This window comes from Ceratotherium simum, chromosome 27 (genome assembly GCF_057802395.1).
Source record: "Ceratotherium simum simum isolate JZ-2026a chromosome 27, ASM5780239v1, whole genome shotgun sequence".
Taxonomy (NCBI): Eukaryota; Metazoa; Chordata; class Mammalia; order Perissodactyla; family Rhinocerotidae; genus Ceratotherium; species Ceratotherium simum.
Window position 1 is genome coordinate 34,105,489 of NC_141926.1, and position 576,716 is coordinate 34,682,204.

A 576,716-nucleotide genomic window follows, 5' to 3' on the forward strand; every position below is an offset into this window, starting at 1 on the left:
TCATCCTCATAAAGACCATTTCTCTTTTTCTCTTTTTCTAGCAAAAAGCAAGATGGAAAAATATCAATGACATGATGAAATAAGATATTCCATAAATTAAAGAGTACGTATATAAATACGTCAAAAAGAAGAGGTAAATAAACAAAGAAAAAAAATCTCTCTCATATTGCAGACCAAATATGGCCTCATAGAGGTCATAATTCTCAACAGCTCAAGGTTCTGGGTATCATACATCTAGATGCTTTTCTCAGGCACAAGAAAATGGTTACTAACAACAAAATACATCAATGTTGGAATTTGGCACAGGGTGCTAGAAACTTCAAAGATAAATTTATTTTATGGTTCAATTTTTAACTACAAGTCAACTTGCACTTTACTGTTTATTAGAATGGTCTGATTAATGGATTTTAACAATGAACTTATCTTCAATATACTTTCAAGCCCAGGTATTCAACTCCTTAAAAATAAAGACATTTTCCGTATAAACTTTTTCAGCTCTATTTTTTCAAACATTAGCTGCAAAATTTCTGGCCAATTTCCAATCCCTTTCTCTCTAAAAGTTTCTTGAGCATCTACTCAATTTCAGATGGACTGTGCCAGATGGTGTGGGTAGAGAATAAAAGCACATATCTATGGGGCTGTCCCAGTGGCATAGTGGTTGAGTTTGTCTGCTCTGCTTTGGCAGCCAACAGTTTGCAGGTTCAGATCCCAGGTGTGGACCTACACACCGCTCATCAAGCCATGCTGTGGTGGTGTCCCACATGCAAAGTAGAGAAGGACTGCCACAGATGTTAACTCAGGGGCAAGCTTCCTCACCAAAAAAAAAAAAAAAAAAAACAGAAAAAAACCCCCCACATATCCAATTTCCTCAAGAATTTCACAACTTACTGAATAAGAGATGTGTATAGCATCAATTACTGCGTATGGTAGTAACTGTAAATCAGAGAGGCTTCATTTTTCTTTGGCTACTTTTAAAACATTGTTTTCCTTTTATTTACACAAAGAACTGAAACTGACAAAATAATTCAGTTGAAAAGTTGATGAGTTATTACCTAATAATTTTAAGAAATTTTTTAAAAGAAATTTCCTTTAATTTTGACATATCCTTTTACCTCATTTTGTTATTAAATTATAAAGATTTGAAATGGATCTAGAATAATAAATAACACTTTACCTCACCCAAGGTATCTTTATTTTTTCCTTTCTTAATGCTAATGCAAATTTTAGATTGACTATGAAGAGATCAATAATGTTTTTACTACTCATCCTCATTAAAAAAAAATAAGCTTTAATTCATGAGTGAAAAATCAGTATAATACAATATTTTCCTCAGGTTAAATAGGAGCAAAAACCTCGTAACTGATTGGTTTACTTGTTTCCTTGTTTCAGACACTTCTTGAATGCAGTACGTTGTAGGGTTCCATGGCCTCACTGCTGCAATAACAAGAATGAGATAAATGGGAAAATGCTGTGACATAACGGTGCATTCCAGTTCACTAAGCAAAGTTTTCCAAAAGGGTCTGTGGTCCAAATCAGATTCCCAGTTCTCTCACCAGGCAATTGAAGCTCAGCATCCTTAGGAGATTTCTTGAGCACCATTAAGGACAAGCATGTCAATGGGGATGACATGATGAAAAGAGCAAAGACTTTGCTGACAAGACCCGCACTGCTGTCCCTGCTCCTCTGCCAATGGACATTGAGTTTTGACCAGTCATTTACCCTTGCAGCTTAGCTAGAAATGATCACAGTACTGGTGATCTCTTTAACTTTCTTACATGATAATGTAGCTCTATAAATATGACTGTCAGTTAATTTTCAACTTTCAATATACTTCTCTTTTTTTGCTCATAATTTATGTTCTTTTTAATTTTTCAAATTTTCTATTTATTTTTTTCTTCTCCTGTTCCCTTTTATTTTCTTCCCATTCTAGTCCGAAGGCTCAGAAATACAATTATTTTTTAATTTTACTTTTTTCCTTTAATTCATACATATTCTTAGGATAGTTTAGAGCATCTATTAGAGATGAATGCAGCCTCATACCTCAGCTTGTCTAATGATTTCGTATATGGAACTAGGGGTAATTCAGAGCTCCTTCTGCAACATCTCTAATTCATTGTGCTCTATTAAGTATTTATTTTTACACACAAAAAGACAATTTAACATCAGCTCTGGGGGAATTCTGACTAGTTTCTAGTTAAATGAATGCCAATCTGGTCACAGAAAATGAATACCTTCTCTTACATTTTATCTCTGGCATCAGGGTAGACTTTAAGAAACAATGTTGACTTCTTACAAATTAATCTAGGGTTTGGAGAAATTCTGTGAACACCTAATCAGCAAATGCTTAATTGTCACCATTCAGTATGCATTTATCAGAGATGAGTACTGATTTTATTAGCTCCTAGAAGTCTTGTTTTTAGCAGAATAAGCTTTCATTTGTAACTCAACCATCAGGTATTTTAGATAGTGGTTTCTGATTTTGTTTGAATGGAGGCAACTTATTTTCTACAGAAAAGAAGAAAGTTTTCCTTTTATTCTTCCTCTTTGTTATTTTTGTACTTGTAGTCTTCCTTTTTGTTTTTCAGTATTTTGTATATCCCATGTTAGCTGATATGTTAAGGCTTAGTACATCTAACAAACCCCATTAATACCCAATGTACAACTCACAGCAAGATAGAAAATTAAGCTTGTGAGTACATCATTTTTACTGAGGTTATGATGAAAAAATTCATCATAGATACATACAGAGATAGTAATAATATTTTCTGATATCAGTATATAATTGTGTGCAAAATGAATCTCTATGGAATAACAGGTAACAATTTTTAATGATCGTTGACCTGAACCATTTGTTTCTCAGGACAAACCAGCAGTTTCAAGAAAGTATCAAAGCTCTTAAAGCAACTTTTCTCTACTTATTTCTTCATCTTTAACAAATTAACACAAGTCACTGCCTGAAGTGACAAGATTTTTCTGTATAGCCATATTCTCTTTCATTTTAACCACAGATTTCTCATCTGTTTCTTTTGGCCAAATAAGAACAGCCTAAATCAATGAGGGAATTCAATTAATAGACAAAACAATACATCTTGCTTTTTGAATTAATACTTCTATAATGTCATTTATGGAAGGTATTGTGAATCACTTGTTCCCAAGTTTATTTTCTGAAGGTTTAGAATAGCTGAATTCTCTCTCTCAATATTTTAGTCAATAACTAAGCCAAAGCCCATAATTTTTACTTAATAAAAACACTCATTCCATGTTCAAATTATTTTGGCAAGCTGTTTAATTATTTGGTATTTGGTATTTATATGGTAAAGTGATCTTCAAAATTCAAAGACATTATTAATTTTCACTTGTAAGCTGCACAAGGAGACATTTTATACATGTTTTTAAACCTACTCTTAGCTTCTCAATGAAAAACACAAAGTTCCTTTGAACAATGCAATGATTTTTTTTTGAAAAGTTACTCTAACTACTATTAATTTAAAATACCCTAAGAATATTTCATCCTAGGTTCTCATGAATATTTTTACTTCTGAAAATAAGGGCTGCAGGAAGGAAACAAATGGTATTTTAGATTTTTCAATATGCGCGTATTTCAACAGGACAAAGATGCGATTAGGAAAGTGAAGCAGACAAGAATATGAAGACTGTCTTAAGGCTCTTCTCCCTTGAAGGTATCAACATACTTTTGTTTGAAGTCTGATTTAACAGAAATCCAAAGTATTTTCTTAGATTATATGTGAGAACAAATTAATTAAATCACTTTTGACTTCCCAAATAAAATTAAAATGTCTGAATTTTCTGATGAAACTTTTGATACATTAAGCTATTAAAATTTATACTGCTTTCTGTATTATCTTTCATGTGTAAAAAATTTGTGGTTTCCTTCTGTATTCCCACACTTCACAGTGTTATTGTATTGTATAATTAGAATCTTCTTGGGGGCTGACCCAGTGGCTTAGCAGTTAAGTGTGCACGCTCCGCTACTGGCAGCCCTGGTTCAGATCCTGGGCGTGCACCGACGCACTGCTTCTCCAGCCATGCTGAGGCCGCTTCCCACATACAGCAACTAGAAGGATGTGCAACTATGACATACAACTATCTACTGGAGCTATGGTGAAAAAAAAGGAGGAGGATTGGCAATAAATGTTAGCTCAGAGCCGGTCTTCCTCAGCAAAAAGAGGAGGATTAGCATGGATGTTAGCTCAGGGCTGATCTTCCTCACAAAGAAAAAGAGAATCTTCTTACAAATATATCTGCTATGATATGACTATACTCATACACTGGGATAAGTGATTGAACATTTCTGGTAAAAAAATCAAAAAATATTTTTAGTGAATTTGTTAAATTACACTTCAAAAGACTTAGATTGAATGAATATCACTTTGCAGCATTTATTTATATGAAGTCCATGGTGGTTTACTCTCAGATATCCCAGACCATTGTAAAAATTCTAACACTTATTTAGGATAACATTATTTGCTTTTAATCAAAAGCCCTAATAAACTTTGGGTCTTGAGCTGATACAATTGGGAGAAAACGAAAAACAGCAATATTTCATGTCAAAGCTACAAAATAAAAAATAAGTCACTCAAAGATACTTATTATACTAATTTTATAGTATCAGATACTATGCTTAGTCTTAAAATATAAAGTTCAGACAAGTGTCAATGTATAGTAAAATATGCTATGACTCTATGATGAATATTTTTAAAATAACGTGAACATTTAAAAAAGTAAATATGTGGGGCTGGTGCAGTGGCGCAAGTGGTTAAGTGCATGCGCTCCGCTGCGGCGGTGCAGGGTTCGCTGGTTCGGATCCCGGGTGTGCACCAATGCACCGCTTGTCAAGCCATGCTGTGGCAGCATCCCATATAAAACAGAGGAAGATGGGCACAGATGTTACACCAGGGCCAGTCTTCCTCAGCAAAAAAGAGGAGGATTGGCATTGGATGTTAGCTCAAGGCTGGTCCTCCTCACACACACACACACACAAAAAAATTAAAAAAAAAAAAAGTAAATATATGGGAGATACAATTAATAAAGCAGTATTCACATGTGATAATTTATTAACCCAAATCTGCATTGTATTTATTTCATTATTATTTTATTATTAATATTTTTTTAAATGATCAAGATCAGAGGAATTAACTAGCCCAAAGTGACCAAATTAATCTCAGTAGTATAATGTAATGAAGACAGTGAACTTTAATAAAGCACATATAGCTTTAAATCCCTATTCACTACCTAGAAAATAAACTCCGGAAAGACCAGGGCCTTTGTTGCTTTTGTTCATTGGTGATATTTATGTGCCTTGGCAGCCCAAGCACAAGGGAGACACTCAGAACACAGTTGTTGAAGTACTGCACATATTCGTCAGTTGGGCACATTAATTGCTTTCTCTTTGCACTGGAGTTATTACTGACACCACTGCATCGAGCTATTGCAAGAATTAAGTAAGATAATACAGGAAATGCATCTAGTACTACTCTCTTAACTGAGTTTGAAAACACTTGATACATTAGTTCTGGGTATGCATTTGGATGGGAGATTCTCGCTCCTATCTAAAGGCATCACTAAAGACTAAATCGAGGTCCCAGGCCAGGCCAGAATAAGGTGGTACTTTTGAGCAGGTTTTTTACTGATAACCTTCAAGTTTTAAAAGAAAATGCCTTTTTTGTCTATGATAGAAGATGGATCCTGGTGAAATTCATGAATATTTATGAGTTAATAACGTGATAGGAATTGCTAAGTATTTTACCAACATTAACCTTTTCATCCTCCTCCTTTCACAATGCCTGGTATCCACAATTAAAAATATAAAAAGAAAACAGGTGACATTAGTTTTAAGAATATATTTTATTTAAACCATAAATCCACATTATTTTAATATTTAATCAATACAAAAATCATGATGGTGATATTTTACATTATTTTTGTATTTGATCTTGGAAATCCAGTGTGTATTTTATACTTACAGCACATCTCAATTAAGATGCTAAATTTTCATGGATAAATAATTAATCTGTATTTAGATTTCATAAAATTTAGGTGAAAAATTAGAGTTACATACTCTAAATGTTCCAAACATACTTAAAAGTTTTCCAATAACTGAGTAGAGTACTAGTTTTATATTTAAATTAAATTACTTAAAATTAAGTACAGTTCAGTTGTACTAGCCATATTTCAAGGGCTCAGTCATCACATGGAGTTAGTGACTGCTGTACAACAAAGTGCAGATGGATAATATTAACAGAACTGGAAAACAGGAGGTGAGAAAAGATATTCGGAATGAATAAATGAATATACGACTTTTTAAAAGATGCGCATGACTTAGAACTAGAATTTCTCAATCCTTCTGTGTCATTTCATATAAGTTATTTACAACAATATTTTCTATAGAATAATAATTTTGCCTCATCCAATTTATTCAGCCTAAAGCTCTGAATCCTTCACCAAATTATATATAGGAAAATAATTTGATGATGATTGTATAAATCACTCTGCCCCTAAGTTAATTCATTATATTTTTTTAATAGATGGATACAACATTTTCTGTGTGTGTGTGTGTGTGTGTGTGTGTGTGTGAGAGTATTGGGAGGTGCTTTTTAGGGCTTCAAAAAGGAAAAGCTAAAATAGATGAAAACATTATATAGGCATTAAGTTGTGAAATTAACATGTTGCATAAGAAAATGCAGATTCACGTTTAATAATGCCTCTTTTTTTTTTCCAAATTAAGGATTATTTATCTCTGTGATAATTTAGTAGCAAATGCTATAATAATTTATGGACAGGGAAAAGTGAGCACATTTTTTAACCTGTCAAAAAGAAAAATAATGAAAGTTAATCTAGGAGGCACAATTAATTCACATTAATTATTTTAGACTTTGCTATTATTGATTATTGTGCTCATGGTATTTTTGAATCTAGCACTCAATTGCAATGGTGTCAAATTTGACACTGTGCCAAGTTTGATCTCATTCTTCCTGGCTTTGCATGATTACATCCTAAACACATAATTCATTTGTTTGTTCTATTTTAACATCATAAAAACAGGTGATGAATTTTGAAATTTGAGTGAGTAGAGTATATAGTTGTTGTTGATTGACAAGTGGAGGTTGAAATTATAACAATATTATAATTGTTATATTTAATTGTCTATATTTTGGTGAATTTGTTCAAACATTGCCATCTGCTTTTGCTGGGAAACCAAGAACGATCTCTGGGCTACAAATTGATTCTGCTTGGTCACTCAGCTGGTGGAACACGGGGGTAATTTACAGAGAGATAATTGTTCATTTACTTACAAATTTCCTCATTCTTAGGCAAGTGAGCAAGCATTCCAAAGGCAATACAACTGCTCACATGTCTGTGTACACTCTGACATTTCTAAAATAATTCAAAATGGAACTCTGTCTCTGGAGCTAGTGACTTTCAGTAGGATCCAATTATATACCTTTCACTTTTTATAAAAGTCTAAGTAAGATTTTAAAGATCAGTAGAACTCCTAGGTAGAACAAAAGTATGGTGAAAACTATTGTTTTAACAAAAGGTACAATAATAAAAATACTTATTTAAAAAAATATAATGATTTGATAACCACAGTGATTAGTTCTGATGGTTAAAATGTACCACACACTTTGCTTAGATTTTTTTCTCCCGTCCTGAATAGACTATCAAAGAATCCTTTTTGGATTTCTAAAAAGTACATAAAAACAGAATACAGTCTATGATTAAAATCCATGTTCTTCTCTTTAAAAGCCAAGATAACATCATTTGGAACTGTTAAACTAATTAAACAAGGAGGCCATTAGACTGAAGTGGCTCTAATGCCTTAGCAGCCTTCGTAAGTGAGCCCAACTCTAAATGTCTCAAGAGTAAGAAATCAAACCTAAGGACAACCAATCACAAACAGCCAACCAGGCTTTCCCAAATGAGGCAACCAGTGAAGCTACGGCCAATCAAATATTTCCTTGCTTTGCTTCCGCATCTTCTCTATAAAAGCCTTGCCCCTAGCTCCTGTCCGGGAGCTGTCTTCTAACTACTACCGGTTTGGCACTGCCCTATTGGAATAGATTTTTGCTCAGATAAACTCCTAAAATGTTTAGTATGCTTCAGTTTATCTTTTAACAGAACTGAGATTCTTTGGGAAAGATAATAATGTATTTATTCAGTCTCCAACACAGATTCTTCATAAATATTTGTTGAAGGGATGAAAAAATTAAATTGGATTAAATTGAATTGAATTGAGTAGATCATCAATAAATGTAAAACTTTTTTATATCAATAAGATTTTAAATAACAAAAAATAATTTAGTAAAAAATTTGCAATATATATTAGAGAGATTTATTTTTTAAATCTGAGGATGTCTTTGCAAATTAATAAGAAAAAATCAACACTTCAGTTGAAAAAGAGGCAAAGAATATGGGCAAAGATAATTTATGGATTATGTACAAATAATAAGAAATATTTTCATTCCCACCAATAACCAAAAGAAAGGAAAAATTAAAAGAATGCCATATACACATGGTTTCAATTAGTGTATTGTGTCGTAGGAAAATCAAAAGTTTTCTTGCATCCTTTGCAATCCACCTGTTCTTTTCTCTCCAGCCAAAGGCAACTTCTGATCTGTTTCTTATCGCTACAGATTAAATTATGTTTTCTATAATTTTATAAAAATTGTACCATACAATGTATTTTCTTGGGCTGTCTGGTTTTTTTCACTCTGTGTAATAATTCTGAGATTCACTTATGTCATATCTATTCATTTTTCTTGTAGAGTATATTTATATATTTGTGTATATTATATGTAAATACTCATGTTCAAAACACTATTTGATGTGACAATATATACACATATGCATATATATATATATTTAAATTTTATGTTCTTCTTGACTGTCATCCCCACTAGAGAATAAGCTCAGTGGAGTTAGAGATTTTGTCAGTGCCAGTCACTGTTTTAATTTCAATGGCTAACGTAGGTTTTCGCACATAATAGACCATAAATACATGTTAAAAAAATCATCAATATCTTTATTTATAAAACTTTGTATCCATATCTGATGATTTTCTTAAGATAAATTTCAAAATACGGAATTATAGATTTCAAAAGGCAAGACCAACTGACAGGTGAATGGAGAAACTCCACTAATAGGTGAATGGATTAAAAAAATGCCATATAACCGTACATGAAGACTTATTTACATAAAGTTAGGAGTTTAAGTAGATACGTGACATATACATTTAAGATAATCTGGGTTTGGTTTGAAGAATTTGTGTGCGCAGTATGTGCGAGAGATTATCGTTTATCTACTACCTGTTGTACGTTATCTATTTATCATCTATCTGTTTATTTATTTTTGCTCCAAGAAACAGGGATATGCAATTATACACGCATGTGAAAAACACCAAAAAGACAAACAGTAGCATGTTTGCCATTATTATTCTGTTTATCAGAACATTACAATGATAGATGGTAATTGTGCTTCATTACTTTCTTTTTTACTCTGTTTTATGTTCTTTTAATTTTCTACAGTGAAGATCAGTTACCTTTATAATAGAAAAATGCAGGCCATTTAAATTAAGTTTACTCAAATATACAGTTGTATTTGTATTTATTTCCTTGGAAATTGAAAGTGTGACCGCTAATTATTTAAGTTTGATTGGGACTAAAACATCTGGACAGGCTATCCACAAGATAAGGGATATAAATGGCCAATAAATAAGAAAAATGTTCAGTCTCCTTAATAATCTAAGAAGCACAAAATTAGATTAAATAGCAATAAGCTACCATTTTAACCTACCAAATTGGTAAAAATAAAATAAATGTAACTTGTTGCTATGTGATTATTTCTGTGATTTTTTAAATATTTATAATTATTAATTATTACACTTAGAGTGTGATCAGAAAAACAGGGAAATCATTTGCTAGTAATGTTTACATTGTTTAATGAGAAAAGGAAACAAAGTATATCTGTAAGAAATTTGTTGACAGTGGCAATCTCTGATTGATGAGCGTACTGATTAATTCATTTTCTTATGCATGATTTTATTATTTTTTGCCAAGATTTTAAAGAACAGATGCTGTGCCAAATTAGAGAGCAAAATTCTATAATTTATTTTAATAGCTATGTCCCTTTCAGACTGCACACATAAAAGCCTTTTCAATATATTATTCTAAGACTACTGCCATTTTGTCTCACTGCTTCAGTGTCATCAAAAACTGATTTCATCTCAGATTATTTTCTATTATGTAGCAATATTTTTCAGGTCACAGATATTGTTAGACATTCTATAATATGATCGTAAAATATTTCATCTTCTATTTACTAATCTGAATACCAAAATCTCTCCAATTTTGTGATTTCCTTCAAGTTACTTATCCTCTATGTCTTATTTTTCTCATCAATAAAATGAGGCCAATGTTAGCACTATTAAATGAAATAGCTTGATTGTAAACAACAGCAAAAACAAAACCTTACACTAATTTTAATTACAGCTAGCATTTATTTAATATTTATTAAATGTCAGAAATAAGGTTAAAAACTTTGCATAGATTATTTCACTGAGTTCTAATTACAAATATTTTAGCTAGAAATCTCATTTTATAAGTGAAAATACTGCTATATCAAAAAGTTTTGTATTTTCTCAAAATAAAAGGGTCACTGAAAGATAAAACCAGGATTTAATCTTACATAGTCTAATTTGAGTTCCCTTGTTTTAAGCCTGTCACTAGACCTTTAACAAAGGTCTGGTTCTCAATGTGGAACATGCACACATTTAGCCTGGCAGTCATTCTGATGCTTGTTGGCCTTCTTGGCTTGAGATTTTATTTATTTATTTTATCCATTAATATATCACTGTTGACTTGATGGAAAGAAGTACATTAATGGTACTTTTACGTAGAAAATAATAGAGACTCTCACTGCAATTCTCCTTTATCTAATGATGGAAAATAATTCAAACTGGATGCTCACAAATGTTACAAATCCTAATAAACAATCAGAGGATAGTTTTATTGAGTTTAATTTCCCTAAACATCCAGTTTTGCTTGACATTATAAATGTTTTGCATTTTTTCCTTTAATCGTTGTGATAGTTAATTTCATGTGTCAACTTGGCTAGGCAATGTTGCCCAGTATTTTGGTCAAACTCTAGTCTAGATGTTGCTGTGAAGGTATTTTATAGATGAATTAACATTTACAATCATATGACTTTAAGTAAAGCGGATCACCCTCCATAATGTGGGTGGGCCTCACGTAGTCAGTTTAAGACCTCAAAAGCAAAAACTGAAATTTTCCAGAGAAGAAGGAATTCTGCTTCAAGATAGCATAGAAATCCTGTGAATTTCCAGCCTGCTAGCCTGTCCTCTGAATTTCAGACTTGCTAGCTTTCACAATGGCGTGAGCCAATTTTTTGAAATAAATCTCAATCTCTTTCTCTCTCTGTATCTCCACCTTTCTGTCTACCTATGAATATATCTATCTATCCTATTAATTCTGTTTCTCTGGAGAATCCTGACTGATACTGTCGTGTAAGAACACTTCATACACAAAACTTCATATACAAAATTATAATAGTAATAATAAATCTAGTCAAACAGATGACCAAACTTTCTTGATAGGCAAAATAATACTAAGAAAATAAATAAATAATAAAGGAAAAAAATGAATGGAAAGTACTCAGCTTTTCTATACCTGACTTGTGAAATGAATCCTTACAAACCTTCTAGTGTACTAGCTTACTTTACATGAATTAATAAAGTTACATAGTGTTATAAGCTCTTGGTTTTTTCCTTCATTCTTTGCTGTGGAGTTTCAGGGACATCCGATCAAAACCACACTAGTTTTATGTCTTTTGAATATCACTCATCATTTTTGAACCATATTTTTCTTACCTTTAAAATGAGGGACATTGCCCCAGATGGCTCCTAAGACTCTAACCCTATTCTCTGATAATTGCACATATGTTTGTAATTGAGTAATAAAAAAAAATTGTTTTGTATCTACCCTTGCTACTAGTGTTGACTATATATGAATGCTTACTTTGTGGGTGTCTGAAAAAATATATTTACTTCCTTAGAAAAACAATCACTTGTGAGGAAACTATTAGAATTCTCTTTGAATTCTAGCCAGAAACGTTTTAAAGATTACATAGGAAATATCAGCTCATACTTCTCACTCGATTTTTCTCTGTTACTATCCCAGTGAGTTTTGTTACTTGAACTGAAACCATGAGAAGTTATTTCAGAAATCCTCATTCATACTTATTCAACATCAAGGAAGATAAATGCAAAGGAATTAGCCAAAATGAATTCTTTATTATATTTCTAATTGATAATCAAATTTCAGTGCCATGTTCTTAGACCTTCCAACTTTTTTCCCTTTCCATTTTTATTCTTTTAAACATTTTTAAGGTTTTAATCACTAGGTACGGTATGTGGAGGAAAAAACCTCTTAAATATTAGTAATATTACCATAAAAACTAATAATCCATTTATGACATCAAAGACTCATATAGTATTATCACAATTATTAAGTTGGAAAAAATAGCACTTATGTTAAAAAAGCAACATTATATTTTGAACTTACTTTTAATGGTCATTATGTTTAATGGTCTATCATTATTTCATCATAAACCCAGTAAGTGAGGTGCGTATAACTCATTTTAATCATCCCTGAGTTGAAACTTATTATACTTAAGAGCTGTCTTCCAGAGAGAAGAACCTCTTCTTCCCTTTCAAAAACATGTTTTAAAAATTAAATTCAAAAAGACCAAAAAAAGTTCCTTATGGTACCTTAATTATTTTCTAGAGATTTTAAAGCACAAATAGAAAATATTTTTAAAAAACATCTTTCCCTTTATTTGTTAAATGAAGTGAACTTGTCAAATGCAAATGAGAATGAGCTGTACCTTTCCAGAAAGGTGCTCAATATGCATACCTTGGACTCTAGACAGATAACAGACCATTATGCTTGTGTCCCTTGAGAAGGTATATAAGTCACTGAAAGTATGCAGTTACATTGTCAGCAAAAAAAATAAACAAACAAAAACTAACTAATAAAGGAATAGTCTACTGTTTTGGAAGAAGTGTGCATTTGAAAGAAAGAGAAATATTTTAAAGATATTTTATTTTTTTATTTTTTTTTTATTTTTTTTTTTTTAAAGATTTTATTTATTTTATTTTTCCCCCCAAAGCCCCAGTGGATAGTTGTGTGTCGTAGCTGCACATCCTTCTAGTTGCTGTATGTGGGACTCGGCCTCAGGATGAACGGAGAAGTGGTGCCTCGATGCGCACCCGGGATCCGAACCCGGGCCACCAGCATCGCAGCGCGCGCACTTAACCACCAAGCCACAGGGCCGGCCCTTTAAAGATATTTTAAAAATCATATCTTTTGAAAGAAAGATCTGTTAAGGAGAGTCTAGATTCATTGATTCTCATAGAAACATTAGAATGTCCATTTAGAAGGCAAATGCATTTTCATAAGCTCTATTTTATAAAATGAAATTATCTCTTGTTCTAGATCTTCAGCTGCACCTTGAAGCCCTATTTTCTAAATTCTAAAGGATTACTATAAATTATTTAATTTTAGGTTTTTTTCTGAAGTCGATATTGCAAAACTTTCATGAAAAACATAAGGTATACCATGAAACCAGTATTTTCAAAACATTGTCTATTTGGTCAGATTGTTAAGTGACCAAACCAACTGAATGAGTTCCAACAATTATTTTCTCCCAGTTAAGATGTTTATATATCACAAACACAATCCTCTCTAAGTAGCATCTATTTAATTCTACATGATGCTATAGTTGTAGGTGAGTCTGCCTCCAAGACTGTAAGCTAATGTAGATTTTAAGGGACACATTTAATCCATGACCACGTTCTCAAGAATTAATAATATGACACTATGCCCAGCATTATATCATTAAATAAATGCATGGGCAAATGTATTTTTCTCTATAATATTATCAACTACATCAACAGCCAGGACCTAATGGTAACCATTAGCAATCATGTCACCCTTTCCTTTTAGTCACATGCTCTTGTAACCCGTACTTTTTGCAGTTATTTTGACTTATTTTCTTGACACTTGGGAAGTAACTCTAGTTACACCCAGACACATTTCATGGGTGACTGCATTTAAGTGAAGACATCTTTATTTTCAAAATTTGCATTCTGGATTATAACTCTTCTTTACTCTATTCAATAGATTATCACATCCTTTTTATTCTGTCTTGAAATATCTCCAGTTTGTTTATCTTTCTCCATCTTCACAGCATCACTAAAATTCAGGCTTTTAGATCTCTGGCTTAAACTTCTAGGGTACATTTCTCATCGATCTCCCTGCTTCTAGAATATTTACTTCTCTAATATTTCCCCAAACTGAAAATTATCTTCATAACATATACTTGTAACCATTTACTCTCTACGTAAAAACCACTTAACAACTATCAATCACTGGGTGAGAAAGTAGATTCTTAGCTAGACAAACTCTGTTCCCAAATTACCTTCCCACCTAACTTTTGAAGATGTACCTAGTCCACTAAATTTTATATCAAGCCCTTTTCCTCCCCATGTGTTTTCTCATCCTATACCCTGTATCTAAAATTCATGGTTTCTGATTCTAGTTTCAGTAACCTGATGCCCATTGGTCCTCCTGTCTGAGATGTGGGCAAGTGAGGATAACAATGTAAACTAAACTACATTATTTACCATATTTTTTAAAGCTAACCTATTCTGGCTAGTTGTTTACCAAAGTCTTCCTGTTCCCCCCATGGGAACACCATTGGAATATATCCCCCTTGTAGTAAGGTATGGCCATGTGACTGAATTCTGGCCATGGGAATGGGGGCAGAAGGAAGTTTGGAAAATTTCCAGCCCGACTCACGTGATGTGATTCACAATCCTCCATGCTCATTCCACCCTCATCTGCCTGCCCACATGTGGAGTGCCAGTGGGGGCTCCAAGGTCCCAGGTCGTGGCAGCCCCACTGGGTGAACCAATAATGGAGTCCTCAAAGATTATCAAACAAACCCCCCCTACGAACTGGTATAAACCTGAAATAATCACATAAAGCTTTATTGTGTTAAGGCGTTGAGATTTTTGTTAAACCAGTTAGCCTGCCCTGAACTATAAAAATGCCCAGCACCACGTTTGGTGGATCACATGCATATATTTAATTATCGCTCTATATGAACTTGTGAATATTGCTAAAATAAATGCAAGTAAAAATAGAACATAGAAGCCAATTTTTTCACTTAGTCTATGTCCATATCCATACCTACCTCTTTTAGCATAACCATCATTTTCCTAAAGACCAAGATATGCTTCTATTCTTCTATAAGCAAACTTTCACCATATTTAATATATATTCATATAATGAAATTTCAAATCATATATTGATTTTATCCCTCTACTTGCACTGCATATTATCATTTGCATAGAAAGAGTTTGTAGCCAGAGGGACATGGCTGTATATTTGACCTAACAATTTTCTAGTTTAACTTTGCTGTGCCTCAAACTCATCAAGTTTAAAATGATTACTTCAATAAGTATAGATTTGGTGAGAATTATTATTTCATTAAATAATATGTATAAAGAATAGTCACTATTATTTTAATTAGTTACCCATGTATGACAACTTTAACTACATAATCTAGTGACTATCTCCAGATGAGTACACGAACCAGTGAGACTGGTTTGATACAATCATAAACACCTTCGTTTAATTATAAACATGGTGCAAGATTATCAATACAATAGATGTATTATGAAACCCCAATAGGTACTAAACAAATATTGTATTTGTTAATTTAAAACAATGATCTTATTTCAAAATAAAGTTTCACCACCTAAAGCTGTTTTATGTTGGGTGTTAAATCATTCTCATTTCAACTCCCTCATCTAATAGTATGGGTGTTTACAGCAATACTCATATTTTGGAGCTACAGCTTTTAGAGTTCATAAAATAATTTTATTTAGAATGCGTGATGCTGTGCCTGTCACATACCAAGCACCCAGCAAATGCAGGTTCCCTCTTCATCCCCTTTACTAATTTCTTTGGCTCAGCAGCCTGGATCTCCTCCTCTCAGGTAGTGTTCATTTCTTCTAATTTCTCCCTCTTATTTCCACATCACATCAAAATTCAGATTATCCAAATACTATCTTTCTAACTAGTGTCACAGAAGGAAATTATTCCATAAATATCTATTCATATATGATGGGTTTATTTAATAACAACTTAATCTATTGACCTTTAATGTCAGTGCATGGGAGTTCCTGCTATTTACCAGCACAAAATTATTTTTAAAGCCGTGTTATGAGTGAATTCTGCAATAACCACACAACTAATAGCTTATAGCCCTTCCTAATGCAAGGCACTGTGCTAAGTGCTTTACATGTATTGAAATATTTAATTATCCCCTAAATTCTGTGAGATCAGCACAGAGGTCTCAGTTCCTCTAAAGAGCAAATTGGAATTTCTGTTTTCAGCAGCCTATTTTTTTTTTCTTGATACACTGGTTAAACATTCTAAATATACAGAGTAAAATAATGGCTAGTAGAATTTTAAACCATCTTTTTAAATACATCAACGAGCTGGCATCGAAAGTAAGGATACAGCATGCCCCTAAGTGAAATGAAACTAGCAATTCCAGAAGACAAACAAAGACGCCAGAGCTGATTCTCAGCCTGAGGACTTTCACTGAGCCTTGGATGTGTTAGGCTTTTGTTGGGTGACTGAATCGGAAAGGGAGATAATATCAGGGATGCCCATGCAGGGGAAACTAATAGGACGACACTGCGTAAAAGTGAGATTCCTGAGGAATGACTTGCCTAGGGTGATGGGACAGCAAACCTGATGCAAGGAGAGATTTAATAAACACTATACATTGAGGCCGGTCCTCTTTTTGTGTTGTGACCACCATACAAAGAAGACTTGGCAAACGTACTGGAAAGATCCATCGAAAAGCCAGCACTAATTTCCAGACAAATGAATGAAGCCATCTTGAACTTCCAGCCTCAGCCAAGCCACTAGATGAGTACAGCCGCCTAAGTGACCAAGCTGAGAACAGACAAGCCAGCCCAAATTGTCATTCCAGCAAACCATGACAAATAAAGAGGAGTCATTTTAAACCACTAAGTTTTGAGGTGGTTTGATGCATAGCGATATATAACTGATAAACTCTCTATCACGCTACATAGTTTTGTTTTCTTCCTGGCAGCAATTACTATCTGGAAATGCTAAGTTTATTAACACATGTATGTATTTGTTTACTCTACTCTGTTTATTGACTGGGTCTCCTCAGTGTAATACAAGCTCCTTAATATGAAAAGCCTCATCTATTTGGTTCACTATTATATGTAGTAGATTATATATATTAAATCTAGAATATTTGAGGCACATATTAGATATTCCAGAAATATTTTAGCTTATTTTGAATGAAAAAATAAATAAATAAATGTAAGTGCCTTCATTCCAAGGGATTCCTTGTAATTTATTTTCCTGGAATAGAACCTCCACTAGCATATTCTCCTATCTTTCAACTCCAGTGAATATTTGAAATATAGAATAGGAATGATGTTCAACAACTCTTATAACAAGGCTATAAAAAAGAAATTTAACTTGAAGACATTAAATATAATATTCATATATATAAATATATTCATATATATATTTATATAATATATATATTACATACATGATATGGCACACAGCATATATTACATATATTATAAATAATAATAAAAATATATATTGATTCAACAAATGACGTGAGTGAACAAGCAACATGCCACTAAATAATATTTTAAAGGCCTTTAGTTAACTTAATTTGGGTTAAGACAGAGGAGAAACCTGAGTGTATTTTTTCCTGCTGAATTGTGTGGTTAAATCTCTGATTGAGGGGTTTTTGTCTCCCTTCACATCGCAGGGTTACCAAAGGTTGTTATAAGGATCTTTGTGAAGTCCCAATAAATCGCACCACTCTAAATTACCTAAGTACTGATTAAATTGAGAAATAAGACTAAGTAAGCTGTAGCAAGTGGAGGCCAAATATCAGCTTACTGATAAAGACTATGTTTGAGGACTTTATGTGAGCAAAAAGGATTTGGTTCATACAGCAAAATTGCCAGAATTGTGCATACCTACCTATGCTACACACCCAGTATACACAAACACACATGCACACACCTCCTTTGGATATTTTGCCAAGTACAATTTGTGGCCTGGAATAACAGAAGAGGACTCCTGTTCCCAGGAATTGGTTACTCCCAATAGGAAAATTGAAGAAACTGAGCAAAGCATGTTCAATTTATTCCCTTAAATAGAGAATCAGATGGGGCCGGCCCCATGGCTTAGCGGTTAAGTGTGCGCGCTCTGCTATTGGCGGCCCAGGTTCGGATCCTGAGCACGCATCAACACACTGCTTGTCCGGCCATGCTGAGGCCACGTCCCACGTACAGCAACCAGAAGGATGTGCAACTATGACTTACAACTATCTACTGGGGCTTTGGGGAAAAAAAAGGAAGAGGATTGGCAATAGATGTTAGCTCAGAGCCGGTCTTCCTCAGCAAAAAAAGGAGGATTAGCGCGGATGTTAGCTCAGGGCTGATCTTCCTCACAAAAAAAAAAAAAAAAGGGAGAATCAGATGCCACTCAATATATTCTGGGCAGAAAGGAGTAGAGAGAGGACGATCACCTCAAACTATTTGACCTCCCTTCATATGCAAAGAAAAATCAGGAATGAGGAAAATAAATCCCCTTTCACATTACTCAGTTACTGTCCTTTGGAAATATTTAGTTTATCATCAAATAGGAGTGGAATGATGCCAATTATCTATGAGGACAGTTTTGCTCTAGCCTGTATAAAGTCAAACAGTGAATTCGTTGAACTAAATTAAACGTCTCTCTGCATCCAAGACTGAAAATTTATCCATTTGTTTGTTATTCTAAACAAACTCTCTCCTTTTTATCAAATTTTTAGGGAGAAATTAAATGTTAAATATCAAATGCCATTGCAAATTCAAGTTCAATGATGTTAATTTTTGAAGGAATTAAAATCCAAAATAAAAGTATTTGACCCTTGTCAATTACATTCTAAATAAATTAAACTATAAAATTCATCCTCACCTATTCACTGATTATTTTGAATTTGAGCTAGAGGAGTCCTTGAAGTGTGGGTAGAGTAGGGTCTTTCAGTAGTTACAAATTGAGAGCTCTCTCACAAGAATAATAACCATTTCTCAGGACCTCAGAAAGTGTATTATCCGAATACCAAGTTCCTAGCGAGTCTCACTTGTAATGAGTTACTCAGACACATAAAATTATTAAAACCTAGATTTCCACACTCATATTTGGGAAACAAAACAATCTCCAGGTTCTAGAGCAGATATCTCAGGGAAAAGTATATTCTCACAATCCAGTTCTAACTTTAATTGTAGTTTCACCAGGATGCTGAACAATCTTTTTATTTGCCTAGAATCCATGACCTCACCTGTGTACTTAGACTTAATTGGGAGAAATTTCTCAGCAAATTTTGTCATCATGCATTTGCCAGAACTTGTGGGGACCAGGGTGGTGGGGGCGTGGGTAGTTTCTATCTATGCTGAATATTTTTTTCTAAGAATAGTAATTGAAATTAGAAATGCTGGAAGCCCCAGTCACCAATTCTGTGTATTAAATCTGTGTATGTTATTTTTTGAGCTCTTCAATGTTTGCATTTCAATGTTGCTTTGCTGGCGAGCCCTGCCTGGTGAATATGGCCACCATGTCTAGTGTGCAGACATTTCTAGTCCTGTGTCACAGTTCCTTCATAAGTATTTTATAATTTTACATATACATCAGCAATATATGAGAGTGCCTACTTTCCCAGAGCTTTGCCAATAGAGTATGTTGGATTTTTAACAAAATAATGAGACACGATCACTTTAATTTTAAGTTGTATTTCTTTTATGAGTGAAGTTGAACATCTTTTTATATGTTGAAGAGTTTTTTGTCTTTTTATTTTCCATGAAATGTCTGTTCATAGTTTTTGTTCAATTATTATCAGATTTTTTTCTTTTCAAATATTAGAAGCACTTTAGATTATGGATCTTAGCTCTTTGTGGTTTAAATGCAAATATTTTGCCTCTGTTATTCATTTACTTTGTTGTTGTTGTTATTATTGTTAAAGGAGTTTTTAAAATATTTTTATTAGGATATCATTTACATAGAATTAAATTAATACATTTTAGTGTAAAATTCTGCAAATTTTGAGAAATCCATACAGACATGTGACCACTACCACAGTCAAGGTAGAGAAGAGTTTTATCACCCCTTGCATGGGCAGTTTGAGGTCTCACACAATTTCAGGCAGGATTTCACAGGTGGGCTATTATTATTTGACTCTAAAATTACCAAGGTCAAAATAACCTCTCTACTTTCTTTTTGTTTGTTTGTTTTAACCTCTCTACTTTCTAAAATCTGAGATCGAATGCTACATCCTGCCCTGTCAAAGTCCCACAGAGTTTCATTATTCTCCACAAATAATACGTTTTTTTCTTTATTTCTCATGTTCTCAACCCATGTACTAGAATACGGGGTTTTGGGGAGGAATATCACCTTTCAAATGATACCCATCGGCTGGTATACTGTCACTGCCACATCCAAAACTACATTTTAGTCATTTGAATTCCTGAAATCTACCACAACTGTGACCTTTGTGGAGATAAAGGGGATAAATAAAAGATATTTTATGCTGTGTCTCCTTTCTTCATATTTCACATGCACAGTCTCTCTAATACTGACTTATCAGCCTTTGCTCGTGAGAAGAGTAACCTTAGCAAGGAGAGTCTGGGAAAACACTTCCCCTCATGTGAGGTGATATTTGAATGACATGGCTTTTCTTGGATCTGGCCAAGCAAGATCAGTCAGCTATGCATTTAGTGGATTTATTTGGGGGTTTTGAAACCAATTCCATGAAATGTTAGGTTTTTCCCAGGCATCTCAGTGAAGGTTTGTCTTCTAGAACTATTCTTCCCTGCCAATAGGTCCACTTACCCAATGTTGTGAGACAAAAGTTCAGGGCAGAAGTCAAATAGCCATACAAAGTGTTCAGTGACAACTGACACCAGAAACACGTAAGTAGTAAAGGAGAAACAAAGTTTGAATTGTCCGAACCTAGAATTAGTCTGTTGAAAATTATAATAGAAGTGTCAGGGGGTCAGTAAAAATAGCATTCTATTTTTCTATATTTTATGGTTTTTATGGGTTTTGTTACATATTTCAAATGTAATTTGCGGTAATTTATTTCTCATTCTCAGTTAATTATTCCCCTGTATATTTAATTTTGTATTTTAAAGGTTGTATTCATTTTCTTAAAGGAAGAACCCCCAGCATATAAGCCTTCTGCTCCCCAAATCTGGATATCCCCTTACCATGTTCTGAATGTCTGTATCCCCCAAATATTCCTACGTGGAAATCATAACCCCTACAGTGCTGGTATTAGAAAGGCAGGGCCTTCGGAAGGTGATTAGGTCATCACGGGGGAGCCCTCATGAATGGGATTAGCGTCCTTATCAAGAAGGCCCCAGAGACATCCCTTGCCCCTTCTGCCATGTGAAGACACAGCAAGAAGACAGCAAGCTATGAACCGGGAAGTGAGTTCTTGCCAGACATGGAATCTGTGGCACCTTGATCTTGCACTTCCCAGCCTCCAGAACTGTGAGAAATGAATTTTGTTGTTTATAAACCACCCAGACTATGGTATTCTGTTGTAGCAGCTTGAATGGATTAAGACACTAATTGCTCACATTTCAACCTACCAGGAAGAGACATAGCCTGTTTTTATTCTCTTGACAACTTCCTTTGCCATGATCTTTAAGTCATTTCTTTCCATACTACTTTGTGGGCTGTAATAGTAATTTTAAAATCTTATATAGCACATACTATATGCACTGCACTCTTCTAGGCACATTTCTTCTTCCTAACTGAGATAAGTACCATTTTCGTCACCATTTTACAGATCAGAAAACAGAGAATGGAGAACTTAATAAATGTTTAGGTCAAGTTTACATGGTTAATTGAAGTCGAGTGTCTATGTCCTTAATCACCTTGATATCTTGGCAATGTTTAATCTCGAGTACAAGACATATGACTCCAAGTCGTACATTTACTATTTTATGCCCTTTATGTTTGAATTATGCATCTAAAGTGTCCTTTCTTCCTTTCCTCTTATTCTTTTATGAATATCTCAAAAAATACAATGAATAATGTACATATAAGTGTTCTATTGAATAATATCTTGTCAAAACTTTATTTCGAGGGTATGTCATATATCACTTAATATCACAGAGACATCAGAAGGAGAAAAGATCTTAGCATGTGCATCACCCTAGAAAATAGAATAAATGTGAATCCAGGTTTTGAAACACTTAGCAGATCAGGGTATCTACTAGGAAATAAAATTTTTATTCTAACGACAGAATGGAGTCAGAGGATTTGGCTCCTTCACACAACTTGTCAGAAAATAATGAGATGTAATGCTTCATAAATTACAAAACAAGCACTGGTTCCAGAATGACGTGAGTTTGGAAATGCTTTTGCGGCATGTACGTAGTCACGAATGGCCCTCTGTCGTCAGTTGTTAATCAAAAATGCGTTGAAGTCAGACCAGCGTAGTGTGTAGTAAGCTGCAGCTTAAACTCTCTTTTATTGCCCTCCTTCTGGCGAGGCAATATTCACTCCAGTACCTCTCAATAATACCAAGAACTGGGTTAATATATTTGACCCACATTAGAATCGCCTCTTGTTGAGTCTACATATCCTGTGATCCATTGAGATCTAAATTAATGTTGAGAACGCAAAACAAGATGAAACTACAAAGAAATACTGATGTCTTTTATTTCCTCAAACCATATATTTGGAGTAAGTCTCTGAAAAGAGTCTATACAGTATATTTTAGGCTTGATATTATTAATAAAGACAGTAGCCAGTGTCTTGCTTGGTTAGACTAAGGGAATATGTCAGTTATAATAATTTATTTCTGCATTACACTTTGAGAGTTGCAAGTTATTTTATAGATATTATAAATATTATATTATAATATTAGATATTATACTATAGATATTATAGATATTAATATATTATAGATATAGTATAATATTAGATATTATATTATAAGATATTATATAAGCTATAAGATATTATATTATATAAGCTATAATATAATAATATAAGATATTATATTTGATTTTATTTATACCCCATTATAAACATCTGATGTGCTCTACATAGATTTGATATTCTCTTATAGTCATTTTACAGTTGAGGAAACTGAAATTTGGAGATGTTTAAAAATGTGCGTATGGATTTATACCCAGCTCAGCATAGGGAGGGTCTCTCAAAAACCTTTTTTAATAATGTGTAGATTCAGGTGCTTTTGCTTTCATCACTCAAACTTATTTTTTAGCCATTGTTGTACCTTGTAAACACTTTGGAAATATTGTTGTTATGGATTTTAAAAGCAGTTTTCAATTGTCTAGTGGATGGGGTATTAATGTTTACTCTCCCATATTTCTTAGATTTTACAAGAGTTTCTTTTTTTTGGAAATTGTTCTTTTAATAGAATAAAGATTTATGAATTTCACTTTGTCATTTAGTCATACCTTAATAATTCACTGGAAACCACCTCATTTGAAAATTATGATGTAGGGTCCAGCCCGGTGGCAGAGTGGTTAAATTCACGTGCTGCGCTTTGGTGGTCTGGGGTTCACGGGTTTGGATCCCAGGCATGAACCTATGCACTGCTTATCAAGCCATGCTGTGGCAGGCATCCCACATATAAAGTAGAGGAAGATGGGCATGGATGTTAGCCCAGGGCCCGTCTTCCTCAGCAAAAAGAGGAGGATTGGCAACAGATGTTAGCTCAGGGCTAATCTTCCTCTTCAAAAAAAAAAAAATTATGATGTAAACTCAAGTATGTTTAACCTCTAATTTGGTACAAGACATGTTGTGTAATCACTGTGATGTATTTGGATATGACTTTCATGGGAATCTCTGATATAGCTTCACCTTTTTTCTGGATAGCATTTAGCTTTGAAATACTATGATTGCTTTGCTATTGTGGTGGCATTATTTGTTTGCTTCGTGTTAGTGATAATAGTCCATATTAGTTTAATATTTTTATCATCAGTACTTCAAAAACATGAGGACAGCTTATATCTAACATATAAGATTTAAAAGAATCAACTCTATTTATACATGTGTATAAATATAGATATACTCTATATTATTTTATTAATATGCATATATTTTATAAAAGTAATGAATATTTATTGTAATAAATGAAAGTCACATGTCAGTTCTTCACTCATAAATAACCATAATTAAGTATGGGCAGTTGTAACTTTCCGTGGTGTTGCAGGACTATAAAAAAGACCATGCACATTGAAAGCATGCAAAGTGATATTGACGTAAAAAATTGATTTCGTGACTTTTAAAAATTTTAATCAGAATATTAAAACTCTCTTATTGTTAGTTGTAAATATATATGGAATAAAAAATAGTAAAACCAATATTTATTTAATACATTGTTTTTAAAAAACACTGGAAACATTGAGAAGTAAAGTGTTTTATTTCTTTGCAAAAAACTTACCAAGAGCAGTTTGAATAGTGTTTGTCTTCACTGTTTGATGTACTGTGGATATGGAGTGAAGAACTTTCCTATGCCTTGGCCAATTATCATACTGTTTCTAAATTTGGATCAGCTTCCAATATTTGATTTTTTGTGTTTCAATGTTGTACCATTTCCAAGACTGCCTTTAATGTGAAGTTTTTTCGGTGTCACTTCCTCTGGGACATCTTTATCCTTTTCATTACAACTACTTTCCTCATTACTTGACATTTATGTCAATGCTATAAGTTTGCCTACACTAAGTTTCTCTGTATCCATATTTAGAGTCCCTTGAATGACAACAGTGTCAACATTCCAATGGTCAGCTATTTCTTCTCCAACTTCGTTTACATTTGATTCATATTCTACTATCAGAGCTATCATATTTTGTTCTTCTGAGCATTTTCATTTTTGTTGGCCAATTTCCTCTCTTGATTACAGCAGTCCCTCCTTATCTGGGGTTTCGCTTTCTGTGGTTTCTGTGGTGAGCCATGGTCTGAAAATTTTAAATGGAAAATTCCAGAAAGAAACAATGCATAAATTTTAAACTGTGCATCATTCTGAGTAGCATGATGAAATCTCGTGCCATCCCACTCCATCCCACCCAGGATGTGAATCATCCCTTTGTCCAACAGATCCACACTATATACGCTACCTCCCCATTAGTCACTTTGTAGCTGGCTCAGTTATCAGATCGACTATTGCAGTATCTCAGTGCTTGTGTTCAAGTAACCCCTATTTTACTTAATAATGGCCTCAAAGCACAAGAGTAGTGATGCTGGCAATTCAGATATGCCAAAGAGAAGCCATAAAACACTTCCTTTAAGTGAAAATATGAAAGCTTTCAACTTAATAAGGAAAGAAGAAAAAATTGTATGCTGACGTTGCAAAGATCTACAGTAAGACTAAATCTTCTATTCGTGAAATTGGAAAAGGAAAAAGAAATTCATGCTAGTTTTGCTGCCGTACCTCAAAATGCAAAAGTTATGGCCATAATGTGTGATAAGTGCTTAGTTAACATGGAAAAGGTATTGAATTTGTACAATAAGATATTTTAAGGGAGAGAAAGACACGTTTGTTACCAACCACAACCGGGTCCGTTTGCCCTATGCACAATGGAAAGACCAGATACTGAGGCAAGGGTCCTTTTGCAGAAAGAAAAAGCTTTATTGCAGTATGGCCATGCAAGAAGACTGGAGGCAAAGCTCAGATCTGTCTCCCTGATCAGCTTTTGAGTGGGATATTTATTGAGGGAGTAGGGAGTAGGATGGCTTTGGGGGTTGAGAAAGGGTAAGAGAAAGTTTTGAGTCCTCTGCACAGGTGCGGCTGTTTCTTCATGGGTCACCTGTGTAAATGCAGGGGCGTTCCCTGTGTTACAGGCAGTGTAACGTCACAGGCCTGTGATGTCCAAAGTTCACTGATCAGTGGTTCTGGTCTTTCAATGCGCCTGAGCAATGTTTGGTCAAAGAACGTTGTCAGCAAGTTATTTCCTTATCTGCAGTGTCCTTGTCATTCTGCAAGACAAGCTCAGAAACTTTGGTTAATTGTTTCTGAATTTAACCTTGTGGGTGTGGGGTATGGTTTCTACCCCCCTTGTCTTTTGATCATTCTTCAGTCTTACGGAATTAGGGATGATGACCGCTCTAGGTGCTTCCTGCTGGTTTGTAGTGCAGGTTGGGGTTTGAGGAACGAAATTGTTTGGCATTGAGCTGTATATATTCTCAAGTGCTCAGACTGGATTGGTGGAGGGGTTGACATCCCCCAAACTTGGGTTGAGAAGGCATAGGAATAGCCGGTGGCCTGTAGTTGTTGAGTAAAATACCTGGTGAGAAATTTAAGAATTATTGGCCCAAATAGAAGAAGAAATAAAATCATGATGAAAGGACCTGCCAGTGGATATAGCCAATTTGGCCAGACTCATTGCGGATGAGACCCTTTATAGAATTCCAAACCCCTGGGCAGAAGGGTTATTGATGTCACGTAACCAGCTAGCCTGTTGGTATATTTTTTTAATATTCTGTTCTACCTGTCTAGTTGTGTTTATCCATGTGCACCAAGAGGTGTTAGCAACAGCACAGATGCTCCTTGTTCTGCCAGGAGATAATCAAGGGCTATTCTGTTATCCATCACTATATTTGCTAAGGAGTCTACTGAGATATTTAATTTGTCTCAACTAGAGGTTGTAGTTTCAGCCAGTTCCTTCATTGAGCCAGTTAGATTTTGAAGGGTGGCCTCACGTAAGCAAATCCTCCCCATGGTGCGGCTAGTCCTAGTTCCAAGCCTATACCTGCGATTACCAATCCTAAGGCCCTCTTCCTTTTTATCTACTTTCCTGGGCAAAAAATACTTATCTTAGGGTGGACATGTCTCAGGGTGCATTGACCATGTGTCCAAATATTTTTGATGGATGGAACACTCCGACTTGGTTGGAATAAACCCATCCTGTGTTTCCTTTGACAATTGACACTCTGGGCCCCCACAGAGAAACACAAGTCCTTCTGGCACGTATATCGTCATCCATGGGGTATTCTCGAGAGACAAAAGAGCTAGGGCCAAAGATGAGTTAGTGGTACCTGAGTGACATGAGGAGGATAACGAGCCCGACTTGTAGAGTCTGGTAAGCCTGCAGGCCTTTTTATTTGGGGGGCTATTACGCCAACTTTTATTTTGGCATGTTTGAACCATTCTTGTCATTTGATGGGCTCTTGGTAGTCAGTGTGTTCTAAGACTTTCCAGGAAAGATGGGAGTATCCTTGGATGGTCTGACTATCTATTGTTTTGGTCAGCTTCTCTTTTAAACATAATGCTTTAAACATAATGTTTATGATTTAAACATAAGGCTGAGATAGGTATCAGCTAGGACCCATTTCTTAGGGTATCTTGGATTGCAGATGTATGCTAGGTCTGGGCTCTACAGAGAGGCATTTAAGTATACAACATTAAGAGAACTGATTAGCGTGTAAGGCAAGTCAGATTAATGCATGGGAATTCTGTCTCAGGAGTAAATATTAGGATAGCCTCTAGAGGAAGTTCAAAGGTTATATTATTTAGTTATTAATAGGGGAATTATTAATAGGGAAACCTGGGAGAAGTTTTGGGCTGGCAAGGCTGAATATAATTTTTCCTGGCTATGGGGATTAGGGCGACAGACCTGGCCTAACATTCCTTTTTGCCCCCTGCTGCAATGGCTTTTGAGAGTTGATACAGGCTGTTTGTATCCCAAGCTCATTGCATGACAACAGTTGGCAGGAAAAGGGGGCAAGGAGAAAAATAGGGACCATCCTGGTTCTTTCCAGGACCATGGGGATGATTTACAGATGAGTTATTGGTGTCTGAAAATACAACTTTTTTATCATTAAGTTATTTATCTTCTAGCTTAATACTTAAGGATAGAAGAGGCAATATTTGAATCTATCAATCATTATACTTACAAAGGAAATGATTCCATCAGTCAGGTAGCACACAAAGTTTCATAAGCAGATAGAAGAGCAAGCCAGTCCCACTAGACTAGCAAGAACCTAAGTGCCATTCATCTTAATTTCCTTTTTGTGATTTTTTCCTGATAAGCAATTTAAGGCCAGTTAAGCATTCACAGTCATAGTGGCGAGCGGGAAAGTCAGTATCAGGAGTTTGCCACCAACCCATGTTCAGATGTTTTGATGTTCTATGATGCTCACTTGTGTAATTCTTGTTCCCTGTCTTATTTCAATAGAATGGTTTTGGTGGTTCGGTGGGCTGGGCAGGAACTAATTTGACTCTCATACAGTGCCCTCAGGACTTCATTCCCTCCATCGTCACAGATGAGTGAGTTACGGGAGTACTTCACATGGTGCTACCCAATGTAGATGGAGTTGGTCTTCAGGAAGCTTGCTCTTCTGGGACTTCAGTAGCACCCAGGCTTCTGGACTCAGATGATGAAGAGGCACATCTGTAGGAAACACTAACCTACTAGAAGCAAACTTATGAATGGAAATTAATGAACTGCCTAAGGTTTGTGCCTACCTGACAAGATCAAGCTCTTTAACTCTTTGGTCTTCTGGATTCCCCAAATCATATTTGTTATAAAGGAAGGGTCTCTCATATAACATTTTATAGGGGCTTAATTGGAGCCTGCTTCCGGGGGCCACCCTTATCCTAAGCAGGGCAACCAGCAAGGCCTTGTTCCAGGTCAGGTTAGTTTCTTGGCAAATATTTGCCAAAGTTTTTTTCAAGATATGATTCATTTTTTGTTTTACCTGTTGACTGTGGTCTCCAAGATGCATAAAGTTTCCATTTGACTCCCAGTTTCCAGAGACTTCTTGTGTTACTTTTGCCACAAAGGCTCCTCCGTTATCACTTTGTATTAAATAAAGGAGTCCAAATCTGGGTATAATTTCTTTTAAGAAGACTTCTATGACCTCAGAGGCTTTCTCAGACCTGCAGGGGAATGCTTCTACCCATCCTGTAAAGGTATCCACTAATACAAGTAGATGTCAGAAATTTCCAGAAGCCTTTGGCATCATAGTGAAGTCTATTTGCCAATCTTCTCCTGGGCCTAGACTTCTTACTTGTACCCCTTTGATTACTGGGGGTGGTCCTGCATCTGGGTTATTCTTTGCACAGACTAGGCACTTCTGTATCACCTTTTGGATAGTCCTGTGTATATATGGTCCTATGATATATCTCTGTATCCATTGTAGGGTACCGTCTCACCCATAGTGGGTACTTTGATGTAAGTGTCCAATTACTTGCTCCATCAGATCGGCAGGAATTAATATAATGCCCTGTCTTACAAAGCCATCCGTTCTTAGTGTCTTAGTGTATTTGTACTTTGCATCTTGGGAGTACTCAGGTCCCCAGTCAAATCCCCATCCATCAGCCTTCTTTAAGTCTTCAGGGGAATACTCTGGCTTACTTTTTGACAAGTCAATATCAGGTATAAGGACAAATATTTGAGTCTGTGGGCTTTTAGTCTACACTGCATGTTTAGCAGCTTGATTAGCTTTATTGTTTCCTCTTGCTGGGGAACAATCTATCTTTTGGTGGCCTGGACAATGAACTATGGCCATTTCTGTTGGTTCCATTATTGTTTCTAACAGCTCAAGAATTTCCTTTGCATGTTTGATTTCTTTTTTCTCTGTGGTTAAAAGGCCTCTCTCATTCCAGATAGCTCCATGTTCATGTACTGCAGAGAAGGCATCCTTAGAATCTGTATAGATGGTGACCTTTTTGTCCTTACCCAAATGCATAGCTCTGATGAGTCATTGGTTCAGCCTTTTGTGCTGAGGTACCTGGAGGGAGTGCCTCTGCTTCCAAGATTTCTTAGTGTGTTACAACAGCATGCTCAGCCTTTCACAGGCCCTGGTTCATGAAGCTGCTTCCATCAGCAAACATCTCCAGGTCCAAATCCGATAAAGGCTGGTCTGTCAAGTCAGGTCTGCTAGAGTAAACTTATTCAATTAACTGAACACAATCCCGTATGGGTTCCTCTATACTACTCGGGAGGAGAGTAGGAGGGCTTAATGTTGACACTGCCTTTAGTCTCTCATTTGGATTATTCAACAATATGGCTTGGTATTTGCCTAGTCTCCCAGATGTAACCCAATCTCCTCCCTTCTGTTCCAGGAGGAGTAACACACAGGGTGGAGTATGCACTGTGGTGGGTTGTCCCAAAGTGAACTTTTCTGTTTCTTGCAAGATGTGACAAGTGGCCACTACTGCCCTAAGGCAGACAGACCATCCTCTTGTGACTATGTCCAATTGTTTTGAAAAGTATGCCACAGACCTCCTGATATTTCCCAAATTTGGAGTTAACACTCCAAGGCCCATCCCTCGTCTCTCGTGGACAAAGAGGTAAAAGGGTTTTCTGAGGTCCAGCAGACCTAGGGCTGGAGCCGTTAACAACTTTTCTTTGATAGTGAGGAACACCTTTTTGCATTCTCCAGTCCAATGTAGAAGATTGTTGTCTCTTACCTTAAGGACTCATACAATGGCTTGGCAATAAGTCTAAAATTAGGGATCCAGATATGTCAGAATCCCGCCATACGTAGGAACCCCCGTAATTATCTCCGAGTTGTTGGTATTGGCACCCCCGCCAAAGCTCCCCTTTGGTCTGGGAGCAAGTTCCTTTGCCCTTTAGATAATTCAAATCTCAGATATTTAATGTTGGGTTGAAAGATTTGGGCCTTTTTCTTTGATACTTTGTATTCTTGATTGGCCAAGAAATTAAGAATCAAGATTGTGTTTTGGTCTGAGGTCTCTTTGGTTTTACTGGCAAGCAAGATGTCATCTACATACTGGAATAAGGTTCCCTCATAAGGGTGGGTCCTTTAGGTCTCTGGCTAGGGCTTCCTGAAAATGGTAGGGGCATTCTTGAATCCGTGGGGAAGCACAATCCAGCAATATTGCTGTTTCAATTTGGTTTCTGGGTCATCCCATTCAAAAGCAAGTAACTCCTAAGATTCAGGAATTAAGGGTATAAAATAAAAGGTGTCCTTTAGGTCCAAAAATGTAAACCAGCAGAAATCCCCAGATAGAGTGGTAAGCAGGGTGTAGAAGTTGGGTACCATCAGATGAAAGTCCTCAACTCCCTGATATTGTTCTCAGGTCCTGTACAAAGCAATATTCTTGATGCCCAATATCTGGATTGGTAGGATGCGAATGTTGTGTGGTGACTGGCAAGGGCAGATGAGGTTATATTCAAAGAAGTCAGATATTACTGGTTGGATTCCCTTTCTGGCTTGTTCCCTTAAGGCATATTGTCTTAGGTTTGGGATCTTAGACCCTGGAGAGAGTCACCTGTTCAGGTGTTGCTGTCTTTGCTCTTCCTGGCCTCCTATCTGCCCAAATGTCTGATCTTACCTTCTGCAGGATGTCTTCAGGTATTTACAGGGACTCAGTCTTTCCCAGCTATAGTAAGACCGCTTGAAGTGCATAAGCTTGTTCCGGTGGCCTTAATGATCACCCTTTCTTGGGATAAAGTTAGCCTTGCATTTTTTTAATCAAAAGGTCTCATCCTAGCAGAGGTATTGGACATTTAGGCATGTATAGGAAACCATGCTTCAAATAAACTTTTCCCATTTGACATTCTAGGGGTTTCAGAAAGGACTTTTGGAGAGGCTCCCCGGAGACCCCCATGATAGTTATCGTCTCTGAGGACACTTTGGCCAGCTTAGAGTTCAGCGCAGAGTAGGTAGCTATGGTATCAACCAAGAAATCAGTAAGTTTATTTCCCACAGTCGTTTTTACCAGGGGCTCCGCATGGGAAATCTCAATGAAGCCAGTAGTTTCTAGGGGAGCCCCCGAGCCCCGTCATTCTTGGTCACTATCAGTCATCTGGGGCATTTAGAAGGCCGGAGGCCCTTTCTTTCCCTGATTTTATTGAGACTGGGACATTCTTTTTTCCGGTGCCCTTCTTGCTTACAATAGAGGCACTGATGGGGGCCTATAGCAGGGTGACCCTTTGGTTTTGATGCTGGGGGCCCAAAGGGCCGTACCTTGGGCTGGGCACCTCCTCGTAGTGGTCACTGTTTGTTCTCAGATAGCTCCCGAGCCAGTGCTTTCGCCAGGAAAAGGGCTTGTTTCATCTTCCATCGTTCCTTCTTTGCTTGAGCCTCATCTCGGCTGTTAGAAACCTTAAAGGCAATCTCAACCAAGGCAGACATAGGCACTCCCAATATACCATCCACCTTTTACAGCTTTTTTTGGATGTCTGCAGCACTCTGGCTGATGAAAATCATATTTATCATCTTACCATTATTTGGATCTTCTGGATCTATATCAGTTCATTGTCTATATACTTCAAAGATTCTTTCCAGGAATTCTGAAGGGGTTTCATTAGAATGAAAACTGCCTCACTTCCTGAACTCCGTTAAGGCACCTCTGCTTTGGGACTAGGATAACGGGATCTGCAGCCCTAGGATAACGAGGTCTCTATAGTGATCAAGTTTATTTTTGTCTCCGGGACTGTTTGGATGCCATCCTGGGTCAGCCATAGGGACAGCTAAGGCTGCTTCTGCCCTTACTGGGTTTCCTGGAGTTGCCTCGTGAGGACTATAGGCCTCTTGTCTTGTCTTTTCCAAGACCATTCTGCATTCCTTAGAAGTGAGGAGTATGTTAAGGAAGGTTTGTATATCCCCCCCAGCTTGGGTTATAAGTAGCAAAAATGGAGGAGAAAAGATGTTCCACTTTCTTAGGATCATCCCCTTATGAAGGCATGTTAATTTTCCAGTTATGCAAGTCAGATGTTGAAAATGGGATATGAAGGTAAACCAGGCCTTGAGGCTGTTCTGCCTTATCAATTCCTCCCATAGGCACTTGCCCTGAGGGGAACTGCCCTCCCTGGGTTTGAGTAGCCCCCTGACCAAATTGAGTACGCTGCCGGGTATGGGAAGGGGAGGCCACTCCTTCTGGCCCTCCTCTGTCCTGGGGTTGAGGTGCAGGGGTGGCTACTTCTGCTCCCCCATAAGGAGGTGGTGCAGTGAGAGATTTTAACTGGATTATCAGGGAGTCATCTTCTTTTTTTTTTATCTGACTCTGGCAGTACAGGCTTCTTTTGGGGTCTCTTCCATTGCACCACAACCTCACATTTCTTTTGAATTACTTTATTTTTGTATAACAACAGGAAAGACTGTACATAAGGAATCTCTTCCCATCTTTCTTCTCTTTTACAAAATAATTCTAACTGCAAGATGGGGTTATAATTCAAAGATCCATTCTCAGGCCACTGTTCCTTTGAGTCTAGAGAGTATTGTGGCCAGACAGTGTCACAAAAGAATATCATCTCTTTCTTCATAGGCTCAGAACTAAAAGTACCCCAGTTTTGGAGGACGCAGCCCAAAGGACTACATGGAGGGACCAAATTAGCATTCCCCATTTTCAGTGTACACTATTCACTTGGACTCATATGCCACATTCACACACAACTTTCAAACTTTATTCTGCTGGCTTCAAACCAAGTCGAATATCAAATCTAAATTACCAGGTTTCCAAAACTGTCTCTGTGACCAAATAACCTTTCTTCTCTATGAGCAGGGTTACCCCCTTTTACCAAGGCTCTCCAGTGAGGGCCAAATTGCCAAGGCCGTCTAATGAGGGTCAAATTACCAAGGAGAGTAAACAGGTTTCAGACACCTGTACCAAGACACTCACCCAGACAGGTCTTGTTCCAAAGCCCTACTTTCTACAAAAGTGAAACTATAGAGTGACAAAGGTCATTGGCACCACTCTGGGGCAGAAGCCCCAGGATGAGACTTTAGGCCAAACTGCAGAGGCAGCTGCTCAGTCAGGTCATCTGGACCCCATTCCCGAAGCAGGCTGGCAAACCATGAGCAATCGTCCAGACAGGACTTAGGGTCCCATCTGGGTTGCCAAATTTGTTTCTGACCACAAGCTACCAGATACTGAGTCAAGAGTCTTTTTGCAGAAAGAAAAGGCTTTATTGCAGGGCAGCCAAGCAGAAAGACAGGAGGGAAAGCTCAGATTTGTCTCCCCAGTTGGCTTTTAAGTGGGATATTTATTGGGGCAGTAGGGGGTGGGAGGGCTCTGGGGGCTGAGAAAGGGTAAGAGAAGGTTTCTAGAGTCTTCTGCGCAGGTGCCACTACCTTTCATGTGTCTTCATGGGTTGCATATGTAAATTCAGGGTGTTCCATGTATTACGTGTGATGGATTTTTGACCTGTGATGTCCAAAGTTCACTAATCAGTCATTCTGGTCCTTCAATGTGCCTGGGCGATGTTTGGTCAAAGGAGGTTGTCAGCAAGTTATTTCCTTATCTGCGGTGTCCTTGTCATTCTGCAAGACAAGCTCAGAAACTTTGGTCAATTGTTTCTTACTTTAACCTTGTGGGTGTGGGGTATGGTTTCATATTCACATAAATTTCATTACAGTGTATTGTTATAATTGTTCTATTTTATTATTAGTTATTGTTGTTGATCCCTTACTAATTTATAAATTAAACTTTATCATAGGTATGTGTGTATAGGAAAAAAACATAATATATATATGATTCAGTACTATCTGTGGTTTCAGGCATCCACTGGGGGTCCTGGAATGTATCCCCTGCAGATAAGGCGGGACTACTGTATTCATTTTTGTATAATATCACATGGGTTTACTACTGATAGACGAGAAAGTAACACAACTATATGCTTTATGTTGGTGCATAAATTAAATAACAGATGTGCAGTCTTTTAAGAAGTGTCATGTCTGTCCATATGATGCACATCTATTTTGACTGTAATGACTTTCAGACTGAATAGCTCGCAGCAAAGTTTGCACTTCATGGAATTACTCACAGTTAATATACTGTAGTAACAGAAATTTGAACCTTCTTATTGGGGAACTGGTGTTATTTAACTAAACCACTAAACTGTGGTAACTGAAATCCACACGGATCAGGACCATGAAAAGAGAGGTCTGCCTATGTTCAGGTTTGGGCATGTTCTTTTGTATTTGTGCTCTGATAAAATAAACATTTGATTCTGCTTATTTTCTCTTGACAAATTCCCAAAGGCATAATTATGCCAAATTTCCCTCTTGAAAGGCATAACTATTTACATTTTTTGAATATTATAAGAGTATGGGAGATTGCCCGTTTCCTCCAAGATCATCCATGTGTTAGGCAAGTGGTATCCAGTTCAATTTATGTGAAAAAAAATAGTTCAAACCTACTGATAAAACACAATCCATAAAATATTCAGTTGGTCAAGGAAAAAGCTTGTGTACTTTTTTCCCCAACCAATATATTTCAACATACTAAAGAGTAAAAATACTAATTCCAGCTGAGATAAACACATTGATTTCTTTACTTTTAGTTATACCTAACATTAACGTTTACCTTATATTTTAAAATCTTGTATTCTAGTTGATTTCATTGTTATTTAACATTTTGACATAAACATTTGCACTCATATCTCAAAATTAAATATCTTGTACACTAAGGCTCCTCTTACGAAGGTACCTGTAATTTATTTTCTGAGTTTAAAATTATTTTTTATCCTAGAAATGTTTCCAATATTTATTCTTTGCCAGTATAAAGGCAATGAGAAAAATTTTCCTCCTTCATGTGTACATATTGCAACAATTTCAAAGGGGTGATTTGAAATTTGTAAAATGTTGAATAGTAATAGCTTCCTCTAAGAGGGTACCAATGCGTGAGGTGTTATAAGTGCTTTATTCACTATGACTGATTTAATCTCCACAAGAGCTCTCTGAAGTGGAAGCATCAGTGTTATCCTCGTTCTACATATGAGGAAACTGAGGTACAGCACTGTTAAGTAACATGACCAAGGTCCCCACACTACTAAACATGAGGATGTTCATTTGAACCTAGGCTGCCTGACCCTAGTCTGAGCACCATGGTGTCTTGTCACTATGTTAAGTATTCTGACAATTTTATTTTATTCTATTTTGTCTCTGCTATCAAATCTATTCTATTCTATCCACATCTATTCTATCAAAAAAATCACTAATATAGAAGCACAGCAAAGAGGATATTGAGTCTGGATCCCTACGAGAGGAAAGTAAACTATTAAAAATAGATTGATATCACCTTGCTGATACGAAAAAAAAATTGAAACATTGCTCTCCATTTTGATCATTTTAGATATTCTACTTTTCTAATACATTATTATCTAAGTTACATAAGGTATTTGGTCTTCATAAATTAAAATGTGCAAATATTACCACTCAAACTAAAATTAGTAAATTGTATGAACTCTTTGACTGATTTTAAGCAAGTATTAATTGCATGTCTGAATATGTTTGTAAATTTGCCATATATGCAAGATTCTCTTCCCTGTTTAATAGCATTGTTTAGTGGATTTTAGTTTAAATCATTCTGTTATTCTGTTTAAATATTCTGAACAGTGTGTTAGAAATCTTCTGAACCATTTTGAAAGGAAGGAACTGCGTAGTGATTTTAGTCGCATTCCAACTTATTCATATATTTCAAACAGTTGGGTAACAACTCCTTTGGCAGTTATTGCAGCAAGGGGTGTTATATAGACTAAAATTAACTAGAAAAAAAGTTGAGCTTAATTCATCACTTTCAATATACTAAATGATAGATATAAAGTTTGTTAAAATATAGGACGTGTGGGTAAGGAAAATACTATAAATCAGGAGCACACAGTGATAACAGAAGAGCACATTTAGAAGGTTGATGAAATTGGAGTGTGTCTTGGGATGTATAGTGAATATTCATTCACCCGAGAAAAACTCATCTAATCTCCATCTAATAATTCAGCATTCTAATTACATGGCTAGATTTGAATTAATATGTTTACCAAGGATATGCATTTTAATTTTACTTAACCTCATCATAATTTGATCCAAAATACGAATAATTTTATTCTTCTGCTGAATACTTGGCACTTTGCGTTGTACACTAATGAAACCATAGGTGTTGGAAATTGACTTTGGGTTTTACAGCATGGCTAGTCTCTTTGTATTGCTCTTAAATCTTTATATATTAATAGTGAAAGAATATTTTTGAAAATACTGTAGAAAACAGAGCTGAAGTATTAGTATTATTCCTTAATGGAAGCTTTTTATTCTCTCATAATTCATAGAAAACTACACTTTTGTGATATACTAGATGTATTTAATTCTGTAGATGGAAAAAAGTGCTTTTAAGTAAGATTGTACTTGAGAAGTAAATTAAAGAAAATCTAATAACCACTGACTTGGCAAAGGAAAGGAGAAACTTATATCTCTGCAACCAGAGAATTAAATCTTTCTCAATTCATATCATTAGATCTTACAGACTTAGCGTTATAGTTGGAGGTAAATAATAAAAATATAAACTGATTTCATTTGCGGCTGTTGATAGAACTTTATGAACTTTGATTTCAGCGACCTCTCCACCCAAAACTGAAAGAATTTTTCTGATATTCAATGCTCCTATCACAAGCGAGAAAAAGCCCTCAAATATGTTGTCTATCATATGGCTGTTTTACATAGCCTTTATCTCATCTGAATGAAGTAAGCAATGCCTAAGGTCTATGCCTTTGTTAGTAACACAAAGTCATTGGTTGGCTCCTCAGTAATTAAACTGCGTCCTAACCTTGGACAGGTAAGTCATTATGATTTAAATGGGATTATTTTTATTTTGAAAGTAGAGTGGGAACTGAACAAGATTTCATTGACATTATGCTAAGTGAATAATATACTACAGAAGAAAGAATATTGAAATTAAAAAAAGAAAGATCTAGGCTCAAGAGTCTGTTTTAGAATTGAGAAACCCTGCCACCCATTGATAGTTAATTTTATTTCCCAGACCTTTAGCGTTCTTATCTAAATTATAATAAAAATTCTATTTTTATAAGTTGTTTTGATCATCCAATGAAATATTACATTTTAAAAACATATTGAAACCATAAAGCATTATGCAACTAAGCTATTACTATAATAATGTATTCACAATTAGAAGAGGCCAAATTTTCCAAATTAAGCAACTGATGGAAAAACACAGAAATATGTATGAAAATTGTATGTGATAGTCAAGGAAGGTCAAAGATTAAAATTTTATTACATACACTTAACAAAAATGTTAACTGATCATGAAAGTGATCAAAATAAAGGATCAGATTTGAGAATAGTCATTACCATTACAGACATTGTAAACTCGGGGCAGCATTTTTAATTTGCAATTTATTCATCTAAAGTATACTATATTTCTGCCCTGAGATTAAATTTTAAAACTTCCACCTAGAGACATTTTTCTTTCTTATTGAATGATTTAAAGATTTTGTGGGCCGGCCCTGTGGCTTAGCGGTTAAGTGCACGCGCTCCGCTACTGGTGGCCGGGGTTCGGATCCCAGGCGCGCACCGACGCACCACTTCTCTGGCCATGCTGAGGCCGCGTCCCACATACAGCAACTAGAAGGATGTGCAGCTATGACATACAACTATCTACTGGGGCTTTGGGGGGAAAAAAAGATTTTGCTCAATAGCTTATGGAATGGTGGAAGTATTCTTAAATTATAATTGATAATAATTTTTCACCTTTACTACTTCTAGAAATTTCTTTCTCGTATGTATGCTTAACATGTCACAGAACACGTCAACCTTTTTATCCTTGGCCTTGAAACAAATGCTGCTGGGATGAATTGTCCACCTGCCCTTTGATGACATTCTGATCTGCAGCATTGACCTGAGAGCTGTCTTCTGGGCTCTGGGAGAGACATGTGTGGATGGCCCACGTTGTACATTTTAGTGTATATTTAAGCTCAACAAGAGAAATGAAGTAGATGCACATGCCAGCCCCTTCTTCTGGCTTCATACTTTGCAAATCATTTTTCAAACACATACATTTGCTGCAACATCTGTATGTATTATATCATTGTATCATAAAAATACATTTATTTTGTCTTATTTAATTTAATATTGTTATGGGCTGAATTGTGTCCCCCAAAATTCATATGCTGAAATCCTATCCCCTAGTACCTCAGAATGTGATTGTATTTGGAGATAGGGTCTTTAAAGAGGTGATTAAAGTAAAATGAGCTCATATGAATGGGCCTTAGTCCAATCTGAGGAGAGACCTTATAAGGAGAGGAGGTTAGGACAGGACAGACACAAGGGGAAGACCATGTGAAGATAAGGAGAAGATGGTCATCTACAAGCCAAACAGAAAGGCTTCAGAAGAAACCAACTCTAGACACCTTGACCTCAGACTTTTAGCTTCCAGAATCACGAGAAAATAAATCTCTGTTGTGTAAGCCACCAAGTCTGCGGTACTTTATTACAGCAGCCCTAGAAACTAATACAAATACCAATAAACCAAATAAGTTATAATTGCTTATTTTATCCACATTTGTTGCCTTTTTATTTTTTTCCTCCCAAGATTCTCTAGACTAATCCATGTTTCATGATGGTATTTACTAACTGAAAAATATGCTAAAAATGGATTATTATTATCAAGGACAGTCACAATGAGTTCATGAAACCCAGAGAACTGAAATGCCAGAACCCAGTTCTTCTGACTCATGGCCCAGGAGAATTTCACCTATAATATTGCACTTACAGTTGATTAAATATGTTTGACATTGTTTGTCTTTAGTTTTAGGACTATGTTCAATTATGAAAAGTCTAGATCCACAGAATTTTTAAAAACTTATTCCAAACATCATAAGAAAATAAATTAACCTATTTTAAGAAAATTCTTGAGAATTTTTTTGATATTTATTGTCTTGATGTTAAAATGCAATCTTACTATCATGTTTATCAGATGCCAGAACATGATAAATACTTACTGACTGAAAGAAATAAGCAGATTTGCTCTTCAAAGAGACTGAGAATTCCTCTGTTAACATGGACTGAAAAGAGCAACATGATGAGTGGAAAGTTTTTACTGTATTTTGGATGCTCATTTGCAGTTTGGGCTGTAACTTTTTTCCAGTTGAATATCAAAAAAATTATGAGAATCCAGAGGATCAGTCAGCAGGGTTGTCCAGGGTCAGAGTGTGAAAGAGGATGTGTATTTGGGTGGGAAAATGATGGGGTACGTTAGTGCGGTAAGAGGACTTTTTCTCCCTAAAGTGTCAAAACACAGAGGATGCCCTTTAACTTTCTAGGCAGCAGAGTGGGGAAGTTATTCATTCTGATGGAACAGGGAGGCTGATCCTGGCACAACGGTCAGTGAGCAGAGCAAAGGGGTAATTTGGGGCATGGCACAGAATGGATTATTAGATTGCTTTTCAGCCAAGTACTCAGTAGGGATAGGCAGTAATTAAGAAAAATTAAAATTAAAACATCATAAGACTAAAATCTGTAAAAGAAATAAAGCACAAATTAGCACCACTTCATGGCCTACTAAAAGACTACCACGCCGTAGAGGTAGGTTGTTCAACGGAACAGAGAAGCAGCTGTGATTCAACAGCAAAAGTGAACTAGGACCAGGACCCGGCCCCTTGTCCTGGTGGTGAAGTTCGGCACGCTCCGCTTCAGCAGCCTGGGTTCTGTTCCTGGGCGTGGCCCTACGCCACTCGTCAGTGGCCTTGCTGTGGTGGCAGCTCACATACAAAAAGAGGAAGACTGGCAACAGATGTCAGTTCAGGCAAATCTTCCTCAGCAGAAAAAGAAAAAAAAAAAAGTGAACTAGGACTAAACAATGCCACCTGGACACATTTTTCTTTCTATTAGTTCACTGAATGATTTAAAGACGTTGTTAAATAGTTTATGGAATGGTGGAAATATCTTTAAATTACAATTGATAATCATTTTTCAACTTCACTATATCTAGAAATTTCTTTCTTTCATGTATGCTTAAATGTTATAGAAAAATTTCAACTTTTCTGTCTCTGACTGAAACAAATGCTGCTGGTGACAGGAGCAAGCTAGAGAGTTTTAATTTTACTAACACTGTTGTGACTCTACAGTACCATCCAGAGTGGTACAGCCAGCCCCTGTAGATTATATAGGCATTTTCAATGTCAATAATTTAACAAAGTAAGTCGTACATTCAAAATCAATTCTAAGTTCAAATAATATTCTGGAAAAATTTTCCTGTGCACTTTAGAAAAGTGTCAGTTCCCTTACAATGATTTTTACAACTGTTATGACATTTTAGTCCTAGATTCTCTTTTGGATAAACTACCTGTCTTATCAGAGCCTGGTTTACATTGGGCCACCACCACATGTTTATACACGTAAAATAATTATATCCTGAACTCAGCTGCCAGCTGATTACATTTTCATTCATAACCCATCTCGACTGCTGTGCTCATTATTCTAGGTTAAAAAGGCTTTAGATAAAGAAAATCTTCATTTACTTGCATGAGATTAGATCTGAGTTTTGCATTCTAACCTCTATTAACCCATTCCTAAGCTTACCCCAAACTGACATATGAAATCATTTTAAATGCGTTGCTACCTATTCTATACAAAGCCAAATATGTAAATAAAACAGTTCTAGGACCTTTGAGATGTTACATGGTAGCAGCATTTTTTAGGATGTTGCATTTCTTCCTTTCTTGCAAGGGAAAAATACTTTTAATTGCTAGGCACAAATAACAGTAAATCGGCATCTTTCACCACCTTTCTCTTCTCTTTCCCCCGGGGTCTCGTGTCATCAAAGTGACTTTGTAACAACTCCTTTTAAGAGGATTTGATTTTTTGGGTTAGTAGTGCCATTCTCAAGGAAATGTTACATAATATTTAAATTGAAGACTTTCTGAGAAATAGAACTAACCTGATTTTCATTCCCTTACCTATTGTTCATACAAAATGGGAATTTACACATGCTGTTTTGGGTATTTTGAAAAAAGTCACTTGTCACTTTGGCTTATAAAGATATATTAAAGTCAGTGCTTTCAGCTGACCTTAATGGCTTGACTAAATTTCAACTTATATAATTACTATTTGCCTATGCAAATCACCCCTTTAATTAAAATTGCATAATATAGCCCCAGTTTCACAACCTAAATTATGCCATTCTTTTTGAGTCATTAAACTTTATTAATGGTGGGCCATGCTTCTGGTAGTAGTTTCATGGATTTGTTTCTAAATCATGTAACTGATGAATTAGAACACAAAGCAGCCATTTTGATGCAGCAACTTTGACAAAAGATCATATGAAAATATAAACGTATACTGTTGTATAACCAAGTAGTACTGACAAGAGGGATCTATCATTCATATCCCTATCCTCACCTAAATTATGACACCTTTGCTTTCTAAATGCCTATAGTGTTCAATTTTTATAGGAATGTGTTTATTTAATCAGAAAAGTAATTGCTTTTAATGATGTTAGAATTAGGCTAATTTCTGAGACATTAATTAATCCAATCTCCCCAAATTATTGCTCTATAAGAATCTCTGTTTGTGTTAAATACAATGTATTTGAAACTCAAAAATAACAGAACTTGTGACCAGTCAGAAATATATGCCATGTCCAGTAAGAAAAAATACATAGAGATATCTACTGTGATTTTATGTAAATGTTTAGTTATAGGGAAATTATCTCAAAACAACAACAGCAAATTTTCTTAGAAAACCATCTTTTTACTCTCTTTTCCTGGAAAGTTTTGCACCGCACGGCATCACATCCAGTCCCACTACCCTCCCTGGCTCTACTACCCTGTTGCCTCTACACTGGAGTATCCTTTCATTTCCTCTTTATTTCCCCATTCACATCCGCCAACACACTCCTGACCCTGCCACTTGTCCAATTGCCCTTTACTGGAGTCCTGAATACCTTTCTGGTGCATCGACATCCCTCATTTATCTACTGTACTTGCTGTTCACAGAGTAATTGTTCAGGATTGCCACTTTCCTATTCTGAAACTGAGAGTAGTGGCAAGTATTCTTGTGCCGTCTCACTTATTTCATATGTTTTTTAAGAAAATGAAAACTCGGGATTATTTACATATACTCAGGGGAGAAAGCCAGCAGAATTAGAGCAACTGAAAGTATAATGAGAAAGGTGATAATCGGAAGAGGATCCCAGAGGAAAAGGAAGGAGAAATGATCATGTACTCTATGGGAAATTAGCTTTAGGCAGGAGAGAATGTGTGACACCGATGTTATCATAGAAAGAAAGGGGAAAAACTCATATAAGACATTCTTGATTTTCTTAGGAAGATAGAGAGGCAGATGATCTCTTAGGTGTGAAGAGAGTAATAGTAGATTTTTGTTGCATTGCAAAAAGTAAAACAGACCTTTGAAACGTATACTAAATATGAGTGAAGTCAAACTCTACCAAGACCACATTACAAACTGAGACAGAAATGGCATTGCTTTTTCTGTAACAATCACAATTCTCAGCTCATTCAGGAAAATGAGGCCACAGTTGTTGGCTTTATCAACAGGCTGGTACTTCCGCACATATCCCTCCCCACTCACTATGCTTCATCACAGACTTGAAATCACATCTACAGCTTCACTCACAAAGGCATCCAGGAAAGTTATTTAACATTCTAGCCTGTCCAGAGGAGAAAAGATTTTAGAAGGAGATAAACATTGATATTGGGCAACTCTATGATGTAATTTGAATCTCAGTGATCCTCATCCTCAATTGGTAGTTCAGATTCTCTAGCTTTCTACAAAATCCCTGTATTAGAGCTGTCCAGAGAAACAGGATCAATAGGAGATTATATATGTATAATATCTACCTATCTATATAATATATATATGATCTATATATACATAGGTTAATTCCTATGTAATCTCTATGTATCTATCTATGTATCTATCTATATAGAGACAGATTTATTATAGGAATTGGCTCACATGATTGTGGAGGCCTAGAAGTCTTTTCTGCAAGCTCGAGAACCAGGAAAGCCAATAGCATAATTCAGTCCAAGTCTAAAGGCCTGAGAATTGGGGGATGATAGTGTCGGTCCCAGTCTGAGTCTGAAAGCCTGAGAACCAGGAGCGCTGATGTCCAAGGGCAGGAGAACATGGACGTCTCAGCTCAAAGGGAGAGGGGATTCGCCCTTCCTCCACCCTTTTGTTCTATTCAGTCCTTCTTTGGATCGGATGATGCCCACCCACATTTGTGAGGTCAATCTTTTTTACTCAGTCTACTGATTCAAATGCTAATCTCTTCCAGAGACACCCTCACAGACACACCCATAAATATGCTTTTCCAGCTGTCTGGACATCCCCAAGCCCAGTCAAGTTGATACAAAAAATTAACCATCAGAGGGCCGGCCCAGTGGCATAGCGGTTAGGTTCGCATACTCCGCTTCGGTGGCCTGGCGTTCGCAGTTTCAGATCCTGGGCGCGGACCTATGTACCGCTCATCAAGCCATGCTGTGGTGGCGTCCCATATAAAGTAGAGGAAGATGGGCACGGATGTTAGCCCAGGGCCAACCTTCCTCAGCAAAAAGAGGAGGATTTTCAACAGATGTTAGCTCAGGGCTAATCTTCCTCACCAAAACAAACAAACAAAAATTAACCATCAAAATCCCCGACAAGTGTTTCTATAAGAACTCCACCTAGCCCTGCTATCTTCATCTCAGTAGTCTAAGTCCTCTGTTTGGGTGCTGCGTCTTTCCAGCTTGATGGTGGTACCAACGCAAAGCCCTTATGGCAATACAGCTTTGCAGTATAGAAGTCTGAAAGAATCACCATTGTTCCCATTATTTGGTAACTGAGCAGAATTTTTTCAGACATCCCTTCTTAAATTCCAGGTGAGAAACACAAGAACCTGTTTTCTTGTGGTTAGGCCAGGGATGTAGGTTGATGATGGTACCATGCTGCACTCAGCATCACTACTTCACTTCTATGTCTAAGGCTGTCCTGCTGACTCAAGCTCATTATACTTGGCTATTTCCTGCCTTAAAATAATTGCCCCAGGAATCATATCAGAATTAATGTATACACATAAAGTTCTGGTAAGCTTACAGTGTGCCAGACTTTCATAGAAATGTGATTTCTACGTGATTTCATACCAAGAACCCAAATACACGTGACATATAGTTCCTTTGTCTTAATTATGCCATTCCTTTGCTCCTATCAACTTTCAGCATCACTATGTTTATACTCGCTATTCTTATTTTCAGTCTCTTGCCAGATTAGAACCAAAAAGAAACCTTATAGTCCTTAGTCTGGATGAAGGTAACGTATTGGCTGAAGAGCTATGATATTCAAGACACTCTGTCAACAGAAAATTTCAAACCTGGGGATGGAGGGAGGTAGGTCATATATTCAAGAGTCTTCAAATCCAGTAGAAAAGTTCATTTCAGCTCTATTACTAACTCTCCACCCTTCAAAGAAAAGTGAACAAAAGCATAGAAAATCAAGTAGGAAGCTTTCTTCACACAGGGGAAGTGAGAATGTGTATTTCATGTTCCTTTTGTGTTCTTTTATTTGGTAAAGAAGCAATTAAGCAGGTGAGAGAAAACCCCATGGAAACACAAAAACTAGAGAAAATCTGTCTAAAACATCTGTTTAAAAATTCTAAAGTCAGAAGATTAGAGATTGATAAAGAGAAATATTCTCTGCAATAGGTTTAACAACTGCTCACTGAATCCCCTAAAGCTCTTGTGCTGTGCGATGTTCTCCGAATCACCGAACAGTCTGTCAATCAGGAAATCACTTAAACGAGGCCAAAATATCTCATGGCAAAAACAACAGCAATAAAAACTGTAGGGACCAAGGAACCCTGGAACATCAAAGATGCAAAAATACAGAAAAAGCACAGATTTTCATTTGTGTTTTTTGCAGTCTTTACTCAAGTATTCCTTGTCTTGCTATTTTATTCTCAACAGAAAAGATAGATTTTATTTTTCCATTAAGACTTCTTTTTTCCTTTCTCTTTTGACATTTTACTAAGATTTATTCTGAGATTTGTAAACAGAAACTATAAGAGTAATATGGTCTTCATGTCATGATCATTTTCAACTCTCTCTCTCTGTGATTCTGGTCTGCTGGATCACTGTATCATCACTATTTGAAACAAGGTAGTTACAGGAGAAAAATGTTCAGTTTCAAAATTCATTTATATTTAAAAATCATTATATGAGTTTTAAAGACAACTTATAAACTAAAATTTCCAGAACTCAAACAATTTTTGGCAAATTGTTTATAAAAAAGCCATTCACATTCATGTGACAGTTTTACTTACATATACTTTCCATTTCAGTATGAATGACTGCTGAAATTTCAGCATACCAATGACTGCTGCTTTTGACCAAAGATAAGGATGAAATTATGTATAAATATTTTTCTAACCTTGTCACTGCTTTGACTGTTTTAATTCTGTTCAAATAATGGTTTGTTTGTTTCTTCAGATACTGTTGGTAAATGGTACCCAGGCAACAATACAAAAACAGAATCAAGCTTTGAAAATTTAATACAATTAAACGAGTTTCATGTTTGACTCTGTAAATAATTTTATCAATTTTCTTACAAAAAGATATAGTTACATTTAAAGAAATTCTAAATTGACAGTATTTGTGGTTTATGTTTCAGATATGAAACGACAATAATAGAAAACAGCCAAAAAAGTTCACATTTCAGCATAAATTATTTCAAGTTGTCATTGTTTTTAGTTAGTGGGACTACAAAAGCTTGTTTTCTTCCATTTTGGATTTTAGATAAGTGTTAGTTTCTTAAAAGTTTCCAAGATTCGTAGAAATAGGCATAAATAACTTCCTTAAGACGTGACACCCAGTAGAAGAAGGAATTATATTCTCTGTTGCTAGTTGAGTGCTTCAGTGGAATAAATTTGGTCATGAGCCAACTGTTGGCTAACACAACAAACACTGAACCTGATGTCAGAATCACCATGTTCTGGCCGTGGCTCTGCCATTTCATCTCTCTAAATTCTATTTCATCAGCAGCAAAAGTGAAGGATTAAAGAGAAGTTGGGTTTTACTCCATGTCAATACTATATGTCTTTATTTCTCTCAACCTGCTCTTTCCAGACCATGTTCTATCATGTGTTTTCAACATGAGCCCACAGATGATACACAGAGAGCCATGTTGGTCTAGTAAATCATAGAAAGTCAGAATCCTAGTATATGAAAATGTCTCAGAGTTTTCGAAAACTGATCAATCAAGAATGGGAACAAACTTTACTGACCTCTGCCTAAAGTCAGTGACGACTGACAATTCTGCAATATTCCTGGGTGGCATCCCAGTTTAAGCTTATGAGTACCAGACCTATTTTCTGCTCAGCTCTATTCTCTCCATCCTAACTTATATTCTGAGAACCTTGCCAGGGCCGGCATCCTGCCTAGATACTGTCAGTTTCCAGACATATCATTTATCAAGTTCTGATTTAAAAGGACTCTTCATGTAGTTAAGGAGGGAAACTTGGATTCATGTGACCTTCCCAGTGCAATTGGTAGCCAGTTAATTGAAACTATGTCATGCCCGGTTTGGTCCTGAGTATGCGTGCTTTACCTTATACAAGACATTCTCATGAGGTGTAAGATGTTATTATGGAAAGAATAGCAGGAGTTCGAAAACCTTTTTCCACCATCTATATTTTGCCTCTTAAAAACTTGAAGTGGAGAAATGCAAGTCCCATCACTGCCACCTATTGGTTTCTTCATGAATTTAGATCTGTGACAGTAGCTTATTCTCTAGGCAAATCCTTAATTAGACTACAAAATAAAAAATAATAACATAACTTACTGCATATGAATAGACACTCTGCTTGACTTTTAGAATATCTTTAATCCTAACATAAATCTTTCAAAGTAAGCATTATTAAGTCATTAGAGGCTCAGAAAAATGAATAGCCCTTTGTTACAAAGCTAGTTAGTGGCAAAGATGACATTATAAACCATATCTTCTTATCTATAAAATTTGCGTTGTTTTCTACTGCCTATTTTCCACCCACCTTGCTTTAAAAAATATCTCTTACTTTCTCTAGGCAACTACAGCTAAAATAGTCCACTACGAATCTTTCTATTTTTTTCCTTTTTTTTTTAATGGTGGTTCTCTGCTTCCAGCTAACTCTCCCGGGTCCTGAGTTAGTGGTTGATTTTGACTATTACTTGAAAGCCTATGACTTATTTCTCTTTAACCTTACTCATTTCAGTAAGAAAAGATCCTGCCCAAAGTAGTCTTTCCTGAGGCAGATCTGTGGGGAACACTCCTGCAAGCAGGGTGTTGAAGCTGATGGCCCTCTTGGAATCACAGGAAGCAGTTGCACAAAACTTCCACCAGTCAGTCTGACCAGAGCCCTTTTATTTGCTAGTGAACCTCTAACTTTTGATGTTCTGCTTTTTTCCCCAGAAGAGGAATGGGCTCCAGTGGCTGCTCCTCCTCTCAGAGCTATACAACCAAGGTCAAACGATTTCACCTCTCTGGGCATTAGGATTCTCATCTTCAGGATGCAGGGAAAGAGCTAGGGTATCAGTACAATTGCTTTCTCTCCATATTTCTGTCATATTTCTCTTCAAAGCACCGTGAAAAGTGATCAAAGAACTTCGTTTGAGCGCATCCTCTCATCTCTCTCATCCCATATATTTGCTCCTTCTCGGGTCCCCTCTCTAGATTTAGCATATATTAGAAATATTTTGTTTTATGATCAATTACAATCACTATCAGGGTTTAAAATACCCTGGGTGGCAAAGTTGTGGAAGGACCTGGGAATACTGAAGAAAGGACTATTTGCAGAGTCAAAACGGTTTTGAACATTCACTTTTTATCAAATTTAACTTGCAACTGTTTTCTCACGTCCAGACTAAATTAGAGGCTTTTATAAAAATTTCATGGGCCGGCCCCGTGGCTTCGCGGTTAAGTGCACGCACTCCGCTACTGGCAGCCCGGGCCTGGATCCCAGGCGCCCACCGACACACCGCTTGTCCGGCCATGCTGAGGCCACGTCCCACATACAGCAACTCGAAGGATGTGCAGCTATGACATACAACTATCTACTGGGGCTTTGGGAGAAAAAGAAATAAATAAAATTATTTAAAAAAAATTTCATTAAAATAACAGAATAGATTAAAAAATAAAATATACACAAATTATTTTTAAAACAAGACTCTTGTTGGCAAAGCCTGAAGGTATATATAAAATCAACAATCACTTTAGGCAATTTAACATTTCGCTTCTGGTCTCTTCTCTAGAAATTTCAATGAGTATGGTGCAGTGGAGTGACAGGAGTTTGAGCTTGGGAATCCAAAAGAAGCATTCTTCAAATGAAGAATCTGGGCTTCCTTATCCTAGAGCTAGTGTAACAAATTACCACAAACTAGGTGGCTCAGAACAACAGAAAATTATTGTCCAGCAATTCTGGAGGCCAGAAGGCTCACATCAAGGATCTGCAGAGCCAAACTCCCTCTGAAGCCTCTAGGGGAGAATCCTTCGCTGCCTCTTCCCGCTTCGGCAGTTCCAGGGGCTCCTTCATTTGTGGCTGCGTGATTCTAGTTCCTGTCTCCGTCTTCACACGGCTTCCTCCTCCTTCTCCCTGTCTGTCTCTCCTCTTTTAAGTAAACTTACTGAATTTAGGGCCCACATGGATAATCCAGGACGAACTCATGTTGAGATCCTTGATTAAATTATATCGACAAAGATCTTTGTCCAAATTAGGTCACATTCATAGATTCCGGACGTCAGGACCTGGAAGTATCATTTTTGGGGGATAATTTACTGAGACTACCATGACAAAGTACCGCATATTAGGTAGCTTAAACAACAGGAATTTATTTTCTTACAGTTCTGGAGGCTAGAAATCAGAGATCAAGGTTCCGCAAGATTGGTTTCTTCTGAGGCTTCACTCCTCGTCTTGTAAAAAGGGTGTTGTCCTTCTGCCTGTGTGTGTCTAAATTTCCTCTTCTTGTAAGGACACTAGTCATATTGGATCAGGGCCCACTATATGACCTCATTTTACCTTAATTACCTCTTTAAAAACCCTATCTCCTAATATAGTTACATTCTGAGGTACTTGGGGTTAGGAGATATATATATAAATTTTGAGGGGACACATTCAACCCATAACAGTGACCATTCTATTAAATACTAAGCTTAACTAAAACTCCTCACTTTTCGTACTTTATATTTATATGACCTAAGCATACATTTGTAAAGCTCTGAATGAGGATAGGGTAATAATGACATACGTACTTCAGAAGGGTTCTGCGAAAAGAAATGAGGGACTCAGGATACGTGTAAGTTCCAGGAGAAGAGACAATCATCTCTCTGTTGTAACTTTGTATACCAGAGCTGTTCTCGTGCATGGTATCTAGTAGGTGCTCAATATCTGTTGAAGAATCAATGAGAGACACGCCTCACAAAAATTGGTGCTTGATAAATGAAAGTAGTTGCAGAGTATAAGCAAAACTAATTTCTTTATATTTACCCCCTGACAGACCAGTTAGAGGCTGCAGAACATGAGAAAAAAAATACATTGTGTGGATTAGGCAAGAAACATGACACTCCCCATGATGTCTCTTTACATATTTAATCAATCAGAGATCCATTTTGGGTAACTAAACTCTTTCCTTGGGTTGCAAATTCCCTTAGGATGGTTCAACCTATAATTCATTCATATTTGTGTCAACGGCTCTGTAAACTGAATGCAAAGATGGGATCAGCTTCCTTGGAAGTGGAAAGCGAGCAGGAAGGAAAAAGCAAGAAGAATGAGTATTTTATCTGGTTTCCTTCCATTCCTCTCACTCCATCATGATTAGGAATCCTTGATGGATTTTCCTCTCCAAAGAGTCTATAGAAGTTATCTCCAGAACCTCACATAATACTTGTAGTTAAATTATCAACAAATCATTTAATATTATTGCTGAACCATTTCTAGGATAAATACAGTCATAAAGACTGACATTTTTCAAAAAGGGGAAAAACGTTACTATTAAAGTAAAGGTTCTTACAGCTTCAATTACACATACAGAGAAATAATTGCAGAATAATATATCTTGCAAGGAAAAAACCAAGACAGGCCTATCTGGTTTGTATTTTGAACTAAATGCTAGACTTTGTGTAACAGTTGGTCTGATTGATTTCTTTGGATGGACACCATTCTAAGTATGTAGAAAAATCTTTACTTATATCCTGACTAGATAGGAGAATTAATGCCAGCAAGTGGCACTTATGAGACATTATGAAATTATTTCTTCATTCATTTACAGTTATATAATCAACATTAATAATGTGGCATAGATGAAATGTGTCATAGGGAAATAGAGCACTTTAGCCTTCACAAATATGCCACAGTAACCAAGAAATATAGACAATGTTATTCCACTCAGTGTATGTCACCAAGGCTGCTTAAATTAAATTACATTAAATTAAATTAAATTAAATACAGAGTTAAGTTCATTTTACTGTGAATATACACCTAGGCTATAGAAACATGTGAATTTGGTAGCACGCATACAATTCTTCTTCCACTAGGCTTTTGAGGAGCTCTGCATGTGCTCTCAGTAGAGAAAGCTACAAACATGAAGTTCACAGGACTAAAATAGCCAAGGAATGTTAAAATTCCCTCTCTGAGCAGGGAGAATGAGAGTTAGGATCTCTGCAGAATAAACTGAATAGCGGCATCTCAGTAGAAGGATTGTTGTTACTCATATTCCAACATATAGGGGGCATTTCTAGTGAATCACAGAGGAACAGTAGGATGTGTACGCTGCTGCCCTGGCCTTGGGCAATTGTTAGGCTCAGTTCCATTTTGTTTAGTCTTTCCTTTCATGGATTTATTTACAAAAGCTACCTCTCTTCCCAACACACACACAAATACACACACACACACACACACACGTAAATGTCTAGGCTTTTCCAATGTACATTGTTCATAGCTGAGAATCAAAATGGAAGATCTAAAAATGACAATCTCTTCTCTGTTCCCTGCTTCTCTAGATAGAAAATCCTTCTTTCATCTCACACTTTGAGAACGATAGTCCCTTCTCACCATCCTTTCCATTTTAATTGGTCTCTTCACTCGTCCCATCTTCCTCATTTCAAGTCTAACCTAAATTTTGGAGATAGATGCTCTATAATCTTGCTTCTGAATCTTTCTGGCCCTGGAACTCTGGTCAGCAGCTTCTTTGAGTCACTATGGCCCTGGAAGGAGAAAAATAACCACCACTGGGAGTATTACCAGGGAGCAGAGGAGAAAGGACACGTGCAGAGAATGTGCAGTTTAATACCTTCAGCTACAGGAGGACACAGCATATTTTCCCAACTTGCCCATATCCTCAGCCACAGACTCCTTCCAACGCCATTTTGATTCATTTTTTAAAACAAGCATTTAAAATTATTTAAGTGACTAAATACTGCTTTCTGGATGCCAGGGGAGAATCAAAAGAAGCAAAGGAAATGATCCTTCCACAAAGGAAATAAATTAGTATGGCAAAAAGGCAGAAAGGAAATAATTGGGCTCGTGTTAGCAAATGTGTCATAGTTGAACCATAATGTTGGGGTGTTTGTGTGTGTAAATGCTTTTAAAATGTAAAGTAAGAATTGAGGGACTAGTTAAAAAGCAGGGTCATCGATAAGATATTCTCCAAACACTGAATCTAAATGTCGTACCCTAATTATGATTCTTTATTTTAATTCACTGGTTTATTTCTTTATTGTTTCATGTTTTGTAATTACCGCTCTTTTCTCTCTGCTACGTCTCCCCTACTAGATTGTAAACTTCTTAAAGTCAGGGATATTGTTTTGTTCACTAATGGCCACCTCGAGCCCAGAAAAGTACTTGTTGCAAATAATCCTTGTTAAGTAATCAATTAAACTAACAAAAATAGGGAATTTAAAAATTCACAGAGTTTTCTTCCTTCTTTATGCTTGTTATACTTCAGTTGAAGGCTCAGAATATTCTGTTTGTGATCTTGGAGTACTTATGTGTAGAGGAAAAATGTTACAGCTGCAGCTGGAGCAGAAAAGCTATTGTTTAGGGGGAATGTATTTGTGCATATATTCATTTAGATTCTGGGAGAAAAATATACCCTTGCCATAAAAAGGCCCATAACCAGTGGGGGAGATTGGCATGTAAGCAAACAATTCCGACACAACATGATACTCTGTTGTATGAGCAAGAATAAAGGAAAGACTCTCAGGATAAGATAGAAATGTTTTCACAGAGATGACCTTTAGTTTTGGTCATTAATGTTGAGCAAACTTTTTACCAGTGGAAAGAAAGAGAAAGCACTCTCTAGAAAGAGAGAGAGAGGAGTGAAGGGGCACAGAATGCTCACAAATACCAAAGAAGTGGGTGCAGCACTTATGACCACCTAGGATAGGTGGGGACAGAAAGAGAAGAGTAGAGAAAATGTTTAGTCCTCAGTATTAATCTACTGCTTTCCATCCTCACCAAGATCATGATAAATAGAAATTATTTGGGTGCAAGCAAGTGGAGTTTGGATTAGGATTTTAAAGGAGATTTTAGACTTCTCATCATGGTTAATCTTAAAGAGTAGAACATTCAACCTTTTGTTATAGTTTAGATCAGCTTTATAATGGATAAATAGAATACATACTACCTTGGGGTCTTTTATTTTCTTCCTAATTTTATAACACTTTATGAAAAAAATAACTCTTCTTGTGATTTAACAGGTGAAACTCAAAGTTTAGTACTATACTTTTGGAAATGTGGATTTTGAAAATCGTAATCCTTTTTACAATTGTTTTTCAATAGTTTACTTTTACATAGAAGTTTATAACTTACTGATTGGAGCCCAAAGATAAAGCTTTATTTGAAACAAGTATAAATACTCAGATCGCGTTTGTCACTCTTTACTTGGTAAGTAAAACCCCTGAAATTTCAGACACAAGTACATTGTTTCGCTGATGCTCTAGAAGATGTCACACTGCTGTTTTTGTAAACATTTTTAAAATTTACACAGATTTCTAGATAATGAATCATTCATATTCATAATGCATTTCTTTTCAAACTTTGGGATACATAAGAATCACCCCAAAGATAATTTAAAAATTTACAATTTATTATATTGGAGAAAAATGCTGAGAGGAAAATATAATATTCAATAACACAAGGCCAGGCCCTAACTTGGTAGAAATAAGCAGAGGCAGTGAGGAGAGGAATTGAGGCCCCAGGGCCTGTACCACAGGCTCACATTTCAATTGCTGCACTCCGGAGTGATGGACTATAGTTCTAGCACCCATCAAGAAATGGATCTCTTCTTTTTTCCCTGATGAGATTACAGATACCTCCTGTGATGTGTGCATATTCTGTATTTTCCACATGGGAATTTTCATTATATCAATTACTATGCTATGTGCCCCACAGATCACACACGTCTTGCAAGGGGAGATCATCCTTGTAGTGAGAGAGCCCATGGGAACCTTCTGGGGATGGTGCCATCTTTACTCAAATATTTATTCTCTCTTAAAAGTACCCATTTTGTTTATTACCGTTTTCCATCCAATTTTCTCGGTACTTTGCCTACTCTATTATTTCCTTTATTCCTTGTATTGCTTGTTTGTCATTCTCTTCTTTACTGATTGTTGCCCAACAGCTCATAATGTGAGCTCTCATTTTCCCTGGGAGCTTCGTGTCTGTGTAAACACACAAGCGTGTGCACACACACACATGCACGCACACACATCTCTATTTCTGCACATCTATCTTCTTCGTATCTCTCAGTTCCCCAAAGTTGAATTTCTCAAAAGGGTCTTGCTATCTCTATTTCCTTACAATCAGTGGGCTCCCTAATTCTCACCCCAATTCCTCTGATATTTGTCATTCATGGGAAAACAGGGACCCACAAACTGAAAATCAATGCATTCCATCTCTCTGTAGCACTTTACTAACTTCATCCCAAATGCACGTCCTTCCTTAACCTGTATATTTCTTTGGGCTTCTAAGAAGCCCCTGACCACTGGTGTAAAGCTATCTCTACTGGTACCTTTCCTTCATGCCCTTTAGAGAAGGTGGCATACAAACAAGATTTTATCCCTGTTAGGTTTCTCTTAATTCTTCCCCTCCTTTCAGAGCCTATGCCTAATGAAGGCTTTGGACACTCAAGCCCAAGCTTCTGTAATTCTGTGCTCATAATACAAACATTTCTGAGTACAATATAACCAAACTAAGACCGTGACAGAATCAATTATTGTAGTAGCTACATTCTTGATAAGTTTCTCTGTGATGAGTCAACTACTCAACCAAAAGCCCCATCAACAGAAATTTGAGACAGTAGACTCTGCAACTCCATGCACCTCCATGATGACAATAATATTAACCATAGTCTACTCCAGGTCATCTGTATCCTCAACTATTTGTTTGTTAAACAGAAGACAGGATGCATTGTCAATTTACCTGCTCTGAGGTGAAGTGTGAGGAGTAGGCACATAAATAAAACCAAAAACCTAAACATCTCATGGAAAACGCCATGAGATGTTTGTTACAAATGCAACATGTAAATATAGTACTCAGATATTTAAAAACAAAAAGGCTATGCCACTTTTATCTTTGATGCTTTAATGTCTCAATTAAATTCAAATAACTAATCTCACTTTTGAAGATAAAAATAAATATCACCATTTTTTAAAGCAATCTGTACTATTGTAAAATCTTTAAAACATCGCTTGTTTTTAAATTTTCTAGGTGATTTACACCAAAAAGTAGACAGAATTCACTCTGCTACTAATATTGTAAAACAGAAATACTTCTTTTGATTGAGGAAAAATCACTACAATTTAAACAGCAGATATTTATTTGGGCAATTAGAATTGCAATTCAGGCGACACAGATTCAGGCAGAAACCCAAAAATATGCTCCGAGGAAGACGAAGGAGGCACGGGTTTATAAAGGCAAGAAGATATAAATTACACAGGTTGTTCTGCAAGATTTGTGACTGGTGCCAGCAACAACTGTTACTTCTTGGCTATATGTGATAGGTTGCTAAGGCCTTTTTTAAGGGAAAAAGGTCTTATCTATGGGAGTCAGCGTATTTCTTGAAAGAAGGTCAAGATGACAGTGAAACACAGTTCAAAATTTACATTCTGTCTGGGTAGACACGTGCATAAGCCCCATTTCCTTAATGCGTCCCAGCTCTACTTTAGAAGCCTTGACATGTTACTCCATTTTATCATCACTGTCCACATTTTCCCCTTTTGATCAAGAGCTTTTGGCCGAAAGCATTGTGCATCACCTGTTTGACATATTGATATTCCCCTTGTTGCTAGGAAGGCTCATTCCTGAGAAGTCATGTCCCATGTAGGGGGTAAGTGAGGTGCTCATTCGTCAGTAGGAGTAATGCACATCTGAGTAATAAGGAGGCAGTCGGGAAATGAGTCTTAGGCATAGTGTCTATCTGGAAAAAGTATCAAGTCCTTTGTTCAGAGCTGCAAACTTGGTTGATCATCTCAAGTTGCTGAGCAATCATTATTCTGGAGGTAGAGATGGACATACAGCATGGAGAGATGCAAATTATTGGTAGCTTGAAGGTGATAAAGATAATGCAAATCAGGACAATAGTCATCAGTATAATTTGGAGCAGATCTGAGTGAGTAGTAGCATAAGAATTTTAAATACAAGCACACATAGCAAAGTTCCAATAATAATCATAAACTATATTTGAAGTCCTGATCTCATCTAAGCACCTATACCTGAAGGAAGGCAGCCGACAACATCGATAAGGAGCAAGAGAGTATAATTAAAAGACATTGGACTGGAGATATCCCATTCTATTTTTATAACTTTTTTGAGTTCTAACTCAATTTCCCCAGAAGAGTGGATCCAGGTACAGTAGGAAGTGTTGGCTGTGGCACAGATGTCACCCTGTTCCTCGATTATCTGAAGATAATCGAGTGCCATTCGATTACCTAATATAACCCTAGCTAGGGAATCCAGAGATCGTTGTTACTGAGCCAAGGCTTGAGTAGTAGAATTTAGCAATGTAGCCATGGTTAAGGACAAAATTTTTAACAGGTTATCATGGACAGCATCAATCCAAGGGACAAAGACTTTGGCAATGGTAATCAATGGAGAGTAGATGGGCTCTAAGAAAGAGTGGCAAAGTTTCACCTAAACCTACAAGATTGCAATTGGGCTTTTTACTTTAACAAGAACTTGAAATGGACTATTATGATATCCTGAAAGGCATTATCCTGTCATGTGCAACTGTCTAGACATTCATTAGCCCACGGATCCCCATAGTAACCACACGCAAATGTGTACGCAAAAGGGGGGACACAGTATGCAGTGCCTTTTAGTTCTGTAGCAGTGTCAGTGGTCAGGAGCACTTTGTAAGGTCCTTTCCATGGGGCTTGAGGGCCGTCTTCCTCTGATGATGCTTCCAGAATACCCGGTCATCAGGCCCTAAACTATGACCAACAGGATCCTTTAAAAAAAGGAAAAGCATTTTTTTTTTTGCAGAAGCAGAATGGACTTTATCCACATGTATCATAAACTTATGGATTCTGTTGTTGTTGCCTTTGCTGAAAGTCAGCTAACATGCTTTCCTGATATGTAGTGGAGCCTCAATATTGATGACAGACAACATTTTATAGTAGGACATATTAGACTTCCAGGAATTTCACATAATTTCTGGAACTCTTATAACATACACTTATAAAGACATAACATAAAGAAGGCTTAATATTATTTCTTATTTAACAATGCTTTCTGTGTAATGTAACATACCAGATAAGCCTAATTAGTTTAATATCCCTCTTTTGATAAGGAGAGAGAGCAAGTCTTTCGAGATGTTTCAGAGATCCTCTGAAAGATCCCAAGGTTAGCTAGAGGTCAAAAAAATTTCATTGGAATTTGATTTTGGAAAGTTTGTCATAAATATCAAAGAAGTTTTTAAAACAACTGCCTAAATAGGATCATAGATCACAGAAATAAACATTTAACCAAAGTGAAAAAGAGATTTAAAAGGCAAACACAAAAAGTTACATAGTTCTGAGCAAAATCCAGCTTTTCTGAGTAATCAAAGACTTGATCAAGACAAAACACGAGTCTTTTTTTCCCAGGCAGATTACATTAAAGGTAAAGAAACTTTGTTTATAATTTCTTATGATGAGCAGACCAACAATAGGAAGAGATTTTGTCCTTTAATAGAGAGAAAAACCAAATTGTAATTTTACACCAGTATACTTTTGACAATAAAATTCACTCTTTTTTTTTTTTTTTTTTTTTTTGGTGAGGAAGATCAGCCCTGAGCTAACATCCACGCTAAGCCTCCTCTTTTTGCTGAGGAAGACCGGCTCTGAGCTAACATCTATTGCCAATCCTCCTCCTATTTTCCCCCCCCCCAAAGCCCCAGTAGATAGTTGTACATCATAGTTGCACATCCTTCTAGTTGCTGTATGTGGGCCGTGGCCTCAGCATGGCCGGAGAAGTGGTGCGTTGGTGTGCGCCCGCTATCCGAACCAGGGCCACCAGCATCGGAGCGCGCGCACTTAACCGCTAAGCCACGGGGCCAGCCCAATAAAATTCATTCTTAAATAAATTTATTTTAATCTTAGCCAGTTTGACCATGCACTAAAATTTCTTTTTAAACATTCCTTTTTGACAAACTTTCTACAACTTTCTATGTCTGTTTAGGTTTTGTCCTATCTTTTTCTCTCTTATTTTGGAACAATCATTTTATTTTAGGACAAAATTACTTTCTTATTTTCCTTGAACAAAAATGCATCTTTATTCTTTGTACCTTCTCTTACTGAAAACATATATCCTACTTTCCTTGTCTACTTTTCATATATAGTCGCTTTCTAAATTTCAAAAACTTACAAAGTTTATCTAAAAAGAAATGATGCAAGACTGTTATTACAGAAAAATTACAGATTTTCTCTTAGAGGACAGCATAAGTGCCTATGCGTTACGTTAAATGAATAGAAACTCCTTCTACATAATATAGTGAAAATAAACCATATATTGTTTTGGAAGCTACAGTATGAGATTCACTCATGTCTACAGGTTCATCCTGACACTGCTCTGCTAAACTGGGAATGACAGAACAGGCAGAGGCAAGAAGATCCCCTCATTATTGCTGAAGGGGGTTGCTCAGTTGAGTAGGCAGAATAAAGATTGGAAAGATGGAACAACTTCTAAACTGTTGGCAGAACTATAACTATCTGGGAAGCCACCACCAGAATTCTCAGCCTTGTAAGTAGTTATAAGAAATGGGGGAAGTTCTTTTGAATAAAGATTGCTGCCTGGCTGTAAAAATGAAAATACAAGGCAACAAAGTGTGAGCTTATCATGGAGTGATTAAAGTCTAGCCTTGGGGAGTTATCATTGTGTGTGCAGAGGAGAGAAAGGATGGCTGTTCTTTTTTTTCTTTTTTGTGAGGAAGATCAGCCCTGAGCTAACATCCATGCCAATCCTCCTCTTTTTGCTGAGGAAGACCGGCTCTGAGCTATTGCCAATCCTCCTCCTTTTTTATCCCCAAAGCCCCAGTAGACAGTTGTATGTCGTAGTTGCACATCCTTCTAGTTGCTGTATGTGGGACGCGGCCTCAGCATGGCCGGAGAAGCGGTGCGTCCCTGCGTGCCTGGGATCCGAACCCAGGCCGCCAGTAGCGGAGCGCATGCACTTAACCGCTAAGCCACGGGGCCGGCCCTATATTTTCTATTTAAATAAACGTTAACCATAATTTCTCAATGGTCTGTGACCATAGTTTGAAAAATAAGAAGTTACAATAAATCTTTTCACAGTAGGAGAAAACTCCTATGACGGTTCCACTGCGGCTCATCTTTCAAAGGGGCGCCTGCTGCTTTGCGTGCACTCTCTCAACATCAGCGCACAGTTTACATAGAGTTAACTCACGTTTATTACTCTAAGTGTGCTGACATTTTCTCTTTGATACATTTTGTATTCTCAGCTCTTCTTTCAACTTTTTTTCAACTATTTCTAATCTTTGCTCTCCAGTGAAAACTAGGAAGCAGACAATTATAAACTCTGTCATATATTAGCATCCTGTAGTAGATTAGCAAACCTATAAACACATTTCATAATTCCTAGAAGCGTATTTCTCTTTATAGCAAACTTCTCAATGTAGCACAAAACATGTCTATTGATAGCCTAAATATTGTTCGTCTCTCTGAAAAAAAAATTAGAGAGCCAAAAGTAAACAAACTTATGTTTAGCAATCAACGTCTCAGTAGAACATCCTATCCAGAAATGAACTAGATGTTCAATAAATATCTACTATTTAGTTTAACTTAGTATAAACTTTTATCTTATTTACATTTATTTAAACACTTGTTTTTAACAATTATGTTTGGATCAGACATTAAATAGTTAACCATCATCTCGAGCCATTCCCCCTGCTGCCAAATTCATAAGAGAAACAGCAGAAGCCTAGTCCACCAGTAAACTCAGGTGGGAAAAGTTGTATGTTTGCATTACATCCAACATTGATAACTCTGAAGACATATCTGTTTTTATTAAACCAACAAGCTAAAACTGTCTTTTGTCAAAGATTATCTCAGATCACATGAACTCAAAAAACATTTGGGTCAGTTTTTATAGTTCTGAGACTTTTAAGAATATTTAATTTATATAAGTGTTTAATTTTGGTAATACCATCTGGAGGTAGAAAAATATCATAAATATATAAAGAAAGAGACATACATACATAGACATACAGATAGACACAAACTGAGATCTTTGAAAATTTTAGCTATTTCTCAGGTACAAAACTCAAAATAATAGTTGGATCCAAATTGTGTTTCTGGCAGACGGTCTAAGTTAATTACCTGCTCAGATGTTCAAAGATTCTTACTAAACATTTTTTTTTTTTGCGTACTGTATTGATCCTTTTTAGAGCTGTTTTTGAAGTCATTTTGTTTTTTAGAATCTTCTGCATATCAATCAAAGAATGCATTCCAGTGTCTCTGAGAGGTTTGGAATCCTCTCTTTTAAGGGTGACCCTTAAGGTGGACTTATCTGAAACAAGCTTCCCCCGAATGGCCATTACAATTCCAAATTATCTCAAAACTTTGGTCATTTCTACTTGCTTAGTTTTAGATCCCTTATTTTCTAATTGTGCACACAAATAAACTAATTTAGGAAGAGAATGTGGCGACTTTAATAACATGAAAAACTACTAGAGCTACAATAACATTCACCAAGAAAAGTCCTTAAACTTGAATCCTCCACCTTGTTAAGATGAGGACCCAATCTTCCCCTCCAAAGGAGTAAGGATAGAACTGGTAAGTTCTATTTGGGAGAACTTACTGCTGGAACTCCGAGGCTGCTTGCAGGTGAAAACATTAGAGAACAAAGGTCTCTTGGAGGCACTTTCTGCTCCATGGTGGTGCCGGGGGTCTGGTGTCAGATGCTCTGAATTCTGCTGGCTACACCAAGAAATGTTGGCTGAGGAAAAATCACTACAATTTAAACAGCAGATATTATTTGGGCAATTAGAATTGCAATTTGGGAGACACAGATTCAAGCCGAAACCCAAAAATGTGCTCCAAGGAAGATAAAGGAGGCAAGGGTTTATAAAGGCAAAAAGAGATAATTACACAGGTTGTTTTGCAAAATTTGTGATTGGTGCCGGCAACAACTGTTAATTCTTGGCTATATGTGATTGGTTGCTAAGGCCATTTCTAAGGCAAAATGTTCTTATCTATCATAGTAGGCATATTTCTTGAAAGAAGATCAAAATGACAACAGTGAAGCATAATTCAAAAGCTACATTCCAGCTGGGTAGAGACGTGGTATGCCCACATAAGCCCCACTTCCTTAATGGCTTCCCAGCTCCATTTTAAAAGCCCCGACATAGTTAGTCCGTTTCATTATCGCTGTCCACACTATCCAGAACTCTTTTTTCCTTTTCTTGGAAAACAGTGTTGACATGGTCGAAACCTTGTTTATGACTTGTTTTACAATTTCCATGAGACTCTACTCAGTCTCTCATGCCCCTACTTACTCAATCGCCTCTGGCTAGGAGCGAAAGAATTTACCTCAGGAGGTGATCAATGACTTTAATCTCCTGCCTACCTGTTCCTTGAGGCATACTATACTTTGGAATGCCAGGGCACATCTCATTCAACCGCCCCCATGCCCTAATCTTTGAGAATAACCAGAACCCATCAACTTGCTCGACCAGATCACCTAATACTTTTTCCTTTGACATTTCTTTAGAGTAGTATAAATAGTTAAAATCGTATATAATGGCCCTGCACAGACACCTGCACTGCAGTTCTTCACTGCCCACGGGGCCTGTCCCCATGCTGAACACAGAATAAAGGTGCATGAACGAATGAGTGGCTCGTGTCTGAAAATTCTTGTACGACTCACGACTCAGCGGCCCACATCAGTATCGATTACAGGGGAAAAAAATATACTGCTATGTATAATCATTTTTCATTTGTCCAATAAGTTAGCCTCACTACAGACGTTCCTGAGTTTCAATTAAAATAATAAAAATCTCCAGTACAATCTGAAGGGGAAGTTTATTTTCTATTGAGACTAATAAATTAAAAAAAAAAAAAATTCTCAAAATTACTTGGATACTGCATCATTCAGACAAAATACATAAAAGTACATGACTAGATTTGCTTGCATATTCCTTTAATATTTACTTTTCTTTTTTTCTTGGTGAGAAAGATTAGCCCTGAGCTAACATCTGTTGCCAGTCCTCCACTTTCTGCTGAGGAAGATTGGCCCTGGGCTAACATTCGTGCCCACCTTCCTCTGCTTTATATATTGGATGCTGCCACAGCATGTCTTGATAAGTGGAGTATAGGTTTGCGCCTGGGATCCAAACCCACGAACCACGGGCTGCTAAAGCAGAGCGCATGAACTTAACCACTACGCCACCGGGCCGGCGCCTAATATTTACTTTTTAATCAATCCTAATATTCTCTTTATATGAAGAAACTGTGTAATAAAAATATGAGATGCCTTTCTAAAACCATGTAATCAAAGAATCCTGGAACCTGTTCAGGCTAAGTATGACTTAGGGCCCTTGTTTGCACAGAATGATGTTTAAAGCATATGTTCATAAAAGGCTTGACTTAAAGTGAAGCCGTCAGGGGCATTTGGGAATTGTGTGTCCATTCATTCTTCTTTATGCACTCCAAATTTCGTGTGATTCACGTGTCCACATATGTGTTTCTGCTGCAACTCACAGGATTCTCTTAATGTTAAACATCTTAGTAACAAAATACTTTTGTTTCTTGCTAGTAAATAGTGATAATTATTCAACTGCTGTTTAATATTTTATTAACATGAATTTAATCCAGTGGTACGGCTGTTTGACTAACTACCTGAGAAACATTCATTGTCAAGTATGATGTCCTTGACAAATATTCTCAGCATTCTCTTGTAAATAATACATATCCATCCTAGTTTATTCATTGGTAAAAGTAAATATAGCACTTGAAAAGTATTTACATTTCCATGGACATTATTTGTTACTAATTAATTTGATCCAATGTTGACGTCATTTAACAATTACCTATTTCTAGTTAAAAGACATGATTTCGATAACTATTTTTTGATATAATTAGACTTGTAGGGAAGTTAAGTACAATATGAAAGTTAAAAGGAGCTATATTTGTTCCATGTTTGGTAACTCGAAAGACAGGGATGGGTCAAACTTCAGATGGGTCATGAAAAGAGTTTTACTCAGACACTGTGTGCTCAAGCCAGCCCTGGTGGTCTAGTGTTTAAGATTCAGCGTTCTCACTGCCACAGCTCAGGTTCCTTTACAGGTCAGGGAACCACACCACCCCTCTGTTAGTTGTCATGCTATGGCAGCTGTGTGTTGCTGTGATGCTGAAAGCTATGCCACCAGGATTTCAAATACCAGCAGGGTCACCCATGGTGGATGGATTTCAGTGGAGCTTCCAGACTAAGACAGACTAGGAAGAAGGACCTGGCCACCCACTTCTTAAAAAATTGGCCATGAAAACCCTATGAATAGCAGTGGAGCATTACCTGATAGAGCACCGAAGGTGAGAGGATGGCACAAAAAGACTGGGCAAGGTTCTGCTCTGCTGTCCACTGGGTTGTCGGGAGTTGGAATCAACTCAACGGCACTACATTAACAACTATGTGTTCCATGTTACCTAGTCGTCTCCCACTTGTAACTGAAGCCAAAAACAGATAAAATGCATATTAAAAAGGAAATAGTAAACCAATATATTGATGTTTGAAGACAAAAATTAGCTTTTTAAATTCAGGGTCTATATTAATGGTGTGAAATTTACAGAGGTAATGCTCAATCTTTTTCAGGGGAGGGATACTATATAGTTTTTTTTTTTGTTTTTTCAATGACCAAAATGTAAGAGTGTTTTGAAGACAAAGGCTATTTATTTGATCATTTGATGCTAAAATAGTAAAGTAGCATTTGTGGTGGTTTGGTTGAAGGCAATTTTATCTATCTTGCCCTTTCTTATTCACTAGCTGTATCCCTCAATCTCTCTCCTCATCACTATTGCAAAGCCAATCAGCAGAAAGGGGATAATGAGCCAGAAAGAGACTGTCAACATGCCATTTCAAGATTACAGAGCTGCAACAGTTGCTTTTTAGGACAAAACCTTTAGAGGCAAAAGTAAAATGTAAGGTTATAATTGTACTGGCTTGTTGAAGGCATGTGAGAAGAGAGGTTCCGTGGTCAGTTTCTGGCCTAGAAGAGGAAATGAGGAGCACTGAAACATGGCAGTTCTGATCTCATCGCCTTTCCAGGGGAGACGGTGCTGGTGTCTGAGGAGTTCAACCCTCGGTTCCCAGGCAAGTATAAAAGCATTTTGAATAATTCAGTTAACAAGACTTTTTAAATAATTTTAGATGTACCAAGCAACCTTCTGAATATAATTGGACTCACCGTGATTTATTTATAATTGTAAATAATTCTCGTTAATTGAAGAAAATTTAAGTTGGGGGACAGTTTTCTATCTCAGTATGTTGCTCAAGTTAGTTCTTTTGCCCCAGGTGAGGAACAGGATCTAGATTGTGCTTTACAGATATTAATTTGGTGGTTTGAGCAAAACTCAACTGAGAAGATAGAGACTGGGAACAGAGACCAGTTAAAAGGGGTGGTTTGAGAGTTAGGAAGACTCTAGAACTTAAGAGAATCAAATAATTAGGTAAATAATGAATTAAACATGAGAGCACATAGGCAACATACACTATGGGACAAGACATAGTAATTTATGGATGAAACTAGAGTTTTGCTTTGTTTAGTATTTGGTTTGCTTATTAACATCTTAATAGACTGAGGAGAAGGATGAACAAGCATTTCATAGATATTTTTGGTGCAAACACTTTTAAAAGTGTTATATATTTTCTATTAGAGTTTTTTTATGTAAAATTTTATTACTGGAAAGAACTTTTTTCATGGTTTTTCCATAGCAAAAGGAAATAAAAGGAACAAAATAATTTTAGGTATTGCATTTTTTAGTTTACTTTCTTACTAGAATAATGATTTTTGCACATAAAAAAATCATGATAATTTCAGAAATAGATTGTTGTTTTTCAAATGTAAAGGAAGAATGATGGTAAGCCACTAACTATTTTCATTAACTGAAGAATTTTAGAATATTAATTATAATTCCTTTACCTATATGTTTATTTCATTTTTAAATTTTTAAATTTTTTATTTTATTTTTTGTGAGGAAGATCAGCTTGAGCTAACATCCACGCCAATCCTCCTCTTTTTGCTGAGGAAGACTGGCGCTGGGCTAACATCCGTGCTGATCTTCCTCCACTTTATGTGGGACACCGCCACAGCATGGCCTGACAAGCGATGCGTTGGTGCTGCCTGGGATCCGAACCCCGCCGCCAGCAGCAGAGCACGTGCACTTAACCACTACGCCACAGGGCCGGCCCCATTTATTTCATTTTTTTAATCAAGTGATTAAAACCTAAGGCAGTGGGTATGCAATTAACTGCTCATTTATTTGTCTCTCAGGGGTAACTCAGCTCTCCATTTTCAACCGAAGTTACTTTTTTGTTTTGTTTAATTAAATATCAAGTTTTAATTTCCTTTTTCTGTCCATCACATAACTGCATGCAGAAACTAGAATTGCTGACAGTTATTAATTCCTTCATCAGACTTGAAGTTAATTTTATTTGCTAGTTTCTCACCAAATAGTAAATATAATGAAACTCAAATGTAACAATAAAAATTTACTCGTCTCTTTCCTTCAGGAACAATACCTTAAGACTAATGTTAGGGAATAATTTGGCTTTAATTTTAAGATTGTGTTCATTCAAAATATTAGCCTGCATATATGTGCACCGTGTGCACAAATGAGTCATTCATCTTTCTCGTCTTTGTACCATTTTTTCTCTGAGTAATCACTAAAAAATTAGAATAAAACCTATGATTTTATTTCAAAAATAACAATATACTGAAATGTGGGAATGCTGAATGCAATATGGAACTGGATGGGCAATGGGACAGGAAGAGGAGGGGAGTGAGGCTGCGTATAAAGTCAGTGAAGACAACAGGATGGGTTCAACTGGTTAACTTTGTAGTGAGAAGCAATTCAAAGCTATAGAATTTACAATACGCACCAAAAAACTCCCAGATTTCCAGACATTAGAACAATCATTCTGCAGAAGGAAATATTATTTAAACTTCATTTGGGGTGGAGGTAAGAAGCTTCCCTTGCTAATGGTTTAGAACCATTGTTCTTATATCCAGTGAATAAACCCAAATTACCATCAATCCCAAACACTTGGGAAAGCATAATTGCAATCCAGTTTGAGGACAAAAATGAAGTATAAAAAAGCCGTATAATTCTTATCTTAAGCTTATAGAAATGTACCACGAAAGCTAGAAAAGTGGACTTCTGGAAGACTTATGTCAATTAACTCTCTCTCTCTTTATCTACATATAAATGTTAAAATGCCTATATATATATTATGTAGAATTGTCTACAAGTGTGCATATGTTATATAACATATATATAAAAATGTCAAAATGAAATATTAGATAAAAACTTAAGGATGATGCTCAGGAATCTCCATGGTATGGCCCTAACATAAAATGTCTTTCCTGTCTCATCTTCAATTCTAATTTTTCCACTTCATGATCCAGTTATAACACATTATTCAGGATTTTCTGAACTGAAAGAATTTTCACATTCATTGCTAAAAATGTACATCAGCATAGAATTCCCTACATTCTGTCAAAAAAAAGCCTATGTTGCTTAAATTGTTTTCTGTGTGTTTTCAAAGAAGGTTGCTTCCACATTTGTCATTCCTCCTATTTAATTTTTATTTTGATGGTTCGGTTTATTTCCTAGGACTATGCTTTATATATCCTTTTACATTTTTTTTTTCTGTTTTTGTTAGTACCTATCATAATACTTTTATATATTTACACTCAGTCATATTTAAATTAATGACAAAATAATGAATTGAAATAATATCTAGGATGATAATAGAAGATGTGGCACGTTTCAAGAAGATGAGATATGTTGCAGTAAGGAGAGGGGAGAGTCAAGATAGTCTAGGAAGTTGGGTTCCAATGGCATTTTTCACAGACATAGAAAAAAAAATCCTAAAATTCATGTGGAACCACAAAAGACCCAAAATAGCCAAAGCAATAATTGAGCAAGAAGAACAAAACTGGAGGCATCACACATCCTGATTTCAAATTATATTACAAAGCTATAGTAATCAAAACAGTATGGTGCTTGCATAAAAACCAACACATAGACCAAAGGAACAGAATAGAGAACCTAGAAATGATCCCACACATATATGATCAACCAATCTTTGACAAGGCCACCAAGCATACAAAATGGGGAAAGGATAGTGTCTTCAGTAAGTGGAGTTGGGAAGACTGGATATCCACAGGCAAAAGAATGAAATTGGAACAAGATATTTTACACCATACAAAAAATCAATTTGAAATTGATTAAAGATTTAAACATAAGACCTAAAGACTATAAAATATCTAGAAGAAAACATAGGGAAAAACTCCCTGACACGGGTCTTGGTGATAAATTTTTGGAGTATAACACCAAAAGCACAGGCAACGAAAGCAAAAATAAACAAGTATGACTACATCAAGCTAAAAAGCTTCTGCACAGGAAAGGCAACAATCAACAAAATGAAGATACAACCTACAGAATGGGAGAAAACATTTGCAAACCATATATCTGAAAAAAGATTAATTTCCAAAATATATAAAGCACTCTTACAACTGAATAGCAAAAAAGTAAAATAAACCAATTAAAAAATAGGCAAAGGACCTGAATAGATTTTTTCCAAATAAGACATACAGATAGCCAACAGATATATGAAAAGGTGCTCAATAAATATCAGTAATCATCAGCGAAATGCAAATCAAAACCACAATGAGGTATGACCTCACACCTCTTAGAATGGCTACTATTAAAAAAAATAACTAAGAAGTGTTGATGAGGATGTGGAGAAAAAGGAACCCTGGTACTCTGTTGGTAGGAAAGTAAATTGGTACAGTCAATATGAAAAACAGTATGACAGTTTCCTCAAAAAATTAAAAATAGTAGTTCTATATGACCCAGCAATCCTACTTCTGGTATTCCCCAAAAGGAATTGAAATCAGGATCTTGAAGAGGTACCTGCACAGTCATGTTCATTGCAGCATTATTCACAATAGCCAAGAAATAGAAACACCAAAATGTCCATCAACAAATGAATGAATAAAGAAGATATAGTATATACATACAATGGAATATTATTCAGCCTTAAAACAGAAGGAAATCCTGCTATTTGCAACAATATGAATGGACCTGGAGGACATTATGCTAAGTGAAATAAGCCAGACACAGAAAGACAAATACTGTATGATCTCGCTTGTATGTGGAATCTAAAATAGCCAAACCCATTAGAAACAGAGAGTAGAATGGTGATGGCCAGGCGGTGGGGAGAGGAGGAATTGGGAGGTGATAGTCAAAGGGCACAAAGTTTCAGTTATGCAGGATAAATAACTTCTGAGGATTTACCATACAGCATAGTAGAACTAACTATACTCTATCGTATACTGAAAATTTTCTAGGAAGGTAGATCTTATGTTAAATGTGCTTACTATAAAATAATAACAAAGATGGTGGGAGGACACTTTAGGAAGTGATTGGTATTTCTATGGCTGTAATGGTAGTGATGGTTTCACAGGTGTATATTTATCCCCAAATTCATTAGTTGTATACATTAAATATGAACAGCTTTTTGCACGTCAAAAACAGAAAAATAAAAAAAAATAATGAAGACTATTAATTAAGGGTTCTAGTTGAATATAGTAACTTTATTAGGGCTTTGTGTGAACTGTAGTTGAAGAGGTTAGAGAAGAATGATTTTAGCTAGTGTACAGGGAGCTTCAAGTTTTCTGAAAGATAGATGAAATACAACATATTTTTTTCAAAATTTTCTATTCCTGGGCACACTCCATTTATGGTAATTTCCTCTAATATAGCTGAGGCTCAATGTGGAATACATTATAATCACATGCCCTTAAATGTGATTGTTATAGGCATTTTGTGATTAATGGGGGGGATGTATTACAGCTACGGAGATGGTAGTGATGGATTGGTATTTGAAAAGGATATGCTGCATTCTTATGATAAAGAAGGAATTAACGTCTCAAGAGTCTTCTTGTAATATGTACATTTTTCGCATTGATGTTAAATTAGTGAATACCTTATTATATTTGGTTTTAATATATATGTTTTAACATATATGTTAAGATTTCAATGCCTTTCAAGTTTTCTTGCAAAGTAATTGGTCTTTACCCTTTGCATAGCTGACAGTACTCACTAACCACATACTTCTGGTGCTGGGCCCTGGAGGGCATGTCCATAGTTCCGTATGATCTCCCACCCTGCTCCTTCTTTTCACGACATTGAGGGAGTTGGAACAGTGGTTGCTAGCATTCCTGGCAGCCGTTCATGATGTTTAGCAATAGCCTAACTTAAAATAGGAGAGACCATGAACCACATAAATAGATGACACAAAATTAAAACGAAATGAATCCTCAACTTCAGCAGTAGCTTTTCTAATACCACTTGGGATTAGAGAAAGTGTGACAGGGGAAAACAGAGTGTGAAGAAACAGTCTGAACTGATTGCAATTTTACAAAAATACATGACCATGAGAGGACATTGCTTGAACTCCTCTCAGGGCCTAAGAAGGGGCCAGCATAGGTGAGATGAAGCTTCATCAGCTCCATAGTAAATGCACCTCTGCGCAGTGGCTGGAAATAGCCACCCTAAGCAGAAAACAGGAATGGAAAAGCCATGGAGAAAAAGACAGCTAAAGAGGCAAAGCTGGGCTTAGAGAAGGCAGCTTTAAGAAACCCTGAGCCAGTGACTCTAGGGAGCGAAGTCTGAGCATAAGTATCATAGCTTAGGCATTTCAATTTGTGCTTCTCTGCCAAATCGCTTAGGTGAGCGTGACATCTGAATTAGTGGGAATCCCTTCATTTTACAGATATTTATTGAGCGTCTATTGTGTTCAATGCACTGGCTATTTTTCCTCAATCTATATAGCAGTTGAGAATAATAGGATTACACATTACATAGATTATAAAAACAAAAGCCTAGGTTATGAAAGCCATAAAATATAAATTAGGTATGACAGAGTTGATATAATGGAAATTATTTTGTCTATTTAGGGGGATCAATTTTCAAGTAGTATATAAAGTTTGAGGGGTCTTGAAAGTTAATAGGTTTAAGAGAAGAAAATCCAATGAGGATAAGCAAGACCAACATGAGTTAAGTTTGTTCTGAAATTAAAATTCACAGAGAATTAGCCTACCATGCAAGATTTTGACTGAACAAACATTCCTTTGCCGACCTCCAGCCACACTGGAATTTCCCAAATGGCTCATCTCCAGATTCCTGTGTCTTTCACCTTCAGTTCTGTAGGCTAGGAATGCCCTGTCTATTCACCTCTGCCTTGTTACCTCCTGCACACCTCTCATGTTCCATCTCAGTGTTGCTCTCCTGTAAACTCCTTCTGCCTTGTCTATAACGCAATATATTACTCTTTCCTATGTGTTTTTATAGTATTTTGCATATCACATTTTATTATAGTGATTTTGTGTCTAACTTTGCCTATTAACCTGAAGTCTTTGAGATTTGGGATAATGATTAATTTATCTTTGTAACCCCCATGTGCTTAGCACAGTACTTCGCATTCAGAGGTACTCAATAAACATTTTACAAATGAATGAAAAAAGAGAATTTAAAAATATGCAATGGCTTTGCCAATATCCCTTAAGGGTCTTCTTTCGTTGCTGTTACATTCTTGAGAAAAATTGCAGTTAAATTCATTCTATTTTATATTGTACCTTACTAAAAAAAAAAAAAACACAGAAAACAATGTAAAAACTTACTAAAAACCAGAAACAAAGAAACAAAACACTGAGGAGAGTTTTATGTAGATGTATATATACATATAAATACACATATATACACATATATATAATTTACACATGTATTTATATATTTTTTAAATGCCTAAAGAAAATGTGTATCGAGAACACATTTCTCATAAACTAAGAGAATAAAAATATATAAATTTGTTGAAATTGCTAAATACTACAAATTCTCTGCCTCATCCACATTTATTGACTTGCATTTTTATTAACATTATAGTAAGAATAGGAAAATAACAGTGAGTTTTAATATAGTCTACCTAAATATGCATGTTGATTGCTTTCCTTGCCAAGATCTATAAGGATTTAAAGTGGTAAAAAGTTGGCACTGGCCCCGTGGCCTAGTGGTTAAGTGCTCGCGCTCCGCTGCTGGTGGCCCGGGTTCGGATCCCGGGCGTGCACCGACGCACCGCTTGTCAGGCCATGCTGGGGCGGCGTGCCATATAAAGCGGAGGAAGACGGGCACAGATGTTAGCCCAGGGCCAGTCTTCCTCAGCAAAAAGAGGAGGATTGGCATGGATGTTAGCTCAGGGCTGATCTTCCTCACAAAAATAAATAAATAAATAAAAAATAAAGTGGTAAAAAGTTGATTGCTGAGTTATGGTCAACTGTATTAAATGACACGTTGATAAGTCCTAAAGAAGGATAATAAAACAAATTATAATGAATTCTACTCACTCCCCCCCAAAAAACCAAAGAGAACACCCTCAATTTTACTAGAACTACTCTTTGACAAAGGCATCAATGTGCAAACCCTTATGAAGTTGAGTACAAAGTGGAAAATACAATTTAAGTATTAGCTCTAGTGTATAGAGTTTCTCTTCCTGAAAATTGGAGAAGACATAACACTTTTTTCCCAATCTATGCAAGAAACAATAGAAAATCCTTTAGTGGTCAAAAGAAAAGGCATTCAGATATTTGGCAGGCTGGTGGTGGATTTCATAATGCTGTTTTACATTATTTTTTCTTGTTCATTCCAATTTAACTTTAAAACTATATATTGTAAATAATAATATAACATAACATACATTATAATTGAGTACATAGGATGCTATAAGCATTACTGTTTATTATTGCAAGTGTAAATTCTTAGAATAATAACCCAAATGTCCACAGACCCGATTTTATATTTACTAGGTAAGAGACAACATTAATTTTATAAACAAATTCTGTTCCCACATCACTCTTGCCACATCCTGGACCTTAGCAACTTTATTTTTCAACTTTCCTCAATTATTTTTGTTTGTAACTTGGGGATGTCATGTTATTTACCCTCAGTCCTCTCTATGCAGATCTGCTTCCCCCCTGAGTGATCTGTGTTGCTTCTACAACTTCTAATGCCCTTGAAAAAAAACTTCAGTCCTCTGATGCCATGATTACTCACCTCTGTCTTTCCCAGGGCACCCAGGTTCACAGTGTGCCAGAGCAAGGCGGTGGAAAGGAATGGTCCTGTTCCCAGCTCTTGTCATCAGCATTCAAATCAGCAATGCTTGCACCTTTAGTTTCAAATGTACTCATCTCAGATTCTCAAGTTCACGATTAAACCAGCTGCCATACCTCAAACCTCTATCATGTGGCTCAAAAGAAATGCCTCAGCTCAAAACCTGGCAGAAATATCATGTCCTTCACTGTCCTGGTCTCCACTATATTGCTTTTCAGACTTCTGTACACATATACACGCACAGGCACATGCACAAATGTATGAACAGATAAAAAGTTCAATATCTAAAAACATTTAAAAACTCATATTTTCTTCTTTTTTCAATCCAAAAAAAAGTTCTTTTACTTGCCAACACATGCAAATGATTACTTGGAAAGTTTGCTTGCCCACCAGTTCAGCAAACAGAAAGACCTTGAATACAACTAAATACGTTGTATTTCTCATACTGTATACTGGGCACCAAAAGGCAAAACCTTTTTATAATTTATACACGTTTTTAATTTGCAATGGTTTTTGAGTTATTTTTACATAAATCAGCAAAAAACAATTTTAAGTGAATGGCTAGGTCCAACAGACAAGAAATTCAGCCTTCCTTGTGTTCATATTTATAAGAATTACCACATAGGATTTGCTAAAGGATTAAATGAGTTAATATCTACACAGTACATGTAATAGTGTCTGGCCATAGGAAGGGTCATATATATGAGGGACATAGCAATAGTCTGATTTGTGTTCCTAGAAATGTCCCTGGAGAGAAATAGATAAAAGAAAAAAAGAACAACACTGCACTTCCCAACTTGATTAGTTTTATTTCTCTTTATCTATTCTTCACTATCACTCCTTCTGTCTGAGGATTTTGAGGTTGCTCTGTCAAACTGCCTCCCATAGTTGGATCCAGGCATCAGGACAATATTTGGAATATTGCCTATGTAGCTACAGTTACTCGGTTGCTTCTGTTAATTCCTGGTCTTCTTATTCCAATTATGTCATTTGCCTCTAGGGTTTTTCGTAATTCTAGTCTCAGGTAACAGAAGTCAACAGTTTGTAACCATATTTTTTCTGAAACATTCTACTTTCTCCCTAGCCTCTGACTTCAAGGATGTGATGTGAAGCACATCCAAAGATTTTTAAGTAAACTTATACTTTAAAAAACTTTACAAAGTTTAAGCTTTCAGTGGTTGAACCAGTTCATGATTCCACCAGTAATATGAGTTCTAGTCACTCTGCGTCTTCTATATGGACAATTTAATTTCATATTTTTAATTTTTGGTTTTCAGTTTTTAATCACACTATTAGATAGTATCCATCATGGCTGAGAGTTTGGAGCAGATGTGGAACCTCAAATTATTAACTTGAACAAAAGCCAAGTCTAGAATAAATGCAGGTTGAAAAGAGTTATTTTTATATTGAATGACACTTACTAATAAACTGTAGGATTTCTCTCAATCCTTCTTTTGAATATGTCGTCCCATGATTGGAAAACAATAATATATCTTTTTTTTCTTCATGAAAAGGTTTTCAAATCTGAGAAATTCCTGCTTTTGTTGTTACTCAAAGGCAAATTCATTTTTCAAATTGGATGATCATAATTTTGTGTGTGTGATAGAATATTTGCATACCCTTGTAATAATATTATGCCAAAGATTCATATACTCATATTTAAGAATTGTATAGAAATTAATTAACTCAGAACTTTTTACATGATGCGTTCTCAAAAATATTGTAGTGTTGATTTTTTTATTGCAGTGATTTCTAGAAGACATATCCTGGGAAGTGCTACTAATTACAGATTCATAAAAGGATAATATAAATGCTTTGTGTAAATCAGATCCAAAAAAGTAAAGAATATGGCATTGAATGTGAGTGAAAATAATAGGTAAATAAACCAAATATTGACAATGAGCTTGAAAATAATTTAAGTACCTCAAATAGTTGAAAAATGTCTTAAATAACTTACATAGTTCCTTTCAATTGACTTGCAAACCTTTTGGTATTTTCTACTGAAAATTCTCATTTCTTCAAAACATATCTTGATGTAATATATTGGGGTTTTGTAAACATAAATATAATATTATACAGACACACACAAATACAAATGTGAATATTCCCCTATCAATGTATTCTCATTTTCTCTCACAGGAAGTTACACTAAAACTAGTCATGAAGAATTCAAGTTATTCCCTACTGAGATTTAAGTATGAGGTAGCACAATTGTGTCACATGCACAGAATCATTATATAGTGGATCCCACCAAGCCATCTGCAAACTTGCAGTTAGAGTCATTTAAATTTCCGAGCGATGTGTAGTTGGTGTGAATGATCCTGAGTTATCTCCAACATGACATGTTTAACAGGTCTCAAAAGCTTGACACACTCATCCCCTGAGCTGGTTTGTTTAGTTTGAAAATAATGGTTTACTCATCTGAGTTACAAAGGAATTCCTTCCATTTGATTTCAAAGGATTTTATACTTTTTATGAGCGTGATTGCACAACTGGATTCAGGAAAGGAACAACAGAATTCTGTCCACATGTCCTTGTATGCATGAAGAGAAAATTATCTATACTAGATACAGTTATATCAAGCCAGTTCTTTCTAAGGCAATGATTTCATTTGAAAAGGGACAGTAATTACAGCATCCTGTGATATAATCTAATTAAAAAAAGACCGATAGATCAGCATGATGAAAATAACCATCATTTCATTTGCAGTCAAATGACATACAGAAATGTATTAGTAAACTTTTCTTTCCAAATTCTTGTTGGTAATTTTATTTATTGTTTTCCCAGCCTGTATAAGTCCCCTGCTAGTCATTCAGGTTGATATATGAGAATATCTTATTTTATATACTGCCAATATAGGAGGGTATCATAAGAGTGTAGTTTCCTTCATGCCCATGAAAATATTAGAAGGGTGATATATTTCCTTCCATTAGTTCTAAAAACAAAAACCAAACAAACTCTTTCATGTGGTTCTGGAATAAAACAAAACAAAATTAAAACAGTATTTTAATACCCAGTGGCCATGTTGAATTCATGAATGTCCAAAGTCACATTTTCATTAAAAATTTAGATGTATATACAAGTCTTTTTTTTCTATTTGGGAAAAGAGCCAGGCCAACAATACATGATCACCACATTGAAAAGATTTAGACCTCTTCCCTCTGGCAACCAGTTTTCCATTTCCTATAGATGTGAGGTCTAACTCTCTTGCTGTGTGAAAGGGATTTTAGTTTGTCTATAACTTAGACTTGTGTGAAAATGACAGAAATATTTACTTTTTAAAATATGTTGAGCTATTTTATAGAATATAATGTATACAGCCTAAAATGTGAAACTGAAATCCAGAGTATTATAATACTACCTATAAGTAAAAAGATTTAGATTGTGACATTATGCAGCCTGAATGTATTTAGTTTACAAGTGGTCATGGAAGCCTACATATTTTTTGAGAACTACCTATGAGTTAAAATATGTCCAGTTGTGGAATTTTTGTAGGTAAGACCAGTTAGGGGGGAATAACAGCTGCCACAATGTTAAAATCAATAAAAATATTCTTAAATTTTATCTTTGGAGTTTATTTTGTCAATCAGGGCACTGTGCCCCAATTATCAATCCCAGCAGAGGACTTTATAATTTTATTTATTTATTTATTTTTCCCCCAAAGCCCCAGTAGATAGTTGTATGTCATAGTTGCACATCCTTCTAGTTGCTGTATGTGAGACGCGGCCTCAGCATGGCTGGAGAAGCCGTGTGTCGGTGCGCGCCCTGGATCCGAACCGGGCCGCCAGCAGCGGAGCGCGCGCACTTAACCACTAAGCCACGGGCTGGTCCCGAGGGGAGGACTTTAAACATGTCTGCCCACTGCATCTTGGTACCAGAGTCACCAAGGAAAACACAGGGCACTGGATGAAACAGTGCTTTACTTACATTGAGAAGAGACAGAGCAAGACCAGCTTCAGTACTGTGCCTGGGTCTCTCTCAGTGGCCAGCGTCCATCGCAGGGCAATTTGCCAACATGCACCCCTCTTGTGCCACAGTGGAAGGATCCACTCCACTCCCAGAGAGGACAGATTTAACAGTGGGGTTGGCCGGATGCCATATGATGTTCTCCCTTCAAGCACAGACAAAAGAGCATTCATTGAACCTGAAACAGGGAAAGATATTCCCACACAAGGTGACAAGCTGGGCACAGGCTGTGTGGGCTCTGTATGTCTTGGTAAGGAAGCATTCCAGCCCCAAGGCCCATTCTCATGTGGCAGAGTGGGGGCTGAGAGATTGCATGCAAGAGACTGCCTTTTCCAACATATTTAAGATATTTTGTGTTAAAATTTTCACAGATATACATACCATTTCAATAGTCATTATATCAATTAATTTCATGTTTCCTATTTTTTTTTTTTGGTAGAATATGTAAAATTATCGGGATCTGGTATTGTGTGTATAAGCTTGAGTAGATTTTTAAAAATTTGGTGACTCAAATACTTTAAAAATGTAGGATATATTTGTGTTTCCTGGTTATATTTTCCTAAAAATTTTCATTGTATGTGAGTTTTCAAATTATTGGCAGAAAGATTCCCATTATTCTCCTTTTTTAAAAATCTCTTCTAGGGCTGGTCCCGTGGCGTAGCGGTTAAGTGCACACGCTCCGCTGCTGGTGGCCCAGGTTCGGATCCTGGGCGTGCGCTGATGCACCGCTTGTCAGGCCATGCTGTGGTGGCATCCCATATAAAGTGGAGGAAGATGGGCACAGATGTTAGCCCAGGGCCAGTCTTCCTCAGCAAAAAGAGGAGGATTGGAGTGGATGTTAGCTCAGGGCTGATCTTCCTCACAAAAAAAAAAAAAAATCTCTTCTATACCTCCAGTTACATTCACTTTTTCATTCTGAATACAATATCAGCTATTTTTCCCTTCTCTACTTTATTATTGATCAATCCATTTAGAATTTGGTTTATTTTAGTATTCATCAAAAATTTAACTTTGAACATTGCTGACTTATTTGTAGTATTCTATTTCATTAGTCTTTTCCTCTACATAATTGAAACTGGTTGTGCAGGGCTTTTTTTTAAGAACTATTCTCTATTAGAAATGTCTTTTCCTAGATTAGCATTTGAGGTTTTACATTTCCCTATAAGTACCTATTGACCTGTTACCCACAAATGAACAATATAGCATTTTCATTATTGTTCAGTTCTAAATGTGTTCTAATTTGCATCATGATTTCGTCTTTACGTATGAGTATTTGAATTGTAACTGTTCTGTTTTTAACTTTTTCGAAAAATGGGATTTGTTAAAATTTATCTTGTAAGTGATTTATAAATTATTATATTAAGGCTAGAGATTATGATCTGTATCGTATAATGCATTTAAGATTGTTAAGAAGAATTTTATAGCCCTGTACATCATCATTTTTGGTAAATATTGCATGCTTGCTTGAGGAAAAAATGTGTTTTATATTCGTTAGATGTAAGTCCATACATATCCAAGAACTTAAATTTTGTAGGTCAAATTTCCTATATTCTTACTATTTTATCTAATTTTGTGGATCAAGTCTTTTATATTCCTAACAAGTTTGTTTTTTTTTTTGGTGAGGAAGATTAGTCCTGAACATCTGTTGCCAATCCTTCTCTTTTTGCTGAGGAAGATTGGCCCTGAGCTAACATCTTGCCCATCTTCCTCTATTTTACATGTGGGATACCTGCCACATCATGGCTTGATAAGTGGTGCATAGGTCCACGCCCAGGATCCGAACCTGGGATCCCTGGGCCGCCAAAATGGAGCGCAGGAGCTTAACCACTACGCTACTGGGCCGGCCCCACTAACAGTTTTTTCAATCTACTGATCAACCAACTAATGAAGTTGATATGTTAAAATCTCTTATTATAATTGTGTATTTGGACATATATTTTGATTCTATCATTTTCTTCCTATATTTTGAATATATCTTATATGATTCATATGAGGTTATATTACCTTATAATTTTCTGGTGAAATTATATAGTTTGAATTATAGAGCCCCAGAGTGTATTTTCCCCTGAAGTTTATTTTGTCTACATTCCAATTATTTTGTTTTTTGTTTTTGTTTTTTGCTGAGGAAGATTTGCCTGAGCTAACATCCATTGCCAATCTTCCTCTTTTTGTATGTGAGCCGCCGCCACAGCATGGCTGCTGACAGACGAATGGTGCAGATCTGCACATAGGAACTGAACCTGGGCTGCCAAAGTGGAGTGTGCCGAACTTAACCACTAGGCCACCAGGGCTGGCCTCCAACTGTCTTTTATTGTGTAAAAAAAACACCCCAAAACTTAGTAGCTTAAAACAACATTTACTTGGAGCACAAATCTTCACTTCAGTGGGAACAGCTCGTCTCTGCTCCACTTGCTGTCAGCTGGGGTGGCCTGAAGCCTGGGAGCTGGAGTCATGTAAAGGTTTCTTCACTCATATTTCTTGTGGCTGACGCTGGTCATCAGCTGGCGTATTAGCTGTTGGTGGAATCACCTACTCACTAGCCTCTCCATGTGGCTTGGACTTCCTTTACATGATGGTTGGGTCCAAGAACAAGCATCCTGATAAAGAGAGGTCATTATCTGTAAACAATTTTACCTTTCAATTTTCATATTCCCTGGCAGAAGGTGGGCTTTTCCACATGTGCTCCTGCTTAGCTGTGTAAACCACTCAGAAGAGACTGGAACGTGTTCTAATAGTCCCTCGTCTCCCCTCCTCCATGTAAGCTCACACCCCCCACTAGGGTCGGTCTGCTTCTCTTCACGCTCCAGTTCTTTCAGTTACTTGCTTTTTGTATTACATCCAGCTTTTATAGTTTATTTTGCAGGAACTATCTTCTGGTAGGTTGTTATTTCATCGGATTCAGAAACAGAAACTACAGAACCTATAATATTAGATTTTGAGAGTATGTGTGACAAGCATAGGTTGTCTGTGGGAAATTTTTTTTTCTGGACTCTCATTTCTATTGTCTATCCTTTTTTTTTTTTTTAATAATTTTAGTTAGTTATTTATTTTTCCCCCAAAGCCCCAGTAGATAGTTGTATGTCATAGCTGCACATCCTTCTAGTTGCTGTATGTGGGATGCGGCCTCAGCATGGCCAGAGAAGCGGTGTGTCGGTGCGCGCCCGGGATCCGAACCCAGGCCGCCAGCAGCTGAGCGAGTGCACTTAACCGCTAAGCCACGGGGCCGGCCCTATGTGTCTATCCTTCTCTCAGCACAACACAATATTGATTACTGTAGCTTTATAGTAAGATTTGAAGTTGGGAAGTGTAGTAAAATTTGAAATTGGGAAAAGAGTCCTCCAATTTTGTTCTTCTTTCTTATGATTTTTTTAGCTATTCTGGGTATTTCCATGGGGATTTTAGGATCAGCTTGTCAGTTTCCCCAGAGCCGGGGAGATTGGTCTGGACTAAAGGGTTGAAGTTGTGCTTTCTCAGGCAACATGCAGTTCAGGTGTCTAGACCGGTGAATCTTGGTGAGCTCTTCCTCCTAAGGGAGCATCTGTGGGAAGCATCTATGGGAATCCTTTGAGAACTTTGACAGGTTGTTTGTATTTACTTAAGTTAGATTTCCTGGGGCACTACCAATCTAGGAAAATCTTTTGTTATATTCTCAGTTTGTAAGTTACTAGATTTTGGAAGTAATGTAAATTTAAACCCCAAACAGTACAAGGATAAGCTTCAATTATATATTTTCAGGGGAGACTTTGTTTTCTGTCTGGAGCCCGCACAAGGACAGACAAGTTTCTTGGTCATGCTCTTCTGCTGGTTTCTATTTTTAATTCCATTCTTTCACTGATGATTTGACCTTCAAAACCTCCGTTTTAGATAGTGTATCATTTTCAACTTCCTCTAAGGCAGTATCACCTGCTATTTTTGGCCCTTAAAATCCTACACTGTTATCTCCTGATACAGATCTTCCTTGACTTATGATGGAGTTACGTCCAGATAAACCCAGCGTAAGTTGAAAATAGCATAAGTTGAAAATGCATTTAGTACTCCTAACCTACCGAACATCACAGCTTAGCCTAGCCTACCTTAAACATGCTCAGAGCACTTACATTAGCCTATAATTGGGCAACATCATCTAACACAAAGCCTATTTTATAATGAAGTGTTGAATATCTTATGTAATTTATTGAATACTGTACTGAAAGTGAAAAACAAAATGGTGTATGGGTACAGAATGGTTGTAAGTATCTGGGTTATTTACTCTCGTGATTGTGTGTCTCACTGGGAGCTGCTGCTGCCCAGCATCAGGAGAGACTATGCTACTGCATTTGGCTAGCCAGGAAAAGATCAAAATTCAAAATACAAAGCACAGTTTACACTGAATGCGTACAGCTTTCGCACCATTAAAAAGTCAAAAAATCGTAAGTCGAACCATCATAAGTTGAGGACGTTCTGTATCAGCAAAAGTCTCCAAGGTGGCAATGCCTTCAACATTAGTTTACCACTCATTTTTTTAGCTTATTTTAATTTTTTGTTCCCAATTACTTTTTTTATTCTCTCACGATCTAAAGTGATCATGTAACAGCAAGTTATATTATATGTTCAGTATATCTAGGTGTATCTTCAGGATACATCATTTTACCTATTGCTTAAAACAGAAGTTATGACTTTGGTTTAAAAAATAACTTCAAAATATTTCGTTGTACCAAGTGAGGAGCTGCCTTATAACACCTCTGGGTGGGGGTGCGGGTGGGGGGTGACATCTCTCAACCAAGGACTGACTGACATAAGGTATGAAAGTCAGAATCCCTTGCTGCAATGTGGGGCCAACTCCATGGGACAATTCATGCTCCAGAACATCCTATAGGAGTAGACTGAAGCTAGACTCGAGCTGGAACCACATTCCTGCTTTTCTCTTTTCCTTGCCCTATCCTGTTTTTTCCCATCAGTTTCTCTTGAAAGTACTCCCTCAATGAATCACATGCACCAGAATCCCAGTCACAGGCTCTTCCTTTAGAAACTCTAACTGAAGAGATTAAATGGTTCCAAATTATGACTCTAGTCTAAATCTCTTTATTCCCCTCCTCTTTGTGAAAGAAAATAAACCTTGGGTAGCAGAGAATATTGTTGATTAATGCCACTAAATTCTTTTAAAAACTTTTGAGTTTTTTACACCGTGGGATACGGAAGTACACTCCACCCATAGTGGGTGAAAGTAGTGGAAATTTGCTGAACAGTAATAAGTATCAAATTTCATCTGGAAGGTAGTCTTAAGGTAAGGAGGGTGCATAGCATCCCTAAGTGAGGTGGGAGTATTAATGTAAGTGAGGCAAGTACCTGAGGGTTACTGTAGATATTCAATAAGAACATGATTACCCTTCGACCTTGTTCCCAACACAGACACAGAGGAAAAGAACTTAATCTTGTTAATTTGCTGTTTTCTTGTTTAACCTGAGGGGTGACTCAAGGGTCACAAGGATTTGTGAGCTTGTTTTGCAGAAGAAAAGGAATGCCTTTAAGAAGTTACAATCACCAGATACCCAGCCCCTGGTTGCAGTTAATGCCCAGAAGTCTGATTGCCCAAGGGCTTACTGGAGTGAAAAAAGCACAGATTTCTGCTTTGTTTCTCTGAAACTCCTCCTCCCAAGCCCCTTAGCTCTACAAAGACCTCCTGCTTTCTTCTTTCATTAAGGCAGATTTGAGAGAACCTATCCTCCCAACTTCTCATTCTGGCCAATTCTAATAAACTTTTCTCTATGTCCAAGCACCAATGTCTCAGTGATTGGCTTATTGTGCATTGGGCACATGTATTTGAGATTAGGAGGTTCAGTATCAGAAGGAAACTGGCAATATTAAAAAACACAGACTGTTGCATGTCTAAATGTTCAGGGGCTTGGGAGAATTTAGAAAGACTGGAATTCCTTTATTTGATGTCTCCAGTCAGCTCACGAAGGGTAGACTGATCAGAATGAGCTTGTGATATTGTGATTTATAATAAAAAATATACATTTGGTCTTCATCCCCATTTCTGGCACAGAGCTCCTAAAACCCTTAGAAATTCCTAAGTGATGAAAACTGAGAACAATAAAGGTAAAAGGAGAGTCTTTTGTTATTCACAAGCCCCTTTCAACCACACCTGAGTTGATGTTAATGAGGTAATTTTTGGAAAACTCCTAGACAGCCACAGAAGGGAGTCTCGTTGCTAGGGTAACCAATGAAGTGATTCAAGGGCTAAAACTCCCAGGTCCCCGACCACCACCTCTGGAGAGGGCAGAGGTGCTGGAGATTGAGTTCAATCACCAATGGTCAGTGATTTAATCAATTGTGCCTACATAATGAAACCTTCATAAAATCCCTAAAATATAGATAGGATTGGGAGAGCTTCCAGCTTGGTGAACAGGTGGAGGTACTGGGAGGATGGCACACCTGGAGAGGGCACAGAAGCTCCACGCCCCTTCCCACATACTTTGCCCTAGGTATCTCTTCCATCTGGCTGTTCCTGGGTTGTACGCTTTTATAGTAAACCACTAATCTAGTAAAGAAACAGTTTTCCTGAATTCTGTGAGCCATTCTAGCAAATTATCGAACCAGAGGAGAGGGTCACAGGAACCTCTGATTTATAGCCAGTTGGTCAGAAGCACAGGTGACAACTTGAATTTTCAATTAGCAACAAAAAGTGAGAAGAGGAAGTTTTGTGTGATGGAGCCCTTACCCTGTGGGCTCTGCACTAACTCCAGGCTGATAGTGTCAGAACTGAAGTGAATTGTAGATCACCCAGTGGGTGTCCAGAGAGTTGGTGAATTGGTTGATGTGGGGAAAAAAAACCAACACATCTAGTGTTGGAAGTGGTCTATGTGTAGTAGAACAGAAAAAGGATGTTCTCCATCTCAGGCCTCTTTGCTAGCCAACAGCTGATTGGCTCATGGTGATATATAAACCAAAACTTACTATTCTCAAATAATCTACAGGTAATTTTTTCTCCTGTTTCTATTAAAATTGAGTTTTTATCTTCGATCTTTGATAGTGACTATTTTCCCTTTATCCTTACCTTATCATTAATTCTTCTCAATTTGCCAATGGTTCAGTTACCTTTTAAACAAACTTTTTATGTGACGAGAGCCCTGAATGGAGCTTCGGGACAAATCCATTCATATTATTGAAATAAAAAAATCTACACAGTATAGTCTCACAATCTGTAATCAGTGATAGGCTTTAAAAAGCATGTGAAAATAATCCTAGTGGAAAGTAAATTATTATTAAACAGAATATTGATGTATCATGAGTGGCTATCAATTTTATAGGACAGGAGATATTTTGGAGGGAGACATTTTCAAAATTCTATCCTGAAAATTATAACAGTGAATGCAAGAAAACATTGATAAATAGAGAGAAAGACAGACAGAAAGAGAGAGAAAAAAGGAAAAAAGGGAAATGGAAAAAAGGAGAGCAGGAGGCAGGAAATGGACCCTGGCTATTCCTCAGTTATGCTGAAATACTTGAGAGTTAACTAACTAATATGGACTGAAATAAATATAACACCTTAGAGAAACCTTTAATGTGTTGAACCAGTATGTCTTAATATCTTGATAATCAAGATTATGAGGAGATGATCTTTTTTTAAGCCACTAAGAGAAAAAATAACCAGATTTTATCCACTGTCCAATTCACTTTATTTTCCTTTATTCAGAAAGAAAGAAATATCATGAGACTAATTGTCATCAAAAATGTCATTTGGTGGAAGAACTCAATCATATTTTAGGAACAAAATTATTTATGATATTTGCTATAAATAACTATTCTATTCTCATATATATTGAAATAGTAACAAGGTATGCATTTATGTTTAATTGAAGTTACCAAGACAATGAGACACTGTAACTTTAGCTTAGTATTCCAATATCAATAGATATTTAACCTACTAAAAATATTCCTGCATCATAACACACCATTTTCCTAGAAAAACAAAACAGTAATAAAAGAAGTTTTGGTTTTGACTTCTAATTGGGGAAGTTTCTGTATAGTTTTACTTTTTAAAAAAGTAATTGAATTTTAAAATAACTTTTGTATTCTCTGAATTCCTGAATATTTAGCATTCATATAAGCATCTAATATTACAAAAGCAATAAATAATAAGGATTATTAGAAGGCCAAATAAATGTTAAACAAGCTTCCTTCTATATCAAATTCCTTTTATTTCCACACTCTACCAGTGGTATCAATGTTGCAAGTGAAATAGGGTTTGTAGGTCATATAATTTCTGCACACTGAAACATAATACCCCACAGAAAAATCAGTACTGATTTTTAATACATTTTCCAATATGAAGTTACCTCAGGGAAATTTCAGGTCAGTTGACAAAACATGCAAGACCCAGGTATAGGGAATGCCTGACTCTATATAGGCTAAATGCACCATATAATGAATCTTTGAATTATGTTTTTCTGATGAAGTCACCAAGAGCATTTTAGTTTCACTTTATCTTATTTTGAATTATAGATTCTGTTTATACGATGCCTATTACCATTATTTCTGCCACTAGAGGCAAAAATATGATTTTCCATTGTAATAATCTTCTATTGTACTTCCCAAAGTGGATAGTAACAGTGAATGCATGAATTATACTTGAAAAAAAATGAAAAAGTGTTAACATGATAATATAATAAAAACAAAAGAAATAATGTTTGTGGGGATCAAAACAGCTGAAATTAGAAAAGTGAGCATTGCAAGAAATGTTGACGCAAATAATCCATAATCAATCTACAAATCAAAATTGGGGTCAGTTTATTATGAGCCAAATTTGAGGACCATATAGCCCGGGGCCTTCCTTCCCAAGGAAAGAAGGGCACCAAAGAAGTGGGGTATACAGAGTGGTTGTATACTGTCAAAGAGCATGTATCACATATGATTGCAATGTGCCTTTTATAATAGCCACAAGCTTGCCCTGCCAGATTGCCCTGTTGGCACAGCTATTGATGGACACAGTGGGTAGCAGGTCTGCTGTCTTGATTTGTGTGGTCACAGGATGAGCACAGCAATCAAATCCTAGCTTAGGGAGAAATGCTTATGCTTAAGGAAATGCCAATGTGGGGGAAGTTGCATCCTTATGTTAAGGGCATTTGTTCTTGTCTGGGGGGCATGTTAATTGCAGATATACAATGCATATTCAAAGGCCACAGGCCCTTTTGGAAAAACAAGCTCAGGCTGGAAAAGTTTTACACCAAATGGCTTCCTCATACACTCCAATATAGCCTATTGCTTGCCGTTTATTTATCAGGATCAAAACAGCTGAAATTAGAACATAAAAGTGATCATTGGGTTGACCTCACTGAAAATGGTGGAGTCAGGACCTCTAACTCTCTGTTAGTCCACAGAAACAACTAAAAAGCTAGCAAAAATTCTCAGAAGCAACTTTTGCAGCCTCTGCACTCTAGTCAGAAACTACAACAGCCAGGGGAAAGCTTAAGGCAAAAAGAATCTACTGCATTGTTGGGTGAGCGCTCTGTGGTATTTAAAAATGCCTTCCTACCATCCCCCGCTCACCAGAGGATGGCAGCCATGAGGACAGCAGCCTACACTCCTGGTGCAGGCTGTGCATGCCAGAGGGAGCACAAAAGACCATATTTGCAAACAACTGTGGTTGTGTGTTACCTGTCCACAGGCTCTCTTAACGACTGGCAAAAGGGCTTATAGTTGTTTCACGCAAGTTGGAACTTTTCTAAATAGATAAACTGAACAGACCTATAATTATTAAGGAAATAGAATCCCTAATTTTAAAACTCTCAAAAAAATCATCATGCCTCTATGATTTCTCTGGAGAACTCTAGCAAACGTTTAAAGAAGAATTCACACCAGTTCTACGTGGTCTCTTATAGAAAATAAGAGGAAGATGTCCTAGTCTCTTTTAAGCTGGTATTAGTATTACCTTGACACCAAAACCAAAGACAGTACTAAAAAAACAAAACAAGACAAAATTATAGACAAATATCCCTCATTAACATAGACACAAAAATACTTAACAAAATACTAGCAGATATAATTCTGCAATATATAAATTAGTTATGCATTATGACTAAGTGGAGTTTATTCCAGAGATGTTGAAATACTTGAAAATCAATATAATTGATTTTCACCATATTAATAAATTGAAAAAGAAAAATCACATGATTATGTCAATTGATGCAGAAATAATTGTCAAAATTCAACACCTAGTCATAATAAAAACCCTCAGAAAAATAGGAATAGAGGGGAATTTCCTCAACTTAATAGAGTATCTACAAATAACCTACAAATAGCATTATACTTAATGATAAAAAATGTTTTCTTCCAAACATCAAAAAAAAGGCAAGGATGTCTGCTATCACCATATTTACATAGTGCCTTAAGTTCTAGCCAGTGAAATATGCAAGAAAAGGAAATAAAAAGCATAGAGATCAAAAAGCAAGAAATAAAATGCGTCTATTTGTAGAAGATATCAGTCACTAGGTAGATAATCCCAAGGAATCTACAAAAATATTCTTAGAAATAACAAGTGAGTTCAACAAAGTTGCAGGATATAAGATAAATATTTTAAAAATCAATTGTATTTCCATATAATTTTAATAAGCACATGAATACAGAAATTATAGTACAATATCATTTACAGTCACTCAAAAATGAAATACTTTGGTGTAGATCTAGTAAAACAGGTGTAGGAATTTTATGTTGAAATCTACACAATTCTGATGAAAGAAATGAAACATCTAAATAAACGGAGAGGCATCCTGTGTTCGTACATTAGAATACTCAATATATAAGATGTCAATTCTCCCCACATTGGCATACAAATTAAACACAAGTCCTACCACAGCAAGATTTTTGTAGATATCAACAATATTTTTTTCTAAAATTTATATGGAAAAGCAAAACAACTAAATAGCTAACACAACTTTCTAAAAGAGGAATAAAGTAAAGGGAATCGGTCTATCAGATTCCAAGACTTATAATATAGGTACAATAATCAAAAAAAGACATGTTTACACAGGAACCTGTATACAAATGTTTATAATAGTAAAAAACGGGGAAACAAACCAATATCTTTCAATGGGTGAAAGGTTAAAAAAACTCTGAGACATCCATACCATGGAATTCTACTCAGCCATAAAACAGGAACTGTCTGTTGACACAACCACCAACCTAGAAGAATCTCCAGAGAATTATGCTGAGTAAGAAAAGCCAATCCCCACAAGTTACGTACCGTGTGGTATCATTTATATAACATTCTTGGATGATACGACTAAGGCGGAGGTGAACTGCGAGAGAAGTGGGTGAGATTATAAAAGGGCAACATGAGGGATCTTTGTGGTGATGAAAATGTTCTATAACTTTACTTTATCAATGTCTATACCCAAGTTGTGATATTGCAGTATAGTTTTGTAAGATGTTAGCGGTGAGTGAATTTGGATAAAGGATACACACACAAAATATTATTTATTACAACTACATGTGAATCTACAATTATCTCGAGATAGAAGATTTGATTAAAGAAAAAAGCATTATTTGGTATATCTTATTGATCAAGGAGTCCTGGGGAATGAAATTGTTTGGCAGAATACTCAGATGTATCTTGTCATATTTAAGCAAAAAAAAGTTCTAGGTTAGCTGGGCAGAAAACTGTTCATAGCCTATTGCTCACTTTCCAGACATATGACAATTCACAGACAGTTCACGTTTCCTTTGAGGAAGGATTCTACATCTCAACCACAGTAGTATATCAAGAATATTGTTCCAGAATTTCTCCAGAGGAACTTTGAACCAGTTACTGGAGTAATTTTGCACAGAAACAGGAAACACCTAAAATTTTTGAGAGTTTTGAGATACTGGCTTTGACTGACTAATTCATGGTGCCCTGAAAAATCCCTGTGGTCCACTAAGGTGAACTTATTGGATTCAGGTTTTAAAGGGAGTGTAGATCCAAATCTGTCTCCTCCTCTATTCCTGGGACCACAGACATACCTGATGGTTATTTTCCATTCACAGAATATATGATGAAATAAATATACTTAGTAACTGGCAGAATTTCTGCATCAATTCCCTGACCCCAGGAATGGCAGAAAAGGACAAATGACCCCCCCCCCCAAAAGCCCCCTTCAACCAAGATAATAAACAATAGCAATTCTGCTACCATGAAGGTGATTGCAGAGTTTAGTGCTATTGTGGAATTCTTAAACATTGCAGAAGTGGTCAATACTACTAAATACCTATTTAACATAACTACTTTGCTAGCCAAAAACCAGGTAGGTTCTGGAGAAAGTCTATTGATTGATAATCTATTTGATAATCTGTCATCAAAACTCCTTCATTTGGTGATACAATTTTAACCCGCAGTTATGGAGGTGGTATATTTACTAGAGCAAATCAAAGCAGACTTTGGAACCTGGAATGCAGTTATTAGTCTATTTTTTTTTCTTGTCAATATTAGCAAAGAAAATCAGAAGTGGTTTGTTTTCATGTAATAAGGACAATAGTACACTTTTATATATTTGTCTCAAGGGTATGTCAAGTTGGCTTCCTGTGATAATACAGTCCAAGGGGATCTTGATTATCATGTTATTCCACAGAAAATGATGCAAGTCTATTTGACTGATGAGATTATGCTAATTCCTAGTGAGAAGGAAGGAGGAAACACTGTGACTTCTCTACTAAAATACGTGTCTGACAGAGGATCGGAGATAATCCCCAGGAAACTACAGCAGCTTGACACATTAATTAAGCTGCCGAGGCTCCAGTGGCTTGTAGTATGCTGCAGCCTTACTTCTAAAGTGAGAGACAAGTTGATGAATCTTGCACTGCCTACCATGAAAAAGAGGTCTTTTTTGGATTTTGATGGCAATATGTATCACATGTGGAATAATCTGTAAGGCTGTCAGCTTTAAAAGGTATTGAGAAGCAAAGAAAAAGAAACTTTTTTCACCTGTTTTAGCTTTAGTGCTAGTTTTTCCACCACATGTGCTATGCATTATAATAGACCCAATGTTTTCAGACATGTTTGTAGCTAACAAGGATGTTCTATGTAGCCTCTGTCAAGCCCCCAAAATGAGAATTCAGTGCAAACCTAGAATTCTGCATTTGTGTCATGCTCTCTACTATTATAAAATATTTTTATTGGACAACCAGCTTTCAATTTGCTAGTGGGCTCTTGGAAGGACTAAATATCTGACTGAGGGACACCAAATGAGTACCCCAAGTAGAAATTATTGATCCATCAAACCATAAAATCAGACACAAACACCATCATTCCACTGTAGAATTGAAATGATATATGAGACCAAACCAAAGCTTGTCCAGAAGGCACCAGTAACTTGCACCAAAAGGTACTTAAAACACTCGTGGTACCTGCTTCTACTATGTCAAAGTCTTTTCCCTATCCCCACCTTATGGCATCATACGGTGTCATACATCAAATGCTGCAGCTCCTGTTAGATGACTCTCCTCTTAGAGCTATCCTCTCTAAATTCAGATACCAGTTCCCCTCATTGCCCCATCAGGACTAAGTGTGGCTTCAGTTCTTCACTGCCACAAGCCCTAGGGTGTGGCACTGTTATTTTTGGTTCCTAACAATCTACCCACACTTTTGTAAAGTATTAAATATCCTTAAAAATGCTAACTTTGAATATTCAATCTATTTCTTGCCATGATCAGATGGATAAAAAAAGAAATATTGAATTTTTTTCCTTTGTGGTGGAATTATAAAAGAATTTTACTTCATGTGCTAGCCAATACGACCATAGAAGAAAAGAAAACAAAAGTTAAAAATAATGGCAAAGAAGAAATAAAAGGTAAAAGTGGCATTATTACAAATATATGATTGTATATTTACACAATCCAAAGAACATACAAAAAATTATTGGAATTATTCAATTCATTTAGCAAATTTATTGACAAAGACAATATTTGAAAATCAGTTGTGTTACTATATGCCAGCAACGAACAGAAAATTACAAAGATATCATTTACTATAGCATCACAGATATCAAATAAATTTGAATGAATCTAACAAAAGTTGTGCAAGATCTCCATATATTACATATAATATCTATGTAGTATAGATATTGATCTATATGATCTATATAATAAAGATATAGATCTATATGATCTATATAGATCTATGTATCTATATGATCCATTTGCATATAAATATGCAAATTATACATACATGCATGCATACATATACTTATTTTATAAAAAATGACACTGCTGATGAGCGGAGCAAGGACTATTGAATATACAGCACTGAAGAATCTGAATAACCATATAGAAAATAACCCCTACCTCACAACATACACAAAAATCTATTTCAAGTGAATTATAGTTGTAATTGTGAACAGCAAAATGATAAAAAATTATAGAATGTAATTTAGCAAAGTGTATTCCTGATCAAATGGACAGGAAATTATTTCATAAATAAGACATAAAAATAAGTAATCATAAACAGCTAAATTAAAATAAGTAATCATGAAGGGCTTTATTAAATTATGAAATCTGTTCATCTAAATCTCCATTAAGAGTGAGAGAAAGTCATAAAGTGAGAGAAGGGATTTGCACCTTTTGAAATATTTACAAACTAAGTAATTGAAACTAAACCTCCTGCTGAAAACAGTAGAAAACTTAGAATATATAATATAATATAATGTAATATAATATAATATATATACTTTAAGATATCTGAGAGGTGTCAAGGCAACGAGGGATAATCATGGGGCCAACATCAGAAAGAAGAAAACACAAAGAAATACAGTGAGATCTACCCAAGATTTGGGGCTCTTACTCTGTGATTTACTACTGATTCTTTCAGAGTAAGGTGCAAAAATTAGGTGCCTTGATGAGCTCCTCAGGCTTTGAGCTATGGTCGCAAAGGATTACACTCTTAGAGTAAGAGTGAACAAGAAATAGACCAGAAATAGAGCTAGAATTTAGCTAAACGTAAATTCACTCTGAAGTAAGATAAAATCACCCTAGACCTTAATTTTTTAATACATTCTTTTTCATTTAAAACATCTGACATGCAATTAAAAGTTAACAGGCACATGAAAAGACAAGACCTAACAAGAAATCAGGAGAAAAACAAACAAAAATAGAAACAGAAACATAGGTGAAACAGGTAACAGACATATCATGCAGATTTTAAAATACCAATTCCAAATAGAATCAAAGAAATAAAAGACAAGATTTAGATCTTTGGTTAAAGATAGAGATGTTGAATAGATGGATGGATTGATATATAGAGAGGTATAAAAAGTAAATAGAAATTCTAGCTTTGAAAATCAATAAAGAAACAAAAACTAAAGTAGATTCAATAGTAGATAAGAAACTATTGAAAGAAAATTAGTGAGCTAGAAAGTTTGTCAGAACAAAATATCCGTAACTATGAGCAGAGATAAAAAAGGTGAGAGGTTCAGAGAAGAGTGTCGGATACATGGGGCGTGGAGGGAGAAGGCCCCAGGAGGAGAAGAGAGAGCACATGACAGAAGCTCTACTTAAAATGTAACAGCTGATAAAATTACAAAACTGCTGAAAGATTTTAAGCCATATATTCAAAAAGCCCTCCAACTTAATCAGGATAGATAAAAAGAAACACCTAGATATATTTGAAACACTTAGATAAAGAATTGAAAAGCAGAAATAAATTTTTTTTTGAGGAAGATCAGCCCTGAGCTAACATCCATGCTAATCCTCCTCTTTTTGCTGAGGAAGACTGGCTCTGAGATAACATCTATTGCCAATCCTCCTCCTTTTTTTTTTTTTTCCCCAAAGCCCCAGTGGATAGTTGTATGTCATAGTTGCACATCCTTCTAGTTGCTGTATGTGGGACGCATCCTCAGCATGGCCGGAGAAGCAGTGTGTTGGTGCGCGCCCGGGATCGGAACCCAGGCTGCCAGTAGCAGAGTGCACACACTTAACTGCTAAGCCACAGGGCCGGTCCCAGAAATAAATTTTAAAAACTGTTACAGTTCTGGATAAAAGGATCGACAATACTCAAGGGAGCAATAAAAAGAGTGATTGCAAACTTCTAAACAACAGTAAAAACAGTGGAATCCAGGAAACAATGGCAGAATGTCCTCCGTGGGTAGGAAATTAATAAATGACAACGTAGACTTTCAGAACCAGTGAAAATAGTTGTCAAGAATGAAGATGAAATAGTGATATTTTCAAACAACAACAAAAACAGAATTTGTCACCAGTGGTCTTGCCAAAGAAAATACTAAAAGTTATTATTCAGGAAGAATAAAGCTAATCCTGGCAAGAAGTTCAGGAATGCAACAAAGAATGAAGGTCAATGAAAATCCTCAGTAAACATAAATATAAATTATGCTGATTGTCGTAAGTAATATTAATGCCTTGTTCATCAGTTTATAGTTAATCAAAATACCTGATGGCAATGGTCATGAATCAGGAGAAGGATAATGAAATTGAAATGTTCTAAAATTTTTGTGGTATCATGAAAAAAGTCAATATAATTATTGAGATGAAAATATTCTAGAATAAACACTAAAATAGTAAAATAATGCATAAAGATGTTAATAAGAGAGAAATATCCCTTATAAAAATTACATAGTCAAACCAAAGAAGATTTTTTAAAAAGTAGAGAATAAAAAATAGCATAGAACAGGCAGGACAAATAAGGGAAGCAAATAGGGAGATTGTAGATTTAAACCAAATATGTCAATGAAAGGACAAAATGCTCCAAATAAAAAACAAATATCATTAGACTAGAATTAAAAAAAAATTCCGTACATGTTCCTTACATGAGATACATGTAAAACATAAACATATTCTAAGGTTTAAAATAAACAGAAGGAAATATTTACTGCGAAAACACTAATCCAAAAATCAGGCATAACTGTGTTATGTCAGATGGGGTTGACTTTAAGGGGAAAGTGCTATTAGAGATGCAAACAAAACTTTCACGGTAATAAAACGTTCAGCTCAACAGGAAGCCGTAATAATTAAACATCGGCATGCAACAAATAACATAGCTTCCCATTAAAATAGTAAAAAGGCAAACCACAATGTGAAAAAAGATAGTTGCAACACATGCGTTCAACTAAGACTCTTATTCCAAATATGTAAATAACTCCTATATATCTTTGGGAAGATCAGCAATCCAATAAAAAAAAAAAGTTGGCAAGGTACTTGAAGAGAAGATATCCACAAAATGAGATATGTATGAAAAGCTATTCAAGCCCACTGCTAATCAGGAAAATAGAAATTAGAAGCACAGTAAACATCTCTGTGCCCCTACTAGAATAGCTAATGAGGAAATCTCAAAATATCAGTGTTGGTGAGGATGTAGTGGAAGAGGAACAATGACACTCTGCAAGTGTTGCAAGTGTTGTATTACTCAGGGTAATGAATAAAAACATATTTTTGATCCAGCAAAAACTCTTAAAATGTAATTAAACAAATGTTTTCTATTTTAATATCTTTTTATTCATTACCCTGAGTAATAAGGAAATTAGTATATTTAAGGAAATTAGTGTATATCCTCTTTTTCCTTTTCCTTTTTACCTCCAAATTTTATGCCTTATCTACTAAAGGTGTGCATGCACATCTCTTAAGACCCAGAAATCCTTCTAATAGATTTAGACCCAAGAGAAATGTGCACATTTGTACCAAGAGACATGTATAAGAATGCTCAGAGCAGCTTCATTCTTAATAGCCCAAATCTGGAAACTATCTAAGTGCTCATTAAGAGTAGAATAGATAAATAAAGCGTGGAATATTCATACAATAAAATACTACACAATAATAAAAATAAATGAACTCATGTATGTGAGACGTGATGAGAGAGAAATCCGGATGGCCTTGAAGGCTCATTCCTTCCCCCTTTTGGTAGCTAGCAGAGAGTCTGCTTAACAGGACTGAGAAATCTAGAGAGAAAGCGTTGATTTCAGCATCCCTGACATTTGAGACTGTTTCCTTCAACGGGCTCTTGGTATGCAGACCTTGCTCCCCCATTTGCACAGTGCCTGGTGGTGTTCCTGGGCCTGAGGAGCACTCTATACATTTCTTGTTACTTAGAGGAGCTCAGTTTTCCCTACCCCATTTTAGGCTAACATATAAAAATACAAGGTGACGTAAGGCACCGTTCTCATTCTCTCTTGCAGTGCTTTTGCTGCATGCTCATCCTGCTGGCCGCCCCCAGGCCCTCTCTGCTCAAATTTTGGTCACAGTGCACCTATAACATATATGCTCTGCCCGCCCATGAAATTGAGTTCATGAGACTGCGTGTGCTCTATCACTTCTCTGACTGTAAGCTTTCCCCCAGTATATCCTACTGTACATGACTAGGGTTTTGTATCTGTGATCCTGTGATACTTGCCTGACCTAACAACTTAGATAAATCTCATACATAATGTTGAGCAAAAAAAGTCACTCACAAAAATACACAAACTATGTAATCAGTTTACACAAGTTCCAAAACAAGCAAGGCTAAAATATAGCATCGACGTTAGGATAGTGGTGTCTTTAGGCAGGAGAGAGGGGGTAATGATTGACATTGAGCACCAAGGGAGGTCTGGGAAGCTAATAAAGTTGAAATTACATGTGTGCTTGATGTGTGATAATCATTCATCTGCACATTTATTTTCTGTGCATTTTACCTTGTGATCAAATGATACTGTTTAAGTTGATACATTAAACAATGAAATGTTAAGTATATTCAGCACAGTAACGTTGCAGAGACGATGTGTTCACTAAATATTCCCTGCTCTCCTCTACTTGCAGTTAGTTTTGAGACTTATGAGCAGAAGTAGCATGTGTCACTTCTGGGCGGAGGCTTTTAAGAGCTAGTCTCCTATCTTTCTCTTCTGCTGCCGCAGTGTCCTTAGAGGCCACATGTTCCAGATGGTGTCACTACCAGATGGAAGGAGGCTTCCCAAGTCCCATCAATCTTTGTGTGTGTGAGAAACGAACCTGTGCGGCATTAATCAGCTGAAAAATTTTTTGAAGAAACTAGAACTAATTACCCTAATATCCAATGTCAACATTATGAACAATAAAAAAAATTAGTAAAATTTGGTGGTAAAAAGATTGTATATTAATTTTTATTACTGCTCAGGGTAATGAGTAAACTGTATTAAAGTTCGAAAACTTTTGTACAATTATATTTCAAAGTTGCCATCGGATTAAAATTATGTCTTTGAATTATTACAAGAAACACCCACAAACAAAGCAAAGATAGCTTGTTGTGTGGGCATAGAATGTATCTGGAAGATATACAAGAAAATGTTAACATTGGTTGTCTCCAGAGACAAGAATATGTGAATGTATTATATGTACAAGCCATAAATAAAAATTAAATTTATAAAATGTTATAGCTGATCTCAATAAAGATAAAGCCTTCTGTTCAGATATGTACTTTCCATTTAAGACATCATCTGTAATTGCTGTTAGAGTACCTCATTTAGTGTTCTATTTATCACTCCTTAAATGGCCTTGAAAATATCAGTGAAGTATAGATATACAGATAAACTGCATCTGATTTACATTAAAAGGATATATAGCTGGTCTCAGCAGGTGATAATTAGATTTACCAAACACTCAACATTCAGTAGGTGAAAACATTATATAAAATTTAAACTTAGATCTTTTCTTTCCTTCTTCATAGCTCATTATGCTTCAAGAAGTTAAATTCCTAAAGGTCTGTGGGATTTAAAATGCAAGAGAGAATATCTTTTTTTGGACTCTGACTTTCTCGAGATAAAATTTAGTGATAGTCCTAACTCTGGAAGAGAAAAGATAAATGAAATACAAACAGAGAATTTTATAAATAACTGAACGATTTTGACTCTATCAATGAAGACATAAACTAAACATTTAATATATTTCTCTGTCAGAGCATGGCCTACCAATTCAACACAATATTCTTGAGTTCTTTCCCTACCAGGGACATAAAACTACATTTTATATACAGTGTTTTGCCTACTGTGAAAACAATCTTAACAGGTCAAAGATATGCTCTTCTGTGTGCCCGATTCTTTTTTTTTTTCTTTTGTGAGGAAGATCAGCCCTGAGCTAACATCCACGCTAATCCTCCTCTTTTTGCTGAGGAAGACCGGCTCTGAGCTAACATTTATTGCCAATCCTCTTCCTTTTTTTGTTCTCCCAAAGCCCCAGTAGATAGTTGTGTGTCATAGCTGCACATCCTTCTAGTTGCTGTGTGTGGGATGTGGCCTCAGCATGGCCGGAGAAGCGGCGCATCAGTGCGCGCCCGGGATCTGAACCCGGGCTTCCAGTAGCGGAGAGCACGCACTCAACCGCTAAGCCATGGGGCCGGCCCCCAGATTCTTATATTATTAACTTAGGAACATTTATCAGCCACAATTTTTTGTGATTCTACCAATATTTTCTATAGAAACTCCTTATGCGGAAATGATACCTGTACAACTCAGAGGTTTAAGGAGTACTTTTAATAATGGGTCTTCAAAATGTATCTTTCAGCAGAAGAAGCAAGCATCATAGCGGTAACATTGTGCAAGTTGGAGAACGTATTGTCCTCTTCAAAACTCTTCCTGACTTCATATAGACTTTTGACTCCAGAAAAAGTTAAATCTAAGTCACATTATGATCAGATGATGTAGTTTAAACTCATATGAAGGCCACTTCATCCCCTTCATCATTCTGGTTGCCCTTTTCTGACCCTTCTCAACTCCATTACATCTGTCTGATGATATAATGTTATTTCATAACTTGATTGAGGGGTGTATTGATTCCAGCCACTGCTCTCTACTATATATCAGTAGGTCTGAAAGTGAGAAGGTTTAAATTTGGTAATGAAAGAGGAGGCTCTTTCATGACATCCACAAGATTTCTTTGATGGTTTCTCTGATGGGCTGTCAAAAAATAGTCACACCCAGGAGAACCTAGCACCTGAACAAGAAAAGGACACACCCGGTAAACCTGAGAGGTATAGCTCTAGGAATTTTATATTCCTTAATGGGGACCTGAAAGCCTTTTTGACTGAGATGGTATTTTCATTTCTTTCATGTGAAAGCAAATATTTGAGAGAGAAAGAGCTTTTAAGAAGTGAATGGTTGACCATGAACTTTTTCATATATATATTTTTTCTTTTTCACTAAAAGCCGAGACCGGGACAAAGGGTTGTATACAGATAGTTTACTTGGAAAGTGATCCAAAGGAGCATGAGCGACAAACATGGGGAAGTGAAAAGAGAACAGAGGAAAGCAGGACGGGAGAGTGTGTTATCCATTTTGTGGCTGCTACGTGTGTCTGGTGCTTGACGTGACTAGACATTCTGAGAAGTAAATATATTTCAAAAGAGTCGGCCTGGGAGGCAAAAATGGAAGGCATCTATCCCTTGCTTCAATCTTCCCATTGAATAAAGGTGGGCCCTTGAACTTAAACCTCCAGCCATGTGGGTGGTATATAGGAGAGCACTGAGCTGGTTCCCTTGGTGTCCCACTGCACAGAGCCATAGGAGCCTTGGAGCAGGAACGAAGATTTATTCTGCATTAGACAAGAGCTGCCTCTGTGCTCAACTGGTCTAAGCCTGCTGAGCACTGCTTTGCTAGGACTGTGCCTGAAACAAGAGTTGGGCCAATGGATTTTACAAGCAATATTGTATGTGTCCTTAGAATTTTCTGCTATAAAATTAAATACAGATTTTAGTGTTTATCATTGTTTGATCCTGATTATTGGAAGAGTCTTCTTCATACTTGATAATCTGTGGGTGACCTGAAAAGAAATTTAAAAGCTTTTATGCCTACACCTTTATTAAATGTCTGTACTATAAACTAAGAATTAACCAAATTAACCTAATAACACTTTACATTCATAAAAATATTAGTGAGTAGATATTTTCTTGAATGTCTGGGGTACCCAAGTGGTAATCTTGGCTGTGGATCCTGTTTTCAACACATAAATCCTGACAAAGTATTTAGAAAAAGTTTGACAATGTAATATATGGCATTCTAGCAGCTATTCATAGTGACTGATAACCATCAAACTGCATGTATTGGAAACTTTCATTATAACCCTAAGTTAACATCTGAAGACTCATTTGAAGTTATGTTATTTGAAGAGGAAACATATTAAACTCAAAAATGTCCTAATGACTCAGATCAATAGAGTGGAGCATGTAAATTATATAGTTGTATAACCTGCCTCAATAAAATAGGATAATGAAGTGTTAAGCTGTGATTAGAGGAAGAATGTCACTGCATTCATTATTGTTAAAGAATCTCCCACACCCTCCTTTTTTGTTTTTCTCTCAAACTCTGCCCAGTATCCCCTTGGAACACCTGATAGATGTCATACTAATTTCACACGATTTGTTGAATGAATGAATGAATGAATGAATGAATATATAAATATAAAAGTGAATACGTTAGAATATTATCCTAATGGACTTCACTGACTACTAAATCAAAGGAAATATTCCCTAATCCTGGGCTTTCCAAACTTTAATTTTCATACCAATCAGGTGTAGATCTTGTTAAAATGTATCTTGTATTAAACGTTTTTAAGATTATTGCATACCATCTGCTTTCGTCTCTAAAATTAATTGATATTTGACATTTTCAGTTCAATATCTCCATTAGCTGCATATTATAATGCTACACTAAATCATCAATTTTTCTTAGAGTCATTACTATATAGTAACACCAAAACATCACTTTTACAAATTCCTGGAATCTTAGGGTTTGAATGAGAGCTAGCCCTATGTTTAAAGCTTTAGTCTTTTGCTCTGAACTTACAGTCCTCCATATGTTTGATGTATCCTTCCACTACTACATTTCCCAGATTGTGTGGTCCCTCCTGGCTCTACCACAAACCTTACATTCTTTTGTGTGTTTCAAAAGCAACAGTAAGATATTATAACACTATTTCTTCTGCAGTGATAGTTACATCTTACTCCACTTTCCTTTATTGATATATTTACCGTGTAATATTCTTATTTACTATTCCTTAAAAGAGTGAAATTCTTAAAAGAGTTTCTTGAAAAGAGGTTATATCTAAAAGGAAGGACCAAAAATGATCCCCATGCTTGCTAATCCTAATAAGCACTATGCCTTTTCTTTTCTTTCATGTGTATGCTCTGGCAGTTTGGTCAGGCCCTAACTGAAATGAATGAATATAATAATGTATTTATTTATGATTGCAAAGTTACTCTATAATCAGTCTGAATTAAATTACAAATGAAATCAATAATCTGATAAAAATTAAATTATGGCAATTTTATGTGTTTTATTAAACAAAATAATGTAAATATATAAGTTCACTGAAAAGAATTCAGTACCCTAAAATTATAAAAATATAATGTTCTTCTGGATTTAAAAAAATATAGTAATTAATTTTATTTTCTAATTGGAAATTGTCTTAAGGGCAAGTTTTACTTTGTATTTCATTTTTAAAACTATTAAAACAAACAAACACACCAAGTAAAAAAGAAAAAAAGCAATCCCACCAAGAGAAAAGTACTACATTTTCCATAACTGTGAAAACTCTCATTATTAAAAAAATGCATTTTCAAGCATTATTTGCCATTTTCAGTGTAGATGGTTTTGGAGGAAAATTAACCACCATATTAAAATAGTAATGAGCTCACAGTCTTTTTTAGAATTAAATGTCTAATTTAATAACAAGTGGACCTTCCAAAAAATGTTCTAGATATATGGTAGCTGCGAGATATAAATTTTCATGTTAGAACTGCTGTACCATTAAAAGGAAAATTGCATCTTCCCTGTCTTTCAGTTACTTGAGATCAAATTGTTGGCTCAGTGTCTATGATCATCCTGATGGCTACATGCCAGATTAGCAATATTACCAACCTGAGTCTATCCGCTCGAGGTAGCATTGCTGGCATGAGCCTCCACAGCACTTAATTTAATTAGATGAAACTTCCATTGTTGAAACTGCTGAACACAGTATTTTTGACTGAGCCAAGGAAGAATCTAATTTATTAGACCTTTGAAACCATGCTGTAGAAGTGTTATTGTGGTGTCTCACAGCAACTGCAATGTTTTGAATATAAATTCTGAATCCCAAGGAAAGCAGTATTTCAGGGATCCATCTTGTCTTTATTGCTGATGTGCTAGACGTTTTTCTTTAGAGCTATGCACCCTATTACGATCTTGGTTATTGTTGGCTTGAAAGTTAGAATACAGTATCCCATTACTATTCCACAAAGAAATTTGATGCCGTGATGGGAGTCATGATCCAGGATTAAGAAGATCTATGTTTTATTTCATCTTTGCTTTATTGTGTGATATTGAACCTGTCATTTCATTCTAGCAGGCTGATATACCAGAAAAAGGACAGACATTTCTTTAGAAACAAGAGCCATTATAAAGCTTGTAAAATAAATTCTAAAAGGAGCTTTGAGATATATGGAGAAAATGGAATTAATTTTTATTGAGCAACTGCTGCGTGCTTGCTATGAAATGGCAAACAATCAAACAAAACAGAACAATAAAAACAACAGAAAAACTTCAGTCCTTATCCCAAAAGAAATTATATCTTAAGAGAAGGACCAAAAATGATCAATATGCCTGCTAAATATACCTGTTTTGTAGATGAAACTAAAAATAATTTGTGGATTATATACAACTTTGGCAATAAAAGGAACATATAATTTTAGGCTAATCACAAAGAAGAATAAAATTGCAATTATATTTTATAATCTTTTTAGGAAGAAACATGTTTTAGGCTCTTCCTCTAAAAGCAATTGCAAGTATTTGATTCTGGAAATCAATTTCCTTTGCACAGAAAAGTGGATCTACATGTTAAAGGTATAGGGGTTGAATAAGGATATTCACTGACATCACACAGTAATTGCATTTACATTTACTGAGAAAATATTTATCGATTGCATCATCTGTGATTTAAGCAATGCCCTTGATCCTGAGGATGCCGCAGAAAGTAAGACAGACGTAGTCTCTATTCTAAATTCCCAATGGGATTTACAATTTAGCAGGGACACTGACATACACAAAAATGATACCAAGTATTACATTACAAAGGGTAATATGGTTCAATGAAGGATATAATGGAAGGATCTAACTTTGGCTGATGAGTCCAAAGCAGGATTTTCTGAGGAAATTATGTTTAAGCTGTTATCTGAAAGGTGGATAGAAGTCAGCCAGGTGAGCTTGGAGGTGACGAAGTTGTTTTTTTCTGTTCTTATTGAAACACATATGGCTTTCTGTTTTTCTAGCTGTAAATAGCTTGGTTCTTCATCAAGGAAATAAAGAGTAAGTATAACAAAAAATAAATGTTAATCTAGGATTAAATATATACACAGATAAAAACATTTTAGATTACTTTTAAAGGAAAAAAAGAAAGGAAAGTGAAAATTTTCATTAAACATACATGATTTTGCATAGATTTTTAGTATAGAAATAAAATAGTTAAAACATTTAAGTGCCTGAAAAAATAAAACACAAAGAAAATTTGTATGCCTCTAAAATTTTTTTACTTATTATTGTTATTTTATTTTCTTCATCATTATTTAAATAAAAATCTGTTATAAATTTTTATTCACCTGGAGAAAATAAAGGTCTTTATTTTTATCGCAATGGAATTCTCTGTTGTTAAGTGGCTACAAGATGGGAAGGTGGTCCATGATTAGGACTAGAAAAAGGATGCAGAAATCATAGAGGGCCTTTAATACCAGTGCTTTCAAATTTCAATGAGCATTGAGTCACCTCTGGATCTTGCCAGTATGTCAATGATGACTCAGTATTACCAGGGTGGCACCTAAGAATCTATATTTAGAATAAACTCTAGGTGAAGATGTGTTTTCTCCTCTACAAACCACACTTTGAGTAATAGAGTTTTTGACTTTGTTAAGGATTTTAGACTCTATTTTAGAACATGGGAAGGCACCAAGGCATTCTAAGCAGGTTATTGATACAATTTGACTATTTTTTTAATTTTTTTTAAATTTTTTATTTATTTTTATTTTTTTATTTTATTTTATTTATTTTTTTTAATTGATGTTTTAATGGTTTCTAACATTGTGAAATTTTGGGTTGTACATTTTTGTTTGTCCATCACCACATATATGACTCCCTTCACCCCTTGTGCCCACCCCCCACCCCCACTGCCCTGGTAACCACAGTCCAGTTTTCTCTGTCCATGTGTTGGTTTATATTCCACATATGAGTGAGATCATGCAGTGTTTGTCTTTCTCTTTCTGGCTTATTTCACTTAACATAATACGCTCCAGGCCCATCCATGTTGTTGCAAATGGGACGATTTTGTCTTTTTTTATGGCTGAGTAGTATTCCATTGTATATATATACCACATTTTCTTAATCCACGATTTGACTATTTTTAAAAGATCACTCTATGAAAAAACATGAAGGAAACTTAAATGCATATTGTTAAGTGAGTGATACTAGTCTGAAAAGGCTACATACTCTATGATTCCAACTATATGACATTTTGTAAAAGGTAAAACTATGGAGAGAGTGAAAAGACCAGTGGTTGCTAGGGGTCCAGGGGAAGGATGGAGGGATGAAGAGGTGGCACGGAGATTTTCAGGGCAGTGAAACTGTTCCATGTGATATTGTAATGGTGGAATCATGTCGTTACACATTTGTCAAAACCAATAGAATGTACATCACAACTCTAATGTAAACTATGGATTTCACTTAATAATAACATATCAATATTGGTTCATCAATTGTAATAAATATATCACACATGCAAAATGTTAATAAAAGGGGGAACTGTGTATGGTGGCTGGGAGAAAGGTTATATGTAGACTCTGTATTTTCCACTCAATTTTTCTGTAAGCCTAAAACAGCTCTAAAAAATAAAGTCTATTAATTAAAGAGAAAAAGATCACTCTTGCTACAGAGTAATGAAAAGTTTAGAATTAAAAAATATGGTGCAGTGAAGAAACTAATTTTATCTTGCAATTATTTCCCAGTATTGAATCAGTGCAATACTATCAGAAGGCCATTAACATGTATGCATCATCAATGACACAAAATATGCATTCCCTTGATTCCTACATTAGTATGAAAATAAAAATATAAATAAATACGAGAATCAAATGAAATATTTTTAAAAAGTCTCTCTATACTTACAATTATAGATCTATGTTTTATTCATTATGTACGTGGTGCCTTCAGCATGCCTTTCATGTTGAGTAGGTGGGAGATGATGATGGCTCAGAACACTGGGATGGGAGTGCAAACAGGGAGAAATAAACCAATTCGTAGTATATTTACAAGACAGAATCCATAGGACTTGACGATTCCCAGGATACGAGGGGCAAGGAGAATGCAATGTCTAGGATCACTCATAAGCACCTGACCTAAATGACTGAGTAGATGGCAGTGTCTTTTACTAATATAGAGATTAGGAGAAAAGAAAAGGTTATCACAAAGAGAATAGTAGAAACAATGGTCGTAGATACTTGCTGTCTTTTTTTTTTTTTTTTTGTGAGGAGGACTAGTCCTGAGCTAACATCCAATGCCAATCCTCCCCTTTTTTCTTGAGGAAGACTGGCCCTGGGCTAACATCCATGCCCATCTTCCTCTACTTTATATGGGACGCCGCCACAGCATGGCTTAACAAGCGGTGCGTAGGTGCACGCCCGGGATCCGAACCTGTGAACCCCGGGCCGCCGCAGCGGAGCGTGCGCATTAATCGCTGCGCCACTGGGCGGCCCCAATATTTGCTGTCTTAAGAGAGAAAACGAAACAATGGTAATGAGTGGGGAAAATAAATAAATAATAAATAAAAAAAGAAATCAAGCTGTAATTCTTGATAAAGTCAGAGTAAAATTGTATGGAGGGTAGCTGGCAAGAGAGGATTTTTCTTGTTCTAGTAAATATCATTTAAATTATTAAGTTCAGAGGTAGACGCTTCTTGGCTGCTATTAAGTTCCAATGTATGAACATAGGACTTTTTACCAGAAAAATGACAGAGAAAATATTCAAAGGAAGAGAATGCTAGAAAACTGAAAGATCAGCATGTTGTGTGAGTCAACTGTGAGGATGATGGAATCATTGATGGATGGAAAGAGTGACCATGACAATTAAGACTGAGTCAGGTGCCAATATCTTAAATAAAGGGGAGTATCAGGAGCTCAGTATACCATAAAAAGAGAGCACGTCTTGTATTCGAGTCTTATGAATCTTAAAACAGTAAAATTTTTAAAAGCATGTGATTCGATGGTCAGAAACTGGCCTCCAGGAAAAAAGACCCAGATATGCATGAGGTGGGAGAATAAAGAAGCTCACCTCCAAAGAAGACTTTATGCATGTAGAGGAGGTGGCTGATCATGGAACAGGAGTTCCAGAATAGGAGTTTCAAGGGTTTGGAACAGAAAGGAGAGAAAAGGATTTTAATTAGAGGAGAGGAGGAGCGGAGGTTAAACGTATGCTAGGAAGTGAAAGACACTTCTACTTTGGACAGATACAGGAAAGAGGCATCTACTTGTGTCAGATAAGTGAGAAAACAAGAAAAAACAGTGTGGAAAAGCATAGAAAATATCACCCCCACTAACTCTAGGAGGATATAGATTCTTCTGCTACTTTATAAAGGAATCCCTATAATTTGTGGTGTGGTTCCCTTCACTTTCTTGGATATTGGAAGCTATGAGCAATGCAGCAGTACCTGTGATAAGAAGCAAACAATCATCATGTGATCTTTCAGTTGAGAAGAAGATCTGAGGGAGGGAGGCCACAGGAAGACCGATTCCTAAAAGCATCGTGTCAATAATCTGCAATGGACGGCTACTTGGATGTAGTGGACATTGGGTCTGTACTCCACATGTTCTTGAATTGATGGAATGGGAATGGCCAGTATTATATTTTTTATGGATTACCTCTATCTTCTAAAATCATAACAAGGGTATAAAAATATGATTTGGGGTTGTTTGAGTTTTCAGTTATTCTCATTTTAATCAGCATTTAATAGAGTTTTAAACTATGGAGGTAATCAACTATGAAAAAATTAATTTTTGTTACCTATATCATCATAATATTTATTTGGAAGTTGACTTTTAAAAGATTTAAATGTACAGAAGTATTATTTCTATTTATTTTAGGTGACTCGAGTATTATATTAAAAGTTTCTTCCGTTTTGTGGAGTAGTGATTCAGAATATTTTTAGAGCATTGAGAGTGCTTTTTAGCAATTCTCCTCATGGTAAGCCCTAGGTCATTTAAAATTTATGCTATGCACTCAACAGGAAAGTTACCAAGATCCTGGGCTGTAAGAAAATTGATAACACTCATTGATCAATGATGTATGAACTGAATCTACAACTTGTTTATTTGGCTTCCCCTGCACTTCACTGACATTTTGATTAATATTCTTGGTAATATATATGAGAAGTCACATACATGCTAGAAAATAATCAAACCATTTTGATACTCTAATGATATCTAATTTGTAGAGTAGACTCTGACTCTTAATATTATACAGGGATCAAAATCATCTGAGTAGTTTTATGTGGAACATGTTCATTAAAATCCTATGAGGATTTTCTTGGGGTTCACCTTTTTAGTAATACAGCTATCACAAATTCTGTGCATTAGCAATAAAGACACAGCTTGATATCTATTTTCTGTATTCAGAGAATTTTGCCATAAATATAAAATTATGTAATACTTAATTGAATTAAAATAGGTCAAATATGTAAGAAGTGGTTAAGATTATTGTATTAGAAATATCTAGAAAATCCACTATGCTTCATTTACTATGGTCTGTTTAGATGGTTATCTTTTTGTCATCCTCTGCTTGGATTTTGTGCTTTTTATCATAGCAGAGGGTTTCAATGTTGTCTGGACAAATTTTGTCTCTTTTATTATATGTTTTTGTCAATAGTTTAATAGTTCATCTCTGACCCAGGTTACTGCAAACTCTTCTCTTATCTTGGTATATCAAGTTTTCATAATGAGGGTCATGTTTTTTTTACCCTATGGTTGATATCGAACCAAGTGGGCTCACCTCCTGGTGAGTTAAATAAGACTCTACACCAGTGGAAGTTGTCTCACAAAGTAAAGTGTATTTGCAGCAAATAGGAGGCCATGAGGAATCATTTCCAAAGTCATGGTGTCCCAGAACAAACAGAAGCAGGAACTTTTATTTGGTTGGGGAATGAATATTGAAAGGGAGAGGCAGAGGCTTGCACAGGTTCAGTTGGAAAACATGCTTCCACATAATGAGGCCTAAGCTCCTCCTGGAGAGATCTTTGCATTAAACATAAGGCAAAGGTCATGGGCATAGCTCTGGTGGTGAGGCTTGGTCAGTTTCAGGATGGCTGGTGGATACATCTCTTTAACAGACAAAGGGAAAAGAAACAACTTGGAAAAACAGTTAATTGCTTCAAACCCTACTTTGAGTTTCTTGAGGCACCTAGTTGGTGACATGATCCGCATCTTCGTTCCTCAGAAGTTAAGCCTCTGCTTTGTTTTACTAGTCCATCTTACACTCAAATCCTCTTTTGGTACCTAATTCCCCACAGAATGAATGTGCTACCCTTATCTTAACCTGTTCAAATACTAGGATTTAAATATTCCATCTCTATCCTGCAACATACCTGTAATCTGCAGTGGAACTCAACTCAAAATTCTGCTGCTTGTAGCCTGAGGCTTGGAAGTTGGCACTTTGCAACAAGACTTCCAGAATTTGAACCACTTATTACCTATTTCACCTTGGATAATTTGTTTGATTATCCTCTGTGTGTCTACATTTCCTCTCCTGAAACAGAATAACGTTAATAATAAAGTGCCTTACCTCATTGGGTGGTTATGATGATTAAATGAGTTAAGAGTTGTAAGTGCTTAAACAGTGCTGGCACCGTGTAAGCACTCTACAAGTGTTATCGAACAGGTACACAGGTTTGTTTACTCACCACACAGGAGGGGGCCAAAAAACTGGAATGCCAGGCTTGTGGCAAGGAAAGAGGTTTATTTTGGGTGACATCAGAGATGAGAGTAAGCACTCTGGCAAGGGGTTTTAAAGGTTGTGAGGAATGTGACTATGTGCAGGGAGAGGGGTGGCGAGAAAACGGAATCAGCAGGTGAGTGTCCTTGGTTGTCTGCTTCTGTGATGGATGGTGGATTCTGGCCCAGGAAGCCAAGGAGTTGTGGTCTTGGAAACCTTAGTTCCTTGAGATTCTCTAGACGTCAGTTTTCCTGCAATAAACTTAAGGGACTTGTAATTAGCCAATACTTCAGTGGAAGGCCACCTGGGTTTCAACAATTTATAACTTCTATGTACATTGTGTGAGGGGGAGGGCAGTGCTCTAATCTCAACACTAGTTTCTTACATATGTGAAGCTCTGGGATACAAAGGCTGAAGAAATTGATATTTACATATGAATGTAACTGAAGAAGCTGGGAAAGGGCATGAGAGCTTTTGGTTTTAACCCCATAAATGCTGGGGTTAATGTAGGGGAACTGATATTAGGGCTGGGATCACAAGCGTTTGCAAAATGAAGTGCCTACCTAACAACTTATTCATTTTTATTTAGTTATTTATTATAGCTTAGACTTTTTGTTAATGATATTTATATTCAGCCCAACACTCTTATCCATTACCACCCCTGAGGACTTATTTCCTTATATAGAACTTACCTTAGATTTCATAAGTATAGATCCTTTAAAATTTTTCCTGCAATGCCTCATGATTGGCTTTGTCTGCTCCTGTTTTCAAATTGCTAGTGGCTTGCATGAGTTACTTACCAAAGATTTTTCATGCATAAAATATCTCTCTCATATAGTTGTTTCAAGGACAAAATAGACAATATATGATAAACACACACCAGAGTGCTGAGCACTCAGTAATGCTCAATAATTCTTAGCTCGACACCCATCTGCTATGCTTATTTGAATGAAAAGTTTCAGCTAGTCCTCCTGCAGACCAAGACTTGTTTATGCCATTTACATAATGGTGGTTTAGAGCCAGTAAACTTTGGGGCAGGATGATCTGTTTCTATCTACAACACTTTTGACACCAAACATGTGGGTGTTCCACACTAAGCAATTCTCTAATTCTCTGCAGACACCAACTGGGTGTCCTACAAGGCAATGCAGCTCTGATGCTGACTACCCAGAGTTAGCAGAGACTCCCTCAGGTTAAGAGCTCAGTCCCACAAGACTTCCTACTTCAGTTGCCAACCAAAAATCCCAGCCCTCTCATGCTTCTGGCCAATAAGCTATAAATCAGGGGTTCAATAACTTGCTCAAATGGCTCACAGACTCAGGGAAAACAGTTTACCTACCATTATTGGTTTATTATGAAGGTTATTATAAAGAATGCCAATAAACAGTCAGATGAAGGGGTACGTAGGATGAGGTCCAGAAGGGTCCTGAGCACAGGAGCTTCTGTCCCAGCGGAGTGTGCCACCCTCCCAGCATAGGGATATGTTCACCAAACTGGAAGCTGCTCAAACCCCATTGTTTAGGTTATTTATAGAGGTTCCATTGTGTAAGCATGATCAATTATTATTATTTTTTTTGTGTGAGGAAGATTAGCCCTGAGCTAACATCTGTTGCCAATCCTCCTCTTTTTGCTGAGGAAGATTGGCCCTAGGCTAACATCCGTGCCCATCATCCTCTGTTTTATATGGGACGTCGCCACACCATGGCTTAACAAGTGGTGTGTCTGTGCTTGCCTGGGATCTGAACCTTCGAAGCCTGGGCCGCCGAAGCGAAACAAGCTCACATAACCACTACACCATGGGCTGGCCCCAGCATGATCAATTATTCATTCAACCTCCAGCCCCTATCCCTTTCTTGGAGGTCAAGGGGTGTGGCTGAAAGTTCCAACCCTCTAATCATGTGATTGGTTCCTCTGGCAACTGGACCCCATCCTGCTGCCATCTAGAGACCCATCAAGGGTCACTTCATTAGCATAAACTCAGGTATGGTTGAAAGGGGCTTATTATGAATAGCAAAATGCACTCCTCAAATCCTTATCTCTCAGGAAATTAAAGGGTTTTAGGAGCTCTTAGCCAGGAAACAGGGAAGATGTAGACCAAATATATATTTATTATTATATCACAATATCACAGGTGGTAACTTGAATGGCTATCTCTTCTGCTAAATGTGATAAACATATGTAATGATAGATCTTGGATATCTTAGGAATTAGTTATTCACTAGTTAACTCTTAGTAAATTTGACCATTAGCCACACTGACTGTAAAAATAAAATGGCTTGGGTCCGGAAAACATAAGATAATTGAAAAAACTTGCATAATTGAAAACATGAACAGATCAAATTCAAAAAACAACTACAGTGATAGTAGGTAGCAACATTGTATGTAATCAAGGATAGGGTTGTTGTCCTGTAGAAAAAAGGGAAGAAGTAAAGAAGTAAATCTTTATAATTTTACCAGAAACAAAAGCATTCCAAGGAGGCTGTATTGATCTAAATAGAAACCTCTAAGGAGGAAACACTCAATAAAGTGTTATTTCTCACCTCCCACTGGAATATGCCTTTTTTTCCGTTAAGTTTCTTTAAGTAGTAAGTTAAAGTTTCCGTGATCTCTGCATGTACGATGTATGTACATGTATGTATCATGCAATAAAATATAAGATTTTTAATACCTATCCAAATTTGTATCAGGCATCATAACTTGGTTATAGGGTATTTTAGAAAATGCAATAATTTTTGAGAAAGATATACTGTAATGTTCTTTCCGTATTCTGATTGTGGATTATGTATCATCTGCCACATACTCAGAATAGGGTCTAGGAGACAATGCACCGACATCTTGTTAATTTAATGGCTATAAGTCATAAAAGCATCTTAGTGGCAGTTGAGAAAATTGCAGCATTGTAGTGTATAAGGGACAAAATTCCAGTGGAAACAAAAGCCCTAGGCTGATAATTTGTCCAAACTTCTGTATGAAACTATTTAAAAATTAGCTGTGTGAACTGGTAGATATAACACATTTTGTGATCGTATCTGAAATATTGATTAACATCCATATCAAACAAATGACAATAAGAAATTATCATTTATGAAATATACCATCATATAAAATTATTTATACAAAATTTTACCAACTCATAAGCAGAAATTGATTATTTTGCTTTTTTTCTCCTAATGCATAACCTTATCTTCATGTGTTACACATTTACTGATTCATACTAAACGCGTTTTTTTACTCATTGAACAAATACAATTGAGCAACTAACCATGTGCCTGGAATTGCTTCTGTTTTGGGTTTGATATGCTACTTGCCTTGCAAGGGTTAGATAATATTGTTTTATGTAAAGAAAAGCTATTCTGCTTGCAAAATGACTAAAATGTGACATGCAAAATTGCAAGGTGAGGTTTTTGGTGTGTATTGCCCCACATAATCTAATCTTTAAGGCAATCAAAATTAAAAGAGGATAAATGTACTTTTTTAAAGATTATATTGATGATGTATGTTGATGCTTAGAAAATAGTAGTGGGTTCTGTCATAAGCATTAATTAGGGGCACAGTTTTCAGTAATATGTTTATTATGTGTGAGTAATCTGTCTCATATCTTATAGGTGTTAACTACACCTAGATTCTGAAGTACTATGTCTTTATCTTTTATCTTAGCGTATGAAAGCATTGGTAAAGCTTATCTCTATCTAATAAAGTTTATGGGATTAACGATTCCCAATTACTAGTGATCTTGATCAATGCCGCATTTCTTATTAAATAATTTAAATGGATTTGTAACATTCCATTAAAATTATAGTGTGGTCCATATGGAAATAAACCTGAAATGATTAAAAGTATGAAAACTTGTTATTGCTTCACATAGCGCTTCCTATAACATAAGAATTCTGCTGGACACCTAGGTGCTGAATGTAAAAAATGAACCAAGTCTCCAAGACGGAACACGAGTTTCTAACTAAGGACATAGTTTATGACCATCAACATTGATCAATCTCCCACCTTGAACTCTAAGCCAAGATTCTGTTATCACTCAAAATTTCATTCTTTCATTGCTTAATGCATTCCTTATTGTTATACAATCTCCCATATCCCTTTTTTCATCTCATATTCTGCCCCATATCTCTCTTTTTTTTTAAAGATTTTATTTATTTATATATTTTCTCCCCAAAGCCCCAGTAGATTGTTGTAAGTCATAGCTGCACATCCTGCTAGTTGCTGTATGTGGGACACGACCTCAGCATGCCCGGAGAAGCGGTGCATCGGTGTGCACCCAGGATCCGAACCCGGGCAGCCAGCAGCGAGGGCGCGCACTTAACTGCTAAGCCACGGGGCCGGCCCTGCCCCATATCTCTTTAAAACAACTGTTAGATGTAATAGCAATTTCAGATATTTGTTGAGTGAATTAATTAATTAATACATAAATATACAAGTGAATATGTTAGGCATGTTACCCTAATGGACTTCACTATCTACTAAGTCAAAAGAAACATTGCATAATCTTGTGTTTTCCAAACTTTAATGTTTATACCAATCACCTATAGACCTTGTTAAAATGAGTAATCTACTTCAGTAAATCTGGGGTGGGGCCTAAGATTCTGCATTTCTTTCTTTTTTATTTTATTTATTTATTTATTTTCCCCCAAAACCCCTGTAGATAGTTGTATGTCATAGCTGCACATCCTTCTAGTTGCTGTATGTGGGACGTGGCCTCAGCATGGCCGGACAAGCGGTGCGTCCGTGTGCGCCAGGGATGGAACAGGGCCGCCAGCAGCGGAGCACGCACACTTGACCGCTAAGCCACAGGGCGGGCCCAGATTCTGCATTTCTAACTCATGTTCAGTTGATGTCAACGCCAATCATTATTTTTTACGACTGAGGTAAGATCCTTCCGTGTACTCTCCCCAAAGCACCATGTAGTTTGAGGTATCTAGTATGGCTGGAGGACACAGGTAGGCATCCCAGCCTTGTGTGAATCTTCCATTCCTTTTGAGTGGTTATTTCGCCATCCTTGGTTAGGTACTCATGTTCTTCTGTGGATCAGTACTCAACACAAGAGTACTGTATGGAAGGGGACCCTCTGCCGACTCTAGAGTTCTTTTTCTCTGCTGCTCTCTCCTTGCCAGTACTGTGCCTGCAGGCTCCAGCTCTCTCTCTCTCCCCAGACTTGAAGGACTATCTTCTCAGCTCAGGCACTCTGCCTTGGTCCAGCCTCCCTGCATCACAGCCTAGAAACTCTCTCAATGTGCGGCAAGAAGAGGGCTCCCTTCATTTGTTTTTCCTCACTCAGGAATCACTGTCCTACAATGTCTGTCATCTCGTATCTTACAAAGTGTTGTTTCACATATTTGGTCTGTTTTGTGAATGTTTCAAGCAGGAGGGTAAAGTTGGTCCCTGTTACCCAATCTTGGTCGGAAGAAAAAGTTAAAAATATTTTATAAAAAGTTTTATTGTAAGGTAATATTAAAAATATGTACCTTAATAGTCTGTAACTGACAATTGCCTTATGATTCTGTATATCCACAATATTTACATTGTGAATAAATCCTCTGAAATAATGCTATTTTTCCCAGAATTATTTTGCTGTGGATGTACTACAACGTGTGCTACTACAAACAAAAATATTGACTTGACAATTTTTTTCTTACCTCTGTGTATTTATAACAAACACTAGCAGGTACCAAAGCTTGGAAGTTTTCCAATTGCCAATAAATATGTTAAAATACATAATCTAAATTATATATATAAAATTATATATGTATTCCCAAATTTTATATGTCTTCCCAAATATAATATATTAGACACATATAAGTATCATATTTAGATCTAATTTACGCCAAAGTTAGATAACATCTAATAATCTTTAAACTGGGACATATTATGTATATTAAATGCCATAGTTTAAAAATTGCTCCCTTTTAAAGCTTATTTTAAAAATTAAACTTAATGGGATAGAAGAAAATCATCCAACACTTACTTTAAGGTGTGCAAAATTGGGTAGAGTCTACAAAACAAGCCTTTTTTTTTTATTTTACTAACTGCATTTGTGACGCTATCACCATCTTAAATCATTTATTTGTACTTATTTTTCATTTTATCTTGCAGTTATGTCAGGACATTCTGTATGAGCATACACTCATCGTTGCTTAAACTTGTTATAGATAATCGTATTTACTTCACTTTATCTTTGCAGAATAATCACATTATGATCCTTTCAAGGGCTTATCACCTTGAGTCCATTCTGCAACTACCTTTTGGATATTCATCATAGGGGTGAATAATATTTTTCCCTAAAATTAAAGATAGATCAAAGAATATTATTTTTAAAAGCCACAAAATTATATGCACTGTATTGTAAATATAGCATACTCATATTTATTTATTTACTTATGACTTTAGCTTATTCAGGAGTAGAATAAATGAGCAAAAGCAAAATCCTTTTTTAAGTTAACATCACAAAACTTCAGAAAGATGTTTTGAAGTTGGAGACAGATGATTTTAAATTTATTCATTTAATGCTGAGTCTCATTTACCTTACCTGTGCTTACATCTTCTTTGCAAAATGCAAACTATAGTGTCTACCTCATGGGGGGGATATTTTGTAAATTAGTCAATTCAGTGCTGCCGTGGGGGCTCAGAACTTGCCACCCCAAAATGTGTCTCTTTGGCTTAATTGTTTTTAAGAATGAAAGACTCAGAAAGAAACTTTGACTTTCCCTCTAGCTGCCTAAAAGAATTTAAGATAGAAGGCCTGTTCCAGGAAGGACTAATACCTTGAGATAACTATAGTATAATCTAAACTAGGTGTGGTAGACCTACCTACCACATGCAAGTCCTATTTTTATCGAAGTTCTCTCTCATTATCTATAGACGGCCCAGCAAACATTTGTTTACCAAACATTTGCTTTTCCGTTTCCATATAAATTGCCTTCCTCCCTTTTGAAATCCCAAACCACTACTGCCAACCTTCTCCTTTGTCTTTAGCTGAAGATGATGTTTAAGGTGTAGCATCAGCCATTATGGTGAGTTACTCAATTTTCCTGCGTTTCTCCCATGTACATATACATGTTATTAAACTTTGTTTGATTTTCTCCTGTTATTCTGTCTCATGTCAATTTAATTGTTAGACCAGCCAGAAGAACCTAGAGGGTCCAGGCATATTCTTCCTCCCCTACACTAGCGAAGCGTTCAGTACACTGTGTGGTGCACCCAAGCCCTGCATATACCGTAGTTTATTTTCTTGTATCTTTGAGGTTTCTGATCACAAAGAGGAGAAAAAAACAGAGCACTAAGGAACACTTTATTGAAAAATTTCAAGGACAGAATCCGCTTTATATTCATTTTTAGGCCAACTTTTTCAATACAGTTTTTAAGTTGTCATCTTATTCTACACACTTGAAAGATTATAAGTGTTGATTAAAGTGACAAACTGATTCAAGTTAACATGCTAATGAATGAAAATAGCATAGCTTTTACTTATCCCAGGTAGCACATTTGCATATTAACTGGAACTTGCAAAATATTAACTCATGAGTATTATAGAAAAACCTGGGCAGGTTTATAAAAACTAAAGTTGGAAGAGTAATCTTTCAAACATACATAACGCCTGCATAGTTGCCTGCACTTCATAAAGAACTAATATCTATCACCTTCGTTTTAATAACACCATCTCACAACAGATATTTAAACTTCTCTCCTCACCCAGAAACGCATTAGATAACCTAAATATCAATGAAAAAATACAAAGTCCAAAAAGAAAATAAGATGGGGCCTTCCTAGGAGAAGAGTGTGGTATAAGCCATACCCCCCAGTTCTTGACGGTAAGGTGCAGTGCACTTCTTTTCAGAGGTTGATTCATTACTGAGAAGCTTACCGCTCCCTTCTACAACATTTCAAGATGTTAGTTACTCACAATACATATTAATTATAATAAAGGGCCGGCCCTTCATTGCTTAGCTGTTGAGTGTGCACACTCTGCTATTGGCGGCCCGGATTCGGATCCTGGGCGCGCACCGACGCACCGCTTCTCCGGCCGTGCTGAGGCCGCGTCCCACGTACAGCAACTAGAAAGATGTGCAACTATGACATACAACTATCTCCTGGGGCTTTGGGGAAAAAAAAGGAGGAGGATTGGCAATAGATGTTAGCTCAGAGCTGGTCTTCCTCAGCAAAAAGAGGAGGATTAGCACGAATGTTAGCTCAGGGCCGATCTTCCTCACAAAAAAAAAAAAAAGAGAGAGAAATATAATAAAGGGCAGACACTGTAAAATTTTACCTTTATTGCCAAATTCAATGTAATAAAACTCCCTCATTCCAGATATATTAACACCTTTGGGAAATGTCGCTTTCCAGCAACATATATTCTTAAATTTGCTGATGTGTACATATTCAAGCAGTATTTATTTGGGTCAAACGTATAATAATCATAGTTGATATTTCAGAGGAGAAAAATATATAATTCCTTACCTAACTGAACATGTCACTTTAAGGATAAAACAGTATCTACAAGGAACACTTGAAAAATATAGTTAATAAATAGAAGTTTGTATGGTTTATATCTTATTATTTCAAAATGTGTTATATTGTATTTTTCCCTTTTAATATTATTGAAATTTTAGAAAGTACAAGAAGTACAAGGATAACAATACTTATATTCAGTTTATATTTGTTATAGAAGATAATAGGTGGAGGGATAGATAGATGTATAGATAGATAAATAGATGGAGGGATAGATAGATGTATAGATAGATAGATAGATAGATAGATAGATAGATAGATAGGTGACAGACATGCTTTGAAACTAGCCTTTAAGCTCCAACAATATATTTTTAATTGTTTGAAGTTTCACTGTATGGCTGGATCAAAATTTGTTTATCCGATAGCCTGTTGCTGAACTTGAATTTGTTTTCAAAATCTTTCCTTTTATAAAAATGCTATAAGTGGATCCTTCTCTTGAATATTTGATCCATCTTTAATAATTTCTTTGAGATGAATTTATAAAAGTGGAATTTCTAGAGTATGCACACCATTTAAGGCTATTGGTTGATCTTAGTTGATATACATATCAGAAATAATCATTTGATATTTTGGTCAGATAAGCTAAGTGCTGAAAATATAGAAGTAACTAAAGTTATATGCACAGAAATAAACAATGCTTTAGCTCATTGAACTTATAGTCTGGTGTGTGAGGCAGACATATCTTAAATAACTAGTGCTTAATTACAGACTGATATATGTTCAGAGCACTATGAGACCATATTTCAAAGCAACCTGAATTTCTTAGAAAGCCTAATCTGAAGAAATAACACTGGCATTTTCAGATCTCAAGTCGAGTGGGAGGTAGTTTGCTGATGAAGTAGAAAGTTAAAGGGATTAACAGTGCTGTGCCATCAGAGGGAACAGCATGTGCAAATGCAGGAGCCTAGAAGAAAAATGGCCCCTTTGAGAAACAGGGAAAAAAAACACTGGTAGCTGGAACACAGCAAATGGAGAGAGTTGAGATGAGGCTGGACAAGCAGACCAACCGCATGCCATGCAGCACACCACAGCCCATTTTAAGGACTTAGGTGTTTTTTTTCTAAAAGCATTGGGAAGGCACTGAAGATTTTTAATCAAAGAGATGGTGTGGTCATTTTAGCATTTTTAAAAGGTCAAGTTGACTGCAGATGAGCCCCCAAACTTACCATTCTGATAACCCTGTCAGAAAAGATTATCATAGCAGTCAACTTTCGCTATTACAACAAAGGAAAAGCCAGAGGAGAATACTTGTGAAGCAGAATCCTATTCAAGTCATCCTTTAGGGACAGTGGACCATAATATAGATCCATTTAATTAAGTTAGTGTAAAGGAAAAAATACTAACCTAAGAACTTTGTTTTTGCCTGGGCACATGATAGATCCATCTATTCATTTTCTCTTCTTTATATTAGCCCCATGGAGAATTATTTGGAGACATATAATGACTTCCCATTCCTTTTTCTCTTACACCATTGGCAGAAGCATTTGAAACAGCATATTTTTGACTTAATTGACCACTTATCAACATTTAATACCACTGGCCTTTGTGTCTATAAAGGAGGTCTAAAAAAATTCCATATATACTTGATTTTTAAGCTAGATTTTTTAGAGCTCCAAATGCTAGTAGTTAGAAAATTTCTCCCAATTGATAGGTTGTCTTTTCGTTTTGCTGATGGTTTCCTTTGCTGCGCAGGTTTTAGTTTGGTGTAGTTCCATTTGTTTATTGTTTCTATTGTTTCCCTTTTCCAGTCATACATGGTGCTTGAAAATATGTTGCTAAGACTGATGTCGAAGAGCGTACTTCCTATATTTTCTTCTAGAAGTTTCATGGTTTCAGGTCTTACGTTCAAATCTTTAATCTATTTTGAGTTAATTTTTTGCGTATGGTGTAAGATAATGGTCTGCTTTCATTTTTTTTTGCATGTGGCTGTCCAGTTTTCCTAATGCCATTTGTTGAAGAGACTTTCCTTTCTCCATTGTATGTTCTTGTCTCCTTTGTCGAAAATTAGCTATCCATAGATGTGTGGGTTTATTTCTGTGATTTTGATTCTATTCCATTGATCTGTGTGTCTGTTTTTGTGCCAGTACCATGCTGATTTGGTTACTATAGCTTTATAGTATATTTTGAAATCAGGGAGTGTGTGTAACTAGTTTTTGGGTGGTGAACATGATGTAATTGATGCACATCTAGAAGAATAATGATGTATATCTGAAATTTATACAATGTTATAAACCAATGTTATTGCAATAAAAAAAAAAAAAAAAGAAGAAGAAATTGGTGTACCAGGAAAAAAAAAAAAGAAAATTTCTTCCCTGGCTAACACCATTTACAGCGAACTGTAAATGATGCCCAGAGATCTTAGGTTCTTCTGCTATTTGACCTTCCCTCACCCAAGTCACCACTGGCCCTGCTTCACAAGTTTTTTTTTTTGCTGATGAAGATTCACCCTGAGCTAACATCTTTGCCAATCTTCCTCTTTTTGCTTGAGGAAGATTTGCCCTGAGCTAACATCTATGCCAATCTTCCTCTATTTTGTTTGTGGTCACTGCCACAGCATGGCGACCAATGAATGGTGTAAGTCCACACCTGAGAACCAAACCTGGGCTGCCGGGGCAGAGCCTGCCAAACTTAACTACTAGGCCACAGGGCCAGCCCCATCTTCACAAGTTTTAAAAAATGGATCCCAAGAAAAAGGCCCACTTCCCTTAAGAGATTATGAGAGATAATTCCACCATGCTTTCCATACTTCTTTAACTCGGCATCTGATATTTAAACCTCTTTGGTCATCAACATTACCCTGACTTTTATCTCTCTTGTTTCTTTTATACTTTCCAGTTTATTCAAAATTCCATCCCTCTTTGATTCTCATAATATATTCGACTGTGTCCTCTAAATCTCATGATGTGTCCTCAAGCAAAATCATGTTCTAATCCAGTACTTGCCTGGGAGAATGCTGCTTTCTCTGAAGTCCTTTAAAGTATAGACTACTATTTTCCATCCATTACAACACATCCTCCTGATTACCTCTTCAAGACTATTTTTCCTTTCATCTATATAAAGAAACCTGCCTCTTTTGAATTTTTCCCATCAACCCAACTACTCTCTAGCTTTCTGTGTTGAAGAAAACTCTCAAACTTTCAATCCCAGTTGATTAATTAAAGAATTTATAATATAGCTCATCTCTACCACTGCTTTCATCATTATTGACAGAATCACCTGGTTTAAACAATAAAAAACTTTAAAATCCCATATTAGCTATTTCAGTAAGTTAACAAAATCAACAAACACCCAGGTTTTTACTGTATTTCCATTATGATATCCACAGACTGTTGTCTTGAATCTAGTCTACTGGTTGAAACTAAAAAAGGGCGTTACAGGTTGGGAGAATTGAATCAGCAAGTGAATGAAAATAAGAAATAGCAAATCGCATTCAATGAAATTTTGGTTGGAAACTAAGGTATAATATAAAAATACTAAGGCAAATTGGTAGAAAATAAAGTAGGTATTGTGAACATTGTCCTCAAATAATGCAGATAAGTCTAACTAAATTCTGTGGTGAAGGGTTTAATGAGAAAGAATCATTTTCTGGTAATTCTGAAATAAATACAGGAGGAAATAAGGATAGTAGTATGAGATTTTCAAGCATATGATCTACTTTCTTTCTTAATTTATATTCCAAATGAAGTCAGGAAAGTAATTGTAATGTTTTATACAACCACTTCTCCATTTCTAAATATTTGACTTTGATTTGTTTTCTATTGCTGGAGGTCCACCTTAATTTTTTTCACATAATGGTTTATGAAGAGATTGAAGAATAGACTTGAAGTAATAGAATGACATGAGGAGTAAAAGGAGGGAGATGTGTCATAAACCAAAGTGTAGACACACCTTTTTTTTTTAAATACAGAAACCAGATATTTAGTCTTTTATTATTATCTATTTTTATTTAAACAATTATTATTTATTATTATTATTAAAACAAATGATTCTTCATAAAAGCATTACCAAAGAGCTATATGGATTGACTCAAGTCAGATTTTGAAATGTCTATAATGGTTTTGAATGGAGATATTGCAAAAAAAAAATGAAGTATTAAAAATAAACAAGATGTGGGCCGGCCCTGTGGCTTGGTGGTTAAGTGCGTGCGCTGCAATGCTGGTGGCCCGGGGTTCGGATCCCGGGTGCGCATTGAGGCACCACTTCTCCGTCCATCCTGAGGCTGAGTCCCACATACAGCAACTAGAAGGATGTGCAGCTATGACATACAACTATCTACTGGGGCTTTGGGGGGAAAAAAAATAAAATAAATAAAATCTTTAAAAAAAATAAATAAATAAAAAAAATAAATAAACAAGATGTGAAAGAATGTAGTGAAACTAAGGAAAGGAAAAGACTTTGTAGAATATTTTGTTCTTGGATGAGGTCACAAGGATGTGAAAAAGGTTATTGGAAATGCTAAGGGAAAAGAAGAGACATGATGGAGAAAATAACTCTATTGAAGATTAAACATAGAAAGCAAGACCAAAGTAGAAATATAATATGATTAAAATATTCTGACTTGTGACAAAGAAAATTACAATACTTAAAATATAAATGAGACTGGAGATAATTTATAAAATTTGGAAGATATAATATTCCACAAAAGAGTGAATTGCATTTATTCATACAATCAAATGGTCTATTTTCTTCAGATTTAGTCAAATAGTAATATCATGAGGTCTTAAATTATTTTGGAAATTGTAAAGTAGATTAAGAATGGGCTGAATGATATAGATCTGCTTCTTTCTTACATATTGTTATTTGGTGCAACTGTGACGTTATGAGAAAATTATGATAGCAAAGATGGGCAATAAACAACACTTCATTATTCTTTAACTAGGCTTTACTTGAGTGGTAGCAGAATCAATAAAATTGGAAAGAGTGGAGAAACAGTATAGCTGTTTAATAGTCTTCAAATTGCTCATATGTGTTAAATTATTTAGTATTTAACGAAATGTGCATGTTAACAGAGTAAGGATATGTGGCTCTTTATTGAATTTGATGCACCCAAGATGTTATTTTTACAGTGTAAATATTTTATAATTTTGCTACAACCTATTTTTTGCAAGGGCATTGATTTATGCTACCAAGAATTCAATAAGTCAATGTTTGTATTCATAATTTTATCTTCTTAAACACAAATGTCAGAAACATCGCTTATACAGAGATACATTTGCTTTATATTTATATGTTGATTAAGTATTGAAAATTATTTACATTTCGAAGCTAATTCTTTTAAATCAAAAGTAACAAACTAAGAAATTTAAAAGGTTGTATAAATTCTGATAAAGACTTTATGTTAGCTGTTTGGTAAATATACAAAAATGATACTCAAAATGAATTCTCTAAAATTAGCATTTTTGAAATAGAGCAGTACATAGCAATTTGCATAATGTTAATGAGACTTTTGAGAACCCATTGTGTGATGATTTATATATGATTTAGTAAAATTGCTTTAGAGCAAATTTTTGTAGAAGACATTTTGATATCTTGTCTTCATTTTCATGTGAAATCAGAGTTGTAATCTTAAAAAAAGTAAATTCTCTGTATTATGGTAATGAACTTAATTCAAAGTATCAATGAGAAGAATAAGCCACCAAAATGAAATACCAACTGGAAATTGCAATCATAGAATCTTCAAGACATAATTTTAAATATTATCTAGTTTAACCCCCTCACTGCAGAGAGAAGGAAAGGGAAAGGTAATGACCAGCTCCATTAATGTTACTAATTTGTTACTAATAATGTTACTAATGTTACTAAACTAAGAAATATCATCTTCTAATTGGGAGAATAAAATCAAGCAAAATTAAACAAGTCAATAGCTAGTATGTGAGATGGTAAGAAGTAATATGGGAAAAAATAAACTGAGGGAAGGATAATTGGGCTTGCCCAGGAGACAAGTTTTTGCTTTGAATGAATGTAGGTCTTTCTGAAAAGGTGATCTGAAGTAATGACGTAGAAGAGGTGAGGAAGCAAACCATGTGGGTATCAGAGGAAAGATAGCTTCAAGCAGAGAGAATCAAATGTACAATGACTATAGACAGGACTGTTCTTGGCATGCACTATCTGGAGGGCAGTGTGCCTGGAGCTGAGAGAGTGAGGGGAACATGGTAGGAGAGGAGGGTGGAGAAATACCTGGGCCATCTAAAATGCCCTGTCTTTTCTCCGGATGAGATGCAAATCCATCCGTCTCTTTTAAGGAGAGAAAATGATTCAATTTAATTTTCAAACGCCTAATTTTGGCTCCTGTTTTGCGAAGTAATTATTAGAGGACAATAGCAGAAACAGGGACAGGCAGGTGTTACAGGTGTCATTGAAACAGTCGGATAGTCATGTCTGGAATTCAAGGGAGAAGTCTCCACGGAAAACAACATGTAGACTAACAATGATCAGAGGATATTTACGACCACGAGATTGAATGAGATCCTCAGAAAAGTAAAGAGTGCAGACGGTGAAGCAATGAGAACCAAGACTTGAGCCTCAGGCACACCAGTCTTAGAGACCGGGAGATACAGAACAATCAGCAAAGTTGACTGAAGGAGCGTCCAAAGAGAACAGAGAAAGCGTTGTATTGAAAACTAAGTGAAAGAGACATGAGTGATCACCTGTGTCAAATGCTATTGATAATTCAAATATTATAAGGCTTGAATATTGATTATTAGTTCTAACAACCTAGAGATTTTTGTTGGCCTTTCCCAGAGCTGTTTTAGTAGAGTAGTAGGAAGAAAGCATGTATGTAGTGAGTTCAAGAAACAGAGGAATGGAGTTGGAGATAGAGTATGGACAACTCTTTTGAAGAGCTTTGACGTAAAGAAGGCAAAAAAAAAAAAAAAAAAAAAAAAAATTAGCAGTAGCCAGAGAGGTATTTAAAGTTAAGAGAGTTTAATCTTTCTTTTTCTCTTCAGATGGAATAATATTTTGCCTTTTAAAGTCGAGAGTTTATATACATTGTGGGACAAATTGGGGCATGTTTGTATATTTTTGGATAATATATAGTTAAAAGGGGAAAATTAATGATTTAAGAGAGAAATGGGAGAAGGCTAAAGCAATGGCTTTTAGTGGGAATAGTATTATTATCTCACAGTAACAGGGAATTTTGGCTGCTCAAGGTGAGTTTTACACATTGTCTAATTACCCAACCCCTCCCATCATCACTTTTATCTTTTTCTGTTGAAATTCATTGCCATAAATGGTGTCATTAAATAGATGATGATGATCTTTAACTTTAGTCAGAGATTGAATAATATTGAGAAGGCACAAACAATAGTGGTGAAGGCAGAGTATTTATAGCCCACATGGATTGTGTCCTCAGTGATTTAAAGGAAGAGTCAAAAGATAAGAAACTAAAAGAGCAGAGAAATCTGAACTAGATTTCGTCCAATGAGGAAGTGAGGTAGAGAGATTGGGAGAGATTCTTTCTCCCTACTTTTTCTACAAAGTTCAAATCTGCCCTTGAATACAAAGAACCAATAACATTGGAGACAGCTGGATAGCAGAAGTCTTACCAAAAACATTGACTCATAGAAGTAGCTATTTCTGGAAGATTTTTGGATAGCCAAGATTGAAAAGTAGGAGTGCAGCAGAGGGAGAAAAAAACATGCCAGTTATCCTCTGGTGGCACATTTGTGACAACAACCCAAATGCCTTTTGAATTATATCCCGTACAGCCCTGTGAAGTACAAAAGAAAGTTATATGAAGTTAATCAGTGGCAAAGCCCCCACCACTGTCCTAGTTTCTCCATCTCTAGTAAAGTACTTTTCCCAGTACACAAAACTATCCTTTTCCCTAGGCCATTTAATTTAATTTAGTATTTATTTTATTGTTTTGCCTATCTTATTTGTAGTATTTGGCAGCCTTCAGTTTCCCCCTGTTATGTCTAGCACTGTTTCCTCCAAGTTTGATGATAACATGAAACTTTGCTCATGATCATAGAGCATGTCTTATTTCTTATTTGTATTACACATTTTTTCTTCCATTCAAGAAATACTTATAGATCACTTACGATGGCTCATACCCTTACATAAGCATGAGGAATAAAATGGTGATCTAGATCTGAATATAAAAGGAGTGACAATTGCTTAAGGCAGAGGGATCAGATTGTGCAAAGACTGTCTATGGAGGAGGAGTCATGGCACATTCAAGAAATTGAAAGCATGCCAATGTGCCTGGAATGTGGACAGAAAGAGGAAGCATAATACAAAAAAGAGTCTAGAAAACCAATAGAAATATAAGGTATTTAGGCTTTAGATCTCATATTAGAGATTTGATCTTTATCCTAAATGCAATGGAAAGCCATTGAAATATTTTCATCAGAGGATGACTAAATTTACATTTTGAAAATGTCATTTTGACTGAAACATGGATACTAGATTCAAGGAGTGAAACAGAGAAGGCTATTAGGATTCTGTGGTAGCAGTCCTAGAAATAGACGATGGTGGTATGGATTAGGGCGTTGTTAGCAAAAATGGAAAGGAGATGTTTAGGAGAAAATTTAGATAGATTTTGGTGCTTTAATACTGGATCTTGAAAGGGAGAGGAATCAATTTTGAGTCCTAAGTTTTTGGCTAAATTCGTGAGGCAATGCTACTGCAAAACAGCCAGCTTTAAAGAGGGTTGGGAGTAATAATGAAAACGTATTTGGACATGTTTAATTTGATATGCGCGTAAATTGAGATTTGAACAGGAAAATTTACATATAGATCTTGAGGGCAAAAGGACACTGGATATTTATATTGATCTATTCATTTATTCACCATATACTTATTGACTAATATGTCCCAAGCATGGTGATAAATACTGAGGAAAATCAAAGATATAGAAAGATATGGTCTCTGCCTTCAGGAAATTTAAAATATCGTGGAAAGGAAAAGCATTAATTACTAACAACACAAATAAGTGCAAATTTTCAGCTACGTTACACGTTCTGAATAAAAGACCTATAGTACTATGAGATCAGATATTATGTAAGTCTTCAGTAGGTAGATAGTAAATGAAGCGCCAGGAGAGAATGTGATCAACTAAAGAGAAAGAATATAGTGTAATGCGGGCATAGAGTGAGCCTTCAGTAATTTCAACATTTAATTGCATTGTCATAGAGACTCAGCAAAGAAGACCGTGGAGTGGCTGGAGATATAGGAGGAAAATCAGGAGATCATGATGTCATGGAAGCCAAGCAAAACGTTTTCCAAAAAAAAGGGCATGGTCAACTGTGCTCAAATGTGAGTGTAAGATAAATGTGAGCAATGACCTCTGGATTTGGTAGCAAGAAGGCTAATAGTGACCTCTGTTAAAGCTCTTTCTATGAAATGAGGTGGTCTAAAGCTAGCCTGAAGTGATTGAATATTAGAAGTTGGCAAAAAATGGAGTCACCATGCATAAACATTTTGTACAAGGTACTTCTATATCAAGGTAGGAAAGGAATCGGGGTGATAGCTGGAAGGGGTCATACATGTTGAGTTTTAAGTTAGTTTTTACTAGGAAGTAATTGAACATGTTGAAAAAGTCGAGGTGAAAATCCAGTTGAGAGGAAATGGTTAAATAAACAAGGAAGAGAGTGGGGGAGTCAATTGTTCAATTTTCCAGAGAAGGCTGGATGGGCTAGGATCCCAAGTGCACAGGATGATATTAGCTTTAGATAGTGGGAGGAAAAGATGTTCTCCAATAGCCAAATAGAGACATGTACAACATACATGTACAATGGGTTCCAGTGTTTTTATTTTATTTTATTTTTTTTTCCCCCCAAAGCCCCAGTAGGTAGTTGTATGTCATAGTTGCACAGCCTTCTAGTTGCTGTATGTGGGACGCGGCCTCAGCACGGCCGGAGAAGCGGTGCATTGGTGCGCACCCGGGATCCAAACCCGGGCCGCCAGCAGCGGAGCGCGCGCACTTAACTGCTAAGCCACGGGGCCGGCCCTCCAGTGTTTTTAGATATGGATTGGAGAAAGCAGGACGTTGAGGGAATTCTTTCTGATGTTCTATGGGAAACAGATGAGTTTATCTGATGGATGGAGAAGAAGGAAGGTCAGAGACTAAGACGAGAAAAGTTGTTTGCGTAGATGGGGAAAGTGAATGAATCAGACAAACGGGATAACATCACATCACTGTGCAATATCCAGGGCTGATCTGAAGTTGATGCTTTTGAATCTGTCCTGGACCACCACTTCCTGCTGTCTCACTTAATCCAGTAATGCTTGGCAGCCTGCATAGCTGGTAGAAATGTAAATGGATTCAATATTTTCTAGAAGGCAATTTTGAAAAAAGGACTTCCAAATGTCCCAAAAAGCCACATACTAAATAACGATGCAACGTCAATCCTAGAAATACACGGTAATAACATAATCAATGATAGAAACAAAGGCATGTTTACAAGAGTGTTTATTGAAACATGGTTTAAGATTTTATTTTGGAAATAAGACAAATATCCAAAATTAATATGTTGTTTAAATAATTTTTATTATTGCCATTCATGAAATGTTTTATAAGCATTAAGATGAAGTCTTCTATTTCATCATATTGAATTATTTCCATCATGTTAAGTATAAAAAATCATAGGATGTAGTATCTCATATGATATCATTTATTTGAAATGTCTGTAAAAATGCAAACAAAAGTTTTCAGGGTTATATCCTAGGGCATATTGTTTGTTCTTGGGTTATAGAATTCAAGTCAAGTATTGGACCTTTTATTAATCTGAAGTACATTTTCATTTCAATGGAACTTGCATATATTTGTTTAATCCCATTGTTTTGTAAAATCCATGTGATTTTTTTAAAGAATTTTCTCAATCAATTCCTCATTTATTAAAAAGTAATAGTAATATAGTTTGAAACCATTGTTAGCATATATGTGAAATTTTGTTCAAACCTGAAAATAGACATTAATCAATTTCTCAGCTTACCACAATCTCTACTTCTGAAGTAGCCTCTCATTGTTTGGAGAATGGCTTCTTTCTGTGATTTAACCAAGTTGTGTAAAAGAGAGTGACAGCCTCCTTACATGATCCCTGTCACCACCACCCTCTCTTCTGGTCAAAATGATTGATTCATTGATGCTCCACACATGATCCTAATCAGACCTGTTAAAGCAATTCCCTAGAGTTTTCCAAACCAGAGACAATGTAAGAAGAGTCTTCTACACAGTTTGCATTATCATAAAGCTGTAAAAATATCACCTTCAAAGTCCAGGGACTCCGTTTCACTGCTAAGAAAATTCTCTGGGAGAATTCAGCCAACATGCTTGCAGGACTCTAGAGTACCCACACTGCAGAAAGTTTATTTTTTATACCAGTCTAACATTCTTGGGCTCACCCAGTGCTTTTCTAATGGATTTCCTTTTAGTTTGATTTAGGTTTATAATACTAGAAATAAGATGACCTTTTATTGATGAAGGCCTAATACTATCCAGCCAGCCCTGGTCTAGCGGTTAAGGTTCGAAGCTCTCACTGCCGTGGCCTGGATTCATTCCCCAGTCAGGGAACCACACCACCTGTCTGTTGGTTGTCACACTGTGGAGGCTGCAATGTTGTGATGCTGAAAGCTACGCCACCAGTATTTCAAATACCAGCAGGGTCACCCATGGTGGACAGGTTTCAGCGGAGCTCCCAGACTAAGACAGACTAGGGAGAAAGACCTGGTCGCTCACTTTTGAAAAAACTGGCCATGAAAACCCTACGAATAGCAGCAGAGCATTGTCTGATACAGTGCCCGAAGGTGAGAGGATGGTGCAAAAAGACCAGGCAGGGTTCCACTCTGCTGTCCACACGGTCACTAGGAGTCAGAATCCACTCTAGGGCACTAACAATACTATCTACCTGGAAATTGATATTTCAATGAAAACTTTTATTAGGGTATTGGTTTCAGGTTATACTTAAAATTATTTTGGAAAAAAATTGTTTTTAAGATATGTGAACACTATCCCCCCATCCATTCTACTATGATGTATTTTTTAAAGTTGATGCAATTAAAAAGTTGCCTATGTCCTATTCTGATTGCAAAATCAAATTAACTAAGTGCATTTTTTAAATGTAATATTGATTTTTTATACAATCTACTGTTAAGATAAAAATGCATAAATGAATGAATTCTTAGTTCTACCTCCCAGAGATAATAATTATGAGGAGAAGAAGGAAGAGGGGGAGGAGGAGGAGTATAGAAATTTTTTACAGTCTGTTTGATTTATAAATGATAAATAAATAATAAAAACATATTTTTTAATTTGGGAAATATTTCATATAAAGCTGTGTGTTTTGTTTTTACTTAATATTATATCGGGAGCCTCAAGAGTTCAAGAATAAGAATTATATGTGTAAATTATATTTTTTGTTGTGCAAAATTTAAATTCAAAAGAAACTCTAAAAACTTTAACCGTGATAACCTATATGAAACAGAGTTATAACCCTGATAGCCTCTTTAAAAAGTGTACTTGGGGCCGGCCCGGTGGCTTAGCGGTTAAGTGCGCGCGCTCCGCTGTTGGCGGCCCGGGTTCGGATCCCGGGCGCGCACCAACATACCGCTTCTCCGGCCATGCTGAGGCTGCATCCCGCATACAGCAACTAGAAGGATGTGCAACTATGACGTACAACTATCTACTGGGGCTTTGGGGGAAAAAATAAATAAAATTAAAAAAAAAAAAAAGTGTACTTGGATTCTTTGAATTTGGAAACCATAACTTTTCAATTATTTTCTTACTTCTCAATTTATTTCTTAGGTTAAATTAAACATAGGATTACAATAATGACCATCACTTATCAAGCATTATACACACACAGACATAATATAAAAGATAGCTATCTAGATACTTCAACAAAATTAGTATTTTAATTCCTATGGAATCAGATCTCTAATACTTTATTTTTGTGCTTTGTTTAGCATGAAAAATATATTGTTTTGGCACATAAATTGCTTAATAATTTTTAACTTGAGTGACTCTAAATTATCCAGTTCTTCTACAGAGACAGCAGATTTCTGAATTTATTCACAGTATGGTAGTATTTTATGTTATTCAAATAAGATTGACTGAGGTTGATACAATTCCAAGCAGATTACATATAATGAGGGAATACGTAAAGAAAAAAATAAAGCTCTATTATTAATTTAAAGACATATTTCATTTTTTCACTCCACTTTTAATTTCAGTTCAATTTTGGTTTGCTTCTTTCTTTCTCTCCATTCCCCACATCCTCTAAATTATTTCTCTATGAAAAGTGAAGTATCAAGTACACAGTTTTCTCATTACTTCTGACTCAGTGGTTAACTAACCTGTATATTATTCCCATAAATAATCTTCCCATTAATAGTGTAGTTACTTATTTGACATAACATCCAGATAATTGCAGCAATGATCGACTTGACTCTCTTTGGTTATAAAAACACAATCAAGATTGCTTTCTTACTGTCTTTTCCTCAATTATGTGCATCACTTATCTCTTTCGGGTGACAACATTGTCCTACTATAGCACCACTTATTTCCCAGGAGACTCAAACCAGTATAGAGAAAATTCTTAGTCTGTAGCACAAAACCATACTGAGTCAAGAGTTGTAGACAATAAATGATATTTTATCATGGCCGAGGAATTATAAACAGTTGAGATCGATTTTAAGAATAAGAAAAGCCAAGAAAACATGTTTTATAATTGTTAAAGGAAGAACTATATAAATCTACTTGGGTGCACTGACTCCCAATTCTCTGCTAGTCTACCTATGCTATAAGTTATTCTATAAGTTAGGGTAGGCTGTATAACATGTTATTTAAATAATTTTAGTAGCCTCCTAATATCTGTCTTGTCTCCAGTGTTTTTCCATCCTCCCATCTATAGCCAATTCATTCTGCATAGTGTTAACAAATTAACCTAAACATAAAATAAACAAACAAAAAATTCATTCTTTCTCTTTACTGCTTAAATAAAAACATCACCATCACCACCAACCAACAAATAAACAAACAATAAACACAAAAATAGTCTGAGCTTCTTGGTTTGGTTTTCAAATATCTACAAATTCTCTTCCTAACCTGTTTTTTAGCCAGCTGATAACACAACACAACACTACAGTCCTACCAACATGAACACTACAGTCCTACAATTTCATCATTCTTCTCAAAGCAATATTACCTCTTGCTGCCTTTTGAATCCTCATTGTGCACACTGAAATTGCATTTTCATTCAAAGGCAAGCTTAAATATCAACAACTTTTTGTACCTCCCTTTATTAATTGATGTACCCTTGATTACTATTTTCTCCTTCCTCCTAAGGCACCTAGATTTCACACCATCTCTTCTGATACTTCTGACTCATAGCTGTTAATGAACATGCATGTCTTCTCTCTGAGCTTAGAGATATTTGCATTCAGAGCTTATATAGCATAATTTTGTACTTGTAGATAATGCCAATTATGTGCACGTTCTGAGTTGTAAAATCTTACTGAATGCCAGCTACTGCACATTATAGGGGCTGGGCTAGGCTTTGAAATAAAAATAAGATAGAATTCTCCCTTGCAAGAAGTGTTAGAGGCAAACAAAAACAAGGCAATTCTAAAAATTTGAAAAGAACGCACTCAGATACTGGGGATGTGTATATACATTGGTTTGATCAATCTGAAAAGAAACTTGTTAAATTTTATGTAAAGCCTTGAGAATAACTACAATGTGTGAATCAGCAATTTTACTTCTCATATTTCAGAGATAATGTAAGTTGATTGCAAATAAAGTATTCTCAGCATAGTTTATATTGGAGAATCTTTCCAGGTAGTAAACTGGGGCAGTTGTAGGGCTTCATCTCATTCGTTTCCTGTCTTCCAAGGATTACCATTTTTTGTTGCCTAAAGTCTTATATTTTGAATATCTTTGTTTCATATAATTTATCTCTCTTTTATAGTTGTTTTAAATACTATGGTAAATCTGGTCACTCTTTCTATATCTTAGCCAAGAATAAGAGTCTATTACTTTCATTTTCTCTCTACATCTAATGATTCTTTTTATTTTTGTTGATTAAAAAAAGTTCTCTTGGGCTGGCCAGGTGGCGCAAGCGATTAAGTGCACACGCTCCACTGCGGTGGCCCGGGGTTCACTGGTTCACGGAATTCACCAGTTCAGATCCTAGGCGCTCACCAACGCAGTGCTTGGCAAGCCATGCTGTGGTGGCATCCCATATAAAGTGGAGGAAGATGGGCACGGATGTTAGCCCAGAGCCAGTCTTCCTCGGCAAAAAAAAGAGGAGGATTGGCAGATGTTATCACAGGGCTGATCTCCTCACAAAAAAAAAAAAAAAATTTCTCTTTATCTTTGGTTTTCAATAGACTTACTGTGATGTATCTTGGTGTATTTTTCTTTATAATTACCTTGCTTTGTGTTCTGTGAGTTTCTTGGATCTGAAAATAGTTGTTTTTCATTAATTTTGGAGAATTCTTAGCCATTATCTTTCATATATTTCTTCTACCTCATTCTCTATCTTCTGAAATAAAAATTACATACATATTAGACATTTGATATTGTCCTCTTAGATTCTCTGATCTGTTTTTTTGTTTTGTTTTCTCTCTGATTTTCTCATTTTGGTTCAGTTTGTATAATTTCTGTTGATCTATCATCAGGTTCACTCATTCTTTTTGCTCTGGTGAATCCAGTTTCTTGATAACTCCACTAAAAGAAATAATTTCTGATATCGTGTTTTCAATTTTTAGCATTTTAATTAGACTTTTTACAGGTCAAAAAATTTTATTCTGATAAAATTCCTCATTTGTCCATCTATATGTTCACTTTTTTCACTATTTCCTTTAATATATTAATTATAGTTACTTTGAAGACCATGTTTGACAGTTCCAACATCTGGGCTTATCTGTTTCTGGTTATGTTGATGATTTTATCTCTTCATAATGGGTAGTTTATTATTGCTTATTTTGTGTGTTTCATGTTTTTTTTTTTTTTCATGTTTTTTGATTATATGTGCAAAAGAACTATAGACACTGAGTTAGATGATATGTATGATTTCACATGGGTGTGCCTCTTCTTACAGGTCTCTGGAGGGTGAATCAGTCTAGACAGTAATTGATCTTGGTTTGAGTTTATTGTTGCTATAACTACCTTCAGTGCACCACGGGCTTCAAATCCCTTCAGTGGTTGACAGCCACTGCCTTGTTCCTAATGTGAGGCCTAAAGTGTCAGAGGTTTTTTCTCAGTATTGTTGCTCCACGTTCAGTTTTCAGCAGGTTCTGCCCATCTGCTGCTTGATGGAGCAAGTCGCTCTCCAAGTACTTGCTCCTGCTCAGATCAAAGCAGGGTCAGGCCAGTGGTGCTCACCTCCCAGCAGCAGTCAGATTTTGCTTCCTGTCAAAGGCTCACAGTGCTGGCAGATTTCATCCCAGTTCCCAGCTGCAGCCGATCACCACCCTGTACTTATGCAGGGCCTGGAGCACAAAGGGGCACTGCTTAGCACTTCTGTTCAATCTCTGAACTCAGCAGGCTCAGCACCAACAAGGGGGCTCTCTCAGGCTGCCCCTCCTTCTCCCAACCTCTCTAAGGACGCTTGTTGGAGGCCCATTGGAAAAGACTAGTGAGTAATTGAGGCCCCCTCTTGTATCTAGGGTTTCTACCACTTCAAGACTCTCATGTTAGTCCACGCTTGGCCTTAAAGAGTTCACTGAATTTTCAGGTGTTTCTTTCTTATGTACTTTTATGACTTCCACCTCCTTCTTCCATGATCTGCCAAAGTCATAACAGTTTATGTGTTCCCACTGTCCTCAGAGTGGCCCATCATCCTTTGGGATTTAGTCCACCTGTCACTTTGTGACCTCTGTCTCTCATGGGATCAAAACATATGACTGTGTAGATTGTCCAGATTTCTCTCACACTTAGGGTGCGAGTCACCTTGTCTTACAGCTTTCCACATTCTAAGCTGAAGCGGAACTCATACGCATGTAGTAAGTGTTGACTGGAGGTTGAACATTGTACATTTTACGTTAGGGAGTGTTATTTCCCTTTAAGAATATAGGATTTCTTGGGGCTGGCCCGGTGGTGCAGGCGGTTAAGTGCGCACACTGTGCTGCGGCTTCCCGGGGTTCGCCGGTTCGGATCCCAGGCGTGCACCGATGCACTGCTTGGCGAGCCATGCTGTGGTGGTGTCCCATATAAAGTGAAGGAAGATGGGCACGGATGTTAGTCCAGGGCCAGTCTTCCTCAGCAAAAAAAAAAAAAAAAAAAAGAGGAGGATTGGCAGATGTTAGCACAGGGCTGATCTCACACACACACAAAGAAAATATAGGATTTCTTTTTTAGTCAGGCAGTTATGATACTTGCCAACTGTCTAGATCCTTTGGAGGCTCATTTTAAACTCTGTTACTGTAAGTTAATAAGCTACAGTCCAGGAATAATTTAAGTTTACTCAGGCATGATCCTTATCACATGTCCAGTAAAGGCACCAGGTGTTCAGTGAGGATTCTCCACCCTAACTAGTCAGCACTAGAATGTCTCCCAGCCAGTGTGGGCTCTGGGAGCTGCTCAACTTGTGTCTCTGAGGTCATTCTTTGCTCATCCTTATGGGTTTTTATCCTACTCATCTGCAGCTCATTATTGGACAATAGATCCCAGGGGAAACCCATCCAGTTTTCAGAAGTATTCTTTTCTGTGTACCTCCCTCCTCTCTGGTACTCTACCTAGCAAACTACAGGTGAGTCTGCTTTCTCAGCCTCTGATTGTCTCCTCAATTCAGTGAGGCTGTTATCCTGTACTGTTACCCAGAAACTACCTCTTGGCAGAAAGCCAAGGAAATTGTAGGGCTCACCAGGGATCATAACTGGATTAATTTTTCCTGAGGGATTATAGTCATGTGTTGCCTATTATTTGAAGACTGAGATAAGTTGGGTCTTTTTAAATCTATTTTTCCAGTTTTCTAGTGGCTCATAGTGGGACACAAGTGTGGTGCCAATAACTCCAACATGTCCATAAGTAGAAGACTTTTAAATGTTATTATGCATAAGAATTTGCCCCTCTCTGTTGGAATTTTCTCAAGAGAATGTGTAAATGTTTTGAAGGCTTTACTTGACCTTGAAGGTCAGCCTAGATTTCAAAATTAGTCTCACATTTTCTAGTTAAGTGACTACTACCCTTGCTTTGGTTTAACAGGAATCTCCTCAAATTCAGATGAAGTATAAATTGGGAAATGAATGGCACATTATGTAGACTTTTATTTTGGAAACATTAAATGTGTTTTGCTTAACCTTTAGTTTCATAAATACTTCTACTGTATTTTCTAGGGTTATACAACTCTTTATTGTCTATAATTTTTAATGTAGTTCTTCTGTACAACAATGCAGCATTCTTTTGGTATTTGTCTTTCAGGATTGGCCTACACAGACGAATATATTTTCTCTACTTCCCAAAGCTTATATGACCATCCTTTTGCATGAAAATGTAATGGCAGGAAGCCACTCATCATTTAACAAGTGAAGTCTGGCTCTGGCAGGTAATGCACTTACCATATTAAAATGGTCCTTTAAGGCATTACTTCATCAAAAAATTGAACATACGGAGAAACAAATCTCTAGCACTTTAATTTAATTGTTACAGAAAATACTATATTAACTGCTGATCCTTTGAGAAATTCAGAACAAGAGAAAATATTGCCTCTCCATAAAAGCACTGGCAACTTCCTATTGAGTTTGGAAAAGCAGTATACACACCCATCAAACAAGCATTAATTTATTGGATCATTAGGTAAAAGGCAATAGTTATTTGAAGAGAGTGGTACTTTATCCATTTCAATTTGAAACAAGCCTTGTGTAATAAAAGGAAAAAATCAGATAATTGATATATAGTAAAAAAAAGTTCTATATTTTAGAATATGGCTATTCACGTAAACTAAAGTATGAAATCAATATATTGCTTGGTGAATTAAATTTGTATAGCATGACACTATGGATAACATAAAGCCTTAAATGTATTCCTTCGCTACAAAGGCAAGTTTGTTTAACAGTTTGATTAGTGCTGATATATATGAATGTGGCTGTGTTGTTTATTTTATGCATATGAATACTTTTCACAATCTTGATTATTTTCTTTATACTCATAAACTAAAAATGAGTGACCATAAGTAATGTGTTATAAATTCCCAGATATCTTTTAGCATTTCTTTATCCAATGTTCTGAGTAAAATTTTGAACAGGGCTCTACACTATTCAAGATGTGAATTTCCTCCGGCTAGGTTTTGATACATACAAATTTTTTTTAGAAATGCTATTCTTAACATAAGAATACATGAATTTCTAACCAATTGTTTCCCAGACTAAATTATAATGTGGGAGAGTCAATTATTTAAATGTCTTGTTATTGAATTTGTGATTTAAATAAAGAACAAAGGAGAAAAGGATTAGAAAATGTAGTGAAATTTCATGATTAGGAATTTTGAGAAATATTTACAGCCAGATATCAGTAAAACCATTAGCCTACATATTATCATGTTATCCAACTACGAATGTCTGCCTCATCTATCACTGATATCATTAAGTTTGTATGAATAATGCACAAGGATATAGGGTAACAATTTGTCTTTTGCCAAAATCATTAGCCCATTCTGTGAGATTCCCTCTCAACTTGCAATCTAGTATTTCCACCGAAGTTATCTGGATTATAATTTTGCTATTTAAAAGTTAGCCCAAATAGCAATTAGACTGGTCAAAGAATCCTAAGTGACAAAATTCTTTCTAGGTCACTCATTTTACGATTTGAATCTAATCTTAGAACTTTGCATCCAAGAAATATTTTTGAATAAAGATCTTTAATAAATGTTAGATACAGCCAGTATGTTCAATATGGACTAAAACAGATCATTAGATTTTTTTTCTTTTTGCGTATTTTTTGTAAGCATCTTATTTAGAGATGAATTGATAGTGACGCTAATTGAGAGTGTTTACTCAGTGCCCCAAGCCATGTTTTCTTAAATTAATATTCCACAGTTAATGAACAATTCTAATCTGCTAAACTTTACATGCACCATTTACTGGTTCTAACCAGCTTATTGAATACGCATTAATAAATTTTTTTTTATAATGTTATTTATTTATTTTTCCCCCAAAGCCCCAGTTGTATGTCATAGTTGCACATCCTTCTAGTTGTTGTATGTGGGACGCGGCCTCAGCATGGCCGGATAAGCGGTGGGTCAGTGCACGCCCGGGATCCGAACCCGGGCCGCCAGCAGCGCAGCACGCGCACCCAACCACCAAGCCACGGGGCCGGCCCGTGTATGCATTAATATTATTATTACTATTTTAAAGATTAAGAGATAGGAGCTTAGAGAAGTTTAAAGAAGAGGATTACACAGGTAGTTAGTAACAAAATCCAAGTCTGCCTGGCAGTAAAGACTTGCTCTTAATCCTTATACTATGTTGCCTTTTGATTTTTCCTCAATATCAGCATTTTCCTGAACTAAATTAGTGTTGCAAAATGCCAGCTGACACAGAATAGCTACTCAATTCTGAGTATAATAATAGTTGCTTTGCAGTCTGTTATTTTGCTTCTTGGATTCATGTACATTAAAAAGAGTCATTTTCTGCTCTTTGGCAGGTACATTATGAATCAAATACACAGGCAGAAAGTACTGACTGAGGGTCTACCGTGGCACTTGGTGAGCTCAATGGTTATTGGCAACCAAGACTTGTTCTAAAACAAAATATCGATTATCCACTATAATTTTGAGATGAAGTGTGAAAATAAAGAATAACTGATTCTTGCTCATGTAATAGCTCTTTTATGACATGGCATGCAAGGTACCTTACAGATCTTTTTTTAGCTGTGAGTGTTACCTACCCTTGAAATGTTATTATTTGTGTTTTTGAGTAATCTCATTTTAATTAGGGAATGGTTATGCATCTTTTCTTTGAATGTACTGATAATAATGAATTAGAAATAATAGTCCACTTGAAATTTTCTTTGATACAACTCATTGATTTATGAGTGATTAATTCCAAATATTCTATTCTGATTGGTTAAACATTATATTTTATTATGACTGTTGTGAAATTATAGTTTATGGTTTGGAGTACATTACTGTGTCAATTTTAGTGTCTTTTCTAAGAATATTCCATTTGACGTTTATCTCTTTGCAAAACACGCACGCAATTCTAGACTTTCATTTTTGTCTCACTCTTCATATTTTATTCTCTTTTAAACTGCCTTTCATCCATAAATCACTCTCCTTAGATTGGGTATTAGTAATTTTGTGTAAGACAGGACCAATTTGGTGGGTGATCCAATTTTATTTTTGCAAGGTTAAAAAAAGGCAGGTGTCTTAGAAATACGTCTGAACTAATTTAAATGATCTCATTTCAAGTGTGACTCGATCAAGGCTCTTCTATGCTACTAAGTATCAAAATTCCAATGCTTAATAGTTGTTCAGAAAATATAAATATTAATTGCTGTTTTCTAGGTTCTCCCATCCAAATGTGCATCTATTATCCTTGACATCTGTACCTATTGATGTCTTGTAAATTGACATGTTTTAATAAAAAAGATAAAGATTCTATACACACAGTAGCCACAATGTTATAGAAAGGTAAAATAAATAGAATGTGTTTACAACAATAACAGAAGTAAAAAGGGAAATGTGGTGAATATAAAGTTTGGAGTCAAAAGTAACGGACTCAAAGCCAAAATTATTTCTTAATGATTTTATAATATTGGACAATTATTGATGCTTTTTAAAGCAATTCTTTCTTCATCTGTAAAATAGGTTTAGTAATAGCTACTACATAGGCTTTGTCTGTAGAGACACCTGTTCTCACATCCAGGGGAGGGGTCGCATTGTGTGGAGGGTAGCAAAGAGGATAACAATGCCGGCCACCAGGAACAGCAGTCCCAGGATGTCAGCCCACTGCATGGTTTAAAGGTTTTGCCAAGGAAGACACTACCCATGCAGACACTGGATGGAACAACACTTTACTCTCATAGAAAAGAGACAGAGCAAGATCAGCTTCAATAATGGGTGTCAGTCCCTCAAGGTCAATGAGTCTCGCCAAGCAACTGATGCATAGAGATGGTCCGCATGCACCCCTCTTGTGCTGCAGGTGAAGGAATCCTTACCCTCCCCTCTGAGAACAGATACAGCAGTGGGGTTGGTCAGGTGCCGCATGATGCATCCGCCTTAAGCAGAACAGAGAAGTATACATCATACCCAGAACAGGAAAAGATATTCTCAAACAAGGCTACGTGACCAGCACAGGCTGTGAGGGCTCCTTACTTCCATGTAAAGAAATGTTCCAGGCCGAAGGCAAGGTCTTATGCAAGCATGCAAGGGTTCGTATGCTATACACGTTTGCCTTTCCTAACAGACTTGTTTTGAATATAGAATAAAATAATTTATGGGATATCTAAAATATGTTAATAAATGGATAAACATATCATAGTTCCATACATGAAAAAAATGTCACACACACGCTTGTTGTTTGAATTAATTTATAGTTTATGTGAATTTAAAATAAAACACCAGTAGGATTTCTTTTGGAACTTGAAAAAGTGCTTCCAAAAATTATATTACTAAAAGAAATAGCAAAAATATCATAACGCATTTCTGGTTTTCTTTTTTTTTGTGAGAAAGATTGGCCCTGAGCTAACACCTCTTACCAATCTTACTCTTTTTACTTGAGGAAGAGTGGCCCTGTGCTAACTTCTGTGCCAATTTTCCTCTACTTTTTTTGTGTGTGGGACGTTGCCACAGCATGGTTGGATGAGTGGTGTAAGTCTGTGCCTGGGCTCCAAACCCGCGAACCCCAGGCCGCCGAAGCGGAGCGCATTGAGCTTAACCACTGTGCCACCGGCCGGCCCCCATAACACATTTCTCAAAGAAAAATAAAGACACAGACTGGCCATGACAAAACAACATTAGTAATGGCTTAAGAATAATGAAAACAATTAAATGCATCAGTTTCCACAGGAATGAAATATATGTATGTGTGAAAAAGAAAGTGTCAAATAGTGTTAAGAGAATAAAAGGATCATTCAAAGAATAAATATTCAGTCAATGTAAAACCCGATTTTATACATTGTACCAAAATAAATTTGAGATTTATCAGTTAGTCAAATAAAAGCTTTTAAAAGATTTAAAAATTTAAAAAATTGAATTAGGCATATATCAAATTCACTAAGTGAGCATAACTATAACACAAAAGCTTTTGAATATTGAAATCATTAGAAAAATATTTTAAATAGTAAAAAGTGAATACTGAAAACATCCAAAACTTAATAAAATTAGCTATATCTTGACAAGTACATATTATATGAGAAACAAAGAGAAACATCAAACAAATATAAAAAAATCAATGAAAACAACATATAGCATGAAGATTGAAAACAACAACTCACAATAGAGAGCACAATATTCAAATCTGAAAAATTATTTAATTTGAAGTAATTAATTAATTTAAAAATTAATAGGTATAATACCTAGCATTGAGTGCTTATTTAGTGCCTAGTTCGATACTAAAGACTGCGTGACTGATCTTGCTTAACTATTAGAAGAATATAATATGTTGTTGTCTCCTATTTAAGCAAACGACATCTCAAAAAAGAATGTAGTGATGCAATGGTCACTGTAAATTGATCTAGCAAGAAATAATGCAAAACACAGAATTAGCTACTGATGGAGCTGTTTTTCATACAACTATTTTTCACAGTAGGTCTTTCTGGTAAAGAACTTGAGCTCTAACGTCTAATTGCCTGATGTTGAATTTGGGTTCACCACATTTTTTTTCCATGGTCAGAATAAGTGATACAACCTCTCTGTGTCTCAGTCTTTGCATCAATTAAGCAGGAACAATGAGAGTATCCAGTTTGTAGGGTTCATGAGACAATAAATAAATTAAAACCCGTGAAGTTCTAACACCACTCCTGACATATCATAATCATTAGAGTTCTTTACGGTTTGTAAAACAGAGAATTAAAATTTGAATGTTACATATTTAATATATCATTAATTTTATAATCAAATATATAATTAAAATGTATATAGGCAACCATATATTAAATAAATTATTTACTTTAGTTCAAGAAATTAAAACTATTCCACCAAGTTATAATTTATTTATAAATTAAAAGAAAAACAATTACTCATATCACAACCCTCAAAAAGGAGCCATTGGTAATTTCATTGTAAAAAGACTTTTGTCATTTTTTTATTAACCCTATTGTATAGTTGAAAATCTAATTCTCCAACACCAAGTGAGTGCCCAACAATACAATTCAATGCAATTCTGATACTAACTCCTGAAGTTATCATCAGATTCCATCGTAAAGGGCACAAGGACTGAAAGAATTAATATTGTTAAAATGTCCATACTACCCAAAATGATCTTCAGATTCAGGGCAATCCATATCAAAATTCCAATGGCATTTTTCACAGAAATAGAAAAAAATCCTAAAATTCATGTGGAACCACGAGAGATTCCAAATAGCCAAAGCAATCTTGAAAAAGAAGGACAAAGCATCACGCTTCCTGATTTCAAACGAAATTACAAAGCCATAGTAATCAAAACAGTATGACGCTGGCATAAAAAGAGACACACAGACCACTGGAACAGAATCAAGAGCCCAGAAACAAGCGCAGGCACATATGGCCAACTAATACTTGACAAGGGTGCCAGGAATACACAAAGGGGAAATGATGGTCACCTCAATAAATGGTGTTGGAAAAACTGGATATCCACACACAAAAGAATGAAATTGGACTCCTATCTTAGACCAATCACAAAAATTAACTCAAAGTGGATTAAAACTTAAATAGAAGACCTAAAACCATGAAACTTGTAGAAGAAATCTGACAATGATTTTTGAATTGGGCACCAAAAGCACATGGAACAAATGCAAAAATAAACAAGTAGGACTACATCAAACTAAAAAACTTCTGAACAGCAAAGGAAACAACCAACAAAATGAAAAGGCAACCTATGCAATGGGAGAAAATATTTACAAACTATACATCTGATAAGAGGTTAATATTCAAAATATCCTACAAATCAATAGCAAAATAAAATAAAATAACTTGATTAAAAAATGGGTAAAGGATCTGAACAGACATTTTCTCAAAGAAGATATTCAAATGGCCAGAAGGTATGTGAAAATGTGCTCAACATCACTAACCATCAAGGAAGTGCAAATCAAAACCACAATGAGATATCACCTCATATCTGTTAGGATGGCTATTATTAAAAAAAAAAAAATAGTTGTGTTGACAAGGATGTGTAGAAAAAGGAACCCTAGTACCCTATTAGTGGGAATGTAAATTGGCACAGCCATTCTGGAAAACAGTATGGAGTGTCCTCAAAAAATTTGAAAAATAGAAATACTCTATGATCCAGCAATGGATATGTCAAAAAAAAAAACAGGCTAACTTTATATAATACATCTGTAATATATTATATAATTAAATGTAGATTATATATGCCATAGAAAATGAGCTAATATTGAGTTGCTGTTCAATGAGTATAAAGTTCCAGTTATGCTAGGTGAATAAGTTCTTGATATCTGCTGTTCAACATTGTTCCTGTAGTTAATAATACTGTATTATACACTCAGAAATTTATTAAGAGGGTAGTTCTCATGTTGTGTTCTTACCACAATAAAAAATATACAAATGAATATAGATAAATATTTGATTATCTCAAAAAGGAGAATTATAAGAAAGAACAAAGGGACAGAGACATTGAATATATAGAGTCCACATTAGTCAAAAATCCATTGAAATGAACAAAGATCTCTATATTATGAGAAAATCCAATTACGAAAGGTTTTGTTCACACCTCATAACAGATAAATTTACATATATTTATATCTGTTTTATTTATATGTCTAGAGTCTAGAGTTACTCTCAAGACTTTTTGAGTCTATATATGGTATCTAAATTGAATTAAATAATGAAAAAATTCAAAAACATTTTAAAGAGCATAAGAATTCCTGATATTCTCTTAAAACAAAAAAGAAAACCTCTTGCTTAAATGCTTAAGTAAGTTCGTATAGCTTTCTTTTATTCAAAATCATTATAGTGAAAAGTTTTAATAATTGCAACATCTTTTTATTATAATGATTTTAAGTAAAAGCTGGAAAATGAAGTGAATGTTTAACCATAAGAACATTTCGTGTAGAAATTTTATCCCCTACAGTTTCTTAGTTGTAATTATTTTTATATAATGCCTTATCAGCTATAAAATAGTAAGGTTATTTTATATAATTGGACAAAATAAGAATTATAAGTAACCATTCAATTGAAAACTGGATACTAATAATATGTATAAGATTAACTAAATTTTATTCCATGGTGAAAAGATTTCAAGAATAATATTTAAAATTTAATTAAAATAAAAATGCATTTTTCCACCTGATATATAGCTCTAATATCAAAAAACGTTATTGCAGCTAGGTATTACTAGGTAAGATAAAAAGTATAATAAATGATATTTTTGAAAAACCTATTCAAAGTAAATGATTTTGTTTGCAGTTGACAGTGATAGAATGATCAACATTCTGTGACAATTTCTGCTCCTTCATTTATCTTTGTTGGTAAAATGAGGACTGTCAGAGATTGAGAGGGTTGAGCTCATAGCAAATTTAATGTGACTTGCTTTTTCTCTGTTCTGAGCCGGATTTTACAAGGTGATATATTAAATGTACAGAGCACAGGTACATCTTTCTTGTATTTAATGAAAAGTTTGTAATTTCTTGTTTGCTTTTTTAGTCTTGACAAGATCATAAAGTAAACACAATCTGAGAAAAGGGGACCATAGTCTCAGCAATAAGTCATGGATGACATCTCTTCCTTATTCATATCTTTGAATGTCTTGACACTTTAATTAGAGTTGTGAATTATCAATTATTATTAAAATACAGAGATACATATTACCAGTCCATACATATAATATTACAAAATACTATAAAAATACATTAAAATTGTGTGCATTTTATTTATAAGTCCTTTAGATCACTGAGAAAGGATACAATGCACATCATGAGACATTTAGTAGCATAAAAGTAACAAAAACTAAAATCTTTGTGATGTTTTCTGAGATAATTATATTTATCCATAAGTTACCAGTTCATTGAAATGTTTAACCTGATATATATATAACTCAAGATTTATCTGAATCTCAGCATTGTTTACACATTTTTTTTATTATTGCCCATTGCTACTGCCTCTTTAGAAGCAGCTCTGCTGAAATAAATTTAATTAAAAAAACCAAAGAACTGCAATGACTCAAGAATGTTTATCCCATTTGACGTTATTTTCAGTAGAACTTTTGTAAAAATTACGTTTATAACATAATTAGTAATTTTTCAAAGATAAAGTCATCTATCTAAAAATATACAATGGAATAAACAAATAATAATTGATTAATTATGAATGTCTTTATTTTGTAATTCAACAAAATATAACTGTCCATTAAATGAAGAGACTATAATGTAAAATATGATTAAATTCAGTTATCTCTATTATTTTACCAACTTTCAGTCATATGAATGTAAGTATGTGAGTGAGTATATATACTCATATACAAAATTATATATGTAAATATACACACAGATACAGATTTTCTTCAACTTACAATGGGATTACATCTCAATAAACCCATTGTAAGTTGAAAATATTGTAAGTCAAAAATGCATTTAGTACACCTAACCTACCAAACATCATAGCTTAGCCTAGCCTACCTTCACTGTGCTATCATAGCTTAGCCTAGCCTACCTTCATTGTGCTCAGAACAATTACTTCAGCCTATAGTTGGGCAGAATAACCTAACACAAAGCCTATCCTATAATAAAGTGTTGAATATTTCATGCAATTTATTGAGTACTGTACTAAAAGTGAAAATAGAATGGTTTTGGGGTATGTAATGGTTGTAAGTGTATTGGTTGTTTACCCTCATGATCATGTGACTGACTGGTAGCTGCAGCTCGCTATCACAGCCCAGCATCACAAGAGAGCATTGTATGGCATATTGCTAGCCCAGGAAAAGATCAAAATTCAAAATTTGAACTATGGTTTCTACTGAATGTGTATCACTTTTGAATCATCATAAAGCCAAAAAATCATAAATTGAATCATTGTAAGTTGGGATCATACCATACATTATACATATAACAATATATAATATATATATTAGAAGGAAAGAGATGCTGAAAGCTTCTCAAATTTTTTCAAAGTTGGCAAATAAAACAAACCACATAAACCTATAGATTCAAGAAGCTCAGAAAATCCCAAAGAGGATACTCCCGAGAAATACACACCCAGAAATATCATAATCAAAGAGCTAAAAATTAAAGACAAAGGAAGAGGGCCGGCTCCGTGGCTTAGCAGTTAAGTGCACGCGCTCTGATGCTGGCGGCCCGGGTTCGGATCCCGGGAGCACCCCGAGGCACCACTTCTCCGTCCAACGCGAGGCCGAGTCCCACGTACAGCAACTAGAAGGATGTGAACCTATGACATGCAACTATCTACTGGGGCTTTGGGGGGAAAAAACTGAATAAATAAAATCTTTAAAGACAAAGGAAGATTTTTGAAAGGAGCCACAAAACCGCAATACACTACTTACAGGGAAATGATTATATTATAATTATATTATATATTATTATGATAATAATAAAGATGAGAGCAGAACTTAATAATATGGAAAATACCAATGAAATAAAATTTGTTTTTTAAAAGATCAATAAATTGATATACTGCTAGGTAAGATGGAAAAAGAAAAAATGAGAGACAACAATAATTGCCAATATCAGGAATGATAGTGTTTAGTTTTTGAGGAATTGCTCCATTTTCACTAATTTTTTTTTTTTTAAGATTACTTTTTATTTATTTTATTTTTTTTGTGAGGAAGATCAGCCCTGAGCTAACATCCATGCTAATCCTCCTCTTTTTGCTGAGGAAGACTGGCTCTGAGCTAACATCTATTGCCAATCCTCCTCCTTTTTTTCCCCCCAAAGCCCCAGTAGATAGTTGTATTTCATAGTTGCACATCCTTCCAGTTGCTGTGTGTGGGACGCGGCCTCAGCATGGCCGGAGAAGCGGTGCGTCGGTACGCGCCCGGGATCCGAACCCGGGCTGCCAGCAGCGGAGCGCACGCACTTAACCGCTAAGCCACCTGGCCAGCCCTTCGCTAATTTTTAAAACCCTGTTTGTGTAGAAGTATTCATAGTTCTACCTGCTATTCTTTTAATGTCTGAAATGTCAGTAGTGGTATTTTCAAATCATTACATTGTACACCTTAAATTTACACTATTTTATATGTCAATTATATCTTGATAAAGCTAGGGAAAAAAAGAGATAACCTGAATAGTCCTATAACTTTTAAATAAATTGAATTTGTAGTTAAAAATACCTTTCAAAAAATATTAAGGATACAACTCCAAAGTCACAATCTGTGAAAGAAATAATTGACAAGATGGACTTCATTAAAACTAAAAACTTCTCTGCAAAAGACAATGTCAAGAGAATGAGAAGACAAACCACAGACTGGGATAAAATATTTGCAAAAGACACATCTGACATAGGACAGTTACCCTAAACACACAAAGAACTCTTAAAACTCAACAGTAGGAAAATAAACAACTCAATTAAAAAATGGGCCAAAGACCTTAACATACATATCACCAAAGAAGATATACAGACATCAAATAAGCACATAAAAAGATGTTCCACATCATTTGTTATCAGGGAAATGCAAATTAGAATAAAAATGAGATACCACTACACATCTATTAGAATGGCCAAAATCTGAAACACTGAAAACACCAAATGCTGACAAAGTAGTGGAACAACAGGAATGCTCATTCATTGCTGGTGGGAATGCAAAATGGTACAGCCATTTGGTAGACTCTTTGGTAGATAGTTTGGTGGTTTCTTGTAAAACTAAATGTTTCTTACCCTACAATCCAGCAATTGGGCTCCTTGGTATTTACCCAAAGGAGCTGAAAACTCCTGTCCATACAATAGTGTGCACATGGATTTTTATGGCAGCTTTATTCATATTTGCCAAAACTTGGTAGCAAGCAAGAAGTCCTTCAGTAGGTAAATGAATAAATAAACTGTGGTCCATCCAGACAATAGAATATTATTCAATGTTAAAAGAAATGAGCTATCAAGCCATGAAAAGACATGGAAGAATGTAAATACATATTACTTAGTGAAAGAAGCCAATCTGAAGAAGTTACATACTGAGTGATTCCAACCATACGACATTCTGGAAAAGATAAAACTATGAAAACTGTAAAAAGATCAGTGGTTGCAGTGGAGAAAGAATAGAAACAGCACAGAGGATTTTTTAGGGCGGTGAAACTATGCTGTGTAGTACCATAACGATGAATACATGTCATTTTACGTTTGTCCAAACCCACAGAATGTACATCAAGCATTAATCCTCATGTAAACCATGGACTCTGGGTGAAAATGATGTGTCAATATAGGTTCATCAATTGTAACAAATGTACCACTCTGGTGGAGGATGTTGTTAATGGGAGAGGCTATGCATGCGTGGAGGCTGGGGGTATATGGGAGATCCCTGTACTTTCCTCTCAATTTTGCTGTGAACCTAAAACTACTCTAAAAAAAATAAAAATTTAATAAAAAAATTTTCAATATTAAGGTCAGAAATTTTCCCTGATGCATTCTATGAAACAGTTAAAGATAAAATAACACCACTTTTACACAATCTCTCTTGGAAAAGAGAGGAGAGCAAGCACTTCCCAACTCATTTTTTGAAGCCAGCCTTACTCTAATATCAAAACCAGACCAAAAGAGAACAGAAAAAGAAAACTGCAGGCAAGTATCCTTCATGAATATAGATGTAAAAATCATCAGCAAAATTTTACCAAATCAAAGATTAAATATATATTTGTTATAAATATGTAGCATAAATATATTATATAAATATATATATAAATATTATATAATATATATAAATATATTATATATATATATATATATATATAAAATACATCATGGCCAAGTAGGGTTTATACTGGAAATGAAAGTTGGTTTTATATATGAAAGTAAATTAACACAATCTACCATTAATAGCCTAAAGAAGAAAAATTGTAGTATCATGTCAGTTGATGCAGAAATAGAAAACATCTAATAAAATATACCCTATGTCAATAATAAAAACTCTCTGCACACTAAGAATAGAAGGGACATCCTCTACCTGATAAAAGATATCTACAAAACAACTACAGCTGGCATTACGCTGAATTGTGAAAGACTGAATGCATTGCCCCCAGCCATGATTAGGAACCAGTCTCATACGTCCACTCTCAGCATTCTTATTCAGCATCATACTGGAAGTCCTAGACAGTGCAATAAGGCAAAAAACTAAAATAAAATAAAAGATAGAAACTGTCCCTATTTGCATATGACATGGTTGTCTACATAGAAAATCACAAAGAATCTACAACAAGTTGGTATGCTAATTTGTGAGTTTAGAAAAGTTGCAGGATACGAGGTCAATACAGCAAACAAATCAATTATATTTCTATCAACTAACAATAAATAATCGAATACCAAAATTTTAATTAATAACACAAAAGACCCAAAGAAATGAAATAATTAGATAAGTCTAATAAAATCTGTACAAGATCTATGTGATAAAAAGCAGAAATGCTGATTAAAGAAATCAAGGAAGACATAAATAAATGTAGGGACAAAGGGAGTTCATGGATTGGAAGACTCAAACTGGTAAAAGGTATCATTTTTCCTCAAGTTGATCTATAGATTTGAACCAAAATCCTAGCAGGATTTTTTGGTAGGTTTACACAAGCTAATTCTTAAGTTTGTAAGGAAAGTCAAAGGAACTAAAGCAGTCCAAAGAATTTTGAAAAAAAAAAAAGTGGAATTGGAAGAATCATACTACTTGATTTTAAGACTTACTACAAGTCAGGACAGTGTGGTTTCGGCAAAGGGATAAATCAGTGGAACAGGATATAGAATCCAGATGTAGACCCACATAAATATGGCCAATTGATTTTTGATAAAGGGACAAAAGACAGTTTCAAAAAACAAATGGTGCTGGAGCAATTGGACAGCCATATACAAAAACTTAAAACTTATACCTTATTTAAAATTAACTCAAAATGAATCACATACCTTAAGGTAAAACCTAAAACTATAAAGCATTTAGAAGAATAAATAGGAAAATATATTTGTGAGCTGGGGTTAGGTATGACAGCAGAAGTATAATCGGTAAAAATATATAATTCATTGACTTCATGAAATTATACACTTTGGCTCTGAAAAAAGACACACTAAAGTGAATAAAAGGACAAACTACAGACTGGGAGAAAATATTTTCAAATAATATCCAACAAAGCTCTTGTGTCTAAAATATATGACAAATTCTCATAATTCAATAATAAGAAAACATACATTGTAACAAAAAGGGCAAATGACTTGAAGAGACACTTCATCCAAGAGGATATATAGAAGGCAAATAAATATATTGTTAGCTAATAAAAAATACTAATTAGTATATCATTAGCCAATACAGAAATGTAAATTAAAACTACAATGAGATATCACTACATATCTGCTAGAATATTGAAATTGAAAAATACTGAAAACATCAAGTGCTGAAAAGGCTACAGAGCAACTGAATCTCTCATAAAAATCTGGTGGATTGCAAACTGATACAGCCACTCTGGAAAAATGTTTGGCAGTTTCTTATAAAGTTAAACACACACTTACCCAGGAACCTCATTCCTTGGTATTTGCTGAAGAGATAAGAAAACTTATGTTCATATAAAACTCAGTACACAAATGCTTCTAATGGTGTCATTTTTATTTGCCAACAACTGGAAAAGACTTAAATGCCCTTCAGTGGGTGAAAGGAGATACAAACTTTGGTACATCTATACAACGGAATACTACTCAGCAATTAAAGGGAATGGGCCATTGATTCATACAGCTTGGACAGTTCTCAAAGTCATTACTGTGAGTGAAAAAAGCAGTCTCAAGAAGTCACAAACTGTATGATTCCATTCATATGATATCTCCGAAAAGACAAAACTATAGTGAGGGAGAACTGAATAGAGGTTATTAGGAATTAAGGGCGTGTGGAAGGTGTCACAAAAAGGGAGAGCAAAGAGGAGGTTTTGTGGAGTGGCATGGCTGTTCTGTATCCTCACTGTAGCTGTTCTATATCCTGACTGTGCTTGTGGAAACATGAATCTCTACATATGTTAAAATTCATGGAACTATATACAACAAAAATAATTACATAGTACATTAAAATAAAAATAAATATTAAAATATCAACTAGATAATGTTAACAGTAAGAGATGAAAAATAATTTTGAGAAGAATATCTAGACTTCTTTCTTTATGTGAATAAGAAGTATTGAGTCTGATTTAAAAAAATTTCTCCTTGCTTATCAGCATTTTCCGAAAGGTAATAGCATCATTTGTTTTGTGATAGAGAGAGGGATTTGAATTTTCTCACTAACCAAATAGGATGACAGTTTTAATGTTTTATGATTTCTTCCATCTGTATACAAACATGATCAGGGTTCTGAGTCTATAAACAGAAATAACAATTATAAGATAAATCCAATGTTTTTTATTCCTTATATCTGATGTGATAACTTGAATAGCAAAGTATGCAAATATGAACTGGGTGTCTTTTTTACCCATCTTTGCATTTATAGCTCTGCATTGTGGTCTGGATTAAGTTACCTAAACTTTCTGAATCTTCTGTTCAAATGGTGATAAACCATACTTTGCTGAGTTATCATAGCAATTAAATGAGAAAACGTATACAAATATGCCTGCTCAGAATATGACATTTAGCATAACTAAATAAATAGAACTAAACAACCAAATAGAGTAGGTAGAGGAGTATGAAGCCCCGATCTCACAAAGCATTTATAAAGCATTTCAAGGGAATTCCAAATGGATTGTTTGGTTTGAAATGGTGAAAAAATGAGATTGGAATGATAGTTTCAATATAAATTTTCAAAGATGTGGTATTGTATGTTTACAAATAATGCAAAAACTTCATGAGTAGTCTCCCTGGTTCTATTCTTGTTATTCACTCCCGTCTCCACCTTCTCCTGCCCACCATATACTGAAACACACCGACAATGCAGGTTTTCACAAAGCAGCCAAAGTGAACTTTTAAAAATAAAATCAGGCATGCCCACACTCCTTACATACTCATGGCTACCATCGTGTTCAGGAAAAAAACAAAACCAAACTGTTTTTTACAGCCTACAATTATCTTGAAGATTCGTCTTTTTGTTCCTTTTCACCATTTGTCCTCTTGCTCCTTGTTTTCCATCTACAATGGCTTCTTTTCTGTTTCCCAGACATGCTTAACTCGTTCTTTCCACTGGGCCTCTGAACACGTCCCCTCTGGAATGCTCCCGCCTTGGTTCTTCGTACAGCCGATCCACTGTCATTCTTGGGGCCTGGGTTTAGACGGGACTTTCTCAAGGGGCTATCTGACAGTCCTATTTAAACTGACTTCCGGTTACTATCATTTCACACTTTGTATTTCATTCATATGGTTTAACATCATCTGTAAGTTTTTATTTACATTTATGTTGATTATATCATCCTTGTAAGAATGCAAGTTTCATAATGTCTGTCATTAATTCTAGCACTTAGAGGAATGCCTAGCACATAGAAGAGAGATATTTGTAGCATTAATTTTTGTGTTGAGTTCCATTCACTTCTAATTTCCTACCAGGCAGATCAGCATTGAATGACTCTGAGTAAACAAAAAAATTCGTACAGCCGATCCACTGTCATTCTTGGGGCCTGGGTTTAGACGGGAGGAAAAAAGAATGAATCCCAATTTTTAGTAGTGTCTACAATTAAGGACAAAAAATGATTAAAATATGCTCAATCAAAAGTTGCTTTCTTTGTAAATATCAAGACTATATTTCTAGCTAGTAAAATTTGAGTTCAGTGTGAATTTTGCTGTATTTAATGCATGCTATCTGATCTAAGTTTACTGATTTTTTTTCTTATAACCTAAATATCTTTATGCCCTAACCTCTAAAGTTCACTATTCAAACACGTCTAAATTCCCACTGTAATAACATATTTTGCTTTGCAAAAGAGAGAAGAAAATTCTACAATTGGTAACATTATTCTTCTCAGAAATATGATTCCTTTTTACAATAGTCTGTTGATTATACAACAAATGGTTTAATCTGGAAATTGATTCAGGGAAGTGGCTTCACAGACAAAATATATCAAATTAATTATTTGCTCAGAATGAACGACCTTTAATTTTTCTTCTTTAAGGGGCTAAAAGTTTAATAAATGAAATTTACCAAAGGGAATTAAGTCTTTTGGATTCCCTTCCTCATATTCTTTGGCTTGAGCTTTCTAAAGAGACAAGGGCTTTATCCTCCCTTTATGCTTAACACCCTAGATGAATCTGTCTGTCGTCTCTTTTAATTTAAGCAGGCAACATTGAAGGTTCTTAACAATACCTCTGACCCTTGAGAAACAGGATGTATAGCAGACCATTAATTAGTTGTTTGAAGTGAAGAGATATGGCACATCGAATACCATGCCTCTCTGCTCCACTGCACAGTATACCCACACCACGTTGTCCATTTATATTTCTGACGACTACTACCATAGAGCCAATACCCTTGAGAAACATCGTAAGTTAGCAAGTTTGATTGATGTACATTAGGCAGTCAATGACTTGTTCTATCTGGAGTATTTCCCTTTTTGCATAAAGGAAAGATGGTCAAAATATGTATCAGACCTTGAATCAAATTAAAGCCCAGAAGATTTCATTGCAATGCTGCTTTGTGTTTCATACATAAATTTACATAAAATTGAGTTACTTAAGGTTTCATATCTGTTTCAATTTTCCTTCCATTCTAGACATTCTCAAATGAAAAGCGGTTTCCTAGAACACGGCATTAATTGTTTCAGGAGAGTAACACAATGAACTCAGCTATTTTCTAATTTAAGTTCGTGAAACACTATTGTTCATTGTGAATTTTCCCTAGTTATAAGTTTATAAATTATTCACATTCATAGTCACTAAAAGAAACATAAAAAAAAGAGTGTTTTCAAAAGGGAGTGAAATGACGACTGGGAGGCCTGGCCTTTTCTTTAATATTTCTAGTAATCATTTGACCTTCAATGAAGGGAATTTTCCTTCCAGACTCATTCTATAAGAGTTAATAACTATGACATTGAACACGTTAAAGAGAGGTATTTTTAAGTCACCTGTTTTGGTTATATTTTGTTATGATAGAATTAAGAATTAAAATTATTCATAATGTCAGTACTTGGCTATATTAAGAATAGTCCAATTTATTACAGATATTTAAAAGTTTGACCTGAACAGACATTTCTCCAAAGAAGATATACAGATGGCCAACAGACACATGAAAAGATGTTCAAAATCATTAACTATCAGGGAAATGCAAATCAAAACTACAATGAGATATCACCTCACGCCCATCAGAATGGCTATAATTAACAAGACAGGAAACAACATGTGTTGGAGAGGATGTGGAGAGAAGGGAACTCTCATACACTGCTGGTGGGAGTGCAAACTGGTGCAGCCACTATGGAAAACAGTATGGAGATTCCTCAAAAAATCAAGGATAGAACTACCATATGATCCAGCTATTCCACTGCTGGGTATTTATCCAAAGAACTTGAAAACACCAATGCCTAAAGATATATGCACCCCTGTGTTCATTGCAGCATTATTCACAATAGCCAAGACTTGGAAGCAACCTAAATGCCCATCAAGGGACGAATGGATAAAGAAGATGTGGTATATATACACGATGGAATACTACTCAGCCATAAGAAACGATGAAATCCAGCCATTTGTGACAACATGGATGGACATTGAGGGTATAATGCAAAGTGAAATAAGTCAGAGGGAGAAGGTCAAATACTGTATGCTTTCCTTCATTAAGTAGTAGATAATAACAACAATAAACAAACACATAGAGACAGAGATTGGATTGGTGGTTACCAGAGGGGAATTGGGGAGGGAGGAGGGCGAAAGGGATAATTCGGCACATGGGTGTGGTGATGGGTTGTAATTAGTATTTTGGTGGTGAACATGATGTAATCTATGCAGAAATAGAAGTATAATGATGTACACCTGAAATTTATACAATGTTATAAACCAACGTTACTGCAATAAACAAAAAATTAAAAAAAAAGTTTGTGGTGAGTTAGTTCTTAAATACATTGATAGAATGCCATGTTAACTCAACAAAATGACTCCACATCATGAAAATCTAGAGATGTGGCAGTTCTAGGAAAATTGACTGCCACTCTTAAAATATAATATTTTTGACATCCTAATTAAATATCTCTTCTACAGATATTCGTAGCTTTTGTAGGAAATGTTTTATGTCAATCTACTACACTAATCATGTAAGTATTTGGTTGAAATTTAAACAAATCCCTGTTGGGGGTTGTGTTGTATAAAGAATACACTATTTTTGTCTGTGGTCCATTTACTGTTCTTGTCCATCTCAATAATTTGATCAATTTCTCTTCAGTATTAGGAATTAACTGTTAAAAGTTCTCAGATACTCATCAATTAATTGTTGCATTTTTTTCCTTATGATAGTACCTAACCACTAACAAGATTTTCTGTTTGTTTTGTAATACAACTCTCTCCTACAGATATATTAGCCAGACATTTTCTTTCCCTACAATAATAATGCACTTCTGAATCTTTTATTTTGATGTTTAGAGACCCCTTAAATTCCTTTTGACGAGATAGACACGTCTTTTCTGTTGAAACATAACCTAAGGGAGCAAACGTACTTTTTTTTTTTTATTATTCAAAAAGGTTAGTCTTGTGCACTGGCAGCTCATTATCTGTTTCATTCCATTCTGTCCTTCAGTTGAACTGAATAAAAGATGTTTGGAAAGATGAATCTTAAAAAGCAGAATAAGTTGTCTTTTCAAGCAAATGAAATTCAGCTCACATTTTACTACAAATTCTAGAAGACCGTACAGCATTCTAATTTCAATCTGCTAAAAAAAGATATTTCTCAAATATGCTAAGAATTAAAACAAATTTTTAATGTACTATAACCTCTTCACCAGCTATTATTCAGACAGGCAATACAAGTATCCCAATCAATGGGCGTTGGGGGAGCAAGAATAAAACAAAACAAACAAACCAAAAAAGCCTGAGTAGCCTATATTTGAGGTTTTCAGGGCCTAATACTGCAAGTGATGACTTTTGAACACTCACATCTCCTTTCTCACTGACTAGACATACGACCTTAAAATGAAGCAATACACCACCCTGTGTACAATATTCTCAAACCTTGTGTCTTTCTTTCCTGCTAGATTTTGATGAACTCTAAAGCAGTTATTATGTCGTATTTATCTTTGTAGTCCTGGGCTTCACATAGTGCCTTGCTCTTTCCACGCCGATAGAAAAAATGGAAGCAAGGCGGAAAGAAGGTTGTATGAAAGGAAGCAGGAAGAAAAACGAGCAGGAAGAAGCAAATTGGCACAATAGCCTACCTACTTCACAGAGTTATTGTGAAGATAAAATAACAAAATGAATGTGAAATGCCTGCAAAAAAGAAAGCATTCTAGTAAAAGTTAATATTTATCAAGTGTTGTTCTATACCAGACACTACTTAAAATATTTATAACCCATTTAATTCTAACAATACCCCTCTGAAGTTGGTATTAAAGCCTCCACTTACAAATGAGGAAATTGCGCCACAGGTAGGAAAAGTAAACTTCCTAAGGTCACAGAGCTGTGAAGTGGCAGAGCTAAGATTTTAACCCAGCCCATTTACCTAAAGAACACATTATTCTAACATTTCCTCTAAAAATGATTGCTATTGTTCGATTCAATTCTGAGAAAATTATATATCCAACTTAGCTCAAATGAAACTAAGTCATTAAGGAGGAAATTCATCAAATTTAATTCTATTCTCCCTTTAAACGTTCTGTGATTCTACAGGAATGAAAGGAGAGAGAGAGAGAGAGAGACAGAGAGAGAGAGAGAAACATTTCTCCTGACTTCTGAGCCCAAATTCATCAACTGTCTGTGGTTTCAAATATTTTTTTGATCATCACAATGTCCCAGATGCCAAACCTGCATCAAGAAATTTCTGACTTACTAGGTCTAGCATCAATTATTACTTTTTTAATACCTACATCTTTCTTTTCTAGAGCATTACTCGAGTGAATTCATTTGGTAGTAGGTAGTTCTTTTGAAGAGAGAATTTTCAATGCAGCAAAAGAATGGTTTCAACGTACCCTAAAGAAACTGGAAATAAATCACCAACATTAGATAGTTTAGCTCCCTTATTTAGCTATTCTAGGTCATATTATTAAACATGATTGTGTAGACCTGTCAGGGTAAAAGATGGAAATCTGTGCTTAGGTCTCTAGTCCCCACCTGCCCCTGTGGAAGGGTGTGAATGTAGTCTCTACAGACTGTAGAGTAAAAAGCTATAGCTAGATTTTCTCCGAGATATTTTAATTCACAACTCAAAAATCTTACATTATGGATTGTCTACTTCTTGTTTTATATGGAAAAAATTCCTTTGTAGTAGATCATTACCAGTCTAATCAATGTATAGATAATAGCATAATGACACTGTACATACACATATTTTAAAAAATAAGTGATTCCAAATAGAATTGAAGCCACCTTTGTGTCCCTGCCCAATTTAATTCCCTTCTCTCTATTCCCAAAAGGGGCCATGTTACTGAATTTAAGGCTTACATTCCTATTTTTAAAAACAGATTTGCATATACCCATAAAATATATGATAGTGTATTTCTGAATTTTTAAAGATTTATAGGAATTTTATGATATTGAATATAGCTTTCTCCATTTTTTTTCCATACAACATTATGGATAAATTCCATGTTCTTTTAAATATGTTCAAATTTTTCCTATTAAATAATGATTTAAACCTATAAATAATCTTGGTAATCCCACGTTCCTCTTCAGCTACACAACTGTCCCTTTCTTCTCATCTATCAAATCTTCTGTAAAGTGTTTTCTGTAACTGGTATCACCATACCCTCTCCCCGTACTTATTTTGCCTGACTTTTACACTGGTCACTGATAGTTTTCGCTAAGTTTATCTATTACTTTTGCTACATTCTATGGATAAATTTAGATATCGTTTTACTTCACTTTTCAACATTATTCAAAAATGATTATGACGCTTTTCTTCTTGATAGATTCTTTTCTGATCAGCTCCACACTATGGTTAATACAATCTGCTTGGATTTTGAACTGGATCTTTAAATATTTGGTTTCTACCTGTTCTTTACCTTTATTGATAATCACAGATTCCCTAGATTAGGCACCATTTCTTTTTTTTTGGTTCGTTTGCTGAGGAAGAGTCATCCTAAGCTAACATCTGTTTCCAATCTTCCTCTTTTTTTTTTCCTTGAGAAAGATTAGCCCTGAGCTAACATCTGTGCCCATCTTCCTCTATTTTGTATGTGGGTCGCCGCGACAGCATCAGCACGGATGATGAGTGGTTAGGTTTGTGCCTGGGACCAAACTCACGAACTCTGGCAGTCAAAGTAGAGTGCGCCGAACTTAGCCATTAGGCCATGGAGCCGGCCCCAGGCATAATTTTTTGAAAGACTCTTAGTAATCCCTATCACAAAATAATGGGTGGGCTTGTGACCAAATTCCCAAAACCCAATGCTTCCATCTTTTTTCCCACTGTTCGGCTCATCCTGCTGGTACCTTAAAACAAGAGATCTTTAAAAATAAATAATAACCTATGCAAACCATTACAGAACACTATTAAGATTTGAATTTGAATGGCAGACTCAAGTGGTTCTCTTCTTCTGATGTTCTTTGGCCTGTAGTTCATATATTGGGTGAAATAAACTTGTTACTCCGACCTCACCATGTTAGACCAGAAATCACTGTAAGAATCGAACAAAACCACAGGGGCTGGATCTGCGGGAAGTCAGCTGCCTCTGAGAGGACTTGGTGAAGGATGCTAAGAGAGCCACTGCAAGACAGCCAAGTGGTCATGGCAGCTGAGTTACCAATTCAGACTCTCTGTTTTGGAAAGTATATACACTTAGTTAAAAAAGCAGAGTCAACAGTACTCAGGTTGAGGGTATGATTTTATTCAACATGAGACCAGCTATGCTTCCATGAAAATGCAAAAACAGATCGTGGTAGAGTATAGAACGTACATCCCTCAACAGCTGTGTGATTTTGGGAACATTGCACATCTTCTTTGAGCCTCAATTTGTCTATTGGTAAACCAAAAATTACAGTAGTATTTACTTAATTGAGATATTGAGAGAGATTATTAATTTCAAGTATGTAAATGTTTAGTTCAATGCTTAAATCATAATAAACTATTAATAAATGCTCACTCTTATTATTATTTCAGTTTGGAAAGAACTGTAACCCAGCTTTCCTGGATAGGTAGAGAAATATTATACCTTGTTTTCCTACATTCTTGTTTATCCTTAAAATAACTCAAGCAATGTCTGACATAGCTATGTCACTTTTATGCAATCTTAAGAAGCCATGTTAATAAAAGGTCAAATATGAAAAACAGGATATACACACTTATGCAAATAAAAGCAAGCAGATAAATGCATCTGTTAACTTAGAGTAAACACATATACACACAAGACACAAAAAAACAAAAAATGTAATCATATTCTTCCTTATGTAAGAGATTTCTGTTACTCTTAGATTCATTTTATTTAAAAAATTTGTGTTATATTCCTCTTTGTATTAATAACACTAGGTAAAACAAACGAATACAGAGACACCAAACACTGTCAATTCTGTAATAGCTGGGGCTTGGGTTTTATTTAAAAAACAAAACAAAATAAAACAATAAAACCAATTAACCAAGCACATGTAAAAAAAAAACAAAAAACCAGAATCATTTTTCAATAGAGTACAAGGCCCAAAGAATTTGAGCTGGAAGTACTACAAAACTTCTCTGATTTATTTAGTTACATATATTGATCGTGGTTATCTTTGCAGGTGTGATTTAGAACAAATTGTGTTCCAAGCAATTCTATTTGTTGCAGAAGGTTACTTTCTTAGGTTTTCCTTTCACATTTTATTCGTGAAATGGTCTCCTTATTTTTGGGAATTTTCTCTAAGACATCTTCCCATTGATGAGCAGTATCTTTAGTTATTTGGATAGAAACCCATTGAGATTATTATCTGTCATCCGTGTCTGAACTCAGGTGCCTTGAATAATGGACATTCAGCAAAATAACCTGGAATTATACCAATAAAACAAAGATTTCATATAATTTCATTAGTAGATGTGTCTATTTAAAGAGTGGCTTTCTAATATATTCAGATTTTGATAATATGTATGTATGTGAGTGTGTGATATGTATATATATATATGTGCTTTCTGAAGAAATAGCCTATCTTCAGGAAAAAATGAAAAAGGATACTATTGAATAGTTCTAAAAATATGTTTCTGTTTTAAAGTAAGGACCATCTCAATAAGTCCATAACTAGATAGGCAAAGGAGTCATCTCTCATATTTTTCACTGTATACATACTGTTATGATAATTCTGTATTATGTTTTTTCTTTTCTACTGATCATCAGTACATCAAAGAGAGAGATTGTGCTCTCTTCACTATTTTGTGCCTGGTAAAGGATAGCTGACAGCCCTGTGCCAAAGTTATGTGCCTATTTATTTTGAATTTGCTACAATCAAAATCAATTGGGGGACTTCAAAAATAGTGCCATTAAAGCAGATTTAGCATAGGGAGACTTTTTTAATAAAGAAAGGGGGGAAAAATCCCAGAAAATATGAATTAAAAAGCATTCACAACAGTGCTCCTCTAAGACGGAAAATGGCTCAATGTATAGAAAAGAAATATTTTCCAGAATTAAAAGATGCTTTTATGTTGATTATTCTATAATAATTTTTAAAAAACATATTAGTAAATGTTTTTCATGTTAACTTTTCAAAAAATAAAAAAAATTATTCTACCTATAGTTGTTTATCTTATCCTTTAATAAGTTATAAAAGTCAAATACGAATAAATTATTTCCTGACCATATTGAAGGAGATAGATGGAGGGTGATTAATATTCTCCAGCTTTCTGTTGAACAGATTTGATATGGAGCAAATGTACAATTTGGACAAATCATGGGTTAATGTATCCTTTTAGAATTAGGATCTTCTCAATTATCAATTTTTTCAAGCTGATGTTATGTCATGGCTATTTTCAGCATAGCAGTGATCATTTTGAAATGAAGACATACACTAAATCATATCACTCTTCTGGTAAAAACCATCCCACGTGGTCCCCAGTTCACTCAGGCCCTTACCCTGGCATACAAGGTACTGCACGATTATTCTCAGGACCACCTCTCTGATCTCATACCCTACCTCTCCCGTCTTCACTCACTGCACCTCAATCACTGGTCTCCTTTCACACGCTTGAATATGTCACTCGTGCTTCCAACTCATATCATTTACGTTTATATTTCCTTTGGTTTTAATTTTTCTCTCTAAAATATTTGAATATTTCATTACTTCATTCAATCTCTACTCAAATGCTTCCTTATCTAAAATAGTACTGCAATGTCCACCTCCACTGCGTCCCATGCCATTAAGCAGCTTTATTCCTCTTCATAGCTTACTACCGTTAACACACAATACACTGACCTACACGTGTTCTGTTTTCTCCCAGTTGAATGTTAGCTCCGTGAGAGCATGGATTTATTTCTCAGCTGTATTTGCAGCACCTAGAAAAGTTCCTGGCACACAAAGGTGCAAAATAAATATTTGCTGAATGAATTGAATAAATGAATGAGAAGATAGTCATTAAGGACTTTCCAAAATGTAAGTATTCGAAGTTAACACACAAAAGACAATACAAGTCTCTGGATAACAGGCAGATAGAAGATGAAGATACTGATGAATTTTACCTATTTAATATTTTAATCAAGATAGACCATAAAAAAATTATACTGGTAGCAAATACTTCTGGGAATCTGCTAGTGGAAGTACAAGTTATTTCACCATGAAGATGATACTTATGCATTAATCCTTTATTCAGGTACCACATTAATTTCTTTATATACATTGGATAATTTCATAGTCTTGATTCACTTTCTTGCTAAATTAAAATAAACTTCTTCTTAAAAAACTAGTGTGCGGTTTATATTATATGGATGTCATTAATCTCAAATTTAACTCTTTTCATTCTTATGTAAATGAGTCACTCAGTGTAAAAGGGGAATTTTCAAATCATCATTAAAGACTAGAAAAGTGATCCCTGCAAAGTGTGCAAAGCTTGAAGGAATTTGATTAGAAAATATTGCATTTGAAAGCACAAGAGTAACTATGCTGACTAGCAGCTGTAAGACCCAAAATTGAAACACAAAAAGGAAAAAGGGAGAAAGGAAAAGAGATTCTTTTTATAATTTTCTCTCTCTGTCTCTCTTTCTGTCTCCCTCTGTCCCTCTCTCTCTCTCTTTCATGCACACTCACACGGACACACACACACACACACACACACACAAATAGACTCATTATTAACATACCTTGGATTTAGGTGATACCTCCTGGAAATCAATAGACTCTGTTGGAACCCGTAGGGAACAAGAAAACTGAAAACACTATCTAGTAGGCAGTCAGGGCTATAAGATAAGATGCCCTGGTGAGAAGAAGCTCACTGTAGTAAGGATAGTACCACCTCTCCTGAGGCTGGTTTGAAAAGAAGGTCTCTTGGCTTACTGGATTTCCCTGTGAAGGCAGTCAAAATTAGATTGTGCCTGAATAAAAGTGAAATTCTATGCCCATCATATGCTTACAACTTTATCTCTTCTCTACATAAATAATGGAATCTCTAGGATGTTGAAAATCATAATGAATGTAATCTCTTTCCTGCTGTTTTTTCTCTGATACTGAACAAAGTGTGGAAGATTTCCACAATTACTGAAAGAGCCCTGCTTAGCTTCTGTGATGGAACAAAGAGCACTTCCTTCTATAAGTAAGTCTGAGCACACAGTGAAAACAGAAATACAGACATACGTCAAAACTCTGCCAGTTTAAATATTATAAATAATTAAGAATGATTTACTCCACAGTAAATATGGGCCAGGTATTATTTTAAATACTTTATAACTATTGAATAATTTATTTATTTTAACAAAATATTGATTAAGATTTAAAATGCCAAAGTTAATTAATTCAAATTTGTCTCTCTCTTTTCTAGTCACACATATAGATATGGATACATACAAAAAGATAGATAGATATGTAGTAATACAAATTTTTATTTAATAGTTGTTAAAGTAAAAAAAAAAAAGATACTTTACTGCTCTGTCCGGGTTGTTGAAACCAGCTCATTGACATGATCTCATGACCATATTCTCATAACATCAACCTGTCCCCAGTGTTCTTGTTGCATCTTCCAAAAGGTTGTTACTGGGAGAATCTCCTCCTGTGCCCTCAGTTGGTATTGGGCTAGTGGTCACTGGTGCCCCCGCTGGCTTTTGTGCAGGTTTCTCTTGTTCAGCTGCTCCAGGAGGTGCAGGTTCCGAAGACGCCGTCCTTGATGCTGGAGCGGTGGGCGCAGGTGCAGGAGGCGGAGGCAAAGCAGGGACAGAGGTGGGGCTTGAGCCACAGTTGCTGCTGTGGGGGAGCCAACTGTGGCAGTGGTGGCAGGATTTGATCTCTGGGCTGTAGCTGGGGCTGGTGTTGTCACCGCTTTGGGATTTGTCACCATAACCATTGCAAACTTTTTCTTATTATGATTATAATCTTTGAGAGCAGTATCATCATTAAGGGTTTTGCCTGAAAAATTAATTTTTGCCCCAATACCTTAAATGCATCATTCGCCTTCAATGCTTTTACTACAAAGATGCAGCTAACTCTGAAAATGCACTACACTGCATTCTGGTACTGTGGTAGACCCAGAAAATGGAATATTATTCAGTGCTAAAAAGGAATGAGTTATCAAATTCTGAAAAGACATGGAAGAACCTGATGAAAACTATGGACTGTCAATCCAGAAAGATGCACTTAATTTACACACCCACTGAAATCCATCAAGGGGCCGCAGGTTAAGAATCCTAATGGAAAGTTTATAGCAGTGCTTCTCAACCCTTTGTCACATCATGGTATCCGTAAAAATGGTGAAAATTTTACAGCACCCTCAAACAAATTAAAGAGGATTTGGAGGCAACTAAATGGAGCTTGGTGAAAAACTATATTTTCTTTATATTATGTCGTTCTAGTGAGGTAAATAAAAGAAATATATTAAAAATGATATGAAATAATGAGTTTTCATAAACTTCCAAATAAAGTCTTCTCAAAAACTGAAAAAAGACATGGAAGAAACTTAATGCATATTCCTAAGTGAAACAAGCCATTCTGAAAAGACTACACGTGTATGATTCCAGCTATGGGACATTTTGGAAAAGACAAAACTATAGAGACAATTTTCATGTGGCTGTCAGCTGGGGGCTGTCCTGAGCTTCTAGAGGCCACTGTCTGGTCCTTGAAGACTGTCCCTGCATCCCAGAGACAGGAAAGGCAGGACGAATCCCTCTCATTCTTGGAGTCTCTCTGACTATCCATCTGCCGCACCCCTCCTCTGCTTCCAGCCTGAGACAGTTCTCTACTTTAAGGGCTCGTGTGGGTAGACGTGGCCCACTCGGATAATCCGGGTTAATCTCCCTATCTTAAAGTCTGTAACCTTCATTACATCTGCAAGTCTCTCTTGTCATGTAATACAACATATACACAGGTCCCAAGGATCAGGACGTGGCCATCTTTAGGGCATGTGCATAGAGGGCGTTATTCTGCCTCCCACAGGCAATGTATTAAATTAGCAACAAGACACGGTGGTTGCACAGCCAAGCACAAAGCCCCTGCACCCAGGGAGGTTCTTGGTCGACTAGAATCTGATCCTTCAATGAAAAGTCAGTTATGTTCACTCTCACAATAATGAAAACTGAAGAATCAAAACCTTAACAGAAATAAACAAAATTAGGTAACTTTATAAAGATATTATTTTAATTTTATTCTCCTATCAGAAAACTTTGGTTCATAGAAACCACCAAAATACCCATTTGCACTTTTTCTATTTCCACAAGTTACCTCTGAGTTGTCAGTAGACCACTATATTCATTACTTTGGAAAGACGTTTTTTAAATGCTATGTGAGTTTATCTTCTCAGTTCACTTTTGAAAAAAGTACCATTGGTGGTGCACAGAGTTGGGGAAACAGATGATGCTGGAAATAGGTTACTTAGAGGAAGGTTTATGTACAAAAGGACTATTTACAAAGGTGTGGGTGTAAGAGAACTGCAATGCATAGGACGTGGTGCGGTAGACAGAATAATGGCCCCAAATATGTCCACATTCTAATCCACAGAAGCTGTGAGTATGTTACTTACATGGCAAAAGAGACTTCCAGGTGTGATTAAGGTTAGGGTCTTAGGATGTGAAGAGTTTCCTGGGTTATCCATGTGGCCCCAATGTAATCACAAGGGCCTCATAAGTGAAGGAGGGAGGCAGCAGGGTCATAGAGGGAGATGTGGGGAAGGAAGCAGAGATGAGAGAGGAGAGAAGGTGCTGGATGGCGGGACTCGAAGTTGCAGGAAGAGGCCAGAAGTCAAGGAATGTAGGTGGCACCCAGAAACTAGAAAGTCAAAAAAAGGCTCTAGAAAGAACCAGCCCTGCTGACCCCTTGAATTGTGCCTCGTGAGACTGATTTTTGAACTTTTGTCCTCCAAAATTGTAAGACAGTAAATTTGTATTGTTTCAAGCCACCAAGTCTGTGGAAATTTCTTACAGCAGCAATAATAACCAATAGGCAATAATATGGGTACTTTCAGTCCAGTTGTCACCACCCATAGGCCTCAAGGAACCAGGGGAAGAGGTAAGGGAACCCCGAGGAAGAGAGCCATGCAGAGTCAGCCCTTAACAGGAGCTGGGCTCCAGCCACAGACAGAGCCAGTGCAAGGCCACCTCGTCAGGAAGGAGCCAGGAGGTTCAGTGCTTGGGCTCACACTCCTACCTCCCTCCAGTCTCCTCCTGGGCTTCCCCACTGGTGAATCCAAAGGGAGCTGGGGGGACACGAATCTGTTTGTGGACGACACTCTGCAGGTCAGCAGCAGACAGCATGGAGAAGGACAGAGACGGGACATGAGATGACAGACTGATGACGTCTTAGAACAAGGGGTCATGACCTGTGAGAAGTGAGGGACCCGAGTGTTGGGTCAGAGGAGGACACAGGTCCTTTGAACATAGGCCTGGAGTTGATGGTGCATGGCAGTGGTTCCCATCTCAGCTGTGCATCAGAATCACAAGAGGAACTTGGAAAAAATACAGAAGTCCAGGCCCCACCTCAGAGCAACTGAATCAGAGCCTGGCAGGGAGGGGCCCAGAAGGGGGCGTTTACCACTGCTCTGTCTTCCTCCTTGTGTTGTCTTTCTAGGAGCCCTGTTCTGGGCATAGCAACGTCCTGTCTTTACATTGTAGCTTGAGACTCGATGTCTTCCTTCCGCATAAAATGTGCTTGTATCAGAGTCAAACATATGAATCATTTGTCTGTAATTCACAAGATGTTTTCAGTCCTTCAAGTTTACATTAGTTGGACTCTTCTGAAAAGATTTCCAAGAACAGTCCCTTCTGGTTCCACAGTAAGCTGGAAAAGCCTTGACTTTAATCCAACATATTCGGTGTTATGTTACCCCACATATCATTCAGCTCTTATTGGGACCTTCTCAAAAAAAGATGGCTTATGTTTGGCTTGCGAAGAGAATGTACAATCATCTTAACCAAGCATGTGATGTCCCCACCCTGGTTAGATTGGCAAAATAGTGGTGTTTCTTCAACTGTCCAAGGCTGCATTTATTTTTATTTATTTATTTATTTATTTATTTTTTTCCCCAAAGCCCCAGTAGATAGTTGTATGTCATAGTTGCATATCCTTCTAGTTGCTGTATGTGGGACGCAGCCTCAGCATGGCCGGAGAAGCGGTTCGTCAGTGCACGCGCAGGATCCGAACCCTGGCCGCCAGCAGCGGAGCGCGAGCACTTAACCGCTAAGCCACGGGGCCGGCCCAAGGCTGCATTTAGATTTAGATTTAAATCATCTTGTCTATTTTTCTCATGAACTTTGTATTTTTAAAAAATGTGGCACTTCAATTTGGAAAAGTTTGAACTCAAGCGAGCTATTAATTTTGTGACCATCTAATTCCTTGTCATCACTAGACCTGTTCTATGAGTGAAAAGGGGAGCTATTTATAATACGCCAGGCACAAACCAAGCGCCCCCTGAGCTGTCCAGGCTGCACTGGGGTGTGTGCTCACCCTCGCCGTCCGTGACCCAGAGCCAGGAGACAGGGGGCTGAGGGCCGGGGTCAGCCAGACTCTGCTTCGTCACACTCAGCTTCATCACACTGATGTAAAAGCCCGGCTTTGTTCTGGCCATGCCCAGGTCATGGGTTAAAGAGTCTACTCTGGCTGCTGAGAGGATATCGATGGGAGGGAGCATGGTGACGTGGGCCCAGTAGGCAAGACGGTCACCGGAGTGACAGTGACCCAGGAGAGAGAGAGTGGTGGTTTTCCCTGGAGGGTGGAGGCAGAGATGGAGAGAAGAGAACAGCGGGAGTTTGAAGGAACAATCTATAGACCGCCTGATGCACTGGATGCAGATGGTGAGGAACGAGGGCGGGTCAGGAGGGTCCCCAGGGGTCTGGGCTGAGCAAGCGAGGGGGCGTGGGGCCATCGACTGACTAGGGCATTCTGGAGGTAAAGCGGGTCCCCCACGGCTGGACTCCCCACGAGCGACTCCAAGTCTGTGGTTCATCATGCTCCTCTAAAACAGGACATGTACTTGGGACAGCATCCGGCCATGGTAGACGGGAGCGTTGGAGAGGATAATTGGGAGCAGGTCGCCTGCACAAGTGACACATCAGCTCTGCCAGGCTGTCTGTACCTTCACGTCTATGCCTGGGTGGACCTTGGCCAGAGACTTATATCTTTCCCCACTTTTCCCCATAATCATCTCAAGATCCTTGCTGTTCTCTGTCCAGTCCCAGCGTGGACATCACCTGGGAGCAGTGCAGGGATTCAGGCCCTCACGAGACCTGATGAATTAGAATCTGCTTTGTAACAAGATCTCCAGGTGATTCACACGCCCCTTAAAATCTGTAAAGCACTCTAGATAATTCCTACTTACCTGTCAGCATTCAGCTCAGTGGCCACCTCCTCCAGAGAGCCCTCCCTGACTACCGCCCACTCCCAAGAGTCCTGCAGGAACAGTTAGAGAGCCAGGCACAGTGCCAGCAATGAACGCACGCACCACCTTCCTGAGCACTTCTAGTCCATGAGTCTCTCTTTTCCACTGGCCGTGCACTCTGCTGGAGTCAACTTAGTATCTGTCTTGGTGTCTCCACGAGAGGCATCGTGTCGGCTCAACTCAGGGAGTGAATGCACCACACTGGGGAATCCTCCTCGTGCCCTCGAGCCCCTCTTGGACCGGCCCTTGGAGTACCTGTGGTGGGAGCTCCTGAGAGGTGAGACCATCCGATCCCCAGGGCCTTCAGGGATGGTAGGAACCACGTGGAAGTCCCAACGGACATGCCTACTCCACGCTCCACTCCTTAGAAAACCAGGCTTTCCAGGGGTGTAATACATCTATGCCATGCCCTCTTTTTTTGTCCAGGTTCCCCTACTGAGATTTTCCTAAGATTTCCTTAATGTAGTGCAGATAATACACGAGTTATCAGAAAAGTTCTGAGTTGTTCTTCATTCCTCTTTTCTGACCCTCAACAGCCCAAACACAGCCCGTCTGTCCTCCTCCTCCATCTCACAGATGACCACCCCAGTGCTCCATGCAGACCCCTGGAAGACCCCTCACCAAAATCCTGCCCCCGGCCCTCACCCCACATTCCACTCTCCACAGATATGGAGATCATGTAGAATACACACCACACTGTGTCCCCAGCCACCCACCCTCTCCCCTCCAGATCTACACCGTCCCCTGCTGTCACTACACTGCACTAGAGAGACCTCTGTGCAGTGGGCCCTGTTCACTGACCCCCTCCCCTCCCCGTCATCTTAGTCCCATTTCCCCTGCCCCAGAAGCCCACCTCTCAGGCCTCTCCACCTCCTTCCTGTTCTCTCTGCCTGGAGCATTCTTCCCCTGACCTGCCAGGCTAACTCCTCTTACCTTTCATCTCAGCATGAATGTCACCTACTGGGTGTTACCCGTCATCCCGCCTTACCCCTCCCCGCATTGGAACTGTCTGTAGAGCACGTATTTCCATCCTTCGTCTCCTTTTCTTTATTACCTGACCTCGCCCCTCACCAGGATGTCAGCTCTGGGGTCCACAGTCCTCATCGGGCTGTGTTGTCCATCGCTGCTTCCCAGACACCTGGCACAGTGCCGAAGACCTTGCCAAAGCTCCACATGTGCTATGTGAATGGATGTCGATGAAGGCAAAGAAACCCACACACTGTGGATCAGAATCAAGTGTGCTGGTCCTTCTCCAGATCCTTCTGGGCCCTTTTCCGGCCTGCTCTGTGCCCAGGGCTGACTCCCCTGCCTGCACTAGCCAGGCCTCTGGGGGGCTGCCTCATGGTCCAGCAGGGAATGGGAGGACAGGAGGACAGAGGGTGGGGGCAGTTTTCCCTGTTCCCATGACAGCCCCTCCTGGGCCCAGAGGACACCACCTCCCCCTCCTCCCTCCAGCCCAGGGCTGGGGACAGCTTCCCTCTTGCTGGCACCTGGGAGCCCCCCATCCTTGGTCCGTCTCTTCTCCCCGTCTCAGCTCCAGACACTGCTGCACCTCCGTCTCTTCGTCTGCACCATTTGGGTGAAGTGTTTCTAGTTGGAATTTTGTCAGATACATCAGACAGCTCCTTTTCTGTGTATATATTTAGGATTCTTTTGTGTACATACATGCATGATCTTTTTCTTTAATCTATTTAAAATAAGTTTTCAAAATTGAATCTCTTAATTTTCCATTTTCCTTAAGTACTGAAATAACAAAGTATTCTATATCTGCACTGTGCTTCGTGTGTGTGTGTGCATGTGATTGCCACCAAGGGAAAACTTTTATTTTGACTGCATAAAATGGAGAAATCTTTCAACAACAAACACTATCTTAAACAATACAACATACGTTAACGAAAAGCTACAAAACAAAATCAACGACTGCAAATTATCCTCTAAATTAATCTATGAATTTAGGAGTAAATACAAATATTATGAAGTATGGGTGGTGGTGTGTTGAAGTTTTTTTTCTCTTTTTTGCCCCCACTGGTTTTTAATACCAATCTAATTTATCCAGGCAAATATTAAGTTACTTTACAGATTTCTAATAGCAGCTCAGAGCACACAGAAATGGTCTTGGTTGTTTTCTACATCTCTATGTGCAACTTCAGTGATAGCTTTAGTAATAGTGACCTGTCATTTTATCTAAATACTATCCTTATACTATCTTATTCTAGAGGGTCCGAGGACATAGAGAGCAATTATTGATAAGAATTGCATTAAATGAAACTTTATTTGAAAAAATATCGTACAAATTCGAGTGGTTTATCTACTTGAATCAGAATAATCAATTAAGTCATAGTAGCTAAACTAAAAAGACAAAAATCAAAATTTCTTTGCAAAGAGCGCACAGGTGCAGAGGCTCTGCCGCGGGTGGGGCCTGAGGCCCAGCTGCTGTGGAGGCTGAGTCACACCTGCAGGGGAGCCCCGGTCCCCGCGGCCTCGGGGCAGGACCCTCCTCCTTCCTGGGGGGGCCAGCTGGCCCAGGGGATCCCCCACACTTCCGGGCCTCGGGGGGCTGCGGGGGGAGCAGCTGGAGCCAAAGGGCCTCCCGGGAGAGGCCCTTTGAACCTGGCCTCGTACACGGCCAGCCTCTGCCGGTTGTGCTCATTTTCTCTTCTGAGCTCCTTGAGCTTTCTCTCAGCCAGCACGGCCGCCCCCCAGCTTTCTTCCGCTCTTTTCTTCTGGAAGAGCTTCTCCTTGTGATAGTAGGAAGTGCATCTCGCCACTTCTTCGGCCACGTCTTCAGCCATCTTCTTGTAGAGGTCGCGAAGCTGACACGTGGAGTTCAGGTCTCTACACACGCTGAGGAGTTCCTTGTCCAGCTCTGAGCAGACCCTTTCCTCCGCGAACAGTTTTCTGTGAAGTTGCATGATGTGATCGTCCTGTAGATCAGGCAGAACTTGAAGTTTCTTCTTCAGCTGCTGAATCTCACTTTCAAGCTTTGAGTTTTCGTGCTGTAAAGAGGCTTCCTCAGTTTGGAGAGAGAGGATTTGTCCAAGAAACTCTTCGTCCATTTGCTTTTCTTCCCATGATTGTCTGGCTCTTTCCGGATGTTCCTCTTCGGGGCTTTGAAGGGGCACACCGAGGTCAGCATCATCACTGACGCCCTTCCGATCAACCTCTGACCCGTGGACGGGGTGCTCGTCCTTTCCTGCTTCCCTCTTTTGCTGGACTTCACCATTCCTGTCATCCACTTGGTCGCCAAGGAGGTCAGGCAAAGGGATGGTCTGCAGCAGGTCTGCAACCACTGATAGGATCTGGCTGACTTTATCTTTCAGGATCTGCTGCATTCGTGTGTTCGACTGCTCCAACCTTTCCTTCTCCCTCTCCTTTTCCTGTGCTCTCTCCTTCCATCTCGACAACTCTTGGCAGAGCACGAGTGGACTTGCTGGAGAATGAGTGTTTCCGTTCAAATCATTCGTTGTGGCCTTCTGGAGTTGTTCTCCATCCTTCTCTGATGCTTTTAAGATGGGTTTTGCATCAGTTGCTTGGGAAATTTTAAGAGGCTGGCTCTTTCGTGCCTTTTCCAGAAAGTCAACAGTGTCCTGAAGTGAGAACCTGCTCAGGTTTGTATTTATTGCTGACAAGCACAAGGTTTGTAACAGGAGAGGACTGGCCTCCCCGCCAGGCACCTCAAGGGCTTCAGCGTCTTGGATCACGGGTCCAATATTCTCACCACGTTTTCCACCGACTTCATCGTGGGCAGAACACCTTTCATCTAGTGCCGTCCCACTTCTTAAAGTCTGTCCTCTCTTTACTATCAAAACCACCAGCACCGCCACCACAGTACGTACCAGGATCTCCCAGGGAAACGCAGGGAGAGCTGGCACTTGTCTCAGGCTTTCAGAAATCACCAGCAGAGCACCCCACAGGTGCTCCAGGATCAGCTGGAAAGTGGATCCGACGGCAGGCAGCAGGCCCTCCATGGCTGGGGAGGGCTCTGCAGCTCTGCCTCCGAGTGCCAGTGTCCTGTGGGCCACAACTGACCGCTCAGAACCCTGAGGGTTGTTCTGTCTCAAAAGTAAACAGGTGCCCGGCAACCAGGCTGATCAGTTGGTTGGGGGAGGGGAGGCCAGCCAGGTTCTAGGAAACAGACCCCTAACTGAACTCTGAAAGTAGGAAGTGATCTCACTTCTCCAGGCACTGAGGGAGGTGGAAAGGGCTGATGGCAGCCTATTGCTCTAGGCCCACCTGGCCCTACAGCACATCTAGGGGGTCAAGGCAGGGCCAGGCGATGTCCCTTTCTGTGCACGGGAGCAAGTCAGGGCAGAGTGGTGGGGCCCATCCCTGGGTGAGGCCCCTTCTCCTGTTTTAAAGTTTCCTTCTCTGCAGGGATGCCTGGGACTGCCCACAAGGCTCCCAGGATCTTCCTCCTCTGAGGCTCCCTCTCTCCTTGTGTTTGGTCACTGGGGACAAGCAAGGGCCTAGGGCTGAAGGGTGTCCCTAAAGGTATTAAGTACGAGACCAGGATTCCAATCCTAACAAGTCAAGAGTCATCAATAGGGACTGGCAGTCTTAACATTTCATGGATTTGGGTGGAGCCAACATGTCCCTGTTCAATCCAGGTGTTCCTGTGTGGGAGTGAGTCTCTTGGGGTGACACAGTGACCTGGGCTCCTTCCCTCGTGTGGCCCTGCCATCTTCAGCACAGGCCTCCCAAGGTGGCCGTGGGGAGGGTCCTTCCACCACGTCATCTTCAGAAGTGCCTGTGGGGAGGGCGCGGGTCCTCTTCAGGCTCTCTTGCCACCCTTTATTTCAAGAAACCACATTGCTGTCCTCGAGTCTCTGGCAGGCCCAGGCTCAGGCCTTCTCGTCCATCCCTGGGATTCTGCGATGAGTGGCTGTTCCCTAGTCTCTTTAGCCAAAGGGAGATGAGAGAATAGTCATCTGAGTCGTATTTGCGGGTGTTGAAGGGTGCCAGGGTTCAAGAGCCCCGTGGGACACAAAGTGGGCTTGAGGCTAGTGGCTCCTCCCAGAGGAAGTCAGACTCCTTTCAGTGCAGCAGGAGCCAACTCTGCTAATGCAAGTAGTTGGTCATCATAAAAGAATCAAATGGGGGTCCAAAAAATGACAGTATTTTCCCACATACCAAGCCAGGTCTAAAGAGAGTGAAATGGGCTTACAACTATCCTCATAAAGAGGTCCAGGATGTGGTATTGAGTCCCACAGAAGGGTTCGACACATAGAGTGAACGCTAATGTAAACTAAGGACTTTAGGTAATAATAATGAATGCATCAATATTGGTTCATACATTGTAAGAAATGGACCACACCAATGCAAGATGGTAATAATAGGGAGAAAGAGGTGGGGGCTTATGGGAACTCTCTGTACTCTCTGCTCAGTTGTTTTGTAAACCTAATACCACCCTAAAAGTAAAGAGTCTATTACAAATACAGTTTTCTTTGACTAGCTGTTAAAGTGAAAGGAAAAAAGATATGGCTCTGCCTGGGTTGTTGAAACCAGCTCATTGACGTGATCTCGTGACGATATTCTCGTAACATCACCCTGTCACAAGTGCTCTTGTTGCATCCTCCGAAAGGTTTTGCGGAGAAGAATCTCCTCCTGTGTCGTCGGTTGGTATTGGGCTAGTGGTCACTGGTGCCCCCGCTGGCTTTTGTGCAGGTTTCTCTTGTTCAGTTGCTCCAGGAGGTGCAGGTTCCGAAGACGCCGTCCTTGATGCTGGAGCGGTGGGCGCAGGTGCAGGAGGCGGAGGCAAAGCAGGGACAGAGGTGGGGCTTGAGCCACAGTTGCTGCTGTGGGGGAGCCAACTGTGGCAGTGGTGGCAGGATTTGATCTCTGGGCTGTAGCTGGGGCTGGTGTCATCACCGCTGTGGGACTTGTCCCTATAACTATTGCAAACTTTTTCTCTTCATAATTCAAATCTTTGAGGGCAGTATCATCCTTAAGGGCTTTGTCTGCACAAATTAATTTTTGCCCCAATACCTAAAATGCATCATTCACCTTCAATGCTTTTACTACAGATCTGCAGCCAACATCAAAATTTCTAGTAACTTGAGCTAAGCTGCATTCTGACAGTGTGTTGGACCCACACAATGGAGTATTATTTAGTGCTAAAAAGAAATGAGCTACTAAATTCGAAAAGACATGGAAGAACCAGATGAAAACTATGGACCATCTCTCCAGAAAGATGCCCTTGCACATTTGACACACCCACTGAAGCCCATCAACAGGCCTGAAGTTATGAATGCTGATCGACAGTTTAGAGCAGTGCTTCTCAACCCCTTTCCACCACATGGCGTCCGTAGAGATGGTGATATTTTTACAGCACAGTGGGCTAAGTCAAGGCGGGTTTGGGGGCAACTGTATAGGGCTTAGTGAAAACGTTTATTTTCTTTATATCATTATCATAACATAAATAAAATAAATATATTAAAAATGATGTGACATATTGATTTTTTATAAGCTTCCAAATAAGATCTTCTCAAAAATTAAAAAAAGACATGGAGGAAATTTAACTGCATATTCCTAAGTGAGACAAGCTAATCTGAAAAGACTACACATGTATGATTCCAACAATGGGACATTCCGGAAAAGACAAACTATAGAGACAGTTTCCTCGTGGCTGTCAGCTGGGGGCCGCCCTGAGCTTCTAGAGGCCTCTCTCTGGTCCTTGCGCTCACTGCCTGCATCTCAGAGACGGGAAGGTCAGGACGACTCCTTCTCGTTCTGGAATCTCCTGACTGTCCATCTGCTGCCTCTCTCCTCTGCTTCCAGCCTGGGAAAGTTCTCTACTTCTAAGGGCTCACGTGAGTAGATGGGGTCCACCTAGATAATCTGGGAAATCTCGTAAAGTTCATAACCTTCATTACATCTGCAGTCTCTTTTGGCATGTATTACCACATATACACAGGTCTCAGGGATTAGGACACGGCCATCTGGAGGGCAGTGTGGAGGGCAGTATTCTGCCTCACACAAGCAATCTGCATTAAATTAGCAACAAGGCATGTTGGTTGCATAGCCGAGCACAAGCCCCTATACCCTGGGAGGTTCTCAGTTGACTGAAATATGATTCTTGAATGAAAAAACCAGGTTTGGTCTCTCAATAAGGAAAACTGACTTATACAAAAACCTTAACAGAGTTAGTCAAAAGTAGGTAAACTTTATATAGATGATGTCTTCATTTTATTGTCCTACCAGAAAGCTTTAGTTTATAGAAATCACCAAGATACCCGTTTGTACTTTTTATATATCCACAGGTTACCTCTAAGTCAGTAGACCACTATAATCTATTCATTATCTTGGAAAGATGTTTTTGAAATGCTAAGTGAGTTTATCTTCTCAATCTAGTTTTGAAAAAAGTGCTGTATATGGTGCACAGAGTCAGGGAAATAGATAATGCTGGAGATAAGTCACTTGGAGGAAAGTTTATACAAAGAAGACTATTTACAAAGGTGTGAGTGTAGGAGAATTGCAATGCATAAGGTAAGGTGTGGTGTGGAAGACAGAATAAACGGCCCTCAAAGATGTCCACCTTTTAAAACCCAGAACCTCTGAGTATGTTACTTTACATGGACTTTGCAGGTGTGATTAAGGTGAGGCTCTTGGGATGTGGAGAGTTTCCTGGGGTATCCACGTGGCCCAAATGTAATGACAAGGGACCTCGTAAGTGAAAGAGGGAGGCGGCAGGGACATAGAGGGAGATGTGGGGAAGGAAGCAGAGATCAGAGAGGAGGGAAGGTGCTGGGTGGCTGGACTCGAAGATGCAGGAAGGGCCCACAAGTAAAGGAATGTACGTGGCATCCAGATGCTGGAAAGTCAAAAGGAGACTGACCCCAGAAGGAACCAGCCCTGCTGACACCGTGCATTTAGCCCAGTGAGTCTGATTTGGGACTTTTGTCCTCCAGAATTGTAAGATAGTAAATTGTGTTTTTTCAAGCCACCAAGGCTGTGGAAGTTTCTTACAGCAGCAATGAAAACCAATAGGCAATAATATGGGGTCATTACAGTCCGGTTGTCATCACCCGTAGGCCTCAAGGAACCAGGAGAAGAGGTAAGGGAACCCCGAGGAAGAGAGCCATGCAGAGTCAGCCCTTAACAGGAGCTGGGCTCCAGCCACAGACAGAGCCAGTGCAAGGCCACCTCGTCAGGAAGGAGCCAGGAGGTTCAGTGCTCACACTCCTACCTCCCTCCAGCCTCCTCCTGGGCTTCCCCATTGGTGACTCCAAAGGGAGCTGGGGGGACACGAGTCTGTTTGTGGCCGACACCCTGCAGATCAGCAGCAGACAGCAGGTGGAGAAGGACAGAGAGGGGACATGAGAGGACAGACTGATGACGTCTTAGACCAGGGGGTCATGAGCTGTGTGAAGTGAGGGACCCAAATGCTGGGTCAGAGGAGGACACAGGTCCTTTCAACATAGTCTGGAGTTGATGGTGCACAGCCGCGGTTCCCATCTCGGCTGTGCATCAGAATCATGAGAGGAATGTGGAAAAAATGCAGATGTCCAGGCCCCACCCCAGAGCAACTGAATCAGAGCCTGGCAGGGAGGGGCCCAGAAGGAAGAGTTTTCTACCGCCCTGTCTTCCTCCTTGTGTTGTCTTTCTAGGAGCCCCGTTCTGGGCGTAGCAACTTCATGTCTTTACATTATAGCTTGAGACTCAATGTCTTACTTCTCCACAAAATGTGCCTGTATTAGAGTCAAACATAGGAATCATCTGTCTATAATTCACAAGATGATTTCAGTCCCTGAAGTTTACATTAGTTGGACTCTTGTGAAAAGATTTCCAAGAACAGTCCCTTCTGGTTCCACGAGAAGTTGGAAAGGCCTTGACTTTAATCCAACATATTCAGTGTTATGTGACCCCACATATCATTCAGTTCTTGTTGGGACCTTCTCAAAACAGAGATGGTTCATATTTGTCCTGCAAGAAGGAATGGGGAATCATCTTAACCAAAAATGTCATGTCCCCACTCTGATTAAATTGGCAAAATAGTGGTGTTTCTTCAACTGTCCAAGGCTGCATTTAGATTCAGATGGAAATCACATTGTCTGTTTTTCTCATGAGCTTTTTCTCATGAGCTTACATGTTTTAAAAATGTTGCCCTTCTATTTGGAAAGTTTGAATCCAAGCAAGTCATTAATTTTGTGACCATCTAATTTCTTGTCATCACTGGAGCCGTTTTATGAGTGAAAAGGGGAGCTATCCATAGTACGTCAGGCACAAACCAAGCAGCCCCTGAGCTGTCCAGGCTGCACTGGGGTGTGTGCTCACCCTCGCCGTCCGTGACCCAGAGCCAGGAGACAGGGGGCTGAGGGCCGGGGTCGGCTGGACCTTCATCACACACTGTCCAACCTGGCTTCGTTCTGGCCACGCCCAGGTCATGGGTTAAAGAGTCTGCTCTGGCTGCTGAGAGGAGGTCGATGGGAGGAAGCATGGTGACGTGGGTCCAGTAGGCAGGACGGTCACCAGCGTGACAGTCACCCAGGAGAGAGAGAGGGGAGGTTTGCCCTGGAGGGTGGAGGCAGGGATGGAGTGAAGAGAACAGCGGGAGTTTGAAGGAACAATCTATAGACCGCCTGATGCACTGGATGCAGAGGGTGAGGAACGAGGGCGGGTCAGGAGGGTCCCCAGGGGTCTGGGCTGAGCAAACGAGGGGGCGTGGGGCCATCGACTGACTAGGGCATTCTGGAGCTAAAGTGGGTCCCCCACGGCTGGACTCCCCAAGAGCAACCGCAAGTCTGTGGTTCATCATGCTCCTCTGAAACAGGACGCGTACTTGGGACAGGATCCAGCCATGGTAGACAGGAGCGTTCGAGAGGATAATTGGGAGCAGGTCACCTGCACAAGTGACACATCAGCTCTGCCAGGCTGTCTGTACCTTGACGTCTGTGCCTGGGTGGACCTGGGCCAGAAACACCCCTGCCCCCTTTATCTTTCCCACACTTTTCCCCATAATCATCTCAAGATCCTTGCTATTCTCTGTCCAGTCCCAGCGTGGACATCACCTGGGAGCAGTGCAGGGATTCAGGCCCTCACAAGACGTGATGAATTAGAATCTGCTTTGTAACAAGATCTCCAAGTGATTCATATGCCCCTCAGAGTCTGTAAAGCACTGTAGATAACTCCTACTTACCCTTCAGTATACAGCTCAGGGGCTACCTCCTCCAGGAGCCCCCCTTGACCACACCTCACCCCCCAGCCTCCTGCAGGGACAATTAGAGAGCTGGACACAGTGCCAGCAATGAGTGCATGCACCACCTTCATGAGCACTTCTAGTCGGTGAGTCTTTCTCTGACATTGGCCGTGCACTCTGCTGGAGTCAAATTAGTATTCGTCTTGGTGTCTTCACAAGTGGCATCGTTATCGGCTCAACTCAGGGAGTGAATGCGTGACCCTGGGGAATCCTCCCGCTGCCCTGGAGCCCCTCCTGGACGTGCCCTTGGAGTCCCTGTGGTGGGAGCTCCTGAGAGGTGAGACCGTCTGATCCCCAGGGCCTTCGGGGATGGTAGGAGCCACGTGGAAGTCCCAGTGGACACGCCTACTCCACGCTCCACTCCTTAGAAAACCAGGCTTTTCACTGGGCGGACTACACCTGCGCCCTGCTGACCCTTGTTCGGGTTCCCCTGCAGAGATTTTACTAAGACTTACTTAATGTAGTGCAGACAGTACACAGGTTATCAGAGAAGTTCTGAGTCGTTCGTCATTCCTCTTTTCTGACCCCCCCAACAGCCCAAACGCAGCCCCCATCTGTCCTCCTCCTCCATCTCCCTGACAGCCACCCCAGTGCTCCATGCAGATCCCTGTGAGACCCCTCATCAAAATCCTGCCTCCTACCCCCACCCCACATTCCACTCGCCACATACAGAGATCGTGTAGCACACACACCACACTGTGTCCCCAGCCACCCACCCTCTCCCCTCCAGATCTACACCGTCCCCTGCTGTCACTACACTGCACTAGAGAGACCTCTGTGCAGTGGGCCCTGTTCACTGCCCCCCTCCCCCTCCCCGTCATCTTAGTCCCATTTCCCCTGCCCCAGAAGCCCACCTCTCAGGCCTCTCCACCTCCTTCCTGTTCTCTCTGCCTGGAGCATTCTTCCCCTGACCTGCCAGGCTAACTCCTCTTACCTTTCATCTCAGCATGAATGTCACCTACTGGGTGTTACCCGTCATCCCGCCTTACCCCTCCCCGCATTGGAACTGTCTGTAGAGCACGTATTTCCATCCTTCGTCTCCTTTTCTTTATTACCTGACCTCGCCCCTCACCAGGATGTCAGCTCTGGGGTCCACAGTCCTCATCGGGCTGTGTTGTCCATCGCTGCTTCCCAGACACCTGGCACAGTGCCGAAGACCTTGCCAAAGCTCCACATGTGCTATGTGAATGGATGTCGATGAAGGCAAAGAAACCCACACACTGTGGATCAGAATCAAGTGTGCTGGTCCTTCTCCAGATCCTTCTGGGCCCTTTTCCGGCCTACTCTGTGCCCAGGGCTGACTCCCCTGCCTGCACTAGCCAGGCCTCTGGGGGGCTGCCTCATGGTCCAGCAGGGAATGGGAGGACAGGAGGACAGAGGGTGGGGGCAGTTTTCCCTGTTCCCATGACAGCCCCTCCTGGGCCCAGAGGACACCACCTCCCCCTCCTCCCTCCAGCCCAGGGCTGGGGACAGCTTCCCTCCTGCTGGCACCTGGGAGCCCCCCATCCTTGGTCCGTCCCTTCTCCCCGTCTCAGCTCCAGAAACTGCTGCACCTCCGTCTCTTCGTCTGCACCATTTGGGTGAAGTGTTTCTAGTTGGAATTTTGTCAGATACATCAGACAGCTCCTTTTCTGTGTATATATTTAGGATTCTTTTGTGTACATACCGGTGGATTTGCATGATCTTTTTCTTTAATCTATTTAAAATAAGTTTTCAAAATTGAATCTCTTAATTTTCCATTTTCCTTAAGTACTGAAATAACAAAGTATTCTATATCTGCACTGTGCTTCGTGTGTGTGTGTGCATGTGATTGCCACCAAGGGAAAACTTTTATTTTGACTGCATAAAATGGAGAAATCTTTCAACAACAAACACTATCTTAAACAATACAACATACGTTAATCTAAAAGCTACAAAACAAAATCAACGACTGCAAATTATCCTCTAAATTAATCTATGAATTTAGGAGTAAATACAAATATTATGAAGTATGGGTGGTGGTGTGTTGAAGTTTTTTTTCTCTTTTTTGCCCCCACTGGTTTTTAATACCAATCTAATTTATCCAGGCAAATATTAAGTTACTTTACAGATTTCTAATAGCAGCTCAGAGCACACAGAAATGGTCTTGGTTGTTTTCTACATCTCTATGTGCAACTTCAGTGATAGCTTTAGTAATAGTGACCTGTCATTTTATCTAAATACTATCCTTATACTATCTTATTCTAGAGGGTCCGAGGACATAGAGAGCAATTATTGATAAGAATTGCATTAAATGAAACTTTATTTGAAAAAATATCGTACAAATTCGAGTGGTTTATCTACTTGAATCAGAATAATCAATTAAGTCATAGTAGCTAAACTAAAAAGACAAAAATCAAAATTTCTTTGCCAAGAGCGCACAGGTGCAGAGGCTCTGCCGCGGGTGGGGCCTGAGGCCCAGCTGCTGTGGAGGCTGAGTCACACCTGCAGGGGAGCCCCGGTCCCCGCGGCCTCGGGGCAGGACCCTCCTCCTTCCTGGGGGGGCCAGCTGGCCCAGGGGATCCCCCACACTTCCGGGCCTCGGGGGGCTGCGGGGGGAGCAGCTGGAGCCAAAGGGCCTCCCGGGAGAGGCCCTTTGAACCTGGCCTCGTACACGGCCAGCCTCTGCCGGTTGTGCTTATTTTCTCTTCTGAGCTCCTTGAGCTTTCTCTCGGCCAGCACGGCCGCCCCCCAGCTTTCTTCCGCTCTTTTCTTCTGGAAGAGCTTCTCCTTGTGATAGTAGGAAGTGCATCTCGCCACTTCTTCGGCCACGTCTTCAGCCATCTTCTTGTAGAGGTCGCGAAGCTGACACGTGGAGTTCAGGTCTCTACACACGCTGAGGAGTTGCTTGTCCAGCTCTGAGCAGACCCTTTCCTCCGCGAACAGTTTTCTGTGAAGTTGCATGATGTGATCGTCCTGTAGATCAGGCAGAACTTGAAGTTTCTTCTTCAGCTGCTGAATCTCACTTTCAAGCTTTGAGTTTTCGTGCTGTAAAGAGGCTTCCTCAGTTTGGAGAGAGAGGATTTGTCCAAGAAACTCTTCGTCCATTTGCTTTTCTTCCCATGATTGTCTGGCTCTTTCCGGATGTTCCTCTTCGGGGCTTTGAAGGGGCACACCGAGGTCAGCATCATCACTGACGCCCTTCCGATCAACCTCTGACCCGTGGACGGGGTGCTCGTCCTTTCCTGCTTCCCTCTTTTGCTGGACTTCACCATTCCTGTCATCCACTTGGTCGCCAAGGAGGTCAGGCAAAGGGATGGTCTGCAGCAGGTCTGCAACCACTGATAGGATCTGGCTGACTTTATCTTTCAGGATCTGCTGCATTCGTGTGTTCGACTGCTCCAACCTTTCCTTCTCCCTCTCCTTTTCCTGTGCTCTCTCCTTCCATCTCGACAACTCTTGGCAGAGCACGAGTGGACTTGCTGGAGAATGAGTGTTTCCGTTCAAATCATTCGTTGTGGCCTTCTGGAGTTGTTCTCCATCCTTCTCTGATGCTTTTAAGATGGGTTTTGCATCAGTTGCTTGGGAAATTTTAAGAGGCTGGCTCTTTCGTGCCTTTTCCAGAAAGTCAACAGTGTCCTGAAGTGAGAACCTGCTCAGGTTTGTATTTATTGCTGACAAGCACAAGGTTTGTAACAGGAGAGGACTGGCCTCCCCGCCAGGCACCTCAAGGGCTTCAGCGTCTTGGATCACGGGTCCAATATTCTCACCACGTTTTCCACCGACTTCATCGTGGGCAGAACACCTTTCATCTAGTGCCGTCCCACTTCTTAAAGTCTGTCCTCTCTTTACTATCAAAACCACCAGCACCGCCACCACAGTACGTACCAGGATCTCCCAGGGAAACGCAGGGAGAGCTGGCACTTGTCTCAGGCTTTCAGAAATCACCAGCAGAGCACCCCACAGGTGCTCCAGGATCAGCTGGAAAGTGGATCCGACGGCAGGCAGCAGGCCCTCCATGGCTGGGGAGGGCTCTGCAGCTCTGCCTCCGAGTGCCAGTGTCCTGTGGGCCACAACTGACCGCTCAGAACCCTGAGGGTTGTTCTGTCTCAAAAGTAAACAGGTGCCCGGCAACCAGGCTGATCAGTTGGTTGGGGGAGGGAGGCCAGCCAGGTTCTAGGAAACAGACCCTAACTGAACTCTGAAAGTAGGAAGTGATCTCACTTCTCCAGNCACTGAGGGAGGTGGANAGGCCTGATGGCANCCTATTGCTCTAGGCCCACCTGGGCCTACAGCACATCTAGGGGTCAAGGCAGGGCCAGGCGATGTCCCTTTCTGTGCACGGGAGCAAGTCAGGGCAGAGTGGTGGGGCCCATCCCTGGGTGAGGCCCCTTCTCCTGTTTTAAAGTTTCCTTCTCTGCAGGGATGCCTGGGACTGCCCACAAGGCTCCCAGGATCTTCCTCCTCTGAGGCTCCCTCTCTCCTTGTGTTTGGTCACTGGGGACAAGCAAGGGCCTAGGGCTGAAGGGTGTCCCTAAAGGTATTAAGTACGAGACCAGGATTCCAATCCTAACAAGTCAAGAGTCATCAATAGGGACTGGCAGTCTTAACATTTCATGGATTTGGGTGGAGCCAACATGTCCCTGTTCAATCCAGGTGTTCCTGTGTGGGAGTGAGTCTCTTGGGGTGACACAGTGACCTGGGCTCCTTCCCTCGTGTGGCCCTGCCATCTTCAGCACAGGCCTCCCAAGGTGGCCGTGGGGAGGGTCCTTCCACCACGTCATCTTCAGAAGTGCCTGTGGGGAGGGCGCGGGTCCTCTTCAGGCTCTCTTGCCACCCTTTATTTCAAGAAACCACATTGCTGTCCTCGAGTCTCTGGCAGGCCCAGGCTCAGGCCTTCTCGTCCATCCCTGGGATTCTGCGATGAGTGGCTGTTCCCTAGTCTCTTTAGCCAAAGGGAGATGAGAGAATAGTCATCTGAGTCGTATTTGCGGGTGTTGAAGGGTGCCAGGGTTCAAGAGCCCGTGGGACACAAAGTGGGCTTGAGGCTAGTGGCTCCTCCCAGAGGAAGTCAGACTCCTTTCAGTGCAGCAGGAGCCAACTCTGCTAATGCAAGTAGTTGGTCATCATAAAAGAATCAAATGGGGGTCCAAAAATGACAGTATTTTCCCACATACCAAGCCAGGTCTAAAGAGAGTGAAATGGGCTTACAACTATCCTCATAAAGAGGTCCAGGATGTGGTATTGAGTCCCACAGAAGGGTTCGACACATAGAGTGAACGCTAATGTAAACTAAGGACTTTAGGTAATAATAATGAATGCATCAATATTGGTTCATACATTGTAAGAAATGGACCACACCAATGCAAGATGGTAATAATAGGGAGAAAGAGGTGGGGGCTTATGGGAACTCTCTGTACTCTCTGCTCAGTTGTTTTGTAAACCTAATACCACCCTAAAAGTAAAGAGTCTATTACAAATACAGTTTTCTTTGACTAGCTGTTAAAGTGAAAGGAAAAAAGATATGGCTCTGCCTGGGTTGTTGAAACCAGCTCATTGACGTGATCTCGTGACGATATTCTCGTAACATCACCCTGTCACAAGTGCTCTTGTTGCATCCTCCGAAAGGTTTTGCGGAGAAGAATCTCCTCCTGTGTCGTCCGTTGGTATTGGGCTAGTGGTCACTGGTGCCCCCGCTGGCTTTTGTGCAGGTTTCTCTTGTTCAGTTGCTCCAGGAGGTGCAGGTTCCGAAGACGCCGTCCTTGATGCTGGAGCGGTGGGCGCAGGTGCAGGAGGCGGAGGCAAAGCAGGGACAGAGGTGGGGCTTGAGCCACAGTTGCTGCTGTGGGGGAGCCAACTGTGGCAGTGGTGGCAGGATTTGATCTCTGGGCTGTAGCTGGGGCTGGTGTCATCACCGCTGTGGGACTTGTCCCTATAACTATTGCAAACTTTTTCTCTTCATAATTCAAATCTTTGAGGGCAGTATCATCCTTAAGGGCTTTGTCTGCACAAATTAATTTTTGCCCCAATACCTAAAATGCATCATTCACCTTCAATGCTTTTACTACAGATCTGCAGCCAACATCAAAATTTCTAGTAACTTGAGCTAAGCTGCATTCTGACAGTGTGTTGGACCCACACAATGGAGTATTATTTAGTGCTAAAAAGAAATGAGCTACTAAATTCCGAAAAGACATGGAAGAACCAGATGAAAACTATGGACCATCTCTCCAGAAAGATGCCCTTGCACATTTGACACACCCACTGAAGCCCATCAACAGGCCTGAAGTTATGAATGCTGATCGACAGTTTAGAGCAGTGCTTCTCAACCCCTTTCCACCACATGGCGTCCGTAGAGATGGTGATATTTTTACAGCACAGTGGGCTAAGTCAAGGCGGGTTTGGGGGCAACTGTATAGGGCTTAGTGAAAACGTTTATTTTCTTTATATCATTATCATAACATAAATAAAATAAATATATTAAAAATGATGTGACATATTGATTTTTTATAAGCTTCCAAATAAGATCTTCTCAAAAATTAAAAAAAGACATGGAGGAAATTTAACTGCATATTCCTAAGTGAGACAAGCTAATCTGAAAAGACTACACATGTATGATTCCAACAATGGGACATTCCGGAAAAGACAAACTATAGAGACAGTTTCCTCGTGGCTGTCAGCTGGGGGCCGCCCTGAGCTTCTAGAGGCCTCTCTCTGGTCCTTGCGCTCACTGCCTGCATCTCAGAGACGGGAAGGTCAGGACGACTCCTTCTCGTTCTGGAATCTCCCTGACTGTCCATCTGCTGCCTCTCTCCTCTGCTTCCAGCCTGGGAAAGTTCTCTACTTCTAAGGGCTCACGTGAGTAGATGGGGTCCACCTAGATAATCTGGGGAAATCTCGTAAAGTTCATAACCTTCATTACATCTGCAGTCTCTTTTGGCATGTATTACCACATATACACAGGTCTCAGGGATTAGGACACGGCCATCTGGAGGGCAGTGTGGAGGGCAGTATTCTGCCTCACACAAGCAATCTGCATTAAATTAGCAACAAGGCATGTTGGTTGCATAGCCGAGCACAAGCCCCTATACCCTGGGAGGTTCTCAGTTGACTGAAATATGATTCTTGAATGAAAAAACCAGGTTTGGTCTCTCAATAAGGAAAACTGACTTATACAAAAACCTTAACAGAGTTAGTCAAAAGTAGGTAAACTTTATATAGATGATGTCTTCATTTTATTGTCCTACCAGAAAGCTTTAGTTTATAGAAATCACCAAGATACCCGTTTGTACTTTTTATATATCCACAGGTTACCTCTAAGTCAGTAGACCACTATAATCTATTCATTATCTTGGAAAGATGTTTTTGAAATGCTAAGTGAGTTTATCTTCTCAATCTAGTTTTGAAAAAAGTGCTGTATATGGTGCACAGAGTCAGGGAAATAGATAATGCTGGAGATAAGTCACTTGGAGGAAAGTTTATACAAAGAAGACTATTTACAAAGGTGTGAGTGTAGGAGAATTGCAATGCATAAGGTAAGGTGTGGTGTGGAAGACAGAATAAACGGCCCTCAAAGATGTCCACCTTTTAAAACCCAGAACCTCTGAGTATGTTACTTTACATGGACTTTGCAGGTGTGATTAAGGTGAGGCTCTTGGGATGTGGAGAGTTTCCTGGGGTATCCACGTGGCCCAAATGTAATGACAAGGGACCTCGTAAGTGAAAGAGGGAGGCGGCAGGGACATAGAGGGAGATGTGGGGAAGGAAGCAGAGATCAGAGAGGAGGGAAGGTGCTGGGTGGCTGGACTCGAAGATGCAGGAAGGGCCCACAAGTAAAGGAACGTACGTGGCATCCAGATGCTGGAAAGTCAAAAGGAGACTGACCCCAGAAGGAACCAGCCCTGCTGACACCGTGCATTTAGCCCAGTGAGTCTGATTTGGGACTTTTGTCCTCCAGAATTGTAAGATAGTAAATTGTGTTTTTTCAAGCCACCAAGGCTGTGGAAGTTTCTTACAGCAGCAATGAAAACCAATAGGCAATAATATGGGGTCATTACAGTCCGGTTGTCATCACCCGTAGGCCTCAAGGAACCAGGAGAAGAGGTAAGGGAACCCCGAGGAAGAGAGCCATGCAGAGTCAGCCCTTAACAGGAGCTGGGCTCCAGCCACAGACAGAGCCAGTGCAAGGCCACCTCGTCAGGAAGGAGCCAGGAGGTTCAGTGCTCACACTCCTACCTCCCTCCAGCCTCCTCCTGGGCTTCCCCATTGGTGACTCCAAAGGGAGCTGGGGGGACACGAGTCTGTTTGTGGCCGACACCCTGCAGATCAGCAGCAGACAGCAGGTGGAGAAGGACAGAGAGGGGACATGAGAGGACAGACTGATGACGTCTTAGACCAGGGGGTCATGAGCTGTGTGAAGTGAGGGACCCAAATGCTGGGTCAGAGGAGGACACAGGTCCTTTCAACATAGTCTGGAGTTGATGGTGCACAGCCGCGGTTCCCATCTCGGCTGTGCATCAGAATCATGAGAGGAATGTGGAAAAAATGCAGATGTCCAGGCCCCACCCCAGAGCAACTGAATCAGAGCCTGGCAGGGAGGGGCCCAGAAGGAAGAGTTTTCTACCGCCCTGTCTTCCTCCTTGTGTTGTCTTTCTAGGAGCCCCGTTCTGGGCGTAGCAACTTCATGTCTTTACATTATAGCTTGAGACTCAATGTCTTACTTCTCCACAAAATGTGCCTGTATTAGAGTCAAACATAGGAATCATCTGTCTATAATTCACAAGATGATTTCAGTCCCTGAAGTTTACATTAGTTGGACTCTTGTGAAAAGATTTCCAAGAACAGTCCCTTCTGGTTCCACGAGAAGTTGGAAAGGCCTTGACTTTAATCCAACATATTCAGTGTTATGTGACCCCACATATCATTCAGTTCTTGTTGGGACCTTCTCAAAACAGAGATGGTTCATATTTGTCCTGCAAGAAGGAATGGGGAATCATCTTAACCAAAAATGTCATGTCCCCACTCTGATTAAATTGGCAAAATAGTGGTGTTTCTTCAACTGTCCAAGGCTGCATTTAGATTCAGATGGAAATCACATTGTCTGTTTTTCTCATGAGCTTTTTCTCATGAGCTTACATGTTTTAAAAATGTTGCCCTTCTATTTGGAAAGTTTGAATCCAAGCAAGTCATTAATTTTGTGACCATCTAATTTCTTGTCATGACTGGAGCCGTTTTATGAGTGAAAAGGGGAGCTATCCATAGTACGTCAGGCACAAACCAGGCAGCCCCTGAGCTGTCCAGGCTGCACTGGGGTGTGTGCTCACCCTCGCCGTCCGTGACCCAGAGCCAGGAGACAGGGGGCTGAGGGCCGGGGTCGGCTGGACCTTCATCACACACGTGTCCAACCTGGCTTCGTTCTGGCCACGCCCAGGTCATGGGTTAAAGAGTCTGCTCTGGCTGCTGAGAGGAGGTCGATGGGAGGAAGCATGGTGACGTGGGTCCAGTAGGCAGGACGGTCACCAGCGTGACAGTCACCCAGGAGAGAGAGAGGGGAGGTTTGCCCTGGAGGGTGGAGGCAGGGATGGAGTGAAGAGAACAGCGGGAGTTTGAAGGAACAATCTATAGACCGCCTGATGCACTGGATGCAGAGGGTGAGGAACGAGGGCGGGTCAGGAGGGTCCCCAGGGGTCTGGGCTGAGCAAACGAGGGGGCGTGGGGCCATCGACTGACTAGGGCATTCTGGAGCTAAAGTGGGTCCCCCACGGCTGGACTCCCCAAGAGCAACCGCAAGTCTGTGGTTCATCATGCTCCTCTGAAACAGGACGCGTACTTGGGACAGGATCCGGCCATGGTAGACAGGAGCGTTCGAGAGGATAATTGGGAGCAGGTCACCTGCACAAGTGACACATCAGCTCTGCCAGGCTGTCTGTACCTTGACGTCTGTGCCTGGGTGGACCTGGGCCAGAAACACCCCTGCCCCCTTTATCTTTCCCACACTTTTCCCCATAATCATCTCAAGATCCTTGCTATTCTCTGTCCAGTCCCAGCGTGGACATCACCTGGGAGCAGTGCAGGGATTCAGGCCCTCACAAGACGTGATGAATTAGAATCTGCTTTGTAACAAGATCTCCAAGTGATTCATATGCCCCTCAGAGTCTGTAAAGCACTGTAGATAACTCCTACTTACCCTTCAGTATACAGCTCAGGGGCTACCTCCTCCAGGGAGCCCCCCTTGACCACACCTCACCCCCCAGCCTCCTGCAGGGACAATTAGAGAGCTGGACACAGTGCCAGCAATGAGTGCATGCACCACCTTCATGAGCACTTCTAGTCGGTGAGTCTTTCTCTGACATTGGCCGTGCACTCTGCTGGAGTCAAATTAGTATTCGTCTTGGTGTCTTCACAAGTGGCATCGTTATCGGCTCAACTCAGGGAGTGAATGCGTGACCCTGGGGAATCCTCCCGCTGCCCTGGAGCCCCTCCTGGACGTGCCCTTGGAGTCCCTGTGGTGGGAGCTCCTGAGAGGTGAGACCGTCTGATCCCCAGGGCCTTCGGGGATGGTAGGAGCCACGTGGAAGTCCCAGTGGACACGCCTACTCCACGCTCCACTCCTTAGAAAACCAGGCTTTTCACTGGGCGGACTACACCTGCGCCCTGCTGACCCTTGTTCGGGTTCCCCTGCAGAGATTTTACTAAGACTTACTTAATGTAGTGCAGACAGTACACAGGTTATCGGAGAAGTTCTGAGTCGTTCGTCATTCCTCTTTTCTGACCCCCCCAACAGCCCAAACGCAGCCCCCATCTGTCCTCCTCCTCCATCTCCCTGACAGCCACCCCAGTGCTCCATGCAGATCCCTGTGAGACCCCTCATCAAAATCCTGCCTCCTACCCCCACCCCACATTCCACTCGCCACATACAGAGATCGTGTAGCACACACACCACACTGTGTCCCCAGCCACCCACCCTCTCCCCTCCAGATCTACACCGTCCCCTGCTGTCACTACACTGCACTAGAGAGACCTCTGTGCAGTGGGCCCTGTTCACTGCCCCCCTCCCCCCCCCCCCCATCTTACTCCCCTTTCTTCTTCCCCAGAAGCCCACCTCTCAGGCCTCTCCACCTCCTTCCTGTTCTCTCTGCCTGGAGCATTCTTCCCCTGACCTGCCAGGCTAACTCCTCTTACCTTTCATCTCAGCATGAATGTCACCTACTGGGTGTTACCCGTCATCCCGCCTTACCCCTCCCCGCATTGGAACTGTCTGTAGAGCACGTATTTCCATCCTTCGTCTCCTTTTCTTTATTACCTGACCTCGCCCCTCACCAGGATGTCAGCTCTGGGGTCCACAGTCCTCATCGGGCTGTGTTGTCCATCGCTGCTTCCCAGACACCTGGCACAGTGCCGAAGACCTTGCCAAAGCTCCACATGTGCTATGTGAATGGATGTCGATGAAGGCAAAGAAACCCACACACTGTGGATCAGAATCAAGTGTGCTGGTCCTTCTCCAGATCCTTCTGGGCCCTTTTCCAGCCTACTCTATGCCCAGGGCTGACTCCCCTGCCTGCACTAGCCAGGCCTCTGGGGGGCTGCCTCATGGTCCAGCAGGGAATGGGAGGACAGGAGGACAGAGGGTGGGGGCAGTTTTCCCTGTTCCCATGACAGCCCCTCCTGGGCCCAGAGGACACCACCTCCCCCTCCTCCCTCCAGCCCAGGGCTGGGGACAGCTTCCCTCCTGCTGGCACCTGGGAGCCCCCCATCCTTGGTCCATCCCTTCTCCCCGTCTCAGCTCCAGAAACTGCTGCACCTCCGTCTCTTCGTCTGCACCATTTGGGTGAAGTGTTTCTAGTTGGAATTTTGTCAGATACATCAGACAGCTCCTTTTCTGTGTATATATTTAGGATTCTTTTGTGTACATACCGGTGGATTTGCATGATCTTTTTCTTTAATCTATTTAAAATAAGTTTTCAAAATTGAATCTCTTAATTTTCCATTTTCCTTAAGTACTGAAATAACAAAGTATTCTATATCTGCACTGTGCTTCGTGTGTGTGTGTGCATGTGATTGCCACCAAGGGAAAACTTTTATTTTGACTGCATAAAATGGAGAAATCTTTCAACAACAAACACTATCTTAAACAATACAACATACGTTAACGAAAAGCTACAAAACAAAATCAACGACTGCAAATTATCCTCTAAATTAATCTATGAATTTAGGAGTAAATACAAATATTATGAAGTATGGGTGGTGGTGTGTTGAAGTTTTTTTTCTCTTTTTTGCCCCCACTGGTTTTTAATACCAATCTAATTTATCCAGGCAAATATTAAGTTACTTTACAGATTTCTAATAGCAGCTCAGAGCACACAGAAATGGTCTTGGTTGTTTTCTACATCTCTATGTGCAACTTCAGTGATAGCTTTAGTAATAGTGACCTGTCATTTTATCTAAATACTATCCTTATACTATCTTATTCTAGAGGGTCCGAGGACATAGAGAGCAATTATTGATAAGAATTGCATTAAATGAAACTTTATTTGAAAAAATATCGTACAAATTCGAGTGGTTTATCTACTTGAATCAGAATAATCAATTAAGTCATAGTAGCTAAACTAAAAAGACAAAAATCAAAATTTCTTTGCCAAGAGCGCACAGGTGCAGAGGCTCTGCCGCGGGTGGGGCCTGAGGCCCAGCTGCTGTGGAGGCTGAGTCACACCTGCACGGGAGCCCCGCCCCCCGCGGCCCGGGGCCGGCCCCTCCCCCCTCCTGGGGGGGCCAGCTGGCCCAGGGGATCCCCCACACTTCCGGGCCTCGGGGGGCTGCGGGGGGAGCAGCTGGAGCCAAAGGGCCTCCCGGGAGAGGCCCTTTGAACCTGGCCTCGTACACGGCCAGCCTCTGCCGGTTGTGCTTATTTTCTCTTCTGAGCTCCTTGAGCTTTCTCTCGGCCAGCACGGCCGCCCCCCAGCTTTCTTCCGCTCTTTTCTTCTGGAAGAGCTTCTCCTTGTGATAGTAGGAAGTGCATCTCGCCACTTCTTCGGCCACGTCTTCAGCCATCTTCTTGTAGAGGTCGCGAAGCTGACACGTGGAGTTCAGGTCTCTACACACGCTGAGGAGTTGCTTGTCCAGCTCTGAGCAGACCCTTTCCTCCGCGAACAGTTTTCTGTGAAGTTGCATGATGTGATCGTCCTGTAGATCAGGCAGAACTTGAAGTTTCTTCTTCAGCTGCTGAATCTCACTTTCAAGCTTTGAGTTTTCGTGCTGTAAAGAGGCTTCCTCAGTTTGGAGAGAGAGGATTTGTCCAAGAAACTCTTCGTCCATTTGCTTTTCTTCCCATGATTGTCTGGCTCTTTCCGGATGTTCCTCTTCGGGGCTTTGAAGGGGCACACCGAGGTCAGCATCATCACTGACGCCCTTCCGATCAACCTCTGACCCGTGGACGGGGTGCTCGTCCTTTCCTGCTTCCCTCTTTTGCTGGACTTCACCATTCCTGTCATCCACTTGGTCGCCAAGGAGGTCAGGCAAAGGGATGGTCTGCAGCAGGTCTGCAACCACTGATAGGATCTGGCTGACTTTATCTTTCAGGATCTGCTGCATTCGTGTGTTCGACTGCTCCAACCTTTCCTTCTCCCTCTCCTTTTCCTGTGCTCTCTCCTTCCATCTCGACAACTCTTGGCAGAGCACGAGTGGACTTGCTGGAGAATGAGTGTTTCCGTTCAAATCATTCGTTGTGGCCTTCTGGAGTTGTTCTCCATCCTTCTCTGATGCTTTTAAGATGGGTTTTGCATCAGTTGCTTGGGAAATTTTAAGAGGCTGGCTCTTTCGTGCCTTTTCCAGAAAGTCAACAGTGTCCTGAAGTGAGAACCTGCTCAGGTTTGTATTTATTGCTGACAAGCACAAGGTTTGTAACAGGAGAGGACTGGCCTCCCCGCCAGGCACCTCAAGGGCTTCAGCGTCTTGGATCACGGGTCCAATATTCTCACCACGTTTTCCACCGACTTCATCGTGGGCAGAACACCTTTCATCTAGTGCCGTCCCACTTCTTAAAGTCTGTCCTCTCTTTACTATCAAAACCACCAGCACCGCCACCACAGTACGTACCAGGATCTCCCAGGAAACGCAGGGAGAGCTGGCACTTGTCTCAGGCTTTCAGAAATCACCAGCAGAGCACCCCACAGGTGCTCCAGGATCAGCTGGAAAGTGGATCCGACGGCAGGCAGCAGGCCCTCCATGGCTGGGGAGGGCTCTGCAGCTCTGCCTCCGAGTGCCAGTGTCCTGTGGGCCACAACTGACCGCTCAGAACCCTGAGGGTTGTTCTGTCTCAAAAGTAAACAGGTGCCCGGCAACCAGGCTGATCAGTTGGTTGGGGGAGGGGAGGCCAGCCAGGTTCTAGGAAACAGACCCCTAACTGAACTCTGAAAGTAGGAAGTGATCTCACTTCTCCAGGCACTGAGGGAGGTGGAAAGGGCTGATGGCAGCCTATTGCTCTAGGCCCACCTGGCCCTACAGCACATCTAGGGGCGCAAGGCAGGGCCAGGCGATGTCCCTTTCTGTGCACGGGAGCAAGTCAGGGCAGAGTGGTGGGGCCCATCCCTGGGTGAGGCCCCTTCTCCTGTTTTAAAGTTTCCTTCTCTGCAGGGATGCCTGGGACTGCCCACAAGGCTCCCAGGATCTTCCTCCTCTGAGGCTCCCTCTCTCCTTGTGTTTGGTCACTGGGGACAAGCAAGGGCCTAGGGCTGAAGGGTGTCCCTAAAGGTATTAAGTACGAGACCAGGATTCCAATCCTAACAAGTCAAGAGTCATCAATAGGGACTGGCAGTCTTAACATTTCATGGATTTGGGTGGAGCCAACATGTCCCTGTTCAATCCAGGTGTTCCTGTGTGGGAGTGAGTCTCTTGGGGTGACACAGTGACCTGGGCTCCTTCCCTCGTGTGGCCCTGCCATCTTCAGCACAGGCCTCCCAAGGTGGCCGTGGGGAGGGTCCTTCCACCACGTCATCTTCAGAAGTGCCTGTGGGGAGGGCGCGGGTCCTCTTCAGGCTCTCTTGCCACCCTTTATTTCAAGAAACCACATTGCTGTCCTCGAGTCTCTGGCAGGCCCAGGCTCAGGCCTTCTCGTCCATCCCTGGGATTCTGCGATGAGTGGCTGTTCCCTAGTCTCTTTAGCCAAAGGGAGATGAGAGAATAGTCATCTGAGTCGTATTTGCGGGTGTTGAAGGGTGCCAGGGTTCAAGAGCCCCGTGGGACACAAAGTGGGCTTGAGGCTAGTGGCTCCTCCCAGAGGAAGTCAGACTCCTTTCAGCGCAGCAGGAGCCCACTCTACACCTAAAAGTGGCTGGTCATTAAAAGAGGATCACAAATGGGTTGAAGAAATGATAATATTCTCCCAACGACCAAGCCAGACCTAAAGAGAGTGAAACAGACTTAAAACTATTTCCCCATAAGGAGGTCCAGGATACTTTATTGAGTCAAATGGTAAGGTGCAAGGTAACACATATAGAGAGGATTCCAGAAAAAATTCTGGAAAGATAGCCCCTCCTGATTACCCTATATTGGGAAGAAGAGAAAAGGTACATTTGTGTTTGTTGGGGGTGATGGGGTGTCCATTTGGGGGAATATCAGAGAGCTGTATTTGTTTCCTTTTGCTGCTGTAGGAAATTACAGTCATACGTCACTTATACCACGGTCACATATAGGATCCATTGTTGACCAAAAATTGTTATGTGGCACATTATTGTACTATCAAAAAGCAATAACAACAGAACTAGAGCCACATTATAAAAGTAAGATGTTAAAAAAAACTGAGAAAGAATGAGAAACTAGGATAGAGTTAATATTCTAATAATGAGGAAAATAAGATGGCAGACAGAGGAGTTGCATTATTCAACTTCTATTTAATATTTTTTTTTTAATAAAAAATAAAAATTCTACCAACTGAAGAATGCTTCAACTCTTCAAGATAAAAGAGTCCACAGAGTTCCAGTCAGCTTTAATCAAAACAAACAAACTTGGGCCGGCCCCGTGGCTTAGCGGTTAAGTGCGCGCGCTCTGCTGCTGGCGGCCCGGGTTCAGATCTCGGGCGCGCACCGATGCACCGCTTCTCCGGCCATGCTGAGGCCGCGTCCCACACACAGCAACTGGAAGGATGTGCAGCTATGACATACAACTATCCACTGGGGCTTTGGGGGAAAAATAAATAAATAAAAACAAACAAACAAACAAATGCCTATGTATAGATGTCTACGATATATGATTATACTTTATAAGTTAGAGAAAAGTTGGACAATTATTCGAAAGTGAAAATCCAGGTTATCACACTTGTATTTCGTAGCATAAAATCTAAAAGGAAATAAAGTGGCATACTCATATTTGTGAACAGAAAAGATTGTGATCACAAAATTTTATGTCTAGCCTTTTAAAACAAAAGCTCTTATTTATGCTTAGCCAAAGGAAAAACATTTTCTGAATCTACAGTATGAATGTGTTGCCTTTATAACCTTCCTTAAATATACTTTATTAAAGAAAGTGCACAAGGAACACAAAGAATCAAGATATACTTCTCAAGAATAAATGTAAAATCCATGCAAATTTGAAACTAATAATACAACAAAAGTGTAATGTAGAGAAATAAGAAAATAAGGCCTGATGAAATTTCTTGTACATTATTGAGAGATAATAGGAAGTCTCCTCTTTCCCTCTTTTTCTTTTCTATAGACATGGCTATAGGTACAGATAAAAATACAGGTATATTTAAACAGATATCCACAGATATTTAGTTTACAGGTAACTGAAAGTAACACAGAAAAATGTACCTATATTCCAAATCACGAGATAAAATTCAAAATAAAGAAATATGTTAATAGCAAAGAAAAATATATAATTATAACAAACATGAATAATTCCAAAAATAACAGTACCCCAGGTTACAGAAAAGGGAAATCTTTTTAATTAATGTTTGAGATTATTGTCACCTTGCTAGAAAACATCAACTAAAGGTATCCCAAATAAAATTAGAGACCAATTTCATTTACGAATATAAATAGAAATAATAATAAAATATATCTTCAAATTATCCAACATTATAATAAAATAATATATGAGGTCCAAGTAAAGTATATTCTGAGAATATACATTATGATGCATATTAAGATGTGTAATCATATGATTTTCTGGAGTCATAGTTTAAGGGAAGGAAATAAACGTAAATCATACCACTAGATGCTGATATATCATTTGATATAACTAAGTGTGTGTTACAGAGAAAAACAAAAGTAACTCGGTGAATTAAGGGGTCATAATACTTGCATTGAATCTATCTAAAATTAACAGCATAGATGACTGACTACACTTGACTTTTCAAACTCAAATACCTACAAGCTGGGCAGGAAAATAAAATATGTAAACCAGCCATTTAAAGACAAGGTTTACAGAGAAACAGAGTCTATATTATGCCTAAAGGATTTTTTTTTAATTTATTTTATTTCATTTCATTTAACAATCTGCTGGCCAAAAGATGCTTGTGTAGCGGAGGCCGTGGAGCAGGCTTCTTGCTTATTCATTTCAGCCATCCATTTCTCTCTTCTCCAGAATATCTATAATCGTGTTGGATTTCCTGGAGGAATCTCTCAAGACTTTTGATTTTAATTTCAAAGTGTGTATTTTTCTTTATATTCTGTGAAATTTCCTTAATTTTGTCTTCCATCTCCTCTTTTGATTTTTTTCTTTACTTCTAGCATTCAGATTTTCGCTTTCCAATGGCCCATTCTTATACACAAATTTCTTTCTGTCTCTGTTTTTCAATAGCAGTCTGCCATTATTCAATATATGTTTGATCCACAGGTTTAAACCCTCATCTCTAATCTCAAATTTGCAGATACGATAATCAAATGAAAGCCCTAAGCAAATGTGATCTCAGAGGCTTGTTCCTATCCGCTCCATTCATAAGCCGCTGTTCCTCTTCCTACACTGATTCCCAGACGTCATGAGAGGAACTGATTCCCCTTCATTTCCACTTGACAGTCTGGGCCTCTCATGGCGCTCACAACTCTTCAGTGATTTCTCTTTCCAACTGTGTGCTGTTCACTCCTCTCCACTACTATTCCACCCCTACCTGGATGCTTTCCACTGTGGCGACCTGTTAGGCATCATTATTCTGACATTTGATCAGTAAGGTAAAAAAAAAATATTGGCATTTCTTTCCAGGAGACTGAGTTGAAGCCTGTATAACTGGCTTCTTTTTAGGTGTTGTTTTTGGTTTTGGTTGCATATTATGGGATACTCTTTCTACCTGACTAATATAGGACCAGATTTTTGGCATGGATTTGAGTGATCTTGAAACAAGAGTAATTTCTGAAAGATGGATCTTATTTTCCTTCCAAAGTGGAGATTCAGGCAAAAATGAAAGAAGTGGGAAAAAAAAGATATAAGAAAAAAGAGAGGAGTCTTGAACAACATAGATGGGCACTTGGGAGCTTAAAGTGATTAGGGCTGTATCTAGAGGAGACCAGCTCGTGACGCAGGAACCGGGCACTGAGAACCAGAGGACCAGGGAAAATACAATCCTCCCCTAGCTGATCAAGATTCCCCAGAGAACAGAGGGGAAAACAGGCTTCCTATAGTATGTAAAATGGGGTTCCTGTCAATTTTATGTGATTCTCAACAGAGAGGGTTACTCAAGATGATTCTTGTGTTAATAAATATAACGTCTCTTCTCCCAAGACTCAAGCCTAATCATAAACCTAACCTTCTTGTTTCTGTAATTCTGTGCTTCTTCCTCATGGTATATTGTTTTGTCCACAACAAATCTCACACACGCAAAGAAAAGTAAAACCCTCCACTTAATTTAAATGGTATAGCTGCATAACACTCATAAACGAAAGTTATGAAATAATGGGCCAAAATTGTTTTCTTCTTTGCATCTCATACTTGTAATGACTTTGAGCCCTGGCATAGCCCTTGGAAAGACAGATCTTGCAGGCCAGCTGGATGCATCTCATTGATAAATAGAGTTATATTATATATCAGTCTCTAAAATATCATTTAAGATAAGTCAATCTGAACCGAAAGAGGAAATACTCCACCTGCAAGGCTCACACACATCAGGGGTCGCCCTTCGGTGTCCAGTCTCTGCACTCACTGTCAGTAACCGCCGTCATGACTTCCAGGTTTTTTTTCTCTTATGTTTCAACTAAACTGCAGCTTTGCAACCACAAATCCTTGAGACAAATTTTTCGAATATCTGGAATTCAGATATGTATTATTACTTATGTGTATATTGCGGAGTCTGTAATACATAATCTCAGACTATTCTTCAAAATGCAAATTCTAGTACTACCACCCCAGTGATAAGAAAACACCTACGATTTTCCTTATTAATACCAAACAATAATAATACTATACATTTATTAAGTTCTTGCTATATAGTTGGCACTCTCTTCAGCACTTCATGTAAATTATTACATTTAACATCCTTCCTACTATGTGTGTTTGGTATCATTTTACACACTAAGAATTTGGAGTTCAGAAAGTTTAAAGTTTCCTAAAAGTCTCAAGCTAATAAGTCAGAAGCCTTTTCATCAGGCTTTCCTCTATGTCTCTCTAGAAAACTGGCTGTTAATCCCTCAGCAAACCTACTTGCTTGTCTCTACGCAATAGGGCATGTGTAGTATTTTTCTCAATAGGAAGGTGGAGAGTACTGTATTACCTATTTCTTTTCGGAGCATCCCTCTCTCTGGCTGTATACACATCTGATTATTAATGGGTTCTAGTTAAAATATCCCATGGCTCTACATTGTCTTCAGGATTAAAAACAAATGTGCTTCTTAACACTGTTCTCAGGATCCAGGAAGAGCTTGCTCTGAGCATCACTCTAGGTTCATCATGGAGCATTCCAGCACTTCCCCTCGCTTCTCTTTCACCATAGTGTATTTCTTTCATGTCTTAAACATGGTTGTGATATAGACCCTTACTTGAATGCTACTGCTCTATTGTATCCTTTTCCTGCAATGAACTGTAGCTTTGTCCGTATTGCCATTTTGTGTCCTGTGATTCCTTAGCAATTGAACCTGTGTAACCGCCACCATCAATGCAAACACGTAAGCATTTCTCCAGTGTATACAGAAGGTACAGAAACTGAATACAGAAACTGCTGGATCACAGGGCATGGCATCTTTATCTTTGGTAAATATTTCTTAACTGATCTCCATTTTACTGTAACTTCCTCAAACAGTGTATGAGAGTTCTCATTTCTCTAGATATTATCAGACTTTAAAATGTTTGCCAAGCTAATGGTTAAAATCATGCCAAATTGTTCCTTAATTTACACTCCTTGATTGCTATTGTGTTTGAACATCATTTCATATATTCGTAGTCCATTTGTTTTTCGTACTCTAAATTTGCGCAATGTTCTCCCAAGTTTCTGCACGTCCTGCTCATTCTTGTCTATTAGTTCTTAGCACAAATAGCATTGCTTTAGAAAGGCCATTAAAGATCATCCTACATGTGACTTCTCCTAATTACCTCCTCATCTCCCTGAAAACTAAACATAACACTGATCACAACCCATAATGACTTGCATAATTGTTATTCACTTACTGTCTCTGTTCTCCAAACCCCACAGCAGTGTGCTCCATGACTACATTTTTCTTGTGCTACACATTTTCATGTGTGAGAGAAACATGCTGTACCAGCTTTGTTCTTTTCAGGCTGTACCCCAGTGTCGAAAAGGACCTCGCACAGAGCATGTGTTAAATAAGTCCTTGTTGAATTATTGAATAATTAATTAATCATAAAAGAGTCACATACTAATTGTAGAAAATTTCCACCAGAATGTGATTTCCAGGAAAGGAGAGACTTTGTTCTATTCATTGCTGGTCTAAAACAGTGCCTGGCAGAGAGTAGGTATTCAATATATATTTGTGGAATTGGGTTGTATTTTGGCTGCTCAGAATCTGTTTTTAGTTAGCTCTGGTTTTTATCCATATACTATATAGTCAAAATTGCTAAAGAAAGTATAAATAGAAACAGTATTACTGTTTCCAATAAAATAAGTATCTGGTGTTAGCAATATCACACACACACTATATCTCAGCAAAATATAATCTGAAGGCTAATCTACATCACAGTGAAAATTTTCCTTTAAACAAGAAAAAAAATTAGAAAAAAAGGTAAAGTCAATATTAATACACTAAGTCTGTTTTAGTGAACAATTGAGCAAGATTATGAAGAATCATCTCTAGAGCCTTCCTAAGCATTATAAATAACTCCATAACTTTGGCAAGCACATAAAACAGCTCAAATGAGTTGACACTTTGCAGATAGCAATTATTGCCTTAGGTAGGAAGTTTAAATGTTTGCTTTCCTTTTATGCATCATGAAGGGACAAAGGTCTTCCCATAAGTAAAAAGGATAATGATGTTTACACAAAGATTATAAAGAGCCATATTTTTTTGAAAAACTGCCTGAAATCCTAGCTAAAAATCAAAACATTCTTCTACAAAGCACATATAAATAATGTGTGATCCTAGGAAAGAGCGAGTCATTCTACCTAATCTTTGCGGGTGGTATAGCTTTTCCAAATATTACTCATTCTTCTTTTTACTTGTTTTCTTTGAGCAGTTACTTTAGAACAAAGAAAGCTGATTATATTTCTTCCTGTAGGCAAAGAAGAGGAGCAGATCAAACCATTCGGCATTATTTGTTTATGTTGGCTTGTGTGTATAAATACCATTTTCTCATTGTTTAGGTAGGTCCATCTGTGTCACAGTTGTACGCTTTTGAATAAACCTGCGACTTGGCTACAGCTACCACAGGCACAAGCACTACCGCAGAGGACCTTTTTGTGAATTGGAAAATAAACTTCACGCGAAAAATTAAGTTATTCTGCTCAGCTGACCTAGACTGGGAAGCTGGCTAAACTCAGCTCTTCCCTATCTCGTAACTCCTCCCAGGACAGCAGAGGGATGTCATGAAAGCAATGCCAGGAACACGAAATTGCGATGGAAACTGACACACACACAAATTTCCTGAAGCCTAGCTTTAGAATTTTTATTTCTGCCTCAGTCTCTTGAGCAAAGCAGACATATGTCGAAACCCAGAGCCGAGGGATGAAGAAAGTCACTCTGCTCATGAGGAAGGATATTGCCATTTACTCAGCAAAATGTGTGGCTACAGATCAAGAAAGATGAAAGACATTGGGTCCATCAGTGCTTTGACCATTTCTTTCTATAATTTTCTCCAGCAATGTTATCTTATGTCATAATGCAAACACAGGTTAGGTCAGAGAGCATACTTCAGAGAGTTTAGATCTCTTACTGTCAGATATATGGTCTTCATATCTACAGTAGAGTTATACCTACCTGTTTGGTCTGAGTGTTTGTGTCCCCCTAAATCCATATGTCGAAATCCTAATGCCGAATATGATAGTACTAAGAGACTGGGCCTTTGGGAGAAAGTATAGGTCATGAGGTATTTTTGGAGCCCTCATGGATGGGATTAGTGTTCTTTCAAAGAAGTTCCACAGAGCTCCCTAGCCCCTTCCCCATGTGAGGACGAAATGAGAAGTCTGCCGTCTGGAAGAGGGTCCTCATCTGACCATACTGGCTCCTTGACCTGGCACTTTCAGCCTCCAGAACTTTGAGAAATAAATTCTATTGTTTATAAGCCATTCAGTCTGTGATGTTTTGTTATAGCAGCTCAAAAAGACTAAGACTACACCAGGAGTATAACAGATTATGTTAGAGATAAATTTTTCAATTTTAATTACCCTAAGCTTTACTGGTTGTAAAATCTTTTGTCAGCGTTATATGATTAAGCTCTTATAGGCTATTAAGTGGTTCACAAAAATAAACTGACATAAACATTATCATTAGTGCAAAGGAGTTTCAGAGTAAAGATTAAATCATTATATAACTGACTTAATCTGCTTTGCAGAAACATCTGATGACAATCTTCACTTTACTGACATTTAATAATCATATCTAATTTGGTAATCTTATTTATTTCTAGGAAAATGTGTAGCACAAGGCTCTGAGATGCGTGAAATTTTCTGTATCCCTACTTTTATATAGTAATCTCTAAATAATTAAATCTCTCTTAGTAAGCTGAAATACTCTTTGACACACACTCCAGAACTAAGATCTATGATATAAGGAGCATGACATATGCTAATCCTATATGATGTAGTCATCAATATTGACCTAGCCTAAAACCTGGGTACAAAATTTTTTTAAAAATCTATTTTTAAGTAATATATTATTTAATGTATTTGTAGAAAAGAAAATATTTTTCAAAAATAAGTGTCCTTGAAATTCTAAATAATGCCCTTAGGTCAGAAGGTTTAGTCATAAAGCCTGTATACACTGTTTCTGAAATCATAAGGGAAAGAGAGCCAACGAACATTCACACAAAGGTGTGTAAAGTGCATTACCCCAGAAATGTATATACTTTAGTAGAAAAACTCTGAATTCCAACATTGATTCATACATTTTTACTAAATTTTTCAGCATAGAGATTGCCCATTATTCTTTCTTTTGGCCAGTGCAGAAATTGAGGAAGAGAGTTAAAGTAAATGAATAAGATTAGGTATCAATGTAATACATATTATGATGCATATATGGGTTGAGTCCTCTTTTAGCTTACATAAAAGACACCTCGCGTATGGAATAAGCTTAGTAACATTGTACTGAGTCAGTTGATGTCTGATTGGAGCCGAAAATTAATAAATGCTCTTTCTTTGAAACTTCATATGGGTATTCAAAGAATTAATAGTGTTACAATGTTCATACTATCCAAAGCAATCTATAGTATTGATCCAATCTCTATCAAAATTCCATGATATTTTTCACAGAAATAGAACAAACAATTCTAAAATTTGTATGGAACCACAAAAGACCACGAATAACCAATTCAATCTTGAGAAAGAGGAACAAAGCTGGAGGCATCACACTTCCTGACTTCAAACTATATTGCAAAACTACAGTAATCAAAACGGTATGGTATTGACATAAAAACAGACACACAGATCGATGGAGCAGAACAGAAAGCCCAGAAATAAACCCACGGGTATATGGTCAATTAATTTATGACAAAGGATCCAATAATATACAATGGGAAAAGTACAGTGTCTTCATTAAATGCTGTTAGGAAAACTGGACAGTCACATGCAAAAGAATGAAACTGGACCACTACCTTCCATTATACACAAAAATCAGCATAAAATGGATTAAAGGCTTGAACACAAGACCTGAAACCATAAAACTCCAAGAAGAAAACATATAGCTCCTTGACATTGATCTTGGCAATGATTTTTTGGATTTGACATCAAAAGCAAAGACATCAAAGCAAAAATAAACAAATGGAACTACATCAAACTAAAATGCTTCTATACAGCAAAGGAAACCATCAACAAAATGAAAAGGCAACCTGCAGAAGGGGAGAAAATATTTTTAAATCATATATCTGATAAGGGGTTAATATACAAAGTATTTAAAGAACTCATACAACTCAATAGCAAAACAACAAACAATCTGATTAGAAAATGGACGCAGGACCTGAATAGACATTTTTCCAAAGAAGACGTACGTATGGCCAACAGGTACATGAAAAGGTGCTTAACATCATTAATCCTCAGGGAAATGCAAATCAGAACCACAATAAGACCACCTCTCACTTATTAGAATAGCTATCATCAAAAAGACAAAAGATAAGTTTTGGAGAAGATGTAGAAAAAAGGAAACCCTTGTGCACTATTGGTAGGAATGTAAATTGGTGCAGCCACTATGGAAAATAGTATGGAGATTCCTCAAAAAATTAAAAATAGAGTTACCACATGATCCAGCAATTCAATTTCTGGGTATTTATTCAAAAGAAATGAAATCACTATTTTGAAAAGATATTTGCATCCTCGTGTTCATAGCTGCATTATTTACTACAGCCAGATGTGGAAACAATCTAAGTGTCCGCTGATGGATGAATAGATAAATAAAATGTTATACACACACGCTCACACAGCCACACAATGGAATATTGTTCAGCCACAAAAAAGAAGGAAATCCTGTCATTTGTGATAACATGGAAGGACCTTGAGGGCATTAGTCAAAGTGAAATAAATCAGACAGAGAAAGACAAATACTGTGTGATATCACTGGTATACAGATTCTAAAAAAAAAAAAAAGCAGATTAGTGGTTGCCAGAGGTTGGCGGGGGGGGGTGAGAAGTGGGTAAAATGAGTGAAAGTAGTCAAAAATACAAATTTCCAGTTATAAGATAAATAAGTCCAGTGGATATAATGTACAGCATGGTGACTATAGTTAAGAATACTGTATTATATATTTGACAGTTACTAAGGGAAAAAATCTTAAATGTTCTCATCACGAGAGAAAAAAATGTAAGTATGTGTGGTGATGGATGCTAACTAAACTTATTTTGGTGATCATTTCACAATATATACATATATCAAATCATTATGTTCTACACTTAAACAATGCTACATGTCAATTATATTTTAACTTTAAAAAAAGAAACTGCACATAGGATGCTGAAGAGAGAGACGATAAGAAAACTGACTTTCAGATAAAAATATTAGTAACTGTGTTAAGCAATTTAAATCTCCCTGCAATACTATTTTTAATCCTCACAATAATACCACAAGATAGGTATACTTATTCAGAAAAAGAAAATTAATAACATAATAAAATGATCGCTTTAAAATTTTGTAGAAAAGCAGGATGCAAATTCTAACAAATAAAATACAAAGAAGAAAACATCATATTTTTATATTATGTAAAAATAATGAAATTTATTATAAAGTCCAAAAACCTAAACATTATGACCCTGCCCAATATTCTAGGCTCATTATTCATCACTTACTATCCCTCACTCTCCAAAACACTCAAGCATACACACAAACACACACATAACACACACACAAACACAGAACAAACTACACTCAGGTCCATTAAATGTCCTTCACTTGCTGTGCTCTGCCGTGCCAGCTCCTCTCTGCAGTTTAAGCCCTGCTGATCCACTGCCAAGGGCACTTTTTCTCCCTGACCTCATTTTTTTTCCTGCTTGACCTCCTCCCTTTTGATCTATAATCACTTTTGAATATCTGATTTTTAAAAAGGGATAATAACAGTTTTTATTTTTTTTTGAGTGGGGAAGTAATGATTAAATGAGTTACCACATGCAAAACTCTTAGAATAGTGATTGGAACTTTTAAAAGGCAATACATATTATTATCCTTATTACTCCTCATCCTCTAGATATCTGCCTATATATCATTTCCATCTTCAAGTCTCCTCTGGCCCTTCTGGCCATGAGTTTTATGTCTCAAATATGCAACACCTGTGTGCCCCGTCATAGCATGTCTCCTGCTGTGTTACAGGTGTGGATTTACTTGCCGGTATATCTCTCCACTGGTCTGTAACCTCACAGTGAAATGGCCTTGTATATATCTTCTTACTTCATTTAATAACTATCAAAAGAGAGACAAATAAAAAATGCATGCATAAGATTGCATGCATAGGTGAATGCCAGAAGATTCTATGGACTGTAGACTAATCTCTACTTAAAATGTTTGAAAACCGACAATTTAGTTCTCTAAAAAAGAAGTGCAAAACATCTTAAGTTGATTAAAAAGAAAGACCAAAATATTATCAAGGAATTGGGAAAAAGATATCCAAAATTATAAAGAATAAGTATATGTATATATATTTGACAAAGAAAAGATTAAGGTCAAATGTTTTCAATTACAGTAGCATATTCATCAACTGTATTAGTCAGGATTCTCCAGAGAAACAGAACTAATAGTATGTGTGTGTGTGTGTGTGTGTGTGTGTGTGTGTGTGTAGAGAGAGAGAGAGAGAGAGAGGGACAGACAGACAGAGAGACAGAGATAGAGATAGAGATTGATTTATTATAAGGAAATGGCTCATGCAATTATAGAAGATGAGAAGTCCCAAGATCTGCAGTCAGCAAGCTGGAGACCCAATGGTTTAGTTCCAGTCCTAAGACCATCAGACTTGAGACCCAGAAAAAGCTGCCTTTTCAGTTCAAGTCTGAAGGCAGGCAAGGACTGGTGCCCCAGCTCAAAGCAGTCAGCAGGAGGAGTTCCTCTGATTTAGGAGAACGTCGGCCTTATGTTCTATTCGGTCCTTCACCTGACTGGATGAGGCCCACTCATATTAGGGAAGGCAAGCTGCTTTACTCAGCCTATCGATTTAAATGTTAGACTCATTCAAAAACACTCTCACAGAAACACCTAGAATAATGTTTGACCAAATATCTGGGCACATTCAAGTTGACACATAAAATTAACCATCATATCGACTCTAAATTTTGTCATATCAATATCATTTGGTAATTTCTTCCTAGCCACGCTTCCCAAGGCAACTGCTTTAAGCCTTAATCATCTAGGCCTTCAATGCATACTTCTTCAGAATTCCTATAACTCTAACATTTATGGGAAGATTTAACAATATTTATCGTACTCCTACTACTTCCTAGCACTATATTAAGTATGTTTTCATTTGATAGTCTGATGTAACCTGCGTAACATCTCCAGGCAAATTTCTATTTTCCTAACACAGGAAAGACCTGGAATCTTTATTATTCTTTTATAGACAATATTCAGCATATAATGGAGCATTTCTAAATATAAAAAGAAGCAAGACCAGCTATATAATAACCAAGAGGAAAAATAAACAAAAAAAGCTTTTGTTGCATTGCTTGTCACAAATTCGGTCCAGAAATCCTTGATTGCCCAGCTGCTGAGCAAGCAAGAACTTAATCCTTCCATTGAATTTTTTCCAACTAGTTTGTCCTAAGGATCTAAACCAGAGCAAGTGAATTTTTGTCATAGTCCTAGACATTCCACTTAAGAGCAGCGGTCCTCAACCTTGACTGCACATTAAAATCACGCGGGAAGTTTTTTTTACGTGCTGATATTGGATAGACTCCCCAGATATTCTTATTTAATTACTTCTGTTTGCAGTATGGGCACAGAGATTTTTAAAAGCTCTCCAGACGTTTTTAATGTGCAGCCAAGATTGGGAAACACTGAACTGGAGTGATAGAACTTCTCACAATGCTAAATGAAAGAGGAGAAGCATCAGTGTTCGGATACCTGCAGGCTGAGTTTCCGAAGCTTTGATCATCAGATATTTAAATGAACTCAATCCTGACAAAGCTCTTTGCCTCTTTCTGAATTACAGGCCCATGTTTCTGTTTCTATGTTTGCAATAGTGGAGAGAATAGATCAAAATTAACATCATGTTTTCACATTATATTTACCTCGATGTTATGCCAATATCAGTCTTGTCCATCTCTCAGTCAAAACCTTTCATTAAGAAACACAAACCAAACTTCTATACGAGGATATCTAACAGTGGTGAATTAAATATCTATTTGCTTATTATTCAAACTTTTCCTGATACAGGTGATTCCAAGATTATTAAAAGATATTTAGACCTGTAAAAAATTGGTTAAATAGTTCAAGTTAGATACACTTTCACTTAAAACTGACACAATAGGCAATTCATCTACACGTGGTCATCAGAATAGCTACATATTATGGGAGATGTTTACGCTTGGGATTTTTACAAGCATTTTTAAAATCCCTCTAAGTTCACAAGCAAATTGTCCTAAGGCATAAGGATATGATGGCACCATCCCCATTTCTCCAGAAAAGGTTTTCAGTAACACTCTGTAGCCATTACAGGGTTGTGTTAAAACTGTGTATTAGTCAGGCTTCTACAGAGAAAAAGAACCAATAGGATGTGTGTGTGTGTTTTTGTCTGTGTGTGTGTTTATATGTATATATATGTATAATATTATACATATATAAAGAGAGTGAGAGAAAGATTTATTTTAAGGAATTGGCTTACACTACTGTGGAGCCTGGCAAGTTCAAAATTTGCAAGAGTGGCCAGCAGGCTGGAGACGGAGAGAGGAGCTGATGTAGCTCAAGTCCAAAGGCAGTCTGCTGGCAGAATTTTCTCTTCCTTTAGAGACGTCAGTCTTTTTTCATTAAGACCTTCCACTAGATGAGGCCCACCCACGTTATGGAGGATAATCTGCTTTACTCAGTCTTCTGATTTGAATGTTAATCTCGTCTAAAAATTACTTCAGAGCTATATCTAGAATAATATGTGACCAAATATCCGGGTACTACAACCCATTCAAGTTTACACATAAAATTAACCATCACAACACTAGAAAAGTGAGGTTTGAAGTAAAGTTTGAATTAATTTTGCTTTCTTCATTAGCCCCTTGACCAATCCCTTAGGTTTATTCATTTCAAAACACAAGCAAAGAGAGGCCGGCCTGGTGGCATAGTGGTTAAGTTCACATGCTCCACTTCAGTGGCCTGGGGTTTGCAGGTTCGGAATCCGGGCACAGACCTTCTCAACGATTATCAAGCCATGCTGTGGCAGGTGTGTCCCACATATATAAAGTAGAGGAAGATGGGCACAGATGTTAGCCCATGGCCAAGCTTCCTGAGCAAAAAGAGAAGGATTGGCAACAGATGTTAGTTCAGGGCTAACCTTCCTCACCAAAAACAAAACAAAAAACAACAACAAAAAAAACACAAGCAAAGAGAGACCTAGTTTGGAAAAATGAGATGCCTGAAATGAATCCCCTTGCCCCCAACCCTTGCTTTTGGAGAATCAGTGGTTAATTTTATTATTATTCTTATTTTTGTTATTATTATTATTGTTAATTTGAATATTTCTTTGCTATATTTTGCTGGTATAAGCACAGACTTTCAGATGATATAATCAACAGCTTCCCATGGCCTTATAGTCCAAATATTTGAGTTTAATTAATAAATATCATTAGTAAAATAATTCTAATCAAATATTCATTAAAGTCCTATGAGCTCCAAGACAGTCTTCAAAAATCTTCAGAAAAGCAAACAAAAGTTAATCATTAGGATTGTTACAAGCTTGCTGTGAATACAAAATAAAAGGTGCTTATAAAACATGTGGTGTAGTCCCATTTGTTTATTTTTTCTGTTGTTTCCCTTGCCTGAGGAGACATGGTATTCAAAAAGATACTGCTAACATTGATGGCAAAGAGCAGACTGCCTACACAAAAGTTGAAATACAATGATGTACACCTGAAATTTACATAATGTTGTAAACCAATGTTACCTCAATAAAAAAATAAATTTTAAAAAAAGAAAAAAAAAAAGCACTTGGACTAGTGCATGGCAGAAAATAAACTCACAATAAATGTTAACCAGCACCGGTCAGCTTGGTGTGGTGGGGTCCCAGGTTCTTGGGCCACAGACACAAAGGAATTTGAGAGTGGACACACAGCGGAAGTTTAACAGAGGAGGATTTATAAGCAAAGCCAAAGTACACCCCCAAGGGGAGGGGCGGGCAGGCTGGAGGGAGCAACTGCACCGAAGTTGTGGTGGTCAGTGGCTAAGGAAGGTCGGTCCCGGGGTGGGGGTGGTGGGGGGTGAGGGTCTTGGAATGTGTGCCAATTGGGATGTTGTCTCCACCCCCACGTCGGGAGGGGGAGCTTTTCCTTACATAGGCATCTCTGGAACTGTCATGGCGGTGATCCCACCCTGGGGGCGTGGAGTCCAAACGAATGAGGGTATGATGAGGCTGGGGTTACTCTTGGTTAGGGTGGGGCGGGGGAGTGCGGCATGTCTGAAGAGCCGAGGCCCAGCAGTTAGGACGCTGCCCCTGGTGGAGTGACCTTGCTCCCAGCTCATATCTACTTCCTGCCTATCTCATAAATGATACTGTTATTTTGATTACTATTTTATCTTTCTGTTTGTAGAGCAGGCAAGTAATAGAACAAGGATAAGAATAAGATCAGTCTGTACAAAGGCCTATCTATCCAAATCCATGCCCTTGCCCATCATTTAAAATGCCCTTAGGCCTTCCAAGTTCTTGAATGGAGAACCCTCTTAAATATAATATCAAAATGTTACAAATAAATGAACAACAAGTCACCAAAATAAGCCTAATATTCCTTTTAGGGAAAGAAACTAACTTCTTAATGTGTCCCAACTTCAATGTGTATCTTGCAATTATATACTTCTTGTCCTAGTACTAGAGACTGATTCATAATAATGGAGCCACATAGGAGACTAGCCTGTCAGTGCGATGTGCCATCAAAGGGAAAAGAACTACTTAGGGAGGAGTTGCGTAAAGAGCTCTTTAAGCTGACCTTTTGCTGATAAGTTGATGATGTTCTCATTAGCAGCAACCCTGCTGTTTGCCCTCAATAAAAGATAACATCCTGCTGTTAACGCAATTTCCATTTTTGTGATTTAATGACACAATTATATTAAAGGTACTTTTTCAAATGGATTAGGGTCTAAGCGAAGACAAAAATGTTTTTATAAATTTTCATTCTGTTTCCCCCAAACCAAATAATATTTTTCACATTGTATGATTATATCAGATAAATCTGACAAAAGATTAGCAATATTCAAGCAACGTTTTTTAATATGCTTGTTAACGAAAAAGAACAATTAGTCGCTAAACTCTCTATTATACATATTTTAATAACTTTTTTTTCTTTGTGGTATAGCTAACATTTCCCATAGAAACACTAATTTAATTCCTTTCTACTATGAAAAATATTGCATCTCCTTTTTTGAAACACAGGTAAATTTTTTCATAATTAAATTAAATGTAGATGTTGCAGGAGTTTGGCTGTGAGGTATATGTTCTGAAGGGAAGCATCCTAGTGTTGTGGGGAGAGGAAAGACTAAAATCTGACAGATCTACGTTTAAATTTTGGCTTCACCGCTTATTAGATATGTGACCTTGAACAAGTTATATTCCCTCCTGGAACACTATCAGTTTTTTCATTCAGGTAAGTAGTGAATGGGAAATTAAATAATAAACATAAAGCACACGGCTCATGGTAGCTGTTGCCAAAGCATAGACTCTTTAACTTGGGACCTCTGATGGTTTAATGAAAGAGAACACTAAGGAAGAAGTTTCTTTTACAGTTGAGTCTGTGACCTTGACTTGTGGAATACTTAAATAATCTATAAATTATGATACAAAATTTTTTTCTGTGGCAAGCATTTGTTTGTTTTATTGTGATTCAAATTTATGTCTATAAAATACTATCAGAATATTTCTTAATTGTATTGTCCAATTTGTTTGTGAGAGAAAGGCAATAAGAAAAAGCAAAAGGAAAAATACGTAAATAGCAAACACATTTGGGAGAGCATTGGGGGCCCTCTAAGTGAATCTAAAACAAAGAAGAAGTCATTTGGGCCTGCCTTCCCAACACACACACACATACTCTTTCTCACAGACATGAGAACCTGGAGAAGAAGAGAGAGCACTGTGGCAACTGAGTTGGGCAATGGCCATACTCAGAGGAAAGGCATCAATCCCGACCACGCCACACACTCCACATCGGGGAGCTGTGTCCCTTGCCTAGAGCAGAAAAAACATTTCTGACTGGTGAAGTACTGGGAATTCAGACACTTTTATGACCTAACATGAGAATGTCTCAGGTTGTCCCAGAAATATTGGGGGCCAGATTTTGCAGAGATTCAGAAGTCCTTCATAACCAGTTAGAGACAAAGAGCAGCGTAAGTCTGGAAACGTTTATTTTTATGTTGTATAACCATTTAGTTTTGCACAACTATTATATATTGTATTACTATCAACTGTGTTAAAAACAGTGAATGCTCTTTACAAAATAACACATATAAACATATATTTAATAATATAATATAATATTTAATAATATAATATAATATTTAATATATATTAAATTGACAATGAAGTATGTGGATCTGGAGGAAAAAACTCTGGAGCAGAACAATATCTCTAAACTATCTCTAAAAGTCTTAATTCTACACTTCATTTTGCTATGCACTCAAACATAAAAAATATTTCAACATCCCACATATTAATATTCTGATATGCTTAAGTTGGCACATTTAAAAATCCCAAACTGATTCATTGTACCTCAACTAAATACAAGTATTTTAACTTAATTTTGTTCTTACATGAAATTTGTTTGAACTTATTAATGTTGTATTTATTATACAAAGGTAGATGCTTTAATCATCAAAATTGGAAATTTCATCTTTAAGTTTTTTCAAACTTGCATAAAAAATGATGACAGGTTATTTATTTGTTTACACTACTTATTCTGCTAATTTAACATTACCAAACTATTTTGAACATAATTAAAAATCCTCATGGTACTCATATATATTTATATAAGAACAATAAAGCATTTTTCTCCTAAGGTAAGTGTTAGATTTTCCATTATTATTTAATTCAAGGAGAATCATTGAGCATCTCTTCAATTTTAAATGATCTTTTAAACAATTTTCTATAGCAAAAGCTATTAAAATATAATAGTTATATTGTTTCCTAAAATATGCATATTATATAGTAGACAATTTAATACTATTTATAAAAATATTTGTGTGTTAATAGATAAATTAACACCCTCCAAATTATGAATCAATCTGTAAAGTTATTTTTTTCGTTGTTTTAAAGCTTTGCAATAGTGTTTCACAATAAAGTGATAATAGAAATAATTCCATTGTACTAGAACATTAAAATAAAGTTAGAACTTTAGAAGACATAAATTAAACTTTAAACTTCACAGAGAAGATATTAAGATACTCTATTCTGTTGCTCTCAGAAGTATAACTGCTTTTCAAAAGCGTATATGGAATAATAAAAATAAATTAGATTAAAGAGACTTAGATTAGTGTTTTATCCCAAGTTGCCTCCCTAATTAATGGCAAAGGATGTCATCTAGAATCAGGTCTCCTGTCTCCCATCTACTGCTCTTTCCACATCATACCTGTGCTTCTATTAAATATAAATTGCTCCTTTAAAAATAAATATAGTTATAACTCTCCATGTTGTTTTTCCTCTTCTTGAATTTTTAATTTATCTTCAAGAGTTTTTCTTTTGTTATTCCGGGTTTAGTGCATTCCCATGCAATGTAAATTTATTTCGACCTAGTTGGCAGGTAGAGTTTGACATGGCTCTGATTTGAGTTTGGTGTGTTTGAAAATAGACAATATACACCCTTTTGGCTGTGAGTGCCTTTTTTCTCTGAGAAAAAAAACTTAACAATGTATTAAGTTAAATATTCTAAAACAAATAAAACAATTGTAATAATATAGTTACATTTAAAGATAAAAAGATATATATTTTTTTGTGTGTGAGGAAGATCAGCCCTTAGCTAACATCCGTGCTAATCCTCCTCTTTTTGCTGAGGAAGACCTGCTCTGAGCTCACATCTATTGCCAATCTTCCTCCTTTTCTTTTCCCCCAAAGCCCCAGTAGATAGTTGTATGTCATAGTTGCACATCCTTCTAGTTGCTGTATGTGAGACGTGGCCTCAGCATGGCCGGAGAAGCGGTGCGTCGGTGCACGCCCAGGATCTGAACCCAGGCCGCCAGTAGCAGAGTGCGCGCACTTAACCACTAAGCCACGGGTCTGGCCCTAAAAAGATATTTTTAAAAAATATAACATATACTGGTTGCCAGTTGTAGGCAAAGTACTTTCTTGGGTGATGTGTAGAGTCAAAACATGAGACAATATCATTGGTGTTTGTGGAAAATGTTAATGATGCTCACTAATAACCAGTTCTCCGCTCCTTGAGAATAAAGGCGTTATAATTCTCTGTTCAATGCCAGTTAAGCAGAGTTATATAACTAGTTACGGCCAATGAAATGTGAGTAGGAGTAATGTATGTCTTTGCCAGTTGAGGTAGGTAAAGCTCGTGTGGGATTCTCTTTCTCTCTCTTGTAGTAGCTATCACAGCTCTAAGATTGTTAGTGCATCAAAATTTAGTCTATATTGGGCCAGCCCTGGTGGCCTAGTGTTTGTCATGCTGTGCTCCGGCGGCCTGCGTTTGGTTCCCGGGCGCAGACCTACGCAACTGGTCTGTCAGTGGCCATGCTGTGGTGGCGGCTCATGTACAAAAAGAGGAAAATTGGCAGCAAATGTTAGCTCAGGGAAAATCTTCCTCAGCAAAAAACAAAAATAAAAAAACCCACAAAACTTAGTCTATACTGATTGTTACAGTAAACTCAGTCTATACTGATTGTTACAGTAAACTTAGTCTATACTGTCATAATTTCCAACATATGACATGATGATACCAGAAGTGGTACAGGCAGGCAAAGAGTAGAAGTCAAAACCTGGCAGAAATCTTGCCCACCTAAAGATAGGGACAGACAGCAAAAGTGGCAAATAGTAATAGATATTCAGAGGATATGGGAAAACCCAAAGAGTACATCAGTTACACACATGATTCAAGTTACGATCCGTGCTACTGTTTCCAATAGGAATTAGTTTAGGTGATGCATGAGCTCAGGATAAGAACCCCAGAGTCAGAAGAATCAGGAAAGCAAAAAAACAGTCACATAGAAAACCAGTTATTTACCATAGTTTCCCGTCTGTCCAGAATCGTTATTAAATTGTCTACAATTATAAAATATTCAAACTCTGTAAGGCTATAAATTATATCATACTCCACCTGTCCTATGAGTGAAATTCTCAGTTTTAGAGGACACGAGAGAAGTACTATGACTATTACATGTACAGGCTGACCCACTTCTCTCCATTTTGTGTCCAGTGTTTACTATACTACCTTGCAGAGTTTTATGTTTGCTTTGGCTACTCAATTTCTAGTTCACAGGCATCACATCAGCCATCTTTTAGGACCTGTCATTTGTGTATCATGAGTTCCTTTTATCACCTCAACAGTGTATAATTTTAACTTTCAGAGAATAAGACTCTACATTTATGCTATAAATAAACAATTGATACTTATCCTACATCCTTTCTACCTATGTTAGTCTCCTAAAAAATACATGCACACACACACACACACACACACACACGTACCAATTACATTGTCTCACATCTCTGAGTTTTGCTCTGATTCTTTTTCAGGGAACTGACTCCAGTATAGTGACATGGACAAGAAAGTTGGAAACACTGAGCTGACATGTGACAGAATATATGGAGAAAATAGGCAAAAGCAGATCAGCAGTAGAACATCAGCACCTAATGAGCCACCCTGCCAATCCTGGCATCAAGTGAAATAAGACTTGACTGTAAGGCTTCTCTTATGAATCGATGTAAGTAAGTAATGATAAAAGTCTCAATTTAAGACGTAGATTATAATAACAATTTTAAAGAAAATTAAAACATTTGGAAGCATATTCCTGCCTTCATTATAGAGAATCACACTTACACTTAAGTCTCCAGTTAGCCGTTATATTCTTTAAATGGTTTTCTAATACGCTAACACTCAGAAGGGAAAAAGGAAACTTATTATAATAAAAAAGGATGCACTTTGTTGAGAGATCAATAGGTAATTTTATCCGTGGACTCTTTCTCTTCTCTTTGCCCCTGGGTGCATAAAGAAATACGGTTATACTAAGGCAATGGTTTCAGATTTTTATGTATCGTTGCAAGTCCCTCGACTCAGGCCTATGTATAGGCATTTGTCGTATTATAACTAATGTATTTGGATATACACTTTTCTAAATTCTTTATGTCACAAGGAGAAAATAAAAACAACTGTGGGGTTTCTTTTACTTTGTCAATTTTGCTTTAACAGAATCTCATTCTTAAGATTATGAAGACTGACTGTCAGCAAAGACATGAATTCTGATATACTTTGATTTAAAAGATATTTGGAGGTTCTGACAAATTTCAAATATGTAGGCCACAGGTAATTTTTATTCTTACAAATTAAGCATGTAGTATCTACAGTATTTTAAACACCTGTATGGCATCTGCCATACACTTGTCTTGTGAAGCACAACTTTATTTAAATACCTATTGGAGGCCTTGAAGACACAGTTATCCAGTCTTAGGGTAGAAACCAGAGCCATGTAATAATAAGTCAATCTAAGAACAAGAAGAGCAGCGTGGTGGTTTGTGGAGGGTGCCATGGAGAACAGCGTGAGAGGAAGGGGCTGACGCAGCAGACAATCCACGCCCACTTCTCAGTTTGGTCCAAGATGGGCCAAGGGAGGCAGAACAAAGCTCTTTTTAATCACAAAATCACGCACAAAATCACGCAACGTTGGGGAAAACTCTTCAAGGGAACATAAAAATTAATTTAAAAATAAATAAATTATTGTGTAGGATTGTTATTTAATGCTGGTTGAGAAAATTAAATTCTATCAGAAAAAGAAGAAATTGATTCTTACTTTTTTAGATTCAAAGTCAGCAGAAATAACATATTGGATAAGAAACATAGAGTTAATGCCTTTTTAACTTTTCTATTAACTCAAACTACTGGAGCCATATAATAACATTAAGGTGATTGAATTGTGGTGTCAGAATAAAGTCCTTCTCAGAAAGTAATTTTTAATTGTGGAATGTTCTTTATCACAATAGAATGAATTTACATTTAAATGAGCACTCTTTCAAGTAATTATCCTCTTAGATTTTTTTATTATTAATATAAAAGTATTGAGGGGCCAGCCCTGTGGCTTGGTGGTTAAGTGCGCGCGCTGCTATGCTGGCGGCCCGGGTTCGGATCCCGGGTGCGCATCGAGGCACCACTTCTCCGTTCATCCTGAGGCCGAGTCCCACATACAGCAACTAGAAGGATGTGCAGCTACGACACACAACTATCCACTGGGGCTTTGGGGGGAAAAAATAAAATAAATAAAATCTTTAAAAAAAAAAAAATAAATAAATAAAAGTATTGAGTGCTTGTTTTAGCACATATAGAAATTATACCGTGCTCAGATAAACAGCGGAAATGTTAGACAATTACATTAATATATATTTTTAAAATTATTTTTTCTACCATTTGATAAATTAAATTAATTAAATATCTTTAAGGAAATACATTCTCCATTCCAATTTAAGCATTTATCGATCATAAATATCCATCTTGATGGGATAATTGTGTATGTGCTGTTATAAACTAACCTTCAGTTACCACCAAAATTTATTGATACCCAAATATTTTCGTGTGTATTTGTTAACTTTTAAAAGCCATTCAACATCATATTTAGGATGTTGTAGGTTTGTAGGAAATATATGGACTGAATATGAACATTAGCCCATAAATCCAGGTACAATACTAAAAATATATTTCAAATTAATAGAAAATAAAAAATAAAACTCATTTTGAAAGATATGTGCTATAGAATATTGATGGTTATTTAAAATACAATGAAAAAATATAGCTCTCAGGAAACTCTCAGATAATCCTGGCATTATTTTTAATGACAACCAAACATTTACTTCGTTAAGCCACAGATATAATCTATTAACAACTGCTAAGAATCTTCTGGTCTCTCTCTGATCTACTTCGTTTTTTAAAATTTTATTTAGAAAGAATAATGAATCAATTCTAGGGAAAAAAAGAAAGAAAATTAAAGATCAATATGCATACATGTATACTGATTCTATTTCTAGTAGAATAGGAGTGGGCTGCCTCTAACAGCTCTCTTTGTGTAAGGTTAGCGTTAACTTGCAGCTGACCCGAGGTAACCCTTTGATGATCTCTAGGGGTGTATAGAACTATGGCACTGATTGTTGGCCAAGATACCAATGAAACATATTAATATTGATTTATAATATGCTGCTTAAAGTTCTGAAAGCCCCCTGGACATTCCTTGTAACAGCTTGTCTATATTTTTATTGAAAATGCATAAAATATGTTGTTCTGCATCTGTATCTAGCTTGGGTTATATTACCAATGGGATACAAAACATTTCAGCATAACCATGCCTTGGCTTATCTGGAACTGGGATATCTTGAATATCTTGGTGGTTTGTGACCCAGAGACAAAGTACTTCTTTTGTAACTGAGCAAAGACTCAGTAAGCTGTGCCTGGATGTCTGAGAACTTCTTGATTTTGCCTGTGTATTCTGACTCTCTTCTCAGCAAAACAATCATAAATGTTGAAAATTATATTAAAAAATTAAAACATCTGGAAATTGCTCTAGAGCATACAGCCAATAGAGAAACTTCTTTTATTCAAAAAAATCTTCTACATCTTGGCAAGGAGAATGAAAGTCTCATGCATTTGTGCTGCAATCTGCCATTCCTGACCCCACTCTCTGCCCCAGCTCAGAAAATGAGAAGGTCTATTCCTAACACATATAGCCAAGAATAAAGGGTTCTCTCTCGCCCCAGGTCCAAGTCTAAGGCCATGGTATCTCCCCAGAATGGGAATGCTGCCACCATTTCTTATCTCTCCTCTACTCTTCCAAGATCCGTACTGTAGAAGCTCTATTCCAGGGAAGAGCAGCTGACAGGTTGGGGCTCCCTTCTCCACCAAGAACCCACTAGTAGAGTAGACTATCTACCCCAGCAAGACAAGAATCCTAGACCTCAATCACCCCCGCTACAGCTTGCTCATAGGGTACGCTTGCATGATGGAAGAAGCAAGTTGAGAAGACCAGGAACTATTGCCCCCATGAGTGACATTTGCATAAAGAAAGGCTGCCGGGGAGCCAGCCCCTTGGCGCAAGCAGTTAGGTGCGCACGCTCCGCTGCAGGGGCCCGGGGTTCACTGGTTTGGATCCCGGGGGCGCACCTACGCACTACTTGCCAAGCCATGCTGTGGCTGCCTCCCATATAGAGTGGAAGAAGATGGGCATGGATGTTAGCCCAGGGCCAGTGTTCCTCAGCAAAAAAAGAGGAGGATTGGCAGATGTTAGCTCAGGGCTGATCTTCCTCACAAAAAAAGAAAAGAAAAAAAGAAGGGCTACCACTCTGACAGATGTGGTCTACTCTTTCTGCCCCCCAGCTTCAGAGCAATAACACAGAAGGTTTTCCCAGGAGAAAAGGCAAATTCATTGCTCTCTGTTAAGGGAGTGACTTGATTTGTAAGAAAGCCAAGCTTAAGGGTGCAGTTGAAAACAATGGAAGTTTTTGTGGTAAGAAATTATGAGAAGTCTGGTAGCTCCATGAGAGCAGCAAGCTAAATCATCGATCAGTTAGACGTTAAAAGAGAGAACCAGGAAAAGAGACAGCTAAGAAGAGCCCTAATGGGGTCAAAAGAAGCCTTAAGACTGGACTAAAACCTACTCCTGCAAGGGGCCTGAATTTAACTGAATCATACTATGGAGCAACATATGCCCAGGACACTGACAAAAATGATAGAATATTCAATTGCAAATAGTGGAGGCTAAGAGCTGAATGTGATACCAATATAGACAGATGAGTTAGATCTTTATAGAGAGATCAGGGAAAGAAGCAAAAGAAATCCTGCTAAACCACTGTCACCCCAGGGTATATGTCTGCCCAGGTTTGCACTCTCTGAGGAGGGACATCAGAGGCTACACAGTGCAAGGGAATAGATTTCACCGAAATAGTCCAGCCAAGGCAGTAAACACACAAGAAAACAACAATGAGACTCAGAAATGGGTTCATAATCTAAAGTTGCTACAATATCTAAAATGTCAACTTTTCAACAACATATTATGAAACATTCAAAAAAACCAGGAAAGTGTATCCCATACACAGGAAAAAAAGCAGGTGATGGAAAGTTCCTTTGAGAGAGGCAAGGGGTCATCTTAGCAGATGAAGACTTAAAATGTCTACTGTAAATATGTTCAAAGAACTAAAGAAAACATGTTTAAAGAAATAAAGAAAGATATGATGACAGTGTTTCACCAAATCAAGAATACCAATAAAGAGATTAAAATTATAACAAAGAATAAAATGGAAATTATTGATTTGAAAAGTCCAATAATTAAAATAAAAAATTCACTACAGCAGTTCAATAATGGTTTTGAGCCAGCAGAAGAAAGAATCAGCAAACTCAAAGATAGATTAATAGAGATTATATAATCTGAAGAACAGAGAGAAAAAAGAGAAGGAAGAAAAATCAACAGAGACTCAGAGAAATGTGGGACACCATTAGGCACACCAACATGCCCATAATGGGAGTCCCAGAGGACAGGAGAGAGAGAAAGGGATAGAAAAATATTTGAATAAATAATGGCTGAAAACTTCACATACTTGATGAAAAATATTGCTCTACACAACCAAGGAGCTCAATAAACTCCAAGCAATGTAAATGCAAAGTCCTGTGGATCCAACTATAGGATCATCGAAATACTGACAAAGAGAAAAATCTCTAAAGAAAGAAGAAAAAACACAACTTTCCTATGTAGTGGAACCATAACAAGATTAAAAGCTGACTTCTCATCAAAAACACTGGAAGCCAGAAGACAGTGAGATGATATATTCAAAGAAAAGAAAAGAAAACATGACTGTTGCTAGCAGGCCTATCTTACAAGAAACTAAAGAAAGTTCTTCACACCGAAAGCACATAATACCAGATAGTAATTAAAATCCACATGAAACCATAAAGAGTGCCAGTAAAGGTAATTATTTAGGTAAATAAAAAAATGTAATTACAAATTTCTTCTTTTTGCTTCTAGCAACTGATTTAAAAAGCAATAGGTGTATAGTTGTACTGTTGGGCCTATAATATATAGAAATGTAATATATTTTATATTAACATCACAAAGGATATGAGTGGGAACAGAGCTGTATTGGAATATTGAAATGACACCAGATGATAACTTGTATCCATGGGAACAAATGAAGAGAATCAGAAATTACAAGTAAGAAAATTTATATTAAAAAACTTTATAAAAATATACTGGCTCTCCATTCTCTTAGGTTTGTTAAAAGATATAAAATTATATAAATATATTATACTTGTCTAATTTTAACCATGTAGGTGTTGGGTTTTAATGTATGTCTTGTATAACAATAAGAGCATAAAAATGGGAAGAGGAAATAGAGCTTTATATGTGTAATATTTCTATATCTTACTGGAATTGTTAGTATAAATCTGAAGTAGATTCTGATAATTAAGGTGTTCATTGTATGCCATAGAGCAACCATTAAGAAAATAAATTTTTTAAAAATCCTGAAAAAAATCATTAAAGGGATTAAAATGTTACAACAGGAAAACAGAGGCTAGTCACAAAAGACTATATATTGTATGAATCCATTAACATGAAATGTATAGAATAGGCAAATCTATAGATACAGAAACCAGATTGGTGCTTGCATAGGACTTGGAGGCATGGGCTTGAAGGATATAGGAGAGACTGCTGATTGATATGAAGTTTTTATGGGGAGTGATGCAAATATTCTAAAATTGTGGTAATGGTTGCACACCTCTGAGAATATAAAAAAAGCTATTGAATTGCATACTTAAAAAATTTTTTTTTGTGAGGAAGATTAGCCCTGAGCTAGCATCCATTGCCAGTCCTCCTCTTTTTGCTGAGGAAGATTGGCCCTGGGCTAACATCTGTGCCCAACTTCCCCTACTTTAAATGGGTTGCAGTCACAGCGTGGCTTGATAAGCGGTGTGTCAGTAGGCGCCCAGGATCCAAACCTGCGAATCCTGGGCCACTGAAGTGGAGCATTGGAACTTAACCGCTACTCCACAGGGCTGGCCCCTGAATTGCACTTTAAATGAGTGAATTACATAGTGTGAAATGTATCTCACTAATGCTATTACAAAGGAAATACAATTTATATTTTTAGCTATGTTAAAGAAAAAAGCACAATATAAAAACAAAATGTGACCAATTGCTCACTAAGATATATAGGATTTCAGTATGTTTTACTTTTTATAATACTCAAGAATATTAGCTTTCCAAATAGTGTTTAACTTATTTATTCAAAATTAAGGAAATAAACTTACATTAAATAATGGAGAACACCAATCTATGACTAAATGTAAAATTATCTAGAAGCTGCAGGTAACTGTGTAAGTGCACACATATTAAAGTCTTCCACTGGGCCCATTTTGTTTTGGGTGAGAGAACCATAGAAAAGAAAATCGACAAAATTTCTAGACACCTCCCTGAATTCTGCTGTGATTGAAGTAATCTGGAGAAGGGGTTTACTAACTGTTAACAAATGGTGTTCTCACAGTCTAACTGCAAATCACCTATATGTAGAGCTCTTTATGTCTCCTTTGTGGCCAACAAAGTTGAATACTATTGAGAGGTCAAGAAGAAATGAGTATTTCCAAAGAGAGTTGACAACAGCAGTGTCAAATGCTTTTGACTACCACGTAAAAGATAAAGAAGTGAGAAATCATTAAATGCCTGGATGTAATCCCCTCATGGGACCACTTTTAGGGAGAAAAATAAGTAAATGACCTTATGTATAAGCCTATTTGTCCCAGGAAATATAAAGCTGTTAAAATAATCCATCCTCCTATATATCAGCCTAAAGAGCCCCTTATTTCTTGTGTGGGATTTGAATAGGATTCTGCATATTTCTTTGTCATCTGTCAATATACTTAGATACAAATGAATCGTAATAAAGGGGATTTTAATAATAATAATAATAATAATGCCAATAAATCTAATGTTGTCTTTAAAGGGATTAATTTTCTCTAGCTAAGAATTTCATGCAGTTTTTACTGAAAATGGATTAGAAATTAACATTGGAATCTAATTGAATATTACAGTTTCTTTTGTTTAAATATTTATGCTTAAGTTAATTAATGGTATATTAAATGCATGTTGTTCTCTTTCCAAAGTTTAGCTTTTGTATTTTGATTTCTGAATCAATATTAGTAAATTCAGTTAAAACTAGAAAATATATATTAGTAAAAATAAGAGACAGTTATTACTTAGACTTTTACGTCACAAACATAGATGGAGATAACCACCTTTAATACTTTAGTATGTGTCCATATAGCCGAGCAATGATTTTAGCCTAGTGAGATTCATGTAAGACTTGTAACCTCAGAACTTGAAGATAATTTGTGTTGCTTAAAAGCATTTAGGCAAATTTGTTACAGCAGCAATAGAAAACTCACATGCAGGTACAGGACTTTTGCTTCTATTAGGATCAGGTGTGATTTCCCAACTGAGGAGCCCTTCTGGAGACTTCTCGGTACTCACTGCCCTATGTGCTCCTTGCCTGCGTTCCCAAGACAGAAGAAGAGTAAGTTATCTGGAATGGGCCTCACACGTGATCTAATGATTAGAGGATGAATGTGACAACTAAATGTGAATGTCAACTTTTAACAAATAGGCTTTACAAATTATAGTTTTCTGAAAGCCTTTTAGGTCTCAAATTTGCATTTGTGTCCAATTTAGTTTACCTGTGAGGAAAGATTTAAGCAACTTCAATAAGCAAATTCCAAACATTAAAGCATTTTGAAAGAACTAAATGCATGGTAAATCTCATTGGACCTCCAACAAGATAGGAAACTCTCAGGAAATGAGAATTTCTCCAGATTTCTGAACATTCTCTGAATCTAGTGTCTTAAACGAATGTTTTAGGCAGTCAAGAAAGAAGACAATAATGGAAAATATTTTTGTTGACTGTTTTAGTCAGAGTTCTCCAGAGAAACAGAACCAATAGGAGGTATATTTATTTATTTTATTTTAAAGACCTGGCTCATGCAACTGTGGACACTTGGCAAATCCAAAATATGATAGGAGAGCCTGACAGGCTGGAGAGTCAGGAAAGAGTTGCAGTTGAACCCAAGGGCAGTCAACTGGAAAAGTAGGAAGTCCCCTTTTGCTCAGGGGAGGTCAGTCTTTTGTTCTATTCAGGCCTTCAACTGATCCGATGAGGTCCATGCACATCATCGAGAGAAATCTGCTTTACTCAAAGTCCACTGATTTAAAAGTAAATCTCGTCCAGAGACACCCTTACAGAAACATCCAGGATAATGTTTGACCAAATCTGGGCACTGTGGCCCAGACGAGTTGACACTTAAAATTAACCATCACAGTGACCAAGAATGACTTTATTGACAGTTCAAGAACAAAGGGAATAACAGCTATGGCTTATCAAGTAGCAATGCCAGTCAGCTGAGTGATGTACAATGTTATCTATTGATCTTTTGTTTAATTTAGAAGTAGTCTTAGAACACATTTATTTCAGAATTTGTAAAGATATTTGAAATAAAGGAAATGAAATTCTACATCCAGATTTGCATAACTTGAAGAGCACTTCATTGTTCCAAATCACACGATCTAAAGCATTGCTCTCAATAAAATCTGTACTTTTGACCTTTGCTGTTTAGATTATTTTCCACAGTGTTAATTCTTTTTTTGCAGTGCATTGTCTTTCTTAGGAGCAGTGGAAGTGCACCAATTAATTACCTTTCTTTTCATTCTAGTTCACAATGAGTTTTTTAATTTCTTTTCATAACCTCATGCTAATTTTCCACTTCAGTGAATGTAACACAAAACGCATCAGTCCCTTTCAAATAGGTAAAAATTAACTTGATATTTCTTTTTCTATTAAAAGACACAAAAACCTTCTTATATATTTCAAATTCTTATATATTACAAATTTAAGTTCAAATTTCAACCAATAACAAAGGTTATACTCCTCTATCATTCCCATTTATCTTAGACCACCCTCTCTGTCACTGCAATGATCGGACTATTTTAAATAAGCCAAAGTTATTAAATGCTATGTCATCATAGCTTGACAATGACAAGATAAAAGTGGTGGCTTGAAAGTCCAGTTATTTTGCTACCAAGGGCCTAATGAAGGTGATTTCTTGATGTGGTGTACCTCCAGGGTGTACCTCCCTCTCTCTCTAACCGTGCTGCAGATTCCTAAACTTAATATTATCCAGATCCAGAAGTGTTGTTTTTCCTCTCATTCAAGAAATCTAAAATAGTGTTAGTTTGGGTATTAAAGGAAGACACACAGCTTTGTGATGACCTGATTGCTTGTGCTTGATATTAAGTGCTTCTACTTCCTGAGATCCACAGAGTTTGGAGCCAGAATTTTCTTCACAATGTTGATAAGTAAACATAGAAGCAGACTGTGCCGAGAGACATTTCATAATGATGGTAGTTACCTGCCAAGCTGTTCATATGTTACCATGGAATAAACTCTCTGGTTGTCAGAACATGTGTTTGCCAGATTCCAAGTCCTTCTTCCCCAAGTAGACTTAGATGTCATTGTCACTTTTTTGTTCTCTGGTTTTCTTTTTGAGAGACCCATGCTGATTATCCCTGTTCTCTAAAGGTAGTCTTTATTCAGACTGGGTTTGATTCAATTGGCTAAGCAAGGATCACTCAAAACGAACCAAGGTTCAGTCTACACAACAAAATGTGATGTTTTAATTATAAAATTGAGAGTTGCGGTATTGACCAAAGACATTATCAGCAAAAAGTTCAAATGCATTAGAGAGCAACTGTGTGATATTATTTAAATCTAACGATCTACAACTCATAAGAATCCGATGTATTGGTAATTATTAACAAGTACAGATATTTATCTATAAAAGAAAAAGCAATTTATACATAAATTCCAACTTAGAAAGTGATGGCTCACAGTTTTTTTCTATTTTTTAGCATTAGTGTATTGTGATTATAAAATAGAGGGTCAATGTAGTAAACGTGGAGCAGAGTCAGCAAATGGAGCAGAGTTGGAGAAGTGGTAGAGAGGTGACATGTATAGGCAGGTTGTGACAAATCCCACAGGGAATTTGGCTTTTGCTCTATAATGGAAACCCCACAGCAGGATTTGGGCCATGACGGTGACTGCAGGATAGTCTATGTATAAAAAAGACAATAAAAATTACTGACACTTTAAAATGCTCAACTGATTTGGTATAATAAAACTTGGTAATTATGCATGTATATAAAATTATATTAATATAGCTATATAAACATGTATGTTTATAAAGTATTTTCTGTAAAACAATTCAAATAATCTATTATACAATCATGGTGCTGATAAATGTGAGTAGTAGGCATAGATTTATAGACAGACTAGTCACAGAAACATCTTGAATAACCATATGAGATTTGTGTATCCAGAAGTTGCAGAAGGAATTCAGTGGAGTCAGGATGCTGAGCAGAAGACCAAGAAAATAATCCAAGGGAGGTACAAGATCCAGGAATTGTTATAGGTTAAATTGTGTCTTCTCCCTCCAAAAAAGTTATATTGAAGCCTTAACCCTCAGTACTTCAGAATGCGGCCTTATTGTAAATAGGGTTTTTCCTGATGTAATTAGCTAAGATGGAATCGTAATGGAGTAGGGTGGTCCCCTAATCCAATATGACTGGTGCCCTTATAAAAAAAGGCCATATGACCCTGTGAAGACAGAGACACACAGTGAGAATTCCATGTGACAACAAAGGCAGAGGCCGAGTTACACAGCTGCAAGCCAGGAGTGGCAAAGATTGCCAGCAAGCCACCGGCAGTGAGGAAGAGACGAGGAAGGGTTCCACTACAGGTTCCTGAGGGGGCGCAGCCCTGGGGACACCTTGATTTTGGACTTCTCCCCTCTAGAACTGTGAGAGAATACATTTATGTTTTTTTAAACCACACAGTTTGTGGTACTATGTTACAGTAGGCCTAGGAAATTAATACAGGACCTAAAATGCTTCTCCAGGGAGTGCTTAGTCATTAATGATAACATCTAAAGTGAAGGTTACATCAACTCTTCTGAAGCAGAATTGTTTCCTTCCAGACTCAACTTTACCACCTGAAGACATAAGTGGTCTAGCAAATATGTAGTGTTACCTGGTGTAGTACTGCTACATGAAAGAGAAAAAGAACTGAAGACTAAAGAAATTCCATAAATAGATATACATATGTATGGAAATTTAGAACTTAGTAAAAGAGACATCTTAAAATCACAGAAAAAAGAGAGATTATACAATACCTAATATTTAGACAACTAGGTAGCCATCTGGACAAATTAAATATATTTTTCATAGCCTATACCAAAATAAAATCAAGATGTATCATGGATTAAAATGTTAAAATAATCATATAATAAGGAGAGAATTTTCGTTTAATGTAACCAAAAAGATAGTCTATTAAAATATGAAAGAAAATTAAAAAGCCATAAAAAGACTGATAAATTTGTATTAAAACAAAATTCAGGCTAATATTCAAATAAATAATTAAAAATGAAATAAATGAGGCAAAATAAAAAATGAGATAAAATACTATATAACTTAAATGACAAAATTATTGAATATAATTCTCTTCCATATAAAAAGCTTACATAGTTAATAAGAAAAAGACCAACACACTCAAATAAAAACAAGCAAAGAATCATGACAATCAAATAATAGAAAATGAAATATAAATGTTTTAATTACTCGAAAAATGTTCAATGTCACTTACAAGACACATCCAAATTTATAGTACAATGAGATACTATTTTTCAACTTTCAGATAGACAAAGATCAAATATTTGACAGTATTCCATGCATCCAAAAGGTTGGAATAACAGATACAGTAATAGACTGAATGTGTACACTAGTCTTTTCTCTGTGAAGAACAATTTGGCCGTATCTTCCAAGTTAAAAATATAGATATCTTTTGACTCAATAATTGTATATCCTACCGTTATACTCAGATTTGTAAAATGATGACATATGTACAGGATTATTCATTGTAACATTGTTTTTAATAGGAAAAATATTCGAAGCAACTTAATTGTTCATCAATAGGAAATTGGTTAAATAATCTATCATACACTGTGATAAACAATGACATACTCTATATCTATAGGTAAACTAAGAAAAAATCAAATGAATCAGAGTGATGAACCTCTTTTAAAACTAATATGGAACAATATCCAAGTTATATTATTGTCAACAAGGAAAAGGAAGGTGCGCTACAGTGTACACGCTGTATGCTATCATTTGTATAATAAGGATACACACGCATACACACAATACATATATACATACTTGCACGTATACACATATATGTGCATATACATATACATATTTAATTGCTTCTGTGTGTTTGTATGTGTATGTGTATGTATATCTAATAGAATACAAAATACATTGATAACTTTAGTTTTGTCCTTTCTAGAAAAGGAAATTACTTCTTGGACTGAGAAAAAATAAAAAACTTCATTGTGTACACTTTTTTGGTACATTTTGAATTTTGTGCTACCTTATGAGTATTAAGTATACTAAAGTTAGAATTTTTAATATGAAGTGAATAATGGCATAACCTTTCCCCCAATTCAGACCCAGTTATTTTATGGTCCTCAAATGGTTGTATTCTAACACATCCTTTTAAGTGCACTCACGGGGGGCTGAGAAGCTCAGAACAAACAAATAGACGGTGAGAAATATACAGATAAAGCATGCCTTTGCATAGAATGGGGATAACTGGGGTGGGAGAAAAACATTTAAGTGGGGTTGAATGATCCGATGGCTTATGAAATACAGAATGGTGTAACAAGCTTTCTTGTAGGACGATCATAGGTTAGTAGATAAAGAGAATTCATTAACTTCAATAGTGCCATGTATGGTCTAATCTCTATTCACATTATCTATCCTGGCATTGAATAATTCATAAAAGAGATAGAGAACCATATATAAAAGCAAATGCTAATTAAAGGAGCAGAATTTAATCCTTGTCCACCTATGAGACATTCTTAGAAAAGAGGATGAAAATTTCATGTCCTGAATGAAAACTGGTGCGAACTCTTCGCATCAAGATGTGAGGTTTATTCCCCTTTCGCTTGAATGTGGACTGGCCCTGTGGTTGTTTAACCAATGGAACGTGGTAGAAGTGACACTCTGCCAGTTTGTTAAGGGGACTGGCAGCCTCTGATTCCTCTTTCTTGGTGTGTATGTTCTAGGGAAAGCCAGCTTTGATATAAGAAATTTGAATACCCTGAGACCAGCATGCTGTGAGGAAGCCTGAGCGGGTTGTATGGAGAGACCACAGGGAGGGAAGAAGGGAGGTTAGGAAAGGTGGAGGGAGGAAGAGAGAGAGAGAGAGCACGAGACAGAGAGAGAGCCTTAGAGCCCAGATGTCCCAAGCAACCAATCTGAGATTCTAAGCATGTAAGTAAAGACCACATCTTGCCAATCCAGCTCAGATAATCTTACAAATGACTCCAGACCCAGCTGCCATCTGTCTTCAACCACAAGAGAGACTGAAAGTATGAAACATCCAGCTGAGCAAATAAACCTTCAGAAACATGAGAGATAATAATAAATTGTTGTTTTGAACCACTAAGTTTTAGGAGTGGTTTGTTACATACCAATAAATAATTGGAAAAGAAATTGATTTGTGAAAGCAGATTACTGCTGTAAAAACTTTTTAAAAATGAAGACATGGGATTGGCTTGGGAATGGGCAGCAGGCAGATGTTAGAAGGGCCTCCGGGAGATCGTGAGTGAATGCTGAAGTGACGAGTAGGAATTTGTTATGAGGCTGGTTTATGTGTTTCTTAGTGGCAAAAATTGATGATATTCTCATGTGTGGTAAAGTGGAAATAGAATATATTTCTACTGGATTTGTGGATTTGGGTAAGGATATTTTCAGGCAGAACCTTATAAGGACTATCTAATTTGGTTTAGCTCTATGTGATAATGCACAGGTAGAGAGAAAAACTAAAGAAGGAACTGCTCAGTCTCAAATCTAGAGGAAATTCTAGAATCTAGAGGAAATTCTCTGAGGCAGGATTTGCTGTGTTCAAAAATGAAATATATTCTCATCCCCAATCTCTCCCAGGAAAATACCCTGACAGTAAGAAATTTCCTCAAGGCCATGAATGAATTCAGGGCGCTGGTCATGTTTTCAAGAGTGAGGTTCTGAGATCTCTGTCAAACCCTCAGAATTATGTGATGCAGTGGTTCATAAACCCTCTCAGCTAGACAAAGGTGTCCAAGACCCTAAAGGACATTGTCCTCTCGTACTCTAACTCTCAGCCCAAGATAATAGAAGAGACCTGTGGGGGTGACTTGTCTAATGAAGTGGGTTATAATTTGAAGTCCACAGATTTTTAAAGTGATTTTACCTACTTGGACTGAAAAGGAGAGAGAGTTCAAAGTGTGAAGAAACATTCAGGCCCTCAACTTTTTGTGGGTAAGAAGCAGGCTCTGAAAAATACTCAGCTAAAAAGGAGGAAAAAAGAAGAAAGAGAAGGAAAAGAAGACGAAAGAAAGAAAGAAAGAAAGAAAGAAAGAAAGAGAGAGAGAGAAAGAAAGAAAGAAAGAGAGAGAAAGAAAGAAAGAAAGAGAAAGAAAGAAAGAAAGAAAGAGAGAGAAAGAAAGGAGGGAGGGAGTGAGGGAGGGAGGAAGGGAGGGAGGAAGGAAAGAAAGAAAGAAGGAAAGGAAGGAAGGAAGGAAAGAAAGAAGGAAAGAAAGGAAGGAAGGAAGGAAGAGAGGGAGGGAGGAAGGAGAGAGAGAGGGAGGGACAGAGGGAGGAAGGGAGAGACAGAGGAGGGAAAGAAGGAAGGAAGGAAGGGAGGGTGGGAGGGAGGAATGAAGGAAAGAAAGAAGGAAGGACCACTTCTTATACAACAGGAAATATGATTCAGAAAGTGGAGCCAAGAGCTTAGTGAGTACAGCCAAGATGGGGCTATAGTCAGGGAACTGGTGACATGCGACTGACTGTATTGTAGAATTGCTCTGGACCTGTGACTGTCCATACCTCCCGAGCTCTCCTTAGTTTGGAACAGGAGTGTTGATTGCAGTTATCCTATAACTCTCCCCTTGTATGTCAGGTGTGAGGATGACAGATAACTTCTCCCTTTAGTTCAAACGTCTTCAGATCAACAGGAATAATAATCAAGAAACCAAATCCAAGTAATTGCACCCAAAAAGTTTCACTGTAACCTGGAGCTCATTTAAATGACAAGATCTTGGAGCTGAAAACTGAAGTTGATATCATAATGGAATGAAATTTGGGGAATTTTAGGAGGAGGTGAGTGCATTTTGAATTTGTGAGAAATGAAAATAACGTACGTCCAGAGAGTGGATTAAAGACGGACAAACAGTATTGGTTCCTGTCCTCACCAAGAGCTGAATCTGGTCTGGACCTGTGACTACATAACTAGTAGAATGTGTCAGAAGTGATGGGGTGTCTGTTTCGGTTCTAGTATTTAAAGTAAGAGGAACTTCTGTTTCCTGACTTTTAGAACACATGCTCTGAGGGTAGCCCACTGCTAGGTAAGAAGTCCTACTAACCTGAGAACAGTGTGCCATGAGAGAGCCCAAGATTGCCAGATGAAATGGCCTCATGGAAAAAGGGGGAGAGATCCAGTCAAACATCATCTGTTCCACCCATCACATTGGTATTAGTTTCTTATTGCTGCTGTATCAAACTACCACAAAGTCAGTGGCTTAAAACAATACAATTTATTATCTTACAGTTTTGGAGATCAAAAGAAAAATCAGTAACGGCAGGCTAACATCAAGGTGTTGGTAGGGCTGGTTGATTCTGGAGTCTCGGAGAGGAGAATGTTTCCTTGCCTTTTGTAGCATCTAAACGCCACCTGCGTTCTTTGGCTTCTGGCCACTTCCTCACAATGACTTCAACCTCTGCTTCTTTGTCACATCTCCTTTTCTTTCTCTGACTGTCTTGTCTTCCTTTTTTTTTCCTTTGGTGAGGAAGATTTGCGCTGAGCTAATATCTGATGCCAATCTTCCTCTTTTTTTGCTTGAGGAAGATTAGCCCTGAGCTAACATCTGTGGCAATCTTCCTCTGTTTTTCGTATGTGGATTGCCACCACACCATGGCTGATGAGTGAGGTAGGTCTGCACCCAGGATCCAAACCTGTGAACCCAGGCTGCCCAAGCAGAGGGCACCAAACTTTTTAACCACTTGGCCACGGGGCCGGCCCCTTGCCTCCTTTTTTAAGGATCCTTATGATTACATTGGGTCTACCCAGGTAATCCAGGTTATTCTCCTCCATCTCAAGATCCTTAAATTAATCACATATGCAAAGCCCCTTTTGTCATATTCCCAAGTTCCAAGGACAATTAGGATGTAAACATTTTTTCTTTTTTTTGGTGAGGAGGAGCACTATTCTGTGCATCATACTATCTGATGGACAAGATATGTTGTCTTGTAAGTGCAAGTACATACTTACATAATACTTACATACGTGTAAGTATGTTAGTATGTAATCTGTCTTGTCTATCCCGCTATGTTGAGCCTTCAGAAGACTTCAGGTTTAGCCACTACCTTATAGTAAACACACTACAGATCATAAGAAAGAGATGTTGTGCTGAGTCCAGTCAATCCACAGAAATGTGAAAGATAATGTTAAATTGTTATTTTTAAGCCACTAAGCTTGGGGTTGTTTGTTATACAGGAATAGATGACCATAATTCTATAATTGATGAGAAGACCAGAATTTCCTCACTACATATCCAGGAAGAGAAATGAGGCCATATTTTGAGTCCTAGGTAAGTTGGGTTGGGAGTGGGGAACAGAGCTCCCTTGGGATTCTGTATCCTGAGGTTAAATAGAGTCACGCCTAGACACTGTGATAAGGCTGTCGTGATTACGTAAGGAAACTGTGGATGTGCAGCAAAAGGAAGCAGTTCATAAAATAACATGTTCTAAGGAGTACTGATGTTATTCCAATAATAAACACTATTGATGTGAATATAATGAATGAAAGGAAAGCATTGCTACTTCTACCTAAATGACTAGATTATGGGTGTCTCCTTTGCCTATATTTAACTTTTCCTCTTAGTGGGAATGTATCCAAGATGCAGATTGTGGAAAATACGAAACACTACGGATTCCCTGGCGGACTGCTAATTGTTCTTCAGGACCTGTTTTCACACTTTTCTATAATAACATTTGAATGCTGGGGATAAACCTACCATGGACTACAGTTTCCAGCTTCCTTTGTATCAGGTGATAAAAGCTGAACTGGCACATGCCACTTCTGAGTGTTGGCCATAACACGTGAGTGATCTTTCCTTTTGTTTTCCATTTGCAGGCACGCACAGATATGGATATGGAAAACAGTGTCCACATGCTCAGAGACTGTTGGATGATACGATGAGAGGAACCTGGGCCCCTAAAAGTCCTTGTGAACTTGAGCTGACCTGCCAAGCAGAGGTGCTAACCTTCAGACTATTAAGAGACTATTATTAAGAGAATAAGTTACTATAATATTTAAGCCACTATATTTTATAATCAGTATTTTTTAGTTCAAGTTAAAGCTAAATAAGGTAAAAGCGTAGTAGTTAAGGAAAAAACTAAGTTTACTCTAATTACTTTAAACCTGGAAGAAACTTTAACTAGAAATGCTGTAACTATAACTATATGTTCCTGGGGGGAAAAAATATAAAACTCTTATTGAAGAAATGGTGACTGCAGGATTCTTGTGTTATGGCCTGTGTTAGCTAGTAACCAAGAAGCGCAGAAAGAAGTTACATAAAGAGAACAACAGTCATTCCTTCAGATATGATGATTGTGATTGTATTGTTTATTTATTGCTCTGTAAGAAATTACCCCAGAATTTAGCAGCTTAAACCACAAACGTTTCTTATCTCTGTTTCTGTGGTCAACAATCCAGCCACAGCTTAGTTTTGTGTCTCTGACTCAAGATCTCTCATGAGATTGTAGTTAAACTGTTGACCAGGGACATAGTCATCTCAAGATTCAACTGGGGCTGGAGGATCCATTGTCAAGCTCACTCACGTGATTGTGGGCAGGTTTTAGGTATCTTCCGGGCTATTGTGTTCAGGTCTCATTATCACACATGACCTCTGCATAGAGCCATTCACTACAACATTTCTCCCAATACTAATAATGCGAAAGAGACAGAGGAGAGAACAGGAGAAGCACCCAATACAGAAGTCACTGTCATTTTAGATGTGATCTCAGAAATGAAATCCCAGCACGTCTGCTGTATTCCTTAGAGGCCAGTCAGTAAGTTCAGCCTATTCTCTGCAGGAGAATTTCCACAAGAGAACGAATACCAGAAGACAGGGATAACGGGTGGCTGTCTTAGAGACTGCCTTCCACAATGGAAAAGAAATTTTAGCAAACTCAAGGACAATGGCTTTTTTTAATACAACTTGCTGACAGCTTCCTTCCTATCCCTTTTCATAGGACAATTAGGGCAGTCTGCCTTTCTGTGGGAGAGTATACAGCATATGTTCACGGGGCCACCTCAGGCGTGTTAATCATTTCTTATTTTCAGGTTTTGGCCAGCGGTGCTGGAAGCTGGATTATGGAAAGCCCCCTCAGGTCGTCGGCAGAATTCATGTCCTTGCAGTTGTAGGACTGACTGCCCTGTTGTCTTATAGCTGTGGGCCTGGGACTGTTTTCATTTCCACCCCTCACAGGACAGGTCTTTACCACAGGCCTCCTTCATCTCAGCAACGGAGAACCTCGCTCACGTGGAATCCCTTTCAAACTCTCTCACTTGTCCTTCTGCAAGCGGCAGGAGGAAATCTCTCTGCCCTTAAATGTCTTAGGGGATTAAGTCTGGACCACCCAGATAATCTCCCTTTCTTGAAGCCAACTATGCCATACAATGTAATCATGGGAGTAAAACCCATCACTGTCACAGTCCCAGGGATTACATAGGGCAAGTATACCAGGGGCAGGAAAACTTGATGGGAGTGGGGGTGGGTGGGCATGTTAGAATAATGCCTACCACAGAATTTATGGCAGAGACAATATAAACTAGAATCCCAAATTGTCCATCAAAATAGACCAGTGATTTACATTTCAATAGTTCAGGGAATACGTCCTACAGCCCAGAGTAGCCAAAAGCAGTGTAAGAAAATAACGTTATGTTGACATTTTATGTTTATTTCACCCAAAAAGGAATAATAGGGCATAAAAATGGAATGGGAAACTGAAACAAATGCAACACAAAAGGGTATGTAAGAAAGTGGGAGGGGAAGACAAAAGTATTCTTGGGTAGGGGAAGGTGGTGTGATAAATTTAAATTTACCGGTTTACAAGAGAGAATTACTGTTTGAATGTTTCCCATAGGAGGTAGTTGAAATGACTAGAGTGGGAATGGATTATGTAACTGGTAGCAAAATACACAAAAACTACTTTTGGGGAAAACATTTTATTTACATTACGAATATTTCAGGACCAATAATTAGAATGCATTTCTCAAGGCAGGAGAAATATGATCCCAGACAACTGTGACTGTCATCTGAAAGGGATTCATTGTTCCATGGTCCACAGGCATGAAGAGCCTAAAGTGATCAGGTAATCATGTAAAGTCTTAAATTTTTTAAACTGCTACAGACCATTCTTCATTTTCTTTAGTCGTCTTTGCTGCCTCACTCCCTTATCTCCCATGGACTCCAGAGAACTGCTATTTCGTCCACGCCTCTGCCATCCCACTGCCCACCAGCTCCATATCCAAATCCTCTTCCATCTCCTCTCCTTTTCTGTAGAATCTGCCAAGAAAAAACCAATAAATTCATGCTACTTTATTACTCAGATAAAATAAAGTCTTTACAAAAAATATCTCCCCTCATCTCACTTGCAACTCCAGGTAACAGCCGTCTTTGTTCCTTTTTCACCACCAAACTTCGAAAAAGAATCGTCCCCACAGGGTTTTTTAGGTAATAAATAATATGGTATACTAAGCCATGTCGTATCACTTAACAGATAGTCAGGAAACAAAGAATATAAGTAACATTAATAATAATATATAACATATAGATATTATCTAGAGATTCGAATAAAGAGTAAAAACCCATCTCTGCCTCTAGGATGGAGAAGGAACTCTCCACCGCATCGGGATGCAGAGCTCTTCAGGGACCCCTCTAGCTGGTTTCCTCTGTTCCTGGGTGTAGCTGGGAGTGTCATGCCCAGCAGGGGAAGAGAAGTTGCTTCCTAATCCAGGGGCCCTTGCTGTAGCATAATCCCCCTTGCTGACTTGGCCTGGGGAAACAAGCCCCTCTACTTCTGCTCTCTCAATTGTAGGAAGGAGTGGAAGCCCCAGATGCACAAGATAAACCATGCAGACCAAAATAGAATTGCAAAGTTTTGATAATTAGATTGTCAAAGGAATTGCAGCCCACAAAGTCGGCCAGGATGTTCATGATAAACAGGTTGACAGCCTACTAAAATTAAAGAAAATAATTAAATAGGACCCAGAGTCTCTGAACATAATAGTCAAATGTCCAGGATAAAATTGAATATCACCCATCATACCAAGAACCAAGAAAATCACAATTTGAGTAAGAAAAGACAATTAACGGAAGTCAACACTGACATGAGCCCCAAAACAGAATTATCTGACAAGAGTTTTGAAGCAGCCATCATAAAAATATTTCAACACTCAATTAAAAATTCTCTTGAGGGCCGGCCCCGTGGCTTAGCGGTTGAGTGCACGCGCTCCGCTGCTGGCGGCCCGGGTTCGGATCCCCGGCGCGCACGACGCGACGCTTCTCCAGCCATGCTGAGGCCGCGTCCCACATACAGCAACTAGAAGGATGTGCAGCTATGACATACAACTATCTACTGGGGCTTTGGGGGAAAAAATAAATAAATAAAAATTATAAAAAAAAAATTCTCTTGAAACAAGAAAAAGAAAATCTTAGCAAAGAAATATAAATTATAAAAAGAACTAAATTGAAATTATAGAACTGAAAAATACAACAGAAAAAAAATGTGCTGTATGGGCTTATAAGCAATGTGGAAAAGACAGGACAGAGTTAATGAACTTTTGAGCAGATCAACAGAATCTAAACAACAGAGAAAAAATAGACTGACAAAAAAAGAAAACTCAATGACCTATAGGACAATAACAAAATTTCCAACATTTGTACCATCAAAGTCCCAGAAGGAAAGGAGAAAGATAGTGGGACACAAAAGAGAATCCAAAGAAAATGACGGATGAAAACTTTGCAAATCAGTGAGAGACATAAACCCATATATGCAACAGGCTGAGCAAATCTGAAACAAAATAAACCCAGAGAAATACACACCAAGAAATATCATAAACTTCTCAACATAAAGACAAGGAAGAAAGTCTTGAAAGCAGCCGTAGAGAAATGACAGATTACTTATAGGGGAACGTTAATTCCAATGACAGCAGATTTCTCATCTAAAACCAGAAGGAAGTGGCATAATATTTTTCAGTGCTGAAAGAAAGAACTATCTATCTTGGATTCTATAGCTGGCGAAACTCTCCTTCAGGAATGAAGAGGAAATATGACATCCTCAGACAAAGGAAAACTCAAACAATTTGTCACTGACTGCCATACTCTTAAAGAATGGGTAAAGGGAATTCTTAAAACAAGAAATGATAAAGAAGGAATCTTGGAGCATCAGATAAGAAGAAAGAACAATTGAAAGAGCAGAAATATGGGTAAGTACAAAATAGACTATCCTCCTCATTTGTTTTTTATTTTTTTGCAAGAAAGATCAGCCCTGAGCTAACATCTGCCAATCCTCCTCTTTTTTTGCTGAGGAAGACTGGCCCTGGGCTAACATCTGTGCCCATCTTCCTCCACTTTATATGGGATGCTGCCACAGCATGGTTTGCCAAGCGGTGCGTCAGTGCGCGCCCGGGATCCGAACCGGTGAACCCCGGGCCACCACAGTGGAGCGTGCACACCCAACTGCTTTTGCCACTGGGCTGGCTCCCTCATTTGTTTTTTGAATAATTTGTGATCATTAAAACAAAATTTATAACACCATCCAATATGCAAGATGATTGTATTTAATAGTGGGGATGCACCTAAATGGAAGTAAGATTTCCACACTCCACTTGAAATGATAAAACATTGATATCTATTGATTGTGATTAATGACTTACATATATTGTAATATAAAGGGCAACCGCTAAAGAAACTATGTAACTATCAAGACAGAATTCCCCCAAATAGTCTAGTAACCATAGGAAGAAAAGAAAAGAGACACCTTTATTCCTAATAGTCAATAACTGGAAACAAACCAGATGTCCTTAAACAGCTGAATGGTTTAAAAAACTGTAGTATGTCCATATCATATTTAGTAATAAAAGGAACAAACTGTGATACGTGCAATGATTTAGATGAATCTCCAGGGAATTATGCTGAATGGAAGAAGTCAATCCCAAAAGTTTACTTACTGTATGATTCTATTTATATGACATTACTAAATGACAGAATTTTAGAAATGGAGAACCGATTAATGGTTGCCAACTATTGGAGATGAGGGGAGGGAGGTGGACACGCCTGTGAAAGAGCAACAGGAGGGATCCTTGTAGTGATGTAACTATTCTATGTTTAGACTGCATCAATATCAGTATCTTTGTACAGTTTTGCAAGATGGTACCGCTGGGGAAAACTGGGTGAAGGATACAGACAATCTCTGTGTTATGTATTACAACTGAATGTTTTATGATAATTGATGGAATGATATATACAATTTACCTCCACCTCCCATATTTTCAGGAGTTGTTTTGTTATACCTTCCTGTTTTCACTTTATATCTTCACAGTACCAACTGAACATTCTCAAATATCCTTTATGTGTGAAGTGAAGATTATTCTGAATTTGGGCAGGAAACTGCAAAAGCTATTGATTTTCCACAGAGAGCTTAAAGATGCCATCCCAAATCTCTGTAGAAAAGATGCCTGGAGACCTAAGTGTGATTTTCACAAGTCCAAACATTTGTTAAATTGAGGCAATTCTGTGAATTAAATACGAATTCAGACTTTCCTTGCCTCTCAGTTAAAATGCTATTTTCAAAGAGTAAGGCATATCTAGATGAAAAGTATAGATATGGAGACCTAGACAGGACACAGAAAAAAGTGCTGAAATTATAATGATCTCATACAGTCTGTAATGTTTTAACTAAAAGTTTCATTATAAAATTTAAAAAATAATAATGTGTGGATTGTTGTGAAAACATGATTTATCTTCTTTATATTTTTTCTTTCTGAAAAGTATAAGTCATTCAATAATTTGCATGAGCAATGACACCCCTAAACTTCTTCATGTCCCATGATTGTTTGAAAGATAATGATCTCGAGCTTTAATACCCAAAACTGAGGAAACAAAGCAGACTTGAATTTCCATATTAAAGAGAACATGCACCATATGTCTACTGATATATTAAAAAAGCCAAATATTTAATATAAAAAATAATTATTCTTTCATAACATCTTCCCTCCTAAATTATATCTGGGGAAATAATTTATAAGATCTGACATGCAGATGATTCACTCAGATAATATTTTCTTTATTCCAGTTAACTTCTAACAATTTCAGCCATTTTGATATTTCATAACTTGTGAGAAATCTTGAAAGATCACTACTTTCATGTAATTACTGATTTATTTATGCTATCATTTGTTAAACAAATATTTATTTCCCACCTGCAGTGCTCAGAGCATGATGTTATGTCATGCCAAAGAAACAAAAATGAATCAGACATGGACTTGATCCCTAAGGAACAGAACAATAGATGTTCCTTAAAATATCCACAAACCTAGATAGAATGCATTGTATATATGAAAATCCTGCTGGAATTTAGAAAGGGAAGAATTCTTTGTAATGGGAGGATTGAGAGATGATTGGGAAAGAAAGAGATTAATTTATTTTAAAAATACTATTTGATGTGAATTTGGTCCAGAAAAAATTTACCCACAGGCTATCATTTTTCCCAAGCAATTATTAGGTTTGGAAGGAAGCTTGGCAAGAACATTTGCACAAAATTCCCTATACTGAATTCTCAGATAAATGAACTTCAAGGGCAGTGATCTCAAATTTGCAACTGGTATAAAAATATATGCGATAGGGCTGGCCCTGTGGCCTAGTGGTTAAGTTCAGCACACTCTGTTTTGGCGGCCTGGGTTCGGTTCCCAGGTGCGGACCTACATCACTTTTTGGTGGCCATGCTGTGGTGGTGACCCGCATATAAAATAGAGGAGGATTGGCACAGGTATAAGCTCAGGGATAATCTTCCTCAAGCAAAAAGAGAAAGATTGGCAACAGATGTTAGCTCAGGGCAAATCTTCTTCACCTAAAAAAAAATATATATATATATATGCGCAATATATACAAGTATACATACCTCTCTGCATGCACAGATACACATCTACTAATCTAATGCAGCTCAAGTGTACAAGTCAAAAACATATTTGCTGTATAATTTGCAAATAAAAGTCTATAATTAAAAGAGAGTGAACAAATAAAGATGACCTGATAATAACTAAACAAAGAAAAATTCCTGAAGATGGTAAAGCAACTAGTAGAAAGTCAAATTACACATGGTGTCTGAATCTACACTACTTACATACTAGCTTTTGATAGTTTTGGGAGAGCACATCTACATTTTTTCTGCATCTTATTAAGGGATAGCAAATTAAACAAAACTTTAGCCTTATTTAAAGAAACTCTATGATGAGCGATGTTCTTTCATTATTTTTAGAATAGTTTAACATTGTATTATACTCATACTATCAGGGTAAGCATTCTTTAGCAATATGCATCTCAATACCAACTTTCTGAATTTTACTTTAAAATTTTTAATTGAATTATTTAAGATATATTTGTACACAAAGAGGAAAATGGTTTTTACTCTACTTTATAAAAATTATAATGCTATATACATTATTCCAAACTGACAATTCTTCCCCCATGACTACCTATCTAAATTGATCTGAAATGAAAAGGTAAAAGACATGCAAAGAGTTTTTCTTTTTCAGAAACTTAAAGAGATGCAGCTGTTCATGCTAAAGTAAATGATTATAAATTATTAGTGTCAATCAAAGATGTGATTTTCATCTCCTGATTAAATCTATACAAAAGATCTTCAAATACACAGTTCAGCTCTCTCCAAATGACAAATCAATCAAGAAGGACAATACAAGTGAGTGATTAGGCTGTAGGCAAAAGACAGTCGTATGTGGGTGGCATTTTTCCTCTCATTCAAAGCCCTGTTATTAATCAGAAAATGGGAGTGACCATTTCTTGCATTTACTTTTATTTAGACATTAAAAGTAAATTAAAAGTAAAACATTTAAACCCTGCAATCATTGAAACAACAAAGGAAAAGTCTTCAATGCCTTTTAAATATGTTTGCTTAAGAAAAAATACTATAGATTTACTCAAAAACAGTCAATAAATGTGGGTGGGTAGAAATTGCCTTGAAGCAAAAAAAAACAAAAAACCTATAGATCACTTAATTAAACAACACAAGCATGAAGCTTTTTTCACATTTTCTAGATTGATTTACACTCTTATCAAGTTGGTTGTCATGTCCAATAGGGTTTGATTTCCATCACTAAAGTCAAAAGACTTCAGGCAGAAAGACAAATGAAATCGGAAAAATGCTGGTGACATTGAACTCATAGGTCAGAAAGAAAGTTTGATTTTAGGAAATTAAGCATGTACTACTGCTTTCATATTTATTAGTAAATATTTTTGAGAAATCATTACCCCTCTGACATATATGTTTAACAGAGTTTATGCCTGAAAAATTTCTAAATATGTATTATGTAAAAAAATCAACTAGTTTTAGTGTAGAGGATTTTATATCTGTTACCTATACATCCACTGTAAAATCTCAATATTTAATAACTTTATTTTTAAATGGAATAAATATTTTGACGTCTAATTTTAAGAAAGACTTAAAATTATCTTCAGGAAAACTTTGCCAATATATCAGTATGAAAAATACTTTATCAAATTAATTTCAGTTCAATTCATGACTAAAAAGTACTATTGCTTTCTTCAAAAGTACGTTTTGTGATTTTATACATGAAATATATTGAGAGGTCTTAATCAACATTTATAAAATTACTTTTTGGCACATGTATGAAATAAAAATCATGTTAATAACTACTAGGAACAGCTAAGACTTGTATTAAGTATTTACTCATACTAATCTGTATTAACAACACTTCAAGATAAATCATTCTTATTTCATACATGAGATGCCTCAGGTACAATGATTTGCATAGTCACCCAGCTAACTAGTGACTACTGTTAACTTTTCAAATTATTCATACATCTATTTTTAACATTTAAAAATATTAAAAAATTTCATAGAGATTTCTCTAGAAATGTGAGCAAATAAGTGAGACCTGGGAATACTTGATGAAATGCAAATCTCAGGAAAATGCAATTTTCCTGAGATTTAGAAAATACCAACAGCATCCTCATACTATTCTGCACTCTCTTCCCCACCAACTGTGTTTTTAAACTGGTCTGTAGGATGATTGGTGCCAGACCGAGCCAGTTCGTTCACCACTGATCTGTGTAACTATGTTCGTATTCTTCTTTCTCTTGTTCTGTATATAAGAAGAATCAGATTTTTAATTCCCACCTATCCACCATCCTTCAGTATCATTATTTTGGCACCTCTCTGAAACTCTCTAATTTTTTTACCCCAGAGAAATCACTAGGAAGTAACACTAATGTGAACTTTCAGATTTTAGATGTTTAGAACACAAATAAACCTTGAATATGTGTGTGTGTGTGTGCATGTGTGATTTTGCACATAAGTTATGAAAAAGCAGTTGTGGGTTTTCCACAAAATGACTGCTCTACTAATCAATATTTTATTTTATTTAAATTTTATGTAAATATTTTACCTACAACTCAAAACAGTTTATTATTTATTTTATATAAAATGTTCTCACCACTCACTCTACTGGAGATGTATCCTGGAGCATAGACTTCATGTGAAGATGGATCCTAACCTACAGAATTGTTAATTCCACCATGCTTGACCTGTTACAGCAAGAGACACAGAGCAGGGACAAATATTAGCTTATTCTTTTTTTTCAGACAAAGACTTTATTGCAGTTCTGTGTGCTGTGACTCACGAGGAAATGACTCTAAGTGGTGCTTAGACACAACATTAAATGACACTGAATCACCCAGTGAGGAAGTAACTCCACTTTCAATTATTTCATCAAGGAGAAAATCTCTATGAGGTGCTAGTAAGTCTGTAACACCTCTCTAACACTTGCTCATATGTGCATATTTTTTTAAAGAAAGATGCTGTTGCAGATTCAGGGCTTCAGCAGGCAATGTTGTCTAGGTAGAATTTAATAACATTATTTTTTTTAATTATATTTACTTTTACAGTTATCATCCAATTATGGCGAGATAGCTATTTTTCATTTGCACTAATGAAATAAATTTCCCTTTTAAAATAAATTTACTTTTGTAAAAATAGTGAGTCACTTTACAGAAAATTATAAGCATACACTGTTACAGATTGTAAAATAATTGGACAAAATTGTAAATAAAGGTATGAATGAAGTTTTGGAGCCACTACTGGATTTGTAAGAGCACTATCTGGGCTCCACAGGTATTGATTTTTAACTCTATTCATAGCTCTCTAACTTTGGGGTACATGACTATTGCATAGGGTGCTTGTCAAAAATGCAGATTCTCAGGACTTTAACCCCAGAGAGGCTCAGAAGATCTAGGGCGGGACCCGAGATTTTGCAATCCGACAAGCAACCCAGGTGGTTCGGATGCAACTAGTCAGCAAGTGCAAGCGGCTTATTCTTAAATTACCAATTAGTCTTAAAAGAAAGCTTGTAGGCAACACAGTTTTACCCTCTGTACCAATTCCCTTGCGCCAATAATCGTCTGTGTTTTGAACTAAACAACTTTGGAAATCTACCTCTATTGGGCTTTTATATGCACCGTTTATTATACAGAAGTATTTTCTCTCAACTTTTTTGTTTCAAAAAATAAACATTAACAGGGATCACTTAGGATCTGAATTGGGCTATTGTGGTAGGTTGTATTGTTTTTAAATATTCCCTTCCCTTTCTTGTAAGATAATTATATTCATCATCTCATTGATGTCAAGCTTGGTCACAAAATGTGGTCTGTAGTGATATGCCAATTCTGAGCCGAAGCTTTCAGACTTGTTGCTTAGTCCCAATAAGTTCTCTTTTCTCTGAGGCATGATACATGCATGCCCCAGATAGGGACTATTCTTTTAGCTTCAGCCTCCAAATAGTGAGGAGCTGTAGCAGGACCACTGCTTACCCAGGACAGACAAAGCTTTTTTTGTTGGAAGCCTTTGAGGTTTGGGGTTATTTGTGACCACATGACTTTGGCATAAACTGACTAATTCAGCCAAAAGAAATAATACTTTTTTATTTAAAAGTCTTTATTTTTCCTAGTCATGCAAATTTTATGTTGTGTTAGTAACAAAATAGCATTTGGCTGCATTCATCAATACAACAATACATATTTGGGTGCCTGCTGTGGGCCCAGAACTGGACTAAGAATCTCAGTTACACAAAATGTATCAGCAGCCGTAGCTGCACACAGGGCCTAACACTATGATTTGTGCAATAAAGCAGGAACATGAGTTATAAGAAATGTCACAAGGAAATACATGATTCCTTGCAAAATGGGTTCAGAAAAAGGAGACTTCTCATGGGTTGGAGAGTTGTTTATCAAACATTCTTGAACAATGTGGGAAGTTAGCAGGATCTTAACTGATGGTGAATTTTAGATGGGAAGTGAGGAATACATTGAGTGGCTAACACTATTCAACAGAATCTTAATAAATGTACCCCAAAATTAGTTCTATGCCTAACTTAGTGTGAGAAATCCTGAAAGAGGGAAATCATGAATAGTTTTGTTCATGCTGAGCTTCTCAAAGAATTTAATATACTGATACACATTGTAAATCTCCACTGTGGAGATAAAATTTTCAGTTTTACTATAATTAAATGGCCACAAAACAACCCTTTTATATTGCACCTTTGTGAATATTTGAAACAACACTCTTTGGAACTTAATTTAGAAAATAATTGTAGCACAACTTTCAATACCACGCTAAGGGTAATTAAGTGCTTAATTCTCTACAGTATTGGCTTCCAAACTTTTCAAGGATGAGGTTTTTTGAATAACAAAAATTTTCATAGACCACCATAAAATAGCAGTTGTATTAGCTGTGTGATTAAAAGTATTTATAGTTCAGTTGAAATTCCTTAGTTCAAATCCTAATTTACTACTTACTTAAAAGATATGACTCTCTACAAGTTATTTAACTTCTCTTAACTTCACCTTCTCAGCTGCAAATTGAAGACAGCAATTATGTGCCTCATTCTTGTGTGTGTGTGTGTCTGTGTGTATGTGTGTGTGATGTCAGTGTGTGCATGTGTTTGAATGCGTGTGTGTGGCGTGTGTGTATGCTAGGAATAAATGAGATTAGCCTACGTAAAGCTAACTGACACAAAATAAAAGCTCAGAAATATAGCGCCGGTGATTGAGAAATATGTATAATCTCCAAAACTTAAAAATTGAGTAACATTTGAAGTTAATGTTTAACTGACAACATCACACACAATTGGAAAATAGTAGTACCTATTTGTGCAAGATATTTATTTAGTGTGCCATCGGTACATGGTGTCTACACGGATTTACAATCCCTTGTAACATTCTTGAGAGTAGTTGCTCAAAGCACTGCAGAATGACTGAAGGTTTTTGAAGAGGGGAATGACAGAAAGAAAGGTGTATTTAAGAAGATAAATTTTGGGCCGGCCCCGTGGCTTAGCGGTTAAGTGCTCGCGCTCCGCTGCTGGCGGCCCGGGGTTCGGATCCCGGGCGCGCACCCACGCACCGCCTCTCCGGCCATGCTGAGGCCACGTCCCACATACAGCAACTAGAAAGATGTGCAGCTATTGTAGGATCCCAAAAAGGAAACCCAACTCTAGTCTCGGGAAGGCGCGGATCCACAGACACAGAAGACCGAGCTTGATGCAAACGCAAGAGGTTTTATTAAGCGGAGCTCCGGGTCGACACGTATCTCTCGCAGGAGACAGAGGAGTCGACCCCGAACCTTAAGGGGCAAGCTCTTTTATAGGATTTGGAAGCATAAAGCGGGAAAAGGTTGGCGCGGTCTTACTTGATTGGCTAATTTAAAACATTTAAACAGTTACATTTTATGGCGCGAATTGCTATGGCGCGAAGCGATTATCAGGTAACACACACGCGTCCCCATCTGGACCCCCTCCACCCCGACCCTCCCAAACTTATCCCTCTGGAGCACTCTCTTGTTCTCAATTTTCCCCGAACAGTTTAGGGCGAGTCTTCCATGAATAGAGTCAGTCAGGATCGATAAACATTCCCCCTTATACCAGGAATCCTTAGGGTGTGGAGGTGCCTGTCTCTAAGGTATTAACTTTTAAATTTTTAATATAATTTACTTCCTTCATTCCCCACTTCTTCTTTTGTCCCTAAGTTCTAATCTTAGAACTTAGTTTTCGGTGTCTACTGTCAGTGGCTCATTGCGTGGGAGAGCTTGGTAATGGCGTTGGAGCATCATAGCATGCACTGCATTGACTCTTTTTCTTATGAAAGCAGTAATTCTATTGAAAACACACGGTCCGAAGACCAAAAGTAGACAAAGAATCAGCAAGGGTCCTGCTAGGGAGGATAGTAAGGTCGTCATCCAGGGGGACTTAGTGAACCAGGATTCAAACCAGCTTTGTTGCGCCTCCCTGCTTCGCTGCCTCATGTCTAATCTTTTCTTTAATCTTTGCATTGAATCTCGGACTACCCGTGTGTGATCTGCATAGAAACAGCAGTCTTCTTTAAGGGCCGCACAAAGTCCTCTCTCTCTTAAAAACAGCAGGTCTAATCCTCTTCTATTCTGGAGCACTACTTCAGACAGGGAGGTGAGGGACTCCTCTAATTTAGAGATGGACTGTTCTAAAGTCCTGAGGTCTTCATCTATAGCATTGCTCAAGGCAGTTAATCCCCTTTCTCCTGTGACTAAGGCCGTAGTGCCAGTCCCTACGCCATGCAACTCCCAGTCCCAGGAGTACAGCCAGGGTGAGGGATACTGGTTCTCTTTTCCATAATCTGGATCTCTGGTCAAATTCATCCTCGAAACTATTGGCAGTATGATAATAAATTCTAGGCACCAACTGCACAAGCACGCAAAAATCTTGTGACGAATTGAATACGCTAGTTGAGATGCAGGGGGTTAGGCCCGTGGTGCAGGCCCACCACCTATTGGGTCCTGGTACCAAAAAATGACCAGGAGTAGTCGGAAGGCTGACTTCAATCTTATTACATAGAGCCTGGTAGCGCGGGGGAGTTTTTCCTAAGCATAGTCCTGAACCGGTCCCCGACACATCCGTTAGGGTTAGCCGCCCTTCTTTTCCCCAAAGGCAAGTCGTGTGGTCTGAGGTGTTATTATAGACCCCCATGGTGGCAATTCCTTCATAATAAGGGGGGCTGACCGCTAGACATAGCCAGCATGATTCAGTCATTTCAGGGTTGGAATCATTCAAGGCGTAGTAAGCTCCCCGTACTAAGTTAAACAGTCTGTGCCATCTTTGCCCAGTAGGTACTGCGGGAGGTGGCGTAGATGGTGGTCGCAGGGCAGATTTGGTGACCGTATCTATGGTCCCATTTAGGGTTATGGACTTTGCCTGGGGGGGTTTGGGGCTATTTAACCCTATCGGTCTGCTGGCGGGAGGTTCTATTTTTAATCTAATAGAGAAGGTCAGGCCTTTATCATATCGGTCTTTGTATAATCTTATTCCCCATGAATGACCATTCTCGGTCCAGGTTTTAATTGTTTTTCCTTTTTCTGTGAACTGAATGGTTAAGGGGTGGCACCAGGTATTGCATTCTGAGCCCCGACTCATCTGGTGGCTATAATTTGCTCTAACCCTGATTAAATCCCAAGAAGAGGAGGGTTTCCAATAAGTAGTCCCACTGGTTTCACATCCCCAGTTCTTACAGTAGAAGTCTTCTTTGCCCCCGCACCAGGAGTCAATTGAACGAGGTCTGTGGTGACCAGGGCACACGTAAAAGGAGTATGCCTTTAGTTTACCCTTGCAATGGGGGGAGTGACATCCTCCGGCTTGTTTTGCCCCCCCTCATCGACCCATGAAATCCCAGTCGGGGGTTCCTATAGCCAGTTTACAAAGGTCAGGGTGTAAGTCTGGCCACCATGTCCAAGGGGAAGCAGTTTTTTGGATTGACCAGGTTATATCTCCTACCTGGGAGACGACCTGCCATGTGAGCAGTTGAGGTGCGTGGGGATTAGGATTGGACGATCTGTTCGTCGTTCCCATGACGCAAACGCAGCTTAAGAGGGTTATCAGTCTTTTCCACTTTCCAGAGGTCTGCAGCATTCTGGGGTGCCTTCTTTACGTGTGTGGCGTGAACCCAAGAGGTTATACCGTCCACCTTGACTGCTGTGGGCGTAGTGAGGAGCACCACGTAGGGCCCCTTCCAACGTGGCTCTAATGACCCCGTCCGATGTCGTCTCACAAGGACAGAGTCCCCAACCTGGAATTGGTGCGGGATGAGCAGATCACCAGGCTGGTAGGCCTCTTTTAGCTGGTTCCAGATGTCGCGCCTGACGGCCTCAAGTGCTTTCAAGCGGGCTGACAAAGGTATAGAAGGTATAATGTCAGGGTCATGTATCCCTATTTGTGCCAAAGGGGGAGGGGTTCCATAGAGGATTTCAAAGGGTGTAAGTTTTAAGGGTCCTTGTGGGGTGTTCCGGGCGCGGAACAGGGCAAAGGGCAGGAGGGCTGTCCAGTCACTATCGCCGGTCTCTATGGACAATTTAGTTAGGGTCTCTTTAATTGTTCTATTCATCCTTTCTACCTGGCCTGAGCTCTGGGGTCTATAAGCACAATGTAATTTCCAATTGATCCCCAGTTGACTGGCCAGTCCCTGACTTACCTGGGCAACGAATGCAGGACCATTGTCAGATCCAATTACCTTTGGGATCCCGAATCTCGGGAGGATTTCTTCCAATATCTTCTTGGCTACTACAGAGGCAGTCTCTTTTCGGGTGGGGAAAGCCTCTACCCATCCCGAGAAGGTATCTACAAATACTAGAAGATATTTATTTCCATACCGGGCCGGTTTGATTTCAGTAAAGTCTATCTCCCAAAGGTTCCGGGCCTGTCTCCCGGAGTCTATGTCCAGTGCGGTATTTGGTAACTGCAGCATTTGTGAGAGCGCAAGCTCTACAATCCTTATAAATTTCTTCAGCCGCCTTTCTCAAATCTGGTACCTGGTACGGGGAGGCCTCAATAATTTTAATTAGTTTCTGAGGGCTCAAGTGGGTTAGCCGGTGTAGATGTGATAGATATTCTCGCCCCTCTGCAACGGAAAGGTCTTTCTCTTCTTTAGTTAGTTCCCCACCGGAGACAGTTTTGTTGACCTTAGCTCCCTGGAGAGTCAGGACCATAGGTCCTAGTGCCGCCCGCTTGGCTTCCAAATCTGCTAAGCGGTTCCCTTGAGCTATGGGGTCGGTGCCTTTCTGATGGCCTGGGCAATGGATGATTGCCACCTTTTTAGGCAAATGTATAGCCTCTAAGAGGCCCAGAATCTCTTTTTTATTTTTGATATCTTTTCTGGCCGAGGTAAGCAGCCCTCTTTGTTTATAAATAGCCCCATGAACATGGGCAGTAGCAAAGGCATACCGGCTGTCCGTGTATATATTCACAGTCTTATTCTCAGCTAACCTTAACGCCTGCGTCAGGGCGATAAGCTCAGCCTTTTGTGCAGAAGTCCCTTCCGGCAAGCTGCTTGCCCACAGAGTCTTTTTCCCGTCTACCACAGCAGCCCCAGCCATCCTGTTACCTTCTGCCATAAGGCTGCTGCCGTCGGTCTACCAATTAGGGGCCCCAGCCCATGGCTTATCTGGCAGATCGGGTCGGGTCCCCGTTTCTGATGCCAGGATGTCGCCGCATTGGTGAACAGGTATTTCATCATCTGCTTCGGGCAGTAGTGTGGCCGGGTTTAAGATGGCCGGTGGGGCGAAGGTAATTCTCTCAGTTAGGAGCAGACTTTGGTAGTGAGTCATCCGGGCGTTAGTCATCCATCGATCTGGGGGCTGTCTGATAATGCTTTCTAAGGCATGGGGGGCTACTACAGTTATCTGTTGGCCCAGAGTTAACTTATCTGCATCTTTCACCAGCTGGGCAGTGGCGGCGATCGCCCTTAAGCAGGAGGGCCATCCACTGGCTACCGGATCCAGTTTTTTTGATAGATATGCGACTGGGCGCTTCCAGGGCCCAAGGGCTTGAGTTAGGACTCCCCGGGCGATTCCCTTTCTTTCATCTACATACAAGGTGAAGGGCTTGGTCAAGTCTGGTAGGGCCAACGCGGGTGCCTCTAATAATGCCCGTTTTAGAGTCTCAAAAGCCTTCTGGTGCTCTAAAGTCCAGACAAAGTTCCCACTTTCCTTAGTCAATGGGTACAGTGGAGCAGCCAGGGTAGCAAACCCAGGGATCCACAATCGGCAGAAGCCGGCTGTCCCCAGGAATTCCCTTACCTGGCGAGCGGAGGTTGGGGCCGGAATCTGGGTCACAGTCTTTTCCGTCGTCGGTTAACCACCTTTGGCCATCCTTTAGTGTGTAGCCTAAGTAGACTACTTTTTCCTGGCACAACTGTGCCTTTTTTTTCGACGCCCGGTATCCCAACTCACCCAACTCGGCCAGGAGGCGCTTGGTCCCTTCTTCACAGTCTCCCGGGGTTTCCGCCGCCAATAGTAGATCATCTACATACTGTAAAAGAGTCACTTGAGGGTTTTTAACCCTATAATCAGTCAAGTCCCTGTGGAGGGCTTCATCAAACAGGGTAGGGGAGTTTTTAAACCCTTGAGGCCGTCTCGTCCAAGTCAGTTGTCCAACGATCCCCATATCAGGGTCGCGCCACTCGAAAGCAAAAAGTAATTGGCTTTTTGGGTGAAGCCGTAGACAGAAGAATGCATCTTTCAGGTCCAAGACAGTGTACCATTTTCGTGAAGGGGGGAGGGAGCTGAGTAGGTTGTATGGGTTTGGCACGGTAGGGTGTAAATCCTGCACTCTTTTATTTATCTCTCTCAAATCCTGGACCGGCCTATAATCATTAGTTCCAGGCTTTTTTACAGGCAGGAGGGGGGTGTTCCAAGGAGACTGGCAAGGAACCAGGATTCCTTGTTGGAGCAGCCTCTGGATATGGGGGCGGATTCCTTCTCTGGCCTCTTTGCTTATTGGGTATTGACGCACCCTTATCGGGAGGGCTCCGGCCTTAAGATCTATCATGACTGGGGGAATTCTCGTAGCCGTCCCTAGTCCCCCGGTTTCAGCCCATGCCGTTGGAAATTCGATCAGCCACTTATCGGTATTGAGCCGAGCTCTAGGCTTAGGCTGCTGATGGAGCCGATATTCTTCCTCTAGCTCCAGGGCCAATATCATGGTGGTAGGTGCGGACCAGGATACTGTAGGCCGAGGTTGAGCAAAATCTATTTGAGCTTTCAGTTTGGTTAAAAGGTCTCGACATAGCAACGGGGTCGGGCATTCAGGAATCACTAGGAAGGAATGGGACACCCTTCCTTTCCCCAAGTCCACTGTCCGGGAAGTAGTCCATGAGTATTGTTTCTGCCCAGTGGCTCCAACAACCAGAGTCTTTTTAGTTTTTAATTTCCCCAACGGTTGCTTCAGTACTGAATATTCAGCCCCAGTATCAATCAGAAAACTCATAGGGGTCCCCTCAACAGTTAGGGTTACCCTAGGCTCGGGGAGGGGGCCCGAGCCCCGTCCCCGCTATTCTTCGTCCTCTCCTAAAGACAACACCTTGGGTGTGGCCCTTTTCTTGGGGCATTCCCTTGCCCAGTGTCCTCTCTCCTTACAATAGGCACATTGGTCCTTGTCCAAGGGTTGCCGTCTGCGTGAGCCTGGTCGTGGGGCGTTGCCCAGGTTCCCTGACTGTCTGTGATCTGGCCCTGTCGCTTTTATCACTGCGGCCAGTATTTTAGTTAGATTTTTTTCTCGTCTCCTGTCTCTCCTGTCTTCCCTCTCCTCAGCCTCCCTTCTCTCCCTCTCTCGCTTTTCCTCTTCACTCTCCCTTTTATGATACACCTTTTCAGCCTCCTTTATTATGTCCCGCAGGTCGTAGTCTTGCAGCCCCTCTAGTCTTTGCAATCTCCTCTTTATATCTGGGGCTGACTGTCCAATAAAGGCCATAATGACAGAGGCCTTCTGCCCTTCCGAGGACGGATCAAAGGGCGTGTACCTGCGGTAAGCCTCCATCAATCGTTCTAGAAAAATGGAGGGGGGTTCAGTGGGTCCTTGCTGAATCTCTCTTACCTTAGCCAAATTGGTGGGCCGCCTTGCGGCTCCCCGGAGACCCGCCACTAGAGCCCGGCGGTAAGCGGACAGCGACCCCCTACCTTCAGCCGTGTTATAGTCCCAGTTGGGTCGGTTGTGCGGAAACCCTTTTTCCGCCTCAGCTATCGTTGCCGGCTGCCCGTTGGTGCCTCGGATGTTCTTTCTTGCTTCCTGTGTGATTCTTTCTCTCTCCTCCGTGGTGAAGAGCGCCTGTAAGAGCTGTTGACAGTCATCCCAAGTGGGCTGATGGGAAAACATTAGGGACTCTATCAGGGCGGTTAATCCGGCGGGGTTTTCTGAAAAGGGGGGATGGTTATTTTTCCAGTTATACAGGTCTGAGGAAGAGAAAGGCCAGTACTGGAGGGGTGACAGCTGGTTGGGTCCCGCAGGAGCTCCGTATTCTCTTAGTGGGAGCGCCACTGTGGTATCAGGCCCGTCCGGAGTAGCTCCGCGGCGGCTTCGGGTTCCAGCGGAGGGACCCGAGCCAGTCGCCCTCCGTCCTGATTGCGATCCTGGAGTGGGGGAGGGGTAAGGGGGAGGCGAGAAAGGGGGCCATTCGGGAGGTGGCTCAATCTCAGGGTAGACCCCGGGGGGGGCCGAAGGGGTCTCCGACTCTGCTGTTCGAGTTGATTTCGATTTCTTTCGTGTCTCCGCATCTTGTAGCGCCAGGACTCGGGGGCCTAGTTTTTCCGCTTTTACCCATGGCTTAACCCACGGGAGTGGGTTCTGCACTAGATCCTGCCACACTGTAATATATGGTCGTTGGTCAGGATGGGACCCCGGTCTCTCCTGGAAAACAATAGCCCTCACCGGGAGAATAACAGTTAGATTAAACGTTCGCTCAGGGGGCCAACCCACATTGAGGGTGGGCCACTCAGAAGTGCAAAAAGCCTGCCAACGCCCTTTTTTTATTTCTACCGACAAATCGTGCGCTCTCGCTCTCACTTCAGTCCAGTGGTCTAAGGTCAAAGAGAGGGGGGTCGTCATAGTCTGTCCCATCCCGTCAAATGAGGTCCACGTAACGAACAAAAACAGAACAACGAACATCAAAAACACACCAAAACATAAACAACTTTGCCCGGTTGGTGTCTCTACAAGCCAACCGAAGGCGGTTTCAGACGGGAGGGGTTTTCGTGTCCTCCCTGGGAAAAAGAGTGCCGTTTCTTTTTCCACCTGAAAGGGGGTGGTCAGGCTTTCCTGACTCCCCTTGTCCCTTGGGGCGTCCCCCAGGGTTGCAGCCTGCAGTTCCCAGCACGTCTGCCACTGCAGCCGCTCGGCCCTCACGGCCCGAAGCGGCGGCTGCCCAGATACTGAGACCAAAACAATGCTTCGCGGCGCCGCACACACTCACACACCCAGTCACTCAGGCTTACCTCCAAGGGGTCTTCGGAGTCTGGGGTGACCGCGCAGATCCCGGATGAGCCCCCAAAATGTAGGATCCCAAAAAGGAAACCCAACTCTAGTCTCGGGAAGGCGCGGATCCACAGACACAGAAGACGGAGCTTGATGCAAACGCAAGAGGTTTTATTAAGCGGAGCTCCGGGTCGACACGTATCTCTCGCAGGAGACAGAGGAGTCGACCCCGAACCTTAAGGGGCAAGCTCTTTTATAGGATTCGGAAGCATAAAGCGGGAAAAGGTTGGCGCGGTCTTACATGATTGGCTAATTTAAAACATTTAAACACTTACATTTTATGGCGTGAATTGCTATGGCGCGAAGCAATTATCAGGTTACACACACGCGTCCCCATCTGGACCCCCTCCACCCCGACCCTCCCAAACTTATCCCTCTGGAGCACTCTCTTGTTCTCAATTTTCCCCGAACAGTTTAGGGCGAGTCTTCTATGAATAGAGTCAGTCAGGATCGATAAACGTTCCCCCTTATACCAGGAATCCTTAGGGTGTGGAGGTGCCTGTCTCTAAGGTATTAACTTTTAAATTTTTAATATAATTTACTTCCTTCACTATGACATACAACTATCTACTGGGGCTTTGGGGAAAAAAATAAATAAATAAATAAAATTAAAAAAGAAGATAAATTTTGTGGAAACAATGTAGAAAGAATCCAGACAATGAGAGAGAGGTGGCAACAAGATCACTGAAAAGACTGTACTATTCCCCAAGGGTTCTGTGCACCTAGGCGTTATTTCACTAAAAAGTTGATAAATGGCTTCAAGGCCAGAATTTTATCATATGCTTTAAAAATGCTCAACTGTTTTCCATATAAATGGAATACATCACATCAGGGAAAGTTCTATGAATAAGCACAAATGGAGATAGAAGCGAGTTATGAGGTATATGAGTCTTAACACACAAAATTAGTGCTGAAACCATTCTTCAGTGCGGCAGTTGAGGTCCTGCTGTCACTGGGGTCCCGGGGCCCTGTGTGGCCCATATCAGGCTAATGACAAACTTAAACAAGGAATGAAAGATGAGGAAAGATGTATTAAATATAAAGCCCAGAATGAAAAGACCTAGCATACGTTCCTGACAGATCACTTATCTAAATTGCAACCCAAATCATTGGGATATTGTTCACATTCAAACAATATTTGAAACACCAAGTATATGCACCATACCTGCATTTAGTATTTTCAAAACGCATCTTCTAAAGCAGACGATTTGGTGCAATGCCAACTTTCATTTGGGGATAAAGAATAGTCTATGATTGATCCTGTATGCATTTTTGCTGAAATATGGATTGGAATCACAGAAATAGCTTAAAATTCAAAGGAATTCATAGTAAATGAGATTTAGATAAATAACATAAAAAACATAATAGATAAATAACATAAAAAATATAACAACTTCTGAGAGAAGAGACAGCATGATGCTAACTGCAGTATTGTTAAATCCCAGGTTTGCTAATTACTAGATAAAGCAATCTTCTAATTGCATCCAATTAAGATAATTTAGACTCCAGGGTATTTTGTGTTGTTGAAAAAGAAGGAAAATAAGAATAAAGAAAAATATTAGGAAAGGTACGTCTCTTTGTATTTTCAAACACCTTTTAAAACTAATTTAAAAATTTAAATTAAAGAATCGAATTTAAATTAGAAAATGTTAGGAAGAATTACAATTTTTTTTCTAAATTCTTGTTTTGAAAAATAAATGCATACAATGCCCGTATGTTATTATAATGCATTAAAATTAATTTAATAACATATTTTTAATTATTTCTATTATATCAAAGTAACAGTCTTTGCTGACAATGCATCTCACTAAAGTCAAATATGGGATTTGTTTTAGGAATACCTTTTCATGTGTAATCCATAAATTTTCTTGATTTACCTCTAGTTAGAGCAGATAATGCACGTGCAGGGGAACCCAATAAATGATATATCTCAGGGCGGAAGAAATTCTAGTAGGTAGAATTAGGACTTATTGAAATCAAAGATGTTCTGAAATACAAAGCAAGATTAGAGACCCCTTTTCAATAGGTCTCTTCACCATTCATGTGCTAATTATTGTTACTCACATATGATTTCTCATGAATCTGCTCTTCCTCACTGGCCCTTTCCATCTATTTGTCCACATTATATTCTCAAATATACATAAATATATACATACATCTTGTCTGGTACTAAGCGGGTTTGTAGTATGACATGTGGACATGTAATTCTACCAACTCAGGAGTCATGGGGGTAAAGCAAAATTCCTTCAGTGGGGCTGTGGTTATGGCATAGTCCATAACTGACACGCTATATATATGGTTTTAGGAAGGTAATAACAAGATAATCTGCTCCTTATTATACCTCAATACACTCTGATGTTTTAAAACCCTTCATTAGAAGATCTTCTTTATTCCCATTAGAAATGTAGTTCCTAAAACCCAGCTTCATAGGTTTTTTATTTGATGTTACCTTTTTATTACAAGAGAAACCCAAGAGACAAAGTATTTCATTAAGAAATTTCAGTCCAGCTAACAAAGTAATCTTTCAGAATTTTAGATTTAATTCAAGTAGCAGATGCATGTATAGTAACAAAAAATAGACATCCTATCATCCAATTTTGACTTCACTATCTCCAATGAAGAAAGAAAGAAAGAATAGGTGTTGGATATTTGATTTTAGCACTACCAAGAGGAAGAGCTCTCAGAATACCTGATGTGGTTCCTTTATCTCCAGGCATAGAGGAATGGAAAAGAGTCCTATGAGCCTTATTAGAAAGGTACTCTAATACTTTTTAACTATAAAAATCCTGCAAATGTAAAAAATAATTTACTAATTTCTTTCTAACATATTAAATTCACACACAAAAAAGGAAATCGTAACCGTCAACTAAAGAACAGAAATAGTATCAAGTAGCAGAGAACGTAAAATGCTATTTTGATATATTCCTTTAATCATATTCATTCAAAAATGGTTATTCATCACCTGTTTTTTTCCAGACACTAAGCCAAGCATTTGGTGTATATTACCATTTTCAAGGCTCACAACAACCCTGTGAAGTAGTTAGTTTTCTAATTTCATAGATGAGGAAACTAAGATTCAGTTGCCAACATCACGAGCTGGTGTGTGGAGCCAAGTTTCAGTGTGAAGCCTATTCCCAAAGCTGACCGGCTCTCCATTGTGACTTACTAGTCCCGAGGAACACTGGTAGAGACAGTGAGGGGTTCATAGACATAAGACTTTGTCCTGTTTCGTAGGAACTCACTATGTACTTAAGTAGGAAGGGCCCTTAAAATAACAAACCAGTATAATCAAGTGAAGAAACCACTGTTTAGAAAATATGTGCTCTGAATCTGAAGACCAGAGATAAATGTTTCAACTAATTTAAGGGAAATTTAACGAATAAAATAGTTGTTTCTTTTTATTTTCTTTTCACCCAAGTCTATACATCAAACAAAAATGTTCCTCAGTTTTCAGGAAGCACTGTTTATGGATCTTCTTGTTAAGAGTTAACTGGCTTTAAGGGACTAATAAAAAGACCCAGGATATAAGATCATCGCATGGGTATTTACTCTTTTTATCGAGGAACCTTCTCTCCGCTCCATCCTGCACTCCAAACACGTATCATCCCCACAGAGAAATATACAGTAACCCTCACAGGAGGGCACACTCTGGGCTATTATGAGGAGAATTGAGGGGACATTCTTTCTTTAAAAACACAGGGAATGCAAGGTAAGATAGTGGTGCTCAAGAACTCTTGTGTTTTTCAGAGCCTCTTTTAAAAAATGCACAGTGATATTTTGCCAATATCATATAAATGCAGATGAGGAGTTAGAGAAAGTTGGGCCCGTGGGCTTCAGAAAGCATGGTAGAGAATGTTAGTGCGCAGTCGTATACTGTCATTGCACAACATTCTAGGTGCGTATCGCTTGTTTTGATTCCTCTGCCTTCTGTAAAGACTTGACTCAACTGGGCTGTGTAGAATTAAGACAGGTTCTGTGAACACAGGGTCCTGAGCTTTGTGGAGAGCATTACTCTTGTCATCGCTGCCCACATAGGATAATGTGGTGTTGCACTGGCAGTTAGCAAGAGGTCCCCAGGGAAGGTCGTTTGGGATTAAAATTAGTGTCGCAAATTTCAGCTATCGATTCCAATATGCAGTTCTTTCATAGCAAACTCAGGAGCCCTTTTGTTGAAGAAGGTGGCAGTGTCTTTCACTCCTAAAAATACCAGTGTTTTCTGGAAGATTAGAGTTTCGCAAATTTTTTTTTGATATGTTTTACCACATTCAATTCCAACTTTTTATTAATAAAGGAGACATTATTAGGCAATATTTCCAGTGTTATATCGAGAGAAAAGTAAATTATTTTCATGAAAAGTTTATATCATTGCACCACGCTTTCTTTAAAAGATAATACTTTAAAGCATTTTTTGGGAGCCTAGGAATGATAATCTTGGAGAGAGACCTTTTTATAAAGTCATATTTTAGACGGAATTATCTAAAATGAATATATGGCTCATTCATTGTCACTCCAGGGTCCGGAAAATATCAAAGGAAAGTTATTTGCTCAGCAGGAGTCTCTCTAAACTTCTCTGTATCAAAGAAAGATACTCAGGGAGCTCCTGCTCCACGGAATTCACTTCCAAGTCATGCAGATTGAGATCTGCTCTGAACCAGCAGCTGGAGGTTTTGCTTTTATAGAAACCTAAACCCCACAGACCTGACTTTGGAAGTAGCTATTGACTTTCTGTATCCTAGGCAGTTTCGTATTGATCTTGAGGCAACTCAATTACCCACACCTGGAAGAGGCAATGAATTTGAATAGTGTTCATGGCTTTTTTAATACATCTTTTTCCCCCCTTGGTGAAGGGCAATGACTTACACTTTGCAAAATGAATCAGCAAGGAGACACTCTTGTTCTCGAAGGTAACAAAAAAGAATCTTTAAGATAAAGCACTTGCTGGTTTACTGTGGAGATTGTTTAAGAATACTGATTCTATTCAACTTTTATAGTCTAAATGATTAAAGCATTTTCCTTTTTCTTTTTTTAATTCTGGGCTAGTTAAAGGTCAAACTTCAAATAGTTGAGATTTTAAGGAGCAACGTCTTTTTTTCCCCAAATTAATAACAGAAAAACCGTTACATCCAGAGGAGAAGAGAGACACATTGCAGGACAATTGAATTACTTTTGATTGAGCAATGACTAGGTGATTTCTTTTTTATACTCTAGAACCACAGCATTTCAGAGGTGGAAGTGAGAGTGAGCTTTCCAATAAGAACTGAGATATGGTCACGGTGGTGACTCCGCCAGGTACCGTCGGTGTGACATCTGGTGAGTTACTTGGCACTAGGGTTCAAGCGACTCCAGGACTCCTGGGATAACTGTGGATAATCACCACACCACCTCATAAGGCTTGTTATGAAGAGTAAATTAGATGACATACACAAAAGCCTTATCCCAGCGCCTGGGACAAATTAAATCACCAAACACGTTAGTAACCGGCTCAACTCCATTATTTAACAGGTAAAGTGAGGCAGAGTAATGTTAAACTACTTAATTAAGGTAACAAAGCTAATTAACAACAAAACTGGGATTTGAAGTACTGCTTCTAGCGTTTTAAAATTTACCGTTTTAAATAGAAGTATGCTTAATTCTCATATTCAAATCTATAGATACTTTTCAAGTTAAGCACCATGCAGATTTACTGAGCCCCTCTTCTGTTCCAAGCATTGACCTGAACACTGTGGGAGATACATTCATAAATCAGCACTCTCATGGAGCTGATCATTTAATAGAAAAAAATAAGAATATAAGATGAGGTTTATAAAATAGGCATGATATTCTGTAAGAGGAAAGATCACTTTTAGCTAAAGGCAATGGGAAAAGATTTCCTAGGTGAATTGTTATTGAGATGTATTCCTTAAATAGATTTATCTTCTCCTTGACAAAAGCTCATTATAACTTATGGGACTACTTGCACTTCCTCCTGAGAATATGTTACTCTTATACTGCTGTGCCTCCACTCATGCTGTCCCTTACACCTTTTTGTTGTTGCCATAAATATTTTGTTTCATGCTGGAAATATAATCACTCAGGAGTACCAATCTTTAGAAGCCTGGGCTTCACAAGTTCGGATCCTGGGCATGGACCTATGCCTCACTTATCAAACGATGCTGTGGCAGGCGCCCTACGTATAAAGTAGAGGAAGATGGGCACAGATCTTAGCCCAGGGCCAATCTTCCACAGCAAAAAGGGGTGGATTGGCAACAGATGTTAGATCAGGGCTAATCTTCCTCACACACACACACACACTCACACACACAAAAATCAAGAGTAGTCAAGGGAAAGATTTATACATTATTTTGAGGAATGGATATAGAAAAATGCATATAGTAGGGATCGTCCTGATGTAGGAGAAAAAGAAGGCCAAAATCTGAAGGAATCTAAGGTGCTAGTAAGAAAGTCATTAAAATGGCTTGCTTGTTTTAACTTTCTCATTTAATTATAATATTCCTATTTGTTCAATATACTTGGATGAATAATAATGTTTAAACACGTTGTATACATATTAAAACAAAAGATGAATAATAATTATGAAGAGAAGAAGTTCAAAAAAATAAAACTCACTTTAAAAGGAAATTTCTAAGAAGCTTGGAATAAAAGCTATGATGCCCTCTGGTGTGCACACATTTTAAAACCAGTCTAATACACATTTTTCATATGTATTCTCTAAGCACTAATTGCTAAAAAGATTTCATTAGGAAATGCAGCAATTCACAACATATTTAATTTCAAAAGACCCAAAATACTAACATAAAGATATTTAGTTAATTTTTAAAATATAAATGCAAATCAGCCTAGTCTTTTTCGTTTGTGAGTGAGGGTAGTAATTTCCTACAAAAATGCCAAAGGCTTGAGTTCTCCATGAGCTTGTCTGCAACTCATCACAGGATTATGAATAAACATGACTGGAGGAGTATGCAGATTTCCTAATAGAAAAGCTATGAATGTTTTAACACCCAGGGGTTCAAATTATAATAAAGGGATAGCACCTGTCACCAGAGGCAAACTACAAGATCACCTTTGCAATCCTTGGAGCAATTAAATCGCTGACAATTTAGCCTTTCTCTGGCAAGTAGAGTCTCCAAAGGCATCCGCATATATGTATCTCAGAAGGGCGCATGTAGGACCGTTGCCTTACGTTCCACTAGTTCCTGTTTTTTAAGCACTATTTTTCAAATAGCTTACCAAATTTTTTTTCCAAAGAAGTTTAGGGCGATTTCCTGTATTTTATTAAATTATGAGAGAAGAAATTACATGGCCCCTTCTAATCATTACAGTTGATCACTAATATGATATGACCTTTCCATTTCAACAAAATATCACTGTATGTAGTAAGGATGCGGATGTGATTTCTGCATTACTGCTTTTGTAAAAATATTTCAATTCATTTATCTAATGGCATACTTTCAGAAAAAAATGCAGATAGAGATTATACTGAATGCTCTGGAGGAATTATGCAGCATGTTAACTAGCTGTGTTTACCCATCTGAGAACGTGAAAGTGCTGGTCATGTTTACAGCCCGATTCTGAGGGATTACCTATGCAGAGTCTCCCGTGTTTTCAACATCGATTCGCTGCCGCCCTGACCGCAGCTTCTTCCTCTAGGGATACATGGCACAGGAGGGTCTTCCTGTGATGGAGGCTCATACCCGGCCTCGCTCTCGCTCATAGCTGGGTGGTATGAAAGTGAAGAATGCAGGAAACAAGCTCAAGTTATAAGAATCCAGAAGTAAGCAGAAGCCCTGAGGTAGAAAAGAGAGAACCCACAGAGCAGTAAAGCAAAGACAAATGTAGCTTCAACATCTTAAGGAGGAGCACTGTGGAGTAGAGGGGAAGTGCCTCCTCCTGAGGAAAATCTCTAGAGTTGCAGTAGGGCAGGTGAGCTTCTAGAATATGACACACACTACTGTTCCATTCAGAACAACCTCTGCTCTCTGAGTGCTGGCTGGGGGCCATGGAGATGGGTTTCTCTGTTTCTTACTGTCCTCAATAAACTCGCATTAGCTGAAGTTACCTTAGCACCTATCCACTCTTTATAGCCTAAATCGCCAACCTAGAATATTTCACTGAACTCTAGTGACGTCTTTAGTTGTGTATCATGTAGTTAATAGTGTCATGGCCAAAGACAGTCCATTACAATGAAGAAGAAAGGAAAAAGAAAATAGAGTTGAAAATATCAGGAAATTAGTTCTGTGAGAACATACCATTAATGACTGTTTCATAACATTTGATACTCAGAAGATAAAGTTTTAAACCTTATAGTGCTGCTAAATTTACTGAATAAACAATGGAAGCAGAAAATAGCTTTCAGGAATTAATCCATATATTCTGTAAATGTTTTTTAAAGCTCCTCTTATAACCAAGCTCTTTGTATTAGCTATTAGAAATTGAAATATTATAAGATTATATCCTACATTTAAAAAATTCACCTGTTAATGGAATGAGATGTATAGAGAAGTATATAAAATGTAAAAATTATTAGTGAAAATAACAAGGCATAACAGAGAAAGATCTTGTGGTCAAATTTGAATAAATAAAGCTGTATATGAAGTAGTGTAAGAGGAATATAAGAATATGCCTTTCAAATAACCTAAGGATGTAGTCTGCCAAGTCCCCATATATAAAAAGGGAAATGAGTGTATAATTGTATATGTAATATATTAATAATTATATAAATATATAATTTATATATACAGTCATGCATTACTTAATGACGAGGATACGTTCTGAGAAATGTGTCGCTAACGCGATTTTGTTGCTGTTGTGCGAACATCGTAGAGTGTACTTACACAAACCTAGATGATATTGCCACTACCCACCTAGGCTATATGGTACTAATCTAATGGGACCACAGTTCTATATGGAGCCTGTTGCAGATCAAAACATCATTATGTGGCATATGACTATAATAAGTTGGGAGATATGGGTGCTAGGTATATGCACGCACACACACACTCCCCCACCCAATAGTCTCAAAGGGATCTTATGGTAACAACGGCTAGGCCAGAAAGCTTAAATTCAGTTGAATGAAAAAACAATTACTGGCCTTACTGAATAATTGCCAGGTGTTTTTTATTTCTGCCAAATCTATATAGACATTTACCTTCCTGAAAATATAGACAAACAGACATAACTTTCTCTGGTTGTTACCTTGTTAACTATTACCATACAGATCGCTGTACTGCATTACAATTAAAGAATCCCAATCTTCAAGTTAACTTGCTAAAAGGTAAAGAAAGACGTAGAAAGAAGTTAAGACGGGGAAAAGAGTTGAGTAGTATTTCAAATTAACATTAACTCTTCTCTCATTTGGTTGTAATTTGATGTGCAAGGCACTTCGTTAATGGTCAATTGCTAACATGCACTGAATGTTTTCATGCGCTACCTACTTTGCATTTCATATAGCAATTTCCATTTTTTAAATAGAAGCTGGAGCTTTTTCATACTAAGTTATGAGAGGCGGATGACCTTAAATAATTGCACTTTTAAGTATTGTCATTTAAAAGGAGAATAAAGCCTTGATTTAAAGAAAAATATACACGCACGTGTGTGTATGTGTGTGTATATACAATAAAACATATGCAATCACTGTTTAGTAGGAAATTTAAAGACTTTGTTACTTAGAAGTGATAGTTTAGTTGAAAATGCTCACGTCATTATGGTTGTAAAACTTAACAAATATGCCTTGTCATACGTATTACCTACTGTTGAGTCAGAATGAGGAGTGTAGTTATGTACGCACCAATTATATTGTAAAAAAAATAAAAATGCTAGTTAGAGTAGTTTGCCCAAGATTCTGGGCATTATAAATTCCTAAGATGTCTACTAAAATTCCTTATTTCTGGGCTTTAAGACATATTGAATGAAAATTTCCCAAAAACCATCCATATTTGTGATAATTTCCCCAGGTAAGTCTTAACGCTCAGATAAATTTGGGAAACAGTTTTCTAAGGGATAGAAATACATAATGATTACTCTTATTGTTGTTTCTTTGGTTGCTAATAATTAGAAAGGCGCTGGATGAGAAGGGGAATGTGCATTAAAACATTGCTTCTCAAATCTGCCGGCTCATTAAGAATCACATAGTAAGTTTTTATTTATTTTTTACTTTTTTGTGAGGAAGATCAGCCCTGAGCTAACATCCATGCCAATCCTCCTCTTTTTGCTGAGGAAGACCGGCCCTGAGCTAACATTTATTGCCAATCCTCCTCCTTTTTTTCCCCTTTTTCTCCCCAAAGCCCCAGTAGATAGTTGTACGTCATAGTTGCACATCTTGCTAGTTGCTGTATGTGGGATGCTGCCTCAGCATGGCTGGACAAGCAGTGTGTGGGTGCGCGCCTGGGATGCGAACCCAGGCCGCCAGTAGCGGAGCGCGCGCACTTAACTGATAAGCCATGGGGCTGGCCCCACATGGTAAGTTTTTAAAACACAGATTTTGGGACCTTGTTGCAGATGTATCTCCTTAAGAAATTCTAGGAATCTTCATCTTTTAAGATCTTCCCAGATTAAATTTTTAATAGCATTGTCTGGGGGCCTTCACTCTGAGCCTCTTTTGGAGAGCTGAAGGGGGGAAAATATGCTCTGGTAAATAAATAATTAAGTTTGCTTTACCTAGAATCCTAAGAGTTTTTAATTTATTTTCATCTACTTTTTTACTACCTGACATATCCTATCATTGTTCTTTTAATTTGTTTTCTACTCTACACTGCTATCAAACTTGTCTTTGTGAAATATTAAGCAGCTCAGCTCATTCCCATCTTAATAAATTTTTAGGGATCCTAAAAGTGTACACAAAGAAGCCCAAAACACCTCAGTTTTTGCTCGCTAATCTATTCATTCTTTCTTCCTTTCACCAAAGACTTGCTAAATATCTACTATGTGCCAGACACTGTTCTGGGTGCCAGTTATTGACTAGCAAACAAAACAGACCAAGCCCATGTTCTCACAGTGTTTTCCTTCTAGAGGCAGGAGATAGAAAATTAGATAAACAACAACAATATATGTTGATAGAGAAATAGATAGAGCACTATTTCCATGACTCACTGGATAACAGTTACCAACCGAATTATAGGCATAGCATCTGAAGTCCACTGAACTCTAGGAAGTCCCTAAATGGGTAAGACTGGGGGCATGTTAACCTCTGACACTGAATGCAAAAATTCGTACTATCCTCATGTTCAGAAATTTTTGGAGGAAAATGTCCACTGTTCTTATCAGATTGATCAGAGGGGCCACTGATCCCCAAAAGTTTAAGAATTATCTTACAAAAGATGGGTCCTACAAATTAAAAAGATTAGAGGTTTCAGTCAGAGGATGTATTAGTTTTCTATTGCTGCTATAACATATTACCATAAACTTAGTGGCTTAAAATAACACACATTTATTCTCTTGTAGTTCTAGAAGCCAGACGTCTGAAATCTGTTTTGCTGGGCAACTGTCAAGGTGTCAACTGGGCTGGTTCCTTCTCGAGGCTCCAGAGGAAATCCATTTCTTTGCTTTTTTTAGATTCTAGACTGCCTATATTCCTAAGGCTTGTGGATCCTTCCCCCATCTTCAAAGCAGGTCACTTAAACTGTTTGTTTCTGTCGTCACATTTCCTATGATCCACTCTGATCTGCTTCAATCTTATAAAGACCCCTGTTGTTACAGTGAGTGCCTGGCTGAATAATGCAAGATAATGTCCCCATCTCAAAATTCTTAATTTAATCACACCTTCAATGTCTCTTTTGGTATATAAGTAACATTAACAGATTCTGGGCATTAGAATGTGGACATTTTTGAGGGGCCATTATTCCCCCTAGGGAAGTATTTAGGAAAGGTCGTTAGGTTATATGTAGGTACTGAAATCATAAATTCTAGGTGGCCATCTCTTTCTTGTAGATATAAAGTCCCCCAGTCTCTTTGTACATTGAAGTTTATATGGCACAGTATAGATCACATCAGGGATTGGCAAACTTCTTCTGTAAAATAACTATTTTAAGCTTTGTGTTGTAACTAGTCAACTCTGCCACTGTACCAGTAAAGCAGCCATAGACAATATGTTAATAAATGGGCAGAGATGTGTTTGAATAAAACTTTACTTACAAAACAGTGGACAGGATTTGGCCCATAGTCCAGAGTTGGCAGACCCCTAGTTTAGATAAGTACAAACATACTAAGTATTTATTAAGCACCTATTTTATGAGGTTCTTTGGTAATAAAGGTGTAGCATATTGAATAGCCTGGTGTTTGGACACAAACAGACTTGGGTTCAAGCATCATATCTCACACTTATAAGCATAATAAAATTAGAGAAATAAATCTGTCCAAACAACCACATCTGTACAATAGTCACATTTACTGAATTGGTTTGATTTTAGATGTGATATTGTATGTGACACACATGGCCCTGAGCTTAGCACATATTAAGCTTTCAAGAAATATTATTTTATATGATGTCCACACATAGATTCTGGGATATCAACATTATTTCACTTGACTATAGGGACATACCTACAGACTTAATCAATAAAAAATAGAGCAAATATATATTATTTTAAACATGAGTAGGTATTAGCACTAAAAGATGTCACAGTTAATATTTAGATCTTAATAAGTTTAAAACATTGCTTAATAATTATTGAAAGTAAAATTAGAAATTAGATTTTTTTACTTATTCCTATTTTAGTAGTAGAAATAATTTATATATCTAATTTAAGAATAATTCAAGCTTAAAGTGCATATACACTTGACTTAAAAATCCAAAATTTACTGTTTTATGTGCTTTCACTGCTCAACAAATACCAATGACATTATGACAGATAGACTTGGCAATCAATTAAAAGTTAAATTACCTTTCCTCTTATGATTATAAAGTCTTTACAGATATTTTTCAAGGAGGATTCTCTTTAGACTGACCCATCTTCTATAAGATAATTCTTAAACTTTGGGGGATCAGTGGCCCCTCTGATCAATCTGATAAGAGCAGTGGACATTTTCCTCCAAAAAATTCTGAACATGAGGATAGTACGAATTTTTGCATTCAGTGTCAGAGGTTAACATGCCCCCAATCTTACCCATTTAGGGACTTCCTAGAGTTCAGTGGACTTCAGATGCTATGCCTATAATTCGGTTGGTAACTGTTATCCAGTGAGTCATGGAAATAGTGCTCTATCTATTTCTCTGTCAACATATATTGTTGTTGTTTATCCTGCCTCTAGAAGGAAAACACTGGGAGAACATGGGCTTGGTCTTTTTTTTGGAGTCAGAATAGAGCTGATTAAAAGCGGCTCCTGAGACAAACATGGACTTCACTGAATATGGAAGGACAATTCCTGAACAGAGATATGATATAGAAAGATTATTCCAACAACATTTAGTAGGATGGATTACAGCCTGGGAGAAACTATAGGTAGAGAAACGATTTCAAAATAAGATACACAATGGATTAAATAAATGATGAAAAAAGAATGGAGAAGTACTGATAGATGGAAGAGAACTGTGCTGATAGAATCCTCTGAGTACACTATTGCATAATGATTAAAACCATCCTGGAAGCAGATAGGCTGGCATTCAGGGCCTTCCTTTTTGTTTATTCTCCATGTGACCTTTAAATTTCATTTTTCACATCTGAGACTAAGAACTAGTACCTCACAGACTTGGGACAATGAAATGAGACGCTATATGAAAAGTGCCCACTACAATGTCTTTTATGGGGTGGTGATGAAGATAGAGGTAGAGTATCTGATGACAGATTAATTGAATGGGGGAGGCAAAAGAAGAGTAAATTGAATGTGATTGAAGTTTCCATTCTGTAATTGAGCTATTAACAGAAACAGAAAAACCTGGACGAGAAAGAGGGTGATAAGGCATAGAACTAAACACAGAGCTAAAAATCTACACCTATTCTTCAAACATCTTGAATTGTTAGTTCTGACCATGTATTGACTATCTTTATTTGGACTTGGCTGATTTTTCCTAACTTATTTTATTCTTAGACACAGTTGTTTTTACTGAAACCTTCCAATGTTTTGTCCCATATTTACCACCATAAAGAGCAGTTGGCTTGTTTTTGTCCCCACAGGTTTACTTGTCATTCATCGCCTTCTGCTCTATTGATTAAATGACTTTTTGTGAATTTGTATTCAATCCAACACCTCCCTTTTTAAAAGATAAGACCTAGAAACGGATGCAGTTTCTGGGGACAAATAGATTGTGGCACAGCTGAGGCTTTGTTCACAATCTATACTGATTGCAATAACTGGATTGATCAAGTAGCCATCTGCATTGATTGGTAAGACTGCTGACAATTTGAATCGACTGTCATTTTTCACATTGAAAACCATTGCCAAAACCTTCCTGATTAAAATCAACTTTCTTTTAAAGAGAGGGCAAAAGGAAAACAAAAAACAAATCAGGGAAGGAAAAAGATAATATCTATGAACAAGAAAAATAATACACTACTTTACCAACATTACTACAACTACTAAACACACATTCATTGCTCAGCCTGTGGCATTGTTCAAGGGATTTGACTATAATACATTTAACATGATAGTTTTGAAAATATGGGGCTAGACAATAATCAATAACAATGAAAGATATTTAAAAACAGAGCTCTTCAGAAAATATTACAATGAAATATATACAGATAAGACGTCAATTATGAAAACCAAAATTGTTAAAATTGTTTAAGAAAATATCCAGTTGTACTTGTGTTTTTCCTGCTTACTAATATTAAACTCATGTTCTACCCAAAAACATGTATAAATGTATGTCTCAATTCTATTGTCCAGAAAATAATTTTTCTATATGATAAGACTGTGAAGTTCAAAACTCAATTTTCAGAAAATTTGGGTTCCTATCTTGGTTCCCTCTATTATTTATTTATGAGAAATAATAATACATTTGTCAAAGAATTTTTTAATTTATTAAGTTTAGTAAGTAAAAAGTGTTTTATGAGCAGTAAGACTTGAGTGATATTATTAATTTTTATTCAGCATGTGTTAACTTGTTCACTATTTGGAGAATAGGTCTACCTCTGAGAGCAGCAATGCAAGCTCAGAATATCTGTGGTTATGCCTCAAGGGTTGCCACCAACATTTTTTAGATAACTAGCTATTTAAATCAACAATACAAATCATTTTATCTGATTTTATTAACCCATCTCTATTCTTGAAAGTAAATAATCCAAATACTAAACCTTTCACTTATTTACTTCTAAAAAATATTTCCCCAAGTGTTTCAATTGACTTAGCAACTTTTTAGCATATAGACAGAATTAATTAACTTTATAATTTAATCTTCTAAATGTTTCAGATGTTTGTGTCAAAGATTCTATGTTTAAAAATGGTCTAAAGTCACTTAATCATCAATATTTTAAGTAGAGGTAAACCATAAATGCTATTACTATAATCACAACTGAGAAAGATAAGACACATTATTCATAGCTTATAGATTTTATTAAATACTAATTTGAAAAATTGGAATAGTCAATGTACCAAAAAATTAGTGGAAATGAGAAAAAGAGAATTTTAGTAAGCAGTATTAGCTAAATATTTAATTATTGATTTCTGCTTAAATTTGTATATATTTTGCTTCTGTTTTTCTCATGAAACTAAATTCAACGAGTAATTTCAAAATTAAAAATTGTATCTTAAAGAAATTTTCAGTTAAAACCGATCTTGGTTGCTCTGTAAAGATCTTTGTATTAATGTAATTCCTTAAAAATCAACATATTCTAGATTAAATATATCCCTTACAACATTTACTTAACATATTTTTAAACCTTAAATTTTAAACTTTAAGGAAAAACATTCTTAAACATTTACATTTCCAATTACAGATTAGATATGACTATCACTAAATAGGAATTTATTTTCTTTATTTAAAAATCTGCATGAAACACAGAAGTATTAGAAGACAACTTACTCGTTGTTGCTAAAACTGACAAAGTATAGTACAACTTATACACTCATATATTCTTTCATGTGATCTGTTGTAAACAGAGAATGTTAAATACTCTTATTTATGTTCTTCTGATGAACATATATTACTCTGAAGTCTAATGAGTCGATAAAACATCTTTTTTCGTTAAACATTTATTAAAATAATATTCTCTATGCTCACCAATTCAAGCACAATTTTATTATAAAAGATAGGGCAAATTTAAAAATTCTAAAAGACTGAAATGATTCTCATGCTGTAAGCCTTATTGTTGTCAGATCAATAATATTCACTCCTGCTCTAAATAAAAATAAAATGTAAAGTGAAGGCAGTTGTTTAAAGCTAAAATAAATGCACAAATCCTTATCAAATTCCAAATTAAACTCAAAATCTTCATTTTAGTAATTTGCTGAGAAGTCGTTATTTACATTAAAGGCCTAGTCCTTTCTTTTGTTATATTTTAAGAAAAGTCCAATAATATCAAACCATCAAAAATGGTTTACAATCCCAAAATTCTCTCCCCCTACTCTCTCTCTCTTCACATACACATGCATGCACACACACACAACTTTAGCTGTGTACAGCAAAGTATAATTATTAAAATTAAAGCAAGTTATTTTTATTCAGTTATGTTACATAATTACAAAGATTGTTATCAATAATTATACACAAGAGATAAATATTAATTGTGATAAAAATAAGTAACTAGTTACAGATACATAGATAAGCATATAGATAAAATATGATTGATAGATAAATTATAGATGATAAAAAGATGATAGCTAGATAGAGACATAGACAAATTTTTTACATGTTATCTTCTTTAAAAACTGCTCAGTATTTTTAATTTATGAGAGTTTAATTTTCTTTCTTAATTAATTCCACCTCAATATTTCTCAGTTCAGTTTCTTCTTTTAGGGGGAAAAGCACATTTCCTTTCTTTTTTCTTTTCAAAACAAACTGGCAAAGCAATACACAATCATGGAAAAATGTACATAGGGAATTAGTTCAGTTTTTCTTCATAGCAGGAAATGGGTGCCCTCTGCTGTCGATTTGTAGATTATTTTAGACTGCACTTTCCTGCTATCTCTGAAAATATTAAAAACTGTAAAAATTCATCCTTGTACAATGGAATGGCATGTTATTATATATATATAAATAATATGTAATATTTAACTTATAGAGTTGATAAATTTTCCAAAATCAAGTCTTGGTACTGATAAATGTGAGATGTACAAGCTAAGGAGGTGGATAGAGAGATAGTTAATCGTGTGCTGGTATTTACATGATAGTAAGTAAAGAAGACACAAGCACAAAGCTTTTAAATGAATGAAAAAGCAAAGAATTGAATTTTAAATGAGCATTTTTTTTTTTTTTGTGAGGAAGATCAACCCTGAGCTAACATCCGTGCTAATCCTCCTGTTTTTGCTGGGAAGACCGGCTCTGAGCTAACATCTATTGCCAATCCTCCTCCTTTTTTTTCCCCCAAAGCCCCAGTAGATAGTTGTATGTCATAGTTGCACGTCCTTCTAGTTGCTGTATGTGGGACGCGGCCTCAGCATGGCCTGAGAAGCGGTGCGTCTGTGCATGCCCGGGATCCGAACCCGGGCCGCCAGTAGCGGGAGCGCGTGCACTTAACCACTAAGCCACAGGGCCAGCCCTTAAATGAGTATTGAATTAATTTTTAAAAGAATTAGCCAATCACTCAATTTTCCACTATGATCAGCACATAAAATATTACATGGCACATAGAGTATTTTTTTACTGAGCTGTTTATCAAAATAAAACAAAGGAAATTTATCACAGCTGATATTTATTTTTTCTATTTTTCCTAATTCTCACCCCAATTGCACAAAAGTGTTTTGAATAAGCAATGTTATGTAATAGATTGTAAACATAATGAAAACTTTTTCCTCATCGTTCAATTTTCAGATTTCACAATTTACTCCCAGGTTTTCTACTTCCTTCAAATTATATTATAAATTAAGAAATATTACATAATGTCAATAAAAGCTAACATTTACTAAAAGATTATCATAGAAACTTTTATTTAGATACATTTAAATACATTAGATATTATTTAGGTACATTTAAAAACAATTTTTTAATTATAAAAAAATTTTTCACATGCTCATGTATTCATTCAATAACTGTTTATCTATCTATTAGCCAATTACTCTGCTAAACCTAAGCATAAAACCATGAGCTAAGTAAGAATCCTGGTTTCGATGAGCAGCTATTACTATCATATAGTTTATTTATGCTACTTAAAATATCACCAACCATTATATGTAAAAGGTTAGAATAATATTTTCCATGAAGTTTCATTCCAAGAGTTTTATTTTTTCTCCCCAAAATTACCTTCACTCCACGTTGAAACTCACTAAAGACGTATAGATATATAGATGTGTGTATGTGTGTGTATATATATATATAAAGAGACAGATACAGAGAAATTATTTTTGAATATAACTTTTTGCCAAGAATCCAGATATTCAAAATAAAAAAAGATAATATATTTATTATCATAGTACTAATCCACAAGATTAAATAATATGAATCTTCCTCAACTGTTGTATTTATGTACAAGTTAGGAAAAATATTCTTCTCCCCTTACTGATCTAAAATAATTTGCCATACTTTCTAATAATTAAACATAACAGATGTATCTTTAACAATTTATTCATTTTTGAGATATTTTCTAAGACATTTTTCTCTAAACAAAGAAGAAACTATGTTTCAAACACTGACCTTCTCAACTCTCTTTCTTTTGGTATGTCCTAAGAAAGAAGCCCTCAAAATTCACTGCCCTTTTTTTTGATTTACTTATGTTTAGAGGTACATTAGACCCAATACTCTGATTTGATGCAGTGAGCAACATTTCATATGAGAATTTGGACTTGGAATTAGAATATTTCAAACAAGAATCATTTGAAAACATCTTTGAGTAGCAGTGGAGAGAATTTAATTTTTCTAATAAGATAGTAGTGAGTGATCCAGCAGCAGAAATAGTAGTAAATTACTGCAGAGAGATATATGCTTCAGAAATGACAAATAGTGACAATCCAAAGATGAGCTCGCCAAGTTTAAAATTTTTTTAAAAGAAAAAAAGCATGTTTGAATGATGTCCCATTATACCTGAGGAACTAAAATTTTGTCTTTGATCTAGATTTTATAATTCCTCAAAGTGTTCCGAGAAAGAGGATATATTTTGTTTTAATGTGTTTGTGTGTGTGTGTGTGTGTGTGTGTGTTTTGGGAGGCTGATATTCTTTATTTAACTTGATATTATTTGATGTGGTCACACTAATATAGTTTATGGTGTAAAATAATAATTTAGGTTTTTTTATCCTAAGTTGCTTTTAAAATTTGTCATACAAGTTCTTATTGGTACTTATATATACTTTGTTCCTTGAACATTAATCATAAAGAACAGAGAAAAAGAATTATTTTTTGCATTTCTAATGAATTATTTTATTATTACACAATAAGAATCTTTTAAAGAAATATTGTCCTAATATAACAGCTCATGCCCTATAGCCATTACTTGCCATGGCAGTAGGAGTTAGAAGTAGACTATTATTCAAATTGCCATTCTTTCACATATTTTCTTAAAAAGTCAATATATAGTGGCTTAAACCACATTAAGTTTCATATAAGAAAGGAATATAAAATTTTGCTTAATATATCTATTCAGCAATCTCATATGTGTCCCATCATTTCCAAATATGATTGGCATTTAAGCAACTTTTTTAGTTTTCCCTCTCAAGTCTTTGACCAGCCTTCCCATCTCTGGTGGTCTTGAATTGGTGTCTGGGGGTCAAGACACCAATGAATCCCTATGAATCCCTGTCACTCAAAACGCAATTGGTGTAATCTAGATAAGAGAGTGAGGCAGTGTCATTGGGAAGCAGAGGGCCTCTCTTGAGCTTTTATATGAATGCAAAATGAAAAGAAAACAGCTTTTTGAGTAAGTTAATATAGGCTGTCTCAGTGCAGTAGCCCAGGACGCTGGCCTGGGCTCCTTATTCCCTCCCTCTGCCCTGCTCCACATTCTCAATGTCCTAAAATTAACTAGCTGTCCTGAGAAAGCCAACTGCAGAGCCCAAACTTGGGTAGCTATGGTAAATCTTATATACAAGTTTGACTTGCTTAGCAACATAGAGATGTTGTCAACAGCTTGGGTCAAGAGTCAGAACACCTGCTTCAGAATCCTAGCTCTAATTTTTACCAGCTCCAACTACTGGCAATTTTTTAAACCTTTCCAAGCCTCAGTTTCCATTTTTGTAAACTGAAGAATGGCTGTGTCATTCAATGTTGTATTTTATGTAAAGCTCCAGACACAGAATTAGTACTCAACATACGTTAGCCATTATTAATTATTGTTGTTCTTATTAACCTTTCAGTTGACTACTGAAAAGGAAGAGAATTATTAAATCAACTGGGGAGATTATTTGCATTGCAAATGTGCGGTAGAATATAAGGACTTTCTCAAATATTAGATGTGAGAAATTAGAAACTAGAAGGAGGCAATAATGTTTTCCAAATTTGTTGAGTGGTTTGGCGTTGATAACATTAAAGGAAAATAGTTGAACAAGGTCTGCATGTGGGATAGAAGAAAAATAAACGTGTTTGGATTGGGCTCTTCTGGGTTTGACAGCATCCTAAGACACTGAGGTAGTCATCTACAGTAAATACTAGGAACACGTTACTGGAACGTGTGAGAATGTCCTTTTAAGTTGATAGTAAGAGAATTCCCCATAGTATATCAATTGCTTTCTTTTGTTACATGGACAATATATTTTTACTTAAATTTCTTTCATATACCTCCAAACTTCCTTTTTTTATGAATTTTAAGCTGTTATGCTTAAGAAAAATTTCTATTTCATTTAAGTCCCTTGAACTCGATCAGAGCCTATTTTATAAGTAACTCCAGTATCCTGTGGGTTCTAACAGTTCCAACTGTTTTTACCTGATACTATTTAATTGTAGGAACATAACTTCTTTTGGCTTTCAACTCAAAATGTCTTTCAACTTTACGTTTGGGAGTCCCTGGAGTGTTTCTTCTGTCACTGGGAAGAAGTAGACTTAAGAACCCCCATCTGGCTTACTGTTCAAGTCTCCCACCAGTGTTTCTTCTGACTATGCCAACTGTTAGTTACTATGTCAGAAAATATTACTTCTAAATTCTCAGATTACAAAAACTGCACTGGGATGCTGAGGAGTGGAAAATCACCTCCTCTCCCTTCTGTCACATCTTGTCCCCTAGGATCTGGGGCATTACCGTTTGAACCCAGAATCTCATAACCTTTCATGAATATATAACCTTTTTCAGGTCTTAACAAAAATGTTCAAACACATTAGATCATCAAACACTTGTTTGTTCATTCTATAATGAAAACATCATCTATAATGTTTCTGGGTCTCTGGTTAAACAACGGTAAACAAAACACAACAACAACATTTGTTCTTTTGGGTATAGAACTAGCCTTCTAGAAGTGAAAACCAATGCTAAGTAATAATACTTAAATTAATGTATTTATTCCCACAATTCCTTCAGCAAAGACTTATTAATTCATTTCATTCGACATATATTTATTTGGCTCCTGTCCCAGTTACTGCATATAGAGATGCGAATAAAACAAACAAAAAAAATCCCTACCTCTGTGGAGTTTAAATTCTAGTGAAAAAGACAACAATAAACCAATTAACTAATAACATGTAACATTCTACAAGGCAACAAATTCTATGGAAAAAAATAACGCTGGTAAGAAGGATAGGAAATGTAAATGGAGGGAAGTTGCTATAAATATAAAATATGAATGAAATATGAAAATACAAATAGAGGGTACTAATTTTTGTGTTATAAATGAAAAAAGGGTATTTTGAAAGAAAAGAGGACAATGAGAACTTACTCATGGGGGAGAAACCAGTCTTGAATGCCTGCTAACCATTGTTTATCATTTTATCTCTTTGACTTTGTTTCTTAAAAGATACATAGAAGTTCAATATCTTTTGATACCATGGGGAATTGTGCGGGCTGAACACAATAAATGCGGCACTATTAGCCAGGGAGTCTACTCCCCCTTCTCCAGTGAAGATTTCTTGTCCTAGTCCTAACCTGTTATAGAGTAAATTGAGACACCTCATAACTCTAGTTATGTCTAGTGATAGTTCGGCAGTGAGACTCAGATTCGTGTCCTCTCTAGGCTATGCTCTTTCTCCTTCAAAACTGTCTATCTGAACTCAATTTCTAATTGCTTCTTTGTCTTTACACTTTTGTTTCTCTAGTGCAACTGTGGCTCTATACTTAACAAAAATTGCTTCTCAATAATAATGAGATTGTCCATGTGATAATAAATAATAAAGGATTTGATTTCTTTGGTCACAAAGTGTCAAGAGTTTTATCTACATTGGTTGAAAAAGCCAACTCATCTTTCATTTCATTTAGTTATTCTTATTTATTTAACATTATCTCCTCCTCTTATCTGGCTCGAGGGTAGAGGCTGCACTTGTCAGTTATGATCTAAGACATACAGCCTCTGACTATCTAGGGAGAAGATTTATGCTCCCACTGCATTCTACACAAAATCCTTTTTGATTTTTCATTGTCGTGCCTTATAATTATTAGGTTCCAAGTTTAAAGGCGGGAATAATTACGTCTGCAATAACGGGTGGTAGATAAGTGTTGTTTAAATTAATAAGTGGATAAATCAATGCACAGAAGAAAGTGTTCCCTCCAAAATTGCACCCTCTGCAGTTCAAAATATCATCTGAAATAACTTATCCCACAGTGCTAAAATATCCTCACTCAAATAGTCCTGTCTCATTATGGTTCACTATTTAGTGGTTCTCTGTGCTTTATCAATAAGGTTTAGCAGTCAATTAAGAGCGTGTGAGGATATGTCCCTGCCTGGGAGCACAAGCTTAGCTGTGATTATTCTGAAAATCGAGAGCAGGACATGGAAGTTGGAAGAGGGTCACTACTACATCTTGACTTTTAATCAATTACTCTTATGTTGCCCAGCATCCTCCTCTGTTCTCTCGCCACATAGGAAGTCTGTCTGCTTACTCTAGATCACAGAAGATATTTTCTCTATCTTGCTGGTACGGTAAAGGGAGCAGGCTGCAGGGGGAAAATTTGAAAATTTGGAATTCTAACCGGTGTGCAAACCAACCTTCAACCAATCTTCCTACAGATGGTTTGACTTATGATTTTCCAACTTTACGATGGTGAGAAAGTGAGACACCTTCAGGAGAAACCATGCTTCAAATTTTGAATTTTGATCTTTTCCTGGGCTAGTGACATGTGATAGGATACTCTCTTGTGTTGCTGAGCAGCAGTGAGAGCCACAGCTCCCAGTCAGTCACGTGATCATGAGGGTAAACAACCCTTACACTTACAAACTTTCTGTACCCATACAACCATTCTATTTTTCACTTTCAGTACTGTATTCAATAAATTACACCAGATATTCAACCTTTATTGTAAAATAGGCTTTGCTTTAGAAGATTTTCCCCAACAGGAGACTAATATAAGTGTTCTGAGCATGTTTAATGTAGGCTAGGCTAAGCTACGATGTTCAACAGGTTAGGTGTAGTAAATGCATTTTCAACTCACGATATTTTCAACTTCTGATGCACTTATCAGGGCATAACCCCACTGTAAGTTGAGGAAGATCTGTATTTTCATATTCTCTCCCTTTGAAGTACTTAGGAGTTTCATTTGCTGAGACATTCTATTTTTCTCTGTGTAAATAAGGTTGGTTTTTGCTGGGTTCCTGTACGCAAGCAACTAGCTTTCTTTTCTCTGCTAAAGTAGATATCATTTGCTTTCTTCCAACATTTTATTGACATCTTTTATTTGGTATAATAATCACCCATTTTATTTTTCCTTTTGGACTTACATTGTTTATCCTACACTATTTTCATTTTAGTTAGAGGAAGCAAAGACGTATGCATATATCCAAACCTCTCTGTTTGTATACATGTGAGCTATTAACAGCCACTTAAGTATATTTAGTGTTTTCAGGTATCATATTTGGTTTTTGTGAGTTACTCTCATAGATGCTTAAGAAAAAAAATCCTCCCGGTGCCTTTGTCCCATTCTCCCTGTAATAGTTAATTTTATGTGTCAACTTGACTGGATCAAAGGATGCCCAAATACCGTGTTAAACATTATTTCTGGGTGTTTCTGTGAAAGTGTTTCTAGAAGAGATTAGCATTCGAATCAATAGACTGAACGAAAGCAGATTGCCCTCCCCAATGTAAGTGGGCATCATCCAATCACTTGAGGACCTAAGTAGAACAAAAAAGTAGAGGAAGGGAGCATTCACTCTCTCTCTGCCTGACTGATTGAGCTGGAACATCCATCTTCTTCTGCCCTCAATGTTCCTGGTTCTCAGACCTTCAGAATCAGACCAGAATCTACCCCATCAACACTCTGGCTCGCAGGCTTTCCAACTATATCACCAGCCTTACTGAGTCTCCAGCTTACAGAAGGTGGATCGTGGGACTTCTCAGGCTCCATAATCTAGTGATCCAATACCTTATAATAAATCTCTTTATATAAGTTTATAAATAAATATACTTATAAATAGATTAATTTATAAATATATTTAAAAATAGTAAATAATATATAATTTTATTCCTGTCTGCCAAGGCTAGGAGAGAAACTTAATAGAGATGCTTTTGCAGAGTTACCAATAGTTAGATAGACATTATAAAACAAATATAAATACCTAATTTACTGTTTTCTCTCTTCTTCCTTGCTCCTGAAAATTTCTGGCAATTCTGAACCAAGAGAAATCAACAATGCTCTTCATTATCTTTTAAAGTATCCAAAATGAAATATTTTTATAGCATAGGTAGATGTAAAAATAAACAAGAAACATGTAAGTGGTCAGATCTTGTTAGTGTAGTATACTTGTTTCATTATACGTATGACTATCATTGTTAAAAAACATTGTCCAATCCAGACTATTGTTCTGATTTATTAACTCTAAAATAAAAAGAAAGAAGATTTACAGAATGACATCTATGTTCATTCTCCTACAAAAATATAATTTATTATTATTTTAAATTAAAATGCCTCTTATTTCTGGTGGCCATACACCTTATTCAGTTCCTTATTCTTGTTAGAAGAATGTATGAATATTCTCAATAATCAAGGATCTTCTCCAGAGCACTGTTTGTGGAGGTCATGGAGGTGCACCAAGCAGCCTTCTCATCAAGAGTACCTGCTGTGGTGTGTGTAAATTGGCACACAGCCTTCAACTATCCATTGTACCTTTGGATCCACTACAATATTCATGCTAAGGCCATGGTCTCCCATGGATGCCCCTGCCAATGAATAAGCATGGTGGGGTTAATAGAACTAAGTTATTCTTGATGAATGTGGGACCTCTGATGGGAAATCTCTGCTCTGGGGCTCTTCATAAGCCAGGAAAAAAATTTCACGGAGCTGAACTGCAGAGTAAGATTACTCTTAACACTTTCGCCTTTTTTCTCTTCTTCCCTTCCTCTTTCCTTCCTTGCTCCTTCCTTCTTTCATACATCACTGTCTGAATGTCTTCTTATGCCTAATTCTTTGTAGAGCATTGAGCTCAGATAGTCACTAATACCTCCCAACAGTTCTAATTATTTCTGATTAATGAATGCAATCATAATTTAAATTGCTTTTATGTAAATCAAACCCAACTATTCCTATGTCAGTACATATATATGCAAAAATGAAAGAATATAAAGAACACAGTGATAACCTATGGCAGTAATTTTCAAACTTTAATGTACAAAATAAACATCATTTAGGAAGCTAGTGTATTGTACCTTCTTGGTACAATATATGGATTTTGTTCATTATTTCTGAGAAAATTTCCAGGAATTTGCCTTTTTAAGATGAATCAAAAGTGTTTCTGATGTTGGTAATATGTGGAACAAATTCTGACCAAAAAATATGCTCTGCGTGTGTAACATATTGCGATGCATTCATTTATTAATTTAACATGAATACATGAATTTAATTCAGTTTTTCAAGTTTGGAACAACTTGCAGTTAATATATATTTTTTCATAAATAAAATTTAACTAGAGAAAAGCATAACATTATCAAATATAATGGATCTTGCAGCACTGATTATACTCTTTTCATGAGTGCAATTTCTCCCCATTTATAAACTCAAATAGAATTTGAACGTGTAACTTACTCATTACAGGTAGCATAAATAATTTTTTAATTGTCAAATTCTATGATTTAACATTTATTTAGTGAAATGTTGACATCTCTCATGATCTGAAATTCGACAATTTATGTCATTATAATTTTAATTCTGTATCTGTAGGTACCTAACAAATCTATTTCAGTTTTTATTTTAATATATCATTATGGGAATTTAAATTTTTTAATTTAAAAGATATTAAGTTTACTAGATTTGTACTAATCAGGCCTTTTATAATGGTATAAATGAGGCAATAGTTTGATAAGTCTTTGAATGAAAGAATGTCACCTAGCTAAATAGCATAGGAGAAAAGTTACTACCTTGAATATAAATTAACTCTTTACAATATCATTCACCATTGATATGCACCAGTGTTCACAGAAAATTTTACAATAAGATCAGCAAACGATTTTTAGCCACTGTTCCTAAATTTTTCTTTGTGCAAGGGAAAACATTTCGACTTTCAGGTTATAAGTAAAGTGGCTCACTATACAATATTTTAAATATAATCTTAGATGAATTGTAATGAACTAAATATTACCTATGAATCCTGTAGAGCTGCAAAGTAAGATTCCCCCAAGAAGCTGCAAATGAATTTACTAGAAATCTAAATAAAAGTGCAGAAAATAATTCATTTTCTAAATAATTCAGACCAAAAACCATAACACAGAGTAAGAAGAAAAAGGAGAGGAAGCTTTGAATGGGCTTTTCTGATGCAGTCAACAACTTGTTCACAGCAGATATTTGTCACATGTGTCCTCTTTGAGGCACTCTGATACGACCTGAGGATACAAGGGTTAAGAGCACGGTTTTTAGTTAGAAGGAGTTTGAAGAACAAACCTCTGGAGAGCTTATGGAACCTATTCTATGGCAGGCAATGCTATTGACTCTATGTGTCATTCATTTATGAAACTGCGTTCCCTTAGCGATATCTGATGACAGGTTTATGCTACAATCACGGTCACTGGTTTCTCTTTGTTTCTAACCTATTGTTTCAAGGTCAGCAACATTCAATTGCAGATTCTACAGGTAACCAACTTGAGGAAAGATTCAAACTTTCTTATACACTGTCAAAATCTGTCAAATAAAAAACAAGTATGAAAACTAAGAGATGTTTGCTGCTGGTGATTCTTTTTTCTACAATTTGCATGAGATGATTATGAAAGTTTACCAGCGTATTTATTATGACAGAATGAAGCCTGATACTACAATTTGGTAGTAAATTTCCTTCGTGTGGGTGACTTTGAAGGGGAGAATGGTAAACCGAGAATATTTCTAAGTGAAACAATACCTAGAATATCAAGATTATAGCTTGCATATATCCTTGCATAGAGTAGTATATGACTTATTTTTACATAAGGGTATATTCACCATTGCTTGAAATTTAATTTTTTTATTATAAGCCACAAATCTAAAATGAATTTGCAAAATTGTACAAATATGCCCCAAATATAGAAAATAAGGACTTTTATGGAACTATTTTCATAGAATAAAGTTTAGGAAAGAAGGAATATTTATGGTCTACAATGATAGATTTGAATAAGGAGGAATATAATTATTTTAATATACAGGAGCAACCAAGAATAGTTTAAAATGTGTTCTTCAAATCTGTGTCAAAGTGTGACATGAAACTACTACCTTCTGAAGAGTAATCTGTAGATACTCTAGTATAAGAAGATTAAGTTGCTTAAGAATCAGAACACAGTTATTATTCACTTGAGAAAGTATCACACTGCTTTAGGAACAAAATTTACTACAAAGTACCTTTTGACATTAGGATGCATACAATAAGGCTGAAAAAATGTACTACAAAGTACTTATAAGAGAACAGTATGATATACTCTATAAATTCCAGTAAAAATTAATTTGAACTCTGAAATGTAAATTAAAATTTTAAATAATTTCCTTAATATAAATCGATTCTAATTATCATGAGGCTTTATTCAATATATTTAATTGAATACAAGTTCAATAGAATTGCTTACAATCTCTCCCATCCAATATCTTTCATTCCTTTTTTTGTCTCTATTTAACATGGGGCTAAACACTGGTCATAAATTTATTCTAATACAATTATCATGTTATCATAATTTTTGGGTTTCTAGAATGTAACGTTCAGAAGCATAGGCAGGACAAATACAAATCTCTATTTTTGCTGAGCCAGAGTCAAACATTTCAAAATCTCCCCGCTCCAGCTCAGGCCCCCAGCTCAGAGCAGAAGCATGAGAAACTTACAGACTGCTTCTCTTTCCTTTCAATTTAACAAAATAAGGTTAATTGCTAAAATAATAAAACAAGGAGATGGAGCGAAGAGCAGCAATAATGGAAAACCTCCTAGAGATTGTCAATTTAACAAATGACTTTTAAATTACAAACTCTTTCACTATCAAGTGGTTCACCCTATGTCCCGTGGCATGCTGCTTGAAAGCAGTTGCTTCTGAGTGTTTGCCCTGTTGGTGTCATTGCTGCAATCACACGCACACAAAAATCCTTCCGTGATTAAGAACCCTAAATATAACTTTCTTCCGAGAGTTCTTTTTGAAAAAAAAACATTGGAAGAATTGCATGTGAATATTCAAGAGGGAACAATGAAGCTGAAGGGTTAGACAGAGAGGAAGAAAAGAAATTTGAGAATGCTAATTAAGGACTTTTCAATTTGCATATTCTGCAAATAGCTCTACCCAAAAGATCAGCAGAAAGTGTTATTACTTGCAGAACTCAGATTGCCATTAGCCCGGTCCTGGCATCAGCACCCTCATTAGTACACAGATGGCCTGGGAAGACGGCACAACCAATCACTTGCAGGACTCTAGCCACTACTGGTCTCTACCCGCCAGATTAGTGGTGTAATTACGATAATGCCCCTCCTGCCAGGACTTCAGCTGCTGCCTTGCAAAACTTATCTGATATTTCTATTTTCACAAACTAACCAATGCTGAAAGAAAACAAAAATTTTATTTAAAAGACAACTTAAAGAAGGAGGGATATATGCTAGGATGCAGGAGTCCTAGTATTCACTTCTGGGCCAAAGTCTTCCTGAATATCTATATCTTTATGTCCATAGCTATCTATCTATACACACACACATACACGCACAAACAAACATCTATTTTACCTTTCTGAGCATCAGTTTCTACAAAGTAAAAAATATATTATAATCACTTTCCAGTCCACATCCTGTGAGAAGTTCATATTAGCTAAAACATGTAACAATACCATTCAAAAGTAATGTGTTATTTCTGTCTGGAAGCATTTTCTTCAAGTTCTACAATAAAGAAATTATCAATCATTGTGTATTTGTTGCAGATGTATTTTCTCATTATGGACAGGGAAAAATGATTTCTCAAAACCTCTTTGTAGGACATTTATTCATTTATGCATTCATTCATCCTTTTACTAAATAATTAGTGAGTGATTTCTATGCTTTAGCCACTGTGATTGGTCCTGGGATACAAAATTAAATAAGACAAAGTCCATGGAATTTTATATTCTAGAGGGGATAGAGAAAATAAACAAAGTAATAAGTATACACTAAAGTGTCTGGTAGTAACTAAAAAATAAAACAGAGTAAAAGAATAGTGATAAGCTGGGATAAGACAGGGTGTTTTTTCGAATAAACGTTCAGGAAATACCTCTCTGAGGAGAAAACATTGAACTCAGTAAGGTTGAGTCACTTGCCCAAGGTCAGATTCCAAGAAATCTTAGACCCGATTAGAACTCAGGCATGCCTACCACTAAAACAATGCCCTAACCATTGTGAGCTATTGGACCCCTATACCATATTTATAAAATATAAATGGCTGTATGGATATTTCAATAAGTTCCAGAGTAAGAAAGTAAAAGAATATTTCTATATCATTGCATTTCCCCTGCTATACATTGATGGCTTATTTTCCCAGATATTAGGAAAAGTCATACTTAGAAGGCGAATTTCTATTTCTTAATATATTTTCTTGCATACCATTTTAATACTAAGCACTAACAAAAATGCGTGATTCTAAATACAGTGATGCAGAATCAGTATAATTCTGTTTATGAGAGCATGTGATACTGACACTTGCATAAAATTCAATTTAAATCTAAATTTACAAGGTAATCCATACTCCTTGAAATGCAGAAACCAAGGTAGTAAGAATGTTCTGAATGCTTCTTGTTCAAGATTTTTGTGTGTGTGTGTGAGGAAGATCGGCCCTGAGCTAACATCTGCCAATCCTCCTCTTTTTTGCTGGGGAAGACTGGCCCTGAGCTGACATCTGTGCCCATCTTCCTCCACTTTACATGGGACACCACCACAGCATGGCTTGACAAGCGATGCCTTGTGCACACTTAACCCCTATGCCACAGGGCCAGCCCCAAGAATTTTTGTACCCTTTAGGGAGACTATAAATGATCTTTGAAGGAATTCTCCATTCCAACTACTGTATCTGCGAAGATGATCAATAGCTTCCTTAGCCTGTGATTATATTTCTATACTTGCTAGAGAATATTCTCTAAGAATTCATTCAAACAAGGATTTCAGGTCATAGTCTTTTTTTTTTTTTGTGAGGAGGACTAGCCCTGAGCTAACATCTGATGCCAATCCTCCCCTTTTTTCTTGAGGAAGATTGGCCCTGAGCTAACATCCATGGCCATCTTCCCCCACTTTATATGGGACGCCACCACAGCACAGCTTGACATGCGGTGGGTCGTTGCGCGTCCAGGATCTGAACCTGTGAACCACGGGCTGCTGCAGCAGAGCACGTGCTCTTAACTGCTTGTGCCACCAGGCGGTCCCTAGTCATAGTCTTTTTGGTTTCCAAATTTCTGTAAAGATGTCATCATTTTGGGGCCAGCCCGGTGGCGCAAGAAGTTAAGTGTGCGCGCTCCGTTGCAGCGGCCTGGGGTTCGCTGGTTCAGATCCAGGGCGTGCACCAACACACCACTTGTCAAGCCATGCTGTGGCAGCGTCCCATATAAAGTGGAGGAAGATGGGCATGGATGTTAGCCCAGGGCCAGTCTTACTCAGCACAAGAGAGGAGGATTAGCAGATGTTAGCTCAGGGCCGATCTTCTTCACACAAAAAAAATCACCATTTTGTCCCCCTATTACAATGATAGGTTTTTATAAGTTTTGGTAGTGTGTGTTCGAAGTTTTCTCCCCTCAGAACTTTGAAGACACTTCCATTCTCCTCTCGTGTTATTAATTGATAATGAAGTCTGTAGTCATATGTTTTTAGAGAATCTTCCTCCACACATTTTTCCCTGGTATCTCTTTATATTTTGTTTTCTTTCTTGATGATCTGAAATTGAACGATCATGCAATGTGAGTGTGTACATGCATGTGTGTGTGTGCATACGATGTGTGTGTGCATATATGAGATATATATGTGCATGTGGATGTGTATGTTTGCATATATCTTTATTATTGTCTTTCTTCAGGGCCTGGGATATACTTATTCAAATATTACTTTTCATCTATTTTCTATATTGTCGCTTCTGGAACTCCTAGAAGATAGATGTTGCTATTTTTAATGTCTAGTCTACGTTGATTGGGGAAAATGTTTCTCCTCTCCAAAATTTTGGTATATATTTCCATGTTGAGGGAACTAAATTTTTGGAATGTGCTTGAACACCTCCAACAGTTCTCCCAGAAGTGACTTTCTTGATTCATGAGTTTTGGAAAAAGACCTGGTCATCTCTCGATCCCTTCTTTCTACTTGGCATCTAATCTGCCCGTAGAAAACATGTTCTCTGATACTCTTGACCATACCATAACCTGTCAATGAAGTTGTGTTTACAAGAGATGGCCCGCAAGGGTCAGTGTCCCTTGTGACTGGGGGGATAAGTTGCCTGCTTCTGATATTCTCATGGCAATAGCAGTTAGCCTACACCTTAAATTCTATACCCAACCCAGGTATTATCAATGAAAAAGGTGAAAATTTGGCCTTCATCCACTTTACGCCTTATTTTATTTCTCAGTTGTTTCATACTCAGAGGTAGAAAAGAGGGAAACAAATTGTTGGACACTTTCAAAGATGCCAAATATTTGTCCCTTAACTCCTCTTTAAAATTTTTCATCTTTTTTTTCCCTTTTGTACTGCTTTCTGAGGCAATTCCTCCACCTAACCTTTCTTCTCTACTTCAGCTGTATCTGTTGTGCTAATAAATGACATTTTCGTTTTGTATATAATGCCTATGATCTCTAGTTTGTTCTCTTAGTTATATAAATCCTTTGCTTCATATGCACTTATTCTTCTTTAAGTGCAATATTTACCTTTATCTCTTTGTGAATAATAATTATGTTTATTTTGATATCCTGTTCTGATTGCTCTATTACCTCTATTTCTAGAGTGTGTCTTCTTCAATTTTTAAGTTTGTTCTCTGTTTTTCATTAACTATTCCCTATGAGTTCATGCCTCTTGCTTCTGAACTCTTAAGATTGATTTTCAGACTGTCTTCTGCCCTTATGAATGGAGTTGACTGATAATCTTGGGAAAGAAAGCAGACATCCATGCCCACAAGTCCACAAATTCAATTATCTTGCTAAGAAACAGAAATCCCCCACCCCCAGTATAATTAAAAGGAATGTGTTACCAGTCATCTGGAGCATTGTTCTATCTCTCTCATCCAAGTCCCTAGTCTTACTGTTTCTGCCTGGTGTCGGACCACCTTCCTCTTCATTAACTCCTCCCACCACAGTAGCCAAACTAAGCAACTTCTTGGGCTTTTTTTGCTCTGCATCTTCATTCCCTACTTCATCACCAATACACCCAGAGCTCCCTTGGTGTTGAAACTATATTCTGTGGTAGTAAACGCGTTTATCCTGTCCTATGGTAGAAACCATAGGACAGAAATTGTCAGTTTTCAGTCTTTTAAGGATTCCTCACAATTTCTAGCTCTTCAATTTTTCTCCTTCCTGATTTGTAATGTACCTATTTCTTTATTTTTACACCTTTTTTTAGTTATTCATTTCTAGGATGTGATGTGAAACAGAAAGACTGCAGTGTACAATTAGTTGACTATCTTGAGATCAGAGAATTTCTTCAGATTCACAAAAGAGCATTTACATTGACTAAACTAAACTAAAATTTGTTCACTGGCAAAAAGTCCTATCTTGGACTTTCATAAGAGAATGAACAGGGTACATTCATCCATTCCCTATCACAGTAAAATCCTAATTGACTGTCTAGTCTTCTCACAACATTATGGCAGTGCTCTATATTCAGCTACAAAATAAATAAAATGCACTCACATATGTATCAATTATGAAATAGTGTCTATATCACATCACCTATTATCTTATAAAATGTAGTGATAGAATGAGTGTTGCTGTTACATATCTAAGCATACAAATTTATTTTCAGTTGAATTAAGTCTAATCTCAATTAATCATCTTTAAGATGTAATAAAAAATGTACCTCTAGAAAATAATAATCCTTCTAAATTTATAATAGTTGAAAGCTGATTCATATTTTCTATTTTCTACTTGATGCTTCTTATATTTTTTTTTCCTCTTTATTACAGGGAAGAGCCTAGAACCATATTTCCTAGAAATTACTTTTGCTCTACAGTTCCTGGTTAGATGCTACCCATCAGAAAATTGCGCACAATTTGAAAGTTAGAAGAGAAGGATAATTCATTATTCTCAGCAGGCAGCTAAGATCATTGGCAGTGCCTTCTAGTAATTGAGTGAATCCTCTGATAATCATCTGCTTTTCTGTTGCAGATTCTTGGAAACTCCTAGGCATAGCGGAAGCTTTCCAGCAATACTTGGACTTGTGATTTCCTAAAAGTGGCCTCCTGATATTTCTTCTCCAGCCCTCCCACACTTGTGTATGCCTCTAATCATTACATTGTATTAAATCTCTCTCTAATGTAAATACTTAGAGTGGCTTTTGTTCCCTTAATTGAACTATATATTACAAATGCATACAACTTGTTCAACCACTATCAATATCAGGATAATATATGATTACTAAATCCAGTGACAGTAAAATAAACATTACAATTATCTATTAACTGCTTCCATATTTTGTCAGTAGTAACCTTCAACCTCTATATGAAGACAAAAAACATTGAGGTAGAGTTGTCAGAGGAGAATCATAGGGTTCCACTTAGCTTAACATTCCCCCTGTATTGTGGAGTTCCATGAAAGTGATATACAGTTCATATAGATTTTATTTGGGCTTCAATTTTCAAAGATTTCTTTAAAACCAGCGTACTGTTTGATTATAATACCTGAAGTTATTTATTCAAAAGTTTCATTTATTTGATGATTACTATAGAGCCAATGAAACTTAAAACATTTTCAAGTATATTATGATAGAATTAGAAGAATATTTATTTCAGTAGTAAGTTATGGGAAACTCCTCCAAATAGCAATTACTAATGAACACAGACAACTTTAAGTGTGTTAAGCAATATGTTCAATAATACATACAAGACCTACTGATAATTTCAAAATTTGTCAAATGAGGACATATACAGAGAAAATATAAGGTTTAAATGGATGGAAGGAAGTGCAAATGTTTTTTCTTTAAAATGCTAAATCAAAGCAACTAGAAGCATCTATATAATGCATTTATTTTATTAAACAACATAAACTATCAAATAAAATGTGAAACACATAATCACAAGTATAAGTGATTTTGAAAGTCAAGTTATTAAAATAATGACCTTTTAAGAGTTATGATATTATTATTAAAGAATTTATTTTTCCTCTAATAAAAATAAGAATAGAAACTTAAATTTTTAAAATATCAGAAAAACAAGAGTTTTCTAACAAAAACATCAGCATTTCAATGTCATCAAACAATAAATGAGATCTAATTTAAGGCATAAATAAAGAATAAATATTTCCTTTGTCTAAAGGAACTTGGCATAAAGAGCACTTAAATTTCACAAAAGAAACTAAATCAATTCAATTACTATTTCTTTTTCATATAAATTAATGTTACACTTGCTACAAAACTTTAGGAGTTGAGAAATATGAAATCAATTTAATATGACTATTTTTCCGGAGGCCTAAAATATAATATGTGAGTGTATGTGAGAGTGTGTGTATATTTTATACACAAAGACTCACAAATAACCGGTATCCATTCAGATCACTATGCTGACTGTCCTCAATCAACTGCATGGCTGAGTCTCCAATGACTCTGTGAGGAACTGGCAGTGCTGGCTACAGCGCTTTTGTAATTGACTATTGCTATGCTCAGTTTCACCTAATTGAGAAGTCTGTTAGGCCAATTTCAAACTCTTTACAGCATTTATTGACCTCTTTTTTATGATCAGTTCTTAGATGGTAACCACTTATGGGCCGGGATACCTTGTGTAGATACATAAAGCCAAAGCTTTGGTTGCTTTTTCAGAAACTTTTTCTGTAACAACTTCTGGATAAATTCAGTGGGTCACATGGATTCTTAAGAGAATTTTCACTATTAAATGACAAAAAGTGTATAGATTCATGCTCAAGGACACAGTCTCAAAGTTTAGATAAACTGGATCCCTCACTTTGCCACATTCTTGTGTAAAAGAGAAGATTAGGAAAAACTTCTATTGTGATATGGTCTTACTGTTGAATTCTATGATTAGCTTCAACTGATTTTTTTTTCAGTCAAATAGTACCAAGTAAAAGAACTTAGTAACAGCACTGCCAAAATATATGGCTGCTTTTGCCAACACTCTGAAACATCTCATTTGATCATTGTTAACTGTAAATTTTAAAGTATGCATTGACTTTTGTACAAAAAAATTGTATTTACAAACATCATATTAAAATTAATTTTAGCGATTCTACCTAAGCTTTGGCATCAAATGCCACTGAAGTTTTCATAGTCAATGTATTCTCCTCTCTACTTTCTGAAGGAGGTGTCTGGAGTTTCAGTTGAGTATCTGTTCCAAAACTTGAATAGATCTTAAAAGACTTAATGTAGAAACGCCTTGGCTTTGCTTTAATATACTTGTGTTCCACTTTTGTGCACAGAATACAATTAAAACTTTATTTTTTTTAATTAAATTTTGCATAATATACATAAAGATATTGCAAAAATTGATTAGAAATAATTATTAACACTGGTATTATCTATTGCCTGTGCCCAGAAACTGCACATTCTCAAGATCCCAGAGGACTTGCAATATTCTTCCCAATGACAACCCCTTCTTCCCACCCTAAAGGTGGCCACTTTCCTGGTTTTATGGATAGCATTATTTGTTTTTTTTTTCCTTAATTAATTAGCAACCATATTTACATTTCTAAATAGTAGGATTTAATTTTGTTTGTTTTTGGGACTTTATGTAAGTGGACACATATGTTTTGTTTTGGGGGGGTTGTTTTGTTTGTTCAATATTAAGTTTTTAAGATTTTACACTTCATTTTGTGTAACTACAGTATATTCATTTTCATTCTTAATAGTATTTGAAAGTTTAATTATATAGAAAAATGATGACTTGGTCAACTATGTGACTATGTGTAAAACATACACTTTTACTTTCAATCACCTGTTTGGAATTCTATGCTACCTACTAACACTCTAAACTTGACTGAAACAATTTCCATCAAAATTGTATAAGTGACATGCTTTCACTTTATTTCTCTATTTTCATATATTATTACTGTATCAACTCAAGACATCAGAAATTTACATGCCTGGAATATAATATGCCAGTTCCCCCTGCGTTCCCAAAACTATAATTTGATATTTTAAAAAGTTTATTGAGTTAATATTAAATATAGTAATAAGAATAATTTTTTATCATTCCCATAAAATTATGCTATTTTTCCATTTTCTTTCTGTATATTTGACAATAGAATTTAATGAATAAGAAATAAAATTTTAATTGTATTACCTGCACAAAAGTAGTATAGATATTTCAAAGCCATATTTTATAGGTCCATTTAATTGATTTATACATTTTTTGTATTAAATAATGAGAATTATTTTTCACCATCCCTCATATCTCACAATTCTCTCCTCAATTAGTTTTCATGTTTTTCTTCTTCATCACCTCTAACATCTCTTAGCAATCCTTCCTTGGAAGGATTTAAAAAATAAAACAATAAATATCTCACCATATCTCCTATTTCAGTTATTTTGCTTCATCTTCCACCATTCCTTATCCATTCTCTCGATTTATTAATTTCTCCATAACAGTTATTATTATTGCTATAATATTACCACCTTTAATGCATTTATATATTTTTATTTTTGTCCTTCTGACTGTATTTTAAACTTCTAGTGGCAAAAAGAGTTCTTTATTTATTTTTGCATCTTTATTATTCATCATACTGAAAAATGCAGGCAGGCACTAAGGTTTTTTGAGATGGTTAAGGCAGGGTTTAGCACCTCGAAATTACAGATGATTAACATTAGACCTCACAATTCACACTCAATAATCTTGTGTTGTAAAATAGAAAAACCTTGATTGGAATTGTTGATTTTTTTCTAATCCAACCTGTGGTTTGTATGAAGTCTAAGTAAGTATAATCAGGAGAATGCTGGGACGATTAGAATTACTGGTCGAATTAAGCCTTTTAAAATTTAATAGGACTATTGCCTTTACTTATCTTTAAATGGGGAGAAGAAACCCACGTTTTATAACTGATTAAATAGAGTTTAAAAATATTCCATTTTTGCAAGTAATCCCAAATAATGAAATCTTAAAATTCATCAAATTAGGACTCAGTCAACTGACAAGTTTGTTTTCTAGATAAAATATCAATAAACAAGCTACTGCCTTTCCTGAAATAATTAAAAAAAACACTTCCCAAAGAGGAGAGGGAAAAGTAAGAAAGCAGATAGCCAATTTAAACAGAAAAAGTTAAAGTCGTCCAAGAATATTTCCTCTTCACGACTAATTCATTATCATGGAAGGTTTTATAGAAGAATCTCAGGACTAATTTACGGCTAACTATATGACTTTGCTACTCTTTGTAATACAAGGTTACAAAGGTTTGGCTGTCACTGTGGCAGGGAATATAGATATTAATGAGATTTACAGTTAAAGCTCTTTTATTTGATTGTTCAGGATTCAGTTAGGGAGAAAGAAACCACAATAGTTATTTCAATTAAGAATATAACAATAGACATTTATTAAGCAGAGGATGGAGAATGGAAAAAGACCAGAAGGAAAGACTGAATTTATAGGGTTAGTAACTGCAAAAAAGCAGCTATTTCCCATAAGTCTGGGAGAACAAAGGAGTTGAGGTCGTGTTATGCGAACCTAGAAGGTTGCAGAAGGGACTCTGTGTGGTTAGGAATCAGCCTTCTGAGCTGCGGTGCTGTGGGGCTGTCTCTGGAGCTTGGAGAAAGGGGCTCTCAGAGCTGGGACTCAGGTAGAGCTGCGGCCGGTGCGGTGCGTCTGGGGAATGCAGGAGACCGGCTGTGTTACAGTGGAAAGAAGCCGGACGCTGGGACACACTATTGCTGTCAGGGAGAAGGGTTTTTGCTGGGGCAATGACTCCAGAGACAGAAGACAGGAGGAAGGAGGAAGGCCCCTCTCACTCTTCGGGCCTTCCAATCTCGCTCCCGCCCTCTACAGGCAGACCCTAATAGGAAGCCAACGGACAGAGAAGAAATGCCCTTTGTAGACTTCAGCGCAAGCATGACAAAGCAGAGTATAGAAAGATGTGTTTGGAGCTGGGAAACCGTGGCTTAATAATTTACAGAAAAATGTTAATTATACAATTATGCCTGGAGTGCTCAACTGATGTGAGGCTGAAAATGACTGGGGTTCATAGAGGCAGTAATCACAGGTAAGAATACATTTAAACTATGGAAATAGCAGTATACAATGATAGAGTATAAAATTTAAAATACCCGGGAACAATGTGATATATCAACTGCCATGCCAGTCTCATATAGACTTTTTAGTTATTTTATGTATTAACTCCAAAGAAGAATTTAATCACAAATTTTAACCACACTTGTGAATTTTAAAATTTTGTCCTACAGGGCCGGCCCCGTGGCTTAGCGGTTGAGTGCGGGCGCTCCGCTGCTGGCGGCCCGGGTTCAGATCCCGGGCGCGCACTGACACACCGCTTCTCTGGCCATGCTGAGGCCGCGTCCCACATACAGCAACTAGAAGGCTGTGCAACTATGACATACAACTATCTGCTGGGGCTTTGGGGGAAAAAATAAAAAATAAAATTATAAAATTTTGTCCTACTAATGGAGAGTAAAATTTACACAAACAGAAGAGTGATTTTGTTGAATTTATGTCTACTAATTCATAAATAAATCAGTGTATTTTAAGAAGCAAATTTCATATACGGGTTTTTGAGATCATATGAAATAATTCCACCTTCTACATGTAGCTGGAGTCCCTGAGAGAAAAAAATCTTTTTTTTTTTTTTTTGAAAAGATGCTTCCAGATGTGCCTTTGTTTATATGGACAATCCATGCCTAGAATTTTCTTTTATGGTTCTCTGAAAAGGAACTTTCAATCTTGCAAAGGTAAGCTCAGTAGTCATCACAGCATTTCTGAGGGAAAGGAGTCCCAGAACTTCTTGTGAAGTTAGCAATTGTAACCCATCCTGTGCAGAGCTGTTGACTAAGAAGATGAACAAATTTTCATAGGGGCGAGGGAGCTGTCTCAAAGGAATGATTAAGATCACTTCCTTTTTAAGCTTTAATATTATTCCTGCAAACTCTCATGAGTTGAGATGGTTCCAACCCGTGGAAAGAGTCAAAAAATTCCAAAACAGAGCATACCAAGAAAGAAGATTGTCCATATTGCCTTTAGACACAATTCTAAGCTTAGAGGTTTATAGGGAAGAGCCGTTCCAGCTCACATGTGGTTGAAGGGAAAAACTTCCAACATCTAGATATACTGACATTGAATTTGTGGTTTGGGAACACGTGCTGGGCACGAGTGTGTAAATTAAGAAGACTTCGAATCTTGGGAGCCCTGAGGGCTGAGCAAGCATGAGGAGAAGCAAGACCAGTGGATGAGCTTGAGGTTGTAAGTGACCATTTTTCAACAGCAAAAAATGACAGCAACGTAAATATAAAAGCACCTAAAAATCAGAACTAAGTGTATTGATAAAACTTTATTCTCTCCATTCTCTCCAAATTAGAAACTGGAGCAACACTATTGTCAAAGTAAGCTCCAGTATTTTGAGACAATTTTGGATTGTGAGAACTTCTAATAAGATTACATTGTGAGGACTGAGTGATTAATAGGAAACATAAAAGAGATAGAATTATATTTGTATTTCAATCTAAGAAAGTATGCCCTACCACCTAGTATACGTGTGTCCCTCATACTAATTTCAGTGTTACAAGTTTTGCTGGTTGTAGTGACCTAAGAAATCAAGAATCTCTTTATTTTCCAATTCACTAAGTAGATACACAGAGGTTAAAAGCTTGGCCAAGGGTCAAATACCCAGTCAGGGGCAGAGATGGACTAAAAAAAAAACAGCTGATGTCATCTACCATTTATTCCAGATTGTCACCCAGAATTCAATATATTCAGCAGATGCACATAGTTTGAAACTGCCACTCAGTGCTATCACTCTTTGACATCAGAAGGAAAAGTGATGATGTAATACCAACTTATTATTTTATGTACATTAAATTAGGTCATATGTCTCAGTCATCTACTGAGGTTATAAATGTTTAGTGTGTAGAAAGTAATCAATAAATATTTGTGGAAGGAAGGAAAGGAAGGGAAAAGAAAATAAAGGTCAAATTGCAAGTTCAGCACTGTCAATTCGGGATCAATCCACAAATCAAAATAGGTGTAATCAAAAGTTGCTCCCTGAGTTTATGTGTAACCAAAGCACTAAATCCTTGTGCTTAATGTGCATACACTCATGTGCATACAGTTTCATTTCAGAACGACCTACCACCTGTATTACACATTGAGTAGCAGTGGAAATGGTAACAGCAGCTTACATTAAAAAGAAAAAAGCTGATATAGTTTACTATATAAAAATTCAAAATTTTGTGTATAAAATTTTAAATACCTTGAAATAAAATGAACCTTGAAAATTACAAACTGAATAAAAGTAATTGCAAGAGATATGACAGATAATATGACAAAGCCTTCATATATAAATAACTTTTACAATTTAATAAGAGACAAAAGAAACAAAGGAAAGAGTGTGCAGAGGAAGTTCCTCTGATTAATAGTTATAGATGTGTATAAATAACAATTAAATCTTTAGAATTGGTGAAGACATCTATGATATACCGTCAAGTAAAAAAAAGAGATTACTAAGCAGTATGCACAGCCTCACACGCATATACACACTCACAATAATCTTGGGAAAGATTAAATGTCAACACTGGGTGGTAAACTTAAAGTTGTTATTTATTATCATTATTATTATTATTTTGTTTATTGTCCCTTTCTCTCTTCGCCTCCTCTGTTTTTCAGCAAGTATTCCTTTACTGGGGAAAAAAGTAATAAAATGGAAACTTTTGGGAAGAAAAACAACTGAATAATGAAGGACTTCCAGAATGTAGCCATTTATCGGTATTGAATATCAATACTTATAACTCAAATAGATGGGATAGACATAAAGAAGGATAGGTATATATTAGAGAAGCGTTGTGCTCTAACTGGAAAGAATAATGGATGTGGTATCATTTAAAGTTGGATTCAAAATGTGTTTTTGCACTGCCTAATTGTGCGGACATTTGTACAAACACCTAAAGTCATTGATATTAGGTATCACTATAGTCTCCAAGCTTCAGTATTTGTATGGGGTGGGAGAGGAGGAGTTGGAGGATGAGGACGGTATAGTCAATATTTTTGTTTTTTCCTCTGTTCTTTGAATTTGTTGTATTTCTTTAAAGTTTTTTTGTTTTGTTTTTTTAATTATATTTGTCCTGGTCTCTGTCATCTATGAGACTTTCATTATATGACAGTAAATTCTACCCATGTTTTCCTTAGTGATTTAATTAGTTTTTACCTTTTTTCTTATTGTTATTTGTTGTTTTAAGAAAATCCTTCCAGGTTGAAAAATAGAAAAATAGTTGCAAGTATCGTCAGGTTTTCATTTTTTACATTTCCCTCCAGTACAAATTAAATTAATTTTCCTCCATGGCAAGGAACCAGATTGTCTCTTGTTTAAATAGAGAAGTTATTTCCCAGCACTAACTTTAAACTAATCTTAGTTATTTCAAAATGTCACCTAATGAAGTAGAAAATAACACATATCTTTTCGGGTAACAGAATTAAATAGGATAACATATGTAGAGTACACATTCCAGTGCCTGGTAAATAATACTGATCAGTTAAATGTTGCCAGATATGAATGACTGATAGTTTTATAATGATCAACTAATTGTCCTTGAGGATTAACAAAATGCTACATTTGGTATCTATGTCATTGGGAAATAGGAGACTAAGTTTTAGTCTATTACTCTTTGCTTACAAAACAATGCCTAAATTCTTTAGAGATAACTTGTCATCCTGTCTTTTACTTAAAGAATTCTGTTTCCTTTGAGTTTCGGAATCTACAATTTCACAGTTGTTTTGAATTAGCAAGACTTCAACATATTCTGAGATATTTTTAATGAGTTTATATTTACATATATTAATAATGAGTCAAAATGTGCCATCTATACTTTGCCAGTCTGTGTGACTATTGATAAGCATTTATAAGTGGCCATGATAATATCATAGGTACATGAATGTACTCTCTAATAAACATTCATGAGATAAATCTTTCCAATGACACTATTGATCATGTTAAAATAAAAGAGGCAAAGAATTAGTAAATAAGTTTAACTTTTCTGGATAATAAAGTTATCTCTAATCATTGAACTTGGTACATTCTTTTAACTGTATTTAGATTTTGTAACATACATCTTTCACCTTATTTTATTCAACAGAATTTCTGCCAAACTTTATAGCTTGAAATAAAAGCCTTTTGAGATTTCCTACTGAGATAGATTAAAGAGAGGCACAAATTCTTTGCCACTCTTTCTATGGAGAAAAGTGATCTTTCCTCCTTTGAATTTGGACAACATGTAGCTGTTACGTTCAATAGTGTGGTAAAACAGACACCACGTCAATTCCAGGCTAGCTTTTAAAAGGACTGGCAGCTTCTGCGCTGGTAACTTGAGCCCTAATCTACCATGTAAGAGACAATGTGGAGAGACCTGGAGAGCGCATTGAAAAGGACAGCTGTGCAGCAGAGTCCAGCCTTCCAGCCATGTCCAACAAAGCGCTAGATATGTGAGGCAAGAAACCAAAATGGAAATGGATCTTATATTCCCAGGCGCTCCAGTTTATGACACATGAATTAGACACAAGCCATCCAGCCAAGACTTCTCCAAATTCCTCACTCAAAAAATTGTTAGCACATTTGCCCAAACTTGTAGAATATACAACACCAAGTGTGAGCCATAATGTAAACTGTAGACTTTGGGTGATTATGATCTGTCAATGTAGGTTCATCAGTTTTAACAGTTGTACCTCTCTGGTGGGGGATGTTGATAAAGGGAGGAGGCTATGCATGTGTGGAGGCAGGGGCTATACATGGGATATATCCGTATATATAGGGAGTATAAATGTCACCAGCACTGGTCAGCTCGGTGCGGTGGGGTCCCAGGTTCTTGGGCCACAGACAAAAAGGAATTTGAGAGTGGACACACAGTGGAAGTTTCGACGGAGGAGGATTTATTAGCAAAGCAAAAGTACACCCCCAAGGGGAGGGGCGGGCAGGCTGGAGGGAGCAACTGCACCGAAGTTGTGGTGGTCAGTGGCTAAGGAAGGTCTGGTCCTGGGGGTGGGTGAGGGTCTTGGAACGTGTGCCAGTCGGGGTATTTTCTCCACCCCCACGTCGGGAGGGGGAGATTTTTTCCTTACATAGGCATCTCCGGAACTGTCATGGCAGTGATCCTTGCAGTGGGGTGTGAAAACTGTAATACAAATGAGGGTGTAATGAGGCTTGGGGCTACTCTTGGTCAGGGTCTGGGGGAGTGCAGCACGTCTGAAGAGCCGCTGTCCGGTAATTAGGATGCTGCCCCTGGTGGAGTGACCTTGCTCCCAGCTCATATCTAGCTTCCTGCCTATCTCATAAATACCTTCCTCTCAATTTTGCTGTGAACCTAAAACTGCCCTAAAAAACGAAGTCAATAAAAAAACATTGTTAGAAAAAATAAAAATGATTCTGAAACTAAATTTCTAAGGTGTGCATGATTTTAAGGTAGTCTTTTCTTGTTAAAACACCTTAAGGGATTAAATTTTGAGAATAAAATATAAGTGAGAACCTGGATTTTGATATAAAGGAAATTTTTGAGTATTTGAAGCCTTTTTTTAATTCAAAACCTGAATTGCATAGATTACCTTCAACACCCAGAATATTTTATTCTTATAATAATGTAATGCAAATATTTCTCCTATATATAACTAGTTTATGTAGTAAAATTAGATATATGTACTCTTACACAACTGTAAGTCAAACATATGTCATTGTCAAATAAACTTATAAAACATATACCATAGCAAGTAATATCAATACTGTAGTTCCCATACTAGAGTGCATGTGGACTCTAGCTTGAGAAACTCTGATTCAACTAATTTAGTCAATTTACAAAATTAAATTATTATTATTATGTAACATTTTTCCAATAAGCATTACCTAAGCTTTTATAATGATAATTATAAATCAACATGAAAACTGAAATGTTTCCAGACAGTGAACTATACATATTGGACAAAATGTCCCATCAAAGTATTCCTTTTTTTTCTTCCTGTCACTGATAAGGTAATTATAATTGCTGAAGGCAGATGTTTATTAACATGTAAGATGCATGTAAATTGACTGTCACAAGGCGGAGTTTAAGAATGAGGTCCATAAAGAAGGGACTCCATACGAGTGTAAAAGGAAAACTCCACAGATGTCTGGTCACTCTGCCGAGATCAGGGCGGGACTGATGGCAGAGAAACAATGGGAGAAGTGCAGTGTGCTAATATTAAAGGCTGCCTCTATCCTGGCAAGTTAATCAATATCTTTGTGTAGTTGGATTTCACTGAATATTTACATCAAAGAAACATTGCATTTTTAAAGCATCAGAAAATCCAAAATCTAGAAATTTTGTATAAAAAGAGAAAAATTATCTTTGCATTATTTTACCAGGGTGTATTTTTCTAATGAGTAATGAAGTAGAATTATTTTCATCAATTCTTTTCCATCTTAAATAATATTAGGAACATAATATAATTTTAACTGTATTATCAATATGACGAAGGATCACAATCACACAGTTTCTCAATTTGCATAAAGTACCTTACAAACTACTTCCTAATGTGACATGATACAATTGACAAAAGTAATTTGACTAAAGATTTTATTATTTATCTTTTTTGCTGTAGAAACCATTTAATTTCCTTTTACCACTTATGATGCTGGTAGAAAATTTGTAATGTAAATTATCAATGTGGGTCTGCTAAATATGAGTATTATTTTTTTAATGAAATCATATTCTAGGTACTTTGGCAAATGTATTTCTCCCTCTGGTTTTCTTGGTAACAATTAACAAAACACATTTAACCACAAATTATTCCTGGAAGCATTATATATCTACTCGTACGATAAAGCCAGCTGCAGCAAAGAGATACATATTCTAATAAGGTGTTTAGATTATACTCCCATTGCATGCATGCAAGGGTTTGCCAAAGTAAATTAAGCCAGAAAGCTATCATCTTCTTGTTACTGATAGAGTTCATCTATAGTCAGTTGCATTTCCTTTTTAATATACATTTTACTATCAAATTTCTTCAATCTTTTCCTCCTTAAGACTAATCTTCCCTTACTCTTTCTCTCTCATTATAATGGTCTTAGAGAATAAGCATATCTTATGACCCCTTACAAGAGTGCTGAGCAAGATAATAAACTTCAATTTTTTGCTCCCAAATGTTAATACCCATTTTAATAAACATAAACCAAACATTGTGTTTTATTTTCTTTTAATTATCTAATATGCCCTAGTCTTCCAGAGAGTCCAATTAATGTCTAACATCAAGGGCACCTCATTTTGTATAAAGCTTTACAAGCATTAAGAAAAACAAGAGACCTGGGTGAAGTATTGTGTATATAATATAGTTATAATAATTATCACATTGTTTTCAAATTATTCATTAGTGTGTCTCACATCTCTGCTACCTCTGACCTCTCCAATGAAGAGACCATATGTTATTCATAATTGGTCTCACCAGGCCAAAATTCAGTGTCTGCTGCAAAGGGAGTTCTCCAAAGATTATGACTGAATAAATGGATGGGTGGATGGGTGGGTGGATGGGTAGATTGACCAGTGAATAGAATAATGCATTCACTTCCCCTGAAAGAAAGTTATGATGGAAAACTAGATACCAGACATACAAATGCTTTATAGTAGTATATATTGTCAGAGAAATAAAGTGTCATAATATTTAGCATAAATTTGGCCCACTTTTGTTCAGCATAAGAGGAACTAATTATATACAAGAAGGTATCTGAAATAATTCTGAAAGACAATCTAAAATGAAATCTTTAAATTCATTGATGTCATCTCTCAAAAAGCAGTACTTAGACATGTGTGCAATTATGCAAGTCAATAATTTACATAAAGAGGCATAAAAGCATCCTGCAGAAGCAGAAAATTAATAAGAATCAACAATTAACTTTATTTCATCTATTCAAACATCTTAGATATTGAAATATAAGTTATCACACTGCATAATCTTGCTTGGAAATTAGAGTGATGGCATCAATCAAAAAGGAAGCATTATTCTCTCCATTCAAAGGTATTGAAAGCAAGAGCAGAAATCAGAGAGTTAAATATAGTTTTAAAACACGTTGGCACGTCATGCATTTCAGCTGACTGCTCAGCATTCTTTCTACAAGTCATGTTGTGTGGCCCTCTTGTTCACTTTCGCCTGTATTTCCTTGCTCCGCACAACATGACCCTCAGGTAGAGCTGCATTCTGCCCTTATAAATGCTCGTTAGTCACAATGCTGGCATTCACTGTAGTTGTGATTTCTCCAGACTTCACCAACAAAGCAGCCATTAAAGGGCCCACCTTGCCAAGTTGTTCAACTTGGACCCAAGGAGAACACCTATATCCACTTTTATGTTGAATTGCACACCGAATTCACATTATTTTGCCTCCATATCTCACAGATTACATTTAACTCCCCTTCCCCCGCCCCCAAAGAATTTCTCCATTTTCTTCATGCAGCTTCTTCTCTTTATAGGGTTTGTACACACGTTCTTTAAAGATTGGCTGGAGAATTAATTATTGAGAAAGAGTGTGGGATCCTTTCTCCCAAAGCTTTTTGTCAGCTACCTGCAGGCAAAACAACTTCCTCATCCTCTCTCAGCTGTAAAATTCTGATGCAACTTGATTCATGGGAGGCCTAATCACCAGTAAATAGACATATACATTTATTTAACAATATTTAATATGCTAGGCAATATGTAATGTGTTAAGCACATGGAACACAACAGTAAACAGGAAAGACAATGTCCTTGCTTCCTGGAGCTTCTGGCAGAGTGAGAGTGAGAGAGACAGTTAAATTAATACACAATGGAAATATCAGATAGGGAGCAATACCTGAAGGAGGAGAAACGAGACAGTAGAATATCTTCGGAAGAGAACATATGGATACTGTGGACGAGAAAATATCAGATTTGTCTGCCTTCTCCCTAAAGGAAGGGCTATTCCCAGATATGATCAATCTTAAGGCATATATTTCACAGGGAGAAACAGAATCCACTCACAGAAGATGAGGAAGAGTGGTTTGTTGGTAGGAAAAAAACCCAGCATCATTGCCAGAATTTGAATATCCTCAGCCACAGCAACGGAGAAAATGTTTGACTAGAGAAATAGTTACCTGCAAAGAGCATAGCCCTCAGATGGCCAGGGAACCTAAATGGAGTTCTAATTACTCATATTTATGAAAGAGGAATATTTGAGCTGAGAAAGGAATGACTGAAAAGAAGAAGCTATATGTTCAGTAAGGGAGAAAGAACCTTTAAGTAGAGAAAGAGCAATAAGGACTCCAAGTAGGAATAAATTCAGTGAGTTCCAAGAACATAAAGAAGACTAGTGTGTCTAGTGTGATGTTTCAGAAGGGAGAGGTATTAAAAGAGGTAATAAAGTTAGAATAGGTCCAGATATACCAGGTAAAGGGCTGGGTTTTATTTTAGCATGATAGGAAGACACTGGATAATGTTAATCATAGTTGTGACACAACCTGGCATAACATTAAAATATAGTAAAGGTCACTTAGGAGACTATACATGGGATGGATCAGAGTGGGCCAAGGGGGAAGCAGGGAGACCAGTTAGGAGGCGACTGTGGAAGTTCAGGTGAGAAATAATCGTAGCTTAGCCCAGGGAAATGAAAAAGAGGAGACATTTGGAGATAACATTACAGAACTTGATAATTTAGTTAGATATCGGATGGTAGGAAAGAGTAGAATCAAGGATAACTCTCAGATATTTGGCTTTAACAACTGAGAAGGTAGTTATTTCATTTTGTGAGAACATGGAGAGTATTCAGCCTGGTAAAATTTAATTTGTGTGTTAGATACTAAAGACGAAGTGTGAACTGCATAGTTGTATATGTGAGGTTAAGCTCACCAAAGTTCAGAACTGGAAAAAGAAGTTTAATTTCATATAAATGGACTTGATAGTTACGACAGTTGACACAATCCCTAAGGGGGAACCTGCAGATGGAAAAGAGAAGAGGGTCCTGGAATGGGTCGTGGGGTAGGACAATGTTAGGCGTTGTAGCAGTTGCTGATTGCAGCTATAACAAATCACCACAATTGAACAGCTTAAAACAACGTAAATTTATTACCTTAAAATTTTGGAGGTCAGAAGTCTAAAATGGGTCAGCAGGGCTTTTGGAGACTTCAGGAGAGACTCGTTTCTTTCCTTTTGCAGCCTTCAGAGGCTGCCTACATCCCTTGGCTCACCACCCTGGGTCACTCCTACCACCGCGTACATCATCACATCTCCTTTTCTGACTCTGATTCCGACTCTCCTGCCTCCCTCTTTCTCTTATAAGGTCCTTTTTGATTATATTGGGCTCGTCCGGATAAACCAGGGTAATCTCCCCATCTCAAAGTCCTTACCTTGATCACATCTGCAAAGTTCGTTTTACCTTATGACATATTCACAGGTTCTGGGAATGAAGACATGGACATCTTTGGAGGTCATTATGTCTGCCTGCCGCAGACATGTGGTAGAGTCTGGATTCAACTTCATGGACTGTGACTTCAGAGTCCACATTCCAGAGTCTCCTGGGTGTCATTTACCCTTGGAAATGACTGTGGAGAGAGGTACAATTTTGCGAAGAAATTGTTATGGGCTAGAGCAGCACATTTATAGGATTTTAAAGATGAAAGAAATAGTAAAGATCACCTAATCCCCCCAATTCCCATACAAATGAGAGAAATAATACTAGGAATAATTAAATGGGTTTAGGTCTCACTAATTAGTTATAAAACTATGACTGAAATCCACATCATTTTATATGTAGTTCACTACACTTTCCTCTCCACAGTATATCCCAGTTTTTAACAAACTCATGTTGGATTGCAGACTACCATTTGCCAGACTGCTTGGGTTTGAATGCTGGCTCTATCACTTATCAGACATATGACCTTGGTTATCTCCGTCCCTAGTTTCTTCATTTGCAAAACTAAGACAATAACAGTATCCACCTATTGATGTGTTTACCAGACAGTCCAGGTTTCATCAAGAGAACAAAATCAATAGGAGTGGTGTCTAGTATGGGATTTGTTATATGGATTCAACCTATAAAACTGTGAAAGATGCTGGGGAAGTGAAGGATCAGAAAGGGTTGTCCCAGTATCCAAGCAAGAGTTACCATTCAGCCGGCTTGAGAAGCCATTCATGTCCAGCAGCTGAAGTGGGGCTGCAATTGGAGTTTGTGGGGACGTCCATGGGAAGCTATTGTGTTTGGGTAGTTTTTGCCTCAGTGCGTCCACAGCCAAGCTTCTGGAGGAGAACCTAGAACTGCCGTTGGTCAGCAGGACAATAGTGGGGAAGATGGCCTCTCAGCAGACTAGAGGAGAGCGAAGACATTCTAGAGCCCACCAGGTAATTCTGTGTCTGCCACATTTGGCATCAAAAAAACCTCCCGAAAGTAATGGCCATCATTGCACTTCACCTCTGCCTTTCGACTCGCTCACAAGTTCCTGTTGCAGTCAAGTTTAACTTGGAAACATATAAGAAAGGGGATTCTGGGAAATATATTCTCCAGTTTATTCAGGTTGACACAATTAAAATGAACTTACCGTTTACATTGACGTGCTCATGTTCTTTTACAAGTGATAGTCTAATAAATTTCATGCGAAAATCCAATATTTCAAAATTGATCTAAATTGTCAATAGATAACGTTCTTTAAGATTCAAAAGACTGCTTAGAAATAAGTTGTATATAAGGCATAAAAATATCTGTATCTGAGTATATGAGAAATTTTTTACTGAATAAAATTAGAGAATTATTTATGTATTTAATAGCATTGTTTAAGAAATGTTCCATACTTTTGGGGGTTGTGTACTTATGTGTAACTATGCCTCTCTTGTTTAATTTCTGTTTTAAACGAAGCATATTTTTTTTAATCAGGTAAAATATTTTAAAAAATTCAGAGGTACAGAAATGCTGAGTTATGTATTATATTTGACCATCCAACATTCTCTGTTGTTTCTCTAAAGATTAGTTATTGATTTGCAATTCACCTCTCTAAATACAGAATGAAATAAGATTGCTACAATTTTTTTACAAGAGCCAATTTTTGATCTAAAATACTTTTATTTTTCTACAAAACAAGAGCAGTATATGAATGTTCTGTTCCTCAGATGCAGTTTTAATGTCCTTGGTTTCTTGTGATCTTTTCTAACCATAGATCTAGAATTCTTTCCAAAGAGTTATCATGACTTTAATGAAAATAGTTATTTATTCCGGTACTAAATTTAGAATACTTCAGATGAAAATTATTACTTTGGGATTTTGAAATCAGATAACTGTTTAGACTCTGAAAGCCTGTGAAGTTATTTTTCATCTACATCATTGATTTTTAGTATAATGGTTCCTACTACAACTTTCTTTCCAATTTCACAAGCTTTGTGACACATTCCCATTCTGTATCATTTTTGCTCAGAAGAAAATATCATTCATAAAATTTATTTTATGTGGAATCTTTATACATTCACAGTATTTATTTATATTTTATAGAGAATTTTGTTTTCATAATTGAAATAAAAATTACTTTTTTTTTTTTTTTTTACAAATATTGCAACTGAAGATAAGAATGCGCAAGTCACATTTGGTGAGTAAATTCTGGAATGTCAAATATAAAACAGAAGGTTAATAACAAGTCTACACTCTTTTATATTGTGCCAAGTGTATTTTTGTAAACTAGGATCATATTTTAAAATAGATGCTTTACCTTCATCATAATTACATTGCCCTTTCAACTTACAGAAACATAACATTTCTTCTATAGGCATTTTTACATATGGAGCTTCAGGCTCCATTTCTCAGTATCTGTGTAATTTAAGGAGAGATATTCACAGCTCACTAAACAGCCAACTACTTCCCTACATTTATTTCCCAGACTTATTTTAAGAAGATGTTTAAAATAATGAAATGTTAGTTAGTGTACATTAACTGTGAAATTAGTTGCATTTAACTAATATTGTAGTTCCACAAACATGAATCTTAAAAATTATTATTTGCTTCTTTGGATAATTTTGAAAAGAAATGGAAAAGGAGAAAAGCAGTAGAATCATAATTAAGTGAAAATAAAGAATATGTTGAATTAGTACTGTTTTTTATTGCAAGAATAATCCAGAAGAACCAAATTCATAGCTGCCTTTCCAGTACTTTTTTCCCCCCTGAAGATTTTGTTATGGAATATAAAGAAAGGAAACTAAGTATTCTCAGTTACAGTGTGGGGAGCTCTACTTTGCATTTCTCTTTGCTATGATATTCCATTTTACCTCTCCCCAAGCTATAGAACTAAAATTAGCCTGGAGGAATTTTCTATGTGGAAACATGTTAGAAACCAAAGGTTGAAAAGTCCCTTTGAAGTCATCTGGCAGAATGTCCTTGCTATCTGAAGCCAACATTCTCAGGACAGCATTGCTACCAAGAGGCTAGCCAGCATATATTTGAGTATTTCAGGGACAGGAAGCTCACTGGCTGTGGAAAAAGACTTTTCTCCCTTTGGTCAGATAAATCTTTAGAAAATTATCCATTATTCAAAATCTGGGTTGTTTTGCCCTGTTTTTATAGATTTGTTTCTACTCTTGCACATATATAGAACAAGTTAATTTTTTTTCCTCAGGGTTATTTGTAGCAGAAATGAACATGATATATATATGTGTTTCTCATGCTGTAAACTAGTGCTGATATTTAAACATGGCTTCCTGTAATCTCATCTAGTCTGAATAAAAAGTTCCAAGCAAAATTTAAACTAGACTTCTTATTTAACAACTCAGTTAAAAAGGCAGATTTGTAATGGTAATCTTCCACCGATAGAACTGCAATAGCAATTGTGTGTTAGGAAATGTGAAAGAATAGAGCACTCTGCCTTTTCAAATGCTACAGCCACCAAGCTACATCAATAAAAGAATGAATAAATAAAAATTTTAAAAGACAGAACTTAGAGAACTGTAAGTAGGACAAATTCATGAGTTCAATTATGCTTTTGGCTAAAATACATCCCTCATCAAGTCAGTTTGAAGTTGTTTGCACGGTAGGGTGTTCCACCTACTAATGATTCCGCAGCTGGCATGTGCATGGCATCAATGTTTATTGGCATCCTCAGTGTCAGTTATTTTTAAGAAGCTCTCTTCCAGGCCTCTGAATAAATTATCTATCAAATGTGGTAGTGCATGACAACACCCAAGATACAATTTGCAGTCTTGCACAGACTCTCATTATTTGCAGTAAATGAAATCCCAAGTCATTAAACTTTTTAAAAAATGAAGGCACCTAGTATTAAAAATATGAGCAATTGAAAGACTTCCTAGGTCATTCTTTCAGTCCATAATATGCATAGTAATGAGCCTGCAAATAAATTCAATCCCTTAGCAATTGTTTATTTTCTTTTGAAAGACAAAAGTTTCTGTCAAACACATCATAGAAAAAGTTCAAGCAGGCTAGTTTCATCTATGCCACTGCGAGTATGCATAGAAAATTGGCCAAGAGAAAAGACAACACAAGCAATGATGATAAGAAATAACAGGCTCTGAAATTTACAAAGTTATAAGTGATAAGTCAACAAAACATGTAGGGTTTCTGCTGGATAACTATCAGCGATTCACACTTCTATGTGTCTGAAGGTTTTTTCCCCCACATATGCTGTAAACTTAAAAAAAAAAAAAAAGGGGGAGATTGAAAGAGTTTTTCCTTGATCTGGTTAAATGGGCCTTATCAATTTCAGGCAAGATGGAAATACTTTCTTGACAATGAGTTTAAACGTATCTGCAGTCTCTCCTGCTATGTTTACTATGAATTTTGATGATGCTTTATATGAGCTTCAAAGCTATTTGATGTTGCCATATTTTTAATCCATGAACTGAGGTTCATAGCCCATCAAAAACATTTAGTTACAATCAATATGGAGTAAATGTTATCTACCACAGCTTGTTTTGTTGTTGGTTTACAAATGCAAGAAACACATATGATGATACAGTGTAACAACTTAATGTGAATGTCGAGGAAAAGCTTTAAACACTCACTTATAAGCTAACCAAGCTTAGGTGTGATTTCACTCGGCATTACCAACATGTTTTAGACACAGTTTACCCCTGTGGTATATCTGAATTTGTGGAATTAAAAAGAAGGAGGAGGAGGAAAGGGCTCCAATGGTTTTATCCAGAAAAGTCTGAATGCAATTAAACATTTGATTAATGTGATTCTCTCCCACTATCGTCAAGTTCCATGAATGCAGACACTTGCATTTTTCTCCTCCAGTATATTTTTATTACTTAACGTGTTGTTGGCACGCATGGTAGATACTCAGCAAGTATTTGTTAAATGAATGAATGAATAAATAAATGAAGTCACTGGCATATTCAAATTCTCCAATCTTCCTGCATTCAAATGATCCTGCTAGGGCAAGGGTTGCTTTGAACAAGTGTCTCACAAATACTCACAAAGCTTTTTGGTATCCCAAGTATTGTGATGGTAAATTTAATAGAAAAATATTCGTACTGAAAGAAATTTAGAGCTAAGACTGTGTAAGCTGCAAACCAATTCTAGAATACTCTTTACAGTAACTGTGATTGTGGTAGGCAGATTCTAAGATGAATCCAGTCTCTTGGTGTTGATGCTCGTGTGTAACATCCTTCCCTTGAGTGTGTGATGGACCTAGTACTAGCTTCTAACTTGGCAAATGTGATGGAATGTCAGTTCTGAAATTAGGTTGCAAAACGAATATCTCAATCTCTCTCTCATTTACACACACAGACACAGACACACACACATTCCTTGGACTGGGAAAAACAAACTGCCATGCTGTGAGCAGCCCTCTGGAGTGATCAAATTCCTGCCCAGTCTTGAGATGACAAAGTCCTGGCTGAAAGCTTTGCAGCAAATGAGAGACTCAGAGTCAGAACCAGCCAAGCCGCACCAAGATTTCTGACCCCCAGAAACTAGGACATAATAAATGCCTGTTGCCAGTCACTAAATTGTGGAGTGATCTGTTATACAGCAATAGATCACCAATACACTGAGATACAGCACCCAGTCTGTGATTTACCATATCTATCCACAGGAAATCAATGGATATAGGAGACCCTCATTAGGAAATGTCTCCTTAATTTTAAGTGGAAATATACCACCTTATAATTTCCACGTATTGGTTCCTAAATGCTGGCAAACCAGTAAACAAAACAGATCAGTTTTCTGGATCTTTAGAGATTATATTTTATAGGGGAAACACACAGTAAACAAATTTTAAAATGAACAAAGTAATTACAAATTCTGTTATACACTAGGAAAGAACGAACAAGGTAAAAGACAAGGAGTAATTGGATAAGGTCCCACTGATTGGTGTGAGAAAAAGACGCCTGTCTGAGGAGATGATTTTGAAGTGGGTTTAAAGAATAAGAATGAGCCAGTCACATGAAGAGCTGGGTAAAGATCCAGCGAGGCAAATGCAGCAATAAGGACAACAGCCCAGAAATGAGAAAAAGATTGATAATGTTTAAGGAAGAGAAAGAAAGCCAGTTAGGTGGAAGCATAATGAAAAATGGAATGAATGGTTTGTCAGTGATAAAGTAGGAAAGGCTGGCAGGAACCAGATGTTGTAGGGTCCTATTAGCCAAGGAAAGGGGCTCACTGTTTTGTTTTGTTTTTGTTTTTGTTTTTAACACAATTGGAAGGCAGTAAAAAGTTTTAATCAGGGGAGTATCATGACTTAATTAAAACTCTCATACTTGGGCCAATTCAGGCTGTTCCTTAGTTATTCATCTGACTCTCTCAGTTCTATCTGGTGCCTGGGAGTTAACACCAACTTGGATTATTACATAGAAATCACTAAATTCTCTGCTCTAGCTGGTAGGGGCACTTCTGGCTCTATTTCCTGAAAAAGTATTCAGTCAAAATATTGCACTTATGTTCAGAAAGAATGGTGATCTCCTCTCTGGAATCTGCTGTCTTCAGGAAGGTTCTTGAAAACTCCATGACTACATTTAGATCCTGGGCTGAGGAGGTACTGCTGAAGAAATCAGTATAATATCAGGAACATAAAATGAGGTGTAGGCTCTAGATTGAGAGCCTTAGATAAGGAAGACACTGATCCTGGCACCAGGAAACATCAGTCAACAGCAGTGCAGTATAGAAGGTATTCTACACTTAAGCGGTATTCCTTGGCGTGTCACATCACATCCTTAGTCTTTGACCAACATAAGACAAATGCAATAAAGTTAATATATCTGAGTGTGTTGGTTAACTATGGCTGTGTAACAAGAACAACAACAAACACACGTAAAATCTCAGTGGCATAAACAATAACAGTCATGCAGGTTGGCTGGAGCAGCTCTGCTTTCCGGCTGTGGTTCAGCTGGGCTTTGCTTCAGGCTCTGGGTCTGCTCCATGTCTCCTTCTGGGGCCCAGACTTAAAGGATAGAAGCTGCTTAGAGGATCTTACAAAGATTGGGAGCATGGGCCGGCCCCGTGGCTTAGCGGTTAAGTGAGCACGCTCCGCTACCGGTGGCCCGGGTTCGGATCCCGGGCGCGCACCGACGCACTGCTTCTCCGGCCATGCTGAGGCCGTGTCCCACATACAGCAACTAAGAAGGATGTGCAACTATGACATACAACTATCTACTGGGACTTTGGGGGGAAAAAAAGAAGGAGGATTGGCAACAGATGTTAGCTCAGAGCTGGTCTTCCTCAGCAAAAAGAGAAAGATTAGCATGGATGTTAGCTCAGGGCTGATCTTCCTAAAAAAAAAAAAAAAAACTGGGAGCAACAAGTGGGTAAGTGAAACACCTGTTACTTCCTAACGCCTGGGCTTGTAACTGTCATAAACTGCCATTTCTGCCCATAATTCGTTGGTCAAACTACAACACATGACAAAACTCATTATCAGAGGGAGTGAGCACTACATGTCCCCTATGGAGAAGGTGGGGGGGAGCAGAGATTATTTTCTGAACATTAATCTAAACTCCTACCCTGTAGGTAGATTGACTCATCATTATGCCTTAACAGAAAAACATAGTCATTCTATAAGACCCCTTAGACTAGGTACAGGTAGCTTTTCAGGCTATAGATAAGCTAAAATCTGAAAATTTTCTGGGACCCATATGTGAGGTCTTCATTTTGGCCTCCTTTCTTTAAGTTTTGGTTATGTAGTTCTCTTTGTCCAGTTGGCAAGTGTAGCCATTCATATAGATCGCTGCCAATGCCCAGCATAGTCTTCATTCTTCTAGTGTCGATGACGTGGCTCAACACGTGAATTGTTGACTAGGTAATGAGCACCTCTAACAATTCTAAGCCTTAAAAAAAAGTATACATTTTACTAATTAGCTTCTCTTTATCATAGTAGCAGGAAGTGATGTTGTCCTCTCCTAGCAGAGCAGAGAGATGCTCCATGTGTATAGTAAGCAGACTGTAAAAGTGTCTTGGAATCATACAAGGGCTTGCTTCTCTAATCTTTTTTAGCTTTAGTAGTTTTTTTTTTGTGTGAGGAAGATTAGCTCTGAGCTAACATCCGTTGCCAATCCTCCTCTTTTTGCTGAGGAAGATTGACCCTGGACTAATATCCATGCCCATCTTCTTCTCCTTTATATGGGATGCTGTCACAGCATGGCTTGACAAGCAGTGTGTTGGTCCGTGCCCAGGATCTGAACCTGCGAACCCCGGGCCTCCAAAGTGGAGTGTGTGAACTTAACCATCATGCCACTGGCCCGGCCCCTTGCTTCTCTAATCTTGAGTTAACTTCTTGTCATATCGCTCTCTAGAATTTTCATTGAGGTTTTAGCATTGTTGTTGTTGGTTTGTTTTGTGTCAGGAGGAGTGGGAGAGTGGTAACTGGGTATGTACCACTTATTAAGTAATAAATGTCTAAAACATATGTCATTTCTGATATTAATTAGACATGCCACATCATATACATTTGTGACTTCAATTTTTCCTAAAACTTTCCTCTATTTTTAGGAGAGATAATATTTGGGGAATTTTCTATTCAAATCAGAAATTTTTGCCCTTGACATCAAACTTTGTTAGCACTGAAGTCTCTGTTATTAAATGATTACCTAGTAATGAAAACCATCTTGAAATATCTTACATAAAAATTCATTACTATGTGTTGATAAACTTCCTGTTTGTAGGAAATTAAATTGCAGTCTGTGTCCTTAGTATAAGGCAGGCTTTGTATAAGGTTGTGATAATATCATATCATATATTATCACATCACTTAATATCACAATCATATATTAAGTGGCTGTATATAAAGCATATAAACAAGAGACACAGCCTTTCAAATTTCTGTTACCTTTATTTGACTAAAATTGTCTATTGCATGAACAAATATGTCATATTGAAATCCATATATTTGTTTCTGAATATTGTCTTGAATGAAAAATTTAAAAAAATATTTTATATATGGAGAATAAAATCTACGTATGTTTTCATATAAATATTCATGGTGATACTTAGGAATGGATATCATAGTGTTATTTCTCCACCAGTTTCTTAACATAATTTACCTTCCTCACACATACATCATGTCAAGTTTTCAAACATTATACTTTCCGTGCTAAGTTATCTATTGTTTTGAAATTTTAAGTGAATTATAAGGGAAATTAACATGGATCCGTGCTATTAAATAAAACTTTAATAATTTTATCTGGCCTGTACCCTGCATATAGTTATTATAAAAGTTATTCTGAGAACAAAAATCAAATTTTTATTTGATATTTGCCTCAATTGCCTTGTCTTTGTCATTTTGTATATTTTATGGGAAGAAGCAATTTTATTTTGTTAGTCTTGAGGTGTTAAGTAACTTCTATTTTTTAAGTTTAAGCAGTATTTCCAAGTTTGTCTTTCTACTTTGGAAATTCTCATGTTCAAGATGAAAAGACTAAGTCCTGAGCTGAATCTTAGAGAATAAGTTAAAATGGCATGTTTTCACAGATGAGGAAAAGACGGTAGAGAGAAGCGGAAGGACTTGCTTGTGGACACACATTCGGTTCCCAGCTAAGCTGGAACAAATGGAAAGTGTCCTTTTCATCATCCTGTGCTGTTTATAGTTCTCTGTGGGTTCTTCACTCTTCTATATCTCCCATAACTCTGGCACCACCTTTAGTCATCACCATCATCTTTATTCTCAAAGGCTTCCTCAGTTGAGAAAGTGACTAGTAACCTTGATTATATTTTTATCAGATAGTCTCAACAGGAAGGAGTGGAAAAGACAGCGTGTGAGCACTAAGTCAATGAATTATTATGGCTCATATATATTAAAATACGTGGCTGGGTCTTGTAGCTCTGAACTCTCAACCCCTTGAGCCTGCTTCAACTATCCTCTTTGACATCCACAACACTACAGTCTCCTAGAATTTCATCTACTTTTCTGACTGCTCCCTCAATATTACTTACTGGATCATCTTTTTCCTTCTTTACATCCAGTCAATAGGAGAATTCCCCAAAGAGTAAATTCTCAGCTTCCTCCTCTTCTCTTTTGTGCCTGGGAAATATAATCTAACAGCCTAACTCCAACTCTCCTATTTCTGTGAATTACTTCCATTTCTACATGTCTATCTTTCCATTTTCCCATGCTACTCCTGCATTTCCCATTGAAATATCGCTTATAAATATTCTGAAAAGCTATTCTAGATCTCTCACTCATTATGTCTACTCTCTCTCTCACACACACACACAAACATACACATACATATACACACCACTACCATCACCAAACTTATATCTGTTAATAAATAGCCCCACTATCCTCTTTGTCATTAGGATTGAAATCTCCGGGTCACCTTGACTGTATCTCTTTATTGACCATCACATCTACCAATTGCTAATTCCTAGTAATTCACACCGTATCTTTCCTTTTCATCCCTATGATTATTACCTTAATTTAGAAATTCGGTAATTTGTCTTGCAGTTTATTGCAATATATTAAAAAGTACATGTCCTTTCTTAGCCTCTTTTACCTCCGGAATATTTTACATACTACTCTTTTTGAAGAACATATTACTTTCTTGCTTAACATCCTCCCCAGTCATAAGCAACCACTAATCTACTCTCTGTCTTTGTGGATTTTCATATTCTAGACATTTCATATGAATGCAGTTCTACACTATGTGGTCCTTTGTGACTGGCTTCTTTGACTTGGCATGATGGTTTCAAAGTGCATGCCTGCTGTAGCATATTTCAGTACCTCACATCTTTTTATTAACGAATAATATTTCTTTGCATGGATATAGCACATACTACTTATCCATTCATTACTTGATGGGCATCAACCTCCGTTTTGATTAAGGGTCCAGAGAGAACATGATAAGGAGGAAAATTATTTGTAAATGTTTGAATGTTTGTATTTTCAATTTGTTTATTTACTGCCAAATTTTATATATTTGCCTTAACAGCCTTTGACGCCAGGGCAAGAAGAACAAAATAAATGCACCATTTCCACCTTCAACTGCTGGTAGTTATTGAAGTAATTGTACATGGTTGAAGAGAGACGGAAGCTGAAGAAGTTTCTGGAAGGTGGAGAAACAGCAGAGAGAGACAGTATAAGAAGGCGGTCATTATCCATTGTCCTCCTTTTACATATAAGACAGTGGTTAAAGCCCAACACTTTTTTTTTAAAGTTCCTTTCTACCTTGACAAGAATAATGAGCAACACTAATAGAGCAATCTCTGTCAGAAAGGATTACATTGGTTCTTACTAGTAGGCTGAGTCATACAAAATTGCCATTTTTGTAGATGAAAAAATATTACCTAATACAGTTAAGCCTATTGGAAATGACTGAAATCCATTGGTGGGAAGAAATATTTTTCTTCATTTACTTTACTAAATATGGTGGATACTGAAATGAAAGAAATATATAAATACTGTTGTTATAATAAAAAAAATACCCAAACAAATCACATTATAAATATTTACAGTGTCTTTTTCTCCATACATCTTTCTGGGAGAATTTACATTAAAACTCCTTTTATGTGAGAATTCAACCTTCATAGCACTAAATTCTCCTCAACTCTCCAACAGCCCTGGCTGCATAAACCAAATTTAGTTTATTTATAGGCTTGCTAGTAACTTACGACTTGGCTCAGAAAGGTAACCTTGGTAAACAGATTCACTAACAAGAATTTGAAATAAGAGGAAAAAAGCAATCAGGAAAGAGTAAGAAAGAAGTAGCCCATACCTATACCCACTGCCATTTCTCTACTACTTATGCCTCATTAAACCATCTTTTGGATTCCCATTAAAAGTTGATGTATCCACACAATAAATCTCAATTTTCTTGATTGGCTTGCCTTACATACATCCCAGAGCAACTTCACTACAACAAGATGGCTTATAAAGCAGAAGAGATCTCTCAACAGTTTCAATACTTTGTCAAACATAAAGTCTGAAGAAAAACAACCTCTGATTTCAGGTATCTGTGTTATCGCTGACTGAATTCACTTTCTCTTATTTCCATGGTTTATAAAAAATTTTAACAGTTTTCTTTACAAAGAATGCATACTCAGAAAAGTTATATTTTCAGCATATTTTTTTTGCCTTTCTGTGTACAACATCTTTTGAAGTGATAATATTAACACATTAATACAGGTGTCATCCTTGAAAGAAATACTGTAAAATGTGAAAATTAGTAAAACTATAAGCATTTTATATTATCAAATGAATAAATAATACTGTCATGCATTAAATAAAGTAATTATGCTCCTTTTATATTTAATATATAAATTCACAGTAGCATATTAATCCACCGTAAAATAAATGCTACGAGAGCAGAGTTCTGTTGCTGTTTGGAATGTATCAGAAAAAAAATATATATATATATATTTTTATATTATATATTATATATATAATAGGTATTGGCTTTTTCTTTACTGGTAAGAATGCACAGCCAAAAGACCACTGATATAAACTAGGTCTTGGTGCATTATCTTTCATTAGAAAAATAAAGAGATTTTTTTAAAAACAATTCTACTTGCAAAAATAATAAAAACGATCTTAAATTATAGACCAAGAAGATTTATTGTCTATGTATGTTTTATCTAAAAAAACCTTTAATTACATATATATATACTTATATATTTAGAGAATCTTCTTGTCCTTTTTAATAGCTATAAAATGCCAGGAGAGTTTCAATGTAATGGCAGTCAATGTGAAAAAAAAATAGAACACAAACTGTTATTGATTTAGAAACAGGCCTATTATTCTTGTTTTTTTTTTTTTCCCGGGGAAGATTGGCCCTAAGCTAACATCTGTTGCCAATCCTCCTCTTTTTGCTGACGAAGATTAGCCCTGAGCTAACATCTGTGACCATCTTCTTCTATTTTGTTTGTGGGATGCCGCCACAGCATGGCTTGATGAGCGGAGCCTAAGTCCAGTCCCAGGATCCAAACCTGCAAACCCTAGGCCTCTGAAGTGGAGCTCGCGAACATAACCACTATGCCACTGGGCCAGCCACAGGCCTATTAGTCTTAGTGTTCCACTGTAGCACGTATACCTTCTGTATATTTCACAGCCAAAAGTATCACATTGTAAAGTTATTTGTGCTTTTCAACTTAGTATGCCTTAGTGCTCACTTGATAAACAGTAAATAAGAAAAATAAAATATCCATTTTTTACCATTTTTTTCCTGTTTGGAATCATTCTTCTTGTCAGCAGATGTAAAATGAATTACTACAGAAAGGTACTAAAAGGTGGACCTACAGCTGGATAGCAAGAGCAAAGGAGATGAATATCAAATACATTTTAAAAACAATGTTTTTTTCAAAAACGTGCTAATTTCAGAAAATTTAGAAAATATCAACAAAGTAAAAGAGAAGGTTTAGATGGATCATCTAAAATCTATTCGCCAGACAGAGATAAATGCTGTTACTAATTTAATATGTACTCTTTTAATATTTTACACATGTATGTATTATTTATGGGTACACACACACACACATACATATACACACATATACATGTTAAAAAGCCTGGGATTATGGTGAACATCCTGCTTTGTGACTATCTTTTCTAAACTTCTTTGCGGATTGACTAATATCTAATATAAGGTTGCAGTCCCGCATCTGATTAATATATACTTATATATTAATTCTTTATAATAATTATTTAAGATGTTTCATATTAATCACTATTATAACAATATGTAAGCAATAATATTTGGAATAATACCTTAAAAATTTTTTATTATTTCTTTAAAGAAAGCCTAAAAGGGACTTCGTGAGTCAAAAGATAAAAACTACATTTTTGTTAATATATCAGCACCCATAATATATGGATAGACTTAGATTCTAGAAAAGAGTATATGAGAGTGCCCATTTCTTCATAACTCAACTAATGTAAGATATTACTTTTTCCCCTCAACAGTAAAACAGTCAAGCATTAGTTTTATTTTAATTTTCAATGACTAGTAAGATTACACATATTCCCCTATTATTTATTGTGCAATTTTGTATAATTTTATCTTAGAATATTCATTTTATATGGTTTACTCATATAAGCTCTTTCCATATTAAACATGTTAGTAATTTACCTATGATACATATTTTGAAAAATATGCTCAGATTGTATTTCTTTCTTTTCTTTTGTTTCTGCCATACAAAAGTTTTAAAATTTATGTAGTCAAGTATATCAATTTCTTTTTTGTGATGTTTTCGTATGGAATCATGCTTACAAAGGCCTTTCCTTTTCCAGAATTATGTAAATAATCATTCATATATATTTGAGTAATTTTAAAATTTCATACATTATAACAAAGTGTGAATGCTTCTGGAATTTATTGTGATTTCTTTTTTAAAATCAGGAGCTAATTTCATTTTTATCCAAAAACCTCAATTTAATAATTTTTGTTTTCAATCCAAAAATATGTTATTATTCTTTCCTAACTCATTAGAAATTCAACTCTATTTGCAGTCTTATTACTGTCCAATGTGGGCCTTCTGCTTGCCGCAATACATGCCAATAGTCAAGAGGCAAGGTGGTAGGAGAAAAAAGACGTTTTTATTACAGCTTGCTAGCAAGAGGGAAGATGGCCGACTAATGTCTAAAAAAAACCATCTTAAGGGGGCACAAATCTTACAGCAGTTATATAGGCCGGTGGGTTATAGGGGAGGGGATTAGGAATGTTGACCTTCTGGTGTTACAGACTGGGGGTCGCCACACCAGATCTTTCAGTTTTCACTGATGATGGCTATCAGCATAGATTCTCTGTTAGGGGTCATCACATTCCTAAGGAACTCAAAAAAGCAAAGTTATCATCTTATCGCAGCTGGGAGGTACATGGACAAGTAGGGGTTGTAAAATCTACAGAGCAATTAGATCTCCTGGAGGGTGCAGATCCAGCTGGGTTAGTTTGTCAGAGGTCATTCGAAGTTATAATAGGGTTTTTCTTTTCTACAATATGGTTTCCCTTCTGTCATCCTTGTCTTGAGCCAGTATCAGTCTCAACTATATATGTATACATACAGCAGTTTCTGGCATTATATAGACTATTCTACTTATCTTACTATTTATTCCTGTGTCTGTAATATATTTTGATTTTTACAGTTATAATTTACGATATTTTCGAATGACTGCATAACATGGAATACAATCAACAAAGATTTAATTTTCATCTAATTTTCTGATCTTCCTTCCTCTCTTCACTGTCATGAAAGTGAGATCCTGAAGTTGAAAAGACATAAATGGATTAGAAAATGATCTGTGTGTGTTACTTTTCCTGAATCAATTATAATAAAGCTTCCAATTACCTCACCATTCTATTTAACATTGTACTATGTTCCAAATACTCTTGCTCATTTATAGATTTATTTTTTTGGAGTTATGGTTAACAATTCATCCACAGTGAAGGTCCTGTAAATATTCATAATGCCAGATTCAAAAGAATTTTCAGAGGCCATTTCTTTACTCTACGACTACATGAACACAAAGACACTAGAGCCTCACAGGAGACCAAATACTGCTTTCCATTCACATGATCCATTTAAAATTGACTGAGTCTTCCTTGGCTAGAAATGACTAGTTCAGATGCTATTGAATTTTTGACATGATTAAAAGAAAAGAGCTTTTAAAATCCAGAAAGATTTATTCTTAGCAAAGAGTAGTAAGAAGGAAAGAAAAAATTATATTAATACCTCTTTTTCTATTCCAAGATTAGCTTTCTCAGAGACACAGAAGAATAAGAATGATTACAAAATAAAATATAAAAGTTGAACAAGTTATTTTGGCCAAAATATATCTAGAGTTGTACACATAGAGTTTGGAGACAAATTAGCAGCCAATATGAAGCTAAAAAAATAATTATTTAGGAAGTAGAAATGACTGAGGGACTGCTGTATGAAGTTTAAAGCGCAACATATGGAAATGAAATGTCTCTATGAATGACTGAATCCATAATTATCTGTAGAATCACCCGGAAAAGCTAGAGTTAAAATTTTAGATTATTATATTAGTAAATGGGGTCAGAGAGCTGGTGCTTTATAATCTCACAAGTCAACAAAAAGAAAATTTTTCAGATAATTTGTATTTGCTCTTAGTTGTGTTTTTTTGTTTTGGTACATTTAAAATGAATATTTCTAGTGCCCTGAATAGTCACTTCGAGTATAATAAAGAAGAACCAAAAGGAAGAGATGACTCAGTAGGCATTAGAACTATATCTATCTATTCAGTCCTTACTCCTATTCATTGTCTCTATTTGCCTCATTGCATTACGGGCAAGGTTGTTCGTCTTCTGTACAATGGCAAAGTCCTTCATAAAGGTAAATTGCATTCTCTCCAAACTGTCATTAAAAGGTTTAAGAGATTTCAACTGGGATAAAGGCAGAGAGAACTTAAAAAAAAAAATTGATGGGTAGAGAATAAAATGCAAGTAAAATAAGTAATTTTGCAGAGTCTGTAATCATTCATTATATTAAAATCGTCACATTTTATCTGCAAAGTTTATCATTTGAAAACTGAGTCAACTGTATTTTAAATAGCCATTTTTAGATTAAAACAATCAATGAAATACTGTTGTATAGGTGAAATAAAAATTTCAAGCTTAACTCTTTTGAAGCATGTAAACTTGGAGGGAAAAAAAACAACTAAGGCTGATTAATGATGAATGTGGTATCCTAGTAAAGTGTACAAGTATAACTTTTTTCCAAGGTTTTGTTAAATACCATAAAATAATTTCAAAGAATCACTGTGAAAGATTTAGTGTTTGTGCTGCAGGATGACTAGAGTTTCCCCAGCTATTTATTCAGACAGTCTATTTTTTGTGCACTAATCTATGAAATTTCGCAATAAGTTTGCATTTTTCAATCATGTTAACTTCCTGTGTATTTTTTTTTCTTGAAAGCACATGCAGCCAAAGAAATCTATAGCTGATGAAAGGAAAGCTGGTGTTATAGTAACGTATTTAAATAGATTCTAGGGAGTGAAAATGTATATAATGAAAATAGTAAAACTATTCCAATTTCCTCTTCAGAAAATTCTTTTAGAGACATTTAAAAAAATCGTGCTGTTTTCTTTTCCTGAAATGATCTGAACGACTGAAAACATCAATAGAGGGCACTAACAGGCTGTCCTGGAAAGCCTTTCATTTCACTGCTTGTGACAATGAAACCTAGCTGAGATGGCAGTACCTTTTAGCTGCATAAAGTTGCAGATGTGGTATTGGAAAGGAAAAAAAAAGCAACTGCATTGTCCTTGAGCAGAAAGATAAATCACAAACCTAATCCATTAGAATGTGATTCACTTTCCCTATATCAGATCTGATCTACTAGCTCTATAAATTCTCTAACATATCTTATTTTGTCTGTGACTCTTTCAAATGATATTTATTTCTAGTTTTAGATCTCATTGCACAAAGCTAAACTCAACTCAACAAAATGTTTAGTAGTGCCATCAACTCTTGGTGATCTATGCTGATGAGGTATACAGGGATATTCCCAAATAAGAACTATCTACAAATAATTACTGGTCTTGGCATCCTACCTCTGTATTTTGCTTTTGAGGTCATTTTTGATATTAAGCCAAAAATAAATATAGAAATAAATCTATGGTGATACCCAAACTTTAAAACAAATCAGTAGTAATGGCCATCCAGGAAGAGTTGTTTAAACATTTTCGAACAATAAAACATGGGCAAGCTAATGAGCAGGCCGTGCTCTACAGGTTGTGATTTCAGGAACTTCAAGAAAGTCTTTCTGATTTCAAGGGAGTTGAGAAGTATAATCTAACCATGTGTCCAGAAGCAGGAGAAATGGAATATTTGTGAACAGCGTTGGTGAGACTGCAGGGATTATCAATATAGGGACTACAAATGAAGTTGGGAAGATCACCATGATGGGGCTAGAAAGCAATTGAAGTTTACGTTCCCCTCTATTTGATAAAATCAGTCCATTTTGAGTTTTTTTTTCAATTTTAAGCGATCTGCACCTACATGTCTACATTTGCCTTAAGTAAAGGGTTATAATGCTCAAAACTAAAATTTTTATTGTCTTATCATTATGATCTTACATTTCAGTTAGAGCCTGTCAGTTATTTGCATGTGGTATTTCAATTTGATTCACCCTACAAAATTTGCTCTCATTTTCAATCAATATTTTCTTTTACATGTAGCCACAATATCAGAGAGTTACATTTTTCTCTAAAGACTTTTTAACCTTGCATCTTGAATTTCTTTAGCATTTTTTCCTATACTACTCAGGTTCTTCCTATATTCCTGCCATTATCCAATTCTTATATACTTAACTTTCAATTAATCAAGTAAATAAATGCTTACACAGGCAGACATTTGTAACCAACACTCAGTGTCTTCCTGTCACCTGTTAGTGTCAACACTTGAGTATTTAATAGGTGGTTTTCAAATGATAATAAGACACTTGCATATTCTTTTTTATGGAACAGGCATGTGGAAATCATAATCAGAAAAATGCACTTGAACATTCAATAGACAGACTGTACTATAAAGTACTCTGCAAATTAAATTGATGCTACCAAAATAACTAACATTGCAAGCAATATTCTTCTCTTCAGTGTGTATCTAGTTCTTTTGTCAGACATTTTTCTTTGCATTTATTAGCACATTAATGTGCATTTTTAAGTGTGATGGTTAATTTTAAGTGTCAACTTGATTGGGCTTCAGTTCCCATGCGTTTGGTCAAACATTATTTTGGGTGTGTCTATGAGGGTGTTTCTGGATTTGTATCAGTAGACTGAGTAAAGCAATAAAGACCTGAATAGACCAAAAAGCTGAATAAGAGGGAACTCCTGCCTGACTGAGCTAGAACATAGATCTCCTGCCTTAGGACTCGAACTAAAATGTTCGCTTTTCTTGGGTCTTGAACCTGTTTGCTTTCAGACTGGGACTGAACCATCAGCAGCCCTGGCTCTGTAGCTTGCTGACTGCAGATCTTGGAATTTCTCAGCCTTCATACTGACACGAGCCAATTCCTTATAATCTCTCTCTCTTTCTCTTTATATACATATATTATATATATATTATATACACATATATATGTGTATATATACATATACACACATATACACATGTATACATATACACACACGTATATATATACACATACATATATGCATATACACACACACATATACATTGATATATACACATCCTTTTGGTTCTGTTTGTCTGGAACACCCTACCTAATACACTACGTTATACAATTAAAATAGAAATCAAGACAACATAAAATGTCATAAAATAAAAATTATTTTGAAAATTGCTACTTATTTTATTCTTTAAGCTATATTGTTATTTAAATGAAAATAAAATTTATGAAATATATTTCAGCTGCTAGTAGTATTCATAAGATAATAAAGCTGCTCCAACTTTCTGTGTTGCCTAGCTCATTTCCCTCATTTTAGGGAGGGATCCTGAAATCCAAGAGGGAAAGATACTTCCCAAATACCATGATTTGGAAGCAATGTCACTTTCTTTTACTTAAATGAATCTCACCATTCATAAAAACCAGGGATCAAAAAATCTCAAAAATACCTTCACATATATTCTGGGCATAATTACAAATCATATTTTAAAAGAAGTATAAGAAAACAAAAATTATTACTTAGTTATAGTCTGGAAATGTAAAATTTATAGAAGGAGATTAAATTAACAATTTACAGATAGTCTTGTAAGAATCAATCTCTGAGAACTGATAAATGTTCCATATTAGAAGAAGAATGTCAGTGAAATAAGGAGGGGTGAAGAATTGATAATATTTTATAAACCTTGGTTAATGGTACTGCATTTCTGTTTCAGAAATATTGAATGTTGATCTTGAGAAATGATGTTTGTCCAAAAATTAACACATATTACAAGCCATAAGAAAAAGAATTTTACATATTCCTTCATTCAAATATTTCCTTCAACATACAAAAGAAATTTTTTAATTTCCCAAAGAATTTTCTGAGAAGATATATTGTAAAACATGACATGAGTGGGTTAAAAAATTTTCCTTTCTGCTATTTTTGTGAGTGTATCTTTTTTTCTTTAAGGTACGCAGTAATAGAGACACAGCTATTACAGAAACAGTGGAAATAGCGTCATAAAATCTATGTATTTAGAAGTCAAGGAATAAAGTCACGAGTATAATTCCTACATTTTGAATCACAAACATCTCAAGAATAGAAAAAATAAATATAAGATTAATTTGAATGAGAACTATGGCTATATGAACTATTTTTCATTTGATAAAACATGGCTCACAAGAACCTATATAATTTTGAAATAGAGACATTAAATACTATGGACAAGTGTTTTCCAGAAAACTTAACTTAGAGGCTCAATCTAGCAAATTCCTAGACACTAATAGGGGCATCAAGATTTTACGATCAAAATCACATTATAAGAAAGGAGGAAAAAAAAAATCTTTTAAAATTATGCAAGAACCCACTGTAAATTTTAACATCTAGTTCAAGGAAAAAATATTGACAACATCTTAATATAACTTCCACATTCTTTCAAAATATCATATCAGCATTGTAAAACACAAATCGTAAAATTTTGAATTTCTATCTGCTGGCTTTCTTGCAAACTGAATAACAGATGGTATTTAAGAAGATATATCCACCATTGTGTTAATAATTTCACAATAGTTGGCAGGGTTACCAAAAAGCCAATTTTTGTAATTGCTCTGTACCCAGAGCTACCGTGTAGAACTCTCAGGAATGAAATTTCCCCAGCAAGAAGCCTGCATAGATTGTGTCTTTGTAGCACCATGACTGATTACTTTAAAAAATGATCTACAGTGTTATCATTCAGAGATTGATGACTTCTCTATTTGGAATTGTTCAGCTTTAAATATGTTTAATAAATCTCAAATAAATTAAAATTTGAGAACTACTAATAAGTTTTAATATTTTTATTCTAACGCTGTCATGAAATCAATATGTGTTACATATCACTTTAATGACTCCAGGAAGTAATGACCCCGAGAACATGACTTCCTATTTTTACTCTTTTTAACTTACATTTTTAATAACTCACATTTTTAATATTTCCTTCATGTTTGTAGGAAGGAAAAATCACCTTAAGAGCACAGAGCACAAATTCATGACCCCTATTTCCATCTTCTAAGCCCTCTAACTTCTCTGAAGTAAACACTGTGACATGTTTATCTTTCCAACTTATTTCTAACATTTATGTTCATATAGTTCCTTCTTAACATAAATCAGAGGAGATGTCATAGTAGATATATATTTTGTGTGATTTTTTCCCCACATGATAATATGTCTAAGAAATCTTCTATGCAATTTCACAAAGGTCTACCTCGTACCTCATTTTACGTATGAATCTTTCCCCTTCCTGTTTTTTTTTTTTTTTTGCTGGTAAAAACAGTATAGAAAAGTATATCCTTTTAAATACTTGTGTGCACACTCAAGCATATATTCCTGAATTCTAGATTCCTAGGAGTAAATTGCTGGGTCAAACAATGTGCATACTTGATACTTTAATATCATCTGTCAAGTTCCTTTCTCAAAAGCTCATATAATTTAGCATTCCCACAACATTGTTTGAAATTACCCATTTCCTCTCAATTTGCAATCTTTTAGTTTTTTATAAAATTTGCCAATGCATAATACAAAATGGGGTGACATACTCAAACATATATTCAGATATTTATAGAAAAAACCAATATTATCTTTATATTTGCCATGTTTTTATATAGTTTTTTTTCTTGTTGGTTTGTAGAAGATTTATGTGTATATATATAATTACAAATACTTTGTGTTGTATTGTAACAGGTTTCTGTTGTTGTAATGTTTCTTAAAAAACAAGCTCTGAATTTCACTAGCTTACAAAAATAGTCGTTTACTCTTCTTCATCATAGGTCTGTAGATTGGCTGGGTTTTGGCAAATTTTGCCTGGTCATGACTGGACTTGATTCTGGTGTGGAGGTCAAGTTCAGGTATCCTTTGCATGCCTCGTTCTAGAAGCCATTATCTACTTGGGCAAGTTTTTCTCATAGTGATGGCAAAAGTGCAAGAGAACAACTCCAGCCACACAAACACATTTAAAACCCCTGTTTGGGGGGCTGGCCCCGTGGCTTAGCGGTTGAGTGCGTGCGCTCTGCTGCTGGCGGCCCGGGTTCGGATCCTGGGCGCGCACCGACACACCGCTTCTCCGGCCATGCTGAGGCCGTGTCCCACATGCAGTAACTAGAAGGATGTGCAGCGATGACATACAACTATCTACTGGGGCTTTGGGGGAAAAAAATAAATAAATAAAATTATAAAAAAAAAAAACAAACAAAAAAAACCCCTGTTTGGAAAGTATATGGACTATATTCCCTCACAGGCCACTGACCAAAATAAGTGTCCTGGTCACGTTAAGTCATGAAAAGTGGAAAAGGAAGAAAATTGGTGAACTAGGGATCCTGTCCATCACTATATTGTAAATGTTTCTCCAAATCAATTGCTTATGCTTTTATTTTTATACAAGTTGTAAAATCCGCATTCTAATAACCTGTTACATTATAAACTCTGGATTTTGTGTTTTACTTCAGTCTCCATGCTAATCATGAATAAGTATCATACTATGCTTTTTTGTAATTTTTTTGTAGTATTGACTTTTGCACTTAGATACTTGTTCTATTTGCAAGTTCTTTATGTGTACTTTTTAAACAAAAACATTTTTTGTAAACTTTAACTTGTCTTTCCAATTGCCACAACATAATTTTTATTAATTCATTTCTGCATGAACTTGAAATGCCATCTTCGTATACTAAATTGCCACATGTAAATTGGTTTCTTTCTTGCTTCTTTAATTTTTTTCTTCTAATCCACATCTGTGTTTCTGCACCAAAACCGCATAGTTCTCATTTCCGTAGCTTTGTAAAATGTTTGATTACATAGTAAATCAAATGCTAGCTCACTGTTTTGTTTTGTTTTTTTTGACAACTCTTCTTGGCCTTTTTCGTATATTTTCTCTTGTGGATGACCTAAAGATTAAGTTTTCCTTAATTTAAAAATACTTCTGGGATTGTGGGGGGAAAAAAGAATGTAAAAATAACATAGTCAGATCGACCCACCTGAAATTGCTAGTCTTTCCTCTATTTAGACCCACAAAAATAGCAATTCCTTCTGATTCGACCTAATATATAAAATTCACTTGGAAAAAATTATATCTATACAATATTGGTTGTTCCCATACAGGAATATAATATAGATTTTTTAATTATATCTTTTTGTTTGATTTGGTTTGGTTTTCACCTAGCCTTTTCATAATTTTTCTTAGGTTTATGAATAAAGTCTCTAAAGTTTAACTTGTTGTTGATGAATGGGAATTATTTTGCATTATATTTCTGTATTGTTATTGCTGATTTATAGGAAAGATATTGCTTTTTACACGTTGACATTGGAAGGAAGTTAAGCATAATGGTTCAGATCAAATGCTCTGAAGCCAGACTACTTTGATTCAAATCCCAACTCCACCACTTATATGATCAACGATCTTAAGAAGTTAGTGCCCTTGGCCTGTTTCCTTCTCTGCAAAAGTGACCATAGCACCTTCTGCCATGAAGTACGGTTTCCCAACTTCCTCTCTTTTGTTCTACTTTCCTCTTTAAAGATCACCTCCTCAAATCAGCAGCATGTCTGTGTATATATGTGTGCCTAGGGGGAGGTTTTTCATTGGAAGGGATGTAAGAAGCAAGCCTGATAATGCAAATTTTGCTTCTGACTATGAGATAATTTCATTTTCCTTGATTCAGTAGGCTCTATTCTGCTAAATTGTTGAGCAAAAGTCAACCAGAAGTATATGAAAGCCACGTTAGTAATTCCATATAATCTTTACTAAAGTGTTAATACACAAACCAAAAATGTCATCCAAATATATATCAGAGCATAAATTTATAGAAACGCTGCATTGCAAATGTAAGAAGTTTGAAGTATTATATTAACCAAATGTAATACATTCTAAGACAGAAAAGAATAGAGAAATAGTGGGCAGGACTAACTTTAGTTAGTAGGTAGAATAAGGCAATGTAAATTGAGCGAAATGGGAGAAATTCAGAGAAAATGGCTAGACATGAATAGGTGAGGTTTACCTCACACTTTTAATTGGGCAAATAGAAAAACTCCTAATCTGAGTATATCCTTTTTTTTCTCAGCCACTTTTTTATTACTACGTTTTTAAGTATACAGGTCAATAGTTTTCATTACATACACAGATAAGTGATACCATCACCACAGTCAACTTTAGAACATTTATATCACCTCAAAAAGAAACATCATATGTATCCTTTAGCTATTACACCACTATACTCCACTCCTCAAGGACTAAGCAATCACTAATCTACATTCCGCCTCTATAGATTTGCCTATTCTGGACATAGCATTTAGTAAATTAACGTAATATGAATCTTTTATAACTGGCTTCTCTAGCTTAGCATAATGTTTTTAAGTTTCATCCATGTGATAGCAGGTATCATTACCTCATTCCTTTTTATGACTGAATAATATTCCATTGTCTGGATATACCACATGGTGTTTTTCCATTCATCAGTTGATGGAGATTTAGATTGTTTCTACCTTTTGCCTATTATGAACAATGCTGCTATAAACTTTCATGTACAAGTTTATGTTTGGAGATATGTTTTCGTTTGTCTTGATATATACCTAGGAATGAGATTGCTAGGTCATATAGTAATGCTATACGTAATCATCTGAGGAGCTGCCACACTGTCTGCCAAAGTGGCTGCCGTGTACAAATGTTCTGACTTCCCACCAGCAGTGTATGGGTGTTCTGATTTCTCCAGATTGTTGCCTTGGTATTATCTATTGTTCTTTCTTTTTCCATTCTAGCCATCCTTGTGAGTGTGGTGTAGTATCGCACTGTGGTTTTTGTTTACATTTTCCTTATAGATAATGACATTGAGCATCTTTTTAATGTTCTTATTGGCCATTTGTATATTTCCATTGGAGAAACGTCTATTCATATCTATTGCCCACTTTTTAGCTGGGTTATTTGTCTTTTATTCATTGAGTTGCAAGTGTCCTTTCTACATTCTAGATACAAGTCCTGTCTTATATATGTGATTTGCAAATACGTTCTCTCATTCTGTGGTTTGTCTTTTTATTTTCTTGGTAATGTTCTTTGAAGCACAAAAGTTTTAAAGTAGTATTCTCTTTCCTTTGTGGCTATTCTGTTTATTGTCTATAAGTAACTTGTTTTACCTAAAATGCTGTATTACATTCCAAGGACTGCCATAACAAAGTACCACAAATGAGGTGGCTTAACCAACAGAAATTTATTATTTCACAGTTGTGGACACTTAGAAGTCTAAAATCAAGATGTCTGCAGGGTTGGTTCCTTCCGATGGCTGTGAGGAAGAATGTGTTCCATGCTTCTCAGCTGGCTTCTGGTGGTTTGCTGACAATATTTAGTGTTCTTTGGCTTATAGGAGCATCATTCCAATCTCTGTCCTCATCTTCACATGGTGTCCTCCCTGTTTGTGGCTCTGTCTTAATTTCCCCTTTTCATAACATGGTCAATCATACTGCATCAGAGGCCCAACCTACTCTAGTGTGACCTCATCTAAACTTAACTGGTTACATCTGCAACAACCCTAGTTCCAAGTAAGGACACATTCTGAGGTACTTTGGGTTAGGACTTCAACATAGGAATTTTTGAGGGACACAATACAACATGTAGCAGATGCATTACCAAATAAATAAGTACTTATCCAGTACTTAGACGTTACTTAATAAAATCTTGAGATTTATATAACATAACTATTTGCAAGTCTTTTCCCACACGTTGTCTCATTTATCTTTCTCATAACCATCTAGTGTAATAATCAGTACTTATTTTTATCTTCATTTTATAGATGAAGGAACTGACATCTAGAAAGATTACTGATTTGCCCCAGTTTATTAAGTTTCTATGTAGCAAAAACACAGGGTTACAATCTCCCACTCTCCGTCCTCTCCAGAGTCTTTTACATTCCTAAGGGTAACGCTTACGACTGTATCTATCTATTTAAAGGAAAGGTGGCACCAATAAGTCACAATGCTTATTTACTTTTGTGCATATGTGAGAAATAAATGCTCTAGGAAAATAGCATAAAATTTTATCCAACAAGCCTAAAGCATATGTGCTGTGAGTTCTACTCAGCTTAACCTAGGAACTGCAAAATGAATAAAAAGCATTATCCCTGCTTTCAATATACATATTGTCTATTAAGCAAGTTAACAATAATATAGAAAATAATGAATAAGAAAGCAAGATAAGAGAAACTATGATGAATGATTCAATTTTGTGATGCAGACAGTGGTCAAAGAAGAATTAAATTTAAGTGGCTTGGAGTATTCTGGGGTGGCTTTACTGTGAAAATTGGACGTGAATTATGGACTGATGTAAGGAGATGGAGCCTCAAGTCATAGAAAGGAGAGAGCATTCCAGATGAGGGCAAAAACATGAACTAAGGTAACAAATTGGAATTGTAAATACTCTCTCTGAGGAAAAAGGACAATTCAGATTACAGTGGCTGGAGAAAAAAAAAACAATTGTAGACTTAATAATAACAATTGAAAAATTAAACTTGCCTTTCTTCTCATTTCATTGCTCATATTTGTTGATTAATAAGTGACTTCACTAATAGGTATAAAGTTTTATATTCATTCCAAAACATTCATCCAGCAGGAAGAGAACCACTCTCAAAAATAAGATCAAGTTTTCACTTCATGGTATTAAGGAAAATTAACACATATCCAAAGTAGTGGTTTAAACTCTCTAGTAGCTCAAGTGATTCATCATTCTACCTACTGAGTAGGTAGGGAGTATGGGTCATGAAAGAGCAAAGTTCCCCTCCAAGGAAAGTCAACCCTAATCTGGTGGGTCAGTACTTTAACCTCACAGCACACTCAATCCATCTCTATTTTTCTGGAACTATCAACAAGGCTGCCAAATGTGATCCATGCACTTGTCCACTAGAAACTGAATGGGAGCCATCAACTCATTTCACACAGGTCAGCAAACAGCAATCAAAGGCTAATGGCTTTCTGTCAGCACCGACCCAGGCTAGGTACAAAGGCCAACCTGGAGGTTAGAGGCTCTGCATCCCATTACCCATCCCAGGAGCTGTCTGGTCCCCCTCTAAAAAGCAATTTACTTGGTGCAAAATTGAAAGTACTACCTGATTTGCTGTTTTCCCAGTGCTGTTCTTGAAAATGCCTAAAAGTTTCTAAGGTGGCAGAACTGACGGGTTGGCCTCTTTGTTAAGTATCTGGCAGGTTTGAGGGAGCAGTGGTGAGAGAACTAATAAAGAGAAAAGTCATGTTATGCCAAGAGGTGAATCAAAATTCAATATGTGATAAAGACTCTTGGGCTAAAATCCTCATACAACTGTTGTTAAACGCAAAATATAGCCACACAGAAATGTTTTCAAGGAAAGCTTTTCTTTCACAAAGTAACCATTAATTGATATTAGTGATGAGAGATGGAGTAGTTGAAAATAATTACTTTTATGGCTACATCATTAGCAAACTGGAATTGTGGGAACAGTAGCCAACTTAAAACAACATTTGGTATTAATATACTGTGGCTCTATAGTGTTTATCTTCAGAAATGGTTTGGGCCAAACTGTTAAATAAACAAGTTCCATATGTCTTGTCTTAGCTTTTAGGAAAGTTTTGCCTTAAAATTAATAGAAAACTGTCAAAAATGCAAAATCAAAAATCGTAGGTGAATATACTCTATAATTATTGAGGATTAAGCTTCAGGCACACTCAAATGCATAGGGCATATCCAAAGCTCTAGTAATTTTTTGTTGATTCATTTTATTATTTTTCTTCAAGCAAGTTCTTCAGATTATGTAATATTTAGAGTCCAAATAACTGGGATGCATCCCTATCAACTAACAAATCATTTTATTAATGTATAAAAAACTATGAACACTATGTCTATCTGTGCTTCTCAGTCTGCACAGAAATCACTAGAAACAATATTTGAAAAGATTCCTCTCTGTGGCCCCTGGGGGGAGACACAGCCCAAAAAGTGGTTGCAGCATTTTCTCATGCTGGTTCATAGCCTAATGCACACAGAGATGCACACAGAAATACAGGTACCAGTACACATGCAAAGATAATGGTGGAGGGAAAACAGACGCTAATCTGAAATGCTCCACAAGGAAGAATCTAAAATATTTCATTTCACTTAGATGTCTGATTGCATTTAGCAAGACATAAAATTACATTTAGTTAACACAGAAATTACGTGACTTCCAATAAAATGTCCCAGCTTGTCAGTAATGTATTGTAGGGGGGAATAATTCCCAGAACTTACGATGATCTTACAAGACTCTACATTATTTATTTTATACTTTAGCTCAAACAATAACCATAACGTTTAATCACAGCCACAAATTGTGTGTGTGCATATACTATATTATTCAAAGTTAATTATATATCACCAGGAACATTCCAGCTATTTTTTTTTCAACACATCACAGAAATCTGTTCCCAGAATAGCTTTAAAATAGTGATATATGAAAAATATCTTAGAGTCAAATCAAAGTTTAGGGATATCCTAAGCCATGTTGTTTTAACAGATATAGTTTAAATTCTACAATAACTTGCCTTTAAAGGTATTATTTTTGCTAATACTTTAAAAAATATTTTATTTAGACTTACAGAGAAAAGTGAAAAAAAGTACAAAAAGTTCTCATATAGCCTTTACCCAGCTTCCGTAAATCTACAATCACAGTACATTTATCAAAACCAGTAAATTAACAGGGGTCAATACTACTAACTAAGCTATAGAACTTATCTGAATTTCACCCATTTTTCCCCTCGTGTCCTTTCAAGAATCCAGTCGAGGACCCCACATTGTATTTAGTTTTTGTCTCCTTAGTCTCTTCTTTCCTAGTCGTTCATTCCACATCTTCTCTTTTCATAGGAATTTCATTTGTTTTCTAAAGCAAGAAGATAGATATTGATTTCCACTGATTATCTTTTGAAACAATGATTTTATTTTTATTGATTTTATTGATTTATTTATTGATTTATTGATTTTATTATTATATAAGCCACTAAGTTAAATGTGAAATAATAATTCTATGAAAATATATAAAACTACACAAATATTTAGGGTCATGTAAAGACGAATAATTTGAACATGTATATTGTTCATGTATAATCATGTAACACATTTTTCCATTATCTCATTATCATCATATCTTTTAGAAATGTGTTGTTACATTCCATTTTACATGTGATAAAATTGAGGTACAGAAAAGTCACTTGCCCAAAATCACTTAGCTGATTAGGAACAGACGAGAATTTTAAAACAAGTTTTTTTGTATTACAATTCACTCCTCTAGACAATCTCCAATGCGTGAGTTCTGCTGACAGTTACATATGATTAGAATTTTATAGACTGTAAGACCTAACTACTAAAGAGAATCTACATCCTTTCAGCAGTCTTGCATAGCTTCAACTGCTCACTCACAATAAAATGTGACACAACCCAGTAGAACCATTGCACGCCAAGTCCTAGTGTGATCAATAGATATCAACCTTGCACTTAATTTTTCTGTTTTTTCATTAGGCAGTGTCAAATACCACATATACACAAATAAGTCATGCTAACGTCTTTCATATAAATGTCAATGAGCACAATAGTCCCTATCTGAATACCAGTACTAAATTTCCCCCTTCATGTTTCCTCCCAGTTTTGAAAGGAGTCACATTCAGAGAGGTCTATCCACATACCTTTCTCCAGTTCTCCTTGTCACCAAGTTACCATGCAGTCTGAGCTGTCCCTCGTGAACTGGGTGTTATGTGACTCAATAAGCCATAAAGTTGGGCATCCCAGCAGCACTCTATCATCAAATGGAAGCGGTATATACGTGATTGAGTGGCATACACAGGCCCAAGTAGGCCCTGAAGGCACAGTAAGTTAAATGAAGAGGTGGCTCAAATGCCCATGGTCCGTACTCCAGCCACGCTACCTTCTTTCTCTCACCCTGCACCCAAGGCCTTCACCCTACATTCAGTTGATAGAGGAAGAGAAGACTCAGGCCTGGTTTAGAGATGTTTCTGTATAATATATAAGTACCACCCAAAAGTAGACAGCTGCAGCATCCAAGTCTATTTCTGGGACATCTCTGAAGGACAGTGGTGAAGGGAAATCCTTCCAGTGGGCAGAACTTCAAGCAACACACCTTGTTGATCACTTTGCTTGGAAGGAGAAATAGCCAGATGTGCAATTATATACCAATTCACGGGCCGTGGTCAGCGACTTAGAAGGAACATGATTGAAAAATTGGTGACAAAGAAATTTGGAGAAGAAGTATGTGGATAGACCTCTCTGAATGGGCAAAAAGTATGAAGATATCTGTGTCCCATGTTAATGCTTACCAAAGGGTGACCTCAGCAGAGGAGGATTTTAATAATCAAGTGGATATGACCTGTACTGTGGATACCCATCAGCCTCTTTCCCCAGCCACCTTTGTCATCGTCTAATGGGCTCATGAGCAAAGTGGCCCTGGTGACATGAATAGAAGTTGTGTATGGGCTCAGCAACATGGACTTTCACTCACCAAGGCAGACCTGTTTATAGCCACTGTTGAATGCTCAATCTGCCAGTAGCAGAGACCAATACTGAGTTCCAGATATGATGCTACTGTCCGAGTTAATTAGCCAGCCACCTTGTGGCAGATTGATTACACAGCTTCCATCATGGAAGGGACAGTGTCTTGTCTTTCTGAAATAGACACTTCGGATACAGATTTGCCTTCCCTGCATGCAATGCTTCTGCCAAAACTACCATCTGTGGACTTACAGAATGCCTTATTCACCATCATGGTATTCCACACAGCATTGCTTTTGATCAAGGAACTCACTTCACAGCATTTTCCCCACCATCCTGAAGCAGTTGGCTTGATAGAACAGTGGAATGGCGTTTTGATGACCAATTACAGCACCAGCTAGGTGGCAATACCTTGCAGGGCTGGGGCAACGTTCTCCAGAAGGCTATATATGCTCTGAATCAGTTTCCAATATATGGCGCTGTTTCTCCCATAGCCAGGATCCATGGGCCAACGAATCAAGTCGTGAAAATGGGAATGTCACCACTCATTATTACCCTCTAGTGATCCACTGGCAAAATTTATACATTCTATTTCCATGACCTTATGCTCTATTGGCCTAGAAGGCTTTGTTCCAAAGGGGCAAATGCTTCTACCAGAGGACACAACAATGATTCCATTGAACTGGAAGGTAAGACTGCCTCTTGGCTACTCTGGACTCCTCAGACCTCTGAAGCTACAGAAAGAGAAGGGAGTTATAATACTGGGTGGGGGGATTGATCTTGGCTGCCCAGGGGAAATTAGACTGCTACTCCACAATGGAGGTAAGGAAGAGCATGTCTGGAATACAGGAGATCCCTTAGGTTGTCTCCTAGTATTACTGCACCCTATGATTAAGGTCAATAGAAAACTATAACAACTGAATCCAGGCAGGACTACTAATAGCCCAGAACCTTTAGGAATGAAGGCTTAGGTCATCCCACCAGGTAAAGAACCATGACCAGCTGAGGTGCTAGATGAAGGCAAAGGGAATTTAGAATGAATAGTGGAAGAATGTAGTTATAAATAACAGCTACAACCATGTAACTAGTTATAGAAACAAGGACTATAATTGTTATGAATATCCCTCTTTATTTTGTTATAAATATGTTTGTGTGTATGTGTATAGCAAATCTTTGCTTTCCTCTCTCTTATTTCATTATCATGTAACATAACATGTATTGACTTATTATCATAATATTTAAATATTGTTAATTTCACATTATGGTATTTAAGTTATGGGATACCAAAGAGAAGACTAAACATAACTCAGGGACTTTACCTCCTCTTCTAGAGAAGGGGTTACCGTGTTTTCAGTTACATGCAGGGTAGTCGTATCATGTTAGGCAGAATTCTGACCTTGTTATTGTCTTTATTTGGAGATTAAGTATGGTTAAGAAGATGTGTATGGGTGCCAAGTTGACAAGGGGTAGACTTGCCATGGTTAATTTTGTGTGTCAACTTGATTGGCCTAAGAGATGCTCAGATATTTGGCTAAGCATTATTTGGGGTATGTCTGTGAGGGTGTTTCTGGATAAGATTAACATTTGAATTGGTAGACTGAGAAAAGCAGATTGTCCTCCCCAATGTGAGTGGGCCTCATCCAATCCATTGGAGGCCTGAATAGAGCAAAAGGTAGCGTCAGAGAATATTCACTCTCTACCTGTTTTCACGCTGGGACATCTGTCTCCTGAGCTCAGACTGGAACTTACACCACTGGCTGTCCTGGGTCTCCAGCTTGCAGGTGGCAGATCGTGGGATTTCTCAGCCTCCATAATCGCATGAACCAATTCCTTATAATAAATCTCTTTTTTTCTTTCTAAATATATATAATCTTAGTCCATTTGGGTCACTATAACAAAATGCCATAGACTAGGTAAGCTTATAAACAACAAACATTTATTTCTCAGTTCCAGAGGCTAGAAATCTGAGATGAGGGTGCCAGCATGGTCAAGTGAGGGCCCTCTTGCAGGTCTCAGACTCCTTGCTGCATCCTCACATGGCGCAAGGCGCAAGGGAGCTTTTCGGGTCTCTTTTATAAGAGCTCTAATCCCATTCATGAGGGTTCCACCCTCATGACCTAAGCACCTCCCAAGGGACCACCTCTGAATACCATTGCATTGGGCATTAGAATTTCAACATATGAATTTTGAAGGGACACAAACTTTCAGACCATAGCATTCTGCCCCCTGGTTCCTCAGAATTCATGTTCTTCTCACATGCAAAATACATTCATTGCAACCCAACAACTTCAAAAATCTTAATTCGTTCCAGCATCTACTCAAAGTCTAGGTCCAAAGGCTCATCTAAATATCACCTAAATAAGATATGGATGACAGTCAAAGTATAACTCATTCTAAGGCAAATTGTTCTACAGCTGTGAACCTGTGAAATCAAAGATGTTACGTGCTTCCAAAATATAACAGTGGTGTAGGCATAGGACACACATTCCCAATCCAAAAGGGAGAAATAGGAAAGAAAGGGGTGACAGGTTCCAAGTAAATCCAAAATCCAACAGGGTAAACAACATCAAATCTTAAGTCTAGAGAATAATCTTCTTTAACTCAATGCTCTGCCAGCCAGGTCCACTGGGGTGGGGGTCCCACCTCTGGACATATTGGGGTGTCCCTGCATACAAGAGATGCCACGCTGCACCTTCAACACTGCTTAAAAGTAGCTGCAGCCAAATATCCAATTTCATCGCTCACAAGTTCTACCTTCCATAAAACACTAGGATGCAAATATGATTCAGCCAAGTTCTTTGCCACTTGGTAACAAGGGTGGCCTTTCCTCCATTGTCCAATGACATGTTCCTCTTTTCTGTCTGAAGCCTCATCAGAATAGCCTTTACTATTCGTATTTCTAGCAAAATTTCTGTTCATGACCTCCTAGGTATTCTCTAAGAAGATTAAGGCTTTCTCTACAGTTCTCCTCTTGCTTTCTGGGCCCTCACCAGAATTGCCCTTAGAAGTCTGCTCATGGCAATGTAGGCTTTTTCTAGCATGCACCTCAAAACTCTTTCAGCCTCTATCCATTACCCAGTTCCAAAGCTACTTCCATATTTTTAGGTATTTGTTACAGCAGCACCTGTACTTCTCTGCCAATTTTCTGCCTTAGTCCATTTAGGCTGCTATAACAACAAGAAGCATAATGAGTAACGTATAAACAACAGAAAATTCACTTCTCACAGTTCTGGAAGTTGAAAGTCCTAGATCAGTGTGCCGTCATGGTTGGGTGAGGGACCTCTTCTGGGTTAAAGACTTCTTGTTGTATCCTCACATTGTGGAAGGGGCTAGGGAGCTCTGTGGGATCTCTTTCAAAAACTATTAATCTCATCTACGAAGGCTTCACTCTCCTGATCCAAGCGCCTCCCAAAGGCCTGCCCTCCTAATACCATCACATTGGACATTAGGATTTCAGCCTATGAAATTTAGGGGACATAACTGTTCAAACCATAGCATATGTAAAAACAAATCTTATATATATACTATATATATATAATACATATATTCTTTCTATAATTTATAAAGATATTTATATATAATATAAATATAAAGAAAATATCAATCTATATTTATATATATGAATAAATATACATAATTTCTTTCTTTATAAATATATATTTTGTATATATACACTATTGGATTTGTTTCTCTGGAGAACCCTAATAAATGACCATGTGAGGAGACTGGGAGAAGGTGGTCATCTGCAAGCCAAGGAGAGAGGCCTCAGAAGAAATCAAATCTGCTGACCCCTTGATCTTGACTTCTAGCGTCTAGAACTGTGAGAAAATAAATGTATGTTAAGTCACCCGGTCTGTGCTAGTTCTGTTACAGCAGCCATAGTAAACTAACAAAGGCTTTAATAGTCATAGAAATAACAAAGCACTCAGATCTGGATAGAACACAGATTATTTGAAAGAATGCAGAGTGAGTAATAAATGACCCTCCAAGCCCATGGCAGATCCCTTCTTCCCTATCAATCTTCTAATTAGTCACTCAGCCATAGTTAGAGAGCTATTCATACTTGATTCTCTAGTTCTCCAAATGGACTGAATATATGGGCTGCACACCACAATGAAGAGAATGTCTGAATAAGGCTATTCCTGATTATTCCACACATCACACTTAGACATTGTGTTAGATTTTTATTGCCGCGTAAGAAATCACCACAAACTTAGTGGCTTAAAACAAACAGTATCCATTTGTAATCTCAAAGTTTCTCTAGGTCAGAAGTCCAGGCACTGGTTAACTGTGTCCTCAGATAAGGGCCTAACAATGCTGTAGACAACGTGTTGCACAAATTGCATTGTCATCTGGGGCTTCCAAACCCATTCAGATTATTGGCAAAATTCAGTTCCTTGCAGTTGTAGGATTGAGGTACTGTCTTCTCGCTGGCTAATGGCCAAAGATTGCTCTCTAAGCAGTTGGAGGCTTTTCTTATGTCCTTGACACCGGTCTCTCCATCTTTAAAGCCAGCGATGGAGAATATTCCTGCTATAGAATCTATCTGACTTTAGAAAGGGCCAGGTCTCTTTTAAGGGCTTGCCTGATTAGGTTAGTAACACACAGTCTCTCTTTTGCATGACTCAAAGTCAACTGATTAATAGTCTAATCATGAGAGTGACATATTTACAAGAGGAGAGGATTTTACAAGGCATGTACACCAGAGGGTGGAAATCTTGGGGGCCATCCTAGATTTCTGTCTACTGCATATACAGTGTAGAGAAAATGTACCCTAGTGGTTAAGAACACAAATTTTAGAGCTAGACTTCTTGAGTTCAAAACCCAATTATGTTACATATTAACTTTGCAATCTTGTGCATGCTACTTATATTTGATGCACTTTTGCTTTCCCATATGTAATATACACAAATTATAATGGTGTATCTATCTTGCAAGTTGTTGTGAGTATTAAAATTTAAACAGAGAGAAAGTGAGAAAAGAGCTTAGAAGAATGTGTGGCACACAGAAAGCATTATATATATCTTAGCAATTTTATTATGAGTCAGGATAAAAATACGTTGAAACGAAGTGAGAAATTACATTTTATGAAACTTCCCTGCCTTGCTCCTGACCCAGAGCTCTTCCATAACTCCCTACTCACCAATCTCTTCTCCAGCGTTGGAACTGCCCTACCTAATTGCCAATCAATGTTTTCCAACATGTTTACTAGTTAAATAATTGTTTCTCAAGTCATATCAAAAGCTATTTACATTATGCGAGGGGAGAAGATGGCCTTTAAAGAGCAACAAAACTTCAATGATCTAAAAAAATGAATCTCTCATGCTCTAATCTGATAATTGGTCTAGACAATATTTTGAAGAATTCTTCATTCAAATATTCATGATATTGACTGAGTCCATACCATTCACAGCAAAACTGGAATGACAACTATTACCATTACCAGGCTTGGTTGCCTAACATAATTTGATATGTATTATGAAAATATGACATTAGGAGTGGCAAACATGTTGTTGAAGAATAGAGAAATTGGAAATCAAAGTGTCACCGACTAGGTTCCTCGAGAAACAAAGCTGGATGTGGAGGCAATTAATTGTTTTTCCAAGTTATTTCTTTTCCTTTTGTATGTTAAGGAGATGTAACCTCCAACTATCCTGAAACTGACCAAGCCTCACCACAAGAGCTATGCCCACGACCTTTGGCTTATTTTTAAGGCAAAAATCTCTCCAGGAGGAGCTTAGGCCTCATTATGTGGAAGCATGTTCTTCAACTGAGCCTGTGCAAGCGAATACCTGTCTCTCTCATTTGAATATTCATTCCCCAACAGAAATAAAAGTTCCTGCTTCCATTTGTTCAGAACGCCATGACTTTGGAAATGATTCCTCATGGCGTCCTATTTGCTGCAAATATACTTTATTTTGTGAGACAACTTCCACTGGTGTAGAGTCTTATTTAACTCACCAGGAGGAAAGCTCACTTGGTTTGGTAACAAAAGACCAAGTTTCTATCAATTCTCCATGTAACTTTCCTGTGACATTGTGAAAATCTCTAAACCATTGTGGGATTCTCCAAATAACTCAACAACAACAACAAAACAGTGAACTGGGTTGAAGATTCTTTCAGGTATAAATTCTCTGTTTTATGAGTAAAAGATAATAACAATATTAGTTTCATTGGTTAAATTTATAACAAATACCAGTCTTTGTTTTTTCAATTTTGATCCATAAACCCAGATAATTCAGAGTGAACTGTTTTTATAATAGCTAACATTCTCATTTGAGTCTACTGAGTCTATTTGAGTCTATTAAAACAGCGTTCATATCTATTATCTCATTTAATCGTTCCCCCCCACACACATATACACACAGAATGTGGTAAATAGAGTGGTTATTTATCCTCACTTTATAAATGGAATAAGGGTGATTCAGAGAAGTTAAGTAACTTGTAAAAAGGCACACAGTTTATGAGTGCTAGCCCCATGACTTAACTCCAGGTTTCTGCATTTGCTTTTTTCAGCACACCATGCTACATTTTAGATGTCATTTGCACTATATGATAACATGGTCTAATGCTTCTATGTTTTTAATATTTAGGGCAAATAAGACAAGAATCATAACACATTTGTCATCAGGCTCGAGTGGCACAATATTATACACTGTCTTGTCCATTTGAGTGGTCTTTAGAATCACAAATTTGGCAGTCAATATGCAGACATGTATTGAATCTATTGTTTCCTGGATACTGGGCTACACAACGTGGATGCTGAGGTATACAAGGCAAGACTGCTGGACCCAGGAGGCGTTTGTACTTAGAAGGCGATATCAATGACAAGGGCTATTGACATTTTTCTTTAATTCATTTTTTTTCTGAATAATATTGCATTTTTTGTGTTGTCACCTTATACGGAAGATCTCTTATGAAAATAGGAATGTAAAATCAAAAGATGTTTTACAAAAGAATAAACTTAGAAATTAAATGAATAAGGAATGACAGAGTGACAGGGTCCAATATTTGAACACAGTTGGGAAAAATATTTTAAAGTAGACAACTAAGAAGACTTTTACTCCGTTAAATTATTTTCTTATGTCTTTCTTGATGGGAGTTGATTTTTTATGGGCTTTAGAGAAACTGATTGAATATATGTTAATCTTATGCTTATAAAAAATTACCCAAAATAGAGATGATTCAGGAGAACATTTTTAAGGGAGGGAATAAAGGTCTTCAGAGAAGAATTATATTTATCTATGCCACACTTACACGGTAAATTTTATCAATCTTGTTAGCCAGTTCTGGTTAATGCAGAACCAAATGTAAATTGGGTTTTCTTTTTGTCTAAATGTCAGGCTTACTTTAATCAAAGATGAAGATGAAACTTAATGAAAATTTGGAACATTAAGGGTTACTGCCTAAAATTTTCAAAGCCTGCTTAAATAGACTTATTTGCTAAACACAAAAGGTAAGTTTTAGGTTTACAGAGATATTGATGACAATTCAATAGTTTCTTGAAATTTTTGCTTTTACAATAACTTGCATTATCTCCAGTCCCAGCCGCTGTATGTTAAATTATCTTTACTTTTTCCTTTCATAAATATGAAATACCTAGGTTTAAGAGGTGTCTCCATGTTGACCCTGAGACTAATACAAAGGTAATAGTTTTACAAGTGTAACTAGATGATCAGTAAGATATTGGAGTAGCATATTTCTTCTTCTACCATTCTTAATTATCTCATCATTTATATATGAGTCATAATTCGCTACACCATTGCAAACTAAGTGTTAGTATGGTGATTGAAACTACGCTATTTTCTTATCTTACCATTTCAAATATTTTTGCTTTCAGTGGGATTTCTTGCCAGAAATCTTATGATTCCGTTGATAAGAGTTCAAAAGAGAGATAAGTAAAAGACTCATAGTGTGGTAAAAATTGCCAAATAACTTGAGCATTAACTATGTGACTTGAATACTACTCTGCCATAAGAAACGATGAAATCCAGCCATTTGTGACAGCGTGGATGGACATTGAGGGTATTATGCAAAGTGAAATAAGTCAGAGGGAGAAGGCCAAATACAGTATGATCTCACTCATCAACTAGTAGATAATAACAACAACAAACAAACACATAGAGACAGAGATTGGATTGGTGGTTACCAGAGGGAAAAGGGTGAGGGAAGAGGGCGAAAGGGATAGTTCGGCACATGTGTGTGGCGATGGGTTGTAATTAGTATTTGGGTGGTGAACATGATGTAAGCTATGCAGAAATAGAAGCATAATGATGTACACCTGAAATTTATACAATGTTATAAACCAATGTTACTGCAACAAACAAACAAACAAAATAAATAAAGAGCTTCTTGAAGGAAGAAGGATATAACCAAATGATAAAAAAACAGACGCAGGTAGGAGAGGGGAAGGCTCGTTCAGTTTTAGCCTACATGAAAATGGTACAATGTGTGGGTGCTTGTGGCCATGTAATACAAGCTTAAGAAGTAAAAAAAAAAAAAAAAAAAAAATAACATTCCTAAACACAGAAGAAAAAATCTGAGCATTTCTGAAGGTTTTCTCCTGATTACTTATATGGTTTGGGACAATTAATTTAAGCTCTCTGCTCTTTCATCTCCATCTTCTAATTTAAACATGCTTCTACGAAGCATTTTTGTGTCTTAGCATATCTGCGAGGTAAAGTCATGTTAGAAAGGAAAAAAACAGTGTCATCTGGAAAATGAGGATAATGATATAGTAATTGTCAGTTAAACGGTTTGAATTTTTTGGAAGAAAAATATGAAGCAATTGGAAGCATTATTATTCAATGAAAGCAGCTATATCTGTAACTCACATTCACATGAGCATAACTGTACAAATTATAAATGAATCCTTATGCTCTGGATAGAAAATCAGAGGTAAAAAACTGTCATTCATCAACAACTTGATATGTGAAAAGCAAAGACAGTAGCTTTATCTATTGGTTTAAGAAGCAAATCAACCTAAGGGTGAAATATCTTTCTTTTAATGATCAGAAAAAGGTTTATGATTTTTTTGGCCTGTCTCTGTCTTTTCATTGTTAGTATAATTGTTAATGTAAAACATTTCATCCATATTTTGGTTGTTTCCTGTCTTGAAATAATATGATTTTTTTTTACATACTCAAACTTAAATAGGGATCTTTTATCATAGATGTGATAGCATTACTTCTCAAATTTCTTATTGGATCTTTCCACTGACTACATCCATTTTCCAATAAATATTTATGGGTCACTTGTTAAATGCAGTGTACTAGGAGTTGTGAGGTTTTTAAAGATTGTACTAAAGCTTGTTATCTATGATACATAACAGATGGCTGGAAAATACCATTTTTCCTCATTCTACGTATTTATACAGGCTCTTATTTATTGATAATAAGAAAAGTCAATTTTGAATTTTTAGTTAATGAACATTTCACTCATAAATTCTAACTAAATAATACCTTGGCATATTTTGTGGGGAAATTAATATTTATTCACTTTCTGTTGAATAAGGATGATATGGATTGACTCTGTTGAAAGAGCTTAATTAATAATTTGGGAAACATTTTATTTTATTTTAACAACCATTTTTATAATGTCCCCATGTATACAGAGCTCTGTGAATATTATTATGAATTCCAAAAAAAAAAAAAATCATTGGTTCACACCCTCAAAAAGCTAATAGTTAAGTAAAAGAATCTGACATGTATAGTGTGTTACATTAACACAAGAAAATATATTTTAAATGCTTATTAGCTGTGCAAAATATAATGCCAGTACTGAGAATCAAAAAAAAAAGATGAATTCTACCTGAGGATCAGGAGAGGCTTAACGGAGGAAAAGACATTGAATGTGGGTAAGGTTTCCATTGGTGAATAAGTGTCGGAGTGTATACCAATCCTGGGAATTCTGTAAGAGGAATGATTCCAAGGGAGGAAAGTGGGGCTTGTTCAGACAGCAGTTTGATATGGGTCATGCATGCAATACAAGAGATTCAAAAGAGGGACAACGGCTAAAATGTGGCCAAATCAATACCAGCCTTAAATCTATTCTAAAAAATGCAGAGCTAACACATATGATACTCATTGATGTTGATTCTTTATCAAGAGTATGAAGATTCTGATAAGGCAAGGTACCAATACAAGTAACAGTGGATACTATACATTTCAAGGATTCCTAGAAGAATTGGTGGCAAATTATGCTAAATATGGAGTCACTTTTTTTCCAAATGGCTGTATAGGCCTGAGGTAGTTCAGAGAACCATATAAATCCTAGTTAATTAAAATGTCAAGTCCTCTATGACTTGAACTAATTTTGTATTTGGAAGATTTTTGTTTTCTTCAAAGAAAGAGAAACTGGGTAAGGCGTCATAGATTATAAGAATTAAATTAATATATACAGCTTATTGACTTTTTCTAATAGGACATTGTTATGTGTTGGGTGAAAAAAGATATTTTTCTGAAGTTGAGTTGGGTGGGTCTGATGATCCATTTACAATGGGCACATTGCACTGGCCATCTCCTTGAAAATAGGTGAAATGAAATATTCTAGAAAATCCCATGTCTTTTTTAATCCATCTCAGTATTCTTAGAGAAGATGGTAGTTATATTATTTATAACTGTCTCATTAGGAGAAAAAAATTTTCTTAAGTGTCCATATATTCAGGGTAAAACATAATGCTTTAGTTTTACAAGTGTTTCAAGCCTGCTCTCCAATAGTGTGAGAGACTATAGCAATATACAAGAAATTTAAATAAACTTTATTAACATTTGCATATTTATCTCTAATTTAGACAGAAATTATGAATACAATTCCATTTCACACCACAAGGTTTATAATAAGGGAATTATTTTTAATATTTTAAACTATACAAAAGTTCATACTATTTCAGTGTATTTCTAATTCAGATTTTGTTCTGAAAGAATTAAAATAACACCATCTGTGCATTTGCTAAACAATCACCATCAAATCAAATGTATCACCATCAAATGGCAATGTGTGTCTATCACAGGAGCTTTGAGTGAGCTTGACCCAAGCTTGTATTACAAGAATATGAGATGTTATAGCTTGTAAAGCTTCTCATTAAATAGTGTGAAAAATACAAAAGCAAATAATAAGGTCTAAAGTTTTAATGATGACTGTCAGGGGGATATTGTATCAAAATCCTGCTTCAAATTCATTTTAGAATGGTAGACTTGAATCAGCACGGAAAGAATTTTGACAACATATATTGACAATATTTATCTTTGAAAACCTAATTACTGAGTTTCAGTAAAAGACACTCTAACACATTCTATTTACCTATAAATTTGCATCCCTGTTTACCCTCTTTGATGTAATGTTTAATGTGGATTAATAGAAAATGAAAAGGCTTTAATACTTAGGAAACCAAGTTTCTAGTCCTATATTTGCCAATGCCTAATTTTGTAATGCAAGACAATTTCACATTCTCTGATCTTTATATTATTCATTGGTAACATCATAGATTTATTCTGATTTGAGATAATATCTGTGAAGTAAATGTTAACAAGAAAGTGCTATAAAATACTATATCACTATTCATTTTTTATACTATATACCGATTATTTTTAATTGTAAAATAATATAAGCATTTTGTAGAATATTTAGGAAATAGAGTACAACTATAAAAAACATTTATACCTAATTTTAAAAATTATCAGTGGAAATAATAAAACCAATTAATCATCTCTCCATTTTCTCTCTTTCCACCATACAAAATAAAACAAATTCCACGCATTTACATCCCAATACCCCAAGTGCTTATAGAAATAATCATGAAATTTACATCATGCCTATTATTAAATGGCTTTTTCCTATAATATATACCTTCATATTTAAGAATTATTTTGACTTGTCCATTGCTTTATAATAATATTAGCAATGCAATAGAGACGTTACATTTTAGTGAAACTGTAGCTTTAGCATCAGTTGTTGTGGTCGGTTCTAAGATGGTCCCCAGTGTTCACCACCACTTGGTATTCATGCCCTTGAGTTCTTTCCACTCCCTGAATGAGAACTGGCATTAATGATTTGATTCTTTCTAATAGAATACAGCAAAAGTGATGGATATCATTTCTTTGGTTAGAGTATGAAGCCTCTGACTTCTATCGCCATTCCCAATTGCCCCGTGTCAGCTTCCACACTTTGATGAAGCAAGCTGCCATGTTGGGGAAGCCACATGGCCAGGCACTGAGGGTTAACTCCTGCCAGCAGCTAACAAGGAACTGAAGCCCTCAGTCTAACACCCCAAGAGGAACTGAATTCTGTTAACAACCGTGTGAATTGGAAATAGATTATGTCCATGTGAGAGTTGAGATGACTACAGCCCAGCTGACATCTTGAAAGCAGCCCATAAGAGATCTTCAAGTCTAGTATCCATCTAAAACATGTCCAAATTTATGATTCATAGATAGGAAGGATAAAATAATAAGTGTGTGTTGTTTTAAGTTACTAAGTTTTGGGATAATTCATTATGCAACAACAGATAACTAATATAGGTTTTATTCTCTAACTTTGTCATTATTATATTATTTTTATAGAGTTTTATTTATAAATGTTCTATCGAGTCTTAGGTGACTGAGATTTCCTAGGTAACTAGAGTTTATTACTGATTAATCTCTCTTTTCATAAAGAGTATATAGGTTGGTTATTTTAAGAGCCCTTGAAAATCTTAATGTATCTTTTATTTATCTGCACATATACATAAACATTTTTTGTTATTATAGAGATATCAGTTCCCAATATATTATTCTCAAAATATAGATTCTTTATTGTTATTTCCTGGTATTCATTGTTATGGTATGAATGTCTATTTTTAATAATTAATTTATTTTTTATTATATATGATAAAAATTATTTACTATAGCTTGCAAAAATGATATAATACAGGAAAAATAATGCAAAAAAATCAAGGCAAAGACAAAATGGGGCAGAACAAGAAAATGAGGTCAGAAAATAAATGGGTATACTTTTCATAAAGCCCAGAATACTTATTAAAGATTTGTCACAAATTTAGCCTTGGGTTTTCATGCAGCCAATGAAACCTCATAGGATGATGTTTACATCTTTAAGATAGTAATGTATTGGAGTCAGTATTATTTCATCCTTTAGGGGAAATATCTACTAGACTCCATTCCATCCCAAATCCCTTTGGAACTAAGATGTTTATAAAATGGTTTCCTTTACCTTTATTTATTTATTTTTTTTTAAATAATTATTTATTTATTTTTCCCCCAAAGCCCCAGTAGATAGTTGTATGTCATAGTTGCACGTCCTTCTAGTTGCTGTATGTGGGACGTGGCCTCAGCATGGTCGGAGAAACGATGCGCGCCCGGGATCCGAACTCGGGCCGCCAGCGGCGGAGCGCGGGCACTTAACTGCTAAGCCACGGGGCCGGCCCTCCTTTACCTTTAAAAATAATTGTTGTGTACTTGGCTTGCTTTTTTGAGTTCCAAATTCACACCTTTCTTTTGCTTAGATAAATTAGTTTGTGTTATATTTTGGTTTTATTCCATTTTGTTCATTGAATTTTCATCTTTTACCTAGAAATTTTTTATAAAAATTTAGATCTTTGGATCTCTAAACATTGTTATTTCTCATTGTTTTATTCCTTTTCTCATTTTCTTAGTTCTGATGGCATGTATCAAGTTAGTCTTTTCCTTTACCAAAACTTGTTTCTATAGCATCTAATGTATGATCAGGGTCACTAATGTAGTTTTATCTCAGCAATTATGGTTTTTATCCCTCTATATTTTTTCTCTGATAGAAGATTATTGCGTCTTAGCTCTAGGTTTATGGTGTAATGCAATCTTAAATTTTATTCTAACATAAAGGAAAGATTAGTATAAATCTATACAGAAAGAAGTAGCTTCTCCTATTATTCAAGATGGGTTCTTCCTTTTGAACTTTAATGTTTTTATAAAGCTGGTAATATTTCACTGATTACTTATTTTTTATATGATATTCATATTTGCCTTTTAATGGCTTAAAGTGAAAAAGGATCTGAGATGGTTTTTGTCAGGTATTGTAGATAATGTAATAAACTCATTATGTTTAGATGAAAAAGGATAAGTATAGTTCAGATTGGTTAAAAATTCACTTAATCAGTGCATTGATCTTAAATCTTTGATTGATAAGGAAAGAATTAGGGCTAGAAATGGGGGAGGTATTTGAAAGCCAGAATCCTGGGCCATTTCTACAGGATACTTCATCTCCACGCATATTGTTTCCCCTTCTGAGTTGGTAGGATCATACATACTAGAAACAAGTCTTGACAGTTCCTGCTCTACTCCCTTTTGTTGTAATCTAGTCCAGGAACAAGACCTACAAAGAAAAGATAAGACGCAGACTGAGAGAAAACATTTGCAAACATATATCTGGATGAAGGACTTGTATTCAGAGTATGCAACGAGCCCTAAAAATCAATGAGAAAAAACAGTGCAATTAAAATGGGCAAAACATTTCAAAACACTTTACCAGAGATATGATGGCAAATAAGACATTGATTAAAATACTGTACATAATTAGTCGTCAGCAAAATACAAATTGAAACCACAATGAAATTCCACTACACCTATAAGGATGGCCAAATAAGAAATCAAAAACAAACAAAACTTCCAAGTGTGGGTAATGATGTGTTGTGACTAGAACTCTAAAAAAATACTGGTAGAAATGCAAAATGGTACAGCCACTTTAGACTAAAGTTTGGTAGTTTATTACCAAAGTTAAATATTTATTTACCATATGACTAAATAATCCACTCTTGCATATGTACCTAAGAGAAATGAAAACTTATATTCACACAAAAACATGCATACAAATGTTTAAAGTAGCTATATTAACAATTGTCAAAGATGGAAATAACACAAATGTCCTTCAACTGGTGAATCAGTACACAAACTGTGGTATATCTATACAATGAAATACTATTCAGCAATAAGAAGCAATCAATTATCGATACAAGGAGTAACATGAATGATTCTCCAGTGCGTTGTGTTAAGTGAAAGAAGCTGATCTTAAAAGGCTACACTCAGAATGATTCCCTTCATATGCCATTCTGGAAAATGCAAACAGATCAGTTGTTGCCAAGAGCTGGGGGTAAGGAGAATGGTTGATTACAAAGGGGCAAGAGGAAACTTAATGAAAAGGTTCTGTGTAATTCTGGTTTCATGAATCTATACATTTGTCAAAACTCAGAACTGTACACCTAAAAGACAAATTTTCTGATTGTTAATGATATCTTAATAATCTGACTCAAAATAAAAGTGTTAAAGTTAAGCATGATTGAATTTTTGCAAGAGTTAAATGAAGGACAATATTTAAGGCATTCATTAATGTTAAATGCAAATTATAATTGTTATAAAATATGATAAATTCCACAGTAATGAAATTTTAAGTCGGGTAATTTGGAATCAAGATTACATATAAGTTTTTTTTAAAGGCAGAAATCTGAGGTTTTCATACTCTACAGTAGAATCATACAGATCTCATGCTTGTAGAATGCAGGTCATAACAACAAATGATGTATTTAATAGAAATGAGCCATTCACATTCTATTATTATTCAGTGAAAGAAAAAGACATATGCCAACTCTTCCATAATAAACTTTAACAGTTATTCTTTTCAGAAAATGACGTTCAAGATATAAATCACAGGTTTATATCATACCAAGTTTACTCTGAATTAAAATACCGCAATATAGATCACGTCATAACCGATGATGGATGACTAAATACAGTTCATAGATCCCTCCCCACACAGGGCTATATGATTGCCAAAAGTCGATTTAGTGGAACAATTAATGTTAAACATAAATGCAAATATGTTAACAAATGGACCTAGCCCAAATACCTAACATTAGCAATTCACTTGCTGTTTTCATTTAAATAACTATTGAATTTCTTTTTTAAATATGGAATAATTTTGTCATGAATTTCACTAAGCTCTTAATAGTCCTACCAACACATTAAGCATCTGTTAAGAAGTCCAACACCAATTCTGAGTATATTTTATATCTTTGGGCAAGGATGCTAGCTGCATTTGCATAGTAATAAAAATTGTGTTTTTAAAAATATATTATAAAATCTTGTAGACTAGTCAAGCCAGAATCCCATTTTATTTTTCAAACACATTCAGTGAAAAATAATAAAAGAAAACAAGAATGCAACCCCAGTCATCAAAACAATGATTTCTTTGTAATATTTTGTTGTTTTATTTTATTTTTTCCTGAGGGAAAGGATACGTTATTTAAGTGTAGGTAGAAGATCTTCTGATTACCTTAATATTTCCCCATAATACTGTGAAATAAAGGAGATAAGGATAAAATGACTTTTCCAGCAGGCAGTTTGTTGTGCTATTTCTTTCGATCACCATTTTCAGCATTATAGAGGAAGTTATATTTTAACTTGACATATGAGGTATTAATGGATCATCTAACACCAACAGCATTTATTTGTGGTTGTCTTAAGAAAAAATCAATTTTGTGTACCACGAGAACTTCTAACCAAGGAGTTTAGAGTCATGAGATGTGAATTGTATTTGCTTCAATCTGCTATCCCTGCAATACTGACATAACACATCCTCTCTAGTGTCTTTATGTCATCATTATTAATGAAGGTAATAGACTAGAAAATGTCAGAAGTCGTGGATAATTTTTGATAAATGATTTTTAATTCATCAAATATTATGAATCATTTTTTGCAGTTTGATAAGGAACGTTTTTACTTTTTCTATGAATTGAATTTAAATATAAAACAATTTTTCTTCCATTAAAGGCACCATAGTTTAATAAAAATAACACACTATAAACAAGACCCCAGAAATGTTTACTCACAATGTTTTAGAAAACAATAGCTCATTCTATAAAACCTCCTAAATCATGCTTTCCTAAATGTTTATAGTTTTCATTTAGTTCTTTTAATCCTGTGTTTTCTAAGTGTGGTTCGCCAATAACTACTTTCTTTTCAAACAAGTGATTCTGATTATTGTGGTATTCCAATGAAAAAGTTTTAGTGTACACTCAAGTTTTAGTCATTGACTTGAAAATTATTAGGTTTTAAGGTTGACTTTTTTTCCTATTCTTCTGCAGAATTTCCTCTAAAATTCAAGAGATGTGTTTTATATCCTATTGACATAGACTTTTTTTCTAACAGCTTAAATTATTTCAGTTTGAAGCAAGGAATCAAGAAAGTGTAATATGGTAAGGAGAAACTTATTTTATTTGCTTGATGGAAGATGGAGAAATTTCTCCATCCAGGAATTTCTCCAAAGTCATTCTGTGTATCTTAGATGCATATTCCATTACAGTTATGAGTTAAACTGACTATTTGAGAGTACATTTGAGTAAAGAGGAAACTAGAGTGGAGAAGGCACTGGAAAAATCATCAAGGAGTAAAATTGAAGCTCTAATCTTTTTTTCCTTTCTGCCTGTCTTCATCTGCAAATTTGATCCCTAATTCACTTCTCTTGATAATCTAAATGCAAAGTAGTATGCTCAGTGAACCTTCTATTAACGTGACCACTTCTTGAGATGGACTTATCAGGGTTTAGATTTTATAAGGTAGGTAAAGCCTCACCAGTAATCAGTTAGGATATGATATGTTATCATACATTTACAGTGTAGTGTGAAATTAAGTGTAAATTTGCCTTTCCTGGGAGTGTTTGCATTTTATGTCTTATAACTTTTTGAGGAATGAAAAGATTGGTGCTCAATTAAAAATGTTGGACATGAGGGCACAGAATGGGGAGGAGTTAGTCAGATGAGAGAACGTCTCAGAGTCTTCAGATTTATGCAACGCAAACTGTCTATGCTCTACTATGCCAGTTGTATTTATTTTCATTAGCACATTCATTGAATCCAGGTTAAAACAGTTTCTATAACTGCTTAAAACAACATCGTCAGAATTCTATATAAATCATTTATCACCCTTCCCCCACCCATCACCCAACAAGAACTCCCCTGAGTTTTGTGTAACATCTTTCAGTTGAAAGGACATTTACAGAAAAAAATATGTACATGCCATAAATTTCAGCAAACACCAAGAAACAATCTGCCTTCATAATTTAGTGTGCAGGCTAAGTAAAAAATAGAACCTCTGGTGAATTATTGTTCCCTGGAGTCATAATGTGCCTTGTTTCACTGCCCATAAAACACTATGAAAAGTGACACTGTGATGGATTCAGCAGTTATACCATATGCCAGGATATTTTCCTCAAAATATTTTCCCTTAAATATCTTACAAAACAGGTAGCTCATCACGGGCTGATGCATATGCAAGTCTAAAACATTTCCTGCATACTCGAAAAGGCCCTAACAGATAATAAAAGGATAATGAGTTGTTATCATTATTCCAATAATTAAATGCTCAGGAAGTTAGATGGTAAATGTGTAAGTTCTTAGTGTTTGATCGGTACTCTCACAGTCATATCCTATAAAGGCGATGTACCCAGAACTGTATTAAGTCTGGATGCTAATAAGCTATCTGTGCCAAAATTCTAGAGTGTCTCAGTTGCTTAACATTTGGGAGATGACCCTACTCTGAAACAAAAGTAATATTTTCTAAACTAATGCAATGTTTGAGAAAGATATTCCTGTTCTCACAAAGTTAGTGGTACTAATGGCAAATAAGTGAACAAAAAGCAAACCAGGAGTCTGTACATTAGGGTGGACAAGTAATCATTTACTATTATTCAAGAATGGTTTAATAAGATAAATCCATTTGAAATGTATGATGCAACTATTTTCAAGCCTAGCTTTAGAACATATAGATGAATACAGTTAATCTATTGGACCATACACCCTAAATAATAAGCAGACATGCTAAACTTACAAAAAAATGCTCAACGAAAATGTTCACTGTATCTCTCTTGTCTGCTACTCTATCTCCACAGTAAGCCCAGGGCCAGATCCATAAGGAAGACTTAATAAATACATTTCAAATAAAAGAATAAACTATGTTTCCTAGCATTAAAGTTACTTTAAAAAAGGTTATATTCCAATTATTTCAAGCCTTTTATTAAATTAATGTAATCTGCCATTTCTCCCTTTTTCTCATGTCATCCTTTTCTCTGTCGTCTTCTCCTGTCCCTGTGTTCGTTCCCTCTCCAAGCTCTCCCCAAGCAACAGTTAAAAAACAAGAAAGTGACAAAGGCTGGCTTTTAAAATATTTTATTTATTAAAAGAAAAGATCTCATAATTTGAAGAAAAAACAGTAGTAATTAGAAGGAAGTTGTTTAGTTTTGTAAAGAAAAAAAAAAGTGATGTGACCATAGCTAATTCTAGATAATTGGGAACAATCAGTCCCACGCTTGATCTTTGCAGGAAAAAAAAAGAAAAAACAGGTAATAACTTTGTTGTGATACACTACTCAATTTCTCTTTGAAAAATATATAAAAATAGGACAATAATCTCAATTATACTAATTTAAATGTTTTATTTTTGCTTGCATTTTCACAGGAGTTAACATGATGGATGCTATATAATAGTACTCGATAGATTATTTTCATTGTAGATTAACATAATACTCCAGATTTTTTAAACTAAAGGCTGCTTATGTTAATTAGTTCACAATTACACCTTCACACACCATTAAATTGTGCCCAAATGGTGCACAGCTAATAGTCCATTGTGAATAGGATATGAGGCATGAAGGCTTGATTTAAAGTTATTTGCCTATTGGTTGCTGGATCTTGAAATTCATTTAAGCCTCTGAGATTTTCTCATCTGTGAAATGGGGACATGATCAATATGTTCTTCCTGAACTATTGTGATGATTAAGAAGACAATGATAAAACACTGTGTACACTTTACACAGTAAAATAAGTATTTACTAAGAACACATTTATTTTCTGTGTTGGGAAGCTTGAACAGTGCTATCTCAGGTGTGTGAAGCTCTTGGATATTTTCCATGAGATGATCATGGAAATGTAAGATCTGCTAAGAAGAAAACATAAACTAAACTTGGAGAACATAGTACCACAAAGCTTGGGCTAGCCAATCCCCGAGAGATTGTTAATATGACACATGAGAAAGCATAACATATTTGTTATGTATTGTAAAGTATTTCTATCCTGTTTTATGTCATGATAAATTCTGTATGCTTGCTACATTGTAATGATGTTATTAGACTTGAGAAAGCTGTTTTTGTCTGCACCCCAACACAAGAAACCAAAATGAAAAAGGAAAAGTTGTAATAGGATGTCCTAACCGTCAATCACTTTGGGTACAAAAAAGTCCACCAAGTAACCTCACTTTTAGGAAAACAGTGAATATATCTTGTACATGAAGTTTGTCAATATACTTTAGATTATTTGTCCCTGTTAAGATAGTAGGAGAGGATTCTCCATTGTTCAGAGTTTTGAAAATTTTGAAGAAATCTCTCTCTGCTAGTAACCTCAGACTACAAATTAATATATTCTTGAGTAAAAAATAAATTGGCTTTGTTGAAAATGACTATGATTGATGTTTGTCCCTTACAGTGCTGAATATTTGACTGATGGCCTCAAGAAAATAAACAATTCATCTGGGGCTTGTCAGGAAGTGAATCTCCTCATCTCTGGCCAAAAAGTCTCTAAAATAGTGTCTTAGTCATTTACAGATGATTAAAATTTTCTCTTCATATTATAGTATTATAGTCCTGTGTAGTCATTGTTCTGGCAACAGTACATTACTTGGACCAAACTCATCCTGATATTTTCAAGTTTAACAATTTTGCAAGTTTTCAAATAAGCCCACAGTTTGGAGAGAGTCTCCCTTTGTTTAATCCTTATATTATCATGATTTCTTGTTCGAGGATTTGTGAAATTTCTTCATCTTAAAGTTATCATTTTTATTGAGGTTTCTTGTGGACCTACTAGGAAATCGTTAAATATTTTTTATTTTTCTAATATGAATAAGAATGCCCAGTGAGCTCCATATATTAGCCTAGATGAATCTGAGGGAAACATAATAAGCAGGTCTGATAATGCAGGTTGTCCTATGCAGCTTAATTTTCAAATTAAGATACCAAGTTTAGTTTGATTTGCCCTTTGACCCCATTTTAATCCCAGGCACATGAGACCTTATGTCTTAGTTATACAAATGGTTGTTATAGTAACATGACTTCTAGATCTTATGGAAGCCACCTACTTCTCTTCAGAATATTTATCTAAATTTCTTGGTCTGTTGAGATTGATCTTGATGAGAACATTTGGAATCATTAACAGCTGCAAATAACGTATCTGTTACTCCTAATAAATTACTTCACTGTAAGCTAATGATCAATTATTATAATAACTGAAATAAATCATGAGGTAAATTCTTTACTGGTGCCCAAAAAGCTAAGGTGTTAATATGAGTAAGATGAATGAGATTTATAATATACATATTTGGGGAGGGAATAAATATAATCCATTATCACATTTTATGTGCTGACTCCTAATTAAAAGCAATGTTCATGATTATTATTGTTATTTTTTTTTTTGAGGAAGATCAGCCCTGAGCTAACATCCATGCCAATCCTCCTCTTTTAGCTGAGGAAGATTGGCCCTGGGCTAACATCCATGCCCACCTTCCTCCACTTTATATGGGATGCTGCCACAGCATGGCTTGACAAGCAGTGCGTCTGGTGCTCACCCAGATCTGAACCCCGGGCTGCCAAAGTGGAGCACACGACCTTAACTGCTGCACCACTGGGCCAGCCCCCATGGTTATTATTTTTTATGTCCTTTTGCACTTGGGTACTTCAGAGGGGTGATTTGGGAGATTGTAAAACAAATATTTCATTTTACCTTCCTTTTTTCCTTCACTTCTCTTTTTTGTTTTGTGAGGAAGATCAGCCCTGAGCTAACATCCATGCTAATCCTCCTCTTTTTGCTGAGGAAGACCGGCCCTGAGCTAACATCTATTGCCAATCCTCCTCCTTTTGTTTTTTCCCCCTTTTCTCCCCAAAGCCCTAGTAGATAGTTGTACGTCATAGTTGCATATCACTCTAGTTGCTGTATGTGGGACACCACCTCAGCATGGCCCGACAATTGGTGTGTCGGTGTGCGCCCGGGATCTGAACCCGGGGTGCCAGTAGTGGAGCGTGTGCACTTAACCGCTAAGCCACGGGGCCGGCCCCCTCACTTCTCTTTTTTACATTAATAGTACTAATCCAGAAAGAAAAATGTCTAATTTTCTCCATTATCTTTTCCAAAATATATTGCTTATTACATCAAAAATTCAAATGTTATTTAACTTCTTAACATTTTGAGGGTTGATAGATTTTATTTTGTTTTTAGAATATAAAAGTCTTTGAGAATTTTGTCCATAAATAATTTAATTCAGACCAAATTATATTTAAAACTATATTATCAGAATGTTAGGTTTGTTGACTTTCATTTGATTCTTGGAAGCTCCATTAATAGTTCAAAGAATTGTGAGTTAATAGAATAATTGCTGGATTAGAGTCTTATCTCTATTACTAGCAACTTTTGGGGTCCTGAGCAAGATGCTTGTCATCTCTTATGCAATTCTATTTATAGGTAAGCTGGACCAAATGTAAGTGCCCTACATTTTTTTAAAGAAAATATTTTTTCATTCTCTAGTGTTCTTCTATGATGTTGGTAGGAACGGAATGAGTATAAGACATTGCTAAACTTCAAAATGTGTGAGAGGGAACAGATTTACCCTCCCTCCTGAAATAACTAAAACTAAACAAAATATAAGAAGCAATGTGTACAGACTTAGGACATTAGGCAGTAAAGGATAGTGACCTGACAGAGGGGAAACAATCAAGTTAAGCATTATGATTTCCCCTGTTCCCTGTCTAGTAAGAGTCTTCAACTGTCACAGAAGGATGGGGAACCCTGGGGAAACCTGACAATGTTCTTGGGTTGAAGAGATGGAGTTGGCAGTCTGGGAAGTCCCACATGGGTGTAGTTTGCATGAGATAATGTCAATAAGGAGAGAGCTGCACAGAGATCTGCAGTCTTCAGTTGAATAGTCAGTTGTGCGTGAATGTAAGGAAATTATACATGAGGTTGGGGAAAGAACCACATGACAAGAGAAGAAGACACAATGCCAACCTTCACAGGGCTGGAAATAGTTTGTGATCCTACCAGTAAGAGGGGAAAAATCCTCATAATTTACAGGGCATTGAATAAGCATTCAGAAAGTTATTGCCTCAATTGTTGGGAAAATTTAGCCTTTCACTAAGGCTGTTCTGGTCCTGCCTAACAAAATTTATATGCAAGCTTCAGTGGATCAAATTATTTCCAAATAACTTGCCATACCTAAAAGAAAAATTTAAAAATATTTACAAGAATACAAATTATTCAGCACCCAACAAGGTAAAATTTACAGTATCTGCCATCCAATAAACAATTACAAGGCATGCAAAGAAGCAGGAAACGATGACCTATAATAAGCAGAAAAATTGGGCTGGCCCAGTGGCGTAACGGTTAAGTGCACATGCTCCGCTGCAGCAGCCCAGGGTTCAGATCCCAGGCGTGCACTGACGCACCACTTGTCAAGCCATGCTGTGGTGGTGTCCCATATAAAGTGGAGGAAGATGGGCACAGATGTTAGCCCAGGGCTAGTCTTCCTCAGCAAAAAGAGGAAGATTGGAGACAGATGTTAGCTCAGGGCTAATCTTCCTCACCAACAAAAAAAAAAAAATAAGGAGAAAAGTCAATCAATGGAAACAGATACAGAATGAAATCAGATAGTGGAATTAACAGGCAGGAACATTAAAAGAGTTCTTAATTCTATATGTTCAAGAAGGTACAGGAACACTTGAGCATGTTAAGCAGAGACACACAGATACAAAAATGACTGAAATCAAACTTCTGGTGATGAAAATTACCATGTTCAAGATTAAAAAAATACACCAGATGGGATTCAAAGCAGATTAGGCATTGTCAAAGAAAAGCTAAATTTAGAGACATAGCAATAGAAAATAAAGTACATAATGAAAAAAGTCTACAAAAAAAAAAAAAAGAACAGAAACTCATTCTCTGAGGAAAGTATTATTCTGACACCAAAACCAGAAAAAGAAACCTCAAGAAAATTAAAATATTTACCAATAGCTTTCATGAATATAGATGCAAAAATTATCAACAGAATCTTAGCAAACCAAATCCAGCAACATATAAATAGGATTATACACAATGTTCAGTTGACTAGAATTAACAAACAAGTTAATTAAGGTCAGAGGATACAATGTCAACATTTATATTGTAATTCTATATAAGAGCAGTAAATAATTTGAAAACAAAATTAAGAAAACAATTTCACTAACAACACATCAAGAATAAAATAATGAAGAATAAATTTAACAAAAGAAGTAAAATCACGTACAATAGAAGCTACAAAATATTACTAAGATAAATTTTCTACAAAATCTAAATAATTGGAGCCACATTGAATTTTCATGGGTTGGAAGATGCATTTCACTAAAGAAGATATATGATATCCAAAAAGCATGTGATGTTCCACACCATTAGTTATTAAGAAAATGTAAATCAAAACTACAATGAAATACCACATCACACCCACTAGAATGACTACTGTAGACAAAGCAGTAACAGTGTCAATGAGAATGTGGACAAATTAGAACTCTCATACATTGTTGTTAGTTATACTAAATGTTGCAGCCACTTCAGAAAATGATTTGGCAGTCTTAAAATATTTAAAAATATATTTATTATATGACCAAGCAATTCCACTCTAGGTATTTACCTAAGAAAAATGAAAACAAATATCCACATAATAATTGTATCTGAACACTTATAGCAAAATTATTCATAATAGACAAACAGTGGAAATAATCGAAATGTTTATAAATTGATGAATGGATAAACAAAATGTGGTATATTCATACAATGCAGTATTATTCAGCAATAAAAGAGAAGAAAGTCTAATACATGCCACAACATGTAGGAACCTCAAAAAACATTATGTTAAGTAAAAAAGCCACACATACAGGGGCAAGCGGTTAAGTGCGCACGTTCCGCTGCGACGGCCCGGGGTTCGCCGGTTCGGATCCCAGGTGCGCACCGACGCACCGCTTGTTAAGCCATGCTGTGGCGGCGTCCCATATAAAGTGGAGGAAGATGGGCATGGATGTTAGCCCAGGGCCAGTCTTCCTCAGCAAAAAAGAAGAGGATTGGCATTGGATGTTAGCTCAGGGCTGGTCCTCCTCACAAAAAAAAAAAAAAAAAAAAAGCCACACATACAAAAACCTGCATATTATATGATTTCATTCATATGAAATGTCCAGAAAAGGCAAATCTATAGACACCTAAAGTAGATTGTTAGTCCCTAGTGCTGGGGTAAGAATGGTAAGTGACTGAAGACATGCATAAGTGAAAGAATGTTCTAAATGGATTGTGGTCATGTTTTCAAAATTCTGTAAATTCACTAAAATTTTTGGATGGTACACTTAAAAAACACCAATTTTTGGTATGAAAATTATGCCTCAATAAAGTTTCTCAAAAAATAAAAGAGCAGAACACCAATGAGTTCCGGGTCAACTTCAATCTGACAAATACAGTGTAATGGGATTCCCTAATGAGAAAAGAGGATAAGGAAGGAAAAAAAAATTCAAGGAAGTAGTAGTTGAAAATGTTCCAAATTTGATGAAAGTTAATAACCCACACTTCCAAGAAGCCCAATAGATCCCAAGCATAAGAAAGATGAAGATAGGTATGCAAGACACGTCATAATAAAATTGCTTAAAACTGTTGGCAAAGAGAAAATTTTAAGGACAGCCAGAGTCAAAATAGACACTAGATAGGGAATGACATGGGATTCTCGACAGAAGCAAGATGACTAGACCACAGAGCAACATATTTAAAGTATTGAAAGAAGACAAAAGAATGGTCAACCAAGAAATCTCTACCCAGCAAAAAAATATCCTTCAAAAATAAAGGAAAAATAAGACTTTTTACAGACATATAAAAGTTCAAATAATTCATCATCAGCAGTCCTGCATTGCAGAAAATTTTAAAGGAAGAAATTCAGGAAAAAAAATAATACCAGATAGAAATCTGGTTCTATACAAAAGAATAAAGGGCACTGGTAATTATGTGGGCAAAGATAAAATAATTACATTCTTACTTTAATATCTCTTTAAATTTGAGGTTGACAGCCAAAATGATGATAATGTAATTGAGGTTTATAACCTATGTGGAAATAAAATATATAATAAGAGTGACACAAAGGCAGTTGGGGAAAATAGAAATATACTGTTATGAGGTTACTATAATATATATGAAGTGGGACAGTATTACCTGAAAGTAGACTGTGACAAGAAAAAAATGCATACTATAAACTCTAAACATTAAAAAAAGACAATGAGGAATTAAAGATAATAAGCCAACAAAGGAAAAAATGGACTAAAAATCTGTAATTAAGCCAAAAGACGACCAAATAAATAAATAAATAAATAAGAAGAAGAAAAAGAAGAGGAAGAAAAGGGAAACAAAGAATAAACAGGAAAAATAGAATACGACTCGCAAGATGGGCAATTTAAACTCAAACATCAATAATCATATTAAATATAAATAGTCTAAACAATCCACTTATAAGACAGAGATTGTTACATTGGATTAAAAGAAATTAAGCCCCAGCTACATGCTATCTATAAGAAACCCACTGTAAAAAAAAGACACCAGTAGATTAAAAAGAAAAGGATGGGAAAAGCTCCATCTTGCTATCCATAATGGAAAGAAAGCTTGATTGGTTATGTTAATATCAGACAAAGTATATTTTAGAGCAACAGATATTCACTGAGATAAAGATGTCATTTAATGATGATGAGTGTCAATTTAACAAGAGGATAAAATAATTCTAAATATTTATGCACCTAATAAAAGTATTTCAAAACAAATGAAACAAAAACTGATAGAGCTAGAAAAAGAATTAGGCAAATTCTTAACAAGACTGGGTATTTCAACACTCTAATCTCAAAGATTGATAGAACAAGTAGACAGAAATCCAGTTAGTTTATGGAACACTTGAATAAGTCTATCAATTAATTAACTTGACCTAAATAACATTTACAAAACACTTCACTGGAACACAGTACTCCATATCCATTCTTTTCAAGTGCACATTGTTCTCTCAAGTAGTCCATATTCTGGGCCACAGACAAGTGTCAACTCACTTTTAAGGGACTTACACAAAGTATGTTTTTTGACAACAATATAATTAAAGTATAAATAAAAAATAGAACCATGTCTGAAAAATACCCTAATATCTTGAAACTAAGTTACATACTTCCAAATAACTGATGAGTCAAAGAGGAAAATCAAGAGGGAAATTAGAAAGTATTTTGAACAGAAAAAAATAAGGACCACAACATATCAAAATTTGTGTTTTAAGGCAAGTAAGGCAATTTTTAGGAGAAATTTTATAGCACTAAATGTTTACGTTTAAAAAGAAAAAGGTCTTAAACTGATGTCTTACCTTCCACCTTAATCATTTTGGAAAAGAAGAGCAAAATAGCACAAAGAAAGCAGAAGAAAAGAAAAACAATAAATTCAACAACACTAAAGCTAGGTTTTAAAAAAACTATCAATAAAATTGAAACTCTAGTTACAATGATCAGGCAGAAAACAGAGAATACACAAATTACCAATATCAAGAATGAAAGGGGAAATGTAATTATTGCTCATGCAATTTAGTATCTGACTAAAAGAATAAGTAAATATTATGAACAACTTAATGCTAATATAATTGACGACTTTTAAAGGACTGTGAAATTTACTTGAAAATTCAAACTTGTAAAGCTTACCCAAGAAGAAATTGACAACCTGAATATCCTTATATCTATTGAAATAGAGTAATTAAGTTTGAGGTTAAAAATCTTTCCTACAAAGAAAATTCCAGACCCAGATAGCTTCACTGATGATTTCTACCAAATGTTTAAGGAAGAAATAATAACAATTCTTCCAAAAATACTCCATAAAATTGAGTTATATGAGGCTAACATTATCCTGAAATACAAACCAGAAATACAGAATACAAGAAAGGAATATGATAAACCAATATCCCACATAGACATAGATATAATTATAATGAGTGTTTGGTATACTACCAAGGAGATATGTTCAATGAGCGTGCAATCCTGTCAACTGCTGTGCCAGAAATTATGGAAATTTCAGAAATGTGCAGATAACAGTGGGATCAAGAATTTGGTAAGGAAGTGGAAAGAAGTTTAGAAGTCAGCTAAGGAAAATCTGCAGATATTCTATTTCTTGGTCTTGAGTCAGTATTGTTGAAGCAAGAAGGGAAATCTAGCCTGTGCTTGGTGCTAATAACAGTAATTGCTGTGTTAGCACTGATCCTCTGATAATGGTTAAACATGTTTGTCTTTTATTATGGGACATACCTGTGAGACCAAGCGGGAGGGGGTAGCATGAGGCCTGGAGAGCTGGCATATTTCTGTGCAAGTCTGCCCCTGAGGAAATGCTATGGACTGGACGTTTGTACCCTCCCCACTCCCCCAATTCATATGTTGAAATCCTAACCCCCAATGTGATAATATTAGGAGGTGAGGTCTTTGGGAGGTGATTAGGTCATGAGGATGGAGCCCACATGAATGGGGTTAGTGGCCTTATGAAAGAGACCCCAGAGAGCTCTCTTGCCCTTTCTACCATGTAAGGACATAGGGAGAAGATGTCTATGAACCAGGAAACGTCTCTCACCAGACACAGAATCTGCTGACGCCCTGATCTTGGCGAGCCTCCAGAACGATGAGAAATAAATGTCTGTTTTTGAAGCCACTCAGTCTATAGCATTTCTATTATAGGAGCCCAAAGAGTCTAAGACAGAGAAGAATAGAGGGAAGAGAGTTGGCCAGAAGCAACCCAGACAGTCATTTCATCTAAAGAAAGTTTAACAAGGTTATCAGTGAGTTCTCAACCCAAAGTTACTCAAGGGAGGTAACCTGTCTCCCGGGAACTGGACCTGCCTTAGTACACAAGCCACATTCAGTCACCAGGGGAGGGCAGCTGAGGGGAAAGTGTGGCCTCAGTGAAAACATGGACATGGATTTCAGACTACAGGAACTGAGGCCCTTGGTAAATTAGACTTCTTGTAGTTGGAGATCTGTGAGGTACGTTCTCATGGATACAATAGTCTACAGTTTGTGCTATGTAGGTGTAATTTTATTCACAGGTTTGGGGAGCAACTTCTCCATGGTTCCTGTGGACCTCTCCTCCCACTTAGGGAGGTTAGTGAGAGAAACTACAAATTCTGTTGCTACATTTGATCTTGGGGCTGCAACTAGTACTAATACTCTTCCTTCTTTATTCTAAATTTCCCTGTTTACATTACCCTCACGTTCACTTGATCAGGTCTTCATGGCTTGCCTGGTTTTTGATCCATACCTTCCTTCCTGATTTATCTGAACCCTTGATAATCATATTCTTCTCAATCTGGATTTGCTAGATGTATTTGCCCACAATTACAATCATGCAATGAATCTTTGCCAAAACATGTTATTATCTATTTTTGGATTATAGCCATCTTAATGAGTGTAAAGTGGTATTTCATTGTGGTTTTGATTTGCATTTCCCTGATGGTTAATGATGTTGAAAATCTTTTCATGTGATTATTGGCCATTTCACATCTTTGGGGAAATGTCTATTCTGATTGCTTGGTTATTTTTTAAAATTGAGGTTTTTTGGGGTTTTTTTTGTGAGGAAGATCAACCCTGAGCTAACATCCGTGCTAATCCTCCTCTTTTTGCTGAGGAAGACCGGCTCTGAGCTAACATCTATTGCCAATCCTCCACCTTTTTTTTTTCCCCCAAAGCCCCAGTAGATAGTTGTATGTCATAGTTGCACATCCTTCTAGTTGCTGTATGTGGGACGCGGCCTCAGCACGGCCAGGAGAAGCAGTGCATGGGTGTGTGCCCGGGATCCGAACCTGGGCCGCCAGTAGCTGAGGGCATGCACTTAACTGCTAAGCCACGGCGGGTCCTAAAATTGAGTTTTTGTCTGTTTATTATTCCATTGTAAGGATTCTTTATAGGTTCTAGATATGTCTTTTATCAGATATGTGATAAGCAAACCACTTCTATTATTTGGGCTGTCTGTTCACTTTCTTTACGTTGTCCTTTGAAACACAAGTTTTTAACTTTGATGAAGTCCAATTTATCTATTCTTTCTTTTGTTGCTTGTGCATTTCATAACATAGCTAAGCAATCACTGCCCACTTCAAAGTAATGCAGATTCACCCCTAGGTTTTCCTCTAAGATTTTTATAAGTTTTCCTATTAAGTATGGGTTTTTGCATATGGAGTAAAGTGGGGATCCAATTTCACTCTTTTGCATGTAGATATACCATTGTCCCATCATCTTTTGTTGAAAAAGCTCTTCTTCCCCCATTGAAATGCTTTGATATCCTTGGTGAAAATTGGTTAACCATAAATGTGTGGGTTTGTCTCTGGACTTTTAATTCTATTCCATTGATATGTATGTCTATCCTAATGCCAATGCAACACTATCCTGATTACTGTAGGCTTGTAGTAACTTTTGAAATTTAGAAATATGAGTTCTCCAACTTTATTCTTTTTTTAAAGATTGTTTTGACCATTTTGAGAGCCTTGAATTTCCATATTAAGTTTAAGATCAGCATGTCAATTTCTGCAAAGAAGCCAGCTGGGATTTTCATAAGGTTGTGATAAATCTGTAGATCAGTTTAGGGAATATTCTCATCTTAACAATATTAAGTCTTCTAATTGATGAATATGGGATGTCTTTCCAGGTATGTAGGTCTTTTTTAATTTCTTTCAACTTTTAAAGCTAAGTTTTGTAGCTTTCAGTGTGTAAGATTTTCATTTATTTTGTTAATTTATTCTGTGTCTTATTTTTGATGCTAGTGATAAAGGAATTCCCTTTTAATTTCATTTTTGAATAATTCATTGTGCGTGCATAGGAATGCATTTGAGTTTTGTATATTGATCTTGTATCCTGCAACCTTGCTGAGCTCATTTATATGCTGTAATAATTTATTTGTGGATTCATTAGGGTTTCCTATATACAAGATTATGTCGTCTGCTAATAGAGATATATTTACTTCTTCCTTTTCAATCTAGATGCTTTTTATTTCTTTTTCTTGCTTAATTGTCCTGCCTCAAACCTCTAGTAGAACGCTGAAGAGAAGGGGTGAGGGCAGACATCTTTGGTTTTTTCTGATCGGTGGGGAAAGCATTTTTTCTTTCCACATTGAATATGTTAGCTGTGGGTCACTTGTAGAGGCCTTTATCGGGTTGAGGCTGTTCTTTTCTATAGCTAGTTTGCTGAATATTTTCATCATGAAGATTTTGCAAGTTCTTTTTCAGTGTCTTTTAAGATGATCATGTAGTTTTGCCTTTTATTCTATAGATATAATGTACTACCTTAATTGATTTTGGGTGTTTAACCGACATTGCATTCTTAGTTAAAAACTGTTTCTTAAATGGTATATAAGCCTCTGATGTGAATAGCAGGCCCTCACTCCAGAATACCCTGCACTGTGCTTCTTTTACTGGAATTTACCATAATCCCTATACTGAATCTTCTCCCATCACAGGCACATCCAACATCATAGAGTCTGCCAGCTGCAGTGTCATTTCCTTCTCTGGTCCCACTCCAAGCTGGCTGACTTCACCCAGTATATGAGATGAAGCAATATTGCTGGGTTTGGAAATATGTTTGCTCCAGCATTTGAAGATGCCTACCAAGTATTTTGTGTGTGTATGTTAGAATCAAGATGCAGCAATTTGTCTTTATTTTGGAAAGGATGATCCAGCAACCCCTAACTACTGGAACCCTAAAACTTCACTATAGCGGCCGGAATGTGAACCTACATAAGGTTTATCTCCCACCCTCAGGAACATATATGGTAAGTGCTCCAATCATCAGGTCATCCCGGTATTGTTGAACTAACGAATTAGTGTGATGTTCTATGGGATATCCAGGAGTCCAGATCTCTGGATTATACTATAACATAGAAAAAGACAGTTAACATAACCTTAAACCTTAAGGCAAGACTGTAAATTAATATTATTGTCCATCCTAGGTGAACAAGAACTGTTTCTGATCCTCTGTTTTAACTGGAATGGAAAAGAATACATTTTCCAAATCAGTGTCAAACCAAGAACTAATTAATGGCCTTAATAACTTGCTCTAGCAAAGAGAGCACATCTGGCACAGCAGTTGTGATCTGGGCAACTACATGCATAAGTTTGTGGTAGGCACCATGATTCTCCAGAATCCATCTGGTTTCTGTAGGTGGCACTAATCTCCCAGTCCCTTTGGGTATACAATACTGGTTTTGATTTATTAACTGGCAATGGTGGGTGATATTTCCATTTGTCCTTCTTCATTTGATAACTCTTACAATACAGACCAGTATGGAAGTTACTCCAAATGCTGAGTGTATCATTTCAAACTGTGCTCTTACAGACAGGGTAAAAATGACCACTGGATAAACTTGCAGAATCTGTGAACCCACTGTGAATCAGACATTAGCCAGCACTCTATTTATTACCTGGCCTCAGTAGGCCCCTACCCTAACAGGTGGGCCAAGATTCTCTGGGCATCAATGTTAACTTAGTAGTTCTAGAAATGTGTGGGCCCTAGAAGTGTCCCTTTTCACCAGTGGACAGCAATCTCCATAAATAGTTATAGGTCCCTTTGGAGAAGGGCTCTGGAAGCCATCTTGGTATATACTTAGGATACTGTGGCAAGGGGTTGTCTCCTAGGGACTTGGCCAGGACTTCAGGCAATGGATTCTGGATCCGAAAATTGACTCATATTTGGGAGCTGAGAGACGGATTATTGGGGGACAATTTCTCATAGGCCTCACATTTTTATACAATCTTGTGAAGATTTATATAATCTTGTGAAGTTAATATCCAAAATATATAAAGAACTCATACAATTCAATATCAAAAAAGCAAACAATTTGGTTAAAAAATGGGCAGAGACCTGACTTTTCCAAAAAAGACAATTTTCCAAAAAAGATATACAGATGGCAAACAGGTACATGAAAAGATAATCAACATCACTAATCACCAGGGAAATACAAATCAAACCCACAAAGAGATATCACTTCACACCTGTCAGAAGGACTATTATCCAAAAGACAAGAAATAACAAGTGTCGGAGAGGAGGTAGAGAAAAAGAAACTCTCATGTACTGTTGGGAGGAAAGTAAATCAGTGCAGCCACTATTGAAAACACTGTGGTGGTTCCTCAAAAAATTAAAATAGGACTACCATATGATCCAGTTATTCCACCCCTGGGTTTTTATCTGAAGAAAATGAAAACACTACTTTGAAAAGATATATGCACTCCTATGTTCACTGCAGCATTATCTACAATAGTCAAGATATGGAAGAAACCTAAGTGTCCATTGGTAGATGAATGGATATAGAAGATGTGGTTTATATATGCAATGGAATATTACTCAGTCATAAAAAGAATGAAATCTTGCCATTTGCAACAACATCGGTGGATCTTGAGGGTATTATGCTAAGTGAAATAAGCCACAAAGAAGAAGACAAATACTCTATAATTTCACTTATATGTGGAGTCTAAAAAAATGAAACAAACGAACAAACAAAACAAAACAAAAACAGACTCACAGATACAGAGAGAAAATTGGCAGTTGCCAGAGGGGAGAGAGTTGGGAAGAAGCAGGAAATAGGCGAAGGGGATAAGAGGTATAAACTTCCAGTCATACAATAAATAAGTTGTAGGGATGTAATGTACAGAATAGGGAATATGGTCAACAATATTGTAATAACTTTGTATGAAGACAGATGGTAACTAGTCTTATCAGGGTGATCCCTTTGTAATGTAGTTAAATGTTGAATCACTATGTTGTACACCTGAAACTAATACAATATTGTATGTCAACTATATTTCAATTAAAAAAAAGAAAATTTGCATTAAAATCCAATTGACCTAAGATTTTATGAGCAATGTATAACAGAGCTATAATTCTGAGATTAAACAATATTTAATATAATTAAATATTTTGTCAACTTTAATTTACTAATACAATTGTGACTAGATGTATGGGTGACTTGATGGAAAATTGACTTTAATTTTAGTTCTGTCATCATTCAAAGATAAATTACATTCTTCATATATTAATATATTAGTGTCTCCTTAAGAATAATGCACTGGATTAAAAAAAGGACGTTAAAGAAAAGCAGATAGACATATCAGCTAGTAAGACATTCAGTGCATCTTCCATCTAAGTTTTTCCCCCAACATTATTGATTTTGGCCCAGACATAAACCCAGTCACCGTGAGTGATAGACTATCACCAAGGCCCGTTGACTTTCTTCTCTTTTTGCTGTAGTTTTGTCAGGTCAATGAATTATCCTTGGCTTATACTTTGTTCTCTAAGACATAAATCAAGATTTAAAAAAAATGTTAGATCTTCACAAGTTTGGAAGGATAAAGCCAAATGTAGCCTAAAAAGAATATCTATGTTTTTGTTTACTTGAAATGCCTTACTCTGATTCATAGACTGTCAATATAATTGCTATTTATTAATGATCAGAAGGGGTTTATTTTCATAAATTTTGAATTTGTTAGTGAACAGAAAGAAAAGGTTTGCCTTTGTTATCTTTAAGCGCTTTACTTCAGTAGTCTTAACATGCGAGTATTAGTGATTTCTGTAATTGCAATTAGTGAAGATCAAACCATATAGTCATTATGGTATTATTAATAATCACAAACTCTTATTAAATGCTTAGCTTTTTCCAGATGCCATATTAAGTACTGTCTGTGTGTGTGTCTATCTATCTATCTATCTATCTATCAATCTATCTATCTATCTGTCTATCTATCCATATCTACCTATCATTTGTCATTTATCTATCATCTATTCATCTACCTATTCATCTAAAGTCATCACATCCAAATCCAGGAAGTAGATACTATCCTTATCTCTATCTCATAAAGGTGAAAACTGAGGCATACTGAGGCTATGTAACTTGCTCAATGTAACGTGTGCGGTGAGATAAAAATCTGAACACAGGTCATCTTGTTTAGTGCCCGTAGGCTTTTAACTACTATGTTATATATACTGCCTCTTTAAGGTAACAGCAGAGCTATATACAATGGTTATTAAATAGTCTATTTAGAACTTTAAAAGTATTGATACTTAGGTTAAGCTTTCTTAGATTAGTATTCTATTAAAAGACACACAAAAATAACAAATTACACTAAAAATAAAATAAGAAGCAATTTAACCCAAACAAGGAATGTATTATTTTGAGGCATTTAAGTTGATTGTTCTAAGAAACAGGTACTACAGTGGCTTGAGAGTCATTAGAGAGCGACTACACAATTTAACTTCGTATAAGGTGACAGTTTTGATCCTCTCTCTCGCCCAATAATTGCCTCCCCCGACTACACTAGTACATTCACATTTTTTCATTGTCATACTAATGCTGCATTTTCTGACTTTAAACAATATATTTAGCATTGTGTAATTTTTAACAAATGTAACTCATTGAGAGAAAAATGTATAGCTATTTTTCTAAACTACAAATTATATTAAATATAATATTTTGAATTTCTTCCAAACATATTTCTCTTTATCATTTCTATTAATGGAATCAAAATTTTCCCAAGCATTACCTATGCTATATAAAAAGTTTACTAACTATCAATTTTCTAATTATCTTTCAGTGATATTTTCTACTAGTGTAACACAGACATTTAAGTTCTAATCAAAAGCAAAAGAATTTAGTACAATTATAACGCAAAGCCTTATTGTGAGTCTATATAATATTTTAGTCTTATTCAAGACGTTGCAAATGGATCAGGAATTTCTATTTATTCTTTCTTAAACCTTATATTTGAGGGACAACAAGCAAAGAAAAGCTAACATAGGTATAATAGGAGTGTCCAAAAGAGAAAATCAAAGGACAACAGAACAGGAAAAAAAATCTTTAAAAAGTGTAATAAAACTTGAAACAACATATGAAAATGCCGAAAAGTAACTCCTGGATTCATGAGCAACCTGATAAATGATCTTTCCAAACTATGTCATATCATGCCAGCTCCTTGCCTAAAACACTTATATATCTCTCCTGCACTTCAAATTCAGCTCTAGTTCTTTATATTACAGTGCAAGGCTACCTATTCTCTAGTTTCCGTCTCTCCCAAATTCAGCTCTTATGTTTCTGTGTTGTCTTCTACACTGTAGCCACAAGGCCTATTTTCTTGTCAAGAACAAATCAAGCTTATTCCTGCCTTTGGGTCCTCGTCCGTGGTACTATTTTCTGAAAACAAAAAGCTCATTTTCCCATGAGCTTTTTGCATGACTGATATTTGTATCATTTCAGATTTCCTATTAAATGTCGACTCCTTAGAAAGGGTTCCTCCGAACACCCAATCTAAATAGCCCCATCTGTCACTGACACATGATTACCCTGCCTGTTGCCTTTATTGAACTTGTCACTTCCTGAAGCGATCTTCCATTTATTTGTTTCCTTTTCACTGGCTGCATTCTCGTTTCTAGAAGGTAAGTTTTGTGAGAGTAAGGATCTTGCATATCATATTCACTACTATGCTCAGCATTATGAACACTGACACATACCTAAATGCTCAATAAATATTTGTAAAATTAAGAAAAAAAATAGTCATTAAAAAATAGCCCATGTTTTACTGTGTCATCATTTAAACAAAATATACTCCTTTACCCTTCCTCCACTTTCCTGTGACATGATTCTTATGAACATGATGACTTATGAAGACTGTCATTTGGAATAACAAATCTTAAGAATATCAAGGTCTGTGAAAATAGTGAGGGCTGATGTGATAAACAATATGAATTATAAACTGTATGCTCTTTCTTCACACTAGTTAGTTCTTTAAATGTTTAAATTCCTTATGGTTATGGTACAGAGGTCCTTGTTTCCTTGCTGGCTGTTAGCTAAGAGCCATTCTTAGGCCCCATATGCCATTCTCATTCCTTCCTACATGTTCCTTTTATCTTCAAAGTTAGTTATAGAGAATCTCCCTCATCCTCCCTCATGTCAAATCCCTCTCACACTTCTAATCTCTTTAAAGGTTCACCTGATTAGGCCAGGCTCACCAATGATTTTCTCTCTCTCTCAGAATCAACTGGGCCATATCAACATGACCTAGTCACAGGAGATATCATCCATTATATCCATACTTCAGGCCCATATTCAAGGGGGCAGGGAGATTAAACAATGCTTATCACCAGCAGGCACAAATATTAGAGATCAACTTAGAATTCTGCCTACCATAAGATACATTTTCTTGGTATTTAATCAATGTATAAATTTTATAAACAATGATTCATAGATTTAGTTATCTGAAAAACAATTAATAAAATTGTCATACCACAGGCAATGGAATGTTAAAGCAGCAAATAAGAAATCCTGTTTTTACAGATATATAATTCATACATAGATTGTCAAAGTCTTAGGTAGAGGACAAGTTGATCATAAATTGCACCACTCTCAGTTATTTGTAAAAGGTTCTGAAATAAGTGTAACCTGCAGTTAAGGGTATTTGTATGTGCATTTCATTTTCTCATTGGATGGGCACTTGTAGATGTTTAATTAACATCCAAGAGATAACCAGTTTGCTTAATAATTAACTGAAATTTAGATGAGATTTAATTTTATAATTAGATTATAATTTGTACATTAAATCTGGAATGATAAAATGTTACCTACTTGTTAAGTATGGAAGTAGGACAGATGGTTTTGAGTCAATTACCCATGTGAAGAGTACATAATATATTTTTGTTTCATAATGATTTATCTGTCTGTTAAATTGAGGGGGATTCAGCTAAACCTGCAACCACTGCAATTATGTTTGGTGGGCTAGAAACAACAGCCACAGAAGGAAAGCTTAGTATTCTCCCCGACTTTATTGTTTACTAGTTATATGGCACTGGGCAAGTTTTTCTGCAAGATTTCCTTTCACCTTTCTGTTTTCAAAATGTTCTACAGTGCTATTGCTCCTTCCCACATGGTTCCCTTTGCCCTTGGAAAATATAAAAAATATATTACTTGCTCTTCACATGGCTAATTGGTTCTAAACCATTTGTCCTACTTCCATGCTTTGAAGACAAAGGGTGTCATGCGGGAAGAGGCACATCCTTCTCACCTCCCCAACATCCTTCACTTCCACTCTCTGCAGTGAGAACAAATGACTAAGCTCTTTACCCCTGTCTATCTTATTCACAGCAAGAAGCCTGGGTCGGGATCACTCCTCATCCGCCGCACTCTAAGCCCCATTTGCTGTGGGTACTGCCCATTCTAACCTGATCTCTCACCCCTTCCCAGCTTCCGAAACTCTACCCTTGGCTCTGAGACCCAAGGATTGTTATAAGCAAAATCCCCTCTTTTCTCAAACTCTTGCTAAATGTTCCTTTTCTCTTTTTGCTCCAACTTAAAATTGACTTTCCCTAGGGACCCCTGTCGGCCTCTCAAGTGGTGGATATTCCCCTCCTACGTTTGGTAACACGAGGCCTTCAGGTGCTGTAGGAATTCTCCTTTCCCATTGTAACTGCAGACTTTTCTCCACGTCCTTCCCTACAACTCCCTAGATTTGAATCACATTTAGATTTACTTCAATCTTTCAGGTTGTAGTTTACTACTGACCTCTAAATCAGTCTTTTCCCTTGCACATTTTATTTCCTGCAATATTGTCTCACTTTCCAGCACAACTCCTTTTCTAATTCTTGATACTTCCATTTTACTGTTTAATAACATTCACTAGAACTTCCAAGAAAATTTTGGGAAATAATGGAAATAGAGGTTCTCTCTCTCTAGAAACTATTTGTTGTTGGGTTTTGGTAAACACACATATTTCTTTAAATACCAACTGTCTCTGCTTTTTATAAGATAATTCAGTCAATTTATATTTAGTTCAATAAACAATATATTTTATTTTATGCTTCTCTGTTCAAATTCATCCTTTTGTATAATTCTCTGTGATGCTAGAGGTGGGGTTCTGAAAACTTTTTTTTTTTTTGAGGAAGGTCAGCCCTGAGCTAACATCCATGCCAGTCCTCCTCTTTTTGCTGAGGAAGACTGGCCCTGGGCTAACATCTATTGTCAATCCTCCTCCTTTTTTTCCCTTTTTCTCCCCAAAGCCCCAGTAGATAGTTGTATGTCATAGTTGCACATCCTTCTAGTTGCTGTATGTGGGACGTGGCCTCAGCATGGCCAGAGAAGCGGTGCGTCAGTGCACGCCGGGGATCCGAACCCGGGCCACCAGCAGCAGAGTGCATGCAGTTTACCGCTAAGCCACAGGGCCGGCCCCTCTGAAAACTCTTATTTCCCATTTGCCAACTATCACCCGGTCAGGCTGTGCCAACAGGGGCACTAGAGGGAGGCCTCAAGGCTGGAGGAGGAAGAAGGGACTTGTTCTTCCTGTTTGCTTCCTGTAGCCTTCCTATTTCCTTATGGTTTCTGAGAGTATTACCCCAGCAGCACTGTCACATCCAGCATTAGTAATTCCTTCTGCACAAGGAGCTGAATCCAGTTTGCCGTTTTCCAATAATTGCAAAACCAGCCCCATTGGCCCCCATCACGGTTGCCAGCACCAGATCAGCGTCTTCCTCTCCCTCACCAGTTCCCTGCCCAGTGGGACCCTGCTCTAAGTTTCTAAATTTTAATAATTCCAGACACTTCTCTTTTTTCCCTCTGCCATAAGTATGGTGGCTGCTTTCTGTACTTGTAGCCTCCATGATCTTAGAATTCTCTTTTTACTTTTTCAACTGCTAGTTAAAAGTTTTATATGTGGTTAACCATTCTTCACATTAAATTCTCTTTGTTTTCAAAAAGCTCTAGCTAAGTCATCAATCCTGCTTAGAACCGAGTCAGCCCTTTAAGTCAGCTCACTGAAGTCTTTCTTCAGGTGAAGAAAAATTTCCTCCATTATTTGTTCAATTTCTTTCTCTTCTATCTCTTCTGTTTCTACCAAAGGGACACCTATAATTCAAGTGTTAACTGCTCTGAATGTATCCTTCAAGTCTTTCTCTTTTTTTTCCTATTATTTTTTGCATGATTTCTATCTTCTTGTATGGTTCTGTTTCGAAATAGGTCTTATGAATGATATTTCAATTCGTTGATTTACATCCCCAAAGAGGATATAAAATATTGGACAATCAAGTTTTCATTTAACTGATCTCTCTTTTTTTGTGCTGTATTTGATCTCCTTTCATGATTTTTGAAGCAACAAATTATGAAGTAACAAACGATAGAATGGTGTTATAAGTGTTTCAGAGCATGAGCTAAGGAACCAGTTACTAGTAGAATGATTTTGGGTAGGTTGCTTCTTTTAGACTCAGTTCTCTTAGTTGTAAAATGGGCAAAATAATAATAATCCTTCTTTCATAGGACAGTTGTGAAGATTCGCTGAACTAATGCAAGTAAAACATTTTGAAATGGTAAATCCCAACTAGAATAATGTTAACTGCTATTATTATGATTATCGTTCAGCCATTAAATTGTATTTTATTATATTATGCAAATGTTGTGTTTGTGATATATTGTTAAGAAATATCAAGCTAGTTAGAAACAGTAAGTATAGTTACATTTAGTTTTGTTGAATGCATATATTAACATGGAATACAAAATCTAGATACCTAATAGACTATATATAAAATAAATACGGCAGTGTATGTACTAAATTGCTTATACCATTCTTTTTAGGTAGAATAATTATGTGATTTTTTTTCTTTCTTTATTCTAAATTTTTCTTACTTTATGTAATAACCATACTCTACCTAATCATTTAGAAAAATTATTTTTAAAAAATTTTGAAGTTAAATTCTTAATATTTTATAATTTTCCTTATCCTTACTCATTTTCTAACAAAGTATAATAATTTGAAATCATGCTTTACATCTTTTTTGGTCTTAATATTAATTATATTTGGAAGATTTGTTATTCTTTGCAAAAATAAAAATTATTCAATTAGATGGTAATATTACCTTTTATAGGTAGAAATTTATAAATATGAATATTTTAGCAAATTGAAGGGACTCAACAAATTGTATCTGAGTTCTGATCAAATTGAGAAATGAGACAAAGGTATGGCAAATAGAGAATAAAATAATATTGTTTTAATATATTACATATATAAATAATATATAAACAACATATAACATTGTTTCAAAATACTCTAAACATGTTCCAAAATATTCTAAAGATGGAAACAATCCAGTTCCTCAGTAGAAGGAAAATTATTCCTTAGATTAGTAGCCAAGAAAACTTTATCCCTTCAAAACTTAAAAAACAAATCATTACTAAGTTTAAAAAAGGTAAAAAGTATGAATAATATGCTTACTAACGTCTTTATTTATTGATAAAGACAAAAGGAAAGAAAATGTTCCAAAACTCTTTTCACTAATAATATATTTGACAAAATTGATAGCGTAATCACACAGGAAGGAATTATTTCAAATAAATTTAAAACACGCTAAGTTGACAGTGAATTTTTACCTGGTGATATATGCCAAAAAGACAAAAATAAATTAAGAAAAACTCTAAAACTGTTTTCAATAATCATAGTCTTGGGGGACCAGCCCAGTGGTATAGTGGTTAAGTTTGCACACTCCCCTGCAGTCGCCTGGGGTTTGTGGGTTCAGATCCTGGGTGCAGACCTACACACTGCTCATCAAGCCATGCTGTGGCAGCATCCAACATCCAAAATAGAGAAAGATTGGCACAGATGTTAGTCCAGGGCCAATCTTCCTCACCAAAAAAAAAAAAAAATAATAATGATCATAGTCTTGGTAATAATATTGAATATTAATTTGAAACTGTAATATATATAGTGTAGGATAAAGCAAAGAATAATCATACTATCATTATGACATTCAAAATTGAAAAATAGATATATACATATCTGTGTATATGCAATGAAATAATATAATTCCATAATTCTTAAAGTTGAATTTTAAGTATAATTATGAATTTATAAGAATTAAATCTTAATAAAAAACTAGTGATTTTCAGTATTGTCAAAGCTAGAAAAAAAAAGGGCAACCCTATAGTAAAGAGCATCTCTAGCATACAAATTAAGATTTTGGTCTCTAAATACCATTTCCCATTCCTAGTAACCAAAGTACCTTAGAGAAATAGCTGTTTGTTGGTATGGGAAAGAAATGATGATCATTTTACATGATAAGCCTGTAACAAGTTGTCTTATCAGACAGTTATGAAACTAATAAAAAAATGCTAATACTTTATCAGGAGCACTCAGGAGCCAACAAGAAGAGACTCTCCCATTTGTCAAAGATTTAAAAACTTGAACATCAATTAAGAATAATAACCACAATGGATTAATCAGATCAAATATATTAAAATCAATGAGATCATACATATAATACAAAAGAAGAAAATTACTAATTGGTGATATTCAAAGAGTAAAAGGAATCAACATGTTATTTTTGTAACTAGAACAAGAAAAAAAGAAAGAATCAGACATTTATTCTGATTTTTAGTATAAAATTTCCTTCAAAGTAACCACAGAATTGATGAGGGAGAACTTCCCTTTGACAAAGTATTCTCTGTAGAAATGCAGAAAGACTATAAGAGTTAAAATATTGACATTTTAACTTTTATCAGTTGGAAATAAAAGAAAATTTCTTCAATCTGATGAAAGGTTTAAAACTAAGACATATTGCTAACATCATACTTACTGATGAAATATTCTTGTTTCGTAAAATCAGGAGCAAGGAAGGATGTTTCATTTTAACACTTCTAGTCAGCATTATAATTTAGATTCTAGCAAGTGCAGTGAAACAAACAAACAGAAATAAAAGGCATACACATTGGAACGATAGATAGACGTTCTTTTCTGCTGATGACATGGTTATCAATATAAAAACTCCAAAGGAATATACAGAGAAACTACCTGAAATAAGCAAATTTAGCAAGGTTTCAGAATACAAGATCAATATTCAATTAAAAAAATTTTTATATGCTAGCAACAAACAACTAAATATACCATTTATAGTAGTGTCACTCAACATTTAATACCAAACAAATTTGACAATTCATAAATTAAACAAATTTCATGAAATAAATTCACATATTCAACAAAAATTGTGTAAGAAGTTTTTACTGAGCTCTATAACATATTGCTGAGAGAAATTAGTGAAGACCTAAATAAAAGAAGAAATACAACATTAATTAATTGGAAGATTCAATGTTACTAGAATGTCAATTCTGTGCATATTGTGTCACCACAATGTCAAATTTTTTTTTAGAAATGGACAAATAAATTTCAAATTTTGTATGGAAATTAAAAAGACCTAGAATATACAAGGGTATTGAGAGAGAGAGAGAGAGACAATAAATTAGAGAGAGAGAGAGAGAACGAGAAAGAGAATAAAGTTGGAGGACTTGCACTACTTGGTTTCAAAATTCAATATAAAAATACCTTAATTAAGGTAGTATGGAAATAGCGTAAGGAATGAAATATAGTGGAGAGCAAAGAAATAGACCCACACATATGTATATAGTCAATCAAGCATTTATTGATAAGGATGACAAGGCAATACAATGAAAAGTGAAAAGTCTTTTCCTTAAATTGTGCTGAACAACTGGATCTCTTTATGGTTAAAAACAAACCCAATCTCATATATACAAAATTTAATCTGAGATAGACAGTAGATCTAATTGTAAGTGCTAAGACTATGAAACTTCTAGAAGAACACATAAGAGAATATCTTTGTTCCTTTCATATAGGCGAAGATTTCTTACATAGGATACAAAGGATGCCTTCCACAAAATTAAAATGACAAACAATTCATCAAAGTAAAAATTACTGTTCCTAAAAAGATCAAATAAAGACTGGGACAGAATGCTTGCAATTCATACGTCTGCCAAAGGACGTATATCTAGAATATATAAAGAACTCTTAACAATGCGGTAATGAGAAGGCAAACAACTCAATTCTTTTTTTTTTTTTTTTAGAAAGTACTTGCTGAACTCAGCTTGCAAGTATCTTTTTTTTGTGTGTGTAAGGAGGATCAGCCCTGAGCTAACATCCATGCTAATCCTCCTCTTTTTGCTGAGGAAGACCGGCTCTGAGCTAACATCTATTGCCAATCCTCCTCCTTTTTTTTCCCCAAAGCCCCAGTAGATAGTTGTATGTCATAGTTGCACATCCTTCTAGTTGCTGTATGTGGGACATGGCCTTAGCATGGCCGGAGAACCGTTGCGTCCGTGCGCGCCTGGAATCCGAACCCGGGCTGCCAGTAGCAGAGCATGTGCGCTTAACCGCTAAGCCATGGGGCCAGCCACAAACAACTCAATTCTTATAAGTCAACAGACACTTATACATGAATGACCAATAAGCACATTAAAAGCTTTCATCGATCATCAAATAAATTCAAAGTAAAATCACAATATGAAACCACTACACATTCACTTGATGGCTAAACTTTTAAAAAAGTGAAGGAAAAGAAAATTAGCAAGGTCCAGTGTTCACAGGATATGGAGCAGCCTGAACTCTCATATACTCCTTCTGGGAATGCTAATGGTTTCCCACTGGAAAACTCCATGGCAGTTCCTTAGAAAGTTAAATGTACAACTTACAATATGATCCAGACATTTCACTCCAGGGTATGTAGGGAAGAAATTTAAAAGTATATATTCATAAAAATTATTCTACAGGAATGTTCATAGCAGATTTACTATAGTAGACAACATTTGAAAACAACTTGCGTATTTATCAATCGGAGGATCAATAAATAAATTGTAGTGTTAAATTAATTAAACATGGAGGCCTTTAGGCTGAGATGGCTCCAATGCTATGGTGGCCTGTGTAAGCAAACCAAAATCTAAATCTGTGAATGCCTCAAGGTTAGGAAATGGAAACACTAAGGACAATCAATCACAAACAGTCAATGAAGCTTTAAGCTACCCAGTCAAATAATTTCCTTTCTTTTCTTCGGCACTTCCTCTGTGTAAGTCTTTCCCCTGGCTCCTGTCTGGGAAGCGCTCCTAACCTCTGCTGGTTTGGCACTTCCCAATTGTAATCAATTTTGCTCGAATAAACTCTAAAATTATAATATGCCTCAGTTTATCTATTAACAGTAATTTATCCACGCCATGGGATATACGTAAGCAATAAAAAGAAACAAACTAATGATACGTGTTATGACATAGGTGAATCTCCAAAACACTATGCTGAACAAATAACATCAGACTTAAAAGAGAACATGTTTGAGTCTGTTTATATGAAATTCAAGAACAGATAAAACATTTCAGTGATAAAAATTTTAACATTATCTTTTTCTAGGGGATGAAGTGGGAGCAGGAAACTTACGTGTTGATCATGGTTTCAGTTCAATGGGTGTAAGTGTTTGTCAAACCACATTACACTGTTAAGATCTTTGCACTTCACTATATGTAAATTAAACCTCATTAAGAAGGCTGAACTCAATAACAATAGGTTCTTCTTCACTTAGAGAACATAAAAACAATAAAAAGTACAACCCGCTGAAAAATGATGGATCTAGCAATGATCCTCAGTGACAACCAATATTACAAAAAGAGACTCAATTGTATATTAAGAACCTCTGGTTGAAAAAAACCGGCACTGTCAATGAATTTCTTTTGTCAAAACATGGAACATCTATGATCTAATTTCTTGATCTAGCTAACAAATTACAAGAAATACATTATTTAGGAAATCATGTTAAAACACAAGAATGCAAGAAAGCATTATCCAAAATATGGGGTACTCTGGAGGATGAGCAATCTATTTCTTCTACAAATAAATTTCAAAAGGATAAAAGAGGGTTGTGGAATCTGTAGATTAAAAGATATTTAGGAGACTTTAAAGCAAGTGCAATACGTAAACATTTTTGGATCCTGGAAAGCTTTTGGGTCCTATATAGTATATATGTATTGCATAGATAGAATTATATATCTGCTTATATGTATATATGAAAATTAATATTGATATTGTATATTAATATATACTCTATATTGAAATATGATACGATGAGACAATAGAAATTTGACCATTAGATATTTTATTATATTAAGAAATATTTGTAATTTTTTGGTATTATAATGAAATTGTGGCTACATTAGAAAAATATATGCTTAATTTTAGAGACACATACATATACATTTATGGATACAATTATATTGATGCCTGAAACTCTTTTTAAAATAATTTATCAGGGGGAATAGGGAAAAGGAAGTTATAAATGAAATGAGATTTGCCATGAGTTAGATTGAGTCACACTAGATGATCGATATTTGGGGATTCCTAACACAAGTCTCTCTACATTTGAATTAGAAATTTCCATAAGTAGCTAAAAAAGCCATCATAATAGAACAAACAATGACACTTGCACAGTAATTACATCCAAGCATTTCATAAGGTTTTTTGAAACTTTTTTCCGGTGGCAACAGTCCAAAGTACAAATGAGTAAAAGCAGTTTTATGGCGGCAAAATATTCCATTCTAAATACAGATGTCTCCAGTGGTCAGTATGAATAAAAATCTGTTTTTGCACTGATAGAATAATAGATATCCTTTTGCAAAGGATCTCTACTTATATATATGGAAGACTTTCTCTAACCCAGGTATTGGCATGCAATATCAATAACCAAAGGCCTATGGTTGATTATAAGGATGTCAGGCAGGCTTAACTTTTTCCTTCTTTAGCTTATAACTGCCTTAGTACAGAATAGTAGTGTGATTGCCTAGATATTTTCACAGAGACTTCTATTCACTTTTCTTCCAATTTACTGACTTAGAGTATCTCTGCTGATTGTCTGTGTCTTTCTTGCCTGAATCTTTTAAAATTTCTGGTAGGTAAAACAAGGTCTGTAAAGACAAAATATCAACCTTATCTCAGAGAGGCAAAGAAGGCCAGATAATTGGAAATCAGTGTTGATGTTCTTTCCTGATGAGATTATTTCTACCAACATATGTACCACTAGCCCCTTCCACATAAACACACACACACACACACACACACACACACACACCCTCTATTCTGCTATCCTATTCTAATCATACTAATGTGGGAGGTTATGGTGTTGTTGTGGAAGAGATTGAAAATGGAAATAATTAAGCAATACTTTGCATGCTAGGAGTAGTGTTGTCTTAGAAACCATACACCTTAGTTAAAATATGTATTTTTCAAACAAGTTTAAGGCATCTTGATGTTTGTCTCCTGAGATGCTTGTGGAAAGCAGTGGTTGAAAAAAATCTCCGAAACTTTTGATGAGAAATATCTTTTTCTTAATTTCTATCTAAATTAATGAAGCAGGGGTTCCAGTGTGACTAACACCAGGCATTAGCTTTCTCTAGCTGAACTTCTAGTAGGTACTGGCTGGAATTTAAAATCAAAATTATATGCCCTAACTAGTACCTAGAATAGAGCTGCTTCATATTGCTAGAGTGATGTGATTTAATAGTCTAACATATGAAGTGGAATGGAAAATATCCCTTAAGAATAATCAGAAACCTAATACATATATCCATATATACCTTTATATATATACCCATATATATATCCATCCCATTTATACATATCCCATATATATCCATATATGTATGTCCGTCATATATACATACATATATATATTATATATATATATATATATATATATATATATATATATATATATATATATATATATATATCTCCATCCCTTTTCTAGAGAGACATAGCCCAAGAATTTATTCATTGGTAAGGAAACTATTTTCCTCAAAAACAAGTTGCTGGGTCGGCCCCATGGCTTAGCGGTTAGGTGCGCACACTCTGCTGCTGGCGGCCCGGGTTTGGATCTCGGGCGCACACCGATGCACCGCTTCTCTGGCCATGCTGGGGCTGCGTCCCACATACAGCAGCTAGAAGGATGTGCAGCTATGACATACAGCTATCTACTGGGGTTTTGGGGGAAAAAAAATAAATAAATAAAATTAAAAAAAAAAAAAAGTTGCTTAACACTTCAATAGCTAGAAAAAAAGTAAAGAATCAAATCCCCAGAGATTTTTCATGGAAAAATAAAACTAGAAGTTTTAGATACATTTAGGTAAGAACCCTTTCGAAGTACATGCTACCAAAAGCCTATCTTAGCCTATAAAATCCTTAGCAGTGAATTCCCACGTTCTGCCTGTGAGCACTGGTGACTTCCGACCAAGAGAAATGTGTTGCTAAGTGTGTGCCTCAGTAACCCTTAAATTAGAGGGCTGCCAGTATTTCTTGCTCTAAGCTCTATTTAATATTATAGGGTCATCTTTCAAAAATGATAATCTTACTTTTCAAATACTGAGTGTTCAGCCAAGTTAAAAGTTAAAAATAATCAAGAATTAAATAATACTCCTTGATGAAATATACCTTGATGAAAACTATTATCTGATTCTCCTGTTTCCAATTTCCCTGACTCTTTCAGGCACAAGATATTTTAAATGCAAATACATATCTAAATTTGTGCATTAAAACTAATCCAAAACTAATTTCTGTCTCAGATTTAAGGGCAAGGAGCACATAGTAAAAGTCACAATTAATATTAAAGTTAACATTAAATAAATGTTAAAGTTAATCATTTGTTTTCCTGGGTAGACATACCCAACCCCACCAGGACAGGTTTCTTATGATCCACTCCAGTGAATAGGGCTATATTGCTTAGATCTAATGATCTATCACTAGACTAATAAGCAGGGATTCTCTTTTATTAATTAGTTTCTTTTCAATTTGGTTCACTTGATTTGTACCTCACTTTGCCAAAACCTCTGATACTCAACGAGTCAGTAAATCCCTGGGATATCGAATTTTATAGTTGAACTGTAACTTGGATAGTAAGTGGTTTAAACTCTCCTATACATATGAATTTCTTTTACAGATTTTCTAAATTAAATTTTGCGTCTGTCTCTTCATTTTCATTACTGATATCATCACTTTAGTTGAAACCTACATACGCTCATCAACTTTTTAAGCAGCAGTGATATCCTTAGATCCTTATCACCATTTCTGTGCTTTTGCTGCATTCCTTCCAACATCCAGGTTAACTTCTTTTCTCTTCTCTGCCTAGATAAATCTCCCAAGATCCAGTTTAAGTACAGACTTATCTGTGAAATCTTTCTTTATTATCGTTATCCATGACATTCTCCCTCCTCTGAATTCATGGTCAGCGTGAACTCTGCTATCAAATAGTTTAAAATTCCTTGGTGATTCAAAGAAAGCAAACTTTAAGAAATGACTAATGACACAAGCCGGAGTCAAAGGAGTGATATAAACCATAAGTGCCTGTCTGCAAGGCAGGAGAGACCACCGAGGACAAGTGTGAGATTTGTGTTTATTGACAAACGGCAACATGGCCGCAAAGAGAAATGTTCCAGATTTTAGGGATAAGATTAGGAAATAGTAACTTTCGAAACAGATATAAATGTGAGAAAAAATCTATTACTTATCTGTAGAATATTTACAAGAAAATATATATGAGCACAGTGTATATTAAATAAAGTTTATAAAACTAAATTATTTTCTCCAAATCATCAGGATTCTCAAGGTCTATCTCCAAATAACTTCAAAGAGATACCACTCTGGGATTTAAATAAAATTAGATGCAATATAAATCATTGTAACTTGCCATAGGGGACTTTTTTTAAATGTCAGAAACTTTTGTGCATTAAAACAATACTGCAAACAGAGTAATACAGTGAAAACTTCACTGGGCTCTCCTGCATCATTCAAAAGAGAAATAATCTGATTCTGTATGATTTGTCCCAGGTATTCAGACAGGAAATTCTCCAGAGGAGAGAAGGGGAATTCATTTCATTACTACAGCATGATAGAAATATTTCTTAAAGAACATTAAATTCCCTTTGTTCCAATTCAGTGCTCTCTAGGTAATGATCTGATCTATCATTTGTTTTCCTGAGTAGATATACTCAACTCCATTAGGACAGGGTTTCTTCTGATCTACTCCAGTTAATTGGGCAATATTCCCCCTTGCACATTAATAAGCAGGCATTATTCTCCATTAATCAGTCTCCTGTGAAATTGGTTCACTTATTTGTACCTCATTTTGGCAACACCTTTAAGTAAGTTAATAAAACAGAAAATGTAAAAGAGAATACACTAGAACACCCTCATAGCATTCTGAAAAATTATTAATTAACTAAGCACTTTTTATGTCAAATGAACTATTTGAGGTAATCCAGAACCAAAATATACATATCATTGAATAATCAGAATGAATTGAAAAGGAAAATTGTTCCTTAATGATTTTAGTATTAATTTTGATAATTGATATGAAACTGAAAATTAATTATTAAGGAATGTAGAGTAGATAAAGATTTTTAAGTATGTTACAGGTTTAAAAAATTGTGTTAGTTATAATGGTGTATTGACCTTGGTTCTCTTTAATCTTATATGATCATATGTGTCAACGTTAAGGGTGAACTGAGTTGAAAATATAACAGGGATTTTTGAAACCCAGTTTTTATATGCTTATACCTAAAAGGAACTAATTAAGTGTAATTCATGAATTGTTTCTATGAAATGAGAAAAGCAAAAAACAATTTTCAATAGACGTTGGGGTCTATACTTCATCAATAATCTTCTAAACAAGGAACAAGCTGAACTACAGTTAATTGTTAAGCTTTCAAAATAAATATCTCCTAAATTAAATACCCCAAATCTTCCTTTCTATAGAAGACTTGATCTGATGAACTTACCTGCTTGTCATATCATCTCAGTAACCTCAAATATACTCATAAACACAGAAATTCATATTTGGGTAATGAAAATGACTTGGCAGTCAGTTAGGATGATAACTGTTGGCTTGCTCATTCTTTCAAATTTCATTTTCGTATTTAGAGAAATATTCAAGAATGAAGAAAAGGAGTTATACAGATGGCAAATTAATATTGTTTGTAATTTTCTCCATTTTTCTCCTTTATTGTTCATCACTTGGTTTATTTGCATGAAAACAGGGCCTCTGATTTTTAAGAATTCATTTGCATGAACTGTTTTAGCACACAAAATCATGAGCTCCTCATTAACAAGTACAACTGTGTGATCATACAACAATAGAATGCAAAGGTGTATGGGACCCCAGAGATAATATAAGCTACTCTTTACTCAGATGAAGACAGCAAACTCCAGAAAATAAAAGATTTCACCAAGATAACTCTGTAGTTTTAACAAAGGCAGAATTCAGCCCAACTCTTCCTGAATTCCAAATCATTATTTATATGCATTACAAAACAGTGTCACCAAGGCATTTACATGACTTACTTTTAGATCTCAGGATACAAAATCTCTTTTGGTCATGCTGTTTATTGATGATGTTTTGAATGTTATTCATTTTCTTCTGGCATTATTATGACAAATGGCACCAAGGATAATAGCTTTAGGTGAAGGATGGTTAGTCTATGGTGGTCTCTTCCTATTTTGATAATCTCACTTCATGCAAAATGGGAAAACTGTAAAGAAATTTATGAGCCAGCCTTGTTTCTAGGTATAGAGTTTTGGAAAGTTTCTTAAGCAATATGAATAATGCAATAGATGCTTACCCACTTTTAAACATTATAAATGGCCTTTTATTTGTGTTAATAGACTTTGTTTTTTAGAGATGGCTTAGGTTTTCAAAATAAGTGAGTGGAAAGTCCAGCGAGTTCCCATATATCCTCCCTCCCCACTCCCACACTTCTACCTCACCCTCCCAAACAATTTCCCCTATTATTAACATCTTTCATTCCTGTGGTACATTTATTATAACTGATGAACCAATATCGGTACATTATTACTAACTAAAGAGCATAGTTTATATTAGTCTCCATTCTTTGTATTGTACAGTTGCATAGGTTTTGGCCAATGCATAATGTCATGTATCCAGCATAGCAGTATCATACCACTATGTTATAGTTCCACAGCCCTAAATATCCCCTGTGCTCCCCCTATTCATGCCTCCCCAACCCTTCCTCCACTCTGAAGCTGTAGAAACCATTGATTATCTTTTTCCTGTCTCTCTAGTTTTGCTTTTTCCATGTCATATAGTTGGAATCACACAGTATGTAGCCACTTCAGATTGGCTTCTTTCACTTAGTAATATGCATTTCAGGTTCCTCCCTGTTTTTTCCTGGCTTGATAACCTGTTTCTTTTTAATCAATGAATAATATTCCATTGCAGGGATGTACCACAGTTTGTTTATCTATTTACCTATTGAAGGATATCTTGGTTGTCCTTCAACCAAGTTTTGGCAATTATGAATAAAATCCCTATAATCATTCATACGCAGGCTTTTGTGTTGGCGCAAGTTTTCAACCTATTTAGGTAAATTCTCAGGAGCATGATTGCCGGATCATATAACATTATGTTTAGTTTTGTAAGAAACTGCCAAACTGTATTCCACAGTGGCTGAAAAAAACTCTCAACAAACTAGTAATAGAAGGACATTACCTCAACATAATAAAGGCCATACATGACAAGCCCACAGCTAACATCATATTTAATGGTAGAAAACTGAAAGCTTTACTTCTAAATTGAGAACAAGGCAAGGATGCCCACTCTCGCCACTTCTTTTCAACGTAGTACTGGAAGTCCTAGTCAGAGCAATGAGACAAGAAAAAAAAATAAAAGGCATCCAAGTCCGAAAGGAAGAAGTAAAATTATCTCTGCTTGCAAATGACATGAACTTATATGCAGAAACTATAAAGACTCTACCAAAAACCAAACAAACAAAACAACCTATTAAAATAAATAAATGGAGGGGCAGGCCCCGTGGCTTAGCGGTTAAGTGCGCGCGCTCCGCTGCTGGCGGCCCAGGTTCAGATCCCCGGCGTGCACCAATGCACTGCTTCTCCGGCCATGCTGAGGCTGAGTCCCACATACAGCAACTAGAAGGATGTGCAACTATGACATACAGCTATCTACTGGGGCTTTGGGGGAAATAAATAAATAAATAAAAATTAAAAAAAAGAATAAATAAATGGGTTTAGTAAAGCTGTAGGAAACAAAATGAATATACAAAAATCACTTATACATTAACACTAACAACAAACTATATGAAAAGGAAATTTAAAAATATCCATTTACGATAACATCAAAAATAATAAGATACTTAGAAATAAACTTAACTAAGAAGATGAAAGCCTTATACACTGAAAATGATGAAACATTAAGGAAAGAAAAAAGATACAAATGGATGTTCTTGTTCCTGGATTGGAAGAGTTAATGTTGTCAAATTGTTTATACTACCCAAAGTCATCTATTTGTTCAATGCAATCCTTATGAAAATCCCAATAGCATTTTTTACAGAAATAGAAAAAAAAATTCTAAAATTCATATGGAACCACAAAGGATCCCAAATAACACAAACAATCTTGAGAAAGAAAAACAAAGCTAGAGGCTTTTTGTCTTCCTTTTCTTTTTCTTAAAAGTCAGTTAGCCTGGCTAGAGGTTTATCACTTTTACTGATATTTTCAAAAAACCCTCTTTTGATTTTGTTGATTTTCTCTATTGATTTCCTGTGTCAATTCCATTGATTTCTGTCCTAATATTTACTATTTCTTTGCTTCTGCTTACTTTGGATATAATTCACTCTTCTTTTTTCAGTTCCCAAAGGGGGAAGCTTAGATTACTGATTTTAGGTCTTTCTTCTTCTCTAATATATGCATTCAATGCTATAAATTTGCCCAAAATGACTGCTTTCACTGCATCCCACAAATCATGATGTTTTTATTTTCATTTTCATTTGGTTACAAGTGGCCTTTTAAAAACTATTCTATGATGACACATTTCATTAGCAATTTTACTCAACAAAGTCAAACCAATATGGTACATATAAATTATTTGTTAACATTGGGCCACGCTAATAATCTCTAAGAATCATTGTCAATTTTTCATATTTTCATTTGCAATGAAACGGCATCAAATATTTGTTTGACTTTTACACATCATCAGTGAACATACATTAATTGCCATTGTATTTTTTGTTACTAAACCTTCCACTGCAACTGAAGAATAAAATGTTAGATGATTACGACTATTCTGAGGAGCCTGATATTACACCCAGTTCTGTACCTTTAAGATGTGTGTGATACAGGACAGTTTATTTAAAAACACATCTTAGTTTTTTCATTCAACTATAAATAAAGATAACACTATGAGTCTACCACCCTCATAAATTATTGGAAAATCAATTTTAAAATGAAAGAGAACAGAATGTAAAAGTCACAGGCAGTCGTTAAAGATGGCCATGATCAAGTTTTTTTTTTTATCTTCTAGAGTATAAAGAAAAACTTTTCTTCATTTGTAGGTAAACAATTATACTGTAACAAAATAATCAGAAATATTTTAGGAGAGAAAAAAGCTTATGTATAAAACTAAAATAAAATTAGATAATTAGTCATGTTAATCATTTGGACTCTGCTATGTGCAGCAGAGCCAATTAGGAAATAGCAAAGGTAATGCCAGATGACTGTATGAGGTGCAAGAGGAATGGTGACTAAAAAATTGAGTTAATGTATAGATGTCTATTTAAACATAATCTACACAAAGTGATGATATTAGTAATGTGTGAAGTGTTGAGTTAAAAAAAGAAAACTGGAATAAAGTACTGAATAAATATAGCAAATCAAGAGAAGCTAAAAAACAGTGAAATGTTTTGGAGTCTGTGTTGTCCAGGAAGGGAATTATGGTATTAATTTAGACTTTAAGAATGAAGCATAAAATTTTATGCTTTTTAGTCTAAAAAGAATATATTCGCTTCTGTAAACTGCTTTTAATTTTTGCACTGCTATTTCCATTAATAAGTTTCTACATCATTTTAATTACTACATAATATTCTATTCTTGTATGCATTGTAATATAATTGTGTGTCTAATCCCCATAGACATTTATGTTAATTTTGTTTTTCCTTGTTAAAATATTCCTGAAATAAAATCTTAAGACATAATATTTGGCATATTTATATTTTAAAATAGAAAATAATTTTTGTTGATTTTCTCTATTGATTTTCCATATCTATTTCATGGATTTCTGCTCTAAATTTTACTATTTCTTGTCGTCTTCTTTTGGATATAATTCACTCTTCTTTTTCCAGTTGCCAAAGATGGAAGCTATGATTATTGATTTTAGATCTTTCTTCTTCTCCAATATATGCATTTTAATGCTATAAATTTGCCTGTAAAGGACTGCTTTCACTTCATCCCACAAATTTTGATAAGTTTTTATTTTATTTTCATTTATCTATTTTAAAAAATAACCAATATGATAGATAAGAAAGGGTACCCTCTTTTTTTAAAATCTAAATGTCCTTTATTAGTGATTTTTTTCTTAATTTTAACTTACATTTATCAAGTAAATCTGTTATCTTATTTGAATCTACAGCAACCCTAAGAGCTACACCTCATGCCATTGTTCTACAGCTCTTCATATACAAATCCAATACCAATTTTAGATGCTCCTTACTTGGATAAGAATCACCTAGATTGCTAGTTAAATAGACATGTATTTCAAGGACTGTCCCCTAGAATTTCTAATTCAGTAGGTCTCCACAGGGTATGAGGAATTTGTTTGTTTTTTTGTTTTTTTTTGCTGAGGAAGATTAGCTCTGAGCTAACATCTGTGCCCATCTTCCTCCACTTTATATGTGGGTTGCTGCCTCAGCATGCTGATGAGTGGTGTATGTCTGTGCCCAGGATCCGAACTTGCAAACCTGGGCCGCTGAAGCAGAGTGTGCTGAACTCAACCCCTATGCCACAGGACTGGCCCCAGGAATTTGTATTTTTAATATACTCTCCTGGTAATTTTTTTTCCCCTTGACACGTGTGCCAAATACTGCATAATCTCTGCCCTAACACTGGTGTTCTTATGATATTTCTCTCAGAATGTTTAAAAGTTTGAATGTGGCGGTTTTTCAAATATCTCATAAAAATATTTAAGGTCATATATTATAAAATAGTTTCATAGGGGCTTTCTATTGCCTCCAGTTACCATGTCCATTTGTCATTTATTTATTTTAACTTTTTTTCACTTTTTTTTTACTTTTAATCAAAATACTGTGGTTAGTATGATATGGGAGTGTTTGACTTTATATATGAAATATAAATGGCAAAATGGTAGAAGTCTGTAGCTGAAATATTTTTTTCTTTCTCCAGATTTGGGACAATTACTGAAAATTATGAGAAATATCATGTTATAACCAAATTGATAATGTGTGTGTTTGTGTGTTTGTTCTTATAGTTTATTTAAAAGTCAGTCCAGAATGGAGGGAAGGAGATGGTAAAAATTTGGCAATAAAAATAATCTTTTCACCTACATTTTACAATGTTTTAGGCTTCTGGGTCCAGCCCTGGTCCAGCCCAGTGGTTAAGATCCACCGCTCTCACTGCCGCGGCCCTGGTTTGTTCCCCGGTCAGGGAACTGCATCTCCCGTCTGTCAGTTGTCATACTCCGTTGGCTGTGTGTTGCTGTGATGCTGAAAGCTATGCCACCAGTATTTCAAATACTGATAGGGTCACCCTGGGTGGACAGGTTTCAGTGGAGCTTCCAGACTAGACAGACTAGGACAAGGACATGGCCACCTACTTCTGAAAAAACTGGCCATGAAAACCCTATGAATAGTAGCAGAGCATTGTCTGATACAGCACTGGAAGGTGAGAGGATGGCGCAAAAAGACTGGGCAGGGTTCTGCTCTGCAGTCCACAGGGTCACGAGGAATGGGAATCAACTCCACAGCAGTAACAACAACAAAGGCTTCCTGGACTAAAGCAAAACTATCCATGGTGTAATTGAACGCTTCCTAAAGTGCAACAACCAGTGCAGAGTATCTACATGTAACAAGTTTGCATTCCCTTCCGGTTAATATATACATATATTCTTCTTTGCTCCCTTTGCCTTGGAAAGTGGTATGTGTTTATTAACTCTGCGGTGGTCTTAAAAGAACTTCACCTTTGGGCTGGCCCGGTGGCTTAGTGGTTAAGTGCGAGCGCTCCGCTACTGGCAGCCCGGGTTAGGATCCCGGTGTGCACCGATGCACCGCTTCTCCAGCCATGCTGAGACCATGTGCCACATACAGCAACTAGAAGGATGTGCAACTGTGACATGTGACTATCTACTGGGGCTTTGGGGGATAAATAAAAAAAAGGAGGAGGGTTGGCAATAGATGTTAGCTCAGAGCCGGTCTTCCTCAGCAAAAAAAGAGGAGGATTAGCACAGATGTTAGCTCAGGGCTGATCTCCCTCACAAAAAACAAAACAAAACAAAACAAAAAAGAACGTCACCTTTTCAAAATTACCACTGTCAAATTTTTCATACCCCTATCATTATGTCCTTATTCGTGACACCACAAGAAAAGACTTTGTAAGTATGTTAAATGCTCTACTTGTATAGCTTCCTGTAAAAGTAATCATTAAAACAGTGTGGAGAGTTTGTTGTAGTTAAAAAATACCCTAGAGACCCCAGCTGGCAGGACAGACTGTAACGGGGCAGGGACTCCAGTCATAAGGTACATCTGTCCAGAAATGCTCATATTGCATTACCCTAAAGCCACATATTTTAACAATATAATGACTTTCCCAAGGAAACTTCCCAAGTTAGAGGCAGAGTTGGGTCTAGAATGCTACTCTCTGAGACTCTTTCCTTTTTTACACCTCAATTCATTATTTTTTAATTACTACATCTCTTTCATGGTGACAAAGTACAATAAATAAAAACAAATTCAGTGCATTTTCTGAAAACCAGTGAGGTCAGTGAAATATTCAGGGAAATTAAATATATGAGTAATTTCTATACCTATTTTTGTTATCATTATGATTCCTGGATTATAATGGCCTGAGACCTATAGTCTTCTGCAATCTAAATATTTCCTAAAATTACTATTTTTCAGTTTCAGAAAATATAATCAGACACAGCCCCAGACTTACGTATATAAAATAACATTTCCTTAGAGAAGTTCTCTGCTACATTTCCCCTCTCATTCTTTTTGCTTCTTTTGTTTTTAAAGAAATTTCCTCTTTATTCCATTTTTTTTTAACTCTAAAGTAGATTTCAATATACTATTGGGATTTTTCCTCTTAAAATCCATTCTTATAGCATCCAGTTTATTATGTATTCTTGCTTGTTTGATTTGGTTTTGATTTGTGTTTTGTGTTGGTTTGCTTATTCCTTAATGGATTTCTCTTTCAAGTTTCATAGAGGCAGTGTATTGATATCAATTCGTTTTCTAAAACTGTATTCAGGTTCCTACTAAATTTATTTCCCAAGTTATGCCTTTCTTCTGAATTATGCAATTTTGTTCCTTTTTTCTTCTTTCAGGGTGTATTTTCTGAGGACCCAGGCATTTCCCATTTTATTTAGCATTAAATGAGAAGAGATGTTCACGACTGATATCTCCTAGTGGACACATTGTATATACCGGCCTTACTTCAGTTAACTGTTCATTCAGGGTTCAATTACCTACAGCTGACTGCACTCAGCTCTCATCCCAATTCCCAGTTTCCCATAGGAATTCATCTAATTCAGCTATTCTGGACTGAGGTGGGAACTTGTCCAACACCTATCACATGAATGAAGAGCAGAAAAATCTCATGTTCTTAATGTTTATTGTTACCTGTTTTCCTTTTGTTCTCTAATTTTGTCACAACCTTTAAATTGTAGATTCTTTATCTTTAAAAACGGAATGCACACTACCTTGACATACTCCTCCTTACTTCCAGTTTTGTTCTTTACCAAGATTTCTTGTTCCTCAGTGGTTATACAGAGACGATACTGTTTGGAGAAGGAAGACAGGGTACTAGCAATCCACTTGCTTGAGAGAGGCCACATCCCTAAAATAGAAAGGCTTGGTTAGGTCTGGGTTTCTCATATAGTTTTTTAGGCAATACACAAAGGCAAAAGAAATCTGCCCCTCAGCTATCTCTGCTTGGGACAGCTATGAATGTGTGAGCGTCAATGGTGTTTCTTTATTTAACCCAGTACAATTAGCATGTAGTTAGTGAAAATTCTTCCAAGATTCTGGAAATATATAAGTGGTGTCTTTGTTTTCCTGTTCCCCTGGTGGTCATAGTTATGTTAGAATTAGTAAGAGCTTTTATGAGGATCCATGAGTAAATTCAAGGAAGACATCTCTTTATTTTCAAAAAAGAGGAAGCACTGAAATCATTTCTAATACATCTTCAAATACGCGTTTTCTTTCTTCCCCACCGAATCCAGTAAGATTAACTTGTTTCTTTTTGGAACATCAGCACTTACAGAATAAAATCAAAACCCTTCAGCAAGACATTGAATATATAGATGTTCTCGCTGCAAAATAATTGAGCAGCTTCCTTTTGTCTTCCAGCCCCTAAACTAACACCACGTATATCTACGAGCCATCTTGGGACTATGCCTACCTGTCTATTTTTGTATCTCTTTGCTCATTCTACACGTCTCCCATATTTTCCATATTGAAACTCTGCTCTTCCTTAAGGCTTCTCACAAATGCTACACACGATGGGAAGTCTTTTTTGATTTGCTGATTAGGGTAGATGTGGGCCCCCTTTATGCCACAGCCTGGTTCTTGGAATGCTGTTTTGCCCTATTAATTTATTATTTGCACAAATAAATATTGAACCCTCTGCATATCTTTTCCAACAAGTTCTCCTCCATCTCCACAGTAGTTCTTTTAAAGTCTCACTCTTGTCCAACATGTTTTTCCACTGCTCTCCATTCAACTTTACAGAGAACAAGCCAGCCCTGAGATAAGATCTGTATTAACGCTTAAACCTTGTTGGTTTTAATGCAAACTTGTCTTCTCTTCTCATCACTGTGAAGAAACTTCCTTTTTATTGCCACAGACCAATTCCTTTACTCCTGCTTTGGTTCTATCTGCTCTCGCTTGCCAAATAATAACTGGTTTATTTTAATAAGAATTTTTCATTTTTACTAGTTCTACATCAGTATATCAAAATGTTCAAAATATCCCACCTTAAACATCATTCACATCATCTCACATACTATTTTATGAAAAGAAAAAGCATATTTAATGACTTTAATTTTCTAGGTCCTGTGACTATAATTAAAGAGATACTCTCTTTGACTTCCATGCATTCTTTTATCATTATTAGGGTCAATAAAGTGATACCTACTAGTCTCTATTTCTGCCTTTATATCTCTTTTGAGCTACAAAACCACAAATCCAGAGACTTACGGAGCATCTCCATTTAACTCCCCAAATACTCAAATTCTTCTTTTAATGTGCTTCTCTTGCAAAACCCCCAACCTTAGTGAATACGATCCACCTCATTGTGAAAACTAGAAACTTGCCCGTATTATTTGACTTCTCCTTCTTCCTCAGCACTAACCCCCAATCATCACCAGGCCCTGTTGTTTCTTGAATACCATCTTTTTAATCTTCTCACTTCTCTTCTTACCCATGTTCATGATTATGGTCCAAAATACCATGATTTATCACCTGGTGTTTGACAACATCTCCTAAGAGTTGTCTTTGCCTAATTGAGACGTGTAATTTACAGAGCAGCCAGAGTGATGTTTCTAAATCACCCAGGAGATAGCACGGCTAAAACCCTTAACACATTTCAAAAGCTCATTGCCTTCAGGAGAAACCCAAATTTCTTAGTGTAGCACAGAAGATTTTTCCTAATCAGAAATTTAATTGCTTCTCCTATGACTCCAACATTTCCAGCTGGCCTCTAAAACCTATTTTGAGATTCTCCATGTTCTTTCTCTTTCGTTGTTGCTGAACAGACGCAGACAGCCCAGCAGAGTCTCTAGGACTCTAGAGAACGGCTGAACCACATAACAGAAGGGGCCTGTGTCTTTGTGAAACAGAGACCCCTCAACTGACTTGCAGTGGACAATGTTATGGGAAAGAAATAAACTGTTTCTGTACTTAGTCACTGAGCTATGGTACTTGTTTGTTACAGCAATTAAATCTACTACAACTAATTTATTTAGGAAAAGAAATATTGATTACAAGAATAATATCCTCAATAGATGGTTGACTAACACAAATCCCCTAAACAAATAGAGGATTTTTTGGCATAAAGATCATATTGGTAAATACTCCCAAAATGTAGTACAATCTAGAAATAGATGAAAAATCATAAAATAAATACTATTAGTGATGGGAAATTCCAGACGTAGTAACATGTATGCAAATTTGTTTCCGGAGAAATACGAGAGAAGGGAGAGGAAAAAAGAAATTGGAGAAATTTTAAGAAAAAATTCCCCTAGCTTAAGTAAGACATGGAATTTCAAACTTAAATTGCTTATCAAATGACAAGTAGGGTAAATTAAAGAGACTATAACTACACTTGCCCTTGGGAAATATCAGAATTCCAAAGACAAATGCATTCTAAATGCTTACAAAAGTGAGAGACAAAAAGAAAAAAAGAAAAGAAAACAAAAAAGCAGTTCACTTACAAGGACCAATAATTGTACTCTCCTCAGATTTTTTGTTAGTAATACTGAAGACAACAACAGCGGTTGCCTTCAAAGGCATGAGGGAAAATAATGTTCACTTGAGAAATTTTGGGCTTAGCCAAACTGCAAACAGAGTGTTAGGACAGAAGAAAACATTTTCAGACATGCAAGAACACAGAAAGGTTATTTTTGTTCATGTTTTTTATGAAAGATATTATGGGATCTATTTCAGGAAAATAAAGATGAAAAGCAAGAGAGAGAACTACTCAAGATCGAGAAGCTGGAGCAAATCAGGAGTTAGTGAAGGGAAGTCGCTCTGGATAGTTCTGGAGCGTGCCAAAGGAACCATGGAGAGAGAGTGGTATGCAAAAAGGAGGTTCTCAATGCAGCGGCTAGATGATTAATAAATGAAGTAAAATTAAGAAAAAGATTGAGAGAAATTATTGCTTTAGAAATTAGAAAATGAAAAGATGTAACTAAAAACTCTATGACAATAAAATTTCAGAGTTGCTTGTTTCACACAATTCTCATAATTTTCGTAGGCTTATTTGTCTTGGATGAGGAAAGACCAGAGTTTGAGGAACAAGAAATTTAAATTTCACCTTTGAATCACCTTTGCCTCAATTAGCATTGGTTTTCATCCAAAAGAAAGACAATTGCTCTTTATAATACAATTGAGAACTGTCTCTATATAGTGACAGAATTAGAGTTTGGCAGGTGTGCATTAAGTTTAAACACATTTTACTCCAGAAAACAATGAGATCATAAGTTATGCAATTTTACAAACTTGAGAGTGTTTTTAAATATATTCCTCCTTTTCCTTCGATACAGAATTTGTTTACAGAATGAGTTGAAAATATGTAGTTTTGTTACTGACACTATATTTTTGTATGTTTTAGAAATAAAGCCCCACATATTCAGGATTAAAACTTATAAGATGAAAGGTAGTGTTTAAAAGAGAAAATGATAGGATTTATCATTAAAATATCATTGTTATTGCTAAAATAGCATCCTGCTTACTAAATATAAAACTAGTAGTAACTTTATCTCATTAGATTTAAGTGGCATCATTTGTTTTGTCTCTGAAACAGAAGCTTTTTATTTGTGTATTAGCTATATCTGAGCTAAATATGCATAGAAATAGGGACTATATTTTGTGTCCATGAAACATGCAGGAAATGTATAAATTGATTTTTTTTCGTGTCCAAATATAAAGAAGACCGTTTTTTTTCCTTTAAATTCTGGAGTGATTTGAGTTTAAGCAATGGAAATGAGTTCGTTGTGTGAACATAAATGTTGTGCCTTGTTTTCCATGGTACAAAAGACCATGCTGGGAGCCAGCAAAACACTTTTTGATGACCATGAGGAGGAAGATGTTGTTTGGCTAATCTAGTACCCTCACACATTCTTTTAGTGGCAAGTTCTGAAAGAAGATCAGGTGCTGGAATGCGTAGCCTAACATGGTATTGATCAGTTGCAGGGCAAAAAGGGCAATGGAAACAAAAAGCTAATGGAGTAGCAAAGAGGGGAGAAATTCTATTCTGACAGACAAAGCCAAAAGCTAAGGTACAAGCACAACAGAATTTGTAATACAGAAGTAGAAAATAAATAATATTGCAAGCTCTAAAATACAAAAGAGAATTGAGAAATTAATCATGTCAGTTTGAAAGCTCTTCTCTTTTTATATTCAGTAAAGACTAAACATTTAAAGGAAAAATGTCCATCATGGGAGGGAACCTCTGTACGGGGTGCCCCTTTTGTACTTGGCACTCGTGTTCCAGCTGAGAATCTCTTGGCGGTAGGGAGAGAAAAGCTGTTAGAATTCTATCCAAGTGCCCTCTTAGTGAAAGAAGTCAAAATATTGACTGTCTTCTGGACACATGTTTTTTGTTTGTTTTTCTAGGAAATCTGCCGCAGTGACCTCATTGTTGCCCTATTGTATAACATGGATCATGTTCCTTTTGCTGATTTATTGAGTCTATCCTCAGCCATCATCCTCTAACTGGTGATGTTCTCTTGCCCTTTCAGAGTTTTGAGAGTTAAAATGTAACAAAAAAAATAATTAAAGTTGAAGATAAAGAAGTCAGCTAGATTTACAAATTGGCTTTAGAGAATGATGTGCAGTGTAACGTGTGTTTGGAAGGTGGAGGTGGGGAAGAAACCAGACTGGGTTAGGCAGAGAAGAAAACAGAACGACGGAAGTGAAAATAACAAGTGGAGGTAATTCTTCCTAGCAACTTGGTGTAAAAAAAGAACCTTAAAAGTTAAAGAGAAATGTGTTTAAACTCAAAGGGTTCAAATAAAAAATACAGCGAGCCTTCCTATGTGGGAAGGAAGGAGGGAAGTATAGACTGATTCACGTATATATAATTTTTAAGGAACTTCGTGGTTAGTGTCTTCTATTCACGTTTTGAAGTTTGAGGTAAGATCATATGCTATGACTAATGCTAATCATAACCATTCACAGTTACTGAACACCTAATATGATCAGTGTTCATTTAAGCTCACAATCGTCCTATGAGGAAGATACAATTATATCTTTGTTTTACAAATGAAGAAACTGAAACACAGGAAACTAATAACTAGCAGTTGACCACATATTTAGTAAGTGGTAAAGTTTTGTTCCAGAACCTATATTCTTAATTAGTATACCAGTAGATTGCATCTCAAAATTAATAAGCAGTGTTAGAGTAGAGGGCTTAAGTATTTTGGTCATAGTCTATAGTGGTAGAATTACACTTAAAATAATAAAAAAGGGAAATTTTTAAGGGATTATAAAAATATTCTGTTTAGTTTTGAGGACCCCATTGATGTTGGAGACTAGGGATTCTGAGTACCATTGATCACATTATTGTGTGAATTTCCTGTTTTTTTTTTTTTTTTAATAAAACACTGCACTTGATAAGGTACTACAATAAAGACAAGCCCAGAAAAAGAACTTGGTCAGTGTAAAAAAAAAAAAACAAGCATTTAGAGAAAATATAAAGAACTTAGACCTGAGGAGTTAGAAAGTAAAATCCTTTCTTATCTCCAATTTATTAGCTGTCCAGGGCTGCTGCAACAAAGTACCACAACTAGTTGACTTACAACAACAGAAATTTTTTGTCTCTTGGTTCTGGAGGTTAGAAGTGTGAAATCAGAGTGTCAGTAGAGTCATGCTCCCTTTGACCTGTAGGAGAAGGATCCTTCCTTGCCTCTTCTGGCTTCTGGTAGCCCCAGTCACTCGCTGACTTGTGGCAGCGTAACTGCAATCTTACCATGGTGTTCTCTCTATGCATCTTCTCAGAGTCTTCTCTCTGTCCATGTCTGTCTCTGTGTCAAATGTCCCCTTTTTATAAGGACTGCAGTCATATTGGATTAGGGACTACCTTAATGACTTCCTTTTAACTTAATTACCTCTGTAAGACCTATTTCCAAATAAGATCACATTCTGAAGTACTAGAAGCTGGGACTTCAACATATCTTTTCTGGGGACACGGTTCAACTCATAACACCAATATTTCCATACAGGAGAAGATTCTCAAATTAATAATAGCCTAGGGAAACATTAAGAGCATTAAGATATAGCAAGTGGCCATAGACCAAACCAATGGCCCGCCATCTGATCCTTGTTAAGACCTTTTAAAGAACTATCGTGACCCCTATTAGAATTTCTCATGGTGTAAAAACTACCTATAGAAAGATTGAGCATGGTCCCACCAAAGCTTAATGTACCAAAAAGTCCATAATTAAGTATATATGGAGAGGAATATATATAAAAAAGTTGTTGTGTGGCTTTTGCACTAACTGAAATAAAATGCCTGGGGAATTTAAAAGTTTTGAGAGAATTTTATTGGCAAAAGTGCTGCCAGCCCGGAATAAAAGAGAATGAGATTAAGATAAAGACTTCTGGGACCCAAATTTCTACATAACAAGAAGCAGGTTGAGAAGAAAGCTCAATTGCCAAAAGGGAAATATTACTCAAAAATCTTTTCAGATAACCAAACAGGATAATTAAAGAAACTACCAGAAAGCAGAAAACGATGGACTGTGGAGAAAATGGACTAGGGAGCCACTACTAAGAAGCCTAATCAAGGTATGTTTCCTAAATCCAGGGCAGAGAGCTGATAACAGGACAGGACTCAGTGAGATTTTGGATCTGCTATAAAACAGCGACTGCTGTGGGCCTCCCATTCTTCCCTTCTCCAAAAAGAGTATTTATTACTATTATCTTTTCCTCGTTTCAGCATTCTATGGTGGGTGTTTGAGGAGACAGATAACTTGTTTCTTTATATCATAGATCTTCATTTCAAAAGCAAATAGCTGAGGATATGTAGATCATGAAATCCTGGATTTTAAGCAGTTGCTGTAATTGGATGACTTTCGGTGATCATGGAATGGGGTCAGTGGGTTTTGCAGGTGAGAGGGAAATGATTATTTATAGAAAGAGGACTGAATATGGTAGATGAGATCATGGTGAAAAAAATTGACTCCCTTCCTTTTCAGATCTCCTAGTGGCAGAATAAACTCCTCCCACCCCCAGCACAACCTCCCCTCAATTTTGGGCTTGCTGCTGTAATTTACCTTGCAGAACGTGACACAGGAGAGGCTTCAAATATTTTTGCAGAGTTGGATTTGTTCTCTTATACCTCTCCCCTTGCCCTGAGAAAGACTTCCCTGAGTAGCTGCTGCTCATTTACCCTTAATTCCCCAATTAACCACACTGGAGCTGACTTGAGCCCAGCCTACGTCAGTGAGGAGCTGGTACCAGTCAAATGTGCTTCTTGAAGCAGAGCTGCCCTGCCAAGATCAACCTCCATCAGCTGAGCCCCAGCCAGCTCTTAGACATGCCAATGAGCCCAGCTGACACAAGAAGAGCTGTGCTAAGCTGACCGAATTTTTTGGTTATTTCTTACCCAGCTTTATGGAGTAATACCTAGCCAATACTTTCTCAGCTAAGAAGAAAAATGATTATAAAGTATACAACCTGCTCTCCTATATGAAGTGCTCAAGAATGATTCTTCTTTTTTCTCTTTTATTCCTATATCTGCCTTCAATATATATGTTTTAAAGTCACATGAGTGAGTTAACATTTGTGCTTTTTGTTTTAAATCAAATAATAATCCCTCAGCAAAAAAGGAAGCAAAATTGTTAATGATTGGTATATTACCTTCTGCTATGTTTATTTTTAAATATTATATTGTCATTCTGAAAAACAAGGAGATTGAGGCTATGACCATCCCTAGTTCCCATGCACCTATAGTACTTGAGTTTTAATCAGTTAACTAATGGCTTCTAACATACCTTTTTATGTCCTCTTACATAAGGCCTTAAATTAAGAATAATAAAACTGCCAGTGTGTCTTTTACACCTAAATCATCTTTATCACTTCCCACACTGATGGTAGGCAGCACCAAAGCTTCACTCCTTCACCTTTTAAAGGAGGGATGTTAGAAATATTTAGGTATATTTGAAATTCTCTATATTTTTAACTAGCTCAATCATATTTTAAAAGATATCCTATTTTTTCAAACACACATTGTAGGAAGTCGGTCAAGTCAGAAAGACAGGATTACCCTGCCCAAGCTTAATTTTATAAGGTCAATTGTTAGTAATATTAATGGGTTTTCTAGCAGCCTACTTGTTTTTGGATGACTAGAGCCATACATATAGTTGTAAGCAATTTTTCAGGTCAAATTGAAAGGCCCTAGAGATTTGTCAATGCCTTCAGTGTCTATAACACTTTCTTAAACTCAAGATAATTATTACTTGAGTCTTTAAGAAATACAGATAAACCCACGTACTTAGTATTACATACAATAAAGAAGTCAACTCTTCTCTTTTCTGATATTGTCAGTTCTATAATAAATTTACTCAAGCATTAATGGTCAATTTTCACCCATGTTTGCCAGACCAGGGAAGTTTGGTCATCTAGGAGAAACGTCTAGAGTCTGAAATAATAAGTAAATACAATTCCAGGATAATTTCAATATAGAAATAAGTAACTCTCTGCTAATAAACTCTAGTTTAAGAACTTCAGAATATGAAATTGATAAGAACATTTTTATTTTGATTGTTTACCTTGAGAAGTTTGGGGTACTATTATTGGCCTTTTGTATTCCAAGAGTCTCACATATTATCTTCATTGATGAATGATACACAAGAATCTAAGAAGTTCTAGTCTGTCTAGCCAGGTTGTAGTATACAGATCTGACTCCAGTCGGAGACATAAGGTATCTACAAGTTAGTCTATAAACAATTTTAGCCCATGAGGTAGAATGTACTGAGTCAGAATCCCAATATGGTCTAGTACAGAATCATCTACCAAATACTGTGAGACTAGGCTAGTAGGCCAGTGTGATGCTTAACTTTATGTGTTAACTTGGCTAGGCCCTGGTGCCCAGTTTTTTGGTCAAACAGCAGTCTAGATGTTGCTGTGAAGGTATATTTTTTGATGTGGTTAACACTTAAATCAATAGACTTTGAGTAAAGTATATCACCCTCCACAATGTGGGTGGGTGGGCATCATCCAAAGAGTTGAAGGCCTTAAGAATAAAGAGTGAAGTCTCTCGTAGGAGGAAGGAATTTGAACTTCAGACTGCAACATAGAAACCTTCCTTAAGTTTTTAGCCTGCCTGTAGTTTTTAGCCTGTCCTGCAGAATTAGGACTCAAAGCTTCAACTTCAGCTCTCACTTGAATTTCCAGCCTGCTGGCTTGCTCTGATTTTGGACTTGCTAGCCCCCACAATTCTGTGAACTAATTCTTTAAAATAATCTGTCTCTCTCTATCTCTCTATCTCTGTGTTTCTGTCTCTGTCTCTCTGTCTGTCTGTCTGTCTCTCTCTCCCTCTATACCTCTCTCTATATATCCTATTGGTTCTGTTTCTCTGGAGAACCCTGACTAATACAGCCAGTAACTAGGACAGTCTGAACATTCATAATTAACAGGAGAGTTTGGCTCTAAAAATACTCACATATATAAATAATTTCAGAATTTCTGGGTAAACTGAGAGCAGCACAACAAGCTTGTCAGGTTCACGGTGTCCTTTCTCTCTGGGCTATAGGAATGTGGCCTTTTACCATTATATAGTGATTTAGTTGGAACTCATCACTATTTTAGCATTAAACTTCACTATTTTAGCATTAAACTCTGCATTTAAACTTTTGTGTTAATCAACTAGGTTATCAAATGATTTCAGTTGCTGTTACTAAAGTCTTCTAATGGGAAATCTATACAACTAGCAGCAATGCAACTGGGAGAAATGCACCCGGAAAAAAGAGCCAGCAGTACCACAGGATTTTGACAGTGAAAAACACCAATACTACCACCACTAACTATTTTGCAGCTATGGTTCTAGAAAGCAAATATTTCTAGAGGAACCCAGAGGAAAGAGATAATCCTATGATTATGCTTACAAGAAGTTTCAGTCTTCCAGTAGGTGTCTCTTACTGCTCCCTTCTACATCCAAATATCAGGAGGGTACATGTACATACAAGCTTCAAGATCATCTGGAAAATTACTGCTTTCTTTTTTAAAAAAAATATCCATAGTAGAGGAAAGTAAACTAGAAGAGTGTATTGTAATGTATTGAGTAGAAGAACCACCAGAAGAACTATCAGTTTCTCAGCTTTGATATGCACATTCCTTCTCACATTTGCACTTAAAAAGTAATAGTAACATAATCCTACCTAATATTAAGCATGAATATTATACTGTCTGTCAGTTTTGGCTTGCCCAATATTTTCTTCTGATTATTCTGAGGTTATGCATTTTTATACAAGTACCACAGAGGTAATGTGCTTTTCTCAATGCATCATGTCAAAGGGTATGTTCTGTTCTGTTGATATGTATCATTATAGGTAATATTAACCTTGATCATATGGTTAATGAAGGTGGTGTCTGCCAGGTTTCTCCAATATGAAGTTACTAATTCTCTCTTTGTAGTTAATCAATGTTTTGAGGGAGATACTTTAAAAGTATACAAATACTCTGTTTTCTTCTTAAACTTTTACTGGCTGACTTTTAGCATGCATTGATCAGTCTTGCCTGTAGCAATTATTACTGCATCATCTTCCATTAATTTTTACCATTGGACTTGGCGGTACTAGGAGGTGACACAAAGGGTTCAGGACGTATTTTTCCTTGCACCTATTTTGTGGCTTCAATTGTCTCTTCCTTTGTAGCTATAATACTCTAATAAAATAAAACATCTCCTTTTCCCAATAAAATAAAAATAAACAAAATCCAAATAAAAATAATCTCGTTTTCTTTTCTATCTATCTGGTGATATGAGGAGTCCAAAAAGCCATATGGTAGTCTAGATGTCCAGTACAATAAAACATAACTGTGTTCCTTGGTAGAAAGATGGTTCTTTTTGTTTCCCAAACCTAAAATCATCAGATTATACAGTCCTGAGATGAAGGCAAACATTTTACCAGTGGTTCATCAAGTTAAATAGCTCCCAGACTATGTTTTCTACCTATGGGAGAAAGAACACCATGTGTTGGTCATGATTCGAAGTATGTTCTATATCCAGTAGGTGGGCCCCAGAGCCTTGCAGGGCATCACCTTATAGATGGATGGTGTCATAACTAAGGTTTCAAGAGGCAATCCGACCACTGTGTAAGGTCAGCTGCTTCTGATGATGTAGTAAACGGAAATAAGAATGAAACACATAAATGTCTGCCCATTGCTCTACTTATTTTGGCTGTATAATAAGTTCCTTTATCAGAGCCAATGTTAGGTTGGATACAAAGCTGACGATACGACATTCAGTGGTCTACAGTTGGTGTTGCTGTCTGAGGCATGGCAGTCTTTTTGATGATGAAAGTCTGCTGTAATCAACCTGCTGCTAGGTGACTGTCTGATATACCACGGGGATTTTGCCATATTGAAAACTTGACATAGATCTCTGCTGCTGGTTCAATGGCTTTCAGTGGTGGCAGCAGCCACATGAGCCTTTATCAGGGGAAATCTATATTGTTGAGCACATACAGAACCAGTATTTCTGGCATCGTGCCTACATGTTCACGAGCTCATTGAGTAAAACACTGGAGTATCTGGGGAAAGAGGCAGGTCATCTTTCAATTGATTCAACTGCAATGTGGAGGGAACATTCTTATGTTATGGGTTGTGTGCACAATTCCCAGTTCTGTTCAGGGAGGAGTTTTACTTACTCACTGTCCATCAGGGCCACCATGAAACGGTGCTTTTTCAGCTCACGTCAGTGTATTATTTTAAAAAAAATCTGTAAACCAGTCTTGAATCTTTTTTCTCATTGATCCATTGTACATGAATAACTTCCATGATGAGGGTTCAGCTGCCAGAGCAGCAAGAATTTTCTAAGAACATACCTGCTAATACAACTTAATTCTGATTTCTCAATCTACTTGAGCTAGAATATATATGCTGTTGGTCATGTTTGCTTTACGGGTTAGTGAGTAAGAGAACACCCACTTCAAGAAGAGCAGCTCAAATTCTATAGTTACTTTGTATCACATGTTTAAGCATTTAGTCTTTACCAGGATCCAATACCAAACTTTGGCTTTTATCTGAGAAGTAGAATAATCATTGATCAAAGAAAGCATGGCTTTGTTCCAAAACTCAAATAGCGCACATTATAAGTTTTCTATGTGGGCTTCCCCCAACATAGAGCAAAATGAACCACTCATGTATAGAAAAAAATATTACTTAAAATCTCATATACTTGGGGCTATGTTAATAAACACTTGTTCAAAATAATTGGAGGAGATTTTCTCTTATGCCATTTTAGTGGTGTCATATTTTGTGTCATCTGCCACTAGACATATATTTCCAGCTTTTCCTCCATTGTACAGAAAGGTACACAGGAATCTTGTTCATAACAGAAATTATTAGGAAGTGCACTATATCAGAATTTACCAGGTCAACTTACAATACTGGCAATTCTCTCTCAACATCTTTCTACCTTCCTCTCCCGGTCTTTTCTTTGGTGGTCAGTAACAATATATATTCTCTGTCATGCCCAGCAAGTGATTGAGTAGTGTTCTTTAGCTGTATTTTTGCTGAAGTTGATCTTTCTTATTTCATAGTGTTGTAGTAATAGATGATCAATAAATGAATGTTACAGGATTCCTAGGATACAGATAATGAACAATAGATCACATTGAATTCAGAACTGAGTGGGTAGGTGAGATAATACTTATGCTACATAAATAGTATCTCCTTCTTGATATTTTTCTGGGGATATAAAGTATGAGTGTCTTGGTGTAGTAACCTGGGTTAGTTACTATTGTCTGTCCATTTCCATTGCAATTACCTCATCTTCTATTGTCCAAACACCCTAAAATGAGACTTACTCAAATCCCATAGCACGGTCACAGCATCCAGAATTCATTTTCATTCTTCACCTCTTTTCGCCCATTGCATCAATAAATGTATGCTATACTTTTTTCACTTTCCATCCCTAAACATTGTGGTGAACATTGCATTTTGTCTATTGTGTGAACATTTTATTTTGATGAAACATTCTGTTATATAAATGGGCCAGAGCTGGCCTCTGTGTATTGGCCTAAAACGGCCCCCATGCTGTTTATTTCTCCACAGCAGGCTACACTGTTAACCCAAAGCTTGTCAGTGCCAAACTCAAATTCTCTCATACGAAATGCTTTAAATATAGTCCAAGTAAACATATTTTCAGCCATTTTGAGTCTAGTTGTGTGGTATACCCCACGAAACTGCACGCAACATTTATCAACCATAGGTAAGACAAATCCCTTAGCCATAAAAGACCCCAAACTACTTCTGCCCTTTGGAGCTCTCTGATGCAAGGAGTCCTCACCCTGTGGCTGCTAATACATCACCTAGACAGGTAAACCCTTCTCCACCTTACCTTGTTCCCCTTCTGGGTAGTGGCCTCTCTCTGCTGTCTCGTGATGGAAAGGACTTCCTTTCTCGTATAACCCCGTCGAAGCACCGCCCAATAAAGCTTGTTGTGTGTTTTTGCCACTTGTGGTCCTATCTCTTCCTAGATCAACTCTGAAATCCTCTAATTTACACACACTCTCAAAATTTAGCAAACTTCCTACCAGTATATTATAATATACTTATAATAATTACATTATACATTCAATATACTTAGCTTATAAGCTTCTGAGTCCATTTTCTCCATTCTCAGACTCTTTAAAAACTCACAAAAGAGGGGCCAGTCCCTAGTTACTGAGAGATGGTAAGAGAAGAATGAGTGAAGTCTAAAGTTGTGAACAGCCAAGGGCTACAGGTGAACTCTATCATCCCCTAGCAGCATGAAGAGAAGTCACTTAGTGTTTGAAATATCAAAAGTATTGGTGGTAAAAACAACACAGTGTGTGCAGAATAGAGAACCTGTATACAGAACTCAGATAACAGTAATACTGGGAGGACATTAGTGCGGGAAAATGGCAGCAGAGAGATAACCATCAATGACACTGGGGAAATAATGTGTCCTAAAGTGCTCCCTATGTTGTTAATTATAAAACCAAATGTAATTTCTATTTGTGCCAGCCTCTCTCGTTTCCGGAGCTGTTAGCTCTATGATTCATGTCCCGAATTTCTCTGCTAGAACAGTGAAAAAAACATTAACACAAACACTTTTGCTTCTTTTCTCTAAAGTACTGAAATGATAGAGAAAAAAAAGGAAAAAGAAATGTTGATTATATGGTAGTACGAGATGGGAGCAGGAAAAGGATGATTTTATGAGCTCATGTTCTTGCAACCTAATTCATCAGTTTGAAATTCAAACACTTGTCAAACGGGACGAGCTCTGCATGGTTATAACTTGGAAGCACTATAGCTATTGATTTTTAAATTTAGATTCTTTGTCTTTTTTCATTCCTAGGAATGCACCGAGTTTAGTAAAATTTACTGCAATTTCAGTAGGAAGAAAATGACACAGTAAGTACAAGAAAATAACTCAAGAAAAATGCTCAAAAAATATTTTTCAGAGAATTGTATATATACACAGAGCAAGAACATGCATCAGGTTTTCCAGCACAGAGCTGATTATAATAATTTGACTTTTTTTGAGTCAATGCATTGGACCATATTGTCCTAATTTTTGCCTCAGAAAATCAAATTACTACATGTACACTTTCCATGCATGCTGAAATAGGAAACCAATTCAAATTTATTTATGTATTTTATATTCAATGAGTGAGCTTGTTACAACACTTATTTATCAGGCTATATAGTCTCAAAAAATTACATTTGTAATAGGTTTTGATAAGGCTAAAAATAAGCAACAACAATTTTTATTGCAGACCTAAAGACTCAATTTGAAAATTAGTTAAAAAATAAATCAAAGGTAATGGCTTACTAAGAAAAAAAGAGATAAGACTCAAGTAAATAAAATTAGAAATGAAAGAGGAGAAATTACAACAGACACCACTGAAATACAGAGGATTATAAGAGAATACTATGAGAAATTATATGCCAACAAATTGGACAATCTAGAAGAAATGAATAAATTCTTAGACTCATACAATCTCCCAAAACTGAACCAAGAAGAAATGGAGAATCTGAATAGACAAATCACAAGTAAAGAGATTGAAATAGTAATCAAAAACCTCCCAAAAAATAAAAGTCCAGGACCAGATGGCTTCTCTGGTGAATTTTACCAAACATTCAAAGATTTAATACCCATCCTTCTCAAACTATTCCAAAAAATAGAGGAAGATGGAACACTTCCTAAATCATTCTATGAGGCCAACATCACCCTGATACCAAAGCCAGACAAAGACAATACAATACAATGAAAGAAAATTACAGGCCAATATCGCTGATGAACATAGATGCAAAAATCCTCAACAAAATATTGGCAAACCGAATACAGCAATACATTAAAAAAATCATACACCATGATCAAGTGAGATTTATACCAGGGATGCTGGGATGATTCAACATCTGCAAATCAATCAACATGATACATCACATCAACAAAACAAAGAATAAAAACCACATGGTCATCTCGATAGATGCAGAGAAGGCATGTGACAAGATACAACATCCATTTATGATAAAAACTCTCAACAAAATGGGAATAGAAGGAAAGTACCTCAACATAATAAAGGCTATTTATGACAAACCCACATGCAACATCATACTCAACAGGGAAAGACTGAAAGCCATTCCTCTGAAAACAGGAATGAGGCAGGGCTGACCACTCTCACCATTCCTGTTCAACATAGTACTGGATGTTTTGGCCAGAGCAATTAGGCAAGAAAAAGGAATAAAAGGAATCCAAATAGGTAATGAAGAAGTGAAACTCTCACTATTTGCAGATGACATGATTTTATATATAGAAAACCCTAAAGAATCCGTTGGAAAACTATTAGAAATAATCAACAACTACAGCAAAGTTGCAGGGTACAAAATCAATCTACAAAAATCAGTTGCATTTCTGTATGCTAATAACGAACTAACAGAAGAGAACTCAAAAATATAATCCTATTTACAATTGCATCAAAAAGAATAAAATACCTAGGAATAAATCTTACCAAGGAGGTGAAAGACCTATACAATGAGAACTATAAGACATTATTGAAAGAAATCAATAATGACATAAAGAAATGGAAAGATATCCCATGCACGTGGATTGGAAGAATAAACATAGTTAAAATGTCTATATTACCTAAAGCAATCTACAGATTCAATGCAATCCCAATCAGAATCCCAATGACATTCTTCAAGGAAATAGAAAAAAGAATACTAAAATTCATATGGGGCAACAACAGACCCCAAATAGCTAAAGTAATCCTAAGAAACAAGAACAAAGCAGGAGGCATCACAATCCCTGACTTCAAAACATACTACAAAGCAATAGTTATCAAAACAGCATGGTACTGGTACAAAAGCAGACACACAGATCAATGGAACAGAATTGAAAGCCCAGAGATAAAACCACACACATACGGACAGCTAACTCTTGACAAAGGAGCTAAGAACATACAATGGAGAAAGGAAAGTCTCTTCAATAAATGGTGTTGGGAAAACTGGACAGCTACATGCAAAAGAATGAAAGTGGACCATCTGCTATCACCATTCACAAAAATTAACTCAAAATGGATCAAAGACCTGAAGGTGAGACTGAAACTATAAAACTCATAGAAGAAAATATAGGCAACACACTATTTGACATTGGTCATAAAGGAATCTTTTTGGATGACATGCCTACCCAGACTAGAGAAATTAAAGAAAAAATAAACAAGTGGGACTTTATCAGATTAAAGAGCTTCTACAAGACAAATGAAACCAGAATCAAGATGAACAGACAATCCACCAGCTAGGAGAGAATATTTGCAAAACGTACATCTGACAAGGGGTTGATCTCCATAATATATAAAGAACTCACATGACTGAACAATAAAAAACAAACAACCCGATCAAAAAATGGGCAGAGGAAATGAACAGACAATTCTCCAAAGAAGATATACAGATGGCCCATAGGCACATGAAAAGATGTTCAACATCATTAATCATCAGGGAAATGCAAATCAAAACAACACTAAGATAGCACCTCATGCCCATTAGAGTGGCTATAATCACCAAGATAAAAAACAACAAATGTTGGAGAGGATGTGGAGAAACAGGAACCCTCATACACAGCTGGTGGGAATGCAAACTGGTGCAACCTCTACGGAAAATGGTTTGGAGAGATTCCTCAAAGAATTAAAAATAGAGATGCCCTATGATCCAGCCATCCCACTACTGGGAATCTATCCAACAAACCTGAAATCAACAGTCCAAAGAGGCTTATGCACCCCTATGTTCATTGCAGCATTATTCACCATAGCCAAGAAGTGGAAGCAATCTAAAGTGTGCCTCGACTGACGATTGGATCAAGAAGATGTGGTATATATATACAATGGAATACTGCTCAGCCATAAAAAAAAGACAAAATCGTCCCATTTGCAACAACATGGGTGGGCCTGGAGGGTATTATGTTAAGTGAAGTAAGCCTGAAAGAGAAAGACAAACACTGTATGATCTCACACATATGTGGAATATAAACCAACACATGGACAGAGAAAACGGTATTGTGGTTACCAGGGGCAATGGGGGTGGGGGGTGGGTACAAGGGGTGAAGGGAGACATATATATGGTGATGGACAAACAAAAATGTACAACCCAAAATTTCACAATGTTAAAAACTATTAAAACATCAATTAAAAAAAATAAATCAAAGGTAATAATACTCTACTTATTATGTTACTAGAACTTACTTTTATAAAATAAGATAATTAAAATGATAGTTTACAAATTAGTTATATTAATAACTTATGTCTGACTAATATTCATTATAAAAGAAGGTAAATTAAGATAGAAAAATGTTAAGGTCAGTTCTATCCTTCAGGGCTTAAGAGTCTTTCCCATTTATGTTATAGCCTAGCTTTGTTCACCAAGCAAATTTGGGGAAATTTGAAGACTAATCATTACATTATATATAAACATGTATACACGCACTTTGTTCTGATTTGTCTGTTGTGCATAGGCACTACAATAAAATTTCCAAATACTATGTTAACTCTATTCTAAAACTGTATTTGAAAGGCCTTCAATTTTTGCTGTTTATTTTATAGTCAATACAAGTGTATTGACCTAGTGACTTACTTCTAATGAATAGTAAACCAAAAAAGTGACAAGATCTCACTCACAAGACTATCTCATAAAAATGCTCTGGCTTCCATTCTGCTCACGTCTCTTGATTTCTTATTTGTTCAGTCTGAGAGAAACCAGCTGCCACAATGTGAGCTGCCCTATAGATAGAACAAGGTGGCAAAAAAAACCCTGAGGAGTCCTCTGGTCAACAGCCAGTGAAAAACTGAAGGCTGCGATTCAACAACAATTCAACGAGCCATGAGAATGATCTTGGAAGTGGGTCCTCCCTCAGTCAAGGCTTAAGATGACTGCAGCCCTCGTCAACACCTTTACTCCATCCTTATGAGAGACCCTGAGTCAGAAGACTCAGCTACGCCATCTTTAGATTCTTGAGCCACAGAAACTGTGAGAAAAGTAAATGTTTGTTGTTCTAAGTCATTCAGTTATGGGGTTATTTATTATACAGCAATGGATAATTAATACACGTAGTTTCAAAGGTGACTGGATATGGGTTATGAAAGGGAAAAAATGCAAAATGGCTTGTGACTTTTGACTGCAAAATGTAGATGCTAATGATAGAAAGGATGAATTTTGGAGTAAGAACCACCTTGGGCAAAGGAGTCAAATGAACTTTACTTTTGGTAAAATTGAGGAAATGGGGCATTCAAATAGAAAATGCAGGGTTAGAATTAGATAAGTGGTCACAGGTGAAAATACATATTTAAGAATCAGAGGTTTAGATATTTAGAATTATAAAGCAGTTTAAATCTTTTTCTCATTCAATACATCAGTTGAAATATGATGGAAAAGATGCTCATAGAGCTATATGCTATACAAACATCATCCCTTTATTTGAAGACCTAGGATTGGAGCTCCTGACCTGATTCAGCCGTAGTTCATGTTTTCTTTCCCATTCAGTTTCTATCTAATTGAAACTGATATCAGATATAGATGAGCTCTCTGAGGGACAATGTGGAGAGAGTGGAAAAAACATAATGTTTAGTATTGATTAAGTATTTATTACATATAAATCACATGCTAGGCACTTTATTTGCTTTTCTTCATTGAGTCTAAGTAGTATCTAAAATAGTAAATAATGTTGTTATGTTTATTTTACAGACAAGAAAATCGATGCTTAAGAAAGCGTTAGTACATTTTCCAAGCTCAATAGCCTATTCGGGCTGGACTGGGGAAATCAGGGGCTTGAAGATGAGTTTATCAGATCTGAGTAGTGTTGCACTAATTGTGAAAAAATAAAAATGATTATGAAAAACATCATATATAACACCATCAAATTTTTAAGATTAATTTGCTAAGCCTACATGCCAGCCTCAATCTAACACACATTTTGTCTTCAAACCTAAAAATATAGATTTAAATTCCATGTTATTCATTTTTAACACTCCCATTTCTAGCCACACACACTGATCTCTAACATAGTATTTTCACTTGTCTGATTTTCGTCAAATGTAAGACATAGTTGTAAAAATATTGAAAACATCCCCTTTTAATATTAAAGTGCAGAAAGTTATGAAAACAATGCTTAATCAAAGAATCTGAGTTACTTTTTGACAGATTCTCTGAGAGTAAAAAAAAGAACTCTGCTTTATCAGTTGAAGGGAAAGAACTTTATTGTTAATTAACATTAATATATACATTCCCATAAAATTTTTTTCTATTAAAAGCAAATTAAAGCTTTAGATATGCTTAGCTGACATATCTTGGAAGAATTGATTATGAAGGCATGAGTCCAAGAAAATATCATTTTAAAAATACTTTAGAAACTGAATGTTTTTCCATCTCCACATATCACGTTCTTAATACTGGCTAATAAACAAGGATGGTGAAGTATTTTACAAAAGGAAATGTACACTATGATATTATTAAATGACCCAAAATCAATCAACGAGTTTAAACAATAAAAGAAATCTTTATTTACATTCTCTATTTTGAAAGTGTTCTGAAGTTACTTTTTGTTCTTTTAAAAATTCTAATGTTTCCTCCTTAGTCCAGTGACCATTCGTCCTTCTTAGTGGACCCAGGAAGGAGTGGAAAACAGAATTTCCACAAATTGCAAGTCTCTTTTATTTAAGCAAATTCAACATACAATATATACATTGATATGTGTTTATTCATGTTTCAAAATCTTTGTTAACATTTAGGTTTTTAGTTCATGTGTGCTTCTAAGTCAAGGATTTAAAAGTATTTAGGTAATATATTTATTAGTGAAAGAATCGATGCATGGGTCATTTTTTCCTCCTCAAATTTAAATCAACTAATATGATCTAATATAGATGATAATAGAATATCTTGTAATTCTTACATTTCTTAATCTTTTGCTTCAAATTACAGAATTAGAGAACCTGTATTTCATTCAGGAACGTGTAAGTGCCCCGTAGATATAGACCAACTTATTGACTGTGGCAAATTTTGCGTTTGAGTTTGAGCAATGTAACCTTCTTCAAGAACAAAAACTAGCACATATGATTTCAGGTTGATAACTTGTTTCTCCATTTGTGTTTAGCCTTACTTAGCAAAGATTTATTAAGTCAGAGAAAAAGGAAAAGATGAATGATAATGAACCCAAATGAAATTGTGTGCAAATATAATCTAGACAATTTAATACAACAAGACAATAATGAGTTTTTGTCATCATTCTGCTTTATGAAAGTGTGTAAATAAGGATTCCAATGAGCCATTCCATTTGGCTAATATGGTAGACTTGCATTCTTTGTTCTCTAAACATCTTTCCTTGGCTGTAACAATAAGATGAATATAATGAATGAATATATTTCTGAACTTCTGTTTTGTGCAAAAGTAGAATTTGTTCACCTAATATTTTCCCTGTATTGACTCATTTGTTGATTTAATTTTATCATCCAATAATTATAAGAAAAGTCAAAGATGGAGTACGAGAATGGAACCAGAGGCATGAAGACTTGATTACATATTTTAATAGTCTCTATTAAAGTTTTTTATAAGCTTCCATCCATCAATGAAATACACTGTCCTGTTTTTTCTATGATTGATAACTTTAATATTCGTGTTATTAATTCCAAGTTGCATATGTATAACACTTTATAAGAACATTTCTATTAAAATTTTGCACTTAACAGCTGTCTCCTGGTATAGTCAGGACAGACATTTTACAGCTGAGGAAACTACAAGATTAGAATCAGAGAAAATGACTTGAACAAGATTCAGACTCAGTAAATGATAAGATAGGGATTACACCCGAGGCCTTCAGACTCCAAGTATTCTTTGTAAATCATCGTTCTATGATAGTATACTGAGCCTGAAAATTACTGAATCTAATAGAGTCCTACAGTGGTCCTTGTGTATTACTTCAGATATTAAATGAAATTATTATTATACTCAGTATATCTTTGGTGGACTATATCCAGTGTTTCGCTTTGTCTAGGTCTAGAATCTAGGTCTAAAGCAAATGGTTCTATAATAAAGAAATGGAGGTAGGAAGTAGAAATTGGGAAGAAGCCTCAAATATTTGCACTAGTAAGTTGTTTTTGAGCTAATTTATGCTGTAAAGAATGGTATGTTCATGAAGTGAACATATCTTTGATACATTGGTCTACATGAACGGAGATTGCCCAAATCAGTACTTTGCTGTGTTTGGAAGTATAAGACAGCCTAAGTGCAAAAAAAAAACAAAAAAAAACAAAAAGAGTTCATGATGACATGGTATAGATCATTTTTCCCATTTCAGTCAATTATTTCACAACTCTGAAATTAAAGTAAAAAAATAAAAAACAATGTATAATGAAAGTTTGCCTTTATGATGTCTCCTGTTAATCTTAGAACTATTTTTACCTCGTTATCATCTGTATTTTATGATAAATATTTTTTGCTTTTTCCCATTTATTTTAGCCAAATAGAGAATAATTGCTTAGCAAAAATTGCCAGCATTATGAATTAAAGGCAATAAACCACTTATTGTCTGAGTAGGATTTAATTCAGTAGTATATTTAAGAAATATTAATTGAGCATTTACAAATTTTAGATACTTTTTCTAGATACTAAGGATATTAGAAGAAATAAGACAAATGCCCTGCACTTACATCCTGAAAATGTGAATTCTATTTTTATCTCAAGAGCTGTTGATTGGGCTTTTAGTCCCAACTGCCATTTTTAAAATAAAATAATTGCATTTTAAATAAATTTCCTCAGAGAAAGATCTTATGAATATACAAGATAGAATTGAAAACATAAAGTTAACTAAAACGAGTCTTAATTCTGTTCAAAATTTGGGAGCTATGAAGGATGAATGAATAAATCACTCAACACATTCATATTTAATCTCAGCCTTAAACTGGATTCATTTAAACATATCGAGGTTTTGGAGAGATTTTGATTTATTTTATAGTAGTAACTTGCAAAAATACAATTCCTTCTCCCCTTGAAACCTCATGCAGCAAACCTATGTCTGAAATGTTGATTATCTGTCTAGTGCCAAACAACACTTTATCTTAGTCCCAAACCTTGGTTGGAAGTTGTGAATTTGTCAGCTTCCTAATTACACTCATAATTTTTTTTTTTTTTTTTTAAAGATTTTATTTATTTTATTTTTTGCCCCCAAAGCCCCAGTAGATAGTTGTATGTCACTGCTGCACACCCTTCTAGTTGCTGTATGTGGGACTCGGCCCCAGGATGGACAGAGAAGTGGTGCCTCGATGCGCACCCGGGATCCGAACCCGGGCCGCCAGCATCGCAGCGCGCGCACTTAACCACCAAGCCACAGGGCCGGCCCTACACTCATAATTTTTAACTTGGTTTTTTTTCATTGCTATCTAGTTTAGTAAATGTGAAACCAAGCAGATAATAATATTATACTTCCTTCATTAAAATGAACTCTTTTAGACAAGAAATAACAAGTATTGTTGGTGGGAATGTAAATTGGTGCAGCCACTGTGGAAAACAGTATCAAGCTTCCTTAAAAAATTAAAAATAGAAATATCATATGATCCATCAATTTCACTTCTGGGTATTTCTCTGAAGGAAATGAAGACACTAACTCAAAAAGAAATCTACACCCCCATGTTCATTGCAGCATTATCTACAATAGCCAAGACATGAAAACAAAGTGTCCATCAATGGATAAATGTACAAAGAAAATGTGGTATATATACATGATGGAATATTATTCAGCCACAAAACAGAAGGAAATCCTGCCATTTGCAACAACATGGATGGAACTTGACGGCATTACGCTGAGTGAAGTAAGTCAGACAGAGAAAGATAAATACTGTATGATGTAATTGATATGTGGAATATTAGGGAAAAAAATTTAACTCATAGATACAGAAAACAGATTGGTGGTTGCCAGAGGTGGGGGGTGTGGGATGGGCAAAATGAATGAAGGGGGTCAAAAGGTAAAAGCTTCCAGTCATAAAATAAATAAGTCCTGGGGATGTAATGTACAGCATGGTGACTATAGTTAATAATACTGTATTGTATATTTGAAAGTTGCTAAGAGAGTAAATCTGAGAAGTTCTTATCACAAGAAAAAAAATTTATAATTATGTGTGGTGATCGATGTTAACCAGGCTTATTGCGGTGATCATTTGCAATATATTCATACATGGAATCATTATGTTGTACATCTGAAATTAATATAATGTTATATGTCGATTATATCTCAATTAAAAAATAATAAAAAATTTAAAAGTGAACTTTATATGTTCATATATTTGTTTTTTGTAATAAAAAAATAACGTGAAGATAGTTTTATTGAGTACCAAAGTTCACTTTTAAAGGGTTTATCAAAATTTCAATTGCTGACTACAAATATTTATTTACACAAGTGTCAAACATTTCAAAGGACTAAAAGAGAAGAGAGAGAGGGAGAGAAAGAGAGAGAGATGGAAAATAGAGAAAATATAATTATACTTTGGAAAATAATAAAACATTTATGGTAATATGTGGAACTATCATTGAACTTCCACTGTAGAGCGTCAAAAATACCGTAGGTAATGATTTCCATGTAGCTTCATCTCTCAAAGAAACTATTTTACCTCAAAATTATGTTGAGAATATTTGCTCTCTATCTGTATAAATTTAGGCAATAGAAAATGAAAGTACTGGCATTATAATTTCTTAAAATACATCAATATTTTAAGAAGATTTTCATATTACTGTTCTCTCTAATGTGTAATCTGCATTTTAGTAAGCAAGTTCTGATTTCTTATGTAAACAATATTTAACTTTCCAAATTCTGGAGAGAGTAAATATTTTTGTAAGTGAAAAATATAATTTCAAACTCCTCTAAAATAACGGAAACCAGAATTCCCTAGATCCATTATATTTTTCTATATTTTGTAATGCCCTCTCTATACTTAACTCATGAACAAACTTGGTTTTCAAAATACTGTGAATTGGTACATGTATTCTCAGGTTCTAAATCATTCAGATAAGACTCATCTTATTTGTCAGAAAGCATTTACTTTAATGCATTTAATATATTTTTACATTATTATGGCATTGAAAGTGAAGTTCATTCCTTTAAATACTTTAAATGAGTAAGAAGGACTCTAGATCTTGTGTGCCAAATATGAATTCATACCGTCCAAATGGACCATAAAGTTATTAATGTATTGCACACCTTATTTTGATTCAGAAAGGATTTATGTATCTACACTGTATCTTTTCTGTGATAATTTCATTTCACAGGCAACTGGAATTTCAAATATTCATAATTCTAAGTAAATTAATTTTTATTTATTTCTGTAATGTCTCATACATATGAAGATTGCAAATATATAATTATTTAATATTTAAAAGATAATTGACAATGAGCTTGTCTCGTGGCGCGTTATAGAATGACCTGCCTGGAATGTACTTTTAACTGAATCAGGTTTATAACTTATAACTAAGTCAGGTATAATAAAGGTTTAAAAACCTTTATTAAAATATAGTGTTTATGGAAAGGTAATAAACATCACTAGCAGAGCACTCTGTCAATAAATTGTCATTACCTTGTCCCGAGTTGTCTATACTGAGAGAAAGAAATGGCAGCTAAGTAATGTTTTGTTGTAAATATATTTGTTTTAAACTCTAAATCTTGCAGCTGTTTCAAATCTCCAATTTTCATTATCAGAGCTCTTCACTTGCCATTGGTTAGAGTTCTGTATAGAGGTTTCATAAAAAAAATCACAACTGCAAAATTTAAATTCCATTTGCTAGTAGATATCAACCTAAATTTGAATGGATGAAGTAAATCTACTTTGCATTGTGCAAGTCAAAATCATTAAAATACCAGTTTACTTTTTCTCACTTGTATAATATATTGACTAATATTGATTCAATTTTAACAGTATCCTACACACGATATGGCAGTTAGAATAATGTTTGTTAAGAAATAACAAACAAGCTTTATGTTTTTTATTGTAATTGTGTTCTTGATTACAAACTAAACTTTCACATTGTTAAGACAGATATTTCAGACATGACTCAAAGTTAATACAGTCTCTAATACAAATTTGCTTTTTATATAATTCTTGATTTTAGTTTAGTCTCATTTATTCAATATAGCCTTAATCAATACCGAAACTCTCAAACATTTTTGAAATAAAGTTTCAATTTTAGGTCCTAGGAGACCTAAGCCACAATCCTGCAGTAACCCAAATGTTTCACACAAATGACAATTGGTGTCTTATGGCAAGAATCAGCCCTGCTCTTAAAGCCAGCTTGTAAATTCCAGGCACGCTATTTCATTAAGTGGTATATCTTCAGTACCCAGCACAGGGCCTTGCGTATAGTAAGCACAAAATAAATACCTATTTAATAGGCAAAACCACGGAAAAGTCACATTAGAACAGTGTTGCAGAAGCAAGGACATCCTAACTAACATAGAAGCTATTGCCACATTCTTAGCAGAAAGTACTCCCAGATGAGAATCTGAAGACCTTGATTCTGTTGGTTCTGCTGCTTGCAGGATGTATGACCATTGGTGAATCACTTAACCATTCAAGGCTGCAGTGTCCTCATGTAATAGAGAAATAACTCTAAGAGGGGACCTACAGAGGGTTCTTCCACTCTAAAATTCTACGTCTTCTGAAATTTCTGAGGCTTTTTATCTGCATAATGTTATTTCCAATGCGTGATAAATTTAGTTGAGCAGATTGAGCCATATTGCTTTTAAATAGTCAAAAATGTCACGCTTAATGGACTGTTAATAGTTGCAAAGCTCATAATTCAATAATTCATTAGTTAGCTGGATTGCTTATTCTAATATGAGCCTATCTTCACTATATGAAAAAAAGTCAGCTTTGATTTTATTATTTCTTAAGTATGACGAACTTGTCCATGTTGATTTTAAATATGTAAGAGTATTAAAACTCATTGTTCTTAGTGTCATAAATATAGAAATTTTTAAAAATTATATAAGACATCTCTATAACCTTGGGTACAACTAAAAATGTCATAATAAAAACTAGATAAGAAGATTCTTTCTTAGAAAAGAATCTCAACCCAAAGAGAAGATTGACAGTCGTTATGTTGGAAGGAAAATGGGGCTGCCAAGAATAACTCAGTCAACACAGTCTAAGCAAAAGTGTTTAAAGTCTTTCAAATTCTTGTTCATATATGATGGGGTGGTTGCAAATAAAGAGATACCCAAATAAGGATCAGAATTTCGATTTACGTATAAAAATGTAGTGGGTTTAAAATTCAATAGTATCCATATAATTAATTCAGAAGTGAAATATAACTGTATAAATTAAGTGAAGCTTTTGTAAGCAATAAAATTTGGTTGTAATTTTAATCGCTGAGTAGAAGGCGGCATTTGAAAACTCCTCAGAGAGATCTCAGGAATTTATTTTCAGAATGATATTAAATAGACACATTTGACTTATTTTCTTAAAATTAGACAATTGAACAAAGTTTTCATGAAGACTGAGAAAAGTGAATTAAAATAGCTGCATTAAATCAGAAGACAGGCAATAACCATGTGAGCTGCCTAGTAAGGAACATGGGGTTCTGGCAACATAGGAGGAGAATGTAACAGAATCAGGTACAGAAAGGTACGGAAATGCCAGGAATAAAAACAGCTGGATTAATAAAATCTCCAGGCAATACCATACTGATCCCCTGCATTGATGGAAACATTCTAATCCCCTAAAATTCCACGTGGAAAGGACCTAGGAGTCTATCCTTATTTTGTAAATAAACTAAGAACAACCCAGAAGGTCAGGTAAATGCCCTAAGGTCACTAAATAATTAATGCAAAGTCCAAACAGTATCTCAAGGTTTCCAATTCCTAGTCTAGTGTTCTTTTCCCCTTTGCCATGTCTCATTTTTTTAAAGACATAGTATCTGAAGGCTAGCTTTTTACAAATCGCAAAACTCTTTAATACATGTTTCCTTGTGGTAGTCTAAAGATGATACCAGTAATTTCACCCCAAGCTATTATTTCCCTTAATAAAAGTACAAAGATTAACATTAATTTCATAATTCATGAAGAAATATGGATTAATATTAAATTTATAAAGAATGAATTAAAATGAGTTCTATTTATGTCATTTATACTTGATATTTAGAATAAATATGGCAGTTCAAATATGCCTGAGAATTCTTTGCAATAAAACAGGAAACTTTGAATCTTTGAGTTGATGAGATGATGTTTATATTTCTCACAGCGCTTGTCCTACTACATCAGGGACCAAGGAACATCTTTTAAACTGTATGCAAGCACACAGACATCCCTTGATTACGTAAATGGAGACAGACAGAGAAACAAAGCCGTAAAAACACCATCTTGCCTTTCTCATTTCCCTAGGGAATTAGATGTCCCACGAGAGTACCTCACTTGTTAAAATTCCATTGCCTTCCTCTGCTCCAGGGTTTTCAAACTTGAGTTGCATCTGAATCATCTGGTGAAAAGCAAATTGCTGACCCACACCCACAATTTCAGATTCAGTAAATATGAGACTGGGCCTGAGAATTAGCATTTCTAATAAATTCCTGGGTAGTGCTAGTGCTGCTGCTCTGATGAACACACTTCCAAGAACCACTGCTTCACTCTACATAGTTCATTTGTCTTTTAATTTACACAAACTATTATGAAAATTAATCATTAATGTAATTGTCAACATATGTTTTTCCTTAGGGTTTTTTTTTCTAACTTGGGGGAAAAAAAACTTGACCTGAGTTAATTTTCATATCCGTACTCTCCCATTGTTTAAAAACACAGTGGCTTCAACCTCTTTAAATAATAGTTATAAGATTCCAATTCCATATGCTCTTAATTTTTATTTTTCACTTTATTATGAGGCCACTTCTTTGTTTAAATACATCTGTAAAAGGAAATAACTGTTCTTTTGCTTTATAACAATAATACTTATACATTTAATGATTGATATTAAATAGATAATTGAGTCTGTCCTCGAAATTTCTCTCATGAACAAACACTGATTGCAGGTCTTGAAGGAAGAGTACAAAATTGGTGAGTTGTAAAATTCAGCCTGCCAGCGCACTGTGGGATCTATTAAATCACCTGGGTTTTTCCTCTGTAGCCTGAATTACCAGCTCATTTATTTGTTCTTCCTTCGGCTTCTCAGAGATTTCACCTGTTAAATTGCTCTCCCTTTGACCGTACCTTGCTTTTCACAATCTAATTGAAATGTGGGACCAAAAAATGGATTCACAGAGAGTGAAATATATTTTGAGTTTGTACATTCACTAAAACATATATAGTTCAAGCATTTTTGTTTGTGTGTGTGTGTGTGTGTGTGTGTGTGTAGCTTCTGTAGAACTCTTGTAAGGGCAATGATTTTCTCTCTGATCTAACTTGTCCTCAAAAGTAGTCCTGATATTATTAGAATGTCATTAAGCATTTAATATTAAACAATTGTCTACCCAAGATGGAATTGTTAGTGAACAGAATTAAATATTTGTAGACATGGCAAAATTCTTACAAGGCTTTCCTAGTAGCTGAAACACTGACAGTAAATTTCACAGTAAAGATAGTGCCATGGGCATTTCTGAATTCCTGGGTCTCTGAAATGCAACAAAAGCTAGTATTTGGGGGGCGGCCCCATGGCTTGGCGATTGGTGTGCGGCGCTCTGCTATTGGCGGCCTGGTTCGGATCCTGGGCGCAGACCGATGCACCACTTGTCCGGCCATGCTGAGGCGGCATCCCACATACAGCAACTAGAAGATGTGCGACTATGACATACAACTATCTACTGGGGCTTTGGGGAGAAAAAGGGGAAAAAAATAAGGAGGATTGGCAATAGATGTTAGCTCAGGGCCGTCTTCCTCAGCAAAAAGAGGAGGATTGGCATGGATGTTAGCTCAGGGCTGATCTTTGTCACAAAGAAAAAAAAAGCTAATATTCATTGGAGAGTTCTGAAGCTCTCTGGAGAATCCCTAAAGTCAATTGTGATTATTATAAATATGTAAGGGTATTTGTATTTTACGCAAAATATATCATCATTAATGAACTGTTTTTAGGACTCAGGATAACCTTGTGTTCTACAAAATGCTGGAATGCAGGGCTGCTGTATTAAAGCACAAAAGATCACGACTGGAACTGGAATTTCCAAGAACTAGCCGTGGGGTTGTATGAAGGCTTTTATTCTTGAGTGCAAAAGATGAAATAGGGATAGAATGTATTTCTTCTGCAAGTTGCCTGGGAACTTGAGTTCAGATGCTGCCAGGAACAACGTTAGAGTCTACTCTGCAATAGCTGAAGGGAGGCACTATAGGCCATGACAACCCCATGAAGCATCAACGCGGACCCACGTATGCTACCCTTGTACACACAGGTGGGCTTTGCTACTGGAATCCTAAGAACTTTGTTCTTTGGAATTTAAAAAAAACCTTTTTGTATTCTGTGTTATAATTCTCAAATAATGTGGTAAATTTTCCAACGTCTCATTTGGAAATAAAAGTTACTCATTACAACCCTGTTGTAATATGGTTAAACAAACATTATTTATCCGAAGGTTATTCTGCCAACTAATTTAATAATTTTTAAAGAAAAAAATAGAATGAATATTAGCCATACACTACATAGCAAAAATGAAAGATTCTACTGAGGCTTATATAGAAGTTATAGCCTAGGCAAATAATCCATGAACAAGACAATCTCTCACTTGCACGTTGCCAATCACCAACCTAGCTCTTCTTTCTTGAATGTATTTTGTATTATCCAGCTTAAAAGATTTGAGGAAGAGGAGAAAAAAACTCCCTTATGCTCTTTCTGTACTAAAGCAGTACAAAGAATTACCAAATATGCTGTTTTTAACTCTTTCTTAAATATCAAAAGTCTGATTTTGCCTCTCTGCCCTTAAAGTATACCTTTCCACTTTGGACAAAGGAGCAAGCACTTCTCTGCACACAGGACAAAAATTATAGTGTGCACATAAGGTCAAATTCATAGACACATACAATATGTATTCATGGGTGATATATTACCTTTACATTTAAAAATAATTAACAAATTTCTACAAAAAAATTTTATTTTGTTGGGTCCAGCCCCATGTCCGAGTGGTTAAGGTTCCACGCACTCCACTTCAGTGGCCCTGGTTAGCAGGTTCAGATCCCAGGTGCAGACCTACTCCACTCACCAGTCACAATGTGGCAGTGTCCTACATACAAAAAAGTAGAGGAAGATTGGCACAGATGTTAGCTCAGAGCTAATCATCCTCAAGCAAAAAAAGAGGAAGATTGGCAATGGATGTTAGCTCAGGGCAAACCTCCCTCAGCTAAAAAAAAAAAAAATTTATTCTGTTGACAATGAGTAACTTTAACTGGAGTGACATTTATTTTAATGCTTCTAGTCTTGGCAGCTTCAGAGATTTGAACACAATGATTTAAAAGAAATATTTTTTATAGTTAGTAGATTTCCTTCATACCAAGAAAGAGTATTATATTTCAATGACATAAAGGCTTACATAATTATTCTCTTTGTACTAATTATGGATATTTAAAAGTCTGCTTTGTTTTACATTTTTGGTTGAAATTATATTGTTTATTTTGGGGGAGGTAATGAAGAAATGCAGTGAATATTTCAAAAGATTTAAAAAGTAGGGATATAAATGCAAGTCTCCCTCCCCTCCCTTCCTCTGCTTTCCCACATTTCCTCCTCAGTGATAACTATAGTTTCCAATTTCTTGTGTATCCATTGAGAGATGTTTTATGCAAATATAAGAAGTATTAAAAAGATTTAAAGTGGATATTCTGTCATGCAAAGGAAAGGAAATATATTTTAATAGCATATCGATTTCTATAATTACTTTCTCTCTTCCAAACATGGGTTTTAAATGTTTGCTTTATTTGAAATGTATTGCATGATGTATTTTTTAATCTTAGTTTCCTTAGATATTATTGAAATTATAAGGATATTTATTTTAACAAATAAATATATTCTAAAATATTTCATTGACTTTTATATTTTTACTTCTTTGTGACTCTCTTTCATTATTTTATTAAGTAGTTCCAGCTCAGATTTTTTTTTTAATTTCCCTTAAGAGTGAAGGCACAATAAGTTTAACTGGACCTGGACATTATTTTGGTGTACATCATAACTTTTATTCATTCATCATGGTTAATTCTCAGAATCATGGTAAGTTGTTATAGAAAAGTTTTGTAGAAAAGTTAATTTAACATATACTGAGCCTATATAATAACCTTTTGCCCTATTTTTTTAAACATTCAGAGAATTAGGATTTAGAGGAGGGGCTGAAAATGAAATTATCAGTTGTCATTTTCTTTCAAAATCTTTGAAAATCAGTGTTAATTGGACTCTTATTACATAAAAATGTACACAATTTTGTCATTTAAAATCCATGAATTAAACATACCATGTATAAAATTTTCAAAGTTAATATACTATCTTTACCTGTATAATATGCTTTGTTTCTTTAAACATATAAAAAAAGATAGAATCTGAAGTCTTTAGACAAACACCAGTTTGTCTCAATATAAAAAAATACGATTCCATGTTTTTGCTAATATGGAAATGATCTCATGAGTACTAAATATTTGAAAACCTTTGGACAAATATTCTAAAAACATAAATTGTCTTTAAAATGTTATTTAAATTATTCCAACTCTGGCTTTATTCCTGATGTTAGTACTGCCATCCACATGTATTATATATAAACTCTTTTAAATCATTTCATTTCAGCTCAGAAACCATCGCCTTCAATCTGAAAATAGAGTAGATGCATAGAGCTCTCTCTGAGCCCTTTAGCAGGTTTTATTTGTTCTAATTTAGAGAGTTTGGAAACAATGAATTTTTCTAAATGGTGGATTTCCTGCTTATTCTCTATATACTTTCATCTGATTCTAAACCAACTTACTGTTTCAGGAAGAAGCAAACAGTCTGTGGTAGAAATTGGGACTGCTAAGCAAATGATAGACAAATAGACAGATGGGTGATAAATAGATGATAGATAATTAGATAGAGACAGAGATATAGAAATATAAATATATAGGCTAAGTACTGATATCTATCTATCTGTACACCTATATCCATCTATTTATATCTATTGATCTGTCTATCTAGAGGAATTGCAAATGCAGGAATCTCAGATGCATAGAATTGAGTTGCTTATACTCCATTCATTGGACATTATCATCATCATCTTGTTCATTGTTGTTCTAATGTTTTCTCCTTAATCTCTTGCTCCAATTATATTCTTCTTCCTGACGTTGACACTCACTCTCATAGTTATTGAATTTATGTCTAAGTGATATATGTGTATGCATAAATATATAAGGTAAAATTTAGAAGTTATTTATATAAATTTTTATAGTTTTTGTCATTTCTGGTTCAATATGTTTTAGACCAAGTTTCCCAAATGTAGTTTGAGAATTGCTGAAAAATGAATTGTATCTATATAACATGTTTTGCTTTTACATTGCACTATTGATGGAAAACTACAACATATTCAATACATTACTATCATAAGCAATGCATACTCGAAGCTTTATGTGCTGCAGGATACATTCAATGGGCTACCTGTTATCTCACCTACGGTTGTCATTGAAAGTTTTCATGCATATAGGAAGCATCCTGCTTCAAGAAAAAAACAAGTTCTTCCTATTTTTTCTTTAAGGGATGCAGAGGAAGCTTGCTCAGTCAAGAATTGTGGAGAGTTAACACCCAGGAATTATCCTCAATGAGTGGAGGACTAAATAAGTAACCCCAACGTAGCCTGCAGAAGGCAAGTAAAGTATAATCTCCATGTTTCTTCAGTTGGGCACCAATGGAATTCAGCTCTAGTCATCCACAGAGGTAACCAGCTTCATCAAACATACTTGACTGCTTTTTCTTCCTTCCCTGTCACAGTCTTCCCACTCATTTTCTCAGAGTCCCTGGATCACCTCCCAGATGAATCAGTTTCACTCAAGTACTTGTCACAGGCTTTGAGAGGCATCTAATGAAGATACAATGTTATGACAGACATTCCTATATATGATTCCCCGTGAATTTATTGGATTGAGGATGATAAGGTGTAAATATAGTGAATGTGAAATATTGTACCCAATTCTTTACTCCTCCCTGTTACAGAATTTTATACTCATGCCCATGGCCCTGTGACCTTACAGTACCTTCCACTACGGTAGGAGAATATATTCTCTTCCATCACTTATGTTGGAATTGGGCATGTAACTAGCAAGTCTAATGGGATTTTTGTGGCCAAGAAGGAAGCAGAGGCTTAAATGGGCTTGCATGATTTTTCTTGACCTCTTGTGCTCCTAAGATTACTCTGAGAAGAGCATGCCTCAGATAGCAGCTGCTCCTTCAGCCTGAGCCCCAGAATGATAACATGTGCAGTTGACATTGAGACAGGAACCAGCCTAATGAGATAGGGTTGTCCGAGAGGCCCTTGGCCTAACAAGATAAGGCCCCTAACCAACTGGCAAGCTAAGAGAATCAGATAGAGACCACGAAGATTCACATTCCACAGCTTGAGGACGTTCCCGGGCTTACACATGCGCCCTAGCACCCAGGAGTCCGTGGAAGGTCACCATAGCCTTATTAGCATAGTAAAAATCACACTGAGGGGTGGAGAGCCAGCGTGCTAATGATACATGCAACACATGTGGTGGCGTGTCGAACAGCGCAAGGGCAAGCACAACCCCCCACCTCTACTGCTGTGACAAGGCCCTCCTCCCCAGCCTTTGCCTAATAAAAAGCCCCATGATCCTGCTCCCCAACTAGCCGGTCCCCTGCCCCTTTCCTTTCTGCACCAGCTCCTTTGTGCCTCTCCTGTGCACAAGCTAATAAACTTTGACTTTCCTATTCCCGTTTGTTGTCTCTCTTGATTTCTGTCCTAGGGGACAACAAGAACCCAATGTGCTGGTAACAACACAACCTCAACTAGAAGTTAGAGACCAAGTGGTCCCAGCCAAACCCAGCCTAGATCAGCTAAACAACAGTAGAGTTGCAGATATGTGGACAAAAACATAAACACTTTGGGTGTCTGTGAGATTTTTTTAAATTAATTTTTACCCAGCAAAAACTTAATAGCATGATTAGTTTCATTAATATTGTTCCACAAAATAGCTGCCTAATTATTTATACCATCAATAAATTGATATTCAATACTCTAACATTTGCCAATTTGTTAGGTATGAGGTGGTAGCTCATTGAGGATTTAATTTGTATTCAATTTGTATTGCAATGAATTGTCCCAACGTTTTACCTTTCTATTAATTTTGTCAGTATATTTCAGTGATGATAAATCATTTTGATTTAGTCAATTTATATTTACATATATACATTTATATACACATATATATAATTTAATTTGGGGCTTTGAGAATCTTGTGTAAGAGTCTTGATCTTGTGATCAAGGTATTCCTATATATTTTCTTCTATTGATTTTATTGTTTACTTTCATAGTCAAAGTAATATGTGCTTCTGTTTTATATGGTTGGAGATAGACTGCTGGTTTTATTTTTCTTCATAGTTCTTTGCAATGGATATATGACATCAGAGACCTGATGGTACCAATATTGGATGGTATCGGACCTGGTGTCACTGATACCAAGATTCCAGAATACATGTATCTTTCCCCAGCCTCTTTATTGTGTTCCAAAAGGCTCACTGTCCCTGCATCAACACTGAGCAGTTTAATTGCTACAGCTTCGTCACGTTTCTTAAGTATCTGGTGGAGCAGACTTCACTCTCCACCCCCACCCAAAGGTATATCTTTTACAAAATAGTTTTACCAATTCATGACTTTTATTATTGCATATTATTATTGCACATTTTATTCTCACATTTATTATTGCCTATTCATTTTAGAATTAGTTTTTCAGGAGCCTTTTAAAATTCTGCTTATTTATTGAGTGGAATTGCATTGAGTTTTATAATAATTTGGGAGAAATATGCACCCCTACAATATTAGCTTCCATACCAATATTATAACATTTTCATTGCATTTAGATCTTTTATTTTTTTTATTTTTATTTTTATTTTTTTTGCTGAGGAAGATTTATCCTGAGCTAACATCTGTGTCCGTCGTCCTCTATTTTGTATGTGGGTCGCCACCACAGAACGGCCGCTGACGAGTGGTGTAATTCACGCCCAGAAACTGAACCCAGGCTGCTGAAGTGGAGTGCGCTAAACTTAACCACTAGGCCACTGGGGCTGGCCCTAGATCTTTTACAAATTTTGATGGAGTTTTTAAATGCCAGCCAAGTTCTCATTAACTTCCTACTCCACTTGCACAGCCTTTACATGTACAGTTCTCTCCCCTAGGAAGAGCCCCAGCATACTTTGCCTAGCTAATTTCTACTCTTCATATACCTCTCATTTTAAAACTTATTTTCTCAAGGATACCTTTTCATTAAAACTGAGTATATAAAATGTCCCTATTTATATTCAATAGGCATCACATATTCAGATATTGCTATCAGAACACTTGGTACCCCAAAGGTCATCATTCTTGACAAAATAGGGTAGAGATAGTGTTTAATATATTTCCAAGGGTTAATTTGACTTTTTTTCTTTTTTACCCACAAATGCTCTCAAAAAAGACATGAAGAGGTAAATATTCAAGTTTGTAAAATATAATCTCAAGAAAAACATAGTAATATACTGACTGCTTATTATGTGCCAAGCAATTGATTTAAAATTTTTATGTATTTTATGTAATTATACAATATGTAAATATGCTATATATAGTAGCAAACAAAATTATGGCATACTCACGTCCCTGGCACTAAGCTAGAAGATTTATGTATGCTAATTAATTCAATCATTATAATAATAATGAAGTAAGTGCTATTATTATCATCTCCACTTTATAAAAACTGAGGAAAAAGAGATTAAGTGGATTGTCCAGGTCACACACCTAGAAGGGGTGAATATCACTTAAATCCAGAGTGTGGTTTGAAGTCCATGCTCTTAAATATGAGGCAATTATGTCTTTTATTATAAGTTCCATGTTATTGAATAGTCACAATAACCTGACACAGTAAATAATTACACTGAATTCATTATCTAAATGAGAAATCTGAGAATTCAAGAAGTTCGATAACGTTCAATGGGCACATAAATATAATGTTCTGAAGCAAGTACTTCGAGTTGTCCAACTTTATATTCTATATGCTTAAGTTGTTAGATAAATGAGAGGAACTCCATGTTGTATTGTGTGTTATATTTTGTAGACTATGGTACTAAAGCACAGCAATTTAGTTAATTTTTATATATTTTAAAAATACAATATTCAAGCACCGTTCATACTAATATATACATTTTCCTGTTTGAAAACCAGGATCAAAAGATGTATTTTCAGACTTCTCCATTATGGAACAATACAGGTGATCTTAAACAGAATGTCACTTAAGAAAGAAAAAGGATGAAATTTCTGAATCTCTTTCGAGCAACCTTCATTGTGTTTACTCTCACAATGATTATAGTGTTACAAAAGAGGCATCTAATTTAGTAATTGAATATTAGATTCCCTAGATGAGGTCTAAATATTAAAGATACTAAAAGATTATAAAACATAAAATTATTTTAAGTGTGCCAAGAACAAAGCTGACTTTCTTAATCCCTCAGAGAAAGCTGTCTAAAGCCCAGAGTCTTTTGCTCACGTCTATTCTGAAGTATGGACATTTGGGGAAAAAATAATAGCATTAAAGATTACATTAAAACTTAATAAAGTGTTAGGGTTTTTTCAGCATGGATTTGCTATGAAGTAAAGATATTTCAAGTCTTACCTATAGCCACAAAATCATTATTAAACCATTCTTTGACGTTCCAGATATTTGTAATTCCGGAAACCATACTTTGACATGATATAGGACAATTTAAGTCATTTTAAGAGTTTATTGTAAATTCTAAAATCTCAAAGGATTCTCAAATTTATATTTTTCACTTAGAGACAAAAAAGTACAACAACTTTTCCTTCAATCTTTATATTTATTCTAGCTCTCAATGCAGGAAAAGCACATGGGATATTAATGACAGAAAAGCACATAATTAATTACACAACCTTAGGTTACTAAGGGATGTCAGAAGATATAGCAACAGCTAAGACAAAAATATTATATATATATTGAAAAGAAAAAGTAGTAAACAATTTTTTAGAAAGCATTTCCTATGTACATGAGTTATATCTAGTTTTAGTATTCTTGACTAATTATTTTATTCTCAACAAAAGTTACTTTTATTCCTAAGTATAATTTTTACAGTTTAATTTTTCCCAAATGTTTTACTATAAAAACCTCCAAACATACAGAAAAGGTAAAAGAATCACTCAGTGAATATGCTATATACCCACCACCTCTTCTGCAACTGTTAAATTTTGATATGCTTGCTTTCTGATGTATCTGTCTATTCATTCTTCAATCATCATATATTTGATGTATTTCATATACTTTATTCTCAAATACTTCAGAATGCATACATTAAATTGAGTTTAATGTTTTTGGGGAGTAAAATTTACATGCAGTGATACGCACAAAACAATTGCATCTAAATATAATTTTAAGGCACCTTAGTCTTTCTTGTTTCTGCTCTAAGTTTTGCATCCTTTTCCTACACCAGATGTCCCTGTTTCACTATAATTCATATATTCTAAATGGCAGAAATCACAAAGAATCCTGTTGTTCCCCAGCTCTTAGCCAATATGCTGCTTATTCTCATTGGGATGCTAATATGTCATTTAGCTTTATACTAGGCTGTTCTCTGTCATATTCTTACAAGAATATTGAACCAAAGCAGGCAGCCATCAGCATTTAGTAGTAGAGAGGAAAATAGAAACAAACATAAAAATGCCAAAGTGTAAGATAATTAATCCGTAAATGAAAGGTCATTTATAATTTGGGTATACAAAAGTGACATTACTAAAATTAATAACCAGAACTTCATGTATTGGACCTATTTTCCTGACAAAAGGTAGCCTACATCTACCCTGGTTGTATTAATATGTGCTATTAAAGGCAATGTTGTTAGCCTAAAGGCATGGTACATTGCTAATGTGAAATGTTGCCCGAGGTTTACAAATGATAACACTTGATTGTTAACAGGCCACCCTATAAAATCAATTACCTCTGCTCTAAATAAATTTTTATGGCTTTATAAATAATTTAAACTAAGGGCTATATGGTAACAGAATATTTCCATTGACCTCAAGAATAATTTTGCTGTTGCAGTCTTACGTCTTCATTAAAAGGCATTTTTCATAGAATTAAAAAAGTGGTAGAATACAGTGCATACGATTTTACTCCTGCGATGAAACTCTCACATTTCAAAACTATTCAAGTCAAACAATCTGCATCTAGCTAAATAACACCATAATTTGTGGGACAAAGTGATGTTAAATTAAGCAAGATAAAGAGAGAAGGACCTTCAAAGTGAAGAGATAAAACAGATTTAAAAAAATAACAAATGTTCATATATCCATAGTTTTATTCCAATTTGGAACAATAGTGTAATAGTTCCATTTAAAAGTTAGGATGATAAAACTTCTTTATTAGTTACTACCATTTTTTCCTAAAATAATAAAATGGAATATTCCGTCATAAATAATTGAAAAGAAATGTGTTCTTTGAGAAAATGTCCCAGGAAAATATTTTAAATTAACTATTATCTAAAACTATGCAATAGCTTTTCTCCTTTTAACTTTATTATGTTTTTTCAGCAATGGTCTTCTAGGCAATGTGGCATTTCTCGTGTTTTGGGAACAGCACAAGAGTTGTAGGGGGTGAAGCTGTGTATGTTAACAGAAACTTTGAAGTAGATTGGAAATAAAAATGTGGCTCTTCATCCATTCACTCCTTTATCCTGAAAATGGTCTGTTGATCTAGTTTGTAAATGGATTTTGTAGGAAATGCCAAGTCAAACTACTCTGCCCCAAAAGTTGATTTATTCATGAACCCAACCTAGAGCTATGGGCTGGCCCAAGTCAGCCTGGGCAGGAGAGCGTGTATCTGGGTGGAAGGGGCGTTTGTCTATGAGCCTGCCATTCAGACAGCAATCTGACTCTTAATGTCATCCCTCTTCTGATAAAACTCCTTATGATTTTAATCTTTTTTCTTTCTTATTCATAGTTGATAAATAATTATGTCATAGGACTCCTGGAAATATCTGTAAGCCAAAAGGCTGTTTTGCTTTGCAAATACCAGGTGAAAGTGTAACTTAATAATTAGGCAGATTGCTCTGGAGCCAACTGAATGAGGCCAAATCCTGGCTCTACCACTTGATCTCAGGCAACTGTAAGGAACCTCTCTGTGTTCCCATCTGTAAAACAAGTATAATTATAGGACCTGTCTCACAGAACCATTGTGAGAGGTAAATAAACTAGTGTATTTTAGATGCTTAGGAGAGAGCCGGGTCCCTAGTGTGCACGAACCCTTTGTTATTTTACTGATGCAAGAGACTCTAAAAAGAAAAAGTTAAGAGGTAACTGAAAACAGACAAGGAGATGCAGAACTTTGAATAAGACAGAAACTGCATCTGAGCTTTGTCTTCAGATCTTAACAGAGGGGATACGGTCTAATGTAATTTTATATCTTTTTTGTCCTTCTCTCTGCTGAACTTGCAAGAGAATGTGTTTGTTTAAGGGGCTCTTAGAGGACGCTTTTCTTTAAAATTGACTTCAAGTTCAGAAGAGGAGCTACAGCTCTTTTAGACCCTAGTTCCCTGAAAACCTCCCTGAGGCTTCAGGAGTAGGCAAAAGAGGCTGGTGTGTGGATTTGTAGATTGATGAATAAGTTAATAAACATATTTATTGATCTAAAATCAAACATTCATTTAGCACCTTCCTCCAGTAGCTTATATTCTAGTAAGAGCCAGAGACAAAGGCAAATCTTAGAAAACAATATGCTATTGCTACAGCGGAGGTCGTAAGCTGATATTGAAACACATAGAAAATGTCCCCAACTGAATCAGAAGCAGTCAGGGAGAAGGGAGGTGCCAAAGGGTGAGCAGTTGTTAACCATGCGGAATGTGAAGAAAACGCAGAGGAATAGTGTATGCAAAGGCAAATAATTTACTATAGCTGGAAAATAAAGTGGAAGACAGGCGAAGCTGGAGTGGTAGGCATGGAGCAGGCAATCAAAAAGAATCAGGAATCAATGCCCGGCCACACAATGATCAAGGCGAGAAGTAACAAGGGTGCTAACCTAAGGAGAGGCTTCTGCAGATGTTCAGTTGCAGAGATCTATATAAAGAAGCCGTTAGCATGTGATCTCGCAGGAAGGGGGGCGTCTGGCATAGAGAGAGTCAAGACTACATATTTTGATGTAAAGAGAAGAGTTGAAAACAGTCAAAGGATGCCCAAAGTTGTTTTGTTGTGTAAAATTTTTTTATTTTAAGCATCCAAACTACTTTTGACTCTGGAAAACTTATGAAATAGGAACCAGGAACGAACTCAGAGACTTCAGAGCAAAAGAACATTAAACAACTAAATGGAGGGTCTGTCAAACAAAATGCTTCAGCCTGAATATTAACTACAAGAAAGAAAAAGAAATATTCAAGCTGTAGTGTTGGATGTAGGTGGGGAAATGGTAGAAGATAAGGCAGAAGGATAAAATGGATCAGAATTTTTTTTCCAAGGTAATAAGTTAGACAATATCCTTAAAGCAATCTGAAAGATTTCAGCTTTTTTAACCAGGATTATGCATAATATCATCTGCTCTAAAAAAAAAGATCTCTCTGGAAGCAATATGGAAGACTTACCAGAGGCATTGAGGCCAGTTTTGTGGTTATGCCGTGATCCTGGTAAGAAATGACAAGACACCAAGCTAGATCAGAGAGCACTGAGAAATTTCTAGAGACAGTTAAAAGGAAATGATTATATTACAGTGGGACTTTTAGACTATTTGAACTCAGTGTGCCGCTCTACTCTAACCCCCATGTATGTTCACTGCCACTGATACTCATGTGTATTTTGAAAGGAATAAAGAAATGTGGTTGACTCTTGAGTCAAGAGGAAAGATGATGACAACAGAGAGGGTGGCATGATTTCAGTATCCTCTAATATTGGACAGTATTTTATGACCAAAATCTTCTAATACTTGTTCATTAGTGATTTCAGATGTACCTTCTTTGAGGTACAAATGAATAAGAATGGAGGTGAGAGCCCCACTGTGTGCCCAACCCCAGCCCAGTTCTGGCCCCTGAAGACTGGTGTCAAGCCTGTTGGCCTGCTGTGCGTTGGTGGTAGTGGTAGATAAGGAGTCTACAATAAACTCAGCTGGCAGTAAATGTCAACAAGTGAAACTGAGAGAAGAGGCAGAAGACCAATTCCTCATGGTAACTACGGCATACAGACAACTTACTACAATTCATAATTTTTTTTATCAAAAGAGCAAACACACATAGTTTTATAATCAAATCAAATAGTAATCATAATAAAAGTAGTTCCTTCCTTTCTCTTTCTACCCTTCAGTCCTGCTTCCAAAAGGGCATCACCATTCATTTTCCCAAGTGTTTCATTAGAAATTCTACATTTCTAAATAATATGCTTATATTGTTATTTTATGGTTTATTAGTTTCAGAAATATTATATTGACTTCTTTGCAAAGGATTTAGCTTCCTTTATTTCCCACTACTCTCCTCCATGCTACTGGTTAATTTATTTATTTTGATGAAAGAATAATCAATGTTTACATTTTTAACAATTTCTAAACCTATTGTTCACTGTATAGCCAAGTAGTTTACTATGATTACATTTTCTTTCATGTACCACTTTTCACTTTTTAAAACAATAATTAGCTCGTTTTTCTGACAATACTTGTTATCAGTACAGCCGTAGTTGTTTACGTGCTCTATCACATTTATTCCATTGTCCCTTCCTCTTTACATTTCCTTTCCTGAAGGAGCAATAATGGTCACTGGCTAGAAGCGTAAATCATGCCTGCAATAAATAGACCACTATAGGGGCCGGCCTGGTGGCGGAGCGGTTAAGTGCTCACGTTCCGCTGCCTCGGACTGGAGTTCGGCTCCTGGGCGCACACCGACGCACCACGTGTCAAGCCATGCTGTGGCGGTGTCCCATATAAAGTGGAGGAAGATGGGCACGGATGTTAGCCCAGGGCCAATCTTCCTCAGCAAAAAGAGGAGGATTGGCAGATGTTAGCTCAGGGCTGATCTTCCTCACACACAAAAAAAATAATAAAAAAAATAAATAGACCACTATATTTAAATGCATTCCCTCCCAATTGGAAAAGTGACTGAGTCTTCAAAAGGCTACTGCACTTTTTCCTCACAATGAGCTGCTTATAGTTTTGGGGGTAGATGGTGATACCTTTGAATTTCCTGAGCGTGTGCGCATTGCACCACTTTGTTTACTGTGAGATAATTTCCTTTACAGAGTCAATGATGGTGAACAAAGTATTCATGATACTTAGAATATAGATATATGAGATTTTTAATAAGGAATTGGCTCACACAATTCACATGATCGTAGAGGCGGAGATGTCCTAAGATCTGCAGATCTGCGGTTGGCAAAGAGGAGATCCAGAAGAGTCAACGTGAAATTCTAGTCCCAATCCAGAAGCCTGAGAATCAGGAGAGCCAGTTGTGTATATTCTAGTCCGAAAGCCAGCAAGCTCGAGAACCAAAGACAGCCGAGGTTTCACTTCAAGTATGAAGGCCTGAAAAGACTGATGCTCCAGCTCAAAGCAGTCAGGCAGGAGGAGTTCCCTCTGATTTGTGGGAGGGTCAGCCTTTTTGTTCTATGTAGGCCTTCCACTGAGTGGATGAGACCCAGATTAGGGAGAGCCATCTGCTTTACTCAGTCTCCCTATTCAATTGTTACTCTTGTCCAAAAATACTCTCACACACACCAAGGATAATGTTTGACTAAATATCTGAGCACTCTGTGGACCAGTCAAGTTAACACATAAAATGAACCATTGCACTGGTTTCTGTAAGATAAAATACACTGCTTTGGTGATCCTTGCAAAGTGATATGGAGTCTTGACTCTGAATGGAGGTGATTTTTTTCTCCAGGGAGACATTTGGCAATGTCTGGAGAAATTTTTTTGTTGTTACAACTGGGAGGGGTAATACTGGCATCTACAGATCTTCTTCGATTTACAATGTGGTTGCATTCCGATAAACCCATTGTAAGTTGAAAATATCCTAAATTGAAATTCTAATACACCTAACCTACCAAACATCATAGCTTAGCCTGGCCTACCTTAAATGTGCTCAGAACACTTACATTTACCTGCAGTTGGGAAAATCACTTAACACAAAGCCTATTTTATAATAAAGTGTTGAATATCTCATGTAACATTGAATACTACACTGAAAGTGAAAAAGAGAATTGTTGGATGGGTACAGAATGAGCTGCAGCTCGCTGCCACTGCCCACCATCACGAGAGACTATTGACCTGCGTATTGCTAGTCTGAGAAAAGATCAAAATTAAAAGTTCAAAGTACAGTTTCTACTGAATGCTTATTGCTTTCACACCATTGTAAAGTTGAAAAACTGTGAGTCAAAGAACATTTGTGGTGCTAGAGGCCAAGAAAGCTGCTAAACATTCCAAAATGCACAGGACAGCCCCACACAAAAAAGAATCATTCAGAGCAAAGCGTCAATAGTGTTGAGGTTGAGACTCCCTGGTTTGGAGAAAAATGTACATGTCATAGGATTACTTTGGCCTGGTGGCCAGAAGCTGCGTAGCTGTATTCCAGTAAATATACACCATCTAAAACATCAGCTGCAATTGAAGTAATCTCTGATTAAGTTTATAGTAATCCTCGGTAATTCTTCAGGATCTGTGTGCCTTTTCCAGAGCCCCAAGAGCAAGTTAACTGGGCATGTGCTGGGAATCACCACTCCCATGCTATTTGTTTGATGTGCGATCTTAGTAAGGAGGCGGAGTTTAGGGCCTTTCATTTGATTATCCCTACCATAATAGCTCTCGAAACAATGAACTCTACTTGTTGGTTCTTTTATCTGTCTTCCATTCAGGAATGGGGCAAATAGCCATGCAGCGCCTGCCAACCCAATGCATTTACTGACCTTTGAATTTGGGCCAAAATGCTATTTTTGATTTGACCACAGGAAACCCCCATTTTGACTAGTGGACTCCAATGTCATTTGGGGTCCCTGCTAGCTAAGGTTAATTTATAGCCAATGTCTAGCAGTCCGTAAAATGATTGGGTATTTTCTTTTCTCATGTAGAGATATCCTAGATAGTGGCTATATTTCCCCTTGGGGAAGGACTGGAAGAGTAATTACAATGCACACTCATGTCAATATTGTAGCATCCTTTCCCAAGGAGGTCTGGCCCCCATTCATGGGGATTTGTACTGTCTTAGGCCTGAAAAATGGATAAGAAGACCAGTAACTTGCCAGTGTGGCAACATAGGTAAAATTTTTGCCCATTAGACCTGAAAGTTTCCCTGTTATCTGTGAAGTAATATTTTAATTCATTATCATCTGTTTTATTCCTAGGTGCATACTGATCAATTAGACCGTGTTGTTAGATTGTGAGGACAGGATGTATGTGGTAGCTGTGGGCTATAAGCCAGAAGAGAGAATCAGCCTGGGATGCCGAGAATGTGCACTGACATGCAATGGTGTGCGTGGTTGATTCCCCGCTCTCCGTGGTTCTGTGTGTGGATTTATACATACACAGGCACACATGTATCCAAATATAGAGATTTAGTTTATGAGTTAGCAAGGCTCTCAACAGTTATAACCTATTCCAATTTTTGTTCCCTTTCACCTTTTTAATCTGGCATTAAATGCTTGTGACTGAATTTATATAAGTCCTGAAAATGGTGATGACTTACCAGTAAATTCAGAATCATGGGAATAGTAAATTTTTTGAGTGATTCTCTATTCAATCAGAGTTTTACAAATACCAAAAAGCAAAAAAACTGCAGTATTGAAAATATTTTTTCATTGTAAATATATCACAGTTAACGATGATTTGTTTTGGTAAATAACCTCTCCCTCCCTTCCCTTTTCCTTCCCTCCTTCCTTCCTTTCTTCCTTCCTCTCTCTCTCTTTCTCTTACTTTTTTCTCATCTTCCTTTTTAAATCCTTGATACTATGTTGGGCAAGAAGCATTTCCTCAATAAAATAACCATTACTATATTTTTCTCCTACACCTCATTGAACACAGCACTGCATGAAAAGAACAAGTCATTGATAAAGAATCTATAACTATTTTTAATGCCAGCTGATCCTCACATATAGAGATTTTACAGAAACTGTCATATTATTGAAGAGGCAAATAATGAATAAGATATTCTCACCGTGCACTAACGTGGCTCCCAAATCAAAGATAAAGAACCACAAGTTATACTCAGGATTGAGACCAACTTGAAAGCATCAAAGAAGAAGAAAGATAGAAGTGATCAAGTCTTGGATTAAAGATACTTCCACAGAAATTTCTTGCATCATGCCTAAATATCAAGTTACCTAATTTACTGTTGATCACCTGCTGTGAGTTGCCATAAATATCTGTATAAAAATGGAGAAGGTTTTGATTGAGTTGAATAAGCTTAAGAAGGTGACTAGAATGAGAAAATTTCCAAAATTAAGAAAAATTGAGGGATAGTTAGTAAAACTAATAAAAATCAAAACCCAAAAAATTGAAAAGATAAATCAAACACCTTTTTTCTCTAGAAAGGTATTCTCTTGGGCCACGGTGGTAGTAGTCTTCTATAGCAATTAACAGTGAGATCCCAGAGCTAGAGATTATGTATGATGTAGCCATGTAGTAGACTCGCTTTATTTAATTATTTACAGATTTGTATAAAGTAAAGAACAAAATTCAAGAGAAGGTAAATACTATGGCCAAGAAAAGTAGTCAGGTTCCTCCCAAGGTTTTCCTTTTCGTACAGAAAGTAGAGTGAAGAATTCTCTATGTCAAGTTTTGAAGCAAACAAAACAAAACACAACAAAAAGTCATGCTACTTCTGAATTAGTGTATACAACTGTCCTCCTGACAATTTTTGTCCTATAATCCTGTTAGAAGCCAAAGAGCAAATGCTCAGTGCCTTTAAATATGAACACTAGCACTAGGACAGTGGAGTTCTTAAAGAAAATATATTGAAAGGGCTCACTTACAGTTTGTATATAAAATATAATTCTTCTCAAAAATTATAGAAATCAATGAGTTAACTTTGAAAATGTCAGTTAGGGTTATGATTGCAGGTTGCTTGAGATAAAGAGGTGAATCTAAATTTTATTTTTTTAACTCATAGACTACAACACAAAAATATAAAGATTAGTTAATATACAGCTTTCATTGGTTATTAATTATTTAATTAATGAAAAGAAAATATAATTGAAGCTAAGCAGAAAAAGCATGAAGGTGATTTTTCGTATTGAGAATAAACAAAGTGACATTTTATTACTTGGGCCAAAGTGAATCCTGGAGGAAGTCACCAACATCGAGCAAAGCTGGGATGCGCTCTGTATTCAAAGATTCAAGCCTTATTAAGTCAGGAGCCAGATGGTTTATCCAAGACAAAACACAATATTATAAAAATTAGGCCAACTAGGTCTTTGGTTGTCTGATTGAGCTACAAGGAGATGATGTGAGGTAGAAGTATTTTTCTCAGTAAGTTTTGGCCTCTGGAATCTTATTTGTTGTTTAGAAAGATGGCTTAACACAATTACATGCTGTGTTGCTAGTGAATTCAGCAAATGAAGACTTTGGTCTCAGTGGAAGCCTTGCTGCTGCTCTTTTAAAAACAGCTGTCCCACAGCTAACAAGGGACTGTGACAATGTAATAAATAGAGAGGGTCAGACTCTATTATATTGAGGACCAGATTATCCTTGGCTCTTCAGTTTTCTTTAAGAAAGTTTTTATACAATCATGATTCTTGCAGTTGGTCTCTAATGGATGAAAGAAGATGCCACAAGGAGTGATTATCTTTTAATAAGCCAGGTTGAAGAAAGTCCCATTCAACTGAAAAATACAACTATCCACCCATAGTCCTCCCATCTATTTTTTGTTGTTGTTGTTGAGGAAGATCAGCGCTGAGCTAACATCCATGCCAATCTTCCTCTTTTTGCTGAGGAAGACTAGCCCTGGGCTATCATCTGTGCCCATCTTCCTCTACTTTATATGGGACACCACCACAGCATGGCCGGCCTGACAAGCAGTGCGTCTGTGCGCTCCCAGGATCCGAATCCCGGCCGCCAGCAGCAGAGCGTGCATACTTAACCGCTATGCCACGGGGCGGCCCCCTCATCCCATCTATTTGATTTGGTATTCTTGGCTTTCCCCTAAGCCAGTATGTAGAGACTATCATTAGAACCATCAATGAAAGATTCAATATTACAGGGATGAGCATAGACTAAAACAGATCTACCTTATAGGCACAACTGAGAAGCTGTAACAACTTTTAAAGAAACACTACCTAATAATTTTTCCCTGCCCAGTTTAAAACCAGAAATCCAACTTAGCTTAAGAAAAGATCATGAAAATGGCAACATTCTGGAGACAGCCCAAACTGTTAAGAGTCTAAGATTCCAGTTGATAACAAGTGATATTCAGGATGCTGTGGTAAATGCTCCTGTTTTCGGAGACTACACCAAATTGACTTGGACTTTTAATTAGCTTGACTCATCCAGAGCCAGACCAAGGTGTTTTAACTCACAGCAGAGTTTATAGCCCCTGAGATTCATAAGGTATATCTCAGGGAAACATTCAATGTCCTCTACCTCTGAGTCAAACCTGATTTACATAGATAACCAGATATTTCAAAAAATTATACGCTTGTATATTAGTTCATTAATTTTTGGAGATGTAGTGAGAACACATGGGTAAATTTCTAATAAGTGTGAAATGTCACACTAATACCTTATAAGTGCATTGCTCTTTCTCAAATTTTTATTGTTTTTATGTCTGGCATTTTCACAAATTTAATGTTGGACTATCTGAGTATTTTACTAGTAGCAGATACAGAAAAATCAGAGCTTGGAATGAGTAAAGTCCGGGAACAATGTCAGCAGAAATATGAGGACCAGAGTCTGAGGGACACTGGAACTTAGCACCAATAAGGAGAGGCTGATAAAAAAGTATGGTGAGCTAAATTAAAAAGTGGACTTTGAAAGGGGATGAGATGTATTGTAAGAACAAAATTCTACTGGGCCTGAAAGGAGTGATACTCAGAATATGATGGGACTACACTAAAAAAAAGGTAACTATGTGAGATAATGGATATATAACTCAACTTAGTTGTAGTAATCATTTCACAATGTGTATATATATGTTATGTCCTATGTATATGTACATACACACATATAGTAGCGTCTCCATATCCGTGGGGTTCTGCGTCCTTGTATTCAAACAACTGTGGATCCAAAGGCTATGATGGTTGCATTTGTACTGAACATATACAGACTTTTTTTTCTTTTCATATTCCCTAAACAATATAGTATAACAACTATTTACATAGCATTTACATTGTTTTAGATATTATATCTAAAGATGTGTGTAGGTTACATGCAAATATTATGCCATTTTTTATAAGGGACTTGAGCATCCGCAGATTTTGGTCCTGGAACCAATCCCCCACAGATACTGAGGGACAACTGTATACATTGTGAAATGATTACCATAATCCAATTAACTCATATCACGTATATATCAAACCATCATGTGTACACCTTAAATAGATATAATTTTTGTGTTAATTATACCTCAATAAAGCTGGAGGAAAAAAACAAAATATTACAGGACTAAACTCTCAGAATGGGCACTGTGTGTAGTGCTGAGCAGAGTCCTGGGGGAAGAGGCAAGAGTGGCAATGGGTGCTCATAAGACTCAAGGAAGCACCTACATCCAGCATAAAGATTTTCTAACATTTAAAAAATTGTTATAATTAAACTACATATACCAGTTAAATGGCAGCTGTGTCTGCACCATCTGCACTGGATGTGAAGAAAAGAGTGGCATAAAGGATTTAGAGACTAGTCACTATACCAGTGTGCCCACAAAGTGCCTGTCATGCTCTCCAGGCTGCCCCATGTACTGTGGAAATGTCTCCATGCCCCTTAGTCTTTTGAGGTACAGACTGCTGTCCTTCATACTCTCCTCTCCACACAGAGATCTCTTGGGCCTAGGTGTTCACTCCCTCTTTCCCACCTCCAAGGCCTCAGAACCGTTTTTTCTTCTTCCTTTTGGTCAGATCCTCCTTGACTTTCCATTGCCTGGTCCCCAGGTTGCCAACCTCTGCTCTTTTCACAGATAATGCTAATTCTGGCCAACACTCTGTCTGTGTCCACATTGCAACTTTTATCTTTTTTCTTTATCCTATCTCCACTTGCTGCTCCCCCTAAAAAATAGCAATTTATAAATATCATGAGTCTACCAAAACACTTTTCCTTTCAGTGAAAAAAAAGCCAACAATTCTTAGCAATTGTGATATATTTATTGGGATTTCCTTTCTTTTTGGCAGCTTCTAGTGTTGACCTTTACTTATAAGTTCTGTCTATTCTCCTGCAGACACTTTTTGCTGTTGTTGTTGCAAAGGAAGATTTGCCCTGAACTAACATCTGTGTCAATCTTCCTCTATTGTGTATGTGGGTCGCCGCCACAGCATGGCCACTGATGAGTGGTGTAGTTCCACTCCGGAGAACCACACCCCGCCACCAAAGCAGAGTGCACCGAACTTAACCACTAGGCCGTGGGGCCCCCTCCTGCAGACATTTTTGACTTTTTTTTTCTTCTGGGTTCAAAATCAGTAGAGACTGCTGAAGGTCTAGAAAGTCCAGATATTAAGTTTACTCCTAGCCCTGCCCCTTACTAGGCATCTGACCTTGGACAAGTTACTTCTTTTCCTTGAGGATAGTGGTTTCCTCACCTATAGTGAATTTGCAAATTTCTACTATAGAAAGGCATATAGTAAAGCAGTAAATGGTAGTTATACATTCTGTAAAAAGGGAGAAAAAGAGAAAAATGTACCCAACTCTTAAGGTCCCACCTAGTCACCTCCAAGAAACAGCGAAGAGGGAGAAAATAAAGATATTTGGATGTTGACAGAATCTCCTAGTTCCTGCCTGTGCCACTCACTCCTCATCTCTCTACTCATTCTTTAATGGGCAGATCAAGCCCTGTATCAAAAATGAAGTTTGAGTACAGCTTTTTGGTCCTATAAGCAAAACTAGTTTTTGAAATCAATATTAACCTGCTATGTAAACATTTAAAACCAATGTAAAGATATATGGAATAAATCAAAATATCAGGAGTAGTTATGAAAAAATATCAGACAAACCCAAAATGAGAAACATTTTATGTCCAGCTATCTTCAAAATATCGGGAGTAATTGAGAAGTTTCCTTTGGCCTGATCTCCTAGGGGAGTCTTCATACAGGTAATATCTCAGGAGAATTTGTTTCTCTCTCTCTCTTTCTTTCTATGTACACACACACCTCAGAAAAAATAAACTGATTTTACGTATCAAGAGTACTAGCTAACTTTTGAAACAATGCAATCTAGATAATCCAAAATAATGATAGCCATTAAACTCAAACTTGTTTGTTTAAACTAAATATAATAAGTGGTACAATGAGCTGACATATAATATAAAGGGGGTTACATACAAGTGTGTATGGTCCAAATATAGGCTTCAAGAGGATGAACTAGCGTATTTAAGCCAAGGATCTAGAAAATTCAAAAACTGATTGCTCAGCTCCTGAAAAATGGAAATTGAACCAGTAGAAGAAAGAAATAAATGGCTTATTATGTGCCTTTCCTTTAACCTTAAAGAAGCCTGAGAATTTAAGCCTTGATTAAATACCCCTTGTAACATTAACTCAAGACATTTTTAGGAAATTACTCATACTAGTTCCAAGATGCATGAGAGTCCAGCTGAGAACTCTGTAGTAGATTAAATTCCTGCATCTGTTGTTGAGATTATTTATAAAGCATTGGGGGACCAATATTGAGCTGCAAAAGCACAAAAGAATGGGCACTATCATGTACTGCTTTGGGAGGCTACATAGATAACTGTGTATAAATCCAAAGAGACCCTGAACTGGCTTTCCTCAGCTGAGGTCGTACACACATATATTCAGCACTTCTCGTGTGACTATGAAAGTCTGCAGCACCAAAGGGCTGAGACATTCAAGGACATGCCTGGGAGTCGGAAGAGGACTTTCATTATGCTTTAGATGGGAATGTTCTATAGTATTCTGTCCAGGGTCCTTTCTAAAAGCTAAGCAAATTTGGAGATACTTGAAGCCTATTGTGTCTCTTGGGTTGATTATAAATCTGAAAGGAAGATCACTGTTCCTAATAGAATAAAGTAGCCATAGGAACTAGAGAATTAAAAAGCATTTGATAAATATTCTACCATGCCTGGCCAAAGTGGATCACTTCCTTGACGTTGCCATTTCTAGTAATAATTCCTTTGTGTTTAGTCATCACTACTTCACTCTCTGAGGCATTTAGATTCATGGCTCTCTAATCCCTCCATATTGAAACAGTCATCAAATCATAGTCATCTGTTTATCTTCTAGGTGACTCACACTTGTCTCCCCTTAGTCATCTCTCTGCAAGCAATCCGATAGGAGTCTTTATTCTGCCAAAATAGCTGCCTAATTGTTTTTCCTTTAGGCATTTATTTTTTTCCTCCACTTTAAAAAAAGGAATATTTACATAACAAACCTCTTTTAGCACAGTGAAACTAAAAGAGATTCATAATTTCATGAAAGGCTTACTTCAAGAACTTCAACATTTCATTGAAACACCAAGACCAACATACTGAAATTATCAATATTGGGTGTTAAGTTTCCTAATTAACTTTAAACAAAGTCTACTTGGATATGTCCTACAGGATATTAAATGAAATAAACAAGATATAACAAGCCTGCCAACTGGTTTACTTTGAATTGTAGCCACAGCTCCTCTACTTGTTTTACATTTAAAAAATAAAAAGAGTATATTAACAATGTGCAATGGGATGTGGTTAAAAAATACTGTTAGGCGCCAGCCCCCTGGCGTAGCAGTTAAGGTGCACGCTCTGCTGCTGGCACTTGGGTTCGGATCCCGGGCGTGAACTGACGCACCGCTTGTCAGGCCATGCTGTGGCGGTGTCCCACATAAAATGGAGGAAGATCAGCACGGATGTTAGCTCAGGGCCAGTATTCATCAGCAACAAAGAGAAAGATTGGCATGGATGTTAGCTCAGGGCTGATCTTCCTCACACACACACACCCCCCCACACAATACAATTAAAACTGCTTTAGCAAAGTATATTGACTACCTTAAGTATGCTTCTGTTTCTTTTGTTGAAAAATACTGAAGCCGAAAATTCCAAAAACAAATCCTGATTTCTACATGGAATGAATTTTGTTAATAATCATAATTATATAAGCTAGCATTTCTTGTGTGCTTGCTATGTGTAAGGCACCAATCTGTACACTTTACGTGAATTTTTTAATTCAATTTTTGCAAAAACACTTTGAGGTAGGTACTGTTATTGTTATGCTGTTTTAGTCATGAGAAAATGAGAGACTAATTCCTTTACCCAAGTTCATAACTCTAGGAAATGGTATGGTCAGATCTGAAAACCAGGCATGCTGAACACACTACATTTTCTAGATTGTTAGAATTAATTTTATCCCTTTCTTAAGATTGGTTTAATTGAGTTGATGATCAAGATTAATTCCATTGCCCAAATGTATTTTACTTGAAATATTAGTACCTTTCTTTTGCTCCTTCCATTCCTTCAGATATATAACTTTCACTACCAAAAAATATCTATTTATTAGTCCTTGGTTACTTATGCAATATATCTTTGAAAGTCACTGGTATTTTTCCCTAAAAAATATTCACCTCTCCTCTGGTCTCCAAGCTGCCCTAATCTAACCAGTGAACTGCTGCAGGACAAACCTGATTCCGTTGACTGGCTGAGTTATGGGAGGGTCTTCCCGACCTTTCAGGAAGTCTATGTAGCTTACTATCTGAGGTCTGCCCAGCCATCACACAGTTAACCTTGTTGTATGCTAGCTGGGAGCAGAAGATTTTTACTAGGTCAAATCAAAATATTCACTGCTCTCAAACCACTTTTATTTTGCTAGTGCCCTTCTGCTTCCTATCATGATTTCTTTATTTCTCACTGTTTGTTGCAACAATCCCATTTTCTCAGATCTCACATTTTCTATGATGTCTTTGAAATTCACTAATCTCTTCTGATCTTTGTCAGTAATCCAATACCATTCATATTTTTGACACCTATTTTTGTGTTGAAGGTTATGTAAATACACCGTGCTTGATTAACATTTGATTATTTCTGTTCTGCTGTTAAAGATGAAAAACCAACCTTAACTCCTTTAGATATCCCTCACTGATCTAATCGAAATGTTTTTAATATTATAATCTTTTGATGAACGTTTGTTATTCATATTTGAACAATATGAAAGAAAATGTTTGTTTTATCTTGAACACCATTATTGTTTTCAACTCTGTCTCTTCTTCATCTTGGTAAATAACCACTTTCTTAAGCACTTTTACAGAAATTCTTCCCAGATACAATAGGTCAAGTGGTAGTTGTAAATACGGACCAAGTTCTTAGAAAAAGTGGTTGTAATCTGCACTGCAACTTTATCCTTCATATAGTAGCTCCTGAGTGGAGAAATGGCACAAAAGAGACAGGCAAGGGAGGATAAGGTTTTATATTCTACAGTATATTTGACGGTCTCTTGACTTTTCTGTCAGCAAAATGATGATTGGATTCTCTCTTTTTCAATTCCTTAATAAATGGGACATTTCCACAAGTTTATCTCATAATAGTATATCTATTTTGCCCAGATTAAGCTCAATTCTCCTGAGAATAAGTCAATAATCATAGAAAATTATAGTGTCCAATATGATTGGTGATCAGAGAGAGATCTTAGTTCTCTGATTTCCTTGGCTGCTGTTAAAACCAGAAACATTAGGCAGTTAATTGTCAATGTTGCCAAACACTCACTCTCTTATTTTGAACTCTTATTTTTATCTCTGTTTTATAAGACTGATGGAAGACATATCAAAAAAGGTTTTTATACCTAAGAGAGACTGTCTTTAAAATCAACTTTTGGGCTTTCCTAAAAGCATTTTTGCTAAATTAATCCTTTTAGCTTTGTTCAAAGTTAGTGACGGAATTACCTGATGGCATTACAACAAGGTCACTTTCTGTTCCACCTGAATAGTTTGAGAAATATTAAGGTACATTTTCTCCTGTGTCTTCTAATGTTTTTGGCAAGTGGACCATAAAAAAATTGGATCTCTTTTTTGGTCTAATAGTTGCTTCTTTCCTGCACTGCCCAGGTGCATTCCTCAGATTTTGTTTTCTTTCTTCCTGGGGGAGACTTGGTTGACCAAGCCAGGCTTAAGGTAACAGTACAATTTTATATTAAAATGAACATATTCCTGTTATGGGATTTATTAAATGATGAGGTTCTTTGAAACATGGTAAATTTCATGAAGCAAAAACAGACAGAATTAAAGTGAGGAATAGAGAGTTCAACAATAATAGCTCAAGATGTCAATGCCACACTTCCAATAATGAATAGAACAAGTAGGCAGAAGAATCAACCAGAAAATAGAACACTTGAACAACACTAAAAATCAAATAGACCTGACAGGTACATATGGAATACTCCACCCAACAATAGCAGAACACATATTCTTCTCAAATGCCCATGGAACATTCTCCAGAATAGATCATATGCTAGTATATAAAGAAAACCTAAATATATTTAAAGGGATTGAAATATTGCAAAGTGTGTTCTCTGATCACAATGGAATTAAATTAGAAACCAACAACAGAGGTAATTTGAAATATTCTCAAATATGTGGAAATTAAACTGCATACCTAAATAATTAATGGATCAGGAAGATGTCACAAGATAAATTATAAAATGCCTTTGAGATGAATGATATGAAAATACAAATCCCCAAAATTATAGGAAGTGGCTAGGGCAGTGCTCAAAGAGAAATTTCTAGCTATAAACGCCCATATTAAGAAAGAAGGTTTCAAATCGGTAATCTAACCTTCAGGTTAAGACATTGGAAAGATAAGAGCAAATTAAACTAAACCAAGCAGAAAAAAGGAAATAATAAAGGTTGATGTGGAAACAGAATAGTAGGAAAACAACAGAGAGAATCAATGAAACCAAAAATTGGTTCTTCAAAAAGATCAACAGAATTGACAAACGTTGAGTTAATCTGACCAAGAAAAAGGAGAAAACTCAAATTACCAGTCTCAGGAATCGAATGGGGATGCCACTACTGACCTTATAGAAGTAAAAAGGATTTCAAAGAAATAAAATGAACAGCTATATGCTAATAAATTAAATAACTTAGATGAAGCGTACAATTTTCTAGAAAAACACAAACTATCAAAACTGACTCAAGAAGAAACTGACCATTGAACAGAGATCTGTGACAAGCAAAGAGATTGAATTAGTCAGCAAAAAGCTACCCACAAAGAAAAACACAAACCCAGATGGCTTCACTGATTAATTCTACCAAAGACTTAAGGAAGAATTAATACTAATGCTCCACAAACGCTTCCAAAATTTAGAATAGGAGGTAATACTTTCCAACTTATTCCATTAGGCACATATACCAAAACCAGGCAAAGACATCACAACAAAACTACATACTGTAGTTGCTTGTGCTATTCATGTCATATCTAAGAAACTATTGCCTAATCCAAAGTCACAAGTATTTACTTCTCTGTTTTCTTTTAAGAATTTTGTAGTTTTAGCACTTTTATTTAGATCTATGATCAATTTTGAGTTAATTTTTTTTGTGTGTGTGTGTGAAGAAGATTGTCTCTGAGCTAACATCCCTTGCCAATCCTCCTCTTTTTGCTGAGGAAGATTAGCCCTGAGCTAACATCTGTGCCCATCTGCCTTTAATTTGTATACGGGACACCGCCACAGCATGGCTTGATGGTGATGCATCGTCTGCACCCGGGATCCAAACCTGCAAAGCCCGGGGCGCCAAAGCAGAGCACGTGAACTTAACCACTATGCCACCAGGCCGGCCCCTTGAGTTAATTTTTATGTCCCGAATCATATGTCCAGTCCACAATGCAGACTGAGTAGGAGAGGAATGTTTTCTCAAGGACAATTAGGATTTATAACCAGAAGAAAGTAGAATGTAATGGGTGGGCATAGACACAGATGTCCATAACTCTTGGATAAATGACTTACTTCTTTAATCTTGAATATTCTCATCTGTAAAACATGTAGTATTATTGTGTGCTAATAATTTCAATCTTGAAGGGTTGGGAAGACTGAGTAAGTCGATTGAATTTAGTGTTTATTGTAGTATCTGTTGCATGGGATTTACTCAAAGCTGTCAACTAATATTTTTGTGATGTGCTGAAATAAAAATCACAGCCCAAATATTTAAGGATTATAAACTCTTATAAATGTATTTTAATACTAATATTAACTCTTTGCCTTTATTAGGATTTTTTATGACTATTGAGTGACTTCATATAGTTACACTTTTCTAGAAAATGCCTTTCTCTTGGTCATGTAATAGTGTACACACAATTCAGAATTACTTGGCATGCTTTTTTGTTGTTGTTTACTGGGGCATACTGTTTGCATTTGCAACCTTGAAAAAATATATATAAACCAAAAATAAACAAAGGCACTTCATTTATATATGAAAATAAACATAAAAATTTTGATTTATCAGTATAAACTCAATTTAACTGAGATACTTTCTCAAGCTTTGGCACCAAGGGATGAAGTTCTTTTCCCTGGTGACAGCCTTGAGGTCCCAGGGTGGTTGTGTTAATGAAAATCTCTCTTGGAATGTGCTGCAAGTGAGAGAGGTGGCTCGTTCCTCTTTCAATGCCTGTAAAAGGTGATATGAGTGAAATTAGAATTTGCGATGACCGGATCATTAACCAATCAATGAAGTACGAGTCTAGCCTTTTGCCTGATGGCCAAATCTCAAGCCAATCTATGAAGTACAAACCTAGTCTTACCTCATCTAGCACCAAGGAACTCTTCTTCAATACAACTTTCCTCATCTTCCTCGCTTTTTCCCATAAAAATCCTGAGCCCCTCTCCTGTAACCGGGACGCTGTTTGAGTTTCTACCTGAATCTGTGCTCCCTGAATTGCAATTCTTTGATCCCAAATAAACGCTTTGCCTCTTAAACTGGTTTCTGGTTTTGTAGGTTGACAGCTCCTTCTTATTCTTAGATTTTAGGAGCCTGTTAGTCTACCCTTTTATCAGTGGAGCTAGAACACTCTTTCTGATAGAGCCATTCTTGTATGTATACTAACTTTTCTCACTTCCTTCTCTTCCCCAGCACGACACATTTTCTCTCCCGTTAACTACATTTCACTGACAAATTGAAGTATATTGTGATTCAATGGCTTTAGGCAAATTATTAGGTAGCCCCCACTCAGTTTTCAAAAACTACCTGATCACACTTCATACCCCACTTTATGGCTTACTCTGAATTCTAGAGGCTTGTGACCTCTGAAAGAAGAGGTGCTTTCAGGATTACATGGACCCAGCTCATTCTAACCCATACCCTCCAGTGGCCGTATTCTGTGTCTCGTATTCCATTTTAAATCCATGCTCTGTTTATGCTTACCTTCTCCCCTAGCCTCTCTACTCTTGTCCTCCTGAAGAACATCCAGATCACTTTTTTCTTTGGCTTACTAATTTAGACATAATAAGTTTGGAATTTAACTCATCTAATTTTCATGGTATACTTCAACAATTTCCTATACTCTTTAAACTCTATGTTTATTTTTTTTTAATTTTAAATTTTACAACTAAAATGCTAATTTGGCTTCCAGGAATCTCATCAACAGTGCTCCAGAGGAAAAGCACATGAATCCAATCTGTCAATATCCTTTTCAGATTTTTGTTGTGTAAAAAATCAATTTATTTTATTAGATCAAAAAAATTTTCCTTTGGGCTTAAGCAAGTCAGAATTGATTTCTGTGCTTTGCAACCAAAAGATATCCACTCATTTTCCTGTAATAGTTCTAATTTTCACCATCCACCAATATAATTACTTTTACAATTTGAATCATTTTCTTACTCTTGAGAATTAAAGGAGCCACCAAGTAATATAAAATTGATACTGAGAAACAGGTCATTGCCTTTAGATAATGGCCAATTGTAATATCTTCCCAAAACATACTGAATGATGCTCATTTGCTTAAACCCTAAAACAGAAAAATTTATACATCAATTTCTTCCTCAGGTGATAATATATAATTTTTGGGCCTTACTGTTGCCATTAGAAATCACACATTGCTTACAAAGTAACCTCAGCCCAGATACTCTGTGCCTGACGTGAGAAATGGGACCTTAAGAGCTCTCCCTCACTACTCTTCTCCGTATTTTCTCTGCACTAGTCACAGTTAGGAAAGTGGCAGCTGCTTCCATTTATTTCTTCACTGTTCCAGCATTATTTTGGATGTAGATGATAATGCCCTTCCTATTACCTCTTTATAGAACATGCAACTGAGTCTGAAAGAGAGCAAGGAAAATATCTATGAAAGTATCTTGATTTAATTGGATAACTCAAAAGATCTAGTAGTGTCCAGAACTGGTTAGAGCTCATAGTAGCTGAGAGTGTTGTTCCTTCTGTGATGCAGAAAGAAGAGTGAAGAGACGTGAACACTCTAATTAATAATAAAAAAAAATGTGTAGGCATGTTGTCAGGCCAGAAGGGATTTTAATATACAAACAGTGACTGCATGTGTCTGACACACACAGTGACAGTTTGAAAGGCTTTTTACATTCACCACATTTTCATTAAAATTGAGCACGTAAAACTAGACATTCCATTACCAGATCATAAAACCAATATATCCTTGGTTGATTCTTGAAACAAGATTTTCACAAATTTGCAACTGTAAGAATGTAACCTTGGGAAAGGTTCCCAGGGGCCAATCAAAAGTTAATATAAAAATGTGCTCAAGGAAAATCTTTTTAACTTAAAAAAGAGTTGTTTTGTTCTTCAAACAATGTTATTCAATAGAAATAAAATGCCTAAGTTTGTGTGAAGCTAGGCAACAATCATATTTATTCTGAACATCACATTTTAATAATAATACATTAAAATTTTAGTCTATAATAATATCAGAATATAGGAGAAAACTATTTTTAATCTGCTTTTAGGAGAAAAAGAAATCAATCCAAGAGTAACAAAAATAAATTTCAGAACAAATTCAAAGTAAGTTAGATTCTGAGTTTATGTCTGTGATTTTGATCCCATCTTTCATTTAATGTTACTTCTTTCTCACCTACGTTCAATCTGTCCTGCTTTATTGCCTCTTTTCTTTCATTCAGTCAACAACAATGGTAGTCTTTTACTTAGCTAGGATATTTCTATAGGTTTCCTTAACAAAAGTTGATATTTGAAAAGATTTTAGTTTAACCAATTATGTTCATAATAACTACTCTTTTTGCTCATCCCACTTGGTTGAGTTTTACTTAGAAATGAAATGAAGAGGGCCAGCCTGGGGGCAAAGTGGTTAAGTTTGCACACTCCACATTGGCGGCCCAGGGTTCGCGGGTTCAGATCCCAAGTGCAGACCTACACACTGCTCATCAAGCCATGCTGTGGCAGCATCCCACATACAAAATAGAGTAAGATTGGCACAGATGTTAGCTCATGGACAGTCTTCCTCAAGCAAAAAAATAAATAACTAAAGTGAAGGATGAAAAACTAGCATAATGGCATCATGCCCTCGTTATCTAAGATTGTGTTTTTGACATTTGGTTTGATGCCAAAGAAAGTTACTGCCATAGTAGCTATAGAAACAGCTTGCACTCTGGTTTAGAGCCATGTCTATCTATTAGTGACTACTGATAAGGAATATATTTGATGCTTTATAATGAACACTAATTACACCAACTATTATGCAAAAGATTTCAAATGGTATGATCCTATTTGGGCAGTCAGATTTGCATAGTTATTTGAACTCTTACACTCCTGAAAGTATTAACTCTCACTGGTTTAATAACAAATATTGATTAGGCATCTATGTTGATCTAGGGACTGAACTAATTACTATATAGTATTAATATGAATAATAGTTGATAGAGTTATGAAAGCTGGAAAAGATCTATAGATGCTAGAATCTGGGTCAGTAAAATGGAATTAAGGGAATTGCAAGTAACCAAGTCAGAAATAAGACAACTTTGAATCCTAAAATAAGTCCAAGGAGTCAGAGACAGGCTTCTTAGGAAACCGGTGGGCACTACCAGAAGAGTAGAAAGCATTATGAAGGGGTCACTATGACAAACACCAATGTAGACTTTTCAAAATCCCATTATTCAGACAATGTAAAAAGTTATTTCTACAATTTTAGGCCTCTATTATAAGGCAAACACTCTCTCAGTGGTGGGACCCTAACATTTAATTTTTGAGATCTTAAAAATTATTTGACAGTTTATGACAGTATTGGACATAGAATAGGTATACTCGGCATGGGACATAGAATACGTATACTTGGCATGGCAAAGAGAATAGGTTAGAAGAGTAGAGGCATTGAAATACGAGAAAAGAGTGAAATGATGAATTTTACTTACTTTACCCTGTCACTTAAATCAGGAATACTGAATACGGGACACAAGAAGCACTGCAAACCCTAGTCTTCCAACTACAGCGGGCACTACTAGGTGACCAAAGTCTTCTTTTCCATTAAACTAGGACGCATTTCAACCCAGAATTCTTGAGCCACTTTTATGGCTCAATATAGTTCAAAATGAATTGAAACCTATTTAATTGTCCTAACATTCTCCAGATAACAAGAAACAGGGAAAAACAAAAAGAACTGGCTTAAATCAATAGTAAAGTATTATCAGAGATTATCAGACCAGAAAAAAGGACTAAATAATACAGTTACCAAGATAATAGAGAATTTTGTTAATGCCAAGCCTTGTGTATGGCAGCAATGATTGCACAGATATGCCCCAGATTATCCTGGGGTTTAAATAACAGAGGCTCAGATATTTCTATTTTCATGTATCAAGTGTGCTAGAGGTTTCCCCTTGTCCTGGATCCTAAGATTTTAAAAACATTTGGTGTTCTTTCATCATCCAAATTAATGTTAGGCCAACATTAAAAAGATCTGTTATGAACAAATGTTCATATCCTATGAACAAATAAATAGAGATCAAATGGTACTCCTCAACAGTAAGCAAACTACATTTGTCACAACTCGAGAATTATTTATCATTATTGGTAGGGTCAGTGCTCCATACTTAGTGCCTCATAATGACCCCGTGTCTTTGCAGGTGCTGCTTGCTCTGCCCATAAAAGCTTTACCCACCTTCCACCTTCTCCAGGCGCCTGACTCCTTCAGGATTCAGCCCAAGAGTTATTTCCCCCGGAAAACTTTCTCCCATTTGTTCAAGTAGCATTTGGTGCCAACTGTCCAGGATCCTCTGGAATTCTATAAATGTTGCTTCTCTGGCACTTTTCACACGTGTTGTGATTTGATTGTTGCTGTGCTTATCTGCCTACCACGCTGGACCATGAGATCCTTAAGTGTATAGCACATTTCTACCAGATACCTTCCATTATAACTGGTAATATTTTTAATTATAACAGATGGAGTGGGAAAGTGGCAAGGAATGAGAGCAGAGAGATGGGAAGGAGTAAGTAATAAAACTAGTAGACATCTCAGACATACTAAGCACACAGCAGAACACTTGTCTCTTCGCTCCTGCCAACACTGCTCTGCCCTCAGATTTCCTTTCCTCCTGCAATGGCACTACCACTCCCTCAGTTGTTCAAATCTAGATCTTTGTATCAAGGAGTCTGACTCCATTCTTGATGTTTGACCACTGACAGCTTTTAGACTCACCATTCCCTTTTTGCATTGTGCCTCATTTCTGGGCAAACTGGTAAGAAACCCTGGGTGCTCCCTCCTTTAGCACAGGCAGGAGATTCAGACCGTGCCTGGGAAGTCTCACCCCAGCCCCATGCCTAACCCTGAGCCAATCTCCCTTCATGGCATTCTCAAGCCATTTCGGACTTGCTTGAAAGGCCTGTCCCACCATCGCCAGTGACATCAATTGTGTAAGGAATAACTCACCTAGTGTGGATTTGGCATCATCAGTCTGGACAACCAAACCAAATTGGGGAGGGTGGTTCCTTCTGTTTTGGAGGTTGACTACAACAATTTTACAAGTTATCCTTGATTCCGTTTTTCCTCATACACCTAATAAAATCCTCAACCCGCACCTATCAATTCTACCCTCAATTCATATTCCTAATCTCTTCCGTTTTCCTGGGCTCTTAAGTCTGGGACATCATCATAACTCGGGCCATTTAACACCATCCTGCCATTAATGCCTCTCCAGAATTCGTTCATCACACAATCACCACAGCAATGTTTTAAAAAAATAAGTATATCTATTGACCTTTCAACATGTTTAGAACAAAATTCTAGTGATTTAACACCTACATGAGCCCCAGGAAGGAAAGGAAAGATGATGTCCCAGCTCAACCAAACAGGCAGAGAGACAGTCAATTCTCCCTTCCTCTGCCTTTTTGTTCTATTCAGGCCCTCAGTGGACTAGGTGATGCCCACCCACATTGCGGAGGGCCATCTGCTTTACTCAGTCTACTGATTCAAATGCTAGTCTCATCTGGAAACACCCTCATAGACAAACGGAGTATAATGCTTAACCAAATACCTGAGCTCCTTGTGACCCAGTCAAGTTGACACATCAAATTAACCATCCCATCACGGTTACCCAAACTATTCCATCACATTCCATCCCTTTATCCTGCTATATTTTTATTACACTTGTTACTTCATTCAATTACATTGTATTTTCTTTTTTATTTTGTTGACTGTATCTCCGAGGAGAATATATATTTCAAGAGGACAGACTTTGCCAGTCTTCATCACCGGAACATACCCAGAACCCTGAACAGTGTCTAGCTCATAGTATACACTCAATAAAATATGTGTTGGTTAAATGAATAAAGTAACAGATGTATCACTGTATCTCCAAGCACCTGTACCTATCTCACACACACACACACACACACACACACACGCTTACACACACAGGGCAATCTAAATGTATGTAATGAGACTGAATAAATGAGATAACAATCTGAATCAAATCTGGATATGTAAAAAGGCCAGCCAGCAAGCTTTAGAGAAAAGTAGCAAATAAATATATAGAAAATTGCCACAATTGCAGCCTCAGCAGACTCATAGTAGTATTCCCTTGATCATCAATACTAAGAGAATGCAGAATGAGGATATGGCATCGCCTTCCAGTCATAATCTCCTTCTAGTCCGCGCACAATTGAAATGCTATTCTGTTGTACATAAGTTTCTTCAGTTTTCTCTTTTATGCAAATAACCCATTTAGGAAAATTATTATTCTTATTTTTTTTATTGTTAAGGTACTCATATATTTAGTCACATAAAGAAATCTCTGGAATCCTTTCACCTCCCCCGTTCACCCTAAGAAAGCGTGTGAGGTCTCACCTAAGCACGTAGCTATTGATTGTATCAGGCTGGTCGTCTATAGTTGACTCCTCATGCTTCTTGAACCAGAAAGAGAACTCAGGGGAGCATCTGGGAGAGTGGTTAGTACTCTAGACTCATTAGTGCAGCTGCAGGATTTGAGAGAAGGTTTACGAGATTGTCTCCAGGTGGTAAGAAATGAATAGGTGTCTAATGCATAGCTGGGATGGAAGGAAACTGACGCATTTTGCTTGTAAAATATATTCTCTCTTTGAAGCCAGACTACAGCCATCCACTCAAGTAGATTATCGGAGCAGAGAAAGGTTTTTAGTCAGTCCAAACACCCAACTATCTGCACAACGTAAGTTTGGTAGATTTATGCTTCCTATTTTTTAGTGTGTGTGTATGTATGTGTGATGTGTTTACCTTCTCTATCTAGAATCTTCATTTAGAAAAGTGCAGCCAGACTCAATAGAGTTCAGAAGAAAAAAAACTTAGATTACTTTTGTCCTTTCTCAGGCCACAGTTTTAAAGAAGGAAGATCATCTCCAAAGAACAAGGAATGTAGTAACAGTGGCCATTTTTATGAATGGATCTCAAGTGAAGGTGACAGACAGCAAAACAAACACTATAAATCATAGTGGTTAAGAACCCAAGCTTTGGAATCCAGCAGGGCAGCATTCAAATTCTGCTTCTCTCATTTATTGTAAGAGATGAGAAATGATTTAATTTAATATCCTCAGTATTTACAAGTGCACAATAATTCTAACACAACTCACCTCATTAGGTTATTATAGGATAAATAAAATATGTATGCAGGGGCCGGCCCGGTGGCGTAGTTGTTAAGTCTGGCATGCTCTGCTTTGGCGGCTTGGGTTCGGGGGTTCAGATCCCAGGCACAGACCTACACCACTCATCAAGTCATGCTGTGGCGGCGTCCCACATACAAAATAGAGGAAGATGGGTGCAGATGTTAGCTCAGGGCCACTTTTCCTCACACACACACAGGTATGTAGAGTGGTTAGCACAGAATTTAGCACATGGTAGGAGTCATGTTACAGGAAGTCATTCTTAATATCGTTGATTGATATAAACATCTACCATCTCCTCTAAAATTTTAGGGGTACAAAGGACTGTGTATTACATTTTCTGAAATGAATGTTTCATTTACCTACCTATATATACCAATAAAACCATATTTTAACATAATGATAATTCTTACTTGCATATAGAAATTTACCAGAAATATATACTCAGAGATGCCCATAAATACACAGTAGATTACAATATCAAATATCTATAGGAGAATGACAAAAAATCAGAAACAATTTTTAAGTTTTGTTTCTTGGTAATCTCATTTTTCTTTTGTTTGTTTGTTTTATTCTGTTTTAAGGTCTGTGCCTAGCTTCAAAAGGCTTTATGGCCTGATTGCCTTTAGGGTTGCTATTTGACAGGGTTCTTTCACAACACCCAAAATAAGAAATTAATTTTATTTTACTCAAAAACTGGATCAATACTTTTTAATTCTCTTATGCATGATGATTTTTTTTTTTTTTTTGCTGGGAAAGATTCACACTGAGCTAACATCTCTTGCCATCTTCATCTCTTTTTCTTGGTACATAGTTGTATATCCTATTTGTAAGTCCTTCTAGTTCTTCCACGTGAGTTGCTGCTGCAGCCTGGCTACTGACAGACGAGTAGTGTGGTTCTGCACCTGGGAACCGAACCTGGGCCACTGAAGCAGAGTGCGCAGATCTTTAACCACTAGGCCATCCGGGCTGGCTCTAATTTTATTTCTTTTATATCCTAGCATGATACAGAGAGAAATCTGTAGAGCAAATCTTAAAGCAACTTTATTTTCAAACACATGGGTGTAAAATCAGCTGGAAAGCTTGAGAGCACAACAGCCATGAGAGAGTTTAGAAGAAAAGAATTAAGTTAAAATCAGTGAGTTGTGGTTGTTGCTGTTGTGCCCCATGGACAAGATACAAGAAATCAAAGAAAGCCAAACCAGGCTCTGATGGACTTCTAAGCATTCAATTAAAATTGTGCATGATGGTATAAATCTATCAACAAAGCCACTGATGAAGATAAATGCTTAGCCTTAACCATCTGCTCCCTTGTGGGGTAGAGGGTATTTTCTCAGTCAGTAAGTTGTTGGCTTTGATCCGTGGCCTGTTTTCCTGAGTTACTGCAGGAATCAAGCCAGGCTTCAACCTCAACTCACACTCATACTTCAGTACATTTCACTCTAACCTACTTATGCTGGGTAACTTGGGGACTGAGTATCTCCTTCAGTCTTACCAGGGTATTTATTGATGATCTTCTAGTAAATTCAAATATAATAATCAGTAATCCTCTTCTAACTTTAATTATACTCAAAATTTTCACTCATCTCCTGTTGTTAAAATTATTCCTCACACTGTTAAATTGAAATATAGAATTTAAACATAAATTTGAATAGCTTTACAACTTATATCCCAACATATTGCATGTGGTAACACTTCATTAAATATATATTTATTAAACCTTGAACCTGGAGATCTAGTTCACTTCATTTCTGGAAAGTATCTGCCATGTAGGTGAGTTGACAAAGCTCATCCACATCAATAAACCAATTAGTCAAATTAGAAGTAATTTATTTCAGAACAATCTAACTTTATTTTTAAATTCTAATAAATAGGTTAATAAGTATCCCGTGAAAACTTTCTTCTTATAAATTCTAATTTTAAAATAGGAAAAAAACCATGCCAACCTCCTCAGAATGTCTTAGTAAATCTCTCTTGTTTCCCTTCTATGGGTCTCTGCTTTAGGAGCAGTGCATTCCCAACAGTACCATTGCGATTTCCCCTGGAGGGTCTCCTACCCGGGACAACACACCGTAGTAAGATGCCGATGAGAAATGTGCCTGCCTTCTGCAAAATGGGAGAAAGATAGCTGTGAAAAGAGGGGTGGAAATCAATGGCTAATAGATAGATTCTCAACCCTGTCAATTTTGGAAAAGTCCACCCACGAAATTGAAGATCTGGAAATTGCTATCCAGGTCTCAGCTAACATCTGGAAAGTCTTCCTTTTCTTTAATTTGAAGATTATGACAAATCTTCTACCTTGTTTTTTCTACAGTCTCTGTTAAAATTTTATTGTGATCATGTAAAATCACTGAGTTGCAAAATGTTTGGAGACAGGATGTGTTGTCTGGATGTTTTTTTTTTATTAAAGAAGGGGTGGAAGTGAATTCTGAAAACTACATTTATATGTCTGAATTCAATAACTCACAAAAATTGTGACCTAATTGTTAAATAGTTGATTTATGAGGTCCAGCATAACAGTAATATTGGTTGCCTCGATCTCATCCACTTGGCTTTATCTCTGATTCCATTTAAGGCTTGGGTAAATGGTCCCATGCAGACTCCCTGGGCCAAGATTCCCTCTAAGCTGATAGGGTCTCACTTTGTGTGCATGCATCCTTTCATTTTCAGCCCTGGGACTCCTCCTATGCAGTGGACACTTGTAGCAGCAGGAGTGCCTCAGGACATGGGGAAGTTATCATTCAGGGACAATCTTCAACCAGTGAAAAATAAGAGCCGATGGAAAGGTAAATACCATTTGGAGGCATTCTGTGTGCTTCTTGGAAGGTCGCAGCTGAAACAAGCCCCTCATGGTGATGACGTGAATAATTCTCCCTTATACGGGCTTTTTCTCCTTCCCCATCTCACTCTCTATTTTCCCCAACTCCTATTCTCTGGGGTAAGATAATGAGTTAATTTCACACAAGACCTTGTTGTAAGCTGTGCATTCAGAGAAACACAAGCTAAGGTACTATTAATAGCAGCAACCCTAGTAGGAAGACCCTCAGAATTCTAGAATTGTTTCACTCACTCATAAAACAGTAAGAAAGCCCCTCCGCTAATGGGGAGTGAGATCATGATAACGCCTGGGCCCTGGCACATTCATTAAGATACTCATCTGTAGTGCATTGGCATAAAGTACAGGTGGAAGGATATCCTTAGATTATGCACTTGAAGAATTTTGTATTTGCCTTGCTAACTACTTTAATAACTTTATTAACTATTAACTGCTTTGTTAACTTCTTTTAGAAGTCACCTGTAAAGAGAAATGACAAGTTGAGTTCAATCAAGTGTCAATTCAGGGAACTCTGTGAAAGCCAGAAGTTCTGCATGGCAGTGTTTAAAAAAGATCCTTGTCTCAATGGTCTGGGGTAGACTGGGGCATTCCAGTTCACTGCTGGGTCTGAAAATGGGTTGTTACTCTACAACCGTACTCAGAGATATTCTGTGTTATGAGTGGTACATTTGGTTGTTTTATTTTATATATAGGAAGGATCAGCCTGAGGTAAAAATATACATTACGGCTTGGCAGTCACAGATGACCTGAATGGTTGGTCAGTGGCATTGGAAGATCTGATAAAAGGAAATCAGAGAAGAGAAATACAAATGGACCTGCAGAAGTGGGCAAGAAAGATGTATATTTTTCTGTCTCATGTTAATGGCTACCAGAGATCATTCACTGCACAAGAAGCACTTAACCAGCCAGGTGGACTAGGGGACCTTTACTTTAAAGAAAGGATCATTACTTCCCATCCTTCCCATTGCTTGTGTGATGAGCCCTTTAAAAGTGAATCAATTGGAGAAGAGATAAAGTCTGTGTATTGGTTCAACAGCTTGGGCTCCTTCTAACCAAAGCTCATCTGCTACTGAAGCTGCTGAATATCCAATCTGTCATCAGTAGATAGCAACTGATACGGCACTCGCCCTTGTTATTAAACAAATAAATAAAAAATATATAATATGATAGGTGGGGATTAGTGTTACAAATTAAAATAAGGCAGAGTATGAGGATATGGTCTGAGGGAGATGGGTCTTTTTTTTTTTCTTTTTTAACAGATGAATAAGAATTGCTTCTCAGATAAGGTGAGATTAGAGCAGAGATTTTCTAAAAGAAAATAGCAAAAAAGGAATATGGATATCTGCGGAAAGCACATTTCAAGAAGTATGAAATTCAAGTTCAAGATTCCTGGGACTAAATCAGGCTCAGTGTGATGGAATCATAACCATGAGGCCAGTGCGGCTGGAATATCTGAGTGAGGAGGAGAGTATTAAGATACGAGGTCTAAAATGTAGTGAGAGGGATGATTTCAGGACCATTTATAATATTCTAAGCTCGTAAGTATTGTTGAGTGAAATGAGAAACCATTAGAGAATTGAGAAGAGGAATCATAGGACCTGACAATACAAAAGGAGCTCTCTGGGAGGAGGGTGTCCTCCATGGGCTAATACTAATACCTGGGTTGTTATGTAGGAAGCTACTGTAAGAGATGACCACGGCTTAGATGAGGTTAGTTCAGGGAAAGGTGGTGACGAGAAGTGGTCAGCTCTGGGTCTATCTATGCACACACACACTCACGCACACTCATGCACACATCTGCAAAGGGGTTGACTGGATTAGAAGGGAGATTGGGAAGGATGGGCTCAAAAGTCACTATCTCTCAAATTTCTTGCTTATAAATGTCAAAGACATTAATCAGAGAAATATATTTTTTCTCTGTATATTTAGTAACCCTATAATTTGAATTAAGTACACATATACATAAACATACATAAACGTATGATCATGTAAAAAATACATATCTCCTAATTAGATTCATGATTCATTTTCCTTCCATCTTTTCATTATATGGAAATATTTGGGTAAATGTGATTTGTGACCTGCATATTTTTTTTCACGTCTCAGAGATTCCTTAAAATCTCTCACAGCTTTAAATCAAAAATATTTGTTTTATGTTTGTATTTAATGTGTATGTACTTTTATTGTTTTTTTTTTTTATCGTCCATCTTTTTATATTTCCTTAAAAAGAAATATGGAAAAGAAGGAGACTTTTTAAACCTTACAAGTTACTGTTTCAAAAACAGAGGACCCCTTACCGTGACTTCTGGAAGAGATTGCTTTTATGTCATGATTTCAACTGATGTGCCTTCAGAAAGCCTGTGACCTGGATACATCAGCATGATGTGTGAGGTGCCATAGCCGAGATGTGATTCATTTCCACATAGACACATTGTCTTCAACATCTACAATAAAGTTTATTGAAAAACGTATTTGTTAAAAAGATCGACTTTCTTCCCTCAATAATCTTTTTTTCTTTGATGTTAACATTTATAGCCCTTACACTGGCTTTCTATTAGTATTTTAAATTAATATTTGAAGTGACTTCCCTACAAATAAGAGCCTGGGCGCCAGGGATGGGAACCTCCATTCACCTCAGGGAGCCCATGGTGAGCTCTTGCATCCCAGCTCTAGTTTTCTTCTCCTGAGAGCTCCAAATTCCTGCCTTCTAAAACCTCCCAGAGACTCCGGCCATCCTGAGCTCTCCTTGGTGATTTCTTCTAGCCCTTCTCTGCAGCTGCCACTTACATATTTTCTATCACTCCATGGTTTAGCAGATGGAGAAATTAAAAAATAATGAATTTGTAGAGTTGAACTCATCACAGTAATGAAGTTTCACATAAATGCTCTTTCTACCAAAATGCATTATGCTTAGTTGGCACAATGGCTGTGTAGTTAAAACACAGAAGAGAAAGCCCATCTTCAATTCTATATACATCACCTCTGGATATTCAAATAGCATTTTGCAAGTCACTTAACCTATTTTTTCTCTTTATATATGTATTCATATATATGTATGAGTGAGGTGGATGTATTTTTATACAGGATGAATAAAGATGCCTTTTGGATACGGTGAGACTATAGCAGAGACCTCAAAGAAAAGAGGGAACAAGGAATATGGATACCTAGGACAAGAACACTTCAGGAAGTGGGACATTCAAGTTCAAAATTCCTGGGGCTGAAGCAGGCTCAGTGTAATGGAATAATGACCAGCAGGCCAGTGCGGCTGGACTATCTGAAAGAAGAGGTTATTAAGATAGGATGAACAAAACACAGTGGGAGAGACGATTCTAAGACCATTTATAAAATCCTAAGCTTTCACATTTGTATTCATATATGTATGTGTTATTAAATATGTATTCATAATTATTTAGGTAAGGCCTTAGGTCAGCACTCATACATTCACATAGATACACAGGTCGCATGTAGCATTGAGAGAAAAGACAACTTCTGTTAGTGAATCTGTTGCTCTGGTTACCTATTTTGTCTCAGAAAAAAGATTTTTTAGATGGGAAGAAACAATAGATAGCATTCAACCTTAAAGTTCAATTTATAGATGAGAGAAACAAAGATCAGGGAGGTGAAACGACCCATCCAAAGACAGATGTCTAATTACTGGGAGAGCAAGGATTAGAACCCAGATGCCTTGGCTTTCAATTAAGCATCTTTCATCCACAAGACCATAGTGACTAATTGATTAGGATGTTCAAGTACTAGCAAAATAATGGCTTGTTTTTGAAAAAATGTAAAATTTACAGGAATAATTGACAGATGAAAACAGCTACAATTTACTATTAGGAAAAAATATGCAATGTACAGCATACTTGTAAGTTATTGAATTATGAACAAAACTTATCCCCTTAATAGTACCCTCAAATCGAAACTAGTAAATCAAATGTAATTACTTTTCAGCTGTTTAAATAGGATTTACTTGAGAGGGATAGCTTCAGTTTTACACAGCAGCTGATAGGATGATTAAAGTCAATATACTCCCTCAGGCTAACATTGCATCTGTGGGCAAACTTCAAGACTTTTCTCAAACTTCAGAGACGAGGAACGTAAGTTATTGCTCAGGTGGATATTGATTATTCACTACAACAAGGTGTCTTTCTGGATAAGATATAAATATTAATAAAAGCTGCTGTTCAGGAATCAGTGCGAGATCAGAGGAGTAAGAAGAATCTGGACCTCAGTAGTGAAGTTAGCCTCAAGGGAAGCAGAAATATCTGGGCTATGCTGGATCACACTAGCAATCATGAAGGAGTGACAAATCTCAGGAATCAAGTAAGAATCATCTACAAAGGAAAGAAATCCTACTGAAGACAATGGGAAATGCAGGAGCATTTGCCTTGGAGTGCCATAGAAATGACTCATAAGATTAAGGAAATACTCCAAACACATATTTTGCATAAGATTAAAAAAAAGGGAAAGTGAAGAATGTGTCCACTGAAAAGTAATCAGAAGGCACACAGAGCAAAGCGTTTCTTTCAGCCATATGCATTCCATCCAACTCCCTTTATTTTTAGTTTTCAAGGAGACACTTATTTCAGAACTGTGATATGATTGAAAGATAATATGAAATCCAGAAATAATGATCTTTGAGCTTAATGTGGACACATTATCCTTTTCTTCCATAACTGCTGAAGATTGTTCATTTGTTTCCTTGGGAAACATGTGATGAATAAATGACAAGCAATAGGATATATTGGAGTATATGAGGAAGACATTTGCTTTAAAACAATTTCAGCCTGACCTTGTTTTTCCAAAAGGGCCTGATGTGGCCTGTTGAGCATGCATTGTACACCTGCTTTAAACATTTACAATGTCCCAAAGATAAGAATAATGTCCTTAAAGATAGGGATGTATCTTCTCCCCATATCGATGTTTCCTTAAGGATAAGCATCTCTTCCTAGAAACTAAGGATTAATTACCAACCTGGTCTGCTCACCTTGTGACCATTGACCTGCTGTGTCAGCAAAAATATCCTGTGACTTGAGGGAAATCAGAATTGGCCACCTCAAACTATATCTCTATACCTTGAGTATTTTCTCTGAAGGACATTTGACCTTCCCCCAAGCTGCCTAAAAGGGATAGACTGGGAGGTTCCTTGCTAAGACCAAACATTTACATTTGTAAGGGAAATCTCCATTTGTAAATGTATCTCCTTCTCTTTACTGGGAAGAAGGGGGGATGACCTTATCTCTAGAAACTTTTATCAGTGCTGAAGGCAATGACTTAAATCTGCATACTCTTGATTACTGTGCTTCCTGGTCATCTCCCATAGCTGACTTCTCCACCCCCAACATCCTCTTTTGTCTACCTGAATACGTTATTTAAGGTGAAAACCTCCATCATTTGTCGAGAAACTTGGTTTTCCTGGTTTCTTCCATATATACATGTTATAAAGCTTTGTTTGATTTTCTCCTGCTATTCGGTCTCACGTCAATTTAATTTGTAGCCCAGCCAGGAGGGACCCAGAGTGGGTAGAGGATAGTCTTTCTCCCCTTCAGACTATTGTAAAAGGGTCATTCTTGCCATATGTGGTATACGCTCTTTGTTCCCAGATGGTGTATAACTACTCTGTACCCTCTACTTCTTTGATGTGCTTCCTTCCTTGGAGAAGGAAGGCCCTGAGGCTATAGTCCTCAGAACTGGCTTATAATAAACTCACTCCAATTTTTATTTATAGGTTGATTACGGATTATTTATGTCCACGCATGTTAACCTTGTACCTCACTCCCATATTCTTAGAGGGTCCTAAAGTTTGAAACAAATGTGCTGCTTAATTTCTGCATAACTTGTATTAGGTGACTTTGAAACATCAGAAACAATTTTAAAATTCAAAGCCACTCTATTAACTTCTTTTAAATCTAGGGTGTTGGAAACAGATATTGAAATTGTCTTTCATAGGAATATGTCATAAAATAGTCGGAGAACCCTCCCTTTAGTGAAACTATTTCAAGTACATTTGCATGCACCCTGCTTCCTTCGTTAAATGGCCAATCTGAAAAGTTTGATATAGAAAATCATTGAAATCATTAAAATATATGTTAAATTTCATTAAACTAATAATCATATCCAATACATGCATACTGGTCTAAATGGAAAACATAGTACAAAATTTTGGCAACCTATGAGTAAGCATGGTGGGCTGCCTTAGGGTCTGCATTAGGTCATCATACCCCTGCATCCATACCCTGGTTTTCCTCGTGTATTAAACACAAGTCCTCAGTGCAAAGTTACCCAGATTCTGATTTAGTATGAATAAATTTTCTAGCTGCCGTGAAACTATTGCAAAAATTCCTGAGTCTTCTTTTCAAATATTTTGGATCATCTTTTTTTAGTTTTGCTTTGATTGAAAAATAAACTTAGAAAAAAATATCATATGAGTTTGTTAGAATTGTTTATGTTAGGACAATCCTAGACTTATAGTAAGTGTGCATTAACTGCTATCTAAAAAGAATGAAGGGCCGGCCCTGTGGCCTGCTGGTTAAGATCTGCGTGCTCCACTTTGGTGGCCCAGGTTTGGTTCCCGGGTGTGGACATACAGCACTCGTTGGTGGCCATACTGTGGTGGCAATGCACATACAAAATAGAGGAAGATTGGCAACAGATGTTAGATCAGGATGAATCTTCCTCAGCAAAAAAAAAAAAAAAAAAAAAGAATGAAACTGGGGAAACACTCATGTCTTAGAAAAGTATTTTTCATTAACCATAAGCCAGTAATTAGTATGCAGCTAGACTACTGGTGGGAAAAGGACAATTCCTCAGTGATGACTGAGCAATTATGTCCTTGGGACTAGAAAGATTCTGTGGCTGTAATCATTGGATAGAGGACTGGAATACTTCATAGTTTCTGAGCCACAACATCAAGAAAGTAAAAATACAAGCATTAAGAGAGTAAAAGCAAACTTCAATAACATTAACAAGAAATTTGGCTCAAGCCTTCCAGCCAAATTATAACTTTAGCCTGATCTCAAATGCCTCCCAGAGAATTCTAGGACTTCTCAAGAGGCTGTTCACCTGTGCTCATTGGAGGACTCCTATTGGTTTCCAGTTACCACGCTAACAACCTCACTCCCACCCCATATATCCCTAGCACACTCTGCTAATCCTCTTTTCTGGGCAGTCTTCGAGCACCTGCCAAACTCTGAGGCTGACAATGCTTAACATGGAGGGTGCCGATGTCTGCCTTAAGGCATTGTTTCATGTTGCTGCCAAAGCAGCTGGCAGTGCCTTCTATTGCTGCAGAGGCTGCTGGCACCAATGCCATGACAGCTTTGTGCTCTCAACGTCCCAAGGAGATGTTAGAGATTTTACTCAACTCTGTTAACTACAGGCCTTAAAGACTGAAGCAGAAACCTATGGCGGATCAGCAGAAGGAAGCTCTGGATAACTAACTCAATTCCCACCAAGAATCAAGCCTCCTCTCTTATGCTGGTCTTTGAACCAAATACTTGCAAGCAATTTTTCTTAACTGAAATAGTATTTTCCCCAGAAGTTCTGCATTTCTCTCTCTAGAAAAGTCTGAATGCATGAGAAAGCTTAGACTCAAGCAAGAATTTTAGCTTTAGGGAAGAGATAAGCTAAGAGAACTACTGAGGAGTATAAAAGACAAAGGAAATCTCAACTTCCAGTGATTGGAAGTGGTTATGGAATAAAAAAATATCAAATTAAGTAAGCTATTTGCAGACAAGCAATTTCACATCAGTAGCCTTTGAAACAAGGGAAGCTATAAGAATTCTGTACAAATTGTTCTAGACATCTTACCTAAGAAAAACAAGTAAATTACAAAAGACATTTCAATCCAAGTTTGGATTAAAATTAAAATTTATCTAATACTATGTTGAAAATAATTAATTACTAGCTAAAGTAAAATATTAAATTCATTTTTTTTACTGATCCCAAAGCATTTTTTTAACCCAGGACTTAACTATACTATGTTAGAGCTCTGTTTGTAATCAAACAATTTTCTGTATGGAAGAATCAAAATTGCTGATGTACATGACCTTCCTTCTGAAAAATGCTATTGCATGAAACTAAGCCCTAAGGCTAAGATTTGCATACTCATGGGACACAACGTATAATAATCAACTTTAGCTGAGTTCCTCACTGTCTCATTCAACCTGCTCATGGAGTACTTACCCTGTACCCTAGATGAGAACGTGGGAAAATTCCATGATTTCTTTAGTAGTTTTTTGGTAACTCAAAGTTCTAGTATCAACTTAGATTACAAACATAGCCTTAATAATTAAAAAACCAGCCCCAAGGGACGGCCCAGTGGCATAGTGGTTAAGTTTGTGCACTCCACTTTGGCAGCCTGGGGTTTGCAGTTTCGAATCCAGGGAATGGACCTACATACCGATCATTAGGCCATGCTGTGGCAGTGTCCCACATACAAAATAGAGGAAGATTACCACAGATGTTAGCTCAGGGCCAATATTCCTCACCAAAAAAACAAAAACCAGCCCCAGAAATTAATTCATTCATGAATTTAAAGTGAAGATTCTCCCCCTTAGCAATCTGAGGTCTGCAATAGCTAGGCAACCTGCCCTAGAAAATGGGATCATTGTGAGTTCCTCCTAATTTTATCACTCTGGCCTTTCTTCCTAGTCAACCTTGCTGGAGGTTGATCGATTTTATTAATCTTTCAAAGAACCAAATTTTGGTTTTATGATTCTGGCAAGTGATTTGCACAATTTATTGATTTCCACTCATATTCTATTATTTTCTCCTTTGTAACTATTTTGAGTTTAAATTACTCTTCTTTTTCTAGTATCTTAAGTTGGAATCTTAGACCTTCATTTTCTAGTATAAGCATTTTAACTTGTAAAACTTAAAGCTAAAATATACATTTTTTTTTCTAAATACTGTTTTAGATAGACAGATACATAGATGGATAAATACACGGATAGATACATGATAAATATCCCACAAGTTTTGTTGTGTTGTGTTTTCATTATTGTCCAGTTTGAATTGTTTTCTAATTTACCTTGTTGATTCTTATTGGATCAATGGATTATTTAGAATTGTTTAACTTTATTCCCACCTGTTGGGGATATTCTAGATATCTTTTTGTATTGTTTTCTAATTTAATTCAGTTATGGTCACAGAGTATATTTTGTATGATTTAAATTTTTAAAATATATTTAGACTTGTTTTAGGGTCTTTCATATTGTCTATCTTATTTAGTTTTCCATGTGTATTAGGAAAACAGTACAATCTGCGTAAGTTGAGTGTAGTGGTGATAGTTGTATACAGCATGGTCAGTTAGGTCAAGGGGGCTGATAATATTGTCAGAACTTTTACATTTTTACTGAATTTTGTCTGCTTATTCAAATTACTGAGAGAGGAGTGTTTAAATCTTAAATTTTACTTGTGTTTTTGTTAGGTTAATTCCATCAATTTTTTCTTTATGTACATTGAAGGTCTGTTATTAATGGATAAACATTAAGGATTATTATCTTTTCTTGATGAATTGACATTCTCATCATTATGAAATGTCATTTTTTTGCCCTGGTAACACTCCTTGTCTTGAAATCTACTTGACGTGATATTTACATAGAAGCAATCTTATGAATAGTAATTGCATGAAATATTTTCCATCCTTTTCATTGTATTCCACCTGTAGCTTTATATTTAAATCCTTTCTCTTGTAATAAGCACATAGATTGGCTTTGCTTTTTTATCTAAGTCAACCATCTTGCTATTTGTTATATCTATTCCATCTAATTTTTGTTCTCTTATTCCATCTTTCCTTACTATTCTGGATTAATTAAGCATTTTTTAGTATTTCATTTTATTTTATCTATCATATTTTTTTCTCTAACTCTTTGTTTTATGTATTTAGTGCTTGCTCTATGCATTACAGTATACATTTTTAACTTTTTCAATTTACCTTCAAGTAATACTATAAAACTTCAGGTTTGAAAAACTCTACAACAGTATATATTTAACAACTTCTAGTCCTTAGACCTATTGTTATCATATATTTTACTTTTACACATATTACAAACAACAGAATACATGTTATTATTTAAGCATTAGATAGGCAGTTGTTTTTTAAATATAGAGAAAAATTCATATTTTTCATATTTTTGCCCTTTCTGAAACTTTTAATTTTTTTGCTGTAGACCTGACTTCCAAACTGCTACCAATCCTTCAATTGCTGACTCTGTATACCAACAGACCCTACAGATAAAAACAACTAAATATCCTACATAAAAAGAAAACAAATGTATCTATGATCCAGTAAAAAGTTAGGAATATTTGGAAGCCAAACACATTTATCAGACATTCCAAAGTATTTGCCTTGAAACTTGGCATTAGATTAAACAGAAAAAAACTTCACTGGAAATTTATAAACATAAATTCACACTATCTGGCTGTTCTTAAGAACTCCAAGCTACAAATAAATGCAAAACCTTTCTTCAACCATGGCCTTAGAATATTTCCACAGAAATTATTTCAAAAATCATGAGCTCATAATTGAAAATCAAAAAGCATATACAATAGACCATAAGTGAAAGCCATAAAAATTAAATGAGAACAGAACCAGACATGGAAACATCTTAGATATCTGAATTACTAGACTCAGAATATATAATAATTATGTATAAAAGACTTAAAAATAAAATAAGGATAAAACTGTTAGTAGAAGGCAAGAAACTTTAAAGATAAACAGACAAATTTTTAGATAAACCAAAGTGAGATTTACTGAACTGAAAGATATATCTGAAGAAGTCATCTAGATTTTAATATTGAATGATAAATAAATGGGAAACTTAGAACAGCTAACGTATAGTTCCAGAAGTAGAGGAAAGAGAAGGAATATGAAGGAGTCAATATTGAAGAGACTTGGGAGAAACCAAAAGTAGTCAGAAACTGGGAAACTTCAACCTGTGAAAGAAAGGAACCACGTTGGATAATGTTAATACATTTATTTCGTTTTCACCTTAAGGGAACTATTTAGCCTGAGGTATAAGAAAATAGAGTTTAATAATAAAGAAGCAGTCTTACTGACTTGCAGGATCAGAAGTCAGAATTTCAGGCTGCCAGAACAGTTGGAAAATAAAGAGGAGGGAGTATTCAATCAAGGAGGGAACCAAATTGTGGGACCTGCCAAGTCTGTGTGCACACTCCCCTCAGTCTGAACTGCGTAAGAGTAGGGGTAGAGATTCACTCCAGAAAAAGAACAGGTAAATGGTTTTAAAAGCAGCTACTTAACATTGGGAATCTAGATTTTAGAGTTCAGTTCTTGAGAAGTCAGAGGTAAGTGTTTGCCTTAATCATTCCGTTGAAACCCTGGATATGGCCACAACTTAGGAATAGGAACCATATCCTAAGCCTGAGGTTTTCACCCTAAGAATACGGGCAAAATTGAAATCCACCCTCCCTAGCAAAACTTAAAACTCAGCTGCCACAAGGTTGAGGGTAGCTGCAAGTAATTTAATGCAACTCAACATTCTACAGAGAAAGTTAACAGAATCCAGATTCTCCACACATATCATCTGCAACGTCCAATATACAACAAAACGTTGCTATAAATAAAAAAATATATAGGAAAAATATTCTGTAGTAAATAGAGAAAAAAAAGTCAATAGAAACAAACAGATTATCCAAATAGTAGAATTAGCAGACACAATTATTAGCAGACATAATTATAGTAAACATACTATAGAACTTGTAGGAAAAATGTAAAAAATTGGGGGAGGACTTTGGGAAATTTCAGAGAGAGATAAACTCTCTTAAAATGAGCCAACGAAAATCCAAAAACTAAAAACTACAATATCTGGAATTAAACATTAATTGAATGGAATTAACAGTATTGGTAACAACAAAAGAAAGGATTAGTGAATGTGGAGATAAGTCAATATAAACTATCCAAACATAAATAGATGGAAAACAATGAACAAATCATCAGTGATCTGTGGGTGTCAACTGGGCCAACACATATGTAATTGGAAAGCCAGAAGGAGAGAAGAGATAAAATGGGGCTGAAAAAATTCAAAGAGATATTGGCTGAAATTTTTCCAAAATGAATTAAAAATATCAAACAAATCCAAGAATCTCTAAGCAGAATGAATATAACAAAAACCAGACCAAGGTATGTCACAGTTGTACTGCTAAAAGTCAGTTATAAAGAGAAAATCTTAAAAATTCCAAATAATAAAAGGCACATTACATACCAAGAAATAATGATAAGAATAACAGTTAATTTCCCATTGAGGCCAGAAGAAAATGGAACTGTCCACCTACAACTCTATACCTAGCAAAAATATCTTTCCAAAATGATTTTTAAAAATTTCAGTTAAACCAAAGCTGAGAGAAAATTTTGCCAGAAGAAAAGAATGCACTAAGAAACACTAAAGTAAGTTTTTTAGGCTGAAATGAAATAATCTTGGATAGAAATCTATATTTACAGAAAGGATTGGAGAGTGCCAAAAATGGTAAAAATATGTAAATATAAGACTATTTTTTCCTTCTTTTGTTATGTCTTTAAAGTCTATTATAATTTGTTCTACTAAAAGCAAACCAATAATAAAATAGAATAAATGAAAAGTATCATGTGACTTGAAATTTTGATCATAAATAGCGGTAATAGGTGGATAGTAAGATAATTTGAAGTTCTAAAAACACAATTTTTAAACATGATATTTCATGGTAACTGTATTAAAAGTTAAATTTAGAAACAAATCCCAGAATTAGGACTATAAATGATCATTACTAGGATATTACTGTAACAACAACAATAGTTCAATTTTAGGTTAAGCACATCTTTAGAATTTAAATCTACCAACATAATCATATAATAGAAAGCTAATTCACACTACTTTGTTTGTTTTATAACATACAATATTATGAAATATATGTATATAAAAGATGCAGTTGGTTTTGGTTATATGAAGGTTTTTGTTTTAAAATATAACTTCCTTAATAAACTGGAAATGCGTGTTCTTGGTTTTAAGTATTGTCTAATCTACAAAGTAGTTATCCTTGAACAAACAATGCAGGTAGTTGGAACTACTTCAGATATAATAAGACTATTCAATATTTCTATCATTAAGTTTGGTAGAAGAAATGACAATGTGCTCATTAAGTTTTTGTATTATACTAAAATTAAAATTGCTAATGCTAAAACTTTATAATGGAAAATGACTCTTTTAAAAAATCAATGAGTGGAACAGTATAATTTAGAATAATTATGAAATTTAGGAAAATGTTAGTGAGTACATACGACTTCTCTTAACCTCAAGTGAAGAATTTTGTGTGGTGAGACATAAATACCTCAACATAATCAGGAGTGCCAACTATGCATATAAATAAATTAAAAATAGTGAATATTAAACAACAAAAAGAAATTAAAAAATAAAAATATTACCTATATATTAATCTCTTCCTTTTATTCAAATATCTTCTCAAAATCATATTTTGTTGGTACAGCCTCTATGGAAAACAGTATGGAGGACCTCCAAAAATTAAAAATAGAACTACCATATGATCCAGCAATTCTACTTCTGAGAATATATCCAAAGGAAATGAAAACACTAACACAAAAAGGTATCTGCACCCCTGTGTTCATAGCAGCATTATTTACTATAGCCAAGACATGGAAACAACCTAAATGCCCATCAACAGGTGAATGGATAAAGAATGTGACATACATATATATATATTGTGTGTATATATATATATATATACACACACACACACACACACTAGAATATTATTCAGCCATAAAAATTGAAGAAATCCTACCATTTGTGACAACAAGGCATTATGATAAGTGAAATAAGTCACACAGAGAAAGGTAAATACTGTATGATCTCACCTATGTGTGGACTCTGAAAAAAAAATAAAAAAACTTATAGAAAAAGAGATCAGATACGTGGTTACCAGAGGCAGTTGGTGGGGGGAGGGAGAATTAGAGGAAGATGGTCACAAGGTACAAATTTCCAGTTATAAGATAAATAAGTACTAGGGATGTAATGTACAACATGATGACTATAATTAACACTGTAGTATGACATATAGGAAAGTTTTTAAGAGAGTAAATTCTAAAAGTTCTCATCACAAGGAGAAAGTTTTTCCTTTTTCTTTTCTTCTTTATTTCTTTGTATTGTATCCATATGAGATAATGGATGTTGGCTGAACCTATTACAATAATCATTTCACAATATATGTAAATCAAACCATCATGCTGTATGCCTTAAACTTACATAGTGGTATATATCAATTATTTCTCAATAAAACTGGGAAAAATAATATACATATATTTTTTAAAAAATCATATTTTGTCAAATCAGATTATATATATAATACATACGGGAAGAAAAAGATTGCAAGATATTAAAAACATATTATACATTCAATGAAAAATTAATGGATCTGGGACTATTTAACACTGTTTAAATGTCTCAAATATTTCAATAATCATTTTCAACTTTACATGGCTATTGTGAAAAAGAGAAAATAAAATGAATCAATAAAGGTGTGCTGCAGATAGTAAGTAGCACTACTAGTAGTAATAGATGTACAAATTGTTGTAGTGAGTACTTATTGAGTGTTTTTATGTGACACTGTCCTACATACTTTAAATATATTATATGTTTAATTACTAGAATACATAGTGGTGAGATATATGACATTATTTATCCCATTTAATGGGTGAGAAAATTTAAGCAGAGAAATGTTACCCGCCCAAGGTAACAGTGGTAACTGGCAGACTGAATCTACAGACTCAAGCAGTGAACCACAGCGGATTGGGAAGAGAGGATTTGGATTTTCCTTCAATCACAAACAACACTTTTACTTGAGCATGTTATACTTCTACTTTCTTTAAAACAAAGAATCGAATTACATTCTCTCTTACATTTCATAGATATTTATGATTCCACTGAAAAGTATAAAACATACAGTTCAACCTAGAAGAACTTATTGAATGCCTTCTCTGTCCAGGGAAATGTGCAATTTGATCTAGTAAATATTTGGTTGATCTTGTGTTATTCATCTGTTTTCTATATCAGAAGGTAAACAAAACCCAGTTAGAAATATTGAATAGGATAACTTTTGTGTACAGCCTATAGGGTCTTTATAGAATCGTTCCTTCTTTCTTGCACAAGTAGTACATTCCTGAGAAAGTACTTGAAAGAATAGTATAAGAACCAAGCTTTCAAGGAGCTGGAAAATATTATAAAACTCTAAAGTAAAAGAATTTGCATCTTATTCTACTTAAGTGTTATCTACTATACACATGAGATAATCAAGCTTAATATGAGGCAGCATACAACATTGTTTTTAGAGCCCAGACCTTGTCCTAGTCAGCTTGGGCTGCTGTAACAGAATATCATAGACTGGGTGGCTTAAATAACATTTATTTCTCATGGCTCTGGAGACTGGGAAGTCCAGGATCAAGGCATAGACCAATATTGTATCTGATGGTAACACTCCTCCCGGTTTACAGATGGCTGTCTTCTAGTTGTACCAGTATCGTCATATGGCAAAGAGAGAAATCATCTCTCTCATGTCTCTTCTTATAAGGAAACTAATTCCATTCATTAGGGCTCCACTGTCATGATCTAATTAACTCCTAAAGGCCTTGACTCCTAATACCATCACACTGGGGATTAGGATTTCAACATATGAATTCAGTCTATAACCGACCTGTAACTAAACCCTAATTCATCCATTTATTAAATATATGAGCATGGACAATTTTCTTAATTCTGTATCTCATTTTTCTCATGTATAAATTGGGAATAACACTAATATGTGGTTGTTAGTGTTCCTGTGAGAATTAAAGGAAAAATAGATGTAAGTATTTGGCAAATAATAAAGAATAAAGAGAATATATTATTATTGTTATTACTTATAAACATTACAAGCAAAAATCAAGTATAGACATTAAAAAAGTCTTTACAGGTAATTAAAATTGCCACTCGTGAGACTGCAGTGTTTACTTTGAAGGAACCAACTTGCTTGATGTTTGTATTGTAAGAAAGGAGGATGGCAGCCTTCATTTATGGTCGCAGAGCCTGTAGTAAATTTTGTCTCCCTCAACAGTTCCGAATCTGTGAGCTTCATTCATTTTCTTCACAATCAATGTGTAAGGGAGCACTTCGGAGTCATTTAGGTGGGGCTCTTTTTGCGATCCTGTGGCAAATTCTGTGGCTTGGAGCTACATTCTCTCAGGCAATTCTCATCTTCTAATAATTGCACAAATAACTCTGCTGAGCTTAAAAAAAAAAATAAAGCTGGTGACAAGTCTAAGCTTTTCTAACAGTCTGTGCTCATGCGACTGTTCAAAGGCTTCACTCAACGGTTTAGCTGCTAATGTACAAATTAGAAGATACAAAGGTATAATCTGCCATACTTGGGTTTGTTCAAAAGTCAGGCAAGTGAGAGTCCACATCACTCCATGAGAAAACACGTAAGAGATCTTTTACATTCTTATGCTTGCTGTATCATTGTATTCTTATCATTAGTCATTTCCTTGAAGGCTGAGACCACACTTTATTTGTTTGTGTCTTCTACTCTTTAGCAGCACAATAAATGTCTTCTCACTTAAATAATGAATAAATCAGGGACTGCCCTGTGGCATAGCAGTTAAGTTTGCACATTCTGCTTCAGCGGCCCAGGGTTCACCGGTTTGGATTCTGGGCACGGACCTACTCATCACTCATCACGCCACGCTGAGGTGGTGTCCCACACAGAAGAGCTACAACTCTACGACTATGATACACAAATATGTACTGGGGCTTTGGGGAGAAAAAGGAAAAAGAGGAAGATTGGCAACAGATGTTAGTGCAGGGCCAATCTTCCTCAAAAAAAAATCTTTAAGAAAAAAAAGAATGAATAAATTAATGTGCACTTTTCCCTGGGGATTATTGGAAATTTATAAAATTTTAAATGAGATACACATCCTGGATAACTTATAGGAATATAAAGCAACATACCTCATATACATTTGGATTTAACTCTAATTCTAATTTTTTTGGCAGAAATAGTTTAATTTCTTAAAAACTTAAAAAGAACTAATTGAGTCACAATATTTCCTCAAGGGAGTTAAGATTAGTTTAAAAATAATTGCTTAACGTAATTTCACACTTGATACGAAGTGTATTCTCACGAGAAGCTCTATGACTCCTTCTGTCAGTAGTTAGTAACTGTTCCCCCCTTGTTGTACTACTTCTCTCAGGTTCATTTCTTGGTTTTAACAGACCTCATAGAAAGCAGGGAGAGTCTAGTTTGCAGCTGAATAATTTAGTGAATTTAGTCAATCCACATCGAGGGAAAGATTAGTTAACAACCTTGTTCTCACACCCACAACAGTTTGGTTTCCATTTGTCTAAACTGGAGAATTCAAGTCTTGATTCTCACTAGGGTGATTGACAAAACATCAGGAGCAGAAAGGTTGGGAGACGAGAGCAGGGGGAGAGGGAAAGAAGGCGGCGAGTAGAGAATAAACAAGTATATTATTTTTTTTATTAGAAAAACAAAAGTACAGTATAACAGATTTGTTCATTTTCCAATCATGTGTACTGGACTCAATAGTTCCTAAGTATTTATTTTCTTGAAATTTCTGTCTTTTCTAAATATTGTCACTTTTTCTTTTGCTGAATGTGAGTTGATTTATAAATAAGTAAAATTCAATGCATGAACTCTCAGCATAAAATAGTGAGCAAAAACATTCAAATCTTGTCCTTGGTCATAAAGCCTTCAAACTCAGAGGTTTTATTTGCCAGGAAAAGAGGAACTGAATGTAGTTGCTTTTCAACAGTGAAATAAAATGCTTCCTTTCTAGGACATTTCAGTTTTGTGTGCTGGTGGGCAGTAGGGAGAGGTGGCACCATTGCTAAATTGCTAACTACTATTAGGAAAGTTTTCCTAGGGTTAAGGGTATAACAAGTCAATCAACAGACAATATTCGTGGTGAGCTGCCCACCAGTACTAAATTTGATTGCCGCCTAGGTTTAATGTTGCATTAACTCCTTTTACATTAACTTCAAATCCATTACTGAGTTATGGGTCCACAAATGCTCTTTTTTTGGCCAGCATTTATTTGTAAGATTCTTCTGATTGCTTTGAATTTCCTGTGCTGCCTTCCAATAATGACACTGTTTCAGCTGTGAGAACTTATTAGGAAGTATATGATGCTTGCAGTTTTGCAGAAGTTGATTCCCCCCTGTGGAATAATCTCCATTCTAATTTGACTGTAAACTTCCCATAAATTATTTCAATCTCATTTTAGACTGGGACATATTTCATTGATTGGTAATAGCCTTAAATTACTTTTTATTGTGATTATAATGTTTTCTTGTCAAATAGCAGGAAACAGTAAATTATAGAGTAATTTAACAGGTGGAAATATACACAAGCAAAAATTGTTAGAAACAAAGATAAACCATTAGAACAAATTGCAGTCTGCACAGACCTAATCAGTTCTTTCATGTCTATGGCTTAAGAAATCAGTTCTTTCTTCCACAAAGTTTAATTAATCTGGAATCCTGAACTAGTATGCAAAATAAAACCTGTATATTTGGGAACCAAGGAATCATAAAATTTGAATGCAACAAAATTCTTGATGATATTTATTTGAGGATCAGAATGATTTAATTTTAATACTAGAAACTCCAAATTGAGGGACCAGACTAAACTATAAACCAGTCAATATTCCTTGGCCTTAAGTGAGCTTTTCCACCAAGCACTTAGACAAAATGATACCATCATTCTCAATAAAGAGAAGTGGGTTGTACACAAGAAATATAATTGCATTGGAAGTTTTGTAAGCATAAGGCTTTCATGGAATTTGTGTGCACACTTCAGATGGAAGCCTCAGGGATTTCTAATGGGCTCTAATCAGAAGTGAAAATGTATGAAAATCAGTTTTCTTTCATAGGAAGGCTGAATCTGCAAAACCTGCTAGTTATCTGAGTGGCGCTCATTTACTCTAACGTGAGTACTTCATTTCTAAACCTAAGTCAAGCCCAATTTAGTGTCCTCAGAAGATACTCTGACTTTTCCAGAATCCAGTGACATAATTAAAGGAAATCATCTTTTTGGAGATTTTTAGCAACCATGTAGTCATGGACCTGTCTTTTGGGAATTTTGAAATTATTAAAATCTACTAAATAGATTAGTGAAATTTGCAATAGTTGGTTCCTGCATAACCAAATCACTGAAGAAATGCAAAAACCCAAAAAATGATATGCCAAATAGTAAACTATGTTTTATTTTAGAAAATGTTGAATGCTTATGTGTATATGGCACTGTGTGAATATGTCTGTGTAACTGTATTTGTGTATTTGTATAGCTTAAAAGATTTCTTTGGTTAAATTTAATATTGTATTTAAATTACTAGAAGAGTGTATAATATATTGGCATTAAGTTAAACTGAAATAAATGTACTGCATGCTTTTCTCAAGGAGGTAGTGGAATATGGTAGAAATAACATGAGCCTCTGAGCCAAAAAGGCCTAGATTTGATCTCTGGTTCTAGTATATACTTTTTATATAACTTTGTTCATGGGATCCTTTTCTACATAAATATAAAATAGGTAGGATAAGACCTATTTTAAGTTATGGCATAAAGATTAGATATAATGCTTACAATAGCCTTAAAACTTTCCTGAGCAAATAAATAATGTCATAAGTTGCTTAGCACAGATTAGATGCTCAATAAATTTTAACTAAATTTTAAATTAGATTTCACTGAATCTAAGCTATCAATTTCTAAGACACAACATTATGTCCCATTAAAAAGGGCAAATAAACAGCGACACTAAGATTTAAAAATAATCCAATATGGCATATGTTTTGGTCTCATTACCTTCTTCTTCTTCTTCTTTTTTTTTTGTGAGGAAGATCAGCTCTGAGCTAACATCCGTGCTAATCCTCCTCTTTTTGCTGAGGAAGACCTGCTCTGAGCTAACATCTATTGCCAATCCTCCTCCTTTTTTTCTTTCCCCAAAGCCCCAGTAGATAGTTGTATGTCGTAGTTGCACATCCTTCTAGTTGCTGTATGTGGGACGTGGCCTCAGCATGGCCGGAGAAGCGGTGCGTTGGTGTGCGCCTGGGATCCGAACCTGGGCCGCCAGTAGCAGAGTGCGCGCACTTAACTGCTAAGCCACGGCCGGCCCTCATTAGCTTCTTCTTGATTTGAAATGGTTTCTCTCTCTACTGAGATTTGAAATTTCTTATCCCTTCAATTTCATTCCAATAATGAAATATACATAGTTTCAACTACTTGTATCTTCCTGTTTTAGGTTTCATAAACCACTTTGTATTTGACTTGTTCCATTCAGAGAATGTATGCCCTATTATTCTATTCCATGACTGTATTCTCAATAATTTATTTTGTTTCAATGCCAAATCAAGGAATAGTCTTTTTTCATTTTTTAAATAGTTTTTTGAATAACTTTTAAATGGAAATTACACTCAACATGCGAAACATCAACAACGCATATAAAACAACAGAAGCGGTTACAATATGAACTGTTATGACCAAACTGATGCCTGCATAGACAATGACAACTAGGTCCTGCCATCTGCCAATAGCAAATATACAGTGTTATTGATTGTAAGTTACAATTCAGTTTTGAAGATGATAAATTGTGAAGCATTTTGCATCTTAAAATGGGTGACATACAGGATTATTACTGTTGCAGAACATTTAACATCTATTGAGTTTCTGTGATGTCCCATAAGCTCTTCTTGCAACTGTGCTTGGCCCTAAGGGTAAATAAAAGAAGAAAACATTTTCTGTGACCTAGAGAGGCCAATTAAAATGTTATCATGGTTGTAGCAATACATTCTAATCTCTTGTTGAGCTCAAGTCCTGGTCCAATTCAGTCTATCCTCCAGAAAATGCAGTTACCACTGGTTTCTATAATTGAGTCTCACTGTTGGTTCTGGCTACAGCTCTTTTAATGGAAGAGCTTTTAAATGGAATAATCCACTTAGATTCTTTAGAATAGTTTCCCCCGTATAGCTGATGTGATGAAATAATCCCCTTGAGAAGAAGCAACCCAGCCCTTAGGATATCTAATCAAAGCTGAGTGGAACACAGAGCAGTTAGAGCTTCCACTAATCCATCTATTGAAATCACATTAACAATTCAACTATGGTCATTCACGTTTTCCTTCATTTTTTTTTTTTTCAAATTATTGAATCCCTACCATATGTGAGTCATTATACTAGGTTCTTGAGATACAGCACAGTTAATGAGTTGGAAACAAAATACATTTTGAACATAAAATCATAACTAATAATAAAGGTTGTAAATTTTTTAAACAAATACTCTCAAGACATCTGTGGTGGGCCTGAGGTAGCTATGGATATTTACGTGAGGATTCAGTAATCTGGTCATATTTTTTTTCAGAGAAGATTAATCTAATGGTAAAGAATATACTTTAAGGCAATATTGGAGTGAATAGATTTATCTCTGAATTCAAAATACATATAATTTCATATGTTTCATGAAGTTTCAGCCGGGTATGATTTTCATAGGGCTAAATTACACAAGAAACATGCAAATATCTAGCAAATCATGTGAACCTCACCTGTTCATCTGTAAAGACTGATTGATATTAATAAGCAATAGGTCAAAAGGGACACATTACAGATATGTGAGATGTAATTTACTCAAGCAAATGTCCACTTCACTCATGAAATATAAAACTATCTGAATCATATGGAAGCAACATGATAAAATATGTGTTAACGAACTGTTATAGCAGAAAGAAAATAGTTTATGGAAACCAAATGAAATGCCATGCCAATAAAAAAAAAAAGATAAAAGTGAAGGGATAAAATGAAAAGAGCAGACAACTATGGGAATATCAAACACAGGCATTGGATGAAAATAATTACCAAACTGCAAAAATTGTGAAAGGTCAACCACAGGAGAGAGAGTTTCTCCTTGTTGGTGGTACAGTGATTTTGGTGTTGTTTGCATGCCAAGGATACTTCTCATTGCATCTGAATTTCATATTACAATAAAAGTTTCTTATATATTTATCCATTTCTATAGCCATCAACAAGGGACAAGTCACACTTATGAGAGAACACATTTATAAATGATGAAATAGAGATCAAGTCTATATTTACCTTTCAGCATTTTACATTGAGTCTTCTTATATGTAATATCTGAAAAGACTATAAAACCAACTAACAGTTCCCTGAAAACTCTTCTAGAAATAAATGTGCTTCTTACAGTCATTTCCTTTCTTCAAAGGCAATTTTCAATATATCGAGTTAGAAAATTCTTGCTCTGCATCCCTGCACCCCTTGCCAATATCAGACAAATACTATCATTTGGTATTTGGGTTGTGGCCACTGATATTTTTTCTCTGACTGCAAAAGTTGTAAATTAATCATTAAAAAATTGAAAATATCTAAGTTGTAAAGAGGAGAAATTTCTAGTGTTGTTTCTGGGTGTGGTAATAGATTACATTTAGCTTTTTTGACATGAAACAAATTATTAAGCGTCATGAAAGACATAAACCTGAGCACCCCCCCCCTTAAAGTCTGAGCTTTTCTTTTATAAAATGACACTGATCTGGGGACTGTAGTTGCCCAGGGTATTAAAATGCCTGAATTCACTATACCACTGCATCATTTATTCCTATGCTTCTATGTGTCCAGCGGGCGTTCCTCCAACAGTCCGGCCACAACATTCACAGAACATAGATGTGTGCCTTTCTCAAAGTGAATGCCGTTAGCCTGAAATGGCTTATGTTTCAGCCTGTTATTACCTCTGCAACTGGAGGAAGCAAAGCTACTTTTGGGTTTTCAGACTTAGCAGGGAAATCTGTACTTTAAAAAGCCTTTCAATTCGGGAGCGTATTGCCAACTGCTTTCCCTTCAAGTCCTGAGTTAATCTCATCGTCTACTTGATCCATAAATTTTCCCTCTCCACTGAGAGCCTCTCTCCTTGCTGCTTCAGCACTTCTGGTGCCCTGCAAAGACTGGTTATCTCTCAGAGCAGTCATGATAGCATAGGATGAATATTTGTTTTTTTCTTTAATAAAATTAACGTCTCAAGAGAATTTTAATTTCGGTGGTTTATAGCAAAATTCCAAATGTCTTTTATAGTATATTTTCTCATTTTTGCCTCCATTTTGGCTTAGAACTTTATCTGGTGCTCTTTAATGATTGAGTTCTGGCTGAGAATAGATTTGCTTCTCTGATTTGACACAGAATAAAGTTCCTAACACAAGCAACTTTCAATGTAGTAGTTAATATCTTTAGCAAATTCAACGAATGAAAGCAGATAGAAAGTCAATCTGTAGCCTCAGGTACAAATTTTGACAATATCTTTCAACTTGATTTTTTTGTCATAGAAAATTGATGTACAGGAATAAAGAAACCAGAGCTATCAAGAGAACTACCAAAGGTAAATCTCCCTAGGAAAAAATAAATGCTAGATTTCAATATATTTGCCCCAAAAATGCCTTTGAATGATGACAAGTAAAAAAATGTTGCACTACTTCAAGAATAATCTGTAAACCTATATGCTCAGTAATAAAATTCCAGAAGAAGCTGGAAAAAAATTATTTAAATATATAGGTATAATGGATGAGTGACAGCGATCATCTGAATATCTCAAAACCATCTTAGGAATCATGTATTCCAACACTTGCAAAATGCAGAAATTCCTTCTCTTATATCACTTACAAATAAGCTTTGAATAAAGTCTTTAAGTGATAAAGATTTCATTTACTATCTCTGAAAGCAGCCCCACCTTGCTGAATGGTTGTAATTGCTGTAAAATCTTTTCTAATGTCTTTTCTAATATTATGAGATAATTATCCTCTCCTTGTAATTTACAATTATTGATTCCATTTCTGCCTTCTTGAAAAATGTAGGATAAGTTAGTTCTATCTCTATGTGGTTATTCTTTAAATATCTTAAGACAATTATAATATATTTCTCTTTTCTTTGCCCCTTTAAAAAAATTAGACTTCTTCGACCATTCATATATATATTATACAAATTATATCTAGCCAAACTAGCCTCTTTGACTCTGAAGTACCCTTGTTTGTCAAATTTCATCTTAAAACATGGTCTCAAATATTGGATCAATATTTCATAAATTGCCTTCTTAATTCAATATTCATGGAAAAACAAAGGTAAATTGAATCAACAATTAAGACTTTATGGATTTACAATAACATTCTACAGCAAAATTGATTTCAAACTATTATGTGTGTCTACAATAGTTCAAGAATCTTACATTTATTTTAAATTTCTCTTTATAAGGATTTGAGAAGAAATTCTTGATTATCTAAATACTTTTTACAGGGCTTTTCTCTTGGTTGTGTAGGTGGAGCCAGTGCATTTGGTCTAAGTTCCTTCCTACTCTTCCTTCACCTTCTTGCTGCAACATATACCTGATTTTCTCTGAGGACACTGCTCTCTCTGCTCTCCTCTTGAGTATTGGTGGTTTTTTCTCCCTCAGCCTCTGTACTACTGTTCTACTAGCTTTTCATTCATTCTCCCTTCCTTGTCTCTTAAAACCCTCAGCTCCAATCTTATATCATCAATTTCCCCACATAGTTGCTAACATCTGTGAACCTATTCCTATTTCTCAAATATTTTAGTTCCTGGCACTCTATCTTATTTCTTGGTGATTTAAATAAACACATAGAAGACCATTCTCATACCTTAACTTCTCAACTCCTTAAAATTTGCTTCTTCAATTACTGTATTCTCTACTCTTCCTCAGCTACTCATCCCCATGGTCATACCTTAGAACTTCTCATTACCAATAATCAGCGGCTTCAAAATGTTAATTCCATGCATCTCAGTGACCACCAGTTCCCATCTTTCAAGTCAACTCTTTTGCACTTGGTTCTAACAATCTTTTCACTCCACTAAGATCTCTAATTTTTTAATCATCCCCCTTCCCTTTGATGCCCTCTCTCCTGTCCTTAACCAACTTGAATTTTGTAGTCAGTCATTATAATCGTTCCATTGCATATACCCTAGATTCTCTTGTCCCTCTATCTCTTGGCTGTTCAGTTGGCAAAACCACACCCAAGTTTAATCCAGCACTTGACCTGCTCCATCCCTGTACCTGTGCAGATGAATACAACCGAAAGAAACCATACCATGGTTTCACTTTACTTTTATGACTTAAATGATCTCAATTCTGCTGTGCATTCACATGAAATGTCCCTTCCAGTCACTCTTTCATTTTTCTAGGCCAGGGGTTGCTAAACGTTTTCTTAGATGACCAGATAGTAAATATTTTTGACTTACAGAACATACAGATTCTGTGGTAATTACTTAGTTCTGCCATTGTAGCTTAAAAGAGCCATATACAATATGTAAACAAATGGTTGTGGCTATATTTTAGTAAAACTTGAAATAGACAGTTGGCCTTTGGGGCATAGATTGCCAACTCCTGCTCTGAAAGACCGTTTCACATCTTACTCTCTCTTCTCAAACCTACAGCACTTTCTCTACCCTCTTACTCAACTGAAACCTTTGCTTTTAACTTCACTGAGAAAATGGAAGCAATCAGAAGCAAACATCCGTAGACCACCATTACAATTACCTACCGAACATCTCCTTCCATATGCCCTGTCTTCCTGTATTTACCACAGATGAACTATCCATGTTTTTGTATAAAGCCAATCCCTTCACTTACTGAAAATATCCCATTCTGTCTCTAGTTCTTAATGACCTCTCTACAAGAATTTCTGCTTTTCTCTCCTATAGCATCAGTTATTCATTCTCTTTGAAATTATAGCCATGCTATTACTTCTCTTATTTTAGAAAATAGCCTAGATTTGTTGTCTAATTTCTCTTAAAACCATTCCAATAGGTGTTTGCCCCAATAGGCTACTAAATTGTCATTGTCAATGTCATCAATAGCCTTCAAATAGTTAAATCCGTTGGTCAATTGTTGTCCTCATTTTACTTGATCTATCAATAGGTGATCATATAATTTATCATCCAAATGGAGACTTTTTTGAGAGTGAAAAGGAAAATGAGCACTCTTATCACTTATACAAAGGCATGAAGATACACCACGACTGCCTTGGAAAAACTGAGATGAATCTTCTGCAGCCTTTGACAGAGTTAATCACTCTCTTCTGCTTGATACACTCTTTCTACCAGGACAACACCTTCTACAGATATCCTCCTTTTAACTCATCACTACTTTTCAACTTGTGTTGTTGATTTTACTTCTTCCCTATCTCAGGCTTGGGTCTTTAGTGGTGCAGGGCTAAGTCCTAGACCCTCTTTCCAATCTGCACTCTTACCTTTGTTATCTTACCCAGTCTCATGAATTTCAATGCCATAGATATGCCAATGATTCCCAGATTTATATTTATAGTGAAATTTCTCACTACCTCTCGTGCTATCCAACTTCATCTGAGCCACCATTATCTCTTACCTGGATAGCTGGTTTCAATATTCTAACCATGTCCTTCCATGGTCTATGTTCAAACCAGTATTCACAGTGATCCCTTTAAAAGACAATTTAGGTCACGCCACTTTGCATTTTTGAACTACTCTTCATGCAAATTAGAACCCAACTATCCTTATGTTGTATTACTTCCCCAACCACATATTCATCTTCAGCCACAACAGTCTCCTTGCTATGTTCCTCAACATGAAAGGCATGCTCCAGCTGAGGGATTGGAGATTGGCTGTTTCTTCTGCCTGGAACGGGCTTCCTAAAGATATCTCTGTGGACTCTGATCACTTCCTCCAAGTCTTTGCTCACATGTCTCCTAGTCAAGGAGGCCTACCTTGACCATTTGTTTAAAAATTTTACTACTTTTTGCCGGTCCCATCTTGATACTTCTTACCTTGTTTTGTTTATTCTCTTTAATGTAATGTATATATATATACACATTATATATAGGCCTTTCACTACTAGAATGTAAGCTCCACTAATGGCACAAATCTCATCAGCATTTTTTGTTATTTAATATATAACAAACACATAAGACATTACCCAGGATTCAGGCACTTAATAATTATTTATTTATTTAATGAATGGGTGCTTAACTTGAATGCCTTATCTTCACAATTTATATAAGATATAAAGCATTAGTTATGTCTCGTTTTTTATTCTTTTATTTTTTTAATATTACATACTTAGCTCATCCTTATGTAAATCTACAAAAAGCCTATATTCTAAAGAAAAATAAAATTTATATTCCCATTTGTGTAAGATATCTATTCTGGTTCTAGATGAGAACATTTTTAATTTAAAAACAACAAATGAGTCTTGTCCTTTGAAATAACTGCCTTGGGAGGCCAAGTATTTTACTCTAGTTATGCTGCCATATTTGGAAATCCTTTTTATAATGTCTGCTTTTGGAACCAATTTATAAAGCAAATGAAGAAAAACAGTCTGATAACTATGTATTCACATCTTATTTTTTGACCACAAATTGTACTATCAGATTTGATAACCAATCTTATTCTCTATGTTTAAAACAACATCTGGTTTTTACCTAATTTAAAGTCTACCCTCAAGGCATAATTATTTGCCACCATTTAGGATGTTCAAAAGAATGAGTAAGAGATTTGGAAGCCGATTCAAAAAATACATTTCTGGAAATAGCAACATCATTTGAATGCATTTTTAGAAGAAACAGTCATTTGAATATTTGAATTTTGAAATGTTGGTTAAAATATCAGTAGCATCACTGTCTAGATATACTCTGTATCCTCTACTGACATCCAGATGTAAGGCTCTTTAAAAATGTTCAATGACACAATAGTGAGAAAATCAAGCAGACTCTTTCTTAATATTATTCTCATATAATAATAATATCATCTTCCTCAACAACAACAATAAAAGATGAATGTTTCTTTTCTTTTCTTACCTCTAAATTTTACATGTGTATCCACGCACTCTTCTTTTCCTAATTCTTCTCAGCTGCTAACATTCTGGAAATATTAGTTTCTGCAATTCTAAATATATTGACATTTCTTTTAAGTGTATAATCTACAGTCGATATATGCTATTAATCCTTATCCTATTCATCATAAATATACCAGTTATGTGTATTTTGATAATACACACTTCAGACAAATTTATTACAAACCATGATCCACAAATAGTTCTGCACTTAATTTGGAAAGAATAAAGATTAACAAGATTTGGGGGAAATATCTGTACTACAAAGTGTTTACAAAATCTGACATTACTAATATAATTTCCATTTAAGTTATGATGTCTCAATTTTTTAGATCCATTTCACTTACCTACATTTTTCTGCACATGAAGAGCTCATACTCACCTTTTTGTTTATTTCCTAGTAACAAATAAAAGCAAATATCATAACAATTTTCTCCAATTTATTTGTACTTGCCTCACTTCCTAGAGATTATCATCTACTTCTGCTTTATGGTTTGAGTTAAATATATTCAATTTAATTTTTAAAATGTAAAGACTGCATGAAATATTAGTGAGTTGATTGTTCTCCCTCTTTTCCATATAGCATCATCTTATTAATGCTTTTCCAGCTCACTCCCATTTCAATGAAAGCAATATTAAGATACACATATATTAAGATAAGATAAACATCCCAATTAAAATAATATTTTTAAGATAAATATCTCACTTTATATAGATGTTGATTCCAATGGAATTTTTCACAGAAATAATACAAACAATCCCCAAATTTGTATGGAACCGCAAATAGAGAAAACAATCTTGAAAAAGAAAAACAAAGCTGGAGGCATCACACTTCCTGATTTCAAACTATATTACAAAGGTATGGTTATCAAAACAGTATGGTATTGGCATACAAATAGACACATAGATCAATGGAACAGAATAGAGAGCCCAGAAATAACCCCCCACATATATAGTCAATTCATTTACAACAAAGGAGCCAAGAATACACAATGAAGGAAAGGACAGTCTCTTCAATAAATGATGCTGGGAAAACTGGACAGCCACTTGCAAGAAAATGAAACTGGACCACTATCTTACACCAAACACAAAAATTAACTCAAAACAGATTTAAGACTTAAATTTAAAACCTGAAACCATAAAACTCCTAGAAGAAAACATAGGCAGAAAGCTCCTTGACATAAGTCTTGGCTATATTTTGGATTTGACAGCAAAAGCAAAGGCAACAAAAGCAAAAATAAACAAATGGGACTACATCAAACTAAAAAGATTCTGCACAGCAAAGGAAACCATCAATAAAATGAAAAGACCACTTACTGAATGGGGGAAAATATTTACAAATCATGTATCTGATAAGGAAATATATAAAGAACTCATAAAACTCAATAGCAAAAACACAAATAATCCAACTAAAAAACGGACAGAGGATATAAAGAGACATTTTTTGAAAGAAGACACACAAATGGCCAACACGTACATGAAAAGCTGCTCGACATCACTAATCATCAGAAGAACGCAAATCAAAACCCCAATGAGATATCACCTCACACTTATTAGAATGATTACTATCCAAAAGACAAGAAATAACAAGTGTTGGTGAGGATGTGGAGAAAAGAGACCCCTTGTGCACTGTTGGTGAGAATGTAAATTGGTGCACCTGCTGTGGAAAACAATACGGAAGTTCTTCAAAAAATTAAAAATAGAACTACCATATGATCCAGCTATTCCACTTCTGGGTATTTATCTGAAGGAAACAAAAACACTAACTCAAAAGGGTATGTGCACCCCTATGCTCTTTGCAACATTATTTACAGTAGCCAAGACGTGGGAGCAACCTAAGTGTCCATCAACGGATGAATGGATAAAGAAGATGTGGTATACATATATATATAATAATATATATAATATATATATTATATAATAATATATATATAATATATATATTATATAATAATATATATAATATATATATAATATATATATAATATATTATATATATATTATATATATATTATATATATAATATATATATAATATATTATATAATAATATATATAATATATATATTATATAATAATATATATAATATATATATTATATAATAATATATATAATATATATATTATAGAATATTATTCAGCCATAAAAAAGGAAATCTTGTCATTTGAGACAACATGGATGGAACTTGAAGGCATTATGCTAAGTGAAATAAGTCAGACAGAGAAAGACAAATACCATACGAACTTACTTATATGTGAAATCTCAAAAAAAAAAAAAAAAAAACAACCTAAACTCATAGATACAGAGAACAAATTGGTGGTTGCCAGATGCAGGGGGTGGGGGTGGGTGAAATAGGTGAAGGTAGTCAAAAGGTACAAACTTCCCGTTATAAAATAAATAGCCTTTGGGGATGCAATGTACATCATGGTAACCATAGTTAATAATACTGTAATTTATATTTGAAAATTGTTAAGAGAGTAAATCTTAAATGTTCTCATCACAAAGCAAAACAAAACAAAATAATATTTTAAGATAAATATACCCATTCCAATTAAAACAATATTTTAAAGATAAATATCTCATTTTAAATAGATGTTTGATTACATTTATAACCATATCACAAAATATATAAATTCATATTTTATTGTTCTTGTTTCTTAAGAATGTATCTTTATGATTTATTCATATATGAATGTATTATGAATCTCCTTAGTACAAATCTATCTGAAAGGCAAATTTTTCAGATTTTTCAAGAAAAATAAAGTTTAGGTGGAAAATGTGAATGGATGAGCATTTTACATTGTTGATGTCACAATTTTTATGTTTTATTTGTCCTTAAGTTTCTTCAACATATACATTCTAAGTTATAGGCACATGGAACAGAATGGATTACAGGATAAATTCAACAAGATTTCTGTTTTTCAGATGAATTACAGTTATCTGTATTGAACAAAAGTGCATTCTGATGTTTTGCATAAATAACTGTGGTATTTACTTTATAAACACATAATTCCATTCATGCACCATATCTTTGTTTGACATATTAGTTATCTGTTGCTCTAGTACAAATTGCCCCAACACATAGAGGTTTAAAACAACATACATTTAGTATCTCACAGTTTCATGGGTTAGGAACTCATGGCTTAGTTGGGTGCCTCTGCATCAATGTCTCTCAAAGGGCTGCAATCAAGATGTCCCTCAGGGCTGCAGTTTCATCTGAAGGCTCCTCTGGGGGAGGATGCGCTTCCAAGCTCACTCATGTGGCAGCATTCAGTTCCCCATGGGACATCAGACTAAGGACCTCCTTCGCTTTCCCTGACTGTTGGCTGGAAGCTTCAATTGCTCACCAAATGGGCCTCTCCATAGGGTACTTCACAACATGGCAGCTGGCTTCTCTGTGAGCAAATGAAGCAGCTAGAGAGCAATAGAGTGAATGAAATGAAAGCCAAAGCTCTCATAAGTGACATCCCATCACTTATCTCATATTCTGTTTGTTAGCAGCTAATCACTAGGTCTAGCCCATACTCAAGGAGAGATAATGACACATGGTGTGTCAGGAAGTGGTATTAAACAGTTGGCATTAAATATTTAACTCCTCTCGCTTTTTTTTATTAATGAAGTATCAAAATGAATTACAGTTGAGGAAACAAATACAAAGCCATATTAATAAAAATGGAGTCTTTCACTATGTGAAAGAGGTTTTGGATTAATGGCACTAAGAAGAAAAATGGAGTGTTCAATTTCATAATTATTCCAACAATAATATGTAGAGAGAATTATGCTATATATTATATTATATATAGCATTATATTGCATATTATAATATATATGTTATACACAGATGGTTTCTGTTTTTTACTTTAAACATAGCAATTATTACCATCTTAGAACTTCTATCTTCCATGGTGATCCAATGCTCCAATGACCATAGAAACATTGCCTTTAGCATTATTCTTATCTCTTTTCCTTTTTCTTGATTAAAAAGATTGGTTGAAGCATCAGAAAAGTTTGTTAGTGGACATGACCTTAAAGATTTTTTTAATCCAATAACTTTACTCCTCTCCTGCAATCCCAGGTGACTTCTGGGTCCCAGTGCTTAATTGTAAATCTCAATATTCCATCTTATTTTGGTCAAAACCATAGAATTGAAATTCTGCGTAATTTTCTATCATCATGGTTTTGACTAGTTACCCTGCCTGGTACCACAGTCTCCCACTAGACACAGATCTGGCCCAGTTTTGGCCACAGTCCCAGTATGGTACCCTTATATGCTATATCCAGCAACAGATTTTCTTGTGATCTGTAGTCTTATCTCTACACCCTAGCTTGTGCCTTATATCTAATCTCAAACCATAATTAACCATTTGCTTTTCTACTCATCCAGAAGCTGTAAATGATCATACCTGGTGGTACCTCTCCACTTGTGAGAAATACCTGATTGCACCTGATCTTGCTAACCTCTTGGCTTCCACATTAATTCATAACTTTTCATTCAGAAATTTTTTTGCAAATCATCCTGTGGGTGAATCATTCTCATCCATATCTACCATACCTGATCCTTTTTCCCTCTGGTCCTCCATCACAGGGTAACTTTTCTGAGGTTCTAACATTCCATATCAAAGCCTACCTGCATGAAGGTTGCATGCATTTCAGCATCACAATATTATTTTTAAAGTGTGGTTTCTCTAAGGATTTTTCTCCATAGGTGCCTCTGGATGTATCCTCCCATGTTTTCTGATATACCATGTGGCCTCTGAGGCTGACTGTAATTGATTGCATCATCCAGCTTTCTTTTCCAGCTGACACTCTCTCTCCTTTAGTCCATGAGGGATATGACCAAGAGGTCAGAGGGCAGGAGGAGGAAAAGGATGAGCTATTTTGTCCTTGTCCCTCCCCTGCTGCAATTCCAAACTCCCGGGAGGGTTGTGCCCTTTACGATTACAGCCCATAGCGCTGTCTTGTCCTGAATGGCTACGGGTCTCCCTGGATTCCAAGAAATCATTTCCTCTCTTTGTTACTTCAGCCCTAGGGATGGTATTATCTTCTTGCTTGCTCTTGTCAGTCTCTGGGCACTTCTGTTGGTTCCTTAACCCTACCTACATCAATGTAGATTTCAAACTCATTAAAATCTCTTCAGCTGAATCATGTGAGCGGAATCTCTTTTCTGTCAAGAACATCTAACTTATACAACACCTATAACTGAACAATATTCTAGTGGTTATCTGATACCAATAGAGCAAAGCAGATAAGTCATGTCAATTTTTTGAATTACTGATTTTCCTGCCTACTAAAAATCCCTCTCTCCCCCTCTTTTAAACATATGCTCTTATAATTCACATCTCTTTATCTTCAGTTTGTAAGGTTCAGTTTGAAACCCAGTGTAGGATCATAACATTTTCCATGTTGGTGATTGTTCTGTTAGATACAGTCTTTTACTCGGGATTTTCTATATTTCTTTGAATATTAATCTTCATTTGGTATGTCTGCTGATGTTCCTGTAACACACGAAACACAGGAAATAACAGGTACATCACCTATGACTCCGTCCATGTGAATAGACGAGAGCAGTGGCACATCTCTAGTTTTCAGAAGTTTAATTATGACATGTCTGAGCATGGATTTGTTTGACTGTCCCCTATTTTGAGTTTGCTGATCTTCTTGAGCATTTAAGTTTATGTCTCTTGCCAAATTTAGGATGTTTTCAGCCCTTTTCTTCAAATATTGACTCTGTACTTCACACTTTCTCCTCTCCTTCTGGAACTCCAATGACACCAGTGTTAAACCTTTTGGTGTTTTTCCATAGGTTCCTGAAGCTCTGATGATTTTTTTTCCTCTTTTTCTTGTTCATACTGAATAATTTCTATTGATCTGTCTTCAAATTCATTGGTTTTCTGCTGTTATAGCCATTCTGCTTTGAGCTCATCTCATGAATTTTTTAAATTATTTTATTTTTCAGTTCTAAAATTTACATTTGGTTCTCTTTTATGCATTCTATTTCTCTGTGAGAAAGTTCTTTCTTTCTATTGCTTTCAAGTATATTCACTCATGTCTTGGAACATAGTCATAATGACTACTTTAAAGTCTTTGTGTGATTATACCAACATCTGTGTCACCTCAGAGTGAGTGCTTGTTGATTGTCTTTTCCCTCAAAAATTGTTGTTATAGTCATCTTTTTCATATGTTGGATAACATTGGATTGCATCCTGGACATCTTTAAATATTGTTATGTCTCTGGGTCTTGTATAAATCCTATGAGGAATATTTATTTGTTTGGTTCACACCATAGTTTCTATCACCTTCTGTGGGCTGTGGTTTCAATGTCAGTTCAGTTTTCAAACCGTTTTCAATGTCATTCAGATCTGTCCAGTGTGCATGTCACCCCGTGTTAGTCTGGGGCTCGGAAGGTGGTCTGCATCATAGCTACGTTCTCACAGTCTTTGTTCAGATCCGCACGTGGGCAGCTCAGGTGTGAGCCCAGGGGTTCATACACAACTTTTTGGAATTGCTTTCTTGAGCTTCCTCTTCTCAATGACATTCTTTCCTAATACTTTCCCAGATGCCACACTTCCTGGTATGCTGGATAGAAATCTAGGGCATTAGTTTCTGGCTCTGCCACATGCTTCCCATGAGCTTTCTGCCTCTGCAACCAAGCAGCAGGAAAATAGGAAGAGAATGAAAAGCAATGGAACTTTCCCCAGACTCTTGAGACCACATTTCTACTGGTCAGAGCGATGTCCCCTTGCTCAAAGTTTTAGACTCTGCTCAGACACAATTGCCGTCCCTACCACTATAGCCATAAGATTGCCTGGGGGCTGGGGTAGAGAAAACAGAAAACACACACACACACACACACAAAACAAGGATTTCCTCCATCCTGCCTCCCCTTAAGGGCCACCTTTCCTACGTGGATGAAGAATAAATGGCTCTCTTGGAGCTCTTTCTGTCTACACTCAGTATGAGTTTCCAGGTTTGGGTTCTACTGTAATCCAAGATAGAAGATATTGAGGGAACTCTTCCACTGGTTCAGTGGTACTTTGGATTATGCTTTCCTTCCACAATCCATTTGCTAGCATTTAGTTTTCAGAGTCTTTGGGTAGCTGCTCCATGCGTTCTGTTTGGGGATTTTGTTTGTACTCAGCAGGAGATTTAGGTTCAAGTTTGCCTACTACATCTTGACTGGAGAAGAGACTTTATAATAGATTTTAATGATATCGTTTATAAGCATTTAAAAAGAAGCAGCAGTCAGTATTATCTTGTCTGGATTCATTAAGATCGCAACACTGAAACCCAGTTGCTTTTGTTGATGGAGCAACTAAACTTGCTACGTGAAGAAAATGTGACAATGTCTCATGTTAAGATAATCAGTTGATGGGACATCCTGGAAATCTTGATAACTGAAGCTGGTTTATAAGGAATATGATATGGATTCGATGGCTTTAGACAAAGGTACTAATTTTGGGGGAAAAAAGTAGCAAGTTCAGAGTGATTCCTAATATTCTAAGGTTCTAAGCCAGCCCTACATTCTGGCTTCTGGCTAATTCCTCATGATTACGCCACTCTCTTAACCGGTTTATTTGGACCAACACATGAAGAGACTGAATTTATTCAACTTGATTTTCGGATTTCACTATTCCAAAGAGGAGTATCTTTTATCTGTAGCTTTCCAAGTGGCAAAACAAACAGCTAGGCCTCTGGCAAAAGCCCAAGAGATAGTAACAACATAACAAGGTTCATCAAGGGGTATTGCAGACAGAGCTATGAGAAAAGACTTGAGTTGTGCCAACTGAATGGAGCAACCATGTCCACTTTTGCTTTCTCATAAGCTGGCACTGACACTGAACATCCACACCATCTCAACTTACAGAGACTTATAAGCCATAGGGGACTTTGGGATTGTGGGACTCCATAGGAGCTAGCACTTTTCTATAGGCAGCTCTTCCCAATTGTGATAATCCACCCTAAACCTAAGCAATGGAAAAATACAAACACATACATCAATTTCTACTATAAATTCAGATACAGTAGTCACAACAATACACTCAGATGGACTACAGTGTCTCTACCCATTAGGTCACATTAACTTCTCTTCCCTTCTGCACATGTTGGCCAAACCCCATCAACTGAGGTGAGTTTACATTACATCCACAGATATACTCTGTGTATCCAACAGAGTCATAAAAATTTTAAGTCTCTCCTCTCTCTGAAGTTTCCCAGCATACTCGTATGTATGCATATGGCTCTGGACTCCTATGGGAACACTGAGTCCTCCACCACACTCCTAATTATCTTTCTCCTTAAACAATTGGTGTCGGGGTAGAAGGTGAGTAAGGGATTAGAAGGTACAAAAGGAAAAAATGGCACTGCACCAGTATCAAGGAACGTTTATTTTCAGTTTCGAGTGGTTGTTCAACAAGCAAACTTCTGAATTTTATAGTCTACCCAAAGCTAGTAATTGGACAGCAAGGTTCCCATGGCTGACACTGTCTATTTCCCCTTCAGGTAGACCTTGATTCAATAGCCACAGAAACTTGTTCACCACCTATGGCAATGGGGTTTGCACTCTGCCTGTCTCAGGAGTGGCACACACAGCAATGATATTCTTTGAGTCTACCTTAATTTGGGACAAATGATGTCCTATTACTAGATAATATCTTTAATTTCTCAAACAGTTAAAATATAATGGCTAGAGGAGTTTTCCAGGGCAGTGAGGCAAGCTGCTATAATTTATCTATATTTCTACAGGTCTATTTCTTGCTTTTCAATGGGTCACCTTTCATCAGCTTTATAAACTCAATCTGGGACAGTAAGAGCCTGAACACTAGTCAAGTCCTCATCTACGGTTTCTCACGGCTGTTTGCTTTGAGATATCTCCCACAGTTGGACAAAGTTCTCTCATAGCAGCTAGGACTCATTGCAAAATCTCTGAAACCTTTTACAATCATCTCCAAAAGGATCTAAGATGGACATGAAGGGCTTGACATAGGAAAGGCTTAATGGTAAGGTGGTCCAGCTGTTGTCATTCATCCTTAACAAACTCTACATGCCCTGTCCCCTCATATCCCATGTTAACTAGCCAAAGTTCTAACAAATCACCTGTTTTCATTCATATAGATCTTGACTTTCTTTTCTTTCACGATAGGGTGTGTGTCTCTGTAACTCTTATCTGAAAGGGAATAGAAACCCCTGCTAACCAGGAGAGATTTTGGTACTAGTTGTTACCATGGGGCAGACCACCAGATTTGTAAGGAAGTTCCCCTGCCCAAAAGAGAGTAAGAAACAATCAGGGTACCATTCAGGCAGCTGTCTTAGAGTTTACCTCCAGGTACTTGACCTGCAACTTCTTCCCCAATCTCCCTTTAACTGGCAATAAAGTGGAGGTTCATTTATTTCCCAGTTGCCCATACACTTTGGTCAAAATATTCACTATTGATTCCCATCGACTTTCCTCTTGTTATTCAGCCCAGAAGGCCCTCAAAATTCCTCTCCTAGGAGACCGTGTTTTTGCTAGCATCCCATCTCTTTCTCTAAAACTGTTTGAAATAATAAAGGTCTTAGATTTTACCCATCATGCAAGTCAACAAGTAAGCCTGCCACATTTTCATAGATGCTGGCACAAATATGTGATTCCTGGGCCAGAGGCAAGGAATTTATGACTCTCGGAAATAGTAGCAGATTTTTCTCTCCTTCGATGGCTTATTGGTTATAACTCTGTTCTGTTGCTTTAATGGTTACTTTAAGTTTATTGTATACATCTTTAATTTATTACAGTAAATTTATTTATTACAATAATTAATGTAATTTAATTACAATAGTAAATGTTCTTTCACCCCTTTCAGTCTTAGTGTAATTGCCTAAATATATTTTACTTTATTTCCCACACCATATATATATTACATATATTTATTATTATTATATATTATAAATCTCACACTACGTTGTCATTGCCAGCCCTGGTGGTCTAGTGATTAAGATTCAGCACTCTCATCATCACAGCCCAGGTTCATTTCTGGTCAGAGAACCACACCACCTGTGTGTCGGTTGTCATACCATCGTGGCTGCATGTGGCTGTGATGCTGAAGGCTATGCCACCGGTATTTCAAATACCAGCAGGGTCACCCATAGTGGACAGGTTTCAGCTGAGCTTCCAGACTAAGGCAGACTAGGAAGAAGGACTTGGCTGCCCACTTCCGAAAAATTGGCCATGAAAACCCTGTGAATAGCAGTGGAGCATTGCTTGATACAGCGCCGGAAGGTGAGAGGTTGGCGCAAAAAGACTGGACAGGGTTCTCCTCTGCTGTACACAGGGCTGGTAGGAGTCGGAATCGACTCTAGTGCACTAACAACAAAAACATTGTTATTCTTTCAGTTTAAATATTCAATTAAATAGATTTAAATAATAAGAAAAAAATAAAAATAGTTAAAATTTCTGATGCTCTTTATTCCTTTGTGTAGATACATATTTGTACCCGATGCCACGTTGCTTCCTTCTGAAGGACTTCCTTTAAGATTTCCTGCAGTGAAGGTCAGCTGGTGATAAATTCTTTCAGCTCTTGTATGCCAAAAGTTTTTATTTTGCCTTCATTTTTGGAAGGTTTGTTTGCTGGGCGTAGAATTTTAGGCAAACAATTGTTTTCTCTTTTAACAGTTTTAAAATGTTGCCGAACTCTTTTTTTGCTTACATTGCTTCCAATGAGATATCTCCAATCACCCTTTTATTTGTTTCCTTGAACACCAGGTGCCCTTTTTTGTGGATGCTTTTAACATTTTCTGTCACTGATTATGCCCAATTGAATTATGATGTGCCTTGCTGTAGTTTCTTAGTGTTTCTTAATGATTGGTGTTCCAACCCAAGAGGTTCCCCATTCTGTGGCTTTGTCTAGAAACTACTTCAATGCTACAAGCTAGGGCAATCATAGTTCTTACCTCGTTTGTTTCCCGTCTTTTAGGAATCACTGTCCCTTGCTGCCTGATGTACAGGCTGTGATCTGCCATTCATCAGAAGCTTCATGTGTTTTCTCCATTTTTTTTTAGTTGGGAAGGTAAATCTGGCATCTATTTCCATCTTGGCTGGGAGTGGCTCTTTGTCTGATGTTGACTCTTATATGACATTTATGAGTTTCTTCTTCTTATTCCCATTTTACAAATGTGGAAACTGGCACAGAGACTGACTTGTAGTATTAATCAGAAATTTAGTTAAAAAAATAACATAAAGAAATCTGTTTCAGGAAAGATAACGTAAAAATTTATGAAACATATTTCAAGGCTGTATTTCACCTAGGTTTGTCATTTTATTCATCATTTTATTTAATTATTGCTTTCTAGCAAACAATTGTAAAATTCTTTCTAGAATTAATTAAAATACTGTTGTTTCGTCAGTATCCACAGCCTCTACAGACACCAGCAGTCTGATTTGAAGAAATTTAGGGCAAGTTTGTTTATATAACCCAAAATTAAAGAAAATATGAGAAATGAAACAATTTATAATCTCCATGATAGTATTATGTTTTATACCCTAGACCATATGAATTTACACCATAATTGAAGACGTTCATTTCAAACTTTTTGATCTGCTTAAAGCCAGAGGACTGAGTCATAGTTTCTCAAATCTCTTACACATTTGTGATGAACAGAAAAATACATATTGTTATTCACTGATTTGTAATAGAGACCACATCAGGATTTACCTTTTTACGCTTGTAGGGAAATGGCTTTGCAAAGCAAATGTATTACACAACATACTTAGAAAACTAAACTTCTGTTCTCCAAGTCCTTACCTAATTCATGACATGGAAACTGGTGAGTAATTGCTGCTAATCTGGGATCTGGCTGGTGCAGGTCTTAGAATGTAAAGTCAAGGTTTCCATTCAGGAGGGAAATCCATGAACACAGAGGTTAGAGAGCTGATGCTCAGGCACTTGTTCACGTGTTCTTATTAAGAGAGTTCAAATTCTAGAAGAGATGTTTCAAAGCAAGAAGAGAATAAAAATTGAGGCAGACTCTATAATCCACTTAGATTTTATTTATTTGACAAATACGTACTGACTTCTTACTCTGTTTCAACTACTGTGTTATGTGCAAGGATAAATCTGTGAATAATTTAGACATGGTCCTGGCACTGAAGGAGTTTTGATTAATGGAAACATCACACAAAGGCTATTCAGTAACATGGCTAAATCCTTGGATTAGAAGCTTCACTGAAAATAATTGAGGGTTAAGATCCAAGTTTATTTAATTAATAGTCTTATTGCCTAGAAATTTCTAAGACTATAAGGAATGTTACCCATTTATAACAGGCTTATTTCCTATGAGGCTACCAAGTAATTCTCATTTCCACAGAAATATCCCTGAGTTGGAAAACCAGAGAGTGTGCCCATTTTACCTGGCAATAGTTTAGTTTGTTTGATTGTATTTTGGTTGTATATTTTTTTTGTATTTTTTATTGTTGAAGATATGAGACAGTTGAGAGGATGCCGGGCTTGAGATTGAGGGTGGTGGAAGTTTCGTTTAAAGTGGGGGCTTTATTGGGGACCCCTCAATACCACAGGAGCTGCTTAGAACAGCTGAGGATTTATGAAAGAATGAGAGTTTCTGTTGAAGACCTTGTGAATGAGTTTTCCATGTTTTTACTTATTTCCCAGAAAGTGTTTTTCCATGCAGCGTAACCGCGAGGCCTCTTGTTTCAAACTCCACTAAGAATTCTCTGGCATGTGTCTCCCATCTCCTACCTTAGTTATCACCTCTTCTTTCTCAAGAAGGTTTTGAAATGTCTGTAGGTGAATTGTCAGAAAGTCTAAGGAAGCCTTAAATATTTTTTAAAATTTTAATAGATTTTATTTTTTAGAGCAGTTATGGTTTTACAGAAAAATTGTATAGATAGCGGAAAGAATTCCCATATACCTCCTATCTCTCACCATACATAGTTTCCCTTGTAACATCTTGCATTAGTGTGATGTGTTACAGTGGATGAACCAATACTGATACATTTATTATTATTAAAGTACATAGTTGACATTAGGGTTCACTGTTGCACAATTCTGTGTGTTTGACAAATGCATAATGTCATGTGTCCATCATCAGAGTGTCATACAGAACAGTTTCAGCACCCTAAAAACGCCCTGTGCTCCGCCTATTCGTCCCTCCCCACTTCCCTCTCAACCCCTAGCAACCACTAATCTTTTCAATGGCTCTCTACTTCTACCTTTTCCAGAATATCGTATAGCTGGAATCATACATTTATAACTCTTTCCAATTGGCTGCTTTCACTTATCAATACGCATTTAAGTTTCCCTCAGGTCTTTTTGTGGCGTGGTAGCTCATTTCTTTATAGTGCTGAATAATATTCCATTGCGTGGATGCACTGCAGTTTGTTTATCTATTCACCTATTGAAGGACAACTTTCTTGCTTCAATTTTTAGCAATTATAAAAAAGCTACTATAAACATTTATGTGTAGACATAAGCTTTCAATTCATTTGGGTAAACACTGAGGAGCGCAATTGCTGGATCTTATGGTAAGCCTATGTTTAGCTTTGGGAGAAACTGCCAAACGGCTTTCTAAAGGAGCTGTGTCATTTTGTATTCTCACTAGCAATGAATAAGAGTTCCTGTTGCTCCACATCCTCCTCAGTACTTGGTGCCGTTGGCATTTTAGATTTTAGCCATTTGAATAGGTGTGTAGTAGTATTTCATTGTTGTTTTAATTTGTAATTCACTAATGACTATGATGTTGAACATCTTTACATATGCTTATTTGCCCTCTGTATATCTTCTTTGTTGAGTTGTCTTGGTTGTATATTTTTTTGAAAAAGCTCTACAATGCGAAAGTGTATAAAAATTATCCTTGCTCTCCCCCTCCACAAATAGCAGTGAGCTGTTGGAATACTGGACAGTCTCTTTTAGGGAGGGGGTGTATTTTTCAGTTTGAAAGAAGTGAAGCAGTTATGTGGAGACCACAGGGCAGACTATAGCTGACAAAGGCTCTCTTTGTACCACATCTGTTTTCTCTTTTTCCTGAACACTAAACTCAACTCAATTTTTCAGCTTCCTCACAGTTAGGTGTAGCCTATGACTGAGTTCTAACCAATCAAAGTTGAGTAGACACAGTATCGGGCCCTTTCAGGTCTAGACTATAAGAAACTTTCACTAATGATTCTGTTCTTTCCACTTCTGCTGAATGGACATTGATTAACTTTGGAGTCAAATATCTAAGATGGCAAAGCCTCCATCAGCCTGGGATCCTGAATGACTGTGTGAAACAATATATCGCCTTGACAATCAACACCATACCCACCACAAACACAGTGATTGGACCTTGTGTAAGCAAGAAGTAAACTTCTATTGCATTAATGACTGAGATCTTCAGGTTTATTTGTTATAGCATCTGGAGGCACCCTGCTCCTCTAGGGATCTAGTGTACCACTTCAAAGAATAGGTGAAGATGAAGTTGTTGTAAGAGACAAATTTAATTTCATGTATGAAAAGTTTTCCAATTTATTTGCATGTCTAAATTTCCTTTGATAGTTTTAAGAAATTCGACATCCATAAACTATGAACAGAAAAATAAAACAAAGCAAGTAATTTGCTAAAGGGGTTATTGAAACCCTTATATGTCAACTGAGGTCAATATTTCCATTAAGAACTTGATCAAATTGGCTGAAGCCTTCATTTTCTTTCTTGTGAACAGTCATATTGCATTCTAAGATTTCTGCAAACTCTAAAGGTCTTATGCCACGTGGTGACCTACAAGCTCAGGGATGACCTTCAAGTTCATGCTTCTGTTAATTTACTTCAATGTATTAATCATCTTTCTCTTGTTTTTTTCTCAATGGGTATAAGCAAAGGAATCATTTAATCTATTTGTTCAATATATACACAGATATTCCCACACATATATAAACTAACACACACCCACATGCATGCACACACACTCTCACTCAAAGTCTCTGTGTGTATAGCACACTTCACTGAAGGTTTAGCAGGATAATTACATCACAGAAAAACTAGCAACTTAAGTTTGAATTATAAGCCTCCCTATCTGTTAAAGTTAATTCAGCCATCTTACCTCCCACTGCGAACTTTTTACTTCCTTGTTTTTATCACGTCAAAGACAGCCTCCTCCTCTCATCTTTTGAGTCTTCTTTTATTTTTCTCTCTGTGAGTCTTCCTTTTTTTTTTCCTGCTGGAGAAGATTAGGCCTGAGGTAACATCTGTTGCCAATCTTCCACGTTTCTTTTTTTTTTTGCTTGAGGAAGATTAGCCCTGAGCTAACGCCTGTACCAATCTTCCCCTACTTTATATGTGCATCACTGCCACAGCATGGCTGATGAGTGGTGTAGGTCTGCACCCAGGATCTGAACCTGTGAACCAGGGCCACCAAAGCAGAACATGCTGAACTCAACCATTACACCTTGGGTTGGCCCCTGTGTATCTTCCTTTTGATTTCAAAGAAATTTAGACTTTTTTCTGTTGTACCTTCTTTTTCCAGACTCCAGCTTTTTTAATACACTCATGGACTATCAAATTATTTTCATAAGCAAGACGTATTTTTCCTGTATGAAAAGTTCTTTTGGATGCCAAAAGAAGCTAATCTGTATTACTATACATTTAAGAACTGTTATGAAAACAATCCGCAGGATCAGTTGCACACAATGTGCTATTGCGCACTACTCTAAAATACCTGGTTTATTCCTTTTTTGATGGCTAGTGAAAAACATAATTGCTAGTAAATGTAATATTTACTTTAAATTTTTATTCTTGACTTCTTAAACTTAGGGTTATACAATTGTACTAACTTCCCTTTTGAATACATAAAGATGTTACCTATAAATGTCAATGGTTAGAATAATTTACCGAAACAGACATTCTTTCATTTTATTGTAACAGCACATCTAAGGAACTATGAAACTTAGTAAACTATTTCATTTTATAAGTTTTCTTATCAGGAAATGTCAAGCTACAGTTAAGATACTGAAGACACAGTGAGAGAGTATAAAGATCAATGAGAAGACCGGGTAATTGGTAATGACAGCAGGCTTAGGCCTCACCATCATTCACTATTTTGCCATTTGTCTGCATTCTGAGGATTTCAGTGAAGGCTCTCACAGTTATATACTGCACAATGTTCATTCATATGTACTATCTGAAAAGAGCTATTTTTCATATTCTATACCTGTAAGCTCTTGCAGTCAGATTTTTTCCATGTTGTTCTAAAATCTTGGCATCAGTGAAAGATGTTCAAAACTCCCCAATACAGTTGATTGACAGCAACTTCTATGCCAAATTTCAGTTAGAAAAATGTTCTACTTGATGTAAGATCCAAGCTAAATGACAAAGTTTTTATCTTATCTAGCTTGGAGCAAAGGAAAAACGATTGGTAGTTAAGGACACTCGATGAGGGAATACTCGAAGTCCCCTCAACCAAATTTCTCCCACCTTCCTGACCAGAAACAGAAATTCCCACCATTTGTAGGATTAAGATAGTGACTTTACAGGAAATTTCTGGAAGGATAATCCATGAATCTTCATGGCCTATTATCTCAGAAAATATATTCTTAAAAATTTATATTTTAATGGTTACTATGAGGTTGGGGGGCAGAAAATCTGAGACAAGGAATGAATGTTAGATGTTCAAATGGAGAAAGCCTACAGAGCTGTGTATAAACACTTTGATTACCTAAGAGGTAGTGTGGAATAATGAGCAAATAGAGGGAGAAAGGTGGGAAACTTATTTCTAAAATCAGAGCAATTTAACATAGTATTTTTTTCTGTGACAGTTGCCTGGAATTTTTTTTTTTCTATCATAGCTTTGTTCTGTGATGCTGGTAAATTATCTAAGATCTAAAATAACACCTAGGTAATCTATTTAAATTAATAATTGAATTTATCAAATTTGACAGAGTATATATAAATATACAAAAATCAGTTATATATGTATGTTCTATCAACAAATAGGCAACAACATTTAAATATGGTATGTCATTTTAAATACATCAGAATATGTCAAATACAAAAAAATAAATCTAACCCCCCTCCAAAAGTGCATAAACACTACATAGATAAAAAACACTGTCTATAATAAGAGCTCACTTTCCATGGGTACAAGGAGAGCCACAAGTGTAGAAATTACGTCCATCAGGGACAGTCCTTTCCAAAGGCTGATGAGTTTGGGGATATAAATACTCCAATTACCATGGTTCTGATTGGACATTTCTGATGTGCTACCTATACTTTCCAGAGCTTTCTGGGGAGACTGAGCCAAAGTAAATTTCATGGGAATCTACTTGATGTATAATCTTTGTTTCTTATTCACCATAGCCAAGGTATGGAAACAATTGAAGTGTCTGTCAACAGATAAATGGATCAAGAAAATATGAGATAAATACATATATATATATGCATTATATATATAATGGAGTATTATTCAGCCTTGTAAAACAAGGAGAGCCTGTCATTTGTGACAATATGGATGAAACTGGAGGGCATTATGCTAAGTGAAATAAGCCAGGCACAGACAGACAAATTACTGCATGATATCACTACCTGTGGACTCTAAAACAAAGCAAAACAAAAACGAGCAAACAAACAAACAAACAAAAGTCAAACTCACAGAAACAGGATAGAAAATGATTACCAGGGGCTAGAGAGTGTTAGAATTAGGGAGAGGTTGGTAAAACGGGTACAAACTGTCAGTTATAAGATGAACAAGGTCAGAGGATCTAATAGATAACATGATGACTATAGTTGATAACGCTGTATTGTATAATTGAAATTTGCTAAGAGAGAAGAGCTTAAATGTTCTCACCAAAAAAAAAAAAAAAAGATAAATATGTGAGGTGATTGTTGTGTTAATTAAATTGATGAAAGGAATTCTTTTACAATGTATATCTGTATCAAATCATCATGTTGCACACTTTAAATATATCACAATTTTATTTGTCAATTATACTTCAATAAAGCTGAAAAAAAAAGACGTTAGAATGTGAGACCCTAAAACCAAAAAAAGAAAAAGAAAAAAGGAATCTTTGGCCTTCTTATAATAAAAAGGACTTAAATATTATCTTCTATTTCTGACAAGTGCATTTCTGCTTTTGTAATTCTTATATATTTTATTTTTCTTGACTTATTTCATTGGCCAGGACTTGCAGTACCACGTTGAATAGAAATGGTGATAGTGGGCATCTCTATCTCATTTACAAACCCAGGGAGAAAGCTCTCAATAATTCAAGATAAACTGTTTTCTTCATTAATTTTTTATTTTGTTTGCATATATAGCAATGCTTATTGCTTTAAAGTATGCTTAGCTAATATCTGAATAGCTATACCAACTTTCGTTGAATTCATGTTTTTATGTTATAATTATTTCTACTCATGACCTTCACCATTTATATGTTCTTATTGTTAAATTGTGTCTCTTCTAAACAGCATGTGCTTGATTTTGCACAATTTATGTGTGTGCAATCTGAAACTTATCTTTCAATTTAAACAATTAGTCCTTTTGTATAAATTATGTTAAAACTTATATCCTCTATATTACCATATGTTTTCTGTTGAACCTATCTGTATTAATGTTTCTTCTCCCCTACTTTTTCTTTATTTTGTCTTCTTGAAGATTAATCAAATAATTTATTGCAACTTATGTCTCTTGGCATGCTTACTAACGGTAAGTCAAATGCCACGCATTGTGTTCAAAACATTTGAAGTTGATGTCATATTCTCCAGAGAGCTTTCACCTTTTTACCAGATAAAAAGTGGAGTCTGATCACCTTCCTCCAATCATGAATTGAGCTACAGGATTGATAACTTGCAGTTTTGGTAAGGTTGTGTTCACTTCATTCTTCCCATAAGATGTATTACTCCAGGCTTTCCAATTGACAACCTAATGTATTCTCTTTGGTCTATCCTTCTGAAAGGACTTGAACTCTAATCCTTCTCTAATTCTTGTCTCCTCAACTTGAGAGAGGCAAAATTATCACCTAACTCTTCAGAGTATATTTTGTTTAACTTTTTATTTTCCTACCTTACACAGAGTTTCAATTCAGTAAGCACCTTGAGGGGAACTTCAAAGTATTCAATTACACATACCACACCCAGCAGTCTCTCTGATATTTTGGCTACTCAAGGTTCTGATTTGTCTCACCATTTTTATGAGACCATCATAATCTCAGAAATATTAGTCTTTTCAAGTTCTTCCCTCTGTCTTTTTAACTTGCCAAAGTGTAGAGTGCCAATTCACCCTGGTTTACAGAAGACTTTCCTGGTGTTAGCACCGCAAGTCCCACATTCTGAGAAACTCATTAGTTTGGAGTAGACTAGGATGGTTCACTCTTCTGGGAAGTAAATATTTTGCTAATAATATGAATATATTTTATTTTGTTTTTAATCCTGGCATTGAGATGGCTAGAAATAGAGCTAAATGCACAATGAAATAACCACAAAGTAACTGACATCAAACCCCAAGTTGTTTAGAATGTGTTTCAAACATCAAGAAATTATGCTTCAGAAAAATAGAAAAAAGCCGAATGGAGTAGGATAGTGAGGGGAAATGAGGGATAGAGTAGAGCTGATTACATTCCTTTGGGGAAAATGAATATATTTAATGGTTGAAACAATTTAAATAGCTAATTGAGCTTACTTGGTTTGGAAGTTACTTAAACATAGATGGTGTATTAGTTTGCTAAGGCTGCTATAACAGAGTACCAGACTGGGTGGTTTAAAAGACAGAAATTCATTGTCTTTCAGATCTGGAGGCTAGAAGTCCAAAATCAAGGTATCAGCAATGTTTGTTCCCTTAGATGGTGTGAGGGAAAGATCTTTTCCCGGCCTCTCTTCCTGGCTTGTAGAATGCCATCTTCTCCCTGGGTCTCTTCACATCACCTTCCCTCTATGTGTGTCTTTCTCTGTCTTCATTTCCCCTTTTAAGGACATTTGTCATACTGTATTAGGGCTCATCTTTGTGACCTCATCCTAACTTAACTAATTACATCTGCAATGATTCTATTTACAAATAAGTTTACATCCTGAGGTACTGAGGGTTAGGACTTAAATATATGAATTTTGGGGGGATGCTGTTCAACCCATACCAAGTGTCAATTCAATACGTGACCTGTGAGGAAGAAATGGAATAGTGATGTGCTAGGAAATAGGTGGTTTGGAGGCCAAATTACAACAAATCTTCCTTGTCAGATACAAATATGAATCATCTGTGTTCTTACTTTTTAACTGCCTAGAAAGTTGCAAGTTTGTCAAGTGTTGCTTAAACAGCATGTTTTATTGGGACTGAAAATAAGTAGAAGTAGAAGATTTTTCCAATACAAGCATATTTGTTTCAATTCTTTATATCACACTAGACCATGGAAGAACACACTAGACCGTGGAAGAACTTGATACAAAGTTCTTTGTTCTAGATCATGAAACAGTTTATTTATCTGCCTGCTTCTCAACACTAGAGCTGCTGTTTTAAATTAATAAACATTGAGGCCCTTAAAATATTCATTTATCTTTTGAAGTTTTAAATTATATTTCATAGTGATTAGTAAATTTCTAGAGTTTTAAAATAGTTTAAAGAGCTATGCCTTATAAAATGGAAAAGATTATACAAAATTGTTATTTAGAAAATATTCAGTTTGACTCTAGTTTACTAATCTTCTAGTTTTAAAAAGTTGACATTACTGAATACGTAAGAAAGATGTTGGGGGCCATTATTGACTTTAAAGCTAATTTATTCAAAATTAGTTTAAATTTCTACTCGCCCTTCAATTTGTTAATACAGGAAATATCTCTTTCTAACAAAAACTTGGATAATCTCTTTTAGCTTGCTAAAAGCAGTTTTAACAAAATCAAGAATAGTAGTAAAAAATGTACAACTATTTACATTTTAAATATGAAGAGATGGTTTCTCCTTTTATGAAGAGAGAAGAAACATTTATGTAACTTTATTTATTTTTCTTCTCTGGAAACACCCTTGCTAAGATTTTACTAATCAGAACTATCCACTCATTTTGAGAAAACATAATATAATATCATTTGACCTTTCACAGAAATTTCAGGCACTTAAATTGAAATCCATAACACTCCATCTCTTTACTGACGGCCAAATTTGCTATCAGACCATATGTCCAATATACAATTTGCGTTTGAATTGGGAAATGTAAATGATGTTTTAATGAATTCATGTGCTGAGGAATGAGGTAGAGAGCAGACAGGAAAAACAATACACATTCAATAGTCTTCTCATTTGTGATATTCTTTCAGTCATGACACTTTGCAAAATGAAGGCTATATTCTCTAGAGCTATTAATGAATAATTTCTAAAAATAAATATTAGGTTTAGAAAGAATTAGAAGTATGCCATAATACTCTTATGAGAGATCAGCTGTAAAGCCATGTTAAATTGAGCATTGACTACCCATTTTCACCAAGATGAATATTATGATTAGATGATAACTGAAATTCCATTTGATGACTTGATGCCTCACATATAAAAAATTGATGACATATACTCAAGGTGCTTTTGAAAAATGAAACACATTTTACTAATACTTCAAACACTTTACCTTTACAAAAATATCCAACACATTCCACAGAGATACTAAAGAGCAACTCAGAATATGAGTTATATTTCTGTTAAAATGACAAATATTCCTTGAGATAATCAAATGTTGACTATTCAGTTTTTGTTTTCTAAATAAGCATTGTACTGAAAATCTATGTAATTTTATACCTTATTTTAAAATATAATATATAGACATATAGTGATTGCTTATATATATATATATATATATATATATATATATATATATATATATATATATAGTGATTGCTTATATGTTAAAATTTCATTTGAAATTAAAAGGCATTGAAAACAAAAATATATGCCATAGTTTGTAAATATATTTCAACTATTTGTACAGAAATGTACTGAAGGTTAGTGTAAGACTGACCCAGTAGGGCAACAATAGAAATATAAAAGAAGAGAAAACTAAGAAATAGTGTTGGAGGTACCCTTATATATGCTTTCTTAATTAAGATGATAAACAGCATGATTTTGGAGACTATGAGGGGAAAAAAAAGCATAAAATAGTAATAAAAATTATAATTCTACTCTGAAAGAGCATGCTTTTTTGTTCTTAGAGCTAACAGTTGATCTCTATTTTCATTGAAATAACCAACAGAAACGTTTCAGAATATAGTTGATATGAATACAGGCTGTTACAGTTTACTATGATATTTGTTTTCACCAGATAAAATAGAAAAAATAAAATAGTTATGTTTATCTGTAATATGTGTCAATAAATAACTGGATATCTTGAAATATCCAGAGCTTTAACTGAATTTTAAGTTAGTGTCATACTATCTTCAACTGTGTATTTACAAAGAGACAAGACTGAGACTGACATAACTTTAAACGGAAAATACACTGTGGTGATAATATAATTCAGCCCTTCACTTTCTGGAGGTGGAAACTGAGGTACCCCGAGGGTAAACGGCATGCCTATAGTTTCACAGAGGACAAACTGGGATCAAAACCTAAGTCATCCGACTGACAAGTCAGGAAGTAGCACTAAGTGGCCTTTCTCTAATTGTCTATAACTCACTGGAAAAGCAGTTGTCGTGTGTGTGCCACCAAGAACAGGATATAATGCTTTGAATCGTAATTAATAGCAAATATACGGTTTAATCTCATAACAAGTAAATCTAAATGTTTGTGGTGGAGAAAAGTTATCTCCACCTACCTATCTTCCTATTCTTTTCCTTCCTTTCTTTCTTCCTTCCTTCTTCCCTCCCTCCCTCCATCTCTCCCTCCCTCCCTCCATCTTTCCCTCCCTCCCTTCATCTCTCCCTCCCTCCCTTCATCTCTCCCTCCCTCCCTTCTTTCCTTTGTTCCTTTTATTCTTTAAATACATAATAGACTCACCTCATTACCACCTCACCTCAGCTTAAGCTTAGGATATAGTTACACAGCTGGCAACTACATTTCCCAGACTCTATAGCAGCGAAACGCAGTTCTGCGACTCGTCTGGATGCAATAGATAGGACTGGAGACGTTGTATGTGACTGCCTCACCGTCTCATTGTCAACAAAGCCCCTTGCCTTGGGCTTGCTTTTCTTTTCCTTCTTTTTGGCTGGCAATGGCAGTGGTCTGGAAGAAAATCATGGATGGCAATCAAATATCCCTTCTATTATTGGAATTTTTTGTAGTGTAGCATATAAATTTTGTAGTTTGAAACTCATGATTTTCTTCAGGATTTGTAAATGAGTAATTGAATCTAATAGAATCATTTAAAAGGTATAGGAACTTAAAACTAGGTGGAGGAGAGTTTCTATCTGAATACTTTGTCCAAGGTCTTCCCTGTGCATTGCCAGCAGAAACACATAGTGAGATGTGAGTGTTATCAAAATGCCCACGTGACTTAAAGTCAAGTTTACATTGACCTGTTGTTCTGTGTGAATTCTCATAAATAGTTTTCTTTAAAAAAGACCTTTTGAAACATGTGTATATTTGCTGACATTATTTTGGGGAGTAGAGATATATGCTATGAGCATCTACCAATTTATACCTAGCAGAGAGTAGGATCAGTATATTCGATGAGAAGAAGGAAAGAATAAGAAAAGTCAGAATCCAGTCCTAGGTCAGAAATAGACCAATACAACCATGGAGCCCTATATGACATTAAGAAGCACACCTAAAAGTACCTTTCTAGGGCCTTATATATCCAGCACCATTCTAAACAAAATAGACACATCAATTAGTTCATTTAATTTTCATAATATGCCTATCACTTAATATTCTTCTTCTTATTATTGGTTTATGGGTATGAATATTAATGTCCAAGGTATGAAACTAGTAAATATTAGCACTGGGATTCAAATCCAGACAGTCTAACTTCAGATCATTTACTTTTTAGCCACCATCCTGTAAGGCCTCCCATAATGTCATGGAGGATCTGAGACATTGGTAATCAGGTATCTTTGGTTGGGAAACCAAGAGACAACATTGGGCCTGGCTGCTGCCTCTTTCCTATTACATGCAGCAGCCAGTCCTAAGTTGTCAAACTGAACAACTGATATTCCAATATGGACAAGTCACTTTGTGAGTCCCATCCTTGTGACTTCCAAAATTAGAGAGTTTTACTCAGACCAGAAGCAGCAAAAACAGTCCCGAGTGAAAAAGTGATGTCCAAATTGTACCGCAGCGGTAGGAGCAACAGCAGAGATGCATATGTGAGCATTACAAATTTAACTCAATCAACACATTTTGCTAAAATATCTTAAACTAATTGAAAGTAGTTTCAGGGAAGTAGCCTACTGCTGCACAGACACAGTTAGATGCTGAACCAGTGTCACAGAGAAACTTGCCCTGTGCCTGTTCATTCTCCATATGTGGCCTGAATCACTAAGTGTAGACATTCTCATCCATGAGCATGACCTTCCTGCTGAGATTCAAAATAGAAAGAAAAGCACTCAGTAAAGGGTCCAGCTTAATCAGTCATACTTTGGAAAGCTAGCCAACATGTATACCCATCGCCCATCTGGGCGAAAGGTTTTACAGCTTTTAGACATTAAATGACTCACTCTACAAAGCTCTTTCCAGATAATAGTGGCTCTAATTTCTCTATTAGATGGACTGGAATATTAGGGAGGCAAATCTTTGCTATTACGCTCCTAGAGAATGAACTCCCCCAAAGCATAGATGAGTATAATAGCTGATAAAACCTTGAAAAATGCAAGGTTAAAATTGTGTTTATAAGCACCATGCCATCTGTATCCTCTAACAGCTTGAACAGGAAGGATTTGTTCCTTAAGCATTATTAGTTTTGCTAAAATTTGTCCTTGTTTTTCTCTACCCTGAGGAAATAAATGGCATTGTAAAAATGAGACCACACTTATTATAACCTAACCCATGGACCACTTTTTCAAAAGTAATTTGGTCATTTGACATCATATACCTCCCAGTGAAAATAAATAGAAATAATGTTTTTTCTTTCTCTTCAAGTTCAACTTGCCCTTTATGTCAGCTTTCCTTTCACATTCTTTTTCATCCAGTTATTCGTATCACAATTGGTTTAGATTAAATAAACCGCTTCCCAAAATATTCTTAAACTTATTTGTCACATTTGATGCTTTACTATTTTATTAATATACTGTGTTAGACGTCAATATGGTGTCTTCCCGTGAGAGGGACCAACTAGGAGAGGTTGAGGGACTTCTGGGTGCAGGTAATATTCTACTTTTTGGGGTTGGGGGTGATTATGCAGTTGTGTTTTACTGTGTAAAAATTAACCAAGTTCTATACTTAGGATTTGTTACCTTTTCTCTGTAAATGTTATATTTCAATAAAATTTACCCCCCAAAATGACCTATTTAATAAAATTTGGTAATACGCAGAACATTGGTTCAATAAAATGTAATAGAATTTGGCAAGAGGCATCTTTTCTGAGGAAGGCAGAAATATTACACTACTTCTAAGATTCACTTTTAAAGAAATTGCACGGCACTACACCATCTTAGTTATCTCCAACTAAATAAACTAGAATAAGAAAAATTATATGAAACTATAATTTTTACTTCTCAAAATAAGCTGTCATAATGTGCTCTGGATGCTATGACCACGCACTAGCAACTACGCTTCATTACATCATGACAGGGAAAATACAAAACCTTTCCGTGTCCCATGAATGCTCACACACTCTTAAGAAAAGGTGAAGGTAGTGCTACTGAAATACACATCTAGGCTGGCTATGGAGCATCCCTGCTATGATCAGAGTTTAGTTGTGGCGCATTATGTAAAAAATTTAGTTTTCAACCTTCAGCAACATGAGAAACTCTGAAAGGCATAATCCTAAAATGCGTTTACCTTGACTAAGAAAGAGACTGCTCTCAACTTTAGGATACTGTTTGAAAAGCAATAGATTCTTTATTTATTAAGTACACAAGTGACATTATTAAAAATGAATAAATCTCCCAAACTAGCTAGTCCACTGTTTCCTCAATATGAGAGATTACCTGGGGTACTTGTTAAAATATATATATATATTTTGGGGACCCATCATGGACTTCATAAAGCAGTATCTTGAGGAAAGAAGGAAGGAAGGAACCATAAAATACATAATAAGAAGAATTTCAGATATTATTTTAATCAGGAAAGTTAAAAGAAAACTAGATTTTCAACTGTTTTCAATTTATCTTATCAATTCACTGGGAATAAGAAAATTCTAAAGCTCAGGAATTTGTTCACCTAAAGATATTTTATAGGTGAATAAGTCTCCCTGGCAGGGCAAGATATTTGATAGTCTCTGCACATATACTTGCATAATTGTTAACTGAGTGATCATTTGAAGATTTGAAGATGGGATAATATTAAGAGCAATTCATGGGGAGGTTGTATTGGATATAAAAATACACTGAGGGGCCGGCCCCGTGGCTTAGTGGTTAAGTGTGCGCACTCCGCTGCTGGCGGCCCGGGGTTCAGATCCCAGGCGCGCACTGACGCGCCAGTTCTCCGGCCATGCTGACACCGCGTCCCAAATACAGCAACTAGAAGGATGTGCAACTATGACATACAACTATCTACTGGGGCTTTGGGGGAAAAATAAATAAAATTATATAAAAAAAAAATACACTGAGTAAATAGATCATTTCTATCAGTGAAGTCACGGGTCCAAGTGAAAGGCTGACAAAATATGGTCATTTGATAAAAAGTTCCAAATTAGCTTGCCTATCACTGAAAGAGTAAATTAAATTTATGATCACTTTAATGATAATCTGCTACAAAATACTTAATACGAAATAAATAACTAATTAGAGAAGTTGGAGTCAAGGAAGAAAAGTAGAGAAAAATGTAGAGATTCCAATTTCTCTGCATTTTATGGTGTGGTAATTATTAATGTTGTTTGCTAACATTTCAGTATTCACTCCCTCCCCAGGCACATGGTATCATTGCACTCTCTTGCCTACACAATAACATGAGAGAAGAGCCCTCCTCATCCCTCCTATGTGCTGACTCGTGCTATGAATAAGCAAAAGATAAACCTTCCTTTTTAATTAATAGAGATATTTATGTACATTATTACCACAGGATAACCAAAGGCTAACAATACTGTCTGATTGATGCTCATAGATGAAGAATCAGAGGTTTAGTAGGTACATTATACTAAGTTATAAATGTAATTTATAAATGAACTAAAAAATGATGACATCACTAACAAAAAAATTTTAAAGTGTAATGGGGAAGGTGAGATGATTCTGTATGAGTGTGCATTTACGTTGTTGAGTGAAAGGCCCCCACCTTGTTCACACCTTCCTGTGTCTTCGTATTTGGACAATAACATCTCATACTGACTGGTCTTAACCACGTCATGCATCTTGGTCAAAAGCACTGATGCAAAAGTAAAACAGATGCATGAAAATGCTTGTGTATTTGAGCTTCTTTTTTTTTTTTCTTTGGTGAGGGAGATTGGCCCTGAGCTAACATCTGTTGCCAATCTTCCTCTAATTTTGTATGTGGGATGCCACCACAGCATGGCTTGATGAGTGGTGTGTAGGTCTGAGCCTGGGATCTGAACCAGCAAACCCCAGGCCGCCAAAGTGGAGTGTGCAAACTTAACCACTACACCACCGGGCCGTCCCCGAGCTTAATTTTTTTTAGTTGTTCTTGGAAATCTGATGACATGTGAACAAGCCAGGATAGCCTTGTGGTTGATGAGGGACACATGGTCTCAGTCCTTGCTGCTGACCCAGCTCATAGGCAACTGACTGCGAGACACTAGAGAAAGGCCATCCAGGACCAATGTCTGAGCGAGCTCATCTAGGTCCAGTCCATCCCAGAAAATCGACTCTTTATAGTCACAAGCTGAATAAGTGGTGGTTGTTTTAAGCCAACTGAGTTTAGGGGAGAATTGGTTACACAGGAACAACTAAGCATTACAGATATTGGTAGCAAAGTTTTATAGCACTCGTCATGCATTCTGCATTTGCTAAATGACAGTTACTACATCACTCTGCAACTATCAAAAATGAGGGAAAAGGTTCAGGCTGTCAAGAGTTCCATGCAGTATTTAAATACGCTTACTTTAACAGAGTTTATACGCTCCGCTTGTTCCCTTGCTTTATTCTGGGCAAGTTTTAAGGGGAAAATTTGTGCTGCCGTTAGTGCAACTGCTGTGAATGTTGAGCCACAGGTGCCGTGCCAGCCAGGTGCACAGGCAGCTTAGCTACTGGGGCATGGAAGGTTCTGAGGACATTCCAGACAACACTTACTTCTTCTCTCAGGCTCCTTTACTTTTACTTTTTTGTTGGATGATTCCAATCGTAAATAAAGCTTTTAATAATTTTGTGGAAAAATATATATGTCATTACAGATGTTGTAGCAAAGTACTGAACCGAGTAGTGGTGGAGTCTGGAAAGCAGCAAAGAAATTGCTAGCAGAGCCTGGGAAACGGCAAGTACACAGCCATGGCCAAATGGAAGAATGGTGAATCATGTTATGCAACTGCAAAAGAATTTACAAAACTGTCATCTGCAGTACTTGGAAGACAGAAAATGTACCATACCTGAACTTGGCAAGACGATCTACGATCCACGTGTAAAAGTGTCTGTTGGAGTTTAGCTATTGTGGTAGGGTATGGAAAGAAAGAGACAAATTAGATAAAGAACTGCTAAACTCATAAGCAAAATGTAATGGTAATATGGAAGATCTAGGACTTGCTGTATTGAAAAATAAAATTGTTTCTCATCTCCGAGCTTCTGAGCTGATAAAAAATTCTGAAAAATCAAACAAGGTCTGAAAACAAAAACCAAATCAGTGGTGTGACTACAAAACACTTTGTTAAGACTTTGAACTGTTTCAGGTGGTGGGTGGCTAATATACGTCCTCAAATAGATGAAAGAATTTCTAAGAATCATAAGGACATGGTTCCACAGAGCCTAATCAAAAAGTAGCATTGACTATGTTACAGAGAAGCATGTCTTAGAAAAATTTGTCTATATGGCTGGAATCAAATGGAGAGCATTATAAATATATGGAGAAAGGACACAACATTTGTGGGGTTGTTGTGGTTCCAAGGTAAAGGGCCGCCAACTTGGACTAAAAGGGCCTGAATTTGCTCAAATTGCAAAAAGGCCTCTGGGAACTTGCAATATGCAGGAAGCTGGTTGGAAAAAACTACTCAGGTGCAAATTGAGGGCTTATCTTGTGGAAAAGTGAGGGTGTCTCAGAGAGTGGAGCCAAGAGCCCAGAAGGCAAAGGCAAAAAAAAAAGAAAAGAAAAGGAGAACACTGGACATTTCCAAAAATAAATAAGGGAAAATAAGCTAGAAAGCCACTCCCAAGGAGTAGAACCTGGTCCCCTCAAAATCAAAACAAAACAAACAAAGCATTTCTAGTTCTCAGTGTAGGAAGACCTGACAGAATTTGTGCTGAGGGATTTAAGAATAATTAAGGACCAATGACTGCTATGTGTCTTCAGTTTTACCTCTTTGAGGGTATCTGTCGAAGTTATTCTGTTCTTGTCTCACTGTTGTGCGTTAAATGTCTTTTTAGTTCATATGTCTCTGAATTTAAAAAAAAAAAAAATTGTTTCCAAGGAGCCACCATGAGACACGATATAGAAAAAGAGATAGTCGACTTTGGTCCTGATCCTGTGATTGGATAAGACTTTCAGAGGTCTTAAGAAGGTGTGAGAGTATTTTGCATGTAGGAAGGATACCTTATCTGTTGCTTCCTATGAGAGGCAGATGTTAAAATAAAGTTAAGTGTGCAAAAGTTTTATTGAGGAGAAACATCTGTAAAAAGAAAAAGAAGGAACCAGAATTGGGAAAAGATAGCTATCAGACTACTAAGCACATCTAACAGTCTCTGTCAGTCCAACAGCGAGCTCCTGAGCAAAGATCATGATTTAACAAAGTCCAGTGCTGGACAGAAATAGTTAAGCCCTTTACCCCAGTCTTGCTCAGTCAATGGCTTGAGCCACTGCTAGAAGAGCATGACCTCAACTCAAAATCAGAAGAGGAACTGAAGGAGTTAATAGGTAGAGACTAGAAGCTAACGACACTCCTCTGGGCTGAACAAAGAGTCTTTTCCTGAAAGGAATTCTGAGCTCCAGTCGGCTTCAAATGTGAATTATGAGGTCAGAGGGTGATAGAAATAGATTGCAGTGGTTTTGGCCCCCGATTTGTTCCCATCTATCTGCATCCGCGCTCTTGAGTAGTATCCTCGCACACTACCCGTGGGCTCTGACCTTGGCCGTTTTGCTCTATGGGATAAGAGCAAACTTTAAAAGGGCGTGCTCATTGGAGCTTGCTTTCTTGCTGATCTAAAACCCCGATAACGTGTAAATAATCCCAGGCTAGTCAGCTGGACTAGATACCTTGAAGCCTAATCACCACTTGTGCCCTTGCCAAAAGCAAGCTAAATGCCAGATATGAGATTAAGGCTGCTAGAGGATGGACAATAATCTCCCACCCACCCATCCCCACATTATCTGGCATTTTCTATCTAAAAAAGCAAACAAAACAAGTGAACAAACAAACCAAAATATAAACATAAACATCTAATAATGGTTCATTTCTCTCTAATGCTGTTTCTACGTTCCTTTCAGAACAAAACTTTTAAAAATATAAGTATATATATATATACACACATTCTGTATAGATATTCAGTATATTGTCTTCTTCATTTACATATTTCCCACCTACTACATTTGGCTCTATTCCCCCAAACTCCAGTGAGACTATCCATCAAGGTCATCAATGAATTTTACATTGGCTAACTCAATTACTGTTTTTCTGTACTCAATGCTCAGCATGCATTTGACCTACTATCAACTATCCTTGATATATTTTCCTCTTATTTTCTTCCATGACATCATCCTCTTCTGACTACTTTATAACCACTTGCTTTGCAGACTCTTTTGTAAACAGGAGTGCAAGTTCCAGAAGAAAGCAAGAAATGGATGACACTGAATAGGGAGTGTAATATTAGGAGTGAAATTCATGAGAAAGCAAAAAATTGGCATCTAATAGGAATAGTGATATTTATTATTAACATAGATGGGAAGCCAGGGAGGGTGAGAACAGACACACAGAAGTTGGTAGTTTTGGTGGTAGGAAGATAAGGAAACCACCACATGTTTACTTCTCTATTTTAAAATAGAGAAGAATAAAAATACAAGTTTAGAGAGGGGTGGTCAGAGAGGAAATGTAGGAGATTTAAGAAAAGAAAAGGTGAGAAACTTTATGTTTTCACCTTCAGACTGAGCTTCTGGAGCTCTAAAAGAGACATTTTCTCTGTCGAAACAATTAGCATAAATTGTTGAAAAATTTTGAGAAGAAGTAACAAAGTGGAAAGATATTAAGATTTAAATCCAAACTCTGTTACTAACTGCATGATTTTGAGCAAACTGTATAATCATTTTCACCCCAACTTTTTCACCTATAAAACATAAATTATAGTTTTCATCCTACATTCATTGTAGAGATTAATCAGAATCGGCTATAAATATCAATAGTCTATCATGACACCTCAAAATTTGTATACTCAAATTCCATGTTCCTTTAGGAACATCAGAACCACATGAGTAGTTTTGAGCAAATGGAGTCATTGATTTTTACAAAATTATTCCCACCAGTATAAACTCAGAGGTAAAGGAGTGCATTGTGGAAACTCAGGAACCTGCAGATGGAACAGTGAAAGTGACAATGTTCACGCTGGTGTGCTCTCCTTCTCAGATCCTGGGAGTGGAAGCGAGCAAGGGCAAGTGTTCCCCTGTTTCTCTTTCTCAAATTTGATTCACCTTTCTTCTTTCCTCTCACAATTATTTGTTTTTCCTTTTTCTTCTGCTGCTGCTGAATTTTCTGTATGATTTTCCTCCTTCTGGAAGATCAGTGGAGTGGCTGGTGGTGGGTATAATTCATAGAAACACACTATTTTCATTTGCTTCCTCTGGTTTTAGCTCTTGGTGGCTCCCTATGGATGCTGAACCAGCGGAAGGAGATTATAGTCACCTCGAAACCTCTTGATCAGGTTCCCCACTACCTGAGGGCACCGAAGGTCTCAGGGAGCAAAGAGAGCGTGCCAAGGACCAATGAGACTGTAAAGACCTGTGAAACAAGAAATTGACCCAAATCCTTCATTTTCTTGCTATTCAGCACAATTCCTTATTTTCCACTCTGCTGAAGGCCCCATCAGTTTGAGTAATGAGGCTAAAAACCAACAGAAGATTAATTACTCTAAGCCAAGTGAGTTTTAGGCTGGAAGCAGCTTTAGATGGATTAACCTCCAATTTCATAATAGGTGGCATAGAGGAGTGGGGAATGAATGGAGAGAATGTACCTAGAGAAAAGCTTACACCAATATCATTTCCAGGTGATGTAAAAGATAATTATAAATACCATTATTATTAATACAAAATATACAATATTCTCATTTAATAGCTATGCTTAGGCTTGGAAAAGTTATTGGATCACAGAGTTGTTAAGTGTCAGTGCCAGTACCCAAACCAAATTTTTCCACCTCACTTTAGCCCAAGAATTAAGTGTCTTGCTATCCTCTCACTAATCAAATTCTAAATGAGCAGTAAGAAAAGCTCTGGGGTGAATTAGAGAGAAACTGTTTTCCTTTCTTATGCAAGTTTTATATAAGAAAATACAATAAATGTTTTACAGAAATTTTAGAACAAGTATTGATAAATTATTAAGAATTAAGTAAATTGTGGAAAATCATTTTGAGGTGATAATTTACAATTTTTAATAACATTTTATGAACGAATGTTCTTTAATAAATAACTCTATGTTGAGCTACTTTGGCCGCAAGCAGTTGTACGTTTTAATTTGTATTAATTATCACTTATTCTTCTGTAAAATTAACTGTTTAACTCTATGCATCTCTCCCTCCTTTCCCTCACCCAAAATGGAAGAAAATTCTTCAAAGCAAGCAGACTTTTGTCTTATTGATTGCTGCACAGCAAAACACAGGGCCTAATATGAATTATGCCCATGCTGCTGAATTTTCAATTGATGTTCTACCAAGTTAAATTAACCAGAGCCTCTAAATACACGACGTGGAAAGCTACGAGCCTATAATGTTGCGTTTGCTTTATAGGTTGTTTTTCTGAACACTAGGTAAAGGCTTTTATAGAAAATTAAAGTAACTATGACGTAATTGCTTGTTTCAGTAAATACAGTCACCACTTACTCTTTATGCCAAGAGCTTGGAAACTCAATTGCCAAAATAATACTGGTAGTAAAATGGCCAGTAATGACATTTTTTGTCATGTTCGAGAATAATAGTTCTTATATCTCTGTTGAGTTTGTCTCTTGTATACATATCTAATAAAATTATACATGGTATTATATGAAACCTTTACTTATTTGTTTTTACATGATAACACTTATATAGTACTTACTATTTGCAGGCAATCTTCTAATTTTTTTATTAATATTGAATTATTTATTCCCAAGTCTTAATTGGGGTCCTCCAAGAACTAGGCACCACAATGGGATGAAACATGAAAGATATTTATTAGGGGAAATGTCTGTGTAGGATAAGGGTGAGGAACCAGGAGTACATAAGGAGAGCCTTCAGACTCCAAAGCAGGTATGGCATCTGTGAACGGAGAGGAGGAAGGAAGGATGATTGGGCAGGAAGAGTCTGAGACTGCAGCACAGTTCTAAGAAAGATCTGGCAAGGTCCATAGATAGTCTGTGAGCCAAAGTTGCTAGTGAGTGAAGTTCTGAATCCTGCAGGTATGGTTGGGCACTAGAACCCCTGCCATGGTCAGTCATTGGCTATTAGCATCTTGGCAAACGATGGCCTCAGTGCAAATGCACTGATGGATCCAGAAGGTGGCATGTGGGGACAACCGTCAACTTTGCTGCTCCCTGCAGCTGATTTTAACGAAGGATATCTGAGCACTGCAATTCTATGCTTGCCACGCCTCACGACAACCCTTTGAGTTATCTATTACTATAATTCCATTTTAATTATGAGAAAATGGAGAAATAGAGGTTAATGAGTGTCCAAGGTTACTTGGAATGTGACTTGGAATCTCAATGTTCAATCAGGCTACATGAATTTTCTTTGTTTGTGGTATGATTGTTTTGTACCTTCTCTGACAAAAGTCCACATGTCTACATATCTCTTTTGGTTAATTAAGTAATTTATAATAGAATCAGAAGATAATTCTATCACTATAGATGTTCCTATTTAGAGAATATTTGGTCTCCATGTGATTTGTTTTTAAACTCCACCTCAATAGAAATTGCACTAGGCAACAAGAGATTGGGAAGGTTAAAAATGGATAGAATTGGTAGAAGCTACCGGCAATAGCAAATAAAAATTCTAAAGAAACTCAGAGAAATTAAAGCTCACTTATTTTTTCATTGATTTTCATCTGCCCTCTTATATCAAGGAAACATTGACAATTCATTAAGGAAAGGAAGAGTTCAGACAATGTGAGGATTTCTTTTCCCTTAAGGGTAAGAGATTCCCATCATTGCTAAAATAAACAAATTTGGTCATCTATCCAGGCCAATATCCTGTAATCTAAATGTTAAATTTTTTTAAAAAACTATATCATTTTAGAATTAGAAAGAGGGGTTTTTTTTTGCTGGGAAAGATTCACCCTGAGCTAACATCTGTTGCCAATCTTCTCCTCTCTCCCTCTTTTTTTTCCTCCTCAAAGCCCCAGTATATAGTTGTATATTGTAGTTCTCTTTCTGGTTCTTCCATGTGAGCCACCACCACAGCATGGCTACTGACAGACAAGTGGTGTGGTTCCGCACCCAGGAACTGAACCCAGGACGCCAAAGCATAGTGAGCCAAACTTTAACCACTAGGGCATCTTCATTTTTAATTTTTCAAATGACTCCTCTTGGAAATCTGTGAGTACTCTTCGCCGTAGGAAAACATAGTGAGATACTGTGCAATGTAACAGATTATCAAACAGGGCTCTAATTTCCCATTGAACATTTGTCTTAATACTCTAGATCTCCAGTTCCTCATCTATCCACAAGAGGAATTGGACCCTATCAGAAATGTGAAAAAAGAAACGATGATGAAAGTCACCTGAGAAGCTATAAATTTTTTTTTTAATCTGGTTTCCTGACCCAAATGCAGAGAATCAGATTAAGTAGACTAGAGTGTGGCCAGGGAATTTTCCAAAAATGCATCATGATAGACTTGATTTGGAAATCACTGAACTAGATGACCCGTAGATATAAAATTATTTTAAAAAATCTCTCTACTTACTTAATGTCAACATTTTAAAACTCCTTTACAAAAATGTTTACATTCAGTTAAATTTACCATGATTTTTTTCATCCATACCACGTGATCAGGAAGAGCACCAAAATATATTGCAACTGTTTTTTAGCCAAATATCACTTAAAATATAATATACTAATGCATAATGTAAATTAGAAACATAAACCATCTGCTTAGTAGGATAATGAAGTATTTTGTATCAAAATTTTAACAAGTATATTATCTACAATGATATGTTAATCAATTACCAGTGGAAACACTTGCCATTTATTAAAGATGGAATTTCATACAATGGCTTGAGTACAAAATTTTTCAAGTGGGTATTCTTTGTACATTTGGAAGTCCAGCCTTCTACAGTACAGTCTAAAATTTCAGTTGAATGATGTTTTTAATTTGTTTCCCTATTTTCATATATCAGCAGATTAATACTTCATGTTACAATTACTCACAGTACTTATCTGTAAATGAAATTCACAGAGATGATGTGAACATAATGTGCTGCCAGCACAAGCAGAGACACAGCTACCGCCGCTCCTATCACCCCTAATGTCAACATGTTCATTCATAACGACAAAAACTACGCGTTCAAGGAAATAATTTGATTACACATTATCAGAGCAACTAACATTTCCTATTTGCGTGTAACATTTCAAATACTCCAAAATCTTACAAGCTGATCTACCTAGAAGTGAAACACGTCATGGCAACATTTTTCAACACACAGAAGCAAGACACTGTGCTCTGTTCTTGTCTTTGTTTCTGTCTTGATGTGACATTGCAGGTCTGGAGCAAGGAAAACCCCTGCAGCATTTTGTTGATGTTGTTATTTTGAAACTCATACGATCACTGTTTAAAGCCTCCAAAGTACTTGCATTAGATAGCTTAATTTAACTATATTGAATGACTTAAACCTGCTTCCCACCACCACCATCACCAGCTCCTTCCCAAACATATATGCCTAGACAGTATTTTAATCCAGAATTTAGCACTGTCTTATAGAAAGGTCATTGGAAACAGCGCTATTGTGCTAATTAACAACATGCTCTACTCACTTCTGAAATCAGGAAGAACTCTGGAGTGCACTGAAAATGAAACAGAGCCACGAAAGAACAAGAGTCATGTCATCCTTCTAGGAATTGTAAGGGAAAATATTTTAAAATTCACATTTGAATTTTGCATCATATAATTAAAAGAGTGATTCATGATCTTTGCAATAAACCAAGCAGTACAAATACACATAAAGAAACATTACTTTGTTTATTATCTTTACCCCATTTCTTTATTATCTTTATTCCATTCCAGTTCCATTTCTCTGGAGTAATCACTATTAACTCTGCCACACCTTTCCTTATGCTCTTTATGTATCTATAGAGAGATTTTGAGGTTTACATATTTATTTTAACACAAATTACACACTGCCTAGTAACTGGCTTTTTTTCACTTAACCTCTCCTCTCTTTCTTTCTTCCGTGTGCATAGGAGGAGCATTAGATAGGGCTCCATCAGGAAAACTGAAAGCAACCTAGATTTTCAATCACAAACAAACCAGGAGAGCAGCAGAGTCCAAACTAAAAACAGCTCATGGCTTTCAGGAGCTCTGAGGTGCAGGAATTTGTTGCCTGCAGAATCTGGGGGCAGTTCACACAGAATTTTTTTTTTTTTTTTTTTTTTTTTTACTTTTCCAACGAGTATTTATTATTAAGCCATGATTCAGGATCCCAGGGTGGGGATCACCACGTAGCCAGGTCCCCCTTCACCACCCTGGGAGAAGCACAGAGGACAGAGGAGAAATGGAGTGGAGCCAGTTCAGATCTTCCCAGAGCATGCAAACCTCATGCTCAGTGCCCATTACTCCCTCTGCAAAAGTTGTGTAATTGCCTTTCACTGGCAGCATCTGACCCAGATTTCTGCTAGCAAGAGAGTCTGCGAAATCTACTTCACAATTTCACCCTTTGAAATGCCCAGGATAGTGTGGAAGTGAGAGGAACAATGTTGAAATAACAACAGGCAATCCAGTAAAAGATTTAAAAATTTTGAGACTTTGCATAACTATAAATTTCTTTACATCACAAATGATAAAAAAATGACTAAGGATAAGATTTATGTTGGACATCTTTTCTCTCTCTCTCTCTCTCTCGCATGATCTTGCTCTCTCACTTTTTTATCTTGTTTTCATATCCAGGGTTTTGAAATTTCACAAGTATAAACTTTTGTGTGGATATTTTTGTTTGTTTGGTTTGTTTATTTTAATTCATTGGGGTAGGCACTAAGTGGGCCTTATAATTTGAAGACTAATGCTTTTCAATTTCAACTAATTTCCTTATGTATTTTTCATTGATATTCTCCCAATAGCATTTCTCTGTGGCATTTCAGAAGCGCCTATTAATTGGATATATGATTTATTGGATTGGCATCCATTTTTTTTCTCTATTTTCTCTTGTTTTCCATTTGTTTATACTGTAGTTCTATTTTCTGGAAAATTTTTCTCAACTTTTAGCTTCTAGCCTTTCTATAGGTGTGTTGTTTTATATCACTTTGTTAACTTCCAAAATTTTGTGCTTAAAAAATATTTGCTGTTTTATAGCACTTTTTTTTTTACAGATCCAATTATCTTCTCTCAGATTTTTGCCGACATTGACTATGCTTGTGTTAAAATTCTCCACTGCTCTTGAATTTTCTCAAATTGCTTGTTTTATCTGTCTTGTATGTGGAAAGATTTATTGAAACGTCTGTTGATTTGCCTGTCATTCCTTATTTAGTAGTGAAGCGAGGCTGTGTGAACTGTCTGAGAAGCGTGGATGGACAGGCCTCATCTTATGGCAACATCTTACAGGCTCTTTCATTGGAGGATGTCAAATTGTGTTCTATCTCCTAAGGCAAGCACTTTCCAAAGAGAGATGCTCAATTTCCTGTGTAGCGGCTATTTGCCCATTTCATTTGAATTATTTATCAGCTAGGAATATTAATCTCTAGTACATTTGTCGTAAACAATTTCTCAGTTTATTTTTCTCTTAGATGTTGTTTTTGGTGAAATTCCATGTAATCTTTTTCATTTTCATGTACCGAATATTCTTTACTCATGACTTCTGCCTCTTCTCACATGGCTAACAAGGTGTCCTTTCTCAATGTAAACAGTGATTCTATAATAATTTTCAAATATTTATCGTATTATTTTTAAGACATAAATATTTATTCCATCCATAAGGATCTCCCTCACCTTTTGTTTACTTTCAAGTGATGACTAGTTATGCTAATAATAATTACTAAGTTCACCATCATTTTCCACAAATTTGAAAAGCCAACTTTGTCATATATTGACTTCACATAAATGCTTCAGTGTATTTTAGTAATTACTGCACAATTTAGTAATTTTAACAGATCTTTTAATCATTTTCAGGGTAAAAAAATGCAAATTTTTAGCAGTAACATTATAGGACACATTACTGTCAGATGAGAAAAATCTTGCTTCACTTCTCTTCCTTATGAAAATTTCCACATTCTATTTTCAGACTCTTTCCCACCTCTTCTGAATTGCTGCTGAAAGAAAGGAGAGTAAATGCTGAGGATAAAATGCTAAATATCCACACAGTAACAATATTTCCTATCTTTGAAACTCTGAAATTGTTGTCCACTATGATATGAATTTAATATTTAGCCAAAAAATATGAGTGTCTTTTTCCCCCTATTAATATGGATGTGAATTTGGAAACTCTTAGCAATTTTAAGACAAATCTCTGTCTTTAGTTAATTAGTAAATACTAATAATATTTATTGAAAGTTTACTAATTGCTAGGTAATATGATAACCACTGCATATGCATTATTTTGTTTAAATTGCACAATATCTCATGAGGTAGGCATTATTATTTATCCATTTGTCATATCAGCAAAATCTTTCTACTATCTTACATGTTTCCTGTCCTCCAACTATAAATTTTACTATTTGCATATGGAAAGTGTGGCCACCACTCATCATTTTATTCATTTATTTATATTTGTGTTTTGCTTTGTTCTGTAAGAAATATCTTTCATTTGCTCATTTCAAATCCTAATTCTATCCTCTTAAATTTGATTAACTTTTATTTCCTGCTGAAATTTTTTTCTGTCTCGATACTCAACCGAGCTCAGGCAACAGGAACTCAGCAAGGAGAATATGAAATTCGAGTGAGTGGCTAATGAGCCAACAAACTGTACCAACCTTTCTTGTATCACTTGGATATATACTCAAGTGCTAATAATGGTGACTGAAAATAGTGACATCTGCAAGATAAGCTTGTCCAGAGGTAGCAGGACTGCTATGGCAGCTCTGTTATCAGAGACGTCCCAGAGACGCCCAGTTCTTCTTCCTTTAGTACCTGACTTGATGCCAAGTAGCTTCATTGTCCAAGCAGACTTCTAATGTCCTAGCCATCATGTTTAAATTCCAGCAGGATATAGCGTAAGTGAAGAAAGATAAAAAGTGATCTCCTGGAAGATTCTACTACCAATTCTTCCTTAAATCTCTTTGATGAGAACATCGTCACATTGCTATAATTACTTGCAAGGAAGTCTGGGAAGTGTGTGTGTGGGTGTGTGTGTGTGTGTTTGAGGACACTTCATATCCCAATAATATAGGTTCCTGTTTCTATGTAAGTAACTTTAATCCTTTCACAGTCTACTCTTTTGGCAAACTAGCTATCAAGGGGTATACTGATTGCCATATATTGAAAGATTCGGTCTCTTCACAAAAGGGACAGATCCAAAATTTCACCCAGTTACCAAACCAGCTCAAAGCCCAGGACATTTCCTTCCTGCATATAAGTCTCTAACAGGATGGGCGATGATATCTCATAATCCACTGTCCTAAAGCTATTAGAAGAGTCCTCTGTCCTCAGTAATAATGAATGTACAATCATGGAGATGGAATAATATATCTGTATAAAAATTCCCATTTAGAAGACATACACAAAAATTACTAGTGTATAGCTTTTACCCAATACAGCTGTGCAGGCATGACATAAACTCCTGCCCTGAGGCAGTCTCTGGCTCTGCTCTCTGGGGGGCGCTTCCTTGTCAATATTTGCTTGACTACAATTAAGGTGGACAACGGATATCCAGAATTCCTATGGAATAAGTAGTTTTAACAGCCCACTTTGTGATGGCGTAGGTTCAAGGGCCTTGAAATTCTTGTAAGGTACTTATAGTCACAGGCTCCTGTAGGGCAGGAATGGAGTTTCTTTCACAAAGAAAATAATAATAATAATAATAATAATAGAATATCAATATTTTTATTCCCAAACATAATAGGTTTTAAAAATAGCCTTACACAGTATCATCAGTGGTTCTAATTTAAGGTGTATGCCACCCTAGTGAGAGACCGAGTACCTCAGTGAGAGATTTAGGATACCTTAGAACACATTATTTTTTAAGACCTCAGAAAATAGAATGAAGAGGGTATAAAATAAGATATCACAAAATCTAAGTTTGCCTCGACATCTATATTTACTAGATATTTGGCTTTGAACAAGAAACAGATATTCCTTAACTTAGTTTTGCCTTCTTTAAAATGTTATTAACCTCTGCAAGGAACAAATGAGATAATATGAATGAAAGTGTTTTGTGGATTATAAAATAGCCCATTATATTAGGTATTATTGTTATGACAGCAATCACTGAAGAGCACCTATTATAATAGAAAATTTTCTTTATATAAAGTATGTCATAAAAGAAAAAAAATTATATAATGTGCTGAGCATGCTATCAAGTATTGTATATTGCTCAAGGGATATTTCTATGAGAACTTGGCATTGCTAGTCTCTCGGTGTCAAATGCATCATTGTGGCTGCATTATAGAACATCATTATTTGGGGAATCTTTCATAAATTTCACATATAATGAATATATATAATTTTCCTTTTTGAAGCAAAAATAGAGAGTGCTGGTTTCTTATGATTGAAAAGGATTATAATTTATTGTAGAAATAAATTCTTATCAAGGGCTGTGTGCCCTTGTGTCAACAAGTCTTAAAAGCCCAGCTCAAATATATTCCTTAATGGCTGATGAACTGTACAAAAACATATTGAATACTGGGAAAAATCTGGGATTATTCAGAATGTGCAAATATAGATGTCCCAGTCTACGCTTCCTATTGTGCAGATAGGTTTTTCTCTAGTGCTCCTGGAATGAGTCCATGATATTCTGCCTTACCTCGGGCTCCAGTCCAGGGCAATCTTTTCATTATCAAGAACCAGTATCAAAACACTGGCATCAGATCAGGAAAATGGAGACAACAAAGCCAAATTTTTAACTACTTGGACAGGAAATGCCAGATTGGCTAGATGCATATTATCTTTGTGTAGAGGTAATTATTTAAACAAAGAGTGAAAGAGCCATTTTCATATAACTGAGGCAAATTTTTAAAACAATTTTCAGGGGTTTGTTTATTTCAACATTACATAAATGTGGGGACTTATGGAGTATGTGTATAACATATATATGTTTGCATATATATGCATATATTTTTACATATAACATATGTACATGCATATATTACATATTATGTATATTTATATATAATTTTTATTATACCTATGCAGTGAAAAATTTATTTCATTCACCTCCATCTAACCTACACATGCACAAAAATAAGGATTATTACTGTTTTTTGTCTTTATTTCTTGATATTGTCTATATTTACACAAGTGATAAAGGATTTATTTCCTGACCCCCCTTATTACATAAGAAGTAGCATACTATCACACTCTTCTGTACCCTGTTTTCTTCATTTACTAATAGATAGTGTAAGCACTAATACATACATTCTTCATTCTTTTATATAGGTACATAAATTCTATTTTATGATGATCCATAATCTATTTAGCTAGCCCCTTCTTGACAGACAACACCATATTAAATACTATTTAATGTTTAAAAATTACATCAATAGAAACCTTCAACATGTTATTTCCTAAGGGTACAAGTAGATATGCTGGTCAATCTAGACAACCTAGAAAACCTAGGTTTCTTCTAGAACAACCTAGAAGACATGAATAAATTCCTAGAAACATACAACCTACAAATACTGAATCAGGAAGAAATAGAAAATCTGAACAGATCAATAATGAGCAAGAAAATTGAATCAATGACCAAAAACTTCCCAACAGAGAAAAGCTCAGGACTAGATGGCCTGACTGGTGAATTTTACTAAACATTTACAGAAGAATTTACGTTGATTCTTCACAATTTCTTCCAAGAAATTGAAGAAGAGGGCACACTCCCAAACTCATTTTATGAGGCCAGCATTATGATGATATCAAAGCCAAATAAGGGCACTACAAGAAAAGAAAGCTACAGGCCAATATCCTTTATGAATATAGGTGCAAAAATTCTCAACAAAATACTAGCAAACTGAATGCAGCAGCACATTAAAAGGATCTCACACCATAATCAAGTGGGATTTATTCCAGGATGCGAAGATGGTTCGACATTCACAAATCAATCAATGTGATAACCACATTAACAAGATGAAGGATAAAAATCATATGATCATCACAATAGATGCAGAGAAGGCATTTGACAAAGTTCAACATCCATTCATGATAAAAATTCTCAACAAATTAGGTATAGAAGGAACATACATACCTCGACATAATAAAGGCCATATATGACTAGCCCACAGCCAACATCATACTCAATGGTGAAAGGTAACTTTTTCATCTAATATTAAGAACAAGACAAAGGTGCCCACTCATACCACTCTTATTCAGTATAGCACTGGAAGGCCTAGCCAGAGCAATCAGGCAAGAAAAAGAAATAAAAAGGATCAGAGTTGGAAAGGAAGAAGTAAAATTTTCTCTATTTGCAGATAGCATGACTTTATATATAGAAAATCTTAAATATTCCACAAAAAAACTGTTAGATTTAATCAACAAGTCCAGTAAAGTTGCAAGATACAAAATCAACACACGAAAATCAGTAGTGTTTCCATATGCTAACAATGAATTATCTGAAAAGAGTAAAGAAAACAATCCCATTTGCAATAGCATAAAAAACAATAAAACACTTAGGAATAAATTTAATCAAGGGGGTGAAAGATCTCTATACTGTAAATTGTAAGACATTGATGAAAGACATTGAAGAATATACAAATAAATGGAAAGATATGCTATATTCATGGATTGGAAGAATTAACATTGTTAAAATATCCATACTACCCAAAGCCATCTATAGATTCAATGCAACTCCTATCAAGATTCCAATGCCATTTTTTACAGAAAAAGAAAAAACAATCCTAAAATTTGTATGGAACCACAAAATATCTCAAATAGCCAAAGCAATCTTGAGGAAAAAGAACAAAGCTGGAGGCATGACAGTTCTCAATTTCAAACTATATTACAAAGTTACAGTAAACAAAACAGTATAGTACCGGCATAACAACAGACACATGGACCAATGGCACCAAATTGAGAGTCAGAAATAAACCTATGCTTATATGGTTAACCAATATTGGACAAGTGAGCCAAGAATACTAATGGATAAAAAACAGTCTCTTTAACAAATGATGCTGGGGAAATTAGGATAGTCACATGCAAAAAAATGAAATTAGATCCCTATCTTACACTACTTGCAAAAATTAATCTGAGGGGGCTGACCCTGTGGCCTAGTGGTTAAGTTCAGCACGCTCCACTTTGGTGGTCCAGGTTCAGTTACCAGGTGTGGACCTACACCACTCGTCGCTGGCCATGCGGTGGTGATGACGCACATAAAAAATAGAGGAAGATTGGCACAGATGTTAGCTCAGGATGAATCTTCCTCAACAGCAACAGCAAAATTAATCTGAAATGGATTAAAGACTTAAATGTAAGACCTGAAACCATAAAATTCCCAGAAGAAAAGAGGGAAAAAGCTTCTTGACATGGGTCTTGGCCATGGTTTTTTGGGAATGACATCTAAATCATAAGCAACAAAATTAAAAATGAACAAGTGGGACTACATCGAACTAAAAAGCTACCGCACAGCAAAAGAAATGGTCAACCACATGAAAAGGCAAACTACGGGATTGCAAACCACACATCTGATAAAGGATTAATATCCAAAATATATAAAGAACACATACAACTCAATAGCAAAAAAAAATTAATCCAATTAAAAAATGGGCAGAAGATGTGAACAGACATTTTTCCAAAGAAGATATATGAATGGCTAATAGGTACTGAAAAAGTGCGCAACTTCACTAATTATCATGGAAATGCAAATCAAAACCACAGTGAGTTATCACCTCACATCTGTTAGAATGGCTATTATCAAAAAGACAAGAGATAAATGCTGGCCAGGATGTGGAGAAAAGGGAACCCTTGTGCACTGTTGGTGGGAATGTAAACGGGTATGGCCACTCTAGAAAACAGTATGGAGGTTTCTCAGAAAATTAAAAATAGAGATACCACAGGATCCAGCAATTCCACTTTTGAGTATGCATCCAAAGGAACAAAATCACTATCCTGAACAGATATCTGCACTCCCATGTTCATTGCAACATTATATACAATAGCCAAGACATGAAAACAACCTAAGTGTCCTTTGATGGATGAATGCATAAAGAAAATGTGGATAAAGAAATAATATGGAATATTATTCCTCCATAAAATGAAGAAAATCCTGCCCTTTGCAACAACATGGATGGACCTTGAGGGCATTATGCTAAGTGAAATAAATCAGACAGAGAAAGACAAATACTGTATGGTCTCACTTATATGTGGAATCTAAAAAAGCCAAACTCATAGAAACAGAGATCAAATATATGGTTGCCAGAAGTGGCAGTTGGGAGTGAATGGGTGAAAGTGGTCAAAATATACAAACTTCCAGATATAAGAAAACTAAGTTCTAGAGAAGTTATATACAACATGATGACTATAGTTAACAATACTATATTGTATATTTGAAAGTTGCTAAGAGTGTAGATCTTAAAATTTCTCTTCACAAGAAAAAAAGTTGTTGAACTATGTAAGGTGATGGATGTTAACTAAACTTACTGTGGTAATCATTTTGCAATATATCAAAGCATCACATTGTACACCTAAAATTAATACAATGTTATAGGTCAATTACATCTCAATAAAACTAGAGAAAATAAATAAAAATTTAAAAATAAACATACATATTCTCCATCTTGAGATTTTCAAAACATGTAGCTAATGTTATAATTAAAAATGAAATATTTTTCCAAGTCCCCAGTGTAAAGTGGTATTGCAGGTCCATGCGACAACTTCTTCTATCTGCCATATCAACAGAAAATTCTCATGAAGAATTCTGGAAATTCATTATATTTTTTAAAATATTGAATGGGAAATCTAATTCTGAAATCATTCACACATAATTACATGCATTATTAAAATATCAAGAAATATATGTAAACTTGTCTTCATCAGCTCAGATTTCTATAACAAAATACCATAAACTGGGTGACTTATAAAGAACAGAAATTTATTTCTCACAGTTCTGGGGGCTGGAAGTCCACAATTAGGATGATAGCACGATCTGGTTCTGGTGAGAGCCCTCTTCCACATTGCAGACTGCCAGCTTCTCATTTGTATCCTCACATGGTAGAGAGCAGAGAGTTCTCTAGTGTCCCTTTTATAAGGGCACTAATCCCATTTATGAAGGCCCCATCTCCAAATAACATCACATTGGGTGTTAGGTTCAACATGTTGGGGGAACACAAACGTTCACCCTATAGCAAACCCACAATTAAAATACCACTAAATTAGCTGTTTTCAACAACTGAAATACACTCTTCAAATGTTTTTTACCAATGAAAAAATTATCGATGTCATAGAAATAAATTCACGCTTGCTGAGGCATAAATAGATAAGTAGATACCAACAGAGAGAGAAAGCAAAAAGACTATATTCAATGTCACTGTATAGTTCACAGAATTGTAGGAAAATTTGAATACAATCAGATCTCCAAAAGTAGAGAATTTTGAATTTTATAAAAAGAAGTCTTCATTTTAAGTTCTTTAAATTTGAATATTACTTACTTGAGATTCTGATTCTAAAGAAAAACAGTCAGATTAGTTTAGATTTTGTTTATTCTCACCCTCATGTTCCCACGCGACCAGAAACTGAAGAACTAAGAAAGAGTATGACCACCATGAAAAAGTAGTGATACCACCAGAAGAAAAGCGAGTGTTGCTGGCAACTGTTAACATTGTGTTTTCAGGGAGCGGCCCCGTGGCGCAGTGGTTAAGTTCCTGCGCTCCGCTACTGGCAGCCCGGGTTTGGATCCCAGGCGCACACTGATGCACCGCTTGTTGGGCCGTGCTGTGGCTGCGTCCCATATAAAGTAGAGGAAGATGGGCACAGATGTTAGCCCAGGGCCAGTCTTCCTCAGCAAAAAGAGGAGGCTTGGCATGGATGTTGGCTCAGGGCTGATCTTCCTCACACACACACACAAAAAAGATTGTGTTTTCAGGAAACCTTTTAAAATAGTAAATAGTTTTTGATTAACAATTTTATTTATATATGTACATATATTCATATTTAGAAACATATTTCAGATATCTATGATTGTCTTTTTGTTTCATTTCTCAAAACATCAGATGTTGCAAAATAACTTTACCACAAGTAAGAAATAATAAAAACACATTTCAACCTTTCCCTGGGAAGGAGTACTTTATTTCACATTTTTTCAGGTATGTGAAAGACAATCATAAGATTAATTTTCATACTTTATCTTGGCATTCAGGAAAATGTTTGTGCTATCTTTTGAAAATGTTCACAATAATATATTGCCTTTTATTAAAACTTAAAAGATAATGTCTTTATGTTTTATAACATAATGTAATATCCACTTAAAACTCGTTTTTACCAAATATATAAAACATCAACAGCCAAATGATACAATAACATCTGTTTTTAGAAAAGAAGGTGGTAAAAAAGTGTAAATTTATTGGCGTAATATATGTATCCCAAATGTCAGTCTAGACAGATATGAAAGAGTGGTGGTTATAAGAAGATTATTGAATAAAAACCATCAGAGTGCTTTCTTATCAAATAATTGAGCACTCCGATACCTGGCTCTGTTTAGAAACCATTGCTAAGAGGTTAACGGTTATAGACACAATACAAACTTTTTATCATCATTTAATTCACCATTCTGAATATGGTATGAGATGCCAAGAGTAAAAAGGAGCAGAGACTATTAAAAGCCTAAATTTTTCATTAGCTTTATATAAAATAACTAATTAAATACATTAACTGCAGGGTTAATGTTAAGGCCCCAGTGTAAAATGTTGGCAATATGGCTTTAAATGTTCTAATTAAAAACTCCTCTCAGTTGCAGTTATACCTTTGACAGAAAGTTTAATTTTATAGAGTAGTACAGGGAACTAAAATTAAAATTCTGATTTTACACACACACACACACACACACACACAGAGTCAAGTCATATACACCTTATTGGTAACTTAGGTCTTCCGTATCCCTACACCATTATTACTAAGGAAACTTTACTGGGAAAAATAATGATTTGAAAATCAAACTCATTTTCACAAGAAAAATTTGGGGTAGGCTAAATATCATGCTTTACATTATGAGGTAGTAATTTTTGTGAAAGAATTGAATTATAATTTACATTAGTATTGTGACTTATATGCAAAGACTTAATCCTCGAATATGTTGTGACATTTCTGTATCTTAAGGTTTATTTGTTAGCATTCTTGGCAGGAAGTGCTTGAGGACTCTGCACTGTAAGGGTGAGAAATCCAATTCAAACTAGCTGAAGCCACAGGGAAAGGAGTGTCTGTCATGAACCAATGACCAGAGTGACGCTCAGCCTCAGAAATACAGAATCACCTTCTTGAATGCCACTGGGACTCTCCCTTTCTCATCTCTGATTCTCTCTGCTTTAGCTCTAGACCAGCTTTCTCTAACTAGAAAGAAAACATGGCTTTTACTGGCTCCTTCCTGACCTCTAGATTTTGTGGTCTGAATAACCTATAACAAGAAGAACATGTTCTAGCTCCAAGTTTAGAAATCTGATGATAAAAAGGATTCATTGCCCAGTAAAGGACTGATGCCTGCCCACCCTTTGGTCAATCAACTAACTGCATCTGGTGAGGTGGCGAGCATCTAACTCCGCCTAGGGAACAGGCCATATTATACCAAAACTTGTAATCTGTACAATAGTCATGTGATTGAGAAGGATGTATTCCTAGAAAAGGGGTCACGGTATCAGTGTCCAACAATTAGAAGGAAATTTGGAAGGAACTTGAAATTAATATTTTCAATTGCCCAATTAAGGAACTTTTCTCTGGAAAATTTCTGACAAATAGTCCCCCCGACTCTGTGTGAATCATTCTCATGATAAAGAATTTATTATTTTGGTAATTATTTCTTGCAAAATGGAAGCAGGCAGACTTGATTCCCAATCTTGAGTTTACCTCATTTTCCATGTGTGACTTTTTATAAAAGCTTAACCTACATGATCTCAGTTTGCTCATTATCTTGCAGGTTTATTGTACCTTCCTCCCAGCAGTGCTGTAAGGAGTAAGCAGAATAATATGGCAGAACACCAAGTCCCTATATGGACAAAGCTTCTAAAAATGTTAGTCCTATTCTGTCAAAAAGTCTTCTCATGTTCTGCTACAAACTACCTTGATCTCTTGTTCACTGTCCTATTCCTGTCATGGAGATCTATGCAAACTACATCGAGCTTCCTTTAATAATCTACAGATCCACCTATTTGCTTTATATCCTAGCCCACATCTTTTCATCTTGTCCAAAAGTTGTAATGAAACATTTTATCAGTGCTTTTCTGCACCCAAGATTTATAGGAGAGCTAACGTATTGTCAGCAAACCTAACTGTGTAAATGCAGGCAAGTCCCTTACATCTCAGGAATTCAGTCTTAATAAGATTAATAATGTATTCTTTGCCTAATATTCAGAATTGTGGTGAATATCACACATAATAATATACATGAAAGTGCTTTTTAATCAAGAGCTAAAAAGATAAAGCAGTATTATTATCACACAAATTCCGTTTATCTTATATGAAACAACTACCAAAAAAGTAAATAGGGCTAGTTTGCCCCAACTAGTACTCACTGAATTCATGTTGTATCTTAGTAATCACTCCTCTCTAGTCTATCTCCTCCCACCATCTATTTAATTCCTTCTGAATTCTGTAGAGAATTGATGCTACTAAATACTGGATGATAATATGTTTCCTTAGAAACAAAGTTATAAATCTTAGGTTCACAATTTAGCCTTCAGAGGCCTAATTATCTATAATGTAGATATTTTTACCTTTGCTATGTATTAAGATCCCATGAGGAGCTTAAAAACTTTTAATGATCAAGCAATTGGATGCAAAACAATTGAATCATAGTTTCTATGGAGATAGTTTCTAAAGCTTTCACGATTGGTTCTAATGTGGAGTCTGACTTGAGAATTACTGACACCACCACTTCTTAGATTCTAATGCTACAAAGGTGGGAGGAACATTCTTCCAGAGCCTAAGGTAAATGGATTTAATAGAAAAATCTGTCTTTGACTTCCAAACACTCTTTTTCCAAACTCTTTTTAGCCCTTCCCTTGGTAGACTCTCTCCACGTAACCAGTCTTCATGCCTCTTCACAGCATGGCTTTTTCTATTTCTAGAGGTAATGCTTTTTTCAGAAAATTTGTTTTATTCTTCCTCCTCCACATTCAAAACTCTCATTCCCTCTCAACCCCCAACATATGTACTTATAGAAGTGTCTTGTCAATGTATTGGTCGTTACCCATCCCACGGCTCGTATAAGATGAGGAGCTTGGGTCAGAAGGTAAATCTACCACGTCATTCAGCACATCGTTTAGTTCAGCTGTCCTTCTTTTCTTATCTTTCTCCATGAAGGAAGATGGACATTGACCTACATTCTTGTACAAGTTCCCTACGTCATTGCAGAAGAGTTTCCAGACTGCTTCAGGTCCACAGGCTACGATGTTCTAGCACTACTAATGCTTAACTACTTAAAGCATGGTCTGTAGAGAGCAGCATGGGCATCCCTTAGAAGTGTGTTAGAATTGCAGAATCTCAGGCCACACCTGAATCAGAAGCTGAATTTCAACACGATCCCCAGGAGATTCACATGCACAATAAGTTTTGAGAAGCAGTCATCTATATTATGCCTTAAAAAGAAAACAATTGTTGGAAAAATCTATACATGCATTGCTGGTTGACGTGCTAATGGAGGAATTACATTTCTCAAATGAGGTAAAGTGATGGCAGTATGAACAGAATGTTAGGAAGTACGAACAGAATGCCATTTTTATACATGAAGATTCCTAATTCCTACTTATTGACTATGTGACATTAGGCTTATAATTTAATCGCTATGAGCCTCATTGTCTTGTCTTATAAAAAGAAGTTTATAATACTTAAAATTTCAGAGTTTTCATGAGACTAAGTTCTAATGTGTATAAATCACCTAGTACAGGTCCAAGGCATCAGAGATGCTAAATCTAGAGTTTCTTATAATATTGTAAACCAAGCTAATTTGGAAGGTGGGCCCTGGGCAAGAGGAGTCATTTGATTTATTATTTAGGGGTTACAATGTCACTTAAAAACGTGAGCTGATGGTCAGAAGATGTGGATTCTAGTTCTGGTTTGCATTTGCCCAGTAGGCTGGTCTATGTCCATGGACCTAACTTTCCAGTACCACGGTTCTTTCATTTATAAAAAGAGAGTTTAAAGCAAATGAATTTAATGTCTTTTGACCTTTACATTTCTTTGAATCTCATAGTTAAGCAATAGTTTACCTCTTTAATTGTATCAGCAGTTTCTTTCAGTATTTTAAGTTGTATTTAATTTGATCTTAAAGAGTTGAAATTATTTAAAATGGTTAGAAACCTCTGATGATTGTTTTAATTTAGCCCTTAATTTTGGTCTCCTCTTTGCATCTGAACATTATCCTACATGATAGGAATGACATAGCAAAATATTGGATGTGTTGTTTTAATTTCTCTGTCATCTCTTAATATTCCACAATTTTTCTAGAGTAGCAGGCCATCTCTCTATTTTCTTTCATATTTGACCTTAAAAATCCATGCCCATGTCTCCACAGATTTTTTTTACAATATACAACACATTCCTAACTTTATCTTTTCTGAAAATTTCCTACCAGGTTAATGCCTGTTCTTATATGTATGGAACATAAGATGTGTCGTCTCAAAAGTTCTACCTTCATTTTTTCTGAGAAGAGACTTCTATCTGCTGTATCAAATTGCTGTTGTAGGAGAGGAAAAATAATTTTACCTCTACTCTTCTCAGTTCTTGGCTGAGACTCTGGCAATAAAAGACAAATTACCAAGAGAAAAACAGAAGTTTATTACCATGTATATCTCATGCATACATGGGAGATACCCAGGGAAAAATGAGTAACTTTCTGAGATGGCCTAAACTATCAGCTTAAATACCATCTTCAGCTAAAGATAAAAGAAAGAAAGGTGTGGGGAGGCCAGTTTTGGGGAGGTTACCAGGGAAAGCAAGGTTTTCCTAATAAGGTAGGATAAGATTTGTTATGCAGAGTTAAGCGGGGCTTCTCCACTGATAAGATTTTCTTGTGACTTAGAATTGTCCTGCTCTTTCTGGTGTAGAGAGGGAGATACCCTTACAAATGGAGATTTCTTTTATAAATGTAAATTTCCTTGCAAATGAGTAACTTCTACTGTTTTCAGTGCTTCTTCTTTGTCTGCTGTTCTCAAAATAACCAGCTCAAAATATTCCTTATACCAAAGAGGCATATTTTGGGGAGACATATCCTGCTACCCTTCACTGTGTTTTTCCTATTTTACCCATGTGCACTGACTGCAGATCCTCCTCCATCCCCTAAGAATTAGAGATTTTTATGAATTGAAAGCAATGCCAGGGCTACATTTTTTTAGACTCCAAGAATAATGAGGGTTGAGGAAGGAGAGTTTAAGTAACAAGTCAAGATTAAAAACTGAAGTATGCTATAGATATTGATTAACACATATTTTAACATCTCCTCTCCCAGATGAATGTTATAACTGATTGAAGATTATATCAAACTCAACCATTGAAGCCTTTTATAAAGGTGAGGACACTTGGCCATCCTGACCCCGTTTCACTTTCTTGAGAACAATTGGTGAAAATACTGTATTTTTCTTTTTTTCTTATTTTCTCCTTTGAGTCATAACTTGACTATAGTTTATACATGCATCATGCCTAGTAATTAAATAGAGAAAGCAGGGGTGCCCCCAATCATTTTATATTCTCTTACAGCAAGAAGACTATCTTGCACATATACCCATGGACCTGGTAACTGCTATATCAGGCAAATCATTTTCAGGTGTAGGGGACAAAGATATATCCTCTACCCACTCTGGGTCCTTCTGGCTGGGCTACAAATTAAAATGACATGAGACAGACTAACAGGAGAAAATCAAACAAAGCTTTATAGTATGTATACATGGGAAAGACCCAGGAAAAACTGGATAACTCACCAAAATGGCAGAGGCTCTCATGTTAAATAGCATCTTCAGCTTAAGACAAAGGAAGGTGTTGGGATAGTGGTTTGGGACTTCAGAGAGGAGGAAGGCAATTCACATGGAAATGGAAAAGCAAATGTTCAGTAAACAGAACTTTGATAATAATGGGCTTAGCAAGGATTCTCCCAGTCTATTGATACCCAGAGTTAATTATGGTGATGGCCTGTCCTAGGAACGAGCCTTCTATCTTAAATTTCTTTTAGGCACTTAGTAGGGGGAAGGTCAAAGTTTCTTTCAGAGTATTTTGTTTTTGAAAATAATCAAGGTAAAGAGACATATTTTGAGATGGCCAATTCTGATCCCCCATTCAGGTAAAGAAACGAGAAGCACAATATAGCACACAGTTGCTAGCCACTGGAATTCTTTTCTAATTCTCTATTGCTCTTATATCTCAAATTAATCTAAGATTTGTTGTGAATTCCTTTGAAAATCTCCTGTTTAAATTTCTTAGTCAAAATACCCATTAAAAAAAAAAAAATCTGGGACTGCTACTTAAATTTGCTTCCCTAACTTGTGTGCGTGTGTGTGTGTGTGTTTATTTATCGAAATAGTAAGGGATCTTTCACCTATTTTATTTAGGCTTTTATTTTTCAAATTCTAACTGGAAGCTAAATATAATCTGAAACTGGGAAGCACTAGTTTTATTCCAAAGAAGTATAATCAGTCAGATTTTTTGCAGTAAAAGTATACGCCTCTTAAAGCAAAGCTTTACTTAACTTAAAAGAGAGAGAGAGAGGAGAAAGCTATACATGGTCTCTTCTTATGTTCATTGTACAAAGTGAGTTTTGCCTTTAGAACTTTGACACTCAATTTTTTTTTTTAACATCTACAACTAGCTAGATATTAGCAACCCAGCATTCTACTATAAAAACACCTGGGCCTAAACATTATGCAAATGCTTCATATACACATTTCACTGGCATTTTTACCCCCTTTGGTTTATAAATACTCCGAGTTTTTGGCTGCTGTGAGGGAAATGGATGACACAATTCTTTGATAAAGACAGGGGGTGAAGGGGGTGATTAATATAGGATAACAAGGAGCAGTCATTTTCAAGCTTTAGCCTCTAAGATAGGTTTTGTTATAATTTACAAACAGAAGCATTTGTCTTGAACGGCTGGTTTTCCATGCTTAGACATGTTAATGGAATAACATTGTGACTCAATAAAACCACTTAACATATACCAATAAGTTAAGTAGCCCACTCCATGGGTTGGCTATGAACACTATTTGCCACAACAGGAGCAAGAGGAAATAACAAGAAAGACAAAAGGTAATATAGCATGCATTTGCACCATTCACTGAAGCAAATTTGTTTTGTATTTGTTTAAGCCAAAATGAAATGTAAATCTCCAAAATGTCATGTGAAATTCTTGCACTGATCCCATTGTGACAGATCTCAGAACATTTTAAAATAAAGCCATAACTAAATCTAACTAAACTTATTTATTTTAATCAAAATGTTTAAGTAATGTGAGTATTATTTTTCTCCTCAAAAACAATTCCAGCAAGTATATGTGGCCGTAAGAATATTAAAACATTAAACACAGACACAAGTGCCCACACCTCACATATTGGGCTGAAGCTGGCTCTTCCATTCCTTCTCTGTCATTTTGTTCCACGGGAACAGCCATTAGCTCTTAGCCTGGTCTAGTTCTTTTTGGTACTAACAAGTGGTCACAAGGCATGTGGAAAATATATTTATTGCATTGTTAGGTTGAATTCATCCAAATTGTCAATTGGAAGCATTTTCACAATATTTCTTTGTTATTTCTGAGAGCAGAACATAATGAAATATGTTCTGAATACACAAGAAAATAGTAGAAAATCATGCTTTTCTTTTTCTCTGGAAATATATTCTTTCAAAGATTCTACTAAAAGTACCAGAACTTTAAACAGAGTCCAACTGTGCCATATATTTAATTGGATTCAGTTCTGCAGCAGCTTTTAGCCAGTCTTTTCAAATTCTCCAAAATTTCTATATTCTCCTTAAACTGCCTCAGCGTCAGTTTATATTACGTATCTTAAATTTCAGAATAATATCAAACTTCCTCATGGAATCTAAAAGGCTTGTATTATAATATAAAGTAGGGAAAGCTAGACGTACTTGAGCTCAAATTTCTATAATCAATTATCCCCACCCCTCAACGGGACATATAAGGAGGACCTTGATTATATCTGGTGTTTCAGCATGGAATCAATATTGGTATTAATACTGTGTATCCTTAATCCTCACACTTTGCCTCCTACTTGTGTCCTGCCTTGCCCAGGTCAGGTGAGTTATTCCCTCCTGTTTTACCAGAGTCCAATCACATGTCCTTTCCCAGCTGTTCTTTCATTTCCCAAAGTTACCAGTGACTAGATGTGAGCTGGATTGTGTCTACCCCCACCAAAAACTTGAGTCCATCCAGAACCTCAGAATGTGACCTTATTTGGAAATAGGGTCTTTGTAGCTATAATTAGTTAATATGGATTAGAGTGGGTCCTAAATCCAATCACCAGTGTCCTCATAAGAAGAGGAGAGAACACAGAGAGATACACACAGAGAAGAAGGCCATGTGACGATAACGGGAGAAATTGGAGTGATATATCTACAAGCCAAAGAGTGCCAAGGATTGCTGGCAACCACCAGAAGCCAGAAGTGAGGGGTGGAACAGATTCTCCTGCAGAGCCTCAGAAGGAACTAGTCCTGTCTACACTTAGTTTCAGACTTTTGGCTGCCTGAACTGTAAGAGAATAAATTTCTGTTGTTTTAAGCCACCCAGTTAGTGGTAATTTGTTATGTCAGCCCTAGGAAACTAATACATTAGGTTTCTCTCATTATAGTTTAGCACCTCCTCCTGTGATTAACATCATTAATCCCTAAATTTGTGTATGACTATGATTCCTGTTGCTGATCCTACTAAAGACAGAGGACTACTGTGAACCTAATGAAGCTGCAGTTTCAGAGTGCCCACAATGCAACAGGTTCTTCCAAGGCCCTATACTAATATACCTATTATTCTTTTTTTAAATTAATTTATTTTTATCAAAAAGGGTCTATAAATAGTATAAACTCCAAATACTACAAAACTTTGGTTCACTCTTGGAAAAAGAAGTTCCTGTGCACCTAGTAGAAGGTCAATAAATGATCATTGAATGAATGAATAAATGGATAAATGAAGTAATGAATATGTATATTTATATGATATCCTTTAAACCTAACCAGCTAAAAAGCAAAATTTAAAAGTAAAGTTATGATCTTTGAATATTCTGGATTCCCATTAGCATCATTCTTCTTCTCTAGAAAAAAAGCAGGGAGTATCCACAAGTAGGAATTGGAACAAGGATTCTACCACTATTAAGCAACTATAACAATAGGGTTGGGACCAATCAACAGGGGCAGAATTTACATTTGAGGTAAATATGAATGTTAAAATATATTCCCAATAAATTTATCTTAAACCATATTTGATAAATGTTTATAAGATCATTTTAAAAAACTTTTAAGACTTGCACCAATTAACTGATTTTAATGCAGAACAAAATATAATTTTTAATAGTTATTTGTTTGAAAATATTTGTCATCAGGTTCTCCTCTCTTTAACACTAAAACTGCTAGAATACTGGGTCAACAAATATATCATACACAGTCTATTCTCATTATTCACGGTAGTTATGTTCTCTAAAAATCTGACAAACACAAAATTAGCAGATACTGAACAATGACTCCTAAGGGAAATGCAGGGTTGGGTTGCCAGAAGTCTCTGGTCACAACTTTTTTGTCAACTGGTCAATACATAAACTGGTTTCAAGGACATCTTATTTAATATACATGGTTGATTCATTAACATTGAACTCATGGCCAATAGCGTGATTATTCATCCCTGAAAGGAGCTTATCTAAGATATGTATTTTTTTCCGTAAGGCACATCACAGTCTTGTGCTTTGGAACACTAGACAGCACTTAAGCGCTATGCTTTAGGGCTATTTTAAGCAGTGAAATCACCAACAAAAAGCACAAAAACGTGAAAAGCATGTTACTAAATAGATCCCAATAACGACACATTTGCGTTTTGAATACTCAAGCAAGAAGGCAGAGCAGAACTTTGTTCAATCTTAGCTGAGAATGTGCACGTTAAGCAACTCAAATTTTTCACTGTTATCACATGTCCACAGATGATTGTGAAAGCACCTCAAGTATTGATTTGGGGGTTACAAATAATTTTTAGGGAGTAGATGAATTTGGAAATACAGAATCTGTGCATAACGAGGATGAACCGCATTATGATTTTGTAATGAATCACTCTTTTCTGTGTTTTCATATTCTATGATAATTTCTTTTATCACCTTCTACTTTTCCTCTCCTATTTTTGTCAACTCTCTCTCCCTACCCACTCCCATGCTTCTTTCTTATGCTCCATTTCACCATTTTTAAAGATTTTATTTATTCAGTTTTTTTTCCCCCCAAAGCCCCAGCAGACAGTTGTATGTCATAGGTTCACATCCTTTTAGTTGCTGTACGTGGGACTCGGCCTCACGTTGGACGGAGAAGTGGTGCCTCGGGGCGCTCCCGGGATCCGAACCCAGGCCGCCAGCATCAGAGTGCGCGCACTTAACCGCTAAGCCACGGAGCCGGCCCTTCACCATTTTTAATACCTAGGTCCAATGCTACATTTCCTATTGCCCACCATAGAATTCTACATGGATAGACTATTAATATTTTGATTTTGCCTCACTCTTTTCTTTTTAAGGGCTGCAATTTCTCCTAAATTCACTATTTTAGTTAATGACACTGTGATAGTTAATTTTATGTGTTAACTTGACTGAGCCATGATGTACCCAGTTATTTGTTCTGAGGGTGTTTCGGTATGAGAATAACGTTTGAATCAATAGACTGAGTAAAGCAGATTGCCCTCCTTAATGTGGGTGGGCACCATCCAATTAATTTAAGACCTGAAAAGAATAAAAGGACTGAGTAACAGTTAACTTTGCCTGCCTGATTGTTTGCGCTGGAGCATCAGTCTTCTCCTGCCCTTGGACTGGAACTTTTACCGTTAGCTCTCCTGGTTCTCGGGCCTTCAGATTTGGACTACACCCCAACTCTCCTGGGTCTCCAGCTTGGTGACTATAAATCTTGGGATTTCTCACCCTCCAAAATCATGTAAGTCAATTCTTTAAAATAAATCTATCTATGAATACTTATATCAATCTATTTATCTATATCTATATATCATCCATATCTATATCTATATCTCCCACTGGTTCTGTTGTTATGGAGAACCCTGACTAATATAGGCATGATTATCCTTAGAGTTACCCAATTTTGGATTTATCTTTAAACACCAGGGAAATATGGCGAAAGGGCAGCCTTGGTAATGAGAATATGGACATAAACCCAGAGTAGGAATGTCAAGAGTATAATCAGACTGTGAGAAACCGGCCAGAGTGAAGTGAAGTGTCGGTTTTGGATAACGATCGATTCTTATTTGTGAAGAGTGGAAGTGGCCAGTTCATAATTGTGCATGGAATCTAAACAGGAGAATTGATAGGATGAAATCGGTGGTGGTGTGCTAGAACTGGTTACCTAATAAAAGCGCTATTTAGTAGTGGTCCAGTAGGAGTATACAGGTTTGCTTGAAGGAAAAAAATACTTGAAGAAGAGCTTGGAATGAGCTAGCTAGAAGCCTGCTGAACTGACTCCCAAGTGATGAGATCCAGATTAGTAGCAAAAAGTTGGTAAAGGAGGAAGGAAGAATACAGAGGTGTCTATAATTTTATCTTAAGTGCTTCTAGATGGCATCCACTACAACAAAGATTTTTAAAAAATCAGAAACTACTCAAGAGCAATAGTTCTCAACAGAGGCTGTACATGCCTTCGAAGGTGTGGTCTGAAAATACCTGGGGGGCACTTCTAGATGGCACAATGACTGGAGAATGCTACTGGTATTTAGCACACTGAAGCAAGCATCCTAATTTCCCCTGATTGCAAGGGTAGTCACGTACAACACAGAAATGCTATATCCCAAGTGTCAACAGTGCCCCGGTTGAAAAGCACTGAGAGGAAGTGCTCTTAATTAAAAATATATGGGTAGGCTTTTGGAGATCAGGGAACCACTGGAAATTAGAATATGCTGCTATCCCCTCATCTTTCTCTTGGGATCCAGCAGTATTCCTATGGAAAAGTTAGCAATTACTACTTCAAAGCACAGTGGGTTTTGGGTGATAGTATATATAATTCAGTGGTATTAGGGAATTCTGAGCATTATAGTGATAGATGACCACAAAGGAGATTACCTAAAGGAAACAGAGATCATTTGGCCATAAGAATGTGAGGTGATTTTATTGGCCATACAGTATTCATAAATCAGGTAATGCCATATTCCAGTCCAAACTTTAGCCTGTTTCCTAATTACCAGTTAGACTTGTTAATACATAACTACTAGAGTTTCTGATTCTATAGTTGGTGCAGGATGGGGTCGAGAATTTGCATTTCTAACAAGTTCCTAGGTAGTGCTGAGTACAATTTGTACAGTGGGGAGGGGGCATAGGGGAAGGGAAAAAAAACAAAAACAAAAACCAGCTTCTAGAAATTCTCTCCTTGCCTTTTGTTACGTGATTAGATGAAAGAGAGGTGACACTGAGAGAAGACTGGGAAAATACTGCAAAAGTTTTGTTTATAAAATCTTTTTGAAGATTTCTTTCTCTTGGACATAGAAGAAATATGACTTGCCTGATTTATGAATATTATGTGGCCAATAAAATCACCTCAAATCCTTATGGCCATATGTTCTCTGTTTCCCTTTAGGGAATTTCCTTTGTAGTCAGCTGTTATGGTAACAGTCACATATCCCTAATATAAGCTGAAAGAAAGCAATCTTGAAATCTTAGTGGCTCATGTTTATTTCTCACTTCTATACACGTAAACAAAGACCATCCAAATGAGAACAAGAAAATGCTATTTATTTAGAGCTTCCTATAGCAGAGGAGTCAGCCACTATCATTTGTGTTTGCTTACAGGCAGAGGAGTGGCAAAGCTTTACAGTGGAAAACTCTATAGTAGAAAAAAGGGAAGGCTTCCCGTATACGTGACTGGGAGTTGCTAGCATGGGGGAGCTGAAGGCAGGCTAACTAGAAGCAGGGCATCCTATGTGGTAGGTTATGGGAGCATATTTGGCTTCCTCTGGTTGGTTCTAAATTGGAAGTGGGGGCAAAAATTACGGAATTTGTCAGTTATTAATCAAGTCCTGGCTGTTTTGAGCCAATTGCTATAGAGGTTGTGGTTTGGCTTCCTGGACTGGTTGCTACAGGTTGTGGATCAGAGTGTTGTTTTTACAGATATTCTGGCTGTAGTTCATTTGTATATTCAGTGTCTCACTTCCATTTTCTGTCCAGGTCCATTGCTGTAGCTCTGCTCCAAGCTGTAGGTGGTTCTGGTCTCCTCCCTCTTATTCTCGGCTCCAAGCTGAATGACATGTCCTTCTCATGACAGAGGGCCCAGCAACGAGAGCACTGTTGAAAACTCACAATGTCTCTAAAATCTTCTGATCAGGATGCATAGGTCACGGGTCATGCCTGCTCACCATTCTACTGACCAACGCAAGTCACATGACCAAGACCAAAGAAAATGAAAGAACTGACAAAATAATTTTGAACACTCTTATCATCTGTCAGAGCCACAAACGGATCATGACTGCAAAAGGAAGGGGGAAATGGAGCAGGATAATGTGTTATAAGCACACACATGTAGAGATAACTGTGTTAGCAAAAACTGATTTGGAGGGATCTATTATTCTTAACCTAGTCTTAAACCATGGGTCATTCATGGTAGTTAGTATTTGATTATTATATCTCTGCTTACATATACTTATGTATTTGTACATTATGCATAACTTTAGAAATTTGATGACTAATAGAAAATCTGAAACTATTATAATGCACTACAATTTTTTTATGCATTCAATTTATTTTGTTTTTCACAATATCACAACAATTTGTATTGCTCTGGTACTGCATTTCTCTGTAAAAAATAGTGATGATGTGTTAAAAACATATTAAGCATACATTTGTAATATTTGCATGTATCTCTAGCAGAATAATTCCAAGGCTTATATTTAAAATGATTGTAAGCTTGGCTTAGGCCTTTATGCAAGTATAGACTTGAGTTGGATATTTTTTTCCCTTATCATTTATGGTATGAATTTAGTACCTTGGGCAAATTGTTTCAGTACAATTTTTGACACCAAAATTTTTATCTTCTCTATTCTCTGAGTTCCTTAAAGGCAACTTGATATCATCCAATTTTTTTATATCTCACAACATAGCACAAGCCTCATATACATTAGGAGCTCAATAAATGCTTGTTGAATAAGTAAATTAGGGAGTGAATATTATCTAAACTCTTAGGATAATGGAGGAAGAAAATGGGACTGAAAATGATTCAGTGATGTGCCCTTGTCCCCTAGCTCACGAGGAGTGAGGCAAGGCTTGATCTAGTAATCCAGGATTTTTTCTACCAGAGTGAACTAGCCTAGAATGAATGCTACTATGAAGAATAATGAGTAAAGAGATAAACGTACATAGATATAGGAATGTCTACAAGAATACATAATTGATGGAAGATCTAGTGTCACCTGTAGTTTGTCTTATATGTAATAGGTCTGAAAAGGCCCTCTCCTGTATTGACTGAAATTTCTCTTTTATTTGAAAACTGAGATATTCAACCAGTTGGACACTGAGCTGGTTATTCAGGTGTTTCTCAGTTTCAAATCCACACTTCCATACTCTGCTTTGTGATACTAGGGCCAGGACTCTGCAGATATACATTTCTCCTTTGCTAAGAGGGGTTCCTTGGTAGGTTTTGCAAATACGGGGAACTAAAGAAAACTGGACAGCTGGTGGAGGATGAAGTGACTTGCTTCTCCATGTTTTGCTCCCCATTCCTATTACCATCACCCCAGCAAATGTTCTTCACCTTGGTAGCAGCAGCTGGTGTGAGTAACAGCAGTTGGCCTCAGTTTTCCATGTGCTTCCTATGTTAGTCAGGGTTCTCCAGAGAACAACCAATAGGATATATGTAAATACATGTAAGAGGAGATTTATTATAGCAATTGGTTCATGAGCTTATGGAAGCCAAGAAGTCCCACGATCTACTGTCTGCAAGCTGGAGAACCAGCAAAGCTAGTGATATAATTAGTCCAAGTCCAAAAGCCTGAGAACCTGGGGGCCAATGGTTAAGTACCAGTCCAAGACGGAAAGCCTAAGAGCTGGGAGGCTGCTAGTGCAAGTACCAGAGTCCAAAGACCCGAGAACCAGGAGCTGCAATGCCCAAGCGCAGTAGAAGGTGGAAAGAGAATTTGCCTTTCCCTCAACTTTTCTATTCAGGCCCTCAGTGGATTGAATGATGCCCACCCACATTGGTAAGGATAGATCCTCTTTGCTCAGTCTAATGACTCAAATGCTAATCTCTTCCAAAAACACCTTCACAGACAGACCCAGAAATAATGTTTTATCAGCTATCTGGGCATCCCTTAGCCCAGTCAAGTAAACACATAACATGAACCATCATTCTTCCCAAACTCCCAAAACCAGCTTCATTACCCAGCCTCAGAGATGCTGCCAGCAGCTAGGCACCTTGAAAGACTGAGCTTTGTGTCTGCAGCACAGGGCTGCGCCTCCACATTTCCAGATTCTAATCATCCCAACCTCCTGCTGTTGATCTGCAAGAGTTCAGAATGATAGCTGCTTTCTGTAGCTATCTCTGTTTCTCTTTCTGCCTTTCCAGCCTACCAATAGCTATTTATCCAATTCTTTTATTCAATTTTTTCTGTTAAAATAATGGGGGATTCACGTTTTCTTACTGGACCATGCCTGATAAAAAAAGAGATTTAATTCAAGAAATGTCACATTGAAAATGAAAAACAGCTGAAACCTTAGACTTCATTAATCTGATTATTTTCCTTGCACATCTTGTTCAAACTTTCAAGTAGGAAATAGGAGTTTATTAGAGCTGGGATGAGAAAGAAAAATAAGTAATGTCATAATGAGAGGAAATGCAAAGAAAAATAAGCCCTGGAGGTCTGTTCTCAGGGTGTTTATGGTAACATAAAGGCACTGGTTATCCACAAGAAGGCACAACAATAAATTATTTCTATTTTCTCAATTTTGGGGGGGGCAGAGCCTATATAAGCATAACTTTTAATATGAAAAATTAAATTATATTAAACATGGAATATTAGTGAAATAAAGATGAAAACTCTGTTTTTGAATAATGAGGATTGAAAAATCTATAAAGCGGGTAAGAGAAAAAACCCCACAAGCATTGTCACCTCCTGCCTTCCCACGCTCCCACCCACCCATACTGTTGCTACATTGTCCTAGCCATCTTGCCAAAATCGTTAGCATTTTTCATATCTTGTATGTTTTGCTTCATGCTATTTTCTTTACATGGAGCACTCTTCCTGCGTTTGTCCACCAGTCCAACTCCTACGCACCTGGCAAGCCCCAGCTAAAGCCCAGCTCAAATGTCACCATCTTAGAGAGGTCTCCCCTACCCTTCAGTCAATGTTGACAGCTTCCTTTGCTGGGCTCCCACAGGCCTTGTTAACACCTTTTAACACATATACATGTCCACTTCTGACACCAATTCTGATGTGTGTGGGTTTTTCCCCATACCATCAAGCAGTTCTCTGACACCACCTTGGTGTCCTACAATTCAACTCAATTCTGACACTATCTACCTGGAGATAGAGTCAGATCCCACAGGTTAAGGGCTCAGTCCTACAAAATTATTCCCCCAACCCCAGTTCAGATGTGAATTGCAAGTCCAGGTTATCACCTATAATTCTGATCAACCAGCTACAGATCAGAGGTTCCAAGGACCCCTCCTTGGGTTTGATTCACTTACTAGAGCAACTCACAGAACTCAGAGAAACATTTTACTTACTAGATTACTAGTTTATTATAAAAGTATATAACTCAGGAACAGTCAGATGGAAAAGATGCATAGAGCAAAGCATGCGGGAAAGGGCATAGGGCTTCCATGGTCTCTCCAAGCAAGCCACTCTCTCAGCACCTTCACAAGTTCACCAACCAGGCAGTTCTCTGAATCCCATCCTTTTGGGTTTTTTACGGAGGCTCTATTACATAGTCATGATTGATTAAATCATTGGCCATTGTTGACTGAATTCAATCTCTAGCCCTCTCCCCTCCCTGGAGGTCAGGGGTGAGACTGAAAGTTCCAACCCTCTAATCACATGGTTGGCTCCACTGGCAACCAGCTCCCATCCTTACTGCTTTCCAAAAGTCATCTCATTAACATAACAAAAGATACGTTTATTGCTCTCATCACCTAGAATATACCAAGGATTTTAGGAGCTATGTGCCAGGAATAATGGAAAAAGACCAAATGTATAATATTTTTAATTACAAATCACATTATCACAATATTATATATATATAATATTGATATGACATTCAAATATAATATATAATATTGATTCCTTTTTTTTTTTGTGAGGAAGATTAGCCCTGATAATATATAATATTGATTCTTTTTTTTTTTTGTGAGGAAGATCAGCCCTGAACTAACATCCATGCCAATCCTCCTCTTTTTGCTGAGGAAGACTGGTCCTGGGCTAACATCTGTGCCCATCTTCCTCCACTTTATGTGGGATGCCGCCACAGCATGGCCTGACAAGTGGTGCGTCGGTGCAGGCCGGGGATCCGAACCCAGGCCGCCAGCAGTGGAGCGTGTGCACTTAACCACTTCGCCACGGGGCCGGCCCCTATAATATTGATTCTAATTACATATTTGGCCTTTCTATTTCCATAATGGCTGACTTCTGCTAATGTAGGAATCATGTTTTATCTATTCCTGCAACACTGTCTGACATGCAGCTGGCATTAAAAAAATGTTTGCTTAATGAGCAAATAACTAAAAATTAAGTTGCTTTATGGCCATTTGTGTATTGACAAACTATGTATATTAAAAACTTCACACAGCAAGTAGGATACAAAGTTTTCCATGTTTGATTAATCGTTCGGGTTTCCTTTAAGTTATTTTCTATTTACATAGAGATGTTGCTTCTTCAAAGCCAGGCTTTGGGCCTAGTAATTTGATCAGGGGTAAAAAGGCTTAAGAAATAAGTAAGAAAGGCAATGGTTCGTGTGGGTGTGTCATTGGAATGTACTTCAGATTAGCTATTAAACTGTACATGTATTAGATATTTGTTACATTCTTGTCTTCTTTCTGAGAACTATTTTTTATTTCATGCCATTTTTTTGCCCAGTTCTTCCAGTTCTCGACCACAAGAGTGTGGATTTGATTTTGATTCACCGTGTGGACCACAGGATTTATTCTAAGAATACGATCAAATGTACTTAAAAGGGCCAAGGAAAGTACTTATCATATTACCCCTCTAAATGCTGGAGAAAGTAGATCTTTATGCTTTCTAAGATCAGGAAGTTTAGAATTAGAGATGGAGAAAGAGATGGAAGGGATACATGTATCAAAAAAAAGGCTTCTAAAACCATCATTTGATCACTTGAATATAGTGATGCCTGAATCTACCTACTCGAGTCCAAGACTTTGTTGTGAAGTAATTCTATAAATTTCTTTTGGGGTTAAGCTGGTTTGAGTTTTTTCTGGCTTCCACTATAAGGATCTTCATCATATTTCCTCTTATTTCTTTCCATTAATGCAGTTCTTTGAGAACTGATAACACAATTGGTATGGCTTCAACTTCTAGAACATGGTTATTAACATTTTAAAATCTATATCTCAGGCTTCACTCCAGATATACTAAACATTGTTAACATAACCGCCGAGCTCTCATAATATCTATAGTCAAAAGAACTTGGATATCTTCTAGTCTACTCTTTGAACAAGTACAATAATTTCATGCATTATACCTTGGGGAGATACATCACCAGCTTAAGTTTTCCTGCATTGAGTGGGAGCCCCACTTTACAGTGTAGACAGTACCAATTATGAGGAGAGCACAGAAACTTCTTGCATATGTCTATCCAAAAGCCACATTTCTAACTTCAGGACAATATCGAGTAAGCATCTTCTTTCTTAACGGTTGACAACTCTTCACATATTTGTACGATTTTTTTCTTTTTGAGGAAGATTAGCCCTGAACCAACAACTGTTGCCGATTTTCCTCTTTTTTTCTCCCCAAGCCTCCAGTACATAGTTATATATCCTAGTTACAGGTCTTTCTAGTTCTTCTATGTAGAATGGCGCCTCAGCATGGCTTGATGAGCGGTGAGTAGGTCCACACCCGGGATCCCAACCTGTGAACCCCAAGCCACCAAAACTGAACTTGCAAACTTAGCTGCTACCCTGCCAGTCTGGCCCCTCTTCACATATTTGAATACAGCTATTTTCTTTTCTCTTGTGTCGTCTTATTTCTGGGTTAAACTTATCTCATTTCCTCAACTATTCCTCTTAAATAAAATTCAGACTATCTGCTATTTTCCTTCCTTCCCATGGATGCTCTCTGTTTTGATTATGTCATTTTTCCCCTAAAATGTGTTACCTTGAATTGAAAGCAACTTGCAAAATGCTTTTCTGGCTAGCTTAGCACACCAGGAAAACATTCTTAATCATGAGTAGGATAAAACATAGTTATTGTTGCAGTCTAAGTATGAATTATATTTTAGAGTGTTTTTGAATAATATTGAGCTGTGGTCATCTAGAACCCACAGATTATTTACACCCAATTGCTGCAAGCATTGAGCTTTACTAACTTACATGAGGATGTAGAGAACTAAGCAACCCATCTACTATTTGCTTCTCTGAACATTTTGTTATTAAGCAGTACAGACCAAATAATCATAAACTTTTAGCACTATTATTTTGAAAGTTCTTAGCAGAGTATTTTACAAAGACAATGTATTCTATGTTGACTGAAATTCTTCATTATCATGAGCATAAAGTAATCATACAAATGGCTAGTGGATTGCCTTTTCATTCTTTACTGAACTGTGTAGTTCTGTTTAATTCATTAAATGAAGCAAATAGGTTAATACCATTGTAGACCCCAGATTTCATATTATATTCTGAGAGCTAAATTTTCATTAACATATATTTTATGTTTTCTGATTATAAAATTTAAAAATGCTTATTTCAGAAAATTTGGAAAATAACCAAATTTTAAAAATTTCTCAACACAAAAAGAGGGCAATTAGTAAAGCATTTAGACACATATGGAGGAAAAATACACAATACACACAACTCTGGGATTATACATATTTTTTTTCACCTAAATGTATAACTGGAAAATATTCCTATTTTAAATAGTCTTCAAAATCACCATTTTGTAACGAACAGAGTAGGATTTTCTATGGCTTAATAATTAGTCATTAGGAGTTTATGGACCTTTTAAAAATTATTATTTCTTGGTAAATCCAAAGGGGCTATAAGACAAGACTTGTGGCTGCTCTGAGGGCCTGTTCGTATGATTCCAAAAATGTCTGCATAACAGATCTTTTTGTCTCGTTCCTGGGTAAAGTTCTGGAAAGTCCTTGGATCCTCTGTTAGCCAGTGGAAGCTGAGAGTGATAAATGCAGGCTGACTTCACACCTGTGTGCACTGTACTCCATGGTGGTCTGCAGTCCTAATGTATATATCATAACCTGAAGATTGACGAGGTGTATCTGGACCAGCTGAGGTCATCCCTGGCATAAAAGCTGATCCATCTCTGTGCTGAATTTCATCTGCCTAATGCATGCCAGGCCGGGCCTGGATGGTAGCAGCAGAACATCCAGATGGCCTGAAGTAATCCTAATGTCTCAGACTATGATCCACAAGCTTGTATCTCATGGTCAAACTCTTCTGGGGCCAAGAAACTGGCACCTCCGTTGGAGAATATTTCTGATCATGCTGCTGTGTCTCCTGACCGTGCTGACTTCCTTCTGACTCTTTAAGCATTTCAACTTTATTATATGTACCCTTGTGGGATCTACAGCTCCCCTTTTTATCAATATGAGCTCATGATGGAAATTTTTCCATGGAGTAGTCATTCATTTGTACCCTAAAAAGTGTCACATGCCAGAGAAGGGAAAGGGAAGGTCTTTGCTTCTCATAAAAATGTTGATTCCTAACTCCATCATGCAGAGGTGACAAGTTATGCAATAAGTAGAAAACGATTTTTCTCCTTATCGTTGTTTTAGATTTCATTTTCTATTTTAATTACTTTTTGTCTAGAATGAGGATTTCTGCTGTTATCTGCCAGGTGATAGGAAAATGTTTAAAAGGTGTTAATAAAAGAACCCAAAGTACTTCACATTTGAAGTGCCAAGATCCTTCCAATATCAGAATATTCTGTACTATTTGAGGTATACTCTTATAAGTTCTATTCTATCTAGAATAACTCAGTATTGAGGAAATAGATATTTCCCAGGGAAAAGTAAAGAAATCTTGCACAGAGAGGGCAACTTTTGGAGATAAGAGGCATGGCTCTGACTGATATGGAACATGTTCTCGAATATCTCGGCTTGTCTTTTTTTCATCATGAGCAATGAATCAGACTAATAACATGCATTGCGAGTATATCGCTAAACCCTCCAAACCTCTGGTCCTTCTGTTCTCTTCTGGCTTCTAATGTGTGTTTAAGTCTAGGGCCAGCCTGATTCTTCTTTCTCTGTAGATTTTTTTAATGTGTTGACTCTAATTGAATTTTATTTTATTTATGCTCAAAATTCATATACTCACTAGATTGTTTTTATATCTGGATCTCTTAATTTTACCTTATACTTGGCAATCTTTTCCTATATTCAGAATCTAGTATTTTGTAAGTACAGGAATATCATCTGTTACTATATATTTAATTATTGTATTTGTTCAACTTCCTTCTTCGTCAAGCATGAATACTCATATTCTGAGTTTTGGATTTTTGTTGTCTTTTATATATCTCTATCATCTCTTTCATCAACACTTTTAATTTTTATCTTTTCCCCATCCTTGATTTTTAATGACATCTGTTTTACTTCTTCTAGTGTAAATATTAATTATGTTCTTCATTTATAGTTTTCTTACTCTTCCTGTCTCATCTGTTTTTACTTTTATTTTTACCTCATGATAACCAGCACTTTCTTCAATTCTGTTGGTCTTCATCTCTTCTATTGTCTCTTATATGAACCTAATTGACAGCATAAAGTAGATGCTTTATAAATATTTTGCTGCGGTCAGTCTTTTCAATTTGAATATTAATTTCTCCTTTTCTGATACATAACCTTTTCAGAGGTCTCACTTTTATTTATGTTTTCATGTTCTTAATTTTTGTAAGTACTTCATTGGGCTTTCCGTATAGGCATTGGAAATTAGCATAATTAAACACATTGCAAGCTAATTTGTATTCCTAATACATCTTTGTTAACAACAACAAAGTAATTGAGATATTATCCCCATAAAATGAAAAAATATACACAGGAATTAAAATTAAAAGCAATTCTCAAGTTTTACAACTTAATCCTTTCTTTTATGTGGGCGTTTATGATACTATGTTCCTCTGATGTTTTTGACAGAGCAAATTACTAGTAACGCCTGTATCCCAAAAAAGAGATATTTTTTGCTGCTTCCAAGAGTAACTGTCAACTTCATCTAGAGGTTTTACTGATACCTGAATTATCTTTTCTCTTTAGAGCCAGTGTCATTTGGCTAACCCTTTGTTTACTGTTTCATTAGTTTCTTTTCAATAGATATTTGCAAACTATCTCTTTGCAAGCTCATTGAGGCTTAATATCTTACATCTCTGAGGGTTATGTCTTATGTCCAACATTTTAACACATTGGTGAAAAACTCAGTAATACATGCTCAAATAATATACTTATTTATTGGAATTGATGTTTATAAAAACGATCTTAGAATTAATCAGCATATCAGCAGTATATACTCTAGTTCCACTGAACAGATGTCTGGTTTATTCTAACTAACCTTAGAGAAGATGTTGATATTTTAGACCATATGAAATACCTATTGGCTATTTAATCATTGTGATAATGAGTACCAAATCTCCTATATCTACTCACACTCTAACCACGAAAATTTCAGCATGGATACAATTCTGAGTGGATAAGAAGATTTGGTGAGCATCCCTAGGCTATTTGTTATGCCATTCTTTCTTCACTTATTACTTCCTTTCAGTTACTGGATGTAAAAAGGTGACAAGACCAAATTCTTAAATACATACTACAATTGGTAGAACCAACAAGAAATATGACTAGTTATTAATACACAAGTTATACCTGGGGTCAGAATATAAATTTATTATTATAATGGACTCAAAATATTCCATTTTTAATTTATTTACAGTTAAATTTCTCCTTTATTCCTGCTTCACTAAAACTTATGAATTGTAAACTTAATAAAATTAGAAAAGGAGCTGGCCTTCTCTGTAGCTAATTAAATCCATTCCACTTTACTTACAGGCAGCATGTAAATCCTCGGTAGAACTCTCAGTAGTTCTAACTACAAACTGAAGCCTAAGAGCCTAGGGCTTATTTCATAACAATTTCTCTCTTTGTCCTGGATTTGTATATCTTTGTAAAGGAGCCTAGCTATATATCCACTACTCTTCTGCAAAGCTCTTTTATTATTCTGATTTTGCCTATTCAGGATATTTCAAGACAACCGGTAACTTGACAAACACATTCACCTGCTTGGATGGCCTCAAGGACATACTTGAAATTAAATAGCCAAGTAAGCACTACAAAACAAAAACTTCCTTTTGGCCTAAAAATTGTCTTCCTTTCTTATACCAGGCTTAATAACCAAATGTCTATTGCACAAGTCAGGGACAGTCTCTGAGAAATACAGAATTGGAATTTTTTTTTCACTTCTTTCTCTCATCCATTAGAACCCAGACAACAAAGAAATGTTTAGCTTCCTTAGCTTAACCTGCACATTAATGTGCCTTCAATTAGGAGTTTGATATCTGTCTGTTATAGCACTGATTCTCAAAGTGGGAGTTAAAGCCCTTTGAATTCAGAGGGATCTGAATTATCTTTGTTCCCACAGAGCCCTTATCTGTGTCCTTGCAACTATGCCTCCCTCTCTCTAGAGTTTGAGAACATGTCCATGTCATCTCTTCAAAGTTGTTCTCCTTCATGGAAGGGTCACCTATGGTAAATTTCTGAGTCTGAATGACTTGCATTAGCTTTTTTTTTTCTTAAGGGAATGTGTGACACGTCTTTAGATATTTAGACATTCTAGCCTGAAATAACTAGAAAAAGAACTAGCTTTAAGGATAAAGTGTCCTTTGAAAAAGAGCGGAAGGAAACATTTTTCCCCCAAGAATAAAGATTTGAGTTTATAAGTGAAAACAAAAGTGTGATTAATTTAATACTCATGGATAACTGGGGAAATTGTTTTGACTATAAAAATAGTCAAGAAAGACTATGAAAGTCTTGGAAATGAGCAAAAGAGATGATTGGGTTTTCTTTCAGTGGAATGCTGAATGTTTTCTAGTGGTCTCTGGGTTTTTTTGAAACTGTAGAGTGTGTACCTTTCAGCGTCTTTGACTAAAATATTATATAATTCTGTAGAGATAGATGTTAACTTACAGAAAACTGAAAGCAATACACATTTTTCCTGTTCATAGCAGTGAAATGCTTCTCATTCATGCTGATGCAAATGAAGTTTAACTGATAGAAAATGTGTCTATGACTCAAATCTATATTTTACTGATTTTATTTTTTTTGTGAGGAGATCATCCCTGTGCTAACATCGGCCCATCCTCTTCTCTTTTTTTGCTGAGGAAGACTGGCCCTGGGCTAACATCTGTGCCCATCTTCCTCCACTTTATATGGGATGCCGCCACAGCATGGCTTGTGAAGCAGTGTGTCGGTGCATGCCTGGGATCCAAACCAGTGAACCCCGGGCCGACGCAGCAGAGCACACGCACTTAAGCACTTGCGCCACCGGGCCGGCCCCTATATTTTACTGATTTTAAACTCTTACTAGTTCCCTCATTAATGAGTTAGAAAAATATTTGACATGTGTTCATTTCACAGTTCTATGAGAATGACGATTTAACTTTTCAAAAGTTCTACTTTAAAAAAATAATTACAAAAATTATATATGTGGGGAATAAAATAAAAATTAAGAAAAGCTCTGTTCAGCTCCTAGTGTGAAAAAGTTACCATTTGCCAGATCTTGTTACAATAGGTAGTGTAAGTCCTAACTGTAAATAGATAATGTTTAAGAAGTTGTGGTTCTAATGAACCAAGTTGTGTTATAATTTAATATAAATGATTGTCTGTATTGGAAGCAGAATTGCATTTTTGTACATTATTTTGCCTTTGACATATCCTTTCATCCAGTTTTCTTTTGTCCCACGTTGTGCCCTCACGATCTTCATTACTTTGGTGGATCTGTGTCTGTGTGTGTTGAGAGCAGTCATTCAAGAAAGATGAGCATTGAGTGTCAGTATCAGAAGACAAGAGGAAGACTCTACAGTCTGGATTGCCAATGGTCCAAAGTCAAGTTGGTTTGGTAGATTCCATGTAAGCTCCAGGTTTTGTTCTTCGTGTAGTTTTACTTACGGCTGGGTAAATAAGGCTTTGAGTGATGATAATAACAAAACGAGCAATCTTTCATGTAATTGGGAAGGGGACAATAGAGAGGAGGTGCATGTTAAAATAGCTATTGTCAAAAAATTAAGAGATAACAAGTGTTAGTGAGGATGCGGAGAAAAGGGAACCGTTGTGCACTGTTGGTGAGAATGTAAATCAGTACAGCCACTATGGAAACAGTATGGAGTTTCCTCAAAAAATTAAAAATAGAACTACCATATGATCCAGCAATCCCATTTCTGAGTATATATCCAAAGGAAACGAAATCAGTATCTCAAGGAGATATCTGCATTTCTATGTTCACTGCAGTATTATTCACAATAGTCAAGACATGGAAACAATCTAAGTGTCTGTTGATGAATGAATGGATACAGAAAATGGGATACACACACACTCACACACACACACACACACACACACACAAGCAATGGAGTATTATTCAGCCATAAAAAAGAAGGAAATTCTTGTTGTTGCCACTTGCAACAAAATGGATAAATCTTGAGGGTATTATGCTAAGTGAAATAAGTCAGGCAGAGGAAGAAAAGTACTGTATATCTCACTTATATGTGGAATGTAAACAAGTCAAACTCATAGGAACAGAGAATGGAATGGTTTTTGCAGGGGTTAGAGGGTAAGGGATATGGGGACATGTTAGTCAAAGTGTACAAACTTCCAGTTACAAGATGAATAAGTTTTGGGGATCTACAGCATGATTATTATAGTTAATAATACTATATTACATACTTAAAATTGCTGAGACTTGATCTTAAATGTTCTTACCACACACACAAGAAAAGAAGGTAACTATATGAGGTGATGGTTGTGTTAACCTATTGTGGTAATAATTTCACAATGTATATGTATATCAAACCATCATGTTGTATACCTTAAACTTATACAATGTTATACGTTAATTATAGCTGGATAAAGCTGGGGGACAAAAGAAAGGAGATGCAATCCCGGCAGGGGGCCAGCACTAGCTCCTGGAGAAAGTACATAGGGCAGCTGGAGCTGAGTGGGGCAGCTCCTCACACTCAACTGAGAACAGAATCGTTGCTGAAGGGCCGTTAGGCCTCCCCAGTTTTCTTGAGCCAGGCAAATACAGACTTTATTCTTGTGACCTCTTTTGTTTCCACAGACCTCTCAGACCTGAAGGACAATCCTGGAGATTATGACAAAGACCTGGAGATAATGTTGATTAAATGTGCACCGATCTGCAATGGGAGGAGTTTCACAGACTCCCTTGACTTAAATTAAATACCTTTTATTAAAGACTTTCTCCAATTACTAATAATTTTTCCCTCATGTTGTTTTTATTATCTACTATCAAAGTTCATTATTACTAGTAGCCGATGAAGTTAAAATTAATATATAAATTGCTTTGTTGAGGTTTTTACCTCTCTTTCTCTCTTATATTTGAGCTGCATGAAAAAATTTTTATAATTTTTAAAATACTTGTGGATGGGGCCTGGCAGCATTTACCTGAAGAACAAGAGTAAGAGAGATCATGGCCATGGAATAATTTGAGAAATCCAAGGTTATAGGCACACTCATGAAACATTTATGTATTATTTTGGTACATGAATCTATTTTAGAAAAAAAAGTTATCTATTGAAATCTAAAAAAAAGAAAGCTTTTATAGCTATATAATTTTCCTTAGAAAAATTCATCTTTTCTCCTATTTGGGATAATTCTTAGACCTAAATTTATTATTAAGGAAGCCTTTACCTTAGTCCCAATAATTAAGTATATTAAGTTGCATATAATGGGTATGATACTGTGAACTAAATTCTTGAGTGAGTTGCCTTATATTTTATGTGGAATGCTTTTCATATTAGCATTATATTAATATCTAGCAAAATGTATTCGTTATTTGAAAACAATAAAAATATTTTTAATTTATAATGAAGTTATTCAGGTATCCACTCAGTACATTTTTATTGAGCTCCACTGTGTACCAGGCATTTTTGCCCTGCCTGTGGGACAAGGCTAAGGTGAGGAGTAGATTGGAAGTGTGTAGTTTAGACTTCAAGACCCTGCAATTTAGTGGTAAAGACAGAGACATATGCTCACAACAATATTTCAAACCAAACTGTGGTTGGTACATTAGAAGAGTGGAAAAGAGTACCGTAAGATGACAAAGAAGGAAGAAATTAATTCCATCTGGGATAATGTGTAAAGATTTCAGGGAGTTAGGAGCATTTTATTGAAGCTGCAAAGACAGGTGGGAGGGTACCAAGCAGAGATGCAGGGAAGATGGATGAGTAGGCACTAGCCAGGCAGAGACACAGTACAAAGACAGAGCCGTAACAATACACAGGGAATAGAGGGAGTATAAGGAGTTCAGGATGACTGGAGGGTTGCATACATATATAGTAAGAGGAGATATGTGCCTTGCAGTGCGATATGTGGCAGGAAGATTAAGTTGCTCAATATGTTGCATGCCAAAAAAAGGAATAAGGATGAAAGTAGTACACAGTAAGGAGCCACTGATATGTTGTTCCACTGTGGAGTAAGATAACAGAGCCTCACATTTGCATACTTAAGAGGTTTAGAACGATTGTATTATTTTCGCAGAAATGAATGACTAGCCTGATAACTTGAAAAGAGTAAATGGCAAAGTTACTAATAGAACATAAATCTTGACCCTACATCAATTCAAGTCTAAAATTGTGAAAACTTTCTTTAGTATCAGGTATTTTATTTTAGTTTCTATTTTTATCTTCCAAAACAGGTCAAGAAAAGATTGTTTGGAATAAATGCCAAAATCATTTAAAAATATATTGCTTTAGAGTTATTCTCTATAGTATTAATTTGAGGTGTTTGCAAATAACACAGTAATAGAAATATCCAATAATACCAACAAGTATGCTAAAAAATAATAAAATCCTTTTTTTGTTTTGCTGAGGAAGATTAGCCCTGAGCTAACACCTGTTGCGAATCCTCCTCTATTTTATATGTGGGTTGCTGGCACAGCATGGTTGATGAATGGTATATGTCCACACCCAGGATCTGAACCCACGAACCTGGGCTGCCAAAGCGGAGCATGCTGATCTTAACCACTAGGACATAGGCCTGGCCCCCAAAATCTATTTTTTAAAAAAGCTATCCTCAATTATATATAAAGAAATTTTTTCCAATTATTTTTTCCAGTTTTATTGAGATATAATTGATATACAGCACTGTGTCAGTTTAAGGTGTATAGCATAATCATTTGACTTACATATATCATGAAATGATCACCACAATAAGTTTGGTTAACATCCATCATCTCATATAAACCCTAAAAAAACAAGAAAAGGAAAAAAATTTTTTTCCTTGCAATGAGAAATTTTAGGATCTACTCTCTTAACAACTTTCAAATATACCATACAGCAATGTTGACTATAGCCATTGTGTTGTACATAACATCCCTAGTACGTATTTATCTTATAACTGAAAGTTTGTACCTTTGAGAAAGGTCATTTTTGAAAGCATGAAATTCAGTATCCAAAATAAGTTTATGAAAGTTTCTTCAAACTACCAGCATGTATTTGTACATATTTTCTGTATTTTAAACATGCTAATTTAGAGCTTTATCTTTTAATATGCAAAAAAAGCAACACCCTTGGTAAAATTATAAACATGTAAGTACATTTTGTACACAAAAATATCTAAACGTACGTTTTAGTTTTAAATTTTATGGAGAAGCAAAAAATTGCCAAAAAGCCATCCCTTAAAGTTTTTTAAACATTTCAATTTTCCACAAAGTCTATATTACACATAGGCTTAAAAAATAATAAAAAGCCCTCCAGCTAGAGTTTATGGCAATTTATGTCACACCGAAAATTCTAGTGAGCTACAGATTTGAACCACGGAGATTTCTCCCCTACTCTGAAATGGTCACTATTATGAAGCCTACTACCATATTTTTATGATGCTATTTGACCTCTACATGGGGACTTTCATTATCTGACAATAATATTCAATTTGTAAAACTAGCCCCAGCCATTGGAAAGTGCTCAGCACGCAGGAGTGTGTTAGGTGTTTTGTGTTGGTTTTTACAGAGGGCCTTGTAGTGACCAGACTGGCGCCTTCCATTTTTCTCTTTTAACAGCTGGGCTCCTGATCTCACAAATCATATTTTGGTTGGAAACGAAAGGTGCACCGCTGCCAGCATTTGTTAGAAATAATGACACACTTTACTACCTGTAAGTGCTGACCGAGTGCTTCCGCCTGTTCTTCCCAAGGTGACTGTAACACAGATTGATGAAAGATTCTGCAGGACGACAAAGGTTAAAGATGCAGACCCGGAGCCAGAAGCCGGCGCTGACACTGATGGAGTGGGGCGCGACGCGAAGGCCCACGGTATTGTCCCAGCCTCTGATAACCAATGTAATATGAAAACTGACTACAGGAGAAAGGAACAAATTAAATCCATTAATCAAGCATATCTCTGCTAAACACTTGTTCTAAAGAGATGAACAAATGAAAAATTTACTGTTTGTTTTCATGCTCGCAAGGATTGGGGAAGAAAATTAATTATAAGGTACTGGCCACACTATTAGTAAGTTTTTCTTGAGGAAACTATGTATTGCTTTGTCAAAGGACAAATGAACCTCATTAGGGAGATTAGTTTCAGTGGGTGGTTTTGCATTAGGACAAACTAATAATACACACTTCAAAAGATACCCTAAGTAAAATTATGAAAATTGAAAATCCATTTTTCACTTAATTTACGAACTGTTTGAAAACGACCACTCTATTACCTATCATGAAACCAGAAAGAAAAGGATGCAGCCCAACTTTTTACCCAAGCGCCTGAAGGAGAACTATTGCAGTGTGGGCTCCGTGACTGCTGCGATGATGAACTAATGTATTCAGGGATTATAACTCAGCCACGGAATTTTATTCTGATGTTGAAGCATGTCAAGCAGAGCGCCATGCCAAAAGCAATTTTTGATAAGCTCCTTTGAAATCCTTTTCTTTTCAAACGGTTTTAAGTGCCCTGGACAAATAGCAAGCTGACGTCTGGTGTTCTGAATTTCCCCTTCAATCCACACAGTGCAAGGCAGGAGAAAGAAAATACTGCTCTGCTATCAATCCCGTCTGGCCAGTGGACGGAGGCTCCTGAGTCTGCCCCAGCGTGTGCAGCTCGGTTGCAATGTTCATTTAATCCTGGCCTTTGTGTGAAGGCCACCAAGGGGGCCAGTTACTGTGCTGTGTGAGGGAGTGCTCCGCCGGAGTCGCCTGGCTTCCAAAACCTGGAGAGAAACCAGACTCTGTCCACAGAGTGTGTAAATCAACTGTGAAATAATGACTTTTTTGGATTCAACTGACCTGGGCTGGATTCACACCGCTGACCCAGAAAGAAAAGTCTTCCCGTACCCCGTTAGCAATGCTGTGAGCACGGAAGACATCTCATCCCGTTCTGACTTGCTTTTATTTACAGGAGTCTTGCTTTTGCTTATGGGAATGCAAGTCAAATTGACACTATTTTTGTTTGGTTTGTTGCTTCGACTTCTCTCATTTAACTGTGGCTTTAGGGGCATGGCAGTTGAATGAATCAGGTCAAAATGGCTTCAAAGTTCGCTGCTTCAACCCCTAAGCTCTGTTACTGAGGAATGATGGAGGTAGAGTTCTAAAATATTTTTCTCAATATAAAACTAAAGGGTTTTCTTTAGACAGATTATCTCATTGACATCAAAAAAAAAGTTCTAGCAAAGAAAACGATGTGAATCTGTAACAGTGATTCCCACTGGCTACCCTGTTGCCCTGAGGTGGGTCGGGAGCTTTCAGAATTAGCTGAGTGTTTTCTTTTTCCAAAATAAGTGTGCCACCTTGAGGGGAAAATCCAGGTTGTGTAGGGCTTGTAGGTTACACAATACAGGGGGCCCTTTAAAGAAAAATAATACAAATTTGCAAATCCAAAACCAGATGTCCTAGTTTGGGTTTCCCAAAAGCAAACTCCAGGAAGAGAATATGGGTGCAATTAACTTATGTGGGAAGTGACCCTGTAAGCACAGTGAGGAAGTGAGGTAGTGATATGCACAAGCGAGAAAGCCAATGAAGGGGCATAAATAATAGAGTAACCACTTTGGGCAGTTAGGGCTCAACGTTGCTAACTGGGCCCTAGGGGAGGTATTTTAGGTCACACCTCAGAATGCTACGCCGAGCCAAAGAAAATAATGTGTATACTGCTCCTATTCCTCATTGATTCAGTGTTGTTTGTGGGGCAGTAATTCCCAGGCACTTCTGGCCTTCTCTACTCTTGTGCTTGCCCATGGACTGTGCACACTCGTGCAGCCAGACCTAGTCCTAAGTGGGGGAAGGGCTGGAGGTGGCAACCATGGACATGTATAGGAACTGCTCCCACAGCCCTAACTGAGCTCCAGAGCAAGGTGGGGGCAGGGAATACTGGATGGGTACTGATAGCTCCTTCTACATTAGGCATGAATGTGGATATTAAATGATTAAATAAATCACAGCAAATCACAAATCTAAAAAGGTGACAACCGAGGTCATTTTAGTGGTACCCAACATAAGTATGACAGAGGAAAGTCAGAGTGAAGTGTGATAATGATCTTAAATGACTGCCTCTAAGCCATCTTATTGTTGAAATAGTATAATAATTAATAATAATATGAACATATTGCTAAGGTCTTTCCCAGTATCTCTCAAAGGATTGCCGTTAAGACAAGGTCCCTGAAACCCGGCTTCAGTAATTTCTTGGTCTATGGTTGCCATTGTTGAATTTTTCTTTTATCCCTCATATGTGTAGTTCAGAAATAAGTTGAGTACCACCTGTCAAAGCATTTCTGAATGACAACAACAAGAACAAAAAATTAACAAAATAACTCAAAACATTTATTTCAGTACTTGCAAATATTTGTGATAATTGATAAACTATGATTATTTACAGTCTGGTCTCTCAACCATGGCACTATTGACATTTTGGGACTGGATAATTCTTTGTCAGGTGGGGAAGGGGCTGTCCAGTGCATTTTAGGATGTTTAGCAGCATGCCTGGCCTTTACTCACTGGCTACAGCAGCACATCTCCCCCAGTAGAGACCAACAAAAATGTCTCCAGACATTGCAAAATCTTCCCCAGGCCAAATCACCCCCAGGTGAGAACCACTGATTTAGAGGACAGGAAAATTGCAAACTAAAGATTTGACAAATAAAGAATCTCTGGAGTCGGCCTCAATTTGGTTCATTTGCCCACACGTCTTAGATCTCCCTCTCTGCCGCTGTATAGATAAAGCAATCCTATGACGCAATTTTTAATATTCACACAAGAATATCATTTAGATATTGTGTGAATGAGAAAATGTTCTTAATGACTGAACCATAAAATATTATTGAAGATTAGAAAGAAATAAAAATACTTTAAGGAGCTATCCAGTCATCCCAGATAATTCAACATTTCAGACAAGTAAGAATATCTCCTGTTTTTAAACAATTCTAGGGTAGAAACCAGATATTCCATAGTTATTTAAAATTTTTATCTAAAAATGTGGGCTTAGTGCAATATTCAATCTCTCTTTGGTACAATATAAAATTAATTTATATTTCATTTTATATATGAAGTATTTACGATCTATGATATATGTGTAAAAAATGTTTAACATAAGGTAAAAATATCTTATGTTAAACTAATAAAGAATAGTCTTATTTTCTTCTTGAAAATCATAAGTGTATGGCAAAAATTCCATCAAATCCAACTATTATTTAACAAACAACTACCATATGCTATAAAACTTTACCAAGATCTTAAAGGTAAGAAAGTATAAACAAGATAAAGAAATCGACAATCAATGAAAGAGAGGAATACCTAAGCATGGATAAGTGCAACATAATTACAAACTTAATAAATGTAAGAAAGTAGTGCCAAATAATGCTATTGCTTTCAAATAGTATTCTGTGAATGAGTAATCCTAGGAGATGTTAAAAGGTGTCCACACACAAAAGAGAAATTCCTTAGTTAAGTATTTTGGGAAATGCTGGACGGCATATTCCCCTCTTAGAGACATCCACATTATCACATAAATACCTCTGGGGGGTTCGTCAGAAGATATATCTATTAAAGTCTGTATAACCCAACATTTTACAAACCAATTTGTGCAGACGACAATTCTTTCACACCAAGAACAAAATTTGGTGGGTCGTCAAATCAGAGAAGATGTATTAGAAAGTTTAATTACCACTGAAAGATGAGAACAAGCATAATAAAAAAGTGCAATTCGAAGTGGGTACTATATGATAGGAAAAGTTTTCCCATAGAGGAATGTGGATAGAGACCACAGAAGGTACAGGAAACACTAAGATTAAAAAATGCAGGTCATATCAGAATGCAGACTGATGGAAATATAAATGCACATGGAAGGCTGTTCCAGCAGAGGTAAAATCTCAGCAGTTTAGGGCAAGCGCTTCTGAAAATTTTAGCTTGAGGTCAGTGAATTCCAGGGTAAGATAGATGAACTTTCCTCTGTAGACCCTGTAGGGACACTGATGCTTTGTGTGTAGAACAACACAATCAGAGTAGTAATTTAAAATTGGAGGATGGAAAAATTAAATGCAAGAAATTAGAGAGCAAGTTACATAGTGCAAGAGAAAATTAACAACATTTATTCTATAACCATGTCTTGATAAATATGATCAAGTGCACAGTTCCAACCAGAGTCCCCACTGGCCTCCTCACTCAGAGATAAAGGCCATGGTCCTTGGCCTGCTATTTAAGGCCCTTCACAAACTGTCCCCTTTTAGATTATTTAGTGGCTACTCTTCCCAGTCTTATCTCACACTCCCCTTTTCATACAATCTATACTTCAGTCTAACTGAACTACTCGTTATTTAAGTAGTTGGGTCTACAGATAAGAAAGGAAATTAGGACTAGAGATGCAGATATAGAAGTAATCCACAAGAGATACACATCAGTTATGTTAAATAAAATAACTTCTGCAAAAGAGTTACCCACAAAACACATCTGAATATATCCTGATACTTATTTATAGTGGTAATATCAGATATTATCCAATTGTTGTTATTGGAATAGACAAGTTCAGGTCCTCGCTATCCCAGTGATGAGCTTTGGGAATTTGGTTAGTCTTCTAACCGCTAGCTGTGTGGCTCTGGAAAGGACTTAACCCTCTTGTGTCACAGCTTCCTTGATTCTTAAATGAGGATATGATTGAACTTCGCTCCAGGAGTTTCATGATAAACTCTGCTTAATACAAGTTTTGGCATATTTTAAGCATTCAATAAATGTTGGATCTTATTATCATTATGATATTATTAAGTATTAGTTGAGTATCACTACTTTCATCTGGAAAATGGGGCTATTGATACATTGAGTTCCTCACAGAGGTATTATGAATCTCAGATGATCTACTCTGTGTGAAAGTGCTGTTTATACTCTAAGGTACTACCTAAGTGGAAAATATCAGGAGTATCACTCAGGTAGTTTTTACTTCCATCTACAGTCACTCAATGAATCAAAGTACTTTCCTCTTCTATTCTGATTATTCAGGATTGTTTGGCATGAATATTGGATTTCCAAAAAGATCCTTCTTTATTAAAAGGATGTTGGGGTAACTCCGAGTTGAAAGAAAACCTACAGAAATGAGGGCTTCTCTGGGGGCCTCATTGAGTATAAATCAGATATTTAATCCAAGAAGGACTCTCACCATCTTTTTCTGTCTCATTTCTGCTTCTTACTGTGAGTCACGTTCATTCATTTATACTTTTCCGTGGGGATATGAAAACTGATGGCTCTGAGACTACATTCTCATAACTTTAGGACCTAAAAGAAAAAGGAACTTCCCTGCCAACTCTACTTGGAAAACCCGGGGGGAAGGAATTTGATTGTGTCTTTATTGCACTCCTTTTCTTTGACATAGGAGTCTCTAAGAAAGGCTTTTCTCCCTTCCATGTCTTCAATTAAAACACATTTTCACCTTAGAGAAACAGAATGGATGATGCAAAGTGATGATTACTTATTTCACATCTGAGCATAATGTTGGAAGAGTCATAAAATTGTTTCTCTTCATCAGGGGTGGCCATGCAAACTCAGCTCAACCTTCCCAGCAGTTGAATTGGATGCCAGTGGGTGCTGTCTCTGTGGAGCATTTCCTGTAAGAAAAGGATTCTTTTCTGTGACCTTCAATGTAGTGAAAACTATTTGGCTGAATTTCATCTTTTGCCGAAGAACAGATCCAGGGGAAATTACAAAAGAATTGTAATAACATTTTTACTCCTTTCTGCTGGAGGGGTTTGTAATGTGACTGCTTTAAAACTTACTATTTTGCAAAAGCCAATTTTCTTCAAGAGGCCATTGGCACTCAAATCAGCAGCACAATAAACTTGCCAGAATCAGACTATGTGTTGAATGATGAAAAAAATCACTGCAATTTTATAAAGCGGAATGACTTGCTTTGTGATATTATTTATTTATTTTAGCATATAATACATGTTAGAATTGAGATGAAACGGGTGTTTCCGGCTTAAGTTCAATGCTTACTCCACAATTTGGTGAATCCAAAAGCAGATACTCTATTATACTTTCAGAATCGGCAGCGTCGTAAGGGTTGACTACTCAGACATCTGAACCTGAGCGCCTGGATTCAATCCTTAGTTCTGTCACTTACTAGCTGTGTAAAATTATGTAGCTTCCCCATGTCTCATTCTTTTTCTGTAAAATAAAAATAATATGTAACTACATATTAACATACATATACTATGACATATTCATAATATATATACAAATGTGTGTATATGTCTGCTGGCATATCAATCCAAATTATATATTCAAGAACAGGTAAATATCCACTAGATTGGTCTATAGAATCACTGGAACCACTGGGCTTTGACTATTAGTGGAAACTGATGAACTGAATGGGCCCATTTGTCACCCATCCTCCATATAGCTCCATTCTAACAGGAGGGCCATAATGACACTTCAGGTCTTCAGGTATCCGTGTCAACTCTAACCCTGTATGCAATAATCCTTCTAGGAATATCTAAGCATTTCGCTTTCCTCAGTGAACAGTCACCTGAGCAACCCCCCTCCATGGCTGCCACAATTACCAATTACCTTGTTTATGAACTAGCTCCTCACCTTTTCCTGAAGTAACTGCTTATTAAGGTTTGATGAAGATGTGCTTTATCCTTTGTCTTCCCTCAACTCCAGAATCATGACTACCTCTTCTTACTTCTCATTCTGTTTCCTTTCTTGATTGCAAGCTTGTGTATTTTTCAGGCTTCTAGCCCCCAACCCTTTCCCCATATTTTGCTCCCAAACCTGGTTCAAGTTTCCCAATCCTGGCTTTCTCACTGACACCATGATGCTCCCTGTTCATGGTTCCAGTCCAAATAAACATTGCCAGCAAGAGTGTATCACATAGCAACACAGCTAATATGCCTACGTTTTCCCTTTCAAACTCTCAAACTCCTCTTCTCTACTGCTAGACTTGTTAGTGATATCAATAAATGCTTATTTCTTAATGTTCTAAGCCAATTATACACCTGTGCTTACATATGATTTTATAAAAGACGTGGTCACCTATGTTCTTGTTTTCTCACTATCATCCTCTAAATTGATTTTTTAGATTACCATCATCCTCTAATTTTTGTTCTGGCTGCCAAAACAAAAACTGGCTGAAATTCAGAGTACTGTGAGGCATTAGAAAAATACATGACATTTAATTCAAACTGAATGCTCATTCTGCTCTAGAGTATTCCACTGGGGACTGTTTCATATCTTTATGATTTTCTAAATCTTTGTAGATGACATAATAGTCACACAAAATACAGATTTAGCATTCTGATATCTTCTTTTTGAATTGAACTCTTTATCATTATGAAACGTCCTTTTTTAGATTTAGTTGTGAGCTAGGGCAGGGCTCTGTGTTGGTAAGCCTCCACCAACTTCCGGCACACCTCTGTTCCTAAGGCATTACCTGCTTTCTTGGGCTTTTAATTGAAATCTTATGAGTCTTGATCACCTCATCATTACAAACTGTAGGATACTGAGTTTTGTTTTTCAGAAGTTTTTAGCTCAGCTCTTTAACATTTCACCCACAAAGTTTCAAAATTTGGCAAACGCCTTGAGGTAAAGAATGCCACTTCCACCCCATGTGAAGGCCAAAATGCCTCCTGGTTCTCTGATCCTCAGCCGTGTTTTTTTCACCAGGAACATTTCTGGAATTTCAGGTTCTAAGCAGCCCAAAAAATAAGTGTGCACAGGCAAACAGTAGCTCTAAACCCCCAGGGTCAATTCACCGTTCCTTTAATGCTGTCTTCTCCAGCCACTAGTTCCACCTTCCTTCTCTCAGGCGGGTGGGCCTTTTGCTCCTAAGCACCGAGAGACACTGAGTCATTTCATTGGCCCTTTTAGATTCAGAAAATGTCTGGTACAGAAAACTAACCACACATTCAAGGCCCTCAAGTCTCTGATTTTGTCACTTTAGCAACCCACACTGCCCCAAAACTGTTGGTGATTTTGCTCTTGGCCTGGTAGGAGCCCTTGGCCTGGTCCATGCCCATGTCTGCAGCCCATGCCCAGCACCAGCGAATGCTTACAGGGAAAAATAATAGTTGCCATTGTCAGCTCACCTGTTGTTCAGTTGTTCATTTTAGTCCTTCCACTGCGTCCACTGCTCTTGGACACTTTCAAAATACAGTTTTGGAACTTATCCAGGCTTCACTAGTAGCTGTCGGAGAAAGCATTATCCCGTCGAGACCAACTACACCTGTCTCCAAAGCAAGAGTTCTGTTTTCTTTTAATGGTCAATTTGTCCCTCTTGGCCTCTAGTTTTCTCCCCTGTAAATTGAAATTTCTATCTGATTCTACTTAATACAATCTCCAGAACCCAGGAAAAAAATATCTTCTTTCTGGCAAGGCTCACCTTGAGTTTTCCTATCTCAAATATGGAATCAGTCATTCTACCAAGAATCCAGGTTCTTTTGGTGAAGAATAGCATTAGAACATTAGACACCAAAATCTTGGCACTGAGACTGCATTTCAGGTTTGTTTCATACAACAGCTGGGAAAATGCTACCAGAAACCCAATAGTTACGAAAATTACCCCTTAAAAAAAGAGAGAAGTTCGTATTATTTATAATTAGATTACAAATATTACTGTAATGAGTTTATTAACCTATTTTCCCCCTTTCAATAAAATTTGACATACTATTTTATGATATTATAATATACTATTTAACTTACCAAATATCCACTTTTTTCTTCCTTTTAACTCTTGAATTAAGTGTCCAGAGATTGGTTGTAAGGTAAGGAAGTCAGTAGATATCCATTGTCAAAATCACTTTAGTATCAATTACCCAGAAAATATAAAAAAAACTCCTAGCTTTTCTCTAAAACAAATAATACAGACAAAAAAATTCACTGGCCTAGGAGCTACATGTTTCAGATAAAGTCACAAACAATTAGTTAAGGGTAAAGAAAAGTATAAAACAAACCAATATAACATTTTGTTTTTGTTTTGTTTTCCTAAAACTCACCTTCTCTCTACGAGGTTAATGCCATCATTTATGTAGTTAACTGCTCTGATCTGAAAGGATAACAAGCACTCTTTTATATCCCCCAAAGGGTCAAACACTTATAGGCCAGATTAGGTCCCTACATTAAACTCCCCAAGTTCCAGGAGACTGGCATGCTGTCTTCCAAGGTATTTACATTTCAAAAGAATGAGGTACAGATATGAGAGACATCTCTAGATCATAAAATCATAAATCATAAAATACAGGGACAGCAGACCTTTATCTGGTCACTGCCAAGATGTATTTACATTCATAAAAATTAGTGTGAGAACCTAGAATCCTTTCCATCAAAGGAGCAAAGGTGTTTTCCCTTCTTTCAAGAATATGTGCGTGTGTGTATATATATATATATAAAATTTGTATATATGTGTGTGTGTATAGATGTATATATATATATATATGTATATATTTGCATGCATATAAATGTATATATATGTGTTTATAAACTGAGAAAATCCATTGTTTTTGTCCTTCACCAATGAAATATCTGGCTACTTGTGTAGATTTTTGCAGCTGGATCTCATCATGTCACTGAGGGGTAAGGTCTGGGGCAAGGAGGCCTGAAGAACTTATTATCTGCTGTATGGTAATTCATTAGAAATCTGTCTCTGATCCAGAGCATACTCAGAATGAATACAGGACAATAGCACTTATAGTTGCTAACATATGTTATTTGTAGTTTAAAATTTACATTGTGTTTAGGCACCCACAACATCAGAACATGTACAGGGGCCAGCCCTGGCGGTGGAGTGGTTAAGATTCAGCGCACTCACCGCCATGGCCTGGGTTCATTTCCTGGTCAGCAGCTTCACAAAAGTTGTCATACTGTGGCAGCTGCATGTTACTGTGATGCTGAAGGCTACGGCACCGGTATTTCAAATACCAGCAGGGTCACCTCTGGTGGACAGGATTCAGCGAAGCTTCCAGACTAAGACAGACTAGGAAGAAGGACCTGGCCACCCACTTCCAAAAAAATTGGCCATGAAAACCCTACGAATAGCAGCAGAGCATTGTCTGATACAGCCCTGGAAGGTGAGAGGATGGTGCAAAAAGACTGGAGAAAATTCCGTTCTGCTCTTGACAGGGTCTCTACAAGTTAGAATCAACTGGAAAGCACGAACAACATCTTATTTTTAAACTAAGAATGGTATCTTCCCCTAAGGAAAATTATAGTGGAAGGAGAAAATTCAATCAATACATTAGTTGTAGTGCCTTGAGACCATTTCAGTTTATTATACATAGTAACACCAGAAATGAAGACACTTAACAGTTATTAAGTTCTCAGGCACGGATAGGTCAAATATTTACCTATTCTACCTGGTCTAGCATCACATACATATTTATGTATCTATTTAACAAAACCAGAGATTCTTTTGTATCCTTTACAGAATTTTCTACTGTCAATTGAAGGAGTCCAGGACATGCCACTCTAGAATATGCTGCTTTGGTATATTGATTATTTTGAGCTGAAGGCCCTTGGAAAACAACAAATGCAAGGAGAGGCTTTCTCTGAACTCCCCTTACCTGCCTAAAGAAGGATCCTCCAAAAGGAACTCAATTGCCATAAATCCCCTCCCAGCGAGTTTCATCAACCAGGGAAGATTGACTCATCACAGGAGAGGAGGCTAGAAGTCAACACCACATCACACAAACTTTGTCACAAACTATCATACCGCCCATCTATTCTTTAAGGGCCCATTCATCTGTCCTAAAAATCATTTACTCTCCTCTAAGTTGCCTACATCCCCTTTTCCCTTTCCCTTTCCCTATTAAGACAGTATATAAGCTCTCAAATCTCACTGCCTTTTTTACTATTCACCTTTTTCCTGTGATGCCCCCATGCACATAATATTAAAAATTAATACAGGCATACCTCATTTTATTACAATTAGCTTTATTGAGCTTCACAGATACTGTGCTTTTTACACATTGAAGGTTTGTGGCAACCTTGAGTCAAGCAAATCTATTGGCACCATTTTTCCAACAGCATTGGCTCACTTCATGTCTCTGTGTCACAGTTTGGGAATTCTCACAAGATTTTGAACTTTTGCGTTATTATATTTGTTATGGTGATCTGTGATCAGTGATCTTCGCTATTGCTATAGTATTGTTTTGGCGTGCCACAAACTGTGCCCCTTTAAGATGGGGAACTTAATCAATAAATGTCGTGTGTGCTCTGACTTCTCCACCAACTGGCTGTTTCCCCATCTCTCTCCCTCTCCTCAGTCCTCCCTACTCCCTGAGATACAACAATATTGATAGTAGGCCAATCAATAACCCAACAATGGCCTCTAAGTGTTGAAGTGAAGGGAAGAGTTGCTCATTTTTCACTTTAAATCAAAAGGTAGAAATGATTAAGCTTAGTGAGGAAGGCATGTAGAAAGCCAAGATAAGGTCAAAAGCTAGGCCTCTTGCACCAAACAATTAGCCAAGTTGTGAATGCAAAAGAAAAGTTCTTGAAGGAAATTAAAAGTGCTAGTCCAGTGACCACAGAAATGTTAAGAATGAGAAACAGCCTTATTGCTGCTGTGGAGAAAGTTTTAGTGGTCTGGATAGAAAATCAAACCAGATACAACATTCCCTTAAACCAAACCCTAATCCAGAGCAAGGCCCTAACTCTCTTCAATTCTGTGAAGGCTGAGAGAGGTGAGGAAGCTGCAGAAGAAAAGTTTGAAGCTGGCAGAAGTTGGTTCATGAGGTTTAAGGAAAGAAGCTGTTTCCATAACATAAAAGTGCAAGGGGAAGCAGCAAGTGCTGATGCAGAAGCTGCAGCAAGTTACCCAGAAGATCTAGCTAAGGTAATTCATGAAGGTGGCTACACTAAACCACAAATTTTCAAAGTAGACAAATCAGGCTTATATTAGAAGAAGATGCCATCTAGGACTTTCATAGCTAGAGAGGAGAAGTCATTGCCTGGCTTCAAAACTTGAAAGGACATGTTCACTCTCTTGTTAGGGGCTAAGGTAGCTGATGACTTTAAGTTGAAGCCAATGCTCATTTGCCTCTGCAAAAGTCCTAGGCTCTTTAAGAATTACGCTAAATCTACTCTGCCTGTGCTCTATAAATGGTACAAGAAAGTCTGGATGGCAGCACATCTGTTTAAAACATGGTTTACTGAATATTTTAAGCCCACTGTTGAGAACTACTGCTCAAAAAAAAGATTCTTTTCAAAATATTTCTATTCAATGACAATGCACCTGGTCACTCAACAGCTCTGACGGAGATGTACAATGAGATTAATGCTGTTTTCATGCCTGCTAACCCAACATCCATTCTGGTCCCCATGGATCAAAGAGTAATTTTAACTTGCAAGTCTCATTATTTAAGTAACACATTTCATAAGGCTATAGCTGCCATACATAGTGATTCCTTTGATGGATCTGGGAAAAGTAAATTGAAAACCTTCTGGAAAGGATTCATCACTCTAGATGCCATTAAGTATACTCATGATCCAAGGGAAGAGATCAAAATACCAATATTACTAGGAGTTTGGAAGAAGTCGATTCCAGCCCTCGTGGATGACTTTGAGGGGTTCAAGACTTCAGTGGAGGAAGTAACTGCAGATGTGGTGGAAAGAGCAAGAGAACTAGAATCAGAAGTAGATCCTGAAGATATGACTGAATTGCTACAATCTCATGATAAAACTTTAATGGACAAGGGGTTGCTTCTTATGGATAAGCAAAGAAAGGTGTTTCTTGAGATGGAATATACTACTGATGAAGATGCTGTGAAGATTACTGAAATGACAACCAAGGATTTAGAATATTATATAAACTTACTTGGTAAAGCAGTAACAGCGTTTGAGAGGATTGACTCCAATTTTGAAAGAAGTTCTACTGCGGGTAAAATGCTATCAAACAGCATTACATGCTACAGACAAATCGTTCATGAAAGCAAGAGTCATTTGATGCAGCAAATTTCATTGTCGTCTTATTTTAACTGCCACAGCCACCAACCTTCAGCAACCATCATCCTGATCAGTCAGCAGCCATCAACATCAAGACAAGACCCTCCTCCAGCAAAAAGATTGTGACTTGCTGAAGGCTTAGATGATAGCATTTTTTAGCAATAAAGTATTTTTTAGTTAAGGTGTATACATTGTTTTTTCAGACATAATGCTATTGCACACTTAGACTACAGTATAGTGTAAACATAACTTTTATATGCACTAGGAAACCAAAAATTTGTGTGATTCATTTTATTGCTATATTTACTTTATTATGGTGATCTGGAACCGAACCAGTAATATCTCTAAGGTGTGTCTGTAAATTTATATACCTTTTCTCATGTTAATCTGCCTGTTGTCAGTTTATTTCATAGACTCAAGCTATCAAACCTAGGGGGGGTAGAAGGAAAGTCTTTCCCTCCCCTGCACAATTAGTATTAGCATCCATATTTTTACTTTCATGCACAAAAGTGTTCAGGAGCTTCCTTGTGATGATGAGATAAAGCTTTCAGGCTCTCCTTGAACTGTCTTTGATCTAATTTTCTACCACTCTGATCCTTGTTTCCAACAAAGAATTTCTCAGATCTAGTTTGATTTTGATGCTCCTTGTCACCAAAATGTACCCAGGAATTGCTGTATCTTTATTTTCTCATCTAGTTTCTCCCATCAATGATGCCTTTCTCCAATCTCTTACACATTAACCTTGCTGTTTTAGAAGCAAACTAGAGTGAACATTTGAGTTTTTCTAAGCCCAGCATCCATTTCACTCTCATCTTGTGGATGGACCCATATTTTCCTCAGGGAATCAGATATTCCCAACTCTCACTTTCAGTGATTTAAAGGGCACCGTCCCCTCCTGCAGTAACCAGAGGAAGGCACTGGGCTCTTCCCTTTCCAACCAACATGTGTCACTCTTATGACCACAATGCAGTGATGGTCACATGACTCAAGTCAGTCCAATCAGAGATACCCCTGGGATTTTAGCTGGGCAACCTGGAGGAGATGTTTTTTTTTCTACTGTACTTGGTAGTTCTGTGGATTTATGCCTGAAGCTGCAGGGTATGAAACATGGAAAAGCCCGGTTGGTACAATGAGGATGAAAAGGTATGCAGAGAAAAGAACTAAAGAGAGAAAAAGAGAAAGAGAGAGATGAGGGAAAGAAAACTTGGGTCTTAAAGATATTGTAAGAGCCCTAGAATCCAGCCTTGCTTGAAGCAATTTCCTTGCTTAAATATTTCCTTCTACATTTTCAATCAAGGGAGCCATCATATCCCACATCTCTTTGCCTAAAAAACTATTTAAGAGGAACAGCTCCTGAATGATGCATAGACTTATGAAATTTATATCACATTAAGTACAATAATATTTTATCTTTACAAAATCAAGATTGCAGTTTTGATTTTAAGACAGAGTTTCTTTTAGAGATTGTTTAAAAACACAGACACGTAAGAGTCCACTGAAATGGTTTAGTTGTGAAAGAAGTAGATATTAATAGATTTTATTTTCCTTTTCTCTCATGGTTCAAATTTTCAATTATAAAATTACACTAATCTATTCCAAAAGGACATATCATATACTAATTTTTACAATTAAAATTAATATTTAGCTCAAATTAATTTGGGGATAATTTCATTTTCTTCAAGCAGCATTATTTATTTAGTGTTCTTCACAATTACAATAAATGTCACAATCTTAGGTACAAAAACTGAGTCAATATTGTTAAAGGAAATTATTTTATATTTT